This window comes from Drepanopeziza brunnea, assembly GCF_022702325.1.
Source record: "Drepanopeziza brunnea f. sp. 'multigermtubi' strain 214-2 chromosome Unknown ctg2, whole genome shotgun sequence".
Lineage (NCBI taxonomy): Eukaryota > Fungi > Ascomycota > Leotiomycetes > Helotiales > Drepanopezizaceae > Drepanopeziza > Drepanopeziza brunnea.
Genome location: NW_027094065.1, coordinates 2,915,596 through 3,456,552, shown reverse-complemented (window position 1 = coordinate 3,456,552; position 540,957 = coordinate 2,915,596). Strand labels below are relative to the sequence as shown.

At 50.3% G+C, this 540,957-nt stretch overlaps 162 protein-coding genes across 169 annotated transcripts in view; 79 read left to right on the top strand and 83 right to left on the bottom strand.

The window, feature by feature from the left end:
* L3040_002075 (uncharacterized protein) overlaps positions 1-1,772 on the top strand; it is a gene marked incomplete at both ends in the record, with an annotated part of 2,674 nt that extends 902 nt beyond the window's left edge. Inside the window, 2 exons of the mRNA XM_007290718.1 lie at positions 1-576; positions 637-1,772. The exon at positions 1-576 is cut by the window's left edge and continues 132 nt beyond it. Of these exons, the coding sequence (XP_007290780.1) occupies positions 1-576; positions 637-1,772 (1,712 nt within the window). The remainder of the gene's footprint in view (positions 577-636) is intronic.
* A 7,644-nt stretch (positions 1,773-9,416) lies between these two features.
* Positions 9,417-10,851, top strand: L3040_002074 (uncharacterized protein; the record flags this gene model as incomplete). Its single annotated transcript, XM_007290717.2, has 3 exons — positions 9,417-9,714; positions 9,769-10,634; positions 10,693-10,851. 3 exons carry the CDS (start codon positions 9,417-9,419, stop codon positions 10,849-10,851), a joined length of 1,323 nt encoding a protein of 440 aa, XP_007290779.2.
* A 1,266-nt stretch (positions 10,852-12,117) lies between these two features.
* Positions 12,118-13,629, top strand: L3040_002073 (uncharacterized protein; the record flags this gene model as incomplete). 2 transcript variants are annotated; one of them, XM_007290716.1, is made up of 1 exon in its annotated part: positions 12,118-13,629. In XM_007290716.1, the coding sequence occupies one exon, from the start codon at positions 12,118-12,120 to the stop codon at positions 13,627-13,629; it is 1,512 nt and encodes a 503-aa protein (XP_007290778.1). The 2 variants fall into 2 exon arrangements, with proteins under 2 accessions (XP_007290778.1, XP_066012998.1); XM_066157001.1 differs by having other exon boundaries at positions 12,667-13,629.
* A 401-nt stretch (positions 13,630-14,030) lies between these two features.
* Positions 14,031-15,521, top strand: L3040_002072 (uncharacterized protein; the record flags this gene model as incomplete). The annotated part of the gene is made up of 2 exons (XM_007290715.2): positions 14,031-14,695; positions 14,744-15,521. 2 exons carry the CDS (start codon positions 14,031-14,033, stop codon positions 15,519-15,521), a joined length of 1,443 nt encoding a protein of 480 aa, XP_007290777.2.
* Positions 15,522-17,270: 1,749 nt separating this feature from the next.
* On the bottom strand, positions 17,271-18,833 carry L3040_002071 (uncharacterized protein; the record flags this gene model as incomplete). The annotated part of the gene is made up of 5 exons (XM_066156999.1): positions 17,271-17,531; positions 17,626-18,335; positions 18,389-18,472; positions 18,523-18,654; positions 18,707-18,833. The coding sequence occupies 5 exons, from the start codon at positions 18,831-18,833 to the stop codon at positions 17,271-17,273; spliced, it is 1,314 nt and encodes a 437-aa protein (XP_066012997.1).
* A 1,088-nt stretch (positions 18,834-19,921) lies between these two features.
* On the bottom strand, positions 19,922-21,379 carry L3040_002070 (uncharacterized protein; the record flags this gene model as incomplete). The annotated part of the gene is made up of 4 exons (XM_007290713.1): positions 19,922-20,036; positions 20,092-20,935; positions 20,985-21,203; positions 21,310-21,379. 4 exons carry the CDS (start codon positions 21,377-21,379, stop codon positions 19,922-19,924), a joined length of 1,248 nt encoding a protein of 415 aa, XP_007290775.1.
* Positions 21,380-23,568: 2,189 nt separating this feature from the next.
* Positions 23,569-25,317, bottom strand: L3040_002069 (uncharacterized protein; the record flags this gene model as incomplete). The annotated part of the gene is made up of 3 exons (XM_007290712.1): positions 23,569-24,042; positions 24,170-24,247; positions 24,352-25,317. The coding sequence occupies 3 exons, from the start codon at positions 25,315-25,317 to the stop codon at positions 23,569-23,571; spliced, it is 1,518 nt and encodes a 505-aa protein (XP_007290774.1).
* Positions 25,318-27,273: 1,956 nt separating this feature from the next.
* L3040_002068 (uncharacterized protein) lies at positions 27,274-30,855 on the bottom strand (the record flags this gene model as incomplete). The annotated part of the gene is made up of 2 exons (XM_007290710.1): positions 27,274-27,464; positions 27,516-30,855. The coding sequence occupies 2 exons, from the start codon at positions 30,853-30,855 to the stop codon at positions 27,274-27,276; spliced, it is 3,531 nt and encodes a 1,176-aa protein (XP_007290772.1).
* A 418-nt stretch (positions 30,856-31,273) lies between these two features.
* Positions 31,274-33,039, bottom strand: L3040_002067 (uncharacterized protein; the record flags this gene model as incomplete). The annotated part of the gene is made up of 4 exons (XM_066156998.1): positions 31,274-31,336; positions 31,384-31,772; positions 31,827-32,427; positions 32,482-33,039. 4 exons carry the CDS (start codon positions 33,037-33,039, stop codon positions 31,274-31,276), a joined length of 1,611 nt encoding a protein of 536 aa, XP_066012996.1.
* Positions 33,040-36,382: 3,343 nt separating this feature from the next.
* Positions 36,383-38,501, bottom strand: L3040_002066 (uncharacterized protein; the record flags this gene model as incomplete). The annotated part of the gene is made up of 3 exons (XM_066156997.1): positions 36,383-36,507; positions 36,577-36,719; positions 36,799-38,501. 3 exons carry the CDS (start codon positions 38,499-38,501, stop codon positions 36,383-36,385), a joined length of 1,971 nt encoding a protein of 656 aa, XP_066012995.1.
* Positions 38,502-39,549: 1,048 nt separating this feature from the next.
* Positions 39,550-40,518, top strand: L3040_002065 (uncharacterized protein; the record flags this gene model as incomplete). The annotated part of the gene is made up of 6 exons (XM_066156996.1): positions 39,550-39,601; positions 39,733-39,858; positions 39,945-40,082; positions 40,167-40,234; positions 40,362-40,432; positions 40,497-40,518. 6 exons carry the CDS (start codon positions 39,550-39,552, stop codon positions 40,516-40,518), a joined length of 477 nt encoding a protein of 158 aa, XP_066012994.1.
* A 306-nt stretch (positions 40,519-40,824) lies between these two features.
* Positions 40,825-42,617, bottom strand: L3040_002064 (uncharacterized protein; the record flags this gene model as incomplete). The annotated part of the gene is made up of 4 exons (XM_007290706.1): positions 40,825-41,142; positions 41,237-42,010; positions 42,058-42,135; positions 42,189-42,617. The coding sequence occupies 4 exons, from the start codon at positions 42,615-42,617 to the stop codon at positions 40,825-40,827; spliced, it is 1,599 nt and encodes a 532-aa protein (XP_007290768.1).
* Positions 42,618-43,052: 435 nt separating this feature from the next.
* L3040_002063 (uncharacterized protein) lies at positions 43,053-45,404 on the top strand (the record flags this gene model as incomplete). The annotated part of the gene is made up of 3 exons (XM_007290705.1): positions 43,053-43,282; positions 43,347-45,027; positions 45,081-45,404. The coding sequence occupies 3 exons, from the start codon at positions 43,053-43,055 to the stop codon at positions 45,402-45,404; spliced, it is 2,235 nt and encodes a 744-aa protein (XP_007290767.1).
* A 288-nt stretch (positions 45,405-45,692) lies between these two features.
* On the bottom strand, positions 45,693-48,330 carry L3040_002062 (uncharacterized protein; the record flags this gene model as incomplete). Its single annotated transcript, XM_066156995.1, has 10 exons — positions 45,693-46,629; positions 46,802-46,908; positions 46,962-47,021; positions 47,074-47,235; positions 47,311-47,331; positions 47,445-47,570; positions 47,635-47,739; positions 47,879-47,964; positions 48,067-48,079; positions 48,256-48,330. The coding sequence occupies 10 exons, from the start codon at positions 48,328-48,330 to the stop codon at positions 45,693-45,695; spliced, it is 1,692 nt and encodes a 563-aa protein (XP_066012993.1).
* A 2,738-nt stretch (positions 48,331-51,068) lies between these two features.
* On the top strand, positions 51,069-52,977 carry L3040_002061 (uncharacterized protein; the record flags this gene model as incomplete). Its single annotated transcript, XM_007290703.2, has 3 exons — positions 51,069-51,096; positions 51,186-51,488; positions 51,545-52,977. 3 exons carry the CDS (start codon positions 51,069-51,071, stop codon positions 52,975-52,977), a joined length of 1,764 nt encoding a protein of 587 aa, XP_007290765.2.
* Positions 52,978-54,007: 1,030 nt separating this feature from the next.
* On the top strand, positions 54,008-55,108 carry L3040_002060 (uncharacterized protein; the record flags this gene model as incomplete). Its single annotated transcript, XM_007290702.1, has 3 exons — positions 54,008-54,086; positions 54,155-54,740; positions 54,859-55,108. The coding sequence occupies 3 exons, from the start codon at positions 54,008-54,010 to the stop codon at positions 55,106-55,108; spliced, it is 915 nt and encodes a 304-aa protein (XP_007290764.1).
* A 1,987-nt stretch (positions 55,109-57,095) lies between these two features.
* Positions 57,096-59,244, bottom strand: L3040_002059 (uncharacterized protein; the record flags this gene model as incomplete). The annotated part of the gene is made up of 4 exons (XM_007290701.1): positions 57,096-58,707; positions 58,762-58,846; positions 58,899-59,046; positions 59,134-59,244. The coding sequence occupies 4 exons, from the start codon at positions 59,242-59,244 to the stop codon at positions 57,096-57,098; spliced, it is 1,956 nt and encodes a 651-aa protein (XP_007290763.1).
* A 1,998-nt stretch (positions 59,245-61,242) lies between these two features.
* L3040_002058 (uncharacterized protein) lies at positions 61,243-63,624 on the top strand (the record flags this gene model as incomplete). 2 transcript variants are annotated; one of them, XM_007290700.1, is made up of 1 exon in its annotated part: positions 61,243-63,624. In XM_007290700.1, the coding sequence occupies one exon, from the start codon at positions 61,243-61,245 to the stop codon at positions 63,622-63,624; it is 2,382 nt and encodes a 793-aa protein (XP_007290762.1). The 2 variants fall into 2 exon arrangements, with proteins under 2 accessions (XP_007290762.1, XP_066012992.1); XM_066156993.1 differs by having other exon boundaries at positions 62,467-63,624.
* Positions 63,625-65,298: 1,674 nt separating this feature from the next.
* On the top strand, positions 65,299-66,456 carry L3040_002057 (uncharacterized protein; the record flags this gene model as incomplete). The annotated part of the gene is made up of 2 exons (XM_007290699.1): positions 65,299-65,590; positions 65,690-66,456. 2 exons carry the CDS (start codon positions 65,299-65,301, stop codon positions 66,454-66,456), a joined length of 1,059 nt encoding a protein of 352 aa, XP_007290761.1.
* Positions 66,457-68,738: 2,282 nt separating this feature from the next.
* L3040_002056 (uncharacterized protein) lies at positions 68,739-69,189 on the bottom strand (the record flags this gene model as incomplete). The annotated part of the gene is made up of 3 exons (XM_066156992.1): positions 68,739-69,040; positions 69,099-69,114; positions 69,181-69,189. 3 exons carry the CDS (start codon positions 69,187-69,189, stop codon positions 68,739-68,741), a joined length of 327 nt encoding a protein of 108 aa, XP_066012991.1.
* A 4,241-nt stretch (positions 69,190-73,430) lies between these two features.
* On the bottom strand, positions 73,431-75,157 carry L3040_002055 (uncharacterized protein; the record flags this gene model as incomplete). Its single annotated transcript, XM_007290697.1, has 4 exons — positions 73,431-73,725; positions 73,774-74,396; positions 74,475-74,789; positions 74,864-75,157. The coding sequence occupies 4 exons, from the start codon at positions 75,155-75,157 to the stop codon at positions 73,431-73,433; spliced, it is 1,527 nt and encodes a 508-aa protein (XP_007290759.1).
* A 3,933-nt stretch (positions 75,158-79,090) lies between these two features.
* On the bottom strand, positions 79,091-79,882 carry L3040_002054 (uncharacterized protein; the record flags this gene model as incomplete). Its single annotated transcript, XM_007290695.1, has 1 exon — positions 79,091-79,882. The coding sequence occupies one exon, from the start codon at positions 79,880-79,882 to the stop codon at positions 79,091-79,093; it is 792 nt and encodes a 263-aa protein (XP_007290757.1).
* A 754-nt stretch (positions 79,883-80,636) lies between these two features.
* On the top strand, positions 80,637-81,761 carry L3040_002053 (uncharacterized protein; the record flags this gene model as incomplete). Its single annotated transcript, XM_007290694.1, has 3 exons — positions 80,637-80,709; positions 81,080-81,254; positions 81,509-81,761. The coding sequence occupies 3 exons, from the start codon at positions 80,637-80,639 to the stop codon at positions 81,759-81,761; spliced, it is 501 nt and encodes a 166-aa protein (XP_007290756.1).
* Positions 81,762-82,109: 348 nt separating this feature from the next.
* Positions 82,110-83,705, bottom strand: L3040_002052 (uncharacterized protein; the record flags this gene model as incomplete). The annotated part of the gene is made up of 1 exon (XM_007290693.1): positions 82,110-83,705. One exon carries the CDS (start codon positions 83,703-83,705, stop codon positions 82,110-82,112), a length of 1,596 nt encoding a protein of 531 aa, XP_007290755.1.
* Positions 83,706-85,658: 1,953 nt separating this feature from the next.
* On the top strand, positions 85,659-87,017 carry L3040_002051 (uncharacterized protein; the record flags this gene model as incomplete). The annotated part of the gene is made up of 1 exon (XM_007290692.1): positions 85,659-87,017. One exon carries the CDS (start codon positions 85,659-85,661, stop codon positions 87,015-87,017), a length of 1,359 nt encoding a protein of 452 aa, XP_007290754.1.
* A 453-nt stretch (positions 87,018-87,470) lies between these two features.
* On the top strand, positions 87,471-88,517 carry L3040_002050 (uncharacterized protein; the record flags this gene model as incomplete). The annotated part of the gene is made up of 2 exons (XM_007290691.1): positions 87,471-87,590; positions 87,657-88,517. The coding sequence occupies 2 exons, from the start codon at positions 87,471-87,473 to the stop codon at positions 88,515-88,517; spliced, it is 981 nt and encodes a 326-aa protein (XP_007290753.1).
* Positions 88,518-89,962: 1,445 nt separating this feature from the next.
* L3040_002049 (uncharacterized protein) lies at positions 89,963-91,357 on the top strand (the record flags this gene model as incomplete). Its single annotated transcript, XM_066156991.1, has 3 exons — positions 89,963-89,996; positions 90,050-90,347; positions 90,454-91,357. 3 exons carry the CDS (start codon positions 89,963-89,965, stop codon positions 91,355-91,357), a joined length of 1,236 nt encoding a protein of 411 aa, XP_066012990.1.
* Positions 91,358-92,168: 811 nt separating this feature from the next.
* On the top strand, positions 92,169-93,509 carry L3040_002048 (uncharacterized protein; the record flags this gene model as incomplete). Its single annotated transcript, XM_007290690.2, has 3 exons — positions 92,169-92,408; positions 92,477-92,711; positions 92,767-93,509. 3 exons carry the CDS (start codon positions 92,169-92,171, stop codon positions 93,507-93,509), a joined length of 1,218 nt encoding a protein of 405 aa, XP_007290752.2.
* A 1,278-nt stretch (positions 93,510-94,787) lies between these two features.
* On the bottom strand, positions 94,788-96,562 carry L3040_002047 (uncharacterized protein; the record flags this gene model as incomplete). The annotated part of the gene is made up of 3 exons (XM_066156990.1): positions 94,788-95,801; positions 95,854-96,181; positions 96,234-96,562. 3 exons carry the CDS (start codon positions 96,560-96,562, stop codon positions 94,788-94,790), a joined length of 1,671 nt encoding a protein of 556 aa, XP_066012989.1.
* A 784-nt stretch (positions 96,563-97,346) lies between these two features.
* Positions 97,347-100,096, top strand: L3040_002046 (uncharacterized protein; the record flags this gene model as incomplete). Its single annotated transcript, XM_007290688.1, has 3 exons — positions 97,347-98,222; positions 98,273-99,176; positions 99,228-100,096. 3 exons carry the CDS (start codon positions 97,347-97,349, stop codon positions 100,094-100,096), a joined length of 2,649 nt encoding a protein of 882 aa, XP_007290750.1.
* A 304-nt stretch (positions 100,097-100,400) lies between these two features.
* L3040_002045 (uncharacterized protein) lies at positions 100,401-101,388 on the bottom strand (the record flags this gene model as incomplete). The annotated part of the gene is made up of 3 exons (XM_007290687.2): positions 100,401-100,534; positions 100,590-101,277; positions 101,332-101,388. 3 exons carry the CDS (start codon positions 101,386-101,388, stop codon positions 100,401-100,403), a joined length of 879 nt encoding a protein of 292 aa, XP_007290749.2.
* A 936-nt stretch (positions 101,389-102,324) lies between these two features.
* Positions 102,325-104,073, bottom strand: L3040_002044 (uncharacterized protein; the record flags this gene model as incomplete). Its single annotated transcript, XM_007290686.1, has 1 exon — positions 102,325-104,073. One exon carries the CDS (start codon positions 104,071-104,073, stop codon positions 102,325-102,327), a length of 1,749 nt encoding a protein of 582 aa, XP_007290748.1.
* Positions 104,074-106,079: 2,006 nt separating this feature from the next.
* On the bottom strand, positions 106,080-106,780 carry L3040_002043 (uncharacterized protein; the record flags this gene model as incomplete). Its single annotated transcript, XM_066156989.1, has 4 exons — positions 106,080-106,182; positions 106,259-106,376; positions 106,487-106,617; positions 106,674-106,780. 4 exons carry the CDS (start codon positions 106,778-106,780, stop codon positions 106,080-106,082), a joined length of 459 nt encoding a protein of 152 aa, XP_066012988.1.
* An 855-nt stretch (positions 106,781-107,635) lies between these two features.
* On the top strand, positions 107,636-108,389 carry L3040_002042 (uncharacterized protein; the record flags this gene model as incomplete). The annotated part of the gene is made up of 2 exons (XM_066156988.1): positions 107,636-107,911; positions 108,009-108,389. 2 exons carry the CDS (start codon positions 107,636-107,638, stop codon positions 108,387-108,389), a joined length of 657 nt encoding a protein of 218 aa, XP_066012987.1.
* Positions 108,390-109,650: 1,261 nt separating this feature from the next.
* Positions 109,651-110,397, top strand: L3040_002041 (uncharacterized protein; the record flags this gene model as incomplete). Its single annotated transcript, XM_007290684.1, has 2 exons — positions 109,651-109,697; positions 109,749-110,397. 2 exons carry the CDS (start codon positions 109,651-109,653, stop codon positions 110,395-110,397), a joined length of 696 nt encoding a protein of 231 aa, XP_007290746.1.
* Positions 110,398-113,828: 3,431 nt separating this feature from the next.
* On the bottom strand, positions 113,829-116,120 carry L3040_002040 (uncharacterized protein; the record flags this gene model as incomplete). The annotated part of the gene is made up of 1 exon (XM_066156986.1): positions 113,829-116,120. The coding sequence occupies one exon, from the start codon at positions 116,118-116,120 to the stop codon at positions 113,829-113,831; it is 2,292 nt and encodes a 763-aa protein (XP_066012986.1).
* Positions 116,121-130,955: 14,835 nt separating this feature from the next.
* On the bottom strand, positions 130,956-132,990 carry L3040_002039 (uncharacterized protein; the record flags this gene model as incomplete). The annotated part of the gene is made up of 4 exons (XM_007289398.2): positions 130,956-131,591; positions 131,640-132,106; positions 132,154-132,408; positions 132,987-132,990. 4 exons carry the CDS (start codon positions 132,988-132,990, stop codon positions 130,956-130,958), a joined length of 1,362 nt encoding a protein of 453 aa, XP_007289460.2.
* A 31-nt stretch (positions 132,991-133,021) lies between these two features.
* Positions 133,022-133,783, bottom strand: L3040_002038 (uncharacterized protein; the record flags this gene model as incomplete). The annotated part of the gene is made up of 4 exons (XM_066156985.1): positions 133,022-133,051; positions 133,214-133,249; positions 133,486-133,658; positions 133,765-133,783. 4 exons carry the CDS (start codon positions 133,781-133,783, stop codon positions 133,022-133,024), a joined length of 258 nt encoding a protein of 85 aa, XP_066012985.1.
* Positions 133,784-136,448: 2,665 nt separating this feature from the next.
* L3040_002037 (uncharacterized protein) lies at positions 136,449-137,468 on the bottom strand (the record flags this gene model as incomplete). Its single annotated transcript, XM_007289399.1, has 2 exons — positions 136,449-137,277; positions 137,332-137,468. 2 exons carry the CDS (start codon positions 137,466-137,468, stop codon positions 136,449-136,451), a joined length of 966 nt encoding a protein of 321 aa, XP_007289461.1.
* Positions 137,469-141,023: 3,555 nt separating this feature from the next.
* On the bottom strand, positions 141,024-142,181 carry L3040_002036 (uncharacterized protein; the record flags this gene model as incomplete). The annotated part of the gene is made up of 4 exons (XM_007289400.2): positions 141,024-141,559; positions 141,628-141,851; positions 142,031-142,046; positions 142,112-142,181. The coding sequence occupies 4 exons, from the start codon at positions 142,179-142,181 to the stop codon at positions 141,024-141,026; spliced, it is 846 nt and encodes a 281-aa protein (XP_007289462.1).
* Positions 142,182-143,107: 926 nt separating this feature from the next.
* On the bottom strand, positions 143,108-144,684 carry L3040_002035 (uncharacterized protein; the record flags this gene model as incomplete). Its single annotated transcript, XM_007289401.1, has 2 exons — positions 143,108-144,236; positions 144,299-144,684. 2 exons carry the CDS (start codon positions 144,682-144,684, stop codon positions 143,108-143,110), a joined length of 1,515 nt encoding a protein of 504 aa, XP_007289463.1.
* Positions 144,685-145,103: 419 nt separating this feature from the next.
* L3040_002034 (uncharacterized protein) lies at positions 145,104-146,382 on the bottom strand (the record flags this gene model as incomplete). The annotated part of the gene is made up of 2 exons (XM_066156984.1): positions 145,104-146,252; positions 146,311-146,382. The coding sequence occupies 2 exons, from the start codon at positions 146,380-146,382 to the stop codon at positions 145,104-145,106; spliced, it is 1,221 nt and encodes a 406-aa protein (XP_066012984.1).
* A 1,179-nt stretch (positions 146,383-147,561) lies between these two features.
* L3040_002033 (uncharacterized protein) lies at positions 147,562-149,158 on the top strand (the record flags this gene model as incomplete). The annotated part of the gene is made up of 2 exons (XM_007289403.2): positions 147,562-149,067; positions 149,126-149,158. The coding sequence occupies 2 exons, from the start codon at positions 147,562-147,564 to the stop codon at positions 149,156-149,158; spliced, it is 1,539 nt and encodes a 512-aa protein (XP_007289465.2).
* Positions 149,159-150,495: 1,337 nt separating this feature from the next.
* L3040_002032 (uncharacterized protein) lies at positions 150,496-150,873 on the top strand (the record flags this gene model as incomplete). The annotated part of the gene is made up of 1 exon (XM_007289404.2): positions 150,496-150,873. One exon carries the CDS (start codon positions 150,496-150,498, stop codon positions 150,871-150,873), a length of 378 nt encoding a protein of 125 aa, XP_007289466.2.
* Positions 150,874-151,416: 543 nt separating this feature from the next.
* Positions 151,417-152,463, bottom strand: L3040_002031 (uncharacterized protein; the record flags this gene model as incomplete). The annotated part of the gene is made up of 1 exon (XM_007289405.2): positions 151,417-152,463. One exon carries the CDS (start codon positions 152,461-152,463, stop codon positions 151,417-151,419), a length of 1,047 nt encoding a protein of 348 aa, XP_007289467.2.
* A 3,250-nt stretch (positions 152,464-155,713) lies between these two features.
* L3040_002030 (uncharacterized protein) lies at positions 155,714-157,432 on the top strand (the record flags this gene model as incomplete). The annotated part of the gene is made up of 3 exons (XM_007289406.1): positions 155,714-155,813; positions 155,877-156,113; positions 156,168-157,432. 3 exons carry the CDS (start codon positions 155,714-155,716, stop codon positions 157,430-157,432), a joined length of 1,602 nt encoding a protein of 533 aa, XP_007289468.1.
* Positions 157,433-159,040: 1,608 nt separating this feature from the next.
* On the bottom strand, positions 159,041-159,793 carry L3040_002029 (uncharacterized protein; the record flags this gene model as incomplete). The annotated part of the gene is made up of 4 exons (XM_066156983.1): positions 159,041-159,047; positions 159,104-159,188; positions 159,600-159,673; positions 159,753-159,793. 4 exons carry the CDS (start codon positions 159,791-159,793, stop codon positions 159,041-159,043), a joined length of 207 nt encoding a protein of 68 aa, XP_066012983.1.
* Positions 159,794-162,348: 2,555 nt separating this feature from the next.
* Positions 162,349-165,997, bottom strand: L3040_002028 (uncharacterized protein; the record flags this gene model as incomplete). Its single annotated transcript, XM_007289408.2, has 3 exons — positions 162,349-165,752; positions 165,808-165,856; positions 165,965-165,997. 3 exons carry the CDS (start codon positions 165,995-165,997, stop codon positions 162,349-162,351), a joined length of 3,486 nt encoding a protein of 1,161 aa, XP_007289470.2.
* A 1,181-nt stretch (positions 165,998-167,178) lies between these two features.
* Positions 167,179-172,246, top strand: L3040_002027 (uncharacterized protein; the record flags this gene model as incomplete). Its single annotated transcript, XM_007289409.1, has 4 exons — positions 167,179-167,463; positions 167,522-169,641; positions 169,691-171,177; positions 171,228-172,246. The coding sequence occupies 4 exons, from the start codon at positions 167,179-167,181 to the stop codon at positions 172,244-172,246; spliced, it is 4,911 nt and encodes a 1,636-aa protein (XP_007289471.1).
* Positions 172,247-173,461: 1,215 nt separating this feature from the next.
* On the bottom strand, positions 173,462-174,932 carry L3040_002026 (uncharacterized protein; the record flags this gene model as incomplete). The annotated part of the gene is made up of 4 exons (XM_066156982.1): positions 173,462-173,964; positions 174,106-174,366; positions 174,478-174,620; positions 174,673-174,932. The coding sequence occupies 4 exons, from the start codon at positions 174,930-174,932 to the stop codon at positions 173,462-173,464; spliced, it is 1,167 nt and encodes a 388-aa protein (XP_066012982.1).
* Positions 174,933-176,434: 1,502 nt separating this feature from the next.
* On the top strand, positions 176,435-177,903 carry L3040_002025 (uncharacterized protein; the record flags this gene model as incomplete). The annotated part of the gene is made up of 2 exons (XM_007289411.1): positions 176,435-176,696; positions 176,762-177,903. 2 exons carry the CDS (start codon positions 176,435-176,437, stop codon positions 177,901-177,903), a joined length of 1,404 nt encoding a protein of 467 aa, XP_007289473.1.
* Positions 177,904-178,257: 354 nt separating this feature from the next.
* L3040_002024 (uncharacterized protein) lies at positions 178,258-179,378 on the bottom strand (the record flags this gene model as incomplete). Its single annotated transcript, XM_066156981.1, has 3 exons — positions 178,258-178,349; positions 178,412-178,742; positions 178,869-179,378. 3 exons carry the CDS (start codon positions 179,376-179,378, stop codon positions 178,258-178,260), a joined length of 933 nt encoding a protein of 310 aa, XP_066012981.1.
* Positions 179,379-180,186: 808 nt separating this feature from the next.
* On the bottom strand, positions 180,187-181,479 carry L3040_002023 (uncharacterized protein; the record flags this gene model as incomplete). The annotated part of the gene is made up of 5 exons (XM_007289413.1): positions 180,187-180,346; positions 180,437-180,811; positions 180,869-181,004; positions 181,064-181,248; positions 181,319-181,479. 5 exons carry the CDS (start codon positions 181,477-181,479, stop codon positions 180,187-180,189), a joined length of 1,017 nt encoding a protein of 338 aa, XP_007289475.1.
* A 1,781-nt stretch (positions 181,480-183,260) lies between these two features.
* Positions 183,261-184,247, top strand: L3040_002022 (uncharacterized protein; the record flags this gene model as incomplete). Its single annotated transcript, XM_007289414.1, has 1 exon — positions 183,261-184,247. The coding sequence occupies one exon, from the start codon at positions 183,261-183,263 to the stop codon at positions 184,245-184,247; it is 987 nt and encodes a 328-aa protein (XP_007289476.1).
* A 1,520-nt stretch (positions 184,248-185,767) lies between these two features.
* L3040_002021 (uncharacterized protein) lies at positions 185,768-186,118 on the bottom strand (the record flags this gene model as incomplete). Its single annotated transcript, XM_066156980.1, has 3 exons — positions 185,768-185,892; positions 185,954-186,027; positions 186,084-186,118. 3 exons carry the CDS (start codon positions 186,116-186,118, stop codon positions 185,768-185,770), a joined length of 234 nt encoding a protein of 77 aa, XP_066012980.1.
* Positions 186,119-196,171: 10,053 nt separating this feature from the next.
* Positions 196,172-197,272, bottom strand: L3040_002020 (uncharacterized protein; the record flags this gene model as incomplete). Its single annotated transcript, XM_007289416.2, has 2 exons — positions 196,172-197,113; positions 197,201-197,272. The coding sequence occupies 2 exons, from the start codon at positions 197,270-197,272 to the stop codon at positions 196,172-196,174; spliced, it is 1,014 nt and encodes a 337-aa protein (XP_007289478.2).
* A 3,092-nt stretch (positions 197,273-200,364) lies between these two features.
* Positions 200,365-202,510, bottom strand: L3040_002019 (uncharacterized protein; the record flags this gene model as incomplete). Its single annotated transcript, XM_066156979.1, has 3 exons — positions 200,365-200,609; positions 200,702-200,821; positions 200,872-202,510. The coding sequence occupies 3 exons, from the start codon at positions 202,508-202,510 to the stop codon at positions 200,365-200,367; spliced, it is 2,004 nt and encodes a 667-aa protein (XP_066012979.1).
* A 4,230-nt stretch (positions 202,511-206,740) lies between these two features.
* Positions 206,741-207,598, bottom strand: L3040_002018 (uncharacterized protein; the record flags this gene model as incomplete). The annotated part of the gene is made up of 3 exons (XM_007289418.2): positions 206,741-206,819; positions 206,879-206,983; positions 207,036-207,598. The coding sequence occupies 3 exons, from the start codon at positions 207,596-207,598 to the stop codon at positions 206,741-206,743; spliced, it is 747 nt and encodes a 248-aa protein (XP_007289480.1).
* A 476-nt stretch (positions 207,599-208,074) lies between these two features.
* Positions 208,075-210,983, bottom strand: L3040_002017 (uncharacterized protein; the record flags this gene model as incomplete). Its single annotated transcript, XM_007289419.2, has 2 exons — positions 208,075-210,812; positions 210,863-210,983. 2 exons carry the CDS (start codon positions 210,981-210,983, stop codon positions 208,075-208,077), a joined length of 2,859 nt encoding a protein of 952 aa, XP_007289481.2.
* Positions 210,984-211,162: 179 nt separating this feature from the next.
* Positions 211,163-212,104, top strand: L3040_002016 (uncharacterized protein; the record flags this gene model as incomplete). The annotated part of the gene is made up of 2 exons (XM_007289420.2): positions 211,163-211,370; positions 211,419-212,104. The coding sequence occupies 2 exons, from the start codon at positions 211,163-211,165 to the stop codon at positions 212,102-212,104; spliced, it is 894 nt and encodes a 297-aa protein (XP_007289482.1).
* A 515-nt stretch (positions 212,105-212,619) lies between these two features.
* L3040_002015 (uncharacterized protein) lies at positions 212,620-214,706 on the top strand (the record flags this gene model as incomplete). The annotated part of the gene is made up of 4 exons (XM_007289421.2): positions 212,620-212,700; positions 212,752-212,806; positions 212,859-214,521; positions 214,580-214,706. 4 exons carry the CDS (start codon positions 212,620-212,622, stop codon positions 214,704-214,706), a joined length of 1,926 nt encoding a protein of 641 aa, XP_007289483.2.
* A 688-nt stretch (positions 214,707-215,394) lies between these two features.
* On the bottom strand, positions 215,395-216,928 carry L3040_002014 (mitochondrial 37S ribosomal protein uS4m; the record flags this gene model as incomplete). The annotated part of the gene is made up of 3 exons (XM_007289422.2): positions 215,395-216,321; positions 216,380-216,820; positions 216,893-216,928. 3 exons carry the CDS (start codon positions 216,926-216,928, stop codon positions 215,395-215,397), a joined length of 1,404 nt encoding a protein of 467 aa, XP_007289484.1.
* A 598-nt stretch (positions 216,929-217,526) lies between these two features.
* On the top strand, positions 217,527-219,283 carry L3040_002013 (uncharacterized protein; the record flags this gene model as incomplete). Its single annotated transcript, XM_007289423.1, has 4 exons — positions 217,527-218,036; positions 218,090-218,589; positions 218,740-219,057; positions 219,112-219,283. The coding sequence occupies 4 exons, from the start codon at positions 217,527-217,529 to the stop codon at positions 219,281-219,283; spliced, it is 1,500 nt and encodes a 499-aa protein (XP_007289485.1).
* Positions 219,284-219,843: 560 nt separating this feature from the next.
* Positions 219,844-221,052, bottom strand: L3040_002012 (mitochondrial 54S ribosomal protein mL44; the record flags this gene model as incomplete). Its single annotated transcript, XM_007289424.2, has 1 exon — positions 219,844-221,052. The coding sequence occupies one exon, from the start codon at positions 221,050-221,052 to the stop codon at positions 219,844-219,846; it is 1,209 nt and encodes a 402-aa protein (XP_007289486.2).
* Positions 221,053-221,320: 268 nt separating this feature from the next.
* L3040_002011 (uncharacterized protein) lies at positions 221,321-221,753 on the top strand (the record flags this gene model as incomplete). The annotated part of the gene is made up of 4 exons (XM_007289425.1): positions 221,321-221,323; positions 221,376-221,395; positions 221,461-221,643; positions 221,699-221,753. The coding sequence occupies 4 exons, from the start codon at positions 221,321-221,323 to the stop codon at positions 221,751-221,753; spliced, it is 261 nt and encodes an 86-aa protein (XP_007289487.1).
* An 885-nt stretch (positions 221,754-222,638) lies between these two features.
* On the bottom strand, positions 222,639-224,551 carry L3040_002010 (uncharacterized protein; the record flags this gene model as incomplete). The annotated part of the gene is made up of 5 exons (XM_007289426.1): positions 222,639-223,082; positions 223,136-223,694; positions 223,742-224,055; positions 224,104-224,353; positions 224,508-224,551. The coding sequence occupies 5 exons, from the start codon at positions 224,549-224,551 to the stop codon at positions 222,639-222,641; spliced, it is 1,611 nt and encodes a 536-aa protein (XP_007289488.1).
* A 423-nt stretch (positions 224,552-224,974) lies between these two features.
* L3040_002009 (uncharacterized protein) lies at positions 224,975-227,168 on the top strand (the record flags this gene model as incomplete). The annotated part of the gene is made up of 6 exons (XM_066156978.1): positions 224,975-225,044; positions 225,510-225,729; positions 225,823-226,034; positions 226,179-226,280; positions 226,386-226,491; positions 226,592-227,168. 6 exons carry the CDS (start codon positions 224,975-224,977, stop codon positions 227,166-227,168), a joined length of 1,287 nt encoding a protein of 428 aa, XP_066012978.1.
* Positions 227,169-227,456: 288 nt separating this feature from the next.
* L3040_002008 (uncharacterized protein) lies at positions 227,457-230,258 on the bottom strand (the record flags this gene model as incomplete). Its single annotated transcript, XM_007289428.1, has 3 exons — positions 227,457-227,490; positions 227,545-230,137; positions 230,186-230,258. The coding sequence occupies 3 exons, from the start codon at positions 230,256-230,258 to the stop codon at positions 227,457-227,459; spliced, it is 2,700 nt and encodes an 899-aa protein (XP_007289490.1).
* A 1,504-nt stretch (positions 230,259-231,762) lies between these two features.
* On the top strand, positions 231,763-234,118 carry L3040_002007 (uncharacterized protein; the record flags this gene model as incomplete). The annotated part of the gene is made up of 2 exons (XM_007289429.1): positions 231,763-231,873; positions 231,929-234,118. The coding sequence occupies 2 exons, from the start codon at positions 231,763-231,765 to the stop codon at positions 234,116-234,118; spliced, it is 2,301 nt and encodes a 766-aa protein (XP_007289491.1).
* Positions 234,119-234,490: 372 nt separating this feature from the next.
* Positions 234,491-237,273, bottom strand: L3040_002006 (uncharacterized protein; the record flags this gene model as incomplete). The annotated part of the gene is made up of 4 exons (XM_007289430.1): positions 234,491-236,555; positions 236,607-236,716; positions 236,767-237,060; positions 237,115-237,273. The coding sequence occupies 4 exons, from the start codon at positions 237,271-237,273 to the stop codon at positions 234,491-234,493; spliced, it is 2,628 nt and encodes an 875-aa protein (XP_007289492.1).
* Positions 237,274-239,897: 2,624 nt separating this feature from the next.
* Positions 239,898-240,533, bottom strand: L3040_002005 (uncharacterized protein; the record flags this gene model as incomplete). Its single annotated transcript, XM_007289431.2, has 1 exon — positions 239,898-240,533. The coding sequence occupies one exon, from the start codon at positions 240,531-240,533 to the stop codon at positions 239,898-239,900; it is 636 nt and encodes a 211-aa protein (XP_007289493.2).
* Positions 240,534-240,653: 120 nt separating this feature from the next.
* Positions 240,654-241,088, bottom strand: L3040_002004 (uncharacterized protein; the record flags this gene model as incomplete). The annotated part of the gene is made up of 1 exon (XM_066156977.1): positions 240,654-241,088. One exon carries the CDS (start codon positions 241,086-241,088, stop codon positions 240,654-240,656), a length of 435 nt encoding a protein of 144 aa, XP_066012977.1.
* Positions 241,089-243,478: 2,390 nt separating this feature from the next.
* On the top strand, positions 243,479-243,930 carry L3040_002003 (uncharacterized protein; the record flags this gene model as incomplete). The annotated part of the gene is made up of 2 exons (XM_007289432.1): positions 243,479-243,490; positions 243,649-243,930. 2 exons carry the CDS (start codon positions 243,479-243,481, stop codon positions 243,928-243,930), a joined length of 294 nt encoding a protein of 97 aa, XP_007289494.1.
* A 710-nt stretch (positions 243,931-244,640) lies between these two features.
* On the bottom strand, positions 244,641-246,021 carry L3040_002002 (uncharacterized protein; the record flags this gene model as incomplete). Its single annotated transcript, XM_007289433.2, has 4 exons — positions 244,641-244,676; positions 244,732-245,676; positions 245,794-245,893; positions 245,954-246,021. The coding sequence occupies 4 exons, from the start codon at positions 246,019-246,021 to the stop codon at positions 244,641-244,643; spliced, it is 1,149 nt and encodes a 382-aa protein (XP_007289495.2).
* Positions 246,022-246,605: 584 nt separating this feature from the next.
* Positions 246,606-249,562, top strand: L3040_002001 (uncharacterized protein; the record flags this gene model as incomplete). Of its 2 annotated transcripts, none has more annotated exons than XM_066156976.1 (6): positions 246,606-246,644; positions 246,743-246,832; positions 246,885-246,970; positions 247,020-247,669; positions 247,765-248,799; positions 248,856-249,562. In XM_066156976.1, the coding sequence occupies 6 exons, from the start codon at positions 246,606-246,608 to the stop codon at positions 249,560-249,562; spliced, it is 2,607 nt and encodes an 868-aa protein (XP_066012976.1). The 2 variants fall into 2 exon arrangements, with proteins under 2 accessions (XP_066012976.1, XP_007289496.1); XM_007289434.1 differs by having other exon boundaries at positions 246,740-246,832.
* Positions 249,563-250,604: 1,042 nt separating this feature from the next.
* L3040_002000 (uncharacterized protein) lies at positions 250,605-253,437 on the bottom strand (the record flags this gene model as incomplete). 2 transcript variants are annotated; one of them, XM_007289435.2, is made up of 3 exons in its annotated part: positions 250,605-252,305; positions 252,354-252,754; positions 252,813-253,437. In XM_007289435.2, 3 exons carry the CDS (start codon positions 253,435-253,437, stop codon positions 250,605-250,607), a joined length of 2,727 nt encoding a protein of 908 aa, XP_007289497.2. The 2 variants fall into 2 exon arrangements, with proteins under 2 accessions (XP_007289497.2, XP_066012975.1); XM_066156975.1 differs by having other exon boundaries at positions 252,354-252,733.
* Positions 253,438-254,012: 575 nt separating this feature from the next.
* On the bottom strand, positions 254,013-255,683 carry L3040_001999 (uncharacterized protein; the record flags this gene model as incomplete). Of its 2 annotated transcripts, XM_066156974.1 has the most annotated exons (2): positions 254,402-254,452; positions 254,514-255,683. In XM_066156974.1, the coding sequence occupies 2 exons, from the start codon at positions 255,681-255,683 to the stop codon at positions 254,402-254,404; spliced, it is 1,221 nt and encodes a 406-aa protein (XP_066012974.1). The 2 variants fall into 2 exon arrangements, with proteins under 2 accessions (XP_066012973.1, XP_066012974.1); XM_066156973.1 differs by having other exon boundaries at positions 254,013-255,683.
* A 1,193-nt stretch (positions 255,684-256,876) lies between these two features.
* On the bottom strand, positions 256,877-258,910 carry L3040_001998 (uncharacterized protein; the record flags this gene model as incomplete). The annotated part of the gene is made up of 6 exons (XM_066156972.1): positions 256,877-257,094; positions 257,143-257,345; positions 257,678-257,684; positions 257,738-258,225; positions 258,274-258,506; positions 258,554-258,910. The coding sequence occupies 6 exons, from the start codon at positions 258,908-258,910 to the stop codon at positions 256,877-256,879; spliced, it is 1,506 nt and encodes a 501-aa protein (XP_066012972.1).
* Positions 258,911-261,849: 2,939 nt separating this feature from the next.
* L3040_001997 (uncharacterized protein) lies at positions 261,850-263,050 on the top strand (the record flags this gene model as incomplete). Its single annotated transcript, XM_066156971.1, has 3 exons — positions 261,850-262,105; positions 262,164-262,493; positions 262,827-263,050. 3 exons carry the CDS (start codon positions 261,850-261,852, stop codon positions 263,048-263,050), a joined length of 810 nt encoding a protein of 269 aa, XP_066012971.1.
* A 296-nt stretch (positions 263,051-263,346) lies between these two features.
* On the top strand, positions 263,347-266,377 carry L3040_001996 (uncharacterized protein; the record flags this gene model as incomplete). The annotated part of the gene is made up of 8 exons (XM_007289438.1): positions 263,347-263,514; positions 263,562-263,805; positions 263,857-263,910; positions 263,963-264,002; positions 264,053-264,375; positions 264,480-264,597; positions 264,659-265,638; positions 265,716-266,377. The coding sequence occupies 8 exons, from the start codon at positions 263,347-263,349 to the stop codon at positions 266,375-266,377; spliced, it is 2,589 nt and encodes an 862-aa protein (XP_007289500.1).
* Positions 266,378-268,074: 1,697 nt separating this feature from the next.
* Positions 268,075-269,034, top strand: L3040_001995 (uncharacterized protein; the record flags this gene model as incomplete). The annotated part of the gene is made up of 1 exon (XM_007289439.1): positions 268,075-269,034. The coding sequence occupies one exon, from the start codon at positions 268,075-268,077 to the stop codon at positions 269,032-269,034; it is 960 nt and encodes a 319-aa protein (XP_007289501.1).
* Positions 269,035-269,168: 134 nt separating this feature from the next.
* On the bottom strand, positions 269,169-270,179 carry L3040_001994 (uncharacterized protein; the record flags this gene model as incomplete). The annotated part of the gene is made up of 3 exons (XM_007289440.1): positions 269,169-269,784; positions 269,852-269,976; positions 270,045-270,179. 3 exons carry the CDS (start codon positions 270,177-270,179, stop codon positions 269,169-269,171), a joined length of 876 nt encoding a protein of 291 aa, XP_007289502.1.
* A 248-nt stretch (positions 270,180-270,427) lies between these two features.
* On the top strand, positions 270,428-271,138 carry L3040_001993 (uncharacterized protein; the record flags this gene model as incomplete). The annotated part of the gene is made up of 1 exon (XM_007289441.1): positions 270,428-271,138. The coding sequence occupies one exon, from the start codon at positions 270,428-270,430 to the stop codon at positions 271,136-271,138; it is 711 nt and encodes a 236-aa protein (XP_007289503.1).
* Positions 271,139-271,293: 155 nt separating this feature from the next.
* On the bottom strand, positions 271,294-272,016 carry L3040_001992 (uncharacterized protein; the record flags this gene model as incomplete). Its single annotated transcript, XM_007289442.1, has 1 exon — positions 271,294-272,016. The coding sequence occupies one exon, from the start codon at positions 272,014-272,016 to the stop codon at positions 271,294-271,296; it is 723 nt and encodes a 240-aa protein (XP_007289504.1).
* A 1,558-nt stretch (positions 272,017-273,574) lies between these two features.
* L3040_001991 (uncharacterized protein) lies at positions 273,575-274,951 on the top strand (the record flags this gene model as incomplete). Its single annotated transcript, XM_007289443.1, has 2 exons — positions 273,575-273,648; positions 273,703-274,951. The coding sequence occupies 2 exons, from the start codon at positions 273,575-273,577 to the stop codon at positions 274,949-274,951; spliced, it is 1,323 nt and encodes a 440-aa protein (XP_007289505.1).
* A 473-nt stretch (positions 274,952-275,424) lies between these two features.
* Positions 275,425-277,881, top strand: L3040_001990 (uncharacterized protein; the record flags this gene model as incomplete). The annotated part of the gene is made up of 6 exons (XM_007289444.1): positions 275,425-276,049; positions 276,169-276,442; positions 276,560-276,693; positions 276,793-277,157; positions 277,260-277,297; positions 277,347-277,881. The coding sequence occupies 6 exons, from the start codon at positions 275,425-275,427 to the stop codon at positions 277,879-277,881; spliced, it is 1,971 nt and encodes a 656-aa protein (XP_007289506.1).
* Positions 277,882-278,241: 360 nt separating this feature from the next.
* L3040_001989 (uncharacterized protein) lies at positions 278,242-278,979 on the bottom strand (the record flags this gene model as incomplete). The annotated part of the gene is made up of 3 exons (XM_007289445.1): positions 278,242-278,343; positions 278,569-278,866; positions 278,945-278,979. 3 exons carry the CDS (start codon positions 278,977-278,979, stop codon positions 278,242-278,244), a joined length of 435 nt encoding a protein of 144 aa, XP_007289507.1.
* A 7,751-nt stretch (positions 278,980-286,730) lies between these two features.
* On the bottom strand, positions 286,731-288,987 carry L3040_001988 (uncharacterized protein; the record flags this gene model as incomplete). Its single annotated transcript, XM_007289447.2, has 7 exons — positions 286,731-287,119; positions 287,269-287,278; positions 287,332-287,555; positions 287,624-288,322; positions 288,381-288,647; positions 288,713-288,869; positions 288,961-288,987. 7 exons carry the CDS (start codon positions 288,985-288,987, stop codon positions 286,731-286,733), a joined length of 1,773 nt encoding a protein of 590 aa, XP_007289509.2.
* Positions 288,988-289,630: 643 nt separating this feature from the next.
* On the top strand, positions 289,631-291,055 carry L3040_001987 (uncharacterized protein; the record flags this gene model as incomplete). Of its 2 annotated transcripts, none has more annotated exons than XM_066156970.1 (4): positions 289,631-289,672; positions 289,995-290,084; positions 290,180-290,986; positions 291,050-291,055. In XM_066156970.1, 4 exons carry the CDS (start codon positions 289,631-289,633, stop codon positions 291,053-291,055), a joined length of 945 nt encoding a protein of 314 aa, XP_066012970.1. The 2 variants fall into 2 exon arrangements, with proteins under 2 accessions (XP_066012970.1, XP_066012969.1); XM_066156969.1 differs by lacking the exon at positions 289,631-289,672 and adding an exon at positions 289,715-289,735.
* Positions 291,056-291,851: 796 nt separating this feature from the next.
* Positions 291,852-292,558, bottom strand: L3040_001986 (uncharacterized protein; the record flags this gene model as incomplete). The annotated part of the gene is made up of 2 exons (XM_007289449.1): positions 291,852-292,286; positions 292,364-292,558. 2 exons carry the CDS (start codon positions 292,556-292,558, stop codon positions 291,852-291,854), a joined length of 630 nt encoding a protein of 209 aa, XP_007289511.1.
* A 984-nt stretch (positions 292,559-293,542) lies between these two features.
* Positions 293,543-295,509, top strand: L3040_001985 (uncharacterized protein; the record flags this gene model as incomplete). The annotated part of the gene is made up of 4 exons (XM_007289450.2): positions 293,543-293,599; positions 293,675-294,220; positions 294,328-294,680; positions 294,783-295,509. 4 exons carry the CDS (start codon positions 293,543-293,545, stop codon positions 295,507-295,509), a joined length of 1,683 nt encoding a protein of 560 aa, XP_007289512.2.
* A 1,564-nt stretch (positions 295,510-297,073) lies between these two features.
* On the bottom strand, positions 297,074-299,077 carry L3040_001984 (uncharacterized protein; the record flags this gene model as incomplete). The annotated part of the gene is made up of 3 exons (XM_007289451.1): positions 297,074-297,481; positions 297,583-298,527; positions 298,610-299,077. 3 exons carry the CDS (start codon positions 299,075-299,077, stop codon positions 297,074-297,076), a joined length of 1,821 nt encoding a protein of 606 aa, XP_007289513.1.
* Positions 299,078-305,422: 6,345 nt separating this feature from the next.
* L3040_001983 (uncharacterized protein) lies at positions 305,423-305,903 on the top strand (the record flags this gene model as incomplete). The annotated part of the gene is made up of 4 exons (XM_066156968.1): positions 305,423-305,535; positions 305,622-305,655; positions 305,733-305,795; positions 305,859-305,903. 4 exons carry the CDS (start codon positions 305,423-305,425, stop codon positions 305,901-305,903), a joined length of 255 nt encoding a protein of 84 aa, XP_066012968.1.
* A 2,101-nt stretch (positions 305,904-308,004) lies between these two features.
* L3040_001982 (uncharacterized protein) lies at positions 308,005-310,279 on the bottom strand (the record flags this gene model as incomplete). The annotated part of the gene is made up of 9 exons (XM_066156967.1): positions 308,005-308,106; positions 308,168-308,426; positions 308,499-308,684; positions 308,748-308,863; positions 308,919-309,187; positions 309,235-309,651; positions 309,790-309,855; positions 309,906-310,133; positions 310,183-310,279. The coding sequence occupies 9 exons, from the start codon at positions 310,277-310,279 to the stop codon at positions 308,005-308,007; spliced, it is 1,740 nt and encodes a 579-aa protein (XP_066012967.1).
* A 1,233-nt stretch (positions 310,280-311,512) lies between these two features.
* L3040_001981 (uncharacterized protein) lies at positions 311,513-312,275 on the bottom strand (the record flags this gene model as incomplete). Its single annotated transcript, XM_066156966.1, has 6 exons — positions 311,513-311,519; positions 311,574-311,620; positions 311,684-311,777; positions 312,003-312,078; positions 312,140-312,170; positions 312,234-312,275. 6 exons carry the CDS (start codon positions 312,273-312,275, stop codon positions 311,513-311,515), a joined length of 297 nt encoding a protein of 98 aa, XP_066012966.1.
* Positions 312,276-313,823: 1,548 nt separating this feature from the next.
* On the bottom strand, positions 313,824-314,934 carry L3040_001980 (uncharacterized protein; the record flags this gene model as incomplete). The annotated part of the gene is made up of 2 exons (XM_007289455.2): positions 313,824-314,491; positions 314,565-314,934. 2 exons carry the CDS (start codon positions 314,932-314,934, stop codon positions 313,824-313,826), a joined length of 1,038 nt encoding a protein of 345 aa, XP_007289517.2.
* Positions 314,935-316,220: 1,286 nt separating this feature from the next.
* On the top strand, positions 316,221-331,438 carry L3040_001979 (uncharacterized protein; the record flags this gene model as incomplete). 2 transcript variants are annotated; one of them, XM_066156965.1, is made up of 2 exons in its annotated part: positions 316,221-331,156; positions 331,414-331,438. In XM_066156965.1, the coding sequence occupies 2 exons, from the start codon at positions 316,221-316,223 to the stop codon at positions 331,436-331,438; spliced, it is 14,961 nt and encodes a 4,986-aa protein (XP_066012965.1). The 2 variants fall into 2 exon arrangements, with proteins under 2 accessions (XP_066012965.1, XP_066012964.1); XM_066156964.1 differs by lacking the exon at positions 331,414-331,438 and having other exon boundaries at positions 326,019-331,325.
* Positions 331,439-332,484: 1,046 nt separating this feature from the next.
* Positions 332,485-333,153, top strand: L3040_001978 (uncharacterized protein; the record flags this gene model as incomplete). The annotated part of the gene is made up of 1 exon (XM_066156963.1): positions 332,485-333,153. One exon carries the CDS (start codon positions 332,485-332,487, stop codon positions 333,151-333,153), a length of 669 nt encoding a protein of 222 aa, XP_066012963.1.
* An 840-nt stretch (positions 333,154-333,993) lies between these two features.
* On the bottom strand, positions 333,994-335,994 carry L3040_001977 (uncharacterized protein; the record flags this gene model as incomplete). The annotated part of the gene is made up of 5 exons (XM_007289457.2): positions 333,994-335,031; positions 335,129-335,345; positions 335,396-335,596; positions 335,644-335,777; positions 335,872-335,994. The coding sequence occupies 5 exons, from the start codon at positions 335,992-335,994 to the stop codon at positions 333,994-333,996; spliced, it is 1,713 nt and encodes a 570-aa protein (XP_007289519.2).
* A 1,657-nt stretch (positions 335,995-337,651) lies between these two features.
* On the top strand, positions 337,652-339,355 carry L3040_001976 (uncharacterized protein; the record flags this gene model as incomplete). Its single annotated transcript, XM_007289458.2, has 5 exons — positions 337,652-337,765; positions 337,819-337,954; positions 338,017-338,269; positions 338,420-338,839; positions 338,908-339,355. 5 exons carry the CDS (start codon positions 337,652-337,654, stop codon positions 339,353-339,355), a joined length of 1,371 nt encoding a protein of 456 aa, XP_007289520.2.
* A 352-nt stretch (positions 339,356-339,707) lies between these two features.
* Positions 339,708-339,995, top strand: L3040_001975 (uncharacterized protein; the record flags this gene model as incomplete). The annotated part of the gene is made up of 1 exon (XM_066156962.1): positions 339,708-339,995. The coding sequence occupies one exon, from the start codon at positions 339,708-339,710 to the stop codon at positions 339,993-339,995; it is 288 nt and encodes a 95-aa protein (XP_066012962.1).
* A 1,202-nt stretch (positions 339,996-341,197) lies between these two features.
* Positions 341,198-344,153, bottom strand: L3040_001974 (uncharacterized protein; the record flags this gene model as incomplete). Its single annotated transcript, XM_007289459.2, has 3 exons — positions 341,198-341,447; positions 341,537-343,965; positions 344,040-344,153. 3 exons carry the CDS (start codon positions 344,151-344,153, stop codon positions 341,198-341,200), a joined length of 2,793 nt encoding a protein of 930 aa, XP_007289521.2.
* An 828-nt stretch (positions 344,154-344,981) lies between these two features.
* On the bottom strand, positions 344,982-345,647 carry L3040_001973 (uncharacterized protein; the record flags this gene model as incomplete). Its single annotated transcript, XM_066156961.1, has 4 exons — positions 344,982-345,105; positions 345,156-345,380; positions 345,479-345,543; positions 345,606-345,647. 4 exons carry the CDS (start codon positions 345,645-345,647, stop codon positions 344,982-344,984), a joined length of 456 nt encoding a protein of 151 aa, XP_066012961.1.
* A 532-nt stretch (positions 345,648-346,179) lies between these two features.
* On the top strand, positions 346,180-347,605 carry L3040_001972 (uncharacterized protein; the record flags this gene model as incomplete). The annotated part of the gene is made up of 3 exons (XM_007289461.2): positions 346,180-346,344; positions 346,402-347,346; positions 347,408-347,605. The coding sequence occupies 3 exons, from the start codon at positions 346,180-346,182 to the stop codon at positions 347,603-347,605; spliced, it is 1,308 nt and encodes a 435-aa protein (XP_007289523.1).
* Positions 347,606-348,371: 766 nt separating this feature from the next.
* Positions 348,372-348,842, bottom strand: L3040_001971 (uncharacterized protein; the record flags this gene model as incomplete). The annotated part of the gene is made up of 1 exon (XM_007289462.2): positions 348,372-348,842. The coding sequence occupies one exon, from the start codon at positions 348,840-348,842 to the stop codon at positions 348,372-348,374; it is 471 nt and encodes a 156-aa protein (XP_007289524.1).
* Positions 348,843-351,063: 2,221 nt separating this feature from the next.
* On the top strand, positions 351,064-351,752 carry L3040_001970 (uncharacterized protein; the record flags this gene model as incomplete). Its single annotated transcript, XM_066156960.1, has 2 exons — positions 351,064-351,338; positions 351,599-351,752. The coding sequence occupies 2 exons, from the start codon at positions 351,064-351,066 to the stop codon at positions 351,750-351,752; spliced, it is 429 nt and encodes a 142-aa protein (XP_066012960.1).
* A 1,245-nt stretch (positions 351,753-352,997) lies between these two features.
* Positions 352,998-353,666, top strand: L3040_001969 (uncharacterized protein; the record flags this gene model as incomplete). Its single annotated transcript, XM_007289464.1, has 1 exon — positions 352,998-353,666. The coding sequence occupies one exon, from the start codon at positions 352,998-353,000 to the stop codon at positions 353,664-353,666; it is 669 nt and encodes a 222-aa protein (XP_007289526.1).
* A 3,503-nt stretch (positions 353,667-357,169) lies between these two features.
* L3040_001968 (uncharacterized protein) lies at positions 357,170-358,031 on the bottom strand (the record flags this gene model as incomplete). The annotated part of the gene is made up of 3 exons (XM_007289465.2): positions 357,170-357,510; positions 357,604-357,846; positions 358,019-358,031. The coding sequence occupies 3 exons, from the start codon at positions 358,029-358,031 to the stop codon at positions 357,170-357,172; spliced, it is 597 nt and encodes a 198-aa protein (XP_007289527.2).
* A 514-nt stretch (positions 358,032-358,545) lies between these two features.
* On the bottom strand, positions 358,546-360,642 carry L3040_001967 (uncharacterized protein; the record flags this gene model as incomplete). Its single annotated transcript, XM_066156959.1, has 6 exons — positions 358,546-358,864; positions 359,045-359,802; positions 359,872-360,189; positions 360,238-360,272; positions 360,347-360,463; positions 360,516-360,642. 6 exons carry the CDS (start codon positions 360,640-360,642, stop codon positions 358,546-358,548), a joined length of 1,674 nt encoding a protein of 557 aa, XP_066012959.1.
* Positions 360,643-364,148: 3,506 nt separating this feature from the next.
* L3040_001966 (uncharacterized protein) lies at positions 364,149-366,789 on the top strand (the record flags this gene model as incomplete). The annotated part of the gene is made up of 4 exons (XM_007289467.2): positions 364,149-364,927; positions 365,143-365,596; positions 365,650-366,620; positions 366,720-366,789. 4 exons carry the CDS (start codon positions 364,149-364,151, stop codon positions 366,787-366,789), a joined length of 2,274 nt encoding a protein of 757 aa, XP_007289529.2.
* Positions 366,790-366,904: 115 nt separating this feature from the next.
* Positions 366,905-368,725, bottom strand: L3040_001965 (uncharacterized protein; the record flags this gene model as incomplete). The annotated part of the gene is made up of 6 exons (XM_066156958.1): positions 366,905-367,079; positions 367,133-367,244; positions 367,303-367,345; positions 367,406-367,498; positions 367,553-368,476; positions 368,531-368,725. 6 exons carry the CDS (start codon positions 368,723-368,725, stop codon positions 366,905-366,907), a joined length of 1,542 nt encoding a protein of 513 aa, XP_066012958.1.
* Positions 368,726-370,754: 2,029 nt separating this feature from the next.
* On the top strand, positions 370,755-371,114 carry L3040_001964 (uncharacterized protein; the record flags this gene model as incomplete). The annotated part of the gene is made up of 2 exons (XM_066156957.1): positions 370,755-370,958; positions 371,013-371,114. The coding sequence occupies 2 exons, from the start codon at positions 370,755-370,757 to the stop codon at positions 371,112-371,114; spliced, it is 306 nt and encodes a 101-aa protein (XP_066012957.1).
* A 650-nt stretch (positions 371,115-371,764) lies between these two features.
* L3040_001963 (uncharacterized protein) lies at positions 371,765-372,923 on the bottom strand (the record flags this gene model as incomplete). The annotated part of the gene is made up of 4 exons (XM_007289469.1): positions 371,765-371,898; positions 371,963-372,125; positions 372,200-372,793; positions 372,846-372,923. The coding sequence occupies 4 exons, from the start codon at positions 372,921-372,923 to the stop codon at positions 371,765-371,767; spliced, it is 969 nt and encodes a 322-aa protein (XP_007289531.1).
* A 1,230-nt stretch (positions 372,924-374,153) lies between these two features.
* Positions 374,154-377,626, top strand: L3040_001962 (uncharacterized protein; the record flags this gene model as incomplete). Its single annotated transcript, XM_007289470.1, has 2 exons — positions 374,154-374,309; positions 374,360-377,626. The coding sequence occupies 2 exons, from the start codon at positions 374,154-374,156 to the stop codon at positions 377,624-377,626; spliced, it is 3,423 nt and encodes a 1,140-aa protein (XP_007289532.1).
* Positions 377,627-380,469: 2,843 nt separating this feature from the next.
* On the bottom strand, positions 380,470-381,703 carry L3040_001961 (uncharacterized protein; the record flags this gene model as incomplete). Its single annotated transcript, XM_007289471.2, has 2 exons — positions 380,470-381,445; positions 381,516-381,703. The coding sequence occupies 2 exons, from the start codon at positions 381,701-381,703 to the stop codon at positions 380,470-380,472; spliced, it is 1,164 nt and encodes a 387-aa protein (XP_007289533.2).
* A 971-nt stretch (positions 381,704-382,674) lies between these two features.
* Positions 382,675-383,059, bottom strand: L3040_001960 (uncharacterized protein; the record flags this gene model as incomplete). The annotated part of the gene is made up of 2 exons (XM_066156956.1): positions 382,675-382,856; positions 382,993-383,059. 2 exons carry the CDS (start codon positions 383,057-383,059, stop codon positions 382,675-382,677), a joined length of 249 nt encoding a protein of 82 aa, XP_066012956.1.
* Positions 383,060-384,031: 972 nt separating this feature from the next.
* On the top strand, positions 384,032-385,708 carry L3040_001959 (uncharacterized protein; the record flags this gene model as incomplete). Its single annotated transcript, XM_007289473.1, has 2 exons — positions 384,032-384,360; positions 384,514-385,708. The coding sequence occupies 2 exons, from the start codon at positions 384,032-384,034 to the stop codon at positions 385,706-385,708; spliced, it is 1,524 nt and encodes a 507-aa protein (XP_007289535.1).
* A 1,459-nt stretch (positions 385,709-387,167) lies between these two features.
* On the top strand, positions 387,168-389,805 carry L3040_001958 (uncharacterized protein; the record flags this gene model as incomplete). The annotated part of the gene is made up of 2 exons (XM_007289474.2): positions 387,168-389,122; positions 389,175-389,805. 2 exons carry the CDS (start codon positions 387,168-387,170, stop codon positions 389,803-389,805), a joined length of 2,586 nt encoding a protein of 861 aa, XP_007289536.2.
* A 1,679-nt stretch (positions 389,806-391,484) lies between these two features.
* Positions 391,485-394,835, bottom strand: L3040_001957 (uncharacterized protein; the record flags this gene model as incomplete). Its single annotated transcript, XM_007289475.1, has 4 exons — positions 391,485-391,943; positions 391,996-394,051; positions 394,107-394,447; positions 394,527-394,835. 4 exons carry the CDS (start codon positions 394,833-394,835, stop codon positions 391,485-391,487), a joined length of 3,165 nt encoding a protein of 1,054 aa, XP_007289537.1.
* Positions 394,836-396,264: 1,429 nt separating this feature from the next.
* On the top strand, positions 396,265-397,401 carry L3040_001956 (uncharacterized protein; the record flags this gene model as incomplete). The annotated part of the gene is made up of 2 exons (XM_007289476.1): positions 396,265-396,405; positions 396,457-397,401. 2 exons carry the CDS (start codon positions 396,265-396,267, stop codon positions 397,399-397,401), a joined length of 1,086 nt encoding a protein of 361 aa, XP_007289538.1.
* Positions 397,402-398,395: 994 nt separating this feature from the next.
* On the top strand, positions 398,396-399,308 carry L3040_001955 (uncharacterized protein; the record flags this gene model as incomplete). The annotated part of the gene is made up of 2 exons (XM_007289477.1): positions 398,396-398,534; positions 398,599-399,308. 2 exons carry the CDS (start codon positions 398,396-398,398, stop codon positions 399,306-399,308), a joined length of 849 nt encoding a protein of 282 aa, XP_007289539.1.
* Positions 399,309-403,121: 3,813 nt separating this feature from the next.
* L3040_001954 (uncharacterized protein) lies at positions 403,122-404,885 on the top strand (the record flags this gene model as incomplete). Its single annotated transcript, XM_007289478.2, has 1 exon — positions 403,122-404,885. One exon carries the CDS (start codon positions 403,122-403,124, stop codon positions 404,883-404,885), a length of 1,764 nt encoding a protein of 587 aa, XP_007289540.2.
* Positions 404,886-406,459: 1,574 nt separating this feature from the next.
* On the top strand, positions 406,460-407,971 carry L3040_001953 (uncharacterized protein; the record flags this gene model as incomplete). The annotated part of the gene is made up of 10 exons (XM_066156955.1): positions 406,460-406,504; positions 406,564-406,768; positions 406,817-406,858; positions 406,917-406,955; positions 407,015-407,089; positions 407,149-407,256; positions 407,316-407,390; positions 407,450-407,554; positions 407,614-407,688; positions 407,748-407,971. 10 exons carry the CDS (start codon positions 406,460-406,462, stop codon positions 407,969-407,971), a joined length of 993 nt encoding a protein of 330 aa, XP_066012955.1.
* Positions 407,972-408,923: 952 nt separating this feature from the next.
* On the top strand, positions 408,924-412,069 carry L3040_001952 (uncharacterized protein; the record flags this gene model as incomplete). Its single annotated transcript, XM_066156954.1, has 2 exons — positions 408,924-411,768; positions 411,834-412,069. 2 exons carry the CDS (start codon positions 408,924-408,926, stop codon positions 412,067-412,069), a joined length of 3,081 nt encoding a protein of 1,026 aa, XP_066012954.1.
* Positions 412,070-412,507: 438 nt separating this feature from the next.
* Positions 412,508-413,416, top strand: L3040_001951 (uncharacterized protein; the record flags this gene model as incomplete). Its single annotated transcript, XM_066156952.1, has 1 exon — positions 412,508-413,416. The coding sequence occupies one exon, from the start codon at positions 412,508-412,510 to the stop codon at positions 413,414-413,416; it is 909 nt and encodes a 302-aa protein (XP_066012953.1).
* A 1,589-nt stretch (positions 413,417-415,005) lies between these two features.
* L3040_001950 (uncharacterized protein) lies at positions 415,006-417,791 on the bottom strand (the record flags this gene model as incomplete). The annotated part of the gene is made up of 8 exons (XM_007289480.2): positions 415,006-415,135; positions 415,212-415,735; positions 415,803-416,125; positions 416,183-416,422; positions 416,476-416,619; positions 416,678-417,182; positions 417,260-417,414; positions 417,494-417,791. The coding sequence occupies 8 exons, from the start codon at positions 417,789-417,791 to the stop codon at positions 415,006-415,008; spliced, it is 2,319 nt and encodes a 772-aa protein (XP_007289542.2).
* Positions 417,792-428,494: 10,703 nt separating this feature from the next.
* On the top strand, positions 428,495-429,393 carry L3040_001949 (uncharacterized protein; the record flags this gene model as incomplete). Its single annotated transcript, XM_007289484.2, has 3 exons — positions 428,495-428,608; positions 428,677-428,788; positions 428,969-429,393. The coding sequence occupies 3 exons, from the start codon at positions 428,495-428,497 to the stop codon at positions 429,391-429,393; spliced, it is 651 nt and encodes a 216-aa protein (XP_007289546.2).
* Positions 429,394-431,604: 2,211 nt separating this feature from the next.
* On the bottom strand, positions 431,605-431,959 carry L3040_001948 (uncharacterized protein; the record flags this gene model as incomplete). Its single annotated transcript, XM_066156951.1, has 2 exons — positions 431,605-431,692; positions 431,787-431,959. 2 exons carry the CDS (start codon positions 431,957-431,959, stop codon positions 431,605-431,607), a joined length of 261 nt encoding a protein of 86 aa, XP_066012952.1.
* A 2,279-nt stretch (positions 431,960-434,238) lies between these two features.
* On the bottom strand, positions 434,239-435,819 carry L3040_001947 (uncharacterized protein; the record flags this gene model as incomplete). Its single annotated transcript, XM_066156950.1, has 1 exon — positions 434,239-435,819. The coding sequence occupies one exon, from the start codon at positions 435,817-435,819 to the stop codon at positions 434,239-434,241; it is 1,581 nt and encodes a 526-aa protein (XP_066012951.1).
* Positions 435,820-436,512: 693 nt separating this feature from the next.
* Positions 436,513-437,513, top strand: L3040_001946 (uncharacterized protein; the record flags this gene model as incomplete). Its single annotated transcript, XM_007289486.2, has 2 exons — positions 436,513-436,858; positions 436,909-437,513. The coding sequence occupies 2 exons, from the start codon at positions 436,513-436,515 to the stop codon at positions 437,511-437,513; spliced, it is 951 nt and encodes a 316-aa protein (XP_007289548.2).
* Positions 437,514-438,256: 743 nt separating this feature from the next.
* Positions 438,257-440,633, top strand: L3040_001945 (uncharacterized protein; the record flags this gene model as incomplete). Its single annotated transcript, XM_066156949.1, has 3 exons — positions 438,257-438,657; positions 438,712-440,105; positions 440,185-440,633. 3 exons carry the CDS (start codon positions 438,257-438,259, stop codon positions 440,631-440,633), a joined length of 2,244 nt encoding a protein of 747 aa, XP_066012950.1.
* Positions 440,634-441,887: 1,254 nt separating this feature from the next.
* L3040_001944 (uncharacterized protein) lies at positions 441,888-442,231 on the top strand (the record flags this gene model as incomplete). The annotated part of the gene is made up of 2 exons (XM_066156948.1): positions 441,888-442,076; positions 442,133-442,231. 2 exons carry the CDS (start codon positions 441,888-441,890, stop codon positions 442,229-442,231), a joined length of 288 nt encoding a protein of 95 aa, XP_066012949.1.
* Positions 442,232-443,577: 1,346 nt separating this feature from the next.
* Positions 443,578-444,922, bottom strand: L3040_001943 (uncharacterized protein; the record flags this gene model as incomplete). The annotated part of the gene is made up of 4 exons (XM_007289489.2): positions 443,578-444,237; positions 444,307-444,535; positions 444,601-444,664; positions 444,805-444,922. The coding sequence occupies 4 exons, from the start codon at positions 444,920-444,922 to the stop codon at positions 443,578-443,580; spliced, it is 1,071 nt and encodes a 356-aa protein (XP_007289551.2).
* Positions 444,923-445,223: 301 nt separating this feature from the next.
* On the top strand, positions 445,224-447,017 carry L3040_001942 (uncharacterized protein; the record flags this gene model as incomplete). Its single annotated transcript, XM_007289490.2, has 2 exons — positions 445,224-445,928; positions 446,226-447,017. The coding sequence occupies 2 exons, from the start codon at positions 445,224-445,226 to the stop codon at positions 447,015-447,017; spliced, it is 1,497 nt and encodes a 498-aa protein (XP_007289552.2).
* A 2,209-nt stretch (positions 447,018-449,226) lies between these two features.
* Positions 449,227-451,105, top strand: L3040_001941 (uncharacterized protein; the record flags this gene model as incomplete). The annotated part of the gene is made up of 3 exons (XM_007289491.2): positions 449,227-449,312; positions 449,419-449,986; positions 450,059-451,105. The coding sequence occupies 3 exons, from the start codon at positions 449,227-449,229 to the stop codon at positions 451,103-451,105; spliced, it is 1,701 nt and encodes a 566-aa protein (XP_007289553.2).
* Positions 451,106-454,520: 3,415 nt separating this feature from the next.
* Positions 454,521-456,486, bottom strand: L3040_001940 (uncharacterized protein; the record flags this gene model as incomplete). Its single annotated transcript, XM_007289492.2, has 2 exons — positions 454,521-454,747; positions 454,803-456,486. The coding sequence occupies 2 exons, from the start codon at positions 456,484-456,486 to the stop codon at positions 454,521-454,523; spliced, it is 1,911 nt and encodes a 636-aa protein (XP_007289554.2).
* Positions 456,487-459,532: 3,046 nt separating this feature from the next.
* L3040_001939 (uncharacterized protein) lies at positions 459,533-460,250 on the bottom strand (the record flags this gene model as incomplete). Its single annotated transcript, XM_007289493.2, has 3 exons — positions 459,533-459,933; positions 459,989-460,085; positions 460,140-460,250. The coding sequence occupies 3 exons, from the start codon at positions 460,248-460,250 to the stop codon at positions 459,533-459,535; spliced, it is 609 nt and encodes a 202-aa protein (XP_007289555.2).
* Positions 460,251-461,000: 750 nt separating this feature from the next.
* L3040_001938 (uncharacterized protein) lies at positions 461,001-462,844 on the bottom strand (the record flags this gene model as incomplete). Its single annotated transcript, XM_066156947.1, has 12 exons — positions 461,001-461,064; positions 461,155-461,574; positions 461,637-461,777; positions 461,827-461,864; positions 461,914-461,940; positions 461,996-462,018; positions 462,087-462,224; positions 462,293-462,313; positions 462,383-462,450; positions 462,507-462,541; positions 462,622-462,667; positions 462,768-462,844. 12 exons carry the CDS (start codon positions 462,842-462,844, stop codon positions 461,001-461,003), a joined length of 1,098 nt encoding a protein of 365 aa, XP_066012948.1.
* A 1,248-nt stretch (positions 462,845-464,092) lies between these two features.
* On the top strand, positions 464,093-464,560 carry L3040_001937 (uncharacterized protein; the record flags this gene model as incomplete). The annotated part of the gene is made up of 5 exons (XM_066156946.1): positions 464,093-464,120; positions 464,178-464,219; positions 464,292-464,321; positions 464,371-464,415; positions 464,472-464,560. 5 exons carry the CDS (start codon positions 464,093-464,095, stop codon positions 464,558-464,560), a joined length of 234 nt encoding a protein of 77 aa, XP_066012947.1.
* Positions 464,561-464,660: 100 nt separating this feature from the next.
* Positions 464,661-465,721, top strand: L3040_001936 (uncharacterized protein; the record flags this gene model as incomplete). The annotated part of the gene is made up of 4 exons (XM_066156945.1): positions 464,661-464,665; positions 464,812-465,223; positions 465,373-465,426; positions 465,557-465,721. The coding sequence occupies 4 exons, from the start codon at positions 464,661-464,663 to the stop codon at positions 465,719-465,721; spliced, it is 636 nt and encodes a 211-aa protein (XP_066012946.1).
* Positions 465,722-466,349: 628 nt separating this feature from the next.
* Positions 466,350-468,716, bottom strand: L3040_001935 (uncharacterized protein; the record flags this gene model as incomplete). The annotated part of the gene is made up of 2 exons (XM_007289496.1): positions 466,350-466,706; positions 466,764-468,716. 2 exons carry the CDS (start codon positions 468,714-468,716, stop codon positions 466,350-466,352), a joined length of 2,310 nt encoding a protein of 769 aa, XP_007289558.1.
* A 615-nt stretch (positions 468,717-469,331) lies between these two features.
* Positions 469,332-469,652, top strand: L3040_001934 (uncharacterized protein; the record flags this gene model as incomplete). Its single annotated transcript, XM_007289497.2, has 1 exon — positions 469,332-469,652. One exon carries the CDS (start codon positions 469,332-469,334, stop codon positions 469,650-469,652), a length of 321 nt encoding a protein of 106 aa, XP_007289559.2.
* A 3,321-nt stretch (positions 469,653-472,973) lies between these two features.
* Positions 472,974-474,099, top strand: L3040_001933 (uncharacterized protein; the record flags this gene model as incomplete). The annotated part of the gene is made up of 2 exons (XM_007289498.2): positions 472,974-473,307; positions 473,354-474,099. 2 exons carry the CDS (start codon positions 472,974-472,976, stop codon positions 474,097-474,099), a joined length of 1,080 nt encoding a protein of 359 aa, XP_007289560.2.
* Positions 474,100-474,633: 534 nt separating this feature from the next.
* On the top strand, positions 474,634-476,928 carry L3040_001932 (uncharacterized protein; the record flags this gene model as incomplete). The annotated part of the gene is made up of 1 exon (XM_007289499.1): positions 474,634-476,928. The coding sequence occupies one exon, from the start codon at positions 474,634-474,636 to the stop codon at positions 476,926-476,928; it is 2,295 nt and encodes a 764-aa protein (XP_007289561.1).
* A 3,373-nt stretch (positions 476,929-480,301) lies between these two features.
* On the top strand, positions 480,302-480,957 carry L3040_001931 (uncharacterized protein; the record flags this gene model as incomplete). Its single annotated transcript, XM_007289500.2, has 3 exons — positions 480,302-480,325; positions 480,385-480,481; positions 480,545-480,957. The coding sequence occupies 3 exons, from the start codon at positions 480,302-480,304 to the stop codon at positions 480,955-480,957; spliced, it is 534 nt and encodes a 177-aa protein (XP_007289562.2).
* A 1,068-nt stretch (positions 480,958-482,025) lies between these two features.
* L3040_001930 (uncharacterized protein) lies at positions 482,026-485,541 on the top strand (the record flags this gene model as incomplete). The annotated part of the gene is made up of 2 exons (XM_066156944.1): positions 482,026-482,689; positions 482,789-485,541. The coding sequence occupies 2 exons, from the start codon at positions 482,026-482,028 to the stop codon at positions 485,539-485,541; spliced, it is 3,417 nt and encodes a 1,138-aa protein (XP_066012945.1).
* A 1,448-nt stretch (positions 485,542-486,989) lies between these two features.
* L3040_001929 (uncharacterized protein) lies at positions 486,990-488,365 on the bottom strand (the record flags this gene model as incomplete). Its single annotated transcript, XM_007289502.1, has 5 exons — positions 486,990-487,201; positions 487,297-487,405; positions 487,489-487,623; positions 487,713-487,929; positions 488,049-488,365. The coding sequence occupies 5 exons, from the start codon at positions 488,363-488,365 to the stop codon at positions 486,990-486,992; spliced, it is 990 nt and encodes a 329-aa protein (XP_007289564.1).
* A 765-nt stretch (positions 488,366-489,130) lies between these two features.
* Positions 489,131-491,985, bottom strand: L3040_001928 (uncharacterized protein; the record flags this gene model as incomplete). Its single annotated transcript, XM_007289503.1, has 2 exons — positions 489,131-489,562; positions 489,628-491,985. The coding sequence occupies 2 exons, from the start codon at positions 491,983-491,985 to the stop codon at positions 489,131-489,133; spliced, it is 2,790 nt and encodes a 929-aa protein (XP_007289565.1).
* Positions 491,986-492,356: 371 nt separating this feature from the next.
* Positions 492,357-493,348, top strand: L3040_001927 (uncharacterized protein; the record flags this gene model as incomplete). The annotated part of the gene is made up of 4 exons (XM_007289504.1): positions 492,357-492,381; positions 492,465-492,477; positions 492,573-493,098; positions 493,175-493,348. 4 exons carry the CDS (start codon positions 492,357-492,359, stop codon positions 493,346-493,348), a joined length of 738 nt encoding a protein of 245 aa, XP_007289566.1.
* Positions 493,349-493,820: 472 nt separating this feature from the next.
* L3040_001926 (uncharacterized protein) lies at positions 493,821-497,304 on the bottom strand (the record flags this gene model as incomplete). The annotated part of the gene is made up of 7 exons (XM_007289505.1): positions 493,821-494,892; positions 494,941-495,003; positions 495,052-495,688; positions 495,742-496,392; positions 496,454-496,972; positions 497,047-497,091; positions 497,160-497,304. 7 exons carry the CDS (start codon positions 497,302-497,304, stop codon positions 493,821-493,823), a joined length of 3,132 nt encoding a protein of 1,043 aa, XP_007289567.1.
* Positions 497,305-500,737: 3,433 nt separating this feature from the next.
* On the bottom strand, positions 500,738-503,087 carry L3040_001925 (uncharacterized protein; the record flags this gene model as incomplete). Its single annotated transcript, XM_007289507.1, has 7 exons — positions 500,738-501,017; positions 501,069-501,532; positions 501,584-502,618; positions 502,665-502,752; positions 502,802-502,855; positions 502,914-502,931; positions 502,990-503,087. The coding sequence occupies 7 exons, from the start codon at positions 503,085-503,087 to the stop codon at positions 500,738-500,740; spliced, it is 2,037 nt and encodes a 678-aa protein (XP_007289569.1).
* Positions 503,088-503,573: 486 nt separating this feature from the next.
* Positions 503,574-513,455, top strand: L3040_001924 (uncharacterized protein; the record flags this gene model as incomplete). The annotated part of the gene is made up of 4 exons (XM_007289508.1): positions 503,574-503,632; positions 503,682-503,717; positions 503,768-513,274; positions 513,329-513,455. 4 exons carry the CDS (start codon positions 503,574-503,576, stop codon positions 513,453-513,455), a joined length of 9,729 nt encoding a protein of 3,242 aa, XP_007289570.1.
* Positions 513,456-514,792: 1,337 nt separating this feature from the next.
* L3040_001923 (uncharacterized protein) lies at positions 514,793-517,595 on the top strand (the record flags this gene model as incomplete). Its single annotated transcript, XM_007289509.1, has 4 exons — positions 514,793-514,800; positions 514,965-515,697; positions 515,748-517,523; positions 517,578-517,595. 4 exons carry the CDS (start codon positions 514,793-514,795, stop codon positions 517,593-517,595), a joined length of 2,535 nt encoding a protein of 844 aa, XP_007289571.1.
* Positions 517,596-518,164: 569 nt separating this feature from the next.
* L3040_001922 (uncharacterized protein) lies at positions 518,165-518,750 on the bottom strand (the record flags this gene model as incomplete). Its single annotated transcript, XM_007289510.2, has 2 exons — positions 518,165-518,609; positions 518,734-518,750. 2 exons carry the CDS (start codon positions 518,748-518,750, stop codon positions 518,165-518,167), a joined length of 462 nt encoding a protein of 153 aa, XP_007289572.2.
* A 1,093-nt stretch (positions 518,751-519,843) lies between these two features.
* Positions 519,844-520,425, top strand: L3040_001921 (uncharacterized protein; the record flags this gene model as incomplete). The annotated part of the gene is made up of 1 exon (XM_007289511.1): positions 519,844-520,425. The coding sequence occupies one exon, from the start codon at positions 519,844-519,846 to the stop codon at positions 520,423-520,425; it is 582 nt and encodes a 193-aa protein (XP_007289573.1).
* Positions 520,426-522,134: 1,709 nt separating this feature from the next.
* Positions 522,135-523,974, bottom strand: L3040_001920 (uncharacterized protein; the record flags this gene model as incomplete). The annotated part of the gene is made up of 10 exons (XM_066156942.1): positions 522,135-522,188; positions 522,242-522,311; positions 522,377-522,629; positions 522,686-522,838; positions 522,955-522,983; positions 523,041-523,126; positions 523,278-523,439; positions 523,494-523,595; positions 523,889-523,913; positions 523,967-523,974. The coding sequence occupies 10 exons, from the start codon at positions 523,972-523,974 to the stop codon at positions 522,135-522,137; spliced, it is 942 nt and encodes a 313-aa protein (XP_066012944.1).
* A 3,189-nt stretch (positions 523,975-527,163) lies between these two features.
* On the bottom strand, positions 527,164-529,338 carry L3040_001919 (uncharacterized protein; the record flags this gene model as incomplete). Its single annotated transcript, XM_007289513.1, has 3 exons — positions 527,164-527,205; positions 527,358-529,050; positions 529,121-529,338. 3 exons carry the CDS (start codon positions 529,336-529,338, stop codon positions 527,164-527,166), a joined length of 1,953 nt encoding a protein of 650 aa, XP_007289575.1.
* A 428-nt stretch (positions 529,339-529,766) lies between these two features.
* L3040_001918 (uncharacterized protein) lies at positions 529,767-530,471 on the top strand (the record flags this gene model as incomplete). Its single annotated transcript, XM_007289514.1, has 1 exon — positions 529,767-530,471. The coding sequence occupies one exon, from the start codon at positions 529,767-529,769 to the stop codon at positions 530,469-530,471; it is 705 nt and encodes a 234-aa protein (XP_007289576.1).
* A 189-nt stretch (positions 530,472-530,660) lies between these two features.
* On the bottom strand, positions 530,661-531,717 carry L3040_001917 (uncharacterized protein; the record flags this gene model as incomplete). Its single annotated transcript, XM_007289515.1, has 4 exons — positions 530,661-530,705; positions 530,758-530,844; positions 530,893-531,297; positions 531,412-531,717. 4 exons carry the CDS (start codon positions 531,715-531,717, stop codon positions 530,661-530,663), a joined length of 843 nt encoding a protein of 280 aa, XP_007289577.1.
* A 769-nt stretch (positions 531,718-532,486) lies between these two features.
* Positions 532,487-534,416, top strand: L3040_001916 (uncharacterized protein; the record flags this gene model as incomplete). Its single annotated transcript, XM_066156941.1, has 4 exons — positions 532,487-532,543; positions 532,872-533,008; positions 533,076-533,692; positions 533,743-534,416. 4 exons carry the CDS (start codon positions 532,487-532,489, stop codon positions 534,414-534,416), a joined length of 1,485 nt encoding a protein of 494 aa, XP_066012943.1.
* Positions 534,417-534,883: 467 nt separating this feature from the next.
* On the bottom strand, positions 534,884-536,533 carry L3040_001915 (uncharacterized protein; the record flags this gene model as incomplete). Its single annotated transcript, XM_007289517.1, has 1 exon — positions 534,884-536,533. One exon carries the CDS (start codon positions 536,531-536,533, stop codon positions 534,884-534,886), a length of 1,650 nt encoding a protein of 549 aa, XP_007289579.1.
* A 2,311-nt stretch (positions 536,534-538,844) lies between these two features.
* On the top strand, positions 538,845-539,714 carry L3040_001914 (uncharacterized protein; the record flags this gene model as incomplete). The annotated part of the gene is made up of 1 exon (XM_007289519.2): positions 538,845-539,714. One exon carries the CDS (start codon positions 538,845-538,847, stop codon positions 539,712-539,714), a length of 870 nt encoding a protein of 289 aa, XP_007289581.2.
* Between the last annotated feature and the right edge of the window lie 1,243 nt (positions 539,715-540,957).

The window sequence follows — 540,957 nt, the reverse complement described above, 5'->3', positions numbered from 1 at the left end:
GTCACGCAGATCGAGACAATCGACACTCTTTATTTACACCTAAATCGACTATCCGAAGGCCTCCTCGGCCTCCACCCAGCGCGAGCCCGCCCAAGATTTCTGAACGCCGTCCTTCAAAGTCTAAAAACTTCTTCCTGCGAGCTATCGGGGGGCGCATGTCGGATGATTCCAAGTCAGTCCGCCGTAAGGAGTCCGAAGTTTCAAAAGTCGCCTTGGTCCGTCGACTTTCGCGAAGCAGGAAGCCTAGCTGTGCCGAGTCTTGTACAGATAGCATCATTTCCACAGACAGTGGTTACTCTTTCGAGCCTGGAAGCTTGGATACCACCGATATCAGCGTTAATTCTCGACTTTCTTCTTATATGAGGGGTTCGCCGTCTTACAGCTCATCCGACAGGGCTGCTGGTCCAGACGTCTTTGTTCTTTGCCCTCAAATCATTATTACCCCTGAAATCTCGAGTCTTGATACGGGAAACTGTTTCCTGTGGGTAGCCATCGAGATCACCGGTACACTTCAGAAGGCGGATGGATGCGAGAACCGGGATAGTGGCGGCCGACTGAGCAATGTTCACATTTCAGGTGTGCTTTTTTTTTTCTTTTATCTCTGGCTGTTGCAAATCAAACTGACGTCCCTCCCAGATTTATGGCCCTATGGCCGCTTACATTCCATGCGTATTGACCTTCATCCCGGTCGCGGCTGTCTCGTCTCGGAAATCATTGGCGATCTCCACAAGACGAAAATAGTCAGGGCTGGAGAAACTCAACTTATCCTCGCCAAGATACGATTTAGCAAGTTCGTCCCACCTACTCATATCAGAGAGTCGTCGTCTGATGGCCTGATTGCCCAGTTGGAGAATGACTTGGGCGATACGCTCACTCCATACCTAACAGTTCGGCTCACGTACAAGCACTCTGCGTTTCCCAACATCAAGGGCCATGCTACCACAGCAGAGGGAATGAGCATGCACATCACCAGGCTGCAGACGGAAGCAACTGCTGTCATCAAGAGGCACAATCCACTGTCTGCTTGGTCACCTCGAAATTCACAGACCTGTCAGACGATCAACTCTCCACTTGAAGCCAATCCTCTGATCAATCTGGCCGAAACTTACCTCCCATCCGAAAGCGCCAGAGATGTCATTCGCAAATTAGCAAGCGAACGAACTCCGATCCCTTTAGAAAAAAGGTTTGAAAATGCGGCAGGCTCGAGTGAGGAAACCGTCAAGCCCTTCCTCAACACGAGTATTGCAGCTCGGATCGGAATACCAGAGCTTCCATCTCCGCTGGTCCAGACTGCTTCAGCAAAGGGCACCATGGCACCTCCTCCACTCACCGGCCCATTCGCCCGTCTCGACTCTATCCGCTCCACCTATACTGATGAGCGCCATTCGGAGGACGTGGACCCCGCGCGCAAAGTCTGGAGTGAAATGCGTCGTGCATCCCGCGGGGGCGGCCGGTCTCGTCACCCGCGAGGTAGCATCAGTGCGGATCACTATTTTAGCGTGGATGAAGGATGTAGCCCAAGTCAGCTCAGCTCGTTTGTAGATTCGCCGTCGAATCATCCGAATAGGAAAGGGGACAGTCTCAACGAGATCAAAGAGGAGCGGAGTCGGATTATGGACTTGGCGCTGAAGAACAAGCGGAGCGTAGGACAAGAGAGCCTGAAGAGTTTTGTGCCGAGTGTTGTTGGGAAGGGTAAGGGGGCTGGTGGTCCGCTTAGCTCGCTGGGCCTGAGTGTTGGGCGGACGTGGGGGTGGAATGGGAACTGGTGGTGAAATGGCGACGTGTGAGGAGTTGGCCTTCAAGGCTTAGGGTAGAGAGAGGATTGGTGTTCTCGGCATTTTTAGGGAGCCTCTGGTGTTCTTTGTTGTCTTTTTTCTACGGGTGTTTTTGGTTGATAGATGATGGGTCGGGGTCGGGGGCAGTGTGTTTTGTTTTTGTGTCGACTTCTTGTGCGTAGACAAGCTGCAAGCCAGCAAGTGAGTAAGTAAGTAAGTAAGCAATGCTATGGGGTCTCTCCTTTGTTTTCTTTTTGGCTGGTTTGGCTGGTCTGTCTGGTCTGTCTGTACAGTACTAGGTACGGTAACTGCTAATGCATCAACCATAAGATTAAGCGAGCCTCATTCAAAAGAAACCCCCCCTCCTTTCTTACACACTTGACGAGTATATGACTCGTCATTATTCAATTGGAATACTTATTAGGGTTTTAAACTCGGGAGAGACTTGGCATTCTTGCCAAATATGTATATATATAAATATATAAATGAGGGGAAATTCGAAGAATACCACGCTCTATGTATATAGTACACGGTACGCCTGCCACCCTTTCTTTATTCTGCTTTTGATTTGATCACCGACAGACAGCTTCTTCATCCCATCCTTCTTCATCCCATCCTTCTTCTTCTTCTTCTTCTCCTATGGACTGACTACCTGCACAATTTCTCGGGCCAGTGACGACAGGGAGATTCTGAGCCTGTCTTGATTCGTAGTACCTGGTGTCTTCTTACATACCTGTTGCGGAAATGACAGGGGGGAGCAGGGAGGGAGAGGGAGAGATTTTTTTCCCTCTATCGGCGATGTGATCGGATGGATGGATGGATTGATGGATGGATTTGCGAACGAGCGTCCTCCTTTGTTTTTTTTTTACAAAAAAAATTTACTTGGAGAAAAAAAGGTGGGGGGGGGGGGGGAGAGAAAAAAAACACCCCCTTTGAAAACGATGCCGGATGTGAATTAGCTTGTCGGATGAGATGTGTGTCTGACGGGCATACCGATTGAAAAGACTAGGAGGATCTGCGATAGAGAGGGAATGGGGTGGAAGGTGGGAGAGGTGGGAAGGGAAGGGGAGGGAAAGGGTTCTTCAGACGATTTGATGGACGATACGGTGTTGCGCTTTCGATACAAAAAAAAGGAGAAGAAGAAAAAGAAGAAAAAAAAAAGAAGTAAAAAATAGAAAGAAAGAAAAAAAAAAGCTATCTGCAAATACAACGGCTCATACACAAGAGATGCGGACGCGGGCCTTTATAGCCTGCTTTGCGATAGATGAGAAACGATGATGTTTCGTAGCTACTTGTGCGGATTGAGAGGGCTTGTAAAGCTATACGTACGTGTTCGATAGGGGGTGAGAGACTGATTCGGTGTGAATTGTTAGTGAAATGCTTTTGGGGGGTGGGTTATGGTTTATGGTTTGTGGTTTATGATTTATAATTTATAAGAATTTTGTGATATCGCGGGACTAGAAAATTAGGGCTAGTATTTGAAAGAGAGTTTTTAGATCATAATGAAAGATAATCCTCTCGTTAATGAAAACCAACGTAGCAAAGCAGATACTGCCGTAGCCAGCTTAAAAGCATGCTGTATTATAATCGCAAAAGTACGAGTACCGAGGCCGGACCGGAGTCAGTCGTAGATGCACACGATAGTACACGAAAGGAAAGAACGCCTTAAAAGCCAAAAGGGACCAAGTCGAAAACTCCAATATAAAACGCAACTTATTTTTATCTTACAATACTATTAGAATGAGTTCCCTCGGGGAGGTACCACGCTTCCCAAATGGACCCAGCCCGCGTGTATGGTATTGACCCCTACAATCCACGTAGGGCGGAGCAGAACCCGTCCTCCCTACGGAAACAGTAAGAGTAAGCATCCAGGTAGCACTCAGCGAGTGCAATGCTTAGAGTAGAACTGCGCAGTGGCCAGGAAGGCCAGATGAAAGTCAGCCGGTTTGCTGAGAAGTGCTTTGAGGAAAGCTGTATGCCTCGGGAACGGTGCTCGCGGTGGAGTTCGTGGTCGTTATCCTTGGGCCAGGAGAATTTTTCGGGGTTATAAGTTTGGAGGGATTATTTGTCGTTGGTAGTTCTGCGCTGGCGGCGTTTGAGAGGCTTGTTCGTTGTTCTGATTTTGCTTTCGCCTGATGGAATACTTATCACTCTAGAGTAGTTAAGCCCAGTCTTTTTATAAGGCTGTGGGCTTGTGATGAGAGGCGTGATGGAACGACTGACTGCTCTACCATCCCCCCCCATGAATAAATGTCGAACCCAGTTTAGCTCCATAAATCGTAGAGCGGTGATTCTGAATGGCTCAAAGCCCTGTCAACTCTACTGCACAGACTAAATACTGGCTCAAAGATAATTTTCAAGGCTGAACGAATCCTTATACTACTACGTAGTAAGTTAATCGGTTCAAGACCTGGTGAGATGCCTGCAAAATTATACTTTCCACATGTATCCATTGGAAGGGGGGAGTATGCGTGCAAGAAAGACTTATTGCGTCAAGTAGTCATGGCTGTGCTGGGCTATGCTTTGCTGTGCTGTGCTGCGCTTTGCTGTGCTGTGCTTTTGGTAAGAGCTTCCTGCGTACTCTCCCCCACGAATATATGCTAAAGTATAATTTTGCAAGGGATCTTACCAGGGCTTAAACCAATCAACTTATAAGAATCCAGCCTTGAAAGGCATCTTTCAAGTTAGTATTTGGTCTATGCAATTGAGCTGATAAGGCTTTGAGCCATTCAGAAATCACCGCCTTACGATTTATAAAGCTAAACTGGGTCCGACATTTAAACATGGGGAGGAGGGAGGGGGAGGAGTATTTAGGTTTAGGTTCGGGTTTAGATTTAGGGTTATATTTGGGTTTAGATTTTGGTTTTAGATTCGGGTTTGACTTTAGTTGTGGTAAGATTAAGATTAAGAATATGGTTATAGTTATGATTATAGTTAAGAACTCATTTTTACAGTTAAGATGAAGGCAAAAAAAAACTCTGAATTTTGGAGAGGAGGGATGGGAGCAGAATGTTGGAGAAGAGAGATAAAGGAGATATATGGGATATAGAGGGGGGGATGGATGAGGGAAAAGGAGAATGGAAATGGGGGGATGGAAGGGAGAGGGATTAAGTGACTAAGCGATTGGGCGAGGGAGGAAGAGAGGAAGAAGGAGAGTAGGGTGGAAAGTATTGTTGCCTGCTTTGCTAGCAGTAAGTAGAAGCTGATTTGTTTGGGAGGATGCTGACGGAGAAGGTGCTTGGTTTGGAGTTATGGTTGTATGTATAGTCGTTGTATAAGGAAAGAGAGAAGGAGAGAGAGAGGCAACACAGAAGATATCGCTATGTCAATTACGGCCCAGAGGAAGGAGGGATGAACAGACGGACGGGCGATGCTTACGAGTTATTTTTAAGGGCAACGCTGTGTCGCTTTATTCTCACGAGTTTCTACGGGACTTTATTTCTGCTTTAAAATGTATTTTTTTAATGCAAAAGTTTCCTCTCTTTCCTCTTTCCCCCTTTCTTTTAATACGACCGAGTGTTCTCACTACTGCTTATTTGCAAATATATTCTAGTGTATCTTATTCTCTCGACTAAATTTAATTTACCATTGCCTCGTCGGCCGCGAAAGTAAAGCTAGCAAGCGTTATGCATAATATGCGCATAAGTTAGCTTAAAGATTAAGTGAAGTATATTTGATTAAACTTCAATATAAAACTATAAAGAGAAGTAAGGAAAGTCGTAGCTGCCATTGAAATATTACTTGAGTAAATGCTGTCCGCAACACTGCAATGCCGTAATGCTCTCAGAACATGAGTCTTTTCGTGATATAGAAGAAGGCTGAAAGCTTAAAGGCTGGGACGGATTACTTGGTATTTGTTACTTAAAGGTGAATAAATATAAATGAATAGATAGTATGGTATAGTAGGATATAGTATGGTCATAAGATTAAGAAAAATATAAGCCAAGCTAAGCTAAGCCAAGTGAATGATAGCTTATTAATAATAATAATCATTATTTTGAAACCTTTAAGCAATAAAATTTAGCAGTAAGCTATGCATACTGCTGAAAATTCCATTAGATAAGCTAAAGAAAAGGCTGCGGTGAGAAATAGTGGGAGTTGATCTCGATATTTTGGGGCCCTTTCCTACAGTGGGCGAGAAAAAAAAGTCTGGCGGAAAAAATGTGTCTGTTTTTTTCCATGCCAAAATCAGCTTAAAGATCACGAAAAATCGCGTGATGATCATTTTATTGTTCAAAAACTTAAAAACTAGTTAAGATATAGAAACAAAAGTTGGATAATTAATCGGTGTAATTCTGAGCTATCAACGCATCCCCTCTCCAAGATTAAATACCTATTGTCGCGATTTTTATTGCTCGAAACACCGATATTTTAAAAGGTTTTTGACCGATTTGATCGTCAGAAATTTCTAATACGTCAAATTCTACTTAACTTTTATCTTGAATAAAAATAATACACATATATATAACCTAGCGCGTTGTAGATCGATTTTATAAAGTGGCAATATTGTTATATATCAAAATATCAGGTTTTTTTTTTAATCAATCATCTTTTCATAAAACGAGTGATTTCATGAAAAAGTACGAAAACAGACACATTTCTTTCGTCGGACACAATTTTTTTCCCCACTTTGTAGGGAAGGGCTCTAAAAAGGTGAGGTCAACTAATACTATTAATAGAAAGTGAAAAAAGGAAACGAGCGAGTCCGTTTTGTTTTGTCTTGAAACGAACAGCCTGGCCGCAGCGGCGGCACTATAGAAACCCGTCGGATCTTGGCAGCGTTGAGTTGATCGACTTACGGCAGCATCCTTATTGAGTCTTTCAGTATTGAATTTTTTTATGGGGGAGGAGTAAGGGTAAAGGTAAATACGTCTTGCGTGTTTAGTCGTTGCAAGTGGTGTGAGGCGTATGTGGAGGGAGGCAAAACCGAAGATTAGAAGATGGCTGCCACCCGGAAAGGTGATCACCACGATCGAGTGCTACCACCATCATCTATCTGCGAACCTATCTTAATCTCTCGACGATATGTAATCTATCAATGCCACATCGGCCGCGAGAGGAAAGCCGACTAGCAGTCAGGCAGCAGGCAGGCAGGCAGGCATTAGCTTGGGGGTAGGTGAGCTATATTTGATTAAACTTTGATATGATGTGATAAGGGTAAGGAAGGAAAGTTGAAGCTGCTGCCGAATTATTGACTAGGTGAGTGAGTGCTCCTAGGACAGGAGTCTTGTGGCATAGAGGAGGGGGAGAAGCTTGAAAGCTGGGACAGATTACTTGGTATTCGTTACTTGGGGGTGGGGGAGAAAGAGAGGGGGAGAAAGGGGAGAGGAATGGAGGTAGAAATAGGTGGAGGAGCGATATGAATGAATGAATGGATGGTATGGTATAATATGGTATGAGATCAAGAAGAAGATGAGCTGAGATGAGCTGAGCTAAGTGAATGATGGCTTGATAATGATGATGATTGCTATCTTGAAAACTTTAAGGAATCCGTCCTGTCCTGTCCTGAAACTTGGCCGTGTCGGAATCACAAAAGCACGGATCTCGGCAGCATTGCGTCAGTCGACTGGCGTGGGCGGGTAAGTACGTACGCATACTATACATACATAGGTACATAACCAACAATTTTCCAATAGATCTGACACTCAGTATTGATTAATTTTTTGTTTTCATTCCGCTAAACCCTGGATGTGGAGCTCTTTTGCTGTAGGCCGTTTCGATCGAATAAGATTTCCCGGTAACGCATAGTTCCCGATTACGCATAGTTCCCGATAACGCATAGTTCAAAGTCATCAATCATTTCCCAGGAGTCGACTTCGTTGTGTACTTGAAGCTGTAAGCGAGGAGCAACATCCTTGAGCTCCCCTTTCCAACTGCGGCATGATAAATTACCCGAGTGGGTCCACGCCGCAAATATAAGCATTTTTAGGGCGAGCTCCGGATTTTAGACAGAGACCGGCCCTGCCCCTGAAAGAGGTACGGGATGATTTTGAGTCAATTAACGTACGTAGTACGTACTACGTACGTACTTAGTAAAAAGTCCCCGCCTCCTCCCCTGACTCATACTCCCTCCCAAAAATACATGTCGAAAGTATAATTTTGCAAGGGATCTTACCAGATCTTAAACCAATCAACTTACTACTACTTATAAGGACTGATTTAGCCTTGAAAAGTATATTTGAGCCAGTATTTAGTCTGTGCAATGGAGTTGACAGGGCTTTAAGCCATTCAGAAATCACCGCTCTACGATATATGGAGCTAAACTGGGTCCGACATTTATTCATGGGGAAGGATAGTACAATCAGCCTCAGAAAAATAGCCCGTGATGATTCTCAATCTACGACGACCCTCCGATGACATAATCTTCGAGGCCGATGGAATCCAGACCTTTTTTTTTTTTTTTTTTTTTTTTTTTCGATCGGGAAAGTAAATCAAGAGCTATTCTTGGGAGAGAACAGACTTCTTGATGATCGTCATGTAATCTGAACCTCAATCTTGGAGCGGACGCGCGCGACTCTGTGGCGGTTATCACCCCCGGCACTGCAGGCAGGAACGGAGGAACAACCGTTGAGGGTTTATCCCTTGTCGGTCGGACAAGGATATATGTGGCGATTTCTTACCTTGAGCTTGAGGCTTGATCAAGCACCACTATACTAGTAGTAAGCCTCCGGTTTCCTGAAACTATAATTTGATAAGCCGACTGATTGGCTAGATACTCGGTACAAAGCATCGATCCCAACTACGTGGTCTAGTATACTCGACACGATCTTGAGCCCCATACCACTGACCGGGGACGGTAATTAACTGCTCACGGCGACAAGCAGAAATCAACTTTTAATTCTTATATTCATGTCTTTGGTGAACTGGGCGGCGGGTATGGTTTCGAACGACGTCAATGCTTGGAGATGCTTGAATGACGCCGCGGGCAGAGCCAACAAAATCCACTCTATCTCGGCTCTAGCCCGAGAATACGGAGAGTGAGATAGATCCACGAGTAGAGATAGATCAGGAGAAGAAAGCATGTTTTAACGTGTTGTCAAAGGAGAATTTTTTGGGTTTCGATAAAGTAGAAGATCTTCATCCACCACACCCGGATCGAGTTGAACCCTATGGCCTAGATTCTTTTCGGGGGCGACAGTACTATGGGACGAAAGATCCGAAGAGACCGCACACGATTCACGATCGGTTTGATGTGTCAAGAATTAGATGAACTCTGACTTGGCGCCAAGAGTATTTTTTGCCGGACTCTGAAACAAGAGGTGCAAGCCTTTGCCAAAGTGCTGCGCTCTCTTGCTGTATCTTGCTGTATCTTGTTAATAAGAAATTGATTTAAAGAAAACGGATCGGGTGGGGGAGCGGGACGTCGACGTATTCCCGGCATGACGACTCTCTACTCTACTCGAGTACATCTATCTCTTTGAGACCTCCACGTCATGCCATGTCCGATACAAATACACCCTTCGGTCCTCCTCTAAACTATTCTCTCCATCTCATCATTCAAATACTTTATTCCGCTCATTGCGACAGATATCTTTTCAAAATATTCGACTTTGCTGAGCAGACGTCTTTTTTTTCACATCAACATTGCCCTCGAAAAACCTTCACGTTCTATCACTTTCAGATCACTCTTCAACCGACAACATGAAGTTCTACGCCGTCCAAGTCGCTGCTATGGCATTTGGCCTCGGCGTTTCTGCTTCTCCATCGCTCGCCTGCCGCAATTACAACCAGAACCCAGCTCCGGAAGTGCAACCGACTCAAGCCCCTGCCTACCCAATGGGACCTGCCGTCCCAACTGGATACCAGCCCAACGTCAAGATTGAGGCGACCGAGAAGCCCGAGAAGGCCATGGAGGAAAAGAAGCCAAAGAAGACCAAGACCAAGACCAAGACCAAGAAGGTGAAGACGACCAAGACGAAGAAGCCCAAGGCGGCTAAGGGTGAGTTTCTTTTGCTTGTGATTTGAAGATCATGGACGCTAATATGTCGAACAGCCACCAAAGTATCTGCCAGCGGAGGTGAAGAAGCTCCCCAGGAGACTCCAAAGGAGGGTGGGAATCCAAAAGCTCCCAAGGAGGGTGGAGCACCAGAAGGTTCTTACCCCACGACTCCCAAGGAGACTCAAAAGGAGGGTGGGAAACCAAAAGCTCCCAAGGAGACTCCCAAGGAGGGTGGAGCACCAGAAGGTCCTTACCCCACGGCTCCCAAGGAGACTCAAAAGGAGGGTGGGAAACCAAAAGCTCCCAAGGAGACTCCCAAGGAGGGTGGAGCACCAGAAGGTCCTTACCCCACGGCTTCGCCTACCACTGGGGGCGGTTACGGCGGGTCCAAAGGATCCGGTGGTGGTGTCCCAGATCATGTTGGAAGTACTGTCCTCGACGCTGTTCAGACCATTGCTGCCGGGGCTAGCTTCGACGGTCAGATGGGCATGTACGACCGTGGTGTCTCCTGCACCGGACAAGTCGAAGGTGCAGGAAGCGATGCCGTTTTCAACATTGAAGCCGGTGGATCTCTCTCGAACGTTATCATCGGACCCAACCAAATCGAAGGCATTCATTGCCAGGGTGGTTGCACTATTACCAACGTCTGGTGGACTGCCGTTTGCGAGGATGCTTTCTCCATCAAGGTCCAACAGGCTAGCGAGACGACAAAGATCATTGGCGGTGGTGCTTTCGGCGCTACTGACAAGGTTGTTCAACACAACGGCGCCGGGACTGTCGATATCTCTGGCTTCACTGTTGGCTCTTTCGGAAAACTCTACCGTTCTTGCGGTAACTGCAAGACCTCGTTCGAGCGCCACGTCATCATGACCGACATCACTGCATCCGACGGAGAAATGCTCGCTGGTATCAACTCTAACGTAAGCTCCTGAACTTCCTCTCTGCGTCGATCATAGTAGCTAATATTCATTTAAACAGTTCGGAGACACCGCAAAGATCACCAACTCCAAGACATCCGGCGTCCAAGATATCTGCGTCACTTTCCAGGGTGTTTCTAAGGGCAGCGAGCCGACCATTATCGGTTCTGGATCCGATGGAACCAACTGTGTCTACGGCGCCGATGTCGAAGCTGCTTAAGCTTTCCTGTGATTGGGTCGTACACTATACGCCAGGCAGGCACCTTTTCTACTTCTCACTGGACTTGAGAATTGAATTCCCTGCATGGCCTGCTTTCTTTTTTGCGAACTGGTTTCAATTTTTGTACATAAGATTTTTCTTTGCTTCTCTGGTCTCTTACTCGCAGCTCGAGCTTCATTTCCCTTGTCGAGCTGTCTCACGGCGAACACGTTCCAAAAAAAATTCATTAAATATAAAATTTCAGGTTTCAAAATCTGACATATTCAAATTATTTCTGCCTTGAATATTCTATCAGTAGCTAGCTTACCTATGTAGGGTGGCTGATCAGCATCTCGCTTAGTTCCCGTGACGGGGCGGATCAAGACATTTACTTAACAAGCGCGAAGACTCGAACTGGAGTCTTGATCCCTCGAGTTCCTCCTTCCACTCAATTCCTGATTCGATAATTTTTTCACCTGCTGCCTAAACGGGTCAGGTATGAAATCACAAGCTTCTGGTCTCGAAAGCTATATGGGTGGTCTGCGTCCATGCGTATCCATACACATCTCAACATCCTCGCCTATTTCAGGGGCCAGCGCAGAAGCGACCGACAAAAACAACTCCGAAAACGCCAAACGTAAAGAGTCATGGCGCTCCTTTCCGACACCGCATACATACCTAGTCTGTTTCCCTTCTCCAGCATATCCATCATCGCAAGCGGCCAATGATTTTTTTTTTTTTTTGGAGCTCCATCATTCAGCATAGCGGTGGGAAATGATGCATAATGCTGCTGCTGCATCGGTTGGTTAGGCATGAATTCAAAAGGACCAAAGGCATTTAATCTGATGCGGAGGTTGCCGCATTAGTATTGTATCGGCGCCTTATTTTCGGCAAAAGACTCGGTTATTGATTGGGTTGGGTTTCGTCCGATCTTGAATAAAATGACGACGGAGTTAGCTATATCCGAAATCGAAATGGAAAGAGCGCGCAGACCTCGTAGCGACCTCGTCCCGTGTTTCTCCTAAATAAGATAAGCGATGACCTATAAAAAACACAGTAGCCGTTATGACTACAGGTGGTAGTGGCGCAGGCTCGGCAAATCGTGACCGGGAGAGTTTGAGTAGGTAGTCAGACATGCAGTCCCGGTCCACTTCTCATCCGAAGTCTAGTCTGAACAAGCTCCCCTTCACGTGACTGGAGCCCCAAACTCAAACCCCACGCTGAAAATAATATGCGAAAAGCCAACCTAATGCCAGCCTCGTCCAACGTCCCGCAAATATTATCACGATGCCGCTCTTCGCACTCCCTCTCACGTCGTCTTCTTTGACGCGGTTCTCGAAGCCCAAGACCGCTCGAGTAAATTTCACGTCTCTTCCTGTGCGGAAACGCAAACGTTCGCACTCGTCCCCGCATTCGAGCGACGACGACGAGAATTTTTCCACGGACGGACAGAGTAGCGTCACAACCTCCACCAACCCGTTCAGTCTTACGCCGGCAGAGATCGTGCAGTATAGGCTGGCTGGCTTGGAGCTGAATGAGCAGCTGCCTGATGTGAAAGCGTTTCCGCATCGTGGCTTACCGAGGACAGCGGGGTCGCACGACACTTCTGCGAGGGGAAAGGCAAGCCGAAGGAGGAGCCGGCTTAATGATGATGAGGAAGAGGAGGAGGAGGAAGATATATGGCCAGAATTGAAAGAGGAAGAGGAAGATAAGGATGCAGTCGAGAGGCCGAGTCGTGGACCTTGGTTGAGGAACCAGCATCTTAGTGTTCTGACGACGATCCTACATCGGTGCCTGCAGGAGGGCGACATTAAGAGGGCAAGTAGGGCTTGGGCGATGCTACTGAGGGTACAGATATCTGGGAAGGAGATTGACGTGCGGTCGAATGGCTACTGGGAGATTGGAGCTGCGTTGCTGATGCGGTCTCTGGATAAGAAAAAGAAATACTCATACGATGATGCAGAGAGCGATGCTGAGGATTTTGCAGAGCAAGTCAAAGACGAGGGCAGAGAGAGCAGATGGGGTACTAAGGAAGGCCTGGAGCAAGCTAGTGAGTATTACCATCGAATGATACTCGAGTTTCCTCATAGGAAGTTTTTCCGTGGTCATGCCACTGCAGTCGATTTCTGGCCTGCGATGGTGGGCTGTGAGTTATACGGGATCCAGTACGAATATGAAGATGGCCTACGAAGGGTCGAAAAGCAAAAAGCAATAGATGACGAAGAGGATGGAAGCGGGGACGAGAGTCAAGAGAGCGGGGACGAAAGTCAAAGTCTAGAAAGCGAGGACGGGGGAGAAGACCCCGAAGATGATTCATTCACGATAAACCAGCGGAGAAAAGAGAGAACGCCGCGCAAAAGAGCGGAAAAGAGGTGGGCAGAGAGAGAGGACGTCCGCAAGGCTGCGTTGGCGGCGTCCAAAGCCATCGCAGCAAAACTCGACCATCTTGTGGATGATCAGTTGTATTTAACGAGCCACAACATCCTCAGGCTTAGAGGTATGCTAGCTCTTTATATTGGGGATCTCAGCGTACCAGCGATGCCCCTCCCATACGATGACGAGGACCAGAACGGGAATTCGCTTCGCAGGAGCGGAAGACGCGGAGGTTTGGTTGAGTCTTCAGAGCGACGACTTCAATTCCGTGAGCGGATCGCCGAGCATGACCGTGGAAAGAAGAAGCAAGCCGATGAGCACGATAGGGCTGCCAAATTATTTGATAAGATATCCGGGAATAGTGGAGAGGACGAAGATGTTCAGCATCTCGCTTTGGAGACGGTCCGGAAAGAACGACAAAGATGAGGAAGAGGTCCCTATTGACGGCGGAGTGTAATGAATTCGGAGATCATGCCTTGCTTATACACTATGAATAGGAATCAGGTAATCCGGACGGTTGTGCTTCTTGATCCATATTCTTTATATCTACTCCTCCTTTAGCCTGTTGAAATCAATACCATACAGCGTGGTGGACTAATCATCTCTCGCTAAGTCTCTTCAAGGCCTCTTCCTCGAATGACAAATTGATATAACACAGAAAGAGCAGACCTGCATCTCAACTGCAAATTCCAATAAGACTCCCCCAATTTCGAGCCTTCCTCAAGCAAGTATGGCAAGAGCCATCCTTCGAGCCCTTTATATAATCTGTCAAACGCCCACATCTTCGTGTCTCTCCAAACTCTTCCACCAAACACACAGCCACAACGATGACCGATACCGCCACGATAAAACCAAATGACGCCGAGATGAAGAAATCACGCGCAATGTCTGGCCGGAGATCAGACGGGCCTGCGGGCTCGTCGAGCCGTCGCTTGCCTCACCACTACAATGCCAATCCTCAAGGCAATCCTCACAATCACCCGAATCTCCATCGGATATACACCGGTATCCAGCCAGCAGGAGAGAGTGGCAGATCTGGCATCAATGCCCAGATGTTCTTCAAGATCTGTTGGCGCTCCACCAGCAGAGCATCTCGAATCTGCAACATCTTCTGGCCCGTCGTTCCAGCAGCCATTGCAGTCGGCCACCTGCGGCCCGACCTTGGCCTCGTTGTCTTCATCCTCAATTACATCGCCATGATCCCTTGTGCTAACTTGATTGGCTTCGCTGGTCAGGAGCTAGCTAGAAAGCTACACAAGGTCTTTGGCGTCTTGCTCGAGACAACCCTGGGGTCGGTCGTTGAAATCGTCCTGTTCATGGTCCTGCTCAAGACCGACCAATTCGCCGTTATCCAGGCTGCCATCCTTGGATCAGTCTTAGCTACTCAGCTCCTTTGTCTTGGTATGTGTTTCGTGGTTGGTGGGCTTCGCCACAACGAGTTGAACTTCAGCGAGGTTGTTGGTGAAGTGGGAAGCGACTTGCTGTTGACTGCGTGTGTCCAACCTTCCTGAAAAATGGTCACCATGCTGATGATTTTCAGCGGGTTTGGTCTAATTGTCCCTGCTGCATTTCACACTGCCGTTTCTAATGATGGCCGCACTTCACCGGAGGAAGTTTCAGACAAAGTCCTCCACATATCACGGATCTCGTCCATTCTCCTGATCATCGCCTATGTCGTCTACACCTACTTTCAAATCCGTACCCATGAGAGTATTTACGATGCGATTTTCGAGGAAGACGAGCACATGCCTGACCATCATGAAGACGGCACAAAGAAAAAGCTGACCTTCACTGAGTGCATCCTTGCTCTTACCGTTGCCATCACACTGGTGTCGCTTATCGCCATAGCCTTGGTTGAAAAGATCGAGTTCATTGTTCATACCCGAGGCATATCGGACAGCTTCATAGGTCTTATCCTCGTCCCACTGGTTGAAAAGTTTTCAGAGCATCTCGGTGCCATCGACGAAGCTTGGGACAATCAAATGAATATGGCACTTGCACATGTTCTCGGCGCAACCATCCAGACTTCTCTCTTCAATGGCCCCCTCGTTGTTCTCGTCGGATGGGCATTGGACAAGCGCATGGATTTGAATTTCGACCTGTTCAACATCATTGTTCTGATTCTGGGTATCCTGGTGGTTGGTAACTTCCTAAGAGACCAGAAGTCCAACTACCTCGAAGGATCTCTTTGCGTTATAGTTTATGTTAACATCGCTATTGCCGCGTATTTTTACCCCAATCCTCTTCCTCAAGGTCACAGTGGATACCTAGGAGGTGCGGCTTTCGATTCGAATTCTCAAACGGTTCTTGGTATGTGATTACTAGAAAATTTATGTGAGGAACAGCTCGAGGGGCCATTTTGATAGCAGCATCAGGTATTGCTTTTGTCAGGAGATGATTTACTTTTTGGGGGCAGGTATGTCTTGGAATTCCCTTGTGAATTTTGGCGGAACTAGAAAAAGTTTCAGTTGTAGTCGCATTTATAGCGATGGGACTAACAGAAATAAATTAATGTGTATAGCAACTTGTAAGACTACATCCATTGATGTCTCGGTAGACTATAGCAGAATGGAAACTTGTTTACCGTTCCTATGGAAAGAACCTTTTCTAATATACAGATGCAAGGCAAATTGCCCGGAAAGCCGAAAACAAATCGAAGACAAAGATGAGGAGAGATAGCACAATATCTCCCCGTATAAATGAAACTGCCTTACTACCAGAGCGTAGAACAGGCAGCAAAGCCCCTTGTCCATCCAGTCGATGATGGTAAGTACCTGCCCACGCGCTCTTGCTGTGTCTGGTGTATCAAGTCTGCGTGATCCCCTCTCGGTCCCTCTCAGGCAGTATGTGTTTTTCTCTAAAAAAAAAGAAGGAAATTTTTAGAAATGGAAAAGACTGAGAGATGAATTGAAATGAGATGAAATGAAATACATTTGAAGGAGGAGAAGAAGAAGAAAGAAAGAAAGAAAAAGAGAAAGAAAGAAAATAAATAACTGGTATAATTCGACAGCTTGAGAGATTGAGAGCACGGGGACGTTAGGACGTTTGGGGGATACGGGACGGGAAAGCTAGCTAGCGGCCTCTGATTTCTCGAGGTTGGACTTGCGGGGGGTTGGGTATGTGGATGAGACGGAAGGTGGGGGGGGGCGCCACGCATCTGGCAGATGTTGTGGAAAAAGAAAACGAAAAACGAAAAATAGAACGATTTTGTTTTTCTGCTCCAGTGAGTCGGCGTGGACCTAGGTAAGAAGACAATGCGGTGCACTGCTGTGAGGCTTTATCTCCCCCCTTCCCTTCCGAAGGCGAAGGCAGGAGATTTTTCTGTGGGTTTGGATTCGGGAGTGCTCTGGCTAGCTAGCTAGCTGGGTTGGCGTTTGGCCGAGGGGGCTGGGCAAGGAAGTAAGTAAGTAAGTAAGTAGGTAAATAAGTAGGTGAGAGAGGGAGGGGATTGTGATACTGCCTGACGGATAGGATACAGCTGAGTGCAGGCAATAGATATTTAGGAGGGGAGAACTTCGTGACTAGCTGGGCTTTCCGTCTTAGGACAGACGGGTTTGCAGCAGGCAGCTGCATGAGATCTTGGGCGAAGGGCTAAGCGAAATGCCAAAACACTTGTATAGGGAACATTTGAATTTTGTTAACGTCTATCTGCACTATGGTATTGGATACGGGAATTGATTGCAAAGGCATCATAGAATATAAATGCATGTTCCTCCGTAATAGATTTACCTTATGCTAATCTAGGAAAACTTATCGCGCTTAGGCGATGTTTTTCCGTCATCTTCGGCGCAACTGACTTACATTCCCTGGTCTTTGTGCTTCCTAATCAATCCGACTGCTTGATGAGTATGATGGTTCTCAAACTATATACGACTCCGAAATACTCTTAAATGATCCCCCCCCCAAAAAAACTCCAAATATTTCTACAATGATTCAGCAAGACAAAACGGGGCCCATGGTATCCAAGCAACGCCCAAGACCTAATACCCAAGACCCAAACGGGACACCCTACTTGAGATGGCCGCAACCATATCCCTCAAGTGCTTTGAAGTCCGCCGCTACCCCTCTCATGCGTAGTATTGGTCATCGACGTACTTGACCTGGAACAGATGCTTTTCGTTCATTTCTCCGACCTTGATCCAGAAGCAGCGGATGGCCATGCGCGAGCCACCCTTGATCGAGTCAAACTCAAGCTGAACGGTCTTCTCCCCGCCGCTGGGCTCTATATATTCAAGGGCGTCGACAAGCGTGAACTTCATCTTGGTATGCAAGTAATCGATAATCATCTGACCATCCATCGTAGCTGGGCCGGTAATCTCGAAGCGACGCTATTTGACATGTGTCAGAAATTGTATTTGTGCTATGGTGCTTCCAAAGAGGATTTTGCGAGCAAGATGGGATAGGGGGATCGGGTGTACATACGGTCTGGAAGAACTTGCTTGGCTGAACGGGGCGTGCTTTATCTCTGCTCTCGCTTACGGCAAGTCTCAGACCACGGATCCAGACCCCGGACGTTCTACATCTCAGTAGAAAGTTCTTGGCAGCCTGGGGCTCCTTGAAGGTTAGAGAGACGGCAGCGGTCCAGCATGAGCGGGAACCATCGTCGAAAGGAGCCTTCCACACGCTGTTGCAGATGGGGCCCTCAGAGACGGCCGAAAATACTTCCTTCTTTGATGTTTTCGGGTGTATGTTAGAGATGAAGACGCTGCAGTTGTAGGCCTCTGGGCAGAGCGCGTTCTCCAGGTGGCTTTGGTCGATATCACCCCGGTAGTGTGTGAGATCTGGGTCGATTCCAGCATCTAGGGCACGCCTTCTCATATCTTGACTTATCGGTCGTGGTTGGTCCATAAGGGCAAAAGAAGGTGCGAATGCCTCATGTTGGTAGAGCTTCGTTTTGTCTGATGGTTCAGTAGTCGTGTTGATCGAAGAGTATGAGGTATTACGAGTTGGGCGTGTGATTCGGTCATCGGAGAAGGTAGAGGATATGATTCGGCTGGATGCCGAAGATGATTCTCCATCGCCCTCATGGAGCCATCTGAGAGGAACATCGCCGTTGAACATGAAGTAGGGTGTTCCATCAATGATGTAATCGGGCTGGAGGTTCGGAAAGTGCACACTCATTCCCTTCCATGCTGTTTTAGACCGTTAGCAATTGAACGAGCTGAGTCTATGGACCCTTCCTTACCACCAGTATTCTTCAGAAAGTCGACGTATTTTCCAAGTCGGCATCTCTCATCCTCGTCACAAATGCGATGATGCTCTTCGATGACTTGAGAATGTTAATACGAGGGCGCGCTGATAGCACCCTGAAGCACTCACCTCCGTTTCTCATACCCAGTGGTACATATCGTATCTTGAACTCGAGGGTACTCTTCTCCTTAGGCCAGAATGCTGGATCATACATTCCCAGGAGAGCGGAGGGGTTGCGGATCAAGACTTCGATGTTTCGCGCTTCATAATGGTCAGTATCAGTAGTAGGTACTGGTATTCTCAAACAGCTTACTATCATAGAGATCGATACTCTCAATACTAGCAACGGGATCAAAGCGTGAGGCGGGTTGAGTCGATGGCATAGTAGCGAGCGCAAGGCCTGAGGGTATCAGCTGCTGAGATCTGGAGCTGCGCGACATGGGTGCAAGTTGTTCTGGTACTCGAGTATGAAGGTCGTACTGTACCGAGCTTCGCGATCTCTGCGATGCACGATGTATCGATTTCGTTACTTCGAGAAAAGTCCTTCCTCGAACAAGGCGCGTCGCGTTAATATGTGGAAGCCTCTGGCTCGCTTAATCTTGGCACTAGTGCCTGGGTCGACCGCTAAAGTCACCAAGTCAATAGGTTGACATAGCCTATTTACCACCTTGCTACCCCGCCGCAACTCTTCCGCCTTCATTCTCATTCAATTCGATATGCCGCAGATACTTTGGTGGTATATTATACTCCACTGACAGAGCCGCTTTGCAATAGGAAAATGTATCATTCAAACGCCGCGACAACAAGCCCCCAGTCGAGAGCATTGGAAAAGGCGCGAAGATTCCTGGTGGAACTCTCCAAGGCAACACTTAAAATCCAAACTCAATTCAAGAATACCTGTTGCTGGATTGATAGGTCGCTGGCAAAGTAACTCGGAGATCATGCAGCACAGCGCAGCTTACGGAATCTTTTCCAATATACCGGTTTGTTTATATATTTCTTCCGGCGCCTATCTCAGTGTCCAGCCAGCTTTCAATACTATTCAACAAAGTTGCAAAACAATAGTAACGTTAGATCCAATAGTCCTGCTTTTAGGCTCTATATGTTACGAAATGGTTACTATTTACCACATTTGACACGGTAAAAGATAACTAAGCTTCCAGTACACAGCACATTATTGATTGTGGCCCTCTATATAGTCTGTCTACAGCTCTATCACGCCCTATCATTACTTGAACTACGGGCGGAATCCTGGCAACTGGGCACGATGCTGATCGGAACCTATTGGTCCTCTGGGTTTGGGACATTATTGGAAGCTAGAGGCCTCGATCCCGTGCAAGCACAACGCATGGAAGAGCGCAAAAAGGCTGGAGATCATGTTTGAAAATTCATGCATGAAAAAAGATGATCTGGTTACGCTGATGCTAATACAGAGACTTTCTCAATATTCCGCTTGAACAATAAAGACATGAATGATTCATCATGACTTCGAGCCCGCCAGCAAAGTACCGATACAGTTACGAACTCGTCAATCTCCACAAGGATCTGGCGCGAATTTGACGGTAATCTGACCTAAATCTCCGTGATCAACAATATGACCAGCGTAGAGGCGGTATGCTTCTCTCGATCCTCCAATAATTTCCCTACACAACAGTCAGCGATTTCTTTCGTTATGTAGCTTCGGTTTTCGGCACATACAAGAAGTGAAACTGGACCTTCTTTCTATCTCCAATAACCTTTTGCTGCGGATACAAGAATTTGAATTCGTATTCAGAGAACAAACGCCTGATCTTGTTGCCATCTACCATATGAGCAGGGCCTTCAATCTCCAGAACCCGGGTCTGGTGCAAGAGCTCCGTTGGCCAGGGGTATGTCTTCATTTCTGCTGGCCTAACCTCGGCCTGTTTCCCACCAATCACAATACCCATATTGCCGCGTTTGAGAAATTCGACTGCACTCTGACGCTTCTTGAAAATTACGTAGGCGACGTGAGAAGTTCGCTCTGGAGGGTGGGCTAGCTTCAGCCCGAGGAACACAAGTCCTCCTTCGTGAATGGAGTCGATAATGTCACTTGTGAACACTTTTTCAGGCAAGTTGGATATTTTCACTTGGCAGTTGAGATTCTCAGGACAGCCTCTGACGAGTCTGATCTTAGAGGCCCTCACCTCATCATAGAATTCGGGACCTAGCCCAATTCCTGCTTCTTCTTGCATGCGCGCGACCTGTGGAGAGCTGGAATTTGGGCTTAATTGTAACCCCTCCTCAGGTTGCGGCAGGACAGTTTGGCTAAGCACCGAGCTACTTAAAGTGCTGGATGAAGGACATGACCCAAAAGGATTTAATAAAGTTGAACACTCTGAGTTGACCAGTGATGTTGCAGGAGAGTGGAAATCAAATATTTGAAAGGCAGGTGGCGCAGTATCTCTTTTTGTTCTCCATTGCAAGGGTCGATCGTAGCCCGTCCTAGGTGGACTTGAACAGCCCATTGGGTACGTATCGTCGACTTTGAGATTCGGGAAACAGATGGCAAATCCAGACCACACTGTATAGAAATTCAGCGAAATAAACTCTGGTAAAGCACGAGCACTCACACCCATTTTGCCAAAGTTGGTCAATGGCAATTGCCAACCTACGCCTTTCTTCTTTCCCGTCGAATCGTGCCTCTTCACTTTCCATAAAGATAAACTTGTCATGTCTGGACAAGCTAGTTGCGTCCACTTTGTCTCGATATTCGGACAGTTCGTTGAGGCGCCTCTGATACCCGTTTATCTCCCAGGGGGGCCAAGGTTGACGGACAAAACTTTCTAGGACTGCTTGACGAGTAAGAAAACGTACCCAGCAAGTATTTTTGTATACATCACGAAGTCACTCATGGTCAGAAAATAGGGAGTGGAGCTCTTGTAGAACAATGCTTACTAGCCGCTTCGCTGGAGTTGATCTTGTACACTTCACCAGGTCTCTTGCCTTCTGCCTTGAGGATCAACATGGCTTCGATTGTTTCCGGCTACGGCATTCGTAAGAAACTCGCAGCACAGTACTCTGAGGAGGAGACAGATCCGACGATTTGCAGAATCGAAGCAGCGGGAATGCAGGTCGGAAGTGCCCCGAGGTGATTCAGGTTCGGGCAGGGAGCGGGCAGGCGACTATCTGTTTATAATGAATACAAGCTCGCACAAGTATAATATGGACATGCGCTTATTGAAGAAAATAAAGATTGGAGAACGATTGAAATTTCGAGTCTCTTGCAGTGGCTCACTGACTGAGAAGGTTACGGTTGCATGCAGATGATTGACTGGGAAAGGCTTGCTTGCGTAAAGGAAGTGGCGAGTCTTCCACTCGCGGCTTCCACCCTAAACCCTGTCTAAACGATGTAAATCTGATCACCTGGTAATAGCTATCGTTGTATCGAAGAAAATCCTTGGGCCGAGCAGATAGCATGCGTTCAGTGAAAGTCAACCACTGCCCGGCTACCAGCTGTCGATCTGAGCGTTGGGTGGCAGAGTTTAATGCAGTGCACATCGAGCACCTACTTCTTGATGATTTATAATTTGATATTCCACTCGGTCCGCCAAAATAGATCTGCCGCTGGTCGAAGTAGAGCATTTGAGCGTTTTCAGGGCTGAAGAGAAGCTCGCGTTTAAACCTTGGCCTGGGGAGATTCTCAGCCATTCTTTCGTCGACAGCAACATTTCGAGGAGTAGTGATGTGTATGATAAGATTGAGAATTACAGTCGCACACATAAGCGGAATCTCCACCATCTTTCAACTCGTTCAGTTTAAGCTTTGCAGTCCAATGTCAGTTTATGGACACGGCAAATTGGGGGTCCCTATATCGCATAAGTGATTTCATGGATAGGATTAGCGATGATTCGGTTCACAGTCAACGCATTCGAGTTGCGACTCGGCTAAAATGTACCGATGAAGGCAGCTCGAAACTTATAGTACCGGCGAGATCGGTCCGTGGGAGCGCAAGATTAATATACCAAAAATCGAAATCTCGTATTTGCAGGAATGCCTCACCATTCATTGGATTGCTATCTCAACTGCCCCTTTCTGGTGTGGAGCAAATCAAGTGATCGATCCGACTTGAGATTATCCCAATGAGATTTCCAGTGCCAGTCATTAGTAAATGTTGGGAAAGAAATATAAAATGCTGGGTTATTCTCCTTTATAATGGTAGCTGCTACAGGGCTCCAGGGCATACCAGCTGATTCTCTGTTCAGACTAGGCCGGATGCCAAGGTTGCAGGCGAGATGATATTCAACGACACTCCTCAAAATCGAAGTTTGTCAAGTCAATCAGCTTGACTGTGTGCTATATTTCTTCAGAGTTTGTTTCTTAGAGTCACGGATGCATGAAATACGAGGCATTTTTTCTCTTAATTCAAACCTTTTTGAGTCCTTCGCTCAGCAAGTAAGTGCTTCGGACTTTGTTTTTGTTAGAATATTGGAATGCCGCCTATATTCCATTGTATGGACTAGCCTCTCGGCTGTTCCCTTAGGTACACCTGTACTATAGCTCTCAGTAGTCTCACACCTAATCTACTACACCTTCTGCACTCCTGATTCTATGAGTTTTTCCTTTGAATCAAGTGGAACTTGTATTGTAAGCGGGACACCAGGCTGCTATGATGGATTATTGAAAGCTTTTATGACGGCTCTTTTTCTGCTACGGCCTGAAAATAGAATTATACTGATAGAATCTAGAAGAGAAGTAAAAAAGTATAGAGTCTAAGGTCTCGAGAGGTAGGAGATATAAAGACTGGAACAAGGAGCTGAGTACCTAATTAGCGCTATTCCAGATTCTAATACATATTCCCGAATTACAACTATCCATCGACGAGCTAAGTCTTGAGTCTTTGGGGTGACTTCTTGGATCTTTACTCCAGTACTTTTGTGCATATCAAGTTACCACGGGCTAAGACCCTCCTGACTCCATAGCCGAAGGTTGTCTAGAAGGTGACCTGTCCAAATCCCAATTATGTAACATGATCAATCAATTCTCTTTCATTTCGATACAGCTTGCTGCTGAAAATCGAAGGGGCTTTACAAACCCCAAAAATTATTTGGGTTCAGAAATCTCCGTCATATCATCCAATATCCCAAATTCAAGAACAACATCCCTGGTCCTGAGCCAGTATCTCAAGGAAAAAAGGTGGATACAGCCCCAAACGTCTCAGAACAGACGCAATGCATGCTGCTCCAAAGCCCGCGCTGCCCGACTTCCACATGGATCAAGACCATATGATGGTTGAACGAATCCGACGAACTCTTCTTGTGCTCGAATGGCTCCCATACAAGCTTGAGACTGACCGGACATCCGAACAAAATTGAACTGCAAGATCTTTCTGTGGGGATTCTGGCAAGGCAGCTCGAAAACGCGGTCCCATTGGAAAACACAAATCTTGCGGAAGTACTCGTACCAAAATGCCATTGTCGTCATCTCTCCAGGGCCGACGATGTCGAGTACCAGAACACGGGACTGGCCAGAATTGTTGCGAAGGGATCCGTCTCGGTTGTACTTCAAGAAGAGTCTAAATTCAAGTATATAAATGCCTTGCTCGGCCTTGCTCTTGAAGGCAGCGGCCGCCTCTGGAGTCATAAATGCCAATTTTGCAGCGGCAGTGCTATGCTGGGAATCCGGAGGCACCTTTAGGAGACGGGGCAGTCAGTAAGTGTCCATCTAAGAACGTGTCGAGAAGGGGAGAAGAGACATCTTCAGGTTTGTTGGGAAAAGTAGGAAGAATCAGGGAGAGATCAATGGCCCTATTGCCTACCATATGCAGGCATTGAACAGCTCCGGTGTCAATTTGGTCAAAGAGCTCGGAAACGTGGATCGTTGAAGGAATGTTCCACTTGCACGAAGGTTAGCCTCAGCATCCAGGATATTAATAATCCTGAAGATACCTCGGGCCAAGCCCCCAGATACCAGGAAGGAAAGATAGAAGTAACAACTTACAAGCCACAGGGTACAGTTATATGCATCTGCTAGGAGAGCAACCTGTTTTTGGCTGACACAAGAGGTTATGTTACCTCGGTATCTGAGTGAAATATCAGAACTCCCTGCAAAAGGATTCACACCATTCTGCCCAGCAACCATGTTTGTCGGCTTGAAATTACGAGGGCTGGGTGGCCGGACAGCCATCGAGCCTGCAGGATGTAATGAGATGCCGCCTTCTTGTAGAGCGAATGATGGAGTTGCGTCTGAACGAAGAAACGGGCCTGCACTCGGTTCAATTATGGACTGTTGTTGGCTCCATGAATCTGGTGAAGTGAAGCCTTGGAATGGCGCACAATCATGACTTGTCATTGGTGGAGATGTCCAGTCGGTCAAAATTCCATCTGCGACAACTCTTTGGTACCCATCGAGAAATAGTGGGGGGCTTCTTGAAGGTAAGTTCCGCGCCTCTCCTGGGAAATTGAATCCACGATAGCCCGATGGAAGAGCACTTGTGCCATCTCGGAGGCTGGCGATGAGACTCCTAGAAGCTGCACTCGACGTGCTGCTACCGGATGCATGAATGGTCGGTTTGACCTTCAGCGGTGACCCAATAGGACCGAAGTCTGGGAAAGGTTGATAGGGAAGACCTGTATGGCTGATAAGTGGATCGTGGTATCCTGTATGAGCAAATTCATCAATCAAACGAAGTGGAGCTTGCGGGTACACCTGGGTGTTGGTGGCCAAGGTATAGGGAGCCCGATGCGAATCCCGCGAGTTTTGATATAATTCGTCTTCCTGACGGAGCTCCTTGCCTTGTATTTGGGTTCGAAGCCGTAAATCATCGGATTCGCTCTGCTGGACGTCACTGGCCAAGCCATCGAGGGGACTTGGGGCATATCGGTGCTTGTAATCTTGAAATGCGATCCAGAACAGGGCATCGGCTGCCTCCTCATCTGAGGCTGCATTTGTCTTCGAGACATTCATCGTGTTTTGTCGTGGTTTTGATGTCGATAGTGCAGTCGTTCGGTCCAAAGTACCAAATTTGAGGATGGGCCGACAGTAGCTGATAGTTATGTAAAAGATGCAACCCGTATAAATAGGCTATCCGAGACTTCTAGCCTTGGATCAGAAACGGATCGAGGTGAGGTCAAACGATCAGGCATTGACACTGATGATACGAGGCTCTACCAGCTTTGCCCCTTTGTTTTCTTGGATTCCAAGGGCCGAGAAAGACGGAAAAATCGAGAAAACGCTTCAGGTGAGGAGATGGGTCTCGGCCATTCGAAAAGGTTGGCAGAAAATACGGAAGGAATCTCATCAAGGACATTTTAGGGGGACCTACCAAGGTCTACACCCGCTCTAGCGGCACCGAGACAAATCCAAAGCGCGCTTTCGATGAATGTTAGTCTGCTTCGACTCTCCAGGGCAGCTCTTGCTCTGACCTAGAAGTTCCGAGTATGAAATGTTGGAGAGATAGTATGATGTCCGAGTTGGGTGAAACTGACCAGTTGCTAGTCGGATTTCTTTCATATTCGAGATGCATCTAAAAAAAATCTGGGGCCAGAACCCGCAGATTAGAGACCGACCAGGTTTAAACAAACTGTCTTTCAATCGTCACGGCCGCTGCTGTTTTATTTTTAATCACGTTTAAAGTTTTGTCAGCATGAAATGCACGTGTATATATCTTTCCAATGATAACTTCCCCCAGACTAGTTTCTGCGCAGAATTTTTATCTTACATAAGCTGATCTCAGTACCTATTTCGGATATACTTGCCCAAGTATCTGGTCCTCAACTCTAATCTATATGATCTTGTGCTTTGGTGGCTCTTGAAGCATTCTACTCGGTAGGAATGGCTGCACAGACCTGTCGGTCTATGACGGGAAGGTACGAGACGTAGCAAAGCCAAAATATCCACCCGAAGACAACTGGTTCCAAAGCCATGTGCTGAAAGGTGATTGGGCCGATGGAAGAGCTCGATGCCGACGAGATCGCGGCGATATTCCACCAGGACATCAAGTTCGAGCTGGTGAACAGACATGAGGCGGTTCATGTGAAGGGAGTCAAGACGATCGCGCTCCACTTCCAGAGCATCCTCGGGCAGTCTCGCGCTGCTATGGTCTTTCATAATACCTGGGTACTTTGGCAATACAACTCCGAACTTCGAGGCACATTTCTTTCTAGGTGGATATGTGGACAGCGAGACACAAACTGGAGTCTGTCCAGATGTGATTGTATTGTAAGAGTAGAAGACAACAAAAATACTGGATAAATAGCGTAATGATTGCCATGCCGTATTTTCAGAGTGATGGTTCTGGATGTCCTTAAAACTTTGAGCAGAAGCAAGTTTTGTGCTCATGGGTTAGGTGAAAAAACAACCTGCTGGCTCTTATCCAACTTGACAGCAAGATATAGCATGGGAAAAAGAAGGACGAAGGGACGTTAGCCATACACCTCGCTTAATTTAACAAGGGCCGATTCTTGGATGGGCGACTCTGGTTAGTTCTGCGCAGGGCCAGTTGCTGGGCTCTCTAGTTTTCCGCATCCTCTACCACCTTGATTTCTTTACCTCAAAAAATATTTCTCCAGCTCGATCTATATGTCTTAATCTTGTTCTTATTGGCTCCTGCTTCGCCATGGTGCTATCGATCGACTCTCGCGCCCCGATTTTAGGTGAACGGAAACGGTGGTTTCGTTTTGTGAAGCCCGATGAATATTCATGGAGTCGAGGTGGAACCCAATAGGTCTCTTTTGAGTGCTCCATACTGACTCATTTTTCTCAAGCCGTGGTCTTACCTTTGAGGGCGGCCTCGCGCGGGTCTTGATGAGCCGATGATTCTCAAATCAGTACGCACAAGCGAGGTGCGACGTCACGCTATCACCGGGTGCTTCTTAAAGATGCATTTTCATGTATCGTAGCTCATTAGGTATCTCGACATGATCAATCCTCAGGCTCAGCTTTGATGGCCACCTCCGTCTCCACACCATCTTCATCGAGCCTCCCAACTACAACATGAGCCCTCTTATTACGACCCGCGCCAGGCTCAGTAATTTCAACAGTCCTGCCTTTTGGAAGAACAGGCTTCGCAAGCACGACAGTCTCGATGCCAGCCGGGCCCAACTCCTCGGGTCCTGCTCAGCTATTAGTACAGTCGCAGAACATACCATGATGGCGAGTCTTACCCATGGGAAGTGCATCGATATCAATCTCCATATTGAGCAAACTCTTCAAAATGACCTCGCTGCCCGCCTTACTCATGACCTCGTTTGCATGCTTGCACTGCTCACTCGTTACACACTCCTGACACCCCTCGTAGCAATGACACGCCTCAACCCTCCTCACTGCTTGCTTCAGCAGTAAGTCAATGAACTCGAAGGCTTTGGTACTGATTCCTGATCCGCCTGCTCCACCTTTCGCGTCATAAAAGGTCAGGCGGGCGGGTCGTTTGCGAGATGTTTCCTTCTGTGCAAATTCTTTCTGTGGAACTTTGCATTCGGTGCGCACGTCGCCGGGCATGCTGACCACGAAGTTGGGCATGAGACTGAGGATTGCATGTTCGGCGGCGTGGATGGCTCCTGCCACGTTGAGACGGCGCCCGACTAGTATTTCGAGAGCTTGCTTTGGGACATCTAGCCACATGCCCTTGCTGAATATGACGACGGGTGGATTGTCTACTTGTACCGCATCGAGAATTCGCCGGCGTTTGTCAATCTTGAAGAAGCCAAAGACTGTCTGTTGGATCTTGATTTGTCCGTAGAAAGCGCGTGAGAGGGACTTGGGTATCCGGCGAATGGCTTCAGTCTCGATTGGATCGATGTCTGTGAAGTCACGTTGCTGAGTGGTCCAGTCTACCTTGACGAGCTCCACCTTGGCAATTTTTCGCTCTGGATTAAATTCCTTTACCAGATATGTGTTTCCCTGATGCAAGAATATGCCGCCATCGTATAGAGTAAAGAACGCTCGAGACGCTTCAAGCTCTTCAAGCACAACATTCTGGCCGTGAGTGATGTTTATGATCGCGAAATGGTCTTCTTCTGTGTCTCGGATCGAGACGTACTTGGATGGTAAAGGGCGAAATCGATCATGGCAGTGGTAGAAACCAAGCTCATCTTTGATCATTCGTTCTTCTGCCAGTTCTGGGAGCATCTTCCCGAAGTATGCAGAATCTTCATTTGGACGAATCGGCATTTCGTAGGCAGCGCACTGGACATGGCCTTCCAGTACTAAAAGATTCTGCAAGTCAACCTGCAGTTCACAATTTGGCTTTGTAAAGATCTCGTCCGGGTTTTGCATATAGAACTGGTCCGTAGGGAAACAGTCTCCGATCAAGACAGATAAAGAGTCCTTGTTTCGACGCCCAGCTCTACCACTCTGTTGTCGGAGGTTTGAGATCGAGTATGGAAACCCTACTGTAATGACTGCATCGAGTGATCCGATGTCGACTCCCAGCTCTAGGGCAGTAGTAGCGACGATCCCCATCAATTTCCCCTCAAACATCTCGCTCTCAATCCGACGTCTATCTTGAGGCGTGTAGCCGCCTCGATATCCCATTACTCGAGCCATACATTCCGATCGTTCGAGATTGGCAAGCTCTTGCTTCACAGCCCCCACCAAAACCTCGCAGCCCTTTCGTATCCTACAGAATGCGATAACCCGCACACCACGTAATATCAGCTGGCAGAACAGTCTTGCCGCCTCAGCCATGGTATCTCCTCGACCACTTGCCGGATCTCCAGGATCTTTAAATGGTGTATTCCAGCACAGGAACTCTTTGCGTCCAGATGGCGACCCATCGAAATCCGTCAATTTCACATCTTCGATTCCGAAGATGGTCTTGAAGTGCTCCATGGGGTTCGCAACTGTAGCAGAACACGAAATGAACTTGATATGACGGTTTCCTACCGCCGCACAAATCCTCCTCAGTCGGCGCATGATCAATGCAACGTGCGAGCCGAAGAGTCCGTTATAGACATGAATCTCGTCGACTACAACATACTTGAGGTTCTGTAGGAAAGTCCGCCATTTCTCCTCTTGCGGGAGGATGGTAATGTGAAGCATATCGGGATTGGTGATGATAATTCTACCCTCCTCTCGAATTAGATTTCGATCACTCATAGGAGTGTCGCCGTCAAATGTCTCCACGATGGTTTGTTCGAGACCGGTCATGAACCTCATCATCTCCTTAAGACTTCTCCGTTGGTCTTGGGCCAATGCTTTGGTGGGGAATATGTACATGGCTCTGGTATTATGATCTTTTTCGAGTTCATGTAGGACCGGAAGCTGGTAGATCAACGACTTTCCAGAGCTCGTTGAAGTGGAAACGACGACATGGTGACCATCATGTAGATTGTTGATAGCCTCAGCTTGGTGAGCATATAGCTGTGTGATGTTCTTGGTATTGTACAAGGCATTCACAAGATCTTGACTGAGCTGGAAATTGAGGTCACCATAGATAGCTTCTTGCGGATCAAAGACTCGATGACCGTCTGGAACAATCTGCTGGGTATACCACTCGCTTTCCCTGATTTCGCTAACAATCTCCGAAATCATCTTTCTCTCTGTTGGGATAGTTTTGGGCAGAAGACTGGCGTCAGGCTTCGGTGACGTAATCCGTGAGTAGGAAGGCTCTGGAATGTACAGTTTGGCCTCCGAACATAATGTATCCTCGGGGTCTATGTTCTCAGCCTCACAGCGGTTCAGGAAGGCATTGATAGCACTTGTAAACTTGCGGTTTCGCTTCTCAATCAAAGTCATCATCTGCTTCTGACTGAACACTGGCATCTTCAGGTCCTCGTCCCGTAGCTTTCTCGTAGCCTTAGTAGCTTCCCCCGTCTTCTTATCCTTGACCTGACGCTTCAGATCGCCATCCAGAAACTCGAAGAAAAGAACTTCTTTGCCATCTCCTGTTACATTTCCACCATATCCCAGTCCTTCGGCGCCAGTGATGCCTCCCACAGAGGCATCTGGAGCCGGGCCAGCTGCGTGCCATGTTTTAGCTCTGCCTCCCTTGAATGTGTCGTCTCTCTCGGAGCCCCTCACATCGACCTGCAGCATCGCCTCATCCACATAGGAGAAGTTCATCCCACCAGGACGCAGAGCCACGATCCGCGCAACATCCTCAATGCTCAGCTCCCGCTTTGTATGTCCCTCCACAGCCGATTTAATATTGTCGAAAGTTGTAGCAAGGTGTTTGCGCGTAGAGCAGAACGTGAAGACGAGGTTCAGCGCGCGATGAGTCTTTTCGAGCGACTGGAAGGAGGCAGGCCATGGGACAGCACTGTTAACAGGGGTTGATAGCGTAGAGGCGTTCCGCGATAGTTTAGGGGGCGGTTTTGGCTTGGGAAGTCGTTGTGGCTTCGTGCCACCATCGTGGGCTTTTGTAGCAACCGTTGATGTGGTCGAGACGGCTTCAGAGCCAGCTTCGGACGGAGCTGGAGATTCCTCTTCTGATTCCTCGACTTGTTTTCGCTTGCGTTTTCTAATTATCTGGTTAGATACAGTGGCAGCCTGTAGTTTTGCCATGGCGAAGGTTTACTTGAGTCAGGACGTCGCTCATGTTTTTGAACGAGACGCGACGGGATTTGGCCACACGAGAGCACGTGCATCTCACATGGAATGTTAAAATAGGGAGAGAGCACATCAGAGGTCATGCGTTTAGTGTAATTTTACCCATAGTATTCTATAGATAGCTGAGAGCGTGCTGAATGCACAACAATCCACGTTCCATCAAATCCGTCACCCGCATCACCCTTCCCAACCGCGCTTATGCTGCCTTTGATATGCCAAACTCCTACAAAGTTCAAAAGTAATAGAAAGTCATCCCCCCCACGCCCAAAGAAAGCCTTCACAAGTTGGTGTATCTCTAGAACGAAAGAAAACAAAATTGTGGGTATGTTTTGAGGTATTTGATCAGCGGCGGCCTTCCCCCGAGCGTAAGTATTCATAATGCATGTTGGACAGATGCCAACTCGGTTCTGAATATTCTGGCATTTGCTTCAGACATCTAGAATTGGTTAGCCAATGTTCACTGCAAGAAGAGGGAATGCTTGCTCTCAAAAGCATATTGATGGGCGTCGGCTCCTTGTCACCCTCGAATGCAGTAAATATGATCTGGGCGGCGCTGGTCGATGGCTTGTCCTTGAACTCCATAGCTCGGACAATGACGGTGTTGAGAACAACTCGGTGGGTGTTCTCTTGACGCATGATGAGACGAGCAACTCGAGGGCCCGTTGCTCCTTCGTCATCATCCTCCAGGCCAGATGCATCGAATGAGCCGGGTATCGGTACACCGTTGTCATCGAAGCTGACACAAGACTTTGGCACATTGATCTTGAGCGTACCGACTCCACGTTCCTTCCAGCCAACCTCCTTTGACTCTATTGCGAAGAGCTTCGCTCGCACTTGGAGCAATGTAGCCTCACCAGCTTCTCCATCATCAACTGGTAGATATGTTACTTTCTCGTTCCACACGTTGCGCCTCTTCAAAGTCTTACCTTTACTGGGCTTTCCCTTCTTCTTCTCTTCGTGGACAGCAGGTGCACTCTCTTCGTCATCTGTAACAGCGCCTCCATCACTATCATCCACATCGGCTCCATCGTCTTCATCACTGTCTGGTGCTCCAAAGGCTCTGGCTGGCTTACTCGACAATGATTCGTCGTCTTTCCCAGGGGGTGCAGCGAAACTCGACAGCTTGGCCCCCGATCCACCTCCAAATCCATTGCCTGAGTTAGCGCCGAAAACACTGCCACTTGCAAGGCCCGCAAATCCAGAGCTTACTCCGCCGCCAAAGCCAAACCCCGAAGCTGGTTTGTCTCCAGAAGCAAGTCCAAATCCGCTTGTAGTTGAGGCTGAGCTCGCAAGCTTTGTCCCGGATAATGCGCCGAAGCCAGATGTTGCAGGTTGTGTGCCACTACTGAATATGCTGGGTTTTGCGGCACCGATGCTTCCAAAGGGGGAGCTTGAGGAGGCTGCAAGAGACGCGAAGCCAGAACTAGCAAACGCAGAGGCAGATGTTTTGGGGGCAGGGATTTCTTTCGTTGGGGACTTCGCGGTCTCCTCGTCGGTCACTTTAAGGTCAGCTGAAACTTTCTCGGGCTGTAAAACAGGATTAGCCTATGATTTCTTGATGATAACAGAGCTATGGCCTACAGCAGCTTCTGTCGATTTCTCCGCAGACTTTGATAGCTCCTCCGATGTATCCCGAGGCCTCTTCTTCTCTGGCCCTGACCTTGTCATTCGGTTTCCATTTGCGACGCTGCCATCAGCCGAAGATCCTGGCTCGTCAACATCGTCCCCCGAATCCTGCGCATCCTCGTCCGCGTCTCGTCCTCTCTTCTTCTTCGGGGAAGATAAACGTTCCCTCAGGTCCTCGTCTTGAGAGTCTGCGTGCTCGGCCTCGGCCTCTAGCTCCGGCGTGCTCACCTTTGCGTTCTCCTGCATGACCTTGTCTTCAGCTGCAGGCACGTCTGCAGGATCATGGACTCGAGGAGCCGCCGCCTTGTCAGAAATGGTGGTGTGCTTCAACTCCTCACTGGCGGCCATTGTTGCTGGGTCCTCCTTGTGTGAAGATGTTTGCTCGTGCCGCTTATCTCCAGCCATGACGATTGTCCGCGCTGGCAAGTCGGGATTGGGTTCGGGTTGGCAATTTAGAATGGTGTTTTGTTCAAAGATCGTGGGAACAATTACAGGTTCTTCTGGCGCGGACATAGCGGTGTAGCTCCGATCAACATCAAAAAGGATTTGTTGGTGGTGTTGATCAGTATTGCTTGGAGAGGAGTTGCGTTGAGTGCGTTGTCCTGCCCCTCTTCTTCTAGCTCAAAGAACGCGATTGTGCAAATGTCTCGAGGCTTTGCGCTAAGCTAAGGCTTACCTAGTCGACAGGGGTATGGGTTGGGCTATCAGTTAGTAAGGCCAGCCGACGACGACGACAACAATAACTTGAACTTCCTTCACCTTTACACCCATATTATTCCCTTGGAGCGTCGGAGTAAGCTCTACCATACTTTATCAATCATATTCCTTACCTTTCTTCATTCTTGCATGATGTTGTTATCTTCTCCATTTTCCTCACCTTCAACTTTGCAAGCCTCTTGGATTGGAGTATTTGCTACCAGTTTACAAGAGACAAATTCCCCAGCTGAGATTACCCGTGGGATGGAATGGAAATAGTACCCTCACACGGGAGACAGAGGATCTGAGTGGCCTGAATGGAAAATTGGAACAAACGCGAGCCGTTTCGGCGTGATCATGGCATCGCCACCAAATTCACAGCCCTTTTGTTCTATATTTACTTCGTACATGGCTTTTAGTTCCGGACATAAACACGACTTTTGCCCTGCTGCCAACTTGTTCCTCTGCCTCGCTGTGCGACTATGTGCACCTAGCAATGTTATGCCAAATTCTCTTTTTCTCGCTTATCTTTTGATATAGCTCGGATCCAAATAGCCACCTTTTCTTGAAGCGAGACGTCGAACTCTAACTTGGGCCTCGGAAGACATCTCATCTCACCCGGGTTGTTAACATGGGAAAGGGGCCCCTGCGATCCGATGTTCTTGGTCGCCACTGCTCGATTGCCGAGTTCAGAGAAAGTGCTACTAATGCATGCTTCTGTGCCAGTCGGGTGTGGCGGTGAAGTCAATTATGTTGGCTATTCGGCTGAGCCTGACCCCGTACATACCTTGAACGCCATTCCTCGCGTCGTGCTTAGGACGCAAATACATAGTCAACATCGTCTATCTACAATGTCATCGTCTCAATGCTCCTACAAACCAACGGATCCTTTACTATCCAAAACTTCCGACTCCTTCAAAAGATCTCAACAACAACCACCACGCTTTTCGAGCATCGGCTGCCTTTCGCATACTACACACCCATCAGCTAAATTACTAATAACCGCTTTCAATACCCCCTTCCTGCTTATCCGTCCCTTCCCCAATCCTGCCTTTTTCATTCACAGCATTCCCGGCGCTTCCCAAACACCTTTACATCCTCCAGGACCTGTCGTCCCGGGTGAAACCAGTTGTTCAGGATAATTCAAAGAACCGAAATTTCTACATGGACCTGGGCTTTCCCGCAGCTCTTCTGGGAAAACGAACTTGAGTATCCTTACCTGGTGACTCTTTTCAGGATGGGAAGCCGCGCTGACGAGGTGAGCTAAGGGTAGAGTACATAACCTTACTATCATTTCAAAAAAGTTACACTTTGGTCATCCCGGCTTCTACGTAAAAACTATTTCGCAAGTTCCCTGGCACTCAAATTGGATTTTCTCGGACTGCGGCATAGAAGTTTGAACTCCAGTCCCGCCACGCCACCCCTCATCGCTCGGCCATCACCAAACCTTATTAAGGCTTATTTACGAAGCTTCCTTTAACGTTCCTCGAGCTCCAGGCCCTCTCCTGCATCCATCGACTCACAAGCATCGATTGGAAATCTCTCCCAGGGGAATCCAGTACCGGCCCGCTACAGCCAAGTGAATACGCAATACCATCTTGGAAGAGCCCTTTTCACACTTCCTCTTGCGGTAGGTCATGTATTCCCGGTCCTCTGTCTACGACGTGGATTAGAGATATATTCTGGTTGTAGCTCGATGATCTTGCCTCTGATATTGCAATATCGAAAAGCCGTAAAAGTACAAGGCGCTGAACTAGTATAACTCACCGGAGCTCGTGCGAGATAACTTGCCAAGTGAGGTAGAAATAATGCAGCAACCTCCCCCCCCTCATTGTCAAAGCTCCGCGATAGAGCTACGTATTACTGCTGTTGTAAGTACCACCAAATCATTTTTGATATCCGGCGCCCGCATCCCGATGAACAGTAGGTCGTTATTTCAGAATCAGCGCTACTAGCTTGAGGAAATCGGTGAATACATCTCCCACGAGAAATCCCCCGGAAGTCATAAATTTGTTGGGGAAAGAAATCCGTAAAAGTGCTGCAGGACGTTCTAATACTCTCCCTGTACTGGAGCCTCCTCTCCCTAGCAACACACAGGATAAACTTGGATATCCGCTCATAAACACCCGCGCGCTCCCTCATGAGATGGAGTATGTATAATACTCAGTATTGTAGTGCAGCAACCAGTAAGCATCATCGCATCAGGAACCGAACGAAGACATCGACATAGCTACGGTAGTCCTCGCGTCCATATATACGCGTCGACGACGTAGTACACAGCTCCTTTCTCAACCCACGGCGTCCTCAAAGCTCTCTCTTAACCTTGACAAGATAGGTCGTTGATTTTGCGGAGTTTGGAACGGGCCGCCTCCTGTTCTGATTCGGTTTGACAAAAGGTAGATATTTAATCTCGCTGATGATCTGATTCCAACAACAGATATGTAAGGCCCGAGAGCCTATGATGGATAGGTAGCTTACTTCGTCACATCTATTATAAGAAGTAATCAGAGCAGTTTTCCTCCTTTATCCTTCTTCTCTTCTTCTTGCGAGAGGTAGAAAGAGGCTTGCCGTAAACCCATTTTCACCTCTCAATTTCCAATCTTTCTTTCCTTTTATTTTTGGGGAAGGGGGTGTGACAATCCAGCCCATAACCCTCTCTCGCCTAAAAAATTTCAGATGGTCTATATAATTCACAATTCCGCGACTCGTAGCAAGTATCCCAGGCAGCGTGGATGGCATAGACGTTGTCATCTTCAGGTCAAGCTTGGGTGTACTCGGAGGGGAACTTCTAACGTGTAACGATTTGGGGCCGAGTGGTTTAGAATCACCAAACCACACAACGACAAGAACGCATACATATTACGAATATCATACGGATCAAAATGAAAACCTGCTACGAAGGCTTTTCTTCTCCCACCGCGAGGTGGGAGTTTGTTTTGCCTTTTTTATTTTTCCCATTCCAGCGCGCAAGCTCTCCCTTCTTTTTTCTCATCCTGGGAATTGATTCGGGGGTTCCAGCCTCCAAAATACCTTACAGCGATCAAACTGCTTACACGTCTGTCTCTATGATTGTTGCTTACGATCGATAATACTGTAACATTTGAAGCGGTGATCTTGGCCGCTTACAACAAGGGCCAGTCTCGAGTGATGATTCATTGCGTCAATTTCTAACAATAGTGTACATGCTTTCCCGGAACGCCGCGATGAACGCCTTGGTATCATACGTTTTCTTCCTCGCAATCAAGCCGGTCGGCTCCTGCTTCGGTCTCTGCGTACGGCTCTGCCCTGTACTGCCGAATTGCGCCTATCATACATAGTCAAACAACACGACCTATGAGTCTATGGTCCTCTTACTAGATTGCAAATGCCCCAGCCCATGAGTCTTCGCATCCCGAAGCTGATCCTCTGGTACCCCATCAGGTAGAGACGATGTAGCAGTAGTTGCTGCTTTCCCAGCTGAAGGATCTGTAGGCGGCGGAGCAGTTACCGCTTCACAGCTGTGGGTGTTAGTCTTTTATACGGTGGGAATAAGAGGCCGCTACGGATATAGTGTAGATAAATAAAGCCAAATCTTACGCGCTGAGCCCCTGGCTCGCTGTCTGATTCGTGGTTTGATTCGACGTTGTCTTCGATGCTGTGTCAAGGCCCCGGTTGACCTGAGAAACAGTCGGCTCTGAGCCATTTGCTTGTGCCTGTGGAAGGCTCTTCACATCAATATCGTCTGCACCGATATTCTCCTCTCCTTCTTGACTACTACGCTTGACACCCTCTTCGGAATCATTGTCGTCATTAGGAGTACCGCTCTTCATGCTACTGGCTTTGCTAACTTCCACGCTCCTTGGACTTTCGGTTCTCAACCCGAGATCCTTCCCCAAGTCGGGCGAAGTATCATTTCCCCCTTTCCAGTTGGCAGGCGCCACCTGAGGAACAGGAGAACCAAGGCCGGGCTCGGTAACGACATCTTCTTTTTTGCCCTCGCTGGGTGACGGATCATACGCCTTCCATACCACAGTCATCTTATCAAAAGCCCTAGCGCCTTTCCGGCTTGAGCCTTTAATACCATCCATCTTGTCCCACTCGATTTCGAAGACGCCGTTTTCGTCTGGCTTGCCGCCTTGCTCGGGGCCGTTGCCTTCGAAATAGCAATTGAACCATACATGCGCTACGGCTGTGACCATTGTCCAGCCCATGGACGCCTTGTTCCGACGCTCAAAGGCGATGTTAACGTCGCTCGAGGGGAGGACGACTCGTGTTGAGGGCTTGAAGATTACGGCTGAGCCACCAGACTCGGTCCCTGTGATTTCGGCTGTTGTAGGGCCAGACTCGGTCCCGATGATTTCGGTTGTTGTAGAGCCTGAGCTGGAGGTTCCTGCTGCCTGGGGAGTCGTAGGGATTTTGCTTATTGATGTGTGGGCCGAGTTCGTCTCGGCTACTTTTCCCTCATTTTGGAGCCCGGCCATATCTGAAATCTTGTCCCTGATGCCTCCTCCACCAGGGGTGTTGCCTTCGACTATGACCCTCTCCTTTTTCGTGAAGACGTGAAATAGCTTAATGGTCTTTCCTTCGTCAACAAAGCCTTCCACTTGTACCTTGACTCCATCCCGCAGTCCCCAAACGTGTACCTCCATAATCTCGATTTGTCTCTCGACATAGATCTTCTTGGAGTTCGTCCACCGGTCCACGTAAGCCACCCATCTCAACTGACTGGGAATACTGACGCCCTGGCCGAATCCAGGTCTCATTCTCCGTTCCGTGAATCGTGCCAGAGCTTCATCTGGTTTCCACCCACACTCCGAGATCAAATAGCTGCACGCCATCGTTCCACTCCGTCCTTTCCCTGCTTTGCAATGCACAACAACCACTCTCTTCTTTTTCTCTCCCTTCTTCGCGTCCTTCACCTCTGCTCTGTCTTCTGCCTGGGCCTCATCCCCATCAGTCTCGTGCAACCAATTTCTCATGCCCGCCATAATCATCGGTACCAGCCTGAACGGCGGAGGGTGGTGATCTGGCCATGGATAATGCCACACTCGTCCGTAGACTTCTGAATCCGGGTAACCCGTTCCCTCAGCCCTAAACTCCCAGATCGCCCAATCTTCCCCATGCTTATAGTCCAGAAACTTGACGAGCTGGTCGAGAGGATTGCGATAAGCGCGCTGGGGGTAGGTACCGCTAGGGCCTGATGTCGCGATGATCTGGTCAGTAACGTAGCACAGGTCGAGTCCTGCCTCTGGATGGCGAGAGCGAGGGCCGGCGACCAGTTGACGGAGGAGAGAAGCCATTGTAAAGTCGCGTATGGCTGTACTATTGTTGTTTGTACCGGAGATAAGAAGCGTTGCTGAAGTACATTGTTGTACTACTGTATGGTTGTTGTTGTTGTTGTTTGGTTTTACGCCCGGCCTGGTGCGGGCGGTAAGTAACTGTAAGTAGGTAGAAGCTGCCAGACGTCATTGGTGATCCCTGAATCCTTGCTTTTGGCAGGGTGCGCACCGCCGCATCCAGTCCAGCCCGTGATTGATAGCCCTTTCAGAGGTGCTCTTTTAGCTCTGTGGCATACTCAAAGTCAAGACTAACTGTGTCGACGTCGCATTATACCACTTTTATAGGAGATGCTCAAAGCTGATGAATATAATTCCCCCTTCTATCAAAGCCTGCACGCTTCAATATTTCGTACTACCTTCTTCTAGCTCGTTTCCAAGTCAAGACTGGGATACTCGCCTTTGAAAGCCAGTACTTCATCGGCATAGAACTCGATTTCCTTCTAGTTATACTCGGGATACTACTGCTGAAGGTCGGGTTAGAATAAGATGAGACATATCTTGCACATATATACCACGGGACGGAGAAGGCACTTGTTATTTTTTTCAATGTTGACATTCTCGATTCTAATTGCCTGTAAGCGAGGCCCCCCTTTCCAAGTCTAAATGTACTGGTCTCATTTCACCCTATTTACTGATTTAGTTGTGGCAGTACGGAGGGCTTCGGACCAAAGCTACTGTCCCATCTGTGTATACAGAATGCGGTGCAGGTCATTTGTTATCTCGCCACCCAGTCGTCAGTGCATGCCTGTACTCTTACCGGTCCTGCAGGCATGGCCTCAAGTAACCTTACTCAAATATCTTGCGGAGAGTCAGCCATATTTGGGCATGAATGGTACGGCAGAGAAGTATTGATGGTAATGTCTAACCCAGAAGGCTTTTCTGCGTGTGTATCAGCCACCTTGGTTACAGTCCAGGAAACCAGTGTTCTTTAGTGACCATTAATGGAAAGATCAAGTCTTTGGTAGTCAAAGAAATAATATTTACAGACGCGCAAAAGCAGAAGGACGCCATGAACTTACACAGCAATCTGTGGTGGAATGAGGAGCTACTGAGGTTCATTCGTACGGTTCAACAGTAATTCATCGCAGGATAGCTCCTGATCTGCATTATTGGGTACATGATAATCTCAACAATAGAAGTTCCCTGCCCTGGCAATGCCCACGTTGAAGATTAGCTAGCTACCAGTAGCTAGCTAGCTTTGCTTGCCCCGCTCTGAACCCCGCCATCCCACCTCGTGCCATCTCCAAGACATCAACACCATCTCAACTCCTTCTCAACCCTCTCGCCACACTACATCTCCAAAACTCACCTATATCAAGTAAGCTGTACCCACCTCTTCCTCTATCCAAATTACCCATCTCCAAACATCCCAGAGAAACTGACAACCAAACGCACCCCTTCCAGAATTCCCTCTCAACTCAACTCAACTAAAATCCCCCATCAACAAAACAACCATCATCATGTCCGCCTTCGAGACCGCCGTCGCCGACTCCAAGAAGTTGACATCCAAGCCCTCCAACGACGATCTCCTACAACTCTACGGTTCGTGCCACCATGCCCTGACGTCCCTCCTTTTACATTAGATGTGATAGGATGGAATAGACGCTGACGGTACTTGTTGTTTAGGCTTGTACAAAGTCGCCAGCGGGGAGGACATCACCAAGTCGGAACAGCCGGGAACATTTGATCTCAAGGTAAGCCCCACCATACGTACACATAGCATCTACAGCCCCCTTCTCGTGGCACAGAGATATCTATCTCTACGTGGTATTCTTGATCACAGAACATGGATGGTGCTGATGAGATCCGCTCCGTGAACAGGGCAAGGCCAAGAAGCGTGCGTGGCAGAAGATTGTCGATGAGGGCATCACTAGCGACCAGGCGAAGGAGAAGTACGTTGAGCTCGTCGAGTCGCTAAAGGAGAAGTACGGTTACGATGCTAACAAGGCGCCTGAGGCTGTGGGCGCTTAGAGGGTAAATGGGCATGCGTTGATAATGTACATGATCGATGCTTTATGCTGAACTGATCGTGGGTGTTGCATCAAAGGAGGGCGGATGATACCTATATTACCTATGCTGGTAACCTACAGATCATACAAAGTTTGTTTATGGATGGCTGTATTTGCTTGCGCTGGTGTTTATCATCATGATATGAGGTGAATTCATTATGCAGCGTGTCTGTGCTAATGCATATTATAAGATTCCGCGTCCCTTTGGCCAAAAAATCTTCTACGGGCCACCCAGAAAAAGAGAACACTGCTTTTTGATTGTCACGGTACCTCACTTAAGCCTGCCACACTTGGCCCTTCCAATCCGGCTCTTCGTACGAGGAGGTAGCACACCAAGGCAGATCATCCTTCCCGTATGGAACAAGAGGAAGATCGTAAGGCATCCTAGCACCCACCAACTCAGTTCCTGGTTTTGCAGCACTCGCATCCGGATTATCAGTCTTGAAGGTTGGAACCATAGTAGCATTATCTCCGAAGAGTCCTGGCCACACTAACACACCAATCTCGTAGGAGCATATCCGGACATCACCTGCTGCATTGGTACCTTCGCCCCACGCCTGCTTGGACAAGTTTGCTGAGGTGACTAGCATCCACTACCGGAATATTAGTAATGACCTGTCGCTGCACTTACAACAGCGAAAGGTTGTAGACTGGTCCGTGAAGAAGCAGATTTTAGAGGCTACTCACATCGATGGTAGACCGGGTAGCATCGGGGAACCGAATGAACGTTTTGATATGAGGAGCAGCTCGTTTCCTACCAGCATCAGATACCGGTGCAGAACTCGGACCCTTCTCATCACTATCCCCAGCCCAGTGACATAACATTGGCTTGAGCAGCTGGAGCTGTCTAGCCTGAGCGTGTGACTGAATCTTGGTATGTATAGCACTGCCTGAGTTGTATCCGTTCAGGCTTCTCCGTATCTCGTCCGCTGTCGGAAATACGATCTTGAACTTCGACTTCGAGCTGCCGTGGCTCTTGGACGTGCTCATAGCTGCGAATAGGGTCTTGTCTATCCACTTCTCGCTGAGGGTAGCAATCGAGGATATTTGAATGACAATCTCTCCCTCTTTACTTCTCACTGGCACGGCCTCCAGAGCTTTCTTCAGCCCAGCCCAGCCCCATAGCGTCTTCGAGTCACTTTTTATGCTCTGTTTTCCAGGCACGCTGGCAACTAGAGCGCCTCGAATAGCCGAGAAGTTGTGTTTCATAAGCTTCCCGACGAGTGGCTTACAGATCACACGCTTGGTGTCATAGGCTCTCAAGTAGTTTAGAAAGTCAAATTTGAACCTAGAGCCGCTACCAATAGGCTCTGTGTCCTCAAGTAACTCCTTCTCGCGTATTTGAGGCAATAGCGGTGAGATCCATGCAGCTTGGGTCATGTTATCCCAATCGAAAGCTTGCATGTTGGCAGTGTGGATGACAATTTGAGCGGTGTCATATTTTCGTAGCAGCACAAGCATCTGATATTCTCAGTACGCAGTCTCAACGAATAGCTTTAGTACGCTACCTTTGAGTGATGCGTCCCAAACATCTCCGGCATGTATGCTGTATGAAGTGTGATATTAGGGTACTTCTTAGCCTGGGCCTAAGAACAATATCAACAGGAGAGCTAGAACGGGGAGATACGGTTTGACATACCTGCAAGTTGAGTCGTGACGCATCCTCGCTTTTCCAGAATCCATGAACCACATGAACCTTAGTACGATCTCGAACATCATCATGAAACGCTTCCATCAGAAATTCGAGATCGTGGAGATAGTTGAATTCCCAGCATTCAGTGATAGTCGGGTCGCCAAGGATATTCTTGAGAGAGACTGCATCTTTATTAACAGCTTCAGGGAGGTCCTTGATACAGGTAAGTTGGAAAGGCGATTTCAAGACTTTGGCAACTTGAACTTCTGGTTCTCGGTCTCGTCGAAGAGGAGGAGGAGAGATCGACCTGGTGATACTGTAGGGTAAGTTCTTCTTGTTATTCTGATCAGTGTCATCCTCGCTCTGAGTTTCTTCATCGTCGCTGCTCAATTTACGCCTCTTGCGCGACCGGTCTTCATCAAACGAGCCATGCATTGTCTGCGTAGCCTATGACCTTCAGGCTATTCAAGTTCTGGGAAATATCAAGCTCCTGGTTTCCAATACCAGGAATCTTGGTGTTGATCGGATATTTGTTGTTGCAGGGCCGGAACTAGATCTTGCTGACAGAGCAGAATGCGAAACGACGCTAGTTGCCGAAGCTTACTCCGTATTCGGATACTAGGCGATAAAGGATTAGATCTTCCATAAGACAATCCATTCGTTATACCATCAGGCCGACGATCACTCGACGACGACGACGACGACGACGACGACGACGACGACGACAATACATTCCTTAGACTTCGACGCCATTATCCCTCTTTTTTTCGAAGCGCTTGCTGCGATTGCTGCCGTCAGACTGCCCGCCGGCAGTTCCGCTGCTCCACCTGCCCCGACTCAGACTCCGGAGAACACGACAATTCGCCCAACATGCGTGTCCTTCCAATTCTCTACAATCTTTTCGCATCTTCAGTAATCGCGCGTTCCTCAAGTCCCCCGGCGAAAGGAGATAAGGAAGCAAAAGAAGCTGCGGAGTGGGTTGAGCCAACGGCAGATCCGACAATATTCAACGGCGTAGAGGTACCGCCTTTGCTGGATATAGAAGGAGAGAAGTTCAATGAAACTGTTGCGGACGGCTGGTGGTTTGTGAAACATCACTCGTAGGTCCCCCTTGCGAATGCAAGATTCATTGCTCTCAGTAGTCAATTGTTGATTGTGATTTAGGCCGTACTGTCCTCACTGTCTCCATGTCAAGCCGACGTGGCAGACCTTGTATGAATATTACTTCACTTCAAAACCTGTGTCGGCTGGATCCTCTGCAGATACCTCTTCGTCCTCTCTCAACTCATTTACTGCCTACTACAACTACCATTTTGCAAATCTCGACTGTATTGCATTTGGAACAGCTTGCACGGATCACAAGGTCAAATCATTTCCAACATTCGTCCTCTTCCACGATGGAGTGGAAGTCACGCGGTGTGAGGGAACCAGGGATATCCAGGGTCTGAGCCAATATGTCGAGGACGCTCTGGAAAAAATCCGCCCAGGGTCTCGGCCAGTGGAAGGCCCCGACTTGCCAGCGACAGGAGATAAGAGTTCCAAGGATCACCAGGCCCCGGGGACCGGTAATGCGTCTGCTGCGACGAAACCTGCCCCTGCTGCCACGGAGGCAGCTGGTCCTACAGAAGTTTCTGTCCCTGAGAGTCGTGCAAAGCAGACGATATTGCCCGCATCTGAGAGCCATGTGGTTAAGGAGGCGGCCGAGACCCCCAGCTCGGTCGTCACGACGCCAAATCCGGTCGAACAGCCGCCCAAGAAGCCTTTGGCGCCAGCGAAGCCGACTTCTACCCCAAATACGCTCGGGAAATCTATTTCCTTCACAGCCGAAAGTTTCCAGAAACAAGTGACCATGACTCAAGATCCCTGGTTCATAAAATTCTACGCCCCATGGTGCCACCACTGCCAAGGGATGGCCCCATCTTGGGTACAACTCGCCAAAGAGATGCAGGGCAAATTAAATGTGGGAGAGGTCAACTGTGATATCGAGTCAAGACTCTGCAAGGACGTCCGGGTCCGTGGGTATCCTACGATCCTGTTTTTCCGAGGTGGAGAGCGTGTGGAATATGAAGGTCTCCGTGGCTTGGGCGATTTCGTTTCTTACGCCTCCAAAGCTATCGATGTCGGAGATGGAGTGAAGGATATTGATGCTTTGGAGTTCAAAGAACTAGAGGAGAAAGAAGAGGTCATTTTCCTCTATTTCTATGACCATGCCACTACATCCGAGGATTTCGCTGCTTTGGAGAGGCTCACAATGAGTTTGATCGGCCACGCAAAATTGGTGAAGACCAACAGTGCGACGTTGGCCGAGCGCTACAAGATAACAACTTGGCCGAGGCTCCTTGTCTCCCGAGACGGACGACCAACGTACTACACAGCTCTTTCCCCGAAAGACATGCGAGACTTTAGACAAGTCCTCAATTGGATGCAGTCTGTCTGGCTACCAATTGTTCCAGAGCTCACAGCTTCCAACTCCCAAGAGATCATGGATGGTAGGCTGGTAGTGTTAGGTATACTCTCTCGTGAGCGTTCTGATGAGTTTATAATGGCCAAGAAGGAAATCAAAAGCGCGGCGTTGGAATGGATGGACAAGCAGACCATTGCGTTCCAACGTGAGCGTCAAGAACTACGTGACGCCAAGCAATTAAGAATCGAGGAAGCCGAGGACCGCGACGACCAAAGAGCATTGAGAGCGGCAAAGAGCATCCGTATCAATATGGACGAGTCCGACCAGAAGGAGGTCGGCTTTGCCTGGGTGGACGGCGTTTTCTGGGAAAGGTGGATTCGAACCACCTATGGTATCGAAGTCGCCAAAGATGGCGAGAAAGTCATTATAAACGACGAAGACGTAGGTGCCTCCAAGTCCCTCTCCCTGTCTTGCTCAACTAACACGTTTCACAGCAACGAAGATACTGGGACACCACTTCCACCGGCAACTCTATCATGGCATCCCGCACGTCCATCCTCGAGACGTTACCCAAGGTCGTCTCCTCGCCCCCCAAGATCAAACCCAAGTCGACGATCTCCAAGTTCGAAAAGTTTTTCTTCGACATCCGAGGTGCCCTTTCAAGGCATCCCTTCCTATCCGTCTGCCTCTTCGTCGGCATCTTGGGCGGAGTGTGGTGGATGAAGGGCCGGACGCGGAGGAGCCGCGGGGGCTTCCTCCGACTAGATGAGAAGGAAGGGTTGTTGGGAGGACCTGCCGCGGTCGGGAAGGTGGACTGATTACGAGCGAACGCACGTGTGCACAGGGAATTGCTGATTTGTAGTATAGCGGGCGAGCTTTTGCGTCTCTTTTATTTTTTAAAATTGCTCCCATCGGGTGCGCGATGCGTCAGGCAACGTATCTGAATCCAGTGTTATCTATCTACTCCATCTACTGCGTCGTCGTGCCCCGGGTTTGTTTACCTCCGCATTCACATTTCCAGACCTACGGCAAGCAGGCACCGACGACATTCGCCGTGAACAACCATCGTCATTTTGATTCCGTGCTTTTGCTTCCACGGGGTCTGTCTAGGACTCCTTCCACCGCTGCGACACGGCCATCACGCCATGACTCCCAACCACGACGCACCACTCCCCACACGGACTCCACGCAACCTGCCGCCCGGCAAATGGCACGCCCCGGACGATATCCTCGCGGTGCCGCTGCAGCCCCCTCGCCGGCTCCCGCATGTCGTACTCCCGCGCCCACAGCTTCCGGCTCCGCACCCAGTCGAAACTGCCCTTGCCACTCGCGTGCCCGGTCCCGGTCCCGGTCCCCGTAGTACTGGACGGCTCGTCGCGGTCGCCCGTGAGGTCCGACGCGGTCTGGTAGCTGCTCGCCGACTCCGAGGGCGAGATGTTGCGCGCGACGCGGGTCATGAGGGCGCCGCGACGGCCGCGTCGTTGGGAGGGCCGGAGGAAGGGGTGAGCATGAGGGGATGCCGGGGTGGGCATCTGGTGGATCTGGGCTCGGGAGAGGGGGGCGGAGTTGAGGTTGGGGTGGGAGACGGTGCCGTCTTTGGAGGTGGGCAGGTAGGGCTCGTCGTCGAAGTAGCGCTCCAGCCTCGCCAGGTCCCAGTACATGATCTTGCTCTTCGTATTGCAGAAGGCCAGGATCGGGTGCGATTTGTCGAGCGGGGGGGAGCGGGCCGGGGAGGATGCGGATGCGGCTGGGGGCGAGGGAGGGGGGGGGAGGCCTGGGAAGAGCGAGAAGCGGGTGAAGAGGATGCAGGAGTCCGGAAGGGAGAAGTGCAGGTGCCGCGTGTAGAGGCTGAAGGCGTTGTTGGTACTGGAGGCCGGGAGCGGCGTGACGAAGGCGGAGCGGGTGTCGCGGTGCGGTTGGTGCAGGGTTGGGGCGGTGGTCGGTGGAGGGGGGGAGGAGGGGGGGAATTTGTTGATGGACCAGAGGACGAGGGTATTTTCGTTGGAGGCTTTGGAGAGGACGAGGTCGCCCCACCAGGCTACGCTTGGAGATGTTAGCTTCTGAGGTCTAGTGGGGAGCTGTGGAAGCGGCGAGGTGGTTGGGAGGAGACGAGACGAGAGGAGAGGAGAGGAGAGGAGAGGAGAGGAGAGGAGAGGAGAGGAGAGGAGAGGAGAGGAGAGGAGAGGAGAGGAGAGATAAGGAGAGATGAGCGTACCAGTCGACACAGTCTGCGTGAACTTCGGCCGTTGAGAAGTGCGGGTAGAAGATCCGAGTGGGGATATTAGTCCCGGTGTTCGCATCCGGAAATTCCGGAAGTGTCCACTGTTCGTGCTTAGAGATAGGTATCAACGAGGTTCGAGATCGGCTATTCTTACGAGCATTATAATGTGATCCGCTGCCCCGGATAGCAGGTACCGACCTGAATCATGGAAAGACTACACCTTATCAGTCATCAAATGAGATGTCCATCACGAGGTGTCCACGAACCAGAGTCAAAATATTATCCTTGTGGCCGTCGCCTTCGAGTATGGCCGCACAAGGTTGACTCGCGTGCGCAGGATCCAGACTCCATACCCGCACCGTACAGTCTTCTGAACATGAGGCTAGAATGTAGGGATTGATGGGCGAAATCACCAGGTCGTTGATTTCCTTGGCTTGCTCAGTAATGTCACCGACGAACAAGACCTACCTACTCAGTTGGAGTTAGGAGAAGAAGTGGCTTACCCCTCCGTGACCCGCCAGGGTCTAGATTCTGCTTAGCAAAAAAAAAAAAAAAAAAAAAAAAAAAAAAAAAAAAAAAAAAAAAAGAAAAGAAACCCCCTCGACCCGTGGAACTCAGGGGATGTACGTTTACCTACTCTGAGTAGCTCTCCCGTCAACACATCGAAAATCTTGATGATGCCGGTATGGCCTGCGACACACAGTAGCGGAGCGCCCGTTTCGAGGTTCTTGGTCCAGGTGCATGCATAGTTGTTTGCATCGACCTACGTGTTCAAGTCAACACGGTCGATCAAATGCCGATGAGGGCAGTGTTGGACGGGAACTCACGTCGTCGTCCAGGATCATGCGCAGGACCTCCATCTGCGAATTTTCTTTTTCTTTTTCTTTTTCCTTTTCCTTTTCTTCCCCCGTCGGGGTTCGGCATATCAGAATCTGGCCAGAGTCAGGGCACGCCATGTCAGTACGTAAAGTACCGGTAAGTAATTGACTCCTCCCGTCGATGCCAACGCTTGCCTGCTGCAATGCACTGCGCTGCACCCACGGCAGGAGGGTAGATCCGGGAAGGGCTCACCCGGGTGCCGCCCACAACGGCGAAGACAGGGTCCAGGCCGGCTTCCGTGAAGGGGTAGAACTTGACGGACCAGAAGTCCTGACTTGCTGCAGACACACGGGGATTGGGCGTCAGCAAAAGATATCTCTCGTGGAGCGGGAAGGCCGATTGACTGATTGACTGATTGACTGATGGACGGACGGACTGACCTCTTTCCATTGCCTGTATGATGGATTATTCCATTTGTCCATTAGGAAGCGATCCGTCGGGTGACACAGCGACCGAGTCTGCTCTACGGGGAGGGAGGGAGAGAGAGAGAGAGAGAGAGAGAGAGAGAGAGAGAGAGAGAGAGAGAGAGAGAGAGAGAGAGAGAGAGAGATGGCCGAGGAGATGCTTACGGGGAACTGATGCGCTTCTCTGAGATGGGGAGTCTCCCACTCGCGCTTGTAGGCCTCCTTTGAGGTTGCGGTCATGATGGGTATTGTATTTTTCTCTTCCTCTTCTTCTGGTTCTGGTTCTGGTTCTGGTTCTGTGGCTTCTAGAGAGGGTGATGGATATTCGGAAGAAGGTGTGATTGATCTTCCCAGATGCCGAATGGGACACGGCAGAACGTCGTGCCGCAGGTCCCGTACGGTAGGGTCCGTACCGTCCGTGGTGAGCGGGTGGTGGCTTGACTGGGAGTCCACACAGGTGGTGAGAACAAGAAGTTTTAGTTCCCACCGCCACAGCCGGAGCGGGAGCGGGAGCGAGACCCAGACCCAAGAAGGGACGGGCCGCGGCAATGATACGGTCGGTAAATAAATAAATCAATAGGGACGGATTAGACGTGGTTGTACTACGTAGTAGACGTAGTAGCACCAGTGTACTGCACAACCAAGTACAACCGCATGTCACAGAGGCGAAACACGTCCCGGTTACCTGGAATTACACTGCATACGGAGCGCATCTCGGAGCTGAAGGGATAAAAGCGTGGTATGGGATGGGGACTTGGGGATATGGGTTGGGCTGGGCGGGACTGGGGCGGGACTGGGCTGCTGGGCTGGGCTGGGCTGGGCTGGGCTGGGCTGGGGACCAGGAAGCCGGGAGACAGCTGCGGTGGAGGGGTGCACGGCGTTGGTGGAGGTGGAGGTGGAGGTGACGGTACGGGAGTGTCGGTGGCGTCTCGCTGGGGGATCTCGCTCGCGAGGAAGTTCGAGAAGCCGTGGACGAGGATAGAAATCATGTGAACGTGATGGAAGCAAACCGAAGCCCGGAAAAGGAAGAGGAGGCAAGTAGGTAAATGAAGCTTTTCGGATGGACCATGGCGAGAATACTTACTACCTTACATACTATACAATACCGCATGCGAAAGGGTGGGGACCGATGCGACGTAGCAATGCAACGTAATCTCGTTTCTTTTCTTTTTCTTTTTCGTTTCTTTTTCTTTTTCTTTTTCTTTTCTTTGGTGGTTGGGGTCTTGTTCACGGGTATTACTTTTCTTCCTTCTGACGTGATTTCATCTCCTGCCGTCGTTTCCGGTTTGTCTTTCTTGTAACCTGTTCGGTCGGCAGTCGGCAGTCGGCAGTCGGCAGTCGGCAGTCGGTCGGCGGGCCCGAGGTTTGCAGTCACCTGACATCACATCACACCACACCACACCACACCACACCGCACCGCACCGCAGCACACCGCGCAGCACACCGCACACCACACCGCACCAGCACCGAGCGCGAGGAGAGGGGAGTATCAACACCCACCTGCATATTGATTTTTCGCTAGACTTTCATCCATTATCTTGCTCATTCGCTATCCTGCAGCGCGTGATCTGCCTTGTCCCGATGCGGATCCCAGCCAGGCTCACCACCTACGGTACAACACGGAGTGGTAGGTAGGTAGGTAGTTGTACCTAGGTCCTCTAGCTGCCGTACCGTCCCGGGCCCTACCTGTGCCGGCCATCTCCTACCGTACTCCCTCCCTCCCATCATGCCGCTGCCCGCAAAGGTCCTCGGCGCCAAAAAATAACCCTCTATCCCCACACCTCGACCTCTCCACCTCGACCTCCACCTCGACCTCGACCTCGACCTCGACCTCGACCTCGACCTCGACCTCGACCTCGACCTCGACCTCAACCTCCCACCGCCCATCTCCCACGCACTGCACTGCACTGCACTGCAAGCATGCAAGCAGGCAAACCACAGATCCTGCCCTCCCCTGACCTCCCTGGTCCCTGATCCTCCCTGATCCTCCACCCCGGCCGCCCAACTGATTTGGCATCTCAATACTTAGTAGTACCTACTACGGACGTACGACTAGTACCTACTGACAGGTCCCCCAGTCCAGTCCACCCAAGCCCACCACCCCTGGACCCCCCGCGGGCAGACCACTGACAGCCCAAAAGCGACTGCACTGAGCGGATACGGACACCGACACGGACAGTAAGGAAGGTCTCCCCCCTCTCCCCCCCTAGCTGTGAACTCGCAAGCAGCTCCGAGACAAGTAAACAAGCCACACTGCCCATCGAACTGCGCAGAGGCGTCGCGAAATTAAGCCTGCCTTGCCTGCCTCCTCCTCCCTTGGAACCTGGGCCCGCAGAGCCGAGCGCAAACATAAGAAGGGAGGGACTACCTGCCTGCCTCGGTACCTACCGTAAGGTCCCGTACCTAGGTCCCTCCGTACTCTGTCGTCTGTAGGTAGGTACCCTACTACTACTACGTAGCACTACCAGGACTTCCTTACAAGGTGCGTCCGCCCAGCAGCAGCGCAGGGATTTCATTCTCCGATAGGTACAGTATCCTCAAGCATCAGCCCTGTACCCCGGCTGCCAATCGTTGATCCCCTCCCGACTTGGAATAAGCGTGTTACCCGACGATTCTGCACCACGGTCCACTGCCACTACCACTACCACTACCACCACCACCACCACCATCACGGCGACGGCGACGACCACCACCACCACCACCACCACCACCACCACCACCACCACGTCGACTGTGAGATTACCGGTACACCAATATAGTGAGTGGTACCTCCGTCACCCTCCATCCAGACGGACGGGTCCTCCCAACGCCCGGATATCACGCTATACAGCCATACAAGCTATAAAGCGGCGCCACTGGAAGCCGCATCGATTTCGACGAGACGCGTGAATGCCCGGGAACCATCGCTCACGGAACCGTCCCTCTCCCAGTGGAGGGCGCAGGATCTTTTTAGAGATACCCAAGGCAGCGCTCTCACCATGGAGACCACATTCATGACCATCCACAGTCAGTACGACCGATCTACTATACTCCCTCTACCCGCTTTCCCCGTGACACGATGAGGCGGCGCCTGCTGACACGATCCCATCCCGGAGACCTGTCGCCCGAGGCGATTATCATGTTCGCCTCCGAGTCGATCGTTGACATCTTGGGCTTCGCCCCCGAAGAGGTGATTGGCAGATCGTGGTTCGACTACTTCCACCCCGATGACCTCTTCACCGCCCGACATTTTCACCATGAGAAGATCAAGATGGACCGCGCCTCCGTCCTCCACTATCCGCGCATCGGGAACCGAGATGGGTACTGGGTCTCGTGTGAATGCGTCTTCACCGTCGTCTACGACGTCCTGGTCTCGTGTACGAGTATCTACCGGGGACCCGACGACGCCAGGAACACGCGTAAGAGCCCTCTCCATCCTCGCTTCGTGACCCGGCGCAAGGCTGAGATGAGACAGGTCGAGCCGAAATTGCGCCCCAGATCGAACGGATTTTCGCCTCGTCTCCCCGAGATCCCCGGTATCACATGCTGGAACACCTGTCGTCCAAGTTCCGGGCTCCGCCCCAGCCGTCTTTCTTCGAACCCCGCGCAGCGCTGATCTTGAACCGTTTCACGCGGACCCTCACGGTCATGTACGCGACCAATGCGGTGAGCAGCATCCTCGGGGTGACGCCGGAGCAGTTCAAGGACAAGAGCTTCTACGAGTGCATGCAAGAGAACTGTCTCCCGGCCGCCATTCGCGCCTTGGAGAGTGCGAAGGCCAACGATTCCATCGCCTATCTCCGCTTCTGGCGCCGCGATCCGCGTCGGGCGGAAGATTTGGACGACGACATGCGGGACGCGAGCCAGAGTAGCGATTCGGAGGATGGGGGCGTGGTTCTGAATGGCTATCACGCCGACGGCGACCCGAAGCATCCCCCGCCCGACGGGGAGGCGTCGACCGCGGTGGCGCCTGGCCCCCCCGGCAAGGGGGAGCGGACCGACCCGGAGGAGACGGCGGCGGCCCGTCGGGTCTTGGTCCCGAGCCCCGAGTCGCGCTCCTCCACCTCCTCGTCGCTGGTGCTGCTGCCGCAGCCGGAACGCGTGCGGCGGAGAGCACCACGTGCCCCGAGGGTGCCCTCTCCGGCCCCGGAGCCGTACCAGGTCGAAGCGGTGGTGTCGTGCACCTCGGACGGCTTGGTGGTGGTCCTACGCCGGGCGCGACCCCTCGCACGATCCATGCAGCAGCCGGCGCAGGCTCCACGGTACGAGAATGGCTTGTTCGCCGCCCCGTGGGGAGCCAACCCGATCCGGCCTCACCTCTATCAACCCGACCCCCGATATCCCTTCCAGCACGGGCTGCACGCGCCTCTGCTGCCCGCGGGCGGCCCCCCGGTCGACGAATTCATGAACTCGATTCGGGAGGTGGCTGTGTTCGCGTGGTCCTTGACGGGGATCAACGGGAATATGGCCGCCTACGGGCATGGCATCCCCCGCGGGGAGGCCCAGCCGCCCGGCGGTCTTCCCATCTGGGACCCGTACCACGCACAGCCCAGTGCCGGCTTCCTGCCCCCGGAGAACCAAGCAGCCCAGAGATGGGCGCGAGCCGCCGAAGCGAGGGCCAACGAGCGTGGGAACGCCCACCACGGTCCGGCCCCGCACCACCGGCCGGAGGAATCTTCTCGTCGTCGTGGTCCCCCGGTGGATGCGACGAGGCAGGCCCAGCTGGCAGCCCCGAGTCATGCGCCCTCCTCCGCTTATCCCTACGATCCTGAGCCCGGCCCCCAACCACGTTGGTTGCCCGCTGCGGACCCTCTCCCCGCGGCCGAGGCGCACCCCCCCCCGACCCGGCCGAGAAGTCCGCGCGGCCAAAATGTTGGCCATGTCGAGCACCAGAACCATTGGTACTAGTCAGGTCCCCCCCCCCCCCCGCCGGACGGAGGCGAGGCTCGCGGGGCTCGATCCACCTGTCTTTGTTTTTGGCGCTGCATGGTTGCTCTACGGAAGGGTGGATCGAAACTCATCTCGTGGTGGTGACACGTATAGTGTTCTGTACGATTGACGAGTATACGGCACCTGATGCTTCACGAGACGGCTACCGGGCCTCATTGGTCAAAAGGTGATGCCGGCTTACCGTCCTGCCTAGTAGGAGTTAATCTATACCGAGGTCCTTGATGAGATCCTCATCGCTCGGCATACGCTATTCGATATCATTTGCGGGGGACTCAAGCATCCCAGCATATTTGCACGAATCCTGATGGAACTCGAGAGTCGAGTTGAATGATTAAACCGGAGTAAATTCTGATGTTATGCACGTGACGGATTTCTGGAAACGCCAGCTTGGCGAAATATGGACTTTACACGCGACGCGACTATGGCGCCTTCAGTCATCAGCCAGAATATTTAGCAGAGTCAAAATGATAACACCTTTTTTTTTTTTTTTTTTTTTTTTTTTTTTTTTTTCCTGTAGAGGGCTCGCGTCGCTGAAGTAACCCGTAGCTATCCGCATTCCCATCCGCGCGAAGATAAACGTGACCTCTGTCATTTAGACGAGAATTAATACGGGCGTGAAAGACAGCATGTCATGAGCGTCCTTGCAGTTTAATCAGCAATTCTAGCTTTCTCCGTATATACTGGAAGAGAAAATTTATTTTGCTCTTGGGTGGCTGTGGTTTCATTTCTGAGGTGGTGCTTGATGAGGTTCTGGCATTCCCGCACTTAGCTTGGGCCTAGGTACCGGTATCAGTTGAGGACAGCTCGGAGCTATCGTCAGGGAACAGTACTGCGCGCACTATCCCACTTCACCGGTACCAGTCAGCCATTGCAGCCACACCGCGCCCTGTCGTATTCGGTCGCATCGAAGACTCAGTGACCTCTGCACCACTTCCTCGGATTCTCAAAGTTGCGGCGGCTCTGCAGGCCATCCAGCCGTCCCGATACCATGGCATCTTCTTCGAATCCGTACGAGCACTACCACCCGCCCCAAGTCGAGGACGATGACCTGATAGATCCCGACGACGGTATGCTCCCCCTCGCTCCCAGCGCGGAACTCCAGACGGTACAGAAGTCCGGCTAACCTCCCCCTCAGCCGACCTCGACGACCTCGACGACCCCCTTCAGCCCTCCAAGACACACTCCTCGCAAGCCCCCCTGGTATCCGGCAACATTACCAGCAGCGCCTCCTCCGCCCCCCTCAGCGAATCCTACCTCACATCCCGCATCCCCGGCGAGGACCGGCGCGCCCCCACCAACACCATCGACGAGTCCGTCTGGGACACGCTCCGCCGCGACCTGCTGGCCGTCTGGTCCAAGATGCGGGAGGTGCTGTACCCCAAGTACCTCTTTGGGGGCTCCATGCTCGAAGGCACCTCCTCCCTCCGCAGCGCCTACGAGAACATCCGCGGTGCGGGCATCAGCGGCGCCCGGAACGAGATTGTGGGACTGGCTGGCCGCGCGCTGGATGCCGAGACGTTGCTTGCGCAGGGGAACATGAGCGAGGGGTTACGGGACTGGGACCTGTGGGGGCCGTTGGTCTTCTGTCTGCTGTTGAGTCTGTTCTTGAGCTTCCGGGCGGACTCGGAGCAGAAGAGTCTGGTGTTCAGCGGGGTGTTTGCCATGGTGTGGATTGGGGAAGCGGTGGTGACGATGCAGATTAAGCTGCTGGGCGGGAACATGTGGGTTTTTTTTTTTTTTTTTTTTTTTTTTTTTTTAACACCTTCTCCCACCCTCGCGCCTGGGTTTTGGTTCAGAGGGATGGGATTGGTAACACGGATGGCTAATATTGGATTACAGCTCCTTCGCCCAGAGCATCTGCATCATCGGCTACACGCTCTTCCCACTCGTCATCGCAGCTCTCCTCTCCGTCTTCAACCTCCCTACCGTAGCACGCATACCCATCTACATCGTCCTCGTCGCCTGGTCGCTAGCAGCCGGTGTCAGTATCCTGGGTGGGAGCGGCGTGGTCAAGAACCGGGTGGGCATAGCCGTGTATCCGCTCTTTGTATTCTACGTGGGACTCGGATGCCTCTGCTTCATCAGTTAAGGAAGCGCGGGGGCAGGGGGTGATGAGAAGTAGGGAAAATCCAGTCACCGACCCTTTTCTTTTCGAAGAAAAGCACCCGTCTTTTTTTGGTTTCTTCATCCTTCATCTTGGGACGGCCTAGCAAAGCCAGGCAAGGTGTTTCGGTGCGTTTGTTTCCAATATGTATGTGTGTGTATGTGTACTTTTAGGCAGAAAATCAAGCGGTTCCGGTTCTTGGAAGCGAAGCGAGGGAAACGAGGATATATATCTATATATCGTTTATTACTTATGATTGTTATTTATTATTTATCACGGCCGTTCTCACCTACTTACTCACTCACTCCCTTCCTCCCTCCTTCTTTCTACCTATTTACTTATTACGCATGCATGCATTAAGGGTAAGCGAGCAAGCCAGGTGTGATGTGATGTAGATTCTGTGTTCGTGTCCGGGACCTCCATCTCAAGCCGGTTGGAAGATTAAGATTTGATTGAGTCCCTTTTGGTTGGTGTCGTTTTTCGTTTTTCGATTCTCGATTTTCGATTCTCGATTCTCGTTTCTCGGTTTCTCGTTTCTCGGTTTATGGGTAGGAGTGTGTGTGTGTGTGTGTGCGTGTGTGTGAGTGTTCGTAGGAGTAGGAGTGAGAGTGGGAGTGAGAGTGGGAGTACCGGTCGGAGTAAGAGTGTGTAAATAAAGTCAAGTAAAGGTATGATTTGATTGATTGATTGATAGATAGATAGATAGAGAGATTGATAGATAGCCGTAGCTGTCACTAACTCTAGCCGTAGCTGTAACCATAACTATCACAATAGCTGCAGGTGTAACTAGAGCCGTAGCTGTGACTATAACGAGAGCTACAACTCCATCGGGAGATAAGTGAAAAGATGTATCCCTTCTCAAAATACCCCTCTCTCGTAATGACTCGCTCGCTGTCATCAAGATTTTTAGATTTGTAAATTTTTTAAATTTTTTTAAGAGCTTTGATGGCGGAAGGGAAAAGGCGAAAAGGCGAAAAGGCGAAAAGGCGAAAAGGCGAAAAGGCGAAAAGGCGAAAAGGCGAAAAGCTGTGAAGGTAGAGATGGAGACGGAGGTAAGGACGGGGCTAGAGACGGAGACGGAGACGGGAGGAGAGGTGATAATAGGCGTAAGGGGGGTTTTTTTTTTCTTCTTTTTTTTTCTCCCTGCTCTGAAATTTCGTTAGTTAGCTAGTTGGTTGGTTGGTTGGTTAGTTGGTTAGCCTAGTTAAGCCTAGTTAGTTAGCCTAGTTAGCCTAGCTAGTTAGCTAGCTGCGGGATTTGGATTTGGATTTGGATTTGGATTTGCTAAATCGTGCTAACTAGTTCTTTCTTTTCCTTTCTTTTCTTTTTTCTTTCTTCTCTCTTCTTTTTTCTTTTTTTAGAAGAAGAAATAAAGAAAGAAAGAAAGAAAGAATAAAATGTTTGTTTTCATATATAAATATATAAATATATATATATGTGTGTACCTATATGTACCTATATGTATGTATCTGTATATAGGCTAACGGCTAACTGGTAGGATACTTACCTACCTACCTTACTTACCTACCTACATACCTTACCTACCTACCTACCTACCTTACCTACCTAGCTACCTACCTAAGTAGGTTAACTTAGGTTAAGTATAAACAGAAGTAGATTTCATATTTAATCCATTTACCTGTCTACTTGTCCACTTGTTTTACCCCAGGAAAACACGAAAAAGAATTCACTGACGGCAGTTCCCAAGTCGAAGTGAGATGTTCGAACAGCGAAGGGAGTAAAAAGTCCACCTTCAATGGTAAACCGTAATAATACATCTCCTATCACACATCTGGTGCTCCCACAAGAGAGACCAGCTCACAAACCCCTCAAGTCCCACCCATCCACCCTAACGCCAAAAACGACCCTTGGTATCATGTCACGCGTCAAGCTCTATACACCGCTGCAAATTTACACCCCCGGCTTTTCAATGGAACAAGCTCCCACAGCCCCGTCACCAACGTACCACTCCTCACGACAGACTCAGGAACGTAGCCGCAATCCCCCCCTTATCATGCCTCACGTACTTCCCCTTCCCCTTGTCAACCTCATGATACCGATCCCAGAACCTGCAGTACAGAGGCTCAATCATCTGCTGCGCCTGCCGGCCCAGCATCTCCCTAACCTCGCGCTCCATGTTCATCGCCTTGTGCTTCAAAACCAGATCGTCGAAGCTTTGATTGAAGAGCGAAAACTTCTGCTTGATGACGTCTCTGTCCTTGCTGCTCAGGCCTTTGACGATAGCAGCTGAGTCGACGGTGTTGGCGGAGCCGGAGTGGGGCCGCTGCCCGCGGTTGGTGTACGTGACGTCCAAGAGGTGTGCTGATGGTTCGCGCCAGGCAGTCGCGTAGTAAGAGGCCCCTGTCTTGCGCCACTTCTCGATTTCGCCCATGCGAGACTGGAGGAGGGGCTGGAGTTCGGAGGTGCGGATCATACGATCAACGATTGTGGCGTTGTTGGCGATGAAGACGCCGAGAGGGGCTTTGCCTTTGAGCAGAGGTTTGGCTTTGGCTTCCAGAGAGCTGAGGAGCGTATCGATAGTGTCGATGCAATAGTTGGCGAATATTTCCTTGCCGTCGGCGCCGACGTCGAAGGAATTCAAGGAGGGGATTTGGTCGATGGAGGCGTTAGATGTTGCGGTCGATCTCCAGCCCTGGTCGCCGATGGAGACCATGATACTGGAAATTGGACGGAGAAAATCGATCATCGTCTGTAGGCGGGTCATCGTTTCTTGGGTGATGGGTACAGCGGCCGAGTCATGGGGTACTCCTGGCATTGCATTTATGCGGCGACGTGTATCCTCAAGTAACTCGGCGAGCGATGACTTTCCAGTCTCGCGAATAGGCTTCAATGCTGCAGCAAAAGATGGCTTCAGCTCCCCTGTCCTGCCGTCCAGGTCCGAGGATAGATTGGACATGATCTCGATGATCTCGTACGCGAGAAAACAGTCTGTAGGTAAGTTCGCCCTGATATGCGAGTTGAGTTCCCTGAGGGTCCTGGCGAGCTCAGATATGGCTCCCTGGCAAGTCAGATTGAAGACCTTTCCCCATTCGTCTCTGGAGAACAGGCCACAGATATTCTCGTATTCTGCCAAGAAAGAACCCGCCATACCTGTCGCATAGGTGCCCATGCCATTTGTTCCTTGCCGGTACACGGCATCTGGAGTCTTCTTCTTTGCGGTATTGAGAGATGCAGCAGCCAGATTTTGCAGAGTGGCTACAAGATAAGGGCCCCTGACATTTGCATATACTTGTAGCATGGGCGAATCTCGAGAAGACCCAGATTGTCTCGCAACGGAAGCGATGTGCTGATTGATCAGCCCCAGGGAAGTGGAATTGTCCTGCGAGAGCGTGGGAAAGGGCTTCTCCTTCGTGATGAAGTGGAGGGGTTCGATGGGCTTGGAGTCTTCCTGGAGAAGTCTCTGGAAGTGCTGCTCCAACTGCTCGTTTCCAAACTTCAGCAGTTTGGAGAGGTCTGCCACCGCTTGCTGGTTCGATCGGAGGTTTGTTTGCTTCAAGTCGGATAGTGCTTTGCTCAAGCGTTTGACAGAGCTCAAGAACAAGGCCAGGCCGACCTTCTCAGGCCTGGCGGAAAATTAGCCTTTGGTCTCCCAGATAGCAGTCAATTCATTCACTAACCCTTTCCTGATCACATCCTCCTCGTTGCTCTTGATGTCCGAGGGCTGGCGGATCTTCTCAATTGCTGAAATAATTCCATCGATATCTGCGAACGATCAGCACCATCCAACCCTTGGGCTCGCTATGACCGGACATACTTGTCCCCAGCACCTGCAGCTTCTGCGTGTTCCCGTAAATCGGGCCAATGGCCTCTTGCACACTCTTGCCGCTCAGCTCCAGCCTCGCCAACGAAGCAGCGAGTTTGGCGTTTAGGATGCGAGTCTTCTCGAGGCGGCTGTTGAGGACCTGGTATGGCAGTCAGTCAGCCAACCGTGCAGTAAGTAGCCTCATCCATCATCCTGCGCAAAGCAGTTTGCCCGAGAAAAGTCTCACCTCAACCTCAGCCCTCGCTTCCTCGTCGGCAGCCTGTCTTGTGCCCAGACCTACTGCCATGATCGAGTCCTGATACTTCGTAGACCAGATGGCGCGGCTGCCTCTGGCCATGGTGGGTTTCCACTGGGAAGTAAGTGAAGGAAAGCGGTGAGCGAATACTGCCGTGTGGGGATGTATGCTTCAGTTAAGGTACCTCCTAGCCGTTGTATTGTTGCATGAAGATCATCTCGGGATGATGTATAAGGCTAGGTAGGGAGGGACTTGTCGGCGTTTCGCACATTGTTCGGACGTTGTTGTTGTTGTTGTTGTTGTTGTTGTAGATACAAACGACGTTATTCACCTGCTCAGTTGCTCTTTCCCTTTCATTTCTGTGGCAGCCATATATATGGGTAGGCATTTCAATTTTGCGTAGCGTTTTTATTATTCGAATTCAAATCATGAGTCTGATTTTCGCTAAGACTGGCTACTCCGTAGAAAATAAAAGCAGCTGTAGTTTATTATGCGTTAACCATTAATCTGAGTATACACGAGTCAGGCTGAAGTGATTATGCTGAGCAGGTTACCTTGATACACACGCCTGTATCATGTGACCAACCGAGTCATCTTTCTTAGTAAGTAAATGGAGACTGACGTCGACGATAATCTTTCCACTCAGCTTACCTCAGTCTAGGTATAGGGCCAGTGTCATCGCCCTCTGTCTCTTGATGATCGCATGCTAATAGTAGTAGCCTTGACATCAGATTCGATTGTCCTAAACTCCGAAATGATCATTGACGCGGTTATGCGATACCCACAGGTATTAGTATCCAAGATCTGTTAGGGGCGGGCATTACTGCCGTGGTTGCGCGTCTTGACGCCGTCGTGAAGTTTAGAGGTTCTCACCAACCTTATCAGCTGCAAACGCTGGAGAGGGAGAAGCAGGTCTAGGAACGCCTGGGACACGATCACGAGGGCATTCTTCGATGTTATGGTAGCTTAGGAGACGCTCTGGTCTTACAATATGCATGCCATGGCTCCATACGACAGTTCAAAGAGAGTCGAGGCAAACATACTGCCGCGAGTGAGATCTTTGCTCTTGGAGCTACCTTCTACGAGATTATGGCAGGGAAGAAACCCTACGAAGGCTGGACCGATGAGGAAATCCTTATTGCAACAGGTCTAGGCGATAGTGGCCCATTGCTTGTTATAAATAGCGTTTAACTAACTAATCTTGATTCGTGGTTACACACCTTGTGGAAGCTTGGGTGGACTATGCGGGCAGGCGCCTGGTCTCGAGAAGCTCCCGATTCTGGAGAATCTCAACTGGTCATGGTAGGTGATACTGATGGGACCGGGAGAGTGCAAGCAGGTTGCAGGCCGTGTCTGGATGGGATGTATTAGCTCGGTAATATACGTTTTGCCTAGATATGACAGAACAGAGAGAGGGGCCAAGAGAGTTAGTTGCGTTGACTCTAAGGTAAGGATGGTTGGAAGGAATATATACTCCCCGATGTCTGAAGCGATTAGATTGTATGATGCGGCGCTAATGTCCCTTAGGTAACAACCACTTCTCTTCTTCTCTTCTTCGTCGTCCGTACTTGCCTTTCACCCGCACTGACTCTTATGCTTCATTCCATCTTTACGGAGTCATCTAATCTTCGTCGTTCCTCGTCCTGCTGTATCCAGACTTTGACAGGTCCAGTCTAGCCCGTCTCAGTCTAGCTCAGCCAAGCCCAGCCCCGCCCAGCCCTGGTCACTGGTCAGCCACAGTGGCGTCACCCGAAACTGGTTTTCCAAATCCCCTTGACTGCCAACATTTCCTTCTCTGCTCCTGGAGTCCCCAATTATTCGTCACACCTTCGTACTCCGGACCCCCATGTAGATTTCGTGCTTGCTTACTCGTGTCATGAAAAACTCAGTGACTTCCCCCTCCCCCAATTCCTCATGTCGCATTCAATGCTTCGCGGCGCATCGCCAACGTGGCCGGGAGGCTTCGTTCGCATTCTTCACCTTACCCACCCACAGTGCAACAGCACCATAAGAAGAGCCCGGCCATGGCACAAAGAAACCTTTTATAATCATCCAAATCATCCACGCTCGCTTTTCTCAAATTCAAAGAAGCGCTCGACCATGGCGACGCTGTCAAGGACTAGCCTGATCGGAATGACCGCTGTGGTTGTCGCCGGGAGCTTGACATATATCCTGTACCAAACAGACCAGCTGCAGCCTCTGCCTCCGACCCGATCACGCAGCGAGCTCCGCACCGAACGAGAGAAGCGGCAGGCGGTGCAAGCAAAAAAAGAGGACATCGCCAGAGAAAATGTCGACACCCTGGACGCTCTACCTTTCCAGGTGGATGGGAAGCCAGTGTCCCTAGACGATTCGGCTTGGGGGAGCTTCACGACGAAATTCGCCGTCTTCTCTACGGCAGCCAATTCCAAATGGGGCTCGGTGACGGAATCAATTCTGGATTTTGTGATGCCGGAGTGGGCGATGGTGCTGCCGGAAAATTTTAGTAAGCTGCAGAAGGAGATGTCGATGGCGCCTGGCTCCTTGGCAGATGAGATATGGCAGGAAGCACACGACCCTTATATCAATCCAGAGATTGAGTACTCGGCATCTGTGCGTGTCTCATCGGAGCTGTGTGAGGAAGAGGAGGAGTTTTTGAGGAAAAGGAGGCAGGTTACCAGGGTGGCTCTAGCGAAGTATTTGGGACTGCCAGAGGATGAAGTACACCCGGATGATGTACCCATTATTGCCATGGTCGGGTCTGGGGGAGGACTGAGAGCTTTGGTGGCTGGGACGGGGTCAATGTTGGCTGCAGGTGAGTCCGGCTTGTTTGACTGTGTCACTTACACGGCTGGTGTCAGTGGCTCTTGCTGGCTACAAGCGCTGTTCAATTCTTCACTGGGTGGTCAAAGCATGGAGAAGATGGTTGATCATCTAAAGGCGAGGCTTGGAGTCCACATTGCCTACCCTCCAGTCGCTCTCGCGGCCCTCAACTCTGCCCCTACGAATAAATTCCTCCTGGGGGGCTTCGTCGAGAAGCTCAAGGGAGACCCCAGTTCGGACTTTGGATTAGTAGATGTTTATGGGCTTTTGCTGGCAGCAAGACTGCTAGTCCCAAGGGGAGAAATTGGCGTTGATGACCGGGACTTGAAAATCTCACACCAGCGTGATTATATCAAGCACGGCGAACATCCAATGCCTATATACACAGCAGTCCGGCACGAGATACCTATCAGCGAAGAAGCTTCAGAGGAAGAGAAGCTTGCGGATACGCCGTCCGAAGAGACGAAGATCAGAGCCAAAACGGAGGCCTGGTTTCAATGGTTTGAGATCTCGCCATTCGAGATGTTTTGTGAAGAATTCGGAGCTGGTATCCCGACCTGGAGCATAGGCCGAAAGTTTGAGAACGGGAACGATTTGCCTCATGATGAGGATGGCAATAGGGTACCAGAACTCAGATTGCCGTTACTTCTCGGCGTGTTCGGGAGTGCATTTTGTGCTACGCTTTCGCACTACTATAAGGAGGTCCGGCCACTGCTGAGGGGTCTGGTGGGGTTTGGTGGCATCGATGGAATGATCGAAGGACGAAACAATGACTTGAGCAAAGTCCACCCAATCCTACCAGCTTCGATACCAAATTTTGTTTACAGGATGGAAGACAAGCTCCCCGAAACGGTACCTGAGAGCGTCTTTCAAAGCTCCCATCTACAATTAATGGATGCCGGTATGTCAAACAATCTGCCAATCTATCCCCTGCTACGCCCAGGACGGAATGTAGATATCCTCATCGCATTCGATGCCTCAGCAGATATCAAGACCGAAAACTGGCTATCGGTCGCTGACGGTTACGCCTGCCAACGTAACATCGTAGGATGGCCTATCGGAGCCGGCTGGCCCAAGCAAACCGATACAGCGGAGAAAGCCGCCGGCCAACTCGAAGAAGCACAGGCCGCCACTGTAGCCGAAGCCAATTCCAAAGTTGAAGACGCAAAAGCAGAGCAAGCCGACCACCTGAAGGACCTTGAAAAAAACGGTGGCCAAGCCTCAAACACCACAGACTCCAACGATGCTGGCGATTTGGGCCACTGCACGATCTGGGTCGGTCGGACGGAAGAGCGCTCTTCTGAGCCCGAAGACGTGAAATCCAAAGCCGTGAGAGAGGACTGGGAGTTGATGCAACCCGACGCTGGCATTGCAATTGTTTATTTCCCATTCATCAGCAATGAGAAGGTGCCCGGCGTGGATCCGGTGACGAGCGACTTTATGAGCACGTGGAACTTTGTGTATACCCCGGAGAATATCGACAGCGTGGTCGCGCTGGCCAAGGCGAATTTCGAGGAGGGGAAGGAGAGGACGAGGAGGTGCGTCCGAGCCGTTTACGAGAGGAAGAAGAAGCAGCGGGAGGAGCTTGAGGCCAGGGAGCACGAGGCGCGGTGGAGGAGGAAGGTGAGATTGGGGATTGTGGGGAAGAAGGGGGAAGGGGATCATTTTCACCTGACTTGACAGGAGGGGCCAGTCCGGTATTGATTTGGATATCGATGTTCTCCTCTGATTGGGTGAGTCGGATATTGGAGACACGCGAGGCTTTAAGGGCAGTCATTGGAGACGCACTGACTGAGCGTCGAACTTGGTCAAGACGCGAGATTTGAGAAAGGAGAGCCGTGCCGTCTCGTCACGCGACCCGGCTCGGAAGGACGGAAAGCCATGGAGGGCGTTTAATACGTAGCTAGCTGAGAGTCCAATTGCTCGGTAGCTGCCACGCAGCCCACGCACCAGCGCTGCTGTAACCGATCGCGGGTACGGCAACACCCGAGGAGGAAACTGGCGCCGAACCCCACTTATAGGAATAGAAAATAAAATATGATGGAAGTAGATTGGCCGAGATTGGATCTTCTATCGCCGATGTCTGTACTTCTGGTTGTGTGAAAATCCGGGGGATCCGCAGAGATTGTTTGGCAGTTGGGTAGATGATCTACTTTGTATTCTAATATTTTGGGATGGCGCGCTACTCGCCCGCTGGCTCGGGTCGGGTCGGCTTGGTTCGTTCGGTCTGGTGTGGGTGGATTGGATGGAAAAGGGGGGCTTTGACGAGTACCTGCGACATGTGTGAGGAATGATTGTTGACGGGCTATTCGGGGCTGAGTCCCGGGGGGTTGTCTCACTGTTTTATTCACATTTATTTACTTGACTTACCATGTGGAACAGGATAATTCGATATGGCTGTGCTGTTGGTCGAGGTACATGGGCAGGGCAGGGCAGGGCAGGGCTCTCCTCGCTTCACGAAAGGTTAAGTAGGTAACTGACCCAAGTACCCGAACGTTTGGCAATCGAGAATTCGGGATGCTTTACCCAGGAAATATAGTAGTACTACGTAGGTACTACTACGGATATTAAATCATCTCGGATGTTTATTAGATGATTCCTAGATTAAAACCAGGCATGCAGAGGCGGCGGCTGCGGCTGCGGCTACTGTAATACTATGTATGCATGGTTCTTGTTGCTCGGATACGCTTTGTGTGCTTTGTGTTGCATAGGGACTGTAGTAGAGTACTAGGTACCGTACTACTACCTATATCGCGGCATCTGGTGAGGGAGGCTATTCGCACCGACTCCTCCGTACCGTACCGCCCGTACCATAGCGTATCGTGTACGGAGGAAAGAAAAGGGGGCACCGCCGCCCCATTGCCCCATTGCCCCTCCGCCCCTCTGCCCCTCTGCCCCATCTGCCCCACCGCCCCACCTCGCTTTCTGCTCGGGCCAGCTTCTGCATTCTGCATTCTGCATTCAGCGTTTGGCGATGCTTTTGCCCCATCAACTCTGTTTCGAACTCGGATGCTTCGACTTCTGCATCCATTTCTTGAATATATAGCTCGATGTTTCCTCCCTCACCACCCTGCTGCATCGGCGGAATGCGTGATCTCCGCCTCTTCTCAATACACACACACACACTCTCACACACACACATTCGTTTGGTCTGACGGTGGTGCTACCATCACGCTCGTTCAACTGATATCTGACGGAATCCGTGCCTCCCCCTTGTCGGTCAGCACAAGAAAAAGGATAAAGGGTGAAGCACAAAGGATACAGGATAGAGGATATTGGCCAGCACAATCCGCTCTATCTTCTCGACCTCCTATTTCTTCGACAACTTACTCGCTCTTTTGCGCCTTTGCAACCATGCTTTTTCCTACCAAGTCGCACCTCAAGAGAGAGTCCAAGGCCGTTGACAAGCCCATGACGCCGCCAATCGCATTCCGGCCGCCCATGTTCTTCTCGTCGTCCTTCTCCGGCGACGAAGATGAAGACGACGAGGACGACGGAGACGATGAAGCCTACTTTTCCAAAACCTACGTCCCGCTGTCGAGTCTCCCCACACCACCGCCCTCCTGCCACTCCCTTGCCAGCTCCCGCCAGCAGTCTCCCGACCTCCATTTCGCCGCTGGAGAAATGCTCGATCCTAGGCTGCTCGGTAAGCCCACGCCCCTCCGCCCCCTTTAAAGCCCTGCGCTATACAACTTCGTATCCCTTTTCAAGAGACACTCAGGCTAATCAAATATACGATACCCAGGCCCAGCATGCCACCTCACGAATCTGATCCCGCCTTCAACCTCCCTAATCACCCCCTCCGTCCTACTCGTCCATGCCATCCTCACCCGGGCCGCCTTACCCCTTGAGACTCTCGCTTTGGCCGTCTGCATCCTGGATTCCCTCACTTCTCGCTTCGCCCTCTCCTGGCGCAAATCCCTCCCTCTCACCGTCCACCACCTGCCCCCCGCCTTTGGGACCACCAACTCCCTCGTCCCCATCGCCGAGCAGCACACCGACGCCGTGCAGCCCGAGCTCATCGTCCTCTGCGCCCTGATCCTCGCCGTGAAGTTTCTTGACGACAGGCAGCAACGCACGAAGGAGTACGCGAGCCTGTGGGGGAGCAACGCCTGGACCTGCGATCAGGTAAATTACACCCAGAGGGTTATACTGGAGAATCTCGGGTATAGGCTCCTGCCGCTGTGGGAGCAAGGTATCATTGCCGAGGCGGTGGGGGATATGGAACGCGCGGGGCGGCAGTATAGGGAGTCTGACGGTCACTTCGACACGGAGACGAAGGGCAGGAAAGCTGTCCCGGGACTCGGAGCGCAGCTCACGCCTGCTAAGGCTGCGAAGGCGGAAAATACCCGGGACCCGAGGGAAGAAGAGGGAGGAAGGTGTTATTTCCGCGGCCATGGCCAAGATGGCGTCGGGGACGCCTGGGTGCAGCCAATGCCGGATAGGACGGCTGTGAGCACAGAGCCGTTCCCGGTCTATGTCGAGCCGAACGTGACGTTTCCGATTTCATGATGATGGTTTAATGATCTTGGGTGTTTTTGAGTGGGGGGAGCTTGTATATGGGTTTTTGTTGCTGCTGCATTAGCGAGGCGTTTTATACCAGACTACTTATATCCGTACGTACATAGCCAAAGGGCGCATACTTCTGAAACCAACAGTGACTTTTATATCCAGTCCCTTTATCTACAGGCAAGATGTCACGAAGTGACACATTCTTCAGACAGCTTGGGTCTTAACCTACGGTTCATGAACCGTCCCGTCTATCCTCGGCTCAGTCTTCTTCTCCCCGTCGCTTTCGCTACTTCTTTCGCGGAGCTCACTCTGATCGTCTCTCTCTCGGACGCTGATCGTGAGCTGGGAGCGCGCTCGTTGAAGTGTATCTAAAGTGGAAAGCTGTATTCTATATTCTAGCTACTCTCTTGCGCGCGCGCGGGCGCGCGGACCTCTGCTCTTTTACTTGGGTAGGTAGGTAGGTAGGTAGGTAGGTATGTATGTAGGTATGTAGGTAGGTATGTAGGTAGGTATGTATGTATACATAGGTACGTAGATACAGTACTAGGTACCGAATGGACTTTGCTAATTGCATGAGAAGCCCCCCCGCCTCTTTTATATATATATATATATATCTCTCTCTCTTTTTTATGCTGTTTGCTTTTTAGAGGGGGATGTTTTGGATGGGTTTGGTTTGGTTTTGGTTTTGGGGGTGGGAGGGGGGATGGGTTTTGATGGGTCTGGGGCGAGGTGATGAGAGGTTTTTTCTGGTTTTTTTTTTTTTTTTTTTTTTTTTTTTTTTTGGCGTTTCGCGGTTGGGGGGGGGGGGGGGGGGGGTTGACTTTCGGTGGGTAAGGTAGGTAGGTAGGTAATCGTAGGTAAGGTACCTTGGTGTGTCTTGAATGGGTAAGTGGGTTAAGGGGGGGAGTGTGTTGTTGCTTTCTGGTCTGGGAGGAGATCTGGAGAAAATCTGAAACCATGGTTATTTTTCATCTGGCGGGAAATTGTAGTAGATATAGTAGTATAAGGGGGGAAGGGCGTGGGGGTTTCGAAAGGTGATTGGGTTTGGTTCGGTGGGGGTAGGTGCGTCGAGGAAGAAATATTACGATATTTCTTTTCATGAGTGATCGGATCGGATCGGATCGGATTGGAATGGGGGTGTGTGCGTGTGTTACTGGTGTAAGGTTCTAGGTGGGAGAGGGAGATTGGGGATCAGGAGATAGTCGTGTTGGATTGTAGTGTCTATATAGCCTTTTCTTTATGTTTCGCGGCTTTGGACTGTGGATGGAGCCGTGTATGTATGCACTACGTATGTAGCTGTCCAGGTCGGAGCTTAGGCTCGGAGGGGGGCGTGGGAAATGTAGTATCGTAAGTATATCTTCCTCTTCCCATACGTAGCCCTGCATACTCACTCGATTTGGATGTGGAAACAGACGGATGAGACTTGTTACCAGAGGCTGGAAACGTGAATATCGACATCCAGGAACTCAATTTCAATTGCAATTTCAATTTTAATCCCTTCCGTCGACTGCCGCTAAGCTAAGTAACCAAAACAAATAACAAGGACCACATCAAGCGAGAATGCCCAGCGACTACAAATCAGCGAGCACAGAAAAGATGGATAGATAAGACTCCTGGCAGATCGCCAGCCCTATGGATAGTAGTGTCGGAAAGTTATCGCAGGTATTACAGATATTCGTGATCAGCGCTAAGGGGTGCAAAAAATTCACTTCCCAGATTGGAGATGCCCGTGTTGTCGATGATGCCAAGCCCCCCTCCCCTCGCTCCCTAAAGCAGAACCTCCAGCGCCGAATTGAAAGCATGAAAGCATGAAGGCAGTCCGGATATGATATGTGTGTGTATGAAGTACAAGTGGTGGTGGTTACAGGAGCCCGGGTTGCAAGAGGCGGACGGAGAGCCAGGAGTCGGGACAGGTGGGGGGACTGAGACTTAACACCGTAAGCGAGAGCGAGGGGTCGATGTGGTGGTGTTGCTGCGTGTGGAGTACGGAAGAGGTGTCGATGGTCGGGTCGCTCTTAGGGGTTGGTGTTGGGGGTGGATAGATTTCCAAATCCATGGTCGACGGTCGTAAAGACGGTTCGTTGCTTCTGGGATCGGGTCGGATAGGTAGTACAAGCGAGACGGGTAACGGCGGCGAGGGAGCTTTTGATCGTGAGTAGGATGGGTTTGGAAGGCTTTCCGTGGTACCGCGTGTGGGTGGGTACACAGATTTTGTGCGAGATGAGACGAAGATGGTCGATGGTGGCTGGTCGGGTCGACCACTCATTCATTCATTCATTCATTCAGAGGCAGTTGGTGTTCTCGCACCAGCCGCACAGCTCGTGGTTTCCATAGTGCTCCTCTTTGCAGCAGTAGCCGCAGCAGTGGCTGACGAGCGGCTTGGGGACTGTGATTGCCATGGAGGGGGTGGGTGTGTTGTTCGTTGGCGCTTGGAGACACATGGTGATTGATGCTTGGGAGGTGGTTGAGGGCGTGCGGCGGAGTTTTGGGACGCTTGTGGATAGTACAAGGTTGAAGTTGAGCGAAGAGAGGATGTTTTGCTGGCTGATGGGAGAAATCTCGTTCTTTGGAGGTGTGGAGATGTCTTTTGAGTAAGCGTTGAGTCTACTTGGCGGGAGTTCCGGCCGAATATATATACATACATAGGTATACACGTATCTATTTGATGAGGTGACATTCCGAACCCTCAGCCTCGAGCTGTCATCAAATGATTGTCTTGGATACCTCGTGCATGTATCCCCTCTCAAGTGGGATGTCTCAAACCCAGGCTTAGACAACAAACCTCGGAGGCTTCATACCCAATATGTGATCGCCGCCAGGGCAGAGATTAGTGAAAGATAGTTTCTGTTTCCAAGTTTTTTCCCTGAGTAATTATGTGGAGAAGAAGGTCCGATAAAGCATCGTCTTTGAAGGCACCGGGCATTCTTTCTGATCATGTCTCGGGAAGGAAAGACATAGCCTTCCTCACGATAATTAGCAAGACGAACCACCCCCCCCACGCCGAGTAGAATTGCTGAAGAATACGGACGTTGGCTGAGGTAAGAGAAAATTCGACATGTCACTTTATACGCTGCATGACATGTATGTACTTGGAAATGACCATGATAGCAAGGCTGGCCATGGACCTGGGAGATGGGCATTCGGAACAGGGTAGGAGGGGAATAGGTAGAACAGAGCATCAGGATTCAGGATTGTTCAACGACAAATGTCATTTCCGTCGTCGCCGCCGTCGTTTTCAAATGTCTGAGTTGGCCACATGCGTAAGGTGGTGATTGTTTACTTTCCCATCTATCATCGCTGATATGCATCGATTCAGTTTCCCCTCTTTTGACACTGCATCGAACATTCGAATGACCATAGGGTCAGAGATTGCCTGCTGTGCTGTGCGACGCTGGCTGGGCAAAGTTGTCAATTGATATTATATTGGCTGTGCGAGCGTGTCCTGCAGTGCCATGGCTGAGTGAGAGCTGGTGACTTATGCACTTGTGCCTTGGAACTGGGCGATCCAGCCTCACATCGAGAGAACTTACTTTGGTTCCACTACTCTGTACTCCGTATGTTTGCCGCTGCTCCTGACCAGATGTCGTGGGCTGATTCCGAATAAGATATTGCGCCCGCATATGCATTCTGCATCTACAGCGGTAGTTTACAGTCAGGCGATGAGGATGAGTAAGCAGGGAGAAGAGCCGATGCTACTATATCCTTCACTTCGAGTTCCGTAGTTGTTGGGGCTGCTGTGGATCGAGAGATACAGATGATACAAGCAAACAATCATTTGTGCTTTTCGGCGGATGCTGCGGGTGTCTCACCACAGCCGCGACGGGAGCAAAAGGCGAGACGAGGCTAGTGGATAATGATCTACCAATGCCCAAAACACTTGAAATTATAGCCATCGGTCTATTCTTCGGACAACTTGAATTCTGTGATCCTGTTATTCTCAATTCTTGCCATTACACCCGAGTAGTCTCTTGTGCTGAACAGTACCACCTACCCACTAACGCCCAGGATACACCGCTTAGGTAGTGTATTACGGAGTGCGTATAACTTCCTACTCCGTACATACCGGTCTGCAGCCTGCTACGGCGCGAGAAGAAGCAATGTCACCCTGCTTGACCTCGGCCGATCCTGCAGTGTTCCGCCGATCTCCCGCCTGATTTAGAGAAAGATGGTCTCGTCCGTGAAGTTGAAGCGCCCACGTGGATACAGCGAAATGAATACCTTACGGAGTCCAGACCCTGACCCTTGGACCCGGTAGCATGGACGACTGGTGTCCGTCTTGGGTTGCAAGTGCGACTACCAAGGTCGGTCCACTTCTGCTCTCGGGATTTACCGACCCAAATTTCCTCTTTTGTTGGACCTGCCTGTCTCCAACTTCTATCAAACTCCGAGCCGAGCCCGGCTTTTTTCGAACATTCATGTAGATGTACATGCTATGCAGAGCCGGGCGCTGTCTGGAGGTGTCCGGGAGGATTCGCTTTATATCGGCTGCTGCTGTAAATATTTCTCTATCATCCAGCGACCAGCCCATAAATTGTGACAGCAGACAGAATAGCGATTAGGGTACTCCGTATATCGTAATGCGAATGCGGCAGCCTGGCAGGCGAAAAGGAGGGTTCCAGGGGCTGCATTAGAGCATAGCGCGCGGATTCAAAGGCACTAGAATTAACCCTCCCGTGCGACGGAGAGTAGCCGATAGTTTGACCTACTGGCGCATGGTTAGCAGAGGAGCAGGAAAATGTTGGCATTTCAGCGAATTGTTTCGCCCACGGAGGAAGGGACCGAGAAGATCAGTATCAACATGCAGCCTCCCGCGACCTCCGCTCCGGCCTCATGAGTCACGCCTACCAGTTTGACCCTACTCCGTAATTCTTACCTCGGCTCCTCAGAGTCTCTTCTCTTTGTTAAATGATCGGGCCCTGTTCTCGAAAAAAGAAAAAAGAAATCATCAGAATCGACTCGCAGCTTTTTACTAACCTTAATTTAGCATATACAAGACCAAAATATGGGTCATATCTAGCCGACATCAAAACGTCTTGCATGCAGATCACAGCGGAAGAGCCGCTCTTGTGACCCCGACGTTCGGACGGGCATGCCAAGTCCTCTCTCTAGGCATGACGAAGGTGGAGATATGTTTTCCACGGTGAATTCTATTCGGATTTGGATCTATACAGAGGTGAGTAGAATTTCGACGGAAGGATTATATCCACGCGGAAGGTGAAGATCCTCTTTTTATTTCTCTTTTTTTCCCCCTTTACGCTTTGCGCCGAGCCAATACACCGGCTCCTTCAAACGGACACATTGTGACGCTAGGTAGGCGCCAGTGCGTTCTTAGCTGAGGTGGAAGCAGAATTTTGCATCTGCAGTAAAGTAAAATACGGAAATCTCGGATCTAAAGAATATATATATCAGCAGAGATTGATCGAGCCGGGGTTTTATCAGCGATAAAGGTAAAACAATACTATCGCACCTACCTAGCCCAAATATGCACACTCACCATATCCTTCTTATTCTCCCAGCATGGGGACCCATCTCCTAACTGCTCATCCTCAATACTTCAAGAAGATAATTTTGTTCTCACTACTAATCAGCATTGAAAAATCAAGACCCACCTGCCTATCAATCTACCTCTCAGTACAAACAGCGAAGTTGTAACCCAAGTGTTTGTAGCGCCCGCAGAACAGCCCCTAGTACCCGTAATCTAGCCAAATCTCGCATAGCTGAGCGGTAGTGCTTAACCGAGCGTAAGGGGTTAACCGAGTGTTAACGTCCTAACCGAGTATTCACAGCCTAACCGAGTACTGACGACCTAACCGAGTGTTAACGACCTAACCGAGTGGTGACGAATTAACCGAGTGTTGACGAATTAACCGAGTGTTAACGAACTTAGCCGACCGCAAGTAAACAATTGATGAGCCATAGTTAACAATCGGCAAGGTTGTTCCTGAAGAAGCACTATCAACCCACCCATCTCTCCATCAATCCGTCAGCTGTCCAGACGTCTGATTCTTTTATCCATATATGATATACACCCTCCAATCTCCCCCCCCGCCCCATATTTCCGCTCTTTCCCCAATGAATCTCTTGAATTCATATCAGCAGGTATCCCCCGTATAGCAGACCTATGCGCGCGCGCACCTGTGTGGGTGTATGTGTATGTGTATGTGTGTATGTATGCCCCTCGCTCGCCGTTCAACTTCCTGGGAAAGCAAGCAGGTCTAAAATCTGCAATCCCTCAGCCCCTTCCCACGCGGCGAATAGGACCTATATATGTATAGACCAGATCCCGAATCCCTTATCGCGGTCCCTCCCTCAGCCTTAGATATGATTTCCTCGAACTGTGAACGCGGTAGGTGGGTCGGTAGGTGGGTAGGTAGGAAGGCGAGATTCTCCTGTGCTTCGTAAGTAAGGTCCTTGGGATGGGATATTGTGCAGTATACAGCAAACCAAATCTTGATTCGCAAGCTCAGCTCAGCTCAGAGGCGCTCAGCGGATTGCGGATGGGAATGGAGGATAAGGGATAGATCTATGCGCGACTGATGTGAGCAGAGCCAAGAATCAGAATTGACGACAGAGAGGGAGGAGAGTGGTGTGTGTGCCGCGCTAGGTCTTGGATGGCAGTATGTACCTATATGTCGATAGTCGTGGGGTTGATTTAAGAGTCAGGGAGAAAATGGTGAAAAGTGCTTATTTACTTGCACTTACGAGTTTGTCTTTCACGGTGTTGGAAATGATATGAACGGGTAGTTGGTCACTAACATAATGGGAATAATGTTTCAGGCAGAAGAAGCAGAGTTGAAGAAAGTCATGATCATTTAGCATTCATTCAATGGGATATCCCCTCGCAAAAGCATCATTATCATCATAAAAGCCTACTTGCTTCCGTCCTCCACCGAGCGAAGCAAACTAAATGAATCCGAAACAAGTACCGTGCGATGCCTGTCTCAAATTGCACACGGATTTGCACGCGAGTGTACTCAGACGTTAGTCTCCTTGGGATTTCCAGTAGGTAGGACATCGGTGAGAGTCTCGCCAGTGCCGAATAATTTGTCCTCGTCCACGGTGCGGTCTCTGATCTTGAGAAAGATGACGGGGATAGCGAGGATTAGTGATACGGTGAGGAGGATCCAGTTGGAGAGGAACTCGTCCATTAGGGGAATCTTCCTAGCGTCGAGGGACCACATGACGGCTGCGCCGGCGGATTGGATGCCCTTGTAGAAGCCGACGTAGTTGGCATTTCTGCGGCCGGAGTTGGAGAGAGCACCCATGAACCTGTGAAGTGTCAGTAGGCCAGTCCACAGCTGGGGGAAGGACTCTTACCAGTAGACAGCTGCTTGCCAGAGGGCGTCGTAAAGGCCATAGAAGAAGTAGAGGAACATGGGAGCAGGGTAATCAGTGTCTGTCCAGTCGGTTGGCTGAAAGTGGGGGTCTGCAACACTCGCACGAGTATAGCCCTTCTGATACGCATAACCACCGCCCCAGATGACCATAGTCATGACAAAGAGGAAGGCCAAGGCAAGCTTAGCTCTGACTGAGCGACGGATACCTTGATAGTCGAGAGCGTAACCAAGACCCATAGCGCCGAAGATCTGGGCCATGAAGTAGAGGCAGCTATTGAGAGCTTTTGTGCGGGTATCAAAATGGATACCGTTCATACCATTTTGCTGGTAGGTGTAAAACCAGTTGGAGGACCAGAACATGGGGAAGAGAAGGATTACCGATGGTTCGTAACAGAAGGTCTCCCATAGCCCCACGAACTCGGACTGCCAGGTTGGATTCTGCATGAGAACGACTTTGGTGCCGTCTTCACGCACTACATCCCATGCGTTCGAGATAAACAAGGCTAGAAGGCTACCAAAACCCATGAGCACGATGAAGGCGATGTAGGTTCCAGCATTGACAGTTGTGTTGGACCGAACATTGATGTTTTGGGCCAACGGAATCTAGAGAAGTCTCAGGTGATGAACTTATATAAGGGGAAGGTGAAAGAGTTTGGATCTATGGAGGACGATTTTACTTACCAGACTTCCAATGACTGCGCCCATGTTGAAGATAGCCCAGAAATATGCGAAGTATCTACCCTTGGCACTCTCGTGGGGATAGGAGGTCATGATAGTTCCTTGCGCAGTCCACAAGAGACCGGCACAGATACCGAGAAAAGCACCGCAGGAGATGTTGAAGGCATCGACGTCGTGAAGAGTTGATACCAGAAGACTGACGGAGTAAAGGCAGTAACCCGAGCCTCCAACAGCCAGCGTCCACTTGACACCCATTACGTTGACGAATGTGCCACCGAAGAAACCGAAGATAGCGAACGTGCTATAGAGAGCTGTGTTCTAGTTGATTGAGATAGCCATCAGTCTTCCACTCACTCACCACCAAGCTGAGGAGATTGTGACTTTATGCTTACCATCTTATCCGCCAGAACTGAATCGTCTCTACCACCTCCTCCAAGCCCGCTCAGGGCGTTAAACATTCCAGGGCATAAAAAGCACACCAGGGCCACTAGGAGAAGCTGGACCTTGGGCGAGGCATACCAGATGGGACCAAACCTACCCATGTTGACTTGACGGTACTTCTTCTTGGCGGGAAGGTTGAGGGAAATCACAGGTTGCTCGAACTCCGAAGTGATATTCTGCATCTCGTAGGAGCCAGGGCTGAAGGCGGGTGCGCTTGACACATCGGGCTCGTGCTCGGCAGCCATGATGGAGTGCGTATTGTGGAGTGTGTGGAACGTAGTGTGTGTATTCAGACTGAGATTGTCGATGAGATATCGAAGAGGAGAAGAGAAAGTGGAAGTCGAAGTGTGGGTGGGGATGAAGCAGAAGTTCAGGTCGGAGTTGAGGTAGAACTTGAGGTTGAGGTCGAGGTCGGAGTCGGAATTTCAAAGTCGAATTTGAACACAAAATCGCGCTATTCCGATCTCGCTTGAATATCGGGCGCGACCGAGTATTCGGTCTGACGTGATTTGTATGGGTAGTATCACCTGATTGACCGACTGACGAAGCCAATATGTCGATGGCATCTAACAGCACAACAAACAACAACACAACTTTCGCGATCACACGAGATGAGACGAGGTGGAGGTGAAATCAAAGTGAGGTGAGGTTTGGGACGACGTGAATATTATATCCCACTCTCCGATGAGACGACCACCTGCGAGCGATAAGGGTGGTCCACCTTGAGGCCCTGTTAGCCCTATTCCTACTAGGACTGTCCTCCGCACATCAACAAGCTCTGGCGACGGCGTTGAGTGGTGAGAAGTCAGTGGCTGGCTGCATAAGCCTTTTTCAAGCTTGGACTCTCAAGTCTTATGTCTCAAGTCGCACCGATAGCCTGAAGATCTTGCCATGTAGATGTGCAACGTAGGATCAGGGAGTACGAGTTGATAGGAACGGATACAGACTGGACTTGGGGGGATATCGAGATATTGGGACATATGGATAGTGGGACAGTGGGGAAGAGCCATTGGAAATGGAATAGCAGCAGCAGGAGCAGGAGCAGGAGTGACATTGATAGAGAAGTAAGCAGATACTACCCATCCTCCCCTTACAGGTACCTAGACTCAAGCTTTACACATCATGATCCTAGTTCATTCCCAGAGGTAAACATACGTATCTACAGCTTCACCTACATATATGGTCAACTATTTCGATCACGACAACACCACTTCGGTCCTTACATGCATCCGTTGCACGCCACATCCCTCCAAATTCGTGTAGGAAATAGGAAGCGTGCAATACAGTATGAAAGCTCGAAGCACATTAAACGACCAGAAGAACGAAGGGGCGCCAGGGTAAAACACATAATATATATATAGATACATAGATAGATATAGATCCAACCCATGGCTCTTGGCGGCGGCCATATTTGATTACTAAGTATGGATCAGCTGTTAACTACCTTACCTATAGCATCCTCAAATATTTCTATCCAATATCCAACAAATTCAAATCCTCCAACTTATTCAACATGTTCAACATATCCAACATATCCCACATACCGGTATCCATTCTTTACTACGGTATTCCTTGCCCTCGCTCTCGATCTCGCTTCCACTACCTCCCTTTCAACGACAGCGCTCAGTTAGTCACACGTGATACGCGGCTTCGGTACGCCACGCCACGCCGGGGCCCCTCAAAGAACTCCGAAGCCCTGAATATTGCTTGTGTTTCCTGGTACACTTGTGCTGCTGCTGCTGCTTATATGAAGAGCCTGTCTGCACTGTAGGTAGTATGTAGGTACTCCTCCGGCCTCGTGTCGAGTTTCTCGTGAGTGGTGGAACTATCAATTCTGTCTTGCCGTTCTTCTTGATAGCCAACTAAATATCTTACGGTACGGGCTGATCAAAGAGAAAAAGCTTGTAGTACGGTGTGGCTGACTTCTTCCATTTACCTTAATTTGGATACGGCTTTCGTTCACTTGATGATGGCAATATAGTGCAGGCACCTAGTCGACCAACTACTTCCGTGTGGAACGTCGCGATACTATCGGGCAAGTCAAGTCGCAGGAACACCGACAGTGTCCTCGGCTGGATATCTCATGCGGCTCTTTCAGACCTCACTGCCTTGTATTTTCGAAACATATCCCGCCGAGTCACGGCAGGGTATTGCATTGGTGACCGAGTTACACCACAGATATGTGCAAGCCATCTTTTCGAGAAACCATGGTTATGGGCAGTTCGTCTATCTTGTCTCCTTTCCCACTTCTCCGACTCATGGCTGGGCGATATTCTGAAGTGGAGAGTTTGCATGTTGTCGATGCTGCCGGCCTCCCATCTAATCTATCACCGTTGCATCTATCATATGCCGCGTTGTGTTGGACGAGACCGCTGGCCTTTTCTGTTTTCGGGCACATACGCATATCCTTGGCTTGACGACTGGCAATCCTAGTTTCAGCTGTCAGGTACGGGCTATCGCTCAAAAGCCCGTATCCGCTGCCATTGAATGTTGGATCATGTTTATTGACAACTCACGTTTCCCCTATGCACTCGAATCCTCCGACAGAACCCAGTTCACAGCTTCGCTGTAAAACGCCGAGATATCGGAACTTCTTGAATAGTGCATCTCCATTGTCCATATCTGTAAACCCAAAACATCAGAATCCAATAACTAACTACTTTGTAGAGTGCGGGTCTTCGTCCCCGTCTGATAGATGATAGGGTAGGGTAGGTCGCATTTCACAGCCGCGGGCTTGTGCAGGAGCAGATTTCAATCTCAAGATATCTCGGAGCTCTGCGACAGGCAGGCAAGCAGTTGCCTCTAGCACAGCATCCGAGCAAATGCATGCTCACGCCATCTCAACGCCGCCCCCGCATTTCTCGAGAATCTAACGTATCTAACAGGATAGGATAGTATAGAATAGCTTCAGCAAACAATCATCTTGCCGTCCGACTTGAGAAACGTCTACTATCACACCAGCTTTACCATCTCACTAGCGGTAACGGGGGCTAGACACGAAGAGACGGCTCAGCACATGGCCTTTACCCGCGTAACGACCCTTTACGAGTCTATAGAGAGATATGTTTAGGGCTGGCTATGCATGGCTGATGCTCTACGAGCGAGCTTTGCTCGCACAATGCTCAATGCAGCAATGCTCCCGCTGTTTCGCAATCGACGTCTACATTGGATTAACAACATCACATATGTCGCACAAAACATGCATCTTTCGGACCGCTCCTCTTCATTTCTTTATGCCTACTCTCCTCGAGCTTGCTGGATTTACATCCCTTAAATACTTACCTCACTTGAATGAATGCAGATGATATTGTTGCGTCTCACCTCTCGGATATTTGCATTCAGGTCTCAGGTTCCCCAGACATGCTGCACCCTCGCCAACGCAACGAGCCTCAGGGACAGCGCAATACCCCTATCTACTGACTCTGGAAACGGGAACCGGGACCCCGCAGTAATCAGATTCTCCCCGTTGCCGAGACATCCGCTCGGCGGCAGAGAGTGAAGGAAACTGGTGCCCGAGATGTGCTGATATACGGCACGGCAGAAGAAATTTTTGACTGCCGTCATCCCGGGAAACCGCGTCTGCTGTAATCATAGAACTACGAAGATACTACTGTGGTTGTGAGTTTGCAGCGGGTGAGGATTGCTTGAGGCAGGCGTGGTGAGTGAGGACTCGATTAACACGCGATTTTGGCCAAACTCGCATCGCGTGTTTCCATTTGTCCTCATTGCTGCTTCTGAATTTTCTCATAGTTGCTTATCTGGGCCGAGCCATTGTTCTCTTAGCATATTCCGAACTGTTCTCTCTGTGGTGGTCACCTGGTTCTCGCAAATCTGGCTATTCATCGTTCTCTGATTTCGGGATCGTGACTCTCGGTCATTAAGCAGATCTCACAGGCATCACTCTACTCTCTCAGCGTGCATTTTTGCACTCCCTTCCTTGCCTACTCGTGGAAGCTGCATTTGAAGACCTGATAGATAACCGAGTATTAGCGATTCACTTACTAGGATGTAGCCAGCAGAGATTTTGTCCTGGTATATTCTGATATCTTTGTTGATATTCTTCTGAGTCTGGAGCCCGTCCTGAAACTCGATATGCATCTCAACGATACATATACAAATCACCTTCTCATACCACAATGCTCCTCCTGGCTTTGGCTCCATCTAAATCCTAATCTTCACTACTGATCAGAGCCCCCCAAAAAACCAGATCCCACCTCTCCAATAATCTCTCCTAACGCCTGAGCATCATGGGCAAACCGACCCAAAAACAATCCATCAACCTCCTCCTTCATCTTCCCAAAAGTCCCCGGCCCAGCACTCCCCCCATACAGAAACCTCACCTTCCTCTCCCCACACAATGCCCTCAACCCCTTCGCAACATCAACCACATACTCCGGGTCGGCCGGCACCTCCATCCCAATGGCCCACACAGGCTCATACGCAAAGATCACCTCGCCTCGCGTAACAGCCAGCACACTCTCAACCTGAGCCCTGCACTCCCCCAGCGCACCCTCCAAACTCCCCCTCTGGCGCTCACCCACGCAGACCAACGGCATCAAGCCATTCCGTTCCGCGGCCTGCGCCTTCCTCGCCACCATCGCGTCCCCCTCGCCAAACAGCCGCCGGCGCTCTGCGTGCCCCAGCTCCACGACCGAGCACCCGAGCTCGTGCAGTGAAGCCGGGGAGACCTCGCCCGTGTAGGCGCCACGGTCTTCCCAGAAGCAGTCCTGGGCGCCGATTCGGATGGTGGGCGCGTAGAGCTGGATCGTGGTGCTAGCGGAGGAGAGGGAGAGAAAGTCTGGGATGATGATGAGGTCGATGTGCCGGGAGAGGGCGAGGGGGGCGAGAGCGGTGCAGGACTGTATGTAGTTTGTTGTTTGGAGAAGGGAGAAGTACATTTTAAGGGAGACGGCGACGGTGAGTTGGGGGTGGATGTGGGAAGGGGAGTGGATATCGGGATTGGAAGCCATGGTTGTGTTTTCTGGGCTGGGACGCTGGTCGATTGCTGAGCAGAGGAGTATACTGAAGGTTATGGAAGTCTCTCTTTCCCTCCTCTCAGTCTCTCTGTTTATAAGTTTACTTGGTAGGAATCGTAAATAAGCCAACAAACAGACAAAAAGCCCGGTCTCAAGAAAAGCGATCCGACTGATATTTCACAATTCGCTAATAGAGCCAAGTCAGACAGCCGAGAAAACATACAGTACACACGAGAGGAAGAGAGAAAGGGAAACCAGTACAGTACAGCACGAGAAGTAGATGAAACTCGGCGACAACTCCGAGTCTTACAAGCTTCCCCTCCCCTCTCCCCCCGCCAGCGGATTACCCCATTTGGCCATTCCGGCTCCGGCCCATGATCCATCCCTCCATCCCACTCCCATGGATCCATCAGTTTCGCTTTAAGCCACCAACGTCCCGACGGGGTAGCTGGGTGGCGTGGGTTGTACTACATGAATGCAAGCTGTTCTCCCTCGCCGTTCCAATCAAAAGAGAAAGGAAATAAAAGAACGCAGGACTGAAATGGAGACCAATATCCTCCATCCTCCATCTCTATCTTCGTCTCTCTCTCTCTCCCTCTCACTCCTCTGTCCGACTAAAGCCTTATACCTATCAATCTACCTACCATCCGTCTACTTTGCAAGCCCCCAAGGCTGGTATTTACTTACCTCCTTACCTACCCCCTTCCTTCAACCCTTGAAGTACCACCACAACTCGGTCAGTGGAAAAATGGCAGCGGGAGAGACATCATCAACAGCAGAGGCGAAACCGCCTCTTCGAATTGTAGTCGGCGGTGACGATGGTAAAAGGATTTATTCTATCTGTGTACACATCTCGAGCACTACCTTATCTATCTCTTTTCCCTTCCCTTCACTTCACTTCACTTCCCTTTCCACCCTTCCTAACCTTCCCTGCCCTTCGCCACCTATCCCAGATCTCCCTCCTTCTCTCTAATCCCATTTATCCACTCCTCGATTTACATTCCCATTTCCGTTCCCCAATCTTCCAATTCCTCTTGAAGGAAAAGACCCAATCAATCAATCAACCAAGAGAGAGATACACATACACACAAACACACACATCCATGCCATAAATATAAAGAAACCTCCCCACCACCACCAATAATAACAACAACTAACCAAAAGGGGCCCCTCTCCCAAAAAAAACCACAGCCGGCTTCGACTACAAGGCCCTCCTCGCGGCAGACCTCGCCGCTTCCCCGCTCGTCGCCTCCGTGCAGGACGTCGGCCCCCTCTCGGCCACCGACAAGACGGCCTACCCGCACTTCGCCGTCGAGGCCGCCCGGCTGGTGCAGGCCGGCAAGGCGGACCGCGCCCTGTTGATCTGGTAAGAGAAAGACATAGGCCTACCCTAGCCACGTCTTGTAACCCGTCTTATTTCCCCCTTTTCCGTCTTCTTTTTCATTTTTTCTTTCACCGACGCCAATGCCAATGCCAATGCCAATGCCGCCGCCATTGCCGACGCCGATATCCATCTCATCAAATCACCACTCTGCTTATCCCCCCCTCTCCTCTCTCCGCTCTCCTCCTCCCTCCCTCCCTCCTCCCCCAAGAACGAGGCTGACGAATCCCCACCACCAGCGGCACCGGCCTGGGCGTCGCCATCTCCGCCAACAAGGTGCGCGGTATCCGCGCCGTGACGGCCCATGACAGCTTCAGCGTCGAGCGCGCCGTGCTGAGCAACGACGCGCAGGTGCTGTGCCTGGGCCAGCGCGTCATCGGGCTCGAGCTCGCGCGGCGCCTGGTGAGGGAGTGGTTGGCCTATCGTTTTGACGAGGCGAGCGCGAGCGCGGGGAAGGTGAGGGCGATTGGAGAGTATGAGGGGTTGGGTTAGGGAGGAGGGAGGAGGGTGGGGGGCGAAGGGGGGGAGAGGGTGAGAACTTATGAGAGCGAGAGTTGGATGTTGTGGATGGGCACATGATATCAGGGTGGAATGAATGGTGGATGGTCAATTTATTCCTCGCCGCGAGGCTGTGAAATGCTGTCTAAGGAGGTACTCACAAATGCCATTGTTGATACAACTGGCTTGGCCTGTCCTTCGCTTCAACCCCCTAAAACTCGCTTAACACCAGCAAGACCCTCCCCCCCCCCCCCCCCCACAAAAAACAAAGCAATCCAATCTTTGCGCTCAGCTCTTCTGAATAGAGCTGCAAACCATCCAGCGCACTCCTTCCATGTGCCACTAAAGCCCGTTAAACTTCTTCGTATCCCTCTTCGTGTCTTCCATCTCCCCCCTCATTACCTCGTTAAACTGCTCCCACCCATCCAGATACAGATGATGCCCCGCTTTCTGGATAATCACCACTTTCGCGCTCCCATTCTCATACTTCTTCTCTTCGGCCGTAGCGCTCTTCAACGCTTTCGATTTCTCTTCTTTGAGTTTTTGCTCGGCCGCGTAACCGCCAGCAACGTCCATCCAATCGTTCTCGCCGTACATGAGAACGACTGGGATACCCGTCTCCTTGGTCAGAGCTCGCGCTGCAGCTTGTACAGACGAAGCGGCTGTGCCGTCTACTTGCTCTGTTTGAGATGGAGGCGGTAGGGGCTGTCTTCCGACGCCATGGATTCTTCTTATCAACGGGCTGCGGGCGAAGGCGCCAGGGGCGAGGATATAAGCGAGGGCGTACTCTCCACTGCCTCTCTGACGGAAAAGCGAATATGCGTAATCGTGCAGCGCCTCCGACTCATCCGGTGGCAGGTGAGAGAATCGTCTCGAGGTCCAGCCAGAGACGACTCGTGGACCGAGGGGTCCTGTCCAGCGCACAATACTGAAGGGGGAGATATTGGCGTCCCAGAGGTAAGAAAGCCATTTCGGGATTGGTCTGCGAGGAGGCGCGTCTGAATTCTTGGTGTTTGCTTTGGACTTGGCGTTGAGGAAGTTGTTGTTATCGCCGTTGTTCTTGAGCCTACCGTCTGTATTTACAATGTCATCTTCTTGGTCTTGCGTGAACTCATTGGCCAACGCTGACTCTTCTGGTTCCGGCATATCGGCTTGTATGGCATATGGGTCCTCCGGAATACCGACTGGTGAAGCTAAGACCAGCTTGTTGAGATGTCCTGGGTATTTCAGTGCATATGCCACAGCCATGTAGCCTCCCATACTGTGTCCTAGGAGGGTGAATCTATCGATTTTCTTCAGTATTCGCCACTCTTCCAAAGCATCGATGAACCAGTTTTCGGCCTCTGCGATCTGTCCCGCCTGGTCTTTGGCATGAACTTTGAAGGGAGGTCTGCTACTCCGTCCCATTCCCAGCATGTCCAGACCGTATAGTTTCCACCCTTTGACCCGGCTCAGCCCCTCGAAGTTCTTATAGAAGAATCCAAGGCCAGCGCCGTATCCATGTAGCATGACCAGATTCTCCTCTACTTCTTCTCCGATTCGTTCTACGGTGAATTCATTCAAGGCTCTGTCCTTGCCGCTTAATGGTACCAGATTTGAGTTCCATGCTCGAGGCCCGAACGGATCGTTTATGGAGTTGGTTCTGACTGGTGTGGCCTCGTTCGCAGGGTCCATCACCAGGGAGTTACTCGACCGTTGCGCAGACACTGGTGCAGAGCCGGTCTGGGTATGTGTCGGCGGCTTCTGGAGGTATGGCACAAACGCCATAACGTTGTGTTCTGCAACCGCTGGGGAGATACTCGCCCACCACTGGCTGAGGGCAGCCTTGTAGCCCAGGGGAAAGTATCCAGCCTTTGGAGGGTCATTTTTGGTCTGTTTCGCGCGTTGGGAAGCTAACATAGGCTGCTGCGAACGGCCTGCCGGAGAGTCTGAGGACATAATCGTGGAAGCCGAGTTGCTTCTGTGCGTGTAGAGGTGTCGCAAGGTAGCTCGGCCTGCGAATATGTCGCTTGAGATGATTCGCAGGAGCGACGGCCGGCTGGATGGTTGGTACAAGGTGAATATCGGGGAGAATAGAGACAATGTGTGTGTATGATCCGTTCACTTGGGGAGGGATCCTGAGATATAATACTTAGGCGAGACGAGGGCGAAGGCGGTGCGACGCGAGAAGAAAACAAAAGCCGAGTAATGACGATGGTGTTGTGGCAAACATCAGTACTTACTTAATTAAGTAAGCAACTCGACCAGTCTCTTTGGGTAACGCGGCGAGATGTGAAATGAGAACTGATAACGAATGATATCCCAGACTAAAGGAAGATGGACAAATCCCACGAGGCGCATTCGTTCATCGACATTCGCACTCGTCTGTAATCGTCGGCTCGCTTAGGTGGGCCTCCTTTCATCCTTTCAGTCTTAGTCGGCATAAGCGATTGCGGATCGGAAGCGAATGCGGATTTTTCTTTTATTGCTAGTTATTATATACAAAATACAACTTAAAACATTACTTTTTAATTCACAATAATATAATTTAATTGTATTTCATTAATTATAAGCCGAAAACGTGTTTATATACCGATAGTTTGATATTTTAAATCGATGAAAAGCTTGCTATTGAGCAGCAAGCTAAAAAATTTCTAAATCTAGTGTAAAATAATAATGAATCACCGATAAAATTTAAAACAAAAATGCTAAATATCATAAAGAAATCGATTTACGCAAAGCTAAGCGCGAGCGTAAAAAGATTATACGAAAACGCTGCAAGCTTAATTATTAAAAACGACGATTCAATACTTATTTTAATTTTCGATTCGGAAGAGATTTGTTAGATGCAACAACCTTTTAAACGTCAAATTCTGCGGCCTCGTAAAAAAGGTATTCCTCGACCAACTTTTTCTTAACCTAAACTTTTTCTCGATGATAATAATCTAATAATTACAACCGATACTACCGGAGACCTTTCTTTAAAGCAAAATATTATTCCTTTTCTTAACATTAATATCGATAGCGATAGCTTCAATTCTAATAATAATAGAGATTCAAACGATTCGTTGCGTAAGGTAAAAGACGAATCAAATTCTAATGAAAATAATGATCGATAGTCAAATGTTTTATCGGATGATACGATTTTAAATGTTTCGGAAGACGGTATAATAAACGATTAATTATTTATGTAAATATTTCTTAATTGTAGTAATAAATGCTATAGTATTAAAGAATTTCTAACATATTCGAAAAAATCCGCATTCGCTTCCGATCCGCAATCGCTTATGCCGACTAAGACTGAAAGGATGAAAGGAGGCCCACCTAAGCGAGCCGACGATTATCCCCGAGCCGGCGGCGGTGGAATCGAAAGTCCATGGCATCACGTGGTCTGGTCGTCGAGGGGCTCAAGAAAATCTTAAATCCGAGCAGCTGCAATCAGCATGGGTGAGCTTTAGCCAATGCCCGCTCATAGAGGTAGGAAGGTAGGTACCTAAGGTTACCTCGAGCTACTTACCATTCAATTTAAGCCATTTGAAACATCAGAAAATGTCCTTCGCTTCGGGGTAGAAGAGTAGAAGAAACTCGACAGAAGGCGGTTCGAAGTGATTCAGGGAAGCTGACAGCTACCGGTACTGTACGGAGTACGGTAGGATCAGTACTCTATCTACAAACAGCAGCTCGCGTCTTTCCCCCGAAACAAAACGAAAACAGCAACATCGTCAGCGCCTCGACTCGACATACCCATTAAGTCCGACACGCTCACCAGACTACCCAAGTTAGAATGATAAACTGAAGCTCCTTTCCATCCCTCCTTTATTGTCCACTCAACGAATTCTCCATCAATAGGCTTCCAAGTCCTTTCAGCCATGAGAGCGCAATAGCGACAACAATCAGATTACGCCCGTCGCCATGTCCAATCTAGATCAGCTTGTCAAGGGAGCACCTCCGCCGGAGAAGATATACAATATCCCAGGACCGACTGGAGTGCAAATCCCCGATCCGATGAATCCTCCCTCCCTGGCTGACCCTCTAGCCAACCTTCCCTCCTCGCCCCCGCAGATATACCTAAACCTCCTCATCCTCGAAGCTTCGTTGCGCGCGCAATGGCTTCAGCTACGAACGAGGCGGCGCCAGCATACGTTCTTCTTGATGTTACTCGGGCTGTGGGTCCTGTATTTTGGGTATGCGCTGTTCCTGGCGCCGCGAGAGGACGGGAGCGGCGTGGGAGGCTCTGTATACTGGGTGGTGGAGGTGACGGAAAAAGTCTGTCTGATGGGTGGCGTGGTGACGGGCATCCTCGTTTGGGGTACCGGACAATGGGAGAGGGGTTTCCGTTGGCCACGGCGTTGGGTGTACAACACGAACAGAGGGCTTAGAGGCTTCAACTGCAAGCTGGTGGTCATCAAGCAGCCTATGTGGCGGGATGTACTCTCCACACTGTCGTTCCTCTTCTCCTACGGTCTCATCTCCAGCACCAGCGGGAGCTCGTATCGATTTGTGGACCGGTCACTTTTGCGGGAGTCGGAGAAGGCTCGGGGGAAGGGTAGCCATCACGCTCTATCTAATATTAACGAGAGCGAAGAATCAGTCGGCTACGAAGAGGATTTAGCACCCGGGGGAGACTATGTCAAATTGCTCTTGCTCCCCAAACCTTTCTCTGCCAACTTCAGGGAAAACTGGGACACCTACCGGACCGAGTATTGGGAGAAAGAGAATGAGCGACGAGCGGTTTTACAGAAAAAGATAAAGGCGCGGGAAAGGAAGCTCGCCAAAGAGCAAGGTGGGTGGTTATGGTGGACGGGCTATAGAGGCTGGAAGCGTGGGAAATCTCATGACATCGAGAAGACCTCCAACCCTGTCAGCAAGCTGGGAAGCCTTCGCGACAAAGATGCAAAGCGTATCCGCAGTAGTAGCATCAGGTCGGGATCTCACTCCAGAAATTCGTCTCGAAGCACTACCCCGACTGAGCTGGAAGATGGGCAGATAGGACATGTTCGGAGAGGGAGCAGCGCTTCGAGTGGTCCTGGCAGGAGGAAAAAGACCGTCCCAGGAGGCAGAGCTCAGATCCTCGGCCCTGGCGGCTCTCGCTCTGTAACGCCAGAGGTGCCTTCGCCTCTTATGAGGGAAAGCAGCGTTACGAGTCTCTCTTCTCTTGATAGTGACCATGCACCGACACCTGCTGGCGATGGTGACTCGATCAGATCCACGAAGGCACCTCCGAGGACTGGGAGCACGATGAAGAAATCGAGTGTAGGAAGCCTTAGATAGGTACCTAGCTAATTGGACCTTTAAAAATTCTACGCTACGTCTACGTCTTTCTCCTTTAGTAATCATTACTGAAGTAACCAGTTTTAAAAAGAAACCAAGACTTTTAAGGACTACTTAAATAGAGTATTTATGTACGGAGCTCTCTCTACCTGGCCCGGATCCGGCCGACGTGCCCGGTGAACCCCTGTCCACGCGCTACGCGCTTAAGTACGATAAGCACCTGCAGCCTTACGATGACGCGCCTTGTGAATGATCTTTGTTCGGAGTCAACACTTCCTCTAAGAACCGGTAACCAACCCACAACCTACAACTGCTCACAACTGCTGCCCCTCGACAATTCTCCCGTGGCAAACACCGTATACCATCAAGCCGTCAGCCATTATCTCGACAAGACTCGACTCGACTCGACTCTGGCTCTTTGATCTTCGAGACAATCCCGAAACCCATACAAAAATGTCGACAGGCGACCCCCGACAATTTTACACCCTGACGACCGCCCAAGGACCTGAACCAAAAATAGGGGGTATTTCCTATATGGCCGGAGCTCAGGCGGCGACTGATTACTGCTACCGGGTGTGTGCATCTCTATTACTTTTTAGAACGATGAAAATAAATACATCGACTGACTCTTCTGTCCAGGCCCCGTCTCCACCCCATATCAGTGTACCACAACCGCAGGACGACTCGTTTTGTATCCAGCTGGCCCCTTCTTTCCAAACCGCCGGTCGCGACGCTGATGAGAACGCTATCCTACATACAATCATATCCAGCTACGCCCTCCAAGATCTTCACATCCCGATGCGCGAATGGGATTACCTGATGCGCAGAAAGTCACAATCGATCCTTAGTTTCCTACAGCTCGGCCCCTCAAGCGCCACCCGCGACCTTGAGAACTTGCGGAAGGATGGCGTCACTATGCTGCTCGTCATCCGCAACACTTCCAGCGCCCAGGCCCGCCTGCTAAGCGGTGACAAGTCCGCGCGCGCCCTCGGCATTGAATCCTGCGCCGTAGACGTAGCTAGCAACAGCGAGCTGATCGCCGCGTTCCCCCGCGCCACCAAGATCATTAACGACCACCTCATTGCGCGATACCGCATGCTAGCCGCCGACACGTACGGCGCAGTGCCGATGCCGTGCGGCAAAGTCCTCGTCTTCTGCGAGTCGGGCAATGAGCGCTCGGCGGCCTTTGTGGTGGCGTACATCATGGCTATGCTCGGCTTGGACATGGTAAAGGCGATGCAATACGTCCAGGCGCTGCGCTTCTGCACGGCGTTCGACGATGGGCTGAAGAACTTGCTGCTGAGCTATCATGACATCCTGGTGGCGCAGAGATCAATTTGGGAAGATGGGGCGTTGTCTTTGCAGCAGGATCAGCAGGTGACATCGCGTTCGAAGAGGAGTCGTGATGAGGTTGAGGATAAGGATGAGAATCTTGAAATGGGCCAGGTAGACGACAGAGCGCGGTTTGAGGGACGAAAACCGTTTGCTCCGTTCCAGTAGACTCTCAAGATACGAGGCTAGCTGCATAGAGAGATTGAAGGTGGTCATATCCAGGAGTGAGGCGTTTGCATCATGTGGGAGTGTGGGAGGATCGATATCACAGGTGCTGCGATGGATTTTGCATTTGCTCGGCGAGAGCGGCGTTCACGAATACCCAGGGGAGGATTTGGTCATTCTAGGGGTAACTCGAGCGGAGTTACTATTAGTGAAACAAAACAGGCTTAATACAGATCTGGCCTCTAGGTGACTTCCTATTCTTGAAGATAACGTGAAGTGAAATGAGCCTTTCCACGACTTCCAATCCCAAGTAAGCTGGCAGGCTGGCAATCTTGCGTGGTGTGGGCAAGGAGGATTGAAGTTGATTTGAGCCCAGGTCGGATTCTTTTGTTTATTGTTGACTATCTCAAGTTTTTGTCTGGCCGGACAAGTTTAGAAGTAAAGCAAAGCAATGCAATAAAATGTAAAGGAGGGTTGGATCTACCAGGTGGAATGCTTGGATGGAGTCGCTCGGTGGTATTCATTCGTTAGATAGTACTTATATTGATGATCCATACACTCATATAAGCTCGCTCAACTGGCGATGTGATGGAGATTTTCGTCAACTACAGTGTACTTGTTTAATTTGGCGGGAACTTGCTGCTCAACACTTCATGTAGGCTCTTAGTGATCTTCACACACACACATATAAACGATAATTCTATTGGGTCAACGTACGTTCATCTATATAGAGGAAGGGGCTGTTATTTTGTGGGCCCGGTCCAGTCAGTCTATTTATCTTGGCAGTGATTTCGAGGAATTGAAGCTAATTATAATCGAGTTAAGGATATTTTAAGGAGGGGAGCGTGGAGAAGAGGAATTCGTTTTCGCCTTTTGTTTACTTTGATGTTTTGGTGGGCGGGAGCGGAAGCAGAGCTGCAGAAGCACTTTCCAGAATCGAGATCTGCTGATTTTTTTTTATTCTCCAGAATAGGCGCATGCGAAAGGATGTGACGCTTCTGCGTGTTTTAATAAGACTGACTCCTTCTCACAACTGCTAAAATTTGAGCCTTTATCTGTCTTTGTGTCTATGTAGCTTATTGCAAAGCAGGCGCGCGGTTTGTACCCCTTCGCTCCTTCCAAACTCGGAGAACGTCCATAAGCTTGCTATATCTGCCGGGAATCTCAACAAAGGAGAGAGAGGTACCAACATATTCACCTTCACTGCAACTTGAATTATTACTATACCGTCTTGGTACGTCATATTCATCACTCGCCTCGCTAGGTATTCACTTCTATCGGCTCTAGCATCGCGTGTAATTTCGCCGACTAAGATTCATTTCCATTGACGGCACAACAACGCGTGAGCGAGCAACCAAGCAAGCAAGCCAGCACAACGACACAACGATACAACGATACAACGATACAACGATACAACGATACAACGATAAAACATCACGACAAAAACAATGATGGATGTAGAAGAGGAGCCAGTCGGTCAGCGTAAGCCAACTCCACCACCCTCTTTATCTCACCCTACTCACCCTCAAGCAAAGAGCTCGAGCATTGGGAGCTCGAAATCAAAGTCAGCGCAGACTTCTTCGACGCCAAACCCGACTTCGAACTCGAACCTGGACAGACGAGAAGTGGCGCGGGTGCGACGTACACGCTCCAGACACTCACTCGTGGATTACCCCCTGGCGAGAACGCAGGGTTTCAGGTTGGAGATCGAGCTTTCCTCTGGAATACCTGGAGCTCCTTGTTGGGTACGGGGACCAAGTTTGCATTGCTGAAGGCCATGATGTTGCCGGGGTTGACGGCTTTGGATAGCATTACGCTACTGGGACTGCAGGAGTGAGTTGCATCTTCACCTTTAGCTGCCTTTATAATATCGCCTTTCTCATTGTTTGGACTTCAAGGATCGTTGGTAATCGTATCAATGCTGACCCAAAGCTTCCAGGCACGAATTTGAGGAGCTCAAAGAAGTGTACGCGAGCGAGAGTATTCAGTACAACAGGTTCAACATCGATACGCATGACGTCAAGTATGCAAAACGTGTTTTGTTTAGTCGGTGCGTGGAAGGGCCATATCTGAGGGAGGTCTTTAGGCGACTGGATAAATACGCTGGAATTGAGGGGACGGCCATGATGATTCTCCATGGCAACTTTGAAAGTTTAGGGGAAGACAATGAGGTGGAGGGCGAAGAAGTCGCGGTTTCGGTGCAAGTTGATGGAGGAGAGATGGTTACGAACGGAGGGGGCGGTATGGAAGCGGCACGATCAATCGAAGAGAGAGCGTCGGTGTCGAACGGAGGAGGCGCTATGGAAATGGCAGGACAAATCGAAGAGAGAGCGTCGGTGACGAACGAAGGAGGCGCTATGGAAATGGCAGGACAAATCGAAGAGAGAGCGTCGGTGACGAACGAAGGAGGCGCTATGGAAATGGCAGGACAAATCGAAGAGAGAGCGTCGGTGACGAACGGAGGAGGCGCTATGGAAATGGCAGGACAAATCGAAGAGAGAGCGTCGGTGACGAACGGAGGAGGCGCTATGGAAATGGCAGGACAAATCGAAGAGAGAGCGTCGGTGACGAACGGAGGAGGCGCTATGGAAATGGCAGGACAAATCGAAGAGAGAGCGGCGGTGACGAGCGGAGGCGGTGGCATGGAAGCAGTACGGCCAGCCGAGGAGGAAGTGTCGGACAGCTACAAGGTTCCAGGAGTTACCGACAACAGAGGAGGGGAGTCGACGGGTAGTGCGCAGAAGGACAATACTTCGGGCGTTACCAACAAGAAAGCAAGTGATTTGCATATAGACTTACTTCCACTCCTATGGTATAAGCAAGACTTGTTGGACCCTGGCTGACTTGCAATAGCTGTGCATGCGAACCAACCCGAAGACCGGACAGCCGTGTAATGCTATAGTAAGTACGCCCAGCAATAGCCTACTCACCCCCTCTTGATTTCTCCGAGAAATAAACCCCTGGAAACATCAGAGCTACGAAAAAACGCATCCTTCCCAATTTCACAAACTGACAATCATACAGCAGAGCCAGCGGCATGAAAACAGCGTCCATAAAGGAGGACTGGCATACGAATGTCACATCTGTGATGGAAGGTCGTTTTCTCGGAAAGATCACCTTGCCCGGCATCTCAATAGACATAAAAACGGGCAAAAGCTTAAGGGAGGCGAATGAGCAAGGGCGCAGAGAAGGCGTGAATGCAAAGTACTTGTGGATCTGTAAAATCTGTAAAATATGAGAAAGTCAATGGATCCAACCCCCGAAGAGCTTCGTTTTAGTTCTTTGTTAGAGTGCCCCATATCAAATCTGATGTGGCATTTCGTAAAGAGTCGCATGTTGCAAGCTGGAAAGTTGGTTGTTTACAAACCCCTGACTTTCTATGCGCCACGGCTCGTTTAGCTCAGATTAGTCATCTTCTTCACAGCCGATATCAGTGTTAACTCCCGGGCTTTGGACTTTAAGCTTATACTAACAGCTAATTTATCCCCGTACCCACCCCACGTATTCGTACTCTCGATACAAATAAACGACCTGTCCCCGAAAGGCTACATACAGCTTTGTATAGGCAATAAGTCTCGGATTCCAGCTTCAAAACCCTACAGTTCTCCATCTACCGACAAGGTCCCTCGACCACCCATAGCTCGACTACCAAACATGTCGAACAAGCGGATAGAGCAGAGCGAAATCGAGAAATACTGGGAAATCTTCGCATCCCTCTCGAATGGCGGCACACAACTCACCGGCTCCCAAGCGGCGCCGGTGCTGAAGAACAGTCAGTTGCGCGACGACCAGCTCGAGCGCATTTGGGATCTGGCGGACGTCGATAATGACGGCAATCTGGACTTCGAGGAGTTCTGCGTAGCGATGCGGTTGATATTTGATCTGGTTAACGGGGTTTGTCTACCGCCGGCCATTGCGACAGGAGGAGGTTTGAGAATTTGGCTAATGCTGAGCCGTCGTAGGAGTATGCGGATGTTCCGCCACAGCTTCCGGACTGGCTGGTTCCTGAATCGAAAGCGCATCTCGTACAGGCGAATCGGGCGCTCACGGGTAGACAAGTCCAGTTCGAGAAGATTGAGGATGATGATGATAGCCCCGGGCTGAAGGATGGCTTCGATTGGTACATGAGCCCCAACGACAAGTCCAAGTACCAGGAGATATATTCTGCGAACCGGGATGGGCGGGGAGATATTACTTGTGAGTTGCTACCAATCATGAAGATAACCTTTCATATTAATTGCGTGCTTTACAGTTGAATCCCTCGACACCCTATATTCCTCTCTCGACGTCCCAGACACCGATATTCGCTCGGCATGGAACCTCGTAAACCCCTCCGCAGCTCCCGCCATTAGCAAAGACGCCACCCTAGCTTTTCTACACATTTTAAACAACCGGCACGAAGGCTTCCGCATCCCGCGGACTGTGCCTCCCTCCCTACGCGCCAGCTTCGAGCGCAACCAGATTGACTACCAAATCGACAACCAGCGCACGTCGTCACCAGCACAGCGATGGGGCACGACGGGCGGAGAGGAGACGAGCACAGGACGGAGAGCAAAGTTCGGAGACACATATCTGAGTCGAATGGGCATGGGTGGAAAGTCAAGCTACAAGCCCGCCGGCACGGACTTCTCCGCCACAAAGACCACAGAGGATTGGGAGGAAGTGCGCTTGAAGAAGCAACTCAGCGAACTAGAAGCCAAAATCGAGAAAGTCGAAGCCGGAGCCGCTGCCCGGTCTTCTGGCGGACGGAGGGATACGAAGCCGGCGTTGGTGAAGAGGGAGCTAGAGCAGCTGCTAGATTATAAGCGCAAGGAGCTGCGGGATTTGGAGTCTGGGGAAGGCAAGAGTAAGGTTGGGGCGAGCTTGAAGGGGGTGTCAGAAGAGATTGAGACGGTCAAGGAGCAGGTTGATGGGCTGGAAAGTCATTTGAGGTCGAGACAGCAGGTTCTGGCAGAGCTGGAGCAGGAGATCGAGGCGGAAAAGGCGGGGAGGTAGAGATGTAGACCGTGTCAGATAGATACCTGTAATATATGTGTGTCTTGTTTACGTTAGCCGAGTGGTATTCGTGGCAAGAGTATGAAAATGTTGCTCTCGATTCTTTGTTTGGTTTGTATGGTTGTTTTTGCGATGTTGATTCAATTTCGTCGTACTGCCTTAGAAGTTTTCTTTTTCCTCTCCTTTCTTTGCATTCGGTGGAATTCCATACACTCGTCAGCCTCGTCCACATATCAATCCCCAAAAGGAGATGGATATTGGCTTCGAACGAGATGCATGAGGTGGATATTACCATCTTTCTCCATCAATGGATCGACGTGGATGGGGCTAGAGACTCGTGCCCTTGTGTCATCAAGAGCCAGCAATATATAGTTGTATCTCTAACTCCAACAACAAAGTGTCGTATCTCCGTCCCCCATCAATCTAGCGAGGCCAATATGCCCGCCCGTCTTCCCACACTGTTCGGCCTCGATTCTGCCCTTCTCCGCCAACGATCTCATGACGCTCACGCAAAGAGCCAACCTTGTACGCTGTTCTGGGCTGTGCCAGTGGCGATGGAGAGACACTTGCCTGAGTACTTGGGTACTTCTTCACCTAGAAAGAAGGAAGGTTGAAGAAAAGAGTAGCCGTGATGCGAAATCAGATGGAATGCGTGAACGGAGGAAGAGATGATTAGGCTAACTAATCGGAGTTTGATTTCTCAGCTATTAATCTATGCTGAAAGCAGAGCCGCTGAAATCCCCGCTGCTACGGTACTATTTGTTTTCGAAAATATTTTGTTTTCATCCCAAAACGTATATCTCCCCCCCCCTCCCCCCCCCCCGATTCTTTCTCCTCCTCATCCGCCCTTCTTACTGCACCCCTTGGCTTCAGCCACCCCAGTGGTGGGTTCCTGTTCGAAAATACGTTTCAGATCTCGTTCCACATAGCAGTCCTACCATGAGAGAACTATCGAGAAGGAAAGTAATTCCAAGGGTAGTGAGCAGGCAGGAGAGAATGAAATATCATCTTGAAAGCCTGTCAACGCTGCCTTACTGTCGGCATGGGAAAGAATAAAGAAGAGAAATTTGCCAAAAATGCCAAGAATGAAAGGCACGTATTGCGGACATTGATGCTGGCAGGGTGTATTCTCCAGAGGTTTCTCCCCTTGAACCAGTAGAGGATCGACCGTACCTTGAGCCATCCACCAACGGTGTGATACATTCGTTGATATATGCCTTCTCATAAGATTGGTTTCCCAGGGTATAATCGTTCCATTGTCGCCTTTTTATTTTTCGCTCAGCTGTTCTCGCCTGCAGGTCTCGCGCCAGCCAGGTTCACCACCCCTCCCAGGTTCAAGTCTTTTGCCCTCTGGACCCATCCCGGGCATTCTTCAGTCCTGTTTTCTGATTCCGCTCTAGCCTTCAGAACTTCCCACACCGGTGGAAACCCAGCTGGTAGAGGTCCGCCTTTCTGTTTAGATCCTATAATAGCAAATTTCCCTTGCGTATGGCTGATGAAGCCGCGCAGCAAGCCTTGCTGAACCAGACTTGCAAGAATAGATTCAACATTGATCAGGTCCGGGACTTTGTTACCGAAGATCATGCCTCGCCCGGCATGTAGAAGTTTGGGTCCTTCCGGGGGCGGAACAAAATCGGGTGTTTTCATGAACTGAGAGTTTACATGTTTTCGCCCTGATTGCATGAAGGCCAGGGAATCAGCGGGTCTCCGCCAACCTTCCAATAGCTTCTGACAGAACTGCGTTGCAGCGACCATATCTGCCAAGCTCAAAGTCGGAGCTTTCTTCGAATCTGGATCCCACGGAAAAGTGTATGTGAGTAAGAAGACGCGCCGAGCGAGTGTACGCCAGACCAGGACCTCACATCGATGGAGAAGCTGCAGATAGACGCCATGGCGAAAGAACCATTTCTCATTCCCAGCTTCAGGCCCCAGCGCATGTTTGAACGCAACCATATTGCCTTTCCGAATTGCATTTGCTATCGGCATAAATTTCGCTACGATGTCCGCCTCGGGACGATTTGCGAACGCTTGAGAGGGGAACCGGCCAAGGATCATGTTGGCGGACAGTAGATGGATGAGTATTGCTCGACGCTGCCGAATACATTGAGCATGGCATTGATTGTAGGCGGATTGAAGACAGCTCTGTGCGAAGTAGAAGTGTCCGGTAGCGAAATGATAACGCCCCAAATAGTAGAGGTATGTAACTCGTTGAGCTGCGGGGTAAAGTCCTAGGGGAGGCGACTGATTTGCAGTATTCGTAAACAGTTGTTTAGCAAGTGCCGTCTTCTTGCTCTGTGCACACATTAATCTGCCTGTGACCATGGACCTAGCTGAACCTCCATACCTTAAAAAGCAACTTCAGAACCATGTTTGCGAACGAGTATATTCCAATCTTCTTTCCTTCGGGCTTCCCGTCTCTCCCTATGCCATTTTTGCTCGGTGTTCTCTCGTTCAGGCAGAGTGTGAAGGCTCTTTGTATTGTCTCAGCCGTGCTCTCAACCAGCGTTTTCTTTTCTCCCGCCTCGACGTCCTTGACTTGGGCCATTTTCTGTGTCAAATGTGGCATTCCGTCAAGCATGACCGCAAGCTGTGCCAAAGCTTTGCATAGTTGCATTGCTGTAGGAAGCATAATGATTCCATAAGTCGCGTTTGACATTGCCGTATTGCAGGAACTATTGCTGGCTTGTCAGACAGCCCACTTGTACTGCCAAGGAGTATACTAACATGATGAGAGCAGACAATTGCAGATGTGTCGCCAGCAGATCCTCGAATTTAACGTCTCTCCAGAACTCCAGGTAGCTTTGCATAAAAGCTAGGAAACCAGGCCATGCCCCTCCGTCCTCCGACAAATCGTCGTCGTTGAAGGGCAGGGCATTCTCGATATACTGTTCGAGCTTCTTGCTGTCTATCCATGATGCCTTCAATTCCTGGCTGAGTTGGGTATATTCTTGAGGGAGAGGAGGCTCGACTTGGAACCAAAGCCGTAGCTGGACGCCATCTTTGGCTTTGAGAAATTGGAAGATCGAGGAGAGAAAGTGGTCGACGACGGTCATCGTGGCGGGCGCACTGGCTGCATGTGGTTTTTATTGATTGCAATCAATGAAACCTTTCGTCTCAAGGCGATTGCGCTATCGCAATATCATCCGAGATATTGTGTAGTCGAGGGTAACAATGTCGACATGACGAGTTTGATTGACTCGATGGTTGAAAGAAGGACGAGGCGTTGATTCGGCATCTACGAAGTAATAGTTATTTGGGCGCAAGGCTGAGTTGAGCTCGGACGTCAAAAAACTAGCGCAGGTACAGCTTCTCGCTTGCAGGGATCGGTGCTTGCTCGGCATGAATCATCGAGTCGCGTCGCTTCGCGAGAATTTCCCTTTACGCGATGAATGTCACCACGCGTTATACCCCCGAGATCATCTTTTCCATAATTTGCACCTCTCCCTCCAACTCAAGATCATCATCTGGATTCCTTTTGGACTGCTCAACTTCTCTTCCCTACAACATAGAGAAAAATCTATAGAGTCTAAGATATCTATCTACACTACTCTGTTGGATCATTTGCCACCAGAATTAGTGAGCGCGGCCTGGACAATTCCCGAGAGTGTAAGTCCATAATATAATGAGCCAAATACTTCTCTGAAACTTACCCTGGAAATTTCACTCGGAAATTTAACTGACAATTGCTTCAGTAGCATCTGTATCATTGTCTCTCTGCCAAACTCTCTTCTGCGTTGGCTTCTGATCTCTGCAGAAGAGAGCTTTCACCTCCATCTGCGAAGAGCACCTTCTTTGAAAACATTAAATTTCCGACAACCCTGTCTTTCATTGGATACTATGGGTCGGCAAGTGAAGGCCACCAGCAGATCTTCAAGTCCAGCATCCCGCTCTTCGAGCACTCCACCCTCTTCGCCGCCTTCGGAGATGTCTCCCATTGTCGACGTCGATTCGGAGCTCGATCAAGACTTCCTAAACGACGAAGAGAAGGCCATCCGTGAGGAGAATGAGAAGGCAAGATTGGCGAACGAGCAACAAGAACAAAGGCAGACCAAACGTGGGCGAAAGAAGGCCCCGATTAAGGATCGCGACGCCAAAGCGCAAGAGCTTGCAGAGCTGTTGAACAAATGCGAACAATTTACTGGTATTTTGAAGGGTAACTCAAAATCACTTGGTCAAGTTGGGAGAGACTTTGAGGGGAATGTGCTGGGTGGTAACAATATCGAGATGTCAGAGCAGCCTGGAAACATCGTTGGTGGGCAATTGAGACCATATCAATTGGAGGGACTTACCTGGATGTACGACATTGCCTTTCAATCAATGTCAGGAATCCTGGCAGATGAGATGGGTTTGGGAAAGACTATCCAGACTATTTCCCTCGTTGCCAAATTACGAGAAAGTGGATACAAAGGACCATTCTTGATCGTGGCACCCATGAGCACTCTTTCAAATTGGGACGAGGAATTCGAAAAGTGGCTTCCAAGCGTGCCAGTTGTAAAGTATCATGGTGCTCCCACACATCGTCAAGACATATTTCGAACAAAGATACAAAAGAATTATTCGGAGGAGGTACTCAGCTTCGATGTTGATGGAAAGACTATCAAGCGAAGGGAAGGCCGTGTGACCGACGACTTTCCTGTGGTACTGACAACCCCTGAAATCATCATGAGGGACGCGAAAGACCTCATCAAGATACGCTGGGGTATTATTTTCATAGTAAGTTTTGAAACCTCTTGTCAACGCTTAATTGCTAATGTCCTTGACAGGATGAGGGGCATCGCTTGAAAAACTCCGAGTCAAAGCTATTTCGTATACTGCAACCTTTCCATTCATACAGCCGATTCTTGATCACCGGAACACCTCTGCAAAATGACCTCAAAGAGCTATGGTCACTCCTCCATTTTCTTCTCCCTACCGTTTTCACTGAATGGGAATTGTTCGAAGCCTACTTCGACTTTAGCGATCTTCGGGACGAGAAGACAACCGAAGGCTTTTTAGAAGAGAAAAGGACCCACGAAATGATATCCAAGATACAGCAGATCTTACAGCCATTATTGCTGCGTCGCATCAAAGCAGATGTTGAGCATCTGCTACCCAAGAAGAGAGAATACATTCTCTATGCACCGATGACCCAGGAGCAGACGGAGCTCTGCGACGTGCTCACCGACGAGACGAGGGATACCAGGGATTACCTAGAGCAGAAGGTGGTGGAGAGGTTGAATGAGAATGCCGCTTCCGAGGCTCACAAAACGAAACTTACGCAGGTCAACAAGGCAGAAGAATCGGACGATGACGATGTTCCGTTAGCAAAACTGTCTCTTCGCAAGAAAGGTCGTGGCCGACCACTAAATTCTACCGCCGCCAAAAACCCATTCGAACTGATGATGAAGGGCGGTCTAGCATCGAAGAAGCGTAAAGCTACTAATCATGTGTCTTCCCCTGCCCCGAAGTCTTCCAAGTCAAGCCGCACCTCCACACCAGCATCTACCCGGGGGCGAAAAGGAAGAAAGCCAAAGTCGTATTCAGAGGCTGCTTCCGAAGAAGAGGATGCTCTCAGTGACGATGAGTTTGAAGAGAAATTGGCGACAGAAATGCTTGAGAAAGATGATGCGGTAGAAGATGACATCAACCCTGAAGAGAAGGAGAAAATTAGGATCAAAGAAGCGGCCAGTAAGTTGGATGTTTGCCATTGCCATCCATCAAGCCGCTAATGTCGTACAGAGAATGAAATGTCTGTCAAGAAACTCGGTAACCCCTTAATGCAGTTACGATTAGCCTGCAACTCGCCTCACAACTTCTACAACCCTTGGCCCGAGGACCGTCAAGTAGACGAAACGCTCGTCACTGCGTCTGGCAAAATGCTGCTGCTAGATCGACTGCTTAAATTCTTGTTCAAGCGAGGCCACAAAGTCCTCATCTTCTCCCAATTCAAAACCCAGCTCGATCTCATCCAAGACTACGCCCAGGAACTGCGAGAATGGATTGTGTGTCGCATCGATGGCTCGGTGTCCCAAGAGGAGCGCCAACGGCAGATTAGAGAGTTCAACGAAAATCCCGACTTCAAGCTCTTCCTACTCTCTACCCGTGCCGGAGGTCAAGGAATCAACCTCGCATCCGCAGACTCGGTCATTCTCTTCGACAGCGACTGGAACCCGCAGCAGGATCTCCAAGCCCAAGATCGCGCCCATCGAATCGGACAGAAGAACCCCGTTATCATCTACCGGCTCGCGACCAAGAATACCGTCGAAGAAGCTCTGCTGCTGAACGCCGATGCCAAGCGACGACTGGAGAAGCTGGTCATCAAGAAAGCCGATTACAAGTCGAAAGGGCAGAAGCTGCGTGATGAAGTGATGACGAAGGAGGCCTTGAAGGTGCTGCTGAAGAAAGATGGAGAGGTCTTCACGTATAAGAGCGGTGACCAGATCCTATCCGATGAGGATCTGAATGTGCTCTGCGACAGGAGCGAGGAGGCGTACACGAAGGCGTCGCAGGGTCTGGGTGATGCTGATGCGTTCAAGATTGTGGAGACGAAGGTTGGAGGGCTGATGGCTGTTACTGGGCTGGCGCCGAAGAAAGAGGAGTCGAGGTGACGGTACCTACGTGTATGACTGGTTGTATGAAAATGGGTTCTCGGATGAATGTATCTTATCTGAATAGCACGGCGCGACGATGGGAAGCTTGAAATGATGACAGAAATGATTAGCATAAATTTTATTGATTAATATTGACCCTGAATTTGGTACCATGTCTCTGATTCATGAATTAACTTTTGTTGTATCGAGCCGTTTTTCTAATGTACAACGGGTCTCATGAAATCCACTGCATTTTATTTCAGGCACCCTCCGCTAAGCCACTTTAGGCCAATGAGATTCCACGCCGCGGCTACCGTATGATTTAAGCTCCCGCGTGCAGGATGTAGCCACCATCTACAGCTACCGTCTGGCCGTTCAAGTATTGGTTGGTAGCCACGAACAACACTGCTCCAGCCATATCCTCATCCTTTCCAGGTCTGTGGGCTGGAACTTTCTCTGTGGGTAGAATCAGCCAAATTTGTCGAGCTGAATGGAGGAGATGTTTACTTACCATACTTCTCCTTCTCGATGTGACTCTTCTGATCCGAACCACTCTCACCCGCTGTCATCTCACTAGGGAAGACGCCCGGAGCAATGCTGTTCACTCTAATCTTCAATCCGTTCTCCGCAATCTCTGATGCAAGCATCTTGGTCAGGTGGATGGCAGCGGCCTTGGATGAGTTGTATCCAAAATGGTGCTGGGAGGATTGGACAATGCCAGAAATGGAGGAGATGTTGATGACGGTGCTGGAGTATCCATGACGGGACTCGGTCGACTTTTGGAGGAGGGGGAGGAATGCGACGGTCATGAAGAAGAGTTGAGGAACATTAGTGCGGTACGTATTGACCCAGTCCTCGAAGGTTGAGCCCTCGGCATCAAACAGGTTCTTCTTCATCTCCTCGGCAGTCTTAGCCTCCGTCTGCTGTGTATTTCCTGCGATGCCAGCATTGTTGATCAAGATATCCAGACCCTTCTCTCGAGACTCAATCTCCTTGACCAACTTGGCAATCTCACTCTTTGATGTGACGTCCGCTGTGAGGGGAATGATCTCTCCGGCGATGTTCTGTCCGTGGTTCTTGACGACGCTCTCGAGCTTCTCTTTGGTTCGGCCGACGATGTAGACTTTTGCGCCGTTAACCGCCAATGCTTGAGTGGCCATCAGTCCAATTCCACTGCCGCCTCCGGTGATCAGAGCAACCTATCATCGTCAACATAAGTTCTTGGCATGGACCGTTCGAGACCAAGTGCATACCTTGCCCTTGACATTGAAGACCTCGCTCAGAAGGAAGTTGTTGTTTGATTGCGACATCTTGCTTGCGGTTGTAGAGAATTGACGTTGGATCTGTATGAGGCGTGGTGATGAGGAAGAAGAAGAAGACGAAGTCAGAGGCATCTGGCGGGGTTGATATTGAAGAAGTTTTAGCGGGGCAAGCAAACGAGGAGGAGCGTGTGACGTCAGGCCCTTCAAAAGAAGAAGTGAGTTCACTTTGAGGTTGTACGCCATTGTTCCAAGGACACAAAGCTCTCCTTCCGTATGAGCAGGCTGATGATTAAGCAACGGGATTCAGTTTATTAATGGAGACTTTGTTCATAGGTAGACAGATCATGAAGCAGCTAGTTGATTGACGCCGAGGGACTGTTGAGATTGGCAGCATATAGGGAAGAATCTATTCAATAGTAGATATCATCCATATCTTGTTTATCCAGGTCGTCAACCTTCCTCCCCTCCCCCGAGCGGCTGGCTACCCGAGAAGAAGGCAACATTGATGACGATCGATGGGCTGGGACCATCGATCGCACTGACATCACGATTCTCGCTTATTCTTGGCTGCCTGGATACTCCGGTCCCACATCGGAGGAGGGCGAATTACCACAAGGGAAAGAGCGACCGCAAATCAAATTCTGCTGCTGCAAAGACCGAAAAGTCCTTCCTCATGGCTGGCTCCGGTTATTGTCGTCGTCTAATTCCTACATGGTCTCGTGACGTGACAAGTGAATACCTGGGTCCCCAGAAACCTCCCAAATCCACCAGCAGCCAGCCTCCATATCCACATCCACCGATATCAACGTGCCCCCTCACCAATCCGAGTACATACAAACTAGAGAAGACGTAACGCTACAACAATTTTCCGCCTAGATATCCGAAATCTCAAAAACCTCCATAATCTGGTAAGTCAACTGTGCTCTTTCCGAGTTGACAACGCAAATATTAGAAAGCCTCAGGCCCGTCCACACACACAATACTTCACACTAATGGCGCCGTGTAGAGACCCGTTTTTTCTTTCTGCTCATCGCCTCCCAACTGCGAACTCGCGAGCTTGCTACGCTTCCTCAACAGATGCCCATACTTGAACATCACGAATGGGATCAACGTCAGCAACGTCCCGGCCATAGCGAGGATCAAGCCCGCGTACTGGCTGCCCACGCTCTTGAAGAACTGGGACGCAAACAGAGGCGCCAAGCCTCCCAGCGTGTTTCGCATCAAGCCCTGCCCGGCGATGGCGGACGACGAGTTCTCGCCGTAGCAGTCAGACGTGAAACTGTACGTCGACTCGAAGATGAAGAAGATCCCCGTGGCGATGGGCGCCAGCGCGATGGTGGGCGCTATCCACGGGAGGTATCCGTACTGCGTAAAGGAGTAGATGAAGAGCCCGATGGGGAGGAAGCCAGCGCCGTACATGGCCCCGTACAGCCGGGACTCGGGGAGGATCTTGCGGTCCCGAGCTTGCAAGAGGGCTTTGTACTTGCGGATCTGGAGGAAGTTGAGGGCGAAGCCGATGGTGACACCGATGCAGAGGGAGATGTAGGGGAGACCGGAGACTCCCTCGGACCATCCGCGCTTGTCTTGGAATGTGATGGGGATGACCGACAGGAAGAGGAAGGTCACGAACCAGGCGAACGCGATCCATAACCCGAATGCGAAGACGACTGGCTCGGTGGCAAGCATGTGGACGGCTTTCACGGAGGAGTTGTGAAGCATCTCTTTGAGGTTCTTGGCTTCGAGGTCCATGAGGGCGCGGTAGCGCTCATCACCGGTGGCGGCGCGAAGAGCTTTGGCTCTCTTGTGGAGGGTTACCCCACCGCGCGTCTCGCGAAGGGAGATGAAGATGATGGCGAGTAGAGGGAGGTTGGCCATGCCTTGGATTCCTTCCATCCACCGCCATCCGATCGTTTCGACGACGAAGCCAGCATAAATAGGCGCGGCGACAGTCCCTAGAATAGCGACATAGGCGAAGCATGCCATCGGCGTCGCGCGGTAGTCGGGTCGATAGATGTCACTGAAGGTTCCGCCCACGAGGATCGTTCCCACACAGCCGAAGAGACCTTGAAGGACTCGCATGACGAGAATCGTAGCAATGTTCTTACCCAGTGCGAGACCAATGAACACTGCGCAGAAGAGGGCGTAAGCTCCTATGTACACGATTCTCCGACCAACAAGCTCGCAGAACGGTGCCAGGAACAGGGGCGCAAGAGCACAAGCGAAGTTGAAACAGAACAGTCCGAGTTGTCCCAGCTCTTCTGACGTATCCAAGTCTTCAACCATGGAGCCGATTCCGCTCGAGTATGCCGTTGTTGCGAGGCCGATAAACAGTGTCATGAGACAGAGCAGCAGGGTAATCCAAGCTTTCCTCGCAGCCGACCAATTGAATGGATCCTCCTTGTCGTCGTCGGTAAACTTGAGGGCAATAAATTCCTGACCATCTTTGGTCATAATTTCCGTCTTCGTGAGTGGCATATCGATGTCGACTTCCTTCAGTGGTCCGTCCTCGGTACTACCAAACTCATTTTCGCGAAGGTCATTTAAGAAAGATCCTCCACATATCCGACCACGCTTTCTCTCTTTGCTCGGATTTCCTTTCCTCTCGGTCTGTATATCTTCCGGAAGCTGTGTCGACGATGAATTCTTGGTCGACGTGGGATACGAGGCATCCTCCCGCCCCTCCGCCTGCGGGATCATTTTCTCGCCCTGCTGGAAGTTTGCTGTCGCTGACATATTGTTGATTGTTAGGAAAAAAGGACTTTTCTATGCTGAGAAAAAGATGGAGAAGGAAGGGCCTCCATTTTAGTCTGGACGATGCGGATAGAGGCCCAACATTCTGTGGATCCTCAATCAACATATGCGCTCCCCATGCCAGAGACGGTGAACCGAGATTCTTTTTTCTCACGACGCGACGTCATACAGTTGTAGTTGTTGGAAATATCCGGGGCGCCGAAATCGGACCGTGAGATGTTCAGAGAAGTTCTCGGTCAAATATTCTTGATAGCAGCGCAGTAACCCCATAGTTTTGATGCCACTTGGGGATGATCCGGACCCGACCCGACCCTGACAGCTCCGGTGACTCGGCCGGAAACACCACGACATATATATGTATCAACGAACACGTCTTTGCAGACTGCGATGGTTCTATAAGTAATAATAAAAGTACAAGTAATAGTCCAAAAGCTCAAAATTTGAAAGTTGTAACACGTCATGACGATTGCAGAGAAGAAGCAGAACATAATGGGGAGACTTCCCATATACCGACCCGACACCCGCTAGGGCCAATACCAAGACTTACTGATTCACTCGGTCCACTACTTTACGTCGTGGTACATGAGAATCCACATTTCAACTCTCCACTCCCGCCGCTATGAGGCGAAGGGGGAGAAAAGAAGAAAAGAAGAAAAGAAGAAAAAAGAAAAAGATGAAGAAAAATTGGAAATTAAAAGAAGAAAGGAAAAAGGAAACTTCCTAAAGCCGGAGATACAGTTGGATTTCCCAAGGAAGACAGCATCATGACTGACTTCACATCTCAATATCGATCAGAATCTGTAGCCTTCATCCGCAAAACTCGTACGTCGGCCCGTTGTTCAGGTTCCCGAAGCTTGCCGACTCGGTAACCTGTGGGCTAGAGACTACCCGACTAGACCACAGAGTTTCCCGTTCTCTTGCGGGTAACTAAAGCGTCATGAACGACGTTTTATCTCGTCGGAATATCGGCCATCTAAACAGCAACATCAGTAGCGGGTCCATTAGTCCAGCCTCTGCCTGTGGAAGGTACTTATTCATATATATAACGGGAAATTTATTGTGAGCCAGCGCTCCAGTAACTGCATCTGTAAGGACCTCGAGAAAGTCGATATATGCTTGGGCAGATGTTTTCTGATTCAAAGCCAGCTTCTATCGCTAGGCTTACCGCTAGAGCCTTGCGAACAGTTCTAACTTTCGTTGAAACCCTCAGTCATCCTTTCTCTCATGCCGCTCAATGCGCGCCCCTCCCAACATTTGTGAAATACATGCCTCCCCAAAATTCTTCTAAAGGCGCAAAGAGATCACGCAATTTGGCCGGATCTTTCCTTTAAGATTGGTTGACGCCTCGAGAAGCTGAAAGCTGAACCTCTTGTCGGAAAGTGGAGGTGTTGATAAAGAGCGGGAAGAGAATCTCGCTAGTACGAGAGTGATCTTGGCGCATCTGAACAAGCCGCAGGTCGGTGAATTTAGCTCTATTGGCAACCTCGCTAAATAAGTTTTTGTTCAAGTCAATGCTCGGTTACTGGGTCTTCACCCTCAAGGGGTTCCTTGCTCATAGCTACATGTAGTTTTGAAAATTCAGAGCAAAGCCAGTGGTTGTTTATTACGTAACAGGTTGAACAGAACAGCAAAATGATTTCGCATCATTGAAGAATGGAGATGGTTTTGCTGTGGAAGGGAAAAGCTTTGTACAGGTAATGACTTTACAATCATCGCTTCTAAGGTACGTATCAATTTCCTTCTAAGCTCTTGCCTGTTATCCAAGCTTGATATTACATCCATGGATATGCAATTTCTGTTAATTTAAACCCCCAAAAGACATCATTTAATACCTGTAAATGTCCTCCACAGACTTTGAGTCTCTCACCTCCTTCGTATCAACAGAAACCCCTTTCAATGTCCTCAATCCATACCTCTGACTACCCCTCCTCTCTTTCTCCGGCTTCTCTTCTGCAAGCCTCCTTTCAAGCCTATTCATTGCCCTATTATTAAACCACTTCTTCCAGACCTTCCTCCCAAATGCTCCTCCACGCGATGTATGCGTCCAGAAATTTGGCTTCGAGATCCGCTCTTTGGGTTTGCCATGAAGACCTACCCCTCTCGTTGACATTAGAACAATCAGCCAATAACCAATCAACAGTACGATCGGGCGAAGAGATAAGCTCACATGTTCCCTGGTGTCCTCTCTTCCTCTTCGTGAACTTCCCACACTCGCCACAGTAACCCAGGCCCCTTGGCATCCACCCTTTCAACCTCAAATGCAACCTCATTCGACGAGTAAAGCACTCGCAATGATTGCTTGCCCATCTAGTGCGGCATGTATTCTTCATCTCCGGAATCCTGCGACCTATCGATTCATTGCGTCTGCAAATTGTTTCGTAAGACAGCTTATGACAATCTCGGCGATGTTGCCATCGGGAAGTCCAGTCTGAGTCTGTGTGCGAGCAGCAGAGGGGTCCATGGCCCATATCTGTGGTCTCTAGGTCTATAGGCTTGCTCAAGGTAGAGAGATTGTAGAGGGATTTGCTAGAGGCTGCTTAGCTTTGGTAGCAATTCAGCATGGGAAGGCGGAGGGAAGGTACCAGGTCAAACTCAAACACACTCGATCATTCGGCGGACATTGCTCCATTACCAGTCCTTGGACTTCAGCTGGGAACAAAGTGAAGAGTGGAAATGACATCTTGGCCATCGCTGGTATTCTTAATGATTGCTATGCAGAAGTGCCGACTGTTCCGCGGTCTTTGGTCTAACTGAGAACTTCGAAAACACAGGCGCCAGAACGCGCTCTATATACATTTCTACCGCGACGAAAATAGAAAACGGCTGACACGTACCTGCAACGAAATCACTAGGCAGCGATGTCAGAAAGGGGGTTAATTCCAGGCAAGGAGGGTCACATGCAGAGTCGCTTCAGGCAACCACCTGGCTTGGCGCCCAGGGACTTTCACCACCTCGCGTAGCCGAATCAACCCCTGAACGACCTCAGCGGGTTTGCTTTCATCTGAGATGATTGTGTCTAAAATAATCCAGAATTAAATTGTTTTCGTTAGTTGGAAGAAACTGATTAAGCGTTTTTTTTTCTTCTGGGTTTGGATCTCGTCGCGATGCGTTTGTCATTCTGCATGATGCTGACAGTTGTCATAAAGGTGCTGCGACCTTCTTTAGTAGTTCAAGTTATGGGCAAGAGAACCCTAGATATAAGAATTTTGATAAGATAAATAAAAGTTCACAATACTCTATGAATGCTTTTGATTCACACTTGTAGTTGCTGTAGAGAGTACCCATACTAACGTGAATTTGGACCAACCAAAGTAAGCGCGCCTGCCATTATCGACTTTGTTGATATCACGACAATGGCAAGGACCGCGCCAATCAACGCGGTGAGAATTTTAACCGAGCGCACACAGCCTTGTCGTAATCCCGGCCAGGTCTCTATCATAGCAAAGCTACCACCAACCTCCGAGCATACTCCACATCTCTCACAACCATCTACACCACACCATGACACCACCGTCCATCCACCTCTCCAAACTCATCAGAAACAATGGAGAATCTCACTGAGAACGAGAAGATCGCCGAGTCTATCATGTACTTTGACATGGACGATTGGGCTGCGGCTGGAAGGTCGGCCGTTGTTAAGAAGAAGGAGACCGAAGCTCGCAAGGAGCTGGCCGGGGTCCTTGCCGCCGCGTTTACGACGCAGGCTGGCTACCTCCGTCTCATAGCACACTGTTTGAGAAAGTGTCCGGACATCGACTCTGACACACACGCCTTTAAGGTCTTTCGAGACGTGAAGCTGGCCGACATCCTCGAGAAGGACGTGAGTCTTCTTTCCGGAAACAGCTCTCTCTCCCCTCATCCCCCCCACCCCCCTCTCTCTCTCGCTCGCTCGCTCACGCTGATGGACCTTCTTCTAGCCTGCTGCCATCCATCAGCTCAAGGAGCATGCGATCGCCGGCCGGTTTGGGGAGGGGGGACTGCCCTGGGCTGAGGAGATCGCCAAAGACCTCAAGAAGGTCATTGAGGACATCAACCGTGACGTCGAAAAGGATGAGGAACTGGCTGCCGCCACGTTCTCAATGTGGTTTCTGTATAAGATCAAGTACAAGCAACTTTGCGAGCTTTACCCCGAATACGAGAAGATTCCACGAGTCGAGAAGGTGGAGGGGGAGGAAGATGAGGATGGGGAGGAAGATGAGGATGGGGAGGAAGATGAGGATGGGGAGGAAGATGAGGATGGGGAGGAAGATGAATGGGACGAGAACGAGAGAAATAGGAGGAGGAAGGGGGGAGTATGACGAGAAGGAATAGCGGGGGGGTGGGGGGGGGGGGGGGGGGGTGCAGCAGAGGAGAGGGGAGCCAGTGGATTGATGAGGGCGAGGAGGGCGTCAGAAAGGTCAAGACGACACGGGTCCGAAGCCAAAAAGGTCGCTTCATGAAGAAGTCGTAGATCGAATCTTGTGGGAGACGAAGTCCGAGAATAAATCTGAAAGGAAATAAAATTTTGAGCCCGCCATAGTCTTCTCCACGCGGTGGCCTTGAGGTCAACTCGTTGTTCGGATCCGGCTTTGAAGCTTTTGAACTTTTCGAATTTAATAGAACTTTATTTGGCTTTACTAGGAGATCTGAAAGTGATCAAGGTATGATGGCTATCATTTCTCTTATTGTTCTCCACTTGATTGATATATTGATCCTGGGTAGTTGTTTGAAGTGGATAGCTGAGTCCGAAGGGGTCCCCTAATAAGCACGCCGGGGAAGCTGGGATTTGGAAATGTCTATCTTAGCAGGCTACGAATAAGCATACTAAATATTCAAGGTTGCGGAAATATCCTGCGACTATCGTCAATATGGTTAAGATAACGCTGGCTCTTATGCGAACGAGGAGAAGCGCAAGGAGGTTTACGACTTGGTGGCAGATTTTGGAGACTCGACACTGCTAGTGGAAGTTGCTTGAGGTGGAGACTATGGCCCCAGTGTCCAGACTTAAGGCAGTGGATTACAAGCACGGCTGGCTAAGCTTTGCTGTGTAGTGTGGCTTCAGAATCTCGATTGTTTACAAAAATAAGAAGCCGTGACTGTATATACGGGAGGCGCCTCTTCCCTTCGTAGCTTTGTTGTAGTATTTGTTGTACTTATTAATATCGGGCAGGTAGCACGGAAAGCCTACCTACCGCCTTGGGACCTTCCATAGGCTACATAGAGCATAAAAATCTCTGGTTAAAAAAGAAAACCCAAAGAAGCAAGGCAGAAGCTGCCGGGGCTAGCTTAAGCCGCGGAACAGTTGGGTTACTACAACTGTTATCCCTATTCCTCATAAATCAGAGTAATTCACTTTGGCCATGCCGGGTTTCTTTGTTGTTGAATCCCTCTGAAACGTCTTGCAAGCGCCAGGCACAATCCCGCCCGCTCGTCTTTTCTACGCCACCCTTCTGAATTCATCCTACAACATCAACCTCTGACGCGCTTCAAGTTCTGTGGTGTTCCGATCCTCCAGTTAGCGCGCACGGCTTTCAGGTCGAACCATCAGATTCCCGCCGCCTCAGAGTCAGTTCAGTATCGATGCCTTCAGAAATGGCGACTCCAAGCATCCAAGCGCCTTTCGGCCAGTCAGTCTTTCTACTTTTTCCTTTCGGAACCAAGACCTAACCGTATGATAGGATCCTCGGCACAGATATTGCAACTATCACTGTTGGCTCCGGTCCTACAGCGAGGACCTTCAAAGTCCACACCGATCTCATCTGCAGCAAAGTCCCTTTCTTCAAAGCCATGTTCAAGGGTAATTTCAAAGAAGCAGCCACGCAGACAGCGACACTCCCAGAAGACGACCCGCTAGCCTTTGAATTATTTCTCGGCTGGGTTTACCGGGATACGGTCAATAAATTATCGCACATGACACCCTATCTAAAGCTTTTTGGATTCGCAGAGAAGTACACCGTGGTTACTCTGATGGACAACACAATGGATGCCCTCGTCGCTGCCTTTAAAGAAAAGAATTACTTGTTCCACCAAGTTTACATGGAAGAGATCTACCAGATCACGCATGAGAGCTCTAAGATGCGAGTGTTTGCATCCAGATGCTTCGCATTTGCCTTGATGACCTGTCCGGATACGGGAATCTGGTCGACAACAACCTTAATGTCAATGACATCAACCCACCGAGATGAGATCTTGGTTGACAGTCTAAGGCTTATCCGGGCCCTGAAGCCAGAAAATAAAATCAGCTTGTTCCCTGATCCTAGATCGGCTCCTTTGTGCGACTATCATCAGCACGGCAAGGACGAAGTGTGCCCTTACATCAAGGTCTAAATATACCAGGGCAGGGGACTACATCCAGCCGGCTCTGCAGAATAAATGCTGATATGTGAGACCTCACTGGTACTATTTCCTTCGCGCCTCCGGGTCACGGCTTGGAGAGCGAACAGTTGGTTTTTTGTTCGGGTAGATATGGCAGCCTTGAGATTGGTAGATAAAAGCGGCAGCGTTCTCTCTGGGCTGGCTCAGCTCTTCTTGATGATAATGGAAGCAATTACATATTGGGAACCACGTCTTTCCGGACTCGAGTGGTACTTAGTTTCTACGCGTTTAGTGACTCCCAATTTCGATTTACGATTGACAATATTTTGGAACGCTCAGTTAGCAACAACACTTACAAGTCCGTCAGAAGCCCTTCCCGGGTCTTCAAACTGAGAAACCTAACTACGTGCGTTTCTTCTGTGCCTAGATAGTGTTTCTTCGCGACAACAGAACTAACGTTGTACTCCAGGGGCTTTTGAATAGCCTGGAGGTCTCCTAAATCTTGTCCTTTGGGACTTGAGAAGTATATGAAGTTTACCTCTGGTGCAATATCCTCAGCGACCGATAGTCCGAAGCCCGAGCCCGAGCCTTGAAGTTACCCAGAGATGACCCCCAGACACACTCGAGTTATCTCTCTGCTGGAATTACCATGCCTTCGGTATTAATATAAATGTTTTTTTTTTTTTTTTTTTTTTTTAAGAACACAGCAGACGACCCCCAAGAAATTCCAAGAGTACTATCTATCGTCTTCCCTTACGTGATCTCATCTCCTAGCTCGAGGTTGAACGTCGGTTATACTCCGGAAAACATAATCCAATGAAGGATAGGCGATAATAAACAATGTTCCAGCATCCCAAATGAGCCGTCTTGTATGGTGTCGCGGGAGGATTTACACCTTGACACGGTCAACGTCCATGCAAAAGAGAACAATGTCAAATTCAGAAGTCATGGGGCCCATCCCGGCAGCGAAGCGAAGAGTTGAGGAATTGGCGGCGATTTCTATGGCTTTGTGCACATTGCATAGAGAAGCGGATCGTGAATAGCTAATCCAGCGGGGTGGCGATGCATACCCGAGCGAGATGAGGAGAGATCCCGGTGATGGGCGTGGATCATTATGTATGAGTGCTACGAAATTCTGGTTGTCTCATAGCAGTCATTAGGCCAGATTCTGTCAATCATAGTGCCGTGTCGTCTTTCCTATGAGTGTCCCTTTGTGACTCAGTCCTTCTCTGCTAAATTTCGACTAGGCTACTCTGAATAGTTGCAAAGTCGGGATCTCCAATTCATCTGTTCCACCGAGCATTCCTATACGGTTTTAATCTCGTAAAGATGTTGGTAGGCGCGCTCCGAGCGTTCGTCGACTGTGCAGCAAGTGAGGTCTTGGCGATAGTCGTTCCTTCCCAACTTGGTAAACGTGCTCGAGCCAACGTTGTTTTCTTCGAAAGTGTTCTATCAGATTCCAACATCAGCGGTAGAACATACTTAATACTTTATCAGCAACGCGAGATTTCTCTCGCAGTAGTCGACAGTTCGAGACCGTGATTGATAGTGCTGTAACTATCTTCTTCCCCACTTGTCCATGACCGACTACTAGCATCTATGCCTACTCATATTGAGCGGTATCGTTACCTCCCCCAAACTTGTAAATTTTTAGATGATTGTCATTCTGCAGATATACAACAGCCGCCGCTTGTGGCTGGGAATAGCGTGGACTGTATCCCCATCTCTGGAACCAAATGCAGCGTTCCCGGCGGCTGTCAATATCTTGGCAATATCTGCTTCTGGCAGACGAGTTACGAAATAGAGTTGCTCGTTTTCCTCCTCAACCTTGATATCCTCAATTATTGGCTGCCGGCTGTAAGCTCGAGAAGCTAGCCTTGTACAACTTGACAACGAACGAGCTACTGAGCCAGAAAACAAAACTCTGCACAGCCCCAGAACTCGAGCTCAAAAGGAAACAAAACTGGGCATGGTTTGAAAATGGTGCAATGCCGCTCAACAAGCCTCAAATCTAGGAGGAGGCCGCTCAGTTGGTTGACGTGCGCCCGCACCTCGAACAGCACTTTGAGCAGAGCCCTGTCTTCGTCTCTCTACTCGGCCTAGGCAACCACATGCAAGCGGACCCGCTGCTGAAGCTTCGCTACGATGATCGAAGGTTGGATGGAGCGAGGGTAGATGTGAGTCCAGCAATCTACCTTGTCGGAGACGTGAACGGCGTGAAGATGAAGCGAAGTATATCGAAAGCTGTTGTCTGGGTCAAGGATAATTTATGAGTGTGCTCTGCAGCCTTATGATAGTCACTCGATAGAAATATTTTTATCAAGAATGGATAGACACATCGGTCGTGAAGAGGCCCAGTAAATCGAGAGTGTACTTAACAGCATTCTCGATCCGCTAGTAATGGTGCACAATCTGTCAGTGAACCAGATCTCACCAATAACATAGATATTCCCATAGACATTGCAAGCTTTAGATATAACTTAACAGAAACAACATGGAGACTGAAAACAGATATACGACAAAACAAACAATCAAGCAAGCAAGCAATGCTTCGCATACATACCTGACCTAGCAGCGCTGCATCCCGTCCCATACGCAATCAACTCTCGCACCTCCCCAGAAAGAATCGACTGACGACGCGTCGAGAATGCCCAAAGTCATACTGTACAGCACAGGATATCGTCGCCGACTTCATTCCCCTCTCCCTTACATCAAGCCTCCCCTCAAAACCTCTAAATTCTCCACACAGAAGAGACTACGGCCTCAGACCCAGAACCCAAGACAATCAATCAATCCAGTCTGTGCCGAGCTCGGTCGAATAAGAATATATAAAATAGCAAATAGCCTTACCAAATCCTACACAACAGATTGCGATTGCCATCTTAATTATTCAATACGAAATTTTCAACTTGCTCACAACGACTTGATTTTCATTGCATTCGATTCTTAGGATACGGTTTCTGTTGGATCGCCGGTAGCGATCTCTCGTAATATATTCGTAAAAGTCGTGACGTCGTCAAAGTACTTGCAATTGCAAAAGCACTCGGTGGTAAAATACTTAATTGTTGCTTGTTGTTCTGGTTCTAAGAGAGCTGACTCCTTCTATATAATAAGAAGGAGTCACGTATACTAGCTAAATACTAGGTTTACAAGCAGGTTGGGGGGGTCCCCGGACCTGTGACAGGCTAAGCGAAGCATGCCTAGTGGCCCGTGAACCCTGGTTCACGAGTGAGCTCCCTCCAACTACTATTTACTAGCTAAGGTCGATATAAATGAACCGACACCGGCAAAACTTTCTTTGGCAAACAGTGCTTTGCCAACTATTATATCGACCGAAAAGAAGGAAGGTAGTAAATAAATAAAAAAAACAACAAAAATTCAAACGCAAGGAACAAAGAAAATCCTTCTTGAAACAAGCCCCCCTTTTCCCTTTGAAAAACCCGTCACTTTGCGAAGTGCTCGCAGTGCTCCCCTCCGTATTGGCAGCCTTGAATAAAGCACTCGTACTCGTCCTCAAGGTCGTCGGAATCAGCCTTGCCTGAAGTGCGTTGAGAGGAGGTTTGAGAGGAGTGCTGAAAAGAGTGCTGAGAAGAGTGCTGAGAAGAGTGCTGATCGTGTGGCTCGCTAGAGCTCGCGTAAGCTCTACTCGCCTTGGCGGGAGGTCGGGAGGTCTCAGTTGCAAACGCAATAGCTCTGCGAATGTCGGCAACTGCGGCGGTGGAAGTAACCGCAGGGTTCATTCGTGCAATAGTAGTCTCTGGAACGTTTTTACAAGCTGAATACAGCTTGTCGGCGAGACTCCTATCGTCCCTCAGACCTGGTCGTAGAGCCTTTTGCACTGCTCTCAGCTCTTTTTCGAGCTTTTCAAAGCATTCAGCTAACGAATTGGCTGGATTCTCCTTCCGAATCAATTCCAGTGAGATTTCCTCCCAACGGTCGTAATTAGCTTGCCGCCGTTGGTCAGTTTCAAAATGGTCCCTCACTGTAATAGCGTTTGCCTTAAAAGTAGGTAGCTGAGCTTTGATCACGTAGTTGTAATAAAACCCAATTGCTTCCCCTGCTAGCATAATAGGGAAAGCAGCCAAGTAATCGTCAGTTGTCAACCCGTATCGGCACGCGTGATCGGCAAAAATCCTGAGCCGAGTATTGAAATCGTTTTTCGGCCCTGAATACTTAAGCTCCTTTGGAAAACTCCTTGCAAATAGAGCTAATTCCTTCGCTTTTGGGTGTGGAGCTGAACTCCCTAGCTCTGGGAAATCATCGTCGCTATCGTCGGGTGCTCCTGGGGTGCCGTAAGTATGCCTGGCCAGCACTCGAGTCGAAAAAGGGGTGCCAAAAAAGGTTCGGTTTGGCCTAGGTTCGCCGGGGGGTTCGTATCCTCGTCTAGGGTCTTGTCCAGGGTCCCTTGGCGGCTCATTTCCGAATCCAGGGTCCCTTGGAGGTCCGTTTTCGAATCCCCTTGGTGGTCCAGGGGGGCCGTCCGTACCTCCTCCGTACCCGTAGCCTCGATCTCCCTGCCAATCTCCCCCGTTTCCTCCTCGTCGGTCATCGTCAGGGTCGCCAGGGCCATTCGGGTCACCGGCTGGGGCTCTAGCTTGGTGATATCCGTACCCTTGGGCTTGTCCTTGGCGATTCTCATACCCCAGGTGTCCCTCTTGTCGATACGTAGCCTCTTGAGAGATCTGGGGAGCTTGCCGGTCTGTCCGAAGGTATTGCGTTCCTTCCTCGGGTTGCTGTAAACTAGGAAAAAGATCTCTACGATGTCCCTGGTGAAAGTAAAATCTGCCCGGAACCTCGTCTTGCTGCTTTTCAGCGCATTCTTTAGGTGACAAAATCGCTGGCTGAAGTAATAAAGGGACGGGAGAAGGAAGTGAATCGCGAGAACTTCGCCTTGATAACGATTGCCTTGCTGCCTTGAGCTCCTCCTTGTGCCTTGTAGCCTCCTCGATTCTCTCCTTACGCTGTTGCGCGTCCCTCGTAATCGTCAAATTGCGTAGATCATCGAGGTCACGAGCAATAGCGTTATTTCGGCGCTGGAGTTCCTCGTTCCGTAGTATTTGCCTTTGAAGTTCCTCGTTTTCCTCTTCTCGGAGTGATTGGCGAAGCGAATTCGAAGTTGTAGGTGGAGGTGAATTCGAAAGTAAAGGTTCGTCGATGATTTTGGTGAGACGAATAAGGCCTGATTGATCAGGAAACCTCTCGACTTGCTTGCCTTGAATTTTAGCAACTTCCTCAGTTTGTCGATTTAAGCGGGCGATTGTAATATCGTTCCACCTAGAATCAAATCCTTCGATTGATTGCTCTCGCTGCTCTTCCCAGGTCCATTGGTGCTCCTTCTCCATTTGTATAATTGAGGCTAGTCCATTGGCGTAGCCTTTTTGCCTTGGAAGGCACCAAACTCCCTTAGACATTAAGTGATCCCTTAGTCTAATAAGCAAGGTAAACTTGCTTCCTCGGTGGCCGTGAGCTTGTTTGGTGGCCAACGAAAACTCGTCCGCGCTCCATCTAGCAAAAGCGTGTCGGAATAAAGACCAAAGCTCGTGGTCTCTTAAACCCTCACTCTTTATGTCCAGGAAGTCCTCGATAATTAATCTAGCCTTTGTATGACTTTCTGGCTTCGAATACGGTAGTGAATCGAGGTCAAAACCGAGGTCCGACGCGTAATTATCGAGGTCCGGCGCGTCTCCGTCTGGTCTTTCGAAGGTATTCCGAGTGCCTGGGTCGTTCGGTAGCATTGAGGGAGGTTCCGCGGGTCTCGAAAAAGGGTCCGTAGCTCTTGCTGACGTTCCAGAGCTTCTTGTCTGCCTCGAGGGTCGATTGATTGCATATTGCCGGGCGTCGAGGCGTAGTATTGTATGCTGTGTGTAGCTGGCGTGGCTCTACAGCGTTGATGATATTGTTGTATTGCTGTGTGTAGCTAGCGTGGCTCTACAGCGTTGATAGGTTGTATATAAGTGACTTGGTTCGGAATCACTCTTCCGTAGTAAATGAGGTATTCGAGGTGTAAGAAAGCGACTTGGTACGGAATCGCTCTTCCGTGGAAAGGTGTAAAGGTATCGAAGTGTAAGAAAGCGACTTGGTACGGAATCGCTCTTCCGTGGAAAGGTGTAAAAAGGTAAGGCGGTAATATAAGTAAGTGATTTTCACTGCGGTTGCAGGCTTCTTATAGCGCAAACTCACCACTTCTACACTCTTCGAGTAAGTAGAAGTAAAGTCCCAACTCTTCGATCGATCCTAGCTTCTCTGTGATTGAGTAATGCTCTGGCGATTAAACAATCACTGATCAGTGTTGGATCGCCGGTAGCGATCTCTCGTAATATATTCGTAAAAGTCGTGACGTCGTCAAAGTACTTGCAATTGCAAAAGCACTCGGTGGTAAAATACTTAATTGTTGCTTGTTGTTCTGGTTCTAAGAGAGCTGACTCCTTCTATATAATAAGAAGGAGTCACGTATACTAGCTAAATACTAGGTTTACAAGCAGGTTGGGGGGGTCCCCGGACCTGTGACAGGCTAAGCGAAGCATGCCTAGTGGCCCGTGAACCCTGGTTCACGAGTGAGCTCCCTCCAACTACTATTTACTAGCTAAGGTCGATATAAATGAACCGACAGTTTCTTTAGGAATCCGCTGGAACCAGATCAATAGCTCGTTGCGCTCGCCGCACAGCTCGAGAAATGGTTCCCGTCACTCTATCTCGGTCCTTCGCGGACAACAACAATACTAACAACGCCGATTATACACGGCCTTAAGACGCTGCATCGCCGTCCAACCTTACTTAGCACTTTAAAAAGAGAAGAGGGAACGCTATTATCAATTTGCAGCTTTTTCCTTTCGTATTAAGACGAAGAGCACCGACTATTAACACGGCGACGAAGGCTATCGAGAGCTACTTCGACGACATCGACCGCGCGGCTGCTATTAAACGACGAGTCTAGTAGCAATACGCCTCCGCTTCGGACTAGATTGTAGACGACCAACCGGACCTCGAATCTCGACACTATGCGCAAGAGTTCTTTAAGAGTCTCTTTACGTTTATGCGTACTTATTTACACGCAATTACCGGAGTAGCCACTCTCTTTTCTCTTTCGACCTCTCTTCACAGCAGCGAGCAAACGGCTCTTTCTAAGTCTGTTTTATAAGCAGATTCCGCGAGGCTTTCGAAGACCTTGAAAAACTCAAGGGCTGCCGCTTAATCGGCAATCGCTAAGCTGTCCCGATCTTCTTCCGTTATAAGAATAAGACTTGTAAAGACCCGCAAACTTACGAGCTCTTAAGCCACTCGCAAGTCTTTTAGCGAACAACTTAAGACACGCTAAGATAAGCGAGTCTTGATTCAAGTACTTTCCGCCGCACTCTTAGCTCGTCCCGACAGCTACGCCGCCCGCAAGGCTATTGCCGACAAACTGGACGGCGTCGATATAACTACTATCCTTTGTCTTAAGGCTACTCGTACTAGTTGAGCACTTACCCCGATCAACCTTAAAGCGAAAGACCTTTTTATTATAAATAAAGCTAAAAAGGTGTATTAAGAAGTTCTTAAGGCTACGGGAACGACTATCCCGGTCAAATGGTATACGTACGCTGTCTAAAAGGTCTTTGCCGAAATCAAAGGCCTTTTCGGCGAGATTTTTAAGACGGCGGAGCATATCGACGAAGAGATCTTAGCCTAGGCCGAGAGAGCCTCGGTAAGCGTCCGTATCTCTTAGCACGGAGCCGACCCGGCGACCGGCTTGACTTGCTAGATAGTCTCTTTCTTAAAAAAGGTCCGCAGCTTTAAGTTGTTCGGCTGCAGCAGCTACTCTCGGCTAGTCGATAAGAAGCAACTTATTAAGAGGCACGACCTTGGCTGCCTCGACTAGTGTAATCCGGCCAAGTGCACTCGGCACGCACGCTGCTTCTATTGCGGCGAGCGAAGAGATTAGCACGACGGGCCCGACGGCAAAGACTGCACGGCACCCTTTCGCTATGCAAACTGCTACGGCCCGTACGAGGCCAGTCACAAGAATTGCCTTGCGGCTCTTAAGCGAGTCAACGGCAAAGTGATCACTTTTATTAAGAAGGAGCTAAGCGCCGTCCGACGATTAAGAGCTTAGGCTTACGTTATTGCTACTGCTCTTGTGACGGAAAAGAACGAACCGACTTCGGCTTCTTAACTAGAGACTCTTGCTACCGGTGTTAACGCGGCTCCTTCCCGGAAAAGACGCGCTTTTGCGGTGCAAGAGCACGAGCGAGCGACCTCTTTTTAAGCCGTCTCTTCACAATCTTCTTCTCAGTCTTCTACGCAAGCTACGAGACTTTTGCGTAATACAGCTACGCGCAAGAACTTCAACGAAAAGACTCTGATAGATAGCGCTTTCTTTGCCGTATGTGACGACCTTAAGCGATTACCTGAAGGAACTCACGGGAGCGCGGGGTTCACATAGGAGCTCAAGAGAATCTCAAAGTAATGACTTAGAATCAACAACTACCGAGTGTAAAAGTCGAAGGTAGCTGAGGTCTATATACACGAAGGTAAAAGCGCCAAAGACTCGTGAACCATAGTTCATAAGTCAAAAGCGAGGAATAAGAGAATACGAAGAATACGAAAGGAAAAAAGAAGGAAGTAGCTTGGCGCATGTAAGGTGCGTCTAAGAGACTTGGCGTGTCGTCATACTACCTTCCCGTCCGAAAAAAGCTCGTCCTCGAGCGTCCATCCATTGCTTTATCACTACTCAAGTGATCGTAGTCATCAACACCGTTCGAATAAGCCTTGATCTAGTCGAGGAGCTTCGCGGGAGGGTCAAAGAGCTCTTTGTGTTTTAAGTGGAAGTCACGTACTTTGAAAGGAGCGTATATGAAGTCGGAGGCGGGGTACCAGGTAAAATCAATGTCGCGGCCGAGCCAAGAAGCGCGGTACTCGAGGTGCTTCTTGGTTTGGCGCACGGCTAAGATGTTCTTTACTTCGTACTCAAGTTCGCTAGTGATATTAATCGGGTCAAGTTCAAGAATGATTTGCTTAAGGGTAGGGTCATTAAGAGCTTTTCGTAGCCGTCCGAGGTAGAAGACTAAGTGAACCTTCATTGACTCGAAGAGCTTGAGTTTGAAGCTGCTGTAGACGTTGTCGGTAACCTCGAACGGTCCGTTCGTAAGGTTATCGAGCTTCTTTGATGGTCGAAAGGTAAAGAACGAGCGCATATCTAACTAAACCTTATCATTAACGTCGAAGTCAACCGAGCGCTTTGATTTATTAGCTTGTTTAGCTATGCGGTCTTGGGCGCGCTAAAAGTGTTCTTTAGCGAGGTTCTAAGCTCCGAGGTAGCGGTTGGCGTAAGCGCGAGCTTCGTCTTGATTGAGCTTGCGAGAAAGGGTTTGGTCGTCAGGTCGTTCCAAGCTCCAATTCCAAGTGGTCCGAAGGGCGTAGCCGTGAATTACCTCAAAGGAGGAGAGGCCGCCGAAAGAGTCGTAAGAGAGCGTCAATTGGGCGAAGTCCATTATAAAGAGGAACTCGCTCCAATCGTCTTAATAGTAGCTCACGAAAGGACGGAGGCGCTTTTGCAAGTACTAGTTGTAGATTTCGGTCTGACCGTCAGTCTTAAAGTGTGCGGCGGTGCTAAAGGTCAGTTTAGTGCCGAGGATTTTATTGAATTCTTTCCAGAACTCAGACCAGTATTGAGGTCTTCTGTTAGAAGTCAGCGTCAGAGGAGCTCTAAAATACTTATAGATGTGATAGATATAAAGCTTAGCGAGGCCTTTAGCGTCGATGGACTTGTAACAAAGGATCGAGATTGCTTGCTTAGAGAAGCGGTCGATTACTATAAAGACGTTGTCGTAGCCGTGTTTGTCTTTATTAAAGCTATAAAAATCCATAATAACGTGCTCTTAAAAGCGCGAAAGGATCGGGAAAGGTTGGAGCAAGCTAGGTTTCTTATCGCGAGGCACTAAAGCTCGTCTGCAAGCGTGGCAGTTGCGGCAGTACTAGTTGACGAATCTGGCCATACCGTGCCAGTAGTACTGTGCTGCAAAGAGCTTGTAGGTTTTGCGGGAGCTAAGGTGTGCCGTAAATACTTGGTCGTAGACTTCTCGGACGAGTAACGAGCGCAAGTTTTAAACGTCGAGAACTAATAAGCGGCCGTCATAGAGCAGCAGGTCGCCTTCTATAGTAAGTTTAGCCCGTGAACCGTGGTTCACGGGTAAGGACTCAGCTTTAGAAGCTTGAATTCAAAGTGCTGTGAAACTAAGGGCGGTCCGATTAGCTTTTAAGACTTGGTCAATAACTCGGAATATCGATAAGAGCTCCGCGATCTCTTCGATAATGACGGCGGTCTCCGAGGGCGTAGGTTAGCGTAGCTCTTCGGTCAAGAGTCGTAGGTCAACGTTGTCGGCGCGGAGCAGCGTTTGCAAGCGTTAGGTGCGCTTGAGGCTGTTTTAAGAAAAGAGCTCTTCGGTGCGACGTATCAGCGCGTTAGCCAAAAGGTTGTCTTTACCTGGTCTGTACGTGATGATGAAGTTGTAGTCGAAGAAGAGCTCTGCTTAGCGTGCTTGACGGGCGTTGAAGGTCTTGGAGGTCATGAAGTACTTTAAAGCCTTGTGGTCGGTGATTACCTGAACCTGGTAAAAGGAGCCGGCGAGTTCGGCGCGGAAGTTACTAAAAGAGCGTATAATAGCCAGCATCTCTTTGTCGTGGACGACGTAGTTGAGCTTAGCGGAAGCCATGGTTTTAAAATAGTAAGCGACTGGTAGCTAGTCGGAACCATGCTTTTGAGAGAGGACTGAAGCGACTACGCCGTCGGAAGCGTTAGTCTCTAGCATACAAAGGAGGTTTTAGTTATAATGCTGTAAGATTGGCGCAGTAATTAAAGCGAGCTTTAAGAGGTCGAAGCTTCTTTAACATTAAGAATTGAATGAAAAAGGAACGTTAGCTTTAGTCAAGTGCACTAAAGGCTTCGCGATTACGCCGTAGTCTCGAATGAATCGGCGATAGAAGTTGCAAAATCCAAAGAAGCTTTGAACGCCTTTGACGGTCGTAAAGGGCGCCTAATGCTTTACTATCGACGTCTTGTCCGGATCTACCTCTAGGCCTTCGGTAAAAATGATAAAGCTTAAGTATTTTACTTTAGTTGTATTGAATTCGCATTTTTTAATATCAGCTTAGAAGTCAGCGTCGTCGAGTCGTTAGAGGACTTAGCGAACGTGGTAAGCGTGCTCTAAAGGGTCGGAGGAGTAGATCAAGATATCGTTTAAATATGCCGTGCAAAAGATGTCTAAGAAGTCGAAGAAGAGGTCATTCATATAGCGTTAGTAAGTAGCGGGTCTATTGATCAGTCCGAATAAAAGAACCTTGCACTTATAAGCACCGTAGCGTATCTTGAATGTTATGAGCTCTTTTGAAGCTGGGTCCATCCGTATTCTATGAAAGGCTTGCCGAATATCGAGTTTCGTAAAGATTTTAGCTCTTAAGAGACGTGCGAAGGTCTTATCGATTAAAAAGAAAAAGTATCGATCTTTACGAGTGAGGTTGTTCAGCGCGCGGAAATCAATACAAAAGCGGAAAGAACCGTCTTGCTTCTTAGCAAACAAGACTAGAGCTGCAAATAGCGCTATTAAAGGTTCGATAAAACCTTTGTTGAGATTGTCGATAAGGTAGGCTTTAATAAGCTCTAGCTTAAGGATCGACATCTTGTACAATAGTGAGTACCGAAGCGCCTTTTCCCCCCTTTCGAAAAGCTCGATTTTATAGTCGTAAGGCCTGTGTAGTGCTAGCACGTTGCTAGCGGCCTTAAAAAACACGTATGCGTAATCAGAGTATTCGGGAGAGATAAGAGGGTCGTTAATAAGCTCTGACAGTTCCGCTGCAAGGTCAATAGCAAAGATAGAGCCGTTAATGAAGCGTGTCAGCGATGCTTAATAGTCAGCTTAAGTAAAAGCAATCGTCTAACGCTCGGAGATCAAGCAATCGAGCTCGTAGAAGGACGTAGAGAACAGTTCTACGTCTTTTTAGCGAGCGATCATATAAAAGGCGTGTCCGGAAACGCCGTTGATTTTAAGGTTTCTATTAATTTTATGCTTAGATGTTTAGCGGGAGCGTTTGACGAGTAAAAGAAGTTCTACGGAGGCGATGTCGGTTAACATAAGCTCACGGTTCATCTAGGACATTGATTTAGCGTAGTCCTTAGAAAAAGTGTTTTTCGTAAAGCGAAGGAGTGACGGCTCTACGAAAAAGTGAATAGAAGAAAAGGGTTCAACGATCTTAAAAGAGGAAGCGGAAGGAGGACGATTCCGAAGAGAAGGAAGTGATTCAGCGATTATTATTGCTGCTTGATCCGCCCGTGAACTATAGTTCACGAGTGAATTAGCGTCGTAAGCTCTCCAAAGGCGGTCTAAGGCTCGATCACGCCTATTAGCGTCGTGTTAGTGACGAGCGTTTACCTTACGCTAGTTAAAGTGTGTAATCTCAATAGGTTTAGCGTAAGTGACGGTCGGAAGGTTAGAACGAAGCCAATAGAGCTTGCGGCGAACGCAATCAAAGAGAATTTAGTGCTTAGCCAGCTATGCTCGTCCGAAGATCACGCTATGATTCCTAAAGTTAATAATAAGAAAAAGAGTAAAAGATTGGACGCGCTTATCAACCGTAAGGTTAAGAAGTGCAAAATATAAGATAGTGGCTCCACGAGCTCTATTGTATGACTTGACAAAGAATAAGGCCGAGAGGAGTTGAATCAAAAGTTTAAGAAAAAAAGAAAGCGATTTGAGTAGCGCTGAGTCAATCAGCGCGTACCCATTAGCTCCTGAATCGAGCAAAGCAGATACCTTGTACGAAAGGCCATTCTTAGTAAGGGTGACGGGTATAGTCATGGCTTTGCTACCAAAAAGCTTCGTAAAGTCGAAGTATCGCATATCTCGAAGCTGGCTTAAGAAAGAGGCTTTGCTTAAGCCTCGACGTTTCCCCTATTGTCGGGAGCGTCGGGGTCAGCAAGAAGGAGCTCTTGGTGATCCTCAAGAGCGTCGGAGTAAGGCCCATCGTCCGAGTCATCCGAATAAAGGCCGTATTCGGGTCCAGCGCCGTATTCTATCTCGTTGACTAAGTGGTAGCGAGAGAGCTTCGGCGTATTCAGGTCCTTGCGAGACGATCCAAGGGTTTTGATTGCTGACTTAAGGGCGTTTCCGAAAGAAGAGAATTTGTTAGATCGATTAAATCGATCTGCACTAGCGCTAAAGCTGTTGAAGGTTTAACGCTAAAGGATAAAGAAAGAGACGAAGGCTGAGCTACCTTAGCGGTTCTCGTAATAAGTGATTTGCTTGACCGCTGCTCCTTGAGCCGAGCGGGATTCGGTACGAGCTCCATTATAAGAGCTCTTCGCGAATTAGGTATTATACCTGGCCTATAGAGCATCGTAGAGCCTTGCAGACGCGTATTGGCCAGCAGCCAATTGTTAGACGGCGGTCTGAAAGTCCTTGAAGGTTGTAGTCTTAGCAAATTCCAAATAGAGCTGGTCGCGCAGCGTTTTAGTAATCTTAGAACGCAAGGCCTTACGTAATCGGTCCTCGTCCTTGATTTCGGCGGTAGCGGCAAGCTCCGAGAAAACAAGGTAGAAGTCCTAAAATTGCTAGTTAAGCCTTATATAGAGTTTTTCGAACTTAATTGACGCTTTAGCCTTCTTAGCGAGGTCGTTCAAGAACTCGAAAGCGATCTGGACGAGTTCCGAGGCAGTTACGAGGTTGCTACGATCTATAACCAAAAAGGCCAAGAACAAGTGAGCTGTTCTTTCGGTTTGATCAAGGACGTAGTTCTTGCGTTAGCGTTCTGTAAAAAAGTATTCTTCGAAAGCTTCTAAGTTGTCGAGGACGCGGGCTTGCTAATGACGTGCTCGGTAGCTTACGCCGTCTAAGAGCTTCTGTTCAAGGTTAAAGATCCGCTCGATACGAGCGCGACCTTAGGAAGCTAAGGAGGAGGCTCTAAAGGTATTGAACCTAGCTAGAGTGCGGGGGTTGGTTGGCTTATAAAGAGAAAGTGGTTCATCGTCGTCGGCGAAAAAGCGGCGAAGGTTGGCGGTTCTATAAGTAAAGGGAGTGGCCTGGAGGACCGAGGGCCTGTATAGCTCCTTGCCTTTAGAATTATCTTCGAAGGAAACTTAAAGAGGCTCTGACGGGCGTTCCGTAGTTGGCAAGACCGCCTAAAGCTGGTCCAGTTCCTTTCGAGCTCGACGGGCCTTTTTTTCAGCCCTTTCGGCGAAGGTTTTTTGTTCGCTAGCGCTTTTATCGAGCTCCTCGTTGCGGGTTTTCATGTTTGCGAAGAGCTTTCTGAGCTCAGCGGCCTCTCGTTAAGACTAGAAGAAAGCTTGGTGTTGGGCCAAAGCTTCTTCGAGGTTAGTAAAGGCCGAGGGATCATCTTCATCGTCTTGCTCACTAATAGCTTCTTCTTGAGTAGAAAAAACTGCTGGTTGGGCCGTGGAAGAGGAGGAAGGAGCTGCTGGAGCAGCTTTAAAAGGTATGCGGGGGATTTTGCTCGCGAGGCGAAGGTTGCTATGTTGTGTAAGTGCTATCCTTCAAGTTGTACTTAGAATAAGCCTTCTCGTGACCGTTAGAGTCGTTTGAATGTTTTTTGACGTCCAACTATTAAGGAATTCTAAAGAAAAAGAATATTATTAAAGCCGTTCCCGACGGAGTAAAGTAGTTGTTGATAATGTGACGACTTTAAGCGATTACTTAAAAGAACTTACGGGAGCGCGGGGTTCATATAAGAGCTCAAGAGAATCTTAAAGTAATGACTTAAAATCAACAACTACCGAGTGTAGAGGTCGAAGGTAGCTGAGGTCTATATACACGAAAGTAAAAGCGCTAAGGACTCGTGAACCATGGTTCATAGGTCAAAAGCGAGGAATAAAAGAATACGAAGAATACGAAAGGAAAAAAGAGGGAAGTAGCTTGGCGCATGTAAGGTGCGTCCAGGAGACCTGGCGTGTCGTCACACCGTAGACGAAAAAGGGGACACGCTAATAGCGACATCGGATTATCACGTGGACAATACTACTAGCTTATCCTCTTCGTTTGTAAAAGGCTCGAGCATTGCTGCTGGCTAAGATGCTTAAAACAACTTTATATGTTAAGCACGCCGATACGGCACCGCGGCACCCGCCGCAATCGATAGCCTTTTAAAGAAATCCAAGTTTATTAAGCGAACGTAAGCAAAAGGCAGCTACACTATATTGCTTTACTCTACTTTTGCTATTCGGCAAACATTAACGTTATCTATGTTTAAGAGCCGTACACGCACTCGAGTATTAAAACTTAAAACCACTCGTTTTATAAATGTTATGCTTCGATAGAATCGTAAGATAGTCAAGACGATGCTTAGTACTTCGTTAAGCGATCACGAGTGATGACTTACGTGCGCAAGAGCGTAGGTCTTCGCACTTAGCAGCGCTGTTTTATTCGCAACAAAGATCTTTTGTAAGTCGATGTGAACGGCTTCGCTACTTTGAACGTTTATCGGCAACCTTTGATAGACTCGATTATAGATTATATCACTTACCTTGTCTCTTTTTTTAAGTGCTTGATTAAAAGGGACTTCAATATATAGCACGACATATTCGAACTAAAGGTTAAGCTTAAAGGCCGAAGAAGAGACCTTGCGGCTTGGTCTAATGCTAATAAGATAGATTACATTAGACTCTCGAGCGACCTTACTTATAAAGCTGGTTACGTTTTAGACTTGACCTTTTTAAATATCCCGTTTGCTTAAACGACAATTCGCTTCGATCTTTATTCGAGCTTAAACTACGAGACTTAAGTCACGACTATCTTTAGCTAAGGAGTCGTTCTTTTAAAGCGCTTTTAATACCGAGTACTAGACTAAAACTTCGAGAAATTCGCTTCGCTTATAGCGCTAAGCGTAGACCAACTTTCCGACTCGTAGACGATACACTTTATTAAAGAACTCGATTAGCTTGCGATCAGCTTAGCTATTGCTTTTAACTTTGCTTTAAAAGTTGCGGAATAGCCCGCTCGAGAAAGGCTGACGGCTGCATTATAATAGACGGCAGACTGCTAGACAGCGTATAAGAAACACTTAGCAGCGCGCTCCGTAGTATACGACGGAGAACCGACTTAAAAAACGCGAAACTAGCTCGTTATAATCAAGAAAGCTAAAAAGGCTTATTAGACTTACGTGATCGACGGAGTGAAATCGGACTAAGACTTGTATAAAGTTATAAGCTAGCACAAGCTCACTCCGAACTTAAAATCGCTTCTTTTAGTAGTCAACGACGAGGCTATCGAAGATACTAAAGAGAAAGCGGACGCGCTGCGAGAAGGCATCTTTAAACGGTTTAGCGCCGCCGACGACCTCGATTACGATCCACTCGCTAATTGAGAAAGCATTAGCCGGCTCTTTTAAGATATTACGGTATTATTAAAAGAAGTGGAGTCTTACGTAATCAAAGTGACAAGCACTTTACTCGAGACGGACAAGATCACCGTACGATTGCTTAAAGCATGCTAGCAATACGTTTATCTCTTCTTTTATAGCTTTTTTAATAAGTGCTTAGCTCTTTATTATTTCTCGGATGCGTAAAAGCTTACCGAAATCTCGATGATCTTTAAGGTAAAGAAAAGAGACAAGACTTTTATCCGCTTTTAACGACCGATTGCTTTGCTTTCGTGCATCTTTAAAGGACTAGAGCGCATCGTTGCGAAGAGAATTGCGTAGACTGCCTTTACTAACGACGTCTTTAGCTTATAACACGCGAGAGCTTTCTTACAGCGCTTTGCATTAGACCTCGCTTCGTGCTTAATACACGATATCGAGTCCGCACTTGTAATTAAATATTAAGTTATTATAGTTATTATAGACGTTTAAAGAGCCTTCGATGCGGTCTTGATCCGTCGCTTCTTTAAACGCATAACGGAGCAAGGCTAGCCGTACTCACTGCTTAAGCTGATGGAATCCTTTCTTTTAAACCGTAAAGTCAAGGTCCGATTAAAGAAAGAAATCACGGATACATACGACGTAAAGTGCGGCATTCCGTAAGGATCCTCGTTATCATCGGTGCTTTATATGCTCTACTTAGCTGAGCTATTCAATTAAGACCGGATATTGCGCTTCGGGTACGCTGACGATATCTGCTTGTATCGCGTTAGTCGCACTTTCGACCGGAACATCGTTATGCTTCGAGACGATGTTAATTCTATTATTAAGTGAAGTAACATTTATAAGATCGCTTTCGCTTTAAAGAAGATCGAGATAATGCACTTCTCTCGTAAGAAAGGTACGTATGCTTTCTTTCTCGTAGTCGATACTATGACCATTTCGTGCATTATTACGGGTCCGAAGGACGAAGACATACTTGCGATACGATAGCTTAAGGTTTGGTTTAATCGCAAGCTGAAGTTTCGCCGACACGTCCGGGAACGAGCGGCTAAGGCTAAGAAAGTCGCTTAGCATATCCGCAATCTCGCTAAGACAGTCCACGGTCTTTCTGCGGCCTTATTGCGCAAGGCAGTTACTACTTGCGTGCTGCTTTCGATGCTTTACGGCACGGAAGCGTAGTACGCAAAGCGCTATCGCTTAATTTGCAAGTCCGAAAGACTAAAAGTTGTTAGCGCTCGAGTCGGAAGGATGGTTGACCTTATTGATAAGACGATAACCTTCGCGGCGCGCGAAGTACTCTCGGTCTAGAGAACGATACTAACGGCAACGCTCTTTCGAGATGCCGGGCTCTTTTTTAGCGCTACGGCCTTAAAAGAAGCTAAGGCTAGGTTTGCAATAAGACTAAAGACGGTAAACGACAAGCACTTACTAGTCAGCCGGATACCTTTGCGGATCCGATAACGCGGTCGCGGCGCAAAGACTATTAAGATCTTCGAGACTAAGATCTAAAGACTAAGAACTCTTTTCTTAAACGTTCTCCGCTTTCGCTTCGTCCTTCCGCACTTTATATCGAAGAGCAGACGGAACCCGGCGGACGGCAAAACGAAGAAGGAAGCTGCTGCCGCATTCGAAGCATAATAGCAATAGCTTCCGCTAAAAGACATTACGATCTTTTTAGACGGGTTAGAATAGTACGATTAAAGCAATCGATTAGTAAGCTACAGGTACGTAATCTATCGAAGACGATAAGAGATAAGCTACGGGTACGGCTTTATTAACGATTGCTCTTACGTTTTTAACGCAAAAGCGATAAGGGCATAAAAAAGCCTCGAACGAGTGGTGCACGCTTATCCGACGGCGAGACGGATCTAGCTTTGCATCGATAGCACATCAGTCATCTAGTGTCTTCGCGGAAATGCTTCTTTATCATCGCAATAAGCGTTCTTGAACGTCTAAAAGGTGATAGAGACTCGAGACGTGCGAATACGATGGTCTTTAAAGCACATAGGCATTAAAAGGAACGAACGGGCGGACAAGCTTGCAGACTTAAAGGCAAGGGAACCGGACTAAGATATTAGTTTAGCATCGCAACTTACGATTAGCGGCATCCGCACACTCTTCCGCGATATACGAGATAGAGCACGAGAAGCTTAGTAGAGCGCAAGCTCTTTTAAGCTCTTACGCTCGTATCGGAAATAAGGCTTTCTATACTTAGTCAAGCCTCTTCCGGAGCTAGAACTCTTACGACATGTCTTACATAAACTACTTGCGATCCGAACTACGCACGGAGACTTTACTTGGTACTATATTAGGTTCTAGCACTACGACGCTAACTTAAGGTGTGCTTGCGGCAAACGCAAGTCCTTTTTGCATATAGCCTTTTGCCGATTCACGCAACGACGCTTCTTCTCTTGGCCTTACAAGACCCGACCGCGGACCCTTTCGAGCACGATCTCGGAAGCTTACGATTTCCTTAAGGGTCTTTTTAACAATCCGGCCGATTTTCAAGCCTTCTTGACTACTACGGAGTTCTACTTTAAGCACTACACCCGATAAAAGTGCTATTCTAGCCAACTGATATTGCTTCGGTAAGGAGAACGAGGTACGCTCCGCTTTACTCAAGCTGTAAAGGCTCGTTAGATCAACCGCGTCACGGGACTAGGACTTTAAGATAGCGTAGTGCGCTCTCGGGGGAATTCTCTTTAGCACTGGTGTATTATATTAAGTTTTCTTTTAAAGTTTAGGCTTTCGTATTCACCTTTTCTTTCGTACTCGGCTGACCTCGGTCCGGCCTTGATTTTTGTCGCTCCGCGACGTGAATAGCTCGCTTTTGGCTAGCTATAGCAGTTTGTATATGCTTGACTCTCTTTTTTATGGTTTTCCCTTGATGAAAGGTTTCTTTTTATATGATCCATCTTATCTGTAAGAGAAGGGCGCATACGATAGTAGCCTTCGCTACAACACTTTGAATTGCTTTCTTGGGCCTTCTTGTATGTAACTCCTTAGCTTAGCACGTCGCCGTACCCTATGGGAGGTCCCAGGGCGGCAGGCTTCGCCTGCTACCCGCCCGACGTAAATAAATACAACAACAACAACAACAACAACAAATCCTACACAAAAAAATTCCGCAACAAGAAACAACGCACACGCTCACTCATCCACTCACGATACAGGAGCGAGAGAAACAATCTATCTATCTGTCAATCTGGCTCCAGTCATTGCAAATAGCAACTTCACAAACGCCTCCGTTGACTACCGAATACAACGCGGCCTTGGACAGACAGCAGCCAACTGGCTAAGAATAAGACGAGGAGAGCGAGTAATGCCGAGAGGAGCACGCAGCAGTTATAATAGAGACAAAGTTACCCTTTAAACAAAAGATAAGGAGGAGGAAGAAAAAACCGCAATGCTGTGTGGAGATAATAGGCGTGCTGCAATGGCACGTGACGCTCTCTTCCATCTTGCTTGGATCCACCTGGGTGTCGAGTACCGAAGCTGGGGTAGTAACATGGCAGTAGCAGACATGTTGAGAGGAGAGTCGAAAGCTGGCAGGTGCTGTGCGCGTGAAGAAAAACTTCAGGTACAGCGGCTGAAGGTACGGAGTGTCGGGACGAATCATGAAGTACATGGGGCGCCCATTCGAGGCTTGACTGGCGTAGCTGCAGGGACAAGGAAAGCTGTCACCATCACATTCGAGCGAATGATGCGCCAGTGAGAAAAATCCCTTTTTCATTCATAAACCAGCAGCGCAAAAAGGAAACAAGCCAAAGGAGAGCAAATCTCAAGCCATCATAATAAATACACAGATTGATCTGGAAGAACGGGGCCGCGAGACGGGACTGAATCTTGTCGCAAAGAAGAAAGAGAAAACAACTTCAGAGCCAATCTTGCCATCATTTCTTCTCACCCCCGCCAGGTGCAGCTTTTGCCTTTTCCGTGCTTCCGCTTGCAATAATCAACCTGCCAGGGAAAGCAAGCCCCTCGTGCGCTCCAAACCTGGCTTTGCCAATTGCAACATAGGACAAAATTAGGCCTCGCAGAAGCCCCGGAATAATGCCCGTTCCCCATTGCTCCTCGCTTCCCATGCCTCGTCGTTTATCGCGCAAGTAATTAGGATGAATGATTAAAGGGACAACAAGAAGTGAAAGTAGGGTAGCGTCTATTTGCCATGTCGATATCATCGTAATAGAGGTACGTCCATCACAGACGCGAGCTTGGCGGCAGGCCTAGCGGAGAGAGAATCCCTTCCTCTTGCCCTTCTCTTCTATGGGTCGCCCACTCTCGATTCTTGCCTTCTTCTCCTCAAGTTCCAGTCTTTGACGCTCGAGTTGCTCCTTCATCTCGCGATGACGGGCGTACAGCTCTTCCTCGCTCTGCGTCAGTTTGCTCTCCTTTTCGGCGACCTTCTGCTGGAACACCATCTTCATCTCGGCTTCCATCTTAGCGAGCTTCTGCTCGTGGAGCGTGCGCTCCTCCTCTTGCTTGACAGCCGGGTTGACCTCCTTGAAGACGCTCGGGTCTTGTGCGACACCCATGGAGGTGAGCTTCTCGGATCTGTAGTTCTCGTACAGAGCGTTGTTAGTGTGCTCTTTCAGCTCCTCCATGTGGGTTCGGATGAGCATTTGGCGAAGCTTGACAAAATCGCAGTGCTCCTCGTTGTCGACTTCGATAATTCCCCATGGGTATTTGCGCCCCCGGACCTTGCGCCCATCATCGCTGGTAATCTCGGAGTTGGCACCGACGACTGCGAAGGGGACCTTGGACATAATCTCGTTGTTCTCGGCAATCGTCTCCTCGTCATCGAGCTCGTACCGGGGACCCTCGAAGATTTGAATGTCGTGGTGCTTGATGTCTGCGAGGATCTGCAAGAGTCAGTACAATTGTCACAAAGATGACCAGATAGAGCTTACTCTGGACTTGAATGCCATGATCTCCTCATCAGTCATAGTATCTGCCTTTGCAATTACTGGGATCAAGTTGACCTTGGTATGCAGTCTGCGCATAACCTCGATGTCCAATGGCTTCAACGCATGGCCGGTTGGCTGGATGAAGTACACGCATGCGTGGACTCTGTTATCAACGATGTTCATGCGGTTGACCTTGTTCTCAGCATCTAAGTATGCATCGAAGCGTTGCTCGATGTTATCCACAATCGGGCGCCAGGACTCATCGTTGTTAACGAAATCACCAAAACCCGGGGTATCAACAACAGTCAAACGTAAGCGAACGCCATTCTCCTCGATATCAGCACTGATTGACTGGATGGAGACGGTCTTTGGGATTATGTCGAGACTAGGTCCTTTGCGCTCGCGCGGTGGGTATAGGGAGGTGTTGAACAGGGTGTTCACCAGGGTAGACTTTCCGAGCCCGGATTCACCTGGGGCTGTAAGTTGGAGACCAGGGAGAATGGAAGTTATAACGTACCAACAACCATAACATTGAAGTTGAATCCCTTTCGGACACTCTTGCGGTGCCATTGGTTGGGCAAATTTGCAAATCCAACGTATCCGGTTAACTTTCGTCGCACAATATTGCGCATATCGCTGGCTTGTTGAGCAGCTATCTTGGGATCGCTGGAGCTGACGGTTTGTGGTATCTCGAGTGGCGAAGAAGGCTTGCTATGGAGATTAGGCGCTGGAGAGGCTCTTGTCGGTGCCACTGGGGCAGCGCCGTTAGCAGCTGTGTAGTAGCACAAAATGTCAGCCCAACTCTCTGTCCTATGTTTCCGTTCTGTCTGACTGAGCTTTTCAGCAACCCAGTCCTCCATGGATTCGTCGGGCAGCAATGACACTGGATCCAGGGTTGGTGTATCGATATCGAGCATGCTGCGATAGTAAGGTACGATTGGAGTCAATCGTGGCTGTGGTTTCTGTAGACCACTCTGGTAGGCTCGAGGGTCGGCCATGTACGCCATGTTCTCATATCTCGTGGTGGACATTACGCTGGTCTTCGCGGAACTCTCGGATTGAGGAATGCGTGACTGGTGGAAGAGACTGGTGAGAGCGGACGCCATGATGCTGATATATCTAACCAACGCTTTCCATCCCTTTCTCAATCCGCTTGCGAAAGATATACAGATGGCCGGTGTCGTAATTGAGAGCATGCAAGCCTCCTTTGAGTGAGATTGCACGCTGAATCCAAGCTCGATGCCGATCCAGGGGCCAGGTATTGAAGTCCGTCGAGGTGTTTTCGTAGATGTTCCAACTCGATGCTGACTGGCGAAGACCCGCTCCTCGGAAAAGAAATGAAATACATACCCATTGTGATACACAAGTAGAAGGATCGACTGTATTTATCGTCGGGGAAAGTGCGAGGTGGGATTCTGGACGAAAAAGGTTCATAGTTAGCTCTCTGAGACTTGAGCGCGTGGCAGGAATCAGAGATGGATAAAGATGACAAGCTCTGGATTCACAGTTTTTGCAGACATCTCTCATCTTGATAAAGGAAAAGTAGCGCGCGATGCACGAATACGATCTGAACGTACCAAATGAAATCGACCTCTTCTATCGGTCCTTCCAGACTAGTGGTCGTTCGAGTAGGGATGAGGGTATCTTAAGAGAAGTCGATCTGCTAACGGCGCAATCGCAGTCAGTCGAAGTATTGATGAGGAAGACGTGACGAGATGTTTGAGAATTGGAAAGTAAAAGGGGTTTGGGGCCGTGTTGACAGGGCGAGGCAAAGCAAAGCAAGGATGCCGAAGCTGTCATTTCAAATTGCCCAGGTGTTGTTTGAGCGCGGGCAAGGAATAGAACGTACCACGGGTGTAATAATCGAGGTCGCGATTGTAATCGGGAGGGACTGACGAGAAGAGTATTCACAGTCGTACAATGTATCCTCGTCGGCGACGGATGGGAGGTGAGATGAAGAAGTGAGATGAGGTTGCACAAGGCAGGTCGCGGTCGGCACGAAAATTGGAATCCGCTGAACTCCTACAGGGAAAAAGGGGTTAATCGAGCTAGTGACGGTTGTAGCTTAGTGTTCTCACGTGATAGATATGCGTTGACTGTACTCCAGTGCTCCACTCCCCCAAAGTACTTAGTCTGGGCTTGGCCATGGATATGTGGGGCGACCGTCCCACCTCTGCTTTGCATCGACATCTCGGTACGGACTTTCACATCCTGGCTATCTGTATCGCATCAACGACGACGACGACAACGACGACGACGGGAGAAATCAAAATTCAAGAATCCAGAGTCAACAGCCCAGATGACAGATAGTATCCTAAGAGATCTAATGCTATTGATACATGAGTGCTGCTTCTGCTCCGTCGCTTTTGCCAACGATGATCCGACTTGATCAACGGCGCAGCACACAATGTAGCATAGTACAGCACGGTCTTGTGAGATTGCAGCGAAAGAGAGGCTCTCCTCGTCTGAGACCAGGCATCACAGGATTCTCTTTGTCAGTAATGCTCACTTAGCCTTTCGGACCTCAAAAAGAAAGATCTTGTCAAGGCAGCCAGCCAGCCGTCAGATCCAAACCACATATCTCGCTAGCGAGTAAGAGACACCTGGGACTCTACCGACCTTTAATACAGGAATGTCCAAAGCCCGACAACCACCAGCAGAGAATGCCACAGACACTCATTCTGAATTTCTTTAACATTACTTCCACACCTGCCTTTGGCGCCGCAGAACTAGCTATCAAACGAAGTCTGCTTACCCATGGCGGCTAAGAGATTCTATCCGAGTCATCATAGGGAGGCTGACCGTCGAGCCGTGTGATATTGAAATTCAGTATTCGGATACCCGTGGCTTCTTTTCCCGTGTATCGACCCACGCGCCTTGCGAGTCTGCCAGCTCTCTCGTGCTGCTATCATCGGTCTTTGACTTCCCTTTTTTTTTTTTTTTTTTTTTTTTTTTTTTTTTTTTTTTTTTTTTAAATATTATATTGTAGCTTTCCACATGAAATGCGTACCGTCGTCAACTTCGCCGTGGACACGCTTAATTCCTATTGCGATTTTCAGCCTCGGCTTGTCAACTTCTTCGCCTCCCCTCAGTCTATAGAGGCATCCAAGCTGCGTTATCTCGCAGCTGACGAAATGCTTGACGAGTACATGTAAGAGGTCAAAACCTGAACATACGACGTTATTGCAAGTCATATGATCATGAAGGTCATCAAGATGCTGCCCGCCTTGGAGGAGTTGCGCATCACATATGCCTTGAGTTTCATACCCTACTCGGAGCTTGGGGATCCTGTGGCTGGTGGAAATGGCCCAGTGCAAAAACATATGAAGATTGTCGGACATCATCTACGAAGACTACTTTGCCCGTCATCTCCAAAACGAGTCAGATTATCGCATGATCAATCCTGATCGGCACTGTTAAGCTTGCGTCTTTGGCGCACACATGGCTTGATATCTGGGGAATCAAGGTCGATGCTGCTTCCGGATGGCATCCAATCTAATTCTCGAATGCGGATCACACACGTTACATTTCTTCATGAGGAGTGAGAATACTTGGTGTTTGAACATATATGCTATTGCAAATGGGGACGGCGCATGGTTTGCTCTCCATATAAGACCGGTACAGGTCAGAGATGTCCTACGACCCATAGATAACGAGCGACCCAGAAGACTATTTTACCTTTTCAACTCCACAATCAAAATATACCCCACAAAACATCCATCTTCCAGCCTTCAACAATCGTACATCTATCTGACCTTGAGATCTCGAGAACCCCCACCCTCCAAATCATACAAACATACATACATACTATGCATACCAACAGCCCCCCCCCCTCCCTCACAACTCTCGCACCCCCCTCGCTCGCAAACAACACTGTCCTCCCACCTCCACCTCAGAGCCCCCCCCAAGTAAAGTCCAAACGAACCTTCCACCCTCAGACAGCCGAGAGCCTCAAACCCACCCAAGAAAGAAAACCAATCTGTCTCTCTCCACGCTCTGCTCAAATTTCCAACCCAGCGCAAGACCCCAGGCGCAGACATCACCAATCGCCAAGCCCGGAAGAGGTAATCGCATTGCTTACCTCCCGGTACCCAGCAGCCTGACGCGGCGACCGGTTCCTTCCCGCGTCGCACAAGGCCCTAGGACGATCGGAAGTTCGGACGCCTCCTCCTCCTCCTCCTCTGGAGGTCTTCCGGAGGGAGGGCCTGGGAGTGGGGGTTCCACGGCTGGTCTTCTCTTCGTGTGCGCGCTCGATCGATCGATCGATCGAGCGCGAGCCGGCTGTCCCGCGGGTGCCCTTTCCCTGTTCGGAGAGCGTTGTCTGGGAATCACTGCGACGGCTGAGCTCCGCGGGCGGAGTGGTCCTTGGATGAGAGAGAAATTTGGGGGTTTGGATGGATGAGGTACCCGACGTCGAGGGAATGCGTCACAGTCTTGTGAGTTTATAACTGATGTTGTCAAGGCTCTGTGAGAAAATCCTTGAGATGCAGTGTGCCATGGGGCTTGCTACGTGGGGAATAGCAAACAGAATGCATCTTCGGTTTGCTATCTCAGATGCATGTGTGGCAACTATTCATGCTACTATTTCATCACTCCCCGCAAATAATACCATGTCTCTTTCTCACGGTTTCAATCGCAACCTAGCTCAGTGATCAGAAAGAATATTCCCACCCCTTTGAAAGAAATAGCTAACCCCCTCCAAGCAAACAAATTCTCGCACAAGGCTGTAAGGTATTAGCAACGACCTTATATTGTACCCTCGGAGATTGTGATCATCTCACTGACCTCTCGCTACAAGCGAAAAATATTGCCTCATGCAACTCTCTGCTTCTTGATGGAGCTTGCGCTACCTTCAGTATTGACACGCTTGGGCCGCTTCTTCTCCGTCTTGATGGTGTCCCTATCTGGTACCTCGCTCAGCAAGTACCTGTGCTGGTTAGAGATGTGCCACGGAGCGAATCTCGCAGCAGGATTCTTCAGAGCGTCGACCTGAGCTCGAGCGACGACATTTGCCAGGCATCCTCCTCGATAGACATATTTCAACCAAGAGTAACCACCGTGGGCAGCCTCCCAGACCAGCTTGTCCAACATATACGAAAGAAGCTTGTGCGGTTCGAACGCTGCATTTTCCATGCACCGGAAACCAACCTCACGAAGTGAAGAGATCGCATCAAGATCCTCATCCGCAAGAATAGCGAAGATTTCATGTTTCACTTCGTAGTCTTGTGCAAGGTCAATCTCACCCAGGGTATCTCGCTCCATCATATAACTCATGGCAATGTTCTGGTACTTGGGACTTCCTAGAGCTGCGCCCATGCACCAGTCGCGGATGTAGCCAGCTCCAGTTTCCTCGCCCATGTAATTGTTTCTTAGGTGATTATCGCGACGGACCTTACCAGAGTATAAGAACTTTGTGGCCCTATCGATGTCGCCCCAGAGATCGAACCCGTAACCAGGCTCCAGACCAAGCTCAGGTTCCACGATGTCACTCCAGTCGATGACAGGCCAGGATCTATAGGCAGGTACCAGCTCCTGGACCCGACGGAAGACAGAGCAGGTCAAAGCTTTCGGGACGAAAACTCGTGAGTGAATATTGTCGTCGTCTTCATTGTTGATCTCCAGCATACCCGATGCCCAAAGCCTGAGAAAGTGTGAGATGACAGAAACCCAAGCTATGACACAATGTATCACCCACCCTCTGGCATACTTCACTTCTTCTTTTGTCTTGTACGGAAAGTTTGCCAGATCTTCCTCGAGACTTGGCTCGCTCGGCGTCCGCTCAACCTCCTTGCCATTGGAATAAGTACGGAACCCAATCTCGTTACCTGCCATGACTGCGGGGCTCTGCTTGGACTGCGAGTTGATCTGGAGGTGAGGTGTGAGGTGAAGTGATGCAGAAGAAGCAGACACGTCTCTGCGTCCAAATGTCCTAATGAGGCTCTAGAGTGCCTCGGGACTTGAAGTATGGACGACTTTATGGTGTTGGTTATAGGAATAAAGTGGGAGAGAGGAATTTCGCAGGTGCACGAAGTTTGCGAGTGCGAGCAAGGTGGTCACTGGCCCAGTGGTCACCAACAGAAACGGAAGGCACACTTCAGCTCATCCTACCGCGCGTGACACCTGCACCCATGCGTCCCTGGATAGCAATGCAAGAATACTCGTATAATCTCACTTCTCTCTTCATATATATATATATATATATATTTTATCTAGGTTGCGCATATCTTGATAAAGAAGAGAGAGGTTGACTCGGTCACATTGGCTCACTAGTACACGTGACTAGGCTTCTTGCGTCTTGAATGTCCCTCGGTTTGAAGTCTGTGATATCATCGTGTATGCAGCCATGTCGTGGTTTTTGCTGGGATATGCCCTGAGTCCCCCGGACCGACTCTGTCTGAAGCTCGACGATTGATGATTTTCAATTGGCTTCTCTCAGAAAGACTGCGTATAACCAAAAGACTGGGTCAGGAGAAAATATAAATCTCAATCGCAGTACAGCATACGTAACGACTAACCTTAGATCAGTATAATCGTTTTGACAGAACTTGGGAGAGGAACATATCCACTTGAAAGCAGAGGAATCACGGAAGGAGTGGTGATGATGTTGGAGAATGTATGATAAGTGGCGAGTGCTTCTACGCACTGCAGAAATGATCTCGGTATGAAGCAGATTGGGGTGAGCTATGCAGATGAAATTGAGGGCTCGAAATTTCTAGTGTCCATCAGCGTAGCCCGAGTGCCCTCAAACTCAGTCCCCTAAATATAACTTCCGCAACTCTGCAGAGCCGTGACAACTCTCAAGTTGGACCGGCTTTTCTGAGCTTCTTGTCTTCCCCAGCCAACTCCACCACCGCCTTGCGCTTCACAGCACAGGTGTTGCTGCTTCGATCATAGTATTCTTGATGAAATACTTTTCACGGTTCAGCTCATTCCAAGGGGCTCCAACAATATCTTTCGTTGCCCTGAGCAGGATTCTTTGGTAGAGCTGAATGGCCAGTTCACCGCCGTCTGATAGAATGCTCCGGATGTCTGCATCATTCTGCATCATCAAATTCGACCCAGGCGCCACAGTCGAACAAGCATAGGTCATTCAACTTATCATCCCCAGCCATGTTTCCCTTCCACCTATTGAGGTCCTTCGAACGGCCAGGAGAACAGTTTGCTTGTTGCCGTAGTATGTTGATCAAACCCGAAGTAGTCTGATTAGCTCCCGCATCCTGCTCAAAGTCTGGCGAGCTTTCTGAAAGGCGGTCCATAAGGGCCTTCATTACAGCGTTTTGTAGCCGTGGTGCACCTAGAAGATGGCCAAATAACCAAAGGTGCACGTAAGATACGTGAAATTGCCGAGGAAGAGAAGAAGTAAAGAGCCATTCGGCGTAAATCCCAAGTTTCCTTGAGCCTTCGTAGCAACCTTAAGTTCTTTACTGGGTCGTGCATATCTCCGATCAGAGTATCAAAGGTGAACTCGCGAGTATTAGTTCTCAGACAAGCATCTCGGAAGATGTTTGAGGTTGAACAGGCAAGTACTTCAGGGGAATCGGATGATGGTGGTATCATAACCAAAGGTCGGAAACCTTATCGGGATCATGCCAGAGGTGAGAAGTCTGTCATCCCAATGGTAGGCTCTTGTGTGCGCAGATAATAGGGAAAATCAAATACCTTTCCATAAATTGATAGCCATCATCTGCCTCCCCGAGTTCTGCAGCCATGTTAGAAGACGACGATTTCAAGCTCCTCAAATCTCGTAGGATTTCTGGTCACCCGAAGTTGTTTGTGTGGGAGGAAGCAAAATGTGTGAGGGGACAATGAAATGCCAAGGCTGGGGCTCGCCCACGCAGCTTTGGAAGGCGCTACCCAGACTAGCTGGGGGTGTATGTAGTCAGAGTCTCGCTCATCTTCAAGTCCCAGCACATCTCAGACTTTGTAAATCAGAACCTCTTCTTTTCCTCGAAGACAATCCAGACCTTCATCGAGACCTCGTTCCGATGCCGTGATGAGAGCGGATTCTGTTTTCGATTGCAGACTGTATTGGATTCCTCTGCCTAAACCCCGACCAAACCACAGTCCGTCAGAGTCAAGTTGAAGTATCGTCTTTCCGGGATCAGATATCTTTAGTATTAATCTCTGCCCAAGGCGACTCAGTGAGTGTACCGTATCCCATCTACGTCAATCGGTAGCCCAAGGCAGCTAGAGCACGCAAGCTAGCTAGCTATCTTTCAGTTCTCAACGCTCGGCTACTTTTTGGATGGCCCCCTTCCCTCCCAGAGTTCCGACCTATGCTCTAAGATTGGCTACCTCTCAGATCAAAATCCAACAACACCAACCACACAAATTTACGTTAAATTCCCACAAATGCCATTCTTTCTCAGGGCAGATTTATAAAGATATTCTACAAGTGAAATAAATAATCATGCAGAAAATCATGAGAGAGAGGACCAGAGACACCACACACACACTGAGATATATACACGCCAACCACTCAGCCTAGGAGCCAAGGAAGGTCCTAGAGTCCAAGCATTGCGTTTTGGATACCCGCCCGACGTTAATAAATACAACAACAACAAATCTCTCTCCCTCTCTCCTCTTGGGCCCGAAGACTTCCATGCCGTAGAGAAAAGTCAAGTTCTACCGGCCAGGAGCAAACGAAGAGCCCTGCTTGGATAGAGAGAATAGGGGGAGAGAGTAAGGAGAGGGGAATCCCATAGATGGGTGCGATGAAAGTTGCGAAGGCGGGAAAGCACCAAATCTTTCGAATCGATAGGGCGGGACGAGGAACGCAGGTGCTATACAACTTTTCATACCCAGCTGCCTTGAAAGCTATATATGAGTATATATGTTTACGCGCACAGCTCTTGGGATATGAATCGCGGGACACGTCCGTTGTACCGTTGTACGGCGGTAGTGATTAACCAATCGCTTCCTTTCATTGATGTATGCAGGCACCTGACCACGTAACTCATCGCATCGCATTGCATCGGAAAAAGAAAACATACAAGACGCAGCAACAGAAAATCGTTGGTGCCAAGTGTAAAAAAAGGAAAGCTGCTACAGGCAGCCAACTACGAATACATCCACGTCCCCGATTCGCTTCTACACGGCCCATTCTCATCCACCCACATCCCACCAGAAATGTGCATTACTCGAAGAGTAGAGGAGAGAGAAAAGGAACCAGGGCTGATGCCATCCATACCATATCCCCATCCCCACTTCCAAATCTCGAAAGAGCACGCTTTTCCCAGTCATCAATCAATCCATATCCATTCCCTCACCCACTCTGTACTGTACGATAGAGGCAACTGAGTTGACAGTGGCATGTGCTTCGCCATATATGCAGACCCAGAATATTGCCAATCCAGAGTTCCAGCTGATCGTTGGTGGAAAAAGCGTTTAAGAAGCCTTCTTGGCAGCAGGCGCTGCGCCAATGTACTTGCTAACATCAGTAGCGTCATGAAAGGTTCTCGCGCCACCCTTGACCGTGTCCCACACCTGTCTTGCCGCGGGAGGAGTTGACTGCGCACCGACCAGGCTATCAATCCTGGCCTCCAGCTGCTTGAACTGGGCCTGGACAAACGAGCTTTGAGCGAAGCGTGCGCGGAGGAAAGCAGTGTATATGGCGATTAAGATCCACGAGCCCTTGGCGAAGGTGATGGCGGAGAGGAGTAAGCGGCCCCAGAGAAGGATCTCAAGAACGGCGACTAAACCCATGGAGGCGTCATAGTACTCCTTCACGAACTTTCCGATGGTATCGGCGGTGGCGTTGGGCTTTGCGGGAGTCTTGTCGCCAGCAGCGGAGGGTGCGGAGGGCTGAATGGTGGGGATCAGGTTGGTGCGGGTGTAGGTTGCGAAGTGGAAGATGGAGTAGATGCCGAATGGGAGCATGGCAAGCGGGTATTGGGGGGAGAAGAGCCAGACGAGGGCCATTGCTGTTGACACGTTAGGGATTTGAGGTATTCACAGAATATCTTCAAATGAGTGATAAATGAAGGCTTACCCAAGTATTGGACGTTCTCGTCAGCAGCAAGGGAAAGAGCGCTGCCTTGGGGCTTGGAACCAGCTCTGGAGCGAGCACGGAATGCCTTGTAGACCACGATACCATATGTCACAGCAGCCGAGACGAAGGCGGTGCGGTAGGAGAATCGGCCCCATCGTGAGTAGTAGTTGAAGCTAATGTAAGAGAATCCGTATCTCACGATGCAGAACAGCAGACTGACGTGTCTGTTTATAAACGTGTTAGCTGCTATGCGCGCTCCCTTGTTCCCAGATATATATATATGTATGTCTGCTTCCCGCTGGGCTCGGAGCTTGGACACCAACGTATACCTCAGCTCCGAGTCCAGCTCGAGGCAGAGAGACACAGAGCTCGAAAGCTTTTGACAACTAAGAAAGCAACGTACCCGACGAACCACCCAACTGGAGAGAAGAGTGTCAGCGTAAGCAATCCAGTCGGCAGCAGTCCGAGACAGTTGGTGGCTTACACTGGAGGGTCTGCGCAAGTTGGAGCAGTCTCTGCTGCAGCGGCAGCGAGGCAGAAGGTGGAGGAGCCATTGTTGATGTTAGTGCAGACGAACAGATGCGGAGTAATTCGGAGTTTGAGTCGCGGTCGGGGAGGATGTCGGGAGAGGTGGCGATCTGGAGGAAGAAGGGAGGAGGGAGGAGGGAGAGGGAGGTTGTGGTGATGTGATGTGATGTGGTGGAAGTGGTGTGGTTTGGTTTGGTGCGCAGAGAACAGAAGTTGGTTCGGGGTTGGTCGGGTTGGTAGGGTTGGTAAGGTAGGTAGGTAGGTAGGTAGGCTAGCTAGCAGATCCTTGCTTAACCTGCGCAGGGTTAAGTAACGTCAGGGCACGTCAGGGCACGTCAAGTCACGTTACTATTTATATTACTATTTATACTACATACCGGTAGATATTACTCACTATACGCACAGAAGATATTTTATGCAATTGATCAGTCGTTACCTTACAATCTGCTCTTCAATCACGCAACTAAAGTAACTAACTACCTACCTATCCCTAAAATAATTAGATATCATCCTGTTCTCTATTAGTATCTATATCATCCCTTCCCAAGCTTCTCGCCCATTCTATCCGACATGGAAAAGCCACATCATCCACATCGTCATCGCCCTGTGGCTTTTCTTTCAGCTCGACAAGAGCCCGCACGAACAAGCTTGGATCGAAAAGGCCGGAAGGCCTAAAAGGATGATCGTCGGGATCCAGGGTCGGATCCATCAGTGCACATGCTCCTTAGCCTCAGGGATCTTCTCATTCGCACATCAATCAGCTCGTCCATACAGCTGAGAGGTAGGTACCGGTATATCAATGGTGTCGTTTTACCCTTGAAGAATAAAGGAAGGTTGTACACAGAACAACGGCCCAATGACGCCCGTTCAGAGCCGAGAGTCGAGTCCCGAAGAACGTTACATGGATTATTATCTAGCACTGTGGTATCTTCCGTCTTGGCCCATCTAACTCCTAATACTTCCTTACCCTCTTATGATGATTGTACCCTCCCCCTCCACGATCGAACCCCCCTCGTCCCCTATCATAACCGCCCCCGCCCCTCCCAAACCCATGCCTAGGACCATCATGTCGCGGCCTCTCCCTCTCGTCCACTTTGGCCTTGATCGGCTCTTCAATCTCAACCTCATACTCCTCGTACTCTGTCTTGAAGTACTCCGCCGTAACATCCTTCTCCCGCTTCGCCTGATCCGAGTCCAACATGAACCTGACTGTGCCTTCCTGTCCCCTCGCTCCAGTGCCCCTTCTCGCAGACCCAGAAGACCGCGGACTCAGTGTCACGGGCGACGCAACATCCATCCCATTGACACGCGTGTCCGCGGGGCTAGCGGGCGTAGCTGGGGTCTTTGGAGTCTTAACATTGGGTTTTACGCCGTTGATGCGGCGGATCTCTTGGTGCTCGGTGTACCGCTTCAGGGACGACTCTTCCATCTCCTTGTTGATGGTAATCCGCAGCCGGAAGAACTTATCAACATTGTGATCTGCGCCAACAATGTTGAATTTGGGGAAATGCGTGTACAGATCCAGCAGATCCAGAATCGTCTCGATAATCTCCGTCCGTGTAGTCCCCCATTTGCGGTATTTGGGTGATCGTTCGCCCCGAATGGCAGATTGCTGCTTCTCTAGTAATAAGGTAGAAAGTTCAATGCAAGCAAAAGCCATAGTCGAGCAGGACTGCTTCAAGGGCGCAAATGTCCGGTACAAGTCTAGCATCATATTGTAAGCCACCCTCGAGACATCTTTCTCAATGCCCGCCTCTTTCCCCAGCTTGATGATATGTTTATGCGGATACCTAACCCGGAAGTCGAAGCCTGACGACTCGAGCATGAGTCGTTCGAGGCCAATTACAATCCTCGACGAAGCCTCGAAAGTGCTGTCGTCTGGGCTGAGATACTCTGCAGGACTTTTCGTAAGATTATGCGCTGCGCATAATATTTCCCTCGATTTCTTAAGCGTATCCTCAATTTTGCAGGCCGTGAGCAGCGCCGCCGCCGCAGCGTCGTGAAACTGATACTCGTTATCTTTATGCTGCATCCTGAAGCGATGATAATAATGCGACGCCGTGCAGAAAGTTCTGATGGGTCTGTTGGCAGTCAGCGTCTTCCTCTCGTGAAGCCGCATATTCAATATGATGAGGGGACATACAGCTGCAACGCAGTCCTAACATCGTTGATCCACTGCACGCCCTGTAACCTGAATGTATCCTCTCTCGTCGGATTCGTCCCCAGCGCCATCATCATCCCATTCAGCTGCTGCTGAAACATAAATACTTGCGCAACATGGATATAGCTCGGGTGCGGTCCTATCCTCGATTCGGGAACCACAGCAGGCGCCATTTTTCTTCTCCTCTTCTCGATCCTGATGACCACCCGTGGACCAGAGTACGGGCCGTACTGCCAGAGCTGGTATTGCTGGAAGTCGAGATCTGGGAAATTTTCGTCACCGCGGCTGCCGAGGGTCGACGGCGTCTGATAGTAACGGGAGTATAGTGATGAGAGTTTCGAGCCTAGCTCCGGAGTGATGGTATCCATCTTGGCTGTTTGTAATTGGTTAAGTTTTGTGACGAATCCACTCAAGTTGTCCGTCCACTTTACGAAGCTTATGGGAGGTAAAGGTAGGCTAGGTTGATTCTCACCGCCCGGTTCTGCCAGCAGTAACTAAAAGCATGACTTCTTTTTTGATGATGAGGAAATCCAGCAGAGAAAGGCACCCTGGATACTTGCAATAAATATGATTCGAACTGAAGATGATTTCATCTCTTATAGCTTTCAATCCTGCAGGAAAGTTGATGTGCGAATGCCATTCACATTTAATCCGCCCTAATCGGATATTCATTTTCTACAAATCGCCATTATCTGACAACCACATAACACCAATAACCCCCCCCTCCCAGTCCGAACACACTCCCAGGACGCCATAGCAATGCATACCCAAACCTTACAGAGTGAGATTAAGCAGTGACAGGCTTGCCCTTCTTCGCTCTCTTTGAAGACCTAGGAACTTCGTCTGCAACCACATCCTTAGCCGCATCCGCCTTCTGCTTCTTCAGCTTCTCCTTTCTAGCAGCGATCTCCTTGTCCAGATTATCATCGTTGCTTTCGATCAACTTTTGCTTCTTGACTTTCTTGGCATCCTTCACTTGGTCGCTGTTCTCCATCTCGACGCCCTCAAGAACCTTGGATTTGCGCTTCTTTCCAATGTTCGCCTGCGCAATCTTCTGCGCATCTTCCTCGGTCAGAACATCCTTCTCGTCCACCCATAACTCATCCGCCAACCAGATCGGTAGAGCTGCAGTCTCAGGACCTTTGATATGCAATGATCTCACACCTCTCCACTTCTTTGGAACATACTTCTCAATCAGCGCCAAGCTCACCGCTCCTACGTTTGCAGCCAGCTTCTCTGCATCCCAGTGCGCATACCCAACTCTAACAGCGGTATTTGTTGAAGGCGTCAAATTAACGACAGCGGAAGCAATCGCTTTCGTAATCTCATTGGCAACAGCCTTGGCATTTGCTGCCCCCCGTCCACCAGTCTTCTCCTTCGCCTCCTCCTTAGCCTTCGCAATGCGCTTCCCGTTGGTCTTTGGAGCCGGCTCCATGATGGAGACTGGAATAGGCCGCTTCGACTGGCTCTTGTAAAAAGTTTTGCCCAACAATTTTGGCAATTGAGTAATGACGCGGTCATCAGCTAGGAAGATGTCATGCTCGGCGAAGAGCTTGCGCTGGGATTCGTACTGATTCCATTTTTTCTTCAGCTTCTGCACGCCGACGACGCGGGTGATGCGCGTGGCCAGCTCAGAGGGGAATGCATCCGAGGCGATCAGGTCCTTGTAGGTGCGTTGCGGGTCGGCGGTTATGAGGCAGATGGTTTTTGTGGATGAGGTGTTGAGGGCGTGGGGTAGGGCGATCTTGATGGGCTTGAACTTCTTCTGGTCGATGATGTGCTTCTTGGTGGTGAGCTGGAGCCAGATGGGAGTGGATTCTGTGGCCTCGTCCTCCTCTTCGTCGTCTTGGAGCAGACTCTGCTTGCCGGAGGCCATCGCTGCTGCCTTTTCGGAGGTCTTGATGTGATTCAGGAGCGCATTGGAAGCTTTCAGTACCTGCGCAAGTGTTAGGATCGCTGCGCTTTTCATTTCCAATATTTTTTCGGGCGCTTGCCTGTGCTACATCGAGCTGATAAGGAGATCCGCTTTCCACCTTGGTGGTGAGCGCTGTAGCTGTGCCAGCCATTGTGTGTGATCTGGATCGGGAGATTTCTTTCTGTTGGGGAAGATGGAAGATGAAGGGTAGACAGGCGATGGAGCAGAAGTGAAGCTGTATCTATCCCACTGAAATTTTATTTTTTTTAAACATCGGCACTTAGAGGGCCCGACGCTGAGACTAAGCTCCTTTGAGCGACATGCTGCACCCCGCTTGCACGAGGCTGAACTGATTGATTGATTCCTTTGATCATGAGAAATTTGAAAGGGAAGAGTGCATATGTCTTGTTAACCAAGAGCTGCAAATTTTAGTTTCTTTTTTGGACACAGAAGTACATAAATTTAATACGTATTGATTAACCCTTTATGTCGTGATACTAGTATCAGCCCTGAGATAGACGATTGATTGGTATTGTTCCTACGCTTGATTACACCGCCTATCACCAGCTTCAGCCTTCTCCTCAAAAAATTCTTGAGCAATTAATAAGAGGGTGCATACTGCAAGAGGCCCGGCTTAGAAAAATTCTGATCTGTGCTGTGCTGTGCTGTGCCTGCTGTGGGCCGCTTGTGTGAAAAAATCGAGTCCGAGCCGGCCACAGGATCAATGCCAATGTGCGAGACCCGATTTGTCTCATCGGCGCGTACTGCAAAAAGCGTGTACTCCGTCCGTACGCGCGATGGGGGCTGGGACTTGAGTAGAAGATGCGGTGCGCGGAGTGCGATTGTAAAATCAAATTACAATATTTTGAAGCGATTCGAGTTCTGAAAGATAGATACGGCTTTGAAGATTGTCTATGAAATTCAGCGAATTTGTTCTCGCGAAATTCGTGGTGCTGCAGCGGTTCCTGTGTGAGATGCATATCACGGTTCATGAATAACTATAAGCGGTTTCTCGCCTCGTCGCGGCAGTCGGCTCGTGATGACGCTAGTCTTTCCTCGCGTTTCTCCACCACTTCATCTTCCCCAGACCGGCCACTCTTTCGACCGCGAGCAATCATCTCCTCCTCCTCATCTCTTCCTCTCATGCAACAATTCTCGTCTTGGTGATTTCGGTCATCGTCCCCGATCATAAACTCCTTACACCCCCAATTCCCTCAAAATCAGAGTCCCTTCTCAGAACGCGTCGCGTGCTTGATATCACGTCGAGAAGTCTTCTCCTCGCAGCCATTTCTGGTCAATGTCTGCTCTGAAGGATTCCTCCTCAAGCAAGATGAATACTCACCCAAGTCTCCCAGCGAAAGCAAAAGCTGGTACCAAGCGTCCAGCTCCGTCTTTGCTGCCGGCCTTCGAACCGGTCGCGATGTTCTCGAGTTCGTCGCCGGGATTCCCTCGACCATCCAAGAGACAGGCTCGATCTCCATCCTCAGAAGGCGAACACGTTTACGCCAAATACCCTACGCCAATCCCAACTTCCACAACTGGTATCCTCTCCTCTTCACCTCCCCAAGTCCAGGCCGCACCTGGCTTGCAACGCACCCAGTCTGTGGTCTCTGAACGTGCTCCTCTGAGAGCTGTTACTTCAATTATGCTGCCCGAGAATGGAGAATACCTGCGCTTGGGTAGATCGAGCAACTCGTCAGACTATCAATTGTCCGCCAATCGATTGATCTCCCGAGTCCACGTCAAGGCTCGATTCGTCGCTGCAACCGTTCCCCTGGAGCCCAACAAGGTGGAGATAAAGTGCACGGGATGGAACGGTCTAAAGATACACTGCCGGGGTCAGACTTATGAGCTGTCGAAGGGTGATACGTTCTGCTCCGAGGCCGAGTTCACAGATATGATGCTGGATGTGCAGGATAGTCGTGTATTGCTTGCCTGGCCAGGAAGTGATCGCACCATTACCCTGGGAGCTCAGGCAGATTCGTCATCGGATGATGATTCTGCTCGCACTCGCACTCGTGCTCCTGCTGTCAGTGCTCGTGGCCAGCTGATTGACTCCAGCCCTTTGCGTGGTCGTCGTCAGCGTGTCCAATCTCCAGTTTCCCCGACTCCCGCAGGCCCGGCCCGTCCCTCGGCAACTCGCCTAGCAGATCTCTTTTCTTCGGATCCAGTAGAGCCTGTGGTTAAAGTGTTCGAAGATGCACCGTCTCCAGAAGAGCAAGCAGAAATTGTGGGAGGAGAGTCTTTCGTGTCAACCCAGGCTGCTACCTCCTTCGCTGTCGAGAGTCAATTGAGTGATGAACTCAATGACCCTGAAAATGACCCTGACGAGGAGAACGACCCAGCCATCCACTCCTTCGGTCCCCACGGTGCAGACATCTCCGCACGTATGGCATCATTCACCGCCGCTGGCTCTCCAGAACAAGCTCGCGGTCGTGGTGTATCTTCCTCTTCCCCCAACGCTCGCTCCAGCTCCGAATCCACCAACGAAGCCGAAGCTCTCCCAGTCGTCAACCACGTCGTCAACCAACTTGCCTTCTCCCGCCTCTCATCCACGCCACTTTCAGTCATCTTGAACAACCTCCCAGCTGATTTGAAAGGTGCCAGCTCCCCGCACTCCGAGAATAGCGGCCTTAGCAAGAGTGACCTGCGCAAGATGCTGAGCGCGACTGCTTGCATCGGCGAGATCCAGCGTGAGGGAAAGGATGCCGCTGGCAAACCACTGGAGAGTGAGTACTACTACATCCCCGACGAGGACAGTGATGAGCAGAGACGGGCCGCTGTAGTTGATGGGTTGAGAAAGCCTAGTCTGCGAAACTGCCGAAAGCAGCACAAGGTATGTCTATCCCCTACACAAGCACCGCAGGAATTGCTTTTACTGACATCATCTCTAGCAATACTACTGGAAGAAACCCAAGACACCTTAGATCACTCGTGATCCTCCGTCCGCGTCGATCCGAAGATCTTGTACCCGGCCGCGACACGACCCAACTCTATACCTCTTCTGTTGTTCATAGTCATGTCCCTTTCATACCCATTGCATAGCGCGGCGTATGATGTTGAAGTTCTCTTTTCCTTTCTCCTTTTTTTTCCTACTTGATTTGTGCGTCAGACTCAGATGGATATCAACCAATGCACTGTTGAGCTTCCTGGACACATCCGAATTTTCAATTTGGATGTTGTTACTACTCGTGGACAGACGAACGGATGGGGGTGGTTTTGCTAGGGGTGTTGCTAGGAGTGTTGCTTGCTTGGAGGGAAAGGGGTGAAGAATGGCGTGGCTACTGTGGCTGCCGTTTGTATCTAGAGATGATGCAAAAAAATACCAAGCGTTGAATTAAATGCTTCAAGCGCAGCGTGATCTGCATTTTGCGCGGTCATGACGATCGAGAGGAAGCAAGCAGATGGCCTCGCGTGAGCGACCAACACCAACACCAACTAACTGTTCACCATGCCACACCGACCAGCTTCCCCGCACTTGCGCCCTGACTCCAAGGCCTCCGCCACCCATCAATTTTTTCTATGCCGCACACGCATTTCTTTCATGTACCAGAGTTGACATGCAAATAGACCGATCATTTTACGTACTAATTAATCGACGGGGAGGCGTGTGTTGCCTGGATGAAGCTTGCAATCCCTCCGGCGCCCCTTCCCCCGCAACGAAACCAAGATCGTACTTCAACTTTAAATCCAAACAAAAAGCTCGCTTAAATAGGTCACGTGACATGCGACACAGGGGCTGCGGATCCCTTTTCTTTTTCTCTTTCTTCGTTTTTCTCCCCACCTGATTGATCGCTTGGCTGTGCTTGGGTTTGGTTGGGTTGGCTGCAAGGGTTAGATTACCGCTGCTTGCTTTTTTTGCTGGGCGGCTCAGATAAATAGATAGATAAAGAACAGATGGATAGAGGCGGATCTCCTGATGTTCATGCTTAGTCTTGGGGGCGTACGTGGGTGAAGTCAAGCGTGCGACCGGCTGGGCTTGATGAATGTGGTGGTATAGGGGGATTGGATCGTTCCAGCCTGCGACCACGGGTTTGGTTGGGTGGTGACTGCCGGATGCGGACATGGGTACCGTGACGTGATGGAATGGTGGGCTGACCTTCACCGGGCTGCTTTTTACCTCCGTACTTGCCCATTCCAGTCGCCCGAATATCGCGAACGAGGTTCATCTATTAATCGAGAGCAGATTCATCCATCCATCCATCCATCCATCATACCTACAGCCATCATACCTACAACCAACAACAACAATAACAACAGCAAAATGGCTGCTAACCCGAGCCCAAATATCACCGCACAGCAACCCGCCATCACCCCACCACCATCGACATCCACATCCACCTCCGAACACTCAGCCTCAACCACCAACACAATCTCCACAACCTCCCCTCTCCCCTCAAACTCAGACTCAACCTCGAATCTCCCCAAGACAGAGGCAAAGACAGCAGCAGCGCCGCCGCCCGAGGACGGCCGCCGCAACTCCCAGGGCCAGGCCCTGCCCAGCCCGATGGAGACGTGGAAGCCGAGCTTCGCGCGCGTGCAGAGCTGGAACCGGGAGGAGTTCAAGCGCAGCGCGTACGTCGAGCTGGGCGAGATAGAGGAGGGCCGAATCGAGAAGGAGGGGGACGGGATGGGGGGATAGCCAGTGGCTTTACCGAGGGGGCGCGCGGGGAGTAGGAAGGTTTGAGCTTGGAGCGCAGCGGAGGAGGGAGATGGGAGGTGGGAGATGGGAGATGGAATCGGGGGGTTGTGGGTGGGTTGAAGGGGTGGGATGGATGATGGGGACTTTGGAGGGGGTAGTGCGAGACGAAAAATTGTTTTGCGGTGACGGGTGCGTTATGACTGATGCATTATGACTGGGCTTTGGCCTCAGGATTAGGACCTGGACGGGGAGGCGGGAGTTATTAGGCGCGGTATTTGCGGCGGTGCATGCAGACATGCAGCTGAAACGTGGTTTCCTATACAGCAATGAACGGTAACGATTGTCCATGTGTCTCGTTTTCCGAGGTTTGAGAGCAGTCACATTACAACTTGCCCAGTTCTGCTGGTGCATCCGACCTGGACCACTGTCAAAACCATCGGCGGGAGCTTCCGCCCAAGCTCGATTCAAATCCATCGTCACCCCAAGCCCAAGCGCCCTGCCCTAATACAGTACAGCATCATCAAAATACTTTTCTCTTCATAATTACAGTTCCAGCTGCCAAGAGCTCTCCTCATCCTCATCCTCACCACCCACCTCCTCGGCATCGAACTGCCTCCCAAGCGGCCCATAGTTTGCCTCGAAAGTCTTTCTCAACACCTTCGAACTAAGCTGCATGTGTCCTCCTTTCGTGACCTCGAATTTCAGCGCCCCCTTCTGATCCAAAGCCTTCAGCCCAATCCAATCCTCCTTGTACATCTCCCTCTCCCGAAGTGGCGTCACCTCCGTCCCATTAACCTCAGCGAACCAGCCGCTCTCCTTCGGAATAACCGTCTCGTCCTCCTCGAACAGCACCATCGTGAACCGCTCCAGCCCGCTCAGGTTCTCCTTATACGTCTGATTCTTCACCGCCCGCTCGTTATTGACATCCGCCAAGAAGTTGCTGAACTCGAGGTACTCCTCCATCCGGCGCGGATCGCGGAAGTACTGCGCGGGGACCAGCCGGCCCTGCACCAGCGGCGACCAGGTATTCGAGCGCAGCAGGCCCTCCGCGCCGCGACACAGCCAGTCCCCGGGGGCGCAGGCCTGGAACTCGGCGATGCCGTTGTGCTGGCTGCCGAAGGTGACCAGGCTGCGCACGGGGGGCACGTTGCAGCGCTCGACGTAGCCGCGCAGGAACTGGCCGCCCTGCGAGAAGCCGAGCGCGTCGACGGCCGGCGCCACGGACAGGACCGGGTGCGCCGCCAGGGTGGCGCAGACCGCGGACAGCTGTTGCGTTAGGTTGCCGAAGAAGGTCGCGCTGCGGTCGGCGCTGGCGTCGTCGCCGAGCCGGATTATGTAGGTGGTTGTTCCTGGGTGGACGGCTTCGGCGAGGGCGGCGACGTCGGCGAGGCCGGAGGCTGCGTAGTTGTCGCCCAGGCCGTGCCAGATTATTAGAGGGAGGGGGGTGTCGTCGTTGGGTGTGGATGTGGGTATAGATGTGGAGGGGTGGTTTGATGGCGAGGCGGGGACGAGGAGGTTTTGCGCGGGGAGGACGGACGCGTGGAGGAGGGGAGTGGCGCACAGGAATAAGAGTGTGGTAAACCTAGCCATGATAGTAGGCAGTGTCGGTGGGGAAGTTTGGAAGCCGCTGGTGGTAAATGTGAAGCTGACTGTTGTTTATGTCCGTCCGTAGTGTCGTTGATCCAAGAGGTGGACAAAGCTCCAGCTCGGAGCTACTTCGTGATAAGCTTCTCTCTCGCGTCTGGGCATCGTACTTGGCGCCAGATTATATCCGAGCCGCAAGGAAGCCGGACGTGAGAATTGATGCGTATACGGTATTTTGACTGTATTAAAATTTTCGCATTTTGGTTCGAGATGCTCCTCCTAGCACGGCTCTAGTCAATATTAGCCTAACGGCTTCATGTCGCTTCGCCTTCATCCGATGCCATGCCTCGATCAGCATATCCAACCGACGAATCGGGAGAGGTGCGGATAGGTACTTCAGTGATGATCTGCATCATTTCCCCGTCTTTTTCGCTGCAGCCAAAGGGTGCTCGATCATCTATCTGCCTCAAACCTTAATTAAGCTATACTCGTAGAATCAAACTCAGAAACCATATTTATACTCCGTACGATCAAGCGATATATCGCCGCCCTTTTTGGCGTTGGGAGCCAGACTCCGTCCCCGGAAGATACTCAAGAAGATGAAAAATAACTTTGAGAAGAATGTTATTTTTCACCCTTTTGAGTATCTTCCCTTACCCGCCTCGCGACCTCGTCATATCGCGTGAATGAGCGCGCCTCATCCATCATCATCTCTGTTTTTTGTATCTTATCAAAAGAATAAGAAAAAAAAGAGTATAAAAAGTATAAACATATAATTATAAAAAAAATGAAAAACTCAGCTGGAAGCTTGCAACAACGGGATGTTACAAGGTTCCAGCCTACAAACCCAACTTAATGGGTTATTTCGTATTGTCGTATTGTTATATAATAGGATATACACTATTATAATTTATCGAACCGGTGAATGGGGCGGTTGCTCAAGCAGTCAAGCCGCTGAGCTACCACCCCGGGGTCACCGGTTGATGAAAGCCCCTGCGAGGTTTGGTTATATAGAGTTGGTAATTTTTTTTTTTCCCGCCTTCTCTTTTAAAGGGCTTGGCAGAACAGGGCTGATGGATTGTTTTCTTTTTGAGCACGTTATAAGTTACTGAACTATCTTTATCTTCGACTAGCTAGTTAGCTAACCTGTATACGCAGCGTGGCGCAATGAGCTGCTGTTCGTGGGCGATAAGGCGGCGAGTCTATCTGCATGTTGCATCTATATGAGGGCGGTGGCCTCGGAGAACGATGTGTAAAACACCATCCACATACTGGCAACGTGGCTATGCTGGAAAATTTTCTAGTATCAAGCAGGTGGTGGACATATCGCACGGTTACATCGTGCACCTTTTGCAGAAAAGTTCGACAGCTCATTATCTCGCAGTGGGAAGTTGACAGCCGATTTCTTCGGGGGGGAGATCAAGAGCTATTAGAAATTTAGAAGACCGAAGTCGAAGTGCATGGTGTCGGGGGTGCAAATGCAACACAAAAATCCCGTGATTGAATGTCGCAATCAGTCGACAGTGAGTGAGTGGAAGCTAACGTTGATTTTTTCCAAGTATCGTTCATTTTAACCCTTCCCTTATTTCAGAGCCTTTCTCGGACTTTACCCCGACGTTTTAGCAAGATTGATTGATTAGTACTGATCGAAAATCGATGTTTACCTGTTACCGAGTGTTTCTCGTCATTCCTCGGCTCTCTTCGCCAGCCTAGGTAGGGGCCATTCCGTTATCAGACGGTCACCCTGACAAAAGCAAAGACCTTACTTACTTACCATGTATGCAGTAAAGCGAAGCCGCGTCATTCAGAAGGCTCTGGAAGAACTTATTACTGGAGCCAGCTGTTACCGGTCCACGGGTCAAATTACCGTTACCCGAATGCAAGTGAGGCTGCTCAAGTCGCCCTGCACTGTCAAAAAAAAAAAAAAAAAAAAAAAAAAAAAACCCCTCCATCCGCGGATATATTTTTTGTTATATCGGCGACCGAGAACCGGGGCTCATCATTTCCATCCGCACCGTTGCCGCGGGCTAGCAACGGTTGGTTCCGTAACGAAAGATCGTCATAGGGATTTTCGAATCAGAGTCCCTTGTTGACATCCCTGGTTTGGAAAATTTTGCGGGGGGCGTTTAGGGAGAATCTCTTCGGATGCAAGGGATACGTACCTCTACGGAGTCTTGACCTCGAGCTCGACCTCGAATATCTTCATCTTTCTTGATATCCAACCTCGACAGCAAACTTCTAGACCATGAAAACCTTGATCTCGCCCCCAGAAAAAAGCTTGAGTTGTTGTTCAAGAATGTTTGATATATTGCCTCCACAGCATCGTCAAACAAAGCTTACATACCCGCGATCCCCCAATCTGACTTTGCACGGGCTGAGGTCGCTGATGCGATGACAGGCAATATCGTCGCCGCGTTTCAAACAAATTGTTCCACCGGCCATTTCAGATGACTTGCCCCATAAACAATCTTGTTGCAGACGTCTACCCGTCCCGGCTCAGGGGTCGAGCCCGCTTAGCAACGCACGTTTCGAAACAATAACCGACAGCCAACAGCCAACGACCACCACTCGCCAACAGCAGGACCCGCCCGTCAAGCCTTTGCAGACAAGAAGATGCAAAATGCTTGCTTGCAGGTCACGATATATGTTAATATATTTGATTGTATATCTTGATATCTTGATCAGAGCACGTCCCTTGTGAGCGGACATCAATTCTGCATCGAGACGTCAGATCATCGAGAGCAGGCATCAGCACCCGCTTTTCTGCACATTCGCTCAAAAGTAATCAACAGTTCACGGCGGTAGGCGCCGAAGAACGCTCAACGCCAGACACTTCCACGCAATCCATGCGCCCGTTCCTCCAATCCGATAGCTGAGGAAAATGGAAATGATTCAAATGAAGGCTCCAGACTTCCCGTCTCCGGTATGCAGAATCCTAGAATCACCTCTCCGCTTGCAAGGAATCAAGTGGGGAAACGAATAGGTCCTGTGCCTCTCTCTCTTTTCTTATCTTCTCATCTCATCTCAGATACCTATATATACAGAGCTGCCTTTTCCTTTACATACTCTCTCTCTCATCACATTCACGTGGAACTTTCACATTCTTTACAGTCGCTCACGACTTTCTTTCTTCTCTTTCGCCTACTCGATATCATCTTCATAGATTGAAGCCGGCTGATATCTTGTTCAACCACACCACACCTGCAAACGATCATAACGCAGAGCGAAGATTGACCTTCCAGACCAAAACCTCACCATGTCCTTCTCCAAGATTTCTGCCCTCGCCGGGTTGGTTGCTTTTGTATCCAAGGCTAGCGCTCACGGAACCGTCAGTGGAATTGTGGCGGATGGAGTTTGTGAGTTGGCCTTCACCACGCCCAAGTCCAATTGGATCTTTACTGATGGGAATGGGATTTTAGACTATGTCGGCTACTCAGCCAATTACCAATACATGCCAACTCAGCCAGTTGTCGTTGGGTGGTCCACCCCTGAAGATACTGACAACGGGTTCGTTGCTCCATCTGCGTACGCAGATCCGGACATCATCTGCCACCGGGGCGCCACCAATGCTCAAACATCAGCAACCGTGAAGGCTGGCGGAACCATTGATTTGCAGTGGACTACCTGGCCCGAGTCGCACCACGGCCCAGTCATTGGTATATATACATACTTATTTCTGTTGACCAGAATGATATACTGACAGTGTACAGACTACCTTGCGGACTGTGGTGGAGACTGCACCACTGTTGACAAGACTGCCCTCAAATTCTTCAAGATCGACGAAGTCGGACTCGTTGACGATACCGTTATCCCCGGTAAATGGGCGGCTGATCAGTTGATCGCGAACAACAATACTTGGAGCGTCACCATTCCATCCACCATTGCCCCAGGAAATTATGTCCTCCGTCACGAGATCATCGCCCTCCACTCTGCCGGGACCGTTGGTGGAGCTCAGAACTACCCTCAATGCTTCAACTTGGAGGTCACCGGGGCCGGAACTGATGCACCAACTGGTACTCTCGGTACCGCGCTCTACACCGAGACGGATCCTGGAATTGAAGTCAACATCTATGCCGCTCTCGAGTACACCATACCAGGCCCAGCTTTGTACGGTGGAGCCGGTGACGCGTCGCCGGTGAGCCCAGTTGCCTCGTCTGCCGTTGCAAGTAGCCGTCCTCAAGCTACATCTGAGGCCGCCGACATTCCAACCTCAGTCTCTTCTCCAACTGCCGCGCCAGCTCTAAACAGCTCTGTTGCAGCCATCCCTGCCAGCCCCGAGAAGACCAAGTCCGCATGCAAGTTAAAGTCCAAAAGCAAGTCAAAGTCCGCCTCTAAGGCAATCGCCCCAGATGCCTCAGCAGTGGACCAAGCCAGCCCAGCCACATTCGCGGCGACATCTACCCCAACCTCTTCTGCCGCTAAGACCACCCGAATCGAGGCCAACCCAGGACGTTCCAACTCGGGATCGGGCTCTAGATCATCAAGAGACACCGACTCAGAGATCGTCGCCGCCGCCGCCGACGACTCGCCCTCCCAATCAAGCTCCAGCATATCAGCAGTCACCGAGCCATCCGGAACGACCCTCGGCAACCTCCATTCCTGGCTCTCGTCCTTCTACTCGAAGAACGCGGGCACCGCCCACACCGAAGCCACCATCGCCCGCCGCCACGCCCGCGACGTCGTCGCCGCACGCGCATTCGACAAGTCCTACCCCCATGGTGCTGCTCGACCCTCCGGTGGCGCCCAGCACCAGAACCAGAACCAGCACCAGCGCCCCCGCCCATCGGCCGGCTTCGGCGGTGGCTTCGGTGGCGGCTTCGGTGGCGGCTTCGGTGGTGGCTTCGGCGGCGGCTTCGTCAAGCCGACCGGCGCCTTCCCCCCCAGGCCCACCGGTGGTGCCCACTTCGGCGGCAAGCCCAGAAAGAGCCTCTCCTTCCCAGCTGCTCGACCTCCCTTCCCCACTGGCGGATATTAAAGCCCGCCCGGCTTTTCTCCTCTCACTCTCTCTCTCTTTCTGCCTCCCTCGGGTAGTCTCAAGTTGACCTTGACTCTTGAGCCTGGATGAAAATTTGGCGGTGTTGGAAACACCATTCTTTACTTTACTCACTTCTCTACCTTCTTAACTTACTGCATACGCATTTGCCATGCATGATAGCATGTCATGGTTTTATTTGATCTGATTTGGTTCTGAAATCAGGACGAGGTCAGACAGTGGTGGGATTATCTTCTTGGCCTCTGGTCGGTCCTGGTGTGGTTATTTTTAATTTCTTGTAGATAAAGATAAGATACAATTCTACTCTGCTTGCAGAGGGCCCCCTTCGATCGCTTGCGGGATTTAAAATTCTTTGTCTTTTGATACCTATATCTATATCTATATATATATATATATACGAGATCAAGGTTCCCTCAGAGTACAAAATCTGTCTTATCGAAACTTGAGACTTGAATGAATGAGTTGACAGAGAGAATAAAAGACTGAGAAATATGGATAACTCTCGTATAGGATATAAACATCCCGCTCCCCCTCCCCTTCTTTTGTTTGTTTGGTTCTTAGCCACCTAGTACTCTGCTTCTACTTGCTACATAATCAAGATTTGAAAATATAGGCTTGGCTGGCTGGCTACTGAGATCGCAAGTCATGGTTTGTTCTATGGCAGATGCCGATCCTGAAAATAGCCTTTGATGGCAGCTAAAGGTATTAACACGGAGGAAGGGAGATCGCGTTGGTTTTTATACGGCATGACTATGGGTGGGGATATCACTAGGGACGGGAACGCGGCTGTGGATTGTTTGCGATGAAGCATTTACTATACTAATACATGTGAATTGACATCCTCCGTCCACCCATTCATCCATCCACCCATTCATCCATCCACCCATTCATCCATCCACCCATTCATCCATCCACCCGTCCATCCACTCAGTGGCCCCAAATCGACAATGAGAAATGGGCAGGATATCCAACGACAAGGATCCACCGTCCTCACCAGCGGCGCATCCACCACTTTCCAGGTCGCGGCTCTTAAAATTTGTAAGCAGATCCCAGGACGCATATTCAAGTAGCATTTGTCGAAGAGTATAAGTCCACCGTCCGTCCAGCAATGCGACCTCTTCGTTTTATCGTTCAGCAAGTCCGGCTAGCAAGTCCCGCAAGCAATGCGATAACAAGGTGAGCCACCTTAGCAGGATCCCTCCCGTTTACCGCACGACAGAAATGATTATGCGACAGGATGTTCTCCATGTTGCTCATTCTAGGCGGGCGCTTAACCGCGTACTCGCGGATTGCTCTCTGCTTACGCCGGTAAAGAGCGCAAGCAGAGAGCAAAAGGCGATAGCGCCCTTATCGTTGGGGACGCCACCCCGACCGCATAGTAAGTGTAATCGGGCTCTGGAGTCTTTTCTTGCAGTCCTCAGGTCGTGGGCTTCACTCTCCCCCAGGCGTCTCGCCACTTCCATGGTGTTGTCGATGGTAGGGCCCACAATCAGCTGTGGGTTACTAGCTGATTGTGTAAGGCACGTGGTTGCCAGAGTTGCCCATGGAGAGCGAGCCTTAGGGTAGGGAAATTTCACCGCTCGCTATCTTCTATTTTCTTGCAGAAAAGAATCAGCTTGATTCTCTCTGCTTGCCTTCGTCTGGATCACGTACCTTGTTCGTGATCTCCTACCACTCAAGTCCTGTCTTCGGCGAGGGTGATCAGTTCTCGGCTTTAACCGTGTAGGTTTTGCCAGAACTATGGCTTGTTGACCAGTGAGGAATTAGATACACAGAAAAAGCTCAGAGCAACCAATCCTTCTCACTCTCCATCGAGCACTTTACCTCTCCGTCCCACTCCACCGCTCCGTGCCGTTCCACCTCTCCGCGCTAGCCCACCTCTCCGCCCCAGCCTACTTCATCACCAGTCAAAAACCTTTGGGCATATAAACACCGCCAAAGCTGATGCTAATAAAGAAGTAAACTGGGACAAAGAAGTGGGCAAGCACGAAGCGGTGGAACGGCACGGAGCTGTGCAATGGGACGGAGAGGTAAAGTGCTCGATGAAAAGAAAGATCGTTTGCTATAAGCTTTGTCTGTGTGGCCAACTCCTCATTGGTCAACAAAGATATGTGCTCTCAGAGGTGCCGCTGGACAGTTGGCGATGCACATCTGCGAAGCGGACGTCCAAGTCTGTGCTTGATAGTAATCGCCCACGAAGATCGAGGATTTGGCTGTACAATGCTTATCCATAGAAACTGTCAGCTTATGTTTTATTTGTGCGGTGAGTATATATGCTGAAGATCATAAATCAAGAACCTACCGTGTATATGCAATCCAAGTGCCCGAAGTGTTTGGAATCATAGAGCCGCTAAGTGAGAGAGACAGAGCTTTGGCAGCAGCGCCGGGTAAACGTGATACCAATAAATTAGTGACCCGCACTGCCGCAAGTCAGACTAGTGCTGAAGGCCCGTGGTGATGGAAGCTCCAAGCGAGAGCTCTCAACCCAGTATTAAAGCGACATGAGATACGACTCATTGTATGTGTACTGTATTTATTGTGATCGTATATTAGTTGTCGTCAGAGTGTAAGAGATGAATCTGTCGCTGTCTGAAGTGCGAAATGTCTTGATGTGATGGGAGGATGAGGAGGTTGGTGTCTTGTGTCGTCATGTGGGGTGGGGATCTGTTGTTTTTGCTGTCAGTCAGAGCTCACGAAGGAAGCATTCAAATCCCAATGTGCGGGTAAAATCAAAAATGTGAAGAAGCAATAGGTATGAGAAGCTTTCCGATATCCCTCCTTTGAAGAAGAAAGTGAGGGGCAAGCTAGGGAGGGGTGGCAAGGTAAAAAGAAAGAGAGCCAAGCAGCTCTCAATACTGGCCTTCTGAGGCAGAAGAGGGTAGATCGTAGTAGAAGCTACCTACTATTCTTCTTATAAGGCAAATGCGGGTAGATGAAGGGAGACAACGGGTGAGAATGGAGTTGTGAAGTGCGCACTTTGCCTTCTTTGCCCCACCCCCCCTCTCTCTAAACTTCTCCTGTTCATGCGAAGCAGAAGACAGCTGAGAGAGACGGGATGAGGGATAGATATAGAGCAAAGTAGGATCTTCTTGAACTTCCTCTACAGAAGCAGAGGCAGGCAGAGGAGGTTGGGGAGATGCAAGCTGGCAGGCTGTCCTCTTGCACTCTCCTCTGGCTCTCCTGCCTCACCAAGGAAGCAGAGGAGGTAAAGGAGAGAAACAAGAGTTCAGAGACCACCCATATCATTCTTCTCGCTGTTCTGGAGCAGATAGAGGCAAAGAAGATGAGGGCGAGCGACGAGGGGATGTCAGAGGGGATATAGAGGGGGCGGCGGAGAGGGTCAGAGATGCAGCAGGGGGGCCACCAAGACGTAATGAAGGGAATATAAGCTTACCTCGAGGAGCAGTATATCTAGATCGATGATCTCCAACAGCTAGAGCTCATGATCTCGCAGAACGCACTCGTAATTGTGAAGTTGGTGCTCGCAGAGGAGGTGCAAGCGCGCAAGCGAAGGCGCCAAACACTTGCGAGTTGTCGGGGAATGGTGGCAGGTGTGGAGATGTGGAGATGTGATGTGAGCGGAGATGTGATGTGAGCAGAGATGATTGAGGTTTTCGGAAGCAGCTTTCTATAAATTCAAAACAGTTGTGGATAAGAAGAGTCGTAGCTTTGTCTCCGAAGCGAAGGCACGCTAATCGATTTCGGGCCTAAGTCAAGACTAAGCGCCGATTGCCGCTAGACGGCAGACTCGGTGATACTGATTGGTCTAATTTGCCTGGAATTGAAGAGATATTTCAATTTAAGGTGAATCGGTCTCATCTGTTCATACTGAATTCACATAGGTGATGTATATATCCTTGCGGAGGAGCAGCTGAGACACCCAGCCGGAAGGAAGCAAGACTCGACGATTTCAAATAAACAAACGTGTTATTCTTCTGTCATCCGAACACACTGGGTATTCCACGATTATTGAGTGCCTCCAATGTCGCCGGTTGGCAAGAAGAAGCTGCTGATATCTCCTTGCTCCCAGCTCTCCATTCACGATTCTTAAGCTCCTCCGATCCCTCCGACTCAGACGATATACATCCTCAACGAGAAAGGCACATGAACCGCGACTATCATGTTAAACAAGGTCAATAAAGAGGAGGGGAGCATAGACGGGATTGATTCAAGGCAAGCGTGGCAATGGTTCTGTTCTGTACCCTCGCACAGTGCAGTTACAGTTGTAATCAACGCCTGAAGCATCTATATAATAGCAGTTCAGACTCTGCAACATATCAAGCACACACGAAGGTTAATACTTCAGAGGAAAGATTATATTTGACTCTGTTTGCCCAGCCGGAATGTGCAAGCAAGTTAAAAGCCAATCTCACATGAACAAAGCTGGCCTCGGGGGACTGCCAGAGCAGCACAACTAAACAACGCACTTCAACAGCTCGGAGGGGGCAGATTTGTCTCTCGCGGTTGATATGCTGGTAGTTTGAGAGAATTTTCTGTTGTGGCTATCTGTATCTACAATAAATCGAGTGATAAAGTGGATAGTTATGCCCCCCCTCCCCAATAAAAAAAAAAAAAAAAAAAAAAAAAAAAAGGGAGAAAGAAAAGGACAAAGATGCAACGCAACGCAAAAATTTGAAAGCAAAGAAAACATAACGCCATGCTGCACCACTCAAAGTACGAGGATCCAAATTTCAGCCAGTAACCCAGTAACTTCATCACAGCTCGCGAAGAGCAAGGGACAATCAATCTGATATCAACGCCACCAGCCTACTAACCGAAGCCGACCTTACTCCAAGCACACCTGTGACATCTCGCTGCCTGCAAGTACAAACAATCTGATCCAGCATCTCCCAACGCCTAAAAGACAATGACACCAGCTAACTACTCTCATCCAGTCATCAAACCCCTCCCGGCCCCTTCCCACCAGCAGCCCCCGCCCGAAAGAACTCACTCATAACACCCAGAGCATAACTGAACCCTGCCACACCAATCGCACCAACAAATACCTTCCTCGCCCTACCTTTCCCTCCCTTCTTCTTCTTTCCCCTCTCCCCCTTATTACTGACATCCTTCCAATTGCGCCTACCACTGAAAACAGGCTCCTCACGCCTCACGTCAATGTTGGATTTAAATGGAATCTCGTCCTCCGAGCCGCGAGGGAGATCATGGTTCACGAACCCGGTCGGGGAAGCGAAATCACCAGTTGCGGCCATTGGGGGGGCTTGCATGCCGTCGATCGGGTTCGTGACACGCATACGCTCTGCCGCTGCTAGCTCAGCGGCCGCGTCTCCCTCGCTCTTGATAATTTTAGACGACGCTACAGCAGCGGGGCCAGAGCGCACTTTTCGAAAAACGAGCACGTCGCCGCTCCCAGCGACGATCTCGTAGCCTTGGGATTGTAGCGCAGAAAAGTGTGGGAAGAACTTCGAGGGGTTGGAGAGCCGGAGGAGCACTTCGGCCGGTGTTAGGGGATCTGAGGAATCTGGGACGATGGAGGTCGTCTCGGCAGTGCTAACCGATTGCATGGTTGGGTCGTAGGCGAGGATTTTGTAGAGTGTTGGTTCGGGGGTTTTGGCCAAGGAGTCTGAAGATTGCCCGCCGCTTGCTGAGGTGTTGGTATATTTTGTTTCGAAAGGTGCGGGCTGAAAGACTGGGACTTCACGATGCGCAGGGTTACCTTCGCCATGAGCATCTTCGTAAATGCTCTGGACCGCGCGGATCGGACTAGAATCCTTCTCTCCCGCTGATTTCGGCATGAAATCTGCGGTTCTTCGCCTGGACATATCTGTATGTCGCGAAGCGTTCTTGTCGATTTTCTGCTGGGACTCTGGAGGGGAAAATAGTCTCACCGTCGGCGCGATGTCTCCCTCGCCCTGCATCAAATCTTCTTCTACCTTCCGTTCGACATTTTGAGAAAGGGCGCGATCAAGCGAAGTTTCCATTCTGGGATTTCCGGGATTTGCTGAATAAGGCTCATTCGGCGCAGTCCCAATGATAAATGGCTCTGTGTTACTGTCTTTTCCTGCTTTGGACTTAGACATCAATGTCTCCGAGCCTGGATTCGCTGCCCAGCTTGCCTCGAACTCCTCGGGGAAATCACGCACAAAATTACCCGTCATCTTCCTCGGGCTCCTCGTGGGCTCCTCGGGCCAGCCAGCTTCGACTTCGGCAATTTTTGCATCAATGCGTCCCCTGGCATGAGCAGCATGGTTCAGAAGCTCACTGTGCTCGATCCTGAGGTCCTCTACGAGCTTCCGAGAGTTCTCGAGGCCTGGCACCTTTTCGAAAGGGGGTGCAGTCGTATGGCAGAAGGTCTCGAAGTCATGCTGAAGCTCCCTTCGCCTAGCCGTTTTCTGCGCTTCATTCTCCTTCAAATGGCCTTTGGTGATCCCAGACGCTGCACGGACATCGCTTGATCTCAGCAGATCGAGGTCTTCCGCAGCGTCGTCGACGACAGGCTTGAACTTCCTGTCGTTAAAGGACTTGGGAGAAAACGAAAATGTGTTGATAGGTCTATTCTTGCCATTGAAAGGTAAGTGGTAGTTGTTGATCTTCTCATCGTACGCTTCAAGTCCCTCCTGGACAGGGAGATTTTCCTGTTGGCTATTTGAGACTTCTGCGCTTTTCTCGGCGTGAGATCTGCCATGCTCGGGGGGTTTTAGCACCCTATCGAGGTTGCTTTGGGCTCCAGCTGCGCTCAACAGTTCCATACTGTCTACTGGTTCTTTTTGACTGGCTATCTTGTACTCTCGGCACGCTTTCAAAACCGGGTCAAGTCGCCCGCCATTTCCATCATGAGTTATTTTTGTTTCTTCTGAAGTTATTTCGTACTCCTCAAGTGCTTTCATGACAGGGTTCTGTTTCTCCAGGTCTGTCTCGCCGCTTGTAGAACTCATCGTGGAGCGGGGGAATTTGACCTCGTAGTCCTTGATTGCTCTGACCAAATCATCTCCATATCTTCGTTTCAGTGATTGCCTATACCATTCGGAGACGTCGTACTCCTTGGTCGCGTGTTCAAAATGACCCAGTGGTTCAGACGCCATATCAGACTTTTTGACAGACCCTGCTGGTTCAGTTGGTGTCGATTCACAGTCGTTCATCGCTTGCATAACAGGGTCCTCCGTCAGGGTCTTTACTTCAGATCTCTTACTGTAGCTACATGAACTGTGGTCAGCTTCGGCATCGTGCTCTGCTGGTTCATGGGCACTCTTAGCGATCTTGTCTTCCGATTCGGTGCATGCTTTCCCACCCGATATCTTGTTGTCGTAATGTTTCAGTCCATTCTGCACCGAGTCAGAGTAATCCAGTTCCAAGCCAGCACAGTCATAGAATTTCCCGAATTCGTAGTCGGCTTTCTCATCATAAACATTCAAGCCGTCTTGGTCAGGACCTGTTTTCTGGAGAGGCTCTTCCAATTCCAATAACTTTCTTGAGCTGTCTCGATGCGAGTTAAAATCATTCGCGGATTCTGGTGAGGTTTTATCTGCCGATGCAGTCGGCGGTTCAAATTCGTGGAATTGGGATTGATATTCTTTGGAAACTTTCACGCTATTGTCGTCTGAACTTGGTGCCATCTTTTTGGTCACGGAGGACTCTTTAGGAGTTCTTCGGTTAGTAATCGGGTCAATCTCATATTCGGGCTCGATGGAGGTGTCCATATACTGGTGAAACCGTTTCCGGAATCCCTCTTGTCCATATGTTATGGAATTCGCTGAATCGTTTGATGAGTCGGTTCTGGACGTCGCGTCTGGCTCCGGCTTGGTGAAATTGGCACCTTTACTGCCGAACATGGGTGATTTATCACGGATGTATTCATAGACAATACGACGGTTCCTTGCAGGTGCATTCCCGCCAGACTGGGGTTCCTGACTGTGTCGATGGAAATCGTCGACACTTTTCAAGTCATCCACATTGAGCCATCGTCCACCACCTCCGGAATCCTGACCCCGCCATGCGCTGCACCTGAAGCCCTTCAGCCCAGCATGCTTGGAGTCTATTGGAAAGTGCCGATCCCAAGACAGCTTCCTATTCAATGCTACAATATACTTGTGTTTCTCTATTCGTCGATATCGACGCTGGGTTTCTTTCTGGAAGGTAGGATCGAGGTAGGATGACCACATGCTCAATCGGAAGTCCCGAACATGTTGATGCGGTCTAGGTCTTCGAGGCAAGCTTCCACTTGGTCTGAGGAGGGTTGTTGACGAAGCTAAAGGGTTTCGCAGTACAACAGAGATCCCTGGGGCCGAGGATATGTTCAAAGAAGACATAGTGATGGTCATCTTCTCCAGTGCATGCTTATCAGCTAGAGACTATTAGACGAGTGACCTTTGTGCCAGATAGATACGAGTCATAGATACCTTCATCCGAATGCTGGCCTGCAGCTGTAAGGTGCTTGCGGGAATTCGACTGTGAGCTGTTTCGAAGCTATCAGATGGAATAATATGGTCGTGGCTAGGAGCTACGGTAGCTCACTGTCGGAGGGTTTGATGAGCTTTACAGCTTTACTCAGCAAACAGTGCGTATTTGTAGTCTTGGGTGAGACTTCATCACAGGCAGACTGATGTAGCTCAGCTGGATTCGATGGGTTTGCTGTCTCGTGGGTTGTGCAGGTGAGATTGGGTTGCTTCGTGTCTCAAGTCCTCACAGTACGGCTTGTCGTAGGGCTCAATAGAAGTCCTTTGATCGAACCAGTAAGTCGAAATTCGATATGGCTCACTGAACAATCAGGGAAGGATATTACATGGGTGAAGTTGTGAGAGGATGTTGGGACGGCGCTCGTTGCAGATGAAGCTCTCTGTTCTGTTTTGATCGTCTGCCAGCCGAGCCTGCTGCCCTCTACCGATGAGATCGGGGAACCAGTCAAAATAGTGCGGGAAACTCTCCGTCATAAGCCGAAAGGCGCATTCAAGGTATTTGTTACTGACTGGTAATTGTATTCTCGGACACCAGTCGTGTTTGTGTTCCCGCACCCACGATGCGATGCTCTCGGGAGCTGGATTATAGATATATATATACGTGGTATGTATTGAATGAACAAGGGCGCCAATCCAGAATTTGCCAGGGATAAGTGCTTTGCGGTAATGAAGCTATTCGCAGACAGGATGATTGAGAGATCAAGGAATTCTATGGAGATTTTGGACGGAGTGGTTTGGAGTTGGTTTGAGTATTGTATTGGAGGAACGCGGAGAGCCCGTCACGTGTGCGGGGTACAATTAATGAATAAATGCCCTGAATTTCCCGGCCGGAAGGATGTCGAAGAGTAGGCTTGGCAACATAAATTGGCAATGCTTGGCAAGGTGATATCATCGTCTGGCGGGACGGGGCGGAGCGGGGCGGGGTAGGGCAGGGCAGGGCACTCCGAGTGCAAGGCGAGTGAGTGCAATAATATTTTCATCTCTACTCAACTCGACTCGACTTAAACCCAACCCAACCCAACCCAACTTCGATGAAGATCGACTCGGCCACCTTCTTACTCCTCCAATTGTCCACTTCGCCCAATATGCTACTCGCTTAGAATCCTTGCAGATACCATATCACGACCCAATTCCATTCCCTTTCAGTCTTCATCAACTCAGTTTCCTCAACCTGTCCCGTAACAACGCCCCTTCCGTTCGAGCAGATAGACACTCCATACTACAGGTAGAAAACTTCTGGAGCTCCTGGCCTCACTCGCGCTAACCTGGATACCTCCCAACGCGAGAGCAAGGCAGTTGAGGATCCACACAACTATGAGCAAACGACAATTCAAGTCGCAGGCCTCAAGCAGCCGGGCGGCATCGGGGGTGGGATTCGGAGGCTTCGGCTCGACCTCGTCAAGGAGTACTCTGTCCTATTTGACTGAGCCCCCGAATCTGTCTGGAATCAGCGACGCGAACGTGGTTGTGGCGTTCAAGAACTTGTCCAAGAAGGATGGTACAACTAAGTCGAAAGCGCTAGAGGATCTGCGGGCATACGTGCAAGCCCATCCTTTCGAGAAAGACGGAGGCGTAGAGGATGCCGTATTGGAAGCATGGGTGTGTGTTCTCGCTTTGAATTGGGCAGGGTGGAATTAGTGTTGCTGAACGTATATAGGTCAAATTCTATCCTCGCATCTCTATCGACAACTCTCGTCGTGTCCGCGAACTCTCTCATAACCTGCAGTATGAACTCCTGAAATCAGCTAGAAAGCGGATGGAAAAATACATCCCCAAAATTGTTGGCAGTTGGTTGGGGGGAACATATGATAGAGACAGAGCTGTGGCAAGGGCTGCAAGCGATGGAACGAGGTCATTCCTCGACACTCAAGCCAAAATGACCGTCTTCTACAAACGATGCGAAGTTCCGGTCCTCGAATACGCCCAGGAGGCTCTCGAGGAGACACCGCAAACTCTAAGCGACGAGAGGACCATGAGTGCAGATGATGTCCAAGCCAAGTACTTTCGAGTAGTTGGATCCAGTCTCTCTCTGATCGCCAACTTGCTAGCAACATTGGACAAGGACGAAATTTCCAAGCACCAGGACAAGTACGAGGTCATTTTGTCTGGCAACAAGACCTTGTGGTCTTTCGTGAATTGCGATGATGCATTTGTTCGGAGAGCAACCTCCCAGCTGTTGGCAATTTGCTTGGCAAATTTACCTGTGGCTATCGAAGCCGACTTGAAACTGATCAGCCACATATTCATCGCCGAAGCGCTGAAGTCCTCTCAGACCATGTCTGCGTTCCAGCTCTTGAATGTGCTGGGCGTACTGACCTCGAAATATCCCGAGGTATGGACTTCATCTTACAAAGCTAGAAAGGATCCCCTTTCTAAACTCCGTTCTTTTGTCGAAAAAGGTTCGCAAGGAGGACCTCCGGATTACTGGACCAATTTGGGTGCTGTTGTTCTCAATCTCCCTGAGGGGGTCCTTCCTCCTCAGCCTGATGCCCTGTTAGATTTTCTGACGGCGTTCCGCAATGGCGTTTCCAATAGAGAGGAGCCCAGAACAAATGCTTCAATAGCATGGGCTACTTATTTCGAAATTGCGGAGCGCTTCATTTCTTTGCTATCGCCAGAAAGTGTGCAGGGAAAGTTCTTACCAGAAGGCATTTTCCCGTTCTTCGAGCAATATCTTCATCCGAATCCAGCAAATAATAGCTGGGCCATTGGCAGTAACATTTCCACCCTGGCCAAAGGCTTGGGAATTTGCTTGTCATACAAGGGCGACGGTAAGATTGCGCTCGGTGCTGAGTGGGCCAGGCTCGAAGATGACTTTGTCTCCAAAATTCTCACTTCGTTACCCGAACAGTCAAAAGATTACCATGCTTCTCAGACTGCTGTAATTTCAATCAGCCATCGTTGGTTCAAATTATTAGCAGAGGTTCTTCGATCGAAGCAACAGGACTCTATCGACCTCGTTCTGCCCTCTTCGCAACGTATCGTCAAAAAATGTCTGGAATCAATTGTCAGCAGGAACGGCAAGCCATACTCCGCAGCGGCCACCGTGGAAGCGGCATTGCGACTCACTCCAGCCGTTGTAGAAAGCTCGCCTGAGACCCTGGTGGCCCTAAGATCATTCCTTGAAGATGATCTACCCAAGTTAGTTCTGTCTCCTTCAGAACCATATCTCATTTCGATCTTGAATCTTTTTGGTTCGTTGTCAGACGAAGAAGAAAAATACAGAAGCATTTGGGACAAGACCATCGATGGTCTTCTAGCACTGCCTAATGATGCGAGCCAGTCCCAAGCGATTGCCAAAATGTTAGCGAATGATGCAGTGTCCAAGGTGGCTCAAAATAACCATGCCCTCCAGGAATTTATGGTCAGTGGTAGCTTCAACGCTATGCAGGGGAATGCTGAAGGTCGCACTCTGTTTGAAGCTGCAATGACCTTCAACTCCTTTTCATCTCCTGCATCTGTTCGTGTTCTAAACAAAATACTCGCATCTCTCGATGTAGACAACCCTGACCTGGATGGCGCTTTGAAGTCACTTGAATTTGTATCGAGGAATCAACCCGGTCTTTTGAGCCGCTTAGGCGATATACACGTTACTCTGATCACGAAGTTGCTGGGCTTGACTGAGCTGACAGACTCTCCGATCGCCTCTCGTGCTAACACTTTGAGGACTGCGATTGAGAAATCAATCAGCTCTGCAGATTCGAAGAGCCCTCAGCAAAGCTCAATCGTGTATGTTATACGAGAAAATCTCGAAACTGCCAGTCCTCAATCATTATCGTAAGCTATATGACCTTCTACCGGGATACCAAGACTGACTGTTGTACAGAGTCGAGACACTTGTTCAGCAAGCCAGAAATCTCATAGCACAGTCCCCGCAATCAACTTTGGGGGCAATTTTTCCAGATACAGATATATGGCTAGCAGCCATGGGCCCGCTTCTCCGCCAGCAACCAAATCCAGCGCTCGGTGTGATGCGGCCATTCGCTGGAGCCGTATTTCTGTTGCATCAGTCTTCAGCGGACACTGTTTCGCGGCCACCTAGAGATTTCAACGGATACTCTGCGCCGCTGAGGATGGCAATGTATACATCTAGCTTGCTGCTCCACGAGGATCTCTCGGATGTCTTACCTGAAGACTTGCAAGTCAAGCTATTCTACCTCCTGGCCATAACCTACGAGCTTGTCAACGATCAAATCGATTTGCTTGAAGATAATAAATTGTTCCAATCACATCAAGAGACCGACACCATGAATGAGGTCATGCAGTTTCTACGGGACGTTCGTGAGATTCTCAGCGATGCAGCCGAGAATGCCGTGTCATGGCGCGACTCGGTTTCTGGAAAGCAATCGCCTGAAGACATGTCTAGCGTGGTTCATTCTTTGGTACGGAACCTCATCGAGTCGTCGAGTACCGATGCCCCGACATCTTACTACGCATCGAAGGCATTGAGTAGTCTGGTGCAAGCGCTTGTGTCTACCCACGGTTGGCAGAATGAAGGTGGCGAGGGATGGCTTTCGAAGCTAGACATTTTCAAGACCGCGACAACTAATATACTGGGTGCGACGGCAATCTTGATCGGACTTGGAGATAGTCTCCGCTCTAGCAAGCTCATCAACAATCTCTGCAACCGACTCATCAGTGATGTAGCAGGGGCTAAGGCAGAGTCTGAAAAGACTCTAGGCTTGATGGTACTCATGAACTCCGTCTTGGCAGTCTACGATGACGAGGATCTACCAGTCGCCAACAATCGGCTGGTATTTGCGATCAAACAGATACTCTCTTGGACGGACGATTTGGCTGTAACGGACACTCGACTTGCCTCTGAAGTTTGTCGCGCACTGCAAAAGCTTTTGCCTGCCATCAAAGACGTCTACGGCTCGTATTGGGAAACTACCTTCGAATTCTGTGTATCCATCTGGGATTCAAGCAGCGATGGTTGCCTATCAGATGAGCGACTCCCAATGATAGGCATGTCTTTGAAGCTGTTTTCTATCCTGAAAAATATTATCGATGATGCAAATGACGATCTGAAGGAAGCCCATGATGCGTGTCTCGAACAAATTTGCGATGGCTTGGTGTCGCTTCTGAAGCTCGAGCGATCGAAGGAAACTCAACCTCTCAAATTCGTGGATAGCTTGCTATCACGACAGGTGGTGAGGATTCCATCGGACCGTATAAAGGATTTGTCAGAATTTTACCCTCTGCTGGCATCCGACTTTGAAATGATTCAATCTGCCGCGTTTGATTTCCTTCATAAAGCTCTACCTAAGGTTCAACAGGAGCTCTCCGTCAATGTTCTTTTGGATGGAACAAGTAAGTCCACCGCATCACTGAATCAAGTAATCTCATACTAAAAGTATCAGGCGCTGCGCTACCTCTTGAACTTCTCTCACTCCTCCTCAATACTCCCTCGACTGCTGACATCCCCGATGCAACCTCCTTTCCTCCGTCCATCCGCGGCTACCTCCTATCGTGGCTGATCGTCTACGAATCTTACAAAACCGCCTCGCTCAAAGTTCGCAATGACTACTCCGAACTCCTCAAATCAGAAGATTATATTTCTCCCCTCTTAAACTTCATGTTCACCGTCCTCGGCCATTCATCCGCCACCCCACTCAACCTCGAACGCGCCCGCATAGACCCCTCCATGATCCGCTCTTATTCTATGTGGAAAGCAATGGACTCCGAGTCCCCCTCGCGTAGCATGAACTGGCTCCTCGTCAACATCTACTATCTCTCTCTTTGCTTCACTCCCGGCTTAGTACGGACATGGTGGTTCAGCTGCGACTCGCGTCAAACCTCTCTTGCAGTCGATTCTTGGACACAGCGATTCTTCGCCCCCTTAGTAATAGAAGACTCTCTCAACGAAGTGGAGAAATGGTCTCACGACCAAGGAATCCAGGCAGACGACGGAAAGGAACTCATAATCAAAGTTTCCAAACGCTCACAGGAGATATTCGCCGGCTATGAGGTCGATGACCTCACGATGCGAATCGTGATCCGCTTCCCGAGCAACTACCCCCTAGTCGGCGTCTCCGTCGACGGCATCACCCGTGTCGTCGCGTCCCAAACTAAATGGAACTCCTGGCTTCGCAACACCCAGGGTGTCATCACTTTCTCCAACGGGTCTGTCATCGACGGCCTGATCGCATTCCAGAAGAACGTCACGGGCGCTTTAAAGGGCCATACCGAGTGTGCGATTTGCTACAGCATTATTGGGCCGGACCGCAAGACGCCGGAAAAGCGGTGCGGGACGTGCGGAAACCTGTTCCATAGTGGTTGTTTGTTCAAGTGGTTTTCGAGTAGTAACCAGAGCACCTGTCCGCTTTGTAGGAATCCGTTTAATTATGGATTGCAGAGTTCGCGGAGGAGGGCGGATTAGGATGGCAGGGGCATGGGGAAAGGGAGAAATGTAAGCGCGGACGAGCCTAGGAGTTGATCAAATTGGTAATACAAAAATCAACTAAATAACGCTCTTATTTTGGCTGGCTCGGCATCAACTTCTTCCATGCCTTGTCTTATAATATTTCTAACTGGGTGTAGGCGTTGGTCTGTGGTTTTTTGGTACCGATGTCACTCTGGAGCCTGTTTCTTTTATCTATGCCGTGCGACCATTGGAGTTTAAGAAGGCAAAGACAGGGAAGGGGTCTGTTTTATTTTTGCAAGCCGAATGAAATCCCCAAGAACAGCGTCGCGCTTCCATGTTAGGCCATTCTGTCAAGAAAGTCGAGAAACTTTCATCTGATCTCGTACTTTGGAAATGAATGTACCGGGCGCTTCTCTGGTTCAAGCCGGAAATTCTAGGCTAAGGTACTCGCTCGTTCCAATGAAAGCGTCTAGCTCCGATTCATGCTTGCCTAATAAAACAGGCTCCTGTATGTACACTTCACGGAAACTTCAAAAAACGCCTGACTGCGACCTGGCAGTCGTTGAACATAATCTTCTATCTATCAAGGTACCTTTTCACGAAGCTCGAAAGAAGGGTCATGGCCTCGGTTTTTCCTCAGGGAAATAAATCATCAGGTGTAGGTACGAAGCCAACCTGCTCTAGGGCTCTCGCTTAGCAGAGCAGTGTCAACAGAGAGAGATATACATAGTGGGTTATTGTTATGATGACGACCGTTTTTTACCATTTCTCTGATCCTTCTTAGAAGGGTGGGAAGAAAGAAGAGGAAAAGAAGAGGAGAACATGAGAATTGGGGAGGGGAGGGGGGTGGGGGGACGAGGAGGAGGAGCAAAGAAAAGAGGAAAACAGAAAGGAGGGAATCTCTTCATTACTAATGGACTGGCCTCGCTTAGTTGTCCAGTTGCCTGAAAAGATTCCGCAGCAGGGAATTAAAAAAAAAGCCCATAAAGTATGACCGAAAAAAGCATCCCATAATATTTTCTCAAAGCGAAAACACCGAAGTGATTATATACGTGGTATCATTGAAGGAAATCCTATGTAATGCTGCGGCTGCTGGTGTTGAGGGAGCAAATCCTCTGCCTCTGCTTAGGCCAATGGACAGGCAATGCGAAATCTCTATCCTGCACGTCTGCACCATCCAAAAATCTATACCTGAACATATGTATACTCATAATCCAGCTCTTGAGCCCATTAAAACCCCCCCTGATGCGAAGGTGACGACAAATGAGAGCGAATGGCTGATCCTCCGCACCAACAACCCGTATCCTCTATCTTCTCCACTTGAACCACGGCGTCAACACCGTGCTCAAGCAATAAATTTCGTGTTCGCTCTCGTACGTCGTCTAGATCCGAGCCTCGGGTAGCAATAACGTGCATCACGCCTAGCACCTGTTCGCTTTCGCTGTCTGGGTTCTTGTCACCCATCCAGAATCGTGGAACGTTGTAAGTTGCCACACCTCTCAGATCGCTCACACCTGCGAGCGTATCTCGAAGCCCGTACTCGATTTCGTCGGGTACTGTCAGAAGCAGCTTCTTGGCACAGCTCTTGATAAGTGGGACCGACGACAAGAAGATCAGGATGGCGATGACGCAGGATGCAAGAGGATCGAATCCGTTCCATCCGAAGAAGTAAATCAGAGCAGTGGATAACATGACGGCGGCGCTTCCCATCGTATCTGCGAGAACATGGAGGACTCCATCAAAGTTAGCACCGTGTGAGGCAGAGATAAGTATGATAGGATTGAACTTGAGAATTCCCTGCTCTTTGATCGTGGCTTCCTTCGAAGCCGAAAATCTCAGAGCACCATTTGATAGGGGTTGGGATTTATACGTACATATACCATGCATGTTCTCATTGTCATGTGAATGTGAGTGCGAGTGTCCGGCGTGGGCCGACATGGTTGCAGCCGAACTAACAAGTAAAGGGGAACGATCGTGTTCATGGTCACAATCATGGTGAGAATGTTCCTCAGACGAATGATGGTGGTGGTGATCATCCGAACGTATCTTCTCGTGGCTGTGCGAGCGGTGGTCGTGTCCCGAGTGGCTATGCCCGGAGTGATGGCTGTGCGCGTGGTCTCCGTGGTGGTGATGCCCTGCGGAACACAATGGAGTCAGTACTTGAACGTTTGGAATAGGTTCGGGAGTGGGATAGGGGAAAGATGAGATATTCGATAGAAGAAAATGCGGGCTCCGCCATCACTTACCATGGTGTCCAAAACACTGCATACCGACCAGATTGACAGCAAGCCCCATTGCACTAACGAAAAATAGCTCTGCTAATCGTTTCGTCTCTCTCCCGTCGGAAAGTCTCTCTAGCGCCTCGATCAGGATTTCAATACTAATAAGCCTGCCGAGGATTAGCTTTTGTACATTTCAGTTTGAGAGAAGTAGTGACTCACATTAAGAATACTCCATTTCCAAACCCAGACAAACTCTCAATCTTTGCAAACCCATATGGGAAGCGCTCACTAGGTGGCCACTTGCTGGCAACAGAAGCGAACAATCCAACGCCCAGGGCCAAACAATCAAAGAACATATGTATACTATCGCTCAGAAGGCCGAGAGAGTCTGTCAAGTATCCGTAGACGGCTTGAACTAACATAAAGCTGAAGTTAAGGCATATAAAATAGAGTATCCGGCGGGAGTCTTGGTCTGCCATTATTGTGTGGAGAATTGGCCACCGCAGGGTGAGTGGGAGAACGAGGCTTGTGAATTTCGACCGTGGTTGCTCAAATGAGGGACGAGGGTGAATATGGCTGGAATCATGATGGCTGTGGTCGTGGTGACTGTGGTCGTGATGACTGTGGTCGTGGTGACTGTGGTCGTGATGGTGCGGTAAAACTTTGACAGCGTTAAGGGGAGGCTCGAAGGATCCCGAGGAGAGTGGAGGCGACGTTTCGTGGGTATGTGGGTACATGTATGGGTGAGTGGCCTCTTTGGTATATGCGTGTTTCTCGAACTCGCCGCTGTTTGGCGGAGTCGGCAGATAGTTCCGTGGTATATAAGGCGACCGCGAACGTTCCCGCGAGGGTCGACAATTCTCGCCTCGACTCCGAGAGGATCGGTGGTGATCAAGTTCGAGATGGGGCTGCGATTGTGAATGCGAGTGTAGACTGCTGCCGTTCAACTTCTCTGGAGGCGGAGCTCTCGCGGGGTGCTGTCGACCAGGAGAGTGAAGGGAGTTCGAATGGATATGGCTGTGCATTGCCGATACGGGCAGAGCATAAGACGAGGCCATGATACGTTCTCGAGATGGGATCAAGACGTCGAGGCGAGCTGTGACGCCCGTGGAAGGTCCTCCGCTCCCTGCATATGTTGCCTTTTGCCTCGAGCCTCGAGCCTTAAGCTGTTTGTCTATTTCGTCCGATGGGGGTTGAGTGGACAGCGCGGGGGTCGCGCTTTTGGCAGAAGAGAGCGACGAGGTGAAGGACCAAATATGGCCAGAGCTTTGTATGTTGTTGTGGTGGTCGTTGTTTTTGAGGGGTGGTGGTATCGACGTGGTCGTCGTCGTCGTTGTTATTGTTTTTTCGTCGTCGAGTGGACCAGCAAGTGGAGATGTAGGAGTGGGTATGGGTCTGGGTATGGGTATGGGTGAGAGCGAAAGAGAAAGAAATGGGAGATGAGAGATGGGAGATTGCAAGGAAGGAAGAGAATTGCTTGCCCGGAAGCGCAAGCGCAAGCGCAAGCAAGGTCATTGCCTCGCTCGGTCTCTCGTCTCTCGGTCGCGCTCGCTCTGTTGATTACCTACCGTACTCCGTCCGTATTCCCCTGAGCGGTGCTTGGCCTTCTCGAAATGGCAAGTGGAACCGCCACGCGCCTCGTCGTCCCGGCTACAATTATCAATATGATGTATCTTTGCGCTTAGAGTTTGGATGGCAATTCCTTGCTAAGAGGGCCCCGTCTCCGAGCGGAGCGGAGGCCCGCCAGTCTACAGTCAACAGTCTATAGATTCTATAGATGTAAACACTAGAAAATGCTTTTGCGACCTTCTGCTCCCTCAACGACAACATCGTCCTCGTCGTCCTCGTCGCCCTCGTCGCCCTCGTCGCGTCGCGTCGCGTATGCTGGCATGGTCTATCTACCCTTACCCTACCCTCCCGACCTCCCTGTCTCACTCCCTCACATTCTGCGAACACATCTAGAAGCTCCCGTGGCGTCAACATGCTGGAAGCTCTCCTGACCGCAGCAGTGATTGCGTCGACAGCCTTCACGGTAATTCTCCTTATGCTACCCAGCCGCTACCTCAAACACTCGCCGCCGAAAGAAACAACCTCCACCTCCACCTCCACAGGCTCTGCGAACGAGCCCAAGATCTCCGTCCAAGTGCTGGTTCTCGGGGACATTGGGCGCAGTCCGCGGATGCAATACCATGCCATGAGCATAGCAAAACACGGTGGCAGGGTCGATGTGATCGGATATCAAGGTTTGTGCATAGTGACGGTGACGGGACTGCCTTCTTCTACCTTCGTTCGCTGATGAGATCCATAGAATCGACTCTGCATCCTGGCCTGGTCGACAACCCCCTCATTACCATTGTCCCCTTGCCTTCACCCCCGCCTCTCCTAAGAGCGGGAAAACTGCCTTTCATCATTGCAGGCCCCCTGAAAGTTCTGTTCCAGATATGGAGTCTGTTTAACACTCTTGGGTATCGTACGAGGGCCTCACGGTGGCTACTCGTCCAAAACCCCCCTTCGATCCCCACATTGTTCGTAGCAATCACAATCTGTTTCCTCCGGAACACGCATCTGATAGTTGACTGGCATAATTACGGATGGACGATTCTGGCTGGGACTCGCGGGGACAGGCACCCATTTGTTGCGGTTGCCAAGTATTACGAGGCTATTTTGGGGAGCTGGGCTCCTACAGCTTCATTTACTGTAACCGACGCCATGCAGAAGCAACTTCGAAACGCGCCCTACAATATCCGGTCGCCTATTTTTACACTCCACGATCGCCCTGCTGCAATCTTTCAACCCATGTCTGATCCAAAGTTGCGACGAGCCTTTCTACAGCGTATACCTGAAACGAGTACTGTCGCAGACGACATTATGGCAGGCAAGACTAAGCTATTGGTGAGTAGTACATCCTGGACACCAGACGAAGATTTCAACCTCTTACTAGAGGCCTTGTGCTCTTACTCTGCGTCTCCGAAAACTCTGCCACCCATACTCGCTATTATAACCGGGAAGGGACCACAGAAACAAATGTACCTTGATCGAATCGCCACCCTTACCAAAGATTTAAAACTGAACCGCATCATGATACGCACGGCATGGCTAAGTGCAAAAGACTACGCAACATTGCTGGGCTGCGCTGATCTTGGTGTATGCCTACATATGAGCAGCAGTGGAGTCGACCTACCCATGAAGGTGGTCGACATGTTCGGTGCTGGCCTGCCCGTCGTAGGATACGGGGACTACGAAAGCTGGTCAGAACTAGTAAAAGAGGGCTTCAACGGGAGGTCTTTTGTCAGAAGTGGTGAACTCGCAGAAGTCCTGGAAGAGCTCTTCAGCGAGGAAGATGGCAGCCAGCTTGCTCGACTGCGGCAGGGAGCTGTGATTGAAGGGAGCAGACGGTGGGACGACGAGTGGGACAGTGTAGCCGGACGGCTGCTAGGTCTTTGCGAATGAAGATATCGACTGTCCCCTCTGCGCTCTCAAAGTAAAATAAGCGATGCACGACCTCACAGGCGAGCCGTCCGCATCAGCTTCCGGATTGCTTACCTAGCTTGATGCTGGCGGATTCGGCTTGTATTCTAGCTGTACGTGGCAGTACGGGCAGTGAGGATCGTGGCCAGCCTGCAAACTCTGGCGGAAACTCCAATTGAGCATCGTCCTATCCACGTGGCTCTATTTCCCAATCACAGGGTTCAGTGATCTGAGTACAATTCTCCCATGAAACTTATCTGTATCGTCAGGAGGTTTTCATCATCCGGTTATGCTACTCATTTTCCCCCACCCGATCCATCAATTCAATTCGCTTCTTCAGCTAGGAAGGCACTGGCTATAGAAGTCGCTGTAATACTTGCAAGTGCTCCCAACGACGCATCCAAACGGGCCAGTCCAACTTTGGCCGCCTGTGGGACTTGTCAGCTGATTGATTCACTTCTCCTTGCAAAACCCGAGCATGGGGACATACCACATTGTCCATAGAGCGGACTCCCGGCCCCAGTACTTGTAGGCTGAGCGCTCGACGAGGTTTTAGTTGCCAACGTGCTCGCTGTCACCGGCTTGCTATTCGAAGATATCGTTGCTGCACTCGTTACTGTGCTCGTTGCTCCTCCTCCTCCTCCTCCTCCTCGAACTTTCACGATGGCGCTGCTGAGTGGCGCGAACCAATCGTGCGCCAATATCACGTTACCCGACTCATTGGGATGCACGCCATCCCCCGTATTCAGCGTGGTATTGAACCCCGTCCAGCAATCCACCACATTCACCGGGCTCGTCGCCGTCGAGATAGCAGCCGCCCACTTCCCCGATGTCAGCTAGTCACACATCTTGCATTGCGAGTCGTGGTGCAGCTCAGTCTTTCGTCTTACACATTCCACATTCAAAATCTTGACACGCGAAATGATAAGAAAGAGATATCCACACACCGCTGGAATCGCCGCATTCAAACTCACAACTCCCTGCGCACAACTCGCACACCCCGCCGGCGCCATTGGCGTGATTTGGGCAACTAGAACCACCATCTTCGGATTCTGAACGCGCATCTGACCCACGAGCGTTGAGTACGCGGCCAGGATCGTGGCCGTGGGTAGGGAAGACCACACGTCGTTGGTTCCTAGCTGCATCATGACAATGTCGGGAAGGGAGATTGCGAGCCAACCTGGGAGTTGAGAGGCGGACGCAATGCCGGTTGCGAGGTAGCCGCCGTGACCATCGTTCTCGCCATCGTAGTTGAAGCCGCAGCCTTGCGGGGCGAGGGTCCCGACGAAATCTGTGTTGGTGACGCCTGCTGTCTGGAGGTTTTGCCAAAGCAAGGCGCGCCAGCAGCCTGGGGAGCCGGTGATGCTGTCGCCGAGGGCGTTGATGCGGACAATGGAGGAGAGAATTGGATGTGTGAAGCCTAAAAGGACGGCGATGAGCAGGGATGAGAACAACATCTTTGAGAACAGGATATAGACGAGAGGAACCGATAAGAGAGACTCGGAGACGAGGCACTACTAAGGCTATATGCCAGCCCAAAGCCCAGCTATATGGAAGAGGGTGAGAGGGGTGCTGATTGAGAAAGAAGAATGACGCTCTGCTAAATACACCTGGCGCTGGTCTGTATCGCGACTTCCAACTCGTTGGTCCTTTCTTTCGTCCCATGACCCAGAGGATCCAGATGTTCTTCCACCAAGCCATCTCCTTGCCACATGTAGAGCGAACTTCCCCTTTCGTGCGGAACCCTCTCCTCCGCACATATCAGCCTGTGCCCGAAAAGCCACACATCATCTTTTTTGGGACCTGATTCCGTATAGTATGGTTTACACAACAGATTGATCAAATGAGAAAACTAGGTGCAAATGCGCTTTCTACTCGGTCTGGAACGAAGCTCCATCTCATTGCCGCCAATCGATCCTCCTAGCGGTGCATGGACTTCGGAATCCCGTCAGTGAATGAGAGGCCCTATGGCAAGGCTTGAAGGAAGAATTTGCCGTGGATCCGAGACATAAGCTCTGCTAATGTCGGATGCAGGGGCCAGATCTCTGGGGTACCTGGGCTCTTCATATCACCAAGAAACTGCTAGCACGAATCTCAAAAGCCATCCAAAATAAACAGCTTTTTATTTTGGCTACGTAGCTATGCTCCTCAACAGCTCTCATCCGCCTGTCCTTGCCCGTCCACCTTTACCTGCCATGCAGGTCATTCTCTTCCTGTTCGCCAGATACAAGGGCACCCTGCTGTTCTCGAAGTCATGTTGAGGCCTCAGAAAGTCAACTTGGCGCCAGCATTCGCCATCACGGAAGCAACTACGTTCGCGGATCCCAACAATGTGTACGAGTACGGCATGCTGGTCGCTGACAGCGTTCCGACCGGTGCGGTGTTAGCCGCTCCGCCCAGATCTGTGTCGAAGACATTCGCGTATCTGGATCTACGCATCAGTCTCTCCATTCTTCCTGTCCGGAACTTGCTAGGGAAGGGGGCGCGGGGAAATTTCTCAGCAACTACTACGTACCCAGTTGCATCACTATACAAGGCTGCGATGGGCTGCGTAACGTTCGAGAATACATTGCTCTGCACGAGGATCTGCGCTCCGTCACGGGTATCGATTCCCGTACTCATGCTCTTGAAGTAGGAGTTGAAAGTATGGCCCACCCCGTAGCGCAAGCTGGGGGTCCGGCTACCGATGTTCAGCCAGTAGTTGTTGGCGTGCGTGACGTGGAGGTGGCCGGTGTCCTCTGCGGCGTTATTGTCGCTGTGGCCTATGAGTGACGCTTTCCAATGGTCATGGATGTACAGGTTGGAGAACGTGACCCACTCCGAGCCGTGGCTCATGTCGATTAGACCGTCGTAATAGTCCTTGTCGTGATCGAGATCGGAGTAGAACTCGCTGCGCAGACGGCCAGTAAGCATTGCGGGAAACCAGGAGCAAGAGGGGGGTGCGTACCAGTGGTCTACCCATACGTTACGGGATGCTTGAACGGTGATGCCGTCGCCATTGGCCGCGAGCACGTTCTGGCTAATGATGTTCCGGACAATAACATTGCTCTGCTTCCACACGAAGAGGCCGATGCCGACGAATTCTCCAGATCTAGGTGAGCCGAAACACTTTTCAGTTGGAAGGGAAGGGGGAAAGACTTACTAGCGCCCGGGAGACCGATGATAGTCTTGTTGGTTCCGATCCGGACCTGCTGGGCGCCTGAGATGGTTCCCGAGACGACGATGATTCGGGGCGTAATGTCGTTGTTCTTGGCGTTGTTCGCAGCTGCTGAGAACTGTGCGAGCGTGGAGACTGTCGTTACAGTTCCCCCTTTGCCACCTGTCGTCCTGGAAGCGCCTAGTCAATTACGGCGGCCAAACCAGTCCTGCGGCGGCAGTTGGATGTATATATTCTTACCCTCCATTTGTCTGCGCATACCCAATATTCGCCACATCTGTGATCGTAGCCCTCTTGGCTATGACCCTTCGCTCGACGACCTCCTGCTCAGTAGGCGTCGGGATGGCAAATACCAGTTGGGAGAACACGGCAACACCAGCGCTCAGGACAGAGAACTTCATGGTGGATGGATAGAGTACGGTAAGAAGTAAGGAGGAAGAAGGTCAAGCTTTTGCCGAGATGCCACAGCCCAGACTACGGAATCTAAGCTTTTATACCTGCCCATCCAATGCACCCATCAAGTCCAGAGTCAGACGCACCCTCTACTTACTGCCAGGATGTGTGGAATTTTCCCTATCTAACTTTTCTTTCTCCTTTCTACAGTACAGCTCAGCTCCTCTGTCTGCTGCTGCAAGATCCGCAGAATCAGACAAAAACAGAAAATCCAAGATGGGAATTGAAGTTCAATGAGAAGTTCCCACGAATCATAGTTCTCGCTTCTTGGCGCCGGGATAGGATTTATTTCGATTTTTCCTGCTCCTGGAAGAATTGATTCCGTCCAGGGGCTCGGCTCAGCTCTGGTTGGGGCTGGTTGGGGCTGGTTGGCGGTAGGGCGGCCTTCTGTGGTGGATACCCCGCGTCTGTCTGGGGTCAAGGGTTCTTCTTGAGCGGTGGAACGAGGATCTTGTGCGATACATGCGAGATTTTGGTTTCAACTTACTGATTGTGTGTGGTGGTCTGTTTAATGCGTTGATCGAAGCTTGTTTTCTACTTTGTGGAAGGGGGCGAGACGCTTGCTTAAGCTAGATTAACTTCAGTGTCGGGGTGGTTGTAGTCCTGAGATCGAATGTATCTAGCGTTGGATTGAAAATGGTTTTCGTGTATTAGATTCAAGGTATGTGGGTAAGCTGTAGGTACGAGTTTTTTAGGCGCGGCTCGAATACGCTGCTCTTTCAACAGGAGAAGTTGTGTTTGTTGGTAGCTTAGCCCGGCTTTTGGTGGCTATACAGACAGAACGAACCTGTTAAGCATTATCAAGACACTCCAATTGACATATCTCCGCTGACGATACCCTAGGCCTAGGTAAATATACTTATGGTCCTAAAATTTTAGGACCCAGTCTTGGATGCTTCGTGGGATACTGGCAAGTGACGTCTGGTGAACTTCTCGCCAGATCGGGGTTTTTGGACCCACCCTCGCTTAGCCCCTGGACGACAGACAACAATAAGAACGAACTCGAGGTCTTCAGAAAGCAATGTCTTCAGGCACCACTTCTGCTCACGATTGAGCGTAGAAACTCGGGAAAGATGTCGCGGTGGGTATCTTGTTATCATTGTGGTGCCAAAAAGGCTGAAATTCTGCATCCGTTTCAACATGCCGACAAGGCTGGCTTGCACGATTATGCTACAGCAACCACTTACCCGATCAGTCGCCGAGAAATATATGAGTTCCAAATTATTGGGTCCTTTTATTCTCCAAAGTTACGCGATTGTGGATGTGTCTATAGTCCGGACTGCCAGATGATGGTCCTCGAGTTTCGAACTCACCTCGTGCACGCCCTTGATCCCGTACATTGGTATTGTGCTGCATTGATATTGAGATAAACTCCATGGAGAGTGGAGATCCTATTGTTATCAATTCTTCATCTATAAGCTTATGAACCGAAGATCTTGCAACAATAGGAAGAGAACCATTGTTGATGCAAGTGAACTCTCGACAATCAGAGCTAAACGAGAAATTCCTTCCTATTGTCCCTCGACGCGGTGATATACCCGCAGCTCTTGCACCTCCCGAGCTTCCTTCCTCTCCTCTCCTCGCCTGTCTAAACATCCATCTGCCTCCGAGTTTTACCGCTGTGTTCTCTCCAACGCCGCACTTCACATCTCCTCTCGCAGCCAGCAATCGTTCTCTGCATCTTCACCTGCCTATTTACTATTTACACTTCGCTACTCAAGACTGCACGATGGTTACTACTCGCGCCCAGTACAGGGCCCAGGTCATTGCGACGAATACCATGACACGAGCCCAGACCCGGAGCATGGCCAGCACGGGTCATCCGATTGCCAGAGCAGCAAGGAGAGTCAGACGACGAGCAGCAGCACTGCCGCCACCACCACCACCAATAAAAGCTTCAGCCGACCAGATATTCTGGCGCAGTCGAACGCTGTCCGCTATGCGCTCAGCAGCCATTGCGAGCCAAGCGTCCGTCTCAGCAGCTCTGGCCCTCTCTCCAACCTACGTCCCAGGGTCTGCATCAGCAGCTCTAGGCGTGCCAGTCCAGCTCCAAGCCGGACAGCAGCAGCAGCAGCAGCTCATCGCAATCCAACCAGCAGCCATCAACCCTCCTGCCGCACCAGTTCCAGGACCAGCATACCGCTCTCCATACACCAAGCTCCCTTCCCCAACTTCCGCACCCTCCGCACCTCAACCAACCCAACCACAAGCTACTGCTCCGACTCCGACTTCGACTCCGACTACCGCCATCCCCCCCCTCTTCCCATTCGGCATCGGCCACCCCCTCCTCGCACCAACCCACGTCCAACCAACCACCCCCCTCCTCCCCCTCGCCAGCTACCGCCGCGCCGCCGAGCTCAACCACATCATCAAGCCGTACCCGACGCGCACAGCCGTCGGCGACTTCCGCAGTGATCTCGTGCGCGCCATAGCCCGTCAAGATGCCAAGCGCGTCGCGCACCTCTGTGCTCGCGTCCGCACCCGGAGGTCGGACCTGAATCTGAATTTGCAGCGAGGGATGCTGCTGGTCAGGCACCGCCTGAAGCTGAGATGTGAGGGGCGGGGATGGGATCATAGGGTGAGGGAGAAGAGGAGGTGTTTGAAGGGGGTGGAGAGGGCGGAGAGGCTTGAGAGGGGAGAGAAGGGGTGGGAGTTGGCGAGGGTTTGGGAGGGGAGTTGGTTGAGGGCTGTGGAGTCTGTTGCAGAGGTGGAGTGAGTGAGTGGGTGAGGATAGGCAGTGGGATGGGTGAGGGGATGGGTGCACGGTGTTGTGGATTGCTGGACCGAAAGCTGGACAGCAATCTGATTTCTGGTGGTTAGACATAGATGCTGTGAAAGATAGACAATGTATGTCAGGTCGCTTCTAAAGAGGTTGTTTTTGCGCTTTTTGCTATTTGTCTTTTGTGAGGTTTTAGATTTGTTAACGCTGTTTAGGGCTTGTAGCTGCGTGATTGTTATAGGCTAGACCTCTTTGAGCATGTTTAGTGAAGTTAATGCGTTGCTTTCTGATAATAAAGTCGATTCTTTGGCAGACTTTCATAACAGTAGAACGAAATAACGGATCCGGGCCATGGCCACCGTCCCGTTTGAAAACGAAAATCCAATTTTGAAATATATCAACCGTCAACACCTCTTTTTGGACACGCACCACCAAGATCTTTTACACTTTAAAAGGAAAAAGAAAAAAAAAAAGGGAAAAAAAAAGGGTGAAAGTCCCCGGCTTCTAGATAAACAACTAATAAATTAAGGGGTAAACAAGCGAGGATTGGGCCGCAGATCCGATTGCATATATACTCCATCACCATACCACCATTCTTTATACGATATAGATATATATATATATATATATATATCTTCCTCTCACCCTAATTCCGTACAGCACCGTCCACCAAAACCAATTGGATCGGCCCAGTACAAAATACAATACTGACATCACAACGCCCCTTTCTACAAATACTAGGGGTCTGTCCGTGACCGGTGTAGCAAACCCGGGAAAGCCCGGAGTCGAGAAAGTCGAGAAAAGGATATCGGGATTTGAGCTTTTCATCGGGTATATTTTCTTTTTTAGTTACACTATCTATCCATCACTTGTCCGTAGGGAAAGCGAGTACCGTATTCAAATCGTCGTCGACGCTCTCGATGACACTTTTGTTCTTCTTTTTTCCGAATTGGCATTGTGGGGTATTAGAGGATGTTTGATATTGGGTTCGATTCAAGAGAAGGTTATTGCGTACCCCTTGCGAAAGGTCCTAGGGTGAAGATGAGTCTGCTACGCTGTAGCCCGCTAGACGTTGATAAATACAACAATAACAGTAACAGTAACAGTAACAACAAGAGCAACCGGTGTGGCAATTACTAGAGAACGTCGGGGGCGCCGCATATAATTACTCATATAATCATTTGATTACTGCAGTAGGTCGTTACACTCATATTTGCATTCTCTCCTCTCCTCTCCTCTCCTCTCCTCCGTCCGCTACTCATCTTCTTTTTGTATCCTTTAATATCGCCGTCTGGCGCGGCACCGTGAAGACCCTTCACACTTTACGTTCCGCACTGGAACGAAGAAACGGCGTCATTGAAGTCAGAATAATTGCCGCCCACGGCGGTGAGAAGATCGCTAACACGACCTCGATGGGCAAAAGATGGCTCGGCGATTCCATTGCAATCTTCGGTCCTATTTTCAATCAGCTTATCTTAGATTCAGCTAAAGTGAGATTCAGCTAGAGTAAGATGCAATCAAAAATTCAAGAGTGATGGAATATGAGAGTTTAGAGACTTGAAAAATTCGCATCCGTAGGTGTAAGTGTCGAAACTGGTCATGCTGTTGTCTATTTCAATGCCGCCCAGGCCCCCGAGAGGATCTTTTTTATTTATCAGCTTCCGACTCTTCAAGAAAGGGTAACATAGAGGAGGAATTCTTACTGCAAATATCTTGGATGTAAAGGATGTCTGCGCAGATTTGAAAGTCGGGGTCGCGGCAGAGTGTTACCTTTCCGCTGCGTCCATGGTCGTTTCGTTTCCTGTTGTCAGCCGCGATTGCATACCTAGGTACGTAGCTGTGGCGAGAAGAGCGTGGATGAATCGCATGTTGATAGAGAAAGGATTCTTGTTTTGAGGAATAAGTGGATAGGTGACGATGGAGAAAATGGTGCCTGACCGACCATATGAACTGATGAACAAAGTTTCTACTATTCTAGAGATAAACGGAGTTGTCTAAGTACGTTTTTAAAAACCTATAAATATTAGATGTGCAAGTATAAACTTTAATGTATTACTATTCTTCGTCGCAGATAGATAACTACTTAGATAGATTTCTTCTCTCATTCCTTCCTCGTAATATCAATGCTTATTGTACAGTACCTGCGGTATCTTCGGAGTTCTTGGTTTGAAACCTTATCCTTGTCCTTCCTTAAGCTGGCTATTCTCTCGGAACAAAGTCAACAAATAACAACCCTCGGTTATTACTGTAATAGGTTCGTCTGAAGTATGCAAGGTCCCCGGTGTTACGTCCAAGTACGAGGTCTCTGTATCATTTAGTAGTAATTCTCCTTCTTGATTGACGGCCACATATATCCCTTCTTGGAATTCTTGGTCTCTAGAGAGAGAGAGAGAAACTGTTTTAACAAATACCTCACCTTCCAAGACGAAGCAGATGATGTCATTTCATATGGGTGATGCGCAGATTGTTTCTGGAAAGCTAGGCGTGTTTTGAAACAGAGATTTGCTGGGTATCTTCTCTTCTTCTTCTATATCATATTGAGTTAATTATTATATATTGTGTTGAGCTAATTATAGATCATGGCTACCGTAAACTGTTAAAAGTGTCGTCACCTGATGTACAGCCGCTACACTGATTAGATGCATCTGTTTGAGCTTAGGCCATGGAGAAGCATCAAAAACTTGATTGAGCGTTGAGTAATAAATCGCTGAGTAATAAATCGCTTAGTAACAATCGCTAAGTAATAATACGGAGTAGAAAAAATACAGTTCCAACTGTATACACCTCTCCAGCAACTTTTCGGCCTGCTAACGATCCGCAATCATACTCCGTAGTTAAGGAATCCTTCTCTTCTCGCATATTATACGGCCTGTAATCTTTAAGAACTTGACTAATAACTAATTAATAGTAGGGAGGGAAATGCTCGAGAAACAACTGCTGGCTGGATGCTCGAAGGATAAGCTGGCTGCATTGCACTCCAGAGGGCTACTACTATGAAGAGTCTTACACCGCAAAAGTCCGTAGAACTTTTCCCGTAGCTTGCGGAGGGCCGTAAGTTTTAAGTCGCGGCCGGGCTGAAGCTTAAAATTATACTTATTATACTCTCCTCCCCTCCCCCCCCTTAAATACAGCAAGGGTAATAGTGGAGTATATAAGTAAGGGTTTAAAGCAAATCGGAATAAATAATGTACTACAATTGATTAAGATTATATGTAGAATGGAGTTGGCTCTCCTTAAGCATCGATTGCAGCTTAATAACGCCTCTACCTATTACGATTCGTATTAAGATTCTGTGACAGCCTGCCTTGTTACCTGCAGTCAGCTGATCACCCATTCAGGCCTAGCGCCTCTGGCCGTGTATATAGACATCCTGAGCTCCTTCGAGTTTCCTGTTTCCTCTCCTTACTTTGTATCTAAGGTCATAAATTCATCAGTTCGTCACAGATTCTATATAGTAGTAGCTATCAGGAATAGCGTCTTAAGCCTCCGATATGATTTCTGCTTCCCCCCCATGAATAAATGTCGAAAGTACCACGGTACAGGCCTAAGTATTACCCCTCGAGGGTGCCTTAAAAGTTTAGTTTCCACTTTAAACCCCCTGTTTTCCCTACCCTCGAGGGGTAATACTTACGCCTGCGACGTAGTATAATTTCGCAAGGGATCTTACCAGGGCTTATACCAATCAACTTACTACGTACGTAGTATAAGAATTCAGCTTTGAAAAGTATCTTTGAGCTAGTATCTAGTCTATATAGTGGAGTTGACAGGGTTTGGAGCCATTAAGAAACCACCGCTCTATGATTTATGGGCCTAAACTGGGTCCGACATTGATTCATGGGGGGGGAGAGTAGTATTCAAGGGGGGGAGAGTATCGTACAGGCTGGAAAATACATATACTACGTCGCAGGCGTAAGTATTACCCCTCGAGGGTAGGGAAAACAGGGGTTTTAAAGTGGAAACTAGACTTTTGAGGCACCCTCGAGGGGTAATACTTAGGCCTGTACCGTGGTACTACGTACTACGTACCTTTACATCTTCTCCACATTCTTTAAACTCTATTTATTAGATACTACTAAAAGTGATGTAGCGTTGAGATTAGTAGCCTCGGAAAGCAGCCTTACACCGCGACCGTTGCGAAGCGAGGTCCCCTGGCCCCGGAGCTTGCGGAGGTCCGCCAAAGAAAAGACCTCGTTGATTTAAGGGATCTTGAATTATTGCTGATGAATTGTCGATCTCGGTTCTAGTGAAATAGATTAATGAAATGATAGACTTAGTAACTTGAATGGATGAAAGGCTGAAAGAAGAGAGAGAGAGAGAGGAAAGGAAGAAAGGAAAGGAGAATAATAGACGGGAGAAAAGGATTGAAGATTTAATTCACGAGCTGTTTATAAGTAGATTGTATTAGAATTTCAAAGGCTGTATGTGCTTTAACGGAATGCCTTTCGACTTTTTAGTACTAGTAGTAGTAATTGCGGAGTAGCATAAGGAGCTTTCAAGGCAAACCTTACTATCGAGGAACGAGGAAAAGGCAACTACTCTTTGATACAAAAGTCTTTCTAAGTCGATACATGACCACTCAATTTCCTCGGATCGAGGAATGATAGGCCTCGTCTCAATACGTAAGTCTTTAATATAGTTAAGAGCGGGTCATCATCAGCCCGTCTCCCTTCGCAACGGTCGTGAATGCAAGGCGGCCTTCCAAGGCCTTTAAAATCAACGCTACATCACTTTTCATTGTACTACCGGTACGTACGTAGTACGTAGTACTGTTATATAAGCAATAAGCTTTTAAACTGTGTACAAAAGATGTAAATAATTATAAACTTCAGCCCGGCCGCAAGCTACGTAGTAGTAGTATGGGGTAAGTTTCCCCCGGACTTCGCGGTATAGTACTCGTAGTAGTAGTAGCCCCCCTTCAGTGCGATGCAGCCAGCTGTCTCTCGAGTATTTAAATCACAATAGGTAGCCCTTTGCAGTACGACGCAAGCATTTGTTTTGTTACTTGGCATTTACCTCTCTATTATTAGTCGAGAAAATTTTATGCGAACGTATACTTCAATTCGCAGATGCTTTATAGCATTCTGAGCGAGCATCCTCGATCTCGATCCCAACAGCCTTGAGAAAGAGTTCAGTACCTTCAGCACTAAGGATATACTACTACTACGTACTTACGCAAGGAGATGAGATTCGGCAAAGGGATTACTGAGGGGGTGGAAATCGCTACTACCCCCATGAATAGAAGTAAATGTCGGACCAGTTTAGCTCCATAAATCGTAGAGCGGTGATTTCTCAACGGCTTGAAGCCCTGTCAACTCCATTGCACAGACTGCATACTGGCTCAAAGATACTTTTCAAGGCTGAATGAATCCTTATGTTACGTAAGTTGATCGGTTTAAGATCTGATAAGATCCCTTGCAAAATTATACCTTCGACATGTATTCATGGGGCGGAGAGTAAAGAGCGAGCCTAGGGCTAAGGTTAGCGAAAGGGACATGCCCTTGCAAGTGACTCAAGCGACCTTGATAGCTTAGACGATGACCTACAAAAGGGAAATAGATTTGGAAGTGGGGGATATGGGCACGGAGGAGGAGGAAGCGGACATACTACTACCGGTAGTAGGTAGACCGCAAGAGCATTCGGAAATAAGTCTTCTAAGGACCCTGGAGGAAGAAGTAGACCCCCAAGGGAACCTGGACCAAGCCGACATCCTAACGGAACCCCCTTCCCGATTCGACCTTTGGCAAAGCACACTCCAATACAGTAGCTTAGAGGACTCCTGGAGCACCTGATGGCGATGACGAGGAGTACCTACCCAGACCTAGGAGCATCAGATCCACACCCACGAGCGAAGGAATCGGCTTTGTCTGCCAGCTTTTCCAAGGATTTAAACCGGTGTAAGCTGACAGCAAGAGATTATTTAGCAGCGTTTCTTATAGCTGTATTAGCCTTAGAGCTATACGCTATATCCTTAGGTAGTAGTGTTTGTGGGAATGCTGAACTGGAGAATAGAGGGATCGGAGTTAAGGATTCGGGATCCGGGATCGGTGGGAGTTCCGAGAGTGAACGCTCTCGTAATCGGAGGCGCTGGCGCGTGTTGTTTCCTTCAGCCATGGGATTGAAGTTGGGTTTACGCAAGGAAAGAGAAACTGCCTCTTAGTGTTTTGCGTGGTGGACGCCGTAAAGGAGCAAAATAAATTGGCTGCCTAAACGTTTGAGGCGCGTGGGAAGGGCGCGTTCCGTTGCCGTAGTCGTTCTTGAGGACGGTCTGCCTTCTTTTGCTGTACCTAGCTTATCTGTGGCTTAAACTCCTGTGAAGATAAACCACTGATCAGTTTTGGTATCACATAAGGGGTTGTATGCACACTGTGTTGAGGCTCGATACGAATAGGTGGTATTCGTTGTGTATGTTAAGTCTGAGGAGAGGAAGCTCTTCTAGGGGAGAAGGGGAGTGGTAGTAGTGGTGATGCCAGGCCTGCATGGGCCTCTACCCCCGATCCCCCCGATCCCGAGTTCTTAACTCCGATCTCTCCATTCCCCAGTCCAGCATTCCTACAGTATTGACATGGCCATTGCTAAGTACCTATTGTACGTAGTACGAAGTATGTCCACTACCGGTACTACTTACGTAGTACAGTACTACCTACTACCTTCGCCCAAATCACGAAACAGCTTGGAATCCTAAACTTTCTTGTTGTAATGTGCACTGACTCGCATTTCTCGTATAAATGCATAGCCAAGCTGGAAACTACCAAGGAGAAACGCCTTTAATCTACTACGTACGTAGTACGTAGTACCGGAATATCATGGTCATTCGCGAGTCATACAAAAGCCGTGAGCTCTCTGAGGTTCAGGTGGATGGATGGGTAGAAAAGCCTCTGTAATATAAAAGAGGAGATGGACTTTCCTTTGGTTCTCCCCTTTCCAATCTACAACTTGCTTTTTGATCGATATGGTATTTGGCAATAGCTATTGCTAAAGAGAGAGTTGCCGGTGTCGGTACATCAATATCGACCCGACCTAGTTGGGGAGGAAAAGCCAGCTCGCTTATACTGTAGAGAGAGTATGCCTCGGTTGCGGATGAGCATGCTTCGCTTAGCGAGGCATACCCTTACTGTAGGGACCTCCAACTTCCTTGCAAATGTAGTACTAGTGTTACCACTGTATAGGCGTAATTGTTACACCCTTGAGGGTGCCTCAAAAGTTTAGATTTCCACTCCAAACCCCCTGGTTACCCTACCCTCAAAGGTGCAACAATTACGCCTGCGACGTAGTAAGTCATTCTAATCGTACAAAAGGAATCGACTCTTTTGAGCCTTGGAGAGAAGACAGATTACAGATACCATTTTTATCGCCAGTTTTGCAACTGCAAGAAGCCAGGTGCGTTGTACGATAGGAATGAACGATCGTTACCGGCGATCCAGCAGAAATGTTCACCACTATACTTCGGTAAAATATATAAGCTAGTTGTATGCTGAGTTTCTTTGACGGAGTACGATGAACTTAAGGAAGTACTACGTCGCAGGCGTAATGGTTATACCCTGGAGGATCGGGTATTCAAGGGTTTAAACTGGAAATTCAAACTTTTGAGGCACCCTCAAGGGTGGAACAATTACGCCTATACCGTGGTTTAAGAAAAGCTATGCATATGCGGTATAAAGCTACAGGCCCCTTTTCAAGAAGAGCCTTCGCTTAAAAGTAGATAAATAGAGAAAAAGATCCCCTTACAACTCTCACATACACCAACCATCTCACTCCACTTCTATCCTTTTTGACAACCTACCTAACAAGCTATATCTTTATCTCAAGCCTCGCTTTTCATCACATTCAACGCTTTTCAAAATGCAATTCTTGAAAATCGCCTTCCTCGCTATGATCAGCGTCGTTTCTGTCGCCGCGCGCCCAGCCCCTCAAGAGTGTTCAGGAGAACAAAGCGGCATATGCAATGTTGTAGTAAGTCTATCCTAGATAACGATTGAATACGCCGAAATCACGCTAATAAATATCAATAGTGCAGTCAAATGGGCATCAACACTGGTGGTACCTGCGACTCCAACGGCCAATGCAGATGCTCGGCCTAGATCCTATCCGTGCGCACAACAAGAAAATCCGGACGGGATAGCGGTACCAGACGTTTCATGTGCACTCTTGGATGGAATGTCAGGCTCCGGAACTCTGACGGGAAAGGGACTATTGGACTTCTGATGGGTACCTTATGGAGTGTTAGATGCGTTTGTTATACCGTCGTGCCTGGTCACGACAACAATAAATTCACTTCTGCACCACTATCATCCCCGGCCTCGAATCTCGAGAAATCCGATCGCTTTTTATCTGTGACCGTTGTAAACTCGCTAAACTTTGTTCGGACTTGCGGCCGCTACAACGACCCGGGGGCATCCGTTCGAGTCTGGGCTGTAGAGGAACACCAAAAACTTGACTGGGAGCTTACGAATAGTTACGGAAATACTTCCTAGGCGCTTACGCGTTATTTGTTTTAAGTCACTCCCCCCATCCCCTGCCTGTCCCACAGCTAAGCACGATGATAACCACGTGGAATTTCGCTGAAGCGATCGGTTTTAAGAATTAATCGCACGAAAGCGTCGACGTTCGTAAGGTGGTAGCCATACCGAGGAAATATCTTGGCACAGACCCCGGCTTAATAAGCAATCTTCTCAAACTAATTCGTATTTCACATTGATCGAGATATATAAACGATTATTGTTTCCAAACAAATTCGTCTTTAAATCAATTGAAAAATATAAACGATCAATTGATCGTTTTAAATTCTTACAATGAGTGCTTAAAGAAACACGTTTTAGACAGTTGGAAGGGGGCGGCCATAGGACGGTCTATTAGCTAAGCTATTCTTGAATAAAGCTTAGTCAAAGCGAGCTGGCGAAGCTTTATATTACCGGAGAGCTCCTTCCCTTACAAAAGGGAATGCAGCCTTATAAAAAAATGCAAATCATCTTTTTGAGCGAATGGAATTGATTAATCAATCAAAGAGTGCGCGTGGTGACGAGAAGCAAAATCTCAAAATGGCAGACAACGTGAGTGAAGTACCGGTATTGACAATTAAAGACTAAAGATACACTATTATTTCGAACTTTAAATCATTCAAACAAACACGCCTCTTTAAATTCTATGAACTCTTAATTGCGCGTATATACCGGTACCTCGGTAGGTGCACTCCCGAGCTCGCTTTGATGTTACGTAAGCTGCTTGGCATTTACGTCAACTTACTTGATATTGAATTTAGGCGGTCTAATAACCGTTTCTTATACTACGTATAAGGGGGTCAGCGGACTATTAAAATGACCCCCTGCCTGCCTTTAAGGTAATATAGATAGTATAGACAAATAGGTCAGTAAAATGGAGAGAGGGCAGAAGTAGGCAGAGGGAGGAATTGTCGCTTATGTACCGTATTATCATGCGTGACAGGAATACTCGACAGGAATACCTTACTCAGATGCTGGGCATCCGTCAAACCCTCGGGAGGCCCTCGCTACACCCATGTTTCAAGATGAGGATCCGATATATCAGAGATTAGGATAATGTGCATCATAATCTCGCATCGTATCTCGGGCTTCGAAAGAGTCCGCCCTGGGAGTTCCGTAGACTTATGTATACTGATCCGCGGGTGCTCCTTAAAGCTCCAGAGATCAGTTCACTATCATTTCTATACTCATATCATTTCTATCTTTGCCTGTGTTCAAGCTACCACCTTCTGACACACACTCACTCACACACACACATATATATATACATATATATGCAAAGCGAATCCGGGGACTTGACAGGAAGAAACAACGACCTAGGTAGCTAGGAAATAATCAAAAGATCCCCACCAACCTCCCCCTAAAAAGGCCCCGTACGATTATTATATATCACATCCATTCACTCACACTACACCCCAATTAATTTCTCTGCATATTGATATCATGCCCATACCCTTTTCTCGCGAAGTCATTCCAAGAGTCCTTCTTGATTTGACCGCCGCCAACTTCCTTCGTTCCCTCCTTAGCATTTTATATTAATCCGGAGAGAGAGAGAGAGAGAGAGAGAGAAGTAAATAAATAAAGAGAGGGAAAAATGGTATGGATGAATACCTCTCTTTCCAAGACGGAGCAGCAGGTCGGTCTCGCTGGATATGGGCGATGCGCAAATTGTGTCTGAATGCAAAGACCAAGAAGATAAGCGTATCTGTTCTAAGATGCGAGACTGAGATTTGCTGCATTTTGTTTCAAGGGCTGTTTTATCACTGCTTGTGGATTGTTGAGCTCGGTTTTGGAAGGGTAGATTCGTGAGATAATCAACTTGATAATGTGAAGGAATGAAAGGCTGGAAGGAGAGAGGAGAAAGGAGAGAGGAGGAAAGGGAGGAAGGAACGAAAGGAAAGGAGAGGAAAGGAAAGGAAAAGAAAAGAGCTTTTGCTAGGTAAATCGACAACGCCAAGACCTGCGCACGACACACGGGAAAGATAAAGAGGCCAGCAGAGCAGGCCTGACAATTCAAGTACCTAGCGCCCCTAGTAGTCAGTGAACCGATAGCAAATCCCACTTCAATATCCTGCAGCCCAACATTCTCCGTATCGCGAACATCATTACGCTCCTCCCTCACCGTCGCCCTCGCCTCGCCGTCGCTCACACGCGCCACTCTGCAGCCATTCCCATTCCTAGACTCACCTTCCTCGCCCGCCTACCTACAGTACCACGCAACTGCTGTTGGCCATCATCCAAGCGAGAACTCCCAATCAACCATAGACATCCACGTATTATACCTTAACTACGCAATATTTACAAATCCAAATTCAATAAAAAAAAAAATTATTTTACTCCTTAGACTCCTCGCCTCGCCACCTTGTCCAGAGCACTCCGCATCCTCCCTTCCCTGAATCCGGTCTGTCTTTTCCAAACGCGCAGGGAATCTCCTCGAGGATATGGCTAAGCGGTTCGTTTGCAAAGGAGAGTGAGTATACTTATGCCAAGCCGAGTCTATTCGTGCTAGGACGGAGAAAAGCTCGGATTCAAGATTCGCGAATCTGCGAAAGAGGAAGAAGAGGGAGGCTGGAATAGCTTGGGAAGAGATATCATCATCCAAAGGCGGAAAGGGCGAGAGGATAGGTGAAGCTAAGGAGGTTCTTGCGGAAATGAGGATACCGTGTTTCAGGAGGCGATATGTGGTGATATACCGGTATGGACTTGGAAATAGGAGTGATCCGCGAAGGAGGGCTGTTGTGATAGTACGTCTTTTTTTTTAAAAAAAAATATATATATATATATATTTGAAGAGCCTGTTTATGGTCGTGAATATAGGGTACAAGATGGTGACTTTGATTTGGTACGATTTGTTGTACCAGCCTTTGCTGGTTTTCGTGCGGGTATATCTGCATAAGTCTTGGCGTTGTCGACATAGCAAAGCTCAAGGAAAATAGCAGGCGAGAGGAAAGGATTGGAGATCAGATTCACGAGCTGTTTGAAGATCTGATTAGATGGGTAAAGGCTGTGTATGCTTTGACCGAATGCCTCTCTGCTTTTCGGTAACTGTCTCGAATGACACGAGGATTGAGAAAGGGGCAAATGCTTGGCATAAAGACTTTTCAAATCGAGACATCACCACACAGTTTCTCGGGCCGAGGGGTGATGGGCCTCGTCTCAACACGTAGGTCTTTCATACATTCAAGAAGAGAGTCATCATCAGCCCATCTCGCAGGCCGCGAAAGTGATAGATTGGATATGATGATCCTGCAAGTAAAATCGATGGACAGCAATCATCGTCCAAGTTCAGTTCCAGCCTCACCCCGGCCATCATCGCTAAATCGCCCGTCATTCTCTACCCACGATCGAGAAAGCCGCGCTCTTTCTGCTACACCCAACGGGTCCTCCACGTCGATTCTCAGCGAAAAACTCCCCTCGCGTTTTCCCTCAAGGCAACGCCACCACGCCACCGGACTCCATCCACCCCCGCCTCAACTCCAGCATCGCCTCTCCCAACCGCGTATTCTCGTCCTGCAGCCGGTCCCTCTGGCGTTCGAGCTCTTTGATGTGTTTTCGGGCCAGCGAGAGCACCTCGGCCTTGCTGACTTTCTTCTCCCCGCCCCGGCCCGCCACGGCCTCCCGCGGCAGCACCAGGAGCAAGCCCTCGAAATGCCCGTTCAGCCGGTTGCGGTACTGCTTCTCGACCTGGTTGTGGTTGAGTCGGGTCTGTCGGGGAGGTGAATTGCATGACGATGATGTAGATGGGATGAGGACGCGAGGAGTAGTAGATGACGCGATCGCACTTGACGTTGATCGCAGTCGTTTTTCGGGACTGCGCTTTGGCGGTGTTGTGGTGGTGGTGGGCGTCGTCTCGTCGTAGGATTTAGTGTGTTTGCTCGCTCGAGACGGACGAGCCGAGATCTTGTGGTGCGAAGGGTTGGACCTGCCCCAGTTCGGTTGCCTAATTGTTTGAGGAGCTGAGTAGGACTTCTGCTGCACGGGAGAACCGAGCTGGGGGGATCCGGTGCTGGGAAAGATTTCGATACATCTACGATCAATGGGTAGGCATTCGACTACTGCTGGTGCTACATAGCCTGGCTGTACTTTCTGACGATCACCAGGTTCCGGCGATGGTAGGGCCCGAAACTGGCTATCTGAGGGGAAGAACCCGTCGTCTGTTGAGTCCGGTGTCAGAATGGAGCCGAATGACTGTTCCAATGGATCCCAAGTGGCATCTCGAAATGTTCCGGATAGGACTGGAGACTCCAAGTAAGGGGACTCTGGCGAGGGGAGAGGCGAGAAAGACCAAGACTTTGGATTCAGGTCCGTAATCTTGTTACAAGGTCGCGAGAACGAGAAGTAGTCTTCTTGATTCAGATCCAAGAACTCCTGTCAGGCTGTCAGCATATTTGGTACAGAGAAATAGGCTGGAATCTGGTAGAGGTCTTGTTGTTACACAAGGCGGCGGAGTCATACACTAACTTTGGCTACGGGTAGTCCCATGTAGCAGTCTTCGAAAGGCCCAATATTGTTTCTAAAAGTCGTCATGGTGGTTTCGGAATAGAAGTACGAGCAGGATATCCTTTCTTTCTGTGTGTGTGTATATGTGTGTGTTGTTTTGACGGAGTGGAAATCCTTGGCATGAGATGACTAACCATCTCTTTATATTATCTTATTTCCTTCGATCGGTACCTAGACAGCAGCGGGGAAGACGGTCTATATCAGCAAGGAACCGTGAGTTGCTTGTGAGTAGGAGCTGCCAGAGCTTGGATGATAAGATCTCCACTGGACGGCCTTCGGGATTCACGACAGCACGACCCCTCTTGAGGCTTGTTCAACAGCACCAAGATTGCAGTACCTGGCTGCTTGCGGAGCGACAGAGCCTTATCCACAGCCCAATGGACTATCCGCAGTTACATCCATGAAGCGTCAACGTGGAATCCTGATGATCGATAGGTGCCCGCCAGAGTCCTCTGCTTGCCGTGCCACCTTGAATGCTCGGGGTCCAAAGATATGCAGCATCTATTTGTGGCATGGATGATCCGGTCTCTTCTCTCTGTCCAGCTTTCAGGTTAATGTTACACTGAGAGTCTTATTGGTCGAGGCTGATGACAGGAAGAATTCTCAGCAGCTGTGCCCGCCCAGCTTCGAACGATATCAGGCCACATTGCCATGTAAGCTGATAAGTAGGAGCAGCTCCGCTCAGCTCCAGGCGGATGGACAATGAATGCCACACTGGGAACCAGAGATTCTGAGGCGGAGATACTCGATGGAAAAGTCGAGCTCAGCATCACAGTGGTGACGAGGGTCGTGTTTTGGATATGTGTTTGGGATATGAGCGAGGTCGGCTAGGCAGGGCTAACTGCAGCTCGGCTAGGGCCGCCGCTAGGCCCCCCCCTATTATCTCGACCACTACCTACTTGTGTCGGGTGTCGGCCCACAGAGCGAGTAACATTGGTCCCGGTCTCTTGTACCATTTCCAACACATCAAAGCTCATACCGTCGCCTTTAGATCGAAAGATCGTCCATTCCCATCTTGGTTGACACGACCCTATGGTAGGTCACGCGCCAGTACGAGCAAGCTCCTGCAACAATATACATGCGCACCTCGGCTTAAAAGGCAGATCCAAACGCGGCATTGGTTACTGGACAAGTATTGACGGAATATGCGGGCTTACTGTGTGAGTACCAGGAGCGGCAGACAGCATTGGCAAGCTCTGGCTGGACTTCTCAACTGTTCGAACAGTGCGGGGAATCAAGAAGACGATGGCGCAATTGCCGCAATGTTTACCTGGATGATACTGCTGCGACTGTGTACAGATTACTCTGTTCAGTCGACGTCACAATAGTAAAGACGCGGCCACTGGTCGATATTCTTCTCCTCGTAAGGCTGCTCGCTTCTTAGCTCGGTTGGAGGCAGTACACAAGACTCCGCACCCAACGCTGGCAAGTCAAAGCTCGTGAGCATGAGATTGAAAAACAACTTCTTGTCTAAAAAACCATCTGTAAGAAAGGCAATAACCAACAAGCCTCTTTCCCGCCCAGTATCTCAACAAGTCTCACATATCGTGTGACCTAAGCGAAAGAAGACATCAACTTGAAAGTCCGCTCTCGAGATGTCATCACCACCTCATAATACAAGCTTCGAGTACCCACCGAGGATCCGGGAAAAGCCGCGCCGTAGGCCGTTCGGACCTTCCCGAGGAGAAAGGTCTACGTCTCTCGCTCGTCACAACATTTGCTATAGCAAATCAGCAGCAGCGACTATGCTGCGCGCATATGCAGCCACAGCCGGGCTGCTTTCATCCAGTCATAACCCCAGACGGGAATCCCGCAAACAACGCAGCTTGTACGACGACGACGACGACAACGACGACGGTCAGAGATAGGAGCCTACAATTTCTTTCTCTCCTGCTGCAGGGTATCCTGGACATGCATGCTATGGATATACGTAGCGGAATCTGACGCAGGAGCCTACACTCGAGACATGGAGACAACGGCGCCGTAGATGAAGTCCGTTCATCGACAGATTTCTGCCCATTTTACATATATACAAAGTTAAGAATGTTTTTTTTTAAAAAAAAAGGGTACAGAATACCACGGCGGTGATGGATTTTTGCATGAAAACAAACAAAGCACCGCGGCCACTAAGCGAGCCTGCAAACACCGCATGTTCACGTTCCATCATGTATGTAGGTATAGACTGGCAAAACAGGTTCACGATGCGATCCCCCCCCTCCTACATCCACGAGTCTGTTACATCTCTCCATCCCTAAACCCTCGAGCCTAGAGTTTCTCCGGAGAGGGTCCCTGGATAATTCCCACCAGCCACGGAGCCACTCATCGCGAGGCCGTCCTGCCCGTCCTGCCCGTCCTCGCCGTCCTCGTTGTCCGCCTCGCCAAAACCGGGTATTCGAGCCGCTAGTCCGACTCCCTCTCACAAGGAAAACTGCTCCCCGAGGTTGCACGGCTCGCGCTCCGGTTGTAAGGCTGAGTGGGTGGGTGGGTGGATGGGTGGGGTATCTATCTATCTATCTATCTATCTATCTATCTGTTCGTCACACTGTCGTACGGCCAGCTGGACCCTGAAAAAGGTCACTGTGAGATGAGAAGACCCGTACGGGGTCCCTCCCGTTTGAAAGGAGTACCGGCTGGAGTTTGTGTATGTGTGTGTGTGTGTGGCTTGCAGATATACGGAGTATGTGGGAGACGGTCGGATTCCGGAGCTTTGGGTCGTGTGCAACGGGGGTAGCGAGTGGGGGGGGGGGGAGTGTGGTACTTGATGATGGGGAGGTTTGATTAGGACTGGGGAGATAGCAGGCTGGGATCACGCATTGGATTTGCTCGAGGCTGGCTGACACGGAGAAAGAGAAGAGGAAATTAAGGATTGATTTGGCTTGCACCCCAGCTCTCCAGCTCTCCAGAGAGATATAGAAGGCAACGCGAAATATCCCCGTACCCACCACCCGTGTGTGTAACCGTGTGACTCCATCCATTCTACCATTCATTCCAGGGTATCGTCCGGCGCGGATTAAAAGTTAAAAAAAAAAGGGAGGCCCGCAGCTTTCTTTACTTGTTTTTCCCTTTGCCTTCCCGAGATCTCTCTCTCTCTCTCTCTCTCTCTCTCTCTCTCTCTCTCCTCAACAGCCCCTATCCATCCGCAAGTCGTCAAAGACGATCGTCAGCGCCGCCATGATACAGTAGTCCACGTCCGGGGCCACTTCCAAGACGTAGGTGTGCTTCTTCAGCTTGGACTCGAGCGAGATGCGGCCGACTTGGAAGCCGCGCCAGGTCGCCCGCAAACTCTCCATGTCATCGCCGCCCTTGGCTATCCATTGCCCTGCACTGAGATCACTGCCGTGATTTATTGTGAAATTGGGACTTGCTGTACGTAAAATCAGTAAGGGCTCCTTCTGTCTCTGGTGACAGTGGAGTGGTGTGCGGAGCGAGAGAGAACGGGGGGGGTGGAGGTCTTACAATAAATCGAGCCGCTCTTGATAGTGAATAACATTATGCCGTCGGGCGTTTGAGCAACCATGGTATTACCACTCTTCTTTCGGAACTGGCATATCTGACCATCATCGGCATCCCGAAATTCTGATACCTGTCAATCGACAACTTCCGGTCGTGGAAGTAGACGAACTCACCAGTCTGCCGGCTTGTCGACTTGGACTGTCCGAAACACTTGAGCAACGTCGCGCCATTTTCACCCTCAACGATCCACTCGACTTTCGAAAAAGCCTTTACCCGCCTTGTCATCTTGATGTGCATCCCAAGTGGTCCAGAGAAGAAGCCTTGGGTGAGCCGCAATCCTTGGCTGGGGGTAGATTCTAGCACCGAATTGACTGGCTGTGCGACATCCAATTTCTTCTTCAGGGGGGACAGGATTTTGAATTTGGACTGTCTGCGAATTTGAGAGGTCCGTCGGGCCTGCTTCTCAAGCTGAGCAACGACATTCGGAGTTTGGATTTCCGACTTTCTTGGTACCGGGGAGGGGACTTCCGGATGGGCGACCACGGCTGCAACGGGGGCCCGTTTGACCGGCTCTGGAGCCCTTTCTGCTTCCGACTCCTCCTGGACCTGGAAGCAAACATGCCTGCTCTCTGGCCGAGGATTGAATCCAGAAATCAAGTTCGGCTCTTTCTTGAGCGGGGGAGAAGTGACCCCCTGCTCGATCTCCCACTGCCTCTTGATCCTCAACAAGGCCCTTTCCATTTCTGCCTCGCTCTGTTCTTGACTCGGAAGCTGGCCGTGGATCGATTGTCGGCTAGCTCTCTTCCGACTGATGGACTCGAGTCGACGATGGATCATCGCTGGGGGAGGCGGTAACGCTTTCGAAAACCTGTCTGCCGTCGGAGACGTCTGCGATCTGGCCCGGCGGACATACTCCGTATTCGGCCTGGTAACAGGAGTTGAATACCGGCTGGAAGTCTCCTTCGGCGCATCCTTTGCTCTCATCAGACTCCCGACATGGGCAGCTTGTCTCTCCTCCGGAGTGCACGATTCTAATTCCGAGAGAACTGCAGGCGGCACAGACTGGGATGCTTGTGCGTGGGCGTGCATAGAAGAGACTCCAAGCTGAGGCGTAAACACAGAATCGCAACTAGACGGTGAGTCTGGTGGTGATGGCATAAGCTCCGGGAAGGTAATCAGCTCTGTTATGGTAGCATGAGTGGTTGGGACATCCATCTTAGCGAGTTCCCTCGCAGTCATTTCCATCGGTGTCAGTGGTTTTAGGTGCGGTAATATCGGACTGTCTCTGCGACACGGGACCTCGGACCGTGAAGGGCATCTGACAGCTCTTACACTCTTCCGGTTTGAACGATTAAGATTAAGATTGGCCGGTACAGAGGAAAGAGTCCGTTTCGACAACTCAAGCCCGAGCGCGTCTTGCTGTACCCTCAGCGGACTAACATGGACAGCCATAGTCAACGGTGGAGTCTCAGGGCGACCGGAAACAGTGGAGTTCGAGTACTCGCTGGACGATGATCCCAATGGAGATGGGATCGAGTCCGGCCATGATCCATCAAGTTCGTCCAAGTCCGGAAACTCCAGATCAGCCGGGGAGGCCTCGAAGTCTTCGAGCGAGGCTGCCCATTTTTTGATCGAAGAAAATTCCGACTCGACGGGAGTTGGATGTAATGTTGGGGATTTAGGCGGTTGCTCGTTGAAATACTGATAGATCATTTCCATTAACAGAGCGCCGTCCGGTGGTTCAACGGGCTCTTCGTAATGACTTGGGGGACCAAGTTCTCGGAGATCAAACAGCGGTGATGATGCGTCCATGATATATGGTTATCCTTCGGAACGAGGAACGATAGACCAGATACGGGAATGTTCAAGATGGACATGAAGTTTCAAGATAATAAACAGAATGTTTATGAGTGATCCTGGAACAACAGATGGTCTAGAACAGGGACGAGGTCAGCAGCTGGAACAAACTAAGAGAGGGCAGGCTATGAAGTAAGTCAGGACCCTCATCTTCTCAACGCCACCCTCACGAGACTTTTGTACCGACAGCAACACACAACACCCTGCAACACTTCGACAAAAAACTTTTCTATATTGAGGGGTCTGATGGGAGGTGGAGCTGAACTAGTGCCCGAGACAACCGGGAGTGGATCCTCAGATGATTACAACTACTTACAAGGTTGTACTTAACTGTATCAGCAACGTTGTCGCGGGATTGGCTAGGAGCAGTAGGCTATAGCTCAATAGAGGAGACAAGCTTCTTCAACGGAAGCTAGTTGCATCATTCAAAAGGTCATGCTGTGTCATAGCTTTCTCCCAGCCTTTCAAGTTTCCGACCAGCTCGCGGCAAGAGCCCAAGGTCACAAGCAACCCATTTGAGATCATTCGGTTTTTGGAAGGATGAGAGAAGGGCAACGGGACAGTGGATCTGATTGATGTTTTGGTTTGATAGGAAAGCCTTCCCAGTTGTGTATAAAATGAGTAGAGTAGTCGCTGTGTGAGGTTTAATTTAGCATCTGGTAAGTTTAACTGCTCGCTCGCTTAAGAGTGCCAGCTAGACGAGCCCTCGTTCCGCCCGTACGGAGTAAACATGAGATTTTTGACTTTTTTACTGAAACCATTCGGGACTTGGCATAACAACTAGATCCCCACGAGAACATCTCCATTTTCTGTACTTAGAAGCCTCAAGAGTCAACGGTGAGAGGAGACTACTCCGTGGTCTTGGCCAGCAGAACGATGCCTTCCAGTGCCGTTCTTGTTCCCTTCATCCAGTCCTTACCAAATCCTGCTGGTCTCGTTCGCTCCATCCATCCCCCGAGAAGTCCGGGCCCTCTTCTCTATCGTCCAGGAAAAGGAAAAAAAAATCCGAGTACGGAAGGGAGTCTTGATTGAGTGGGAGGCCTACAGAGCTGTTCATGTTACACAGCCAAGGATTTTTTCTACGGAAATAAAAGACTGTAGTCGAAGTAGTAGTAGCAGTACAAGACTTGGTCCAAACCCAAGCTGTCTCTCCCCGACGACTATTTCGAAGCTGCAAGAATGCCCGGTGGAGATGCAGACGCTCAGATACCTCCTCCTGCAAGTACTCCGGTATATACCTCATAGAGCACACCGTCTCTGGCTCGGCAAAGAAAGTGGCTGGGAGGCGCAGAGGACCACCACGGCATGAAGATTTCGCAGGTGGGGGGGGTTTTTTTTTTATCTTCCCGGCGCGCCACATGGACAGCATGATTAGACTCCACCTTCTCCAGTCTATAATTAGAAAGAGGGTACATCTGGGAAATCCCTACTTGGCGTCGAGACAAGCCGCCGGCCACGTAGTACCTCGATGGCGAAATGTGCCCAGAGCTTCCAGGGCACGTTCCGTCGTTCCGTACCCTCAGTAGTCGGCCAAAGATTTCCCATGCCTCCTGCCTCGAACTTGGTGGATCACGATGTGGCGTGCCGCAACACCTTAAAACGGAAACGCCGCTTTTTAGAGTGGAATGTTATACAGCTCGAACAATTGTGTTGCGAGAAAACCTAGCAGCCCCATTTGCCTTAACTGTCGTCGGCTTAACTGAGCCAATGCAAAGTACCGGTAAGCCAATGAGTGCACATAAACGAGCAAAGCTGATAAGTTATCAGCTATCGTATTTCGACGGGATATGCTAGAAAAGCTAGCGACTGCTTGTTCTTGTTCTGCTTACTACATACAGTAGAAAAGGCTATTATAGCAAGAAAGAAAGGAAGAAAGAGGCAGGTGTCTTGGGTACCGCCGATGACGAGAATAGCTGATCAGTACCGGTAACTCTGCACTTAATCCGCTGCTTTCTGACATCTAGTAATACGTCCTCTCGCGATCTTGCAACAAACCGACTTTGCGAATAGCGTTATGTCCTCCCGTACGGCCCGGCTCTTCCATCTTACCTGACTCGGGGTTTCCAGAAGTCTCTCTGAGCCACGGAAGAAGAAGGTTGAGTTTGACAGGGGAAAGGCAACCAACAAGAGAGCTGAGATCTTACATAATAAATGGAGAGATTACCGCCAGGATGACTCCACTCCTCTTCCCGTGGTTCATTCAGACTTCTAGAAAGAGCCGAGTACGCGCACAAGCGACGCATCGGCTGGCATACCGTAGAGCGGCATTCAAGGTAAGGTTGTGGAGGCATGCGCAATCATGATCCACTGAATGTCGAGGCATACGTAAGGGAAGTAGGAAATCTTTGGCCTCCACGCTCCGTACTTCCGTAATCCCCACCTCCAAGGCAAGGCAAGCAAGCAAGCAAGCTGAGCAATCAATCAGTCACGGGAAAAAAAAAAAAAAAAAAAAAAAAAAAAAAATACCACGGCTACATATATGTACTTCACCTGCACGTCTTCCCTGCCGCAAAACCTTCGCTTTTCACCGCCCCCTCCAGTTAGTTCTATTTCTATCAGTACTCCGTAAGAATACTTGCCGAATAGGCCATCCGGAATTCTCTCATCGGTAGGCAAGCTCTCCCCCCTCAATCAACGCCGCGTGCTGCGTACCATGTCTGTCTTCCTCGTCTCTGTCGTCGCAGCCCCTGATCTGCGGAAGCGATTTATGCGATCGCTGGATGAATAAATAGACTGTAGGTACGGTAGTCAAGACGTCTTGAATCTTCATGTACTACTATCACGCGACAGGCGTAATTATTACCCCTTGAGGGTGCCTCAAAAGTTCAGTTACCACTACAAACCCCCTGGTTACTCTACCCTCAGGGGGTAATACTTACGCCTGGGACGTAGTAAATTGCCTACTCGCACGGATCAAAGGTTGTGATATGGATGCGACAGGAACATCCGTCCCATCCAAGTTTCCTGCACTCCAGAGATTTTCGACCCGGCTTCGAAACGGACATCCCCCAGGTACTGATCTATATTTGTCGACCGGCCAAGAGACCCAGAACGAAGTCGGTTCCAGCGGTGCGGAGTATGATCGCCATCAGCCGAAGCAGAGAGTAATCAACCTCTCTGACGCAGATAGAGTAGACAAGTCGTATAAATAGATATCGGGCATGGGCGGAAACTGCGCTTCGTTCAGGCTTCACTTAGACGACCGCAGGCAGAGTAATGCCCGGATGCTGCGTAATGAATTCGCTCGTGACAAAAAAAAAAAAAAAGGGAATAAACGAACGGCGAGGGTAGATCCGATCAGATTCGTACTGGGATGAATGCAAACATGACGATGTATCCATAGCCATAGGTACTACCACTTGCCTTACATGACTTCCCACTGTCTCAGAGCAGGATTCGTTCATTGCGCCATCCTCCATGGGAAGACGGTCTAAGCAGGCGAGGGGGCCGCTCACCAGCACCAGCACCAGCAACACCGCCGCCACCTCTCCAAGCGAGCAAGGAGCGACCTCTCGAAAATAAACAGGCTGCGTTCAATCAAGGCACGTCTCAGGGGGACAGGCCGGTCTGCTCAGTTCTTCGTCGCGAAGGAAGGACCTTCCTTTAGGCATTCATGTCTGTGAGCCCCAGCCAGGCGGAGTATCAAGCGCTCTGTTTCAATACGCGAAGGGGCGGCAGCGTGAGCATCGCCGCCCATGGCCGAGTGAGAATCCGTAGCGGGTGCGTGTGCTGGCGGCACAATGGCAGGATAGGTCGTGCAGTGTTAAAAGGCTTCCAGTCAAGTAAAAGTAGTTTCGGAGATGTTAGGCGAGAGTACCTAGCGAATGTGCTTTCGAGTTCAGGGTCCAAACCACAATCTCTTCGTTGATCAAATGAAGAAAGACCGAACGAGCATCGAGAATTGGAGATGGCCTCCTTCCTGGATTCATGCCGGCTTCCATAGAAAGTGAGACCAGGTGTTAGTTGCATCTCACCAGCTTGTATATATGGATTTTGAGGTTTCGAGGCATAATGGAGCCTCGAGACCTCGGCCCTGCAGAAAGTCAGATGTGTAGCCTCGTAAATCAATAAAGGCCAAAGCCAGACACAAGTTGAAGCTGTGGTCCAAAGATACTCGCATTCTATTCACAAGTCTGCAATATTGTACATCCGTGCTGCTTCTCGGGGTCGAGCCTGATTTTGTGTCTACGAATCAGGAGAAGCGCCTTCTCTCTTAAAGTATGTCCACTGTCCCTCGACCGGCTTCTCCTCAAGATCTTCCCAACTGCAAGCTGTTAGCCAAATTCTCATGCTTCAAGGTGATGGCCCGGACTCGGGACATACACTTTCGACTTAGCCAAGACATCCACCAACTTCAGCTCTCCCTCCGCAACCTGGATAACCTCCTCAATCAACCCAGCTCCGATCCTGTTCTCAATCTCCGCGATCCTGCAACCTGTTAGCAACCCACCTCCCTCGCACCAGGTGTCCCAGGACTCACTGATCAGCAGTCAGAGCCGGCTCGGGCTCCCAATGCACAGTCTTGGTATCGCTCCCCGGCCTCTCCATCCCCCAACTTTGCTGCACCTTCCTCTCAGCCCTCGTCCGGCTCCCCTCCAACTGGGGCCCCTCATCCTTCTCCGCATCCCATTCCACAATCCTCTCATCACGCTCCTCCTCCAGCTTACTCGTCACGAAGGTACTGCCACCGATAACCTCCTTTACATGCCTGCCTTCATCGTGCGCCACCTTTCCCCCGGGCGTATTGAACACCTCAGGGTGTGCGGCAATCGTCTGCTTTGCCTTGTCCGCCCACGCTCTGTAGCCCTCAGGCTCGACAGAGGAAACGATTGCGAGGCGGTGTTTGGTCACAGCCTCGGTCGATTGGCGGTACAGCGAGGATTCCGGGAAGGCCTGGAGCTTGTCGAGGGTGCTGGTGTAGAGGTAGATGAGCGTTGAGCGCGGTGCAGGATGCGTGAAGAGGCCTGCGAGGCCTGTCGGGGCGCCAGCTTCAAGGTAGCGGGAGGGCTTAACAGCCGCGAGCTGTCGGAATGTCCTGCGCATAGTGGTCGAGGTCAATGGGCGCGGATGAATGTTGCGAATGATGGAGGATGTGGTGACGCAGTGGAGAGCTTCGAATTGAATGTCTTGGCGAGCTAGTACTTGACCACTCAGACTTGAGGTAGAGGTAATAGAGATGTCTAGTCGCAAATTCAATAACCATAATATTCATTGATTTTGATTTTGATTTAACCACAATGCCATCTAGGTATTGAAGTCGATTGGAAAACTCTTATTTTTCATTACTGCTTTGGAGTTCAAATTATTACTACTAGATACAAATGTAGCCACGTGATTCTATAAGACCTCCCTTGCGAAGGACGCTACCATAATTTCATTTCTGTTTGAATAATACCAGACTTGCGCGGAAGTTGGTCAGATTCATAGATTGATGTCCCGGTATCTTTCCCCTGTCTAGTCCAGCATACTTGAATCTTCCCATAAGAGAAGAGTCTACTCCGTACAACAAAACCTACTGTCTACACACCCACAGCCTTCCCATGATAATTTGACATCTCCAGCTTCAACAAGAGCCGCACAATCGTGTTCTCCTCGGCCAGCTCCCCTCCATCAAACAACCCCTCCCCTTCCGCCCCTCTCATATCACCCATCTTTCTCTCTCCATACCCCTTCTTCTCACTCAAGCCCCTACAGACGTTGATGAACACCACCACTTTCTTCCTAAACCGCGCATACATCTCTTCCAAGTCGTGGTTCGCTCCCTCTTTCCTTACACCCAAAGCACGCTCACGAGAATGCTTTGAGAACTGCAAAATAAGCGTAAATATTTCTTCCAACAGTTTCATCACTGGCTGCTGACGTTTTCGCAGCAGAAGCGCAAACATGATCCTATCGAGCACTTTTTCATGATAGTCTCTCAGCTTATCTAAGCCCTCGTTTTGCCCAAGCGTGATGTAGTCACCGTCACCTTTGATGCGCTCTTCGATTTCGTCAAGCTTGCGTTCGAAGATTCGCCATGTTGCGTTGATGCCGGTGTCGAAGAAATAGCTGCTTACGCTGGTGATGAAGTGATGGGCTTCAATTCGGAATCTCTGGGCGAGATTCTCGGTTCCTTGCCAGTCCGTGGTACGAGTGGTGGTGTCACGGTAAAGTGTGGATACTACAAAGAGCATTCGGATGATGCGGAGGAGGACCTTGAAAAGCTGGTCGTATTTAAAGAGAATTATGGGTGTCATTATGGCCCCGAGCGGTTGCGGTGGTTTGTAGGACAAGCGAAGGAAGTCCAAAGCCTCGACTGAATCCGCGTTCATGCATTTCTCAATGTCCTCGGGTGACATATCACGGACTGCGAAGCTCAAGTCGCCTGGAATGATGCTCTGACCGAGATATGTCCCAGCACGGGATTTGTTGAGCGGCTGGCTAGAAACATAGCTGTCGGTGAGCACTCCCATCAGGGCTAAGCGAAGTTCGGAGCTTGCAGGAGGCCACGAGTCTCTACCACCAAGCCGAAGGCCCATGACACCCCCTGAACGTGCAACTCCTCGGTGCCTCTCAGCACTTTCCAATTCAGGGTCGAAGAGGGCATGAGATAGCCTACTTAAGAAGACACCATTTCCAAGTAGATGAAAATCCCGCTGAATGGATAAATGCTCTCGAAGTTTGTGGGAGTTGAAGAACATTCGCATACAAGTCCCGTTGATAATCCGTGCTTGGGCTGCAATGATGGGATTGAATGACAGGACTGGAGCAAGTGATATTGGTGGAGCAAAAACAGATTCAGAGGCTGCCGGCATATCTCCTTTAGAAGCAAGATATGTATTTAGTCCTGAGGACAGACTATCAGCTTGGATTTCGCCACTGATAGGACGGTCGAAAGCATCTATTGAAGCCAGCATATGAGCCTGCATATCCTCTTCTGGTCTACCAAAGAAGTCATGTCTGAAGTCGGACTCAATAGCGAGAGATATCTGCGGAGGAGCGTCTGCAGAAAACCGTTTGAGGGCGTCAATGAGGTCTCGTTCATATTGTAACGCTTTACTTTCGACTTGGACGATATCTTTCCAAGCGAACTTCCATTTCAGCAGAGGAGGGTTCGCGGAGTCAACAACATCTGGTCTTGCCAGAGGGTGGTCGGCATGGTGAGATCTCAGAAAACGGAGGCTCTTCCCGATTTCAAACATAGCGCGAGCATCATCAGGAGCCATAAAGACAGGGACTTTGTCATAGTCCAAAACATAATCCTGCTCTCGGATCTCAAGACCTTGGTCATCGACCCATTCCTTGTTGTCGATTTTTACAAAACTCTTTCCCGGCCCGTCCTTGGTCATAGGTAAACCTGCTTCTCTCTGCAGCCCCAGCCATTCGCCAGCAAATTCGAGCCAGGGCTGAGACACCCGAGACAAGATTTCCAAGAGAATCTCCCTCAAGGAGTCTGTCCTATGTTCAAGAAGCTGTATTTCTTCGAAGACTGTCGACAGCATCGACTCATCGCTTCTATGGACCGAGGTGTTTACGACAATGCGTCGAAAACATGTCAAAATGGAGTGAACCGGCTGAAAAAGAGCTTTTAACTGCAGTATACTTTTGTGCTCAGCGGCAGAAGCACTTATGCGTGACTGGATCGTTGTCAAAAGAGTGGAAACAGCGTCCGCCAGGGCAATCCGCCCGGGCGAATTATTTCGAGAATAAGACTTCTCAACAAAATTCCGAAGGTACCTCGTAATATTCCCACAATCTATAAATATCAAGAGAAAGCCATCCAAGGAATCGCCCGTATAGCCAGATATCCGCATGAGGTTCAGAGTTGGTATAAAGGACTGCTTTCCATCATCCCAAGTGTAGAAAACAGAGCTTCTCCCCAGACCAAGAGCCAGGAGAGAGGAAGCGTATATTCTCGAGTCTACCACAACATGGTCTGTATTCTTGATCCGTAGGAAATCTTCTTTTGCAGCAATAACAGTATCCAGTATCGAAGGTCCAGCTTCTGTTAGGTAAGGCGTTTGGTGCTCATCAGCTTTCTGCTTCTCAAACCCTTCCCAGTCCTGATAGTTCGCGGTTTTGACTGGTATCTCGTCTGGAATAACCCATACATCATCTTCGTCTTTTTCTGCCCAGTCTAAAGGAGCCTCTTTCGAGGACGTTGCCATGGGGCTCACAGCCACTGCGATGGCAGGCCCCAGAGGTAGATCCGGGATGCTGAAGAAGACATCTCCTTCATGTAATTGTTCTCCAATTTCTGGTAGATTCTCGTCAATGTCTGGAAGATAGTTAGCTGTGAACCCCCCCTTTTCGTGATGGTTCACGAACCAACGAGTTTGAGTTCCGAAAATAACAGACTGTCATCTGGTGCGTAACTTATGAGCCTAGAGGGACACCAGAGATCTGGAATAGCAAATACATCCCCTTGCTCGCCGTGATCGTTGTCCATATTGACATTGGCATCGCATGTCGCGTCTGGACTTCTGCTTGACGCGCTGTTACATTTACTGATGACGTGGGACCAAGGCTTTGCTAGCGTGATATCGTTCTGAAAGTCATCTGCGAGGCTACGATAAAGCCTTGGTTGAATAACATCACAACCAGTGTCCAGAATCAACACTCGCTATAATGCCTCCTCGAGGGAAGAAAACTAAAGGCAGCGCGCGCGCGCCTTCGACACCAGCCGGTGATGACGATATAGTTGCCACTGCTCTTCCGCAGACAGAAAAATCAGCTTCAAATACACCTAAGCCTGCCTACAACATTCTAAATGACCCTTGGACGGATGAGCAGGAGACGTCGCTATTCAAGGGAATTATCAAATGGAAGCCGGCAGGTAGGCACTTTCGGCATCCCCCACGATGATTGCGTTGACCAAGCGCAGGCATACACAAGCATTTTCGCATGATCGCATTATCAGAACATCTGCGAAACCACGGCTACGATCCTGCAGTTGAGCAACATACACGCATCCCAGGAATATGGCAGAAACTACGCACAATCTACAACCTGGATGTCATCGACGACCGCGAGAACTCCTTCGAGTATGATGACCCAGACAAATTCCTCGACTTCAAGCTCCCGGAGAAGGAATATGGGGAAGCTATGTTTATGAAAGGTCGAAGAAGCGCAGCTCAAGAAAAGGCCAGCGAGGCCCCATCTTCTCCTCCGCAGCTAGGACGATCATCATCTCCACCTGTATTGACGAAGCGCAAGAGGGCAGAAACTGTGACTGTGAAGAACAGAGCGGGCACCGGGGATACGGATGGCACCAGGACGTCTCCCGCGCTGTCTCCTCCGCCAAAGGCTATTCGAGTAGTAAAGAATACGAATAAGCCTATAGGGAGGCTGAAGGGTGCTTCTGCCGCTAGCTCGAGACGGCAGAGCAAAGAAACGACGGCCACGGCGGAGACTGCAGACGAGGACGAGGGAGGTGAGGAGACCGAGGGAGCCGTGGAAGACGAGGGGGAGGATGCCGAGGAAGAGGATGGGACGGCTTCTCCAAAGCCTTTGAAGGCTGCAAAAGCCAAGCCAGATCCTCCTACACGTAAAAGTCGAAGGAAAAAGTAGAATGTGAGGGGTACGAAGCATGTATGTATGAACAAGAATGGGTTACGGGCGTATCGATTAGGGCATACCATGGAGTTCAGAGGCAGGGAAACGAACCCTGAGATTCACTTTCCCGATAGTTGTGGATCAGATTCCACAGGAAATCACATCTCTATGGTACCAAATATTGAGCCTTGAGTCCATCGGCTTGTTGGCAATAGAGCATTATACGGTTACTTGAATTGTCATCTGAAAAATAAACAGACCAAGTCATGCGTTTGAGCTCGCTGGTTCCACAATGCCTCGGACTGACCCAAGCAATTGAACCTCGGCTTCGGACAGCGCTACGCTGCGCTGCCAGGATTCCAGACCGGCCAACGAACCTCCCCCACCAACCAAACAACCCCAGGAGCCCCTGTTTATAAACTCCGTGCAGCTGTCCCATTATCACGAGGCTTGCGAGCTTTCCTGGCATCTCCTCTGGATTCTCACTGCTCTTCTCTCCTCTTTGCTTTTCTTCAAAAACGACGTTGGGAATGTTGAAGGCGGTTACCAAGGGTCGGACGTCCCCTTTGCTCAGAAGCAGCTTCATCGCGACACGACCATCACTTTCACGAGTCCGCAAACCTCCTCGACGTGAAGGGGCTTTCTAGCTAACTGTTCTGCAGACTTTGGGAATGGCACCCGCAAATGCGCGGAGCAACAGCTCTGCCCTCCCACAAGGTATGCTCGTGCTTAGCTCCGCACACCGAATACTGGCTGAACTTACGCATAGGGTATAAGGAGGATCACTCGAAAGGACCTATGTTGCGGTTCGAAGAGTCCCTACCCAAGCTTCCCGTACCGACTCTCGAGGAAACAGCAGTTCGATACTTGAAGTCTGTCCATCCGCTACTCTCCAACTCTGAGCTTGCAACGACTACGAAAGCTGTCCAGGAATTCATAAAGCCCGGTGGGGCTGGTAACAAGCTTCAGGAGAAGTTAATTGCCAGACGGGAAGACCCTAAGACCAAGAATTGGATCTACGAATGGTGGAACGATGCGGCATACCTGTCATACCGAGATCCAGTCGTGCCTTATGTTAGCTATTTCTACTCATACAGAGACGATAGGCGGCGGAGAGATCCTGCCAAGCGAGCTGCTGCGATCACCACTGCGGCCCTGGAATTCAAGAAGCAAGTCGACAATGGTACACTGGAGCCTGATTACATGAAAAAGCTCCCAATTTCCATGGAAAGCTTACAATGGATGTTCAACTGTAGTCGAGTGCCTGCCAAACCAGCCGATCACCCAGCCAAGTACTCTGCAGACGAGCACAAGTACATTGTGGTAGTCCGCAAAAACCAGTTCTTCAAAGTCTACCATGAGGTTGACGGCAAGCAACTGAATACATCTGAATTGGAGCAGCAATTCAAGTGTGTTTACCAGAAGGCGGAGAAGGTGCCAGCTGTTGGTGCTTTGACCTCTGAGAACCGTGATGTCTGGACCGATGCTCGCGAAATTCTCCTCAACGCCCACCCCTCGAACGCCGCATCCCTAAAGACTATCGAGGCCTCTTCATTCATGTTCTGCTTAGATGATGCTAGCCCGGTCACCCTCGAGGAGCGAGCACACCAATTCTGGCACGGAGATGGCTGCAACAGGTGGTACGATAAGCCTCTCCAGTTCATCGTCAATGACAATGGCACAGCCGGGTTCATGGGCGAGCATTCCATGATGGACGGAACCCCAACTCAACGTATCAACGACTACGTAAACGAAGTAATCTTCAACAACAAGCTTGACTTCTCTGACCCTTCAATCCGCTCCAACCTTCCCGAGCCCTCGGTTGTCAAATTCCACGTCAATAAAGAAGTCCAGTCCGAAATCGAGCGAGCAACCAAGGACTTTACCGAAGTTATCGGGGCGCACGAGCTGCGCGTACAAGCATACCAAGGTTACGGCAAGGCAATGATCAAGAAGTTTAAGTGCTCCCCAGACGCTTACGTGCAAATGGTCATCCAACTCGCTTACTTCAAGATGTACGGTAAGAACAGGCCGACATACGAGTCCGCCGCCGTCCGCCGCTTCCAGCAAGGCCGAACTGAAACCTGCCGTTCGGTGTCTGACGAGTCGGTTGCGTTCTGCAAAGCCATCACTGACCACTCGGTCGACAACGAGACTGCGATCGCTGCGTTCCGTGCTGCAATCAAGGCACATGTGGAATACATCACTGCTGCATCTGATGGCAAGGGCGTCGACAGGCATCTATTCGGCCTTAAGAAACTCGTTGGGCCCAATGAGGAGCTTCCGGCTATCTTCAAGGACCCGGCCTATAGCTACTCGAGCAAGTGGTTCATCTCGAGCAGTCAGCTGAGCTCGGAGTACTTTAATGGGTATGGATGGAGTCAGGTTGTTGATGATGGGTGGGGAATTGCTTATATGATTAATGAGAACAGGTAGGCCCACGTGTGAATTTGGTTTATTCTGAGATTATAGCTAATAAAGGGCTCCTAGCATCCAATTCAACGTCGTATCCAAGGGTCTCGGTAGCGAAAGAATGAGCTTCTACCTAAACGAGGCTTGTGGCGATCTCAGAGATCTCTTGATGCCTACGATCGAGGCGCCGAAGGCCAAGCTGTAAACAGTCTTTGGATTCTTCGAATACAGTATAGGTAACGGTCACACGCGGGGGAGGAAGGGCTGGCTGGTGTAAGTCGGTTTTTGTACAAAGAAAATATCCCCATGACTGGGCCGAGGCCGTTGATGCCGTAGTCCCATCTCTTAGAATTCTATACCGCTGCACCTCGATACAATAGATGAATAGAAAAACGCATTACACTTTCTCGAATCCCATATCTACACACTGCATCGTAAATGGAGAGGATGGATGGCGTAGTCACGGCTCATTAACAAACGACTTACCAAGGAAGGCAGGGGGTACCATTACACTATTTCCGCCTTGCACAGTTAGGATGTAGAGTTAGTTAGTTCTGTTGGCAGGTTGCACATTGTGTACCTGGAAACAGAGCGAGCTGTTATGATACATGCCTGACTAGCAAACAAAAAAAAGAGGACCAGGAAGAAGTACTTCGCTTTCATCTGTCTCTTCATTATCAACTTTCAGTATATGAAGCTGACATGAAGTTGACAGACATGCTCGCTTTTTTCGCAATACCGCTGATTATGAGCGAAACTGTGGCCAAGAAAACCATTCTAATCTCTCGTGCCATGCTTTGCAGAGAGGATGCCATATTGTGCCTCTACTAGATATAATACATCATACAGTACAGTGATCATCATCTACCCACAACTCATAATCCTACACGCCTCTACCTTCTCCTCAGGTACCACGTAAACGCCAACTGCATCGTCTCAGCGTTAAACGGGCTCGGCACCTCCGTGAGACCCGGCCTCGCCACCGGATCCCGCAAATACACCGCTGAGCAGATCTTGTGGTTGACCTCCAGATACCTTGGCACGAACGCAAACGCGCTCATGTACGGCCGCGGGCGCCACGGTGTCGCATACGGCTTCGTCGGGTCATGCAACTGCTCTTCGATGCGCGCTATCCGTTCGGCGGCGTCCAGCCGCCGCTGCTTCGAGATTCGCTCGTCGTAGGTTGGTTTCGCGGGTCTGTCTGGATCTTCTGGCTCGTCTGGTTTGGGTGGTGGGGGGTTGTTCTTCTTCCTTTCTCGGGCGCGCTCCCGCTTGCGCTCCCGTCTGGCTTGTTCGGCGGAGTGCGTGCGGGCTTCTTTCCATTCGGCAGCGATCTCTCGGCGCTGCTGCTCGAGCTTGTCGATAGACAGCCCGAAGACGTTGGCCCGGTACACCTTAACTTTCTTGACGAGGGCTCGCAGCACCTGCTTCTGCTTGCCGCTTATGGGTTTTCGGCGATTTTTCTGGAGTCTGTCGGCTTGCTTCAGCAGTTCGGTTGTGTCAGCTAGTCGTTGGTGGCGAAGTACCAAATTATCCTCCTGATTCGACCGGTTAGGTTTGGGCTTGGAAATGGAAACATCTCCTGCAGCTTCTGCTTCGGCTATTTTGGCTGCTCTTTCGGCACGGCTTGCGGCCTTTCGTTCTAGTTGCTGTGCTCTAAATTTCTCCATCGTGATGTTGACCCGGGCTGAGGACTTTCGGAGTATCCTTCCCTCCCTTCTTTGAGTTATATCCTTCGGTGCTCCTGTGGCGAACATTACTGAGTCAGGCTCGACTTGGAACAGGTCTCCTGGGTTTAGAAGGTATCCGGGATATGGCATCTACAAATATCAGCATCCAGTCCAGACTAGAATAGCCCAAGCAAATAGTCCGACACACCTTCTTGCCATTCACCTTGACCTTGCCGTGCACAACAAATTGTCTCGCTTGCCTCGCGCTACTAGCAAACAATGCTCTCCAAACCGCCATATCCAGTCGCCTCTCGATGGGCGCATAGGTCATGTGCATGTACGGTATCAAGTTCTTTCCAAGCTGCAGATTCTTCGGGTCCAAGGGTTCTTCCTTGCCAGAGCCTCGCCCAGCAGCCAGTTCCGAACCATCATTTTCTGCCAGATATCTGGGGTCCATGGGGACGACCGAGTTGAGATGGGGCGAGAACATCCGCTGCCATTGCTTCTCCCGGATCTGCTCACCGTGGTATGCGCGGGTCATGGACTTTCCAAGCCATTTCTGCTGGTAGAAGGTGTTGTAGGATGTGTTCATGGGCCTCCAGCGGCTCAGGTTGTAGAGGTTGAACTTGGACCATGATGCGCGTATTTTCTGCGGAGGAGCTCAGCTTTTGGATAGCAGTGATTGGCGCCCGGTGGGTGGGGTTGATAAGCTTGTACATACCACCTTCTTGAGGCCGTGAAATCTTTTTCGTGCCATATTAGAAATATCCTGGTGGTTGGGGATGAGGGCAGCGTGGATACCTACTTGTATTCTGCTGCTTCTTTCACACTTCACACCAAAATCATCGTCGAGAAACCCAGACCTTTCCTATGTCAGCTTAGCGTATGCGGCCGCACTAAGCGAACGAGCTTTGCTCCGGCTCCCCGCTTCGACGCTGATTTTGGAAATCTTTCAGACCCAGGTGTTCTGCTCAAAAATTTACAATCACAACCACGACCAAAACCACAATCATAATCTTGGATTTGCGCCAGCACATTATCCACGGAAGTATCTATCGGCGCATGGAATCGAGCGTAGGTTTTTTTACTTGCGACATCATTCCCTTCTCCGTTGTTCTTTGCGACTTCAGCAGCTATTTATTCCACCCCGCCATTTCAGTCCCAGACTGCATCGAGTCACTTTTCAAGTCACATTTCTAATTCACCGCCAACAATAGGAGCAGCTCGGAAATTAACAGGCGCCTACACAATCTCTCCATTCTCTGAGCGACAGGAATTCTACAACTCATCTCCTCATCTCCATTCCACCCCATACTTTTCTTCGATCTACGGGAAAAAATCTACCCGCAATCAAAATGTCGGGACCCACCGAGCCAGAGGCAGGTGCCCCCTCCGTCTCGAACGATCATGCTGTCAAGCAGGAAGAGATCAACGGCACTGCAGCCGTTGCAGAGCTCGAGGCAGAGGCTGCAGAGGAGACCAATGGCTCGACTGAAGTGAGGGAAGAGGCCAAATCTGAGTTCAAGGCAGAAGCTACGGAGGAGACCAATGGCTCGACGGAAGTTGAAAAAGAGGCCACGTCTGAGGTCAAGGTAGAGGATGCCAATGGCTCGACTGAGGTGAAGGAAGAGGCCGAGTCTGGGGTCAAGGACGAACCCATTGAGGAGAATGGGGACGCTGTCAAGGCAGAGATCAAGGAAGAGGACCGAAAGGACGTCAAGGCGAGAGTCAAGGAGCGCAAGCAGCGTACTTACGATGACGGCGTCTTGAAAACCTCGGCGCAAAGCATTCCCGGCAAGAACAACAGTAAATACAATCCTGAACTCTTGCCCGTTTCCGAGGACCACAAGATCATCCGCGCTCAGGTACGCATTCGATGTCGCACCGTTTTACTCCATATTGCTAATACTTATGAAAGGTCGAGTTCTACTTTTGTGACTCTAACCTCCCCACTGACAAATATCTCTGGGGCTTGACTGATGGAGCTTCCAACCGGCCCGTTCCTATCGCTACTATCTGCTCGTTCGGCCGCATGAAACGCTTCCAGCCCCAATCTAATGTCGTTGCTGCTCTCCGAGGAAGTTCTTTCCTCGAGGTCTCTGGCCCCGAAGGAGGTGAGCAAGTCAATCGCAAAGTTGCATACGACCCTACCACTCCAGCAAGCAAGAGCATCCCTCGTTCCATCTACGCCAAGGGCTTTGGCGATGAGGAACCCAGCTCCCAGTTTGACATCGAGGCATTCTTCGCTCCCTATGGGCCAACCAGATCAGTTCGTCTTCGCCGTACCGATGACAAGCTCTTCAAGGGCTCAGTTTTCGTCGAGTTTGAGGATGAGGAGACTGCCGAAAAGTTCATGAAGCTGGACCCCAAGCCTCTGTGGAAGGGTACCCACATTCTCAAGATCCAAACCAAGCAAGAGTAAGCCACAATCTCACCAGATGTTTTCAGGACATCAGCAAAGCGGCATCGGAGACCTCGTCAGTCTTGATCGTTCAGTCCCTGTTCTCGAGCACTACTTCACGAGGACCACACCATCTCCTTTCTGACACACTCGCTGACTATCCCTAGCTACATGGAGCAGAAGGAGCAGGAGATCAAGGATGGCAAGATTCAACCTCAACTGCAACGATATCATAACGGCAGAGGTCGCGGTAGAGGTCGTGGACGAGGTGGTGATCGTGGCGGCCGAGGCGATCGGGGCAACCGAGGTAATCGGGGCAACCGAAGCAACCGAGGTGATCGGGACCCAGATGACTGGAAAAAGCGCCGTGAGGACGATCGTGCTTCTGGCTTCAAGGACAACCACCGAGGGCGAGGAGGTCGTGGTGGCCGTGGCGGACGCCGAGATGACCGTGGATCAGGCCAAAACCGGGGGTCTGAGAACAAGTAAGTCTTTGATTTGTTCTCACTTGCCCTGTATTTATATTGACTTTCAAACAGGGTGCCCAAGTCAGAAGAGAACGGCGGCGACAAGAAGCCAGAGGTCAAGCCAGAGGTAAAGTCCGAGGAGGTATCGACGAATGGAAAGCGTCCCCGTGAGAATGACGACGGTGCAGAGGAGCAGCCAGCTAAGAAGGTTGATACCAAGCCCAGCGTTGCTGCTGAAGCATGACAGCCGATTTAGCTTTTTGGTGTGGATCAGCTCGATGGACCTGGGACCTTCTGACGACCAGCGGTTCCTCATTACATGCATGCATTGGCAAATGGCGTTCCGGAAAATAACTTTTATGTGCTCTCTGACTCACGGGAGAACATTGCTCGTTATCAATACGAGTTGTAATATGTACTGGGGGCGGGTTGGGGTTTTCGGCGGGCCGGCAAAGCTTTCGATAGCAGGCACAACAAATGACAATATAGGACCAAGATAAAAACGAGATTATCGCTTTTCATGTACCGTACCTGGTTGCGTCTGCTCGCTTTGCATGATTGCGTTTTCAGATGTCGATAGGTAGGTAGTATACGACTGAATCTATGCGAGCTCGTATATTCTACACCTATATGCACGTGTACTCCGACCATGAACATGTAGTCGCTCCTTATGATGCATTTGACGCAAGGAGAGTTCCAATAATACACAAGGAGCTGGCGTTTTGAAGCAGCCGTTCCATCTCATCATACAAGCCCGCAAGCTATGCCTAGATCCATCATTCCATCTTTCTCCAAACCGATTGACTAGTGGATAATCTCTCCCAAGTCAATGTGCACCGGCTCCCAACCCTTCTTGGCCTTGGGATCCTCCGTGTCGCTCGGCAAACGCGCGTTGTTGCCTGGGCTGTATAAATACCACGCCTTCAGAGCATTCACACTTGCCCTGATCCTCGCCTCTGGGAGATTCGGACCAGCGCCCTCCCCAAGCTGGTCGTTCCCGCTGAAGATGCCCACCACAAACACAGGCGTCCTACTCCGTCGCCCCGTCTCGCTTAGTATCCGAGCCACGGGATATTCGAAGCCCTCCCTCGCACATAACCGCGAAAGCTCCCTCACCGGCTCTTTGAACTGAAACAGAGACGCAACCTCCAAGTGCCGGCTCAGCATGTGGTTCTTGACGAACGTCTTGGCCGCTTCTCGTCCTGCGTGCAGGTGTATGCTGCCCACGAGCGCCTTTACAAAATTCGAGTACGCCGTCTCGGCCGGCAACGGCGACGCCACGTTCTCCTTCTTGTGGATCGTATCTCCAAACTCGTCGTCGTAGACCAACCTACTACTCATCCCCCGCCGATTGGGCCAGTCCTTGTCCGGCCGCAGACTTCCCCCCTGTGCCTTGTTCACGGGGGCCCCAGACTGCATCCTCTCGAACTGCAAGAACCCTGGGTCGACCTCTGAGCCCGGCGCCGCTGCAGCCTCCACTCCCCATTCCCTTCCTATCATCTGGAGCGTTTTAGGACCTTGGTATGCGTATGCTGCCGCAAAGAGCACCGACATAGGCAGGCGCGGGTATTTGCATAGGAGATACTCGGCGACGTGGAGGGATATGATGGAGCCCCCAAGCTGACTCAACGTCTCATTATTGAAGTCCGGATTCTGGTCCGCCGACGGGTCGACCAGCGTACGAGCCATGGTCTGCAGCGGTAGTTTCTTGGGTAGCGAGAGGCGGGCGTGCAGAGCAGCCAGCTTTGCAGAGTTCAACGCCGCCTCGGGAAGTGGTGAGGGATAGGGGCTCGACGGGTGTCTCGCGCTCGGCTCCTCGAGCTCCCACTCTTCGGTGTTCCCATCTGCATCTTCGTAGGCAAGGCTTGTAGGGGAGCTAGACGAAGACTGTGACCGCGCCTGCTGGGTGCTAGCTACGTAGCGTGTTTTTGAGGGCGGAGACCGTAGACAGCATGTTCGTGTGCGCGGCGAGAGCCATTGTCCACCCAACCGGTCCACTCTGATTCTCTTCATCTGTCCTTTGCCTCCTCTGCCAGTCCCTGAGGGTCCAAAGGGGGGAATTTTCGTGGGTGAGATGCGGATGCGGCCGTTGTAGCGTGCTGTTGTCTATCCTGAAGTGCCTAGTCCCCCTGCCCAAAATTTCTCGCAGAGCTCGAACGGGTCATTGAATTTTGGTACAGGCCACGTGAGTTGGCTTGGCGAGACAAGTTAATCCGTGCGCTTCAACGTCCCTGAACATCGACGCCCGACTCCAACCCGCAACGATACGCAATTGATCACGATGGTATGTTCGCAAGCTCTGGGACTCGCATGAGATTTGTACTGACAGTTTTTAGGGCGGCGGCGGCAAGATTCCGTGAGTCAATCGCGAGCGCGGAAGCGCTCCTCGATGTTATACCTCCGATTCTAATACAGCATCAGATACCCCAAGCACGTCTGGTCACCGGCTGGTGGCTGGTACTCGCAACCCTCGAACTGGAAAGCAAACACGGCAGTATTTGGCGTAGTAATCGTTGGCCTGACGGCAATGATGTGGAAGCTCAGCGCGGAGAGAGAGTACCGGACGAGGTTCCCAGAGGAAGGACGGTTCTTCCCCAGTCGCTAGTACGTTACTCTGGGACTGTTTGACTTGAGATTCGTGGTGCTAATGGGTTGGCAGCTGGAGCAAACAAATCAAGCAGCATGAGAAGGATGTGAAGGAGGGCAAGGCATAGATGGAGTGGAGCGAATGGATGGATGGGCGCTTGTACATATTATGTATGGAGTCATGGATTGACTGGGCTACACTGCAACTGTCGAATCTTTCAATCGCTGGTCTATGACTGTGATCTGGCTGAAGGCCTCTCTGACCAAGGAGGAGTGGCCCTCTCTAGGGTCCGCCATCTTGATTGGATGCCCGATGAGCGACCAGCTATGGAAAGGCGTTAGTCTCATGTGCGGCATTCGGAAGTCGTATGATCATAGGCAAGTGCCTCCGATTTGTTAAGAAAACAATCAGTATTCCATATGTTTTCCTTCTCAGTGCGGCTCTACTACTTGCATGGCAGGATTTCGTGCTACTTCTCTGCCTAACATCCCCCTCCCCCCTCCCCCTCTCATAGCCCATCTCATAGACCTTACCATCATCTATCATGAACAAATCCAGATTCCATCACAAGCGCCTCGCTTACTAACATGCAATGCCAATGGGGTAGGTACCCACCCACGTTCTTCCATTCGATAATCGGAGGGGGAGGGGGGGTTTAAAAAAAAAGATACCTACCTAGGATACAACAAGTACCCAATAAGATAAGCGAGTCACAAAACATTTGTTACCTATCGACTTCGAAGAGACAGACAGACGGATATCATAGTGGGATTGGGTAGTAAAGCGATAGGCAATTAAAAAGTACTGCTGACAAGAGACCACACAGTGACCGCCAGGGACAAGGAGGATGTAAGGTCTGGATAGGTAGGTAGCCCTCTTACAAGTACTCCACAATGCATGCCAGTGGTCTCGTTGGAAAGCAAAAAAAATCGAGGGAAGCTTCCACAGCACACAAAGTCATCGAAAAGTACATGCACCACATATTGTACAACTTTTGCTCATCGAACGCTGCTCAACCAGCGTGCTCCACAATCTCACTCACAACCTTGCCGTCCTCCGTAATATATGTTCTCAGTTGCTCTGGCAGAGGCACCTCTTTAAAATCACCGTCCTCCTCCGCACTGCTGATCAACAAATTGATGCCCGAACACTTGCTAGCGAATACCTCGGTTTGTATGCTCTCTTTGCTCAGGTAGATTTGGGCACCATCTACGGAATCCATGAGGACAGTTGGAAGGACACCGAGGACCTGCATGGCGAAGTTTGCGGACTTGATCACATCGACTGATGAGACGAGGGAATCGATAACCAGTGAGAGTCGAGGAGAGTTGTCGATGGAGATGGCGTTGGCTTTTCCTTTAACGATGATTGTGGTCTTGTTACAGCGACTGATCAAGATCGAATGTGAAATAGACGCCTCAATCTCAACTGGTGCCGGTTCATTGTCGTAGTTTTCCTGCGGGTCAATCAGTATATGTTGCCCCAACAAATCATAAGGAAGGAACTCACAATGATCCACTTGTTGCCATCCAGCTTCTTGACCGGGGGTTTCTTGGTTCTCATGCTTTCTGGCTTAGGCTTCTTGCCCGGCGCAGGACTCTTACCACGATTCGACGAGACACTCGAAGCACTATCACTCCGCTGGGGAACTGTGGCGCCGGCTCGTAGAGATGGGTTCTTGTGTGTCATCTGATCTGGGTTGACCTTGCGAAGACCCTTCGTAACATCGGCTCCCTTGTTCAAATCGTTGAATACGGCATCAAGGCCTGCACCGGCACCGGGAGTAGCTCCAGCACCCGAAGGCGGCGGTGGCGGGGGTGGTGGACCATCAAATTTTATAGGAGGAGGAGGAGGTCCAGGAGGGGGTGGAGGGGGTGCACCTGCGCCTGCAGCTGGGTGAGGATGGTGGGGTGCCGGTTGGCTCTGTTCAACATCCTTAATTGCATCTTCCGCAGAAACACCTTTGACATTCCATTGGACACCTGTGGGGAAGGTCTGTTTGACGTATTCGGTCAAATCCTTGAAGACTTGGTAATAGGACTGTATCCACTCGACTTGCTTTGGGTCCCTATCACAGGTCAATCGTTGTCCCTCATTTGGTCTCAACTGCCTTACTTGTCCTTGAATTCCTTCAAGACTCGGTTTCCCCAGTATTGCGCCGACCCTAACGATTCTTCAACGTGCTTGTGCGGTTTTGGCTCGACTGTAACCCACGCAAGGACACCAATACTCTCGGAAACGGCGCTGAGCTGGTTGAAGACCGCCGAGCCACGGTTGGCATCTCGGATGTCGCTGACGGCCGTAATTGATTCCTGCAGAGGCTTCAAGAGGGTCATGAACACGGGCTTGGTCATATCAGGCTTCTTTGCTTTCGTTGTAATCAGAATGAACTTCCGTTGTCCAGCAAATGCCCGCAGTACGCTCGACGCCTGAATTCAGTCAGCATGTGGCCCTGGATCGTGGACCTTTCTCCCTACCTGCTCCGCAACCGGCCCCCCTATCTCGTCACTCAGATTCACGAAAGCCTTCACTGGCCCGTTAATAAAAGCATCAAAGTCTTCGACGGATTCGGGGAGAGCTTCGACGACGGGTTTTGGCTCTGCTGCTTTTGCAACGGGTGGCACGGGGAGGGGACCGGTCGGCGCGGGCGTGGGGGCTCCATTGACGGCGGATAGATCAATGGAGGAAGCTGCCATATCCTCAAGCCTGGAAGTGGCGGCTTCTAGCCTGCGCAGAAGAGCTGTTAGATCCATTCGATAGATAGTAGATATGGTGTTGTCGCCCATGATGTCTATTCAGTGATAAGGTGGAAACAGTATGCTGAAGTTTGCAGAAGAGGAAGCAAAGGAAGAAGAAAGAAGGAAGGAACGTGTCAGGGTACCGTTTGATCAGAGTAGTCAGATTATGCATGTTGTTGGCCGCCATGGTGGAAAGGGAGGTGGACGGATGCAGGGACCAGCGATGCCTTTGATGCTACCGTACAGGACCGTACAGTACCGTACTTTTGTGTTGGGTGGCGGGAGATGTTGATGTTAATCTTGAGGAGGTATGGTGTATCGTGTTTGTGTATGTGGACATGTAGGTATCGTGGTTGGAATCCGGGATGTCCCGACTTGCGACTTGCGACTTGCGACTTGCGACTTTGTTATGTTCGGACTTCAGAGCTACCAGAATAATGCCATGGGAGCTCGGATCGGCTAATGAATATTTCTCTTGGCGTGCAGACCGAGGCTGAAGTTGCTCCTTACCCTTCAACTTCAGCCTTGGCCCAAGGCCAGCAATATATATCGTCGACAATAAAACAACAAAAACTTCAACTTTTTTCTACTTACTTCTGCATATCCGGTCATGGGGGAAGACGAGGAGATATCTCCGTCCCAGGAGATTGACTTCTGTACTCTGGGCATGTTCATCATAGGTAAGCTAAAGGTGCTTCTCTGTGCAAGTGTATTCTCTTTTTGTTGTTTACTGTCTCGCTTTACCGATGAGAGTACTGCTGCCATTATGGCTTGACTGTTTTGTGTACAAATGAAGCCAGCTCTAGTGCCTGGTATTGATCATACTTATTCCTTTATTTTTTCGCTCTTTTTTTTTCTTTTTTTCTTTTTGGCCTCTCCAGTTTTGTCTTCGTTTCACTTTCTACAGCCCATTTCCCAATTCTTTCCCTTTACTAGAAATCATGTGGAGAGCAAGAAGTGGGGGCCAACATTCACCATGGCTACTAAAACCATCAAGATATCGATTCAGCTGGAGCACTCGGCTTGAATTTCGAATGTCTTATACGAATTCCACTCCGGACTTTGATATCTGGCATTACTTGCAAATAGGGTTTCTGTCGTCATGCAGCCACCCGCTTCAGGTCTGACTGACATCCGAGCTCCAGATGAGATACACTATCTTCCCCAAAAACCTCCTATGTTCAACGTGCTAGGCGGAGCAGGATCATACTCGGCTCTAGGTGCAAGACTCTTCTCGCCTCCTCCCTTTGCGCGAAAAGTTGCCTGGATAGTCGATAAGGGATCCGATTTCCCACCATCTCTCGCTAGTCAGATCAAGTCATGGCAGACATCCTGTCTCGTTCGTGAAGATAATACCAGATTAACGCAAGTATTATTTACTACTTCCTATTGACTACTTCATTTCGATGATGTCCATGGAGAGACATTCACCTATTCCCAGACTAACTTCTTCCGCAGGACTCGTGGCTGGAACGGCTACGACGAAGCCCAAAACCGCGCTTTCAAATACACAACCTCCAAACTCCGCTTAACAACTGATCAACTAACACCCGCTCTCCTCTTCTCCAAGTCATTTCATCTGATCTGCTCTCCTACCCGTTGCATCGAGCTTGTAAGGACCATCCTGCGAGCGCGAAAATCTATAAACCCCAATGTCGAGAAACCAATATGTATGTATCAGCGCACTTCACATCCCAAGAGCCGTAAGCCTAAAAAAAGGTATACGATGAACGTTCAGCGGCTCTATAAATCTCCAATCTCCAATCCACGCTCGTCAAAACAAGAAATAAGAGACACTACTAACACCCACACAGTCATCTGGGAGCCCGTCCCCGACCTCTGCCTCCCAACCGAACTTCTAAACTGCACGAACGCCCTCCCCTACATCGACATCTGCAGTCCCAACGCCAACGAACGTACGTATTAGCCAGTCTCGATTTAAACCCCATTCCAGAACGTCTCACTTTCTACCCGAAGCTTTCATAAACAGGCAACAACTGACTCCCTCGCGTATCCTCCAGTCGCAGGCTTCATGAGCGATACGCCCCTCGACCCCCTCACCGGCGACATCTCAAAGCCCTGGGTCGAGCGCGCCTGCGAACAACTCCTCGGCAGCATGCCCCTCCAGTAGCTCCTCCCTCTCCCTCTCCCTCTCTCTCCTAAACCCCCATCTCCCCAAACCCCTACCAACCAAAAAAACAACCCACTCACCCACCTCCACTCACAGATCCTACGCCCTAATAATCCGCTGCGGCGCCACCGGCTGCTACATCGCCCAAAACGGCGGCACCCGCAAAAAACCAGCAGCAGCACCATCGCAGCAGCACCGGCCGCGGAACCACGCCCGTGGCGGCCTCACGCCCGAGACGGACATGGCCGCCCTCTTCGTCGGCCTGCTCGACGCCAACAACGAGCTGATCCGCCCGCCGGAAAAAGACGACGGCAACGAGGACGCGGACGAGTCGCTGGTCGATTCGGGCGTCGAGAAGTGGCTGCCGGCCTACTTTACCGAGGGAGAGGGTGGTGGAGGAAGTGGAAGGAGTGGAGGGAGTAAAAGGGTGGTAGATCCGACGGGCGGCGGGAACGGCTTTCTGGGCGGTCTCGCCGTCGGGCTGGCGAGGGGAAAGGGTTTGGTGGAGGCGAGCGCTTGGGGGAATGTCGCGGCAAGCTTTATGATTGAGCAGGTGGGGGTACCGGTTCTGGGGGTGGATGCGGACGGGCGAGAGACGTGGAATGGGTGTTCGGTTGAGAAGAGGCTCGAGGAGTACATGAAGAGTTGTGAATCTGGTGAGAAATCGATGTAGTTGATTCTGGAGTTTGCTTGGGAGAGCCCGAAAAATTGAGCGCATCAATTGGACGGTAAATTAGACATGGTTGATACGCAAATAATGACAAATGTGCTTCTCATTTCTCATGTCGTTCGGGCATTTATATCTCATTACAACGTAAGACGTAATAACGCCAGTCAAACCTTCCTTATCTCAGGCGTCACCGTAACGCCTGCACACCCAAACCTCAACCATTCAAGTCCAATCTATACAATCAGACGTTCGGATTCCATGCACAATCCGACCAAACTGTCCCATCTACATCTAGATCTTGTACACGATATCTCCGTCGGGGTACCTATATTTTGTCAGTTATGTCTCCTCGTCATTTTCGGAAATGAAAAACACTCACATGATGTTGTTCACAGCATCCATCGCCTTCAACGCAGCCATCGCCTCAGCGTCACTGAAGGCACCCCCAGCATCTCCTCCAATACTTCTATTGACCGCAGCAATGACGTTGGCAACCAAGGCAGTGTCATCTTGAAACAGTGGCGTGTTCAAAAGTTGACCAAGCGTATTTCTGAAAACCAACAACCTTTCGGGAGTTACTGTCCCTGCAATGCGAAGTGCAGCTGTGCCATCTGCAAGTTCGGTATCCTCTTCTTGTGACTGGGACTGGGTTTGAATTTGGGACGCAGGCAGCGAGGAAGCGAAAGAGGTCTGCGAGTCAGCCGCTCCGTTGGTCCCGTTAGTTCCATTCGGGCGGGATCGTGTAGAGCGTTGGGTGGTTGTACGCGCAGGAGATGCAGAGTAAAGATCGTCCTCTTCATCTTCAGAGATTGCATCGCCACCATTGTCGCCGTTTGTTCGAGAGCTAGAGCCATTTTGACCGCCCCTTCTCCCGTTGGCGAGACTACGAGTTCGTGCCGTTCCCGGAGTTCTAGTTCTAGACGTTCCTGCCCGGGTCGTTGGTGGTGGCGAGTCGGAATCGTCAGAACTTTCCTCGTCTGAAGACAGACCTTCAAGAGGTCTGGTCTTACGGCGCTTGGTTCTACTCTCATCCTCAACAACTTCCTTGAACAGAGCAAACCGCAGGATAGCTTCAGCGGCGATAGCATCTCGCTCCTCCACACGGCTGGATAGGCGAGACTTGGCATGAGCCGTGGAGAGACGAATGATGGTCTCAAGCGTACGGACAGTCATGGGACTAGTCTTTCTCTGGTTTCCTTGCATGTCATCATTTCTGAGGGACACATAGATCTCGCTAATTCTCTCAGCAGCTTCTTGGGTCAAGACGGGCTTTATTCTGGACTTGGCGTATTGGATGTATTTTTTCACAAAAGGAATACTCAAAACCTCGACCTTCTTGTTTGCGCCTTTACCAGTGGTGATTGTTACACCAGCGTGAAGCATTTGGTTGTACTTCTCAAAAACATCGGTTGGACGGTTTGCATCAGCTTCTTGCTCCACACCAACGCCCAAGGTTTGCTGAGACTGTTCGCGAACTGGTGCACCTTCTTCTGTACCCGGTTGTCGGTATCGATGCATTCTCAGCACGTGCTCGGAGATTTGACGATCGCGTGCATCATCGATATCATCTGTGACAACGAAGAGTAAATCGAAACGGGAAAGAAGGGAGTCGGGAAGAGCAATATTTTTATGAGGATCCTTGTGCGTGTCATATTGTCCAAAGATGGGATTTGCGGCTGCGATAACACTGCAACGGGCGTTCAAAGATGTGTGGATGCCGGCCTTAGCGATCGTGACCGTTTGCTGCTCCATGACTTCGTGGATAGCCACTCGATCAATATCGGACATCTTGTCGAACTCATCGATACAGACTACACCACGATCGGCGAGAACCATAGCTCCGGCCTCGAGTCTACGCTCTCCTGTTTCCTTGTCCGAAGTGACAGCAGCAGTAAGACCAACACCGGAGGATCCTCGACCGGTGGTTGCAATAGCCAGTGGCGCGGTATTCAGGACGAATCGCAGCAATTGGGATTTGGCGGTAGATGGATCACCAACCATCAGAATGTTGATGTCTCCTCTCAAATGGGTTCCGTTCTCCAAGTTCTTCTCTTGTCCACCGAGTAACATCAAAAGAATGGCCTTTTTGATGTGCTCATGGCCGTAGATACTAGGCGCAAGGGATTGCGAGAGAAGGTCAAACACGTTCTTCTTTTTCGAAATTTTGTTAATGTTGCGAATGTCGGTATCGGTGATTGTTGCTGCCGCAATTCCCCCTCCGGACTTGGAAGACAACATAACCACATTGTTCGCCAGAATTATGGTCTTGAAAAGAGCTGTGTTGTGACCCGCATTTCGGTTTCCCATTGATCGATAGATGCCAACAAGCTGCACTCTGTCTCCAGGCTTGCACTTGTCTACTAAGTCGTCGTCCAGAATAACATCCACTCCCCGAGGTAGCTGTCCTGCTGGTGCACGTTCAGGCATTTCCTGTATCGAGATGGTCTGATGATCTCTGTATGTACAGTATCCGTATTCAGTAATGAGAGGATTGCCCTCGTCGTCCTCTTGTGGGTAAACGCTTGAAGTGGTGGCTCCAGAAGTCATGGTCTGGTCCTTGTATTCTCTGAAGTGAAAGATATTCTTCTTCTCATTATAGTGAACACTCTTGATGACCTTGGGCCTGACGAGCGAACATCTGGTGACAATGCCCTCAAGCGAAACCATGTGGTTCAGATAGGAGGATGACAGCGTTCGTGGATTGCAGGCATATTGTCCAAAGCTGCCCGAGAAAGCACAGTAGTACATGGTATCGTCGGAAACTTGTTTCGAGTTAGTGTTGGGAAGTGTTTGGATGACCTCCTTCAACGCTCTGTCGAACGCTTGCGCATAATCGAATGGCTGCTGAAGCAGCCCATCTGCGAGCTCGGCATTTCGGGCGCGAACCTCATCGATGCTGACTACAAGTCTTCGTTGGTATTTCTGCAGCATCAGTATGATGTCGGATCTGTAGCTTCGTGTTGTAGGATCACCTGCGGGCGGTTAGCCATGCCTGGTCGAGGCTGAAAAGAAGAGCCTACTCGGGTCCAGGAACTCAGCCGCAGCGCGCACTCGGTCGGCAACAGCCTCATCTTTCAATTGCGAAGCATCCATAGCTGAAGTGGTGATCAATAGTGGGTGAGGAGATGGAGGTGTTGTTGTTGATGTTCGACAAGAGCAGTGTCAGAGGGAGTCGAAGATTTGAAATGGGGGCGCGAAATTGGGTCGCGTCGCGCTTTTATCGAACGCGTCTTCTCGCGTAAAGAGGCTGCATTAGTGGCTTGGCCGTATATTCTTGCCGTCTCAGACTCTACGGGTTTCGCAAGTCACCAAGCATTCAGTTTTTGGCCTACGAATATGTCAAGGAAAGCTTCGAGCTGATTTCCTTGATATTTGTATTTGTTGTCTGTATCTCACCATCCACGTTTTATATTCTTTTGTGTACAGTTATATACTTTGTTGTTATTACCAGCTTGTTATTTCTCATTTCAAGATTGATGCTCACTCGTTGTTTCTTGACTGTCGTCTTTCCTACAGTCCGAAGCGCTGGCGAGGAGTAAGTGCTTTCACTCCAAAGATCCACTGGAAGGCATGCCGGTGATACCTAGCTCAATAGGCATCACGAGACTTTGAAGGTCCGTATGATCCGTCTTGGAGTGTCTTCCGTTTCAAGCATCAACGTGAGAATGATGAGTACTCTTTGGAGAGATATGGCACGAGTCGCACGACGCCTCTACTTGTGAACATCCTCTCGGATTTGATTACGAGGCTGCCGAACTAGCTTCGCGTGATGGTGCTTAAGAGATCTGGGGTCTATCTATATAGCGAGTCCAAGGCTTGTTATCACTCTTCCATATCACTAACTATCCACCTCTCTATTTCGGACCTCGGTGCTTATTGCTCGAGGCTCAGGACCTTCACATAGAAAACATGGACTGGTACTCTCTTTACACGAAGCTGAAGTTCCTTTTGGATGGATTATAGGCTGGGCTTGGGATCCATGGGCTGAGATAAGCACGGATGGATGTATCGGCGAATTAATGTTCTTTCTACTAGGAACTGATACGAAGCTGCTCTTTGCACCCTTTTATCTTGGTTTCTATTGTGCATCAAATGAAGAGCGCAATTGGACGCCATCATATAGTACCCAGGAGGAGAGTCAAATGACCATAAAGTTGGAAAGTCAACCGAATTAAAATCTCGCTGCAACGTCCCAGCTGCTTATTGACAACCGAAGCAGTATAAAAAAACTACTCGTGATAGCAAGACCATTGTTGCAGTGTCACAGATCAAGCCCAGAGAGCCCGGAGAAACTTCGACATCCTCATTTTCAGCTCAATAATTGATATGCGGAATGGTTGGAACACCATATTTTAAATGCCGAAATCCTTTCCAGCTCGCCTTAATGTTATCTACTGCATTTTATTGAGCTCTGGACCTCGGTGTCGAAAAAAGTAGTTCACCGTGCCAACGCGCGAACCGGGACAAAGAGCAGTTTTCATTTCCCACGTGACCCTCAAACTTCGCGACCTCTTACTAAGGAACCTCTTGTTCTGTTTGCGACGGCCTAAACCAAATATCCACAACCAAGAGGCGCAAAGCGCCTCCGACCCCGAAAATGAAGGCGCACACGCCGGGTGGGATTGATGGGCCTGCGAGACGACGCAGCTCCATCACAGCAAACCATAGAACCAGCATGGGGAGCGGTATTCCCCTCGGGGTATCGAGAGTACGTTATTCTAGCTGGAAACTCTTGGGTATGCACTAACCAGTCTGGCTCATAGATTGCCCAGGCACGCGCAAAGACGACACAGCCTGCCTATGACTTTCTCACTGGTGCAGAGTCTACCTCGAGACCACCTTCAAGAGGAACGGCTTTTAGACAATCCCTACGTGCGCCTTCGGGGGAGGTCCCTAGAAATGATGAGCCGGATCCGGAGGCCGAGAAGAGGAAGCGGGAGATGGAGGAGCTGAGGGCCGAGGTCAAGACGCTGAAGTACACGATTGACAACCATCGACAGGAGGAGGAGGTGAACAAGTTACGGCATGACAGCGAACTTAGAGATGTGAGGAGGAAGGGGGAGGAGGATTTCAAGAAAATGCAGGCGGCGGATGCAGAGAAAAGTAGGGCTACACGGCAATATGAGTCTTTGCTGAAGGAGATGACTGAGATCCGGGATAATGCAAGCAACGAAAAGGCAGCTCTTGAGAGACGGGTCCGGGAAGTGGAAGAAAGCAAACGCGTTTTGGAGGAGGAAGTCGAGGACTCTAAGTTCGGGCAGGAGGAGACTATGAGGAGTATGGAGAGGAAGATGGCTGAGCTGGAGACCCGGAACGAAACTCTGCAACGGGCAGTCGAGGAGCTGCAACAGGATTCAGATCGGAGAGAGACTTTGTTGCAAGAAACACAGCAGCAGCTGGCTGATAAAGAAACGGCATATGGGTCTTTAGAGGCCGATGTTCTTCGATTGAAAGCACAAACTGGCGATGTAGAGACTCTAAGTGTCATTAAAAGAGAGCTCGGCGAGCAGGTTGCACACATCCGAAAGCTGGAGGTCACCAATCGCGAACAAGCTGCAGATTTGAAGCATTTCAAGAGACTGCACAAAAGTGTAGAGGTTGTCGAGGAGGAAAAGCGGTCACTACAGAGACGTCTCGATGCTATGGAGGGTCTGGAGAATGACCTTAATGAGGCAAGAATCCAGAGACAAAGATTAGAGGACGAACGCTTAGCCTGGACAGCGTATCTTCAAAGTCAAGATAGCGTCGATGGTCAACTCGAATTCGACTCTCCGGAAGCTTTGGCTAGGGCGCTCGTTGAAGAGCGAATCAATACGGCTACGCTAATCGAGAGACTGGGTGCGCTGGAACCAGAGCTTTCAGCAAAGCATAGTAACATCCAAGCACTCGAGTTTGAGAAGACTCAATTAATGGAGCAGCTCGAGAAGCTGAAGTCAGCTGGAGCGTCTGCAGGAACCGGCCCTAGTGCAAACAGCAAGGTTCAACTTCGTCTTGAGAGACAACGCGCTCTAGCAATTAAGGAAGCAGAGTACCTGCGAGCCCAGCTGAAAACATACGACACAGAAGACACAACCTTCCAACCCGAGAGCGTCGACGCTGCCAAAGTTCAACGAATTCAAGACCTCGAAGACATGGTCGAGAAATACCGACAAGAAGTCGAGTCCCTCAACGCCGAAATCTCCACCAAGGAGATACCACCACCACCCCTCGCCTCCCCAACAGGCACCAAACGCCGCCGCGACTCCACCGAAGAAAGCGAGCAACTCGGCCAACTGTGCCGCAAGAACCGCAGACTTCAAGACGACCTCTCCGCGCGCCAAACAACCATCAAGCTCCTGCAGAAAGAGCTCTCTGTCGCTCAAGAACGCCTGCAGGTCCTAACCTCGCAAAGCAAGACCCGTGTGCTCTCCCTCCGCTCAAACCCCACATCCGACTTCGAAGCCGTCAAACTCGCCACCCTCAAGACGCTCCGGGACGAGAACGCCGACCTGCTCTCCCAGCTCCGCACCTCGCAACCCGCCCTCTCATCCGTCCCGGCCTCCGCCCTCTCAGCAGCTGAGGACCGCGTCCTCGCCGCGCAGGCCGCCCTCGCGTCGGAGAAGAAGCGGGTCGACCGCCTCATGAAGGTCTGGGGCGCCAAGTCGGCCGAGTTCCGCGAGCTGGTCATCTCGCTGCTCGGCTGGGACGTCAAGTTCATGAAGGACGGCAAGACCCGTGTCACGAGCTTCTTCTACCCGAGCCAGGGCGAGGACGAGAACAGCATCGTGTTCGATGGCGAGAAGGGCACCATGAAGATCAGCGGGGGCCCGGAGAGCGCCTTCGCCCTCAAGATTGGAGAGAGCATCAAGTTCTGGGTCAAGGAGAGGGGCAGCATCCCTTGTTTCTTGGCCGCCTTAACCTTAGAGTTTTATGAGGAGAAGGCGAGGGAGGATACCTTGAGGATTGATATCTAGCTGGCGAGGGGAGCTGGCTGTAGTAGTAGGCTGTACATATCTGCTCTAGGTCTGTCTACAGGGATGTAAAGCGTACTTTTGTTGGGCGGCATTAGGCGTTGGTGGAAGGGAGGCTATCTACTACCCTACTGGACCGGTGTTCTGCATAGTTATCAGATCACGTCGCTTCCAGACATGACATTACACATTTGCATTGCAATGAACGAACATTAATAACTCAATTCTGACACCCGTGAACGAGGAGGAGGCAATACAGTGCTTTGTACCATCCCATTACGCCTGGTTTCATATACTTCGTATCCATGTCCCAAAGCAGCATAAGCGATCGTGAAGGAATGCACATAGGCGATCATGAAGTCTCCACTGCTGCTACTATTCCAAGCACTCAACGCCTTCCAAAGCTCGCATGGCTCTGGTCCCCTCGCTTTCGAATAGACCGACCATCCTCTCACACTCACTTCTCAGCTTTTCTTCTGCCGTGGCAGCATTGTGCTGGATCCACTCCTCCACGGTCATCTTCTTCTCGGGGCTCGTCAGCTCCCCATCCTTGATCTTCTGCACGGCGCCGCCGAAGATGTCAGTCACTGGCTTCTCCGCGCTGGGTGACTTCATAAAGATGGTCTCAAGGTCGACGGAGGTCCATGGCTGCTTGCTTTGGAGGCCTGCAATAATATTGCGTTTGGAGGGCGACATCATGGGAGTTGTTTCGGATAGAGGCATGCGTGGTCTTGCATTGTTCGGAGTAGTGGTCCTTGGGGCAAGGGCAGAAGGCTTCGAGGAGGGAGGGTGGTTCTCGGCATCTGAGGATTGGGGTGATTGCGACGGTGTCATCTCATTGGGTGGTGGTGTGGGAGACCGCATCGGAGATGAAGCTTTAGTTGGGGTGGGCTCGCGATAAACAGGTTCTTCAAGGATAGAGTCCTCGATTTCCGCCTCAGCCTCCGGTTCTTCGATTGATATTTTGCGAGGCCGGCCTTTTCCCTTTGCTGGTTTCGCCTTCAAAATCTTGGTAGCGGGCTCATCTTCAGCTGGCTCTAGCTCATCAACCTGTAATTCTGGGGCCGGAGAGTAGTAGGTCTCCTCAACCACGCTGACCTTCTTCATGTGAGTTATCCGCTTGTTTCTTGTCGAAGGGATGGACTCTTCGGGCTCTTGCACTTTACGGACGATCTCCTCGATGTTTCTGCTTAGCCCTTTTCTACCACCTATACCACCTCTGCCCTTTCTTATCGTGCTACCACGTTTGGTCGGGCCTCCTCGAACAACAGTAGATTGACTAGCCACACTAGCATCGGTGTCATTTTCAGATCCGTCTACATGGTCGTCTATCGAATCCTCCGGCATAGAGACATTGGACGTGACAGATCCCCTCGTGACTCTCCCAGAAGCTTTCTTCGGTGCTTGAAGAGCAGTGGGTTGCTGTTTCTTCTGTTCGACGACTGGGGAGGAACGCTGCATCGAAATACTATCTTCGAGCTCGGCTGAAATCTGCTGGGATGCTTCCTCGGCTTCCTCCTGGGCTCGACGTTCTGCTTCAGCCGCATCATCAGCCGCTTTTCTGTCTGCAGCTCGTTGTTTGGCAGAAACCTTTCGAGGCTGTTTCCCTTTGGCGCCCTTCGCCTTGGGAAGAGGTCTGGGGCTGACTTCCATTGCTTCAAGTTCAGCGTCGATAGTAGCCTCGTCAATATCTATTGGGGCTGCATCGAACATCGAGTGCGCTCTAGTGGTGGCTCTGCTGGCCCTTGGTTTCTTTACAGGAGCCATCGCCACAAGATCTCCCTCATCCTCTGTTACTTGTCGCTCAAGATCAGCTTCGAGAGCCCGGTCGATTTCTTCATCGTCTGGAATAGACATTGGTGCTCTCGTCGGTGCAACAGATGCAGTTGAACCCTTGCGAGAAGGTCTCCCCTTTCGCCCCTTGGGTTTATTTTGAGGCTCTTCATCAACACTGATCATCGAATCTTCGAGGACAGTGCTCCCTCTTGTTCTTGTAACGCGTCTCTTCGCTGGCGGTGGTACCGTATCGATGCCCGGGGCTTCGTCTAATTGTCGTTCCTCACTCTTTCGCTTTCTCCCTCGAGTTGGTTTGGGCGCTTCGTCCATTTCGACGCTATCATCCTCGGGCTCGGGCTCAACTTCGACAGGTTCGCCCTTCTTAGTCCTCGTCTTCCTTCCCTTTGCAGCTGGAACTTTCTTGGCCTGTCCCATCCTTTTCATAGTTGCATTCGTAGCTGTCGTTAAGATGCTGTCCTCCTCCTCTGCCGGGAGGTCTTCTGGTGCCTCGGAAGCAACTGTGAATGCCGATTGAGTAGATAATCTTGAGGCTTTAGATGCTCTTTCTTTCTTCGACTTGGCTCGTTTTGGAGCTGGACTTTTTACGCGTTTATTGACCAGAGAGAAGAAAGGGCAATCCGATGATCGCTTTAAATGCTCATCCCTACCGCTGTTTAGCAATGTCACTGGAGGCAAGAACGACCTGAATACTCACATTGGCTTGTCTGAGTTTTCCCATCCATCTAGAGCAAGAGCACAATACACGCAAGTTGCCATATCGTCGTATTCTGGTGTGGGAGTATACTTCCACCCCGCGTCCACCATCTGGTTGTGACATTAGCTTTGTAAAAAATCTACGAAATCTCCCAACACACCTGCTGGACCTTGCACTTCCAGCCCTTCTTGCTCTCGTGCGGCCATTTATCTGCAAACGTAGCTTGCCGCGCCTCAATCATCCTGGAGCTTGAAGGGTGTTCTAGGCCAAAATCCGCGACCTGCTTCTCAACAGCAGCAAGAATCGCCCACCCACAGTCCGACGAATGCTTTAAGTGTTCCGCCAATGGATCATCGCCCTCCTCCCATCCATCTAGGGCTTTATGGCAGAGGAAGCAAACGACATTATCGGGGTTGGAAGGTAGCGGGTGGAAGAAGAAACCGGCTTTGGCAAGCTAGAGGCGCGTTAGAAAGCTTTACAGATATCACCTCGTGTGATTGGCACAAACCTCGGCGCCCGAGAGAAATCTGTGAGGCCATTTCACGGACTTTCCGCCTTTTGTACTCGCGTTCGAAGCTCTTCGTTTTGACAGCGGCTGCGGGGTGAGGAACGATGCGAGCCGTGCCTCGTATGTGAAGTGTTCGTCTGCGATATCTCCAATCGCCATTTTCGCGTTGGATTCGTGTTATGGTTGGTGTATCTAGGTATACGGAAATGGATCTCAGTACCAGGTGCGCGGATGGTTTGTTGTGGGGCGCAAGTTGGACCGCGTCGACTTTTGCAGGTCGGGTGTGCGGGTTTTGGTGGCGGATCGGGGTTGGAGGATTGGAATATCTTTTTTCTGAGGTCTGGTCAGTAGCAATTGTCGCGTTATACGCGTCGATATGCCAGATATCCTCGGGCACAGTTGTTGGTGTTGGTTTTAGATTGAGATCTGTTGGTGAGATGCGCAGAGACAAGATTCGCGAGTTTGGGATTTTGGTAGAGATTCTGCCATGTAAACACGCTAATTGACCGCCAATTGCCTGGGCTTAGCGCCCCAATCCTGTGTCTCTGTCCAGATACACACAGATAACCATCTGTCTATCTTCCAATGCATTTTCCGTTGATGCCAATTCAAATGGGGTCTCTACTTTATTCTCTCAAAATTCTAACGCTGTACTATGTTCGTTCTACTGTGTCCTGTTCTGTTACTTTGTTGCTCACTAAGCCTGTAATGGGAAAGGAAATGATCAGGCCTTCCTATCTATCTAGGTATCTTTCTCTGTCTCAGATCCATCAATCACATCGGGATTGTCCTCCTTCGCTTCGCCTACTTCACGTTCTGACCACCACGATAATGAGAACTTCGAAAAGGGCGGAAACACGATGGGAGAAATCCTATGCTTGGTTCTATCTGGACGAGCTCGAATGCTCTTCTATCTATCCAAAAGAGTGTAGGGCTCACGCGAGTAAATCGCGTCCACAAGTCCAAGGTCGAACGTTGGTGCTACTTTGCTATAATGTATAAGTCGATCCATCAATACGAGCAGACAGCTGCTGAGAGGCGCTCTAAGGCCACATGAGACGCTGTTAGCAATTCCGCGATCGATGCAACTTGAACAGAATTGGTCGGCGGCAGCTGTAGTTCTAACGGTACACTGCAGAATGAAGGTACTAACATACATCAAATGATGTGGTTGAGGAGTTTGAGATGATTTTATTCATCTGGTGGTCGCGTACAAACCCGGTATCACTACTGTACGATGCGCCGATCGGTCGCATACGAGGCCGGTATTGCTCCTATCATTTCCACAAGAACATCTGGTGCTCTCTGATCAATAATGTTAATATGGCTGCTGAACCCAGGCAATCTTTGAACCACCGGCCTTGATTTATTGAGATCATTCGATTGGTAATCCGGCCTCTTACAATCGAATCTCGCGAGAATATCTGCGGAGACTTCTCGGAAACTACTGAAGTACTCGTCGAGGCATATCGAATTTGATTTACTACCTGTTCTATTTACGCAAGAAGCGCTCGGAACATGTCAAGCCCCATCGGCCTCGCCCAGCGATCGCTCATCCCAGCTGTCCAGTACGAATTCACAACTACACAAGCGTGTCAAAAGTGGTTCCGAGACTTCCCTTTTTCTAGGCCAGAATGCCTTCAGCTCTCTCAGTCTTTCTTGTAAGACGTCGAAGGATTACACTTATACTTCTGCCACAAAACACCAACAACAGAAAGCACCTTCCCATCAATCGAATCCTGGGTCAAGAGTTCAGTTGCGTCAGACTAGATGCTCGTCAGCCGAAACTGCGAATTGATGTTCAAAGGTAGAGAAGCGCTGCATGGCGACCAGACCGAATAAAAAAAATGATTAATTAATTTTATTCATGCAGATTTTTAGCAAAAATCAACTGAAAGCTCAATTCATGGGTATGATGTTATGAGGTTCCAGTCTACAAACCTAATTGAATAGGTTTTTCGTTCTGATCATTTTGATATCAACTGTTGGGAGCCTCGCAAAGTGGCAAGCGGCTTATAGCCACTGAGCCAACGCGCGGTCCCCACCAGTCGATGAAATTGAAGCTCAGACTTGAGTTATATAACTTAGATATATTTTTTTTCCCTCTGTGTGGGAAGAAAGAAGCGAGAAAGTGAGAAGCGGCCGCAAATGTGAAGCGAAGGACTTGAGTAAAACATTGGCAGAATTGTTCATTAGCGGAAATATTAGTAGCTGTAGGACAATAACGTCAACAGATAAGACGTAGATCTTGTATTTTATACTATACGTCATTCTTAGGGTTTGCTGATCATTCTCTATGTATATATCTCTCTGTTCCAGAACTGATGGCGTTGGAGGGCAGCGGCGGAAGCTGGTTTCCCGTTTCTGTGGCGACGCTGATATCGAGAGGGGGACTTTATGGCGTTATTTGAATGTGATTTTACCGACGCAGTGTTTCCTCTCTTGCCGTCCTCTAAATTCTATCAACGTATTTCTCAAAGGAGATATGGCTGGCACGAGTGGGTGTCGGTCCGGCTCGCTTAGGGGGAAATCAGGGGGCCCGCTTAGCCGAGTGTCCATCTTGGCAAAGTACGTAAGTAAACAATCGCCTCAGCTTCGCCGTGCCTATACAGACGCCATCGCAACTGCAGTAGGGTCGAATTGCGAGAGAGAGAGAAGTAAGTAAAAAACTGGGGAATTCGAGAAGAGGTAATCATTGAACCAATTCCCTGCCCGTAAAGGCTATCGTATTGGTCTACGGATACTAGACCATTTCATGGTCCCGCCAAAGATTTAATGCTCTCTTAATTCTTCTCCCTACCCTTCCAATACTCTTCAATCGATCCTCTTCGGATATTATTAGTCTTGAGCCATGTAAATTTACATGGCGAGCCCCAGTAAACCTGGTACCCCCTCGCGCCCTTCTGTGTACTGCCTGCAGGTCGGTGATCCAGGATAGATCTCACCGGCCAAACATTCGATCGACCTCGCTTGACAGCCAAGACTTCCTGAGTTTCAGTCTCGTCTTCGAAGCCCTCCGAGCTACCGCAGTTGAAGAGTTGCGAGTGTGTCGGCTTCTGGCTTCCACCTTCACACAAACTGACGGCTGTCGCGTCTTGGCTGAACCTTCCGCTCCGTCTCGGTCTCGCATCGCCGCCTTCTGCTTCACCAAATTCTCCGATCGAATCGCCCATGCCGACTCTTCCTTCCTCCTCATCCTTTTCAGAACCCTCAACACTCAGCTGTCCCTCGGCCCTCACCGCGTCTAGCGTCCCCCTTACCTCACAAATCCTCTTTTTCTTGATGTCCCAGTATCCACCGCTTTCCACAGGATACACAGCATCCCCCTTAACGCTCTTCCAAGCCAGATACTCCCCAACATCACTCTCCCCTTCTCCGTCCTCCAGATAGTCACTTACCCTGACCACTACACTCAACATCCTCCCGTCAGCAGCCCACACCCTCTACGACTCCCCCAGTCCCTCCCCAACCCAGATAAAGCTTTCCTCAGCCGTCAAATTCAGCTCCTCCCTCTCCGGCTCTTGCATAAAGCTCATGATCTAGTCCTCGACCGCTCGCAGATCGGCAAAGAGCGAGATGAAGGGACTAGCGTCTAGGCTTTCGTGGCCGCAGCCTGAGAATTGCTGTAGCAGGTGGTTGCGGACCTCGTCTTGAAGGGCCGAGACGGTTCTCGGAAAGGGGATGCTGGCTTCTGCTGCTGCGAAGCCGACGAGGTCTGGTGAGGTAGGGGATTTGGAAGTCTGAAACTCGACGCGGTAGAGGCGGTGTGGGATGTCGATGGGGCGGATGAGCATCGAGCGGGCTGGAGTCGAGGAGGGTGAAGGAGGTGGCGAGCGAATTTGTGGAAACTGTAATTGCGGCTTGTTCGTGGCTTGCAAGGGTGCTGGGTCAGAGAGGTCGGAGTCCATGACCATTTCGGCGAGGTTGATATTTGTAGTGGATGTTTCTGCGTGGTATTTGGACTTGCTCATCATGGAGTTTAGACTTGCAGTGGCCACGCCCGTTTTATATCGACATATCCCTGTGATTGAAAATCCCAGTTGCCGAGAAGAGTTTCCGATGCGTACATGAAGTTTCTGCGATACTGTTGCCAGGCCAAGCTTTCATCGGATGTCGATCTAATTCTGTGTCGCTTCAAAGCCTACGAGTTTCATATGGCTTTCCTCGATGGATTTTCCAGGATTGAAAGGAAGCTTTGATGTTCAGGTGTCACTTGAAGTTACACACAAACGATCAATGGAGCTCTATTCCCTTTTGGGCCAGACAGATGCTTTGAAAAATGCTAAATAGTCTTTAACGAACGTAAGATAAGCTCAACAGAAACAAATTTTGTACAACTTGGTGACAGATCAGTCTACGGCTCGGGCATTAAGCTAGCTGCAGCTCTGGACCAAGCGTAGTTCATGTAATAGAAGACTAAAAGTTCTTTACTGCCAAAATTCTGCTAAGTGGTTGTCCAGGATGAGTTCTTACTATTCTGGTGCCTGTTTTGTTTACTTTCTCCCTCGCGAAATCGGAGACCTATGAAGTAAGTATCTTTGGAGACGAAACTGGAGACACTTCGATTGTGTGAATGAAACTGAAATCTAGTAACTTATAATGCAGGTAGATGATGAGGTCTGTACCAGTCATTTCTGCTACAATCTTAGCCTCTCTGCCCAGATAACATACACTTTACTACTTTTAACTGCCCAGACCTAAAATTCAACATCAGATTCCGGCACTAGAACTGTTACTCCCCTTTAAATTATGTAGATGCCGAATGGTATCTCCCATATATGCTAAGATTATCGAGCGGAATACATCCTGGAAGAGAAGCTTAAGGACCTAAGAATTTGGTCGAGAGCCCTGCCACAGAAGCAAGAGCAGTGTTTATCATGCTAAGAAGGTGAGTATCCGTCACAGTCTGTTGTACCTTCCATGGTCAATTATAAATAGATCAGCCTCGAGGAGGCGGGTCTGAGAAAGGCTCTCGACGATTTCAGGGGATACTACATGCATGCGTCCAGACCTCACCCATTGGCTCGTCGATAACTACCACTAGGCTAAGTAGTTGAGGATAGAAGTGATACTGGGGCTATCAATACTGTCGAGCGAGTTGACCTCGTTGGGCTTTCAATATTGTTTGCTAGGCTTTTCGATTTGTTTCCTGCGCTCGGCCGCGTCGCAGGAGTAGTTGACACCCACCCACACCATACAGCAAGACCAGCAGTTTAGAATCACCAACTGAGAAGAACCCATCTCCAAAATTGTACAAAAAAATCACGCTGAGACAAGTAACTTCTGATTTGGATACCGCTATCCCAGAGCTAGCTCCGCATGGGAAGTGCCACCCTTGGAGATGCTACCAGGCACGGCACTCCGCTGGCAGGTGCTACAAGCGTGGCTGAATGGACCAGGTATTGACTGACATGTACTTTAGCGTCTCATCTCATATGCCGCTCAAATGGTGGTACAAGCTTTCGCTACGCATGCCTCTTCCCATGAATGCAGGTACCCGACGTGCCTGCGTGTTGATCAACGACACAGCTTTCTGTACCCTGTCTGAAACTGTGTAGCCCACATGTCATTTCCCTCGAGGATTGCCGGGACCGTCACTTTTAATGTTACAAAAGTAGAGGAGGATTACCTGCACGGTTTGTATCTGATCCAGACCTCGGGTTCCCGGATTCATATCCTTCGATAGCACATCATTGGTGGAGCTCGTCAGGGAAAGTTCTCTCAAATGGATCTTATGTGTTGGCTTTAGTTTTGGATATGGATATATTGTGCGTAGAAGAGTAGGTCGGCTGTCTTTGTTCAAATTCCCATAAAATACATTTGCTCAGCTGGAGTGAACTTCTCTCCTGTGGAGGTACGACATATCCCACCACCCCCCGCAGTGTAACACCGTTACAAGTGTCGTATTGGTCGCACTGCATGAAGAGTGGTACCTGAATTTTGCATGATCCTTCATCTCACACGTCGTATTTGGCCTAATTGACACAGAATCAACAGCTCTCCTTTCTGCTTCCTATCTCGCTTGTTCGAAAGAAGGTGTCCTAAGCGAAAACGCTCCAGTCACTTAACTCGCCTCTGATACTTCGATGCAGGAAGGAAATCTCTAGCGAGGCTCCGTACTTTCTCTCTTCATATATGAGACCGTGCTCCCACATTAACTTTGATTACCACTTTCAAGCATATACACACACGTCTCAGACACCGGTCTCAACAACATCAAGTCAACAAGAGCCTGTCGAAGCATCACCTCGGTACACCTGCCATTGAGATATCACCCTCTGCTACTACAGCTCTAACTTCCAAAACAGATACATCATTCAAAAGACACACGCTTTACAAACGTCCCTCTCAAGAAACCGCAAGGATGAAAGTCCAAGTAGGTCCAGCCTTCAAAACACCCACCCACCCATCCATCTTTCCCCCTCTCCCCTCTCACCTCCTATCCTCTCAGATCGAATCCCACTTCCAAACCCATCGCACCCATACATACCACAAAGTAAGCCAGCCCACAGCTAAGAACCGCCCGCCCCCCAGCTCCTCATCACGCTCCTACTCACCCTCCTCACGACCCTCACCGCCGCGCTCCCTGCTCTCCGAGACTACACCGTCGAGATCACCTACCCCCCGGACGTCGGCGACGCCAATCCAGCCGACGCGGACCGCCCGTACTACGTCAACTGCCGCTCCGGCGACTCGGCCGACGACTGCGTCGCGCACCACGGCGCGCGCTGCTCGGCCCGCGGCGAGTTCTTTGCCAGCTCCTCGGCGGACGATGGGCGCGGATGCACGAGCAGACAGTGCTCTTGCCGCTCTTGAGATTTTCCTGTCTAGCTCTCATGCTCCTCTCTTCCCGTCCTCTCCCTTTCCTCATTCACTTCTCTCCCAGGGTCAGCGATGGCGTTTTTCGGCTGGTAGTTTGGGGAGCGCCGATGCATGTGGTCACGGGCGGAGGCTCCGGATACGATTCACGGCGTTAACGACTGATTTGATTTCACTGGTGTGGCTTGACTTGCGAATTTGTTTCGGCTTATTCCACCGCTGTCCTGGGAGTTAGGATTACGGTGCGGTGTAAAGATGTTGCGATGTTGCAATATACGAGTGCGACGGGCTGGGTATGCCTTGTATTTGGCCCCTCCGAGATATATGATATAAGACATACTGAGTCGCCGACTTGAGATTTTCCCAGTCTAGGAATCTGGCGGTACTATGGCCCCTTCCCCCGGAATCTCGTTACCTAAATTCGAGATTTTCTCCTTCTCGGTTTCTGGGAGGAAATGCATGCAGCATGGTATATATCATACGAAGTCCCTGCTATGTGATTTTCGTGTAAATTCTGCGCGATACTTTCCTCTAGTGGCCCTCTTTTGCTTCATTCCCGTCTTTTATTATGGAGAATCTCAATACTCGCTTGTGGCATCTAGTCGCGAAAAGCAAATTTTGCACACCAGAGAGCTCACATCAAATGAATGGCTGAGACTTTCGGACCTCGATGAAGTTACTGGAGTAGCTTGCGGGTATGTATCTATCTATCTGGTGTTGCTAAGATAAGGATGTGCTAATGACTGGGACGCTCCTAGTTAGCAGAGTCACATATAAGTCAAAAGGGCGAGAACCCACCTCCGCAGCAGTAGCTCTCCTCCCACTCTCAAAGCACACCAGCCTCCCGACTAGATCCCTCGCATGCTCATCTACACCCGGAAGCAGCTCCTCCCATGACTTGCCCGGAAACGCCTGATACCACTTAAACGGCGGCGTGGAGAACGCCCTCGCCTCTGGCCAGATCTCTTCCGTCGGCGTGCCTACGGTCTTGAAAATACTCAGAATCAGACCCAGCTGATTCCCATCCTCAGACGTCTCTCGCGACTCGAACAGCGGCGTCGGCGGCTTCCGCAGACACTCCACGAGCATGGTGCCCGCGGCCCACATGTCGAGACTCGTGCCGTAAGCTCGGTTCCCGAAGAGGGTTTCGGGGGCGCGGTAGCAGGTTGTGCCTACTTCGAGGACCTTGTGGTGGGCGGGCTCATCGCCGGCTGAGAGGGTGGGATGCCATGCCGTGCCAAAGTCGGAGAGATACGCTGGTCCAGTTTTGGATGCGAGGAGGAGATTAGAAGGTTTGATGTCGCGATGGATAATGCCGCTTTCATGTAAATAAGCTAGCGCCGACAATAGATCTCTAAAGCATGCTTTCGTAATCTCTTCTGGTACTGCGCCTCTACCAATCACTTTGGCGAGGGTCAGAGGGACGAAGGGGAAGACGAGAACTAAGCGGCCTTCTTGGTCTTTGAATGTTTCGGTGAGCTTGATGATGGAGCGGTGGGAGAGCTCAGTGAGGATCTTCGCTTCTCGGAGGGGATTGTGTGGCTCTATATTACGGGTTTCGGTGATGACTTTTAGGGCGAGGAGCTTGCTTTGGTAGACTTCTGATATCAGGCCTGCGGCAATGTGATGGCAGGATGAGTAGTTGCCGATGGGGAGGCCAGGGGTGGTGGGTTCGTGCTCTGGGAAGGAGAGATCCGGAGGAGGCTCATCGATGATGGCACTGCATGCTTCATCGTATGCTTCCTGGGCCTTCTTGTTAGCATTATGGAAAGTATAGGAGTAAGCTGCCTCTTGAATGGCACATGGATGGAGTTGATGTTAGTCACGTGATATAACAATCAACCAGCAGAGAGGCCATACCCTCGACTCAGATGTGTTGTAGGCCTCTGTCTCCACGGCAAAGGCTGACTTGTGTGCCGTTCCAGTCGAGCTTAAGCCCTTCGCCTCGATGCTCCTTCTCCTAGATACAGAGTTAGCATGAATCAGCGACGACACAAACGCCATGAGAGGGAGCACCTACAGCTTCTCTATGTTTTCGTAGCGATTTGCAGCGCCCAATTCCGATCTCCAATTCGACGTTGAAGCCATGCTCGGATTTTGGCGCCCATTCCTTGCACGAAGCCAGCCGAGGTTGACTTACAGATAGATAGTAGAAGATGTGTTGTGCTGGCCGGCCTTGTTTACTCGGTTGGCGAGGGGGCGCCTCAAACCGAGGTACATGTAGAAAGCCCCAATCGAGCAGAGCTGAGTTTGCTCATTACCGCATTGGGACCTCTCTGTGAAACCGATATAGATCAGTGCATGTGGCTATCGAATGCAAACAAGGATTGGTTGAATTGATGCGTGAAGAGGATTCAAGCACAAGTATTTAAGGAATGGAATGCGTGCCCGAACTCTCGCGGGATCTCTCGTGGGGCCAGGGGATGTTTGCTTGGCTCGGAGGATCCGCTTTATAGCCGCGCCTTCTCGAATCATTCCATCGTCGAACACCAGCCAGACCAAGAGAGATAAACAGCAACCTCCCTGCCGACAACCCTCACTCCCTCTTGGCATATTCTCACAAACACCCACAGCTGTCGCATACATATCCTTTGTATTAATCAGACTATTGCTTAGCATGCGCTGTCGCCGTACCCGTACCCGACTCTGAGTGTCTGCAAAAAACCGTCACAATGGAAGCTTTGTCGCGAACAGAATATCCTGCGATACTGGTAAGCAGCAGCAGCAGCAGCAGCAGCAGCAGCGGCGCGAACAGAAGCCCCGCCAGCTCGCATCATCTGCAGAGTCCTCGCTGATTGACCTCAAGGAGCGCCTGACCCCGAAAGCCGTGTCCGCAGAAGTCAATGAGCGTGTGAAGAGGATTGGCAAGCTCAACTCGGAGGTTGCGGATTGGCTTGCCGTAGGTTGAACAGACGAAAAGGCCTTGGACAAGAGCGCTCACACATTGGTAGGAACGCCGGAAGGTCGAGGAAGCATATGTTGCAGGTCTGCGGAAGCTTGCGAGGAGGCCACTGCCAGAAGTAGGGCAAGATCTCGGGTATAACTTTCGAGTTGGAGCTTTGGACTGCAGCTGACGTTATTCCAAGGGTCTTCGATACACCGTGGAAGAAGATTGCCTCTTCGACTGACGAAATCGCCAGATCACACGCCATGCTTGCGGACCGGATAAATAATGAAGTCGAATTACAACTACGTAACTTCCCGACGAAAAATCGCGAGATGGCAGAGTTTCCCACGATACAAGGCAATTTAGGAGCCATGGCCAAAGAGCTAGAAGATGCGCAAAGCAAATCCGAAAAATTGATGCAGAGGGGAGGCAAGGCCAGTGCTTATAAAGTTGAAGCTGCTGCTGCAAGGCTGCAGACAGCATCCACGCAATGGAACAACCAAGCACCTTTCATACTCGAAACGCTGCAATCTGTGGACGAGGGCCGGCTCAATCATCTGCGGGATGCCCTTACCCAGTATGAAACACAAGAGATGGATAACCTCAACAGGTGTCAAAGCATCGTGGAGAGCGCCCTGGGGGTCATGGTAGAGGTTGATACGTCGATCGAGATTCAAAGTTGGGCACAAACTGTTGTTTCTGGCAAGCCTGTTGTGGAGAGAAGGCCTGCGGGAAGACAAGGATTCGTGACAGGAAATGCTATGACTGGAAATACCAATATGCCTCCATCGATTCCTGCTGCAACAAACACCGATAATCGAAGCGAGCATTCTGGAAAGCAAGAGCATGGTAAGACGAAGCCACGACCCTTCGATTTCAGAATTTTGACAATCTCCAATCTTGGAAAATGCTGGCATTGACAAATAATGCTGACTTAATCCTAGAAAACACCGAATCGAGCCTGGAGTCAAAGTTCAAGAGGGGGTTTGGTACCATCATGGGCCGAAGACGACAAAGTATCAGCGGTTATGGACGTACCCCCTCACCCAACATAGGATTTCCGCCATTCGGTAATCGCAGTTTGGCAAGCAGAGAGGGCCGTCCAAGTCCATCCCCTCGAGGTTCGGCCAACAATTTGCGAGACTTGACGGCACCTGACAACCGACTTTCTTCACTTGCAGAAGCTTCTTCTCCGCCTCGTAGCCCCAGATCCCAGGCGAACGGCCACAAAAACACTGTAAATCCCCAATCGCAATATTTAGCAGACAGCTTTGATGGCACCTCATCTCATGCGCCCAATGGCTCTAATTCCTCAAATGTGCCGGATCTATCAAATGTTCAGCCGCCCCCTGGCCCTCCTCCATCCGACTCAGTCGCTGTTCCCGAGAAAGACTCAGAGGGGTTTTCCGTACCTGTCACTATGAATGACCCAATATCCCAAGCACAGCAGGAGGCGGCCGCAGACGTTGAGCAACAGCAATACAATGTTGACATTCGTCCAGAGCCTATACCGGAACAAGACGCAGACGCTCAAGCTGCCTTGGCCAACGTTGCTAATACACTCAAATCTGCGAACATGCCGAGCCGCTCCACCGGTACCATTAGGGGTCGAAGAGACGTTCGAAACACCGTGTTTGTGCCTTCGACATCGAAATCTCTCGAGGTGTCAAGCCCGAACAGCTACTACCCTCCTTCTCCCAACCTTGCACCTGTTGGCCGAGCTGCTGCTCTTGCGGCTCTGTCAACTAGTCATCACGCAAGCGCTCCAAGTGTTTCCGATACCATCTCAATCCGGTCTGGTCATTCGCTAACAACCAAGCCTATTACCAAGCACGATGAGCACAATGAGCCTGGCTTGCATGCTTCGATAATTGAAACCATAAGCGTGACCCTTGAGAGTCTTAAAGTCAAATCGGTGAAGATTGTCGGAGAGATTGCGTTGATTCACAACAAAATCTCCGATGATACCTCAGTTCCAGGTCAGTCCAGGCTATTATTTCGAGCTGGGATTCTTATAGTACTAACAGCTCGGAAGCGAAAGAGACTATCCGTATAGATAACTTCCCGAACATGGAAGCCATTGCAGAAGACAAAACATTTGTTCATCGTCTCGATGAGCAGAAGCCGGATGAGTTCATGATCGACCTTGCTCATGTCTCGGCAAAGCCATCCATCGCATTCACATACCGAGTCCATGTCGACGAGCAAAACATGGAAGCACAAGCGCCCATTCAATTTAGGCCTGGATGGAAGACTGATGGAAACAAACTCTTGATGGTTTTCCATTACGGTCTTAACCCTGCCTTCAGCTCTCAACCTGTCGCTTTTAAGAATGTTGTTTTGATTGCATATTACACAGGTGCGCGGGCTACCGGTTGCCAAAGCAGGCCCAATGGAATCCATTCAGCAGCAAATTCGCTCATCTATTGGCGTCTTGGCGATGTCACTCTGGACAGTACCACGCAAAAGGTTATCTGCAAATTATCCGGGGTCGAAGGAGCCATGCCAGAACCAGGACACCTCGAGATTCGGTGGGACATGATTAGTCCTGTAGACTTGCCGTTTAGCAGCGGTATCAGCATCTCCAAACTCGACCTAGGTGAAGGAAAGGAGAAGGTGGAGAACGACGACCCCTTTGCAGATGAGAGTATTGCAGGCGCCTCGCCCGTGACCCCGGAAAGCAGCTGGACCGTCGTTCCTGCGATGAAGAAGTTGGCGAGTGGTAAATACGAGGCGAGATAGGTGGGTGGGATCATGGATATGGGACTGCATGCATAGGGTAGGAAAAAAAGGCATGGAGGAAGGTGCATTTCTTGGTTTCGATGAAGCGAGCGAGACATACATGAACGATTATTTGTAATTTGATATCTGTACTCTTGAGTACCTACAATTAATGCTATTGCCAACCAAACCAAGGCCTGCTAATTATTAATCAACAACCTCTGAGCAAGCACATTTCCCGCTGCCGCTGGTCGCTGGCTGTTGTCGGATCATCTTGGTTATTGTTCTTGCAGGAATTAGGTAGGTACTCCTCTCGCAGCGCATTATCTGCGAGGAGAAGGCGAAATTTGCGACGATGTGCAGTAGCAAAACGTGCCCCCCTCCCTCGAATTGGGTAAGTAATGGTTGGTTGGTTGGGCACGGAGGCGCCAATTGAATGGGCATGACTTGACGCCCGATTTGGTCGTTGCTTTGGTTCGCTTTTTTTTTTTGGTGGAAATTTGCAGTTTAGATAGAAGCAGAATGAAAACAGAGTGGAGAGAGGATGGAGAGAGGATGGAGAGAGAATGGAGAGAGAATAAAACGGGCAGGTAGACATATAGGTAGACATGTACTTGGGGGAAAAAAACAAAGAATAGAATGACGAAAACACATTCTGCGTCCCTTTTCGGATTTACGTAAACCGTAATGTAATATAATAATATATAGCCCCCCCAAAAAAAGGATAGATAGCTACCAACAAGTCGCGACGAGGGAGAAAGCAAAGAGAAGAGAAAAGGAGAAAAAGGTGTCATGCGGTGGGTAGATAGGGTTACTGTCATGCTGGAAACAGAAACTGCACTATGCATTGCAGGAGGAGGTCTGCTTTTGTTTGCACAACAGCAAAAAGGTAAGATAGGTACTCCAAACGCCAGGTATCCAGGTATCCATCCATCCATAGACGCCCGAGACACTTGCTTCATCGCAGCGCAGCGCTCGAAGAACACGTATCCATCCATCGACCCTATCCAATCACGGATGATAGAATATAGGATATACATGTATACACACATCCTCATAAGGTTCAAACAGCAATACCCCGCCTCGCCTCACTAACACCCACATCCACACCCACACCCCCGACAGCCTTCAGCTCTATACATCCCTCGATCGAAGCCTTCAACCCGGCCACTCGTGCGTTGATCGTGCGGACGAAACCCCCGAGGTAGTCCTTCACCTCTTGAATGTCGTGGAAGATCAGAGGCACGCCCTGGGTGATGCGGTCGATATCCTCCTCGAGCTCCTGGATCTTCTTCTTCAGAGACCTCGTCTTCTTCTCGGCCTTCTGGCTCTCGGCCTCGCACGATTGCTGCAACGCGGCGAACTTCCCCATCATCTTCTCCTCGAAGGTGCGCTCGCGCTCCAGGGCAGCCTTGACAGCAGACTGCCGGCACCGCTCTGCGTGCTGTAGGTTCTCCTCGACCTGATCGGTGATGGTTTTTTTGAACTCGGTGATACTGTCTCGTTGGCGCTGGAGCTCTTCGGTGTGCAGCTGTGACTGGGCTTCGAGGTCGTGGCACTCGTCTTCCCTCCTCGCGTTGGCTTGTTGAAGCTCTTGCATCCTGGATTCAGTTTGAGCTCGGTACTCAGCAGATTCCGCCGCTTTGCGCTCTAGCCCTTCGACCTTGGATATCATCTCTGAGTAGGACACCTGGGATTCTTGAGCGCGCGCTTCCAGCTGCGCGAACTGGGATTCTAGTTGCAGTCTCTGCGCCTCCGACCCTGAGATCATAGACTCGATCTGGGCGCGAAGCTCTTTGAATACTCGGTGTGACTCCTCGAGCTCTCTGATATTGGACTCAGTCCCGGCCCGTTCTTCTTTGACTAATGTCAACATCTGACCAGATTCATTCATTCTCAGCTCAAGCTGGGAATGAAGTTGCTTGGGTCTTTGGTCCACTCCTTGAAAATTCGTCGTTTCGGCATTCAACTGCGCTCGATATGCATCGAACTCTGTGCCGAGGTTTGTGACTTGTGCCTTCAGATCATCAATATAATCGAGATTGCGATGATCTGATCTGGCCATCCTCTCCGACATTTTCCCCAATTTGCTTTCGCACTCTTCATCCAGTTTCGCGACCCGCGAACCAATCTCAAGAAGCTGGTCATCATTCTTGGATTGGGACTGGTCGAGGTGATCCATGACCTCCTTTAACTTATCACAGATTCGATCTTCCGATGCTTCTACCTTCATCTTGATCTCATACGATGTCTCCCTAACCGTCTCGTTCGATGCCTTGACCTCTGCTTCAAGCTTCTGAAGCTGCTCTATACTCTCCGTGATCCGCTGGTCCGAGGTCACTTGCCGTGCCTCGAGCAGACTCATCCGCACCGAGTAAGTATGGGTCTCATTTTCCATTGCTGCAAAATACTGAGCCCGCAAGCTGGCTAGGGTGCTCTGCGGCACTCTATTCGCAAAAACCGCAATGTCCTGCGGTTGGAACGCAGATTCCATGCCGAGATCTTTGCCGAGATATTTGGGCTTGGTCGGATACAGATTACCATTAGACATACTCTCCTTGCATTTCTGTCTGGCCTCTTTCTTCTCGACTTGCTGCTGGTGAGGCTTGCTCCTGAGGTGATTCTCGAACCCTTTGGAAATTGCGTTGAAGGTTCTGTTACAATCCAGGCATCTTATCTTGTTGTCGTCTGCTATGAAGGAGCTGCGGGGGTGTTTCTCGCGGAGGTTGATCACGATATCGTGAACGAAGGGAAGCGATGTATCCTGTGAGGCGTTAGTAGGCAAGAAGCTCGACACTCAATAACACCGAACCTTCATCTCCTCTTTGAACACGATCGGTCTTCCATCCTGGTAGCTCTGCTCCAGCGATCCTGATCCCACTCTCGGATATGAGGGAAGTCTACGGGGCGTGGGTTTATGCGGCGAGTTGAGCTTGCTAGGTGCAGACTTCCTTCTCGAATCTGACAGCGGAGTTCCGGGAGTATCAGAACGTATCCTCTTGGTTGACCGCTTCGGTGTAGAGTTGACATATCTCTGTGGGCTTATGCGATCAGAACTACTACTCGAATCACTCGCAACAATCTCTCTCGGTCTGCTTCTCTTACGGCTCGGGGTCTGAGCCACAGCTTGGTCGACCGATTGGGGCAGAGGAGCGGCGCCCCGGGTCATGGTCTTGTAGGCTTCTAAGTGGCCTGGCCGGGGAGAAGTGTCAGCTAGGGTTGATGTGAGTAAAGCACCCCAAGGAAGATCAAGACCTTCCGGCAAACTTACGAGCTCGCTCAATTGATTCCATTTGGGAGCTACGAGGTTGAAAATCCGTGTCATCCGACCAATCCTTTCTCCTAATTGGTCTCTCTCCTTTCTCTTCTTCTTCTCCTCCCTCTTCCTCCTCCCCCTCCTCCCACCTGCTGAACTCAGCCGTCGTATCGTAGTACTCGTCTGTCCCGTAATCTCCTGAATCCCCATCCCCATTCCCATCCACCGGATCACTCTCTACCAGATCACCCAACTGCACAAACGGTCCCTGCACATCCGCACACCCCTCCCCTCCTCCTCCCCCTCCTCCACCAGCAACACCCTCCTCACTCCCACCATCCGCCAGCCCATCCTCCTCCTCCTCGTAGTCGTCCGCCAGCCGGAACCTCCGGATCCCATCCACAATACGCAGCCTCAGCACGCCCTCCATATTCAAGCGGCGTATGCTGCTCACAATGCGCTGCCTGTCTTCTCCCGCATACTCCTCCACTTGGGATTCGTGGCTTGCGGCGCAGAACTCGTGCAGGCACAGCTGAATCAGGACCGAGCCGGGCACGCCGGCGTCGTCGTCGCCGGCCAGGTGCGCGCCGCGGAGGTGTTGCACGACGAAGGAGGCGATCGCCTCGTGGGATGGCGGCATGGGGCGGTGCGGTCTGAGACAAGTCGTCGTTGGAATCGGGAGCTGGGCGGGGTTTGGGAGGATCATGTGCTGACGCGAGCGCGAGGGTATAAACAAATGGCTGGTGCGCGAGATGATGGCGGATCACGTGAGAGTAGAATAGAGGGGTGGAGGTGGGAGAGAGGTAAAACACCGGAATTCCTTGGAACAGAATACCTGAATGAGGGAGTGAAGATACGGACACGGATGAAAATAAAAAGACTCTGAAATCAGGGAATGAATGCTACCCGGGCTAAGGAACACTTATTGTATGACTTTACAAGACCGATCAGGCGAAGCCAGACTCAACACATTTAAAAATTCCAGGTCTCTTATTTATGTAAATACAAAAGTTTGAACCACTTGGACGGATTATGGTAGTACATGATATGTTGTCTCTCGCCCGCCGTTCTATTCATGCACATCTAATGTCAAAAGCCGGAGCTATCCTACGCAAGCCCTCCAGCGCAGTCATCAGTCATCAAAAACCTACAGATGCAACGCTCCACACTAAACCAGACCGACCCAATATGCCTATGTACACCGGTCGACGAACCTCAGAACTTCCTCGGTCTCTTCGCGTGAGGCGCCGGCGGCGTCTCAGTCGAATCCCGACTGCTTCTCTTTCCCGGGCTTGCCCTCAGGTGCTTCAACGCCGCAAGCTCTGAGCTCAAACTCTTATCCCTGCATTCGAGGGCCTTGATTCGGTCCATCATAGAATCCTCTCGTTTCTGGTTATCCGTGATCAGTTGCTTGATTCGGCTCTCGATATCCAGCTTGAAGGCCACATCACTCTCAAGCTGTCGGTTGGCCTCGGCTTGCAATTCTTCGATGAGCACCTTCTGGGTCTTGGTGACTTCGTCGAAATATTTGTACCAGGTGACAATATGCTTGTATTTTCCGCGAATGCTCTCGATATGTTTTGTGTGATCTCCGAGTTGGCCGTTCATATGTTCCACAGAATTGATCGTGGTGGTAATACATCCCTGCATCTTGTCTATGCGCTTCAGCTGGCTCAAGCATGCGGTCTCGACGGATTCAATCCTTTTTCTCAAAACATTCTGGTTCTGGTCGAGTTTCTCGTTGGCTGACAGAACTTGGGTCTTGGATGCTTCCAGATCTCCCAGTCTCGAGTCGATGGCTGGGATGGATCCAGTCGCGGCCTTCAAATCTTGTTCTCCCTGCTCTACCTGATCGAGTCTGATACGCAGACTCTTCTGGTCTCCTCGTAGATTTTTGAAAGTCGACTTGGTCTCAACACGAGCGACCTCCAACTCGCTGATCCTCGACTCCATTGCGGTATCGTACAGGGAAGCGTTGTCGCACCAGGATTCCACGCGCTCAAGTCGGTCGTTTAGCGTACCGTGATTCTGCACCAGAGTATCGTGGGTTGCGAGAATTTCGTCTTGGGCCGTCTTCAGGCTTTCGAAATGTGCCTCGACAGCGCCATCCTCGTGGGAGTCTCGGACAGTTTCGTTGTGCCTTTCGAGAGCTTCAACGGCGAGGTCCAGCTGGTTGTACCTCTGGCCAAGGTTGTTAAGGGCCTCGAGATAAATGTTGCTGTCATCATCCAGCTTCGTGACCTTCTGGTCCAGCTTCGCAAGACCTTCCTCCGTCTTGACATCGAGCTCCGTAACAGCCGTCTTGATGGCCGGAAGTTCCGCTTCCAGCTCGACCACACTCTCGAAAATCAGCTTTCGCATCTCATCTGCCGCCTGCACCTGCTCTTCAAGACCCAAGATTGCAGCCGCCACGGCGCTGATGACTTGCGACCCTTTTTCCATTCTCCTCTCCAAGTCTTCCAGCCTTGCCCGATGCGCCTCATGCACAAGACTCGCCGCGCTGTTCGTGTACTCCCCATTCCCACCGCTCCTCCTCTCCCTCTCCTCATCGATCTGGAGCCCGAGTGCCTTGAGTTTGGCTGCGCACTCCGCTTCAAGACTTACAAGCCTCGTGACCTGCACCTTCAAGTCAGATGCCTTCTTGGCTAGCTGCTCCAGCTGCGCATCGTGGTAGTCGAGCCTCAGGCCCCTCGTACTGTCGCTGGTCTCCAGCGCATCGAGCCGATGCGTGGTTTCAAAGCGCAGGTCGTCGAGATTGTCGGAAAGCGATTTGACGGGTTGCGGGGCCGAGGGTGGGGCTTCGGTTTTGGACGGGCCATTCGGGTGGTTGGCGGAAGGTCTCGACGTCGACGAGGATTCCGGAGAGAGTTCAGGCATGGTTTGCATGGTAGAGGTGGTTGAGTTGGTTGAGATGGTAGAGATGTTAGAGGTGGTAGAACTGGCCGGCCGTTCTGGGCGGCGCGTGGGGTTGTGGAGCGGCCGCTAGCGCTAAGACGGGTGTTCACGTGACCTATAAAATTCTGCCAAATAGGAAGCTTTTAGTGACAAGGCAGTGTGACAGAGCCAGACATTTCTTGGGGGTTTGCAGAGGGATGATGAGGTGGAAAGGTGAAAAGAACCTGGGAAGCGAACCTCAAATAAGTACATATACCACATATATGCTCATAGACTAATCAATCAACATACATAATTGCACGTGAGCTTCATCAAGGAAACGGTCCACAATGGACCGAGGTATCTATCTACCCAGTATGTCTGCGGCCTTGCCTTGCCTCGCTCCGCTGCCGCCCTGGCATCCAGCCTCTTCTCTCCCCCTCTTCATATATCCAACAACAACCTCTTCACTCATCACCTCCTTCCCAATTCCACGCACAGAGAAAGTAAGAAATAGTACAAGATGGCATATGTGTGTGCTGAAAGTATCCAGTCCAACCAAGCAAGTATTCCACCATCGAGTGAGAAAGTATCCGCCTATTGATTTCTTTTTTTTTAAAAAAAGTATAGGGGAAGGGGTATCCACCAACAGCAATAACAATAACGACAACCAACACAGCCGCGCCAGGACGCAAAATGAGACGCAAAAACGCAGAAGGGGGTATAAGAGCGATCAGCGCACTAGGAACGAGCACCAGATCGTAAAGCACGCGCGACGCGCGTTATATACATCCACGTTGTCTCCCGAAGACCTCGCGGCACGGAGGAACGTGGATAGCGCGATATGTACATGCAATAGAAGAAGATTAAGCAGTACAGATGGCGAAACGGCTGGTCCCGAATATGGGTACGAGCAGTGGATATGGAGGGAGGTGTAGATGCTGCAAATATGTGTGTGAACATGGTTGACCGGCTGGGAGGGCAGAGAGGCAAACTGTTAGCTTGCCGAGTCCGGGAGAGACCGACCGATTGACCGGAGCGAGACAAGGCGTATTAGGTATTTGTCGACGCATTAGAAGGTATGCGGAGACAAGGCCATTTCACACAGTACGATGGCGTGCAAGAGAGGGCGAGTCAAAGAGGGATGGACGGTGTTGCGCAGCCACGGTTGTATCGCACTCGTGAGCTTCGAAGCAGAGCGGAGCTTACAGCAGCAGGTAGCTGGCGGCGGCGCACATGACGACGAGGCTTGACATGCTTCCAGAAGCGACTAGTCCTTTCGGAGCGCCAGACTGGTTGGTTGCCTGAGCGATTGGGGAATCGGCTGGAGTAGTATCGCTACCACCGTAGGCGCCGTTGACGGTCGTGGTGGTATCCTTACTCTCGAAGAGAACATGTGCTGATTGACGGGCCGCTGGGTAGGCTGAAGTTTTGTTGGTAGACGATTTCGACGCGGAAGAGGACGACTTACTAGCCTTGCTTTTCCGAGAAGCGGAAGACAATTTTGGCCCGGACGAAGAAGACACGAGGGGCGAGCTTTTCCTAGAGGTCTTCGAAAAAGCCTCCGAGGCTCCCGACAGCGCAGAAGAGGGAGAGGCCGAGAAGGACGATGTGGGCTCTGCGCTGCTGAGAAGTAAGGAGGAGCTTTTGCGCTCCGAGCTGGAGGGCGACGTGCTAGTGCTGGTCAATAAGATTGAACTTGATGTTGGACTGGGCGTCGGGGTCGGAGTTGGAGTAGGAGTAGGTGTGGGTGTGGGTTTAGGTGGTGGTATGGGCGTTGGAGTCTGTTATCAAGTTAGTTATAAGTCTATTGATAAGTTGATTGAATGAGCAGTCCTCAGCTAAATATAAGGTGTATCAAAGCAAAATTGAACTTGCTAGTGTGGGGGTTGGACTTGCACTGGGTGTTTTAGCCTCTGGACTCGGACCTGCCTCTTCGGCCTCTGGGGGACTTGGGCTCTTTGCCTTGGGCTCTGGATTTGGAACTTTTTCTTTGGGCTCTGGACTTGGACTCTTTTCCTTGGGCTCTGGACTTGGACTCTTTTCCTTGGGCTCTGGACTTGGACTTTTTTCTTCGGGCTCCGGAGCTTTGCTTGGTGCATCAGGCTTATAGACTGCTTGCCCAGCGACGTCGGAAGCGAGATCTGATGCATCTGGAGAGCCAGAACTAGAGCTAGAATCAGTCTTGAAGACGACAATCTCGGCAGACTCTCCCTTCGGAACGGTAACGACGCAGAAGCTGGCCCCTCCTGCTCCAACACCCTGATCGGAGCTTTTGACACCCCCGACTCCATCGCTTGACGGATCAATGGAGCATGGAAGCCCAGTGCAGCCAGACCCGGCACATACGATCTTCAGTCCAAACTTGGGCTTGGTGGCAGTGAGGGCAGAGTTTTCGATGAACTTCGGATTCCACCCAATCTTAACGAAGGTGATTCCGCTGGAAACTTGGTTGGCCCCTGCCACGTAAGGGGACCAATTCCCGACTGGCGTTGTTTCTTCACCCCAGACACAGGCTTTATCAGTGGATACTCCCGGAGGGTTGACATAATAGCTACTGATGTTAGCATTGCTTCCAAATGCATGTTAAGGACACTCGTACTGCGCGGCCGTGCTAGCCCAATAAGTCGCGTCTGGAACTGCCAAACCAGCCAAGTCGTGAATCGCCGTAGGGATCACCATTGACTCGTCTCCAGGCAGGACCGTCTGGCAGAATGCGACAGTGCTCCCACACTTGTTCTTGACCGCGACTGACCCAGCCCCATCAACACAGTATGGGCTGTCTGGGATTGGTTTGCTGACTTTGCCATTCGAATCGCAGTAAAGACCGCCGTCCTATTAACATCAGCGATTTGGCACATCCCACGAAGATAGCCACGTACCAAAGATGCAGGGTACGTATAAGATTTCGCCTCTGGGTTCCATTGCGCCATCACCTGCCCAGGAGGGCAAGCATATGGACAATAGCTCCCAGCCGAGCAAGGCATATCAGGTGCCTGTGCCCAACCTCCGTTTTTCGACCCAGGTGTCACCGCTACGAGGCCGGCATCCGTAGGAAATTCGCATGTAGCTCGCTTCTGCAACACTTTGTCGAATGCCTTCGACAAGTGCCTCCTGTGGCTGTGTCTTCTCTTCAAAATATCCAGAGGCGACAGTTGATGGCCAAGTTTCGCCTCACATGGCCATGATAGAAGTAGTACAGTCGCGCTGACTGCGGCTTGGACCTCGAGAAGCCTCATCGTGTACCGTGGATGGAAGCCGTATGGCTCGAGTCGCGGGTCGCAGGTCGGGGTCGCAGGTCGGGGTCGTGGTCTATTTCCGTCCAGGTGAAGGTTTTGAAGTCGATTAAAGACGAGTATCAATGGAAATTGGCAGCGCCGTTACCAGACATATCCAGATCAGAAGGAGTGAATTGGTCGTGAGTATGCTGGAACTGCAGGACGAAACGAAGAAGAGAAATCGAAATCAAAGGAGTGTGGTGAGCATAAGCATGCAACAGTAGCGACAGTCAAGAGGTAAAGGAAGAACAGTACAGACAGAGTATGTAGGGAAGAGACCCGCGAACTGCGCACGATCCAAGGGCGAGAGGAGATTGCAATAATCTTGGGACCGAGCTCATCCTTGTCTGTGGTCTAGGGCTCTCGGCAAGCGTTGTGGGGAGATTTTGCATAAGCGGCGGCCGTAGCGTCTTCATCAGCAAATCACGCTTCTCGATCGCACTCAGGGGACTTGAACTCTGTACCCAGACATGCCGTACAGTCAGTAATAGTGGGACTTGAAGTCGCAACGGTAGGGGCCCTTTCTTAAAATAGGCGAAACAATTGTATCCCGCACCGATTTTTTTATAGTAATAGATTGCGAGGAAACCATAAACCTGCAAGATAATATTTTCAACGAAATATTAACTCACGTACTTTAATAAGAGTAGGCAAAAAACGTAGGCATGCTATTTCAACTTCCGATCCTAATTTCGGACACCAAGAGCTCTTTCAAGCCTTTCAGCTTGAGCGAATATAGCGAGCCTTCGAATAGCTTTTCGAAAACCCTTTCGAAATAATTATTATTGCGAGCCGCATCTATATCATCAAGAAGGGCGATACTTTGAAGCGCGAATAGCGTCGGCGTTAAGATAAATAGCTTAAGTTGGAAAAGAAGGAAACCCAGCGAAAGATAAGGAGAACAGCAATATCATTACGTAATAATATAACATAAGGCGGTTTTGATCCACGCCGCGGATCCAGCAATCGAAAGAAAGAAGAGGGTTATTAAGCGCATGCTTTATCAATGTACCATGGATGGTACGGGCGTAATTGTTACATCCTTGAGGGTGCCTCAAAAGTTTAGTTTCCACTTTAAAGCCCCTGGTTACCCTACCCTCAAGGGTGTAACAATTACGCCTGTACCGTGCGTGGTATCTGCTACTTAAAAGCTGCAACAGAATAAGCAAAAGCCTTTCTAGCGTTAGTTGTAAAATTGATTGAAAGAAACGGCAGAACTTTACGCGATACGGACTAAGCTAATCGCGTTTAAACGCGTTGACACGCATATCGAGAAATCTTTCTTTTGTTAGTTTTATATCGAGCTCGTTTTTTATTAGGAACCAATAGCTGAACAGCTGAATAGCTTTACCACGAGGCTAAACGGGCCAAAAAGGCACAATAATTGAGAACGCTTCTTCGTCAGCTATTCTACTATGTGTAGAACACTTCAGCTCACCTGACTAAGCCTTCTACTCCTGACATTTTTGCTATCCAGTTCTGCGGAATTAGGCTTAAAGATAAGCATAGAATCGCGAATATAAATAAGAAAGGCGCGCGGATTTGTATGCCGGCCAAAGAAGAAGTGATCGTACTGATTAAGATCAGAGAAATGTATACGGGAATCTAAAAAAAATAGGCTATTGGATCGCCGGTAGCGAACGTTCATTCCTAGCGTGCAGCGCACGTAGCTTCTTGCCATTGCAAAACTGTCGGTAAAAATGGTATCTGATTTCTGTCTGCTCCCTAAGGTTCGGAGGAATAGACTCTTTCTACACGATCAAAAGGAATCACGAGAACTGTTACGGTCCTCGCGAGGGGTTGTAGTTGGGTTAGTTGGGGCTGGATTAGTCAACCGAGGTCACATGACATCCCGTGAGGCCACATTCCCCCTTATAAAGGAAGGAGCTCTCCGGAATTACCAAGCTCGCAAGCTCGCTTTGATAAACACAAACATTTCAACTCTCCCGCTATTGTACAAGCCACGCGGAACACGATTACTTCGCGGGACATAATTGTTTCGCTCACTTTAAGGAAGGGCCCTAAAAGTTGCGACGTCAAGTCCCACTATTAAGTACATTAGCCGAGATCTAATAAGTAAATAGCCCTTGTCTCAATCGAGTGAGGAGATGCGGCGGCGTCGCGGCGACAACGAGGCGGCGCCATTAAGGGAAGCAAGTCATTCATTCATTCATTTGCCATGGTTTCAGAAATGCGCGACCCTCTTCGAGTGGCGCTAGCCAGTATTGATGATACCTGTTTCTGATCAACTCACTTCGTACATCTACCACGGTACAGGCCTAAGTATTACCCCTCGAGGGTGCCTTAAAAGTTTAGTTTCCACTTTAAACCCCCTGTTTTCCCTACCCTCGAGGGGTAATACTTACGCCTGCGACGTAGTACATCCCGAAAAATGCCATGAAGAATCAGCCCGCAAAAGTCTCTCCGTGCCATCCTTAGGGTCCTGCCCTTTACAACTAGTTGTACTTGCTGTTCTACATTCAAGAAGATAGTAATGTTTTAAATATTGTCTCCATCAAATATCCAAGGTCAGACTATGACAGTATCGACCGCTGCCAAGAGGAAAATAAGCAACAGGACCCCTTGTTCGGAATCTTGACTTCGTTTTGAAGAAATAACTGGAATTCCGAAAGAGGTTAAAGAAGTCTGATATTGATTGTTCCTCCAAATTGTTTAGAAACACTTCGCAGAATATGAGAGACACATTTGAGACGGCAAGCAGGAGATGAAAGGTAAGATTTCGACTCTGGGGGTGACTTATAGCGTTAACGCGAAAACCCGAATCGTAATCCTGAGATATCGCACGTGACGCCGACTCTTTACATGGTAGCCTTGTCCAAATCTGAGTCAGCTCCGTTCAGCTCAAGCTCAACTCAACCCCCACTACCACCTCGAACTCAATGTCGGCCTCACAGATCCCAAACCTATTACATTCCCGAGGAGGACCTCGCATCAGAGGAAGTCGAGGGAGGGGCCTCTCCCGTCGTGGAGGCAGAGAAACCGGTGTACAGCGCAAAGACCTGGCTATTCAATCAACAGACACCGATGCAGCTGTATCGCGACTTAGCGCTGTTTCCCTTGGATATCTCGAGGACCCTATCGCGACTTACTTTGTGAGCGGTGATGGTACAAGGCGAATGCCCATCATCAATAGAGGTGCGCAGACCCAAGTCGTTATACAATGCATGCGCATGCTAAGCAAACCCGCCTTCAGGGACCTATACTCGTACAGCAGCTCTCGATATCCTCATAAATGCTTTCCTCGCTCATCCAGACCCAGAGTCGATACCGCAGACCAAGCAGATAATATCTCTGGGTGCAGGTACGGATACACGGTATTTCCGGTTGCGGTCCAAGAATAAACATCACAGTCTCGTCTACCACGAGTTTGATTTCCCCTCCGTATCTACGAACAAGAGGCGAATCGTGTCAAATAACAGATTACTTGTGAACAATGAGGACGAGGTATTATTTCCAGAATTCAAAATTGGCACACTCGGGTCGCCAGAGCCAGATACAGAGTGGGGGGTTACACGTACTCAAGGTGCCACACCCGAAATCACATACTGTTTTCACCCCATGGATTTGCGGCATCTTCCACAAGTTAAAGAAGCGCAGGAAATTCGTGGCTTACAACGAGATATACCAACCTTAATAATCTCTGAGTGCTGTTTATGTTATTTCGAGGTGGAAACTGCGAGAGATGTGGTAAAGTGGTTTGCGGACAGGATATCGTCGCTTGGTCTGGTCTTATATGAGCCAATCAGCGCCAATGATTCCTTTGGAAGAGTTATGGCATCGAACTTAGCTTCCAGGGGTATCACAATGCCGACCTTGGAACACTACCAGACTCTTGCTGATCAGAAATCTCGGCTAGTCAATCTGGGCTTCAAAGAGGGAGCCGAAGAGGGCGGCCAGGAGGCGGAAACAATTGAGAATATTTGGCAAAATTGGGTGCCGAGCACAGAAAAGCAGAGAGTGGACGCACTCGAGGGATTGGATGAAGTTGAAGAGTGGCAGATGCTGGCAAGGCATTACTGCGTTGCATGGGGCTGGAGAGGAAGTGTAGGATGGGATGGCTGGGCCGGACTGAGGGATTGATGTCTTTGCTTTGGACATCATCCAACCTCTTGTCGAGCTCCCTCGTCCAAATTGGTACCCACGCCCGGCTTTACAAAATAAATACAGCCCCCTATTTTAGCGAGATCATGAGAACCCTTGGTTCCACTGTCTCAAAACACCAACAATCGCCTGGTAATGGAATGTACGCTTAGCACAGTCACAACGCATTCCTCCCAGCACCCTCGTTTTCACAATGACTTTCACCCTAATAAATTTCCGATCATCGCAATGTTTTCACGGGGCACTTTCGGGGTTCGATTCCAACTTTGCTTATCATGGCGTTGATATCTTCGATAGTTTGCAGGTCATACCTTACCTACTCCCTCTTCACAATCTCAATCTGGCTCTTGATACCTGGCGCACTTGCGATAGTGAGCTCTACGTACCAGCTAGACACGGACTACTCTGGCCCAAAATTTTTTGAGGGCTTCGACTTCTGGACTGTAAGTCGAGCCCAGCCACTGAAAGATTTTGCTAATTCTGCTTCGAGGAACCCGATCCAACAAACGGCTTCGTGTCGTACCAATCGTACGCATCTTCTCTGAGGAAAGGCCTAGTTAAGAATAATTACGATGGTTCTCATTACATGGGTGTGGATCATACCACAACTCTCTCGACCGCTAGCGTTGGTAGAGAGAGTGTGAGGATCAGTAGCAAGAAGCTGTTTACGCATGGCTTGTTCATCGCAGATATTCAACATATGCCGGGTAGTATCTGTGGTAGCTGGCCAGCCTGTACGTTCTCTTGCCCAGGGCTATGATTGCCTTTGCTAATGGTTGATGCAGTCTGGATGTTTGGACCGCAATGGCCAAACTCGGGCGAGATTGATATTATCGAGGGTAAAGTGCAATGCTTGATCCGGTTCCTGATGTCTTATCTGACAATCTGCAGGAGTCAACAGCCAAATGAAAAACATCATGACCTTACACACGTATGTTTATATCTGAATCTGAATGAGGCAACTAATACTAACAGCAGCAGTGGTGATACTTGCACAATCTCAGGTGCTCTGTCCCTCGGGACTCTTCAAACAGGCGACTGCAATCAAAAAAACGGTTTCGGATGCGGTATCTCGTCCAGCAGCTCATCTTCTTATGGAGACGGGTTCAACAATGTAGGAGGTGGTGTCTACGCTACACAGTGGACTTCGGACTATATCCGTATCTGGTTCTTTCCTCGCAATACCATACCCGCCGATGTCCTGTCCGGGAACCCAGACCCTAGCTCTTGGGGCTACCCAGATGCCGACTTTCAGGGTAACTGTGATATTGATGCGAATTTCCGAAATCACCAGATTGTGTTCGGTACGTTCCCCAGTTCCCAGTGGCTTGGGGTATGATCCCGAGACAGGGCCCTTTGATTTCCAAAAAGTTTTCAGGGAGCACTTGCTGACTTTCCTATGCTTCAGATACCACCTTCTGCGGAGATTGGGCTGGCGGCGTATTCAGCAGTGATAACTCGTGTAAGTACAAAGCGAACAGCTGTGTGGATTATGTGGCGGGAAATCCAGGGGACTTCAAGGATTCGTACGTTACATCCTCTCCAGGGCTCAAAATTTGAAGTCGTCCAGCTAATGGAATGCGACAGGTACTGGAACATCAACTCGGTGAAAGTCTATGTTCTTGCACCAGCACAAGCACCAGCGCCTCCCTCATCTTCGACCAAGCCAATCACCACCTCCAAGCTTACATTAAGTCAGAATGCAATCATTGAGCCCACCACCACGGAGACCTCTTCGATGCCGCTTTGGACCATAGAGCCCACGTCAGAGAGTGTGTCTTCGACTCGCAAGCGCCTGCCGACGTCCGATCAAACCACCGCAGCCTTTCCATCCCAGCCAACATCTTACACGAATACAACGATCATATCCGCGCCGCCGGCTTTCAAGGACTGGAAATATAAAGGGTGTTTCTCCTCTGTGAAATCTGGCTTTCCTACTTTCACTCTCGCTTCAGAGGACCGGTATATGACTACATCTATTTGCGCGGGAATTTGCGGCACCAAGTCGTACTTTGGGATATTTTCGACAAACTGTTACTGCGGTACCCAACTCACCGACACGGTTAGAGTTGCTGATAGCGCCTGTTCAACCCCATGCCCCGGGGATTCTAGAGAGAGATGCGGAGGTCTGTTGAGCCTCGAAGATAAGAGAAGCATTGACCATGCGTCGTCTGGGGAGGTATTGGGGAAGAGAATCAACGATAATTATCTTCTGGTTGTTTACGAAAAGGATGCACTGCCTCTTGATATTCTTTCATCGTCCGAGTCTCCGGCACCCAAGCCTACTGCAGACCCGTCAGAAGCCTATTTCGAACCTACTTCGGGAGGACTGCTGGTACCGAGCATCACACGTTCAGCGATTGGATCTCTCATTGGGTTACCGATGGGTGAGAGTGCTGACCCGTCGGATCTGGCTACGAGTCGTGGTACCCAGGTGTACCCCGTGCACACAATCACGCCTCTGGCAACACCTACGACTAGCTTCACTTCCGTGGGTAGTCTGACAGGTGCTGGTATGGGAGATGGGAAAGGAAATGGTGCTACTACATACACCACAGTCCTGACCAGTACGTATCCTGCATTCGCTCTATCATTTACCAAGTAATTTGCGAATGGAATGTTAACGCTAACAAAACACTGATAGCCACCTACACCGATGTCTGCGACTGCGCCGAATCAACGTTCAAAGAATTCACTGTCACCAGCACAATGACGCTCACCCATTGCGGATGTACCTCGAAGCCAAGCCAAGCCTCCATACCGGCACAGATCCCAATGACGACCATGACTCGATTGTGTTACGACTGCGGCATGAGCGGGACCGTGATCGTCACGGTTCCATGCACAGAAGTGAAGACTCCTCTACCCAAACCAACGCACCCGGGTCTTCCTACCATCAGCAGCCCAGTGGTCGCCCCAACCCCGCGCACCGAATCCACGGCTCACATCCCCAAACCAACTCCCCCGGCAAAGCACACGGTTCTTTCTATCGTCAGAAGTAAAGTCGTCGTCACGGTTCCGTGCACGGAACCCACGGCTCTCCTCCCCAAGAAAGCCCAACCGGTAAAGCAGAATGGTCCTCTCGAGGTCAAGCCTAGAGCACTTGTCGGGGAAAACACCACTGCGGCTGCGGTCTCGAGTGTCACCACCTCGCCGCTTCCCGTGTACCCGAGCGAGTCGGCCCCGATTTGGCAGGCGGCGAGCAATGGGACGTTGCTAAGTAGCGTGGGTGTGGGTGGGAAGAGTGCGAGGTGGGGGCTTGCTCTCTTTATGGGATTGGGGGCTCTGATTTTGATGTTTGGATGATGTCTACGATGTTTACGACTGTTATGGCTTTTTTTTTTTTTTTTTTTTTTTTGTCTTATTGATTTGATTTGATTTGATTTTTTTTTTAATGATGAATGGGGGAATGAGATAGCGCTAGCATTTAGATGATAATGACATTAGGCAGGATATGTTTGGTTTATAGACAGGATTAACGTAGCGAATTGGATTTTTTTTTTTTTCTGATTTTTTTTTAGCGAGCTCGCGAACCCTCCTCCAAGAGAGTCGGGGTTATCTCCCGTAGATAGGTAGACAGGCAGTTTGATTCCTAGATATAAAATGTTGAAATAGGAGGTGACTAGGTAATACAAAGTAATACATGTCTGAGAGTTCTTTATTTCTCTAATGGGTAACAGTAGTGGGACTTGACGTCGCAAACTTCAGGGGCCCTTCTTTAACAGTAGGCGAGGAAAAAAAAGATGGCTTTGTGGGAAAGAAAGATGGCTTCTGTCGAACACACCCACATCGGCTTGGAAATTCGCTGCGTTTCGCGAAATTTCAGCTTGTTGTTTCGATAGCTTAACGACATCTTTTTTTCTCGCCTACTTTAGGAAGGACCCCTAAAGTTGCGTTTCAAGTCCCACTACCTATTGGAATGCTCTGAGACCATCGTTACCACCATTTGACTCTTTTTTTTATATGATGAACGAGAGCTCGTGATTCACGAATTAAAACGTCAAGATTAACCCAATCCTACTCAGGAGTGAAGCAGGAAGCTCGGGAGAGCACAAGGGATGTACACGGAGACTCCGTACGCGGCCACCAGCGCTAGGTCTGCATGGGTGAGCAGCTGACGGGAGGCAACATGGCAGGCGAACTGGACAGGCTGTCACTGTTCACAAGGCAGTAAACCTACGGGGTCAGCTAATTCCATTAGCGTAGCAACCTCTCCGGAGAATAGACTGTAGCACGTTGAAGCCCCGTGACCTTGAAAAGCCGGCCAAACTCCCGACTTTGAAGTGTATCGATTACTCTTTGCGCTATCTGTAAGGATGAAAATGAGAATGAAAATTCAAGGCCGTTGAAATTTCGAACCGTTTTTACCGGGACAGCTGTTGTGCTCTGATCTTAGAGCGAACGTTGGCTCTTGACCCTTGATCTGACTCATAGGAGGAGGATTGCATAGATGGGATTTAGAGAGGAAAGCTACCTACTGATCCGAATAAAGTTTCTTGATAAGTAGCGGGAACTTATCCCCGAGTGAAGGTGGACCGTGGGTGTCGATCGAGTCCGATGACGTGCGTCAACTCTGTTCCTTGCCCCGCCATCCGACGAATACTCCGTAAGTATATTTCGAGGAGCTGATCCCCAACCACAACCTGGAATCATCACTGCAGGCGCAAAGCTCTCTCTCCCTCCCTTAAAGTCTTACCCGTTGAGTCCTCGCCATGTCGACTGTTGTGGGGAGGCTCCCAGCTCGATATCCGGTTGAAGAATTCCACGCAGAGGCAGGCGGTAGTGTGTCCCCCCCCCCCGGGTCGAGGCGAGGAAAGCATTCCAAGCAGTACTAAAGAAGCAATACCTCGTGCGACCGCCGACCTGCCACCCGGATCCACAACAGCTGCATTCAGCTTTTCTTCTTCCGACCTCCTTCAGACGCCCCTATCCTCCTGGCTCAAGTCCTGCGTACGCCTCTTCCGATCCCTTCAAACCAGACCCAACCCCCCCCCCCCCTCAACATGCCAACCTTCCTCGTCCACGGCTTCCGCTGGAATCGCACCAGCATACGTATACACATCATATTGAACAATCTGGACGACGCAGCGCCCGAATGGATCATTGCGCCCGCGAGCTCGGTCACCCTGCTCAACTCCTTCTACACCCTGTTCGACTTCTTGCCGCCCTCGAATCCACCCCCCGCTTCCAGCCCGCTCGCGCCTGTGGCCGATCAAGTGGTTACCGAGGAAGAAGCGACGCGCGGGACGGAGAAACTGACGAAGGCGAACAAGAGTAATCGGAGTATAAGCAGCCTGCGCGATTTGGTGCTGAGGCCCAAGAGTAATGGCGTTGTGAGTCTGGGTGGTGGGAGAGGTAAGGAGAAAGACAAGGAAGATGGCCCCAATGGCAATGGTACCGGAAGCAGAGAGACGAAACCACCTGCGGGTGCGACGGTGGCACCGACCACCAAGACGACAGAGAAGAGGCCTACATTCAACGACTGGAGCGTAGTGAAGCTGCTGGAGCAGTACGATCCCGAGATTGAAACCTGTAGCCAGCCGCACGCGTACGTCGCGGATTACATGGTGGAGGTTTCGCTGGGGGTTTCTGTTGCGGAGGAAATGGCCAGGTATGAGGCTAAGATTGCGGAGGAGGAGAGCCTCCTGAGTGCGCCGGCGACGCCTCTGTCACCTGAGAAAACTGGCTTTCCGACGGTCGATGAGAATGGAGAGTTGGCGAGTCCGCCGCTAAGTGCGAGGGATGTGCGGAGGAAGAGTAGGCGGCTGAACTGGTTTGAGAAGTTGAGGGACGGGTTGCAGAAAGAGGCGGCTATTGGCTGGCATGTCGTTGTGTGTGGAGATGAGGAGAGAACTCCGCCTAGCATTAATGAAGACGAGGATAAGGAGAGTGTTGAGGAAGAGGGATATCAGAAGCCACCTCGAAGCGCTGGTTTGAGAGGCTTCTTCGGCATGAAGAATTAGGTTACAAAAAGGAACAGGGGCTTATGGATTGGTATGGCGTCTTGGGTGCTAGTACTAGGGGGAAGGATGAACCAAGTAGTAATATCCAGTAGATGAATATATGAATGAGTGAATTACGTCGTTACTCAATTCTCTCACTGTTTGCCCTCGTAGTCCCTCTTCCAAATCCTATCCCAGCACTCCTTGTCCACCGCGAACTCTCTGACATAGTCGCTCTCCAACTCATGCGTCCTCCGGCCCAGCAGGACCATACTGTGCAACGGCCCGCCCAGAATCTCATCAGAATCGCATAGCTGCTTCAAAGTCCCACTGACGAACTTTTCCGTCTTGCCGCCGACTCTTGCTGCTCCAACAGCCAAGCTCTCTTCGTCGTAGACCCCTCCCTCCCCCGCCTCCTTCTTCAGCTCCTCAATCTCCAGCATTTGCTGTGCACACTGCGCGACAGTCATGTATCTCGGCGGCTCATAGACTTTCCTCCCCCTCGCCATATTCTCCAGACTTTGCTCCTTGACTTTAATATCCAGCAGTACCAGAGTATGCAATCCGATATTACGATTCTCACGGACGCGGTCATAGAACGACGCAGGCTTCCAAGAGTCGGTAAAAAAGACCATAGAGATCGTCTGTCCGAAATTATAGAGTTGCAGCCCGGTTGCGCCAATAGCGGACATGATCGAAGCATTGGGGATGGTGGAGATGGGGATCTCGAGGTCGCGGGCGCGGAGAACGAGGTCGGTGTGCGTTGTTGCTCTTTCCACCTATGTTAGTGTACATCCATTTACTTCATCTATGTAGAGAGTAGAGGGACAGTATATACCCGAAAGGATCTCCCACCACCAAGAACGCAACATCTACATTCTGCGCATCGTTCAGTATCTCGTCGCTGGCGCTCTCCACCATCTCACGGTCTGCGATGATGACGTCCCGTCCATAGTATTTCTCCTACTGCCCATCAGCGTCAGCCAAAGCACAGCTCTTCCGAGAGACGACGGTGGGTGGGGTTTGTTTACGAGTATTGTTTTGTCGACGAGGAGGATGCTAGTGTAAGCTTCGAGGTAGACGCGGCTGCATTTCTTGACGGTCTCGAGGCCTTTCACTGTGATGTCTGTCTCGTCGGAGAGACCGAGGCCGATTAGGTAGAGCATTTTGAGAGTGCTGTTCAGAGAAGGTTGTTGTTTTGGAGGGGTTGAAAATTAAGCTGACCCCGCCATGCGGATTAAGTAAGTACTTGAAGCTAAGAAGTTCCGATTGAGGAATCTGCCGAGCTTAATTGATAGAGTGTAATGTCTTCAACCACAACGTCGACAACCGCCCACCCCAAGAAAAACAAGTGCCATCCTCCTCTGAGCTGATTATCCGAACCGATCGAACCACCCAAATCAGAACCGCAGCCATGTCGTCGTCCAAGAAAGGCGCCTACGAAACCGCCGCCTCAGACACCGACTTCAGGAAGAAATACGACCGCGCCGAGTACGCGCAGAAAGCCGCCGACCGCGAAGCCAAGGAGAAGGAAGAGTCCAAAGCGCGCTATGAAGCCAAGCTCGCCGGCAAGAAATACTATGCGCCGCTGACCGGCGACGAGACCCTCACGCAGGCCCGCGCCTCGCGCCTCGACGTCTCTGCCAATGTGGGCAAAATCACGCTCATGCCTGCGGGCGCGGCGACGGGAAAGCGAGGCCGGGGAGCGGGCTTCTATTGCGCGGATTGCGATCTGACGTTCAAGGATAACTTGCAGTGGGTGGAGCATGAGAATAGTATGCAGCATTTGCGGGCGATTGGGCAGACGGGTGAGGTCAAGAGGGCGAGCACGGAGGAGGTGAGGGAGAGGATTGAGAGGATATGGGAGAGGATGGAGGAGGAGAGACGGGGGGATATCAAGACGCTTGGGGAGAGGCTGGAAATTCGGAAGGAGGAGGAGGATAAGAGGCGTGAGGAGAGGAGGGAGAAGAGGAAGGAGACTGTGGAGAGGAAGAAGGCGGAAAGAGATAGTGCGGTGGAGATCAAGAAGGAGTATGGGGAAGATGTGAGGGTCGAGGGTGAACACGATGAGGATGATATGATGGCTAGTATGGGGATCACTGGGTTCGGGACGTCGAAGAAGTGAGCGAAGAACTGAGGGATGTACATTGCGGTATTAGCGATGGCGTTGGGGATATAGACCGTGGGGCACAACCTGCCAGGTCATACAGGTAATATAATATATTGCTATGGCACAACTGACTTGGCTCAGCGAGACGGTACAGATCCATCCGAATCCGACTATGCATCCTGGGCCTCACCGAAACTTTCCTCGAACTCGTGCAGCTGCCTAGATCCCCAGAATATCATCTCGGGTGGTTGAGAAGCTTGTAGCCCGCAGCCTACTTGTCTGGCATTCATTTTCTCGGTCCAGAACCTCTGCACCGCCCTCGTCAGAAACCGCTCCATGTGGTCCCCGGGACCACTATCTCTTCTCTTAAACAGAGTCAGCCTCTTCAGACGCAGAAATGGTGCAAGCGACAAGCTCATGAGCGCATATCCTCTATGCCTAAACCCAAGCATAACCAAGTTCTGCACTGTCGCGAGCGACTCCATGACCTCCGGACCTGGTTTAGGATGGATGCCCCACTCGGGATGGCAGCGTATTGCCAGGACGTCTCTGGAGAAGTTGAAATATCTCGGATGGTCGTTAACGGCGTCAAATCTGACGCGATGGAAATGTGTAAGTGCCAGCTCTCTGGCCAGGACATTAGTATGCAAGGCCACTTGGACTTTCCCAGAGCACTTCGCGACGAATTGCTCCCTGCCATCCGTATACCTAAAGATCGACCCACCGATGCCTAGCGGGACGTGGATGGACAGGTTGTTGGTTGTAGCCCAGAACCCACCAGTCTGGGTTATGACCACTGTTTGAGGGTTCTGTGAGATGAAGCACTCCCAGATTGCGAGCTGCAACTCTTTGGGGAGGAGAGGGAATAGTGTGAAGGTTGCTAGGGACGACATGTTTGCTGCTTCGTGGGGGAGGTGCGGCTGTAGGTATGGGAACAGGCATCGAAGTCTGGGGAGGAAGAACGATAGTGTTGTTCTCTGCCTACGATGTACTTCTTATACCCTTTGTTTTGGCAGGTGACAATAGTCCTGTCTGCTAGTGACTCGGCTTGTCTTGACTCGAAACGAGTTTTCGATTTCGTTTCTTCTCGGCTATTATTTAGAGACTCAAGGAATATCTTAAGACACGCGATAGACAATGTCTTTGTTCAACGCGGTGCTATTCTTTGTTCCGATCTTGTTGAAACTGTTTTTTATTGTTCAACGGATAGCGGTAGAGTGATTATGTCCACGTTAGCACAATTTCGCCATTAGGTCGAGTCCTATCAGGCACAGAGTTTTCCTAGATTAGGGCTCAAACCATAGTAGGATTTGGCTAAAAAAAGCCCCAAAATCTCTAACTACAACCTCCATCATTACATCTCTCACAGTCTGCTCATCTCTTTCTCACTAATAGATTGCACTCCGCTAGTGCGCTGGCTGCATTTATGCGTCCCAGGCCCTAGCCTACAGATTGCAACACGTCCAAGGCGGCCAGCATCCAGCTCTGGTACTGTTCCAAAACCAGCTCTTTCATTCTGGCCCAACTGCAGTGTTGGATTTACCCCAGACTCCAACCAAGTCTTGTACGTAATGGCCATGAAAAGCTTTATCTAGGGCCACGAGCTCCCACGCAGACATGACCTCACACTAATCATTCCCGCTCTCTTCCATCTTCTGCGTCACAGTTTGACCGTCTACGAGATGGATGTGTTCACGCTATCACGCTGGTAAGGCGTTAAATACCGTTGTTTGACCTTCTGGATCCAGTATAAGAACGAAATCCGGCAACGGTTTTAAGCGAGGCCAATTTAAAATAAGCCAGTAATCTGATATTGATATCTTGCACCGGGGAAGATATCTCTCTCCCATCTGAGCCGGACTGTGGAAGCATGTTTCTCAAGTTTGTTAGGATTCTCTTGTATCCATAGCGTCGGAGATCCTGATCCTGCCGCTGCCCTTGTCGAGCTCTTCGTCCGTGTACGGTACTCAAAGACGCCGAAAGTGGCTTCCGTTCCCAATTCATCAGTAGCAGGAAATGCACCCATCATCCTCTCTAATTCGGCGCTAGTTTACAGACTCCCTCTTTTTTTTTCTTTCTCTCTCTCTCTCTCCCATCCTTCCAGCTCCAGTGTCCGGTAAAGCATTGATGTAATCGACTGAAGATATTGGCATCAGCCCGCTGCTACACAGCGCTTTGCCAGAAGGGAACGAGAAGGTCTGCAGCTTCATCTACAGTCACTACAATACGGAGTGAAGTTTGTAAATGTCGAGATGTGAAGTCCTGTCCGAGTCCCAGTCCCAGTCCCGGCCCGGCCCCCTGGTTCCTGGCATGCCAAGATACAGCCCCACCGATAGCAAATTCCAACGCTTCATCAAAACAAAAACCCAAAATAACCCCACCATCAGTATATTTATTTCTTCCAAGCTCAACTCCTCCATTTCCCATCGACACACCAAAACGGCAGATAAAATGCCCGCCTTTGACTTGAAAACCTGCGCCCGTCCCAATATTCTTGCCTTGGAGCCGTACCGGTGTGCGCGAGAGTAGGAAGCCTCTGCAAGAATTACCTCCATAAAATGTTGACTCACCCCACATAGCGACTACAAAGACAACGGAACGAACGTCCTCCTCGATGCCAACGAAAATGCATTTGGTCCCTCGCTTTTCTTGCAGGAGTCCAAAAGAACAGAGGAGATTGAGACCGGCGACGCAGATGTCGACCTCTTCGGCCTGCACCGCTATCCAGACCCCCACCAACACCCTCTGAAGCAGCTCTTCTGCAATCTACGAAACACCCACATCCATACCAAGAAGAACATCACGCCCGAGAATCTGTTTGTGGGAGTTGGGAGCGACGAAGCCATCGATGCCCTTCTCCGCTGCTTCTGTGTGCCCGGCAAGGACAAGATTATTGTTTGCCCACCCACATACGGAATGTACTCTGTGTCAGCACAAGTTAACGATGTTGGACTTGTCAAGATCCCGTTACTTCCTGCGCCAGAGTTTGCCCTCGATGTAACTGCAATCACATCTACACTATCATCTCCCGATGCCTCGAATATCAAACTGATCTACGTTTGCTCGCCCGGCAACCCTACCGGATCTCTGATTAAGAAGGAGGATGTACAAAAGCTGCTTGAGCACCCTACTTGGAACGGAGTCGTTGTTTTAGATGAGGCATACATCGATTTTGCTCCGGAGGGATCGTCACTTGCGGAATGGGTATCGGAGTGGCCGAATTTGGTGGTGATGCAAACACTTTCGAAAGCTTTCGGGCTTGCTGGTATTCGCCTGGGTGTTGCGTTCACATCTCCGCCGATAGCTTCTCTATTGAATAATATGAAGGCGCCTTATAATATTCCCAATCCAACGAGCGAGATTGCTATATCGGCACTGACGGACGCTGGACTTGGGACGGATGGGGAACCTAGACGGGGCAAAGGTGGGTTGCGTTTAATGGGATGGCGAAGGACAAAGATCATCGAGCAAAGAGAGCGACTGCTTCAAGAGCTGCCGAAGATCAAAGGTGTAGGAAGATTCAGAGGCGGCACAGCGAGTAACTTCTTACTGGTAGAAATGCTGGATGCTCAAGGCAACCCAGACAACGTGACGGCATTACAAGTTTACGAGCAGCTAGCAGAGGATAGAGGCGTGGTGGTTAGATTTAGAGGCAAAGAGCATGGCTGTCTGGGATGCCTGAGAATGACAGTCGGGACAGAGCCAGAAGTCACAAGGTTATTGAAAGAGCTAGGATCGGTACTTGCGCAGATTCACAGAGATAAGCAACGGTCGAACGGGACTCTGGAGGAGAAGAGAGAAATAGAGGCCAATGCCGTGGTGTCGTAGATCTGGATATTCAGGGTGGAACAATAAACCAATAAAAGATAGGCTCTCTCCTAGCCTAGGGGTTGGAAGCCAGAGACACCTACTTTCTGTAAGTGATAGCCACGGATTTTGAATTCTTTTGGCAAAATGGCAATCTCTCAACCAAGCATGTTGCGCCACATGGATGCAGCAAGCCTACAGGCAGACTCCGTTTGCCCTCTCTTCCCGGTTTCACATGTGGACCCCGATTGCCTTTTGTCCGTCTATGTAGACCCCAGATTTCCCAGGTCGATCTGCTGAGGTGACAGTCTTTTGGTACTTTCACACCTTCCACACCTTCCACACCGGTGCTGTTGCTTCATGGCTCCTTCCCAATAAGTCGAACCCCGAAGTGGGGGGTAATCGTTCTCGCTTAAATCCTTGGCAGTCCTATAAGGTTTTTCGCCCCATGAATCCATCTCCTCTCCCTTTTCACCTCTCCTTCTCCTCTAACCATGCCGCGAGCTTCTAGACCGACCGTGGGGAGCAAGGACATGATCATAGACCCGTACGCTATCACGGACCGGGAGCTGTTCTACATATCCCAGAGGAGTCTCTCGAAGAGTTTGTCAGCACAGGTCTCCTCACGTGCCACGTTCGCGATCTACCTGCGCTGGCTTGAGGTGCACCGGCAGGAACCGTCCCGCCGCTCCGAGCACTGGTCGAACACGGTGATGCACTGGGTGCAGAGCTTGCGGAGCCGTGGGTATCAGGAGGAGGAGATTATCGGCCGGGTTGAGGAGTGGAAGCGTGAGGAGGGCCCCTGGATGTCGAGATCGCACCGCCATCCGCCGACGGAACGTGATATCCGGAAGGCGTTTGATGAAGACACGAGGCAGCAGCGAGAAGGTGGAAATTTAGAGGAGAGAATGGACCGGGAGAGACTGGTGGTGACACACGGTGAAAGGAAGGCATCGGCGAGGATGATGTCGGGTGGGCATGATATTTACCGCCCTTCGGATTCGTTATTCCAGAAACCCGAGGAAGCTTGGGAGAGGAAGGAGAGAAAACGGATTGAACAGTACAAGTTGGATCTTCCACCGCCGGTGAGCTACATTTGCAACAGGTGTGGCAAGAAAGGTAAGTGCTCAAGTCAGGAGCGAGCGGCCTGGATTGTCTTCACGTCGAGTCCCGCTCATGGAATCAATGTCCTCTGATATTCTGGGACGACGGGAGAGAGAAAGCTGATTTGGATTCAGGTCACCACCTACAGATGTGCCCAACGAACATGGATGCGTCATTCGACAGGCCACCTGCCGTAGACTACCGTTGCGACGTCTGCCACGAAAGAGGGGTCCACTTTAAATCGCTTTGCCCGAAGAACACCGATCCCTACTCCATTATACAGAAGCGTAAAGCAAGAGGTATTGCCACACCCACCAAGAACGACAGGAAGAAGGAGAGTTCTATTCGTAGTAGAATGAGCGATTTTTCCGTGGAGTCGTCTAGCACCTCGTCTACCAGCTACAGCTTGTAGGTAACGGAACCAGCAGCCCGGGGAATTCCGTCCCAATTTGTTCCAAGATTCCTGCAAACATTGACTTGGTCATTTTCTTTGGATGAGCAGTTGCTGACCGTTGTATCTTACAGCCCACCATCTGTCAAGAAGCTCGAACTCATTGAGTCACTACAGGACCTAGAGAAGAAGAAGCAAAACTTGTTCCAAGAGCAGTCAGAAGAGATCGTGGGCATGATTCGGGAAGGCACTGGGAAGCGAGTCCGGGGTATGAACAGTCCATTTTCCCCCTTTTGCTTATCCGTAAATGTCTCAGGGCTCCCGGAAAAAAAAAATCATGGGCTGTCGCTGATTTCCAGTGCCATAGAACAAGACTACTCCAGGCCCAGTGGCAGCCCACAACGAAGGAAGGTTCGCAAGACGGATAGAGAAGTAACGCCATCCGACAACGAGCAGGATGAAGGTGGCAGGAGCGACGTAGAGATGATAGAATACATCGACGAAAACGCTCATGCAGACAGAATCTTTGCACTCCGCCCTATTGAAATATCGTCAGCTTCAAGGGTTTCAGATCAAAGAGAGAACTTCGACGAGGAAATAGAGGAATTCACGATCGAAAAACCGACCAAGGAATATCCGCCGTTCGTTCGGATGCTGATGCGGACGCGACCAGAAATGAGTGAGATTGTCAATCATATCAATAAGCGTAGGAGGGCTCGAGATATGTGGGAGGTAGGTGCCCGGATTTCCTATTTTTTCAGTCTCAAGACTTCAGGGCACATGTCATCTCTCTTTTCTTGGGTAGGAAGATGCTGACTCTCTCGTGCCCAACAGCAGGTCGACCGCGAGCAACAGCAACAAGTAAAGTTCAGGTAAGCACTTTTGTTTCGCCTTGATGCCTGGATGCTTATGCATGGCCAGGCCAAGACCAACGGGACTATTTTCGTACGAAGATGACCAGGAGTCTTTGTTAACTGAAGATTCGGTGGTACTTAGCAGCCGAGGGGGCTTACCGGAAATCAAGATGCAATACGACGGAACTTGCGATGAGCCAGATTCTAGAGCCATTGGGTTCTCGGAAACTGTCACGTCAGACCTCCGCACCACCCACTTTAGTAAATCATCGACACTCACGACTAAATTTCGAAAGAGCCCGACCAAAGTCCCCAAAGCTACAATCGAGATCGGAGACGGCCCTTTCAGGACGGCGGTCGAATCCAAGATGGTGCCCATGGCTACAAGGCGAATGGCTAAGAAAATCGAGGACCTGAAGAAATTCGGAAGTACTTTCAAGCTTGCAACACCAGTCCCAAATGACCTCGTACAGATCTTGTCGAACAACCCGGCCAAGCAAGAAGAGATTCGGAAGAGGTCTGGAGCCCAGCAAGCACCAGTTGTGGGGTCGGTCGAGGCATGGCTGGCGAGTTGCAATGCAGACGGGAATTCCGGATCTTGAGTACCGTTCCTCCGCATACTCGTGGATGGTTGGGCATGGCAGATCTCTAGAGATTCGGGGTGCGAGCATATGATAAGCATGGTATTAGAGGTGCAAGGCTTTAGCAGAGTGCATTAGATTTGCTTTTTCAATCAATCAGATGTCATAGCAACTACGGCACAGCTCTGACCAAGCCATAGCCTGGTGAAACTGGCATTGAGAAATACCGTCACGTTGCATTATTCCATGAGCAATCTTGACCCAGGGAGAGAGTGATGGTTGACTTGCTTTGCTCCTTGAACGCCAATTCGCCGCCCGTATGCTGACCTCGCATGTCCCGTCCTGCCCTCTGTTCCGTATATACTATCTCCCACCCCTCTTTCACTCCAGCTTATCGAGATGTTCCAGCCGGGTGAGGACCACCTGTTTACTCGTCTCCTCGACTTCGCCTGCGAGGAACACCTCGTCGAGGATGGCGTAGACCTGCCGCAGCGCGTTAGCCATCTTTCCACGACACCAGCGCTTCCTCCCCTCTCCTCTCTGCCTTTTCCCTCTTCTCCCTTCCCAGGTTCCTTCTCACACCCCTTCCCAAGTACCACACCAATCTCCCCTTCTTTCACCTCTCCTCCCCTTCCCCCTTCCCCCCCCCCCCCCCCCCCCCCCCCCCCCCCCCCCTCTCTCCCCTCCCACACACACACCCAAACGCACCTTATAAAAATTAAACACCAAATCCAGCTCACACACATTCCCAAAGAAGCTATCCAGCACCTCGACGAAGAAGTGCACGGCCTCGAGGTAGGCCAGCTCGTTATCGTTGGCGTCGACGCAGACGCAGAAGAAGAGGCCCGCGTAGCGCCGGTACACGATCTTGTGCGTCCGGAACTCGACGAAGTTGGACTGGTACTTCTGGTCCCGCGGCGCGACCAGCCGGTGCACCTCGCCCTTGAGCTTGATCTTCTCCTCGTCGTTGTACGGCGCGTACCATTTTGCTAGGCGGGTTTTGCCTCTGTGGAAGGGGGGAGCGGGGTTAGGTGGATGTTTGTGGGTGGGGGTGGGGGAGGGGGGGAGGAGGGGGAGGACGCACTGTCTGTTTTGGATTAGGATGAAGGAGAGGACCATTTTCGAGGGGGGGAGCTCATGGGCGGCAGGCTTGCTTGGGGCTTGGGGGGGTGATAGTGTAGGTAGTAGGTAATTGAGGTTGTACGGTAGGGTGGGGCCATATTTCCTCGTTCTCGTTTTCGTTTTCGTGTTCGTTCTCGGCCCTCACTTTTTTTTTTTTTTTTTTTTTTTTTTTTTTTTTCGCTCCGTTGGAAATTTTAGAATGTTTAGGGGGTAGATAGTAATTTGTGATACGATGATGAGGATGAGAAGAAGAGTAAGAATGGAATCATATGTTGTTGATGATATATACGGGGTGGTTGTCGCTTGGCGTGGATGTTCCACGGCGATGGGAGTGTACCTTTCACCTTTAGATAAAGAATAGGAGATCAATGTATATCCGCAGGACAGGGACAGATTACGCGATATATATACCTATTTGATATCCGTAACATGGCTCACACGGGTCTTTCCGTTAGATTGGTTTCTGGCAGCGTTATATTCTATGTATTTTTTTTTTGTTTAAAAAGAGAAGAAGGGAGATACAGTATGCGGTTCGGTATACTCAAAGGTGCAGAGGGGGGGCGGAAGGGTTTAGCCAGCGAATTTATACTGCACATTCCGCCCGGCGACGCATGTGATGAACAAGAAGCAGAGTAACGCCGCAGAGAAATCAAGAGGGTGAGGATATGCCGCCGCGGCTTATCCAAATGCACCCACGAAACGCTTGACGGATTGTTGAGCGCGCAACATCGTCCCGGAATGGGTAGTGGGCTGGGTAGAGTAGGTTGATTAGCAGACGACGGGGATGGTTGCAGGTGAGAGGACTGGGATGAGAGATTCTGGTATATGGATGGATGGATGGATGTAGTATGTCTGGTAGCCAGCCTACCTAGCTAGCTGAGCTACGCAGGCTGTGGTTTGGGTTTGGGTAGATAAAGGAAGTAGGTAGATGAACTGTGTTTATGATCCGGGGCGGGCTAGATGAAGGAAACGAGCTGCGTCTAGAATCCAGGTTTTGCAGGCTAAGTAAATGAGCTATACTAAAATTCGGGGTTTGGTACGCTAGGTTACCAGATACCGTACAATACTACGATCCATGGTCGATGTATCAGGCTAGTGACCTTGCGGCCCGTGCCGAACCGCGCCGTGGGGTCTCTCGGTTAATTTTCAACGACATCCGGCTTGCTGATACTGGGTATTAGCTGCGTAAACTCCTGCTTTTACAAGGACGATAGCAGTAGATGGCCAATTGGGTATGAGATTCGATTGGAAATAGGTAATGGATATGCTCAACCTATTGTCAAGCTGCGGATGTTGCCAGTGGCTTGGGGCAGTATACTGTACTGTACGGAGTGCTACTAATTAATTTCGACGTCTGAGCTGGATTTGAGGACATGACAGCAGTAACCGATTTGCTTGCTTTGGGAGACGATGTATTAGATATGTACGAACGGGTAAGTTAAATTATGTCTCTGGCTATGCAGGTTCTGACTTCTTCTATGGGTGGTCTGCTCAACTCAACATGTGCTGCGCTACTTCTACCGAAATATATATAGATGTGTATTAACCAGTCCACCTCCAACTGTACTGTCCAGGTATACTGAATATTTTATCTGGCCCCGACTATTCTATTGGAATAATTGTCAACACGCCTTACACTTTACAGCATAGCCTCTCATAGAAGATGGTCATAATGAACTATCATAGATGGGAAGTAGACATAGTAGTCGAACAGGGATTCGATCGTAGCATAACAGCAGTAATACGAATCAAACGATCAGAAATTATGTTTCCTTGTGTCGATTTTTTACTAGAGCGTCCTCCAAGAGGTGGAGCAGCGAGGTGATTGAAACACGTCTAGGCGGACAAGCGAGGAGCATTGCGCTACAAATCACAATGTGCCGGGTGTAGACAAAATTGGATTTGACCCATAGTGCATACATCTAATCTCTAAAATTATTGGACTTAATTAATACCAGGATTGGACGGAATCATGTGCTGTGAGTTCAACACTCGTGAAGTGATGTCAGGGGTAACCTAAAAAGGAAAAAGAAAGAAAAAAAAAAACTCCAGAGAAAAACCCCTCCTTGACATCTGGAAGCCCCTAAACGTGAGACTACGGCCCATTGAAAAATTAGTCCTAGCGCATGGCAAGTCCCGGACTTACCAGACTATGTTTCGAGGCTAATAATCTCACTGTTGATGTACACATCACTGGGCAGCGTCCCATGAAAGTGCTATTAGTATGATGATGCAATCAACCGGCTACTTTATCACGATGATTGCGTGACCAGGCCACAAGGCAGCCATCACTAGACTGTGGGTCGATTCAGTGAATAGATCAATGAGGGCGAGGGATGCTGCCTGAGATCGGGTGGGGTGCGGGTCGCGCCTGCCTGAAGTACTAGCGTGGCAATCCAAACTAGCTTAGCTTGGAAACTTGTGGAAGGCTAGAGTCAAAGTGGGGCCCCTCTCATGGATATATTCTCATGACGCTCTTCCTGTCTCTTCTTCCAACCTCAACCTCCAACCTCCAACCTCCAACCTCATAACAATCTCATCCCAACCTCGACTCGAGCAATGTGGAACATCAAAACAGTTGTTCACATAGCAAGAGAAGCATCACAAGTCAAGGTAAGTTTGTGTACTGTTCAATTGTCTTCCCTCTTTGCCCTTCCATCTTCCATCTTCCCTCTCCCATCCTCCCATCCTCCCATCCTCCCATCCTCCCATCCTCCCATCCTCCCATCCTCCCATCCTCCCATCTTCCCATCCTCCCATCTTCCCCTTCCACTGCGCGTACTGTCGGCCTCAAAGCGAATCGCGTCGAGGTCAGCGGTGCGAGCTCTGACGCGTCGCACTCTCTCTTCCTCCTACTCCCCCTCTTCAATCGATCATGATGACAGTATCCCGCTTCTTTAAAGAACCTGATACGCATCAATTAGTTCGCGTTCGCGAACGCGTTCCAAGATGGTCATCCTCTCTTTCCCGCGTCCTGCCTCAACCTCCCCACCCACAACTTCCAATTATCCTGCAACCAACCATCGGGGCACCTTGGCCTCTTCTCCTCTACACAATCTCTGACTCGTAGCAGACTTCCAGACTCCAAATGCACAGCCTGTCGCGCACTCTTGAAGATGATTTAGAATCAAACAAAACAAACAATACGCGATCCTCTGATACATTCACAACATCAGTCTGGCACATCCACCTCCCAAATAAAAACCACCAGACGTGCTCTCGCTCGCGCTCGAGCTCTCCCTCGAGAGCTCGACCGCGTCTTACGGCCAGCTGCTTGGTAAGTTTTCTTCTCGCTCGATCACCTTTGGTCCTGATTTCTAATCAAAAATCAGGCATACAGGCATTTGCTCCCCAAGCCTCTCACATCTCTTCGTCTTTCTTCAGCAACAAGCCCCACTTGAACTTAATCAAAACGACGAACAACTCACGTGTTTCAAGACGGGGCCGAAGCAAGCGTCGAGCGACTTTCATCCACATCACGAGATCTCCAAGCTTTGTGGCCTTGGGACAGCCGGCCCTACATCTACTACAGTGTAAGTTCCTCACACTAGTTGTCCCATAACATACTTACAATACACACAGGTTAAGCCTTTCATACAATTCACACCTTCTGCAGATTGCTCCTTTCCACCAGCATACTTCATCTTCATGAAGAAAAATTCCATACTCGACATCCTCACCCACACTGCATCACTGCCTGACACTAGTCTTCTATCTCTATAAACAATGCTGCCTTCTGCGACCATCTTCCTCCAATCGGACTTCACATCTACTACATCCGGTCCTCACAACAACAGTTTCTCCTCTATGATAATACCACCGTCTGCGACCGTCGTTCTCCAATTGGTCCTCACCTCGACTACATCGCTTTCTCAGAACAACACTCTGCCTCCTCCATAACAATAACTTCGTCTGCGACCGTCATTCTTCAATTGCCTATACTTCAAATGTAAGTCAACATCTATCCTGTTTGTATCTTCTTGGCCATCTACTTACCTGAGTCTAGGCTCGAGACATCTTCTCCACTTCGCATACTTCCTCCATCGCCGCGTCAATTGCTTCACTTCAAACGAAAATATCTTTCTCGAGGAATTTGGCAGAGTTCACGGATGGAAACCTACAAGTACTCGCAACTCACAACCACTGCCAAGAGTTTCTGAAGCTAACACATCAAAAAGATCCTTCAAGGTCCCATCCAAGTCCACGCAGCATCCGAGCAGCATGCAAAGCTGAGTCGGACTCGGAAACATCAAAAATCACAAGATGCCATCATTACCAAGCACATGCCACTCTGAACTCCCTAAGGTCATTCGACCCTTGACAATTCCCTGGCAGAGGACTGATCACCCTCTGTTCGTGGCTGTTGAGGTGAGATATACCAAGGGGAGGAAAGAGACCCAAGGATTGAGACTTTCATATCCAACATCTCTACTACTCGAGGTCAATCTTACCACAGCTACTGCACAACCACCATTACCCAACGCTACACACAATGCAATTGAAACCATCTTCACAACAAACAATTGATACTTCCCAAGGCTTCCGACCAAAAAACTCTGCACTGCCGGCAAATTCAAGTCCGTTGCAGGTCGTCGACTGCCATCTTGATCCTCTCGACGCGAGACAACTTGCAACAAAACATTGGCAAGCAGTCCTCCTCCGCGAATATCCAAGGTCACTGGTGCCCGGCACGGCAACGCTCTATGCAACAAAAAGACTTGCACTCCAACAAAACAAACAACATCAAAGTTGCACGTCATGGCATCGGTAACCACAGGAGGAGGACTTGTATTTTCAAACATGAAATCAGCGGAGGAGACTATGTGGTAAGTGATATCCTCTATCCCTTTTGTTCTTTTTCCGTCTTTCCTCTCTGCTTATCCTTCAGGGCTTTGCTAACTTGCTTGCTTTAGGATTCTTGATTGCTTTAGATTTAGAATGTTCACGTTGCTGGCACCGGGCAAGGTAAGTCGGGTCACCATTCCATTTGCTGACGGCTGGAGTTCTTTACTCTCCGCGAGACAGGGAGTCGGCTGAAGCTGCGGGTCGTGGCTGCGGTTGGGCACCTGGAATGCTTGAAGACCATAAGTCTAGCCTTGTGGATCGATCCGAGCAATATGGCATACAGGTACAATGTACCGAGTGTTAACTGATCAACGTACGGGGAATGTGGTATACCTGTGACCCGAAGCTCAAGAGTAAGCTGTTCCCTTCCTTTCCACATAGATAAGGGCAGGGCTAACATTAAGTATACCAGAGGTCCTCTTAAGGGCGCGGCACGAAGAGTTCGGGGTTCAGGATTCGTTAGCATTTTCGGGTGCTTTCGAGTGTTGTTCCCTAAGGTACTCTTCTAGACTGCAAGAGCGAAGCAAGGGGTACTCGTCCTTCTTGTCTGATCTCATTTGTCCATCCGCAATGGAGTAAACAGAGCCCCCGGGCTCTGTGAAAATCCAATGCACACTCTACCACATCGACCAGTTATCAGACGCCGCCATCGGATCGTGAAGCCTGGCGAAAACTTGGCACGTGTTCCGTCTGCGCACAGGGGGTTTACTTTAAAAAGGTGAAGTGTGTTCCAGGACAGTCTAAAAGGGCGTATCACTCATACAAGCCCAAGCCGCGCAAGTTATTCTGCCGGTGAACGGTAGTGGTACGTAAGACTAGCCTGAGTTCGCGCCTAACTGAAAAAAAACTTTGAAGGAGGTGTTCCAGGACAGTAGCTCTTTTCCTAAAGGGCGTATCACTCATCCAAGCCGTGCAGGTAAAGCTGACGGTGGGTGGTGGAGGATACGTAAGACTACCCTGAGTTCGCTTACCCGGAGAAGACTTCGAGCGGGAGCGTGTTTCCAGTACAGTAGCTCTTTGCCAAACGTATCCCTCATCTAAGCCGTGCAGGTGATTCTGCCGGTGGGAATACTTAAGACTACACTGAGTTCGCGCCTAAACTCGGAGAAGGTTTTGAGAGAAAGTGTGTTCCAGGACAGTAGCTCTTTGCCGAAAGGACGTATCACTCATCCAAGCCGTGCAGGTGATGCTGACGGCTGACGGTGGAGGGTGCGTAAGACTACCCTGAGTTCGCGCCGAATCTTGGAGAAGACTTCCTGGGGCGTGGTGGCATCCTCGTGTCCTTTATCACCAAGGTCGTCGCCAACAGTGGAGGTCGGCGTCTCCGCATCATTGCTACTTCATGCCTTTGTCAGACTCCCCCCCTGGTCAGACTTCCACGGTATGTCGGTTTGCAATGATCCAGCCTGGCAGCCTAGCTGGGGAGTAAAAAGGGCCGGAGGCGCTCCCAAAGAGTCGTCGATGATGGTTCTTAGCATTGGTAGATCCTGGAGATCACTGAGTTGGTCGGCTGGAGCGGGACGCCACTCCAGTGCTGAGGCTCAGTGTCTTTAGGGGAGGGGCCCTTATCCTGGTTAGTATCCTCCTTCCCGACGCATTTGTTCTGCTGATCCTTCTGAACTTGTCTGGTGTCTAGCAGGTGGTGCCGGCGATGTCCATGTGTGTGGTTCTTGGTTGCTCGAAGGAGAGTTTTTGTATTTATTGCCTGTCTATGATAGATAGAAGACTGTTCAGTTGCAGAATGTTGACTTCAAATGCTCATTGAGCTTGAAAGTGTTTGGACGGGTGGATCGCTCATTCTGTTGAGATTTTTAAAGCATTCATGCTTAATGCACACACACATGGACATCAAAAACAATCCTCTCTTCTCCATAATGTGGCATCCAATCAATTCACTGTATTTTCTCCTTCCCAAACTCTCTGATACTTAGAGAAAATGATAAAAAGCAAGTAACCTATCAGAGCTTATCAGCTTGAGTATTTCGAACCTCGGATACTGCAGACCCATTCGCCTCGTCATTCCTTTTTTTCCTATTTTGTTTCTAAACTTTACATTTCAGCAGTACAGCTAATATATTACCCTCTAACCCATGCTTCGAATTCAATCCATCCATCATCCCTAAAGGACGATAAAGGGGGGGGGGAAAGGTGCCGCCCCCAACCATAAATACCACGCTAAGCTATCTACCTACCTACCTATTGCAGTAAGTATGTAAGTACGCACTCCAGCGCTTCTTTTCCTAACTATCTCTACATCCCCTTTACGCCGGAAACATTTTACATTGTTTTCAGAATTGAATTGAATTGAATTGGATTGATTTGGACTGAATTGAATTGAATTGAACTGGATTGAACTGGATTGAACTGGATTGAACTGGATTGAACTGGATTGAACTGGATTGAACTGGATTGAACTGGATTGAACTGGATTGAACTGGATTGAATTGGATTGATTTGAACTGAATTGAAACTTTGCTGCTGCTGCTGCTGCTGCTACTACTACTACTGCTTGCTGCCTCCTTCTGGATTATCAACATTATCAATATTATTATTATTGTTGTTATACTTCTTTTTGGATGGAAAAATGGATGAATGAATGAATGGTTGAGTGAGTTGGTGAGTTGGTGAGTGAGTGGCTGACCGAGTGGGTGAGTTGAGGTAAAGTGGAGTGACGAAGCTTTTGATTAGGCTTGGGCTTGATCTCTAGAGAAGAGGGACGGTCGACCTACTACGGTAGTAGGTAGTAGTTCTATTATTGGCTGCAACATGATCATCAGTGTCACAGGCAGCCAGCATTCCAAATATGCTGCTTGTTTGCTTGCTTGCTTGCTTGCGTGTCTCGATTTATCTCATTCCCTTTTCATTCCCTTTGCATCCATAATACGCTAGCTACCAGCTACCAACTACTCATGATCGCGCATCAAGCCCTCCGCTTCCTCCTCAAGCACAGGAGTGCCAGCAGCCCGGCTCTCCAAGCACTCATCCGCATCGATACCCCGCCTAGCCTTCTTCCTCCTCCTCCTCAGAACGGCGGCGTCGGCGCGTCCCCGCTCGGCGTCGACGGCCATCATCAGAGGGAGCGGCAGCAGGATGAGGATGGCGAGGAAGGCGAAGGCGGGTCTGATGGAGCCGGTTGCGTCGACGATGAGGCCGACGAGGGCGGGGCCGAGGGCGGAGCTGCCTTTGTCGGTTATGGCGTACAGGGCGTAGAAGGCGGCTTCGTTTCCCGGGGGGATTAGTTGGCCGAAGAGGGAGCGGCAGTAGGATGAGAGGCCGCCCATTACGAAGCCGTCTAGGAGATATGGGAGGTTAGCAGATATCCGAACAGGAGGGCGTTGGGGAAAGGTGTTAGTTAGGTGTTGGCTTGGGAATCATCTCGTCTTTATCTCATTTGGTGGGATGGAAGAGGGAAAAGAAAGGGGTGATTAGTTCACAACTTACGGATGAAACCCTAGAGAGAGCGTGGTTAGAAGAGATGTTGTGGCTTGGGGGGAGGTGACATACCAGCGGGTAGATCTCCCAGGCTTGTTGCAGCCCGCCCACGCCCCAGGATTTCACGAGCGGAACGTAGCCCAGCAGACCGTAGAGCGGGATCAGTTCCATGGCCAAGATACACGCAACGATCGTGCGATTTGTTTTGAGTTCAAGTCGGCGCGAGATCAGTGGCCAGAGGGTGGCGCCGGCAATGCCAGAAGCCGTGGCGGTGATTGACAGCAGCGCGATGGCGACTGTCCCATTTTCAACTCGGTGCGAGCAAAGAGGATGGCCGTCCCCGAGACCGTGGCGATTGAATCACTGAGCAGGAACCAGGCAATTAGGAAGATCACCATTTGCCGTAGCTTGACCGCGATTTTGACAGTCTTCCACACAGATCCCCAGGCGAACAACGTGTATGCGAAGCAAGACCTCAGGACGTTTCCGTCGGAGATTTTCTTCAGCGGAGGTCCCGGTCGATCACGAAGCCACATTGAAGATGGGATGGTGAACAAGAGCCACCACGTGCCAACCAGAAGCAGGACAAGGCGGAGAGGCAGGGTTGAAGATACGGAGGAGAGCTTCGACATGCCAAAGAGGAGCAGGATGCTGAGGATCTGCACGAATACAGCTGCCGCATAGCCTATTCCGACTCCCGTTGATGAAATCTGTGTCGAGAGTTTCAGCGCAACCGAGTCCTTCTCATCGTTCGCAGCCTGTCGAGTCAGATCGAGAGATCTATCAATAGAGAACCTGTCTCCCGAGTCCAGCGAATGCACCCTCGGTGGTATAGAGGATCTATCCTTCTCAGCAAGATCATCGCTTGCGACTTGAGGGTGGTTCGCTACAAGAAGTGGGAGAAAGGAGTTGAGGATCACGAAGGACGATCCGAGGCATGTCACTCCAATGACCACCAACAACGGGGCCAGTAGAAAAGCTTGAGGGACCACGGCAATGAAAAGCATGGACGAGATGGATCCACAGAAGCCGAAAGCTGTCAGGAACTTCTTTCGGTAAAGCCCTGAAGGTAGTCAGATACAGGCCACGGCGATCAAAACGGCGAGTATTCGAAGACTCACCATGGTCTGCGACGGCACTGAAAGACACCAGAGCCAAGGCTTGGACGAAAACGGCTATGGAGAAAGTGTAGAGGGCGAACGACGAAGTGGTCATGTTTCCCAGGGCTGGGATAACACATTGAGTGGTATCAGAGGCCGCGGCTCTTGCTGCCACAACCCTTGCCGCCACCCTCGTCGAAGTTTTGGCCACACACGGGGTGGTCTGATCTGACCACAAGACTCCATTCTCGCGTGCCAGCTGCTCCAGAGTCACTGGAAGAAAAGATCCTGCCGATTGTTCAGATTTGAAAGCAGGTAGCGATAGAAGAAAAAGAAGTTGTCGGTGAGCTTACCAACACCGCAAACAGCGAATACCTCGGCGGCAAGACTATACACATAAAAGCCCTTCAACTCGCGTGATGTTGTTGGCGACGTATCTTCGTCCTCGTATCGCGGTTTTCGAAGTTTTACGTACTTCCCGTCCTCCATTCTCAAGTTCGCAAGGCCAATCTATGTTGATACCAAGCGTTAGGCGAGACTGGGTCTGAGATACGGCAGGAACGAGATGGACGAGATGACGGAAAGAGATTCAAGATCTTACGCTTGGTACGGAAATCGAATTCACCATTTTCCGTACGAACGAAAAACCGCTCAAGAGAGAGAAAATGTAGGATTCCCAGAGATTTCTACATTAGTTGGACGAGCTTCGGAAAGCCGGCGGGGACTGCAGATGATGACATCATACGCGCATACGGATGCGGTCTTGAGAAAGTGGAGATGCAAGTACGGAATTCATCGATGGAGCGGATAGAAATAACGTAGGATAAACGAATATGGAAACAATTTGCATTTGTTCTGGAGAGGCAATGCAAGGGAGCATTGCTTGCATTATGGTTTGGTACATGATGCGAGAGAAAGTAAATAAATGAAAGTGGCCTTAGAGGAGTATGACTAAGCAGGCTTGGCAAGAAAGGTGCAAGTCGGTCAGTCAGCCTTTCTCAGCCTTTTTCAGCCTTGCCTCGCTTGGTGAGTAGTTAGGCCCAGCCTCACCAACGACAGTCCTCATATTATTACGATACTGAGATACAGTCACCCACCCCACTCATACTCTCCGATCTACTCTGGACGATCAATAAATATCTGTCGATCTGCGAGGATTATACCCCATCCAACTTTGCACACGATCCAGAATAGCACAGCGTCGCAGCGACGAATCTACTGCTACACCATCACAACTTCGAGGAGGACGTGGCCAGTGATACGCAGACAAAATGGCAGACAAGACGGCCAAATACCGCACGGAGATCCAGCAGGTAAGAGGATGCAAAATATAAGAAGCTGATAGTCGATACAAAATGCCAACTCCCTCCTCGCGGGTATGCGCCTTTTTCGTGAAAAGTCCTTTCTCGGCCCCTCTATCTGTGTCACAAGCAACCTTTGCCGCTCATTTTCAGCTTTGGGTTTCTTCTAGCGATACTATGAGCAATTACAAGGGTCTTGCTTCACCACCAACGAGAGAGCAGCAAACATGTAACTTCGTAGACGTAAGATGTATAGCGAGGTGGCATACGGGAATAAATCTTCAGCGAGTGTTCTAGGGGGTGGATAATCATGAGCTAACGTGCTTCTCTCTAGATGATGTATGTGTCTGGAGAGACAGCTGAAGCGTCTGCGGAAACCACCGGTATGATCGAAGAAATAGTGCGACAACAAGTCATCGAAATGGTATGGTATTTCGCCGCATCAGCCTATCGTCACAACTCGGTTGGGGAATGGGCCCTTGTCTATAAGATCTATCAATACGTTGCTGACCAGATTAGCTCCGACAATGCACTGAACAAGCGTCGCGGCGAGGTAGCCGATCCATTTCTACAGATGATCTGATATTTCTGATCCGACATGACCAAGCCAAGGTGTCACGTCTTCGCACTTTTTTATCCTGGAAAGATGTCAGAAAGAATGTCAAAGACTCCGATGATAAGGGGGGAGAAGCTGATATTGGTGCTGGCGACGACCCAGCCGGTGCGGCAGGTGGGGGGCCAGTGGTTGATACAGCCAAGAAGAACAAGAAGGCCAAAGTTGGTCTGCCCTGGGAAGTCCCCTCGTTCTACAACCAAGAGGTACCCGAGCGGGAAGACGAGGAAGATGAGGACGAAGGAGAAATGAACTATGCTACTCTGCAGCGTCTCAAGAAGGCAGACGAGCGTACAAAGGCCATGACCAAGGAGGAATACGTCACATGGTCCGAATACCGCCAAGCCTCGTTTACTTTCCGCAAGGCGAAGCGATTCAGAGAATGGGCCGGCTTCGGTGTCGTGACGGACTCGAAGCCTAACGATGATATTGTCGACATCCTCGGTTTCTTGACCTTCGAGATCGTGCAGACGCTGACCGAAGAGGCACTGAAGATCAAGGAGCAGGAGGATCTTGTAAAGGACAAGACAGGTGGCGAGCAGACCGGCAAGAAGCGCAAGATCCAGGGACTCTTCGATCCGCCTTCCGAGGGGCGTCTGCCCGTCGAGCCCAGACATGTGCAGGAGGCATTCCGGCGGCTGCAGCAGAGACCGACCAAGCAGCGAGCGATGTGTAACTTCTCGAGAGGCCTCAATCGCACCCCATTGAAGCTTGTCAGTCTCCTTCCAGCATCCATCCATCCATCCCTTGAACTTCCCCCGCTAACATCGCTGCAGTTCTGAATGCCTCTTGACAAATTTTTCTCTTTTCTCTTTTTTTCTTAGCGGGCGTTTGAGGGAGACAGGCGGGCGTCACGGCCACTAGCTGCCTAGCTAGCGCAAGAAGGAAGTCTGGCGTTTCGTGAAAAACATACCCAGAAACACACACATACAAATCAGGTTTATCATCATACATTCTCTCTCCTTCTTCCCTCCTCCTCTCATATATGCCTCTTTTTTACCCTTCAAAATCGTGCTCGCGCAATCCTATTCTTCCAATACCCCCTCTCCCTTCCCTCTCTTACATACCTAGGCAAGCTGCATCATCCATCTATCCTCTCCTACTCTGCTCTGGGAAGTACTTACGCGAAATTACGGCTCGTTTTTCCGAGTGAGCGAGAGGTGAGGGTTTTTTTTTTTTTGGAACGTCGCGCTCAATGTCTTTTATTAGGGTTGTGGGACGTTGACAAAGATGGAGAGAGAGAGAGGGAGAGAGGACCATTTGCAGCTTCGCGGGTCTTCCGTCGCATGTTGCAAGTAATTTCGAAGGTGTTTGGAGAGTTGAATATTGATACAAGATACAAGAAGCGGTTTGGTGCGGACCACGACTCTGGGTGTGTTATTAGGACTAAACGAGCGATGCTAAATTTCATAATAGTATCACTCCGCGCCATGCACGGCTACGAATGACCGAAATCGAGGTAGAAGCGTGCAAAAAATCATGGCTTTTCATTTATTCATGAATCATGTAAGCTATTAATCGCAAGCTAGCTTTTCTCTCCCTCCCTCCCTCCCTCTCTCGTCTCTCGCCATAAACTTCTTAGGCACCGACCATAGCATTCGAGCTTCTCCAAGTCGACAGTTCCTGCTCGGTCAACTCCCGCAACTTATTAACACTCGCCGTCTTGCCCGTAACAACACCCTGAGCCAACTCCATGCCCCTGCTGATCGCATTCTTCTTAGTCAGCGCATACGTCGCCGTCATCGCCGACACCTTGATCACGCCAATGCGAGGATCCTCAGGTCCACCATCGTGCTTTCCGTCGCCGAGATCGCCCACCCAAGCCTTGAGACTGGAAGAGTAGTACTTCTTGACGACATCCCGGTCGACGATGATGGCGGCTCTGCCGGAAATGGAGGCCCACTCGCCGGAGGAGTTGAGGAAGGCGATGTTGATGTGCGAGTCCGATTCGATGTCATCGGTCTTGCCTGACTCGGTGTTGGTGTGGAAGATGAGGTCGATGCCGCCGGCTTCCTGGAGAGATTGTTAGTTTTTGGTATTTCGTGGCAGGTTTTTGGGTGGTGGGGAACTGGACCACGGTTGGGACGTACCTGAGCAGCCAGGGCCATGCATCTCGAGACCAGGGCGCCAGAGGAGCCGTCCCGGGTGGTCATCATGCCGAACTTGGAGGCCTTGATGAATTCGACAAGATCCTCGACTTTCTCCTTGATGGAGGTCTCGTCCTTGTTGGCAGCCTTGTACGGGTCTGCTGGCTTGGAGCCGGTGTCTGCGTTGGAGAAGGCCATCTTGGGCGTTGTGGTAGTGAGGGATCGTGTTTGAAGGTTGCTTGGTCTGGAGAGAGGTGCTGTCAGCGGGAGGACTCCTCTGATTGTTGTTGTTGTTGTTGTTGATCTATAGAAAGTAGATTGACGGAGAGGTCGAGTTGAGATGAACAGTTTCATGGTGGAAGGAGGAATTGGGGACTTACGGTTAAGCTGATGCCGAGATGGAATTGGGAATTGGGATATGGAAGGAAAGCACGATCGACCCGGTTTAGCTCCTCAGCTACTTATATCGTCATTGACTCTCAAATTGATCGTGCCTGCTCCCTTGTTGGGTGGGGTCATACGCCTGACGTCACCCCTTTGTTTTGATTCCAAGCTGGTTGCCGGTCACGTGAATGGCGCTGTTGCTAGGAACCTATGCTCGTGACATGTTTCAAACGTCTTTTTTTTTCTCAATCTTGATAGTTGATGATAGTGTGCCTTCTATTACCGATCAAAGAGAGCCAGATAAATGTTAGGCCTGAACTGAATTCAGAGATCTGCTACGAGTTGGGCGGGTCACGGGACTTCGCTTTTTAGCGTGATTCCCATGTCATACCTCGTACAATGGATCGCGTACTCTGTTGATGGGTGAATCGGCAGTGCACTCATTCGTTGGTGTACCAGATCGATATCTATCTGATACTCAACTCCCCTCTAACTTTTCCTTTTCCCTTTTCCCTTTTCTCTTTTCTCTTTTCTCTTCCCCCGTCATTCCCGTCCTTTCTTTTCTCTTCTCTTCTGTGGCGCCCCGCAATTTCACAAACGAGCGGGAGAGCTCGAGCTCGAGCTCAAGCGTTGACCTCACCGACACCAACCAACCCAAACCACCCAATCCAAAAACATACAACAACACCACAGCCACGTCTCGAGTACCGCAAACGCCGCTCACCCTCGCCAGACGACAACGGCGACGGTGATCTCCAGGCGTACCTCGCCATCCCAGCCAGCAACAGGAACCGCAACATGGCCCATACTCATGGACCACTCCACTTCCCCGGCAATGGACCGCCTTTCAATCATGTGAGTGAGCACTTGCTTACTGCTCATCGCGCTGGTCGATGGTAACCAAAAAATCTATTAACTGACTCTTCAAAGGTCTGCATGATGGACGGACCCGATCCCGAAATCAGACTCTCTGCTCTCCAGTACGAGAACGTGGTTGATGAGAACAAGCGCTACCAAAGTGAGATCCAGCGATTGACCGCCCTCTTGCGTGAGCACAACATCCAATACAGAGTCGCGCCGCCCGGCACCATCAATCACGTGTCCAAGAATCTCACCATCAATTCTCATGGCCAGGAGAAAAGTGCGACCGCCGATAGCTACTCCGCTGATGGGGAAGCTAGGCCATATCTCCCGATGGAGATCCTCTTCAGAATTCTTGGCTTTGCGCTGAAGAGCAAGCACCCCGTTATTGATCCTTTCTACAAGTTCCGGAAAGAGAATGCCACATCAGCCGAGTACTCCGGGCGTGGTGATCTCAATATCAACTGCCTCGCTGTCTGCCATGCCTTTCGTGCCGAGGGTATGCGTCTTTTGATCGGAAGCAATGATTTCGTCTTTACTCAAGCTGCTGCACTGGAAAATTTCGCAAAAGTTCCGACGCAGCTCCGTGCTACTATTAAGCATGTCACATTGCGGGTAAGTTCCATTCACTCACTTGCTAAGTTTTTCATCACCCCCTCTACTTACAAGGCTCGAGCACTGTCGCAAGTTGGCGCACAGATTACTGACGGGACGAATCTTAGGTTGTTGGACGGTACTACGCTGATCGTGTTCGGAAGGTTGATTTGACTGGAATCAGCAATTACCACAAGAATGTCCGTGTGTTCTCAGTACCTATTCATGCGCGTCCTCGTGGTATGGTCAACGACAACGGTATCCAGGCATACTGTTGGTACCAAGTTGCAGACTTCCTCAAGGCTTTGCAGCTTCCATATGCCACTGAGCCAACGTTCACCGCCACCAATAATCGTCCCAAGCTCTTGCCCGGACTCAGCACGATGAGAATTGACTTGGTCAATTTTTGCGATCACCTGCCCCTTGGCATTACCTCGTTCGCTCCGATTATCCGCTGGCATCTGGGCCCTTTCTTGGACGAGTATGTTTTCTCCCAATCCTGTCACAAGATTCCCGCGCACACCTTGGTCTGCTTACGGAACGGACTGGTGTATTTCTAATGGTAGCTGACTTTCGCCTCTAGGCTCGTACTTACTGGCTGTCCACACGACGATATTTCGCGCGATGAAAAGGTAATCCTTCGAAACGCCCTCAGAGACGAAGGACTCTTCTCCACCGCTTGCCCGGCATTCATATCCGGCAAGAATTTCCTCAAGAAGCTGTCCGTCTACGAGTACCGACATCAAGTCGTTGGTGCGCGCAAAGCCAAGAACCTTTCGAAGAAGTCCAATAAACACGCCGTCCCTCAAATTCACCCTGAGGGGGGTAGTCCTCCCGTCTCATCGTATCCTAGAGGCACTACGATCTGGAAGTGGGCCAAGACGGAGGACCAAAAGCCGAAGGAGTGGATTGAATTCGAGAGAGGCTCAGGACGCCCAATCAGTGAAGTTGAGTTGGATGACAGCGATGAAGATGACGATTCCTATATTGCGCCTCTTCACGGCATGCTCCCAAACCTCTTGGCTCATGCAATTCCGGCCATCATCCAGGGAGCGATGCCTCCAGACATGAGCATGTTGGCGGATAGCGACGAGTCGGACGACGAGATGCCTGAGTTACTCGACCTTAACCATGATACAGATGAAGAGATGGTAGGCAGTGGTACCGTGGCGACTCCTGCTGCATACATGGACACCGATGATGAGATGCCTTCTCTTCTCGAAACCGACTCTGCATACGAGGACACCGATGATGAGATGCCTTCTCTTCTCGAAATCGGCAATAGCACGGGAATTGATGATGTGGAATGATTGGTGCCGGATTGTAGGTACTCTTCCATGCAGGTCGATGCGCTGCTTTGCGGCTGCGGAAACTCCTGTATGGGTATAATGGGTGGTAATTTTCTGGCGCTTTTCCCCGATGGATGTACTATATTTTGCCTTGCGAGATGACCGATGTTGCTTGGCGTAGCGGTCTCACTCTCTCATTGCAGATGATACCACGATTAGCTAGACAAGCGTTTAGACCCCTGCCAAACTTGCAGATAGAGGAGTCTGGCGTTGGTGTGAAGATAGGTTCTTCAATATTAATTCTTGCTTTTCTGAGCGTTGCATGCGGACGACGACTTGTTCTTGATGTCCGGGTATTTATTTTCCCCTCTGCGAGACTATCACTATTCCCCTGCATGTGCTAAAGCCAGCCCCCTCAGCCTCTCCCCTCCCTCCCCTTCCCTTCGATATTCGGCCACGGTACCATGTACATATATCTACTTTGAGGAGAGGTACTACGATAAGGGTAGTTATAGTACAGTACAGTACAGCACAGCACAGTACAGCACAGTGCATATTCCTATTGCATCACGGAAAGGATGCATTTCTCTAGCCAGCTGCTATCCATGGTATACTGTGATGTAAGCCCTTTTTTGCCTTTTTGGGGTGAACTTGATAACCTTGCTGATAGACGTTGATGTTGTTAATGATTTCTCTGGATGATTTGAGAAAGATATGGGGGGGTATTTATGTATTTATTTATCTCTTTTTTTCTTTTTTTTCTGGTTTTTTGGTTTTTTGGTTTTTTGGTTTTTTGGTTTTTTTGGCCGAGGGTTGTAGATGCGCCTGCCGCTGTGACGGTTAAGGAGGAGGGAGGCCTGGACGGAACTGTCAAGGTCTACCTACTGTATAAGGAGGCGGAGGCGATGTGGAGCTTCGGGATGATCTCTGAATCGGGGGGAGGGGGAGGGGCTTAATAAAATCATATACTTGTATTGACGGGGGTTTTTGGGGTGTTGATTTCGCGTGTGCTCTCGCTTAGGATAGTTATACGTTTGTTTCTTGATTGATTTATTTATTCATTTCTTTCTTTTTTTTTTTTTTTTTTTTTACTTTCCTTCACGAGAGCCTCACTGTGCAGCATACAGGCCACAGATTATAATCGTCATCATTGTCATCGAGATTGGAATTACCTATTGAGAGTTGGTGGTTCTAAAAGCGTCTTGACTTCGTCATCGTAAAAAAAAAAAGACATGGCGCCTGCTGCGAGCTAGCTAGCTTCAGTCCGGCCCGGGGTATCATACGCATGCCTCGGAATACCACCAGTACCTAACTTTGCAAAAAAAAAAGAAAAAAAAAAATCGTACAGTTGTTTTTCCACCCCCCATCATGAAGGAGAAATGGAGACCCCCTCCCCCCTCCCGAACTCCGAACCGTTACATGTATCCCAATCCCAACCTGTTGGTTTTTCCGGTCTTTTTACATTACTTTTTCTTTTCTAATTTTTTGTTTTTTTGGTCTTTTCGTCTCCGGTCGTTCGCAATATTTTCGTCGGATGCGCACGCGAGACGCATGGCACACGCACACACACGCACACGCACATGCCCTAAAACTTGGGCGCGATGAGCAGAACGACCCACTTGACCTTGGCGTCCTCGTCCTTCAGCGGCGTCCAGTGGGTGACGTAGCGCTCCTCGACCCTCTTCAAGCCCATCTCGCCGCTGCTGCCGAACCAGCCCTTGGACCGGGTCTCGGCGAAGCCCGTCAGGAGGTTCATCTCGACGCTGACGGCCCGGCCGTCCTTGAGCGCGGTGCGGACCGTCTGCTTCAGGTTCTTGTGGGCGGAGGACGAGGCCGAGGAGGAGAAGTCGCCGAGCACCTTGAAGATGTCGCGCTGGTGGATGTGCGCGATGCTGCCGTTGGGGAGGTTGAGGCAGAGCATGTCGATGACGCCGGGGGAGTAGTACTGCACGTTGAGCGAGCTGGTGGCGGCGTTCCAGGCCATGACTAGGTACTGTTCGAGTGAGTGTCAGTCGGAAAGCGCTGATGGGTCGGATAGATTGACGGATTTGATAGACGGGTAGAGGGAGAAGGAAGGGAGGGAGGGAGGCAGACCTTGGAATACGCCGTGTAGAAGGCCTCGACCTGGGTCTTGAAACTCAGCTTGCCCAGCCGGTCGGTCAGCTCCCCTTCGATGCCCGCCTCGTCCCTCACGCGGAGGCTGCTCGCCACCGGGAGACGGGCGGCGGTGTATTTCCTCCAGCTCTTGAAGAAGGAGCTCTTGGGCTTCGGGGCGTGGTGGCCGGTCCCCCGCGTCTTGCTGCTGACGCTGGGGGCCCGGTCTCGCGACGTGTTGGCCGCTGCGTCGGCCGCATCCAGGTCCTCGTCGTTCGTACTCAGCACCTTCAAGACGTCGTTGCAGGAGTGGATCGTCGTGCTGCAGTTGATCTGGCCGCCGAGGAAGAAACACACCTCCCCGCTCTCGTCGAGTAGCGGCGCCACGTACAGGAGGTTCCAGAACGGGTCCCCGTTCTTGCGGTAGTTGAGCAGCAGCTCGACCGTCTCCTCGCATGCGTCGATCGAGGCCCGCAGGCGGCGCACGGCGACGCGGTCGGTCCGGTCGCCCTGGAGGAAGCGACAGTTCCGAGGGACGATGTCGCGGCGCGAGTACCCCGTCACGGCCACGAAGCCGTCCGAGGCGAACCGGATCGGGTTGTCGGCAGTCTTGGGATCCGTGAGACAGAAGCAGTCTCCCAGTCCGGCGAACCGGTCTCGCTGCGTGGCCAAGGCCTGGATGGCTTGCGCCGTGACTTGGTGTTTGACGAATCTGGGGTACACATCCGATGCCAGGAGCTTCTCGACGTGTTTCTGCGCCCCTGTGAAGACGGATTCCAGAGCTGGGATGGTAGATTGGGTGGCTTGTCTGATTTCGCCGGAGAGCTCTTTGATATGGTGATGTGAGATGTTGATCGGGCGAGGCGCGTCTGGTGATGTGTAGGTGGTGTGGATTTGACCAAGCGTTTGTGTGATTTCGTCAAGGAGACGGTAGTACCTGTCGACCTGATGTACGTGAGCGGCTGACTGAGTAAACGCGGGAGTCGGAGTCGGCTCCGTCGTCTCGCCTATTCGGACCCTCACTTACCTTCTGCAGGAACTCCATGCTCTCCCCAGCAGCCCGGCTCTGACAATATTTCAAGAACCGATGCGCCGTTGTCGGGTTACGCAGCACGATGTTGAAGACGTCTGAGCTGAAGAAGTCCGCCATGTTGGAAGGTACGACGCTGCTCGGCATGAGCTCGCCCATGCTGCCTCCAGATTCGCTCTCGCGGCCGTTCCTCGACTGAAGAGTGTGCCCGCCTCGGCTGCTCCCTGGACGAACTTCCGGTGCAAAGTTCTGGTGGAACGAAGCTTCGTGAGGGATCACCTCTGGAGATGCCGATGGCAGGGGAGAAAGCGAGGCCGCCCTTCTCAGGCTCGTCTCGGAGGGAATGTCGCGCGGGTGTGTAGAGAGGGAGTTGATGAAGAGCGGGCTCACAGGGTCCAGTCGGTCTTTCTGGGCGGCGACCTGGTCAATGGACTCGGGGGTCGAAGGTGCTAGGGGATAAGGCATCTTGACAGCAACGTGGTTTCGCGAAGGAAGGATGAGAGTCCGATGAGCGACGGACGGAGCAGAGAAAGAAGTCCTACATATAGGATAGGCGTCGGTACCCGGGTACCCGCGCTCAGGGACTTTTGACTACAACTGCACTTTGACGGTGTAAGAGAGTTCGGGGACTCCAACCTCCCCCGCGATCTGCAGCAGCGTTCTTCTGCAGATGAAGTAGAGCAGGGTTGGAGAGTAAAGAAACTCAACAACGCTCGAATCGCAACTTCATCAGCTGATGGAAATCCGCTTACGGAGGTTTGGTGATGGGTCCAGGTCGTCGTTACGATGATCACGATTGGCTGAACCGCCTGCGCGTCCTGGAGTCCACGGAAGACACCGTCTGGTGGATCGTTACGGACATGTTCTTGGAACTACTACTATGGACGGACTACTGTGGAGTATGGCAGGCCGAGTTGGATACAGTAGGTGATACTGTATTGACCGAGTTTGTACTACGTCCCAGGCGTAAGTATTAGCCCCTGAGGGTAGGGTAACCAGGGGGTTTATGGTGGAAACTAAACTTTTGCGGCACCCTCAAGGGGTAACAATTACGCCTGTACCGTGGGTAGATTGTGACGACGCAGCCAACTCTCTATCTGAGTTTAATTGCCAAAAGTATATCTAAATGCTGATCTGTGATAAGGCCCTTGGCGACTAGATCTGGGCTTCAAAGGCTAATCGAGTCAATCGACAGAGGAAAAGAAAGTCAAAGGAGCGGGTATGGGCGTCTACAACAGGCAGCCCAAACTCTTGGTCAACCATTCGAGATCAGAACAATAATGTAAGATGCAAGTCGGTGGAGTCCCTAGTCGTGTCCCTACCCACCACGCCTTGATCTTTTCAGATTCGCGAGACAGATTGCAAGCGTTGAGTGGCTGGACAAGCCTAAATTTGATTCTGGTACGTGCTACTCCCCCCCCTGGATACCTGTCGAAAGTATAATTTGGCAAGGGGATCTTACCAGGTCTTAAACCGATCAACTTACCGCGGTACAGTAGGTACTAGTATAAGGATTCATTCAGCCTTGAAAAGCATCTGTGAGCCAGTATTTAGTCTGTGCAATGGAGGTGACAGGGCTTTAAGCCATTCAGAAATCGCCGCTCGACGATTTATGGAGCTCAACTGGGTCCGACACTTATTCATGGGGTGGGGGATGGTACTACGTATCTCTGGGATTGATTACAACGTACGATGCAGGAACAGAGATGCTGGCCGCACGAGGGCTTGGATGCATGATCGTGGTGTCACTACTCAAATGAGAGAAATGAGAGAAATGAGAGAAATGAGAGAGAGAGAGAGAGGCCTCGTCGTCACCGAGCCTTGGTGCCTTCATAGGTCCAAAGCAGCTGCTGCAAATACCTAACTCATGCCCATGTCCCAAGACCCGGACGGAGGGTTAGGAAAGAGCTTGGCCGGTCGGTCGGATCGGATGGTGAAGACAAAGAGGCGATCGAAAGCTTTTTGGACCCCTGGATTCCACATCCTGGAACCCTGTGGATGGATAGGTAGGTAGGTATCCCTTGGGCGCTCCGTCCCCGTAGTCGTCACACACGGTACCAGAGGACTTGCTTATACGGGAGACGAGGCTTTGTTTACGGAGTCCTAAACCGTGCGCACACGAATGCGCTACACCGTCTTTCAAAACATCCACCGAATTTTGCAAATTGTAGTAGGTGTCCTTCCGCGTGTTTATTCTTGCCGTCCGTAGCTACTTCGTGTTCGTCATTTCCGTATCGAAGTAGTAATCGAAGGATTTTGAACAAGTAAAGCGCTTTTACTGTACCATAGATATGAGCGCGTTCGCGTCGGTCGATACTGGAAGAGCATATCAAAGTTGCGGAACAGACATTTCATCAATGCAGTAACCTGACAGTGCGACCGCCTGCGACTCTGTCCGCTATCGTTATCGGGAGGTCTGGTGGGTGGAGTATGGTTTTGCAAGTCATGGGTAGGATTTCCAAAGCGTAGGAGGCCGATAGTTTTCCTCTGCCTCGAACATACTACGTACGTAGCACAGTACTGTAGTGGAGCACGTTTTTTGCATACCTCAAACTCTTCATACTTAAATTTGAATGCCGCTCTACGCTGCGAATTTTTATTTTTTCTTCTTTTTCCATTGCGTGCCGCATAACCTTTGCAATTATTGACACCGGACTGTAGCTGTAAGTTCACCTTTACTTCAGTCTAAAAAGAAGCCAATTTCGCGCTCAAAGTCTAACAAGCTTTCGGCGCTGGATAACTGTCGATGATCATACTACTAGTAGTAAGTGAACAATTAAGGTAATAAGATTAGTATTGCGCAGCGTACTACGTAGCTTTACGTGCTCTGCATTCAATATAGTTAATTGCTTTCTCCCTCTTGCGTGGCTCACTTCCGTTCACATCTCGCCATCAGTCGAATCTGAACCCGACTCGCTGTCTTTATATTTCTACGGTCATTCGCCATTTACGACGTACTACCCCGCCCTCGCTGTGTTTAAATGTCGGACCCAGTTTGGCTCCATAAATCGTACAGCGGTGTTTTCTACAGTAAATAGCCTAAAACCCTAGTAGTCAGTGCGCTGCCTGTTTACTGCGGGCGCTCGGTAACCGCAGGTAAGCAGGCCACACTTTAAGACGGGCAGCGCACTACCTACCGGTATTACTTATCAACTCTCCGTGCTGCACAAACTACTATAAATACTTACGGAGCAGATTCTCTTCACGGCTGGATTTGTGACGTCACAAGAATACTGCTTCGAGCCCGGGTAAGAGCCCTTGCAAAAATATAGTAGTAGTAGTAGTAGTAGTACCTTCGATATGTATGCTTAGGGGGGATAGCAGTACTGAGTAGCAACCTGACCTGATGAAGAAATAGCTTCAGTTCAGCTTCTACGCTCGGCCCGGCTTTTTCAATCCAAGGGCCGAGGCCGCCTACTTCAGGGCCAGCGCACGGAAGAAGTCAGCGCTAGCACACGTAGAGCGGCATTCAGTTTAAGGTGTTAAGGGCATGCCGAAAGTATCCCATGCCTCGTACTACTGCAGTACCTACTGTACGTACGAGGCATGGGATACTTTCGGCCCGTGTGAGAAGCGCGCGACTGACTGAGAGTAGCCGATACGGCGCACGGTTACCCCGAATCAAGTACACCAAGGAGCGGCTGCGAACTGCCAGTACGTAGTAGTACAGGAGAAAGCTTCCCCATCTTTCTCTTTCTAAGTACTGTAACGGAGTATCCTCTGCCAAGCAAGGTCTGGAGTCGATGCAATCCGAGCGCCCAGCTTTCACATCTACTACCGGTACTTCCCAGAGAAGAGGTCGAGATACAAGTACGTGTCGGTCCATTCCGCTCTTCGTGACACATCGCGAGAGTGGACGGCGCAGATACGTAAGTAGTACTCGGGCGCGTGAGCCGTAAAGGCGTAAAGGGGCTGGCTACGAGATGCCTTTGGTCCGTAGACCCCGTCAATCTCTCGGAAGGAGCAGAGCTTCTTCTGGCAGATCAGAATAGCGCTCAGGCCGCTTGCCCTACTTATCTTACTCTGTATGCAGTCCCCTCGACAGGCTGAAGAGGATGATAGGTACTGTAGCACCCTCTCCTCCGAGGCCTCTCCGCCGAGGCAGTCGTCCGTCTGAATGCGGCTGTACTCTCCAGCCCCCCTCTTCGCGCCCAGGTGATACAGTAAGTAGGAACGAGTGCTTGCCATCGGCGAGTATCAAAGAGAGTTTGGGAGCCGATGTTGCCACTTGGATCAACTTACGTGATAATTGAGTTACGGAACAGTTAGGTTTTCCGGCCCATCACGGAAACTAGCTTCATCGAGCAATGCTTTTACCAAGTACTGTACTATAGTACGATCTCCCGCTCCGTATCGCTGAACGTGGTAATGGTATCAAAGTACTGCTCGATTAAGGTAGTTTCCGTAGTGGGCCGAATGCTTCACCGGTCCGAACCCTTCCAATCAATTAGCTAACAGCATGGGCTCTGGAAAAGGAGGCTTTCGGAACCCAGTGATGGGTTAATCTGGAACGGCTTCGATACGGTATCGTGGTACAACGTTCCACTACAACGCACGTCGTGTTGGTACCCTACTCGAATCGATCAAACGCGGGGGCGTTTACGGAGCAAAGGCCAAAGCACAGATTACAGAGCTTTGAACTATATCCAAACCAAACCCACTGGGATATCGCGATAGTGCATCATTATGCATAAGCAGCTCCGCAGGACCTGCTCGGCGGGTACTGACTGCACCCTTGGCGGTGGCGTTGACTCTCTCAACTTAAGATAACTCGGTGAGTTGAGCCTGGCACCGAAACTTCCCTAGGTACCGTACCGGTATTACTGTACTTGCTGTAGTGGTTGTCGTTAAAGTTGTGTGTAGATTACACCTTGTTCAAAGCACATCTGGGCAAAAGGCCTCAACGCGTCCAATACGTAGTATCTAGGACCCGACATCAAACTCTTGAGCATGCTCTTTACTGTATTGCTCCAAACTTCACCGACTTCACGGGGTGTGCTAGCGCTCCCCATCCATCCGTAGTACTGGGTCCTGCGCGCAGATCCATGGGCTGGAAGACGCAGGATGTTATTGTGAGCTGCGTCGGGCATCACCAAAATACTACCTCAGATACTGTACAGCAGCAGTTAAGACAGGCAAGCAGCTCTTGCATCGTTCAAATGTCCTGGTCAATTGATTGGAAGCTCAGGCCTCTCCTGCCTACAGGGACGAAGACTTTGCTTCTTTCTCCTGATCTCCTTACCTTGTTTCAAATGCAAGCTGCAGATCTATTACACAGCTCGGTACAACGGAATCTGATACATTTTTTGCTTTTTGCAGACATATCCTAGGTTGGTCCCTCGGTATTCCTTTTTTGTTTCGAATTCCTCGCTTAGCAGTGTACCTTTCGAGCATACGTGACGGAGTCCTGGCGCAATGGCTCAATCTACTCGCGACGGTTCCAGCGGAACGGCACGGCCTTTACAGTCGTCTACGGTATCGTCGCCAGCTTCGACATCTCAGACCCATATTGGCCGGGAATGTCATGGCAGCTGAACAGACGTCTTGCCCTTTCGTATTTTCGACTCGCTGTCCCGTTGCCGGTCGAGCGATTGCCGGATTCTCCTCCTCCCAAGCCTCCTCTCCTGCGGTGTTTACTCGTAATGAGCGATCCCCCCGATGTTGGGTTCGGTAAGCGGTGGTCGAAACGAACCCGCTTTACGAATACATCGTGATGCTTTGAAAACAATGGTCTATACTGGGCTGAGCTGAAGTTCGGAGCGTCATTAAACAAATCCGTTTGCAACGAACGGGTGACCGGGAACACGGCCATGAGATCACTATCTCTCGTTCTCACGCATCCTCCAACTCAGATGTAAAGGATGGTCGATCCTTTCTCCATTCCGACTCCTCTACTAGTATGATATTATTGTTCACAACAATTTGTAAACAGTTTCTTGATTTCGTCTCCAGATCTCGGCCTTCGGGTGAGATTTCTTGATCATCGCTAATCATATACCATGTATGTACATACGGTAGAAACTGACGCTCAAACCATTGGCCCGCTTACTTCAAAACGACAACATGCAAAGATTACCGTCTGAAAAAAGAGCAGTCCGGAATCCTCTAAGCGAGACCTCTCACCAGGCAGTCAATCTCATCCACAGCGTTCTCTTCGCAACCAATCGCAACCATAAAGCATCGCGGAGTGTATCTCCGTCCAGCGATTTCCAGGCCTCCATCGCCACACTCCCATGCACGATCCCATCCTCACTTGAAATATTCCGCTGTCAAGCAGCGCCTCGCCGCATTTGCCGCCCGCGCATCACATCCCGAGCCCGTTCCAATCCACGCGCTCCCCGGAATCGAAAAATCTCGCGATTCCATCGCAAACTCACATTTCAACAGAGTCTCTGCGCCCGACGCACATAGGATGGCGGCATCTCGATCCCCAGCGACGGGCGACCCGTAGACCCAGGCAGCACACACCACGCGTTTCCGGACGAGAGACAGGCCGGCTGACGACCGCGCAGCTCGATCCTGTCTCTATTCGCGGTGATGATCGCAGGATCTAGATCCTTAAATACGAAGGGGTCTCCGGCGTGTGGTTTTTCTCCTTCGCGCAAGTCCTCCGCTGCTACAATTCGCCTTCCGGCATCCGAGTCTACTGCGCAACATGCATCCGGTCTGGGCCTTCTACTACACCACGATCTATCGTCACGCCACTCTCAAAGCCTTCCAATCCCGGAGACGCGTCGATTGATCGATCGATCGATCGCTCTCGTTGGATTGAACCGCGCCGGTGTCTCTCTGAGCTCGGCACCCCCGAGAATGGACGTCCAGCTGATCCTGGGCCACCTGGGAATCGCGTGTTACTGGGCGCCGCTGTGCGAAGCCGGCTTCGAGAGCTGGGAGGTGCTGCAAGACATCACCGAGGCAGATATGTAAGACGGGCACTTTTTTTTTCCCCCTCCCCTCCGGCCTCCGGGCTACCTGTAGCCTCGCCTCTCCTCTGCTGACCAGTCCACAGGGGCTCGATCGGGATGAAGCTCGGCCACAGAAGAGTCCGTCGTCCCAAAACTCCTCGCATGCGATCGCGAAGAAGATCTTTTGGGGGCGAGTGAGACTGACCCGTCTTCAGAAACTGCAGAGGGAGATCGCCACGTCGCGAGGAGTCCCGCCAAACGCGACTCTGGAATCATCCGTGTCTTGCTGCTGCTGCTGCTGCTGCTGCTGCTGCTGCTGCCGCCGTCTTGCTACCCGGCAGAGTGCGTGCGACAGCGCCATAAGGGCAACCAACGGCGCTCATTGATGGGTTCTCTGTCTGCGTGCTTTACGCTCTGCCGCCCCAGGTCTCTTTCCGCGCGTGCTGGTTCCAACCATCACTCGCCTCGCTCCTTTCTCCTAACTCATCGATCGGGTATCCAGGTGACAGGTCCAGAGGGACAAATGATAGTGCAGCGCAGCGGTCACCATGCGATGGATACAGTACGTCCAGGCCTTCCCCGGACCCCAGCGACGAGTCGCTCGAAGGGAAACCCCGCGATCGGGGCGAGGCGTGCGAACACGGACGGGTCTCCCCTGGGGTATATTTCATCAGCGGTAGTTTCTGCTCGGCCTCTGCTGACCGGTCTCTGATCGGCCGCCGAATAGAAGAGCTACCAACCCCCCCCTTTCTTGACCGACCCTATTGTGAAGCTACCCGTCCGTGTGCTTGCATTGTGCACGGATTGGATCTTTCTCCTATAACCAGTCTTCTATCCCGTCTGCGTGCACTAACTAACGCTGGCGTGGTCGAGTCAGGGGTTGTTGGTGGGCATCTCTCGGATGTAGCCGCCTGGTATCCTCTTGCTCGCTTAATGTTGTTTGTTTACGGCGCACTCGCTCCGCTCTGCTGCGTTGCATCTCACCTCCCCACAACGTTTTTTTAAAAGGAAATTCAAAAAGTCGTGATTCTCGACTATGGATTAAAGCTGTTCTATGTATTCCACACACACACATATATATATATATATATATATATATACACGTAGCCAATAACCAACCCCCCCAATCACATGGACATCCATCCATCCATCCATCCTCTCCATCCATCCATCCATCTGCAAGCCTCCCCCTCCCCCCCTCCCAAGGAAAATAAAAATAAAATAAAATTAAGAGAGGACGCAAATCGACACACACAAACCAACCCCCCATACATACCCCCCCCCCCCCCCAAGACAATTCTCTCTTGCACGACGTGTGATCCCTTCCCTGTCTGTACTGTAGCTAGCACTTTCTCCCCCACAGCTTGCTTGCTTGCTTACACTTACATACAGGGAGGGAGGCAGGAAGATCCCCACACCGCGCGTGGTTCGCTCGTTGCGCAAATCAATAGGATGACGACAGCTGGAAGAAGGAACAGCTGGAAGAAACAGCAAGAAGAAGAAAGAGCGCCTGGACAAAGATTCAGCGCCGGTAACCTGGTGCTTGATTTTAGCAGTATGGGGGGGGGGGGGGGGGGGGGGCTTGGATTACAGGGCACTCACTGTGCAGCTTGCAGTACGTGAGACTCTCTCTCCTTTTTTTTTTTGGTGTTTTTTTGGACGTATGGAGAGAGGATATGTGAGATTTATCAATGTCGATATGCGTGCGAGTCCTGTGGGCGCTGAGGGCGGATAGAGAGGTTAGCTGATCTCGGAGTTGAGTTGAGGAGGAGGTTGCTGCAGATCTAAGAGGTCTAATGCGTACCTGGTCTAGTCTAGTCTCTAGATGAGTTTTTTTCTTTCTGGGTGCATGGGTAGACGAAGAAAGAGCAGCAATATTTGTTTGTTTAATTAGACTCGGTTCGCATTACCCCCCCCCCCCCCCCCCCCCCCCCCCCCCTTTTCTATCCCCTCCTATCCTGTCTAAATACAGCCTAGACATACCGGTAGAAGATCGTCTGTAAAGCTACCAGTCCGGCAAGCAGGAATTGGCCCTGCGCGTCCAGCAAACAGCCTACGGAGCACGGCAGCGGTCGGCAGCTGGAACAGAAGCATAGTTAACAAGAGACTGCGCGAGAAGAAGGCGAGAGACGACAGCGTATCACTTGCACGATGTTTGGTGACCATGTAATTTCTTCGAGAGACCGGACGGCTCTCGTACCGAAGCGAGCGAGCTGCGAAGGCTTCTCCGTACGGACTCGATACCGCCGTTTCCGTAATGGCGGGCCTGACTAGTACTTGACTACAGTCCCAGCAGCCAAGCAGCCGGAGCGGAACGAAAGCTTGACTTGAAGTCCGTTGAGGACATGGAAGCCGGAAGCGCAAGAGCCCGAATATATCCGTGTCACCCTGGACATCCTATCCTCCATACGGAGTATTCTAGCTAGATTTACCATGTAGATACTCCGTACCGAGACCTCGATACTCTTGGCGGAATACACAATCTACCTACTTCGAGCTGGCCATTGCCTTCGCCCTCGCCTGGAAAATGCCGACCTGCTTCGTCAAACGCCACGGGTAATCGAATTGATCCATGACGATCTCACACACCTATCACCTGTCAATATTCCACTCTCCTTACATGATGTAGCGGTTCTGGACACTCGCTTACCTGAATGCAATTGGCCTGGGCGAACTCCTCGTCGGTGAGAACCTTCTCGAGCTCTTCCACGGTCGTGCATTTGTAGCTCTTGCTCGCAATTCCATTCTCCTTTCTCGCGCCGAGGAATTCGAGCATCTTCTGGTGATCCCATAGCATACTCACCTCGTTGTAGGCCTGCTTCGGTCCGTTGATAGCTCGCTCGATGGAGTAGCCATTGTTGTTGATAACAAAGATGATAGGCTTGAAGCCGTAGCGGATGTAAGAGCCACTGAAGTAAGTGATGTCAGCGTCAAGATCCCAAGCAGCGCTGCCAAGGAATGTCAGTGGAAGGCCAACTCGCATTTCTTGAACTGTCATCTGCATACTTCCTTCTCCAACGATCAGCACAATTCGACCAGGTAGCTTCATCTCCTTCGCTGCGACTAGAGCTCCGAGACATGCGCCAACGGTGTATCCGATGGACGACCAGAAGATCTGCGTGACGTATCGAACGTTGGCGGGGAATGTGGCATCTGGCATGCCGAATCTTGAAATTCTCAAGTCAGCGTTTTTCTTTCATCGGTACCGATGATCAGAGCGCTTCGCTTACTGAGCAGTCCCTGATTCTGCAAGTACAATATCATTTGCTTTCAAGAATTTTCCAAGTCGCTGCCAAGTATAAGTTTGCTCGATTGCTCCGGAGGTTGACTGGTTTAAGATGGGCACCTAGTTGTCATCATTAGCTGCTTGAATCATGATTACCGCTGACGGTATTATTTACCTCGAGTCTGTCCCCCCTTGGTCGTCGTGGAAGGTTGTACGATTTTGCGTCTATCTTGAGCTCTTCAACGATTCTTCTCAAAACTGGCAGGAAATGAACACCTTCGTATTTCTTGTCTTTTACCTGACAGAATGCATGTCCCAATAGCACAACATTCTCCTCCTTAATTTCTCTGGTGAAGGCTCCCGTATTCGAGTCTGAAAGCAGCGGACCGAGGTTTAACACCAGATCCGAGCTGTGGACTGCGTCGGCGACACCAGGGAATGAAACTTTGGTCGTCAGCATCACTATCAAATTTCCAATGGAAGTATCTCACCTGTTCCATTATAGATTCCCCCATAGCTAGGATGAGTCTCGTCAATTATTCCTTTTGAAAGAGGAGTTGAAAAGCTCTGGAATTGAGTCAGGTCAACCAACTCTCTTGCCAAGTCTCGTCCCCCATGTCGGATCGTAAGGACATCGGCTAGAATGACAGGATTTGAAGCAGATTTGATCAGTTCCAAGACCGATTTAACAATCGAATCCTCGGCAGTCTTGCTATTCGTGATTGTGGTATCGAGCGGAGTTTCAAGACGCTTGGCATCAAGCTGAACGGAGACAATATCGGTAGGAATGTAGATGAAGACCGGAAGTCTGCTTTTCACACCTTCAATAATGACTCGATCAATCTCTCCCGCCATCGTAGCATCATCTGTGAGGAAAGTATGTGTCTTCCGAATCGGCTCGCTCATCCCTTATGGTATGAATTTTAGGTAAGCGTGCATTATTATGTATGTTTCAAGAGCAAGTACAGATATTCTGGGTGATAAGCTGTGGAAGATTACTCAGAAAGCCCATAGCAGGTAAAAATTATTGAGAAAATTGTACTTACCAATGTAGATGGTATGGTCCATGCCTGGCTCCATCGTATGATGAACCATGGCTCTCATTTTTTGGACTTCCCGAGCAAGTCAGCATGTTAAGAGCTCCAAATTTATGGATACTCACACGGCCGAGATGTCATTCCCACAAGATGAATCATTCCTGCATGCTCGGCATAGGCTCCAGCAACCCCATTCATGGCTGACAGTTCCCCCACACCATACGTCGTCAACAGAGCTCCCGGAACTCCTCTGATACGTGTATAGCCATCAGCGGCATAAGCTCCATTCAGTTCGTTGCATGTACCAAGCCACTTGAGCTCGGGCACATCGTAGATCTGGTCCAAAAGAGTCACTAAATAGCGTCAGAACGGGCTAGTCTCAGCAAGGGGCTATAGACCTACAGTTGAAGTCTCCTGGTACTCCAAATACATGCTCAATGCCCAAAGATGCGAGTCTCTTCCAGAGATAAACTCCCATAGGAACGGTCGGGGACGCCATGATCAATTGGTGATGCTAACGATACGTTGGGGAGTTCGAACTGCGGGGTGGAAATGGTGGGGTAACTGTGAACTTCCAAAGGATAATTGATACAAGGACAGTGAAACTTTGACTTTACGTGGAAATGGTGGAACTGTGAACTTTCAAAAGATATTGATACGTACAAGGACAGTGGAACTTTGACTTTACTGCCACTACCGGTATAGCTTACAATTCAAAGAATTAGAGGTTTTCGTAGGCCAGGGAAGATGTTGAAGAAATGAAGACATATAGGAAGAGGAATTGAAAGCCGAGGTGGATGTGTTCCAGACTTCCAGTGATGTTTAGCTTGATCTTTAGTCAAGTGGTTGGATATAGGTCATCTTCATGACTCAAGACTACCCACATAATTAGATGAATGGAGCACGTGATGGAACTGTATTTATATTTGCTTCCAGAGAAGGCAAAGCTTAAATATTTGCCATCTGTTTGCTATGTTCTGTGTATTTCTTGACACATGACATGAGACTGGACAAGTCTCTCCCCTTTGCTAGATATGATACAGAGAAGAATCATCGGAATATTGGAATCCAGGCTTTGCGGACATCGGAGTGAACAGAAGAGTTTTCATTGGTATTGAAAGAGGTCGGAAACAATCGGAGAAAGTATGCAATTGTATTCGCAATCCTAGAAGGGGTAGGGGTCGACAGAGTACGTTAGGACACTGATACAGATCAGAAGAGGTCAAGCGTAACAAGATCAAGGAGGTGCCTGAGTAATAGACAGGCATGTTATCAAATCCAAGGGACGTCGAGGAAGAGAGATGCTGATGACGGTCGGAATCAAAGAGAAAAGTATCGGAGCCTTTGCAGATGGGCGTCTTTGTAGACGAAAGAAGTACGATTATCAGGTCTAGAAATATATATTTGCAGACGGTGTGAATGTAGGTATAGAGGACCTTGATCGACATAATCTTTAATGGTCTTTGAAGAATTACTACTAACTAGTGCGAAAGGAGGGGCTGTAAAGCTTGCATTAAATAGATGAATGGCTCCTCTTGAGTACATATAGCTACATCGAGTGGCCCTGAAACCTTCCTTGAATAGGTCCGACAACGTTATCCAACGTCGTTGAATAGCGTCGGCCATGTTCCACGACATAAGAAGTGAAATTGTTATTGAAAGTAGAGTTTCAAGCGAACAGCGGATAAGCTCTCATGTACAATGGACGAGCAATTGTTGAATCTTTTTGCCCTTATTCTCTGAATTCCGTGTCAGCGATCTATACGAGGATAATTCGCAGGAGGGGTACTTACTTTTGGCGGGCAGAAAGGTCGGTATCCTTCATCTCAGTATCTTCGCCCTTTAAATTTCAAGTTAGCGACCTATGTAAGAGATTAATCTAAGTCGCAGGAGGGGTACTTACTTTTCTCAGGCCCCGAAATCTTACAAGGACTAATTGCTTTGTTGACTTTACTGATCTGTAGCCAAGCCTTTTCTCTGTTCTTGCCAGCTGCTTGCTGGAGCCAAAATAGCCATTCACCTCAAGTAGCTAGCTCTGAGAGAGAACCAGTAGAAAATCAAGGCCAAGCTTTGCCCTCAGCTACGGACCTTGAACTTAGACCTGTAATGAGTCATTCCTTCTTTTTTGGCTTTTTATCTAAATGCTGTATTAGCGATCCACTTGGTGCATGACTCCAGTGCACAAAAGAAGAGCTTACCAGCTGTACCATCTGCCGTGTCACCCTTTCATAGCCTTTTTGCGAACATTGGCCGTGTTGTCTGCCTCGTCACCCTTCTTCGCTTTCTTATGGGACTCATCTGAAAGCCACGTTAGCAATCCATATAACAGATGACTCGGATGTGCAAGTTGAGTGCGTACCTTTCTCAATCAATAATATCGTCCGAGATCGCTTTAGATTCCGTGTCAGCGATCTGTACAAGAACTGACTTCGATTTACAAGAGGTTTACTTACTTTTGGTAAGGCCAACGAGATCGATGTCAGACTCGCTATCATCGTCCTCTGAATTCCGTATCAGCGACTTATATAAGAATTGACTTCAATTCGCAAAAGGGTTACTTGCCTTGGGTAAGCCCAAGAAGATTGTTCATCTTAGTGTTTTTGCTCTCTAAGTTCCGTATCAGCGATCGATGCAAGAGATGAATCCAAATCGCAAAAGGGGTACTTACTAATACGCCGAGAAACCCTTCTGCTTGCGTTCTTTGAATTCCGCATCAGTGATCTATACAAGAATTAACTTCGATTCGCAAGAGGTTTACTTACTCTTGCTAGGGCCAACGAGATCGATGTCAGACTCGCTATCATCGTCCTCTAAATTCTGTGTCAGCGATCTATACAAGAATTGACTTCAATTCGCAGGAGGGATACTTACCAAAAGTGAGGGCGTGGGAACTCGACGACAGACGGTAAAGCTTTTGGGGTCGTTATCCAATTGCTCAATGCGCATTCCGAGCCGCGCTCATCGAAGTAGGCAGTGAGGCCAGTATATATATGTACGGGAGAAGAACCGGTATGGAGTATGAGTTGAAGGACGACATGTACCGATCGTGGTTTATCCTGCGGTTGTGAGGAGGCTTCCATAGTATCCTTCGTGTCCTTCGATAAAGCTGGGAGGGCGTTAGCGTTGGGGCTGATCAGTTTGACATCGACATCTTCGTCCCGTAAGATTGATCTTCACGATGGGAGCAATCCATCGCGGAAAGAGGAATCATCAGGAGGGACGAGAGCTGGTTTAGCATATCTTAAGACCTCGAGGAGTGTACCTTTGAGTCGGCGGTGGTTTGCCTATAGGTTTTTTTTTTTTTTTTTTTGAAGATCGAAGTCTGTCGAAAACTGGTGACGATAAAAATTCAAACTGACAGCGTCGGTGGGAATATATAAAGCGAGAAATAAATATCTCGCGTATATTTTGTAGACAATAACATCTTTCAAGCTAACCCCTTTGCGTTCGGTCGAGCTAACCTTTTTAGTTCTAGTGCTAGAGTGGGGAGCAAGGGTCTTGGGAACTCTGGAGCTTCTTTGTTCGAAAGCTACAGTAGAACCATAGCATACCGGTATGTGCTCCAAGACTTGAGAAACTCTCTTAAGGAAACTTTGGGAATCAAGCAGCTCTTCTTTAGGATCTTCCCCCGCGGAGGTTCTTGATATATTCATGCTCGAGTTGACCACCGCTTTTCCTAGTTTAAGTCACTTATTAAATCATTGGCCATCTTAGGAGTTCAAAGAGCCTTAAATCATTAGGCACTGTCCTCATAGCTTTGGAGATCGAATGATAAGTAAGGGGGGAGATAGAGAAGGAGACGGATAAGAAGAATTTGAAATCGTTAATCTATGTGTTTATAAGTTTATCTGTGCTGTAGTTATCTGTGTTGTAGTTTCCCAAGAATCCATCCCATCTCTAGAGGCAGTTGTCGTACGGCGAAAGAATACAATATAAACATCTTGCCTTCTCCCGATTTCATCGTCTCTCCAAATCTGCCTCCCTATGGAAATCTAAAAATGATTACATCTATGGATCGAGCTCAGCTACCTTCGTAGATCCGCTCAACCAAAAGTCTTGTTCATAAACTGATGCGCCAGCTCAACCCCCAGGAACGTCGCCGCATTCGCCGGCACTGCTCTCGCAAGCGCCGGCCCAAAGCCAGGGAAGAAAGCCTTAAATCCACCGTTCTTATACAGTCCAGAAATGACGCCCCCGAGAGTCGGTTTCCCCTCCATAGTCTGCAACCTACTCTTCACCGTATCCACAGGGAACACGGGGATCCACATCGCCACTCCCGCCGCAGCACCCGCACACGTAACCGCCCAAAGACTTAGACTGCCCTGCTTACCCGTGACGGGATCTAACGGCGTCATTTTCCGCTTGATAATCTCGTACGTAGCAAAGTAAGCAGCTGAGCCAGGGCCGTCACGGGCGAGTGTCGCGAAGGAGCCGCGGAAGACGGAGCGCACCCCGCCTTCTTTGTAGAGCTGGCGCACAACGTCGACGCCGCCAGAGTATTTGGGCTTCTCGCCTGGGGCGAGTGTTTTCTGGCCTTGAATCTGGAGGAGCACTTTTACGCGCTCGAAAGGAGCGGTGATGAGGGTCATGGGGATGGCGGAGAAGAAGCCGGCGGCGGCTACTTGGCCGACAGAGAATTGGTTATCGGTCACTGTGCTGAACTTTCGAACGAGCGACTTGCCGACGTCGTATCCCCAGAAGGATACCGCGACTATTTGTATCCATAGTTTTAGCTTGTATTAGAGATATATTGAGGGAACCGAGAAGGGGAAGGGAGAACAAACACATGGGCGTAACTCCCACCAGCGGCGCACTCACACCCGCATACAGTCCCCTTCTCAAGCCATCTCTAGCTACACTCTTGCGCACGACATCCAATGCGCTGCTGTATACACCCCGTTCTGCAGTCTGCAGCCGTACCTTCACCAAATCGAAGGGGTGTCCCACGATAACCGCACATACACCACCGAAACCGCCAGCTGCCAGACTTCGCAGACCCGCGAGGGATTTCGTCTCGGCTTCTTTTGCGATCTCTTTGAGCTCTTGCGTGGATTCGGGGACGTGGGGTAGCTTTTCTGCGATAGTTGAGGGTAGCTTCGTATCGATGGTGTTGTTGACTTGGGCGCCGGTGGAGGACGAGGTAGAGGGCGCCATGATGGAGAGGAAATAGGAGAGAGTGAACAGTTACGTATTTGAGGAACGTTTGTTCAGGTGTTGAGTTTTTGTTGTTGTTGTTGTGGTACGGATAGCTTTGGATCAAGTCGGTCGGAGCTTCTCCGGACGTCCTGAGCCGAGGCTGTACGGATAGTAGTGGGCTTGCCACCACGTGATGCAGATGTAGATGCAGCTACGGAGGTACAGTCCGTACAGGCGACTTACTGTAGTATTGCCAGTCTCAGACCAGCATACGGAACTTGTTCTTCTCGGCCGATGTATGAAGATTGACGCTCCCGTGGGAGCGCATTGTTCGAATGTCTGATGCGCATGGCTGAACCTAGTCGTGATGTTCGAAGTCATGGATGTCCCTTTGGATGCAAATGCGATGATGATACTCCTGTCACAGTATTTTCCGTGTTCGTGCTCGCAACGCGTCTTGAGAAAGAGTTCCTCTCCGTATGTTTGAAATTGTTGCTGTTTTGATATTGTTGCTGGTTCCAATTTTAGCTGGATACGTTCGTCCGAGTTCGGTATCGAGGGTTTGTTGATTTTCGGCTATTATCCCTTTCTTGATCCGGTCCATCCATCGTTCCTCGGCGCTGCTCCTCTCAAGTCTTTGTGCTATCATTGCTCATTGCACCCAAGGTTAACGTCATTACTCTACCGCGAACTTCATTCTATATATAATTAGTATCCTGGAAATTGACTGCTTGGGCTTTGAGAAGACCACCAATCCTCGCTTCCATGGTCGGCCCACTTTCTTACAATTTCCTTCTCTGCTGCCCTCTTGACTTCCCGCAGCCATCCCAGCTTCAATGTCACGATAACTCGAACACGAAAAGCAAAGAGGTCTCATTTCGGATCTGATATCAAATAATATCACGCTCTACCACTGTCGCAAGGAACATCGATTTTCCGTCCAACTTAATCCAGGGTCAACCGGGGGCAGTCGAAACACGTCTCTCCACTCACATGCCCTTCCCTGTGCATCCTGGTGTGTCCGCGACAACACATTTTGATGTCAAGACGTCACGCATGAACCAGCAATAGACCAACACTACAACCAATGCCCGTGGCTATACCATCACTCGTATATACCCAGCAGGCAGGATGGTAGTGGGTCGGGCATGAATGCGTAAGGTGCCTCAGTAGATAGGGCTTCTGGTACATGCAATACGCCGTCATTCCTTTCTGTTTATTCTTCTCTCAACATCAATAAAGGTATTGTTGCCCTTTTCTTCTTCCTGCTTTCTGTACAGTCTACTGCTGTGTGTTGTCGCAGAATGGCGCCCCATTCACGCCCCCCTTTAACCCACAGAATCCGAGCCTCCTTTGAGGGCCGCAGGAAGTCCTTCGACGGCATTCGCTTCGACGGCATTCGCAGAGTCTCCAGGTCCAGCCGGCCCCCATCCGCCCACGAGAACGATACCGCAGTCCTGTCTCCCAACTCCATCGACTCGCCCTCACACAACAACGCACTGCATCTCTCGCACGATCCAAATTCCATCCGCGATGCAGTCGATGCAGCGATCAATGGGGAAGCGTTCCAGAATGCTATTGCAGCGAATTTGGCGAAGTTGATCAAGCCGAGTATCAAGAGTGCGTTGGATACGATACAGCCGGTCGTGGAGGCGGTGTATAGCCATGAAGTCCTTCTGCGAAAGACGAATCAGAGTGTGGAGGATGTTCTGTCGAGGATGGATACTGCAGCTGAAGAGGAGAAAGCAAAGGGGGAGAGTTTTGTCGATTCATCGTACAGTCCGCCTGGGGAAGCTGCAGGAGAAGGTAAGTCTGCTGATGCAGTTGCGATTTTGAGGGAGCCAGATATGAACATGTGGAGGGAATTGTTGGAGGAACACAGTGCAAAGACTGGCGAGAAGCTGACCGGCCTGGAAACGATCATGGAGGGTAATACGGAGAAGGTCGGGGAATTGGTGACTGGGGTACAAAATATGAATTCCTCACTACCCACAGCAGAGAATTTCGACTCTCTAAGAACAACATCTGAAAATACGCATACCACAATATCAGCCATCCAAGCACAATTGGATCAAGTGAAGGCTGATATTGCGTCCATGCTCGAATCCATCGGCCCGGACCTTGGGAAGAACGTCCAAACTATAAGCGAGAAACCTGCTCCAGACGACTCGATACTCGCATCACACACAACAAAACTCGACCTAATCTCTACTGAAATTACAGGCCTCAAATCCCACATCGAGTCCAACACAACCGAGAAGATTGACACTATTTCCACTGAACTGCTTTCTCTCAAGTCCCTGGTGGAAACCAACAGCACCTCTTCCTCAGAAAGCCTGACAAACATCCTGACAGCAGTAACCGAGCACACGACCCTCATTTCAGAACTCAAGGATGCACCCGCACATCCAGATATATTATCTGCACTCCAGCAATCTAATGACTCACATACCGCTCACTCCACAGTCCTCACTGAGATCAAAGAGCGATCTCTTGTCCCTGCAACTCCCGCAGATCCAGATGCAGTAAGCCCTGCTGTCTCGGTACCTGATCATGGGCCTGCTCTGCAGGAGATCAAATCAGATCTCGAGGCGCTGAAGGAGAATATACTTGCCGGGATTTCGTCCAACAACGACAACATCACAGCTGTCGGAGGCAAGGTTGATGCTTTTATTGAGGGGCCGAATTCAGAGATTTTGGCAGCGGTGAAGTCGAGTAATGAGAGCCATGAGAAGCACACGACTGTCCTGGAAGAGATCAAGGAACTTCACGGGACGCATGCCACTGTGCTTGAGGCAGTCAAGAGTGCGAGCGAAGGGGCTGCCCCGGCTGCTGCTACTGCGGACCTCGGGACGCAAATTTCGGCACTGACTGGCAAGCTCGACGAACATTCCGCGGCGTTTGAGGAGTTGAAGGGGCTGCATGGGTCGCACTCAACTGCCCTAGAAAATATCAAGTCTGCGAGTGCTGAGGCCTCGCCAGTTGTCGATACTGGACATCTCGGGGAGAAGATAACAAGCATCGTCGGCAAACTCGATGAGCATTCCACTGCTTTGGAGGAGATCAAGGGATTGCATGGAACTCAAGCTGCGGCCATCGAGGGCCTGAAACCTGTTCCCTCGGAAGCACCACCTGACGGTGACGCTGGGGCTATTGGGGAGAAGATCTCAGGTATCGTCAGCAAACTCGATGAGCATTCCACTGCTTTGGAAGAGATCAAGGGATTGCATGGAACTCAAGCTGCGGCCATCGAGGGCCTCAAATCTGTTCCCTCGGAAGCACCACCTGACGGTGGCGCTGGGGCTATTGTGGAGAAGATCTCAGGTATCGTCAGCAAACTCGACGAACATTCGGCAGCTTTCGAGGAATTGAAGGGCCTGCATGGGGCTCATTCTGAAGCGCTGGTGGGCATCAAATCTACTGAGCCGGCCGGTGAGACCGGAGATCTTGGCGAGAAGATCTCAGCACTAGCCAGCAAGCTCGAGGAACATTCGGCAGCTTTCGAGGAACTGAAGGAACTACACGGAGCGCATACAGCAGCCCTTGAAGGTATTAAATCTATCACCTCAGACACTGCTCCTACTGACAATGGCGATCTTGCAGTCCAAAACACCGCTCTTACTGCCAAGCTGGGCGAGCACTCCGCTGCCTTCGAGGAATTGAAGGGCCTCCATGGTACGCATTCGGCAGCTCTAGAGAAAATCAACGCCACGGACCCAGAGGCGGCTCCCACGCCAGCTGATACGGGGGATATTGGTGCCCAAATTGCTCCTCTTGTTTCGAAGCTCGATGAGCACTCTGCCATCCTCGAAGAAATTAAGGGCTCTCATACAGCGGCTTTCGATGAATTGAAGGGCTTACACACAGCGCATTCAGCTGCTCTAGATGGCATCAAGTCCATTGACCCAGCGACGGCCCCTGCTGACGGCAGCGATGTTGGAGCCCAGATTACTGCAATCTCGGCTAAACTTGACGAGCACTCTGCCATCCTAGTAGAAATCAAGGGATCCCATACAGCGGCTTTCGAAGAATTAAAGGGCTTGCATGGTTCTCAAGCCACAGCTTTGGAAAGCACCCGATCTATTGACCCAGAGACTGTTCCTGCCCAGGACGGCGATATTGGAGCTCAGATCTCAGCACTTGCGGCCAAGCTTGAACAGCATTCTATTGCTTTCGATGAAGTGAAGAGCTTTCACGGCTCACACACAGCTGCATTTGACGAGTTGAAGGGTCTCCACAGCTCGCACTCCGAGGCGCTTGCAAGTATCAAGATTCCTGAAACTGTCCCTGCTGATAGCTCGGATATTGGAGCTCAGATCACAGCTCTTACTGCTAAGCTTGACGAACACTCAGCTACTTTCGAGGAATTGAAGGGCTTGCATGGGGCACACTCGGCAGCGCTCGATGGAATCAAAGATCTGCAAAGCTCGTATTCCACTGCTTTGGAAAGCATCAAGTCAAGCAGCTCGGACGCTCCTGCTGATAGCTCGGATATTGGAGCCCAGATCACCGCTCTCACTGCCAAGCTCGAAGAGCACTCCGCTGCTCTCGAAGAAATCAAAGGTTTGGGCGGGTCAAATACAGCAGCTTTCGACGAGCTGAAAGCCCTGCACGCTTCTCACACCACTACATTCGACGATCTGAAGAGTCTCCACGGCTTACACGCCATTGCATTCGACGATCTGAAGAGTCTCCACGGCTTACACGCCGCAGCTTTAGACGAGATTCCCAAGTCAGCCATCACGCCTGCTCCTCATGAGGGAGGCAATGTGGATATCGGAGCTCAAGTAGCCGCTATGGTCGCCAAGCAAGAGGAGCATTCGACTATTTTGGACGAGATCAAGGGGTTCAGTGCTCATTTGGATGAGATCAAAACTTTCGGTGGCTCTCATACAGCTGCGTTCGACGAGTTGAAGGGGTTGCATGCTTACTATATCAAAGCGCTGGAAACTATCAAGACGGACAATCCAGATACTACTCAAGGTGCCGGACCAAGTGACCTGGGACCTCAAATCACGGATATTATCGCCAAACTTGACGCTCATGGTGTATCTTTGGATGAGCTCAAAGCATTCGGAGTCTCGCATACAAGCGCTCTCGAGAGCCACGGTACAAACATTGAAAGTGTCAAATCTTTGGGTATTACTGCGCCGACCGGAGACAGCAGTGCAGCTTTGGAGACCCAGATAGCCGCCATCAATGCTGCCCTCGAAGGTCACGGAACGGCGCTCAACGAAATCAAATTGCAGTCCAGTGTCCTGGAGGAGATCAAGAGTATTGTCGGGACTCATGCAACAGCCCTTGAAGGCCATGGCGCTGCGATGGAGAATATCAAGTCCTTGAGCGTCGCCCCGCCTGCTGAGGGCAACAATGCGGGATTATCTGAGATCGTCACAAAGTTGGATGCCCACAGTGTGATTCTGGACGAGCTCAAAGCTCAATCGGCTGTTCTCGACGAAATCAAAACCAGCACTGTTATTCTGGACGAGCTCAAAGCTCAGTCGACTGTTCTGGAAGAACTCAAGACCAACACTGGTACTCATTTGAGTGCGCTTGAAGGACACGGCGTTACGTTAGAGAGCATCAAATCCCTGAGCGTTACTCCTCCTGCCGACGGAAGCAGTCCTGTCGAACTCGAGAGTAAGATTTCTGCTATCATCGGCATGCTTGAAACCCATAGCTCCGTGCTGGACGAGATCAAGAGCACCGGTGGAGCGCACTCGTCGATTTTGGACGAAATCAAAAGTACAGGCGGATCTCAATCATCTGCCTTGGAAGAGCTCAAGACATCACAGAATTCGCACGCAGCTGCGCTCGAAACTCACGGCACCACTCTCGAGAGCGTAAAGTCGCTGAGCGTTACTTCTGCCGAAAAAGATATTGGTGGTTTCTTGGAACCGAAGATCAATGATGTCGCCGTAAAATTGGATGCCTACGTCGCTATGCTGTTGAACGAAATCAAAGCAACAGAGGGCTCTCACACTTCTATTCTGGACGAGCTGAAGACATCGCACGCTTCCTACGCAGCTGCTCTCGAGATTCACGGCACCAACCTCGAGAGCGTAAAGTCGCTGAGCGTTAACTCTGCCGAAAGAGATGTTGGTGGTCTCTTGGAACCGAAGATCAATGATATCGCCGCAAAATTGGACGCTTACGCTATGCTATTAGGAGAAATCAAAGCAACAGAGGGCTCTCACTCTACTGTTTTGGACGAGCTCAAGACATCACACGTTTCCCACACAGCTTCTCTCGAAAATCACGGCACCGCATTAGAAAACATCCGAGCAATCAGCAATGCCCCGGCGGACACAGGAGCTAGCTTGGAACCTCAAGTCACTGAAATAATCGCAAAATTGGAGGCTCATGGTGCAATACTGGATGAGCTCAAGAACACAGGCGGCTCTCACACGTCGATCCTCGACGAGATCAAGATCGCCCACGGTAACCACGCTACAACTCTCGACGAAATCAAATCTCGCGGCTTACCTCCCTCCCCCGATGATTCTACAGCCGTTCCCCCAGCTAGCGCTGATACGGAGGCTCCATTGAAAACCATCATCGAAACCCTAGTCCAGCATACCTCCCTTCTAAGCGAGATCAAAGAAGACATCAGCGCCGAGATCCTAACCACAATTCACGATATGGGCGAAGCGCAATCTAAGCACACCACTCTCCTCACCGAGATAAAAGAAGAGAATGTCAGCAGTGAAATCTTGACGCTGTTGCACGAAGATGGCGACGTGCACGCTAGCAGCGCTGCCGTGTTGAACAGGATCCAGGTCTTGGTCGAAGGGCTGGACGAGAAGCACGGTGGTGTTGCGACGAAACTTGAAGAGCATTTAGGTCTATTGAATGCCATCAAGGACTCGCACGTTGGTGTCGCGGCGAAACTTGACGAGCATCACGGTCTGTTGAATACCATCAAGGACTCGCACGACACCCATGCTACGAGTCTGGCGGAACTCAAGAGCCGATCGCTTGAGCCGCCTACTACTCGCGATGACGGTCTTGAAGCACATTTCACCGGTATTGTGGCGAAACTTGAAGATCACAGTGTGAAACTTGCTACGATCCAGGACTCGCATTCTTCGCACACGGCGAGTTTGGATGAAATAAAGTCGCGATCTCTCGAGGTTCCAGCTGTCGAGGCCCCAATTGTTGACATGAGTGGGCTTGAAGCGCAAATAGCGGGCGTTGTCACGAAGCTGGATGATCACCATGTCCTTCTCTCCTCTATCAACGATTCGCACGTCACGCACACAACGAGTCTGGAAGAGATCAAATCGCGGTCCCTCGAGCTTGCATCTGCTGAGGCCCCGACTGTTGATATGAGTGGGCTGGAAGCGCAGATTGCGGGTGTAGCGACGAAATTGGATGACCACCATGTTCTTCTCTCGTCCATCAACGATTCGCACGTCTCGCGCGCAACAGCCCTGGAGGAGATCAAGTCGAAGTCTCTGGAAACACCTGTCGCCGAGGCCCCAGTCGTTGATTTGAGTGAGTTGGAAGCGCAGATTGCGGGTGTGGTCACGAAGTTGGACGGCCACCATATCGTTTTGACGAGTATCAAGGATACGACAACTGCGATTCACGAGTCACACGCATCACATGGCGCCGCTCTGGATGAGATCAAATCCAGGTCTACTGAACCTGGTCTTCCTACTGATGGACCTGATTTTGGAACCTTGGATGAGAAGATCAATGGTGTCGTGACGAAACTTGATGGCCACACCGTTGTCCTGAATACAATCCAAGACGTGGCAACTGCTTTGAAAGAGTCAAATACAGCTCATACTGCTGTTCTGAGCGAGATCAAGGACGCTGCGTTGGCTTCGAACGAATACCACTCATCATATACGACCTCGTTAGGAGAGCTGAAAGGCACCGTTGCCTCGTCAATTGAATCCCATGCCGCTCATTCCGTTATGCTGGGCGAAATCAAAGACGCAGCCCATACCGCGGCATTATCTGAAATCAAAAACGTGACTTCCAGCCTTGCCGAGATTCACAGAAATCATGCTGCCACATTGTCTGAAATCAAGGATGCGACAACTGCTTCGAACGAAGCACACGCTTCTCACACCAATGATTTCGCGCAGCTGAAATCCATCCAACCACCCACTGCTGCTCCAATTACAGATGGTCCCGATTTTAAAGCCCTGGAAACACACCTCACAGTTATCACCAGTACCTTGGAATCTCAAAAAAGTATACTCTCCTCCATCTCCGAACACAGCAGCACCGCCCACCCGGATATCATCTCAGCGATTGCAGAGTTCCATGCTTTGCTCGAGGCCCATGGACCATTGCTAGAATCTATCAAGGAAACAAGCACAAACACCGATATCCTGAGTAAGATCGACGAACTGAAAGTCCTGCTCGAGGAATCAAAGACCGAGCATGGTGCAGCAGTCAAGGACTTGCAAATCGAGACGAAAGACTCCCATTCTACTCTAACAGCCGCTATCGGTGCTCTTGCTTTGGGCGGCGCGGTAGGAGCTGGAGCCACTGCGTTGCTATCCGACAACGACAAAGACGATGAGAACCAAGTCCTCGAGGAAGTAAGGTCATTGAAAGCCCTTGTCGAATCCAGCGCCACCAACTCAGAAAACGCAAAGGAAACTATTGAGAGTATCAGAAGCCAGATCGACATCAATCATACGACTATCACCACCGGTATCAGCACACTCGCTGACACGCTGAAAGCGGAAATTGAGGCTACGGGCACCAATCTCTCAGGAACTATCACTGCGCTCGACAAGCCGATTGACTTTTCGCCACTGACAGAGCATCTCGACCAGCATTCTCAAGATCTGAAGGCCATTTCTACACAGCTTGACAATTTGGATGGCACTCTAAAGGAGAACAGCGGACATGTTGTTGGGTTGAGCGAGGGTATGCATTTCAACGAGAAGGGTATTGAGCAGCTCAAGGAACACAGAGGCATTCTTCCTGAGGTTGTGTCTGGTGACGCCGAGTTTGAAACCAAGTCGGCGGTCCAATCAAGAAAGGTATCCTGCAGTGCCGTCGAGCCACCAGTAGAAGAAAAGAACGAGGATGGAGATAGGGAGATGCCGGCCGGCCAAGATCAAAATGACCAATCGCTTGTTCTCGAATCCGAGGACGCCATCCCAGCACCGGAGACTGTCGAAGAGAGTTCGCCTACCGAAGAAGAAAGTGGCCCCGTTCTCGAAGACGAAGTTGTCGAGAAATCGCTCGAAACCGAGCCGGTAGTTGGAGCTGAGATTCCAGACGAGCAACAAGATGCCGTTGTCAGTTCCGAGGCTGGCGAATCACAAGATACTATCATGGGCGATTCGGATATCTCGAAAAACTTGGAAGAGCCCGTTGTTGGCCCAGAAACATTGCCTGAAGCCCCAAGTGGCGACATGATCGACGAAAATGTTGATGAGCCCGAAGCCATTGGTGTCGACGAGCAGGACGTACCTAACGACTTGGACGGTCCAAAAGTTCCATGTGACGAGCCAGTGATTGAGCAGCTAAGCGAGGGTCAAGCTGAAGATAGTATCAAGGTACCGCAAGATTTGGTCTCACGTGACGCCAGCCCAACAGTCGATTCGGACGCAATGCCACAGGAACTGGACATTCCAACTGAAGAGCCAGCCGCCCTCGAGCAGCCATCAGGCGAGGGAGAAGTGACCGAGGAGCTCGTTCCAGCTAACGATCCTCCTGTTCTCGAGGAACCAACAGACCCACCGGAAATTCAAGCGGACGAAACAGGTAGCCAGGTCCCTGACGCAGAAGTGCTTCCAAAAGAGTCAAATGCTCCTTCCGAAGAGCCCAATGTTTCCGATCAAGAGCCAAGCGAGGAGATTGACAGCTCTTCGAACCCAGCAGACATGGACGAAACGCCACCTCTAGAAGAACCATGTGAAGCACCACAGATCGTGGAAGAGCCTACTATTGATCCCGTTGTTGAATCCGATGCTTCTTCGCCCGAGGAAGGCCACGAGGCTCCATACGAGCACCCTGTTGTCAGTGACCCTGATTCAAGTGAGAACTACGCTGAAGAGTTGAATCCCGTGGACGATTCGCCAGCTACCAAGGAATTCGGCGAGATACCAAAAGATCCGGACGAGCCAGTCATTGAACCAGTTGCCGAGACGGAAGCTTTGCCTCAGGAATTCGTCGACGATCAATCCGAAACCTCTGCTCAATCAGAACTAGGTGAGGATGACACGGAACGCTTGAGCACTATCGAGGAAGATACCGAGGCAGACATGGAAGAGCTATCTGTCGATCCCACTGGTGAAACTGGAGCTCCACCGCTACATGACTTGGAAGAAAACTCAGTTGATCCAGAGTTGGAGACGGTACAAGGAGACAGCGGGGAAGACTTGCCTGTTGATGATGTGCAAGCTAGTGAATTGCCAAGGGAAAAATCAAATGACTTGGATGCACAAGTCGTCGAACTCGAAGTTCAGCCTAACATAGGAAACTCCTCATCTACAGGGACTGATTTCAGTCCTGAGGATCCAGTCGAAGCACCCCAGAGCTTGAACGAGGCTATCGCTGTCCCTTCCAACGAAACCGAAGTTCTTTCAGGAAACTTGGTAGACTCTCCTAGTTCCCAGGATGGAAATGCGCAGAATGAGAAAGAGCCATTGCAAGTCGACAACCCTCCAGCATATGCGGACCCCCTCGATACCCATGTTGAACGCGAGACCCTTGCCGCAAGTCCAGAAACAAGTCAGGAGACGATCGATGAGCCCTCACCTCTCGAGGTTATACAAGGTCTTGGGGACCCGACCGAGACTCCAGTCGATGATGATTCTATCTCGATAGACCAACAGGATGTCGAGATCGCAGCCCCGGGTGAGGTGACTGGACCACATATCACCACGCCACAGCCAGCCTTTGGAGATTTAAAAATCCCCAATGACCTGGACAGACAAGTTGTCGAAGACTCACCCGTATGTGACCCTGAGATAAACCACGAGGAACCGGAGTTATCTTCTGTGCAGAGGACGAGCGGAAGTCTGGTACAAGACCATGATGAGGCGCAACTTATGCCTTCGCCTGCATCCTCGTCTGAATCGCGAAGCCCCTTGGACGAAACATCACGCCCACCTGCAAGCACAATGGATGACATCTTGACTGTCGAAAGGGAGATCGAGACCGACAACCATGACGAGATGCCCATATTAGACCAGGAATTTGTCCAAGAAACATCACACGAAGAACTATTGGAACGGGGAACCGACGAGCTTTCTTACGAGGGAGAAAATCCTAGCCGATCATTTGATGGGTTTCATAACCTGGAAAATGAGCGAGATACCCCGATCCCGCCTGTTCATGGCAACGTAGATGTTTCAGGCCCGCCAGAGTACCTGGGTGATGAATCGCTCCTACCCGGGGATTTGAATGGGGGGCGCTCAGCCATCTCTATCCAGAAAGCCGACTCAGGTGAGATTGTTGCGGATGAAGATGAACAAGTACCGACCGACGACTTTGGGGGAGGACATGACTTGGAAGAAAGTGAGCTAGTCGAGGACGAAGAATTGTCCGTGGTCTTGATTCCAGTACAGGATGATGAGCATGATGCCGCAGTCTCAAAGGGTACTGATCTGGACCATGAATCGCCTCAACTCTCCATCGAGCATGCGGATTCGAAAGGGCAAAATCAGCTAGACCTTGATGCCACGGTCAGTGAGATATCACACGGCCGTATTGTCGGCGAAGAGGCGTCTTACAAGCCGCTCGACGAAGAGCAATATCTATCCGACTCAGAAATGCCACCTGAAAAAGCAATCAGGCCCCGTGGATTGCCTCTCGCAGGTCTTGACGCTGAGCCTTTCGCCTCTCCCTTCACTCAATCGCCTATCAACACCAGCTCGCGTGATGCCCATCTCAATTCGGAAACTTCCGACGACTTCATACCTACGCCAGCTCCCTCTCGAGACGTCAACCTAGACGATGAGCCTCAGGCCGCACCAAATTTTGATCCTCCATCGTTATTCCCACCAACTCACCAGATTTTCACCAATCAAAACCTTGATTCGGGCCACGCAACACCGCTGGATGAAGCACAATCCAACCCATTCGACGACTCCGACAACCTCGCCTCCCCATCTGACGCATTGTCCCCTCAATCAGTGCTCTCGCCCGAAGTCGAGATTGATGCCCCCAACTTTGAACAATATGCACCTATACAACATCAGCAGCCTCCCTACCATGACGGCTTCCGAACTCACGAATCCGAGAATTCCGCACCGCCTCCCTCCTTCCCCTCCTTCCCGGGCATGACGCCGCTACAACAGCATGCCCGGCACTCGGAGGATGTTCTGTCTCCGACTTCCGAGTATGGATCTCCTGGATTCCAGGCCCCGAGAGTGAGAACGCCGGTACAGGCCCAGCACTTCCAACCTCCTGTGTTCGAGGATTCTAGGGCCGAGACGCCCACGCAAGGCCGTCAATTGGAAGTGTCATCGAGGGACTTCACCCCCGAATTCGAACGTCGAGCTGTGGGACCGTCTGAGCCGACTGGAGGGGCTCGCCCGATGTACGATTCTGATGATGATCAGCCCCCGATTTCTAGGAGAGAGCTTCCGGCTTTCCCCCAAGTCCAACAGCGCGCATCTGTGTTCTCGGACTTTGAACAGCAGGAACCTGCGCAACAGATATACGATTCTGATGATGATCAACCCCCGGTTTCTAGGAGAGAGCTTCCGGCATTCCCCCAAGTCCAACAGCGCGCATCTGTGTTCTCGGACTTTGAACAGCAGGAACCTGCGCAACAGATATACGATTCTGATGATGATCAACCCCCGACTTCCAAGAGAGAGCTTCCGGCTTTCCCCCAAGTCCAACAGCGCGCATCTGTGTTCTCGGACTTTGAACAGCGGGGACCAGCGCAGCAGATGTATGGCTCTGAGGACGGTCAAGATCCGGGTTCAGAAATAAGGCGTCCAACTTTCCAGCAAAATAAACAGAGCGAGTCTGCGTTCTCGAATTTTGAACTGCGGGGACCAGCGCAGCAGATTTATGGCTCTGAGGACGGCCAAGATCCGGGTTCAGAAATAAGGCGTCCAAATTTCCAGCAAAATAAACAGAGCGAGTCTGCGTTCTCGAATTTTGAACAGCGGGGACCAGCGCAGCAGATTTATGGCTCTGAGGACGGCCAAGATCAGGGTTCAGAAATAAGGCGTCCAAATTTCCAGCAAAATCAACAGAGAGAGTCTGTGTTCCCGGACTTTGACCAACGGGGACCAGTGCAGCAGATGTATGAGTCCCATAACGATCAGACACCAGATTTCAGAAGAGAACTATCAACTTCCTCGCAAGCTCGGCAGAACGCGCCTGTTCAATACGATAACGACTCTGATTATGCTCAATCGCCGGAGCTTGAGCGCCGCGCACCTGTTTTCCCAAGCTTTGGACAGCAGTTGCTAGCGCAGCAGATGGATGAGCCTCAAGACGATCAGTCTCTGAACTTCAGAAGAGAGCTATCAACTTCCTCGCAAGCTCGGCAGAACGCGCCTGTTCCATACGATAACGACTCTGATTATGCTCAATCGCCGGAGCTTGAGCGCCGTGCACCTGATTTCCCGAGCTTTGGACAGCAGTTGCCAGCGCAGCAGATGGATGAGCCTCGAGACGATGAGTCATTGAATTTCAGAAGAGAGCTATCAACTTCCTCGCAAGCTCGGCAAAATGCGCTTATTCAATCCGATAACGACTCTGATTATGCTCAATCGCCGGAGCTTGAGCGCCGCGCACCTGTTTTCCCAAGCTTTGGACAGCAATTGCCAGCGCAGCAGATGGATGATCCTCAAGACGATCAGTCTCTGAACTTCAGAAGAGAGCTATCAACTTCCTCGCAAGCTCGGCAAAATGCGCCTATTCAATCCGATAACGACTCTGAATATGCTCGATCGCCGGAGCTTGAGCGCCGCGCACTTGTTTTCCCGAGCTTTGGACAGCCAGTACCTGAGCAGATGGATAAGCCTCGAGGCGATGAGTCACTGAAATTCAGAAGAGAGTTGTCAACTTCTTCGCAAGCTCGGCAAAACGCGCCTATTCAATCCGACAACGACTCTGAATATGCCCAATCGCCCCGATCTGAGCGCCACGCACCTGTTTTCCCGAGCTTTGGACAGCCGGCGCCTGAGCAGATATATGATTCAGATGACGATGACACTCCGGGCTTCAGACGAGAGCCCCCACAATCCTCACAGGCTCAACAGGGTGCACTTGCACCAGAGACATACGACTCTGATCGCGCCCAATCGCCGGAACTCCAGCGCAGGATTCCTCTGCTTCCGAACTTTGGACAACCCGTACCAGGTCAACATCAGCAAACGTATGATGCGGACGAAGATCGTCATGGAAGCCTTGAAAGAGAGCTCCCAGCTTTTCCCGGTCTAGACCGGCAACAAACGCCAGCGGGGCAACAAAATTACGATTCAGCCGATGTTCCATCAACCGACATCGAACGACGTGCTCCTATCTTTCCCAACTTCAGGCATCCAGTGCCTGACCAGCAGATTCATGATGCCCGCTCCCAAGATTTCAGGAGAGAGCTTCCGTCGTTCCCTGGCCTAGGCCAAGGACAGCAACCATCGGCCGAGGAACGAACCTATGGCTCAAGCGAAGCTCAATCGCCCGAGTTCGAACGGCATGCTCCCGTCTTCCCTAATTTTGGCCAGTCAGCCACGGCACAACCGATATATGATTCAGATGATAACCGCTCTCCAGAATTCAGGAGAGAGCTTCCAGCATTCCCTGGCCTAAGCCTAAGACAGCAACCATCGGCCGAGGAACGAACCTATGGCTCAAGCGAAGCTCAATCGCCCGAGTCCGAACGGCGTGCTCCCGTCTTCCCTAATTTTGGCCAGCCAGCCACGACGCAACAGATGTATGATTCAGATGATAACCGCTCTCCAGACTTGAGGAGAGAGCTTCCGGCTTTCCCTGGCCTAGGACAGCAACCACCGGCTGAAGGACGAACCCATAGTTCAGGCGAAGCTCAATCGCCCGAGCTCGAACGGCGTGCCCCCGTCTTTCCAGACCTTGGCCAGCCCGCCACGGCGCAACGGATCTACGATGAATCGGATGACGAAGACTCTGCCCGCTTTCAGCAGAATTCTCAAGGATTTCCAGAACTTTCATCCAGACAACCACTGCAGCCTGCGTACGACTCGGATGGTCGTTTGCCTGAACCCAGAGTAGATATTGCATCTTTTCCAGACGTCAGACAACAACCGCCTACTCAACAATACGACTCAGACGATGGCCCCTCCTCAGAGGACGAATGGGACCAGTCTCCAGGCTTCCAACGCCCGATACAGACAGGGGCTACACAGCCAGCTGGCTATGATGATTTGAGATCTCACGAACTTGGAGCCTATCGTCCGGATTCAACACAACAAGACCTGCGACCAACCTCGCCTGATCTAAGACGGCCTGCCGATGATTCCTATGGCGGTTTCGGTTCAGAGCAGAGATACGACGCACCTGCATTCCCCAATATAGGCAGAAGATCCAGATCGCCATTACGAACGCTAGAGGCCGACGAGGTCAGATCTCGGGACTCCGAGACGAATGCAGCGGCACGTGACCTCCCCACTATGCCCCTACGCCTACCTCGTCGACCCTTTGAAGAAGACTTGGACGACCAGAACAACGAGAATGACTTTAGACCTCGCGACCTGGACGCATATGCCCGCGCCCCGGCTTTCCCAGATCTTGGACGTCAGGCTTCTACCAGCTCGCCGCCGCTTGATGATCCTGCAGCCTATTCACCCGAGTATGAACGTGATGCAGCCTATTCGCGCGAGTACGAGCGTGAAGAAGCGTTCCCTGATTCCAGAGCACACCACTTCGACGAAGATGAATTCAGACCCCGCGGCTTGGATTTCCACCAACCACCTCCTCCCCCAAGACCACTATTCCAGGCCCAACAGTTCGATACTTCTTCCTCTTCACACAGCGGACTACCCGCCCATCTGCAATTGAACGTCCCAGCAACAACACCTCTGTTCACCGATCGCCGCCAACGATCTTCCGAGCACCCATTTGAAGACGAAGAGGCTACATCGCCCAGCTCTGAATTCGCGGTTCCGATCACACCAGGACTAGCGCGTAATGCCGCTCCCCAATCCCAATTTCGTGACTTCCCTGCTGGACCCTCTTTCTCAGATCTCAGAACCGGGCCACCCGCAGGCTTTGGCTCCAGAGAGGATACAGCCTTCGCGGATTTCGGAGGAACAGGGGCCAGGTCGGCGGTAGAGAGTCGCACGGAGAATCATCAAGCTACCACCTCGGCGTTGCAGAGTCCTACTTCCTCTGTGTTTTCGGAGGGAGGAGAAGATATTTGGAAGAGTGAGGGAGCGAGAGAAGGGAGAGAAGGAGAGAGTACCTTTGGAAATTCAGGGCGAAGATACTGAGTAGATCCCCTTGCGGGGTGCGGGGAAGGCAGCAATTTGCCACATTCGGTCGGTCATCCCCATGTGTCTTCTGAAAACCAGAAAAAAGAACGACGGTCTTCTCCGTTACCTAGAGATGAAAGGGGTGGAGGATGCTAGGCGACGGGCAACGGAACAGGTGTTCGATGAATGTCCGATGGGAATACTGGAAGGCAGAGAGAGATGTGGTTGTTAACATTATTGTGTGTTTCTTTCTTGCTTTTGGATCTCTAACATATATACTTGCGTGATGGATTTGCCTGGCTCGGAGTTGGACATGGAATATGGGAGGCGGCATTGCTGGAGTTTGCTGTACGCTATTTTATCCATGCTGCTTGCTACCTCTTGTTTATTATTATGCGAAATTGATAATCTCATAAACTCCCTCTTCTCCAGCAGATGTTCTGTTATCTGGCCCGTTTTCTTACTTTATTACTGCGCTTCTCTTCATTTTCGTAGTCAAGGAGTTTCACGACAGTAAAAGCTATGGAAAATTAAAATTAAAATTCGGTTTGAAGCTGAAGAGTATTAGGCTGTCAAGCGGTCTTATTCATATGTGGTCAAATTTCTAATATATGGACCTCGTCACCGGGGCCTTAGCTTGAGTCAAGGATTCAAAGATTCAGTTGCTCGCTGGCGAGCATTACCTGCTTGCAGATGCAACATTCATAAACATGCTATTTCAAAATGATAACCATATACTCAAGGGCTGTGACTAACACACGTATGGTTCCAAGCACCGTTCTCTCTCTCTCTCTTTTTCTCTCGCAGCCTCCATCAAAAACGTATAAATCCTCCGAGACGACTTTGCTTTGCTATTTTCCATTCTAATCTCCATCAACCACTTCCAAAGCTCACACCAGCAATACTTCCTTTTAAACCCCGAAAAATTCTCCGAGGTCCCCCTCCAAAAAGCCCTCCCAAGAAAAGCCGCAATCCCTACATCCCCAAGGTAACACAACACCAGCAACCTCGCAAACAACCCAGATCTCCCCACCCATCCACCCACATCCCTCCATCCCTCCATCCCTCCATCCATCCATCTATCCACCAACCACCAATCACCCACCAACACCACAATAAATACCCACAACCCACAACCCACAGCACCCCCCCCCCCCCCCCCCCCCACACCCACGCCATGCCCAACTCAGCCCAGCTCCCGGACGACGACCGGTACTGCCCGCACTGCCGAGAAGACAAGCGGCCCTCGCAATCGCACTGCTTCTCGCACGGGCCCAAAGCCGGCGCGGTGCTCACCGTGCTGAAGAAGGAGTACCTCAGGCGGGTGAGCGGACCGGCTAGGCAGTGGGTGGCGGCGATCGAGGAGACGCGCGCGCAGGGCCGGCTGGCGACGCCGAGTCTGCCGCCGACGCCGAGGGGGAGTCCGCCGCTGTCGCCGCAGCTTACTCCGCAAGGGTCGTGGGTGGGGAGGGAAGAGGGGGAGGGGGAGAAGGAGGAGGAGGGGAAGGAGGGGAAGGAGAAGGAGAGGGAGGCAGGTAAGGAGGTGAAGGGTAAGGGCAAGGAGAGGGAGGAGGGGAAGGAGGGGGAGGAGGTGAAGGAGGTGAAGGAGGGGAAGGAGGGGAAGGAGGGGAAGGAGGGGAAGGAGGGAAAGGAGGGGAAGGAGGGGAAGGAGGGGAAGGAGGGGAAGGAGGGAAAGGAGGGCAAGGAGAGGGAGGAGGGAAAGGAGGGGAAGGAGGGGAAGGAGAGGGAGAGGGAGGCAGGTAAGGAAGTGAAGGGTAAAAGCAAGGAGAGAGAGGAAGGAAATGAGGAAGGAAAGGGTAAAGAGGTGAAGGAAGGGGAGGAATGAAAGGAAGGGAAGAAAGCGACAGGTAAGGATCCCACGTGGGAGTAGAAGGGAATAACTTACAAATTCGTCCACGACCCCAGGGCGGATATTGATAGGCTCGAGGAAGTGTCACGCTAATTGATATACAGGCGGGAAGAATTGAATTGTAGCTGCTACTGCGGGGGAAAGGTGGCTGGAGAGCGAGCAGTGGTGCGATATAAAAAGGGCAGTCCGGAGGGCTTCAACATGGATTCGGTTTTTCGGTTTTTATATTAAATTTGGATTGTCGATGCTGGATATTTAGATGAATCTACACATGTCTGGTTTTAGTTTTTCTGCCATCGCTTCTTCGGAGGCCGGGCTCGTCTGGTCTAGACTGATTTTGTATTTGTATCTGTAAAATGTATAGATTTTGCGACGTGAATCCTTGCCTGGGGTTTGAGGCCCGGGCAACCAAAAATGAGGCGTTTATTTGTTTTGTGGAAGGATTCGATCGGTGGATAGATATGCTGCTGGTGTTCTATCGTGATCTGGACTGCTTGACGGAATAAAGGTTGAGTAAATATCTTGAAAGCTTGTTTACTTAGCCCCCTCAATTTAAGCGAGACACTGAGACAGATACTTCTCGCTTACGAGCACGATCTTTCCAGATGCTCTCATCAGCTATTCGCTTCTATTCTACCAGGGTCTCAAGAGAGATATAATGCACGGCTTCTTCATGGAAATGGAGGAAAGAATGATTACGTGGGCGTCAAGAATGGTCATTTCTTTCTACTTTAATGACTTGCCTGTTGCATCACTCACTCATATTGTCTTGGATGATTTATTTATATTCTCCAACAGATGTCAGAACCCGCTCAACTACGCTTTACACATCCGTCCGTCACTCGCAATAGCCCACGTCTCGCTCCCAACGCCAGCCGTTGCATAGAATAAGGAATCAGGGTCCCACGCCTCCTTGACAGCCAACAATTTAGCGTAGTTGGCACCGAAGAAAGCGTTCTGGTAGTCCGGCTGGCGGTAGTTGGCTTCGTTCATGTACGCCCCGCTGCCGGGAGTGACCGCCTCGATCTGTGGGACCCAGTCGTTCGTCATCGCGTCCTGGTCCCTCAGCATCTGTTCCCAAGCGCTTGCCGACGTGTTCCAGGGGGTTGTGAGGTAGGTGTGGATTAGCGCGTCGCGCCACGCTGGCAGAACGGCATTCGAGATGTTGCCAGACTTCACCGGTGCCGAGACGTCGGTCGCAACGCCGCCGAGGAGAAGGCCATGCTCGGTGAGGTTGCGGTACACGGCTTGTAGTGCGGGATTGTTTTTCTGGACAACTGACCGGGGGATGAGGCGAGAGCCGAATTGGTATTCGGCAACGCCGATGTTGCCATATGGGAGCGGCCCCATGTAGGTCTCGTAATGCTCCGCGTACGTGGCCGAAGAGGTATAGGAGACCGCGAATGGGACGCTGAGGCTGTCGAGAACGGCAATCCACGGCGCGAGAATGGCCTTGACGTCGTCTCCGGTCTTGTTGTATGCCGTAACGGGTTGGAGGGCGAAGAAAGCGGCGCCGAAGAAGTAGATGATCATTGTCCCGTTGTCGATCATAGCGGGCAAGAGAGTGTGGAACTCTTCGATTGCCTGGTAGAATTTGTCAGCTGTCGTGTACGCGGCCCCAATTTGAAGATATGCTCCTCCAACTGGAGCATCTGGGTAGGTCTTGATCGTCATCGAGACTACGACGCCGTAGTTTCCTCCGCCACCACCCGACAGAGCCCAGTATAGATCGCTGTTGTTCGTCCGAGAAGCCGTAACCAAGTCACCGGCGGCTGTGACGACTTCAAAAGACAATGTCTGGTCTGCGGCAAGCCCAAAATTTGTGCTCAGGGCAGAATGACCTCCACCTTGGGTCTTCATGTAGAATTAGCGCTCTATTTCTCAAATTTTGGGGAACCCAGAGAGCCAAAATTCTGAAGACAATTAAGAGAGTGTGGAAATTTGCACATACATAACCACCTGCAAGACCAACAGTTGGACATTCACCTCCTACAACAACGAGCCCTTGGGCGGCGGCGGCGGCGGTGATCTCGTATCCCTGGATACCAGCTCCAATCTTGACGGCTGAGCCGGAATAGTATTGATCAGAGAAATGCATGAACTCAATGTCCTTGAGATAGTGAGTCCAGACAGATAGAGCTCCAGCACCCGTTGAGCGTCCTAAGAAGCTAGCGAGACTTCAGTCACATGTATCCTAGAGGTACTTGGTTCTACTTACTCATGGCCCGTGTTGCGAATCACAAATCGCACATTGTTGGAAACTGCAAACTTGACACCGGCTACAATATCGCTCACGCTCGTCACATTGATAGCGTACTGTACATAGTTTCCTAGAAGACACGATTGCGATTCGGCAGTGAAGGGATCACAGCTCTGGTTGGCGAAGTAAGGCTGCATAACAGATGATGGATGATCCAAACTATTAAAGTCATTGGTTGTGCAAGGATATGTGTTGATAACACTTACTGGAGCTCCACAAGCTGCCAAGATGCCTTGATAGCCTCACATTCGGCTGCATCGTAGGCAGAGCCGTGACATGGTGTGCCTATTGGTACGGTCGAGATCAGCTTTCCATCGACCGTACTGTTGAGCTCCGACCACTGTATAATCGGGGTCAGCAAGTGTAACTTCGGGGAAAGGATACTCGTCGGACATTGGAATCTGCCAAAATAGCTGCTCCCCAAATATACTTACAGAAGCAGTTGATGGCCAGCTAATGTCCCCCGGGAATACGCGGCAGTTGGTACCCGCGGCTTGAACATTGTAGGTGCATGCAGCAATGGCAGCGGGTACGGCGAAAGTAGCAGAGAATTTCATCTTACTAAAGGCAATTTACTGGCTGTAAAGTTCAATCGGAGAAGTCCTTGAGGAAATTTAAAAGAGAAGATGCCACAAATGAAGCATCTTATTATAATCTGAAAGTCACGAAAAAGAGGACTGTAGTGCCGGGAGGGCCGTCAGCTTACCCTTGCCTCTGACTGTACTCCAACCAGGGGTACGATTATCTGTACTCATCAGATCGCTATCGATTCCGCGCATAGGGAACAGCTGAGGTCTATCCATTTAATCGGGCGTCAAGCTCAAAAGACGATGTACAGATTTGACGAAACTTACCCATTGCATGCGGCGTGGCTGTGTGCAAGCACAAATTTTCAAATCCTTCGTAGCCCTTATAGCTTCTGGTGCATGCTGCCCACAGACAGCAGTGGAAACGGGTGGCCTTCTTCGTAGTATACCTGCAGCCCCCTTTCGCACTTTCGAAGCAACCCATGAAACCCTCCTTTAGCTTATTGGCTGTAGAGATGATGGGGTATTGGGTGACACTCCTTCATCGGCCGTCGCCAAGTTCGAGTTTACGCCACTCCGAATCAACATATGTGCCAGCCAGTATGCAGTGCAAGCCCGAGGAACAACTTCGGAACGTTCCATACTCTCCGCTTCGTCTGGAGATCTCGAAGACGATCGCGAGGAAAGTGGATGTTAGACTTTTAAAATAAAGTTTCGGTTACAAGCTTGTCAACATAATCTTCACTTGGGAAAGATGAGCTCCATTCATGGAGTTAGAGTATAAAAGTCATGCTTAGACTCTCAAGATGAAGCATTGTTCCATACAAATATTCCTCTAGAAGGTCTCGAAAGGGGCAAATGAAACGGAGAAGAAGCTTCCGCCTCTTGCATTAATCGTTAAGCCCGAGGCATGGTTGGCTGGCCCGCTTAAACTGCTAATCATCTCCGATTCCACCTGAATGACCTGCCTAGTAAAGAAGTGGACTGATAGCCATCTCACTGGGACTTGGCTCCCAATGATTCCCCAAGAATGTCGTTACTCCGCTAAGGAAGCTTGTGCAGAAGACACCCCAAGTGACAAGCCCCCCCCAAACCTTGATATTATAAGCGACCAACTTAGCAGGCTTCATTGCAAGACGCTGTAAAAACCAAAAATGCACTTTGAAAATCCTGTTCATTTATATATAGGCTGTTTTATCCTTGAAATTTTCTGAAAGAGAATCGACGCATTGCTAGTCTTGACGCATGAGCTCTGGGTTTGTAAACTCTGGGGAATGGTTCGTAGGCCGGCTGAAACCCAACACTTTGCAGCTCAGCGATAACAATCCTGCATGATAGGTGTAATAACAGGGAAAGAGTTGCCGAAAAATCAGATTCGATCTCGCGAGATGCATGAGAGGGTTGCACCATCAACCGAGTGAGCCTTAGAAACCATCAAGGAGGCTCTAGACTGGTAGCCCACCCGAACTTCTCTCCAGTTATCGGCCGGAGACGAAACATAACCCCTGGTGTATATCTTATTGATGCGACACGGGCTACGGCTGGGCAGACGAGGTCGCATTCTGACGGCACGACGGCCCCCTCTTATCTGCGAGCCGCAGAAAGGTTCATTCTAGATATTTGACTCGTCTTAACCGAAGAAATCCCTCTCGTTCTCAGACATGGTTCGCTTTGTTCCATTCGAGTCATGTACGAAAGAAAGAGACGACTGTTGACTTTTGGCTCTGTGATCCTGTTCCTCGCTTTGCTTCGCCCGACGTTGGCCCAACAAGGAACATTATCTTCGCTGCCCACGTGTGCTGTTGGTTTCTCCTGCAACCATCCATGAAGGCACAGCAGCTAACATCGTGTCAGCTGGTATGCTTGAAGAATGAGATCGAGACGTCGTCATGCGCGGCTACCAACGCGACCTGTGTCTGTCTTGACCATGTACTGCAAACTAACGTAGCAATATGCGTGGCCAGTAACTGCAACGTTGAGGATTCCCTAGGTAAAAGCCAACATATTGCTAAATCCAGTGTTCAGAGCTAGAGGTATTCTAACTCTCACCAGTTGCCCAAAATGTCACAAAGACAGCATGCTTAGAGCCGGTCCGAGATATCAGCGCCAACTATTACGCGCTATCCATTTCATTCGGAGTGATATCAGCTACGGCGGTCCTCTTTAGATTGATTGCGAAATCCTTCACCTCTTCCGCGTTCGGGCTGGACGATCTCTTCATTTTCATTACGCTCCTTGCAGGTGTTCCTAGCGAGGTGCTCACCGTATATGGCGTACTTTCCAACGGCTTGGGCAGAGATATTTGGTAAGTACGACTTTCAGAATACTCGTTGGCGATTCTGAGCCATCCCAGCAGCATGCTCTATCTAGCCCATTCCCGCCCCCCCAAGAACATACCTACCTGCTCTTGTACATACGATAGAAGACAAGCTTACTGGAAAATTGGTATCACAAGGACCCTCACGCCTAAGCAGATCACGGACTTTCTCCGGGCGTTCTACTTCATGGAGATCTTGTACTTCTTCCATGTCTGCCTGCTGAAAGCCACGCTGCTCTTCTTCTACTTGCGCATCTTCCCGGGGCCGGGGATCAAGAAGCTGATGCGGGGCACGATCATCTTCAACTTCTTTAATGGACTCGTCTTCGTCCTCCTGGCCATCTTCCCATGCAAGCCTATCAGCTATTACTGGACCCGATGGGATGGCGAGCACGAAGGGAAGTGCATGAACCTCAATGTCCTCGGGTGGTCGAACGCGGCAGTCAGTATCCTGCTGGACTTCTGGATGCTCGCACTTCCACTCTCGCAGCTCTCCAGCCTCAAAATGCACTGGAAGAAGAAGCTGGGCGTCGCCATGATGTTTGTTGTTGGCACCTTGTTAGTCTCCCCAAATATTCTACCCACCATTGTCGTGTCTCGACTCTGCAAAGCTAACTGGTCTTAAGCGTTACGGTGGTGAGCATCATCCGGCTGCAATCCCTTGTTTCGTTCTCGAATTCGCAGAATCCAACCTGGGATAACCTTCCCGTCTCGCTGTGGTCCACGGTAGAAGTGAGCATTGGCTTGATATGCGCCTGCATGCCCACTCTCCGACTCGTCCTCGTCCGCCTGTTCCCGAGGTCGTTGAGTACGACCCAGCTATCACGGACGAGAAACAACTACTACGGGACGCAGGGCCATACAGCGACGGCGGGCACGATCTCTGTGGTGCGGCCGAAGGGGAAGTCAGAGGTGGATATCCCCCGCGACGGCATTCGGTGCGAGCAGAGTTTTTCCGTGCATCATGATGACCGATGGGATCATGATGAGTTGGAGCTGATCGAGTTGAGTGAATTTGATAGTCAGAAGAATGGCAAGACGCCGGTGAGGGTAGTAGCCAGGAGTGCCTTTTAAGCGGATGTGTGTATCATTTCTTATCACAGAGTCAGTACAACATCTGAATCACGCTCCTCACCAGGAGTCTGTGGAAAGGTATAAATACTCCTTCCTCCCAGCAGTGAAGTTACCTTTCATATTTCCTTAACGACCAACACCACACACTCGAGCACCTCCGTTCCAAACCTGACAACCAAGCGAAGCAACCCGATTATCCTATTCCGAATTCATCATCAACATCAACCCACATCCAAAAACAAAACATAAAATACCCTAGCCTCCGCATTCCCTAGACCCCAGAGCCTTCAATACCGAAATCAAGACCACCTAGATCCCACTCACCAACAGAGACCACCGCCCTCAGTTCACCATGTCCAGTCTCACCTTCAAGAACTATTGCAGCCACTGCGGTCAATCCAGCTCCCCTTCCCCCATTTGCAAATACGACGGGGCCCAGTGTTTCCCCTCCAAGGCGCAATACCAGAAGTCGATTGGGATAGTCAGGAAGGGACCCCTTGACGAAGATCCCGTCCAGAAGCACATCCAGCCGAAGAAAGCAGAGGAGGAGAAAAGCGCAGAGGAAAGGGATGAGACGAAAGGGGGTGGGGAGCGGCGATTTGACGGAGTGTCAATCGCAGATTTGACTCGACACACTTGAGTTTGCGGTACCGAGTGAATGGTTCGACCTGTTTTTTTTTTTTTACGCAGGGGCTTTTGTCGGGGGCAGGTGTCCGGTGTCATCAGATACCCGATCACGGGACTCGCCTTAGGATAGATTCTCGATCAATGAAAGACCCGTCGTTACTTTACTTTGACTCGAATCTAGACTTGTGGGTGTGGACTAGATCGTGATCGAAGAGATGTGGATTTGATCATGATCAAAGAAGAGTAAGGGATTCCCGGACCCGATATTATGAAGAGCAACGATCTGGGATCAAGCTTGACGCTATGCATCCATCTATGCAAGCTTTGTATGTTTCCCGTAAGCGAGCCCCTGAGTCCAGGCTGTGTTTAGTTCGGCTAAGGCACTAACTAGCCTGGAGTTGACAGCACTGTACCGAGTGCCAGGCCCGAGACACACCACGTGCATGGGGGGGATCTTTGAAATATTAAAAAGTAGGTACGATACGTTGCCCCATTCAGCATTTAGCAGCCATGAAATAAGGTAGACCTTGCATGCAGTTCTTCACCGGGCCAAGCAGACCGGCAGACTATCGTGACTTCCAACCTTGATTTTATTTACTTCACTGTCATCCTTCTCTCTCTATGAAAATATAGTATCATAATTGCGTTTTATCCGTTGTAGGAATTGGAGATAAAGTAATCGAATACGCAAGTGCTGAGAGGGAGGCAGGGCGTGGGTCGGTGTTTATGCTACGACGCCGATTTTGGAAGGGAGGGGTGGAGGATGGAGGGTTGAAGGCGGAGTCTGAGGAATGGGAGTTGGATTTAAAGCGAGTAAAGAGAAGAACTCTTGGGGCTGCTGTGCTCCTTCGTCGTCTATCTAAACCACTACATAGCTCATCACACTCATAATCAAAGAAAACCAATTTAATCAACTTTCTGCTTCATTAAAGGAAAAGATTATTCAAGCGCTGCCCCGCTACCCATTGCTGCTGCTGCTGCTGTCGCTGCTGTCCAACCAATCCAGAAGCAAAAGAAAAAGAAAAGGGAGAGAGAGAGAAGAACAAAAAAAACCCCCCAAACCAAAAGAGGCCGGTGAAACAAAAAAAACGTGGGTATACATGTCTCATCTATTCTATCTCCTCTCTCATCTTTCATCTCCCCTCTCTCCGCTTTATCTCTCCTCTATCTCTCCTCTCTCCTCCCCACGCTTCCTCTCTCGTAATTTCCCATAATCTATTTCTGCCCCGAGAAGAACCAACTCGTCCTCTTCCCCGCCGCGTTCCCACTGGCCTCACTCTGCAGTCCCGAGATTGTCGGGTTGCCGGCCACTACACCGGCATTCTCGGCGCCGCCCCTGAGGGGCTTAGCGATGCGCGAGCCGCCGAAACTGAAGCCTCCGTTCGAGGGGGACGCGAGGCCGCGGGTTGAGCCCGATTTGGCGGCTTCGAGGCGCTCTTTTACGGCTGTAAGCTGGGCTTCGAAGCTAGGGGGCCGTTAGCACGCTATATGTTTGAGAACGGTGGGAGAATCAAGGGAGTAGTGACTCTGTCTGTATATAGAAAAGGAACATACCGATGATTAGCCGCCGTCAGCTTCTCCTGCGAGTCCTGCAATAGGCTTTCTAAGCTCTGAATCCGCTCATTCCTCGCAATCAACTTTCTCTCTGCAATCGCGACCTCCTTCTTCAGACTGCCGTTTTGCTCTACCAGCTGGCGTTGCACGTGCGTCAATTGCTCCAGATTCCTTTCCAAGAACGCCATCTTCTTCTGCTGAGCGCGGTTGTTAGATGAGCGTAGCACGTTGTTATATTGTTCTCTCGTCTCGTCAAGTGAGATTTCCAGCTCGACGACACGCTCGCAACGATTCTGGAGATCGCGCATCAGACTCTTTTTCATGACATCGAACTCAGCGATCTGCTGCTGCACGGTCTTGCCGTTGGCCATAGCCCCAGCGCCGTTGGGCGCACCACCTGCTTTAACCTTGCGTTGCAGGTCCTCATTCACGGTCTTGTATTTTTGAATCTCAGCTGACTTCTGGGCGAGGTCTGCTTTCAAGTCCTCAACGAGAGAAGTTTGCACATCCTGCTTTGTGGAATAGGCTTGCGCAAGTTTTTGCTTGACATCCTCGACATCTGCTTCGCTAAGGTTGCGCTCGAGGAGACCCTCGTAATCACGCTCCACAGCTTCGAGACGCTGCTCCAGCTCCTCCCTTCGCTTAGCATTGTTGTCGTCTGATGCTGTGCCGTAAAGTGACAACTCGGCCTGTCGAACGATGCCCTGAGTTTCGATCAAAGCTGCCTTTATCGATGCCAATTCATCTGGGGCGATAGCTTCGCCAGCCACGGACTGCCCATGAAGCGATTCAACTTGCTCAATGACCTTCTTGATACTTTGCTCATTATCGCTAAAGACATCACCACCAAGGTCAAAGCCAGCCATCATCTTTGCCATCTTCTCTGCCTTCTTCTTCTCTTTCTCGTCCAAAACAGCACTAGTTTCCTGTGCGGACATCTTGACATCCAGAAGTTGTTGCTTTACCTCATCAAGTTCGGCTGTAAGCTCTGCGTTAGCTTCTTTGAGGCCATCCATCGTGATTTGAGCCTCCTTGCTCTCGAAAGATAACCGCTCCATCTGCATCTTAAACTCGTTGACCTCACTAGTCAGCTTCTCGTTCTCTCGGTTTCCTTTGCTATCTCGCTCCTTGAGATAAGCGAGTTCCTCCTTCGTATCCCGCAACGTCTTCTCCACGGCTGCAATCTGAGATTCCTTCTCGGCAATCTGGTCCTGAAGCTCATTCTCCCGTCTCAAGAATTCCTCCCGTTCATCCTTGTCTAGAGGTAAGCTAGGCGTGGCGGAACGTTCTGAAATAGCAGGCGTCTCTGCTCGGGATTCTGCCGCAAGTCGTGAAGGTGTCGACGGCCTCGGAGGTTGTTGCTTTGTCTTTGCAATCCCTACTCCTTCCAGAGGAGGTGCCCACTTCTCCTTTGGTACCGCCTCTCCCGCTCGCCATTGTTGCACTTCCTGGTCCAAGGTATGCACATACGACTCGAATGTTGTCACCTGGAACTGTGCCTTCTTTAGCAAAGCCTTCAGTTCCGCCGGACTTATCTCTGCATTGATCTTGGCCTTGTTCTTGATCGCCTTGGCTCGCATACCAAACTTCAGCGTGCTGAGCGTTTCCGCATCGTTGTAACTGCTGGGCGAGCAGTTGATGATCAGAGTTGTCCTACTGTTTCCTCCCAAACTCTCTTGCAGGATACGGGTGAGTTTCGAGTCTCGGTAGGGGATATGAGACGATTTGCCGTCCGTCAGGTTGTTGATGACCATACCCAGAGCACTCAAACTCTTGTTGATCTTCTTCGCTTCCTCCAGGGTCTGTCCGCTAGCACCAGTCTTGCCAACCTTCTCGGAACCCGCCAAATCGACCAGGAAAAGCTGTCCGCTCTTGGCCGAGCCAGTCTCTACATTCTTCTGCGTGATCGTGATAACAAAGATGGAATGTGACCGCGAGGATTCAGCATTCATGTTTGTGGCCGCGACTGATCTCGAGTTCCCTCCCCTCCGCATGACCTCGTAGACTTCCTGGACGTTGGAGACGTATATCTCTAGCAGCCCCTTCACGTACACTCCCCTGGCCTTCTCCTCGTGCACCGGCAGATTATCATTGTGCGGCGCCAGCAGATCCCTAATGCGCTCCATATAGATTTCCATATAGCTGACCCGGACCGTGTATTCAATGGTCCCGGGACTCGACAAGATACTCTGAAAGATCTGCTCCACGATTCTGGGAATGACTCCGCGGCCTTCAGGATCGTCCATATCCGTACCCATCATGGTGTACGACTTTCCCGCACCCGTCTGGCCGTAAGCGAACACGGTGCCATTGTAGCCGTTGAGGATGTCGTCGACGGTGGGCTTGATGGAGAAATCGAAGACGTCCTTCTGGCGCGAGTTCATGTCAAACACGCGGTCGAAGGTAAACGACCCGGAGGCCTCCTTGCTCTGCTCGCCGGTCAGCATTCATTCGCCCCGCTCAACCGATCCACGCCGTCTCCCGGCCCCAGCGGATTACCTACGTCCAGCCGACATGTATCCTCGGTCTCGAATTCGACAATGGGCTGTCCCTGGGCCTCCAGCTCGACGCGGTTCTGCGGCCGAAAGCGCGCCACCACCTTGATGCTGTTCGACATGATCGCGGCGATGCGTGGGCTATCCGGGAACGCTCATAAGTGCAGAAGTTGATGCTGAAGCTCGCAGGTAGGTGGGGTGGGGCTGGGCTGGGCTAGGCTTGACTAGACAGGTTGGACGTGACTCGAGTTGACTCGAATTGGCCCTGTGATTGTGTGATGTTGTCGTTGACGATGGACTGGGAAGGAGGGGCACTTTTTGATACTGTAAGAGGGGCGAGTGACGAGAGGTTGTTGATATACTTGCTGGCGTTCGCGTAAATAGCTGCTGCAGGACGAGATTCCGCGTATCAGGCCGGCCAGGGCGAGCAGGCAACCAAGGTACCAATTTACCCAGCACAATGCGATGCGACCACGCTAGGGCCGCGAGGAAGATGCTGGCGGAACTTTGATGATGGGTGGATATGGGGATATTGCAAAGTCAAGGAGGGACCCTTTGTTAGGATTTTCTGGATTGCTTGAGTAGGTGGGATGTGTTGTGCTGCCCGGCATTCCAGCACTAGGTAGGTTATTAATAGGTACCCAGGTATGTATTGTACACATCTCGATCAAGGCGACCAAGGCTCGAACCTCCCACGCGAGGACAATAGGGGCACATTTGCGTGGAATGATTGTATGGAATGTAGGGACGCTAAGAACCGCTTTACGATGCATGAAAGCCTATCGATTTACCTCGAGTTACTCCTCCCAGATAACAAATCCCGGCCTGGAAATTCATAGCTCATCAAACAAACGTACCCCGAAAACGCCAGGACACCGCCATCATCAGAACCTCATAATGCATCTACGTGCAATTTGCAGCGCAACGATTTCCTTTCCTGGTTTCCCTCCTCAGTCCTCCCAGCTCTTTTCCACAGTTTCCTTGACGCGTTTCGTGTATTCCCGGCGGTTGTCCTTGTACAGGTTGGATGCCTCCACGTTAGCGGGAGAACTAGTATTTGGATCGTTCAAAAGACTGGGAGAGCATTAGCAAGGCTCTACAGTAGGGTCCCATCTTCCCCATGCCTTTGGATGCTTGTTAAGACCGCCGCTACATCATACGTCGGACTCCATCTGTTTTGCAGGATGTCCAAGCACAGCTCCCCGGTGGCGTATACGTTTGGGTGGAACATCTGACTGAGGAACTTGACGGCGGGAGGCTTGTTAGGGTATTGCTCCTCGAACTGCATGACAAGTCTAAAGGTTCCATCTTCGAAGGGGGTATCTGCTGGGCCAATGATGACTGCATTCCTGTTGTCGCTAGGATCAGTGTTTGCTTCTGTCTTGCTTCCGAGTTCTCCCTCAAAGCCGTTCTTAAGCCCAAATCCTCGTACGATCTCGACACTTACCATTGCATAACGTTATCTGCCACTGGGGATGCAGAGACTCCTGCTGGGGGATCCGTTTGCATACGCTGGGAGGGATTAGTTTAGAAGCTGGTTGTGTGCCCTTCATTGAAACTAAAGCGCCACTGACCTTGAAGTCTCGCATCAGCCTACGACGAGCTGCAGTGGACATTGTGGCGGATTCAAACGGGGTGGTAGATGGGTCGATGGGTCTTCTTTGCGTGTATTGAAAGTCGTGGCCTTGTCGTTGTCTGATTCCGTTCGTTAGGTGGGGTGTTGAAGGGGGTGTTGCCGGACGGGGATCTGTCCATGTACCCTTCCCGTCGATCGTCGCAGGTACCCGTGAAAAGTTCAACGGGTGAAGAGTATGAAGGGGAATCGCCTCCGATTATCGAAGGATTGGATCTTCGTTTTCGCAGACAGGTGGGGGTCTTCTTTCGATTGGTGTTGACGTTGACGGAAGACAAATGAAAAGTAAGGGGATCACCGGGGTCAGGTCACATGGTGATTAGACTAGATTAGTGCTGAAAGTGGAGCCCAGCCCCACGCGGGAGGCCTCCGCTTCCCGTCGGCTCGGCTCCCCCCACTAGCGATCGACCATCGACCCTCCCTCGGCCCCCTCTCCACGACTTAATCCTCCCCCAGCTGGAGGTCTTCTCAATAATTCGTGTTTATTCTTCTCAACCTTTCACATTTCGTTCATCATGTCTCTCCGAACAACGAAAACAGCTGTGGCCTCTCTCCGTACTCCCTCTGCTACCACGTCGAGAATAGCTCAGGTACAACGCCATTTCAGCGCAACTGCCTCGGCCCAAAAAGAGATACAGGAAGCTTACATCTTGAGTGCTGCCCGGACACCTACAGCTAAGGTACTGTTCATATATCCTTCATGGCAAACTTCGTATCAAAATTGAATAGATGAATAGTTCAATGGCTCCTATACATCAGTCTCGGCCCCCCACCTTGGTGCCGTGGCCATCAAGTCTGCGCTCGAAAAGTCCAAAGTCCCCGTCTCCAAGATCTCAGACGTCTATATGGGCAATGTGCTCCAAGCCTCCGTAGGCCAGTCCCCCGCCCGTCAAGCTGCCATCTTTGCCGGGCTACCCAACACGATTGAAGCAATCACCATCAATAAAGTATGCGCCTCGGGCCTCAAGGCCGTCGTCTTCGCAGCCCAGAACATCCAGCTCGGATTGGCGGAAGCTCAGATCGCAGGAGGCATGGAGAATATGACCCGTGTACCGCTCTACACCCCCCGAGCCAGTGGACTGCCGTCATTTGGCAATGTGACGATGGAAGATGGACTGCTGAAGGACGGGCTGTGGGATGTGTACAACCAGTTTCACATGGGTGTCTGTGCCGAGACGAGTGCAAAGAAATATAACATTACACGAGAGTTACAGGACGAGTACACGAAGCAGAGCTACTCCCGTGCGCAGGACGCCTGGAAGAACGGAGCATTCGCCGAAGAGATCGCCCCAGTTACCGTCAAGGGCCGCAAAGGCGACACAATCATCGACACGGACGAGGGCTACCTCGATATCAAGATCGACAAATTATCAACCCTCAAACCGGCCTTTGTACGGGATGGCACTGGAACCGTCACGGCAGCCAACTCATCGACGCTGAACGATGGGGCCAGTGCTCTGGTTCTCGGCAACGCAGCAGTCGCAAAGGAGTTCGGGGCCGGCTCCCGAGTTCTGGCTCGCATCTGTGGTTCGGCGGACGCGGCAATCGACCCAGTAGACTTCCCGGTTGCGCCTGCCAAGGCAGTGCCACTCGCTCTGGCGAGAGCGGGGATCAAGAAGGAGGACGTGGCTGTCTGGGAGTTCAATGAGGCGTTTGCTGCGGTCATCAAGGCGAATGAGAAGGTCTGTCTCCTTCTCAATGGAATCCCATTCCAGATTCCGACTAGAGACTGACAGACCCTAGATCCTCGGCCTCGAAAACGCGAGAGTCAATCCACTGGGAGGAGCCATCTCCCTCGGGCACGCCTTGGGTAGCTCGGGATCCCGAATCCTGACTACACTATTGCATCAGCTGAAAGTCGGCGAGTACGGCGTCGCAGCTATCTGTAACGGCGGCGGGGCCGCCACGGCGATGGTGGTGCAGCGGATCGAGAGTGTCTAAGTTGTAAGTGGGAGTGGAGTGTACGAGGAGCAAAATAATCCCGAGTAATGAATACCGACTTGGTATTCTTTGTAATCTCATATATGAAGCGAGACAGGGATCTGTTACAGTAGAACAATCATTAATCGTGTTGTGTATAACTTTTTTTTTTTTTCCTTTTCTTTTTTTTTTTTGCTTTCTCGAGAAATCCACATTACAATTCTGTATCCTTTGAAGACCACGCTAAGCGAAGAAGAATCTGCCACCGTCCCAACCCGTCCCAACCCGTCCCAAGCCAACCTTAGCCAATCCAGCCCACCCGGTCGGTAGCGCTACGGAGTGTTACTGCTGGTCTAGCTAGGAAGGTAAGCAGGTTGGGTTGGGTCGGGTTTTGTTTGTTACCAGCGAAGCGAGAGGAGAAAGAAGAAAGTGCAGCCAGCCAAGCGAGGCGAACGCTCGGTTCTGCTCGTCGTCGTCTTCTTGTTGGTGTTGTTGTTCTCAGCCTGACGGGTTGACTTTTCTCTCTCGTTCTCGCTCTCCATTTGAACTCCTACTCACTCACTCACTCGCTTCATCTTCTGATCTGGGTGTATACACAGATATTGTACCGCCTGTTCTCGCGCTCTCTCTCTCTCTCTCTCTCTCTCGCGTCCCATCTCTCTTATTCTCCTCATATCCCCCTGCTCTTTCACTTCTTCCAAACCTCCGAACTCCCCCACTCCCTCCCCCCTCTCTCTCCCCCATCTCCCTCCTCCACATCCCTCCCGCTCCCGCCCCCGCCCCCGCCCTAAAACAAAAAGTCCAAACAACAACAACACGCCAACGCAGCCAAACAGCCCCCCAACACCCCCTCCGCCGCACCACTCTGCCGCCCCCGCTGATCCAGATACTGTCCCTGCGGCGCGTATCTCGGTCCCGGGCCGTACGGATATGGTTGCTGCGGGTACTGCTGCTGAGGGGGGTATCCCATGCCGGGCTGCTGACCGTATGGCTGTTGGGGGTGCGGGTACTGCTGGTAGGGGTTGGGATACTGGATCTCGTTCTGTTGGTTCTTGTTGGATGGGAATTGGGGTTGCGGCTGGGGCTGGCTGTAGGGCGGTTGCTGGGGGGAGGCGTTGTAGTAGTCTGATGTGCCGGTGTGCTGGTTGGTGGGGATGAGGTGGGCGGGGGGCGGGACGGGGGTTGTTGATGTGGAGGAGGGGATGTAGGCTGGAGGGGGGCCGTTGGGGAACTGTTGGGGGTCGACCTTTTGGGACATGGTTGCTGCTGCTGGTGGTGGTGGTGGTGGTGGTTCTTGGGGGTTTGCTTCGTTCGGTGGGTTGGTCTGGGTGTGGCGAGGATTTGAAGTGCGGGTGTCGATTAATCTCGATTGATCGTGTGCCTTTTGTCTAGTTTTTTCTTTTCCCTATCCCTTCTGAGGGTTCTCCTGAGAGCTGGCTATTCGCGAGTCGGGATGTCGGGAGTTGGGAATCGTGTTATACAAGCGTAAGTAGGTCGGTCGGTCGGTTAGGTGTAGGCGTGTGTAGGTTGGTCAGGAAGGACGGTGGGATCCGATGACAATAAAGGATCTTTCTGTATGTATGTGTGTATGTAGAGAGAAGGAAAACGATGACGAAAGACTCGAGGTGGCTGATGACTGTCCCTCTCGCCGCCGCCGCCGATAGACTTTTTCCGCTCCTCGCTAAATCAGCTTCTAGAGCTCTTGGGGGTTTGGGAAACCTGCTTGTCCCGAAGATCCGGATTCCTTGGTCTTGGGGCCTTGGGGGGGGCCCGAGCGAGAGGGAGCGCAGTAAGTAAGTAAGTAAGTACGTAGGTAAGTAAGTAATCTTCTTTCTTCTTCTCTTTTCAAATCAATTGCCAGCTTTTAGATTTTCTTTTAGAAATATGGGAATGGGAAGTTGTCGTTGTATCGTGTTGAGTTACGTCGAATGGAAGGGATGGATGGATGGATGGCTGTGTATTCTAATGATTTTCGCGATGGAGGCTTCTGGCACATGCGATGTCGCAGCTGTCGCAAAAAGGGCGTGGCGGAGCAAAGTTGCGTGAAGTGCAGTGTGGGGTGCATACACGCGCGCATGCATGCATTCCTCAAGTTACAGTACGTAGTAGGTACTGTATACCTAGTTAATGAGTAAGCGGACGAAGGGTAAGTAAGGTAGGTAGGTAGAACGGGATCGGTGACTACCGGTATTACTGCTGTGTTCAAAACTATTTGCTCTCCTTTACAGTATTAGGTAGGTTGGCTGTTTGGATTTGCGGGGCTGGGATTCAGTGCAATCCGTTTCGGCTTGTGTGTATATGATCGATATAGTGTAAATGTACGTGTACGTTGTAATGAAATAGAGAGCCAGGCTTTGGAATGGGATGCTTTTTGCCACGCTAGCTCGGATGGTTGTATACCTAAGGTAAGGTATGCATGTATATAGTATACAGTATTAAGTATTGTGTTGGCGTGGGTACTTGGCGGATGCACACGTGCTTTGCTCGTACTCCGCATACGGATGTACTTCGTACGTAAAGCGGGTATTCTTCCGGGCTTGGAAAGGAGGTCATTTGATCTCGATATTCGCGCAGCTGATTTTTTTCTTTTCTTGTTCTGCGTACGACTTTGCTCCCTCTTTCTTGCGCTTGACGATACTCGGAATCAGGCTTTGCGATTACGGTTTTGTGTTGTTCGTTCCGCTTCGTCTCCATTTCCCTTCTTCTCTTCTCTCTTCTGTTGCTATGTTTCTACATGGAGATTCCTGACGATCGCACGAATATAGCGTCGGAATTGAACTTAGACTTCCTTACTTTATATATATACATACTTATATACATACATATATACATACATATATACATACAGAAGTACAGCCTGAGGTGTTGTAACCCTTGCTACAGTACTCCACAGCTACTGCTCTAGCCTAATTGAGCAATAACCTGTCCTTAAGCACGGAACCTTATACGTAGTACGTAGAATCTCGAAAAGCCTTACGGGGTAAGACTTTACTTTGTATTAAGGTCAGGTTATTGCTCAATTAGGCTAGAGTAGTAGCTGTGGAGTAGCAAGGCTTACAACACTTCATCGCTGTACCTCTATATTATATATATAATATCAACCATAATGCAAACCACGGGCATATCTGCTTAGCGTCCGCATTCTCTGAACCCACATTCGCCCTGATCAAAGCAAGTCATCGCCAAAGAAAAAGAAGTCATCCAAACAGATCCGCAGCGCGACGTTCAACTTTCACTCACGACTTTCGATTAGCACTGATCAATGCCTACTGAATACCCAGCATTTATTCCACAGCACCGGTCGGTTTCCCTGCCGTACACTACCTTCTTGCAGCCCCAGCTCCTCCATACTACGCTACGTTCCGAGTACGTCTCCTTCTACAGCAAGCAAGCATGGCCCGAAGGATATGCAGTGCATCGTACGGAGAGCACCTGTACTAGCGCGAGTCTCCGTACTCAACCCTGCCCGATCAGCCTGTATGGAAGCGATATCTGTGTCCGCATGTGGCTTCGAGTACCGTGATCTGAGCTACGAGGGGAGGGAAGAGGCTCTTCACGATGCGGGGGTGGAGCGTCGTGGGGTTGAGGCGTTTGGGGATGTGTATCGCTCGGCTTGGTTGAAGCTTTGGTCGCAGATTGTGTTCTTCCTGCGGAGTAGTCTGGAGTTTGAGTTTGCATGTGGAGATCTTGATCGGTTGGAACTTGGAGTTAAAGCTTCCGAATCCGTTGCTGGAGGTCGTGCGTCTAGTGGTTAGTACCGCTAAAGGGGAACTTGGGTTATATCTCGTTCCGAGGTCGTTGTTCTCAGAGATGACCGACCCCTAGACATCCCCCGGAGTAGAGACCATGGCTTATGATGGCATGGGTATGTTCAAGGCCTTCAATCTCGCTCGCAGTTTCTGCTCAGCAAGCCTCACTTATTACATTCTTTTTCAGTCTTTGAATCCGTCAGCTACGATAAGGACAGCCAACATGGTGGTCGCAATCACCTCGCTCCTCTTTTACATCACCCAGCGCCTCGGCTCTGATCATGCTCAGTGCTGAAAGTATTCTCGAAGACCCTGTCCAGAAAGGCATCGCACAGACACACGCCCAAGTGACCATCACCGCCGTCCAAGCCTCCCCAGCTTTCATCGATTGGCCGATCCCCGACCCGAAAGCTAAGTAGCTTCGCGTAAGAAGACGCATGTTTTGCTGCTGCGGACCCCACTGGCAACGTCTAGCGGGGATCTGAGGACCGGATCGGATGGGCTTGCTGCATGTTTGTTTTTCTTTCTTTCTTTCTTTCTTTCTTTCTTTCTTTCTTTCTTTCTTTCTTTCTTTCTTTCTTTCTTTCTTTCTTTCTTTCTCTCCCCTTGGCCTATCGCTAGATATTTTTGCTGAGTTGACTGGACTCGAATCGACCTTGACGCAGAGCAGAGCGCTTTTACCGAAAAGGTGTCAGCTGAAACCAAGGATCCCTAGGTGGACCGCGCGGGAGAGGGAGAATGATGGGGAATAGAGACTGCGGTTTCTGTTTTCTCTTCAGCGACATTTTTTTTTTTCTTTTCTTCTTTTGAGGAAATATGAGGATTAGGGAAGGAGAGAAGGAGAAAGAGAGCAATAGCTTGCTGTACTATACTGTGCTGTGCTGTGCTGTGCTGTGCTGATTGAAATAATAGGGGACGGAGGGAAGTGTTCGGGAATGAAGAATGTGAATTATGTACAGAAATAAATTCGATGATCAGAATGCGCAGATAAAAGGAAAGGCGAAAATGGCGGGATGGGGGATGAGGTGCTTGATATATTCCCGTAAGAAAAGAAAGGAGTTTCCCTACCTAGCTAGCTGAACCATAACTTAAGATGTTATAAGACGACGACGGGGATGTTCAGATTTCGGCTCGGGAGATCCCCCATGCGGGTCGGGTCGTCGGAATTAAGCATCAACAAGGCCACAGCCAAGCTTAGGTAAGAGGATCTTAATAAGCGAGTCTCGAGCTTCTCGAGTCCGAGGCGACTTCCAGAGAGAACGGAGTACGGTATCATTCCACCTGGCACCTGCAGGCGCATCGCATCTACCAGCGTCGCGTCAACTATCCAAAGCCTCCTACTGCTCTCCCATTTTCGTCACTCGCTCGGCGGTCTTTGTTATTTTACTATGCGATATGATACTATACTGACTGTACTGTACTTCAATTGGAGGAACATATATCGATATTCCCAACATTGTTATTGATTTATAGCACGGACTTGTTGATAAACAAGACCAGAGCGGCGCCTTAATCGGGCATTCGTTACCACCAGCATTACCACCCTGTTCTCGAGTCCCATTCATCTCACCACTCCATCACTACTACTACTACTACTTCTATATCTGCAAAGACCCCCAGCCCAGCGTCCTCGCTCCTCGAGCGCCCCTCGAATCGCGCCTACAATGGCACCCCTCCCTAGCCTCACTTCTCCCACCTCTTCCCACTTCCTCCTCTTCCCTCAGGCCTTCCGCCGCCAATCCACCGACAGCATAATCCCGACCACCTACGGCAGCATCAACAGCGGTCCGGCCCCGGGGACCGTCGCCGGCATCGTCCTCGGCTCCGTAGGTGGCTTCCTCCTCCTCCTCTGGCTGATCTACACCTGCGTGCGATTCGGATCCGCGTCCTCGCGCTCCGCGTACACGGAGTCCGTCGTCGTCCCCGCCGCGCGCCCGCGCCGCCGGAGAGCCCACCACCGCGGCGGGGGCACTGTCCGGCGCGAGACGGTCGAGATTCGTCGCGAGCGCAGCCCCGTGCGGATCCCCCTGCGGGAGCCCGAGATTGTGAGGCTGCCGTCGACGCCGATGCCGAGGCAGCCGGAGAGGGTCGAGAGGGTCGTCGTGGAAGAGAGTAGGGAGACGAGGAGGGAGAGGGAGAGGAGTCGTGGCGGGAGCGACGAGATTGTTGTTATCGAGGACCATAGCCCGCCGCGGAAGAAGAAGAGCTCGCGGACAGCGGCGACGGTGAGGAGTAGTGCGGAGAGTGTGAGGAGGGAGAGCGGCTACAGGACTGTGGATCCGACGACGTATGGGGGTGCTGTGGGCGGGAGGAAGGCGGGTAGGAGGAGGTGATTGGGAGTGGTAATCGGTCAGGTTCGGGGAAATACTGTAGCGAGGGATTTTGTACATGGTTGTGTGAATTAGAAAGGGGTTTCGGAGGGTAGGAGGTATATACGGGACGGACGATTTCTAAATTGGGAATGCGGATCATAGGACACGGGATCAGGGAACTGGGGGGCATGGACACGCAAGCACGTACAGAACAGCACACGCTGGAAGCAAATGGGCGATTCGAAGCCACGGATTGAGCACAGAGAAGGATTCATTCTCACCATCGCCTGAGATCCGCTCGCTCGTTTCTCCGCCGGGGTACGGTACAGTACCCCAGAACCAAATAGTGGCACACACAAACTTTCTCTTTCGCACCCCCCCCCCCCCCCCCAACCGTACATACATCACACAGAGGACACCTGACAGCGCACACCTTCCTCCCTCCACAACCCTTTCGAGAAGGCGAATCTGAAATAGCTCATGACTGTTAAACGATTCTATTAATTATGCTTTTCTTTTTTTTTTCTTTCTTTCTTTTTTTTTTTTTTTTTTTTTTTTTTTTTTTTTTTTTTTCGCGGTCTCGATTCTCGTCTCAGTATAGAGCTAGTCGATCAGAGCGGCCATCTCGAAGAGGGTTGGCTGCTTAGCTTCTCTGCCCGCTCGGCTTTTATTTGGGAGGAGTCTTGGGGGAAAGAGAGGGGAAGGGAAAAGGGGAGGAGGGAAAAGGGAAAAAGGGAAAAGAGGGGGAGGGAGAGGGGAATTCGGCTCTATCTCTTTTTTTTCTTTCTAGATTTAGGGGGCTGTAGAAATGAGCTGAGCTGAGCTGAGCTGAGCTGATTTGAGGTTGGGGTTGGGGTTGACGGTGGTGGTGGTGATTGAATAGGTACTGAGCCGGAGGTTGAAGGTGGAATTGGTACCGGTAGAGTCGATACTGGGTTGTGGTGTTGGAATTTGGCTTATTTTATTTATTTATTTGTTTGTTTTTGGGGGGGGGGGAGGGGAGGAGTGTTGCTCTTTTAGGTCTGGTGCGAGAGAGGTGTGTGAAGGGGGGTTGTTTGGGCATTATTGGCAGTTGCAGTTAGTTAGTTAGTTAGCAGGTAGTTATCGGTAGTACTTACTGTCAGGAAGCTCGGGTTGAGGAGAGGGGATGTATGTTTTTCGAATTGATCAGAGAGGGAGGGGGAGAGGGCGTATTGAAAATGATATATACACACATGTACAGCTGCTGATAGATAGATAGATAGATGGCTCTCCATCCACCGAGCGAGGAGGAGCAGGAAGAAAAAAAGTGTTGGTGCGTAGACGAGAGACGGTGAGGGCTGAGTAAAATTGTTTGTTTGTTTGGATAAATGAATGAATGAATGAATACCTACCGAGGTACTTACCTACCTACCGTATATGGTGGCAAACTGGATGTGCCCTCTTGGCTAACCGAGTACCCCTTTTCATAGCCGAGCACTCCTTTTCATAGCCGAGCACTTTTTGCTGACTGAGCCACCTACTGTACTGGTAACTGAATGGATACCGCTTACCGAACCGAACCGAACCGACACGACGACCTACGGTACCTAGGTATCCTGTTAACGAAATGCAAGGTACCTATGCATCAACACAGTAGTAGAGAGGTGCGTCGCGCCGCCACCGTGCAACAACAAGCTCAGCTAGCGGCCATCACACGACTCAATCAACGCACACACACCACAGAAAACCCCCAAGTGTTAATAAACACAGTATCAAGCAAGAGCGAAATATTACTACTCATGACCTAACTAACTTGCAGCCCCACACACCGTACGAACAGGACGAAACCTAGGTATTCAGAAAGCAACCCGAGCGCATCGCAGCAGTCCAGCACAAGAACAATCCCGGATGCATTTTTCCCTGTGAGTGGAAAGACCCCCCCTCCCCCTCCCCCCAACTCTCTACAGTACTGTACTGTATAGCTTCCTCGTCGTCATCGTCACGCCTGTCAATCAATCAGTCAGTCACCCACCTAGGTACCTACCGTATCCCCTCTCTGCCCACTCTCGTACAAGTACCGGTAAGTCCCGGGGCGGCTTCTGAGAGACTAGTCTAGTCTAGTGCTGTAGCGGTAGGTATTCTTGCCGGCTAGCCGATTGGCGGCATTACGTTTCCAGAGCTGAAGCTCAAGCTCAAGCCTACGTAGAAAGAGCGCGCCGCCGACTCCACACCCCTTCCCCTCTTCTCCGCTCCTCTCCCCTCCTCAGCGCCACCCCACCTTCTCCGCTACCTAGTAAGTCCGCTCCCAACTCACTCGACAGCCACTCACTCCCCTCCCCGCGTCTCGATCGCGGCGGACCCGCAAGAACAACCAGCTAACTAATCAACCAACCAGCCAACCAACCAACCAACGCTAGCAACAATACAATACGACTTCTGTACCCATCCCCTCCATCCCATCCCGTCCCATCCCGTCTCTCTCTCTCTCGCTCCGAGTACCTAAACGGGAAAGACCAGACTCAAACACCACCACCACCACCACAACCCCCAGCCGCTTGCTCAAAAAGTACAAGTCCGGTCCGCTCCCGCAGCCGCCAGCCCTCTGACTCGGTGCTAGGGGGTGCTGGTTATTACAGAGCGGGGAATCTGACTGACGGCGTTGTACCGGTACCGTATACCGTATACCGTGTACCGTATACCTAGGTACCTACAGTACGACGTGAGGAGAGGAGGCTAGGCTAGGGTGGGCAGGGAGAGGGTGTGATAGGTAGGTAGGTAGGTAGAGAGGAAGGAGGGAAGGAGAGAAGGAGGTGTCTTGCTTTGCTTTGCCTTGCTTTGCCTTGCTTAGCCTTGCTTTCCCAAGCTTACCCCTAAGTGTTCTCCAGTCCCGTAGCTAGCTAGCTAGCTAGCTGGGCTACCGTACTGTACCTCTCGAATGAGTATCCGGTACCTACTACCGGTACCTACTACCGGTACTTACTATCCCCCTCACGGTCAGTCAGATCCACCCGCTGGAGAAGCAGGCCGGCCGCCCTTTCTTTACAGTACCTACAGTACAGTACAGTAGCACGTAGCGAAAAGTCGAGTGGTTGCTTTTCCGCTTGCTTTCCGCCGGGCATCAATTCTCTTCCCGCGGATCTTGCGCCTTCCATTGAGGGGGACAGACTCAGAAGTAGAAGCCCCTGCGCGCGCGTGGTGGTGGGGGGTTTGAAAGTGGGAACAGGACCTATTGCAAGTGGCAATGGTCCATCTACAAAGGATTATTCGGGGTGAAAATGGAGAGAACTCTTCCGTTGCCATTCTCAACTTTGACTCGCTTGCTGTGTCCTTGATAATATGATAGATACACTTTGCCGACCTCGATGCTGTTGCTTTCGTGGCTCAGGGCCTTGTTTGTTCATCGCGAACGCTTGGCTTGGCTTAGATCCCGAAAAGGAATGGAACTAGCTGACAAAGGTGCACGATGAATCAAAATCCCAAACAGATGAACCACCGGCGTCGTGATATATCCTTTAGTGTACACACGCACACCGCAGCAAGCATGGCAACCCGAAATAAGAGCCTCAGATACCCTTCTTCGCACCGTTCACTTGCGTCGTCATCGCGCGTCTCTGCTCGATCCAAGTCACAGGCGCCAACAAGAACGCTCCGACAATACACAGGAACGCCGCAAACAGCTGCCCCAGCCCGATGAGCGTGGCGCCGCCGGGCCAGACGAACTTGACCCACTCGTTCGTCTGGTACAGGTCCTCCTGCGACGCGATGTAGTATCTGCCGTCGTCCTCGGAGTGGAACAGCTTCAGCTTGGAGGTGAGGCGCACGTCGGCTTTGTAGAAGGGGACGAAGAAGAGGGAGAAGATCTGGTGGATGTCGACGAAGAGGGTCGATGATTCCTGGTTGAACTCTGCGCGCACACGTCAATTCTGTGAAGACGTGCTTGGCCTGCGGACCCCAGCGGGTCCGCGAGGGAGCTAGCTGGTGGAGCGGGCTTGCTTACCATCGCATTCGACGTGGGCGACGATGCGCGGGGAGAGGATCTTGTACCAGCGGTAGATCATCCAGATGACCCATCGGGAGTTGACCTCGCCGAGGAGAGGCACGTTGAGATGCGAGAAGCTGGGGACCCGGCAGAGGGGATGGGTGAAGGATGCGTCCGGGAGGAAATAGGCGTGGAGGGCCTTTTTCTGGTCCGCCGGCGAGCCTTCGGTCAGGAGATGAATGACGTGGGATATTTGCCGTTCTGGGTCATGAAGTATAAACAATGTCAGTTATATAATCCCGTGAATGGCATGGATTATGTACTAGAATTGGGTATTGCAATTCTGACAAACACCTACATTCCACGGAATTGGATTGCAATACTCTTTGTCCTCGTACAACGGAGGTCATTTGAAGAACGGCGATGGACTTACTCGGGTGCTCCATTTCAGTACTTTGCGATGTCAAATATCCAAAGTGGTTGTAAAGGCCGTCAAGTCGTTGTCGATATGATGTTCGAGGATTGGAATTTGAAGTCCAGAATGCGCCCTCGATGCTTGGACACTTGCTTAACCCAAGCTTATATCATGAATGACGTCGGTCCAAACAGCTTACTTACTACTTGTGTCCCCACTTGAGGGCCAGCCAGCCAGCCATCATAAGCCAAGATTTTGAAAACCAAAACCCGGATCTATCACCCGCTTTACATTCAGAACTTCATAACTTAAAAACTTCCAATGCAAGGAGTGATGAGAAATGTCAATTCGTAGAGTAAGAAAAAGGAAGAAAAAAAAGTGAAAACACCCCCTCCCCCCACCCCCGGAAGAAACAGCCATTAAAATAACCAGTCATAAGCACAGCTTCATTAATAGTTAAATATTAGCTATTTGTTTATCTACCAGCCCATACATATCATCTGATATCACCCCCCAACCCCCCCATCTACTCCTCCTTCTGGAAGCTACACCTTCACCCCCGGGGTAACGGCCACCTGGGTCGCGTCACCTTTCTCCCCTCCCCTCTCCCTCTCGTACAAGTCCGCCGCGGCCTGCTGCTCGTCGGCATCCCCCTCGCCGAAGCGGCCGATGCGGTACCAGGGCAGGCGGAACAGGCGATCCATGCTCTCCAGGCTGCGGCCGGCCGTCTCGGGGATGAAGAACCAGGCCCAGACGCCGCCGATGAGCGTGATGACGGTGAAGGTCCAGAAGGTGCCCGCGGGCCCGAGGCCGCCCTCGTCGCGCTCTAGCAGCATGTTGGGGACGGCGCGCGAGTTGCCGTACCTGGGGGGCGGAGAAGTCAGGATTGCATGGCCCTCTACGGGAAGGGGAGGGGAGGGGAGGGATGGGATGGGGACGGGGACGGGTCAAAGAGTTTTGAACCTGGGAGCCAGGAGTTCAGATCCCTTGGGACGTGCTGGTCTCTTGGTGGCTAGGGACGGAACGAAAGGGGGATCGACTTACTGGTTGACGAAGTGGAAGCACATGACCAGCGAGGAGGAGACGGCGCGGATACGCAGCGGGTAGATCTCGGCGTTCAGCAGGTACTGCATGCTGTTCCAGCCCATGGCCCAGCCGATGCCCGACAGGTAGATCATGACGATGGCAGCCGTGCTGGCGCGCTTCTGCCCCGTGGTGAACTCAAAGTCCTCGGATCGCCCGATGCCCGGCACGGCCGTGAGGAAGGCGGCGATGAAGCACATGGAGAGGGCCTGGAGGGTGATGCCGATGCCGAGCGAGCGCTTCCGGCCGATCACGTCGACCAGGAACAGGGCGCAGACGATGGCCGCGACGAACTTGACCACGCCGAAGATGGCGGTCGCGAACAGCTTCTCGTTCTGGCCTTCGGTCCCGAGGAGGGCGAAGAACTCGGGCGCGTAGATCGTGATGCTCTGGGCGCCGGACCATTGCGCGAGCAGCTGTGAGAAGAGGCCCAGGTAGATTCGGTAGACGTTGTTGGGCATCAGGAACATCTCTTTGAGGTAGCCGACCCAGCCTTGGCCCATGGTCGCTTCTTCTTCTTCCCGGAGCTGTTGCTCGATGTCGAAGATCTCTCTCTTGACGTGCTCGTGGCTCACGTTGAGGCCACGGACTCGCGCCAGGTTGACGGTTGCGCGGTCGACCTGGCCAATCTTGACGAGGTAGCGAGGAGACTCGTAGTTGAAGAAGGAGAGGATGGCGATGAGTCCGGCAAACATGAGGTGGATGGTAGTTGGTACCACCTTGGCGGTCGTCAACATATATACCTCTCTAGACGTATTTGGAGCCTGGAAGCCAGCCAGCCGACTTACCCATTGATTCCGAGATCCATCTCGCATATGAATCTCAGATCCCCATGAAGCGAAATATGCCAACATGATACCGATGTAGACACTCCCCGAGAATGCACAGGTGCAGAGACCCCGAACCGACTTGGGTGCGATTTCAGAAAGGTAGACCGGTGCTACAACTGTCGTTTGTCCGATGCCGAGTCCAGCAATGAATCTCCCGGCGTAGACTTGTCCAAGTCGGCCGCCGTTGGTCAGAAAGATCACCACCCCGAGAGTCCAGAGGCAGCAGAGTTGTCGCGTCGCCCAGAGGCGTCCGATACGGTCGCAGAGAATGAATGCCTTGTTAAGATCAGCCTTCATCCAGAACGTGGGCCAGAAATCCCTCACCAGCGCTGCACCGCCAACACTGCCGATTTGCACCACTAGACACCGTAGTCAGTATGCCCGATTGGAAAAGAAAAGGAAATAAACAAGATTTCTGTCTTTGTATATTTACTAGCAGAGATGTTGCCTTTGACGTTGGCAAGCTTAACGTCATCCATCTTGTCGAGACCCAAGAGCGCTCTGAAGTTTTCTTTGGCCAGAGTCCCAGAAATAAGACCTTCGTCAATGCCTAGGAAGACTTTAGCTACGTTTGGCGGCAGACTTGTGCCTTCCATAGATACCTCGAGCTGCTCCCATGATACCGAAAGAGACGACAGCGAACCATAGCCTCCAGTTCAGGACTTCCTGTGGATCATCTCCGCGGTTGAGCTTGAAGACGTTCTGGGGTTTTCCACCACCGCCCGCCATTTTCGCTGCGGTAGAGGGGGAGACCGTCTGTAAGCCGTCTGTAAGAGTAGGATCGGGAACGGCCAAAGGGCAGAGATTTTTGTCCGAGCACTTGCGAGCTCATCGGTCTTCATTGGGACCCTGAGATGGGGGACATGATCTTTGTTTATAATCCTCAGCATCCCTGAGCTCCCCTCCCAGGATCCGTGGCGGAGGCAACCCTGTGATATAACGCCCGAAGCCTTAAACAGCTTGCTATAGCGGGGGTCAGGACTCGAAGTCTGCCCGTGCATATCGGTCCGACGTCGACGTCCACATTCCAAGAGCTGCAGTTCCTGCGCCCAGGATCTTGGTATTGCTTGCCTGGGTCGACTCCACTGCAATTTGACTTGGTGGGTTTTTCATACGTACTAGTAGTACATTTTTTGCTAATTTTAAGCATGACTTGGGTTGAAAAGCTGTTTACGCCTTTGAATGTATCTCTCAATCCTCTCTGCTCACGTTGACCCGTCTTCCATACTGCTTGATACATATCCTCCTGATATCGGTATGGGCTTGTGGCGGTGGTAGTCTCCCAACAGGTCACCACGGCATTGGCGACGTGAACTGATGCCAAAAATGGATTCGGTTCCTAGGTTTCCGTTCCTTCCTATTACTTACTCAAGTTCCACGTTTCATGTCTTTACATCGTCGGCTAGGCCACGCCACCTCACGCGCAGCGACCCCGGATCGTCGCTTATCAGGAAGATGTCAGTGTCAGTGTCAGCTGGTGTCTGATTTCTGACACCTCGTCTGAGATTGTCAGTTAAGTTACCCGTCATGATCACAACCCGTTGAGCCAAAAACATCGACCCAATCGCATTCTCCGCTCGGGATTCTCCCTTATCTAGTAGTACCTAGGTACTATACACCGTACTTACACTCTCCCTCTCTGCATGCGTGGTGGACGAGAGCTTATACTACGTATCTCACGGCCAAAGATGTGCCGAGCCCGTCTGATCAATCAATCATGTGCCCAGAAAGCATGGCCTGATCCCCTCTAAAAGCTTGACGATTGGGCTTGACGTACGAGAGTACTTCATACAGACTGCACAGTAATACGGCACAGTGAATCATCCGACAACCCCCATCAAGACCGCGGGGTGCATGCTTTTCTCCGCGTGGCTTGCGGAGTACCTCCTAGGTACGTAGTAGTAGTAGTTGTACGTAGTATGTCTATAGCCGAATCAAAGGGTTCATGAGCCTTTTAAGTCGAGAGGGGGCGAGAAAGAGTACGGTACTGGAGGAGTAAGCCAAGAGGCTAACAATCCCGGTAGGGAAACAAGGAGTCTGTCGAAGCCCAAGATTTCTATCCACTTACTGTATAAGCGCCGAAACCCATGGAGGGGAACCCTCACTCTCTCACCGGCTCTCTCTCAGCTCGCGAATATTCTCCCGCCTACTCGAAGCCCGGTCCCCCCCAGATTACTTTCTCACTTACTTTTCCAAATCTCTCAAGGCCCAGGCAATCGGTGTCAAAGCCAAGTGGGGGGGGTGGGCAAGTGTCCCATGGCGGGGTTCTTAAGGTTTGTTGGATTGGCTTATTGACGGGCTAGCGTGGGATTATCATCTCTTCTACTACGTAAGTTTCAAAAAGAAGAAGAAGAACTACTACGTAGTACGCAGTAGTACGTCGTAGGTAGTAGGTAATCGATGATGAACATTCCGTTCAACTTTTGTCTCTTGCGTCATCGTCGCGAGTATACTAACTACATGTACCGGTATCGGAGGATAAATTACCTTCGACTTGGTCATTAAGCTACTGGGTCCACACCAGTTTGCAAGACTCGGTACTACGTATTTTCATCAACACATTACAGTACCGTATACTCCAAGTTCAACAGGTACCCCCCCCCCCCCCCCCCTCCCCTTCCCATACCTCTGAATCCGTCGCTCCTTGGAGTTCCACCGACCTGACCTCCCTGCCAGATGCCGTTTATACTTCCATCTCCACACTCTCCGTAAGAGTTCCATCTCCACCCTGTTATCTCCATCGCCCTACAGAGTCATGGCAGCTCTAAGTACTGCACAGACAAATCGATCGGTCACTTTACTTCACCTTGCACGAGCAAACTTTGCGTCTCCGCAACTCTGGTTAAAGTACGTACGTAGAGCAAAAGCCGAGGCGAGAGCTCTTAGCGGTGTAGAATTGCCCCTTTGCGCTTTCCACCACCACGCCAGGGAGGGAGATAGGAGGAAAGCTTCTTGTACCCGTAACGACGTCGTTGTGGTGCGCGCCGTCATCCTGATGGTCTTCGCCAGGATCGGTCGGCTCCGCCGCTCCACTCCGGACAGAGAGCAGAGGGCAGCCGATACCGTAGCTTGCCTTATTGGGCGCACGGTTAGGGATTTACGGAAAAGTCAAAGTCGAGTGAGTGAGTGGCGCGGTAATTTCCCTTCCTCTCTCCCGTCCTCTATCTCTCTCTCCCCTCCTCTCTCTCTCTCTCTCTCTCTCTCTCTCTCTATACGGAGTAGTTTATCGACTCGAATGAAAGGAAGTGGATTGATAACCTTGACCATCCTCTATCACGTATCGCACATCTCGACAGCACATTACCTCACTTTACCTTAACCTTAACCTCGCTAATCTACGAACGTCACGAACGTCTGTGCGTTAGTTTTCGTGTTATCCCCTCCCTGCCTTTGTTACGTAGGTATGTGCCGCCATACCCCGAAAAAAAAAAAAAAAAAAAAAAAAAAAAAAAAAAAAAAAAACCCCCCCCCCCCAGGGAAAAGAAGAGAGAGAGAGAGAGAGAGAGAGAGAGAGCACATATAGGTATTTCCATCTTCCTGAGATCCGGCGATGGAAAAATTATCGAGAGGCGCTCGCTCTCCCACGGCAGCCTCGCAACCTGGCATTTCTCCTGCGTGCGAGAAAGGGGCCCGCTAGGCCACGAACCAAGCATCCAACTTGCATACATACAAACAACAACCATGGGAGCTGCTTTTTTCGCCGGCAGAAGAATTTTCGGCGGAAGCTCTGCGACGGATCAGTTCAGATAAAGTAAAGCACGGGATAGAATGCTTTCCAGGGCGAGAGAAAGAACTGGCTCCCGGCAAGGGGAATAAGGACATAGATGATAGATCGTCGCTTAAGCAAAAACAAGATACATGCTCGTCACGTGTGTGGGTGTGTCCCTTTTCGCTGGCTTTGCTTCTGGGCTCGCTTAGGTTATCTGGACATCGGACTCCCTTGCGTCGTAGAATCGAATATTTGCGGCAGGCAGTCAAAAAAAATGTCAGGTCTCATCCCCCTCCCCAATAAAACGATCGAGCCACATCTCGGAAAACGGTGTTGTCTTCGTCGTCGTCTTTGTTATCGTCTCTGTCGTCGCGGGAAAAAAACAGCACCTATCCATCTTCTTTTCCTTTCCTTCCCATCTAGGTTTCGTTACATAGACAGAAGAATCGTTCTCGCTCATCCCAGATTCGCTCGGCCCAGCCGTGACAGAAGGCTTCCGCCGCAGGACAGTAGGGTTATCAGCATCATGTCTCCCCTCCGCCGGATATCGGCGAACACCGCTGCCCTCATCTTCATGTTTCTCTTTCTCGGGTACTGGTTCCGGGCGAGCAACCGGTTTCCGCAAATCGACGCAGCGTCGCTGGCGCTGCATTGGAACAGCAGCCAGACGGTGCATAGGCTTCAATCCTTCGCGGCCGATCTCGCGCCCGAGTGCGACGTGGTCGTCGAATCCATCATCACGACGCGGACCGAGACCCAGTACATCACCGCCACGGCGACAGCCACCGAGACGGCGACGTGTCCGCGCGTCGTGGTCGAAGCCGCCACGCGCCTCCCCGTCGTCGAGGTCCCGCCCATTCACATCCCCTCCTCCAAGGGCGGCACCGTCGCGGCCAAGGAGCCGACGGCCGAGCAGGAGACGGTGGCGCGGCTGCGCGGCCGGGGCATCGTCATCATCTTCAAGACGGGCGCGCAGGAGGTCTCCCACCTGTCCATCCAGGTCGGCACCACGCTGCGCTACCTCGACCCGGCTGACATCCTCTTCTTCTCCGACCTGCAGGGCTCCATCGGCCCCTTCCTCATCCACGACGCCCTGCGCAACGTCGACCAGACGCTCAAGGAGTCGGACGCCGACTTCCAGATCTACCGCGACATCCGCCGCTACCAGCGCACCGGCCAGGATATCGAGGAGCTGAAGGAGGAGAGGAGTAAAGGCGACGGGAGGGCCGGCTGGCGGCTGGATAAGTACAAGTTCTTGCACATGGTCGAGGAGACCTTTGAAATGCGACCCAATGCGAAATGGTAGTATGTGTCCTCTAAGCTTTTTTTTTTCTTCCTTTTTTTTTCTTTTTTGTTTTGTGTGTGTGTGTTCTTTCCCTGTCGAGATTTACCTCGGAGGCTTCCCGGTCGTGCCCCTGGGCGTGAAACTCCATTGCAGCTTCGTGGACCATGTGCAAAAAGTCACCTCTCTCCATTTTATTTTTCGGAATGGCAATGCTGAGTCATGAGTTATTCTCTAGCGTATTCATCGAGACCGATTCGTATGTCGTGTGGAGTAACCTCGCCGAATGGCTGGGGAGGTTGGATTCTACGAAACCGATGTATTTGGGTGCCCCTGTATACATCGAAGGAACGGCGTTTGGACATGGCGGAAGTGGCTACGTCTTATCTAACGCGGCAATGAACAAGCTGCTGGGGTCGGACCAACCGCAGGAGCTAGCCGCAAAGTGGGACAAGAAGATGAAGGATGTTTGCTGTGGGGACTTGGCGCTTGCGGTAGCCTTGAAGGAGAAGGGAATCAATGTTTCTGGGGCTCACCCGTTGACGAATGGGGATAAGCCCGCTACCATGTCTTTTGGACCCAATCAGCTCTGGTGTGCACCAGTCGTGACGATGCATCATGTTTTGCCGCATGAGATTAGTGCGATCTGGAGGTACGAGAGGAAGAGGGAGATCTTGGATATCAATTCGAATGTGAGAGGCCGCAGACTTGTGTGATGGAGTAGGAAGATCTGACGCTTTTATAGGGTACGACCTTCGCGGATCTCTACTTTCATTTTGTAGAACCGCTTTTCGTCGAGACGAGAGATAATTGGGACAATATGTCTCAAGGGAAAACCTTCTCGGAAAAGCAGACGGAGGAAATTGAGGCAAAGATCTTGGAGCTGCAGAGGAAGTTCGACGAGGAGGATAGAAAAATTGATGAAGCGAGGAAGAATGAGGAGGATAAGAAGCTTTGGGAGGAAAAGAAGCTCGAGGAAGCGAAGAAGTTAGATGAGGCGCGGAGGAAGATGGAGGAGTCCAAGAATGAATTGCTTGATGGAGAGATTGCGGCTAGCACTGCTGCGTCAAAGGAGACAGAGAAAAAGCAAAAGGCTTTGGAAGAAGATGCGGCTGAGAGAGAAAGAGAGGGTGGAGACACTGATCCAAGCAAAGACAGCAAGGATGTCAAGCAGCCCGCCGAAGACGGCGAAACCCTAGGCTCGGAGAAGGGGGGCAAAGATGATAGGACTTCGGATGTGGATGTGATAGACGATAAGAAGGACGATAAGAAGGACGATAAGAAGGAAGGCGAGAAAGACGAAAAGAAAGACGAAAGTAAAGATGGCGAGAAAGACGAATACAAAGACGATAAGGAAGACGAAAAGAAAGAAGAAACAGAACCAGACACAAAAGAAGAAGAGAAGAAACCCGACCTCAAGCTTGAGACCAGGGAAGTATCCCAAAAGCCAGCACCTGCGCCCGCACCCGGCAAGGTATCGCATGCCAAGCGCAGAGAAATAACCGACGATCGCCCCGACGTCGAGAAAGAAGCACACCTGTCCTTCGAGAACTGCGAAAAGGCGTGCGAGGCCTACGACCGATGCTTCCAGTACGTGTACTACGAGAAAGTGTGTACACTGGGAGAGTCGTTCCGGCTTGGGAAGTACGTGAAGCCGGATCGCGAGGATAGGATTGTGTCGCAGTCGGGCTGGAAGTTGTCGAGGATACGGAAGTGGTAAGTGACGGGGGAAAGAATGTCCTGTCCTGTCCTGTCCTCCTGCTATCCTTCTCCCTGTTTGGATTGGCGATTGCTGACTACCCCGTGTGCTTCTAGGACGATGGAGAATCCTTGTGCAGAGCCGGAATGGCCTAGTTGGGTCGGACCAGGACGTTTGAGCGATTAGATAATGGGATTTTGAGGTGTACAGCCATCGTGTGATATGTAACTTATTCAACCTTGGTATAGAATACGCGCGCTAAAGCTTAGTGCAATGTTTTTCCTTACCTGTCCTCCTCTAATCATCCCCAAAATATATTCAACCGCTTCCATCCAGTGGTTGGCAGCATGGGCTCTTCCGGGCTGTCATTCATCTCATCGAGTGCTTGGCGGATAGGAATAGACTCCAAGCTCAGGATCTTAGTCCCCTTGAAGAATTTCCAGCCGAAATAAGCAAAAATTACAATTGGAATATCGCTAGATTGTGTTATAACGGTGATCGCGGAACGTAAAGGGTGTCGGCAACTTACAGATACGAGGATATAAACGTCGCTGTATTCCATCGACCCTTGACGAAGACCGTAAAGCCACCTGTGAGCAGGAAAAGAATGCTCGAGACAAGAGCAACCCATGAGGTATATGCTGAAAAATGTCAGCAGACGTAAGATTCTACCTTAGTATGGGTGGTTGGAAGGCTTACGTGTCCACCAATGCGACCAAGGGAGCTCTTCTCGAGCGATGCCCTGCACCTTTAGAGCTTGGTGAAGTCGAATGTGGTTGACCAGAATAACGCTCCAACTTACCAAGGTACCTGCAGCTGTAAGGTTGAGGAACCAATAGAAGACGGTCAAAGCCCCGTTGGAAAGACTCATAAAAGCTAGTGTAGAGATGGTTGTCTGCAACAAAACACATACCCACGGAATCCCCCAAGATGTAGTTCGCAGGAATACCTGAGGCGCGTGCTTCTTGAGTGCCAGTCCGTAAAGGATTCGGGTTCCTGTAAGCAGAGATTGATTCGACGCCGACCAAGCAGACGTGAGAACAACGGCATTGATGATCGATGGAACGACTTGGATTCCAGCCCGGGTAGCAGCCGTGACAAATGGACTAGTCGATGCATTTCCAGCATCGTTGTTAAGCGTATCGTCATTGCTTGGTACCAGCATGCCGACAATCAATACCGAGAGAAGATAGAATATCGCAACCCTGGCGAACACTTTCTTACAGGCCTTAGGAATATTCTGTCGGGGACTCTTCGTTTCGGCTGCTGCGACAGATACACTTTCCACACCGGCGAAGGAATAGACGGCGTTGGTCATGACTTTCCAGAATCCAAGGAATTGGCCCCAATGGCCCTTCGCGATATAGGCCACGAAGGGTCCAGGATTTTTCCAATATCTAAACCCGAGCCTTTCTTGACCAGGTACTCCGCCGAGATCGATCACGAGGCCCATTATGATAATCCCGATCACAAGGAGAATCTTGAGAAGTGCGAAACAGAATTCGACTTCGCCGTAGACGCCAACGAAGACAATGCCGACGATGAACGTCACGATGATGAAGAGAGTGATCCAGAGCGCCGGGTACTTGTCCGTCCAAAACTGAATGAGGACGAGGGCTGCAGATATCTCAGATGGGACGCTGAGGTAGGTTCCGTAAACAACATTCCATCCAACAGCGAAACCAAGAGCTGGGTCTACGATCAACTCGGCATGTCTAACAAACGACCCAGTGACCGGGAACAGAGCTGATGTTTCTCCGAGGGCGAATTGGACTGCACAGACGACGAGGCCCACGAAAGCGTATCCGATCAATGCCCCTAGTGGACCTCCTGTCTGGAGAGCGCCTCCAAGACTGAGAAAAAGTCCAGTACCCTACTTAGGTGAGATATGTTCTTATTATTACGTGGTCCGACGAGGAGAACTTACAATTGCGCCTGCCAGAGCGATCATCTGGATATGGCGTTGACCCAAAGCTCTTTGGAGATTGTTCTCTTCCTGAGAGTCCACGATCTGAACGGATGTTTCCCTGTCTTGGGAATTGTTACCGATTTTCCTGTCGGCGTCCATCTCCGCTCTTACTGCCGCAACAGCAGCAGTTGGTCGTTGGAACATGCCAAACATTGTGTTCGTCGATACTGGCAATATTTGACGTTTAGACCGATATCTTAATCTCCCTATATCTATCAAATGATTGATATTCCCATGCTGGATGGCGGGTCCGATGAGCAGCTCTTGTTCTCGACAGTTGCGATGCCTGACCAAGAGTTTTATCGGAAAGAAGCTTTGATTTTTGGGCTTTGATTCTTGGGGTAATGGATACTTAGATGTGCACTAAGCCAGCGGCCTAATTGCTTGAATCTACGGGTTCTCCGAAGTGACGCCTTCGTACGTCACACCTAAAATAGGTAGAGTGGGCCACCACGCGGACGACGGATACCGTACCATTGATCTAGATTCCTTTGAAGGTGGAAGCTTACCAGGGGCGATTTCGGAGATCGAGGGCTGCCCACCAGCCTTTTCCATACTTCTCTTACTTTTTTTCTTTTCCAGACTCCAATTTATTTAGGCCATTCGGCTTTTTCGCAGTCAACGCACTGATCAGTTAAGAAACAAAGATTATCCGTTTTATACGGTATGTGACTAGGCATGGTGAGCGGATCCATAACCGGGCCCGAACCTCGCTTTCAAAGATAAGATATACGATAAACCAATGATAGAGGAACAGGACTATTAAGCTTCAGATACACAAGGAACGAGGGAGAAAGAGGAGATCAGCAATCCCTCTTCAGGAGGAAAAGATTCTAACTGGATCTCGGCCGACTAGACATAAGATACTCGTGACTTTCAAGTTCCTTTGGTATAATCTCTATCGGGCCCACTTCTATATCTTGCTAGAAACGACTAAAAAGATACATCGTCGCCGCGCTTACAGAGGTACTAAATGATCACTCAGAAGAATTGCAAACTCAGAATTGCGGACATAGCGGAAACAAATTGACCTGTTGATTTTTTGAATAATGACAAAAGATATGCTGATTTGGTCTAGGGACGAAGCGACTTCGACTTCGACCAGCCAGCCCTCAATACAACCCAAGAGCGAGAACGCTGGCAAAAACAGTAGAAACACGCAAAGAGAATCCCAAGGCCTATCAAAATGCATTACGATTTACGCATTTCAGAGCAAGACACAGTTGAGCGAGAGACATGTACGGAAGAGAATTTCGCCCTCGGCACGACGCAAAGTCAGGTGGCGACACGCGCTAGTTAAGATGCGTATTTTTAACACGTGCTCTCATGTAAGGAAGTGGAATAAATGCAATGATATCAGGAATCTCTTGATATATTTAGATCCTTACGCGTCACCCTAAGAGCCTAGAGCAATCAATAGTCCATAAGGTATATCTATCAATGCGAGCGGACTCCCCTACGCGACGCGACCACGTGTTGCCATAAGCGAAGGAAGGTAAGCGAAAGATGAATAAGTAATCGGATACCGAATGCTCCCAGGACCACATCTCAAGGAACTTCTTGCGGTGATTTATTATGGAATAGAACATTGATCCCATGTTAAACAGTTTGTATGCGATCGGCGGGCAAGTGGTTCAATGTGAGCCTTACTTGATCTCCACGTGACAAATGGGTCAGTTGGCAACCCCGCTAGCTTGTGTACCGTATACAACCACAAACAGGATTTCCTGTTCTTCAAACATCACAGCATCCGCAAATTCTCAGCATGGCGACTCGCAATGATCTCCAGAGGAGTGCCTCCAGCAAGTCGTCGAAGGTGTTGATCTGCCAAGCCTCCTGGCACTATCTCCACATCCCGCGTCTTCCACCGAGTTGCAACCTCCCAGCTATACTAGTCGGTTTACTTCTGGGTCCCTGGATACCGCGGCTACACCTTTCCACTGACCAAAGTCGGAGAGTTGCCTCATCCGGGATGCCATCAGAAACTTACTCGAATATTCAACGCATGGGACTTCTACAGGACGGTCGAGCAAAATCCTCAACTCCGATCTCTGGTCAGAACAGTCAGCCTGAATGGAAATGCTGGTCCTTGTACGCCGCCGTGGTCCGGCAGGCTGTGTATTTGCGCTCTGGCGTTGCTATTTAGTCGTCAAAACGTTTGAGCCAGCTTCTGTGCTGGACGATGGGGTGGCGAGAAGCCGTATCGCACATTCAGATTGAAGTGGGAATCGATTTTGAGTGGTTCTTGGGAAAGGAAGAAGAAGATGGGAAGCCGATGAAGGGGGTCGAGCTATCGTATCAAGCAAATTTTGTCTTGGATGCTATCAACGACCACCCGAATATGCGATCCCATTTTCCTAGCTTCAAAAGGCTGGCTATATGGCAGGTTCGTCTTTATCCATCCAGCGTCAACCAAAGTATGGTCTAATGTAAAGAGCAGCATCAGCTCCATGCAGAGCTATCACCCGTCAGAGATCCAGAATTTCACAACATTCCATTACCAGAGTCTCTGACGCCCCAAGACCTCAACTTCAGCTTTTGACCTCAACTTCAGCTTTTCGAGAAGCCCAGAGCCACCGCTATTTGGTCGAAGAGAAAGTATGTCCTGGCTGCACCAGACCAAGGGAGGTGGTTCTTGGATTCTGTGCGGCCAATAAGTGATGGAGTGGAAATGTATGCTGATCTGGCTGTTCAAAGACCTGATTAAGACCTTGACTGAAGATGGAAACCACAAAGGGATATGTTTTCCGCTTCTTTCTTCAAGTACCGCTTGCTATCGGTATCAGCAACGTTCACATGCTGAAAACCGAATTGTTTTATGATGCGGCGTGAGTTTTCATCATCCAGGATTTTGAAATGTGGACCGTCATCAAGTGTCCTTGCAGCCGCAGTGTTCCCCCTTCGATTTAGATAGTAGGATGCCAGCTTCGAGGCTCGACTGAGATATTTGAAACGAGTTGTCGTGGATCTCCCTCGAAGCTGGTGTCCGTTTGCAGCATCGAAGAATTGAGAATAAATGGGGTGCTAGCAACACCATATATGAAAGACAACTTCACTTCGCAATAGAACGGATGCAGTGTAACAGGCCGGTAATTATAGACAGGAAGAAGAAGAAGGAGAGGAAGAAGGAGAGGAAGAAGGAGAGGAAGAAGAAGGAGAAGAAGGAGAAGAAGAAAATGGTACACTACAATATTACAGATAGGGCTTAATTTGCTCCTCGGTCCATTCCCAAAAATTCTCTGCAATGCCCGAGCCACCATCTTTCTTAGACTTGCCACTCTTCTCTAGATCTGCTCTAAGTGGCCCAAAGCGTCCGAACGGGATGACTGCATATAATTAGCCGCCGGGGTCTGGGTACATCAGAGAGATAAGTAGGTAAGTAGGACCTACTCCAGCCGCCATTATGATCCATATTGACGTCCGGCGAGACGCCGGCAAAGAGCTCCGTGTAGGCTCCATTGATAGGTGCATACAGGAACTTCTGCAGGATAGCATTCTGCCAGCCCGGGAGGTTCCGCTGCAGGTCACTGCTCAAGTTCCCGGGGTTGAGAGCCTGCCACTAAAATCAGCACACAGCTCCGCCCAAGCCACATACATCAGCAGCAGCGCCAATCAATGAATATATACCACGCTGATGATCCCGTCGCTGCCATATCTCGTGGCGAACTCCTGCGCGTGCAGCAGGTTGCCTGCTTTGCTGACGCTGTACTTGTGCCACGCTCCCTTATCGACTTTATAATCCAGATTCCCCATGTCCACACCCCCCTTTGGCGAGATCTCGGCGGCTGAACTCGACACCCAGACCACCCTCGTCGTCTCTGGTGGATTCAATCGTGCGCTCGCTTTCAACAAAGGTAGAAGGAGTTTGGTGAAGAGGAATGGTCCGACGCAGTTCGTCCCCAGCTGCTTCTCGTATCCCTGGACCGTCTTGCTGCCTTGCGGGGGCACCATCACGCCGGCATTGTTCCACAGAACATCCAGCCTCTTCTCCTTTGCTAGAAACGCATCCGCCGATGCTTTAATCGTGGAGAGATCGTCGAGGTCGAGATGGAGGTATATTAGAGAGCCTTTGGAGTTCGGGTAGAGGGCTTTGATGGACTCGATAGCTTGGGAGGCTCTGTCTTGGGAGCGCGCGGCGATGTAGACTTTGGCATTGTGGGAGTAGAGGATCTGGGCGAGTTCTTTGCCGACGCCGGTGGAGGAGCCGGTGACGATGAAGACCTGGTGTTGTCAACGGGTATTCGATTGAGAGAGGAGGAGGAGGAGTACCTACTTTGTTGGATTGGTCGGGAAGACTCCTTTCGGTAAACTTCGCCGCGGGCGGGAATATCTGGCTGAATTTGTTGCCCATGTTGGTCGTTGACTACTACACTGACTAGGTGCTGTTCTGTGCTCAAGAGAGAGGGAGATGCTCTCACTCCGTACCCACCGGGCATCGATTGTTCCAGCCTTTCCTATCTTGGTCAAGGACTCATAGCACTCCGAGTCAGGCCCACCAGGAGATTATTCAGACTTCTCTTGGATTAAAATCACCGCGTGGGACGACCTCCGCTCAGCGTCGCCGAGGCCAAATTATGATCAAGCGTGTCGGTGTTTCAATCGAGCATGGCGGTTTTGTTGCACACCGCATCCAAGTAAGCATAAGCATCTTAAGCTTTTGACAGCTTCCATAAGGGGCAAGATTAGCCGTGGTGGCGGTCGATTGACGACTATAATTACAATTACAACTACAACTGTTATTTGTGAAAGCCATACCGTAAGAATGGAGAGACTTGACCAAATGTAAACAAACCTGAATTACGAAGATTTCCGGATCAGAGCCATTAGTTGAAAATTAACCAGGCCGTTATCTAATATCAAAAGATCTCTTTTTATATATAGTCTTGATACTTTCATCATCACGCGGCGGTCCACGATACTGAAGCTCACACTCCAGCCCCTCTTCAAGAAAAAGAAGAAAGATTGAAAAAAGAAAAAAAAAAAGGCAAAACTCAACTGGAAACCCGAGACTTGCGTCCCGAGGTTCCAGAATACAAACCTAATTTGATAGGTTTTCCGAGAGGGCGCAATATGTTCAGTCGGGCTCTGGCGGATTAACACCAGCTTCCCCTTGGCCTCGGGGCCAGCCACTGATATGGAGGCTGGCCCCAGCTCTCTTTCCCCTAACCAAGGGGAAGCGGGTATCAATCGGCGGACTGTCTTACAGATGTCGATCGTTGAGCATATGTTGATGGACTCAAGGACTTGGCCATTGAGCCATTGCGACAGTCCGCCGATTGATATCCATGCATATATAGAAATTAAATACATGAATTAGAGATGCATTATTTTCCAGCCAGTAGGCGAGAAGCTCCCCCGCTCTCGCTCAAGTGCCGTTGTACTAAAGAAAAATCAGAAAAATCATCATGTCAGATCGTAGTACCGGTAGGCAGGCAGTAGTGCATGTTTGGGTGGCCCGGATCTTCGTTTTGCCGATGCCGATGCCGGCCAATGTTGATGCCATCATGCCAGCCCGGGATCTTCATAATACCTCGCCGACGCCTGGACTTCTTCTATTCAACATCTGCTTACCACGACTGTTATGGACGCCCCGGAAATCGAGCAGGATGTCCAGCTGGAGCGTTCGGCCCCGACTCTCCTTGCAGACTTGGGACAATCGCTAGAACCATTCCTCAGGAAGTATGGGCATATCAGGCGCAATGTTCGTCTTGCGGATACGGACAGGCTGGTGAACCTCGTATGCGCTGCACGAAGTCGCTGGCCTATCTTCTGCTAATAATATGCCAGCTCGAGCCTTTCCAAGAGCTCCCCCAACTTCTCGATCCCCATCTGAAGGCATTTGTACCACTCCTGGCCAGAGCGTTCATCGAATACCTGCAGACTCCTCCCAAGAATCCATCCCACACGCATCTTCTGATACCCCTTTCCAAGGCTATATGCAAGCTGCTATACACTTTCTGCAAGATTCGAGGAGAGAAAGTGATCGTGCAATTCCTGAGTACAGAGACAAGGCATCTCGAACTGCTCCTCTCTGCGCTCGAGGAGGGGAGCCAGGATGAAGCTCCTGGCAGTTGGTGTTGGGAAGAACGGTACATAGCGTTGCTCTGGCTGTCCCAATTACTTCTTGCCCCATTCGACCTTGCAAGCATCTCCTCACGAGGGACCGAGGACATCGTGAAACTGAATATACCTGGGCTTATATGTCCGCCAAATGTTCCAGCGGTAACGACACGGGTTATTTTCCTTGCTGTCAACTATCTTTCATCATCTGGCAAAGAGAGAGACGCTGCCAAAACTCTGCTAGTACGCGTAGCCATGCGACCGGATATGCAACAAGTGGGCGTTCTCCGGGCCTTAGTTGAATGGGCTCTCTCTTGCCTCAATCCCGCATCAACTCTCCAAACCTCGCCTTACTATTATATCGGTGTTCTATCGTTCGTTGCTGGTTTGCTTGTATCCTCGGCTGGAACTCCTGATATGGTTTCGTATGTCCCAGCCATTTTTGACATCACCAGAGATCAAGATGACATGCCTACTGCAATTTTAGACGCTATCAAAAAGTCCGCAGTATCCCGCAAGATCATCATCAAGATCTTTCGGGCAATCGCCGTGCTTGAACTTTCTAATCCGCAGCTGACAGACCTGGATCGGGTTCAGACCCTCATAGGCGACCTGTTGGACTCTCTCGAGGACTCGGCTACCCCTGTCAGGCTTGCTGCCAGCAAAGCGCTCAGCATCATCACCCTAAGGCTGGATTCTGATATGGCATCTCAGGTGGTAGATGTCGTTCTTGACACATTCCATGGTACGTACAGAACCAAGAGAGGGCTCCCGGACCTGTCTGATGTCAAACCGTTCCAATGGCATGGTCTTGTTTTGACATTTTCGCATTTGCTGTATCGCCGCTCCATTCCGTCGGCGAGACTGCCTCCTGTCTTAAATGCTCTCCGCTTGGCTTTATCATTTGAAAAGCGTTCCACTACTTCGGCCACTTCCACGGGTACGAATGTTCGGGATGCAGCGAACTTCGGCATCTGGGCAGTGGCGAGGAGATATTCCACAGCCGAGCTGCAAGCCATTAATCTGGACTCCCTAGATGGGTCGGTGAAAAGCCTGTCCGCGTTGCAAACTTTGGCCACCGACCTTATCATCTCAGGGTCACTTGACCCTGCAGGTAATGTCCGCCGAGGTTCTTCAGCCGCTCTACAAGAGCTGATTGGACGCAATCCGGATACAATTCTCCAAGGAATCACGGTCGTGCAAGTCGTCGACTACCATGCCATCGCGCTTCGCTCGAGAGCTGTTGAGGAGGTTGCAATCCAGGCAGCGGCTCTCTCGGAGGGCTACTACGACGGGCTTCTAGACGGACTTTTGAGTTGGCGCGGCCTGAAAGATACGGACGCTGCTGCTAGGCGAATTGCTGCCTCAGCGGTAGGGAAAATGGTTTGGGCCAAGCGGTTGAGAAGTCGGAATCCATGGGAGGGGTACCGGAAAACGCTGAGTCTCATTGCTGGGCGAATGGTGACTCTCGGTGTTCGTGACAGTGATGAGCGGCATGGTTTGGTTCTCTGCCTCGCGTCCATCATGAAACTTTTCACGGAAGATATGAATCTTTCTGCGAGCCATGGGGCAGATGAGACGATTCCCATGATCTTAGAAATCACCGCGGGAATTCTCAAATACGTCAATGAAGGCTGGGCGGCAGTGAGAAATCAAGAACTGATCGCGGAGGCAACCTGCCAACTCTTCTTGGCCACCAAAGGCTTGCTTGAAGCTGAGAATCAGGCCATCCCACATCTCATCGCCGGTCAGATGTCCGCCGTCGAGAAATTTATGACTCTCGATGGCCCAATAGTCAACATTGTCTCAGACGCAGTCGCGGAGCTGATGACACTGGTCAGCAAGGACGAAATGGATGCGCTAATCAAGCAGTATATCTACAAGTCTAAGACCTTCTCTAAAGGCCGACATGCCTCCAAGAATGGCGCATACCTACACGCCATCTTCAAGGTCTTTCCCGTTACACCAAGACACCAACAAGCCATCCTCAGCACGATCCAAGAAATCTGGACCCAAGATCCAGATATAGACACTCGTGTTACGATCCTCAGATGTCTAGCACCTAGCCCTATCATCCGTACCAAATTAGACTCTGTTTTCCGCCTCATCGAAGAGGGCCTGGACGATTTCACGACCAATGCCCAAGGCGACGTCGGCTCCAAAGTTCGCATCGAAGCCGCCAAAGTTGTGCGTTCTGTTTGGGCTTCTACAACAGCCCCTGACCATGAATCAGAGATTAGAACCAGACTTTGCGGTCGGGTACTACGGACAGCAGCGGAGAAATTAGACAGAGTCCGAAGAGAAGGCCAACGCTGCTTACTGCTCAATGATAACGAGCTTTCCACAGTGCAAACGCTCGACCCTTCATCCACCCCCTACTTCCGCATCTTACTCGATATCCAATGCCTCCCGTGGTATAGCTCATCTCCACACGCCTCAACTTGGTCCGAAACCTTCCTCTCGGGCTACGTAATATCTGCTGACGCCGGCGCCGAAAAACTCGTGCAGGCGTCTCGCTCCGCGCTCCTCGATTTCTGCGAAGCCTCCCCCTCAAACTGTGATTTGACGGGGCAGACTCTCCTCGCAATCATCAAAAGCAACGTACAGTCTTCGAACGACCGGATCCTCGTCTCTGCGCTCGAAGTCATGAGATTCCTGTTCGATATGGGGGTCATGCAACAGTCCTCGGTCGACTGGAAGGATTTCTTTCTCTGGGTCCAGAAAGCGCATTACCAGAGCACTAACATCCGCAAGATTGAGGTGTGCGTTCGGCTTTACGGGGGCCTGGTAGAGATGGGAGCCGCCGCAGGGGTGGGCGCGAAAGCAGCGGCGAAGATGGTGGGCATGTTGGTGCATCGGTATCCGAGTGTGAGGAGCGTCGTTGCGGACGAGCTCTGGGTTCGGAGAGGCCTGCTGGGATTGAAGGGCGTGGATTGGGGGCGGGCGCAGAAGGGGGATCTAGAGGGTGTGAGGATGGAGTTGGCTGCTATGTAGGCTATGTAGATGGATGGTGCAGATGCTGAATTGAATGAGCATGGTTTGTGTGTGTATTTCTGTGGTTCCTGTTTTTTTGGGGGGGGGTTTTTTGTTTCTCTTTCAAGGCCTCTCTGGCTTACTACCTACCTACCTACCTATACCTACCTACCTACCTACCTCTACCTACCTACCTACCTCCCCACCTAACCCCCCAACGACAACCACAACTGCCACGGATCAAGAGCTCGCCCTGTTATGACACGATCTGATACCTGAATGTATGTACGTACGTACGTACACCGCTCTGCTGCGCACCTAGTCCAACCGGCCGACGAGAATCCTTGCTTGTACTTTTGTACTCTACTTTTTTCCTTTTCTTCTCTGAGTAACTAACTAACCGTTCTTGGGATTAATCTTGGGGGGGGGGGGGGGGGGGGGTTGTTTAAAAAATAAGTTTATTGTAAATTACATATATATAGGATTTTTTTTTGGAGAAGTGTTGTAAGTCAGTATTGTAAGTCAGTGTTGTGAGTGAGTATCATAAGTGTATCGTGTTAGCATGCCATACCCTCCCGCCCCGCTCCGCTTCCCTCCCCTTACTTACTGTAGGTATCTGTATTAATTGGTCTCTCAGGGTAAAGCAAGCAAGCAAGCAAGCGAGGAAGGGAGGAAGGGAGGTTAAGTAAATGAATAACGGTTCGGGTTTTTATTTGACTTTGGGTACCTAGTTATGTGTGCTAAAATATATATGTATATATTTAAGTGCCCCAATTTTTTTTTTCTTTTTTTTCCCTCTTTTTTTTTTTTTTTATATATAGGGGGGAAGAGGGGAGGAGGGGAGGGGGGTGTCTTGACTGCCTTTCTTTTATAGAAAAAAAAATATGAGGGTTTAAATTTATACACTTTTCGGGTTTCGATTTGGATATATATATATAGATAGGTGTATATACATATATGTTTAATTCTTTGGTGGGTGGGTTGGGAAGTGGGAGGGAGGGGGAAGACAAGGAAGGAGATTGATTGGATTTTCGGTTAGAAAATTTTTTTATTACGTGTTTTTTTATTACGTGTTTTTTTTATTACGTGTTTTTTTATTACGTGTTTTTATTATTATGTATATATATATCTCTCTTTCTTTATCACTCTTTTTAGAAACGAATCTCAGGATTGCAAGATTGCCGTCTAAATATATATACATTTTTTTTTCCATTTCTTTTACATATTTTTTTTATGTAAGATTTTGGTTATACATATCTCTCTCTCTCTCTCTCTCTCTCTCTTTAGAAATGGATCTCAGGATTGCAAGATTGCCGTCTAAATAAATAAATAAATATATATATATATATATATATTTCCGTTTCTTTTACATATTTTTTTATGTAAGATTTTGGTTATACGTACATCTCTCTCTCTCTCTTTTTTTAGAAATGGATCTCAGGATTGCAAGATTGCCGTCTAAATATATATATATATTTTTCCGTTCGTTTCTTTGACATATTTTTTTTATGTAAGATTTTGGTTATACATCTCTCTCTCTCTCTCTCTCTCTGTCTCTCTCTGTCTCTCTCTTTCTAGAAATGGATCTCAGGATTGCAAGCTTGCCGTCTAAATATACCTACCCCCCCAAAATACCCGTCCTCTTTTTTCTCCCTTTTCCCTTTTTTTTTTTGTTTTTTCAAATCGACCATGGGACAGGGGAAAGGGGAAAGGGGAACTACGTAAGAGGGTTGGTAGGAAAGGAAAGGAAAGGAAAATATGTGTGTGTGTGTGTGTATGTGTGTGTGTGTGGTGATGAGGAAGGGGAAAGGGGAAGGGGAAAGGGGAAAGGGATGTGTTTATTTATATCTATCTACCTTATATCTGTCTATATCTATCTATATCTATCTATCTATCTATATCTATATATCTACATCAACATCCCCAAAAAGCAAAAGTAAGCATCTCGCTCGCTAAACCAGCAAAAGCAAAAGCAGAAAATAAAAGCAAAAAAAGCAGAAAATAAAATAAAGTATGCAGAGAAGGACTCTCTCTCTTTCTCTCTTTCCTTCTTTCTTTCTTTCTTACCGAGAACTAGATAATTAGATAATTAAATAATTAGACAATTAGATACTGAAATGAAAATCAGTACTGAAAAGAAGAGACACGTTGAGATTGGCTTCCTTCCCCTCCCTCTCTCCCTCTCTCCCTCCCTCCCTCTCTCATTCTGCATTTGAACCTCAGCATCTAACTACCGTATCACTCACCCACCTATCTATCTACCTATCTGTATTACCACATCTAGTACACACCACACCACCACAACACACACCCCACACAACACCACATCACCACACACACACCCCACCCCACCGAAACCAACCCCTTGCTTCATATCTACAGATACCTAGCTAGAAATCTACAGATCGCTAGAAAGATGCGACATTCATCGAAGAAAAGCCCCCTTCTTCTTTTTTTTTTAAAAGCGCTCTTACGATCCGTGATGGAAGATGTGATGTGGAGGCGAATAAAGTAGTGGCGGGTTGACCTCCTTTTTTTTCCACTTTACGATTTTGCTTCCTTCGTCTTCTTTTTCTGATAAAACGAGAAACGAGAGACGAGAGACGAGAGACGAGAGATGAGAAAAGCTCGCAATCAATACAATATCAAGGAGGGTCTATTTTTTTCTTTAAACAAAAAACTATATACTATATACTATATACCATATACCATATACTATATACTATATACTATATACTATATATCTCGTTCCTCATCTAGTCTCCCGTATCTGCGCTTAATCAGATACTCCTGACTCTGGCGATTGGTGACTCGTGACTGGCCATACATTTCCCGCGTGTGAAATTCCCCGTCTCCCTGGGACCCTAACCTCGAACCTCGGCGAGGACCGCATTCGCGATATTTCTCGCGCCCGGGAGCAGGTCCTCCGGGACGTCACCCGTCATCTTCAGATACTTCCCCACGTCGAACACATCCTTGACCCCCTGCCAGACGTGGACCTCTCCCGGTTCGACCTCCATCTCCACCACGACACCCGCGCTCTCCAGACTCTGCTTCAGAGCCACAATCTCATCCAGGAACACCTCGTCACCGCCCACCGACACCCACACCCGGCTCGGCAGGATCCCCTTCCACGAAACACCACCACCCGGCAGGTCCGGGGCCGAGAAATCGACGACCGGACCCCCCGCGGCGCCGTCGCCGCTCACGTCCCGATCCGGAAAGAGCTGCCTCCCGCACACCCGGAGGCTCGCCCGGCTGAGGAAATCCCGGTACCGATTCCTCACGTAGGAGCCGCGGGTGCACGCCAGGTCCACCCACGGACTACACAGGAACAGGCCTCGACCCGGTGGCGCCAGGCCCTCCGCGCCCATCTGCACGAGCATGCTCAGCGCCAGGTGACCCCCGGCCGACTCGCCCAGGACCGCGACCCTCGCGGCGGGGATCTCCTGCTGCTGGAGCAGGTACCGGTAGCCGGCCACGGCCTGGTGGAGCTGCGTCGGCCACACCTGCTCCGGGGCGTACGAGTACTGCAGCGCGAAGCAGGACAGGGTGATACCGCGCTGGGCGGCCAGCTCGGCGATGCGCAGGACGGCAGGGAGGAGGCTCGCGGGCGAGCCCGTCGTGTAGGCCCCGCCGTGGAGGTAGTAGAGCACGATGTCACTCTCCCGAGCCTCGATCGCGTGCCCGGGGGCGCCGCGACACAGCCAGTAGCCGGCGACGCGGCTGTGGGTGACGGGCTGGTAGATGCTGCTGGCGTGTGCCCGGAAGCGAGGGGACTCGAGCGTAGGCTTGGGCGTGTAGAGTATGCGGGAGACGGAGAAGGGGATGGGGATGGCGCTGCACTGGTGTTATCCTCGTCGGTTCTTGACCGGTAGGTGTGAAGGAGGGTGGTGGAGCATCATCATACCGTGCGATGGTGAGGAGATAGTCTTTCAGGAAGGGGATCTCGTTCTGTCCAATGTTCTTGGTGCGGCGAAACGTGACTTGGACGAGAGACCAGGTCAGGGAGACCGGCAGGAGAGCGAGCTGGAGGTAGTCGAGGAGCGGGATCTTCAGACCCGAATTCGGGGCTGGGGATGGGTGGAAATCTGTCATCTCGTGGTCTTCCTGTCCTTTCGCACGTAGCTGCCAGGCATGAGGAAGACTCAGGGTTGGTTGGTTTTATAGACAAGGTGTCCCGAGAACGAGATTGAAGCTGAAACGAAACGGGCTCGGGTTGTTTCGACGCGTGGTATACGGTGCGTTATCTGCGATTCGGTACGCACGATGAGATGGATCGAGCGGAGCGGAGCTGAGCGGAGCTGAGCTGAGCTGATCGAATCTTTGGCGTGGAGGGCTCAGTCCGTACAGTGAGTGTACCGGTAGTGCAGCGCATGGACATCGACAACCATTTTCCCCGAGGGAGTCTTCGTCTACAATAAAAGTATTATCATTTTTTCTCGAGGAGGGTTCCTGGACTTGCTGTACCACAGGAATCTTTGGCCTTTGCAGCTGGTCGGCAGGTGGTCTCTCGTCTCCATGTCGTCTTCGTCTTGCCTGCGTTCCGTTATCCGGGGAAGAGAGAGGTCCGAGGCCCAGATGTCCAGGAAGCAACAAGCTCCCGGTACCGGTACCTACAACTAAGCTATAACTAAATACTGCGTACTACATCCTACCGGTACATCCTACGTACTACGTACATGAACCGCTGCGGCGGCTGAGGCGGCTGAGGCGGCTGAGGCGGCTGAGGCGGCTAAGACGGACGTCAAATGGTCGGCCGGCTCTTGCATGATGTCGAATATGATTGTCGGCGTAGCCGACGGACTGGATTTCTGATCTGATCTGATCTGATCTGATCTGATCTGATCTGCACCGCGATCGAGTGGTGCGGTGGGTGGTCAAGTGGAGCGATCCGCATTCCCGCCTCCAAGGACTGCAGATTTTTTGCTCATCTCGCAGATCCCGTGTCGCCCGAGTCACGTGTGGCAGTCCCAGTCCCAGCCCCAGCCCCAGCCGCAGCTCCAGCCTCAGCCCCAGCACCAGCCGCAGCTCCAGCCCCAACTCCCAGCCACAAGGGCCGGCCCAATCTAACCCGAATCCTCATGATCCACATCCACTCGCATCCACTCCCATCCACTCCCCATCCACTCACATCCACTCACACCCACATTTTCGGTGACGCCGATGGTGAGATGATGAGTGTGCACCACCACCACCATTTTGGTGTCCGCCGCTATGTCGGATCCAGTATCGGCGGTCTGTCCAAAGTCTATGTCGCGTCAAGAGAAAAATAAAAACAAAAAACAAAAAACAAAAAACAAAAAAAATAAAAAATAAAAGGAAAATAGGAAAGAAGAAAAAAAGACCGGCATCAGAGATGGTCAACCACCAATACCGGTACCGACCTATGCAGGCGCCTGGGTTGGGTTGCGGGTGGCTGACGTTGTTGACGCTGTTGGCCATGTTGACCATGTTGACCGTGGTGGCCAGCCCCCTCCCAAGGCTGAAGGAGCGCGGTGCTCATTACAGTACCTACTGAACAGATGCTCTGATCGGCATCCTCCTCTGCACAGTCGGCTCTCCAACTCCACTCCACTCCACTCCACTGCACTGATGCTGCGACGGATACTTGGATGCTGATACTGAGCTTCCACTCCCGTATTACCACCAGCTTCTTCGAGAAGTCCGTCACTTCTATATTCAGCGACACCAAAGTCTTGTCCCTTCTGCCCCGGGTCCGATCACGGGTCCTTCTGCTGTAACCGGTACTCGCTTCTCCAATATCCTACTGGAGCTATTTTCCGCCGACACACCATCACACCACGCAGAGATTTTCTCTTGCTATCTCTCCCTCCCATTCTCCCTCTCCCCTCTCCCCTCTGCCCTCTCCCCCCTCCCCCCCCTTTCCACCCACCCATCCCATCCCATCCTCCATCCTCTATATACCTGCATACTTGCATACCCGCATACCGGTACAACTCTATATCGACAGAACCATACACCTCTCCAATACAGCCCATACAGCCCATACAGCCATACAGCCCTACTGTCCCAACGCTGGATTACCGATTACGTACCGGCAACCACCGTGCGGGGACGCCCATCACCAGCCGCGGCACGACATTTCGAGTCCCGCGAATGCTGATGCACCACCGGCCCATGCGCCGCACAATTCGCAACCGACGCCCGCTCGCATCCAGACGGGATGCGCAGTTATTGACAGAGACTCCTGACCACGACCACAACCTCCCATCGCACGGCCAGGCATAGCAAGCTCCCCTTCGACGAACATCCCCCCCGCTCGTCCCTCGCGGACGGGCGTGGCCCACCCCATTCAACTCTCCGCGAGCGCACAGAACAGCACAGCACAGCACAGTACCGCACCGCACCGCAGAGCAGAGCAGAGCAGAGCGGGCAAGCCCGAGAAGGAGAAGGGCGAAAATCATGTCGATCTACGGCCCCCCGCCGCCGGCGCGCGCCTTCCGCGACAACAAGGCGACGTTGCTCGTGTGCTGGTGGTGCACCATCTTCGCAGCGGTCATCATCCTGTTCCGGGTCTGCGGGCGATACGTACGCACGGAGAAGCTGTTCAAGGAGGACTGGCTAGCGTTCGCGTGCATGATCCCGCTGTTCGCGAGGATGGCCGTGGTCCATGTGATCCTGCTGTATGGCACCAACAACGTCGTGGTGGATGGCCTGTCCGCGGCCCAGATATCGGATCGGGCGCTGGGAAGTAAGTTGGTCTTGGTGAGCCGGGTGTTGTATGCTGCCACGTAAGAATATCCTCCTTCTTTTTTGTGTGAATGTATCTGCTTCGGCGACAAGGAATGGAACCGAGCTTCGCTTCCGTTGTTGCCACGGGGCCAATTATGAGACAGTGGGTTTCACATGGATGGCTGGCTGATGAAACCTCCCCCCCACCACAGGATCTGGATGCTCAAGCTCACCATCACGGAGTTCTTCAAGCGCCTCACCATCAACATCTGGACCTCCAGCCACGAGCGCATGCTCAAAGCCATCCGCTACTTCCTCATCGCGACCTTCGTCGCGACCATCATCGCCGACCTCGCCGAATGCCGTCCGCACTTCTCACATTACTGGCAGGTCTCGCCGGATCCGGGCCCGAGATGCCGACAGGGATTCGCCCAGCTGCTCACCATGGGCATCTGCGACATCCTCACCGATCTGCTGTTGGTGGTGTTCCCGATCCCGATCATCGTCGCCTCGAAAATGAGTACGAAGAGGAAGATTCAGCTGGTCTTGCTGTTCGCCGGCTCTTTGGTGCCGGCTGGGACTGTGTGCTACAGGCTGCCACACGTTCTGGCGCGGGACGGCAGTCAGCAGTATCGCTCTCTGCTGGCCTCGGTGGAGATCCTATTCTCCACGGCCGTAGCGAACGCCTTGATATTAGGCTCTTTCGTCCGAGATCGAGGAGTGAAGAAGCAGCGGTGGAAGTTTGGCAGCATGACCGATAGTATTGAGCGCACGACTTCTCGCCGAGCACCGTTCAGCCGGCATTGGGGCAGCGACGAGGATCTAGTGCGAGATCTCGGGATCAGCGTAGATCCCAAGCTGCGAGAGACGCCGCCGACCGCTCGCCCAGCGCCGATGGCCGTTGCGGGGAACGTGCCGGTGAAAGCGCACAGACTGGTGGGACAGGACTGGCAGTTCCCCGGCGAGAGAAGCGACACGAGCGACGAGATGGAGATGACCAAAGCGCACGAGGCGCACTCTCCGACCGACATGTCGTCTTTCTCCTCGCCGCGGAAAGTCTCGTTCTTTGACGTTGGTGGGCTCCTCGATAAGGATAATCTCAGGAGGGGGAGCTCGACACGGACAACAGATACGGATGGCGAGAGCTCCATGCTCGGGCCGCTGTCAGTGTCGTGGAGTCATGAGCACGGGCTCAGTCCCACGCCGCCGCCGCGGAGGGGCAACACGGCACTGCTCCAGGACATTGGGGGCCTCCTTGGGCCGAGACGCGAGAGGGAGAGGCCCTCTGGGCGGGGCTATGAATTGCAGACTATTCTACAGGAGCCGAGCCCGAGTCTGCGGCCGGCTAACATGTCAAGGAGTCTCGCCAGCCATGAGCTACAGGATGTGGGGGGGCTGCTGAGGTGATTCCAGCCTGGGAAGAAGGACGGCTTTGCAGCTCGAGGGATGGAAAGAAGGAAGGAAGGAAGGAAGGAAGGAAAGCGAAGAGGACGACTATCCATGACGAGTTGCGTGTAATTCTTTTGTGCTTTTGGTAGGGACCTAAGGAACTACGGGAAACGATTTAGGCATGTGCCGGGGCGGGAGGCGTTTTGGGGGTATTACGTATAGCCAGCGATCCCCATACGTGCTGTGATGAGGGACGGGTAACTCTATGAGCGGGAATTCACCGTTGATTTATTTTGGGCGGCGGGGGCGAGGGGGGCAAAGGATAGGGGGCTTTGCGATTTTACGTTGCGTCTTTGTCCTGTTATATACCACCGCACAGCAATGGGCGCTGTATCTTTTCTCTTCTTTTTCTCTTATTCTTTTCTTCTTCTTCTTTCTTCTTCTATTTTCTTCTATTTTCTTCTTTTTTTCCCCCCTTTTTTCTTCTTCTTGTTAGATAGAATGAGGTTATGATAGTTAGGGAGGGGGTTTAAACCTAGCGATGGGACTGATAATGTGACAAGACTTCTGGCTTCCTATCCTGAAATCTTTCCTTCCGGCTTGACTGCCGCACGTTTTGAGTTTGAGAGGATTACACCACTAGACCTGCCGCAGCCTCGCTAAAGCCCGTTTAATATCGGTCCCCACTCGGACTTTACTGTGTGTGTTTCGTTGCTGATGGAAGGCGAAGTGGGAACGATGCCTCTTGTTTTTGTTCTGCAGGTGTTGTGGTGAGATATTATTTATTTGGATATTCGTTCTTGAGGTGAAGTCAAGACTTGAAATCCCGAGGTTGGGGTTAGGATGGAGGGGTTTTGGTTGGTAGGTGGGGAGGGAGTGAGGTGCGATATGGCATGCGATATGAGGTGGTATAGGTAGGAGGGTAATGTGAGTTGGGATGATATAAGGGATTGGGATTTGTCGTCTGTGATGCGGCTGCGTGTACTTCGTATAAAAAAAAAATTGATAAGTTGATCAATTGATGAAATTGGCGTCTCGTAATTCGCAATTAGCGGGAGTTGAGAGAGGATTTCCCCAGACGGATGCCAAGTCAAAGCTTGGCGAGCCTAAATGTTCCTGCAGAGGCGGGCGGAGCAGCATGCCAGCCCCACAGCCTTAACCCACGGCCACTGCTGCCCTGGCACTCCAACATTTTTACGTGGCATCCAATTCAGCTGCTCCTCGGTCATTGGATTATGTGATGAACTGTTCTATTCCCGCGATCTTGGACCATCGCCAATGCCCACTATAAACATTGATCGGACATCTCGTTATTGTTATTGAGAGCCCGGCCCTCGTGGATTGCCTGACCGAGTGAGTTACGCGGCTTGGATCTCCAGCAAACGATCCCTACCAACCGTCGTTATTCCCACTCCTCGATTCGAGAACCTGCGAACAAGTTGCAAGCAACATCAAAATCATACCGACAGATAATAATATGGCCGAAACAGCAGAACCGCAGTTCACCTCCCTCCAAGCCCGCATCGCAGCCCTCAACCAGCAAAGCAATGGCAAACCCATAGGCCCATCCGCCGCTCCTGTCACTAAACGACCGCCCGCTCCCTCTCCCCCCACCGACCGACCTCCTCTACCAAGCAGACACTCGGTCAACAACCCACCTCTCGCAAGCGTGGGCTCCTCCGTCTCCCAAAGACCCAGCAATCAGCCCCTCGGAGCAAGAGGCCAAGCCCTCCTCCCACCCCCACCCGTCGACCGCGACCAGATAACTGCTCAATCAACAGCGGATTCTCCTCCTCTCCCAGCCCGCAATGCACCGCCTCCTCTGCCTATCCGCAAAGCATCGCAGCCGAGCCCAGCGCTGCCTCCTCGCAAGGTATCTACGCAGGTAGTGCCCACGACGCAGATGGTGCGGAGGGGCTCCAATGAGTCAACTATGTCCCACAGCTCGGTGGTGTCAGGCATGAGTCTCAGGTCGGGTGCTGCCGCCGTCAGGTCTGGCGAGGGGAGGAAACTCCCGCCTATGCTGGGCGAAGCCAAACTCCCTCCTCTGCCACCTACGAAGCGGGAACGGGAGGAAACAGACAGGGTTGCGAAGAGAGAAATTTCAGAACGGAGATTGACGGACAAAGAGGCCGAGGCGACGAGGAGACAGACAGATGTGTCGAGGTTTGAGAAGGTGCCCCTGGTGAAAGTCAGATCTGCGCCTGTGGTGCCTATCAGGCCACAGAATGCCACGGCAAGGTCGGCGCCTAGTCTTCCTGTGAGAGAGATACTGCCCAAGGCGGAAGATGCAGCGCCTAGGCTGCCGCCGAGATCGAGTGGACCACCGAAAATACCTGAGAGGCCTACGAATGGAAGTGGGGATTGTGCTGTCGGCGAGACGCCGCAACCGCAGCCTGTGAGACGATTACCCCCTCCTAGCGCGGCTACGAAGTCCATTTTACAGATGGGTTTTAGAAATAAGCAGAAGGAAACTCCGAATATCGAGACTCCGGCACCAAGATTGCCGGTTTCGAGACCAGGGCCTGCGGTGGTGGAACTTAACAAGGATAACTTCCATAGCGCCATTGAGGGCAAGTATGCCCTGGTAGATTTCTATGGACCGCGGTGCTCGGATTGCGTCAGGCTGGAGCCGACCTATACCAAAGTCGGAGAGGACTGGGCGTTTGCGTCTGATAAATTGATTATCGCCAAGATCAATGGGGCCGAGAGTGGTGTTTTGATGCACAAGTATGGCGGGAATAGGTATCCTGCCATTGTCTTCTTCGACGGAAGCGGTGGTCCCCCAGAGAAGTTCTCTTGGCCCGATTACCCGCAGCCGTGGAAAGTTGAATCGTTTACGCAATTCTTGGAAGAGCGGACGGGGATGAAGGTCGAAGACGGGCTGAGAATGAAGCCGAATGGTGGTGTACCGCCACCCATCAACATGAGCTCGAAGCCATCCGCGAGGGAGGTCAAGGCTGTTTGGGCGCGACCTACCTCCCCTGTAAAATCGGGCTGTCTGAAATGCAGAGACTTCTCGGGGCCGGACACAGTCGCGGCGCAGTATCCAAGAGAATCACTTCCTCGGAGCCATGATCTCACTGGATATCTGGCAGATGTGCTCTGTACTCCCTTCTCATCTGCTACAGATAAGGCGAGAGCGATATTTACGTGGCTGCACCATAACATCGCTTATGATGTCGGCGCATTCTTTGGCAACCGCGTTAAGCATGTTGAGCCCAAAGATACCATCACGACTGGCGTGGCTGTCTGTGGAGGCTACGCTGGTCTGTTTACAGCCATTGCGCTGAAAGCCGGTATGGAAGCCATCGTGGTCACAGGACATGGTAAAGGCTTCGGCCACACAGCTCTTAAACCCGGCGAGCGGCCACCACCCCCCGACCCATCTGGACATGCATGGAACGCCGCTCGTATCGACGGTGGAGAGTGGTACGTCCCCTCCCCTCGCCGAAACCAGACACCTCGCTAACGATCTCAATAGGAAACTCCTCGACCCATGCTGGGGCGCGGGAAACGTCAGCGGCAGCAACTACAACAAATGTTTCACCCCTTCTCAATTCACCATGTCTAATGCCGACTTCGGCCTCAAGCACTTCCCCGCCGACGCCTCTCACTTCTTCCTCACCGGGGGCCGCATCCCCACCTGGGACGAGTACATGATCGGTCCGGTCGGCGCGGAACCGCTCCAGATTTTTGGTGACGCCGAAACCAAGAACTTTCTCGACGTGAACTCCTTCTCGCCCCCGCAGAAGCACATCAGGGTATCCGGGGCGGCAGGGGAGGAGACGGTGCGTTTCCAGTTCAGCAAAATGTGCGAGCACTGGGACGACGAGAGGAACGGGATGGGCAAGCCGTACCTGATGGTCCTGAAGGTGGAGGGCTTGGATGGGAGGAAGACGGAGTTCGTGCCGTTTGAGCGGACGGAGTTCTGGTGGTATCTTGATATCGAGGCGAGGGAGTTGGGGGCGCCCGGGCAGACGGTTAGCGTGTTCTCGGTTAATTCTGTGGAGGGGAGGGACGCGAGGGGGTTGAGTCGGGAGGAGTATCTGCGGAAGAAGGGGAGGGTGGCTATGGGTCCATTTGGCGGCATTGCGGCTTGGGACTTGGTTTAGGGTTGTGGACCTGGGTTGCGTGGGGGGTATAGGAAAGGTTTGGGTCAGGGGCTCTAGATAGGGCGACGGACTGGTTACTAGACGGGACAGGACCGGACAGGAAGTGGTTGTGCATGGGCATCTTGTTTGATAGATGGCTCGGCACCCGTCCCGGCAGAACAGAACAGAAAATGGCAGGAAGCAGCCATTCAAACAGATGTTGCGAAATGTGTCGTTCTTGAAATTGTGTTTTTATTTCTTGTAATGACAACTTCTCTCTCCCTCTCTTCCTCTCTCCCTCCCTTCCTCCCTCCCTTCCTCCCTCCCTTCCTCCCTCCCCCTCTTTCTCCTCTCTTCCTCTCTTCCCCCCCTCTCCTCCTCCCTTCCTCTCTTCCCCCCTTCTTCCCCCCTCCTCCCCTCCCCCTTCCCCCCTTCCCCAACTCCCTCATAAGTCAAACCAAAAGGAGACACGTACATACAGCATTGCGAATCGTATATATATATATATATATATATATACATAATTTTTTCATCTACAAACAATCAGTAACTAACTAACTAAGTAGGTAGTATTCGTATTCATATTCGTTTACCGTCCACGGGTCGCTTCAAGCGAGTGAGTCAGTCCTGTGACCTCCCCAAGGGTAGGTAGGTACGGTACGGTACGGTATACATTACATTACAGACGTGCCGCCAGTCCTTACATACATACATACATACCTTACATACATACCTTACATACATAAGAGCCCCAGACGCGTATAGCGCCAGAGCAGATCTCGAGCGAATGGTACAAGAGTACAAGTACAAGAGTACAAGTTCCAGCAGCGGTTGTTTCCTCCTGTGGAGAGTTGATACGGTGGGTAAGGTAGGTAGGTTAGGTAAGGAATATATCAAGCAAGCGGACAAGCGAGCGTGTTTTTGAAAAAGGGACCGAATGTCAGTGTGGTGTCGGTTGCTGATGCAAGCTAGCACGGAGCTGAGTTGGTTCGTGACAGGGCAGAGCTGCCAGGCTTGGCTAAGGAGGTAAGTAAGTAAGTAAAGGGGAGAAGAAGAAAAATTTAAAAATAAAAAAATAAATAAAAATAAAAATTCCGCTTCCGCATCCCGCTTCCCGCTTCCGGTTCGCAATCGCTTAAGCCGAAAAAAAAAAAAAAAAGGCTGAAAAAAGAGTTGTAAGGAGGAGGAGGAGGAGGCCTAACGTACGTATGTATGTAGGCGAGCCGGCGATTGGTAGTTGGGAGGAGGTGAGAGGTGGAGGTGGTTGCTGTATGTACCTAGCGGTGGCTCTTCGGTTAGGCTGTTTGTCTGTCTTGTCTGTCTGTCTGTCTGTTCTTTTCATGGCATACCTACCGGTATATTTGTTCACTTGGTATGGAATTGGAATTGGAATTTGGGGTTTGGTGATAAAAGGAATAGCAGTCGACTTACTACCTAGGCTCAATGCCAACTGAGAGCCACGAACCAAGGATTAAGAAAAATAAAAATCAATTATTTCCTTCGTTCATCCCGTCGAGTACGCCTAATGCTAAGAAGCAAATTGGTATCCGATAAGTCATTTCCAGTCCGTTCAATTCATTAAATCCTCTAAAAACCCTTGCCCTTGTCCTACCTCACCTGCCTGTAATCGAGATTTCTCGGCATCCTGCCACCCTAGCCATGACCCAGCCTTCAAACTCAGCACCACCTCCAAGCCAATATCACAACTTTCCCGTGATAACAGCTCGCTCAAATATGCGGACTCCAGTGACTTGAGAGAAGCGGACACTATCGACAGTCTCGACGCGAAGTCCAGTCTGCACAATGCCCTCATCATCATCATCGCTATCCTGGAAGTCGTATTTGCTCTCATCGCCCCAGGATCCAGCATTGCTGCCCATAATCAACTCCGCAAGAGCCTTGGCGCTCGTCCAGTCCAGATCTATGGCCTTGCCCTTGTCGGATTTGGGCTTTGGCATAGGCTTTCGGCGGACGAGACGTTCGACGGATTTCTCGAGGGCGAGGTACTCGAGCTTCATATCAGGGTTCTGCGAGATGATGTCGACAGTGAACTTGCGGAATTCGCGCATTACCCATGTACAGTTGTCTTCGTTGTGAAAGGTGATTGTGTGCAGGACGCGAAGGGAGGAGAGGCCCGACATATATTGTAGGAGAGTGTGCTAAGTCGCGTCAATAAGGATTTCGCCTGTGGAAGGTAGAAGACGAGCTTACCATAGCCGGAGTTCCGAAGCTGCAGCCCAACTCCTCAAGCTTCTTCGCGCGCCGACACAATACCATGATCGTCTTGATGTTCAATTGCCAATCATGGTTGGGGTTGTCGTTCCTGATAACCAAGACCCGGAGATTGCTCGCATGCTTCCTCAAGACCATCTTTCGGATATCCTCGACTGTTACTACTGACTTCGCAGCGGTGCTCTCTCCACGCTCTTTCGTAGCGCGTTCCAGGAGAATCAGTTCTGACAGTTTATCGAGCCCTGACAAACATAACAGGAGCGGGATTGTAACATTGTCTGTGTGAATCTTTTGAATTGGCAGTGGCATAATCAGGTTCTCCTTGGCGACTAAGTTCCAGAAAGGGGCCTGAGGACCAACATTAAGGAGTGTGATACTCTGCAAGACATTGAGGTCGATGCACCGCGAAATAATTGATGCTTTAATCGGTATCAAATAGATCGACAGCGATTCCAGGGTGAGACCACGAGTATTACGAATATACGCACTCATTTGTGTTTCCTGAGTTTCCAACGCATCGTGCAATGTCTTCTGTTTTTTTTTCATCTCGGGATCTCGCATATTAGTCAACAGCTCGACATTGCTTCGCGTGATCCTTTCGATTTTGGTCAAAGCTTGAGTAAAAAAGGTAACGTCCATATCTTTCATGTCGGAAATGATTTCGTCGCGAAGCTTGTTTAGTTTTTTCGCCAGGCTTTCGTTTTGTTGCATGACTGATGTGGCCAGAGGATCGACACTGAACGCTAGGCTTAGTTCTCGGATTGATTGTTCGATTCCCGCCAACTCGTTTTGGAATCTTTCCATTGTCTCAACCAGGGAGCCTGCTATCTCAGTTTCGGCCTCGTCGCCTGCAAGGGCTACTGGTAGATCGTCCTCGGCTACAGTGTCGGTAGATACATCAAAGTCAATAAGCAAATCTTGGTCATCCGGTTCCTCGACGTTGATGTCCTCTGGGTTTGAGCATCCAGACTCGTCTTTTACAGATCTCTTCGTGTCAGGCGCATCGAAGAGACCTGCCTCTTCTGGGAGAACAGCACTACTCATCACAGCGACTGCACCGTCCTCGCCGCTAGCCGTAAGAGAAGCCGGGGTTGAATTTGTCGTGATCTCGACGCTTGAGGCCGGATCCTTGCCTTTGTCCTTTCCCTTGCCTTTCTCGTTACTTGCAAGGTATTGGCGAGCTGCTTCTTCGATCATCTCCAAGGTCTTCGCTCCCTCGGTGGAGAGGTCACTTCCTGGCTGGACATGGCTCATAAGTTTTGATGCGATGAGGGTAAGATTTTGAATAAATCGTCTTCTGGGATCCTCTTCCGGCATTGGTTTCTCAACCTTTAGCTTTGGAACGACTGGTTTTGGCTTCGGGGCGACACTTTCAACTCCAAGAATTCGACCAAGTGCCGATTCCTGCATCTTCTTTTCTTCCAAGGCTTTGATCAGCCGGGATGGCCCGTTCGGATCGGATGCGCCCAGAGCGGGGTTTATTGAGGCAGTCCCAGGAGGTGGATTTACTTGACCAAACTCGTCCTCTTGATCTGAGTCGTCATCAGAATGAGGATCTGGTTGTGGCTTCCGCGATTTAGCCACCAAAGCTTCCGAGAATGACAAGGTCAAGCTACGCAGGGTCGCAGAGCTGTTGCCAACACAAGCCCGCAGCTCATCTAAGTATTCCAGCGTATCCATGTCAAGTACCGTCAAAGTCTTGAGATTCTTAAATCCAGACATTGTTGGCGGGGGAGGTTGGGATTTGATGGGGTTTTTCACGGGTGGTTTCTGGCATATTTTTGCTATCTTGTTGCCAAACTGAAAGGAATTGGTGCTTCCTGCGGGGACTGGAAGTATGACCGGTAAAGGAGCTACGGAGGAGCCTGAAGCCTGTTGCATGCCATGTGTCGGAGGGAGCAGAGATGTAGGTAGAGGGCCGAGAGGTAGCCAAAGGGAGGGTCCTGGTTGCATTCGAAGGTGTAAGTGTTGAAGAGCTTGGATTTGGTGCAGTGCTTTGTAAACTGGTCTGCTGAGCTCGATCCGGATATCCCATCTGTCCCAGTCAGTACGGCAACATTATCTCTGTCGCAAGGACCGTGAGTACGAACTGAAATACTTCCAAATTCTTAGCCTTGCGCAAAGTCAAGAGCAGCAGGGTGTTCATGAATTTCCCGCAGCTAACATCAAACGAAAAAGATCTGAATGCTCTTTCTGTCTTCTCTCCTCCACCCTCGTTTAATACCCTAAACTCTTTCAAGTATTGTGCATGGTCATACTCGGAGGTGGCAAATGTATCCAGGCCCGCAGCAAGGCTGTCGAATGGGTAGTCGTGCAGAATGCCATCTTCCTCCGTGAATGTGATCTGAAACCTTCGATAGATTTGCTCTGCGGCCAAGTCTCTGAAGTGCTTGGAGACCAGAGATAGGGCAGTAAGGTCTGGGGAGGTTGCCTAAGTAGTCGATAGTGAGCCCAGCCAGCCAGCATTGAAGATCCTTGAAGTAGCACACGGAACGGGAGCAAGTACTTACATGCTGGAATATCTCTCTCTGTATCTCCCCAGACAGACTCAAGAAGGTCGTTGGTTCCTTTGTTTGCTCTGCTGAGGTTGTTTCTGGAGCCACTGGAGCTGTCGAAGCTGTCGAAGCTGTTTGTGAAGCCATGACACAGCTGGCCATAACAGAACTAGAGCTGGAGCTGTTTGGAGTCGAACTCTGGGCGTTTATGGGTTCCAGACCTAAGACATATAGTGATCGACGCCATACATCCTCCCGGTCCAATTGCTTGATGAATGTTGGTGTCTTTTTTCTTCTGCGGTGTGGAGGAGGCAGTCCTGGCATTATTGTGTAGGTGGTAACGAGGGGCGATAGAGGATATGTATCGACGGCTGAGTAGGTAGGCAGGCAGGCTGAGGTGGCTATCAGGCCGAGGCTAGGCCCGAGCCGGAGCCGGATGGAGCCGGATAAAGCCCGAAGCCGTGGGGGAAGTTAGTTAGGATACCGAAACTCGGATTGATTGTGAAATTTAGTATTGTCCGAAAAAAACAACACGTGCCGTTAGTTATTCCATATCTGGATCGAAGAAGTCCCACGTAGCAGCTCTGAATTTTTCAACCAGTGGAGAATTTGTAGGTAAGCAGAGCCGAGAGGTCTGGCCGCGTGGGGAGTCTCGAATGCAACGTGTTCTACGTACAAGGATTTTTCCGTCGATTGCAGTTGAATATTTTATCATTTCCAATGTTACGGTAGTAGCAGGTCACGAGGCATTGGACACGTGTAGTAGGTTACACGTTACCTCGTGACCATTAGTTCCCGTCTTGGCACGCCTGCCTATAAGACCTATTCTCCTGTAAACAGTTCTCTTCCTCTTCCTTGCCACTCGTCCTTCAAAGCTCTTTAAATCAAAGATTCAGAGACCCAGAAATCCAAGAGTGGTTTCTACATACGTGTAAACTCGTTGCATTATCCATGCAAGCTAGCTAGCTAGTCGGAGGTATAGCTGATAGCCAGGCTCGCTGATAACTTTTGCCGTGCTTAAAAGAGAAATAATCCAGCCCGCCTCAGCTAAGCGCCGAATAGGAAAAGGGAAAAAAAACTACCTACTTTATAATACTTAATTCCGTGTGCACTACCATCAATCGGTGGATTGGGGCGGTGGCTCAGCGGCTTGCTTGCAAGAGCTGCCACCCCATTCACCGGTCGATAATATAATAGTGTATATCCTATTATATTTCGGTACAAACCCTTAACTTGGATTTGTAAGCTGGAACCTCATAACATCCCGTTGTTATGGGCTTCCGGCGGTGGCAGTGGCAAAAATCGATATCCCTATAATGTTGTGTATATCCCATTATAGCTCCAAATAACCCATTAAGTTGAGTTTGTAAGCTGGAACCTTGTAACATCCCGTTGTTATGAGCTTCCAGCTGAGTTTTTGCGGTTTTTCTTTTCTGTTCTATTTATGATTTTTCGCATTCTTTCAGTACCGTAGGTAGATATAAAAATTTGTATAGAACGGAACGCGAATAATGATTCTCAAAAGTATAATATCACTTTCGGATCATTAGATATCGATTTGACTTGACTAACCCGGATCGGCGTGATTAGCGCCGGCTGCGCCCCTCGTTGCCTAAGACGTCAGTCACCCTTCAAAGGAAGACCATCATCCCCTCAACTTTCCTTTCAAAACATCTTTCCCCCTCAACTACCAGAGACGCAAATCAAAGTTATCGAATAACTAAAACAAAACCAAGTCATTCTCATTATTGAAATGAACGTCGCCAGCTCCATCGTCCGCCGTGGCCTTGAAGCCCATGCCACCCATGGCGAAGATGTCCAGAAGAACCTTCCCGTCTGGGGAGTTCTGATGTTAGCTGCTACAGCAGTTGTCTATATCGTCGCGATGTTCACGGTATATATTATGTTTATCACCAGCTGCATATCCTTTTGCTAATTTCCGCAGATCGAATACACCTTTGGTCGCCTCATCCCCACATTCCTGATGATCGAGTCCCCGGCCGACGACGTCTCTTTCAACTCTCTTGCGACTGAGGACCCCGACTCCATCATCAAAGACCCAGAGCCAGTTTCTTCCAAGCCCCAGTTCATCACTTCGAGCTTCCGCCGCACAATCAGACATCTGGGAGGGTTCAACGAACGATTCCGTGGCGTTTGGATCTTCATCGTTAACAACTTTCTCGTTCAGTGGATCGCCGGCATGCTAGCTGCCGTACCCATCATCAGATTTGTCCCTAGAGGTTTCTTGATAGTTGGCGCCACTGTTGCTCTCGCTCAACTTTCTCTCGGATGGACACACATCGTTATTTCTCCGGCCAGCCCCAAGACATGGTTCCGCCGTGTCCCGCCGAAGAGCATGTGGAAAAAGGTTGCTATTCCAACTGCTGTCTTTGCTCTCGCTGAGCAGATGGCCGTCTGGATCCCACTCTACCTTGCAGTGCTCGCTGGTATTGTCGATAGTACTCCTGATAACGTGGACAAGATGACCCCGCATCAACAGACTGTCATGGGCCTCAAGGCCATCGGCATCGCAGTCCTCGGCCTGGTCCTAGGATTCTTGGTCGTCATCCCGGCTAACGTCGCTCTGACGCGCGTTCAGGCATCTCTATTGGACGATGCTGAAGAGACTATCGTTCCCTTCGACCGCAGCTTCGGCGGAAAAGTCGTCCCCGAGATTGTCGGTGGCAGCGGAGTCATTGGCATGCTTGAGGCGTGGAAGTCTTTTGACTGGGATTCTCGCATCAGACTCATCAAGGCCTATTGCAAGGTGTTTGCCATGCAAATGGCGGTCACCCTTATGTTTACTGTCTTGTTGGTCAGCCAGCTTTTCATCATCGTTGGTAAGGACTGGTCAAAGTTCGTTCCTCAGGATGGTAACAAGGGCAACTAAGTGGTCGAAGACCCTTCTTGAGAGCTTGTCAAATTGCAGCAATGGATAGGAAAGCGTAGCGCTGGGAAGATGTGAAATGCTTCAATCGTTACTTGCGAAAGGGAGTTGGTATGGCGTCTGATGGATAACGAGATAAGCAATGCTCTTGTTGCACAATGCAACTTGTGTTTGAAGTTTGAACATTTCGGTTATTTTTATATTATGAGATCAGGATACCTAAGTGTTCAACTTCATCTAGCCATGACATTCTCAAATCTTTTTTCTTTTCTTTTCTTGTATCTTTTTCTTCTTCTTCGAAACAACTACAACTAGTTTGAACTCCTTGGTACGAGAACTGCCCTCTGTCCTCCCTCTCCGTGATCGGCGCTTCGTGCTGATTAGATTAGATTCTGCTCCGCCGCTACTCAATCACTTTGTTGGACGTGGATTACTCAGTCAATAATGCAGGAGGAGCCTGGCCCCGAGCTCCCTGTCATGGTCCCTGCTCATGCCGCCCCCATGTGCATAAGACCTATTTCTCACCTTTGGCTCTCCACCATCTGCGATTCGCGTCGACTCTTTGCTCGTCGTCAGTCGACTTTCTTTTTGGCGGTTCGCGATGGCGTTGCTGCTATTTTGGCAGTCTTCCGTATCGTATGTAGGCGTTTGTCAAGGTTTGGATCCGGGCTGAGGCTTGGAAATGTGGCTGATGGTGATGGGCGTTCCTCGCTACTCTTCCACGGCTCATCGTCGCCGGAATGCAGTGGGACAATATCCCCTTTTGAGGATCTTGGCAGGTGCCAGGGTCCTGTTGGAGCGGATTGCTTGATTTCCTGCTTGGGATTGGGTCCTTGAGGTAGAAAGCTCCCTCCTGGACGCTGCGTCTTCCTGATCCCCGTTCAACTTCTCCACGGCACGACAGACGAGCCCAGGTCTATTCACCCATCTACATTTACACCCTCTTTTCACATCTGAGTCTCGCTATTGATCTTGATGCCCCTATCTTTTCTGCAAAATGGCGTACTCGGCGAAGTACTCCAAGAAGCCCATCACGGACATCTTCACCAGCGACACGGATATCAACAAGAGGAATGGTCGGCGGACGGTTCCCATGAAAGTACTCATTCTTGGACTCGGACGCACAGGAACAACGTGTAAGGCCTCCCCCACGCTCCCCATGGCCTCCTTCCGACCCCAATGGCTTCTAACACTCCTTAGCAATGCGCGCCGCAATGAAGGAGCTCGGCTATATCGATACCTACCACATGATGAACTGCTCGATTGAGAACCCCCCCGATGCCCTGTTGTGGATGGACGCCCTCGTGGCCAAGTACGACGGAGTCGGGGCCCCCTTCACCCGGGCAGACTGGGACCGGCTCCTGGGGAACTGCCAGGCCGTCTGCGACTGGCCGGCGGTGGCCTTCGCGAAGGAACTCATCGAGGCATACCCGGAAGCCAAAGTCGTGCTCACGAACCGCGACGTCGACAGCTGGCACGCCAGCACGATGCGCACCGTCTACTGGCGCGTCACCGACCCCGAGCTCCGGTACCTGTCGCACGTCGACTGGGCTTCCGGCATGTACTACCCCATGCTGCGCAAGTTCTTCGACACCTTCTTCCGCGGCGACTTTCCGAAGCAGGGTAAGCAGGTCTTCCTCGAGCACTACCAGGAGGTCCGGGGCCTGGTCGCCCCGGACCGGCTGCTCGAGTTCGAGGTGCAGGACGGCTGGGGGCCGCTGTGCGCGTTCTTGGGCCACCCGGTCCCGAAGGAGCGCGCGTTTCCCCAGGTGAACGACAACCACGATTTCGTCGCCCGGTCGCGGCGGCGGAACCGCATGCAGATGCTGAACGTGGGCGCCAAGGCTCTGCAGATGGCGGTGCTGTGCGCGCTGGCCTTCTGGTGTCTCTCCCTGTTACGGCGCCTCTGACCGATCGATCGCTCTGCTTGCTGGCCTGGCTGGGAAGTCCTGCATGTACCACACGGCGTGGCGTCTCGTTCTACACGTGTGCATGTATCTACGTTCCTGTACCACCTATCTCTCTCTCTCCCCTGGGCGACTTCACAGCATATGCATGACGGCTCGTCTGAACGCATCTGTCGGAAAGCCACAATATGGCCGCCCTCGGACCCCACCCCGAGCTGCCCCGTCTGTCTATCCATCTATCTCTCCGTCTGTCTGTCTAATCAACCCTGTATCACAACATCGCAACATAGACCTCTCAACCAACCTACCTACCTACCTACACACACATAAATAATAATCCCATCCACACCCCCCCGTGCAGAAAGCCCCCCCCCTCTCTCTTCCCTCCTCCCAACCACCCACCCACCGAAAGTACAAGTAATACCCGACACGGACTCGTCTCCCACCAACCAGTCCGCAGTATCTCCTGCCCGGCCCTCACGCCACGGGGTCATCCCATCCCATCCTGGAATCGCACATATATGTGACTGCGACAGAGGCTTTCTTTCTGATTCCTTCTTTTCTTACGCCTCTCCTGCTCTGCTCTTCTCCCTTACGACGAATGTGCTTGCTAAAAGCCAGTGCGCTCGCTGCTCGCGGACTGTGAAGCTGTGAAGCTGTGAAGCTGTGAAGCTGTGAAGCTGTGCAGTTCTTGTTAAGTAGGTACTTGTACTTACTTGTACTTGTACTTAATTGTACTTACTTGTACTTACTTGTACTTACTTGTACTTGTACTTACTTGTACTTACTTGTACTTACTTGTACTTACTTGTACTTACTTTTATATATAATAGATAGATAAATAGATGAATAGATAGATAGGTAAATGAATGAATAAATAGATAAATAAATAGCTAAATAGCCTTTTGCTAGTGCAGTTGGTATGGCGTATGCTGAAGCTTGAATGCTTGGTGGTACCTTAGTGGTATCTTCTGCCGGGGCAAGGGGGAGGGGGAGGGGGAGGGGGAGGGGGGGATGAAATTAGACGTGGGTTTTTTAAACCTTTTTTTTGGGGGGGGGGGATTTTGATTGTAGGGAGGTGGGTGGGTAGGTACGTAGGTGGGTAGGTAGGTGCTGTGTGTGGTATAGGACGGGATGGGACGGGACGGGACGGGACTGTAAGTAGTAGGTAGTAGTAGTAGGTACCTACCTAGTACCTAGTACAATAGGGGTAAGGGGGGAAGGTACGTAGTAGGGATCTGAGATTTGTTTAGGATCTTTCTTGGCTTTGGATGGGGGGGGGGGTTGGGGGGGTTGCTGCTGGGTTTATCTATATGTATATGTACCGGTATGTATGGTTGTAAGTGTAAGTAAGGTATATAGTGTGTATATAGTTGTGCTGTGTAGCGAAAGTAGAAGAAAGAGGGCAGGGGAGAAGGGGAAAAAAGAAAAAAAAAAAAAAATCTCGGTCAACGCGCTCTGGATTGCTGGGTGTGCTGGTACCGGTGTAGGAAGTACCGTAGGTCCTGAGTAAGTACTACTACGTACTACTAGGTAGTTGTGACGCGTCGCTGAGCGGCCCCGAGCCGAGGGAAGGTGGGTGGGTGCGGGTGGGGGTGAGGATGGGGGTGAGGATGGGGATAAAGAGGATGACGATGACGATGACGACCACCGGGGATGGATATGGATGACTGCTTGCTTGCTTGTCTTTGGGATCGGGGCGGGTGCGCTTCGTTCGCCTTTGCGTACTTATGTGTTGTGTGGTTGAAGATATATATATATAGGTATATATATACATACGTTTGTGGATGTGGACTTCCATCTCGTTGCACAGATGCATACCTACTCGTGACTGTAGTACGGTACCGGTACGGTATCTCTCTGCGACCACGAACCAAGAGAACACGACCCAGAGCTTCCGAAGAGCCTCCGTACAGGGCTCTTCTTTTGACTTTCGTCCCGACCTCGGCACACTTCCCCCCCGAAAGTCAAACCCGCAGTGCGAGATTTGCTTATCTCGGATGCGAGATGGAGTACCTAGGCAGGTACCGTACGTACGTACTACTACGTAGTAGATGCTTATTAGGTACGGTAGTCAACTCGTATCGAGGGTCCTGTCCTGTGGCTTCCTCTTCGGCCGGGAGAGGCAAGGGAAGGGGTAATCCCAACCTTCGACTGGACGGGACTGGACGGGACGTGAAAAACATCCGAGCATCCCCGTATGTGCATGCCCGGTACTACCTACTACCTACCTTACTACTACAGTACAGTACTACTATATCCCCGAGTGCCCGCTTAGTAAGTGACGGATGCAAAGCTTGAGGGAAGCGGAGAAGGAAAGGGACGGACTACCGGTATTCGTACTCGGTGCGATGTGTGAGATCGGATGAGATGGGGCAGGACCTACCTTACCTAGGTATGTGTCTGTGTTTAACGGGGGACTGGCGAGAGAGAGAGAGAGAGAGAGAGAGAGAGAGAGCCTATGTTCTTGGCTTATTACTCACTAGTGGATCGGCGGAGGACTGACGGTCTGGACAAAGGTAACCAAAAGAAACAAGCCGACCGTTCCCAAAAGGCACACTGCTCGTTTCCCTTATCTTCTCTTTTCTTTTGTTTTGTTTTATTTTCTTTTGTTTTATTTTCTTTTCTTGTCTTGTCTTTTTCTTATCTTTTCTTGACTCCGGCGTACCGGTAGCCTCCTCCAAGAGCCGCCGCCGCTCTGCGCCCAGCACAGCTGCGCCCGCTGCGTTGTTGAAGGACGCCCAGCAGCAAGTACCCACGATCTCGGGCACCTCCAACGACTCCACATGTAGGTATCGCTATTTGCGAAGATCCGACATGGTGCGGACCGAGAAATGCCGCCGAGGAAAAGCTGCGCGGGACAGGCTGGCGAGGATCTGCACGGCGCAGAGAGAGCCTGGCGAGATGCTGCGGAGCGTGGCGCGCGTGGTGACGAGCTCTCGTCGTGTTTCTCTCCGTCGAGACTTACCGAGGATGCGGAGAGCTGTGTGGCCTACGGATTGCGAGGTGGGGATATCGTGGGTGTGGTTTTGGTGTAGTTAGGTAGGTGGTCAGCTGACGAGCGAGCGTTGAGCTGGTACGCGAAACCTTCTGCGTTGCCGTGGGACATGGTTGTTGTTGTTGTTGTTGTTGTTGTTGTTGTTGTTGTTGTCGGCGTGGTATATCAACGTCGGGCTGGTGGTGGCAGCCTGCCGCCCTACAGCGGACCTCCCATGGGGTACGGCGACGTGCTAAGCTAAGGAGTCACATACCGAAAAGGCCCTAGAGAGCATTGCAAAGGGATATGTATAGCAAAGCTGCTGTCGTCTGCGCTCTTCCCTTGCATTTGCGCCCTTCCCTGACAGATAGATGGATCACCATTGCACCAAGAAAAGAAAATCAAAGAAGCGAGGCAGAGACGGCCGTGGCTAACTTAAAAGCGTCGCGTTGTCAGAGTCGGAGAAGACAAGTCATGGAATGTACGATCGTTGGATCTATACTGCATATTCTGCTGGTCTCTGAAGAATCAATTAACGAGGAATAGGGGCTCGCTACATAGTAGGCACCGCCACGCATTTCGGCATGCATGAATCACGGGATCCCTTGCAAATGAAAAGGAGAGATAACGGCCTCCAAGCTTTCTGCGCCGATCGGAATATAGACAAGGTGGGCATCATTATCGCTCATTCAAGTGGTGAGGATTGGGATGCTGAGTCGCCAAGTCTCTTCTCTCTTCTACCTCTCCTGTCTCGCCTGTTGTTGCCCATTTGGCCCAACATTTCTTCCTTATCGCTATCTCTACTGTCTCGCTCCTTTTCCTCGCTCCTTTTTCTCGCCATGGAGAAAGGCTCCATTTTTCACACGGTCAACACCGAGTCTCGAGTGAGATTTCCCGTCGCGAATCCCCACGCGTCCCCTCGATTCCCGAGAGAGCCCTTCGAAAACTGCAATGTCGTAGCACCGAAGTCAGAGCCGGGGCCGGTAACATGGCTCTCGCTGCCGCGGAAAGACCAACTTGCAATCCTCTTCCTCTGCCGGATGGTCGACTTCTTGCAAATCGCGTCTCTGCAAGCATACGTCTTCTATCAGCTGAAGAGCTTCGACGCTTCGTTGTCTGATGCGGCGGTTTCGACGCAGGCAGGCTTGCTGCAAGGCTGCTTCACCGGTGCGCAGGTGTTGACAGCGGTGCTCTGGGGAAAGGCGGCAGATGCGAGGTGGTGCGGACGGAAGAGGGTGTTGCTGATAGGACTCGGAGGAACAGCAGTCTCGTGCATCGGATACGGGTTCGCGACCACATTCTTCTGGGCCGCATTTTGGAGAGTTGTCGGAGGCGGGATCAATGGGACCGTCGGAATCATCCGGACAATGATTGCGGAGATCACCAAGGAGAAGAAATACCAGTCGCGGGCTTTTCTGATCCTGCCCATGAGCTTCAACGTCGCAGCAATCCTGGGACCGATGATGGGAGGACTGCTCGTGGATCCTGCCACGAATCTACCCGAGATGTTTGGACCTGGGGCATTTCTCGGGTTCAGCTGGGTTCAGAAGTATCCGTATGCACTGCCGAGTGTTTTGAACGCCCTTTTCCTCTCCATAACGACATGCATCGTCTTCTTCGGCCTAGAAGAAACTCTCAAGGCGCGCAGAGGGAGATTCGATCTCGGTCTACACCTCAAATTCCGCCTCTCGTCCTTCCTCCGCTCCAAGTCCAGCATCTCGGGCTACTCCCGACTCCAAACATGGGATGGCCCCGAGCCAGAAATGCAGATGTTCGAAGCCGCTAAACCCCGACTCAAGAAAATATTCACGCAAACGCTCCCCTTCCGGCGTATCTGGACGCGCAACGTCATCTTCACTCTGGTCGCAGGCGCGTTCTACGACTTCCACCTGGGGGCTTTCGCCAACCTCTGGACGCTCTTCCTCAGCAGCCCGCGCTGCCTCGCCACGGAGCCACCCGGCCATCGCCTCCCCTTCGCCTTCACAGGCGGCCTCGGGATGCCAGCCTCGACCGTCGGCCTCGCCACGTCCATCCTCGGCCTCCTAGGCATGGTCCTCCAGATCTTCCTGTACCCGCCCGTCCACGCCCGCCTCGGGACCCTGCGCTCCTTCCGCGCCTTCCTGCTGCTGTTCCCCCTCGCCTACTTCTGCGCGCCGTACCTGTCGATCCTGCCGTCGTCGACGGCCGCTCCCGCCGCGGCCGCGGGCGCGCTCATCTGGATCGGCATCACCCTCGTGCTGCTGCTGCAGGTCACGGCCCGGACCTTCACGCTGCCGGCGAGCATCATCCTCTTGAACAACTGCAGCCCGCACCCGAGCGTGCTCGGCACGCTCCACGGTGTCGGGCAGAGCGTCAGCGCTGCCTTCCGGACGCTGGGGCCGGTGGTCGGCGGGTGGTGGTACGGTGCTGGTCTGGAGGCCGGCGTGATCGGCGCCAGCTGGTGGGGGGTTGCGGGTATGAGTGGCCTGGGGTGCGTGGCTGCCTTCTGGCTGTACGAGGGGAGCGGACATGAGATCCTCTTAGACGGGGAGGAAGCGGAGGCTCTGTTGGGGCGGAGGGAGATACCAGTGGTGAAGGTGGAGAGGCCAACGGAGGAGGAGTAGCCTGACCGGAGGCGATCCTGTATCTATCTATCTACACTACACCACACCACACCACACCACACCACATCACACTACCTGACAAACTCCCCCTTGTTAACAGCGAACCCAGATAAGCATACCTGTAATCTAATCCAATCCAACGCCCGCTCCACATCACATCTGAACCGGCGGATCTACCGTACCTACCCACCTACCTACCTCTCGATACTAGGCAGCGAACCCGCCCCATGTCTCGGCTAAACATCCTCTCCAGAAGCGTTCCGCGAGCGTCTCGGTACCCCCTTTTTTTTTTTTTTTTTTTTTTTTTTTTTCCGAAGCGAGGCATATGATTCACTCGACTACTGACTACTGACTACCGACTACTGACTACTGACTACTACCGGGTGATTTCCAGGGGTTTGATTTTCTGAAGAGATAGATAGATAGATAGATATACAATGATGGGTGGATGGATGGATGGAGGGCTGGATGGATGGTATTAATGTGAATGTGAATGTGGATGTGAATGTGGATGTGGATGTGGATGTGGATGTGAATATCACGTACGTAGCGTCGTCGTCGTCGTCGTCGTCGTCGTCGTCGTCGTCGTCGTCGTCGTCGTCGTCCTCGGTTAAGCAGAGGAGGTTGGATAGTTAGTTAGTTACCTACCTTAGTTAGCTGTAGGAGGAGGAGGTGTGGAAGAGAGGTAGTCTATGCGTGCGTGTGTGCGTGCGTGCATTGAACTGCGAAAGACGGTGTGGCGAGATGCTGCTGCTGCTGCTGCTATGAAAGAAATGAGGTAGGGTGTGGGTGTGGGTTGGGGTGTGAAAGAGGAAAGGGGGGAGAGGAAGGGGGATGTTGAAAGGGTGGATCGGTTGAAGAATGCTAGGAGTTGGATGGATGGTCTGATTTGATCTGATCTGATAACTGCGAGGTAGTTCGAGGGCGCTTGGAGGCATATCTGGGGAGTGGGTAGAGGAAAGATTTAGGAAGCACTGTTTGTTTGGTTGTTTGTTTATTTGTTTGTTTGTTTGTGTCTCGAGTGATGCTCGAGGGGAAGGAAGCTGCGCCCTGGAATGGGAATGGACTCGGTGGAGGAGCCGGTGCAGGTTAAGGTTCACTCACTTTCTGTGGTATATTCATCTGCGTGCTCTTCAATTTAGAGATCGAGGAAGGCTGGTAACCTACCTATCAGACCGAGGGAGCTAGCAACTTTCGCGTACTTGTTGTGGGCGGCGCACAGGTACAAGAGGTTCTCCTCCTCCCACCACCACTCATCTCTTCCTCGCCCTCAACACCAACTTCGCAAATCAATACCAACATCTCGCAACTCCCACTCGCATTCATCAGTAAGTCTCCTTCCTCGCGTGCAGATGCAGACGCCTGTATGCGTAGATGCTTTGCACCTTGGTAGAATGTGTGTGTGTATCGACCTCGGAGCAGCTTCAGCGGTCTTGCCTTGGTCGAAGCACAGATCATCCAACAGAGCTCAGCAAAGCAGGGCATCGCACTCGCCAGCCCGTCTCGCCATCGCAGACCAGGTCTAACGCACATCGCAGACTCACAATCGATCGCTACTGCAAACCGCAGCAAACATGCCTAAAGCCGTCCAAAAGGGCCACTGGACCGAGGCTGAGAACGTAAGTGCCTTCCTCTCCCGTCCCCCGCGCACAGCATCAGGAGCTAACGTGCTCTCAAGTGCTCGTTGTTCTATCAGATCGTTCAACAACTCATCGGAGCCAATCCCACCAAGGAGGACATCAAGTTCGACGAGATCGCCATCCAAGGCCGTACCACTCGCTCACTGTGGGAGCGATGGGTTCGAATCCAAAAAAATGCCCTTGGTACCTCAGGCGCTCCTCGCTTGGGTGGAACCAACCTTCCGGGTGGTGTAAACAAGGCTGGTGAGTCGTGCCAGCTCCTATAAATCTGACGTTGGCTGACACCAGAAGCCGGAAGCAAGGAGACCCGATCAACCAAGCTCAAGGCCCATAGTGAGATCCCTTCTCTACTCTGCTTTCAAAGCGGCTCTTGCTGACTGACGCGCTTCAGATAAGGCTACCACTCCTGCTCCCAAGCGCAAGGCCGATAGTGAGGCCCCTTCTCTTCTCTGCTTTCAAGGCGAGTCTTGCTGACTGATACGCTTTCAGACAAGGCTACCACTCTCGCCCCCAAGCTTCCAGATAAGAAGGCCACCACTCTTGCTCCCAAGCGCAAGGCCGATAGTGAGGCCCCTTCTCTTCTCTGCTTTCAAGGCGACTCTTGCTGACTGAGACGCTTGCAGAAAAGGCTACCACTCTCGCTCCCAAGCTTCCAGATAAGAAGGCCACCACTTTCGCTCCCAAGCGTCCAGATAAGGCCACCACTCTCGCTCCCAAGCGCAAGGCCGATAGTGAGATCCCTTCTCTTCTCTGCTTTCAAAGCGAGTCTTGCTGACTGATACGCTTTCAGACAAGGCTACCACTCTCGCCCCCAAGCTTCCAGATAAGAAGGCCACCACTCTTGCTCCAAAGCGCAAGGCCGATAGTGAGGCCCCTTCTCTTCTCTGCTTTCAAGGCGAGTCTTGCTGACTGATACGCTTTCAGACAAGGCTACCACTCTCGCTCCCAAGCATCCAGATAAGGCTACCACTTTCGCTCCCAAGCGTCCAGATAAGGCCACCACTCTCGCTCCCAAGCGCAAGGCCGATAGTGAGGCCCCTTCTCTTCTCTGCTTTCAAAGCGAGTCTTGCTGACTGAGACGCTTGCAGACAAGGCTACCACTCTCGCTCCCAAGCATCCACACAAGGCTACCACCACTCTCGCTCCCAAGCGCAAGGCCGATAGTGAGGTCCCTTCTTTAATCTGCTTTCAAATGGAATCTTGCTGACTGAGACGCTTGCAGACAAGGCTACCACTCCCGCTCCCAAGCGCCAGAAGTCTGCCCCGGAGAAGAGTGTCACGGCTGTGGCTGGACTCCATGATCCCAATGAGATCGAGCTTCTGAGTGACGAGGATCTCGATGAGGATACCTTCGTGCCTGTCGAACGTCCCAGTTACTCTGACTATGGTGGTTATGGTGGTTATGGTCCTTATAGTGCTTATGTTTTCCGTGAATTCGAGATGTAATCAACGGTAAGTTATAAATCTCTCGGCCTTCAGGCAAGAAGACATGGCTGATGTTCTTTTAGTTTCGGGGGCACATAGTTGCAGGCAGGTGGATAGTTCTGGCATTACCTGAGAATTTGGGGCTTTGTCCATTCTACTCCTGTGTAACGATGGTTCTTGATCTGGAGATAGGGTGTTGATTGTTTTTGCGCATACGGGATGGGATGGAATAGTTATGATCGGGAAGCTCGAGGTTGCGGTTGTTTTTCGCGGCTCGAGCTCGAGCTCGAAGCTAGTGGCTAGCGGCTCGTCTAGTCTACAGTCCCAATCCTTGCATCTGTCAAAAACAAAACAGGTCGTGCTCGGGGCCGTGCGTGCGTGCTTGCACTCCCACTCCCATTGTCTCGCATCCTTCTCTTCCCCTTCTTCCCACCCATTGATACGCCGTTGTTAGATACAGTGGTCCTGGTATCTGCATCTCCCATCTATATATTTCCTGTTATCGTCCGACCTGCCCGAGTCGCAGAGTCGCAGGTCCACAACAAACTCACCCGCCCTTTGGCGCCATACCTACCCCCCTCCCCCCTCGGCCTCGCCATCAGTTCAAGTCCTATCTTGGTCAGCCTCGTTTCCTGCCTCTCCTTCCGCCTTCCTCTCCCTCCCTTCGCCTTGACCTCTGCATCTGCTCTCCGCCGTCAGAGGATAGCTCAAAACCTCTCTCTCATCCTCCAACAAGTCGATCCTTCCATATCGGCTCTGCTGGATGCTGAGAGTCCTGCGTCTGCGAACGAGCCACCACTCGCTGACGTGCATCTCCGACTCTCGAATCGCCTTCAAAGCGACCGCTCAGGGCCCTACCGGTATCTACCAGAAGAATCCCCGCCATTATTCCTCCAACAGCTTGCTTCGATTCAGGAAGCTCCCTTCCATCCTCGAAACCAGCCGTTCTCTCCGCCCTTTCAGTAGCGCCACAATGAATGGCGCCAATGGCTCTGCGCGCGCAAAGCGGAAGCAGCATCCAGGATCTGCGGCCGACAGACCACCAAAGCATCGCGCGATCAACGGCAAGGAATCAGCTGGGGAGAATACACCAGAGGTAGGATCCGTCTACGAGGACGAAGATATAGAGATGGAGGAGATGAGAATATTGCCTGGCTCGACAGCAGATACCGCAGAGTGGCAAGCCTGTGTGGAGAAGGTTGTTCGAAATGTTGTCTCTATTCGCTTCTGCCAGACCTGCTCCTTCGATACGGATCCGGCTCTTACGAGTGAAGCTACGGGATTCGTTGTGGATGCGGAAAGGGGATACATCATGACGAATAGGCACGTTGTTGGATCCGGACCGTTCACAGGTTACTGCATCTTTGATAACCATGAGGAGGTCGATGCCTTCCCCGTCTACCGCGACCCCGTTCATGATTTTGGCATTCTGCGATTCGACCCCAAAGCTATCAAGTATATGCCTGTGGCTGCCCTAACGTTGAGACCAGATCTGGCGAAAGTTGGAGCCGAGATCAGAGTTGTTGGTAACGATGCTGGAGAAAAGCTCAGTATTCTCTCGGGAGTTATCAGTCGGCTAGACAGAAATGCCCCGGAGTATGGAGATGGTTACTGCGATTTCAATACAAACTACATACAAGCCGCGGCTGCCGCGAGTGGAGGAAGTTCTGGCAGTCCGGTGGTCAACATCGATGGATACGCTGTGGCTCTTCAGGCGGGTGGCAGAAGTGACGGCGCTGCGACCGACTACTTCCTACCGCTCGACCGACCCTTACGAGCTCTGCGATGCATTCAGGAGGGAAAGCCAATCACCCGTGGAACGATACAATGCCAGTGGATGATCAAACCCTTCGATGAGTGCCGCCGACTTGGCCTTACCCCAGAGTGGGAGAGTGCTGTACGGAAAGGATTTCCCAAGGAGACTGGAATGCTGGTTGCTGAGATTGTTTTACCGGAAGGCCCCTCGGACCACAAGATCGAGGAGGGAGATGTGCTCATCAAGGTCAACGGCGAACTCTTGACCCAATTCGTCAGACTGGACGATATCCTCGACTCAAGCGTTGATGGGAATGTCAAGCTTCTCCTACAGCGTGGTGGAGAAGATGTCGAAGTTACAGTCACAGTCGGAGATCTCCACGCCATCACCCCTGATCGTTTTGTTTCCGTTGCCGGAGGCAGTTTCCATGATCTCTCGTACCAACAAGCTCGACTGTATGCTGTTGCCTGTAGGGGTGTATTTGTTTGTGAAGCCACCGGCTCTTTCAGATTTGACAGCACAGACAACGGTTGGATTATTCAGACGGTAGACCACAAAAAGACTCCGGATCTGAAGACGTTCGTCGAGGTCATGAAAGATATTCCTGACCGAACGAGGGTCGTTGTCACTTACAAGCACCTCCGAGATCTCCACACACTCAATACCAGCATCATCCAAATCGATCGACACTGGTCGAGTAAGATGAGGATGGCCGTCCGAAACGACAAGACTGGACTGTGGGATTTCTCTGACCTAGCCGACGCCATTCCCCAGATAGCTCCGGTGCCACGTTCGGCAAGCTTCATAACGCTGGAGAACACTCAGAACCCGGCTGCTGCCAACATTGTCCGTAGTTTTGTCCGAGTCCTGTGCCATATGCCTGTGAAGCTGGATGGATTTCCAAGAAACCGGAAGTGGGGTATGGGCGTTGTGATTGATGCAGAGAAGGGCCTGGTTGTCATTTCTAGAGCCATTGTACCCTACGATCTCTGTGATATCACCATTACCATCGCTGATTCTATCATCGTCGAAGGCAAGGTAGTTTTCATGCATCCTCTTCAGAACTACGCCATCATCAAATATGATCCTTCTCTCGTCGACGCTCCTGTCCAGAGCGCCAAGTTGAGCACTGTCCCTGTGACTCAAGGAGCATCGACCTACTTTGTGGGCTTCAACCAGAATATGCGTATTGTCACTGCCCAGACAACAATCACCGATATCACCGCCGTTGCCATCCCGGCGAACTCCGGGGCACCCCGATACAGAGCCGTGAATGTTGATGCGATTACTGTCGACACAAGCCTCAGCGGTCAGTGCGGAAGTGGTGTTCTCGTTGGTGACGACGGAACTGTTCAGGCTCTCTGGCTTACGTACCTTGGCGAGCGCTCTCATGCCACCCAGAAGGATACCGACTACCATCTCGGTCTAGCAACTCCCTCTCTACTTCCAGTGATCAAGCAGATTCAACGAGGCGAGACTCCGAAGTTACGGATGCTCAGTGTCGAGTTCAATGCCGTCCAGATGAGTCAGGCCCGCATTATGGGTGTGTCCGAGGAGTGGATTAAGAAGGTTGCGGAGGATAACTCCTCCCGCCATCAACTCTTCATGATTCGGAAACGCACGTATGAAAAGGGGGAGCATTCAAACAAGGACAAGGTCATCACTGAGCTGCTCGAGGGAGATGTGATCCTGTCGCTCAACGGCAAGATCATCACCCGTGTCTCTGAGCTGGACATTATGTACGATCACCTCTACCTAGACGCAGTTATCGTTCGCGATTGTGTCGAGATGAAAGTGACGCTACCCACTGTCTCTGCTGATGATCTGGAGACCGACCGAGCTATCAGTTTCTGTGGTGCTATCCTGCATAAGCCGCATCATGCCGTCCGCCAACAGATCAGCAAGTTGCACAGTGAGGTTTATGTGTCCGCTCGGACGAGAGGAAGCCCAGCATATCAGTACGGACTTGCGCCCACAAATTTCATCACGCACGTGAATGGAAAGGCGACGCCTGATCTGGAGTCTTTCTTGAAGGCTGTAGTTAATATTCCTGACAATACCTGTTTGTCCCCTCTCTCTTTCGGTTGACTCGCCTTTCTATGGATCACGTACTGACCTCCGTAACAGACTTTCGCCTCAAGGCCATGACCTTCGACCAAGTGCCATGGGTCATCACGATGAAGAAGAATGACCACTATTTCCCGACAATGGAGTGGATCAAGGATGCTTCCGAGCCGAACGGGTGGAAGAGAGTCACGTATGAGCAAGGAAGGGTTGTGGCAGGCGAGGGCAAGGAGGGGATCAATGTTGTGGCGGGTGATACTTTCGACGATGGAGATGCGGGAGATATTGTCGGAATCTGAGTGCGATATATGGACATTAGGGACGAATTACTGAATACCCCAATGTAGAGTAGCTGCGGAAATCATGGGCCGGAGCAATCAGGTGTGGAATTTGAAACCGCAGCCCTTGGTCTCAAAGGAGATCACTCGCACCCATTCAACACATCCGTTTGCTGTGTACTAGACTTCATGCAGCTTCCCGTCGAGTATCTGGCTCGCGTCAAGTGATACGAGACACAGGTACTTCGCGCTCGAATCTTCCTCTCCTTCTCAATCATCGCGTCTCTGTGATTGCTGATATACAATAGTTGTCCGGTCTTAATCATCCTTGCGCTTCTATTCACAGCTCAAGTGATTCAGCAGTGCTCCCCTGATGTTGTACTTGATCAGTGGCCACTTACTCTCCATGCCACGGCGATCAAATCTACGTATACAGACCACTCTTTCGCACAGAAAACAATGCACTCCAGAATTTTCAATCTAACAGGGCTAGGTCTTGCCATCTCTGCAGCCCTAGCCACCGTCTGCGACGAAGGATACTCGATCTGCTCTCCTCCTGACGCCATCTCCGCCACCACACCTCGAATCGGCAGCCCCGACTTCCAGAGTCTCTTAACCGACATCGTCAAGTCCTCTCTCCCATCCAGCTCGGCGACCCGCTCGCTACAAGCGAAGCGAGGACCCGCCTCTCTCTGCTGCAACGCCCTGCTCTCCTGTCTCACCCTCGCCGAGCTCGCGATCCCGTTCTGCTACGACCGCCTCACGACCAACTACTTCCTGCCCGATGGAAGTTTCGGCACCGTGGTCGGGGGCGCGTACACGAGCGCGGAGGGGGACACGGCGAACCTCGAGACGGGGGCGTACGTCCTCGCCAACGGGTCCCGGGGGAACCTCTACCCTGCCGCGTCGTCCGCGCGACCCGATACCCAGACCCTGCCGCCCACGCCGAGCCAGCTCACCGACGTCGGCGTCGGGCTGGCCGTCCCGCCGAGCGAGCTGGGCAGCGGCGTCACGCTGACGTATACGACGACGGTGCCGGGGCGGACGCAGCCGGGCACGACGATCCCTGCGTCGACGGTGCGGGCGACGACGCAGGTCACGATCCTGCTTCCCGCTCGTCGCGGGAGCCACCTGGTTGTGGTGACGGAGCTGAGTCTGGTTACCGTCGAGAGTACCGTTGCCGGGATGACTTTTGCCGGGAGGACGGTCGCCGGGACGGTGGCGACTGTTACGACGACGGGGGAGGGGGTTGCCAGTTCGAAGCCTACGGCTACGGGGAAGAATGGGGCGGAGAGGATGCGGGAGGGGGGTGGATGCTGGATGGTGATGGTGGTGGTGATGGTGTTGTCGATGGTGTATTCTGTTTAGTGATATGGCTACTGGGTTCATACCCGTTTCCTTTGCGGAGTAGTACCCGGCGTAGAAGATTAACCAACCCTCTTTATTTAGCGCTCGACTGCTCTTATGTTTAGAAATCTCTCCAAATCAGTCCCATCTGCATCTCATAATCTTCAAGCCGTTGAAACAAAAAAAGAATCTTCAACCTGATAACTTCGTCACCGTAGTAAGGTAGTATCCAAATAGACATTTACGAAGTCTATAATCACGAAGCGCAACAATCAATAGCCCTCCTCTCAAGCCCAAGCAAACAGACGATTCAATAATAGAATCGTCTTCAATCACCATCTCCCCGCTCTTCATCCCGTAATGTATCTACTTAACAAAACGGGAAATCTCCTAGCAAATTATCTAAACCTTCTTTTCACCATCCAGACTTTTCCTTCCTTCCCAAGCCAGAGAGAGAGAGAGAGAGTTTTGCTTTCCCATCTCGTCGCCGCCCAGATAGTTTCGAGACCTACATATCAAGTAGAGATCTGACACAGTCTCCCATCCAATCCCATCCCATCCCATCCCATCCATTCCATCCCCCCCCCCATCTCAACACTCCGTCCGACCTTCCCAGGCATCGACAGACACCCACGAAGTCACCCATCAGATACCATACACTGTCAAGTCATTTCATTTCATTTCATTTCATTTCATCTCGTTTCATCTCCTACTCCGACGTCGCACCCGTGCCACCATCCATCCATCTATCCGTCCTACCCCCCACTCTCTCTCTCTCCCCTCTCACACCAACCCGATCCACTACCGGTACCTATCTGAGCCAGGCCAGAAAACAAACTCTTTTTTCTTCTTTTTCTTTCTCTTTAAACCACCAGTCAGCCAGTTTCCGGTATCGATACTAACATCGGCTCCCGGGCTCGTGTGGTTCCATATTGATATTGAGTTCTCGGTGGCCTGAAAAGACGGCGAACATCCTTTTCGAGCGTTCGTCCTTGGTTGGCTAGCTCGTAGGTAGGAAAAGTCTGAAAAAAAAGGTTCCTGGGAGGATAGGATGGTAATAAGCTGGTGGATCATCATCGTCATCACCATCATCGTCGTCTCGTCGACCTTCATGACCGGAGTAGAAGTGCGTGCGTGCACTCGGCCCTTCCTTCCCCCCGCCCGTGCCCGAACCGGCGTACCGGGCCTTTCTTCATCAAGGTAGATAGTGATAGGTAGAGATCCACCCGCACATCACGAGCTCAGAAATCCACAGAGATAAACTACCGTACCGATATGGCTTCAACACAAACACAGACTCACTAATTACAACAAGTCGGTCGGCTCACGAAGAGCGTCACGCCTTCGTTCGCAAACGGGAAAAAGCTTTGCTGGTCGTTAAGATAATGATAATGAAGTTTGATAAGTATGTACAAATAGAGGCATTAATATCGACCAGGCGACATACCCTATCCTACCTATTGACTGCCTGCCGACTGCTGATCGTGCCCCACCAGAGGGACCAAAAAAAAACCCCCAGAAAAAGAAAACGTAACTATATACACGGCCCAGGGAGGGAAAAGAGTAAAGACATGTACGCGTGCGTGTTCGCTGCTTATGCTTGCTTATGCTTATGCCTTCTTGACGTCGAAGCGGTCGAGGTCCATGACCTTGGCCCAAGTCCGGGCAAAGTCGGACACGAATTGCGCCTCGGATCCAGCCTCGGTGTAGACCTCGGCGATGGCTCTCAGTTCGGCGTGCCTAGAGAGGGGGAAAGTCAGCCATCGGGTTTGGCGGCCCAGAGAAAGGTAGATACAGAGGACAGAGGGAAACTTACGATCCGAAAATCAAGTCCGCGCGGGAGGCGGTCCACTTCTCTTGGCCCGAGGCACGATCGGAGCCGGTGAAGAGCTCCCCGGAGGCGTCGGCCGACCAGGCCGTGTTCATGTCCAGCAGGTTCTTGAAGAAGTTGGCGTTGAGCTTACCGGGGGTGGTGGTCAAGATGCCGACGGAGGAGCCGTCAAAGTTGGCGTTGAGGGCGCGCATGCCTCCAACCAACACGGTCAGCTCAGGGGCCGTAAGCTTCAGTTGTTGGGCCTTGTCGACCAGGAGCTCCTCGGTGCGAGAGATGGCCCACCCAGTGGTGTTGCGGAAGTTGCGGAAGCCGTCAGCTTGCGGTCTGAGGAATTCGAAACTGTGCAGGTCGGTATTCTCTTGGGTGGCATCGACACGGCCTGGGGTGAATGGGACGCTGATCGTTTGGCCGGCGAGAGCTGCAGCATGCTCGACTGCGGCGTTGCCTCCAAGAACAATTAGGTCGGCCAGTGAAACACTCTTGAAGCTGGCCTTGATAGCTTTCAACTGTGGCAGATGGTCAGTACACATAGCTTCCACGTAACGAAGACGAGAGGATGCTGGTTCTACGTACGGCATCAAGGACGGTCTTGAGCTGCTTCGGGTTGTTGACTGGCCACGAAACCTGGGGCTCCAGTGCGATGCGAGCTCCGTTAGCACCTCCACGCTTGTCGCCGTCTCGGTAGGTCGAGGCCGAGGCCCATGCAACAGACACCAACGAGGAGATGCTCAAGCCAGGGGTAGTGAGAATCCTGTTCTTGAGCTGCGTCTGTTGCGCAGCAGAGAGCTGGAAAGCGCCTGTGGAGGGCAGGGGGTCCTGCCACAAGAATGACTCTGCTGGGACTTCCGGACCAAGGTATCGGACACGCGGTCCCATATCACGGTGGGTAAGCTTGACTGTGGCGCAACTAGGTCAGCTCGACTTGACAAGTTTGAAGGAGGGTGAGAGCTTACACCATGCATGAGCAAAGGCGTGCGTGAGCGCCGGAAGGTCTTCGGACCAGGCCTTGGTGATTTCTCCATAGATCGGATCGTCCTTGATAGCAAGATCACTGACCAACATCGAAGGGCGGCGTTTACCGGTTCCAAAAGGTTCTGGGTACGTCAGGGGACCATTAACAGCCTCGAATTGTTTGGCTCCGGTAGGACTCGTGGTCGCGGTCCAATTGTTCTTGTACAGACTGATCAAGTAGTCTAATTCGGCTCGGTTAGTGAAGTCGGCGGCTTTGAGGAACATGGAGACATACTGTTGGACCAGTTGGTCGGGGTTTCAGACCAGATGACCTCCAGACCGCTGGTAACAGCATCCTCGCCAACACCGGATCCGAAGCTGCTGGTCCATCCGAAGTCTTGTTGTTCCATGGGAGCGCCGGCAGGTGGCGGACCCGAGTCTGGGAAAGGTAATCATAAGCAGGGTGGGCGAAGACGCGTCAGAGTTGCTTTACTTACTGCCTTCTCCAGCTCCGTGGCACTTTCCGAATGCGTGACCCCCAGCGATGAGAGCTACTGTTTCCGAGTCGTTCATGCCCATGCGTTCAAAAGTCGTGCGGATATCAAGAGCCGATTGCATGGTGTCGCCATTCCCATCCGGACCCTGGGGGTTGACGTAGATAAGACCGTGGTGGCTCGCAGCGAGAGGCTTTTGGAGCTGAGATGCGCGTGCTTCATAATCGGTCGATCCGTTGTACCGGATGTCGTTTCCCTGCGGCACCAAGGTTGTCTCGGATCCCCAGTACACGCTCTCGTCCGACTGCCAGACGTCTGGTCTGCCAGCACCGAAGCCGATAGTCGGGAATCCCATGTCCTCGAGGGCGACATTCCCGGTGAGGAGGATCAGGTCGGCCCAGGAGATCTTGCGGCCGTACTTTTGCTTAATGGGCAGTAGCAGACGACGGGCCTTGTCGAGGTTGCTGTTGTCGGGCCAGCTGTTGAGCGGTGCGAAACGCTGTTGGCCCTGTGGTGAAGAGGAAAGACGGCGTGAGTGAGGGAGCACTAGGAGGAGAAGGGGGAGGAGTCGCAAGAATGACTTACCATTCCACCACCTCCGCGGCCATCTATCGAGCGATAGGTTCCCGCGGAATGCCAGGCCATACGGATGAAGAACCCACCATAGTGGCCAAAGTCGGCGGGCCACCACGGCTGGGAGTCGGTCATCAAGGCCTTGAGATCTGCCTTGAGCGCATCATCTGTACGGTGATGGGTTAGCTATCGTTGGCCATGAGCGTGTGTCTCTCTCTCTCTCTCCCTCTCTCTCCCTAAACTCACAGTCCAGCGTGGCAAAGGCGGCGGCATAGTCAAAGTCGCCGCCGAGGGGGTTCTGTTCGGCGGAAAATTGACGGAGGACGTTAAGCTTCAGGGCGCAGGGCCACAGATCGGCGCTGCGGGTGCCTCCCCCGGCCGCATCACTGAGAGCCGAGCACTTCCCGAAAGAGCTGGACAGTGTCTGGAGGGAGGATTCGGACGACTCGGCTTGCCGACCGAAAAGATCACGCTTGTTGGCGGCGGCGTATGGACAGCCTTCGGCCGAGACCAAGGGTAGGAGGAGGAGTAAGGCTGACTTCATAGTGAATGGCATATGCGATGAAAGGATGGATATAAGTATCGAATGAGTGACTGGGTGGGATTATATGGATGAGGTGAGCAGTGCTAAGATGAATGTCTGCTAAATGAGTGCGCAAGGAGGGATTCCGGGGTGAGACACGACAATGAATGTGAGATCGTCGGCGTCAGCGTCGGATGCGATGGGGCAAAGGGGAAACGGAGATCAATGATGATCTCAGGCAGTATTTATAGTGATTGTAGCCAGCCGGCCTTGTGCGCCAAGCTGACAATCGTACATATCAGACCCAGGGGAAGGGGGGAGGTGGGGAGGATTGAAAGCCCACCGACAGAGGTAGAAGGTTGTAGTAGGTAGCGGTATGAAAGGGAAAAAAAATTAAATGGCAAACTCGGACGACCCATCATTTCTGCCCAAAACCCGGCACATACGTAGTACGTAGTATTCTGATAATGTTGAAGGAATGCCGGCAAAGGCAAAAAGGCAAAAAGCCTAAAAGCCAAAAAACTCAAAGGCAGACAGCAAACAGCAAGCAAACAATCCGACGATCCGGCATCACGGAGCTACTACAAGGTAGTAGGTCCGCTCGCACTCGCACTCGCATGGTGCCCACGTCCACGTCCACGCCCACGCCCACGCCCATGCCCATGCCTCAACCTCAAGCCCATCAAAGCCGCGGACTATTCTCTTGATCGAGTCTTGCCATGCCCCATTGCCCCATACAAGCAATATACAAGTACGTGGTTCTACGTTCCTACCGTACCTGCTTACCAAGAGCGGTCCCAAGCCTAGGGGCCCATCTCGGAGTTGCCAAAGGCTCCGGCGAGCAAAGACTTTTCCCAGTGACTTTTTGCACCCACCGGATTTGATAATACGTGTCGCGCAATTGGACCAGAGCCGAATCCTGCCAAGCGTAAGGAAAAAGTCAGCCGGGGAGCAGGAGACGTCCTCCTTCCTAGAAATGCGAAATGCGTGGCCGGTGCCTGCATGTATGATTCTTGATTGTTGTTATTGCCTCTCCGGTAACCGATTCGGGAGGTGGTCGTCATCAGATTATTGATCGCTGCTAGTGGCCCGGCTTTAATTAAGATGACAGGAGAATGCGGCATCAAAAAGTCTAAAAATATTCTTTTGAGTTTCGTCGCCTGCTCTCTTCACGCTTGATCATCTCCTGATAAGGATGCGGTAGTAAGTAAACAACAGCAAAGCCAAAAAGTACGGGGACACGCGACGAGGAAGAAGTGCAACACGACAATCACGCAGTCCATCGCTTCATTGAGAGCGGGAGATGCAAACCTCCCACTCACTCACTCCCGTACTGAAAAGGCTGGCTAGACAGCGGGGATGGAAAAATCAGAAGGTGAGGAGCAGGTCTTTCTCTCATTCTCTCTTCGTATGGGGATCAATAAAACCTTTCCTCCCTTCCTTCCTCTCTCTCCCTCCCTTGGCAGAAACATACATGCAACGTACTACCTACGTACAATCTAGTTGTGCGAACTTTTACTTACGGCACTTCACAATACGTATAGATGTTACATCCTTTCGGGCCTGGAGCTTCATCGTCGGCTCGAATAGGTGGACCTCCTACCAGGTATCATCCTTTTAAGACTGAAAGAATGATAGGAGGCCATCTGAAAAGGATGATAGGAGGCCCACCTTAAGCGGGCCGGCGATTAAAGCGAGAGGGAAAAGAAGAGAACAAGACGCATATAAGAGTTCGGGGGGCGCGACAGCGTTGACCTCCGTGTGCCACGTTTTCTGCGCCGCATATACCCACGGTACAGGCCTAAGTATTACCCCTCGAGGGTGCCTCAAAAGTTTAGTTTCCACTTTAAACCCCCTGTTTTCCCTACCCTCGAGGGGTAATACTTAGGCCTGTACCGTGGTACTTATGCCTGCGACGTAGTACTCCGGACTCCGCTTCAATAAGGGCAGGGAGAGTATAAAAAATCTTCCGATTCGCTGAATATGAAATTAATACAAGGAAACCCTTTATTTTATCCCCCCGCAGAGCGAATACACAAAAAATAAGGGGTAGAGTTGCACAAAACTCTTCCGGCAAGATAGAGCAATACCTGTTGCTTTAGAGAGTTTTCAAATGGTTTGTCTGTCCTGTCTTTCCTTTCCGTGTTTCGTCTTCCCCCCCCTTTTTTTTAAAAAAAAAATAAAAAAACCCCTTTGCTGATACCTCTTCTCGCGCTATACTCACGTTCAAATCTCGCAGTCGGTTGATTCTGAACATTTGCGATCTACAGAGCTACTATCCCCCCCCATGAAGAAAGGGCAGCATCCCAAGGGTGCCACGAGCCAAAACACAGCGGAAGTCTAATTATGTCCGTGCCACCCTGGGATGGCTGCCCTTTACTGTAATCATGGGATGGAACAGTTATAGTACTAAGTACGCAGTACTACGTACTACTACGTACCACGGTACAGGCGTAGTTGTTACACCCTTGGTGGTGCCTCAAAAGTTTAGTTTCCACTTTGAGCCCCCTGGTTACCCTATCCTCAAGGGTGTAACAATTACGCTTGGGACGTAGTACTACGGTACGTACGTAGTACCTAGCAAACCAACCTTGCGAATAGCCTCAGTTCGGCCTCTACGATCGGCCCGGGTTTTTATACTTTACGGAGGGGCGGGCCTTGTGCTTCGTACGTACTAGTACTTAGTACTTCAGGGGCTAGTCAGGGCACGGATTAGGTCTGCGCTGGCATACCGGTAGTACCTACTCTACATAGAGCGGCAATTCAGTTTAGCGTATTGAGGCGTGCGAAAAAGGACTCCACTAATGCCGAGGCAGAGGAAACTGTCGGCCTTTTTACTTCAATCGCGATGCCCGGGCCATCCTTCCCCATACGCCGCCCCCCGCCTCCACTTATTAGGCTTGTCCGTTTGAAGTTTCCGGTCTGCCTGAAGCACTTGAGGCAAGTAAAGTACGGAGTAAGAGGCCTCTGCTATCAAAACAAGCGTGAAACAGCGCGCTTTTCTGATAACCGAGGACTACCGCGCTAGCATGCTTGTCAAAGCATTCAGGTCTTCAGGATAGTTAATTTCCACTATAAAACCTAGACAACTACAACTATATCTACAATATAAAACTCTACGGTGTTTAGTCAACCCCCTAAATCGATACGAAATCAGCGTTAAGACTGAAATAGGAAGGCTGTACATCAACGCCTAAACTCTTTCCTTCAACCATTCCGTGCTCAGCCTGCCGTACCATCGGCATTTGTTCAATTGGAAGCAACTGCGGATCGATGAGTAGAGGCACGGTATCGCAAGTGTAAGCGGGTGAGTAATAGGACGGAGGGCATTTGCAAAAAGCTCCCGTCGGCCGCACCCACCATCAAATGATCAAAGTAGCAACTTTACTACGACTAGGAGGCGAAGTCTTTCCCCTCGCGGCCCCTCGCAAAGCTCCGGGGCCAGGGGAACCCTCGCTTGGCAACGGTTCCGGTATGGCTGCCTTCCGAGGAGGCCTTGAACATCAACGCCGCATCGATCTTCGACTGTATAAGATATGCACGTTCAAATTATGTAAAGCGAAATGTGGACCGCTTCAGTCCGGCCGCGAGCTAAAACTTACGGCCCTCCTCAAGCTCTGGGGTAAGTTTCCGTACTTCGCGGTACGTATAGAGTATTCGCAAGATCTTACATTACAGTATGTTACTAGTACATTACTTTCTTGTAAGAAAGACGCTTCGAGATTAGGTAAACAGCATGTGAAATAGTACGATCCTGATCCTTGGCAGGCCTCCGTAAGCTCCGAGGCCAAGGGACCTCGCTTCGCTTTCGGTCGTGGTGCAGAGCTGCCTTTCGCATTAACGCTACATCGATTTTCTATAAGAAAGATGCTATAGAAGGATGTAGAGAAAATGCACATCACATCACATTTACATTGCATTTCAATTACTTTCTTACAAGAATGAAGTTTCGAGATTATGTAAACAAGATATAAAATAGTACGATTCTGATCCTTAGCGGCCCTCCGCAACTTCCGGGATCAGGGGACCTCGCTTCGCTTCGGTCGTGGTGCAGAGGCTGCTTTCCGAGGCCTTCAACATTTACGCTACATCAGTTCTCTACAAGAAATAGTAGTAGTAGTACAACTTCGCTTTGAAAGCATGTACTAAAGAGAATTGTAGCGCTTTAGCCCGGCCGCAAGCTGAAAACTTACGGCCCTCCGCAAGCTCTGGGGTAAGTTTTCCGGACTTCGCGGTGTAGATATTCGTAGCTATATAATCTATAGTGACAGCCTTCTGTGAGCGCGATGCATTTTGTCTATAGCAACAGCCCCCTCTTAGAGCGATGCAGCAAGCTGTTTTTCGAGCATCTCTCTTGCTGTCATCAATCAGCTGCTAATCAAGTATTCGAGAGGAAAAAGAGTTTTTATGATCGTAGGTTTTCACCGCAAGAGGTAGATCTCGATGGCGAGAGAGCAAATCTACAAACTAGCTTATTGAACTCGCAAGATTCCCTTTTTTTTCTTCTTACTAGTAAGCGATTAGTCAAGTTTTTGGTGTTCTTCGATGGCCCAAGCTCAAATGGTTGGTTGCACTTACGGAGGTGGCCGGGGGTAAATTGTGGCAGACCGCCGTCGGCAGAATCATCGGCAGAAAAATCAGGAGTGGCTCTCCCATCATTAAATCTACTACTATAACACACTTATTATTTAGTGAACTTCCCTTTTGCAGCAACTACCTACTGCTTCAATGCGCTCAGGCATTGATCTAACCAATTCGATCAGAATATCTGGCGTATTCCTTATGCAAATTTTGGACGCGACTGATGCTATGGGAACCCCTGTCGCTGAAGGCGGTCTGCCACAATCTACCCCCGGCGCCTCCGTTATCAACATAGCGGGCCGTAGGTCAGGTGACCGAATTTTTCACCAGCTTACAGGATCCACATTCAGCTCAACATTAGATTAAGATAAGGTTTAGCTCAAAATTATATTAAAGTCTTCAGCCCGGCGGCCGCGGACGAAAACTTCCGGCTCTCCACAAGCAAACTCCGGGGTAGGTTTTTCGGACTTCCGCGGTGTAATAGGTATTCGTACAGTACGCAGTTACTACGTCGCAGGCGTAAGTATTACCCCTCGAGGGTAGGATAACCAGGGGCTTTAAAGTGGAAACTAGACTTTTGAGGCACCCTCGAGGGGTAATACTTAGGCCTGTACCGTGGTATGTAGTGTATAAACAGTAGCTTTCTTTCAGCACGGTACAGCCAGAGCTCATCGTCGGCTCACTTAGGTGGGCCTCCCTACAGCCCTCTCGGTCGACGATTATCCTTCAAGCATTCAATCCATATCAACAGCCTCCTTTGGCGCAATGAAGCCAGCTGTCCCTTGAGCATTTGAATCCGTGATTCCTGGTAGCTCTTTGAAGTGCGATGATGCCGGATAGCTATTCTAACAAGCAAAGGCCAAGAAGTACGGATGTGAACTCGCGACGATGAAAACAATTACAAGACGATAAAACGCACAATTCATTCATTTATTGAGAGCAAGGGATTCAATTAGTCAATCAGTTACTCACTCCTTTACTGTAGGCGCTGAATAATCGTCGGTGGCCTTGAACAAGGTGTTACTATAGAAAAGACCGGTCTGGCTGCGCCAGGTCGGGACCACCGAGGCGGGACAGATACCTATATTCGTTCTTTTAGATCGATAGGAAATCAACCATCCATCGTATCGTGATTGATTTTATATTAAAAGATACACCGTATCAATTTCAACAATAGCTAATCAAGACAGTCCTAATCATATGTAGTTGTGCTAGTCTTGCGCTGGATTGAAGTAGTAAAAATCGTCCCTTTCGACGATACAGGTCCGTGCACCACGCCTAGCGAAGAGGAAGCGATGATGGTTTACAGCAACAGCTTGATTTAGAATAGTAGCGATTCTGAGCTATACAAGTCCAAGGAGCGAAGGGGAGATGAGGAGCAAGGAAGATTCAAAGAGCGGGGAAGAGTTGAGGAGCGAGAGAGAGGGTTACGATTACGAATATATTTAAAATAAAGGAATATCGAGGTAAGCGATTTTTAAATGACGGATATAGAATTGAGCTATTTTTTTAAAAATATATTGCTAAGAGATAAGTATGATAACGGGTATCGTGGAATACAGATTTTTGATAAGCAAAAGACCGTTTATATCAAAAGAAAAAGCTAAGTATCAGGAGTAGAAGGCTTAGTCAGGTAAGCTGATGAAAGTAACGTTCAATATATAGTAGAATGGTTGGCCTTGTAGCCTTCTCTGTTATTTTGCATTTTTGGCCCGTTTAGCCCAGTGTAAAGCTATTCAGCTATTGATTCCTCACAAAAACGCCTTGACCGCGCCGCAGCAGTTCAGGTCGCTACGGAAGCAGAAGACGCTATCACATTCGCTTAGTTATTGTAAGGCTCACAATAATAGGGAATCACTATTCGAGTGGCCTGTATGTGACACGTGACCTAGCCAAGCCCGCAGAACCTCCAACTACCTCCGAGTGGGTTCCGCTCCTGACAGTTATCAATTGCGGTCTAATAAATGAAAGTAAAGCGCTCAGCTAACTTAGGGCGGCGATTTATAAATCAAAACGTAGAAAATGAGGTCTAGATCGATACTCGCAATTGGAAAACCGATCGACCTTCGAAGAAGCTCGTAAAGAAATAGTATGAACTAATCGAGGTATTCGCCAAAGTCAATAAAAAAGAGAAGGTTGAATTACGTGAATATTGGAAAATATACTTCGTTTTTCACTCTCACTCTTTTCGTAAATACTGCGTGTACTGACAACCTCTTTCTAGATCAGATCCGTGAGTTTTCAGCATTTATTCAGCTCCTTCTTGAACAAAACGAATAGGAGATCGAGGAAATCCTTGCTTTTAAGGTCTTTCGAAACGGCCTTTACTATCAAATCACATAGATTGGCGCCGGTGAAGACTTCTACTAGTATCTTTGCTTAAACACAATAACTGCTTCACCCTTTTTACGGCGTTTCCATGTAGTTCACCCTTACGCAAAGGCCCTTCAAGAGCTCTCTCTACCTTTTTGATTGCAAGCTTATAACGAAGGTAGAGATAATTATAGCGAGCTCACAGAAGATAGACTTATAATAGCAATTGCTAAGACGCAGTTTTTCGGAGGGGGAAGATAGTATTACGCTTTTAGCAAGTCCTAGCATAGTTCTAGAGATCAGTTATACAGTAAGATCAGTTATAAGATTAGTTTTAAGATTATCTATAAGATTAGTTCGCCGAGGTTACATGACATCCCGCCTTAAAGGATGCAAATACTCTCGGCCTTGTATTGTAGTTCTTCCTTCCTCTTCTTTCTTTCACACTACGTAGCGTATGATTGATAGATACTATAATAATATTCTTACTAGCAGTAACAGCATATATACATCCTTTTTTCGTTCGTATTAATAGTTATCATTTCATAAGTGTTGTACGTTACTATCCTGGGTCGGTGGTAGCCACTTGCAGGGCAAGTCGGAATAATTTTCTTAATTTAAATTTAAGGTAACCGGTGATTAAGCTATATCATCCGCACGATTTTTTATAGCCGGCACGGAAATTTCCAATTACGGGTGCTAATATTAGCAAGATAACTATGAGATCAGATATGTATGTCTCTGCCTACATCTACTTTTGATCCAATTCATCATCTTCTTCTTTTGCAATCTTGTTCTCCTGCGTCAGCTCGCAGCTATTGTAAACCTGCCTCTTCCCTTTGGCGGATCGCACAGACCACAACTGGTGCATGGGCCGAACGATAAAAGAACACTACGCTGGAAAGACTTCTAAATCTTCAAACCTACTTCGGATAATCGCTTACCCCACCAACAACGATTGTTTATAAACATGATGCTGTTATCGCAATCCGTTTGTTTGATCTTGCTGGCCTTGAGCTTCCTCGTTAGTAGAGCTCGAAGCGAAATTATGGGCTATCGAACAGTTTCCAAAGTAAGATTCACTTGATTTATATCCCTATAAAGACTAAGCTTATACAAAATACGCGAATTATAGGAAGAAGCCAATATTATTAATCAGCGTCAAAAGCCTTATAGAGACGATAGCTTCGATAAAATGGCTTTATATTTCAATTACTTAGGAGTTGGCTACAGTCTAGGTAAGTTGATTCATATTTACGGAGGTATAGCGGTTATTTATTGCCCTTTGTTTCGATTCAGTACGGAAACAAGCTTAATCGGGGAACCTTCATGGACTTCGCTGGCACCGCTTCGTACCGCTGTACGCGAATGATAGCTAGTTTCCGTCGTGGATCAGAACAAGGGGTATATATAACCGTTAGTTATACCTTCGTATAGATTATCACTTATTACGCGGGGCTAATGCTTCAAATAGTAAACGTACCTGCTGGCTGGCCGAGTAATGATGACGAATGGCATTGTGTTATCGAAGCGGATAGTAATAAGCTTAATGCTGTAAGCAAGATATGGATTCCAGAATATTTCGATGACCCTACTTGGCTTGGTAAGACTGAACGAGTAGAACTATGGGACGCAAAAGAAGAAGTTATCAAAGAATATATTGAGATAAAAACAGGACTGGACGCGGAAAAAACATTGCGATTTTCACCTGCTATTTCACAGGTTAAGCATATGGATGCCAACATGCTGCAAATGGTCATTCCAACTAAAGCTATAAAAAATGACGAGTTAGGTTTTTGGGCTCATTGCTTTGAAGAAAAGCAAGAGCTGCTGAACTATTCGAAAGAAACTATTCCTTGGGATGAGTGGGAAATTCAAGGATTTCCTTCAAATTAAAGGGAGTGGCTCGTCAATCGTATATTAGAACGCATCTTAATTCAAATTCCGTTACTTGTCCGTTACTACTTTTCCGTCAATCGAATACCGAAACGTACTGGCCATTACTCGAATAACGAACTAGTATTGGACCGTGGTAAAAGAGTTCGTCCAGGTGGCTATACAGAGCTGGCCATTGAAAGAAGATCATCTGACGTAATAACGCATGATTTCCTTCTTGATTTATCAATCCCAGTATTTTTGCCTAAAGAATTACCTGCGACATTGGTCGGCGCTAAATAGATATCAATAAAATTTGAAATTAGAGCTTGGAAACAACATTCCGGGGACGCGGGGCTCTTTTTACGGAATGTACAGTAATGGGTACACTCCGTAATGGCCATTCAGTTATTTCGATGCGGGAGCTGATCTTAGTGTTTCCAGCACTGAAAGGGTACCGGAAATTCGGAATGCCATCATCGGAGTAATAGAAGACTAATGGACTTTAATAGAAACCTGATGTGCCATGGTAGTGGCCGTTGTTAATGATTAATGAGCTTTGCTAAGTCGAGGACGCCAAGACTTCTGGATATTTATATGCACGAAAACTGACAAGGGCCATCGCGGGGCTAGATTAGCTATCAGTATAGTTTAGTATGACGGGGCTTATCTCGAGTAATAGAATTGTATTAAAGTCACGATGTTGTATATCAAATTTACGATATTGAATTAGCTATTCGGATGAATCTTTGGAAACAAAAAAATCTTATTACACTAGGATTCCTTACTCGATTTCTTTTATTTCTAAGTTTTTACATCCATTTCCGTAGGTATCTCTTTGGCTTCTTCTCTCGCCCTATCCGCTTTTGAATTACATATTTCCTTTTTCTTTTTCGCGAATTCAAGCTTTTCTATTAGCATGAATACATTAAGCTCATGCTTTTTTGCAAACCGCAGTATTATAATCTCGAATGGATCTTGCGCGTCTTTAAAAGAAATATCTAATGAAGATGGGATTCGGACTGCTCTCGAAAAGGTAGCGAGGAAACTATATTGGGCGGCGGTAAGGTAAGTCTAAGAATAACTTTAAATTGGCGTATATATGCGATGGTGAGGTTAAGGGGCGACGGTAAGGTTAAAAGGTGACGGTGAAGTTGAAGGACAATGATGCTCACAACAAAATATTCGGCTGTAATCGAGATTTGATTTGCTATAAATTTATTAGGAGCGCTAATCGCCGGGCCTGCCATGCCTCTCATCTTTCATATCTCTAATGCATAAGTCTTGGTGTCCTCGACTTAGCAAAACTCTTGTTATTCGGGTAATGGCCGAGTTGTCGAACGGGCCGTTAGGACTCATCTACTACTATCTGCTGCGAATTTTCTTACTCGTGCGGCCAGCATACCTGTCCTTATGCGTTGATCATCTTAGTTTAAAAGAAGAGATTGCAAGAGTATTATAAATAATTAAATTCGACTTTATAATTTACTGGGTTTTTTCAGAAGTCTAAACCAACGGGAGCTTCTGAGTCATCTTGGCGGTAATTTCTCCATTTATTACAAGATCTCAGCTCTCTTATTAATTGCGTTCCCTAATTAAACTGGCCCTCTCTTTCCATGGTTCAGACTTCTAAAAAACCGAGCTGAATTATCTTTCGATATAACGGAATATTAGCCACACGATTATTTATAGCCCGGCCAAGAAAATTTCGAAATACGGTTGCTAACATTAATAGAATGAATAATGATGTCGATTATAAATAATTTTCTTCCCGCATCCAACCTTCGATTCTGATTATCTTCTTCTTCCATTGCAAACAAGCTGGTTCCCCTTCGTCCAGCTCGCAACTATTGAAGGATTGATAAACCTTTTAAGACTACTTCGGATAATCATCCATTTCGCCTCCCCTTGCCCAACTTGCCTTATACTAGGAACAACGATTATCTACAAACACAATGCTGTTATCGCGTTCTATCTGCTCGGGCTTGCTGGCCTTGAGCTTTCACTTCAGCACAGCTCAAGGCCAAGACGACAAGAGAATAATCATCGGCTATCGGACTGTTTCCGAAGTAAGTTTTCAACTTGATTTATACTGCCGTAAAGCCATAAGCCTTATACTAATGACGCGAAATTATAGGAGGAAGCCTATGATATCAATGCCAAAAATAAGCCTATGAGAGATGAAGGATTCGATTTCGCGAACCGAGTTAAAGAAAGCGACCAACAAATAGGACCTGGCTATTATCTTGGTAAGTCGATTTATATTTTCATACTTTGGTACGGAGAAGCATAATCATTACCTCCTGATGGTTGGCTCAGAGGGTTCAAAATTTCTCTACTTTGAACCCCCTAGTTTCCTAAACCCTGAGGTTGTGGAGATCATCACTACTACCACTACTACTACTACGCGGAGCTAATAATCTAAATAGTAAACCACCCTGCTGGCTGGCCAGCTGAGAAGGGGGATTGGCATTGTGTTATCAAAGCGAATAAAGATGAATTTGATGATGCGCTCAAAGTATGGATCCCGGAATATTTTGAGACCATTGATTGGCTAGGAAAGGTGAAACGAGTAGATTTGTGGACCGGAGACATGGAAAATATTGCAGACTATATGTTATTAGTAGGGTTACCCGCGAGGTTGGAATTGCGCTTCTCACGTATCAAGGGTGCTGAGACTGCGATGTTGCAAATGGTTATTCCAAGTAAAGTGGTAAACAAGAATCACTTGGATTTATGGGGTCAATGCTGGTCAACAGCGGCTGAGCTGAAACAGCATGCGAACCAAATCGTTAATTGGGAGCAATGGGCTATTGCTGGAGATCCCACGGTGGCCGAGCGCTTCCATCTGTAATCAAAAGGGAGTGGATCGTTGATTGTACATGAGAAATTATCTTATCAGAACTTATCTTGTTAAACCTTCATATTCTCTGCTGCGATTCTACTTATTCGTGCAGCCAGCATACCTACTACGTATTTGATCCTATGCGTTGCGTTAATATTTTTAGACTATGGAAAGGGGTTGCCACGCTCGGTACACTCCGTATAGTTAGTTACGCTTAAATTTACTCCGTACTAAATTTGACTATATGTTTGGATGATTTTCGACGGCCGATTATTTCCCATGCTTGGAACAAAGTGGATTTGTTTTTTGTATGCCTCACCCTATCAAAACCCTACCAAACCCACTCGCCGCTGTATATAAGATTTTTCAATAATGCTGCGTGTATTAGGAAAAACTTGCAGCGGTGAAGAGATTCATAATAGCAATTTAAATGAAAGAAGAAGAAACAAGTAGATGTAAGACGTTAATTGCGCGAGTAGCTTATCATCGAAGCACGCATGCTTCCTTTCAATATACCGATACCGTAGCCTTTTCGGCTCTAAAATCAACCGTAATTGCAACGAGCGTGCTAGGTACTTGCACGTATCGTGAAAAGGCATATGCGTATCTTATAAAAGTCCTTTCGTCATTTAGACACGAAGTTTCATCGCTCGTAAATAGATTAATCAAGCACCGCGTCTTTAAAAGCCTTGAAAATATAAAATACGTCGCCTTGCTTGATCGACATAGGTTTCTTGTAAGAGACCTTGAGAGATAGATCTGTATCTACGTTAAAATCGAGTACCTATATTGATCTGTTTGAATTCCTAATGTGAGCGATATAGAGCGGCGGGTAGATTTAGGTGAGTGGCCCCCCATTTAAGTAGGGTGAGGCATGCAAAAACAAATCCACTTTGTTCGAGGCATGGGAAATAATCGGCCTACTCTTCTGCTCAAAATACCTCCCTTGGGCAGACTGGGAACCCTCTTTTTTTCTCTCGCCCTTCCCGCCGAAAAGCATCAGCAGATTAACCGATCTATTAATACCTCAAATTTATTGAGAGAGAAAAGGATACGAAGAGCGGATCGAAGAAACCGACAACGTTGGCGCTTACCTGCCATCCGATGCCCGGTGCCCAACTGCGCGCCCAGCGTGCCAAATAATCCTACTCAAGTGTACTTGGGAAAGTTATTGATCCCATGACTCCGTGAGTTCCGTGAGTTCCGTGAGAGAAGGAGAGGAAGAAAGCGCATGCTAAACGCCAACTTTCTCTTCCCTACCGTTTTTCCCCCCCTCTCTTCTCTCGACAATTATTGACCACACCACCACTTGTTGGAAGATGCAGGTTTGGATCCTAAGTGCTCTGCTCTGCTCTGCCCTTCCCGCTTAGATCTGCTCCCTCTATCTGCTTCTAGAAGATAAATAAGCGGCAGGCATCGGCCTCGACATATCGACACGAGGCTTATCCCTCTTGATTCCAAACTTAATGCAAGCTTGGCTATTGTACCCGCTACAACCACGGGAAGATCTTATCGGGATGCATGCGAGTACCGGTAGTTACGACGGCAGTAATCTCGGACCAGGGGCCGTTATTTTCCGGGGAAGAGATAATCTCGAGATATTGCGATTCCGCTATGATTCGCTACTAACTTTAGTGGTTGCATAGTTTGGCGGCTGTGAGGAGGAGAGAGTCCATATATGGAAGGAGGCGTAGATGGTAGAGAGCAGGGAGAGCAGAGAAGACCGAGAAGGGCGGCGAGCATAGGTGGTCTGTTTGCTCATGTTGCCGCGAATGAAGCTAACGGGGGCGCACGCGTGAGAACTGTTAATTTCGGTGGGACTACTATTCGGAGATTGAAAGACGAGTCTTTTAGCCAGGCCGCGAAGGCTGGAAAGGTTGGACTTGTACTCGACAGGTTAGTATTGAAGTTCAGAATGATATTCACCATCGCACGGCCTGTTGAAAAACGTTGTGTAAGTCAAGGGCTGTAGCTGGTGCTCACTTATATTTGAAAGAAGAAAAATGGAACATCCCACGGGTTCGCTTCGAGTATCATTCATTTTATTCAGCGATGTCCGATTCTGCAATAGGAATTGCGCTTCACCAGACAGGTTCTGGCTGCCGATTTAAGTGACTTTCGAACCCCGTGGATCGCGATAGGTGAGCTTCTTCTGAGTTTTTTATCTTCATCAGCTGCGTCACCTTCCTCGACTTCCATGAGAGGAAAAGATTCCACTTTCTACGTTCGGATGCCCAGGCGGGGATCAGGCTTTGTGTTCCAGACAGAAGGCAGCTGGCGGGCGGCAATCATGCCTGCAATCACGATACTGTTAGGCACAGTGTCAATTATCATCCCACAAATATAGAAGAGGACGTCGGAGTTATGGGCAGTAGAAGACTTGTGGCTTCCTGATCACTTACGCTCGTCGAATCCCTACAATCTCTCCGATTTCTCCCAAGCGTCTATCGCCCACTCTCGAATCGGCTCTGTCGTCAGGTCCATCGAGCCTACTAGGAAGAGAGGCCTGAGGACAAGGTAGGATCGCGAGCCATCCAGGAGCCCCGAGGAAGATTGATTGATAAATGAAGGGCATGGTGTGGTACGCTGGCTAGAATATCCAACTGCATCTCAAGCATTATGGCGACGGACGATTGTAGTTGGGTTGCGCTCTCCTCTTCCGTAAACACAGGATTAATCGCTGTCGATGCAACCAAAAGTCGATCCCTCAGCAGTTCATGGAGTAAGATTCTACACATCCTAAAGCCGTTCCAGATATGGGCCATCCAATATTCGCCTTCAACATGATATTTACCGTTCCAGATAAGGTCCGACTTTTTGTTTGTATATAATGTGTAATATCGCCACTCCAGAGGGAAGTCCCTGATTGCGTCGATGAGCCTCTGGTCTGTTTCCAGGGCAGCTTGAACAACCTTTCTGAGCTCCAAGATGCTGCAGTCCATGAGTCAGAGCCGAAAATGGTAAATTCAATAATGATGGATGAAAGTCGCCATGCGGGGCTATCTGTAGCCATGAACATCTTTGTCTCCTCTCAGAGATCGATTATATGCTGTGGTATAGGGATGGTTCGCTGTATACAGCTAAGCATGAGATTCGACGTCAACTGGAGGAACATCCATTGACCAGCCGAGTTTTTGAACTGCTCTTGACCTCTCAACCTTACCAAAGCCGCAGCACCGTTGATGTGTTCTGCCGAGGTATCCAATGATCGACGACTATTTCCTGTTATCATTTCATATATGCTTACTGCCATAGCAGAGAACAGTACGCTGTCCTTCTTGACAGAGCTGGGTGACCTCAATGCTGCATTCGTAAGCTGCAAAACTTTGTTAGAGGCTTTCTGGGCCTGGGTCCAACAGGACACGGGCAATCGGTAATTGCCTGTTCAAACAGGTTCTTGGAGCAAGATACGAAGAGGAGAAAATGTTATCCTCCGTTACCTACCATAAGCCCCTGTAGGTGAGAACCGTTGGAGAAACTGGCCAGTCCAACGGCATTGACAGTCGCCCGGAGATGATTATCGATTTTAGCCTGTGAGCGGAGATTCTCCCTGGGAGGAATAGGGGGTTATCAAAGATATCGTTTTCGTGTCTCATGGAAGAAGGTGTTTATTAAGCACTCGGAATAGGATTGGCTACTTCCCCACCAACTCACACCAGATTGAAGGCTCGGGACCACGTTGGCGGTACGGCGTCGAAAAATTCAATAGATCGTTCCTCTGTAGTGGGAAACATTGTGGAGGCAGGTAGCATTGTCATGATGCCCAAGTTGGTACTCTGGCCCCCCGCGACCTGTTTAATTCCCGATCATTCTCAAAGAACGTGTCCGAAAGCACTTCTCCGGGTGCCTTTCATGGTGGAATAGGGTTCGGCATCCTGGATTTTGACATGAGCTTTTCTTGATGGTTTGCTTTCACCTTCACTGCATCGCTTTGATCCCGAAACATTAGATCAAATTCATCCCTGTGGCCTGGATATGCCCGTTTGGCTCTGATGCACTGACTGCATATTGGAACAGCACGATCGCGCTACGCTTTATGAATATCACCTCTAAACACCGAGACTGATGGAATCCAACAAACCTGAGGCTTTCGTTTCCTACACTCGAAACAAACTGTTGAACGTTTTCCACAGTAGACCGACCACCTTGAGAGAGATTTGTTAATAAGCGAAGTAGAGTAGTTCTCATGAGTATGATAAATGGGACTTTCTTCGTATCAATTTGCCATTGAGATTGGCGACTGCTATCTCATATAATAAACAGTCAGCGTGAGCCAGCCGAGGCGGTGCAATGAGTGCAAAGGTGGCTGCGGCACAGCTCTCAGACGCGTACGCCGTAAGCAGCTTCACGGTTTTATGCCGAGTCAGGTTCTGGGTTCGTGCAGGACAGATCCAGATATCCAATATTCTGCTCGTAATAAGATATCGGGACTGAGGTCTGGCTCCTGGGCCGAGGAAGGAGGCTTGTTTGGAAGTAGAGGATCGAGAGAGCTTGTCTCTCCCGCTCGAGAGATTGGCCCGACGAGGCTTGCAGGACTACCGGGTAAAAGACCAAGCGAAAGGGCCGAGTGCCCGCCTAATCATTAGACCGCATATATCTTCCAAACCTTTGTTGATACCGGAAAAAAGGGACCAGTGAAGTAGCGATTATCCGAGTTCCTCGTATGTGAGACAGGCTGTCTCATCTAATCTCACGATTTGTACTACCAGCTATCCTGGCAAGCAATTCTCAAGGGAATGATCGAGTACAGAATTCTGTGAAGAATGCGATTCGAGCGAAGAGCGATAACGATTCTCATAGGCACCTCACCCAGAGAGGCTCTCTGGTTAGAGTAATAGTCTGGGTGCGCCTCGGTCAGTTCCACCAGAAACTTACGCTGAAGCTCACGCTGAGACTCCGTACGTAATGCCACCATCCAACCGGAATGTAGAGACATTCACCCTCTTTAAGGATGCAGTCTACAAACCGAGCTTCTCCGAAGAGTGGAAATCGTTCATGGGCAGCTGCCATTTCTTCTTCAGTCCCATCCCATCCGACTAAAACACCAATGTCAACCTCACTAGTGTTCTCCATGTCAACCCCGCCATCTTCTATACCTCTCGCGTACAGCTTTGCACTCTCTCGTGGGGCATATAGTCTAACATACTTACTTCCCACAATCTGCGAGAGAATATTGTGATACGGGTCTGTGTGAAGAGGACTGATGGTTCCGGCTGGCCCGAACCAGGCATTCAACAACGGCTCATCTAGCTCTGGCATTCTTGCATGTTTTTCTGCAAGGGGGGACGAGTGGTGAGGCGGTGGTGGTGATATGTAGCAGTAATCAGGAATCGCAATGTCTTCCCGCAGTGATGGAATCTGGTTGAACAGGTTGTGCTGAGCAAGATAGCCGGTGGCACAAGCAGGTGTTTTTGTATCGAGAAAAATGTAGTATTCCATAAAGTCTTTAAACGGGATGATCTTTTGGCCCCAGCCTTCATCAACGTAACTCCGACCCAATTCAATTGGTACTAGACGCCTACCGCCAATAGTTTTGGAGAGAAGATAGCTGGGGCGGCTCCAGGAGCGGTCTCCACGGGCCGGCCAGTGATCCAATGCCCCAGTGATGATGAGAGGTTCAGGCCCAAGAGATGAATCTCTTGGTTGTGACATGTGCGTCTCAAAAACATGAAAATTGGGAAGATGTTCTCTAGGGATCGAGTCTGACGCCGGTGGAATGAATGAGGACGAGACAGGGAATCGATCCATACCTCCTTTGTCGCGAATATCCGTCTTCCGCCGCTTTGCAGGAGATCTGCCCTCATCTGAACTAAATGAAGTGTGGATGTCATGAAGAATACCCAAGACATTGACAATATCAGCTTGGGTATCATCCGACTCTGATGGACCTGCCATGATAAGTGCCATATCGATGACCCTCACCATTTCATCCATCTGCTGGCTATCAAATGCCAGAGGAGCTGATAGTGCAGACTGTCCCCAGAGGTTCTTCATTGACAAGGCGGAAAATTTCAAGAGACTTGCTGCTCTGAACAGATGTCGCCAAAAGGCCGGCACGTGGCTGAAAGGGAATGCGTAGAATTTTTCGGTGGCTAAAGCAATCGTATCATCCAGTCTTTGAAGAAGTAGACCAAAGTCACCTTCGTGTTTGTGACCGTGATCTTTGATTGCCTTGTTAAGTCGGAGGACAAGCTCGAGGACAGGTTCGCCCAAATCTCGGAGTGCTGTATCCCGTGACTCAGCTGAGAGTATCTCTTCTGGTCTGCTAGACAACGATCTGATGAGTCTCTCGTCGTTGCAGAATCCATCCAGACAGATATTTACGATGGCTTGTTCTGAGGAAGGAGAAGTTGTACTTGTACCAGACCGAAATGGTGTATAAGTTGGGTGTCCCAGTCGAGGGGTTCTGGTGGCGCTGTTGCGTATCTCTGGCATGTTCTGTATTCGTGTCTGATTTTGCTGGTGGCTGGCCCTTGGTCTGAGTGCTGATAGATGTCGATGTTTCAAAACACAGCACGTGGCAGTCGTCACGTTATTATTGTCTCGTTATCATCGTCACGTGGGTTTCATTACACGAGGTGGATTTTCACATGCAAAAGTCTACTTACTACCCAGTACAACTTTGCACCCCCAACGAGTCAACGACAATAGAAAGAATAGAGCCCACGCACAACCAACAATCAACCAAACGTGCATCCCGTGACCCCCCCATCATCTCCCTCGGTCGAGTCCCAGTCCGAGTCGTCCGAGTCTTTCTGTAACACATCCCATTTTAACCTTCCCTCCTACATGCCTTTGCGCCTCTCAGACCAGACCAGAGCAGACCAGAGCAGACCAGAGCAGTTCGTCCGTTCCGATCTCAATATGATTTCTTCGTCTACTGCTCCCTGAGCCTCCTTCCAATCCTAATTCATTTCGACGCTTCTTAGACATCTATCTACATACGGACTTCGTGTCTTGCTTCAATCTTGCAGCATCTTTATACACTTTATACAACCCAAGGTTACCCAAACAGACACACAGACAAGGGCGACGGAACAGTTGCGCCCACGAGACTCGCATCTTTCTCTCAACAACCATCCCCTATCTAATATCCTACCTCGAATACCTCGAACCAAGGGCTCCTCTATGATCTACTCGATGCTCCCCTCCGTGGTTCAGTCCCGGCTACCTCGCTTACCATCCATCCGCCGCTCTGTCAGCACGCACGGCTTCAGGCAGGTACGCCAGTGGATAGAGTCGCTGCCGTCATCCAAGTACTCGACTTCGTCAGCTTCGTCGGGGATTAGAACGCCGGATGTGGGATATACCTCTGCTCTAGTGTTGAACGAAGGGAGGGGAACGGGTGTGGAAGAGCAACTGATCGGGTATTTTGAGCGGGCGTCGAGTGATGAGGAGGCTACTCCAAAGACACAAATGACCCTGGAAATGACCGAGAGCAATGATGGCATAGTATGGAAGTTCGCAAACCAAGGTACAAATTTTTGCCAAAGCATCTGTAATAACCTGTTGACAATGAAACAGGGCTTAGCCTCCTCAGTCTCGCGGTCAACGAATCCTCCACCATATCGCAAGGCCCCTCTCTGGGAAACGCAAGTTTCGCACGCCAGCTATACCTCCACGGCCTTACCTACCTGATCCGTGGTTTGCCCTCTGATCTCACTACAGAAGAGCAGCTCAGTATCCGCAGCTCCCTCCCCCAGGGCATAGTCGAACCCCTCCATGTGGAAATCAACAGCCACTCCTACACAGCAGGACCAGTCCCTGATACCCAACCATCAGTACTTCACCGAACGCTGGCATCCAGCATCGTCCAGCTGTTTATTTTCTTGCAGTTCATCCTCCCCCATCTCAAATACCTGCTGCGCGCCGCATATCAATATGACCGCGAACACAAGATATCAGAGAAAGTGCTGAGGCAAGGGATTGATACGGTTGATGGCCTGGGAAAGACGGGACTAAGCCTGGTGGAGGCGATCTATGGGATGGGTGATGGGCGGTTTGGGCAGGTTATTACGGAGACAATCGCGTGGATTGTGGAGGGCATCACGGGGGGTATTCATGAAGGTTTGGGCGAGGGAATGGCGATTATGGGCGCGCCAAGAAAGACGTCGGGGCAGGAGACGTGATGAAAACATAAGGGTTGGCGTGAACGATCATGATGAGATGAAAGATGAGCTTAGAGAGGCATGTTGATCCACGATACCCTGATGGCGATGAGAGATTGTACTTATAACTAAATCTGGATAGAAACATGGAGTGACAGTTTGATATTTCAAGCGATTCGGACTGCATGGAAGTGTCGGTTCTGATGCCCCTACTTCCACAGCACACAGCACACAGGGGAATTAGTTTCCCTCAGCGCAGGTGATAAAACAAGGGCAGACTCGGTACATGACAGACGCACTTGCAAAGTTGAACGGTTAATCAAAGAGTGGCAGATAACATCGATGAACGTGTAGTGCTGCAATGGATCCGTCGGGCTCTGACTCGAACCTGTACGTGACAGGTGAATACTTGGAAATTTAGTATCAAGTAGACCGTTGTATTTATGTCAGCCCCGAGAGAACTTGCGAATAATGAAAAGCAAGTTGAAGATGCGTACAAATATTTCCAAAGTACCTAGGTAAATACGGAGACGCTCAGAGAAAGGTTGCCCTCACTTCAAAGGGGTTCAGCTGCATGGGTGGCACGGACCATCGACCCACTTCAAAAATATTTAGCTCTTCGAACTTTGCGAAGAAATCTGAGATTCCTATAATCTAGCGACATCGACATCGACAACGATAACGACAACAACCTCTTCGCTCCTTGTTGTCCTTATCCGATCCTTCAATACTACCAAATTTAATAATTTGTTCCTGTATTTACGATGTTCAACGTTTGCAGACGATGCCCGGCCTCGATATCGAGAGTCTTTCGCGTCGCAGCATCAGCGACCCGCACACCTTCATCAAAACCCTTGACGCTGTCATCATGCCTCCAGCCAGCGGCGAGAAGACCCACGGCGGCGAGATGGATTTCCGTGTCATCACAATTGAGGAACCACGCCGCTGCGGAGAGAGAGATGGCCGATGGCGAGAATCATGTGGCGTCAGGAGCATCATCCGGCCCGCCTCCACCGCAGAAGGATGTGACCACGTTCCAGGAGTTGATTGACAACGATATGGTGCACCGTAATGTCGTTGAGGCGATTACCAAGGGGATGGGCCATCAAACTATGACGGAGGTGCAGGCAATGACCATCAACCAGGGACTCTCAGGCTCAGACATGTAAGTATCAAATTGTGTGTATAAACCAAGGAAATCTCTAGCTGACAGTCATAGTGTTGCACAAGCTAGAACTGGAACTGGAAAGACCCTCGGCTTCCTCGTCCCTACCATCCAGAACATCCTGCGACAGAGTCCAGAGCTGGCCACTCGAAAGCAATATTCCAAAGCGCGTGCTTCCGATATCAGGGCAATCATCATCTCTCCTACCCGTGAACTGGCAGAGCAAATTGCAGTCGAGGCAGGGAAACTTTGTGGTAACACAGATTTGAGGGTCCAGGTCGCAGTGGGTGGCAACAGCAAGCGCTCCATGTTGCAAAAGACCTTGAGAGAGGGATGTCATTTGCTTGTGGGAACCCCTGGTCGATTGCAAGATTTGTTGGAGGATAACTACAGTGGAGTTAAAGCCCCGAATTTGACCACTTTTGTTCTCGACGAAGCCGACAGATTGTTGGACGATGGATTTTCCAAGGATATCCGGGCGATTCAGGACTTGCTTCCCGATCGAAAGGTTGTTGACCGGCAGACATTGCTCTTTTCAGCAACGATGCCCAGAGAGGTCATGCACCTTGTCCGATCAACCTTGAAGCCCGGATTCCATTTTGTTCAGGCAGTCAAGGAGGGAGATCTTGCGACGCACGAGAAGGTTCCCCAGCACATTGTCATTACTCCTGGTATCGAGAACCACATGCCAGCACTACTGGAGCTAGCGAAGCGGGAGATCGAGAAGGCTGCACGAGCTCACACCGCGGGAGAGGAAGTCAGACCATTTAAGGCCATTGTCTACTTCCAATCTACGGCAAATGTCATCTTGGCCAGTGATATCTTCCAAAACTTAAAGAGTACCAATGGTCCCGGTCAGGGTATGTTCGGAAAACACCCCCTGTACCCAGCCCAGATTTCCGAGATGCACGGCCAGCTCAGTCAACAGGCACGTACCTACGTCTCGGAGCGCTTCCGCAGAGCAAAGTCTGCAATCCTGTTCTCCACCGATGTCACAGCCCGAGGAATGGATTTCCCCAACGTCACACATGTCGTACAGATCGGTCTGCCACCTAATCGCGAACAATACATTCACAGAATCGGCCGAACAGGGAGAGGAGACAAGACCGGAGACGGATTGCTCTTTCTCAACGAAGCATCAGTGCAGGTTGCCCGAAGAATGTTGCGTGGTCTCCCAATTATTCCCGACAAGTCTCTGCAATCCGCCGAGATTGACATGACCAAGGACGCCCAGGTGCCACAATCGGTCGCCGAGACGCTCAGCCAGGTTGGTGATGCCATTAAGATGGTCAGCCGGAGAACAAAGGAGGATGCCTACATGGGAGCTCTTGGATCACTCGGAGGAGTGAACCCTATCGAGGGAGCCATGGCTCTGAACCGCTGGACTCGATACGGATGGGGCTTTGAGGAGCCCCCACGAGTTGCACCAGGTCTTGCCTCGAAGCTAGGTATCTCTAGAATTGAAGGAATGAACGTTGGACACAGACAGACAGATGATTTTGGTGATAATGATCGCGGATTTGGTAGACAAGGAGGAGGATACGGAGGTCGTGGTGGCGGGGGGGGACGAAGCTTTGGGGGTAGGAGCGATGGTGGTGACAGATACGGAGGCGGCTCTTCAAACCGCGGAAGTGGTGGAAGATCGCCTGGTGGATTTGGCGACCGCAAAGGACGAGCTCATGGATTCGGCGACCGGGGAGGACGGGGTGGTGGATTTGGTGGGCGTTCAGGAGGGGGTGGTTACGGTGGTGGTCGCGGTCGCGACCAAGGCCCGCGAGCCTCTTTCTAAGGGCAATGAGGGACGTGCGACGAGACTGGTGTATAGATTAGACGGCCGGCCTGCGGTGGGTGAGGATGGCGGTCCTTTTTGTGCTATACCCACCCTGTTCATGGTGTCGATATCGACTGTAAGATGCAGTGTAAAACAGCGCAACGGGCAGGCTGACACGGGAATCTCAGCCAGCATGTATGAATAGTCCTGGGCGTTCTGTTCGGGTTGGGTGGACTTCATTGCAGAGCGTTTGGGATCTGGGGCTGGCTATAGTAGAACGGGGCTGGATTTGCAAGCGAGTATCGGCAGAAGCTCTCTCGTAACTCCTTTTATTTCAGCGCAGTAATTCCACTCTACTTCCATTCAGGGCTTGTTCCTGTCCGTTGTGCTCGCTCATCAACCCGTTGGCTAATTGAGTAACACGGAAATGGCACGCGTTTCGTTGAAAAAGGGGGCATCCGTCGACCAGGACTCGGAGCGAGCAGGCGAATGAATTGCGAAGAGGTATTTTGACCGGAGCGCACGCACGAGCTGAATGCAAAGAGCAAGCAAGCAGGCAAGCATGCAATCATCCCCTGCTTCCCTCGATACTCATGCGCATCAATTGCCTGCCTCACTCGCTCACTCACTCACCAATCTTGGGGGTTGGAAAAAATGGCACCAAGCATTCAGGCTCAATATAAATACCACCGACAAGTGAAGTAAGTCCAACCCGTCCTCTTCCCCTCCCCTAGACTCATCCATCTATTTACTTACTATCCTCGCGCTCGGAGGTAACACCGACAGGAGAAATCACCCACCCAGGAATAATAATACATACCTACATATAAATATGCGTGCGGCTCGGCAAGACGATTCTTCCATTCCGGGCTTGGTGTTTACATTATGGTATATTGGTATGCTTTACCCATGTTTTACCCGGCTATACACATTCTGGGAATTGTGGGCTCTTTCATTGATTTTATTTCATTTTCTTTCCTTTTCTGCTCTTGTTTGTCTCTTCCGGTACACTGTCTGCGCCTCGTGGAGAGTCGGGGAGGCGGTCTCGGTTCTCTGTTTATTTTATCCAATTCGACTGCCATGCTGCTGGTCGTGTCTTGCGGTGTATCTTTTATTTATCTGTTTACCCGGTCCGGAGGTCGCAGACTCGAATTTGATCAGTCATCATCGCATATCGAATCAGGCAAGACTGACAGGTAAGGTGTGCAGGTCCGTACTTTTCTATCCACTGAGCAGCTCGGCCTGGCCGGGTGAATAGCTAGCTGTCTAGCTCTCCCTGCTCTTCGGGGCTTCTGCATCGCGGGCTCTCACTCATCCTTGACAACTCGCAACTTTAAGTACACAAGCTTCTCCAGCTTCTTGTTTTGTTCCTCTCGTTGTCTTTGCCTGCTGTCTATTCCTCGCGCGCTTTTCTATGCCTTCCTCCTCCAGAAGTTTAAAAAAGTCGGGGATATTCGAGATGCGTTTCCTCGCCCTCCTCACTGTAGCACTTCGGGCGTCGGCGATGCTGGACGTCCTAGCTCGTGAAGCAGGTCTTTTGTATTTCGGTACTGCGACTGACAATGGGGAGCTGAACAATACGAAATATGTCAAGATCTTGAGGAATCAGAAGGAGTGGGGGCAGTTGACGTCGAGTAACGGGATGAAGGTATATATCCTTCTCCCCCCCTCCACTTCCCCTTCTTCTCTTGTTGAAATCGACAGAGGAAGGATGAGACAACCCCATGCATTGAGAAGATGACGGACTGCTTCCGGGAAACAGTGGTTTGCAACCGAACCCGAGCAGGGCGTCTTCAACTTTAGCATGGGCTCTGTCGTCGCGGACTTGGCTGGAAAGGATGGACGCTTCCTCAGATGCCACACGCTTGTCTGGCACAGCCAGCTTGCACCGTGGGTGGCAGCAACGAACTGGACGAAGGAAACGCTTAAGGCTGCGATGGTGAACCACGTTATCTATTTATCTTTTGATTTATATCAATCCAAACTCAACCCAATCCCATCCGATCAAATCTAATCCAACTCAATCCCATCCAATCCTACTTCCTTCGTAAATCACTGTGCAGGACAGCGCCTATTTCACACATAGCTAGCTAGCAAGCAAGCAAGAGCGGCAAATAAGTAAATACGTAAAGAAGCCAGTCCAGTCCAGTCCAGTCAATAAGTAAGGAACGGATGAATTAGCGAGAGCGAAAGGGGAAATGGGATTGGATTGGATTATATCACATCACATCACATCACACTCTATTATATCACATTATATTATATCACATTGTGTTATATCAAATTACATCACATTCATTAAATTGATGTAAGGAAGTAAAATTAAACAGGAAGAAAGGGGGAGGGAGGGCAAAGCAGAGCAAAGCCAAGCAGAGCAGAGCAGAGCAGGGAAGGGAAGGGAAGGGAAGGGATGGGAAGGGAAGAAAGTCAACCCGGTTAACCAATCGACCAAAACATACTAACTGTATCAAGCAGGAAGGGAACGAATGGAAGGGCAGAGATGAGAAGGAAGCAGCCTGAATGTCAATTCCAATACCTAGTTGCTTTTCTTGGGACTTTGGATACGGGTCGACCGGATGGTGAAAGAGGAGGGGTGGGGGGGGGGGGCTGGGTTTCTTGGTGTCCGGTAAGCTCCATTTTTCAAGAAGAAGAAAAGGGACAAGAAAAAAAAGAGGGCGAGAGAAGAGGGGGGGAACAAAACTGCCCTTTACGTACAACAACTATGGGTCTAATTAATTGAAGGTTTACCTACGACCCCAATCTTAAAAAGACCAATAACTACCCAGATCCAGATATGGTTCTGTGCTGCTGAAGAAACGCAAGGTTTTGATCAGCAAAGATCAAGCTTTTCTATTACCTGCCCTTCAGGCTGAAAAGCATAACCGCAGGATGATTGATGTACACGCCGCTCCTTCCCAAATGTCAAATGACAGAAAAAAAGAGGCAGACCGCCGTGCTCCCTCCCAATGCTGAAAAGAAAAAACCCCGAACTATGAGAGCCCTCTTATGCAGATGATGTAGCCTGTGCCCCTGTCCCAACGCCATTACCGAGCTCTGCCAACCAACGCCAGTAAGTCATCAGTCATGAACGTCGTAAAAAAACCGTCGAGGTCGGAAAAACAAGATGAGGTGTAGCCAGCCAGCCTAGCCTAGCCATGGCAAAACTGAGGCGAGCTGGCATCCCAAACGGCGACACGCTCATCCCAGCCGGTGGTAGCGACCCAGCCCGGCACTCCATGGATGCACCAATCGACCCCCGTGACAAACTCGGTGTGGAGATCCATCTTGCCGATTTCACGAGCCGGGCCGACGCTATTCATGGGATTCGCGCCCGTGGCGCTACCGTCGGTCCAGACGCGCGCACTCATGTCGTACGAGCCCGAGAGGAGGACGTCGGAGAAGTGAGGGGACCATGCCAGCTTGCGGATCGCATACTCGTGGCCGCCCAGCACAGCGATCGGACCTGCTTTGGGATTGCGGAGATCGATGACGCGGATGATCTGGTCGACGCCCGCAGTCGCGACGACGTTCTGGCGATACTTGTTCCAGTCGTGGGTGAGGACTTCGTTTGGAAGAGCGTTCGGGATACGTGCGGGACCTTGACCATATCGGGGCGCGTAGCCGTGGACGGGGATCAGCTGACACAGGTGGTTAGACGCAGAGGTTGGTGTACGGATATCGAAAACTCGGAGGTGCGAGTCGGAGGAGACGGCCGAGATAATGGAGGGGGAGTGAGGAGAGAAGGCTACGCTGTAAGTACAGCTGTGGGTAGGAAGAGTAAGTTGCGAGAAAGTTCGGGTTGGGGACCACTGGGATATCTCAAATCAGTATTTGGTCTCTCTATCCGACGGCGGGTTAGAGAGAGAGGCTTTGCTTACGAGCTTGATCGTTCCGTCCCACGAAGATGAGACAAAGTTATCCTTGGAGACCAGGTTGAAAGCGACGGAGTAGACTTCACGGGAGTGCTCCTTGTAGTTCATGATGGCGTCGCCGGAGGGCTCGTTGATATCGAACACCTTAATAGTTCCATCTCCACAAGCGGCGATAACGTGTGCCTCGTTCTGCTCAGACCAGGTGATCGCATACAGGGCATCGGCGGTGGTGAACCTATTAATCAGTCATTAATCGTCCCTTTTCCCCCGTTCTTCCTTTTGCCTCAGGAAAAGACTCACGACTGCTGACAAACCATACCATTGTCGGTCAGGTTGAGAATGTAGCCACGGCCGTTGCCAACAACTGAGTCAAGTAAAAGTCAGCGATGGCTCTCTCTCTCTCTCTTCAGACAACACGACCGGGAGCGTTTGGTTTGGCATGGTCTATGGACCAGACACCAGAACGACTCTGGCTCTCAGAGCAATGACCAAGAGGGGACTTACGGCCATAGTTTGAAGAGGCGGCGACGGCCAACTTGTTGTCGTAGAAGGGGGAGAATTTGGTGTCATAGCCTTTGAATCCAGCAGTCTGGAAAGCCAGGACAATGCCGCGTTCCTGCATCTTGTCGGGGCTGAGATCGATGGTCGGGAGGTTGTTGTTGTTGTGGTCAGGTCGCAATTGGAAAGCCCGTGATTTTTTCGGAATATAGCGAGCGAGATATTCATTCAATGATTTCAGCCTCGGCTTACGGAGCTTTAGGGGTGCGCGTCGGTATTGGGCCAGCCGTGTATTAGCCGTGGGTCCAAGCGCTGGAACACACGATCAAGCCGACCTCGTACCGAGCCTTCGCAAGCGAGCAGACGACGACGACGTCAACAACGTAAGCTTGAAACTTGAAGCTTGAAGCAGCCGGCGATGCTCGATGATCCTCGTGAACTCGACGTTCAAAGCTGTAGATAATCTGGCCGAGGCTGGAAGGAGAAGGGGAATGGAAGCCTTTGTCTCGCGGAAGAAGAGAAAGCTCTCGTCGGGAGCTGCTCTCCAGCCCTCCCCGAGTCCGAGTCCAAGTTTAAGTCAAATTCCCCGGGAAGAGCGCAGCCTCGCAATCGAGGAAGAAGAATCTACAGACTTCAAATTAGCATTGCTCTCTTCTCTACACCCGAATACCGACCAAAATGACCTGCTGGATATTCTCCTCGCCCATGAAGGATCTGTATTAGAAGCCTCTTCTTCCCTGGCAGCTCCTCATAGATCGCCATCGCGGAAATCAGGCCCATCCGCCGGGGCAACAGGATACCAAAGCTCCCTGTCTAGCTTCATCACCCAGGATGATTCGGGCAAACCCGCAAAGCTGCTTGTCAAGAGAGGCAAAACCCTGCATCTCTACGACCCGGCAGACGTGGAGGCGCACACCCCCTGCTCAATCATCCACAACTTCTTGCCGCCGGCAGAGGCAAATGCGTTGTTGGAAGAGCTACTGCTGGAGGCGCCGACATTTGAGAGAGAGACGTTCAAGCTGTTTGACAACGTGGTGTCGAGTCCGCATACGAACTGCTTCTATGTCGAGTCGCATGAGGAGATGCAGAGGCAGAAGACAGAGTATATTTACAACGGGGCGAAGCTGACAGTGAGTTCTTTCTTTGGTGTTGCTTTCACTTCGGGGATGGAATTAATATAGGCCGACTTGTGCATGGATGTTCATTCTTTGTTCGGTTGGGCAGTTGTTTACCCCCTCAATGACCTAGAGAGAAACCGGCACAACTATTATCCAGCTACCGTCCGGGCTTACTTATATATCACAGGAACTTGCTGGATATCTTTCCTTGGCCAATTCACTCTTCACTGCCTGATCTCCACGGTTCTCTATAGTCTACAGAGCTTTCTGCAAACTTTCAGTTCTACGCTAACAGTAACGCTTCAAAAGGACGTCCGGCAACTTACACCCTATATGCTCTCAGCGTCCCCAAAGGTTACGGCGGCAGTGAACGCCTCTATCAACACACGCATCCAAGGCTATCCCAACAAGCAGAAACTCGTCCATCAATGTCCACACCCTTGGCGTCCCAACGCTGCAGTAGTAAACTGCTACAGTGGTCCTACAGAAAGCGTAGGCTACCACGCCGACCAATTGACCTATCTGGGGCCACGCGCCACTATCGGCTCTCTCTCCTTGGGCGTGGCGAGGGAGTTCCGAGTCCGGAGGATTGTACCACAAGACGACTCCTCCTCCTCAACAAGCAAAAGCAAGAAGAACACAGAAGCAGCCGATCTCCAAGGCCAGATCTCAATCCACCTCCCGCACAACTCCCTCCTGGTAATGCACGCCGAAATGCAAGAGGAGTGGAAGCACTCCATCGCTCCCTGCACAACGGTCATCCCGCACCCTATATCAGGGAATAAGAGGATCAACATCACGTATCGTGACTACAAGGAGTACATGCATCCGCGCTTTACGCCACGGTGCAAGTGCGGTGTGCCAGCGGTGCTGCGGGTCGTGCAGCGGAAGAAGGCGAACTGGGGACGCTACTTTTGGATGTGCTACGTGGGGAATGTGCCGGAGAAGGGAAAAGAGGGATGTACGTTTTTTGAATGGGCTGTGTTTGATGACGATGGGAGGCCGGTTTGGAAGCAACATATGGTATTAGATGAGAAGGTTGGCGATGGCGCTGGAGAGCTGAAGGTCGTTGGTGGTGGGAGGAAAGATGCCGGAGAGTGATTACAGGAAATGTCATTTTTTCGTCTTGATTCGTACCTAATCTGCTGTTTTTTCTCCTAGCGGTATCGCTCTGGATAGTTTAGCTACCGTGTGATGATACATGACGCTGATACTAAACTCTGTAGGAAAACTGATGGAATTTACGGAATGCAGGTACTTGGTAATCTGCTATTCAAGAAGCTCACGAGCAGACGGGGAGCAGGGCGCCCGCTCCCTTAGAAAGTCGGCTGGCTACTGACGTTTCACAATTCAAGAAACCATCTAACTATAAGCAAGGACTCTGTCAACAAGAAGATCCATCCACAGACTTTTGCTGGGTTCTTTCTTAAATGGTGAACCTTGACCAAACAGGCTAATGCTTTTCAACGTTCCATCGGGGAATCCAGCGTAAGGAGAGCCGAGAAATCTTCAAAGTACTACTGCACGAAAGCATGTTGGGTCTTTCTCTCAAAAGATCTTCTCCTTCTTCTTGAAGGTAATGCTACCACCAGACAGACTGAACTCCCGCGGCGCTCTTTTCTAGGTTTTGCATTTACAGACATACATAGCGTCCGATTCCGAAGGTCTCGGATCAAATCGCTAGTTCTTAGACCTTGACGCCACACCCAATCGCGTGGCAAAGGATAGGCAGGTATAGAATATTCATTGTTTTGAGAAGAGATCTATCTGTGTAACTCTCTGGATTACATCGCTTCCATGTGGCCCCTCAGCTTCGACGTCCGGAAAGGGTATTCTGACTGCGTGGAGAGTGTGCACCTGTGGTATGTGCACCAGAATACCGTTCGTACTCTTTCTTCTTCTTCTTCTTTCTTCTACTACTAGATATTCGATTTCACGAGGCGACCGGGCCGAGATACATATTTTCGCACGAAACATCTAGCTTCATTCTGTGTAAAAAGGGCTTCACCGTGCGAGCCAGTACTCGGCAAAACAACAACAACAACAACAACAACAACAACAACAACAAATAAACCCTTTTCACTCCAAAAACAATGTGCAAAAATCGGTCCAGAAACTTGCAAAAATGTCAACTGGAAGCTCAAATCAACGGCATGATATTGTAAGATTCCAGTCTACAAACCTAACCCTAACTGAATGATAGGTTTTTCCGACAAAAACTATTAAGTGGGGAATAGCTCGACAACAGCTAAGCCCCCCCTCTCCCACACGCCAGTTGATAGAAGCTATTCACAAAGTCTGCTCATCTGAAGCAGCTGCTTAGAGAAATGAACTAAAAAATAATAAAACAATAAAACAATAAAGAAAAAACATTGAAAATAAAAATAAAAATCTCCCCGAGCGGGGGGCGAGAAACCTAGAGTCGGAAGTAGGGAATTTGAGAGAGGGTTGGAAAGGGTTTTCGTTTCGCTAGTACATATTACATACAGAGTAAACAAACGCTGCCCAGCTGTCACAGAGCTGGTTTTTTTTTTTTTTTTTTTTTTTTTTTCAAAATAAAAAATAAATCTACTTCGATTGCATTCTCCCTCTCTCTTGGTCTATTCGTCATCAGTAAAAGACAGAAAAAGATCGTGATTCGTAATTAGAGATCGCGAGGTCCCACGGCAGAGGGGTAGTTTTCAACGAGTTTCGAGCATTAATTTATATCAAGGCACTCACTCAATTCATACTGAAATAAGGGGGCATGAGATGAATTTATAGGCCTGAAGATCGATTCAGATGCGAGGGTGTTTTGGGGGGGTGTTTGTGCACTGATAACATTTCTAGCATTTCCTTTTCCTTTTCCTTTTACTTATTGTCGGTTTCGTGAGCTTAGTGATTAATGTCCTTTGACCGGCTTGGTGTATTTTGTCTGTCCTCCATCCAGGATATACAGCGAAGAAAGCTGAAAGAAAGAAACTATTTTTGCATGGTTTTAATGAATGTAAAAGAATCGTTTGTAAGTCTCGCAATGTCTCCCGCGCTGCAAGACCATCCTGACGAATGGCTCTCTAATCAAGACCCCAAACAACTTGAGAGTCAGAACCTAGGAAAAAGTTCGCTCGAAAAGCCTTGAGCCTTGTGGAAAAGTCTAGAACCCTATCAGTTTACTGTAAGACCATCAACAGAAGATGAACATGGTATCGATCTTTCTGTGTATACATATAGTTTCGTCAAATCCAGTTGTCCGTTTCCTCTATTCATACAATACATACATAGTCTTACCACTCTTACCATATTCGAATTAGCCCTTATCCATATCTTAACTATGGCGACCAAAGGTATCCGGACCCGAAAGAACGCAACATCAGTTGCTGTCATTGGCGCTGGTGTATCGGGGCTATGCGCAGCCAAGTAAGTGTATACCATCTTTCCAACACGACCTAAAGACCTACCCACTCATTGTCAATCGTACATACATACTTGGATCAATCTGACCCACAAATAAAAACCAATGCAGATACCTCCTTGCAGAGAGAAGCAAGTCGCATCCGGACGAGGAGTACTTCCAGGTCACCATCTTCGAGAGGGCACCCGCGCCGGGAGGCATCTGGTACCAGACGGCGGCCGACGATGAGTTCGCCACGCCCATGTACCCAGCCTGCAGCACGAACGTCCCGCGGACCATGATGCAGTACGAAGGCGTCGAGTATCCCAAGGACACGGCGCTCTTTCCAGAGAATACCGTCGTGCAGGAGTATCTCCAAAGCTACGCACGGGAACTCCACGACAGAGGAATCATCCGGTACGGCGAGGAAGTGACCCTGGTCAGGCATCGCCAGAAGGACTACAACAAGAAGTGGCAAGTGGAATGTAGGAAGGTCTTCGGTCGCAGAGCCAAGCACCGCAAAACCACGGACAAATCCGAATACATGCCGACGGAAACGACCTGGTGGGACGCTGTGGTTGTGGCTTTGGGGACGTTCGCCCAGCCTGATATCCCGCCGCTGTACAAGATCCCTACAAACCATTTCATGAGAGTCATGCACTCGAAATTCTACCGCGGTATTGAAGAGTTCCGAAACAAGGTCTGCCAAAAAAAACCCTCTCCCCCTCCGAGAAGCCCTTGGCCCCTTCACCGCTGCTAATGAAGAATATAGCGAGTCCTCATAGTTGGACGCGGTCCATCTTACTGGGACACTGCTCGGGAGATCTCGAGAGTGTCTCACGGCGAGGTGCTCGTATCCACGAGAACCGACGATCGACTTGTCCTGAGCTCAACAAACCAGCGGCAGGTCTCCGAAGTCGCCTCGGTGAGCAAGGATCGCAAGCTGGTCACCTTCAAGTCTGCCGAGTATCCCTCTGCCGAAATCGACATCATACTGCTCTGTACAGGCTACACCTACGACTTCAGCCTGATACCCTGCATCCGCCTCTCGGAAGACAAGAAACGCGTTGTGAATCTATACGAGCACATGATCTTCCTGGAAGAGGACGAGGTCCTACCACACTTCCCATCGGCAGCAGCAGCAGCATCCCAGCAGCTGCGTCCATCAACGAAGGCCTCGGCCTCGTTCAGAGGAGCTAATACCCTAGCCCTCGTCGGCCTGCTCAAGATGGACGCCACCTTCCTCGTCGCCGAAGCCCAGAGCGCGCTCATCGCCCGCCATCTCTCAGGTCGCTGGACCCTCTCGGTCCCAGCCATGAAGAAGGCCAGGGCGCAGGCCCACCGGGAACGGAAGCCCGACCCCGGAGACTCGCGCGGCTACCACAACCTGAGCTACCCGCGCGACGCAGACTACGTCGATCAGCTGTTCGGCGAGTGTCTCCGGGCGGAATCCCCCGCGGACGCGGGCACGGGACTGGCGCCTCCCTTCCACTCGGCCTACCTGCACTGGGTCCGCGGCCAGATCGGTGCGATTCGGACCGCCTTCAACGAGACAGCCAGGGATAATAGAGATGGTAGATACTCGACGCCCGAGTCGCTCGGATTCAGCTATCAACCGGATCCAGACCGGGAACGCAAGTCCTCCATCATGGAGAGACTCAGGACTCTCATCGAGGAGAAGAGCGTGTTGTGGAAGGCCGGCAAAGGCCTTCGGGAATGGCAGAAGAGGTGGGATTCGGCTTCCAGGGAGTGGCAGGAATGGGTGGCTGCTAGAGAACTCGCATCGCTGGATGCGCGCCTCAATTCCATCGCGCTATAGCGTGGAATGACCACAGTGAGCGATAGACGGTGATAGACTAGCAGTATCCGTAGTCAGCGATGAATTGATAATTCAACTGTGCTTTATAATGAAATGCATGTATGGAGAAGATGTATAGTTTTTAAGTTGCTAGGACTCGGTACTTTCACTCGAAAATTTCCCAAGAGTCCCTGCATGTCCCCAGGTACTAGTAGACTATCAAATTACAAACTCACGGGCAGTAGGAGATCAAAGGTACGGCCCTCGTGTTTGAGAGACTCAAAATTAAGAGTGTCCGGCCGGGCAATGGTCGCTAGGTTTTAACCGAGCGCTTAATCGTCGGCTCGCTTAGGTGGGCCTCCTTTCAGCCTTTCAGACTATTAGGGTGTGTTTGGCTCGCAGATGCAAGCCAAGTTGCACTACCAAAATATTCTTGCATCTCCAAGTTGCACGTCAAGATGCAAGAATTGCCTCAATCTGTTTGGCTCGTGCACGTAAATCTCGCAAAGTTTGCATCTGACCTTGCAATTGCAGTTGCACTATACAAATCGGACTTTGAGCAAAAAGCTCTAAGTCCCAAGTTGCAAGCTTTCCCCCCCCCCCCCCCCCCCCCCCCCCCCTTTTTATTCTATATTCTTTTTCCTTCTAATAATTCTCAACCACGCAACCTTTTCATCATGCCGTCTCCGAAAACCATTCTGAAAAAGCAATAGTATGCTATATGCACTTTTTCTTTTGCTTGTTTTCGATAGTAAAAGCTGAAGGAGTCGTAGAAGCCGATATAATCGTCGGTTTCTTTAAATTTTAATTCGAAAGAATTGACCGACTTGCTATAGCAAGTCGGCACCACCAAAGCGGGACACCCAGCAAGGCGGGACAGTAAAATTTGTTCTTTTTTAATAAATAGAAAATCAATCAACTATTATATAATAATTGTTTTTGTATCAAAAGATGCACCGTATTGAGCTTAATACTAATCAATTAATCAAATTTTAATTCTAAGTTGTTATTCTTTTATTGTGTTGAGTTAAAGTAATAAAAATAGTACTTTTGATCTTTTTTTTTTCGATTTTACTATTGAGTATATATCAGAATTGCCGCGTATATATTAGAATAAGCGAGGAACACGAAAATCGGACTTTTATTTAAACCTATCAAAAGAATACGTGCATCACTACCAACTTTTATTTAATAGTTAATACCTTTAGTAATATAATATATTAAATCATTCATTTTCGATCTATATGATGTTTTTTTAAATTAAGGTTGTAGTTATTAAGATATTTGCAATAAACAAGTAAATTTGAATTATTTAAGACAGTTTTTAACCGTTTTTTCATTACATTTCAATGTATTAGATTACTACAAATGAATGAATTTTTTTAATTTTAATTCAAGTTTTTAAAGAAAAATTTTCTAAGCATATAAAGATTTTATTTTTTATTTTTATAATAATAGTTGTTGTTTAATAAGTAGTATACTGTTACTGTCCCGCTTTGCTGGATGTCCCGCCTTGCTAGGTGTCCCGCCTTAGTGGTGCCGACCTGGCTGCGCCAGGTCGGGATTTTTTACAAATTAAATTCAAGGTAACCGACGATTAGTAAGGGTATCATTAGCAGCGCGCGCTATTTTTTTTCGTGCAACAACCTTAAAGGAGAATGCAGGAGCATTTAGACGGTCAGCTGATCGTCCGATAACCATCTCTTTTAAGGACGATTTTAATAAGTTGGCATGGCTGGTGGATCACCTTAAGCTTATACTTAAGATTGAATAGAATCTGAAAACAAACGATTTAAATTATTTAAATCGTAGCTAAAATAAAACTATTTTATTCAATTAAATGGTTTTTTTTAAATACTCGTCTTTTCGTATAAAAACCGTCTTAAGACCGTCTTCGAGCGTTTAAGACCGTCCCATGGCCGTCCTATGGCCGTTCTATGGCCGTCCTTGAGCTTAAAACCGTCCCTGAGAACGTGAATTAGTAAGCAAATAATCTTTTTATTGCTTGCTAATCTACTTATTGCTATATCATCTACCTACTACGCCCTTCACCCCCCTTCTACCTTCAGCCACACCTACTCCTTCCAAGGGCTGAGAAAGTGGCCGGCGCACGCGAGTAAACTTTTGCTAAATCGATCGATTTCGATGATAAAAAAATTAAAGCGTTGATATACAAGCCGTGGTAGCGATACCGAGAAATATCTTAGCGTCGAACTTCTTAAATTATTATTAAAACAATTTCATTTAAAAGATAATTTTTATCTATAACTATATCTTTTTTAAAATGGTCATCGAATTATTTCAATTTTTTAAAACGAGCTTATTAATAAGCCTGTTTTAAAAATATAAACGAGGACGGCTGTGGGACGGCCACAAAACGGTCTCTTTCAATAGGACGGTCTTTTCTATAAACTATTCTTGAAAAGAGCTTAGTACTGAATTTAAGCGGTCCAATAGCCGTCTCTTATAAAAGAAGATCAGAGGACCGTTCAAATGACCCCCTACTACCCTTTATGGAAGTTCTTTAATAGTTTTTTTGACGGCCTTAGACTTAAAAAAGAGACTTGCAAGAAGGGCCTCCGTAATAGCAAATCTCGAATTTAAAAGGATCGATATAATAGCGTTATTGATGTCGAGTTTATTGCATTAATAAATAATCGGTGGTTGTAATAACGAATTAATTTTTTTCTCTAAGTCCTAAATTGCAGTTTGCTATTCAATTTGCTAGTTGCGAGCCAAACAGGCCTTGGTTCGTGCAACTTCTACTGTCAAGTTGAGTTGATCCTGTTTAAGATCAACTCAACTGCTCAGTTGCACGGACCTGCAACTGTGAGCCAAACACACCCTTAGTCATTCTGTCAACAAACAAAGATACGTCTCCTTATAAATCCAACTCCTCCCAGGTATGACCTAGCAGCGAGCGTTATAGCATATACTCACTCAGAAATCCATGTTCTCCGCCTCTTCTCTGGTCACAAAAGTTCCTGCAGGGATTCGTCTTTTCTTTTTATCTACCCGCCTACCAAGCCGTTGAAGGCATCTATGCAGCTATGTACCCTTTAAGCTCTGATGAAGATGCCGTTTCCCGTAACATGAGTGACATCTGATGAAGATGTCCCGCGCCAACCAATGCAGATCTGTTTCATGCAGAAATCCTATGCAGCCGTTACTTTTATGTTTTTCACACCCCAGCCTGATCGTTGAGATCGCCAGCCTAAAAAACGCCAAACTTGTTGAAGTTTGCCCCTCCACGCCCCAGAACACCACGCTCGATACTTGACAGTATACCCAAATACGATGTCGGGCATGAAGAAAAGAAAGCCAGAAACCCAGAAAATCAGAAAGAGAAGAAAAGAGGGTCGTCTAGGGTGTATGTTGAATCGTAAGTCGTTGAGGTATCGTTCGTGAGAGATATGTTTTGAAAGAAATGTATGCCTTATTTTGCAACAGAGCCGTTTGTGAGAGTAACATTCTCCGTCTCAGTTGGGGCGCTGGTGAGAGGGATGTTTTCCTTTTCAGTCGGAGCGCTGCCATTGATGCCGTTTGTTTCTGTGACAAGTCCTTTTGTTTCGGGCAAAGGTTCGAAGGGAATATCGATATCTTTTACTTCCATGCCGTCGAAGAGCGGGAAGAGGCCATGAGTTTGGTGGAAGTCGTTGTGCACTACAGCACGTCAGTAACTAATTTATCAACAAAACGAGGACGAGGACAGAAATACCAATATTGACCAGATACCACGAATCCATCAGACTGTCGATAAGCTGACGGCTAGGACTCAATGCAGAATAACAATGCGCCCAGTCCTTCCCCAAGCGGAAGGCCTCGTCCTTCCAAGCTAGGAAACTGATCGCCTCGACGATAGTTGGCTGTACGATTTCCTTGCCGGGAAAGACGCCCCATGTCACAGCATTGGGTCCATCACTAGGAGCATTGGTCTTCAGCTCCCCAAGGCGATTCACGGCGTAGTAGGTCAGGTCAGGATCGAGCTCGATTCGGGAGATGAGCTGAGGCATCAAGGTAGGCGAGACCAGAAGCTCAAGGTAGGCTTTCTGGTACACGTATCCATTGCTAGGACCCCATCCGTAAACTGGGTCTGATGACTTCACACCATCGACTGCTGGCTGAGAGTTGATCGTAAGCATGCCTCGCTTATTGAGATTGATGAGATCAGACTTGATGGAATCGGCTTCGTTCGTGATGGGGGCTTCACTCCACGGCAGACTCTCTACGCCGTTCTCGAGGTACTTGACGAATATATCGGCAATATCCTTGATGGACTTCGGCTCGCCCCAAAGCTTGCGGTTCTGCTCGTTGGTGCCCTTCAGTCCAATGCCATAAGCGTCCAGTTCTCCGAAAGCAGGGGAGCGAGAGTCACCCCATCGGCCGTTGGGGAACTCGTCCCAGTCCTGAGTTCGGGTAACATAGGATTTGTTGCGGTTCTTCCAGAAAATGGGACGAACGTCTTCATCGCGACGTCCCAGACTGAGGGATTGTCTCCATGGCAAGGCGTGCTTGAATGGGCGTTGCTCAGATGGCGTGAGTTTCAGCTCGTCTAACAGCATGCGAGTAGCCTGGGCCAAGTTCATAGTGTAGAAATGCAGGTGATGGATTCCCGCTGCAAGAAGCTTGCGGCACATCTCAGCTACCAACCCGGTACCGATATTTCGTACAGCGGAATCATCATTCTTGACCACCTCCAACGCCGCGCTCCACTCGGGAGGGATCCTACACCCCATATGATTGCATCGCCTCAGAAAGCTGGCGTACGTGTTGATCGGCATGATACCTGGCACGATTGGAACCGTAATGCCCTTCGCCCGCACCTTACCCAGCCACTCGATGAAATTCTCCGCATCGTAGAACATCTGCGTCACAATGAACGTTGCCCCCGCATCAACCTTCTGCTTCAGATGCTCCAGCAAGAGCTCGGGATCGTCCTGGTCATCACAGCCCTCAGGGTACCCCGCCACCCCAATATCAAAGTGATTGCCGTACGTGTCGCGAATATGCTTTACCAGATCCTTTGCATACTGGAAACCCCCCTCCGTGGCAACCCACTTCTCCTTCTCTCTCGGCGGATCGCCTCGCAACGCCAGTATATTCGTGCAGCCGGCTTTATACGCGTCTCTGAGCGCCGCGTCGACCATCTCCTGCCCCATGTCGGTGCACGTCAAGTGCATGCAGGTCTCGAGCCCGTACTGCGATTGAGCTACGCTGACCATCTCGCAGGTTAGCTGGGCGAGGCGGCCACCAGCGCCCCAGGTAATGTCGATGAAGGAGGGCCCGAGGCCATGCATGCGATCCATTCGGTCGTAAAGGTTTTGGACTCCTTGGGCGGTCTTGGGCGGGAAAAATTCGAAGGAGAAGGTAGTTTGGCCTGACCGCTCGGCCTCAGATAGCATGTCTTTGATATGCATTGTGACAGATTAGGGGCTCTTTGGCAGCTTGGGAGACAGGAATTTGATCTGGTAGGGAGCTTCGTTAGCAATTTGAAGAGTAGAGGAAGAGGAAGGTATCTGTGGGGGCATTGGGGTTGGTGTATATGTAGGCCGAGATTTCGATAATGGCACAAAGGATTTATTTGTTCTTGAGCGGAAGATTGGTAGCACACAGGACACACCTTGTTCGTTTGCTTCGCACAAAGTGAAATCTGGAAGATGTATGCAGCGGGGTATCTTTTTTCTTTCTCTGTATCTTTTCTACGGCAGCATGGGCTTAGCCGAAGTAGCGTTTGCGAGCCCAACGATCTGCTGCTTGTCGCTGCATGTACGACGAGGAAGAGAGGAGGAGGAGAGGGAAGTGTCTGGTGTGGTGGATTGGTGAATTGGTGGATTGGAAGGTTGGTGGCGGTGGGATGTGGTGAGGAAGATTTATAGTTCGGATTCGGGTTCGGGGTTCGGATTCGGGAGAGACGCAGAGGAACAGAGAAGCAACAACAGCAGAGCAGGCTTTCGGTCGGTCGTGGAGTTGAGTGATCAAGGAAGGGAGTGGTGGGGAGAAGCTTTTAGATTTACTTATAATACATTTCACTATACTGATAAATTCTTATCTACGATTCGATTATCGCATAGCTTTTTGTTAGCTACCTATTGTGCAAAAGCAGACCTGCAATGCATATTGCAGTTTCCAGTATTATAACCTTATTTACCGCACGACACTACCTGCAGTATTATTCAATGTGTAGCAATAGCCCTCTTACGCGCGTTGTAGCAAGTTATCCTTCGAGCATTCAATCTATAGCAATAGCCTTTTAAAGTACAATGCAGCCAGCTGTCCTTTAGCATTTGATTCATCGTAGCAGCATGCTAATGTGCGATGCAGTTAGCTGTTCCTCGAGCATTTAATTTGTAGCAGTAACCTACCTCAGCCTCCTTAAGCGCGATGCAGCTAGTTGTTTTTCGAGCATTCAATCCATCGTAATAACCCATCTCAGCCTCCTTCAGCCCGGTGCAGCTGGCTATATTTCGAGCAATTAATTAATAGCTATAGCTCCTCTCAGCCCGATGCAGCCAGCTGTCCCTCGAGCATTCTTACTATTAACTAGCTAATACTCAAGTATTCGAGAAGGGAACGTACAGAATTCGGAAAGAGAAGAATTTATAATCGTAGTTTTCAATTGAAAAAGGTGGCTGCAAAAAGTAGTCTTACGCAAATCTAGCTTGCAAATCTGCCTTATAAGTTACCTTATCCTATTACTAAGCGCTTAATTAAGTTTTTAGTGTTCCTCGAGAGCCCAAGCTCAAATACATGCACCCAATCAACGTTTTCCTCTTAGGTCAGGTGACAGTATTTCTAACGTTTTTGGGTTTACGGTCTTAGCCACGGATCCACATTTAGCTAAACATAGTTTTATATTAGATATTAAATATCAGTTATTAGATATTACATTAATTGTTGTTGTTGTTGTATTTATTAACGTCGGGCGGGTATCTAAAACGCAATGCTTGGACCTTAAGGACCTCCCATAGGGTACGGCGACGTGCTAAGTAGAGGAATTATATACAAAGTACTATCTAATCGAGAGTAAAAACCACGTTAGGGAAAACCTCTCGTCAAATAGCTAGACACTTGTAAACCCCTTAAAAGCAATTCATAGTGATGTGCGTCGAGTTTTCTCTCGACAACTGTCGAATACGTGTAGCCCTACGGGCGGCCTCGATCCGTATAGTACAAACATCGTTCTCTTTCGTCGTAGAGCTAAGAAGGCTCGCGTTCGTAGCCCTTAAATAGAGCCGGTGTGTTTGTAGAACGCTCTTTCGAAAGCGCAGTACCGTGTTTTCGATCAATCGAACTAAGCCCTTCCCATCTTATCTCTTATACACGTTCCCCCTCTATCGCAAATCCTCTTAGTCTTTTCAGTCGGTATGCCCGTCAAGTATAGATCGTAGTCGGCGTGGTATTCGAGAAGAAGGAGGAGGGAGGTTCGGAATCGCCGGTAAAGGAAAATCTCTTCGAGGAGACGTCGCATGTCGATGATTCAATTTCGGCTCTCCAGACTCTTTATCTCTCTTTCTACCGCAAGAGAAAGAAAGAAAAAGAGCTAAAGGTTCGTAAGGGGCACCTCGTACAAGTAAAGAATCGTAGCCCCCCTGATATTACATTAATAAAGGGACGTAGGGGGTGTTTTCAATGGCCCTCTGACCCTCTTCTATAAGAGATAGTTATTGGACCCTCTAAAGTCAATACTAGACCCTATTCAGGAGTAATTTACCAAATAGACCGTCCCGGATCTATTGAAAGAGACCGTTTCCTGGCCGTCCCATGGCCGTCCCCGTCCCGATTTCAAAACGGTTTAGTATGTAAACGATGTAATGACCGTTCATATTTCTCGATCAATTCAAATAGGAATGCATTTGAAACTATTGCTTATTAAGCCGAGATATATGCCAAGATATTTCCTCAGTCTCGCTGCCACGGCTTATATATCAACGCTTTAATAAATTCAAAAATCGGAATCGATCGATTCAGCAAAAGTTCACCTGCTTCATGCTACTTGTTCACACGCACGGGAGTGAGGGGTGGGAGGCGGGGGGCGGGGGGTTGGGTCGTAGATTCATGTTAGTTGTCGGGGACAGTTTTCAGTTCGGGGACGGCCATGAGACGGTCCCAAAATGCTCGGAGACGGTCCGAAGATGGTCTTTTCGTAAAAAGACCGACTTTTTTTATACGACGATTCAAACGATTAAATCGGTTCCATTTTAGCAATAGTTTACAATTTCTTTAACGACCTAAGTACAAGTTTGATTCCAATTCAGCTATGAACCTAGAGTGATCTACCAGCCATGCCAACCTTTTGAGACCGTCCTTAAGAAAGATGGTCATTGGATAATTAGCTGACCGTTTAAATGACCTCCTACCTGCCTTTAAGATAATATTAAAGGCATTCGGGAGAGGAAGAATCTGTGATTGCGCTGTATACAGAACGAAAGTGCTACCACTACTTAAAAATCATTCGTGCGGTTCTCCAGGATCTCCTTTAATAGTCCAACTTGATTTCTGGCTCCATTTAACGACCTCTGTCCAAGATTCCAGCAGCTTATCTGGTGTGCTATAGCATTTGCCCCATAACTTCAAATAATTGAGTTGTATCACCGTCGATGGGATAAGCATTATCGGCTGCCGGCTGCGACCCTTAAGCCAGGCGAAGCGCAGCGCTGTGTTGGGAAATTCCACCAAATCCTCTCCGTAGATGTGAGACCTGATGGTCATTTCATTGCTGTTCCATAACTCCGTTTGACCATCAGAATACGGGACATAGACTTTGCCGATTCTTTTCATCTTATCTTTTTTCGCTTTGATAACACAATACGAATATCCTTCTACATGCCGGAAGACTCTAGGATCGTTGACTATTTAGATTATTAGCCCCGCGTGATAGATAACGATCTAAATGGATTAGCTCACGCAATATCAAGCCATTTCCTAATTGAGAATTTTCACTTCCTAAGATTCCCCCTATGGAGTGTAGCTCGTTCAACTCATTGATTTCATCAGCTTCGGACTATAATTCGCGTAGTTAATATAAATTATGCTATATGAATCAAGTGAAACTTACACGGGGAATCATTGCATAGCCGATGACTTCTCTAGTAAACCATGCTTGAGCTCCATTAAAGAGAAAGCTCAAGGCTAGCAAGATCGCGAGGGTAGACTTCGATCGTAGCATCGTATTTGTATGTGATACGAGTTGACGAAAAAGAATTAAGCTTATAAAGGAAGAGGATGATGATTCGACACTGGAGCAGGTGCACGAAGAAATATATATCTCTTTCTCAAACCCGTATTCGAATTCTTACGTCGGCTATAAATAATCGTGCGGCTAATAATAAGCAGCGCAGTAATTATTGACAAGTCGAATTTCCGCCTAGCTACTTATTTATAGTATTGCAATTTTCCTACGCGGCTAGATGATCGTCGGTATCCATCTCACTTTGGCCTTCAAGCTTTTATTTCCACATCATAATTAGTAACAGACTCGTCACAAATAAGTACATATTGAAATCAGAATGGCAGATCATCCTGCCTTTTAATCATCCCAAGAAACAAATACGAGAAATCTATAGCTGTACACAGTAATTCGGGATTCGTTTACACCTGTACTTAAAATAAAGTTATAGCGCAGTCACTTCTTAATTGCTATAAAAGTTGCTCATACTCATTACATTAAATAAGGTGTAACGCGGTTGCTACTATACGTAGTATATGCTTTTCGGTAGGAACTAAGCTTATCTGTGATTAACGATGAAGTTAATCATTTATCAGTATTGGGCCTTGGCTTGCCGGTAATAATAGAAGACAAATATATTTGCTGAATCCTCCCCCTAAAGAACCAAGCCTCCAGCCAAAACAACACTCCCCTCCCGACACCTAACCGAACGCCTTCCATCCAATGCCAGCTAGTTACCTAGACACTTTCTCAAGATAAATCCTGCTCGCAGCTAGTCGTCGCACCTCCTGGTTTCCTCCCATAGATCACCATACTATTATAATATAAGCAAAAGTCAGCCAATCCAAAGCCCCATGGTTGGCCACTGCCCATGATCCTACACTCCATCCGAGAACCGACTCACAACTCGTAGTAGGCATGAAACCGCGTATTCTGCATATCCGCCCGCGCCTTCGCTAGGAACATCTCAATCTCGCTCTCACTCCACCCGTACGCCTTGCTGAACATCCGCAGACTCATCGCGCTGATGCCCCGCAGCAGGTTGTGCAGCTCAAAGGCCCCGATGAGCTTCATGCGCTTGTCCTTCGCCCAGGGGCTCGCGGGCACCTTGTAGTGCCGCTCGATGACTTCCGTGAAGCCTGCCGCGGCCATATATTCAGCGTAGCGCGTGCAAGCGTCTAGCGGGGCGCCTATTCGGGTTGAAGCTTCGAGGGCGTGGTCTGAGAACTGCCAAAGCCCTGAGTCCGCGGGCGTGGAGCCGTCGTCGCATTTCAGGCGCGGATAGATACTTTGGAGTTCAAGATAGCCGCTGGGTTTGATGTGGCTGGAATCGGTGAGTACTTTCTTTGTTTAGTCATATGAGGAAGGGAAAGGAAAGGGGCTTACTCGAAACATTGGGTGACGAGTTTTGGCCAGTCGCGGATGGATAGCAGGAGATCGCGAGCGTGAATGAAATCGTAGCTGTTCTTTTCGAGAGTCCAGGGCATTTCAATATCATCAATTTCGAAGATGCAGTTGGGCGGAACCCTGGGTATGAGATTAGTTGCCTATTGTGCGTGGAGCGGGCTACACTTGCCATTGCGGCTGGGTGGGAGCAATATCAAGTCCTAGTACCTGCAGTACGTTTAATCATGATGCTTGATTAGTCTTTGCATCCAGTTACCTCTGCGGACGGATATGCCTCTGCCATCTGAGGCTTTGGTTAGTACCATCTAATCTGCCAGCATACATTCAGGTGGTCGTACATCTATAGCCCATATACCCGTTCCTGGTGGTCTCAGAGTCAGTCAAAACTTCAGGTTTCGCAGGAAAGGAGGAGTCTCAAAACTACCACACCTGTTCCTAAATCTAGTATTTTCTGCGGCGATGCAGTTATTGGCGCAATAAAAAGACTCTTCTCTAGCAGAATCGTGTACTTCGCATGGGACATATCGATTCTATCCAGCTCATCCTCGTCGATAGGAAGGCCATACTCTAACCCACCATCAGCATCAGCATCAGGGCCCTGAATCTCACTCCTAATCCGAATTTATTCGACAGACCTTCGTTCCCATAAGAGGCATCTAGAGACACAAAAGATCAACCTCACATTCCACTTTGAAACAGGCGCGTAGTGTGCACTTGCAACTCACAAGTCCTCCCGTACTCCTTCACCCCCCTCGAAATCTCCGACGACAGCGTCTCCGTCAGACTCCCAACTCTGCTTGTCCATCGATCAGCATAGATACACTCAGGAACATGGGTCGAATATCATACGAGGAGCCTGCGTAGGCCGAGTCTTCATCGAAGCCCTGGACTCAAGTCAGAGAGTCAACATCGCATCGCGCATTAGATACAATGTGCCGAAATTTCAAAATATCAAGGAACGCACATTATTCTCAGCCTCAATCGCCTCCTCGTTATTCATCGTCCAGGCACTATTAAATTATCACACTCGTGTATCCTATGCTATGCTGCGATGTGTCGCAGATTGTTGGGCCTGGCCGCATTTGTAGGGACTCAGGACCGGAGACTGACCCAGCAGTGGGGTCGTCCGAGGTGAACGGTTGAAAGCAATCAAAAGCAACAAAGAGAAGCGGCACTTGGATGACCATAGAGATTCCGAACCAGACAAACGGTACTTGTACGAGACGGGAAAATTAAGAATAGAAAAGAACAGAAGAAGAGATCGAGTAGGGGAGAATCGGTCGGAGCTTCATAACAGCTTAAACCTCGTGGCCACGACCTGTCCGGCCTGCCCCTTATCCCCGAGCAAATGTTGATACTCAAAGCGTGCCCGGATCACCGACCTAATTAAGATCCGGGTACTTAGCAGAGTCTCCTCCGCAGCGCTTAGCCGTTGCTGGCAAGACGTGCTGGACGGCGGACGGCACCAGTGACATTCGCGGCTGTAGATCTCGGTGAATAATATATAACGCTGCGGCTGCACAAAAAATCCAATTCGATCGAGCTGCGATGCATGTCACCCGCTGATAGAGACCGGATTGGACTGACACGAAGCTGCGATGTGACGCCCGAGCCGTGCCGTGCTGCGTGCGAAGGAAAGGGATAACTGCAGCTTCTGGGAATATATACACATTTCTGGGAATATATATAATCCCGGTCCACGATGCGGTGTGGAGCTTAAACGGAGATGGTATTTACCAGTCTGCAGTCTGGGAGCGGGCGAGAGTCAGAGAGTCAGAGAGTCAGTACGTTGCTGCGATTCATTCAAAAGAAGTCGAGGTTGAGGTCGAGGTCGAAGTGAGATCCGGATTAGCGAGCGAGATGATCAGTTGCAAGGACCAGGTAAACAATGGACATGTGAACACCAGATAACCGACGATTGATCAGACCTCACTCTTTATGATCTACAGCAACATGCGCCAATCGCGCTGTGATTTGTCAGGAACATGACTTGGAATATGATAGTTTATCTTCTTCGGCGGCTCAGGCCTAGCAAGACGAAGCCAGCGCCCTTCAGGCAAGTCGTTCCGAAAGCTCGCTAGTAATCATCGGGGGGGGGGGGGGGGGGGGGGGCGAAACAGACCCCCTTGAGAATGAATCTATCCAAACACAGATCCAAACCTTTGGATCCCCACATCCATGACTACAGCCAAGCGAATTGTGTTGTTTACTTAGCGAATATAATTTTCAATCTTCAACGCGAATCTGACCCCAATCATCACATATCAAGCACCGAATTCAACTCATATTCCGCAAACAAACAAATACAGCTCCGAGTCATGGTGTCCGCCGACGCTATCATAGCCCAAGCCAAGTCCATCCTCGCGAGCGCGAAGAAATAAAAAGGCGACCGGTCCGAAAGATATGAGTTGATGAAGCAGGTCGACCTCCTCTATATGGACTTGGAAGATTCGATGGATGCTAGTAAGACTCCTCTTCTCCTCCACCTCCTTACTCACCTACCTTGCTAACAGCTATGAGTGCTTAGACAGTGCTCAGTTGTATGGCTAATGATTTCCCGAGGTACTTTCATGTTGTTGATAGGTGTATGGTTTGCATGTCGTGCAGTTCAAAGCTCATGCGAGCATGATACAGATGAACATGGCTACCTCCCTCAATACGATGGTCAGACTAGGCGCCTTTGAAGAGATGCCCGAGGAAGGAAGTATTTCAGTAACTGAGCTCGGTGCTATGATCAACTTGGAGCCTGGAGTGATAGGCTAGCATCAACCCTCTCCCCCCTCGTGTCGGGATCTCGACTGATGTCTTGAAAAGTACGCCTCATGAGAATGCTCACAAGCACCGGCATCATAGTCATAACAGGAGAAGATACTTATGCACATACGCCCAAATCGAAAGCGTAACTTGATGGTGCGGCGATGGATTTCTTCAATATGTGGTCAGTTCTTCTGCGAATGCGAGTCAAGGGGCTTGCTAATAAAGATGTAGTATTAACATTTTTTGATGCTGTAAGTATCTCATTCTCCTCACGGCTCAGCTTGAGAGGCCCAGATCCCGTTTCGGACAACAGGGACATGGCCTACGTGGATGTTCTTGAGCCTGAAAAACAGCTCCTCTTTTCTCGACAGAAAACACATAACTAATAAACTAACAGAACACCTTCACAAGATCTCACCTGGCTTGAGTACTTGAAAACCCACACCCCAGAAGAGCTGATCGACCTCCGCAAAACCGCCTACACTTACGCTTACGGCCAAGAAGGCCAGACCTTCTACGAAATCCTGCATGCCGACGCCGCCCGCTTCACCGTGTTCAACAAGGCCATGATGCAGCAAGAAGCTTCTCTACCCACGCTCGGCATGTTCCCCTTCTCCTCGCTCCAGCCCGCCGTCGACGCCGAGCCCGACCGCTTGGCGGCGGGCGCGGACCGAAGAGAGACCGGGGACAGCTTTGGCACGGGGAGCAGGCTGGTGCTCCAGGATCGGTCGTTCGCGTTGGACTCGGTACCCCAGGAGCTGCTGAAGGGGATCGAGAAGTGCCCGTATGATTTCTGTACGGAGCAGCCTGTGAAGAGTAGGTGTGCGTCGCCCGTCCGTTCTCGCCAACATCAACGTTTGTTTCAACGCCTATCAACCGCGACGGATGAGATTTGAGAAGAAAATAAAAATGAGAATATAACATCTTCTTCCTCCGCCGCATAACCCACAATTACCAGAACGGCGGCTGCACCACCATCCTCACGAACATCGCCGCAGCCATGGGTCCCACCGTTCGTCCCCTTCTCTCCTCCCACTCCCCTATTCCCTCGTTCCCCTTCTCTTCCTTCATCGCCTACCTCCAACCCCTTCCTCCATACACCACCACCACCACTAACAACAAGACCCCCTCCCTCCCCAAAGTCCCGCCTCCTCATCACCGAAGCCGCAATCCCCGCCCGCGCCACCCCCGGCGAAGACCTGGCCCCTTACTGCATGGACATGCTCATGATCTCCATCGGCGGCAAAGAGCGCGCAGCGAGAGGGAATTTGCCGCCCTGCTCGCCGGCGCGGGCCTGCATCTCGTGAAGATCTGGTACTGTAGTACGGGCACGCAGGCCGTGATTAAAGCGCGGTTGAAGGAGAGAGGAGGGGGAGGGGGAGGGTTAGCGCAGCAGAGCGCTGGACGCTCGCTGTACTTTTGAAAGGAGAGAAGATGAAGAAAAAAAAAGGGGGAAAAAAAGGAAAAAGGGAGAGTAAAGACATGTCATCAGGATCAGGATACTCTTTCCTACCTTCCTTGCCAACTCCCTACCTACTTACCTACCTTCACACTCACTCGAAAAGTCTGCGAAGCGATGAATCAAGAGGCCTCAGAAAAATACCCATATACAGATAAGAGAGAGAGAGAGAGAGAGAGAGAGAAGGGGCCGATTCCGAGGCTTGAAGATTGATTGAAAGGGGGTGGGAATGCAGGAAGGGTGTTCACCATCTCGCTCGCAGTGAGTGGGTGAGTGTATCATGGAAAACTGATAGAGGCGCTACTTTCTCTGTGCGTAGTAGAAGGAAATAGTCTGAATTTCAATTTCACTCCGTTCTTCGTGACCCTGTTTACTTACAAATACAAAAATTATGTACGAATCTCGTTCGTTTTGTATGTTTCCCACGCCATGACCCCCCCCCCCCCAAAACCAAGCCCCGTGCAGACATCTCCCGCTCACTGGACTCCCCAGTCATTGTCATCAGCAACATCATAATCCAGATTCTCCTGCTGATCGTGATTGCCCTCCGCATTTCCCCGTCCGTGGCCAACCACCGGGCTACTTGCAGCCATCGCGTCACCGTCCTCCATCTGCGTATCCTCTTCGGCCTTAATGACGAATGGCTTTGGGGCCTCGCGAACGATCGGTGGAAGCGGGGTCTTGACCCACGCCAACTCGACTTTGCCGGCTGAAGGGAGCTCGCCGCCGTCGCGGGAAATGCTGGCGATGAACTTCTCGGCGGTCTTGCGGTCCTTGAAGGTTATCTGGGCACGGGTGGATGTGCTATCAATATTGGTGAATTCGCCAATAGTCTGAACCGTGTTAGAAGATCGGTTTGTGTGTTATATGGGATAGTAAGGGGAGCTTACGAATAAATACTCTCTCAAAATTCCATCCTTGGCACTGTCTGAGAAATCGACTCCAGTCACGCTGACGGTCTTGGGCCGATTGTCAAGGTTGAAGGAACGGCCATCTGCGGAAAATGGAGCGCCTCCACGACCTCTGTATCCCCCGCGGCCGCGCGGTACGAAATCGCCTCGTCCTCTATATCCTCCGCGACCTCGGCCTCGTCCACGCCCACGACCGCCCCAGGTATCAGTAAGCGACGTATCGAGACCAAGGGATTTGGCTTCGGCCTCCAATGCAGCTAATTGTGCCTTCAAGACCTCTGTCTCGGATTTGGTTTTGGCCTCGGGCGCAGGGGTACCATTAGCAGAACCATTGGCTGGAGAGCCAGATTTTACGCTCTTGGCAGCTAACCGCTCCATGAGCTTTCTCTTCTCCTCAGCTTGGTTCTTCATCAGCTCCTCTTGTCGCCTTTCAAGCTCCTTCTTGGCCACCTCCATTTCTTGCTTCTTTTTCTTCTTCTCCTCGTGCGCCTTCTGGACCTCTTGTTGCTTGCGAGCAAACTCTTCGATGTCTATTTGAGGCTCCGATGTTGCTCTGTTAGGTACTGGAGCATTTGGATGTGAGCCTTCCTTCTTGAAACCACCAGTGCCAGTTTTGACGGAATGGGGCTTGGGTAACGAATCGTCGCCGTTATACCAGTAGACTTTGACAAATCTGTTGTCAAAGATAACTGCGGGAGATGTGTATGCATTATTGGCAGCGTTCCAATCGTCATATTTGACAATTGCCAAGCGCTTGTATGGACGCATTGAAACCTCCTCGATGTTGCCAAACGTAGAGAAGAATCCGCGGACCTCGTCTTCAGAAAACCTTTCCTCGGGGATGTTCTCCACCACAATCGTAGTATTACTCTTGTCGTAGTTCGGTCGATCAGATGATAGTTCCGATCTACCATTCTTTCTGCCTGGAGCGCCGAGCTGTGTCCTATCACCCCTCACGAAGCCACCGCGGCCCCGTCCTCTGTCGCCACCGCGGAATTGGTTGAAAGAGTTCATAGGACCAAGGCCAGGACTCGCACTCTCTACACCTGTCATGAGACCAGAATTTGTAGGATCGTATTCGTCCACTCCGCTCGCCGGTGGAACCCATATTTTATGCTCGCCATGGTCGAAGTGACATTGATTGCCCCTGGCGCAGAACCCCTTGAGATCGAAGTCCCTACATCGCTGATTGTTTTGCCGTGATGATCCAGGGGAGGTAGGTTGCGGAAAGGATGGCATGCCGGGTATAGGGAACCCCATTGCCTGCATAGCCAAAATAGCTGCCATGGGGTTGTTTGGGTCCAGGGGCGGCATTCCTAACGGAGGACTGGGCATAGCAGGAAATCCTTGCGGTGGCATGCCTTGTAAGTTCATCGGTGGTGGTCGTCCTCCAGCGTAACCTCCTCTGCCACCATTTTGGTTGAATCCACCATCGAAGCCGCCTCTGCCCATGGCAGGTCCTCCGCGTCTTGGTTGCTTGAAAGTCCTGCCGTTCGGATCACCCATGATAAATCCTCGATCCTGCGCGTCCCCTCCGTCCCCTCGGTCGTTGTGGGGGCGTTTCCGCGAGCCATTCTGAGGTCCAAACGAAGCAACCATACCCAAGTTTCCATATCCATGCGCGGAGGGGGCAGAGGGTCCGTTTGGAGGCGCAAAAGGTATGGATGATCTGCGGAGAGGAGGAGCGCCCGGGAGATATAATTTGTATTGAATCGCTTCAAAGATATCCCTGACAAATATGGCAGAGTCTTCTTTCAGGAAATCTGGAATCTCAGCCTCACAGAGCGTTCTGACTGTTTCCGTGTCGCCATCGTGTCGCAGAAGCGCAAGCACATAATCTGCCAGAACATCTGCATCCGCGTCAGAGGTATTTTCCAGGCGCTTAACAATAAATGTCTTCAGGTGCCCGGCATCTTCTTCTGGGAACAGCATATTGATCGTGTCGTCGCAGACTGATGTCTTGTCGCTATTCCTGTAGTACGTTTTTCTGTTGCGGCTGCGGGTTTGATAGATTAGGCCCGTGCGCTTAAGCTGTCTCCAATAAGTAATCGCTTGACAACAGCGCGCTAGCGACAGGGGTTGAATAGTAAACAAATGAGTAAATATTCATAATGATATAAAAAACACTACATAGGACCTCCATATATGATACTTCACGCCACTATAGTCATTTGAATAGATGTAGAAGATACTTGGTATCAGTCTTATGAGCTTGAGCTTTGAAAAAGCCACGGAGGTCTTAATCTTGGCTCTTTTCACCATCGCTATTCACTCCCAGAACCCTAATCTATCGTTTTCCTCTGTTTCAATATAGGTGAATGCGAGGTGTATTTTAGAGCTGAAAGGAACGAAGTTTTGGATGAATGGCATCAGTCAAGCTAGCAAATTCACAAGCTCAACCTTGCACAATGACAGCTTGTGGTCCTCATATAAGGACTCCCCTCGGGGACAGTCTACTCAACGATCTCTCGGCCCTCCATGCCACGAAACACTGCACCAAAGCACTCGAAACCTTGTCATCTTCCTCTTATTTTACGCAGAGTCAACATGTCTTTCCCCAACTTCATCACCTGCTTCGCAGTCGCTCTCCTCCTCGTCGTTGCAACTGCTACTGCTACCGCCATCGCGTCTCCGGACTCCCTCCCTTACCTTGTCTCCGAGCTTCTCATCACTGGTACCATTGATGAAATTCCATTCGATCTCACAGGCACAATCCAACAGGTCGAGGTCCAGTACGTTAAGCCGGCCATTGCCATTCCCTGCTTTTCTGAATGTCTCGTGAGCATTTTGTTCCCGAGATACCCAGAAGAAAAATTTACTGACTTCATGATCTTCCAAACTGGCTTCTCAATACCCTCAATACCATAATGCTCGGGCTCATGGACCCCCGACGGCGGTTCTTACTAAACAGTTGTCACCCTCGGTAGACAACAAAGTCAGCCATTAACTCGAATTCCTGCCTGTCCGTTAAGCTTACGTGAGGGCAGTTTGGACTTACGTGCATTCCTATTGCTAATTGGGACTGGAAGAAGGCCGTTGCCACCGCAATTAAAGACGGCGTCAACAGCCTGAACAATATTGACGCTGCAGGCTGCCGCGTTAACGCGCTTACTTGTGCTCGGGTCAGCGTAAGGACAATCGGGCAGCAGCCCTATTCCCTCCTTCTAGTATATCGTGAGTGTCCTAATTCTGAAGCTTGCGCAAAAAAACTTAAAATGAATGGTTGCTAACCGCCAAATCATCTAGTGCTCTTACGACAGCGCTATCCACTTGTGCAACGACAACGTCAGTGTAAGCTTCAACGATATTTTGTATCCATTCCAGACACTCTCAGCCTGAGTATTGTACAGTGTCCCATTAATAGAGATTTTCGGGTGATTGCAAATTTCGCAGATGATCTTAAGAACCAATGCAATGAATTCAATGCCGGCAAGAAACAGTACGTAGGACTCCTCCGGCTATCGAGCTACCTTTTTGGGGGTTCTTATGGTACCCTGTGAGAAGAAACGGACTAAGCTCACATCTGTAGTTGGGTTACCGGAGGCCAGCAAATCAGTACGAGTGGCTGAAATGTGATCGTTTGTAACGAGAAATGTTAAAAGTCATGCCAGGCTAGCATGAAATTCAGGAGATGACTCCATGAATTTCTACAGGGCAGATAATTTTTGTGGTGTGGGGCTCTGAGGTTTTGCTTTCTCTGGGTGAACAATCTCTGTAGTAGTCTGTCCTGCTGGTGCGCTGGTACCTTGGACATTTGCTAGCTATAATCAGCCAAAAAGTCGAAAAGTCACGAATATACATCTCAGCGGCAGAGTCAGTCTCAGACGTCGTTAGGTCTGATTACTCTTGTTTACCTTCCACAATGCCACCCAAATTTCTGTGCAATATATCCTAGAGAAGAAATCCAACAAGTTTGGCGCTGATAGCCCGGTAAGGAATGAGCGCCTGAAATGAAACAAGCTGCACGCAATAGTGATGATGCTCTATCGAATCTAAATTCCAGTCCAAATCGCGAGGTGCAGCCTTTAATCAGATTAGCGGGATTTCTCATCGGATGTTCAAATTAAACGGGAGCTTATATTTCCATGCTAATGCGGTTGAAGTCATCGCCTTCTGACCTTTTGAGCTGTGATATAACCTCGCTTAGCTTTCCGTACGTCGAAAAAATAAACAACCCCCCTCCCCCCTACCCCCCCGCGCGCGTAAGCTCAGATTCCAAAATTAGAATGAATCAGAACACCAAAAAGGTTCAGATACTTGTGAAGTGTCCTACGTCCTTGTCGTGTCGAATTCCGCCGTCAATCAATATCGTGTGTGGTTTGGTGAGTCTAAACCACTCGGCCCCTAATCGTTACAGGTTGTTGATCCCCCAACCAGATTGTCCTGACAAGTGAGCCATAAGAACTCATTGCGCCACTGGGTGCATGACCGCGTGTTACTCTGCGTTATGAACATGTCAATAATTTCCTGTGGTCAGTTTGAGAGAGGGCTCTGTTCCTGCATTCAACGGCGCCCCAAAAGGTAGAACTTTTGGATTTTTGGGCAAGTTTTTGGCTGGGGAGAAGCTACTGGAATGTTTTGGCCCGAATTCGCAATTGGAGTTCTCACTATCTCAAACACGAAATGCAGATTTGTACTTTTTGTGACCATGGAGAGCTGATTGCGCTCGACGGCTTTGCGCAATGCCCCTGTGCCCCCAAACCTTCTTCGGTTTGACGTCTGCTAAACGACTACCTATTAAAATTCAAGACGAAATACCGAGATTTCACAGAGACGAGCTTTTGCGAGCATGGCGCATATTATAGGCTGACATCGAGATAATCGTACTGCCGGAAAGTCGGAAATCCTCCTCTAATTAGAATCTCAATTACGCCTATGTGACATACAGACTTCGTGGCCGCACGAGTACACGGAGGGAAGATAAGTTGGAATAATATTATTCTCGGCGAGCTAGCTTGATCTGTCGTTCATCACCTGATCGAGCATCGCATTTTCTGACCTAGGTAAGTAACGACGTCTACCTATCTTGATAGGACATCCTTCCTTCGAAGCTCCAGCTTATTATCTCTTCAACGGAATGTCCAGACCCCGATTTTTCTCACCGAGGAGCTCGTGAGAAGGAAAATTCATCACGTTTCTCACCTCCAGGGTTGAACTGAGCCGACGACGCTCATGAACCACATCTCCAGCAGCAATCAACGCCAAATATCCCCATAGCTAGGCGAAGCTTCCAAGCTACTGCTCAAATTCAATAACACGGAATGCCATTGGCGGTTTCTGGTAATTAGTGCTGCTTGCTGCAACCACAGCTAAGCGCCCTCTGGCGAGCTCATCGCCAATCAACATGCATTGATGCCCTCCCGAGGGGTCTAATGGACAAGGCGTCAAAATACATGAACCTCATACCGAACGGCCGATTGGCACACCCAATTATTGCAGCTGGCCTAGGCGCCTATCTTCTCAAGTGACGAATGATAATGAGTGTCCATTTAGTTGTCTCCAGCTGCTCCCCAGCTTTGTTCTTTGGTTTCTTCCATGAAGGTTGTTTCTGGGGATTTTTCACTCCCCATTCCCTTTCTTTAACGCTCGCAGGTATGCATATCTGGAATATGCAGTCTGACGACGCCTATATGATTTTTGCGTGTTGTATGCCGCGGAGGGAGAAATCCGTGTCTGGTTCTGGCTCAACAGACCCCGTCTACCACCAACCTCGTCTGATTTCCCTTCCCATCCCAGAGCCTCAGGAAGGACCTTCAACGAGAGGGAGGGAATGGGCTGCCAGAACGAACTTTTCTATGAAGAGGAAGCCTCGTGCTTTCAATGGACCGTCCCAACATGGTCCACCGATTATTAGCCACCCTTCGGACTTTCGTCTTCTTGAGAACCCCACGACGAGAAGAGCCCCTGGAGACGAGAGATATCGACCACTGGAATTGTAAGTATTGGGCGAGCTCTTCTCTCCTGTTGTGGCTGTCCGAGGATGTCTGATGACATGCCCCGTGCTCTTTTCGAAACATTTTTTTATGTCTAACTTCTCCATCGTGTAGGAGTATATATATGCCAGAAAACCAGCTCTCGCCGATTTTGCCGCTCTTTGGCAACAACAGCGGTGTGTCGATGCCTCCACGATATTCCAAAGAGCTTCCCTTACCACCAGCCGCGGTAACACTTTCGAGACGCGAGAGCTCAATGTCCTTTCGGATACCTCGGAAACCAGTGTCAGGGACGTCGTCGGATTGGACTGTAGATTTCAAACCCCGTCCTGGCTCTCTTAGCGCGGAGGAGCTCCTCGCTGCTTTGGAGAATGAGCTCCCAAAGGCCCCACCACCAGCACGTTTGCGAGCAAATACAGAGCCACCAGTCTATGAACGCCTTAAGTCTGCGCTGCATGAGAGATGTGAACTCGAACGACGGTTGAAAAATATCGAGGACACCATCGAAAATAAGAAGAGCGCATACTTTAACAGCCGATCCACAAGCCGCGCATCGAGCCGACCTGCGAGCATCTACTCCGAATTCCAAGGTATGATATATTTGAAACCAAAAGAATTGAACTTACTTTTTTGCAGAACCTATGCCAGCCCCAACTCTCTTGGAACCATTCGATCCATCACCCATGCCTGTATTATTTTCTCAGCCTGTTTCTTCTCAACCTGGGCAGCGCCCAAGAACTGTCCCTTCAAAGATCGTCCATATTCCTTCGCGCCTTGCTCCCTTCACCGAAGCCAGCGCTACATCTACCACGCCTTACCCATCTTTAATAGTGACCTCCCAGCCAGCCCCCCGGCCATCTTCATGTCCAACATCACGACCAAACGAACCCTTGCCACCACCTCTTCCTCTCATCCTCCAGCAACCTCAGTATCCTATTCGAACGAAAAAATCTTTCTCTCGTGTCTCCAACTGGCTATTCCCAGCATCAGATGGCCATAATCGTAACATCTCTCTCGACAGCATAACTAACGTCCCGAAACCGGTGACAAGCCGAGAAGGCTTCTACCAATGCATCAATCTTGGGCCCACCATGCACGCAAGAAGAAACTCGGATTCTACGGTCAGCACGCTTGAGAGCGATGTCGACGAGCCCTCCATCCCCACGACATGGAGTCCGGATTCGAGTCCTCGTTCGAATTACAAGCAGCGGAACGTCGCGATTCGTACGCTTTCAGTAGATTCTGATAGGAATGAAAAGAGTATCGAGATGACGAGGGTTCGGACTTTTGGCGAGGCAGAGATGGGCGCCGATGAGAGATGGAGGATGGGAGCTGTGTCAGGTCATACCCCAAGAATGAGCAGTGTTGGTCTTGCGTTCTGATCGATACTTTGTCCTAAGAGTCATGTTTGCTTTGGAGCTGGTAAGGAAGGGGATAAGGGGATAGGGCCATAGGGCCATAGGGCCATAGGGAGTTTCATACTGGCATTGGGAGAAGTCGGATATTATACCCGCTAAGACATGCGGAAGACATTGTATATGGTTGGAAATTCCTTGTTTGTTATACTCAATCATTGAGTGAAGATCCTTTGTAAGGGGCTGAAGCGAGAAACGCATTCCATCCACCACAATACACATTATGAAGCCACTACTTATATGTTCAAAAACTAGACATCATTTAGATATCCATTTTTGATACCAGCTCATTTATCGCGACGTTGTATCGTATCGGCTTGAAATCCGCCACACGTGATATGTGGATCTTTCCACCTGTCGGGTGGCAGGGGTCCACCATCCTTTCGTGACGCGATGCTGCAACCGTGTAATGCCAAAAGCCGGGCTACCTTAGTAGGTCACAGCCAGCCATTCAACCCACAATCTTTCAAACATCATGTCAACCCCAAGGTAACAAACAAAATGCCGAGACTCGATACAACGGGCTATGCCCGCATAGCTCAGGCCGAGGATTCAGACTCAGACAACGACGATCTGGCCAACAGCTATGCCTCTTTACAGGCGGCATCAGCTCCACGCTTTGCCTCCATTACACAACCCCGCACCCATGGTGGCATGTACACAGATGGCGCGACGTCTCCGTCAAACACTCGAAGGTCGCGACATCGAAGACGGGTGAGGAGTAACTCGGGGGTTGACATCAAGGCTATCAACGCAAGGCTGGAGAGATGGGCCGACGAGATCGCCTCGAAGTTCAAGATCAATAAGGTCAAGGGCAAAACAGAAGAAGAAGAGAAGCTAGAGATACACCACTCGGTATTCCAGGCTCCAGATGGCGTGCGGCCTGCAACAGCAGAGACACTGGCATCGGACATTGATCATGGGCGAATGTCGAAACTGGAGTTCGACGGTGTGGTTGAGAGCGTCAGGGTTGCTATCGAGCAGGGAATGCACCCGAAGATGATCACACAAGGCAGTTCGGGGAGTTACTTTGCAAGGAATAGTGATGGGAAGGTCGTTGGCGTCTTCAAGCCCAAGGACGAGGAGCCGTACGCGGCAGGCAACCCAAAATGGAACAAATGGATACACCGCAACCTGTTCCCTTGTTTCTTCGGACGGGCATGCCTTATCCCCAACCTCAGCTACGTCTCCGAAGCTGCTGCATATACACTGGACTGCCGCTTGCGGACGAATCTGGTTCCCTATACCGATATTGTACATCTGTCCTCGAAATCATTCCACTATGATTTCTGGGACAGGAGATCGTTTTACAGGAAAAGAAAGCCTTTTCCACCAAAGGTCGGCAGTTTTCAGGTATTCTTGAAAGGGTTCAAGGATGCGAATATCTTTCTACGAGAGAACCCCTGGCCGGACCATTCGAATGGGGGATACAGACCTACAGACGCCCGGCAAAAAAAGGCTAAGCCTTGGAGAGAAACGTGCAGACCAAACAGCTCTCGCTCAGAGGACGACGACGATGAAGGAGACAACAATGCTACATCTCCACTACCAGGCTCAGCTAGACGTTTCGTATGGACAGATACACTTCAACAGTCGTTCCGGGAAGAGCTCGAGAAGCTGGTAATTTTGGATTACATCATGCGGAATACGGACAGAGGATTAGATAATTGGATGATTAAGGTGGATTGGGAGAACGAGGACGTCTCGATTGTTTCAGAGCCCCCTCGAATGGACACCCGCGAAGAGGAGCGGTCCCCACGACTGGTACCTGCGACAGACAACATACCGCTAAAAACACATCCATATCGGGTTCAACAGCCTATGGAGGCAACGAGCAGGTCCGCAACCCTTTCCGGGATACGAGGCCCGATAATGTCGATTGGAGCCATCGACAACAGTCTGTCCTGGCCCTGGAAGCATCCTGATGCATGGCGAAGTTTTCCATTTGGATGGCTTTTCTTACCAGTTTCACTCATCGGCCAACCGTTCTCTCAAAAAACAAGAGATCATTTTTTACCACTGCTTACATCGAAGCAATGGTGGAGCGAGACTCAATTAGAACTGAGAAAGGTATTCGCCCAAGATGCTGATTTCCAGGAGACGATGTTTGCCCGCCAGATTGCCGTCATGAAAGGGCAGGCATGGAATGTTGTCGAGACTCTTAAGCTAGCAGATCATGGACCATTGGAATTGACCAGGAGAGCTCGTGTCTGTGTTTGGGATGACCTGGTCGATGTTCCAGTTGCAGTCCCCATGCGAGTACCCTCAGCAGAAATGCGCAGACGCCACGATCTTGGACTACACAAGGATCTTCACGAAGCTGACGAGATGGATATCAGTGCTGCCAACTCTGCAGCCCCACAACCTGATCTGCTTGGGCTGTCGAGCCCGCCAGCAGAATTACCCAATCCAAATCGGTTTGAACTCGCAAGTCCTACAGCTAGTCAAGAGGTCTCCGTTTCCGAAGAGCCCGCGTCTCCTGCAACCATCTCAGGCACCCAAATTGAAGGCCGGAAGAACGGGCAAGTCAAGTTCTCTGACCGACCTACCCTCAACACACAACCCCGTGGTCGGATGAGCTACGATGGCCCGCCTCGATCGCCTCCGACTGCTCGAGAAAGGCGGTTCTCATTCTCGCATCGGAACAGACGAGGTTCGACATTGTATGATGGTGACGATCACGAGGGTGATTTGGGGTATGCGGCGGCCGAGGGCATGGAAGGAAACCATCGCAAGGTTATTGTAGAAAGGCTCGAGATGGTGAAAAGCAAGAACCCAGTATTTACATGGTGCTAGAGCGATAATGTAGTATTTCTTTGTATGGAGGCTCATGGAGGCTGGGTGATGGGTGAAGGCTGTATCATAATGAGGATCTGGAAGAAAACGGCGTTGGCGTAGGCATACACATGAGATATAGCTACTGGGCATATGATGGATTTTTGAACTTCAATATGACTTTGACTGTGTGTACAGACGAAGATTTGTGTCCCACATTCTCACTGATTAGACGTTATTGGCAGCCTCGCGCGTCATCTTATCAAGTTTTCTCCATACTATACGGTAATGGTGGGACTTAACGTCTCAACTTTTGGGGCCCTTTCTTAAAGTAGGCGAACCAATTATGTCCCGCGTCGCTTATGAAATAACGAAGAACTTAAATATCTGTGTTCTGATTAAAATATTAATTGTATCGCGTGACTTTCGAATTAAATCAAAAGAAGTTATGAATTAAGGCCGCGGCGAATTCGACTTGTCCTTTTCAATCTTTGATTCAAGCTCTTTTCACCTTTTAAGCATTATTATTGCTAAAAGTGATGATAATAACACAATATGAATTCGCTTATAATCTTCGTCGTTATCGTTAATTTCAACATAAGCCAATAGATTTCATTTAATTCGGAAGCGTTTTTAATTTACAAACACCCAAAGGTCGATCGAAGATAAGGCATTTGCGACCTTCGCAAGCTCTTTTTCTTACACGTTTTTCAACGCAGCTTCTTTGTTTGCAACTGCGGTTCAATAATAAAATAAAATAATAATATCAGCTTGTGTTTTTTTTGCTATAAGCTGCTTTGCGCGGTCTCAAATCAAGTTGGTCGTTCAGATAGAATATAAACGAGAATCGCTTGACCTTACTAAAAGAAGGCATTACTTTAATTTTATCGTTTACATCGTCAAGTTGCTAATCGTCGATTTCCTTGAATTTAATTTGTAAAAACCCCGACCTGGCGAACCACCAAGGCGGGACAGTAGCGGTATGCCACTTTTTAAACAATAACTACTAATATAAACAAGAAAAAAAAAATCTTCATGTGCATAGAAAACTTTGCTTTACAAACGTGAATTACAAATATAAAGATGCATCGATTTGTGGTGAAAACATAGCTAAAAATTGTCCCAAATAATTCAATTTTACTAGTTTATTTCGAATATCTTAAGAACTATAACCTTACTTATAAGAACATTCTATAAACCAAGAATAAATATTCTATTTTATTGTATCACCAACGATGTAAATTATTAAATATAAGTTGGTTGTGATGCACGTATTCTTTTGATGGGTTTAAATAAAAGCCCGTGTTTCGTGTTCCTCGCTTATTCTAGTATTTACACAGCTGTTCGGTAATAGCGGCGCTACTACGTAAATTCTGGTCACGAGGAGATCACGAGGCCTTGCATAGGTGTACAAGCTACACGTTACCTCGTGACCTCTGCTCCCGTCTTGGCACGATGGCCTATAAGACCTTACCTCTTGTATCCAGTTCTCTTTCTCTTCTTCGTCTTTCTTTCTCAATACTGAGCGTACTCTTAGGTAGCAATACAATACTGCCTTCGACAGCCGTAGCAACTGCAATTCTGATATATAAGCATTAGTAAGGTCGAAAAGTATATATTAAAAGTACCATTATTACTACTTTAACCCAACACAATAAAGGAATAACAACTTATGATTAAAATTTGATTAATTATTTAATATTAAGCTCAGTACGGTGCATCTTGTTATGCAAAAATAGTTACGATACAATTGTTGGTTGATCTTTTATTCATTATAAAGGGCAAATTTTATTATCCCGCCTTGGTGGTGCCGTGTCATGCTTGACAATAATACCTTACAGGATTATCATGTCACGCCCGACAGGAATACTCTACTCGGATACTCAGTATCCGTTTAACTACCGGGAAGCCTTCGCTATAGGTACTTATAGTTAAAATAAAGATCCGATAAGTCAGAGATTCTGATAATGCGTACCATAATCTCGCATCGTATCCAGGACTTTAAGGAGTCTTATTTAGTAATAGCGTAGAATTATATATACTGATCCGAGGGTGCTCCTGAGAGCCCCAAGATCAGTTCACTACCAATACATACTTCTACACTCCTATTATTTTATCTTTGCCTGTCTTCAAAGCTACCTTTTGACATGCCGACTTGCTACAGCAAGTCGGTCAATTCTTTCGAATTAAATTTAAGGTAACACACGATTATACGCAATCTGAATATAATTGAAAAGATCGAAGCAAAGCCCCTAAAAAAATCCGTAAAAAAAATATTATTTCCCCTCCAAAAAAGCGGGTTCATTTCTGAATATTTCTTTAAATTGGAGCATATGCTATCCCGTCTCTTTTTAACCCTTTCTTTATACTCTCTAACTTTTATTAAATTCAATAGAAATTAAAAGGCTATATACTAGTATTTCGAAAAGCGTATTTAATATTGCGAGTTTTATATGTTTGCGCGCGAATCGTAAAAAGACCTCGCATAAACGATATAATAATGTATTCAGCTTTAAAGCTTCGAATAGCATCTATAATAGTATATTATTAATTGTATTTCTAAACACGAAAATAATCGACTTTAATTAAGATACGAGAGTAAATATTTGATTAAAATATATCGTTGTAAAAGTTTATAATTGCCTCTCAATTTAACATCGTAAAAAAATTTTGGTTCGGGACACAATTGTTTCACGGGATACAATTGTTTCGCCTACCTTAAGGAAGGCTCCAAAAGGTGAGACGTCAAGTCCCAATATTATTTTCAAGGACCCGATCGATTCACTCCGACCTATTCCGACTATTATTACAAGTACATCTGTGCTTATATCATAGTACAGCCCTACTTACTTAATAATTACCGCCTGAGGGTGGCTTAGAAGTCTAAATCTCCATTTTAAACCCCCTGGTTAACCCTCAGGCGCCGGGGAGGTACCAGTACGTTGGTCTTTTTCAATACCCATGCAATTAAAAGATAAGAAAGGAGATTTCAGTATTATAAATATAGTTAGCTAAGGGTACTACAATTTCGATTTTAGATCTCGGATGATCTCCGATATAAGAATAAAAAGACAAAATACATATACCGCACGATTATTTATTTATAGTCGACGTAGAAATCTCCAAAGAGATATATTATGAAAAAGAAAGCCTGCTTCGTTTTCAATCCATCCCCTTCTTTACCATCACCTTTCTTACTACTGCCGTCTTTAACATCACCTGCCTTACTATCAGTTTCCTTGTCATCTTTGTTCTTTACAAGCTTATTCCTTTTCGTCAGCTCGCATTAAAATATTTCGGTATTTCCAAAATGATGCTATCATCACATTCTAGTTGCTCGATCTTGCTAGCCTTGAGCTTTCTTTTCAGTAGAGCTCAAGGAGAGAGGGTAGTCATGGCTTATCGAACAGCTTCCCAAGTAAGTTCCACTTGATATATATAATAGAAGCTTATATTTATTAATTACGCAAATTATAGGCGGAAGCCGAGTATATCAGTGAGACCGGAATGCCTTTTATAGATTTGGAAGAATATGATTTCATGCCTGTTCAACTCGGCACGGGACTCTATACGTGTTAGTTGATTTTATATTTATACATTGTTACTTATTACACGGGAGCTAATGATATGCACATAGCAAATAAACCTGCTAGATGGCGGGCAACAGCAGAAGAATGGTATTGTGTTATCGAAGCGGATAGTAAAAAGCTTGAGGAGATAAACAAAATATGGATCCCACAAACAGTACCTGGTAGGGAGGAGTCACTATGGTACGACCAAGACGAAGCTCTCCTGGACTATATCGAATCAGTATTGTTAGCAGACCCGTGGAGGGCACTACGCTTTTCATATGTTTCAAAATACGAATCGGAGCTGGTCATGAATATTCCAATCGACGCAGTAAACAACAATAAAGTGTTGGATCTATCGGCTAAATGCTGGAAAACAGCAGATGAGCTAAGTGAATACAAGATCGTTAACTGGTTGGAGTGGGATATTACTGGAGCACCAGAACGAGTACCAGTACCAGTACCAGCACCAGAGAGTTAAAAGGAATGAAAGTTGAGAAGGGAAGAGCTTGAAGGAAGGAAGAAGGGAAAGAAGGAAGGAAAGAAGGAAGGAAAGAAGGAAGGAAAGAAGGAAGGAATTGTTGTTGTTATTATCATTGTTGTTGTTGTTGTTGTTGTTGTTATTGTTGTATTTATTAATGTTTAGCGGACTAAAAGCATAGCATGCGCTCCTCGTCTTGACTCTGGAGAACCCCCAAGGGATATGGAGACGTGCAAGCGGAGGGTTTATATACAGTCCATCAAATCGATATTTCAAATGCTAAACCCTTCGATAGCAATATTCTTCTTCAAATTGACTTACTATTTATTATCTCACGATACCTTAGAATGTAATTGAAAAGAGTGTCGAACCGAATATGTACCTACTCTCTTTTTGACGGGCGGGATGGATAGTACTATAGGTAGAAAAGAAGTGTACCCGATCAAAGTCAAAAGTTCAAAACCCCGATACCGTACCTATCCTTCTTGAATTAATTACATGGTAACTTCGTCAGCTTCGTGTGATACGAACACCTCGTCAGGAACCAACTGGAATATCTGAAATCGAACTTCAGCAGCTCCTCCCCTCTCCCATAGCTACTATTGCTCTGCCGTTAGTCCGAGCATCATCGTTGCCACCAAATACTCTACCTCGTAGTTATCGCCGAAACCTGTCCCCGCGACCCTTCACCTTTTAACAACGTCCGAGGCAAAATAATACCCAATACCGCATCTCGGCCTCGGATTGCAGAAACAAAAAACGCTGCTTCCGCGGGATTCGATTCACTCGTTCTCACCTCCCTGAGTTGCCACAACCTTCCTTTCCTTTATGGCTTCATCTTCATCACAGCGTAGCCTAGCTCCTCCCTGATGCGACTCCATCCCACCGGCAAGCTGGGAAACGACAACGACAACAATCCCACTATATCTACATGCAAGCGCCCGCTGCAAGAACGAGCAGTCACGGTGGATTGGGAAGATGGACTTCCACGGTACCTCGCCATCTAGTGGCGCGCGGCAGCAAGCGACGGAGCCTCACCTCGGACAGCAACCTCTCATGCATACCAACATGTCTCCACAGCGTAATAGTTCTACGGACGGCCATGACGCTCATCGAACGTCGAACAATCTACCCATGAATGCTAGAGGGCTACCTGCTTTGCCCATGCAGCAGCAATACGACCCGAGAGCCCTACTGGATCCTCGGGGCTTTAGCTCGGCGCAACCACGTCCCGTTACGAATAGCTTCACCAGCAAGCCCCAACACCCACAAGTTCAGGGCTTCTTGTTCGACAGCCCTTCAGGATCGCCGCAGTTATACCATGAACCATACCATGCGCCCCTGGTATCGAACGACCGCAGTCATCAGAACGGAGCCGGTAAAATAAATGGGAATGGGAACGGCAATGGGAGTAAAGCTGCCGACTACGCCAATAAGAGCCAGATGAATGGGGGAATGGGAATCATGCTGGATTCAGTACACAAAGTAATGGACCGGAGTATGATTCCCCAGAAGCGTAGAAAGGTGGTAGATGATAGGCCGGAGAGCCAAAGAAAGGCAGAGTTCGGTGGAGGGCAGAATAGTGGACCCCTGGGCGAGTATATGAGGGAGAAGAGGCAGGAGGGACGAAAAGAAGCCATGATGAAAGGAACCGGACCCGTCACTATCGATGATGAAGACGAGGTAGAGATTTTGAAGGACTCGGGGGACAAGGAAGTCTGTTATGGACGCGGTATGCATATCCCTCACAAACTTCTCAATTCAATCACGAGGAGATTTCGAGCCTCAGGCCATGGAAAATTCACGGAAATTTTAGCTAATATGAAATCAGTGGAAAACGCCGAAATAAACTGTCATAGGGTGCCCATGCCAAAAGCAGGCTCTGTCACAATGTCAAATGACTACTGGCCACAGGTCAAGATTGTGCTACGACGAAGAACCGGTGAGGCGGGCAACATCATACATGCCATTGATGCAAGCCGAACAATCATAGGCTGCTTGGACACTAATACCGCTCTCGGTTTAGCCCCTATCATGGACGCGAAATTTCAACTTCGGACAGACGCGAGAATTCTCACCAGACCTAAGAGAAATGGTGATGAGGCACCCGGTACTGAAACATCTCGCCGTTATCAGATTGATCTGAATCTCATGGGCCTGAAGAAGTACGCGTTGAACATTGGCAGACACCTGTCTCAAAAGAATATTTGGCTTCGAACGCCACTTATGCTCGAAGCTGGAGTTGAGCTTCACAATCCCCATGTTATTCAAAAGCCCCCGCAACCTCCACCTCGGCTATACAGCAGCTACGGATCGCGGCAGCAAGGCCCGGCTCGAACTACAGAGGAGATTCGCAATGACATTCTGGGTATGTTTGACTCCTTGGAGCGTTCCGAGAACTTGCCGGAGATGGAAGCAGATGCTAGGATTACAACGGAGCTTTTAAAACATCAGAAGCAGGGCCTCTACTTCATGACAAACAAGGAGAAGGCTCGGGTCTTTGGTGCTGATGAGAAAGGCAATAGTTCTCTCTGGCGACTTAACATCTCTGCAAGTGGCCAACGGACTTACTACAACGTTATCACGGGTCAGGAGGAGAGACAGAGTCCTCCGCAGGTTCTCGGAGGAATCCTGGCTGATATGATGGGTCTCGGAAAGACACTTCAGATCATCAGTCTGGTGACACAGACTCTCGATAATGAAGCTGTGGAGTGGACAAAGCAGTCGCCGTGCGTACCGAAAGACAATAGAGATCTTTGCGCCGTTAGGAAGGGCAAAAACAAGGTGCCGCTTCCGAAGCTCGAGCAGGTCCCCTTGGTTATGAACTGTAAGACAACACTTCTAGTCTCTCCCCTCAGTACTATTGCCAATTGGGAGGAGCAAATGAAGCAGCATGTAAAGCCGGGAAGCCTGAACTACTATATTTACCACGGTGGCAACCGAATCAAGGATGTAAAGAGGCTCGCAGAGTTCGACATTGTCATTACAACTTACGGATCTGTCGCCAGCGAGTTCGGTAATAGGAGCAAAGGGAAGCCAGGCGTGTATCCTCTGGAGGAAATGAATTGGTTCCGCATAGTTCTCGATGAGGCGCACATGATCCGTGAGCAGTCAACTCAACAGTCCAAGTCGATTTGCAGACTCTCGGCTAACCGGCGATGGGCTGTCACCGGGACGCCCGTACAGAATCGCCTGGAAGACCTCGGAGCTTTGATGTCCTTCCTTCGCATCAAGCCCTTTGACGAGAAAGGCGGCTTTTCTCAGTACATTATGTCTCCGTTCAAGCTGTGTGATCCCGAAATTCTGCCAAAGTTGCGCTTGCTTGTCGATAGCATTACTCTCAGACGTCTCAAGGACCGAATCGACTTGCCTAAACGCCACGACCAGCTCGTGAAGCTTGACTTCAATCCCGAGGAGCGTCACATCTACGAGATCTTTGCGAAGAATGCAAGCGATCGAGTCAAAGTGATTGTTGGGTCGAGGGAGAAATCATTGAGTGGAAAGTCATATGTCCACATTCTCCAGTCTATTCTCCGACTGCGGTTGATATGTGCTCATGGCAAAGATCTGCTGAATGAAGAGGATCTGAAGGTCATGAACGGTCTCTGCAAGGATTCGGCGATAGACCTCGATAGTGACGACGATGGCGACGATCAGCCAGCTCTGTCCTCTAGACAAGCATATGACATGTACAACTTGATGAAAGAAACAAATACCGACGTTTGTCTAACATGCCAACGCAAAATCGGCCCTAGCGATGCTGAATCCGAGGGGGAAAGCAAAGATGAAATTATTGGACACATGACGCCTTGCTACCACATTATCTGCAATACTTGCATCGCCGGCTACAAAGCTGAAGTTGAAGAGGCAGCTCGAGGCCAGCCACAAGTCCACTGCCCAATCTGCTCTTCATATATCAAGCTATTCTACTTCCCGCTTCGTCAAGGTGGGCTCGATGATCAAGAAGCTTACAAGCAGAAGACTAAGGAGGCGAAGCGTGGCAAGGAAGCAAACGGTTACGGTGGTCCGCACACCAAGACCAAGGCGTTGATCCATGATCTCCTGTTATCGCAACAAGAGTCCCAAGCGATGCCCGGCGAGCCTCCCATCAAGAGCGTCATCTTCTCTGGCTGGACAGCACATCTTGATCTGATCCAGATCGCTCTCCAAGAGAATGGCATCACATACACCCGCCTTGACGGCAAGATGTCGAGAACTGCCCGCGGAGCCGCAATGGATTCTTTCCGCGAAGATCCCGCAATTACCGTTATCCTCGTCTCTATCACGGCCGGCGGTCTCGGCCTCAACTTGACTACAGCAAACAAAGTCTACGTAATGGAGCCCCAGTATAACCCAGCGGCGGAAGCACAGGCCGTCGACCGAGTTCACCGCCTTGGCCAGAAACGAGAAGTTACGACGGTTCGGTACATCATGAAGGATAGCTTCGAGGAGAAGATGCTGGTTCTCCAGGACAAGAAGAAGAAACTTGCCCAGTTGAGTATGGACTCTGAAGGCCGAGGACGTATCGATAAGGTCGAGGCTGCGAAGAAGCGACTAGAGGACCTGCGCAGTTTGTTCAAGTAGATTTGAGGGTTTTTGCTTTTGCTTTTGCTTTTGCTTTTGGCCCCTTCCTTCTCTTTGTTCGCGTCGGTTTTTATAACGGAGGGCAAGTGCGCTGGCGTTTTGAGCGACATACATAAAGATAGAGGGTTGAGACTGCACACACACACATTATTGATTCCATGACGGATTGTGGCGTTCCGGATGGGAATATACCAGGTGTATCAAGCGGCATGGGACGGGATGGGACGGGATGGGATGTGAACGCACACTGGCATTCTACAGGAGTTCTCGTGAAGAGATAGATGGTTGAATCTGAGATAAATAAACTGGCTTTTTCTGTTCTGTCACGCCCATCTGTGTTTGCAAGTGAGAACGGTGAAGCCTTACCAGACTAGGATGTATATTCTCTCGTGCTAGGCATGTGTATAGAGAGGTATGCAGAGGATACTCACTCCCTGCGGTAGAGAGAGCGTACCTTCTCGTCGGTTTCGCCTCCTCCCGCTTCACATACGTACATACCTACGCCCCCCCCCCCCCCCCCCCCCCGCCAACACACACCCTCCAAACCCAGGCAAGAAGGTCTTTTTCTTTCCCGATTCTCGATTCTCGAACAGCCTACCCAGCCCACCTGTATCAATCAGCCCATCATCTACACAGATTCCCTCTTTCCCTCTCTCTCTCTCTCTCTCCTAGGATTTCAATCAATCACCCAGTCTCGAGGTTTGGATTGGATGGGATTGGATGGGATGGGAGCTACCTATTCTGGGTGTCCATGTCTGTCTGTCTGTCAGTCTATCTGTCTATCTCTCTATTGTGCGATTGGATGAATCCATAAAAAAACAAACTGAGCTGAGCTGAGCTGAGCTGATCTGATCTGACCTGATCTGGCTGCACTGCTTGCTTCTCTTTCTAGCTACGTACGTACCTTACCTGGGACGCATGACTGGGACGCATGACGTGAATCGATTTGAAGATTGATGATTGATGGCGATGAGTGATGGTGATTGAGATGATGAGAAGCTGTTGTAGGAATATCAAGCTTTGGAATTTTTTTTTTTTTTTTTTTTTTTTTTTTTTTTTTTTTTTAAATGGGTTCGGTATGGGGTGGTGGTGGTGGTGGTATGTATGTATGTATCTCTTTGAAAGGTGAAAGATGAATGATGATGTTGGTGGGCGGAAGGGAAAGGGGAAGGGAAAGGGGAAGGAAAATGGAAAAGGAAATGGCATGGCTGATAAGTTAGGTAGGTAGTTCTGGAAGGCTTCGCTCGCGCGCTCGCTTATTTAATCAAGCACTAGCGAGACCCCCCCCAAAAAAACCAGCGAAACAAAAGAGAGGAGAGATCCCAGAAGGAACGTCGACAAGTCAAGTCATGTATCATAAATAGACAGACTGCCTGCTGCCGCATGTCTGACATGCACATGCACATGCACACAGAGAGAGAAGCAAATCCCTCGGCATCTAACCCCATCTACCGGATATCCGCCACAAACTCCGCCAGAATGGCGTTGACCTCCGCCTTCCGCTGCAACATCACCCAGTGACCGGCCGCCAGCTTCCTCACCTCGAGCTGCGGAGCGGAGGCTTTCATCTGACCTGCCATATCGGCCGCGGCGCTGATGAAGTTGTCGGTCGTGACGAGGAGGACGGGCGGCTTGAGGATAGTGCTCGCCTCGGAGATTGCTGCACATAGAGATCGGGTCATCAGCCTCGGCCCGCGCGAAGGTGGGCGGCGAGCGAGTGGAGAGGAGAGACGGGGGGATGGGCGGCCTACTTACCGCCGTCGTCCTCGGCATTGAAGCCCCGGAGCTGTGCTCTGTACCAGTTGATGGCTGTGGCGTACCCGCCGTTCTCTCTGCCGAAAAGCCAACGGTCATGTTGGATGGCCTGTGTTTGGTTGGGCTCGTTAGTCGAGAGGGAAGCAACGAACGGGTTTCTGGAAACGAGAGAGAGAGATGGGACGGGCTCACTTCCGGCTCAAGCCATTCCTCCCGCTCGGCAACTCGGCCTTCGTTAAGCCATTGCCTCATGCCACCGGTAGCGCCCATGTGCTGCTTTGCGAGCTCGTTGTCGCTGGAGTGCATCAATGACTGTACGGAATCCACCTAGAGCCATGTTAGTCTGCTACTTCGCCCACAACCATTCCTCCTCGGGCAGGGGGCCGGCTGGGGGAGCGAGGAGAGAGCTTCCTCACGTGGGCATCCATGAGCGCCGCAGCATCCTCCTCGTCAAAGAACAGGAAGTACCCAAACAACGCATAGCCCATGGCTTTCTCCATGGACGCATTCACGGAACCCATCACTTGCGTGGTGAGGCCCTGCCCGGGCGCCGAGTATCCCACATCCAGGAACGCGATCTTGCGGAAGAGATCAGGGACGTAGTTGGCCATCCTGGACGCCAAGAAGGATCCCCTACACATACACAAACGTACATCAGTACCGGGGCAGGGACACGACATCAAACAGATGTGATGTGATTTCAGCCGCTTCGGATCCGGAGAAGGGTTGCGGGAGGGGAGAGAATTACGCACCAATCGTGCGCGACACAGATGACTTGAGTGATTCCCTCGCTCGCCAACAGCTCCACGAGATCTTCTGACATGCCCTTCGCACGATATGCGTTCATGTCAAGTGGTTTCGAGCTGCGTCCGTAGCCGAGGAGGTCAGGGACTATGATTCCATAGCCCCTCTGGGCGAGGTAGGGCACTTGATGGCGCCAATCGTACGAGGAGCCCGGGAAGCCATGGAGGAAGAGCAGGTAGGGTTTGGAAGAGTCTCGCGGTGTGAGGTGGATGTAGCTGTAAGTGTAGCCACGACTGGCGGCAAAGGTTGAGTATGGGTAATCCATTCTTGGCTGGAAGATGCTTTGCTTGCGTTGAAGACGGGGAGAGAGAGTTGCGATGGAAGAGATGGAAGAGTATGGGAATAAAAACATCGAGTGCTTGCTGATACATACCTATATATATGATTCCAGGCATCAGAAACAACCACAAGGCAAAAACCACCATCGTCTCTCTCTCCCTCCCTCGAGCGAATGAACGATTGAGCGGCTGAACATCTCGAGAAACGGACGAGTTGTCATTGGACCTCGACCCGACCCGACCCGGCTGCATCGACGTGAGTGTGCTTCGGGCTTCGGACTTTCGCACCCTTCATAAAAGCCGCTCGGACTTTCGCGCGGCGTAACGTACAATTACAATATGTCCCTTGCATGAGAAAACCTGACGAGCGTGACTAGATGATTTGGGATTGGAATCAGTCAAAGACAACAACAATAAAAACTCGAACAACAACAATAAGAAAAAAAAAAAAAAAAAGTACACGAAGTTTCGACATTGAACAAATCGCAGTAAGTGCATGCATGCTCTGCCCCATTTTTACAGACTACGTTCCCATATGCAGATCAGAGGCCATACCCGGTTGAAGATGCCTCCTCGAGATCAGAACGCCCAGTTCTATGTACCCCCTATCGTCCCAAAACAAAACCAATGCCATGCTGGATATCGTTGACGCCCATCCCGAAGTCCCCCCCCCCCCCCTCCAAAAAAAAAATTTGAAAATTTCAAAAAATCAAAAAATCACAATAACACGCTGCAAAACTTTCGTAGTCTCATCATCGCCCGGACTCTCCACCATCCTCATCTGCTCTCAGCCCGCTGTACTGCGTTCCCTGGTTGGCAGTACTCAGTCTCGCACACAGCCCCAGCAACACCACTGTCTCCGTCGCGGCGTAATGATTCAGTGCATCAAGCAGAATCTGCAGATGCCGGCTGAAGTTGTCTTCGTACTTTTTGATAATCTCGTACATCCTTTCAAGCTTCTCCTGCCGTTCCTTTTCGCTTGTGGGGGGCGTTGGCGGATTGGAAGATGTGGAGTCACTATGTCGCTGTGCCATTTCGCTTTGGAAGCGTGCCCAATGCTGTTTGTTCATCGATGAAGGCCTCTCTGCCGCTGACATGTCTGGGTCTGCTTTTTCTAGCTCGCGGGCAAGCCAGCCGGTGTATGTTGCAAAGAATGTGCATGTTTGCATAAGCTTCGAGTGGATCTAAGAAAAAAATAGGGTCAGTACCCGAAGCTCCGAAGCAGAACATAAGATTGTGTTGAGCTTACCCTCAGCAGCCTGCTGTTAGTAAGCATGCACTCTTTCAAACAGGTATCGAGGAAATCGACATGATCTTGCATAAGCTCGTCGACCGTTCGTACAGGCGTCGCACCACCCTTGCTGTCCTCTTTTGCGTTCAGTCGAGCCATCAGTGCCTGCCAGTTCGGCTCAATGACCTCCGCTGTACAGAAATACAAAAGCTGTTGAACAAACACGAGCATACGAGCACGCAGGGTAAAAACCCGCCGTTTCCACATCTCCACTGTCGAATTCGAGCTCTTGTGAGCCCAGCTGGCTGATCTGTTGTGCGTCTGCCAACATGAAACCAACTGCTGTTCAAGATGCCTCAGGGACAAAAGGTATCGAAACAATGCTTGATATCTCCATACGGTCTTCCTACTGATGACAAGCGATACCGGAAACGGGACCGAGTAGTCCAGCTGGAGCGACGTAAACCCAACGGCGGCTTTATCATTGTCGTTGGTCGGCTGAGCGGCGGTTGTTTGGAAAGACTCGCCTTGCTCCATCCCCGAAATGTTGACCACCCGCGTCAGTGAGTTCGTCAAGCTGACCTCGTTCATCTCGATCTTGATATCTTCTTTGAACGGATCCTGGGCAGCCACGCTGCCTGGCTGTCTGAGGACGAGATCAAGCAGGGACTGCAATTTGCCCGTGTTGACATTTTTGACCGGTTTCCGCAATTCGGAAGCCCCAAGCTCCAAGAAGTACGAAAAGAAATCGGACCGGTCCAGGAAGAAGTAATGTTTCAAGGATCGTAATCGTGCAGGTAGGGCATGTGTTGTCAGGAGAAGTTTCAGCAACGACTCGTTGGCATGAGCATAGGCGCTGTTGACATTTTCCAAAAATCGATTGTCGTCAAACGACCTCGGAACATCTATAACTGCTTTGCTCACATCGACACCACCGCACTCCCTCACCACATTCAGATACTTGCCCGCCAGCAGAACTTTGTCCTTGACTCCTTGAAGCTGTGGCGGAACATCCTGATCCCGCAAAGTGTACCGTCTCTCCCAGTACTCGTCAGTGTAGTCCTCCACCAGTTTCTCACGTGTCATACTCTTCTGCTCCCGAACCAAGAATTCCGCATGTGGGTCCTTGATACTTCCATGATGCAGCCACTCATTCAGCATCATCATATACGGACGACTAGCATCCCGTAACAGTGATGTGAGAAGCGACCTTGCAGCAGGATCCCCGGACATTGATTCCAGCCGCTTCGTGATGAGCCCTAACACGCTGCCTCCTTTGCAGATCTTTTTCCCCGGTATGTTCCCGGGCCCCAGGTCGCCCTTGTCCCGCAAGCTCTCCAATATGTTCTCGATGTCGTCAAGCCCATCGTCTTCGTCGTCATCTTCCAGCAGGGAGTTCCGTTTCAAGATTTCGTGGGCCAAAGAGTAAACCTGGGACATCATGTGGCTCGTCGGAAGTGTATGCAGGTTCAGGACATGCAGTGTGAAGGAAGGGTTAGTGAGAAATTGTGTCTCGAGTTGGGCGACCAGAATCAAGTAGTCCTGCAGCAACTTTCGGATGGCCGCACAGAGAGCATGATTTACAGCCCCGAACTCTTCCCGACTCTGCACTTCCACAAAGGCTTCCACAGCTCCGTAGTGGGTAGCCATCTTCAACATCGTGGTTGTTAGATCTTGTAGGCTCGGATCCAATCCTGGCAGAATCTTAAAGCCGGGTCCGGCGAGGCGATCCCTCTCCACAGATGGATTATAATTCTTCGAAAACCTGACGTATTGTCCCTCGTAGCCCATAAACACAAATAGCAAGTCCTCCAACACGGCCGCTTCTTGGACTTCCAGAGACAGCTCGTGCAGAGGCCGAGGCTGTAGTGCCAGAGGCGCTTGCGACGAGAGCGGCGGCACAGAGATCCTCGAGGCCAGAGGAGCAGTCGTATGCGGAACCAGACACGCTTCCGGTGCCCACGGTAGCGGAGGCGCTTCCACCTTGGTAGACTTCGACCTGGCATCGGCCCCCGCGTGCATCCTGCTATTCTCCGGCTTCGGCCTCTCCTGGGGCTGCATCGCACTGGGCCTCCTCTCCGGACTCCGCGTGCGGCGCGTAACAGTTTCCTTCGTCGTGACCAGCACCCTCTCCGTCCTCCGCTCCTCCACGCCCGGCTTCAGGCGATGGGCACCCGACGGCGTCCTCCGGTGGCTCCCAGCAGACGTAGAAGGCTGCGGCGAGTGCGGTTCCCCATGCTGTGCCCTGGGATCCGGCCTCTCGCCTCGATTGGATTGTTGGCTGGAGGAGACGCGGGGTTGGACACTCCCATTTTCGGTCGCGGTCCTGCGGTCGCTGCGCGAGGATACTCTGGCGTGCGAAGAGGAAGAAGACATGACTTCGCATTCATTCGCAAGTCGGAATCGGAATCGGAATAATTGGTCGGCGCGCGGAAGTCGAGAAGCCGGCTTTCGTTTGCGGCGGTGAGATTCGATGTTGACTCTGGGCTGGAAGACGCGCTTCTGATCATGGCTCGCGTTTGGGGCTAGTGCCTCGCTAGCGCAGAACGGTCAGAGAGCTGCGTAGATGGGAATGCCTGGAGAGCGATTACAACTGCGACCACCCCTCTGGAACTCCTCGTCTTCTCACCACCACCATCGAATCTCCAAGGGAAACATATCACGATAATCTGCCGAAGTTCTTGCAGCTTCACATCCAACCCATCTCCCACGAATTCCCACCCGTCGACCACTTCAGACCGTCAAAGATGTTTATCGCTCGTTCAGAATATGGTAAGTGCCCCCCTCCTCCCCCCCCCCGAGCTCCACCACGGACTTCTGGAGAGTTTGAAGGCTCAGAATCTAACAATTGACAGATCGGGGTATCAAGTACGTTCATTCCATGCCATGCCAGAAACCCCTCTCCCAGAAGAGAAAGCAAAGCTGCTGGCAAACCAACCCCCCGGTCTAACACACCCACGCAGCACCTTCTCCCCCGAAGGCCGCCTCTTCCAAGTCGAATACTCCCTCGAAGCAATCAAGCTCGGCAGCACCGCCATCGGCGTCGCGACGGGCGGCGGCGTCGTCCTGGGCGTCGAGAAGCGCGTCACGTCCACCCTCCTCGAGACGTCGTCGGTCGAGAAGATCGTCGAGATCGACCGCCACATCGGCTGCGCCATGTCCGGCCTGCAGGCCGACGCCCGCTCCATGGTCGAGCACGCGCGGGTCGAGAGCCAGAACCACGCCTTCCACTACAACGAGCCGCTGCGGGTCGAGAGCTGCACGCAGGCCATCTGCGACCTGGCGCTGCGGTTCGGCGAGGGCGCCGACGGCGAGGAGAGCATCATGAGCAGACCGTTCGGCGTGGCGCTGCTGATCGCGGGCTATGACGAGGATGGGCCGCAGCTGTACCATGCGGAGCCCAGTGGCACCTTCTACAGGTATGACGCGAAGGCTATCGGGTCGGGTTCGGAGGGTGCGCAGGCTGAGTTGCAGAACGAGTTCCACAAGGTACGGGAGAAGTGCCCACGTAGCCCAAAATTGTACCTTGTACCTGGAGCCTGAAACTGACGGTGGGAAACTACAGTCCCTCACCATCGAGGAGGCCGAGACGCTGGTCCTGAAGACGCTGAAGCAGGTCATGGAGGAGAAGCTCGATTCGAAGAACGTCCAGTTGGCCAGTGTGACCAAGGAGAGAGGGTTCCGGATCTACACAGATGCAGAGATGGCCGCCGTTGTAAGCAGATTACCTGTGAATTGAACCATGACAGGCTTCGGTTGTGACGCGGGGAGTCAGGCAGGCAGGCAGGCATGCTAGAGAGGAGCTACGGGGTTAATGATGGACAACAAAGTCGTCAAACATAAAGAAAGCAGAGAACATTTCACCCAATGTGCAGTTCAAGTTCCAGTTCAGGTGCAGCAAAGGTATTCAACTCCACTCCGATTCTTCTCAATCGTACATAGAAGTACAATTAAAGCTCCTGATATAAATATGTTCGGTCATGCCCACGCCCTGCCTTCGCAGCTCTACCATGCATGCATCCATCCGTCGCTAAACCGAGACTCGTTCACCCACCCAGCTGAAATGCAGAACAAAAAAAAAAAAAAAAAAAAAAAAAAATTTGCCGCCCAAATTGATATCCCGCAAACACGCAAACACAAATATATATATATGTATATATATATATATATATATATATAAGACCGCCCGCTTCGGGTCACTCATGGGTCCATCATCGCTGTTGACGTCCCACATCCAGGCCTTCAAAATCCTCCTCCAGGCCGAGGACGCCCAGCGCATATTGTACACGATCCGACTTCGCCATCACCAGCATCTTCTCCTCGTCCGTCTTCCCCTCCAGCGCCACATCGATGCGCCTGGCGCTGGCCCAGATATCAGGCACGACTCTCCGTTCCGTGGTGCGTGTATACGGGGGCCCCCTCCCCAGCTCCCCCATCTTGACCCAGGACGTCTCGCAGCCCGTGGCGACGGCGAGGGCCGTCTGCCAGCCGGTCAGGCGGGCGATGTCGCGGAGGCGACAGACGGTCCACTCGCGCTGGCTGGCGACTTGAAGCTGCACAGCCGACACGAACATGCAGGTCGACGACTCCATCAGCGCCGCCCCGACGCCGGGGTTGACTTCGGTGGTCATGCTCAGATCCGGCGCGATGCCCGCCGCGATCCTGCCCAGCTCGTTCGCGAACCGGCCCGTTTGCGGGGCGGAGATCCCGGCTGCCATGATCGCGGCCGGAGGCATGGACGGGTGCGCTCGGTAACAGGTGATGAGGCCCATGTAGAAGTTCATCCAGATGCCCGCGATGCCGTACGTTCGGTATTGCAGCGCGGGCCCAAAAGGGGTTGGGATCGGTGCTGTGAACTCGGGGCCCAAGGCTTGAAAATCATCCCCGAAGTGGCTTTGGATCAAGTCGAATGCGTCGCGGATCTCTTGCCATTCTTCGTTGGCGGCGTGGGTTTGCGTGTACAGGTCGGCGTCCTCGCTATGGGTCTCTTGGGGCGAGGCCTCCCACAAGGGCTCGAAGCCCATGGGGAGTCGGGGCTCTCTGACGTCCGGGACCATGCCGCTGAAGTTCGGCATCTGCGGGGGCGGGTGTTGCGGCGTGTGAGGCGTGTGAGGCGTGCTCTGCTCTGGTGGCCGTCTCGGTGGTGGTTGTGCCTGCATCGATGCTGGAGGCTGCCAACGTCCACCATTGACCTTCATCGCTAGGCGTTTCCTCTTCAAATCTTTGGATGCAAAGTCTGCAAGGCGGCCCAAGAGGAGGATCATATGATCGAACGTGCCATAGCTGGAAGTTGTTAGCCAGGTCGACGAAGTGTAGTTGCGCGCCTCTTACATGGCATTGAGGCGTCCCAATGGCGCTCTTGGTGGGCAATGACTCCAAAACGAGTACTCCAGACTACCCCTTATCAGCTTGTGGTCTGTTCGAAAGTTGAAAGATACCTACAAGAGCTTACCCCCTCCAAGAATACTTTGGTAGGTATCTTGCTTAGCGTACCACCAAAAGAGATCCCGCTGTGTCTCATATATCTCTACATCCCTTTCCGTGTAATACTTTTCCCGGCTTTGATGTGACTGACTGTCGCCTAGAACCTTTCCGTAATCATTATAACTAACTTTGGTCCCCATCAAGACCCCGACGACATTTTCGTCCACTTCATCTGCGGGGTTAGTATGGCTCTGTTCGTCAAAGTCAAACTCAAGCCCATGATTTTGCGCGTAGTTGAACCTCTCGATATCATGTTGTCGTTTTCGGTCTCGCTTTCGCTTAATGTGTCCGGTCAGCCCGGCGAAGTCGATCTCCTTGACCAGTTGCTTTGCTCCGAGTAGATGATCAGTCCATTTCTGGTGGTCGGCAGCCCAACACTCGTAGAACGAGAGTAGTAACGCTGCGGCGAGTGTGGCCGGATGTCCTCGACGAGTAGGTAGGCTAACGCTCTTGGCTATCCTGCGAAGACTCAGGGCGTAGTGTTTATACGAAGCTGTGACTGGTCCGCTTTGGAGTTTTGATATATGTAAAGTTGCTATGGCAAGCATGGCATGTAAAAGCCCAGAATTTTGGAGAGCAAGAGTCGGAAATGTATCTGCGTATGATCGTCAGCCAAGTGGTCTTGGGGTACAGAGATGGAAACTTTACAGGTCCATATATGCTGTTGGGACTTCAGTACTGGGGATCCTTGAAAGATCAACGAAGGGTTGGCAGGGTGCCTCTCGTACATAGACATGCTAGGACCGGTGACATTGACGAAGTGACAGAATATCCTTGCGGTCATTGGGTCTCGTAAAGGAGTCGACTGCGACGATGGCGTGTAGGTAGCCAACATGTCGGGACGGTCGATGAAAGATACGAAGGATCGGAGATTGAGCCCTTGCTTGTCTTGTCCAGCTTGCACTGCTACAACGATGCCAAGATCATTCTTTTTGAGGTGGATATCTTGGTCACCATGCGCAAAATGATCGTGTTCTGCCATATCCATATCTTCATCACCATCGGAGACATCAAATGGATCGTCGAGATCTTCCATATCGTTTGCTGTAGGAACGCGTTGTGGCTGGCTCAGGCTCCAGTCAGGTGTCTGAGGAGGACAAACCTGAGCATGATGCCCTCCTTTCCAGTCTCGTGGGTACGTAGGCTGTGGGTGTACGAGCTGATGTGTAAAACTTTCAACTTGGGGTGTCCTTGGGGAAGTAAGCGTAATATGGTCCGGAGCCGGGAACGGGTTCCCGAATGTAGTCAAAAAATCCGAATCCCATTTCGTCGGAAGGTGATGTGGCTGAGAAGATAATGCTGTTTCGCCAAGCAAAAGTTAGAAGTATAAAAAAATGAAACGGATTGAAGAGGGACGCACGAGTTGGGACACCAGACCAGTCTGACGAATATGTTCGAGAAGGAGTATAAGCATGGTTCTCCGCGCTCTCTACGCCCTCCTGCTGTACCAAAGCATTGAAGTCATAATGGGATTCCTGCTCTTCGAGCGAATCCAAGACGTGCGCATCACCAGTGCGGTCCAAGACCTTATCCTGAAGATGTATCTTGAGCCTAGGCTTCTCTCTGTTGTTGTATCTCGAATTGCTTGGCAATATGTCCTCAGCCGAGCCTCGCCGCTCGTTGCCTCGGCAAGCGGCGGCTTGCTCGGATGTCAGCGAGGCCGAGAAAGCCTTGCTAGGCTTCGGGGCAATCGGGAGTGGGACCTGTCCAGAGCCTGGTTGAGGATGTGATTCGCGCCGACTCGAAGATTGACCCTTGGGAAGATACGGAGGGGGAGGAGGAGGGCCCATGCTCGGATGGTAAGTGCTCATGGGGTCTTTGAATACAACTCTCATGTTGTATCCTTCACACTGGCGTTTTGACTTTGCACAGTTTGCGCCTACAACATGGGGCGTAAGTATCTCAGGCGCAAGATACCGAGGGCGCGGTGGAAGTCTTCCAGTGGGCACTTACACGTTGGCTTCTCCTCTCCACATTTGATGCGACGCTTTCGACATGCTATAGTTGCAAAGTCAATCATCAGCCAAAAACCTCAAGGGATCGCTCAACGGTCGGGTGTATCGTACTCAAACAACCGGTCTTGGTCCTCTTCCGCCCTTTGCCTTTTGATCCAGGTTTTCTAACTTCTCGATCTTGTTCCTCGTGTGGGCCAACACTGTGCTCCGGGCTATTGGGCGGGCTCGCTTCAAGAAACTCATCGCAATTCTCCATGGCTTAGCTAGCAAAACTCCCGAGACGGCTCAATGAAGATTTGACAAGAGCTTCATGTTGCGATACCACTCGACTACCAGAGCCAGCCTTCGAAAGCCGAGATATTGACCTCAGGTGGAAGGTACCCTTGGAACGGCGATCCGATTTCCATGCACACGATACTAAGGGTCGTGAGCGGGTAATGGGTGGAGTGATAAGTCACTTAGCTACAACGACATGGCGAGACCACGAGGTATATCGAGCTCGAGGGATCTCAGTCCCTGCACTAGCGTGACTAGATGGCGAGGTTCTATAAGTATGCACTAGTGTAGTAGCGTCTGGCGGATGTCAATGCCCAGGCCGAGCGTCGTGGTGAAGACTCAGAGGCAGAGTGACAACGAGGCGAACTGCGACTGTCCTTGGGGGGGCATAAGATATCGATGCAGGATGTAGGTGAGGCCGAGATGAACAAGCCGGCATTGCCCTATATCGAAATTCAATGGTGGACGCGACTACAAGGAAACCATTCCAATTGCGAGCGATCAGGGCCTGATAAGATAATCCAAGATCGTTATCTCTCGTGGTCTGAAGGTATCCGTCAGTCCGACGTCGTAAGGGGTCAAAGAATAAACACGCGTGTGTATGCCTGTGTTAGAGCGGCAGCAGCCGCGATTTCGCTCTGATCGCAGCGGGCCGCAAGTGCTGGCCTGGCTGTACGGACGGATTCCGGGGTCCGGTGGGATGGGTATCTCGAGTCGAACTAGAGCTTCTCCGAGCCTGCAACTGGGAATTCAATTAGACAGCACGCACAACAGCAGGGCTAGGAACGGAACCTAAGGCGACCGAAGTAATACGGAACGGAGACAGATAAAGAACGGCGGCCCCAGAGAGCTAAGAGCTAGCTCGTGACCGTGAGCGTGACCGTGAGCGTGACCGTGAGCGTGACCGTGAGCGTGACCCGCTCCGCTCCGCTTCTCAGCTGCTGCTAATCGGATATCTTGGATCTTTGACAACTTTGACAGACCGAGAAGAAGAACGTGATAGAGCGGACAGCGAACGTTGCTATAAAATCACTCGTCTCGTCTCGTACCGATAGTCGCGTGATGGACACGTTCCTCGGAGGGAGATGGGACTTCTGGCATCCCACAGCAAGCTTCGAGACGAGTCGCGACTCGAAAACAAACGAATTATTTTCAATTGGCAGGGCAGGAATGCAAGAGCAAGCAAGCAGAACGTACGTAGTACTTGAGTGGACCGACAACGGTCGGATCTCGGATCTCGGGTCTCTTGGGTCTCCTTGTCCGGACCGAACAATAATCAATTGCGATTGTCGATGTTGTCAGTGGGGTAGGTAAGGGGAGGGAGGTAGGTAGTAGTAGTTGTATGTCGTCTGAAGGAAGCGTGCTTGGACTCAAATCCTCCACTGCGCAGCGTTGGTTCCTAAGCGGTGCTGACAGGGAGTTTACCGATGCCGTGGTGTTGGTGTAGTACATACGGGAGCCAGTGCCCGTGCAGTAAGTACTATCTATCTATACTGCTCTGTCCAAGCCTGGCTGGCTGGCTTTGGGGTCGGGGTTGATGGGGGTGGGGGGGGGGAAGGGGGAGGAGGAGGAGGAAGAGGTGGAGGAGGAGGAGGAGGAAGAAGCTCCAGTCCACGATTGAAGAACCAAAAGCTCGAGCTTGTGGATGTGGATGTGGATGTGGATGTGGATGTGGAAGCGGATGCGGATACTGCAGAAACGATGCGATACGATACGGTATGATACGATAAGTAGGATATCAGTTGTATCATACCAAGATGCAGAGTGATGCTGCTAAAGAGCTAATCTTGTGTAGCTCTAGCAAGGATCAGGGTGCACGTCCCGTTGCAGTGCAGTGCAGTGCAGTGCAGTCCAGCCAGGGCAGTCCAGCCAGTCCAGCAAGTCCAGTCCAGTCCAGTCCAGTCCAGTCCAGTCCAGTCCCCTCCGCTCCCCTCCCCTCCCCAAGTCCAAAAGCCCAAGGGGCGGGAATCTGCAGGGAAACGGAGCGATGCTGCAGAGTCCATGCGAGTCAAGCGGCGTCCAGACGAGCCCGACAGCGACGGCGTCGACGAGCTTGCGACCGGTTAAGGCAATTCAGACGACGTCGACGGCCTGGCGTCACGCGTGCCCGACTGTACTGTACAGTACAGTAGCTAAGGGCCGTGCAGGAAGTACTAGTAGTAGTAAGTAAAGTAGTCAGTGCGCACGCACTACCGTAGGTCAAAGTCTAAGTCAAAAGTCAAAGTCAAAATCCAAAGTCAAAATCCAAAAGTCCAAAAGTCCAAAAAGTCACACGCGGCGGAGATCCTGCCCGGGTGTCGATGCCGATAGCCTACCGGGCTTGGCTCGGGATGCAAGCAGTACAGTACAGTACAGTACAGTACTACTGTAGGTACGATACTAATGTACGTACCTAGTACAACTACAGTACAACTACGAGCACTCCTACCAGAACTAGTCCTACTACAGCTGCACCTCCGCCGTCCGAAGAAGGACGACTTACTCCCCGATTAGACAGGGTAAGCGCGTCCGGCCGACCAGCCATCTACCCATGGTACAGGCCTAAGTATTACCCCTCGAGGGTAGGGAAAACAGGGGGTTTAAAGTGGAAACTACACTTTTAAGGCACCCTCGAGGGGTAATACTTAGGCCTGTACCGTGGTACATTGCGCGCCTCACTGCGGATTGATTTCTTCCAAGTTCAGCCCCTCCATCCATCTCCGCGTAGACCCACCCCCAAGCTCTTGGCATCTTCCCACTCCCCACTCCCCCACTTCCCGTTCCCCACTTCCCGCCACCCTCCCCTCTTCTCGTCTCCACTCATCGCACATCTCCAACCCCCAAAGTCAAAGTCGAGAAAAAAAACTGGGTCCCGACCGGAGTGCGCTCCTCGGCACGCCTTCTCTCGCATTAGTCAGTAAGTCCGCACTAGAAGAAAAACAAAAGAGGCCGCGGATGGATCCGCGGACGGCCCGCCGTCCCTCCAAACCTACACTCCCACCACGGTACCGCTACGGGTACGACGCCTGTGCTACGTACCTACTTACTGTACAGTACAGCACTCGACCGACCGAACCACCTACCGACAGCATGCATGGCCGATCCACATCCACCACATCTCTCCTCGGCCTGCGTCGTACGGTTTCTGTTAGCTTGGATCGAGTTAGTAGGTACGAGAAAAAGACTCTTTCAACCTCCCTGATGGCTCCGCAAAGTCGATTCCAACATTTCATAAACATCTGTAGAGGAACCCGGTGAAGGAAAAGTTAAAGTACAAATGTACCGGTACCTCGGCAGCGCTGATGGTGATTCCCCGCTAGTGCAACTCCAATACCCTGCGCGACCTTTGCCCGCTGAGGTACGCCTTCGCCATGCATCCGAGGTCGAACCTGCCTTGGACTCCAAATGTGCCGGATGTGTGACGACACACAACCTCAGGGGTTCTCCCGAGGCGGCTCTGCAGGCTCTCCGCCTCCCCAGACATTCTCAAATGCCTCCTCGCCATCCAGCCCGTACTTGGGCTTCAGCAAAACTGCAGGCTCATGTAATTCCTTCCAGTGCGTGGACTCTTCGGCTTCATCTTGGGGCGTCGGCTCGTCATCTCCCACCGCAAACTCGTCCTGCTGATCTGTCTTGGGACCCGCGACGGCGACATCTTGATTGGGCTCATATCCTTCACGGATATCCTCACCTGTATCCTCTCCATAAGTACGTCTGCGTAAAGCGTTAGATCAGGAGCACATGTTTAGAGTAGGGAAGGCTTACACAAAGCGCTTAGCTTCGGTCTGGTTCCAAGCTGAACCGCCCTCTTTTCGTGCCCGAACCCTGTCGATTTCCTCGGCTTTTTTATCTTCTACTACGAGATCTACAAGCTGGCTTCGATCCGATTTCGCAGAGCTGGAACCTGATGAGTGGTGCCGTAGCAGGCCCATCAGAGCGGGCGCTCGTCCTTCTTCTCCAGTTGGAGAATCCTGTGCTTCTTCTCCAGTTGGAGAGTTCTTGCCCTTCCCCTTAGAGCTACTGTCTGTCTTCTTGTTCTTACTAGAACTGTGTTTTCGTTTGGACTTCTTGGTGACCTCTTCAACTGTTTCTCGGACGTTGCTTGCACGGCGGATCTGATTGTCTCTGGTAGGCTGCAACAGATTGCGGTTGGCTGACGTGGTTATCAGGTCAGGTGACGAGTTGAGCCATCTCTCTCGGGATGCTTCATGAGCTGTGATGACAGGATACTGTGGCGGTCAGATTTTGTGTCAACTTTCATCAACCTAAGGCAAACTCACATTCCAGTCACCAAACTCCAAGGCTCTCGCCCTATCATACAAATCTTCTTCACCCGGATCTAATGCGAGCTCATCAAAGTTACCATCCCCAGCTCCCATATATTGTGCATCGTTCTGCTGAGGTTTTGAGGGTGATAGACTGCGTGTTCGGCTTGGTCCGCCACTGGCAAGCAGGGGAGTCCTAGCGTTAACATCGCCAGGTTTTGGTATCCAGTATTTGCCTTTTCCACCTCGCTCATATCGCATTCCCTCCATCATTCTCGCAACACGCGAGGATGAGCCTTCGTGGGCAAGGACATTATCTCCAGTGTCGAACAGTCGGTATTCATATTTGTTCCCGCTAAAAGTTTCCTTTGTGTCCTCGATGAGATCTCGTGCTCCAAACGCATCCCGGAGTGCAAACTTGACTGGCATCCTGGCCGCTGAGATTGTGACATCGGCATAGTCATGCCACGAGAAAGCGTACCAATGGGCTATAGCAAAAATAGGCATCTCGACACAGATGAGGGCGTCTTGTATAGCTGCAGCAAGATTGTCCGAGGTGTAGCCTTCAACATCGTCCGGAATTGCACCAAGCCATACCAGAATAGACAGAAAGAATCCTTGCCAGTATGACGCGAAGATGATCAACTTGACGCAGAGAAACTTGGGGACCGGACGGAATGGCTGTAAATCTTTCGACATGATGACCCAGAACATGCCTAGGGAGTACAGACTGACAGTGACACTAATGTTGTAGAGGATACCACTCCATAGATACCCAGATGTCAAGCCGAGATAGCCTTCTTTGTATGTCCCTGTGGCCTTCATAATGACGGTAGCCAGACCGAGGATTGGCTTCAACCAAGCATACTGCAGGATCCCACGCTTTATCGCCAGAAAAGTGTGAGGGTCGGAAATATCGGCTTTCGGAAGGCAGTGGGTGAGAGGCCAGAGATGGTGGACTGGCTCCCGGCCGTGCATCATGATAATGAGTGCTCTTTCTCCGCCAATAAAGTTGATCAACAACTGGAAGAAGGTATATATCGTGAAAGCCTGCCCACGTCAGAAAATCGAATGAAGTAGTCCAAATGGATCTCACCTCATAGATATCACGGATTGGATCTACAAACATGGCAGCTTTCAGCGAGACGATACTCGACCATGATGCTAGCGAGTATATGGGCACCCTGATCGGATTAGCATGTTGTTGTATAGAGGACTGGGCCGTCAGCCTACATGAGCAATATGCGGATAACATATCTTTGTAGAAGAGGCTTCCTGTAGTTCTTGCTGAAGTGATATTAGCTAGTGCGCAGTACAGCTCTCTGGTCGAGTGAAGGTAGCATACGATTGGGACCATATCGAGCTGTTGACCATGATATTAGCAGCCGCATATAGCAAATGTGTAGTTTACTGCCACTCACACGATGGAAAGCAGAGATGCCACCAACGACGAAACTCCGGCGACGATAATCGTAGCATGCGTCAACTTCTCACCCGTTCCCCCAGAGAGAACTCCCATTGCGGCGAGCTGCTGAGCTATGACGCGTTGCTAGGATTTCTGGTTCTGGAGAAGGAACGTAAAGATTTGCGTAGAAGCGAGGTTCTTCACGCGGTTGTTGAGGAGTCCCTGGTCATCTTCTTTCGGTTTCCAGCTCGACATGGAAAGTTGGATTCTGTGGACAGTGGCTGCTGGCAGTGCAATGTTGTGTTCGGATATTTACTTAGGTTCAACATACTGAGCCTTATCGGCAGAATCACCCGAAAGGGGATAGCGCGGGCCATCAATGGTCAAACCCTCTAAAGCAGTGAATAGCAGCACGCTCTATGAGCGAACTGACTCAGAGCCTCCGAAAACGAAGACGTTGCGCCGGCGACCTTCCCAAATCAGTCCTCTATTTTCGGACTTCGAAATCGCAAACAGGTCCAACAGGCGTACGGACTCGGTCATAGTATGGGGTTCCGAGGCAATATGAGGAGAGAGGTGCAGTCACATTAAGGATAGAAGATGTCAAGCACAAGGGCATTGACAAGCCTTCCATTAGTTGAAAGCCTAGGGTTCAACTGGTATACTTGTTCCTTTGCAAATTAAAAAACAGTGCTAATCTGTTCGAAGGATATTTCTTGTCGAGTTGATTGTTTGCGGTATCCTGTAAGTCCATACTACTTGGGTTGTGAATAGCAGTTATTTACAGGTCTCAGAACCCTCTTCTTCCTCTTCTATTTCAACCGAGTCTTTGCAACCGTTCTGTCCATCCTTCTTCGATTATGGACATGGCACGTACACCGAGTCTACATCGACATACAAGCGCTACAAATATCTCTCCTAGGTGGGAGGATATTCTTCAAAGGGGTCAAATACCATGGCAATAACGAGACGATCTTGATTCACAGTGGCTTCATCACATGGCGTTACTGGCTAAGGAATGTTAAAGAGTTGGATGTTGGCTCAGGTCAAAATGCTGCCAAAAGTGTCTCCTCAGACAACGATGAAGAACGTCCGGCAACCGTTGAGGGAGAGGAAAAGGGGGGCAAAAAAGGAACAGCGAAGCTCCCTTGTCGTCTCGATGTTACACTAAGTGGATTGGAGTGGTTCGTCTACAACAGAAGTGCTGCCTACGATTCAATTGTTGCTGGTCTCACTGAATCGATCCCAGATGAAAGCTTACCGATAAATGGTGAGCAAGATGGGAAGCCACGCAAAAGGGGTCGAGGAAAGGATCGTGAGAAAAAAGATCAGGAACAAAAAGACTCTCTACCGAACGTATCTCCAGATGCTGATAGCGAGGGCACGCCACTCACAGAAAAGAGTACTTTTTTGAGTGAAGAGATAAGAATGAGAAAGGCTTCAACAGCATCTCAACCCGAACAAAGTGTCTCGGATGACGGCAATAGCACAAGTTCAGAGGGTTCTTTTGTTCTTCGTTTTCTTCCTATCCATGTCACCTGTGAAAAGGCAGCAGTCGTTCTCGGAAACGAAAATACGAAGAGCATTTTGATCACGAAAGTTGAGAGAGCTATTGGTGAGATTGACGCAACGAAGTCGGCAACAACATTGGATCAATACCGCCAGTTGATCAACTTCAGATTCGTGCATCCAGTTATTCAAATGAAGCCCAATGAAGATTACAAGGAGGACCAAACGACCGCTGCGTCCCGTCTCAAGCGTGGCGAGACCGATCAACCGGATCACCACCACTTTCACAGGCGCCCCTTTTTTCATCGCCAGCGCAGGAAAATATGGCATCGATTGCAGGATCTAGTCCCTGCATTCCGTAGCTCCGTCGAATCCTTTTCTAGCAGCTCACATGATCCACCAGGTACACCTGCGCAAGGTGGTCCAGGATCGCACAGTTGGCAAGGGCTTTCGCGATATCTAGACGAAGGCGAGCAAGATGATAGGGCTAGGTGGTCTTCTATCGAATACGCAACAGTGTCGGCAATCGTTGATTGTCCCGAAGCCAACATGTGCTTCTATTGGGATGCTGTAGGAACTGTTAAGGATGGGCCTGGTGTGAAACAAGGGACGCGTGTCGGGAACATCAACGGAGACGTTCCACCGGAATGGGGAATCAACCTGACTTTGAAGGGTGGAATAATCAACTACGGACCCTGGGCTGATAGGCAACGTGCTGATATCCAGCAAGTGTTCTTCCCAAGCTTGTGCAAAGACTCCGTTCCAAGTAAAGACCTTGTCCCTGGGCAATTTAGGGTACCCACGGAGTTCAAATTATACATCGAATTTGTAGAAGCGGCCACACTCCGCATCCCAATCAAGGAGGAGTCAAAGAACTGGAAGTGGACGAAACAAGCAGATACGATGGGTGTGGTACTCAGCGACCAGAGGCGGTTAGGGAGAGGCAATCGAAAAAAGAAGACAGACAAAGGGAATCCGGGACCAGAAATTCGGCCCTTTGGCTGGATAGATATTCGGGTTGGGGCAAACGCTACAATCAGTTATGTCATGGACATGGTTCCTGGCCCTTCTGGGTTTTCGAATAGACTCAAATTGGGTCTCCCCAACATGGAGATTCAGACGAGCGTCAATCACGGTGTTCTGTGGCGCTCTATCGACAATGAGGTTTCTTGTGATCTGTCTAGCCCTTTGCAGTGGAATGGATATCGTACTTGGACATTCGATGTGCTCAGCAGTAGACTTGAGCTCTTTATCCTTCGAGAGCACATCTTTCTACTTACGGATCTTGTCGATGACTGGGCCAGCGGACCTCCACCGGAATACCTTACATTTGCTCCTTTCAAGTACGACGTCAAACTACAGCTCTCGGATTTTAGAATATACTTGAATGTTAACGACTCCAATATTATCAATAATCCGTCAGATTTTGACGACAACACATATATCATCATCTTTGGTGCCCAACTGGATGCAGATGTCGCCATTCCTCTTGACACTTACCGTCCTCACCGAAACGATATACCTTTCAAAGTCAGTGCAAGACACGGGGGCTTGAACCTCAATGTCCCCCCCTGGAATACTCAAGCGACCTTCTTGAACTCTATGGAAATAGCTACGCTAAAGGAGCTTGAGATCGATGGAAAGTACCAGTACTGTGCGACAACCTCAGCCAGCAATACTGACACTTTGCTAATTAACGTACATGGACTTGGTCTAACTGCTCAATTCTATGGCTTTGTGATTCGCTATTATCTCAAGATAGTAGACAACTACTTTGGCGATGACAATCACTTCAAGACCATTGAGGAGTACCAGGAACTTCTCCGTGCAACTGAACGGGGTGAAGGAGATGCGGCGAATCCGCAGCCGCCGCACAAGAAGTCGAATGATTTCGATGTCATATTGAGCCTGAGCGCAGATGAAACCAGCGTGATTCTTCCTTCCAATCTTTACTCATCGACGAATCATATCCGCATTGACATTGCTACTCTTGCTTCAGACCTTCGTTTTACCAATTATTACATGGACCTAGAAGTTGCCTTAAGTACTTTGGCATTCTCTCAAGGCAGTGATGATGATGGCAGAAGTACGCCGATAAGCGCAACCTCCAGCACTCAGTTGTTTATCGATGGCATCAATGTCTATGGGAATCGACTCTTCGGTTTGCCCCCAGCAGAACCAACCTACATTTGTAATTGGGATTTTGCTGTGGGCGCTGTATCCGGGGAGTGTACTTCGGAGTTTTTCACCCGATTAGCCAATGGAGGAAGAGCTTTTGGGTTCTCCTTTGACGATGGCGAAAATGCTCTGCCTCTCATATCTCAACCTGTTGTACACGATGTAACATTTCTCAGAGCCTCCGTCGAATCAGTATGGGTGTGGCTACATGTTGACGAGGCTGCATTCTTATTCGCCACAGAAACTATATCTGTGACCTTCAACGACTGGGCAGGCTCACACTACTCGAAGAAACTGAAGTTGCAGCTTCCTGGTTTGCAGATTGGATGTGTAGATGCGGAGTCGGCATCAAGACATAGGTCAAGGAGTCAGCATCCGGTTGAAACTCACGCCCTGCTCAAAACATCAATTTCGTTCTCAATGATACAGAGAAATCCCGGATTCGAGGAAGATCGCCTGCTTCAACAAGAGCACATCAAGCGACAAGATCAACGAACACGCCGAACAGAATTTCTCTTACACCCTCATTTACTCGACCATTCAATGATATTTCCAGTTGATCCGCCTGCCATGAGTGTGCCTCCAATGCCTTCGCCAATCATACAGGATGAGAAGCAATCCTTGACGTCCACCAAAGGATCGTCTCTACCCCATCGCAAGACCTTACTGGGCCGTCAGAGCTCTTTTATATCCATCTCTAGCTCTAGCCAGAAAAGCAGTCATAGCATAGTTCGTCCCCGAAGTGATTTGAGATCAGGCGAAGCGCAATCACCACGGTCGCGGAGTATGCAAACTAGTGCGGGTCCAAATCGTCGTATTCCCTTTCGAGACGTTTCGGTTTCGACCGGCAGGCAGCCCTCCTTCTACAGTGCAGTGGGAGAGAATCGAGGCTTACAGTCATCCACTATCACGTTCTCAAGCTCATTTATGGCACCACACTTCCCCTTGGAAGGGGTGCAACCGGATGCAAGGGACCTTCCAAAATATTCGAAAGACGCTCACGGAACATCTGACGAGCCCCAACTCGGATTGGATGATATACGTCAAGACAGAGTTGACGAAAAGACGGGACATGCGAGCTTTATGCTCGAGTTTCCTAGTGGCATACAAGGTGTATTCAATCCCAAGGCTGCCGATGCAATTGTTAGCCTCATTGCGGCAGTCCAAGCAGTTGAGCCTGCTGATCTGTTGGATCAATTGCAAATGGAGTCGACAAGCGACATTATGGATTTGCCCAAAAAGAATCTCCCGACCAGTGAAGTGATCGATTTTGTGGTGTATACTCCGGCAATCGATGTGCGATTCATAAATTCCACTACATCATCTAGAGCTGCACATGAAGACATGAGCGACCAGTACGACCTGTACATGTCCAAGCTTGCCGCAACGATGAGATCCGAGACCATGGTACCAGACGGAAATACTTCAGACGAATTTCGGAAATCTTCCATCATCCATGTCTCTCTCGCTGCAGCCGGAGTCTCAGCAAAAGAAAGATTTAACGGCCTAGAAGAACCCCAGGCTGCCGTCAACGGTCTTGTCGAAGACGTAGTGTTCTGGGCAGTCTCGAAAGACGAGACCTCGGTCAATGTGGCTTTCAAAGGATTCGAGCTTGCCACCGCTAGTAGCAAAATTGAGTATCTGGCTTCAATTCTGCATCGAACTAAAGTACTAGTCATCGACCTCGAGGAGTCGTTTGCATCTCAACTGAGACAACAACGAATCCGTGTCCAACGCTTCACATACCTTGTTGCTACTGCAGGGCAAGGAGCAGCAGACCCACTGTTCTTGACAAGACCATCCATTGTGTTGCGCTCAGCATCAAGTCACTTGCGGACAAGCGATTCATGGAAGATTGTTACTCGCTTACGTCACATGTTTGATACTTTAGATCAGTCGCACAAGCAGGAGATAGCTATGCGTTGTCTCAGTAATGCAGAAGTGCTCCCCGACGATGCTCAGCAGCAAGTCCAGGCCAGTTTTGATCAATGGCGTAGCTGGGATCTCAACAACATCAACGGCTGTCTTGCAATGGCAAAGGTATATGGTTCCCCGGCAGATAGCGTTACAGAATCTCAAGCGCACCCTCTCGCAGTTTCTCTTCGAACCGAGTACTTTCGTCTTGTGGTGGACCCTGGGCCGAAGCAGAATGAAATCACTCTCTCGAACATGAGCGCTGTTGTCCAAACGAAGTCTCTTATCTTCTTGTCGGATGTTGGCCCCGAGGAAGACCCACAAAGAGTACAGAAAACTATCGTTCAGCTGTTTTGCGCTGATGCATCTATCAACCTAAATTGGGAACTATGTGAGCTTGTGGAGAACATCATAAAACTCTACAATCAAAACGAGTCAAAGCCTAAAGCTTCACCTAGTAGCCACTCACCCATCAACAAAACAGTCGAGCCGAAGCAGAAGCAAGATTTACAGATACTAGTTGTTACTGATCGGGGATCAATCATCATCGACACCATAAACATCAGACTCTCGTCGATCAGCAAGGGCCTCAAGGCTTCCTTTGTCATGCTTGGTTCACCTAAAATGGAGGGTCGAAACATTGCAACTTTTATGCTTGCTGCGGAGGCTGTTACTTCCAAAATAAAGAGTCATTCTCAGGATTTGACATTATACCAGCTTCGATTTCCGACCATCTACTGTTCATTCGAATCTGAGATAGTCAACGAAGCAGCGGTCAATATTTTCAAAGTAGCTGGTAACTGTCAAGACCTCTCCTTCGCTGTTCGGCAGGAAATTCTGGCATTGATAGAAGTTCTGGATCTTGTTGTTGGTGACGAAGTCGCTCAACTCTACCAATTGAGTAAAAAATTGCCTTCAGCCAAGCCGTCGAAGGTAACGGCTCCTGCTACCATTGAGAACAAATCCTCAACGAAAGTCAATGTTGCACTGTTTCTCGACAAATATACCATCAGTCTACCGCTGCTTCAGTCTCTGACATACATCGTTTCTGGTGTCGTAGCGAGAGCTTCACTGGCTGCGCAAATGGACTCGGAGATTCTCTTCGACTTTGATGTAAAGGAACATTCGCACGACATTCAGACTATTTCTTCAAACAAGTTCAAAAGTATCTCGCTCTTACAGATGCCTCCGACGAACGGCCGAATTACTACCCAGTTGTCCGATGAAGAGACTACGATCTCAATCATAGCATCTGTCGAGCCCGTCGAGTTAGATGCTGCCGCAGTTCATAGTCTGCTGACTGCCCTCAACAGGCCAGAGATATCGAGCGTCATATCCGATGTGCAAGACGACATCAAGGTTGTGCAGTCTCATATCGAAGAAATATTTGGCCCAAAGGCGAAGCCATCGGCAAAACCACCTCAGGCAAAATCACCACAGGCAAAACCTAAGCCTCTCATATACGATGCCCATTTAACTTTGGCAGGCTTTGATGTATTCGCGAATGCACAAGGGGCTGACAAAGAATTCAAGGCAGTAAGGTTAGATCTGAATCTTGGTTGTATTCAACTAGTAGTTGCAAATCGCCTCGAGGAAATTGGGCCAGTTCTCGAATTCCCCGAACTGCGAATGAACATGCGCCATATCATGTTTGAGCTATACAGGTGGAATAAAGGTACCATGGAGCCTTGTGGCAATCTTGCCTTCGCCGCTTCCTTAACAGCTACATCGAAGCTGAATGATACTCGGGGTGAGATCAGATCGTTCCATGTGAAGAGCGAAGGACTGGAAATCAACTTGTTTGCTGATACTGCTTCGTCATTTCTGGATGTATTGGGCCATCTGCAGCACAAGATCAAGGACCTTGACTTTTCGCGAGAGAAGAATTACCTCCGAAAGCTACGCAAACCAAAGCCACGAACTACAGTTCATGACGAACAGGAAACACCGGATGAGAGCGCTCCTGGGTCGATGATAATTTTCGCTTCCATGTATTCCTTGGAGCTACTGAACATACAAGTCAGCTGGCTTGTAGGAACGTACGAATCCATACAGTCATCGACCTCTGAAAGAGAGGATCTTGTTCTCTCACTCAAACGTATCGGTCTCTCCACACGTAGGGAAAATTCTGCTAGATTGGCCATTGAGGACTTGCAGCTGCAGATGGTTCCTGTCTCACAAGATAAGCTTCAGAGATCTCTGAATTCAGCTTTGCTACCAGAAATCATCTTCAACGTCGGTTATGTTTCAACGGCAGACACTCGCCGCTTTGCTTTCCAAGCTGCCGGAAAGTCTTTGGACCTGCGCCTGACTTCACAGTTTATGTTACCTGCATCGGAATTAGCCAAATCAATTGGCTACGCTTCGGACAAAGTTAAGGCAGCCACAGCATCTTGGTCTACTCCCAGTACCGGGACTCCCACAAAAACGATCAGACGCCAGCCATTCCTCGGTAAGAAGCGCATGGAGTCACTTCTTGTTGATGCCGACTTTGCAGGAGCCGTGGTCTACCTTTCGGGTAACAAAGTCTCTGAGCCATCCAATTACAAGCTAAGAGTGGAAGGCGGTCGGACTACTCAGACCGGAAAATATGGACAGTTCACAAACCAGGATGCAAGCAACAGCACTGCCTTGCGGGCTCCTGGATTGGCTTGTAAGATTGAGTACAATGACAACGGTCTGGACGATCCTTCACTGAATGCGGAGGTCAAGGTGGAGGAGTCCTCCAATATCTTGTACCCTTCAGTAGTCCCGCTGATCATGGAAATATCGTCGACTGTCAAAGACGTTGTCAGTAGCGATGATGACGACAAGAAATCACTGCAGACGAAATCTTCGCCGCAGAAATTCATGAGCGTGGATGAAGACAACATTCTGACTGCTGATCCTAGCACAGTCCTGGGTCGGACAAGGCTGGATCTTGGTCTTCGCATTTGCCGACAGGAATTCAGTCTCAGCTGCCAGCCTATTGCTCGAGTCGCAGCTACGGCTCGCTTTGACGATATTTATCTCACTTTCAACACTGTACGATCAACTGAGCATGGCCACTTCTTCGCTGCTTCGGCTGCATTCACTAGACTACAGGCCTCAGTACAGCATGTCTACTCTCGCGAGTCTACTGGAAGCTTCGACGTGGACTCCGTTTTCCTATCCTTAATGAATAGCAAGCACGTCAGTGGTACTAGTGGAATATCTGCCATTTTGAAAATCAGCCCAATGAAAGTGCTAGTTAACGCAAAGCAATTGCAGGACTTTCTGCTCTTCCGGGAGATCTGGGTCCCGCCCGAGATTCGGCAGTCCTCGCCTGCACCTGCACCAGCGCCAGCAAATTTACAGTCGCAAACATTTCTTGTCCAAAGATACCAACAAGTCGCAGCTACCGGAGCATTCCCTTGGAACGCAACCGTCTCAATTGCCGAGCTGGATGTACAATTGGACCTGGGGCAAGCAATTGGCAAATCCGCCTTCATCATTTCAAATTTCTGGATTTCTTCAAAGAAGAATTCCGATTGGGAGCAGAACCTGTGCCTGGGCTTTGACAAAGTCGGGGTAGACAGTACAGGGAGGATGAGCGGATTCGTGTCTCTCCAAGATTTCGGAGTACGAACATCGATTCAGTGGCCGGCCCGCGAAATGGCTTTGAATCAGACTCCACTGGTCCAAGGATCCTTGTCATTCAGCCAGCTTCGTATCAAAGCGGCGTTTGATTATCAAGCCTTCTTGGTCGCTGATATCACTTCCTTCAAATTTATGATGTATAATGTCAGGAATAGCCGCCATGGGATGGGTGATCGTCTCATGGCAATCCTCGATGGAGAATCTGTGCAAGTCTTCTGCACTACCGCAACTGCTTCCCAGTGTCTTGCACTGTACCAGGCTTTTGAAAGGCTGGTCCAGGAGAAGAGGTCAAATTACGAGACTTCACTAGCGGAAATCGAGAAGTTTATGAAGCGTAAATCAGTAACACAACACTCTACATCCACGCCAAAGAGCCACCTTGATGCGTTACGGGAGGAAAAAGTCACTGGTTCCCGGATATCCCTTCATACCGATGTAATCGTGACCCTGAAGGCTGTGAACATGGGAGTCTTCCCAAACACCTTTCTAGAGCACCAAGTGTTCAAGCTCGAAGCCCTTGACGCACAAGCCCGGTTCGCCGTCACAATGGACAATGGCAAGATCCACAGCACTCTGGGCCTGACCCTGGGCCAACTCCGCATCGGCCTCGCAGGCGTGCGGCAGTCCGACTTCCCTAAATCCGTCGGCGAAATCTCCGTCGACGACGTCGTCAGCAGCGCCACCGAATCCCGCGGCGGCACCATCCTCAAGGTTCCTAAAGTCGAAGCCACAATGCAAACCTGGCAAGTGCCTAATTCTAACCACATCGACTACATCTTCAAATCCTTCTTCGAAGGCAAAGTAGAGGTTGGGTGGAATTATTCTAGGATCAGCTATATCCGCGGCATGTACGCGTCTCATACGAAAGCGCTTGCGCAGAGACTGGGGAAGCCGCTGCCGCCGTCGGCGGTCAAGATCACTGGGGTGCCGGACGAAGAGGATCCTCAGCAGAGAAAGGAGGGCGAGCAGCGGAAGATTACGGCGGAGGTTAATGTACCGCAGTCCAAGTATAACTACACTGCGCTTGAGCCGCCTATCATCGAGACGCCGCAGTTGAAGGATATGGGAGAGGCAACGCCGCCGTAAGTCACCCCAAACCTCTAGTCTTCGATAACTATTGCTAATTGGATTTTTAGGCTGGAATGGATCGGGCTTCATAGAGACAGGCTCCCCAATCTGACGCATCAGATTGTTATTGTGACATTATTGGAACTGGCGTCGGAGGTTGAGGATGCTTATGGGAAGATCCTGGGGTCTTCTTGAGCGGGGCTATCTCTTTTTTGTATTTGGCATAGCGGTGGAGTCTGGAAGGGGGTGGGGATTCAGGGAGCATGGGATCAGAATGGAATGCCTGGCTATTTGTAGTTTTTAGGAAGCATCGATCAAGATGAAGACATCGATGCTGCCATGGAACTGAATGACAGAGTGCCACAAACTCGCAGTAGTTCTCGATTGGTTTCTTGGGGTTAGTCAGGATATGCTGTTCTGGCCTCCTTGAGCAGTGGGCGTATGATTCCCTCGGTAGACCTCTTCTCGGCTACGGAGTAATGTTCAGGGCCTGAAAATCATCACATACATAAAATTAGAGCAATGGCCATAGCTGAGGTGAAGTGGAGTGAGGTGGTGCGGGATCGGATCGAGAGTGCCTGTGTTTTGGAGTAAGATTGAGGAGGCTTCCCATGTTGTCAAGTTCTCAAAAGGGACCATCCATGAGCCGGTCAGCCACGCGGCGGTGATCGATGCCGTCGCGTCCATTGACGAGAGATACTCGGATGTTTTGCACCTCGGAAGGCAGTAATGCAATCAATCTTCGACGAGGATATTTGCAAGTCCAATGTGACTTTTACATCGCTTGGTGGTCGACGGCATGATAATGATGGATAGGTGAAAGGCCAAATCTGCGCGCGCACTGAGTCTTCATTGTCAGCTGAGAACAGATCCAAGCTCTAGTAAAGTAAGAAGAACAAACAAGCAAATATTGTAATGTTGTGCTCGAAATATTCAAGTCTTGGTGTATGAAGCTAGAAAACACCGTCGGCGATAGGCTGCTCGGTAGATAGGGAAGTGGCGCTAGAAGGGCAGGATCTCTTGATACCAACACACCCAGGAATACCCAATGAGGAGATGCGCATCCGGTAGTCTATCTTGCAATCTGATTATACCGATGTCACCTGATATATAATATGGGATATCTTAGATGCCTTAGGTATACAAGCGGATAGGGTTTCTAGCCCTGAAGGTGTGAGTGAAGTAGCCGGCTAAGTGGGGCTAGCAATTGCCCCTCACTCTTACGGCTACTAATCGTTCACCACCCCACCGACCTACAACACAAGTTTCTTCATCCAACCAACTCCTCTCTTCTCCCTCTTCTATTACTCCACCCCTCTCCCCATCCCCCCCCCAAAAAAAGCCAACAACTTTCGTTGCGCTCTGTCTCCTGTCCTGGTCTCGTCCAAGACAATTCAAGACGTCAAATCAATCAAGCAAGCACTCGACCAGTGGTCTTCTACCCAATCTCGAGACCGGTATCTCGTTGCGCCCGGGCGTCAAGGAAAAAAAAAAATCCTCTGTAATCAGCTTTTCGAAGCACCACCGCCACCATGGTCAAGTAAGTTCCATAATCCCGATCTTGATGGCTCCTGCCAGGCACTATCCCTCTCCGAATCGCGTTACGCTGTTCTGCTGTTCACAAATGACCCCGACGAAGCAGAGCATCACTATTGCCCGGCAGTAATAGGATCTTGCAAAGGCTAATATCTGTGTGCCATGCAGCTTCACCGTCGAAGAGGTTCGCGCCTTGATGGACAAGGCTTCGAACGTTCGTAACATGTCTGTCATCGCTCACGTCGATCACGGAAAGTCTACCCTCACCGACTCCCTCCTCTCCAAGGCCGGTATCATCTCCGCGGCAAAGGCTGGTGATCAGCGAGCCACCGATACTCGTGCAGATGAACAGGAGCGTGGTATCACAATCAAGTCGACCGCTATATCCCTGTACGGAAACTTGGAGAACGACGACGATATCAAGGATATCGTTGGCCAGAAGACCGACGGCCGTGATTTCTTGATCAACTTGATCGATTCACCTGGTCACGTTGATTTTTCGTCTGAAGTCACCGCTGCTCTCCGTGTCACCGATGGTGCTCTCGTTGTCGTCGATACCATTGAAGGTGTGTGCGTGCAGACCGAGACTGTTCTGCGTCAGGCTCTTGGTGAGCGTATCAAACCCGTTGTTATCATCAACAAGGTCGATCGTGCTCTCCTCGAATTGCAAGTCTCCAAGGAGGACCTGTACCAGTCCTTCTCGAGAACCATTGAGTCCGTCAACGTTGTTATCTCCACCTACTTCGACAAGACCCTCGGTGATGTTCAGGTCTACCCATACAAGGGTACTGTTGCTTTTGGTTCCGGTCTCCACGGCTGGGCGTTCACTGTCCGTCAATTCGCTCAGCGTTACGCCAAGAAGTTTGGTGTTGACAGAAATAAGATGATGGAGCGTCTTTGGGTATGTCTATATACCTCCAGGAATACTTGCCTTTTTTAATAATCTTACAGGGCGACAACTACTTCAACCCCCACACCAAGAAGTGGACCACCAAGTCTACCCACGAGGGCAAGGACTTGGAGCGTGCCTTCAACCAGTTCATCCTGGACCCCATTTTCAGAATCTTCAACGCCGTCATGAACTTCAAGAAGGATGAGATCCCGACTCTCCTCGAGAAGCTCAGCATCAAGCTTAGCGCTGACGACCGTGACAAGGAGGGCAAGCAGCTCCTGAAGGTCATCATGAGAACTTTCCTCCCCGCCGCCGATGCGCTCATGGAGATGATGATTCTTCACTTGCCGTCCCCAGTCACAGCTCAGAAGTACCGTGCCGAGACCCTCTACGAAGGTCCTCCTGATGATGAGGCCTGCATCGCTATCCGCGACTGTGACCCCAAGGGGCCTCTCATGTTGTACGTCTCCAAAATGGTACCCACCTCCGATAAGGGACGTTTCTACGCCTTCGGCCGTGTCTTCGCCGGTACTGTTCGCTCCGGTCTCAAGGTCCGTATCCAGGGCCCCAACTACACCCCTGGAAAGAAGGAAGATCTTTTCATCAAGGCCGTTCAACGTACCGTTCTCATGATGGGTGGAAAGGTCGACCCTATCGATGATGTCCCAGCTGGTAACATTCTCGGTTTGGTTGGTATCGATCAGTTCTTGTTGAAGTCTGGAACCCTCACCACCAGTGAGACCGCCCACAACTTGAAGGTCATGAAGTTCTCCGTCTCCCCCGTCGTTCGTCGGTCTGTCGAGGTCAAGAACGCCCAGGATCTTCCCAAGCTCGTCGAAGGTCTCAAGCGTCTCTCGAAGTCCGACCCCTGTGTTCTTACCATGATCACTGAGTCCGGTGAGCACGTTGTCGCTGGTGCTGGTGAATTGCACTTGGAGATTTGCTTGAAGGATCTCGAGGAAGATCACGCCGGTGTTCCCCTGCGTATCTCTGACCCTGTCGTTGCCTACCGTGAGACTGTGACCGAGAAGTCCAGCATCACCGCTCTGTCCAAGTCCCCCAACAAGCACAACCGTCTGTACATGATTGCTGAGCCTCTGGATGAGGAGCTTGCTAAGGAGATTGAGGCCGGAAAGATCTCTCCCCGTGACGATCTCAAGGCTCGCGCCCGTATCTTGGCTGATGACTTCGGTTGGGATGTCACTGATGCCCGTAAGATTTGGTGTTTCGGTCCAGATACCAGCGGTGCCAACTTGTTGGTTGACCAGACCAAGGCCGTCCAATACTTGAACGAAATCAAGGATTCCGTCGTCTCTGGTTTCCAGTGGGCCTCGAGAGAAGGACCAGTTGCCGAAGAACCCATGAGAAGTATCCGTTTCAACATTATGGATGTCACCCTCCACGCCGATGCTATCCATCGTGGTGGTGGACAACTTATCCCAACCGCTCGTCGTGTCCTTTACGCCTCCGCTCTGCTTGCCACACCCGCTCTCCAAGAGCCCGTCTTCTTGGTCGAGATTCAGGTACCTGAGTCTGCTATGGGTGGTGTCTACGGTGTCTTGACCAGACGTAGAGGTCACGTCTTCAACGAGGAGCAACGTCCAGGAACTCCCCTCTTCACCATCAAGGCATACCTCCCAGTCATGGAGTCTTTCGGCTTCAACGCTGATCTCCGCTCGCACACCTCTGGCCAAGCCTTCCCCCAACTTGTCTTCGACCATTGGCAAATTCTTCCCGGTGGATCCCCTCTTGATGGAACCTCCAAGGTCGGTGGGATTGTCCAGGAGATGCGTAAGCGCAAGGGTCTCAAGGTCGAAGTTCCAGGTGTTGAGAACGTAAGTTTGCTCTCCTTCCGTGTTTCCTCAAAATGAAGCTAACCGTATCCTTAGTACTACGACAAGCTATAGATGGATACTATCTGACCGGGTAGATTGCCTCCTCACATCTCTCCTGCGTTGCATCTACTTTTAAGAAAGATTGTCAGCAGTTCCTCCGACGCATATCACGACTATCACGACAAAAGCACAGACTCGGCATTGATCGATGGGCTTGGGTGGTCGGCCTCAGGCCTAAAAGGTATGCTGGACCACAACGTGATATATCTCCATGCTTTTTGCGCTTTGACTTGATTCGTTTGGCATTTCGAATCTCCATGTATGTAGCATGAGAATCGAAGCAAACCTAGAACAAATTGCTTCGTTATTGGAATATCAGTGACTGTCAAATATGCTCTCCTCATGAGATAATGCCCTAGACATCTCGCACAAATGTTTGCCCGTCGTGGTCAGCTTCCTCTATCTGCTACCAGGCTATCATCTGTTATGAAACCACCGGAGCCCAGTGTCGCTATATCTACACACAACGTAGGACCATATTTCCTGTCTTGAATGGAAACTTTTCAACATCCCGCTATTATACACCATTTGATACAGATGATATACACCAGAATCCTAGGTACCCATCCCCAGGTTCCCGCCTACTTCATCAGCTCCTTCACAATCCTTGCCACATCCCCCTTCTCCACCGGCTTCTCCCCCAGCACCTCGGGCGCAAAAACCTTCTTCAGCACCTCGCCCATCTTCAGCTCCTTGCCCCCGGCCTCGGCCCTCAGCGCGTCCAGCACGGCCTGCACGGCAGCCCTTACCTCGTCCTCGCCCACGGCGGGCACGGCGTCGGTATACTCCTCCATGATGGCGGCCTGGCGGTCCTCCTTGTCGGCGAGGTCCGGGCGGGCGTTCTGGCGGAACTCGGCGCTGGCGGCGCGGGCGGCGGCGGCGGACTTCCGGAGGAGGGCGAGCACCTGGGCGTCGCTCGCGATGGGCCGCGCCGTCTTGGAGGCGTTGAGCGTCTGCGCGAGGAGGGCGCGGAGGACGGTCAGGCGCGGGGTGTCTTTGGCTTGCAGGGCGGTCTTCATGTCTTTGCTGTGGAGGGGGAAGAAGGAGGAGGAGGGTGAGGTTAGTTTGGAGTCTGGTTTTATGCTGGTTGGTTGGGGGAAGGGGGAGAGGGAGGAGGGGGGGATAGCTAAGTAGCTGGCTGTTATTTTACCGGATCTTGAGGAGCATGGGGGGAGTGGTGGTGGTGGTGCTGCTGCTGCTGCTGCTGCTGGTTCCTGTGCTGTAGTGACTTCTGCTGCTGCAGCGAGTGCAGAGGCGCGAGACGCGGAGGATGGGACGGGCACTCATGGTTTCTGTTGCAGTTGTGATGGAGATGTGGGATGGTTTTGGTGGATGTGTAGCCGTAGTGAGTGAGTCTGTATTGAGGTGGGATGATCCGCCGGAAGATTTCCAAGCTCGGCTCGCTCACGTTGCGTCTTTTGCCAAGCAAGCAAGCATAACCACATCCCTCACCTCTGAATATGCCATCCCAATTGCAAATGCAACGTCCGCTGCTTGGGATTGGCATTTATTCGTCAAACATATTACGAAGAGAGGAGATGGTGTAAAGACCACGACCACGACCACGACCACACCGAGAACGGACGATCCCTGAGTGAGTGGGGGGTTTTACTTTCTCATTCTGTTGGTAAGGAAGCTATTGAGAGACAAGAGAGATTTGCCACCGGCCTAGAGCAGAGCTGAAGACGAGGCGACTGGGCGTTTGCTCTTTGACTCCCGATCGCGATTTAGAAGGGATATTGGTCGAGCCTTGTCAAGTTCAAGGTCACAGCTGAGGCGGCAGTCCGTCCGTCAGTCAGTCATCATACCTTATAAGCTGAGCGGCACACATACTTTACAATCCTCGAGGCAGAGATATCTGCTCGTCTGTTTGCCATACCAGGATATTTCTTTTCCAATCGAAGACGCTGGCTATTACTTTCCCACCTCTTTATTTCATGAAGAGATTTTGGGAAGTTGCACAACGCCTGCTAACGACCAATAGACGAACGCCTGTTACACGAGCGTGGACGAGAGAGAAGGCGTGTGTCTGTATTCGCGGTGGTCTCAATTGTCAACTCTCACCCGGATTGACGGCTGGGCTCTTCGTTCAGATCTCAATTTCAGAGTCATAGAACCTCGAGGTATACACACACACAACCTCTCTAACCGAAAGCCATATACCAAACACCACCACACCACCCACTACTTTCTCACTGGCCCTCGGTGCCGTACCCATCTAACCTCATCTCATCTCATTCAGACCTCCACCATCACCACAATGACCTCAGTGACCTCATCCCCGTCCAAACAACCCGCGCAATCCTCTCCATACCTCCTCGACATCCCCGACGATGACTCCCAACGCGGTCGCAAACGTCGCCGCTCCTCGGCCGCTGATCCACCCATGCACCTGACATCCAACAGGAGCACGACTCTCCGTGGTCGCGCTCGCCACCGCCCACTTTCTGCCTCGTCTGAACTCAGCAATTCGTCGCCGAGGTCTAGACAAGATGATCAGGGGCCGAAAGAGGGGGAGGAGATGGCCAGGAAGAGCCCGGGAAAGAAGTATCAGAAGAAGGGTCTTGCGGTCGGCGCGGGGAATAGGATCGTGCAAGATCAGCCGTGGAGCTTTGGGAGGGCGATGGGCAGGAGTGATAAGGGCAGGAGGAGCCAGAGTTTAAGCCGAAGTCGCGAGAGAGAAGGGGAGGGTGTGAAGGGGAGTCCGAAGTTACGGAGAAGGCAGAGGACTCGGACGCGGAGTCGCAGTCACGGGCATAGGAGCGGAGGAGCATCTGGTGGTAGAGGGGTGGAGGAGAGTCGGGGCGAGGAGAGGAAGACTGCTTTTTCATTTCAGAAGTAGATGGTCGCGTCGGCGTCCGGAGATCGTTACGAGAGATGAGACTGTCATGAGAAACGGGAATGGCAATGGGCACTGGTGCGGCTGGATCCGGAGTTTGATTTGCCTGCTTTGGCGTTGGAGAATTGCTTTCGGTATGGGTCTGTCTCATGATGAAGTACGGAAATCGGTACGGGCTTCTACGGCTTTTTACGACATGGGCGTTTTATTCTTTTCCGGAAGATGTGTCTATTGACATTTCTCTTTCATCTTCCAGTATTCACACGCCGTGAGCTCAGATGAGTAGATATTGTTATGTCTTCAGCTTTCTAACTAACGTGACCTGCTTGTCTCTGGGTAAGGCCCGTAGATCTGGACCTGGACCTGGACCTGGACCCGAGTCGGATCACGTGATGAAAACCGGTACCGACCGACCAACCGGAGCGCTCCCAAGACTTTCCAGCAAGTCGGGATGGGGTAGCGCCGAACTCTCGAAAGGGATGGGAGAAGTACGGAGAACGTTGACTTTTACCGTTATATTAATTGTATATCTTTATATATATATATATGTATATACATAAACACATCAGACCTCAGCAATATCTTGTATCTTCTAGGTATTTTCCATGTTCTATCTCATATCTTCTATCTTATCAAAGGGCAACCACGGGGGGGGGAAGGGTCGATGTCGAACCAAGTGCTAATCGATTCTCCATCTCCCTCTCACTCTTCTTCCCCCTTCATTTCCCCCTCGCCCTCTGCCCGTCCCCCTCAACACCATCAATACCATCAACGCCATCAATACCATCAATACCATCATTATCATCATTCCCATCATCCCCCATCTCGATAATCCCATCGCCGTACTCGCCTTCCCCGTCGTCGAAGCTTGTTCCACCTCGACGGTGCACTGTGCCCTGCCCAGAACCGCCAACGCGATCGATCCACCCGAGTCTAGGCCCACGAAGCCCTTCTGCCCAGCTAGAACGGACGATGCTTGTTGCGAAAAGAGAACGAACCTCGACCTCTTCCTCGAAAGCTCACCGATGCTTCCCCAGATCAAACATGATCTTCTCTGCTGTCTCAATCACAGGCTTATGTGAAGAGCGCTTCGGGTTTGTCCAAACAACTCTTGAGGCCCTCTCGAGTTGGCTTTGACGTCGCCAACAAACGAGAACACTCGACGTCCTTGGCCCAGAAACACCACTTGCACCGCAGACTACGCTGAGCTATGCTCCAGTGCCACAAGTCCACTTTGGACGGGCACTGAGAAGCTGGTGGCCATGATGGAGACAAGCTGGCAATAGTGTCGATCACTTTTACTTCAACGAGATAGGACCGCGTCAAACCTGGGCATGCAATTCTTTACCATATCAGGTGCAATTGCTACACTGAAAAGCAACCGCTTGACCGCCTCAACAGGACGGCTATCTGTGATCTTGGCTTGTGGCCTCTGTTCGTGATGCTTGTTGGAACCAAATCCGAAGGTGCAACTGGGGAAATCGATGAATTGCGCCATCCAGACGAAACTATGGCCTGCCAAACCTTCTCCACGCGCTCACTGCGTCTCGTCATCGATTCATGGTGTCAATCTTGTCTTTGAAAAAAAAAAGGCAAAGTTAGGAAGGCCATCGTAGTCGTCTCCTTGTCAAATCTGGCCCGGGCCGAACATCGCAAGAGATTATCACAACACAATCATAACCATACCGCCATGAGTCATTATTGCCTGGAGATCATCTTCTGGTGTGAGACTTGCGACCGATGCAGACGTAGAGTGGGAAATATGCCTGGGAGAACACATCAACAATAGTACCACATCATCAGCGGGGAAGATCAATACCTTGAACGCCGGATCGTCTGCTTCCTGGCGTGCTTGCGCTATGAGCAACTGGACATCTTGAATAGGCATGCTATCGGGCTCTATGTCAGATCATACAAAGTATCGAGGGGGGGACTATAGTCTCTCAAATCTTACTTGAGCCTTTCCGTGAAGGGGTAGAGCGCCAGCGAGGAGAGCATCCTCTGGACATTCTCGCGATTGGCCGTTCCAATCTCATTGTCTCTCTGATCCATAGACCATCCACAAGTGGGAAGCCGTACCATTCGATGCTCAATTTCCACGAATCCAGCTTCTCTCATCATGTCTGGGAGCCTGAGTGCCACGCGGGGATCCTTCAGGCCTTCCATGCTTTCGAGATACCTAGCACTCCATTGTCTCAAGGCATGATCTTGAAGACAACGGTCAGCAGCAGTTTCAATTCTTAGCAGCTTCCAAAAGACTCACCGTCTGTCAGGGTGCCATTATCTGACTGGAAGTTGAGGTATATCTCGACCATCTGTGCCCAGCCACCTGGTCTAACTACTCGGATTATTTCCCGGAGATATTGAGTCCACATGTTGATGTGGATTCCTCCGGCAACCATACTAGAGTGTACCACTGTATAACGGGACAGTCAGTACTTGCCACATACGGATGCTTCGGTAAGAAATTTGACAGTCTCGAGGGACCAGAGTGGAAGAAAGTGGAACGAATGTGACCCCCAAATATCTTACTGTCGAAGTTATGAGCTGGGAACGTGAATCTAAATCACACACTCAGTTACGGATTCTTGTATAGGTTGCGACATGTTGGATCCCACCTCCGGTTCAAGTCATCGACTTGCAAATAGAGATTGTCTGGAACCTCGTCCGGTTGCATCATTGGGTTTATATCGATTCCCAGGACCTGCTTCCGCGAATATGGATTAGCATACGCAAAAGACAAGGAGTTGGTCTCCAAAGATCCATGCTCGCTTCGCGGTCGACATCAACAAACCAAACCTCGGTGCTTCGAATGCCTTCTCCTTCAAGCCGACAAACAACGATCTAGATCTCACCTCACACCTCGGGTGCTGTTCAGCGACCTCACATGCCCATGCTCCAGTTCCGTATCCACAGTCCAGTATACGCCGGGGTCGACCTAAGGGGGGAACTATGATTCGGCCATCGAAGACACGACTAAGGACGTTGTGGAAGATGTTCAGACGCTCAATTTCTTCCTTGTGTCTGGTCAGCTTATGCGATTTTACATTTGAAACTAAACTAGTACTTACATCGTCAATAGGGGCCAGATAGGCGCTGTTGTTGATGGCATAAGATTGATACTCTCGGTTGTAGTGTGTTTCTGTTTCGAGGAAGCTGTTGTCAACCGGGACCTGCTTTCAGTCAGCTCCACATACTTTATTTCATCAGTACCTTCAAGTTCAATTTCCTATCCTTGAGCAGCTCTCAATCAGTCATCTGCCTATCCTTGTTTCTGATAGTCACATTCGACTTCGAATGTCTTTTCCGTTTTGCGTCAGCGAGAAGGTCCTCTCGCCCACTTTTGGCCTTCTTTGAGCCAGACTGACAGGATAGCCGCTATCTCTGACTATGTCCCGGACTCACGAGCTTTCCAATGCTGTGCAGACTGTTCGAGGCTTTAAGGGGATGTCTGTTTCTCACTAACTGTTTCACGGTCATCTTCTGGAGCGCTGGAAGGCTCGTCAGCGTCGCTTGTTAGAGTTCGAAAGAGGGAAGATTCCACCTTGCCATCTTGAGCGTGGAGGAGGCTGTAAAGCTGTTGCGTTGCCTTGGGGCCGTTCTTTGTTTCGTGAAAGACGGGCACGTCTTGTTGACACTGATCGTTGGAAAGTGGAGCGATGAAGAGCGGGTATAAACACTGGTGGAAAAGTCGGGGGCCTGTTGCTACTGGGGTATCCTAAAACTCCTCTCTCTCGGCCATTGGTTCTTGGATTCCTCCATCGTGTAGCCCAAAGGCCAACGGGATGTGCCCGTCAACTTTCCAACCAGAGCTCATGGCCGGATCCAAAAGAGAGCAAAGGGATAGAGGTTCCTCACACCTCCACAGTGCTTAATTAGAATGGTTACCCGGAGCTCTCCCGTGGAAGTCAAAACAAAACAGGGAAATGATCGGGAATTCCCTATCCATTTCAAAACGTTGAGCTCGTCAACTATCGCAGAGCCCTTGTTTTCCTTAAAGGACAACTGGGAGATGACAACCAGCAATTTCCATGTCTTTCGCAACTCAAAGATTATGGATCCAAGACTTGGATCAATGGTTACTGGACGAATCATCCTCCTCCATATATTGATTCCTGGCGCTCAAGGTACATAGCGCTCGTGCCACACTCAGCCCGCGGGAGAACCTTCAGCGTTCAGCGTCAGTGCTACAGTAATGGGTTCCAATCATGCTCAACTAAGCGTTTAGTTTCTCCGCAAAGGTCAAAGGATTGAGGAGCCCTAATGGCAACGGGATCAAATTTGCATCGGCAATCAACTAGACCCAAAGGCAGTTTCAAACCCCATTACGAAGTATGGTCATGCGTCGGTCGAAGATGCGAGTCTTCGGAAACACAAAATCGCCCTGACGCTTCTCATTCCGAATATCTGGTTGCTGGGACCTGCTTGTGATTGCAGGCTTACTCCCTGTACACATTATGTGCCGGTACAACTACTTCATGTACCACGGCAGCAGATGGCAGATCAATCTATCGTCAAGAAGAGGCTTTCTCTGCAAGTCTACAATATTCTAATAGTGGGAGTTGACCTCACAAATTTAGGGCCCTCTCGCTTGGCTGAAGTCACCGCTCCTTCTGACATAGAAGAACACGAACATTATCTCCGGCTATCCGCATTATCACTTCCCAAAAAAAAATCTTAGCCATTCGAGACTCCTGGTACTGCGCTGGCCGCTTAGAGTTCAATCTGCGATGCAGAAGGAAGCTATTCCGTACACGTCCCTGAGTTCTGCGCAATTTGGGTCCGATCTTTCGACGGCTCGTCGCGTGCCGCGACGTGGCAAGTAGCACGAACTATAATAAATCTCGCCGCGCCCTCATTATGTCTTGAAGAGGCTACTTTCAAATATGCAATTTTAATTTCTTTTACTCAACAACCGGACCTAGTTCAATAGGTATGCTCAGACGCTTGGCCTCCCAACAGGTGGTGTAACCTTTATCGTCGAGGGAGAGAAATGGATTGGCTGGCAACAGTTGTGAGTGGAACGGTGAGCTCATTATCTGCCTCGCTGCCGCGGGTACGCAGGCGCCGAGGATAGACTCGCTGCTTGTATTCGGTAGCGTCCCCGATTCTCGGGCCGTTGTAAGAACACAAGGAGTGGCATCTGGCGGTGAACCATTTAGCTCAAGTCTCAAGTGGAGAAACTTCACATCGCAAGTCTTGGAGAAACTTTCACATCGCAAGTCTTATTATGTAAGGGAGCGGCATGGTCGGTTCCTAACGTTGTGGTACGCCATTACTCACCTCCTTACTGTACTATTGATTTGTCTAAGTGGTATGGGGGGGGGGGTGGTGACACGGTTACCTGCGGATGAGCCCGCGGATCAATGCGTGTTGAGTCCGGACATTCACCTCCGTCTCGAATTCTCGTCTCTTGCAACGGGTCCTCTCTGGGCTTGCCCTGGTTCCCAGCTTGCATTTTTACTCTGTACATCCTTTTCACCTCCCCAGCTGCATTGTTGCCCTTGGGAGCGGGGAATCGAGAATCCTCACGGGCCGGCCTATGTTTATGTGAAGACGGAGGCGGAGACGCAAGACAGGACGTTGGTAATCGGATATCGTCTAATATCATGTCTATCTACAGGTAGGCGAGGTGTTATGTAACTTGGTAGAGTTAGTTTGCTTGGGCCCATGTCGACAGGTAAGTAAGTACCTACCCAGTCGGCCCAGACAGAGGATTTAGACGTGAGTGAGTGTCACTAGACGTATCGATATCACCACCCACCCACCACCACCCACCACCATGACAGTGACAGTGACAGAATGCGATTGCAGAGAGAGAGAGAGAGGTAAGGAACGAGAACTGGATCTTCGAAATGTTTATTCTTTTTTGTGGGGGGGGGGGGGGGGGGGGGGGGGGGGGGATACATGATGGACGGGTGGGATGGATGGGTTGGACACTATTGATAAGGCGAATGAAATAAATGAAGGCAGCAGCTAGCTTATCAGCTATCCATCTATCTACCTTACCTATCTATCTACGCCCTCTTCACCTTTCCGCCAACTTTTGACCTTTCCGCCAACTTTTGACCGGGGTAAAAACATAGCACACATTTTACTATTCGCTAATTCAATATCAATATCAATATCATCACTTCGTACACAGTCTCTTATCACCTACCCACCCGTTCGTCGAGAGAGAGACTCGTTATCCTCCTTACCTGCCTTTCAAGATGTGTCTACCACAATTGTCATTGTGTTACCGGCTCGCACTCGCACGTGGGTGTCGACTGATTGATTGATTGATTGATTGATTACCTTTTTTCCCTTTCCACATGCAAGAGAAAGATAGTATTTCCGACCCCAAAACTCACTCACACTCACACATTGCTCTGGATGACCCATCTGAAAAGAAATTATGTCTCGTCGATGCTCTTTCCATTTTGCAATTTTCGGCCCTATTTTTGTCTTTCTTGTATGTACAGAGATACATTGCATAGGTACGTGGACAAGAGAGAAAGAGAGAGAGTGTGTGTGCGAGCATGTAAAAAAACCAGACCAGACCAGACCCCAGCGCCATACATACAAATGTCAGAGGAAAGTACCTTTAGGCCTTTTATCGGAAGGAAAACATGGGGAGAGCAAGGTTCGTAATCCACCCTTCACCTGGAAACGCCTGCCCAAACAAACCGGAAGTAATGCAAATCGTCGCGAGGAAAAGTAGCGTACGACAGAAGGGAGAGTGGACCAAGGCTAGCTGGCTCAGCGAGAGTTGGTTTTGCCCATACCGCGCTTGCCAGAGAACTGGAGGCGAATATTAGCGTGGAGACGGAGACAGGATTTCGCTTAGGAAGGATTTGAATGAAGAGGGGGAGGGGGGAAAAGGGATGGGTTATCAGCGACAAAGGCTTCACGAATATAGTATCTAGCAAGGAGGGAATGAGAAAATAACGTACCAAGTGCTTGGGCATGGCCGCTGCAACGTGCCTATCGGCTTCACCCTGTCTAGCCATCCTGTTCATGTGTCTCTGACTCAGCTTCTGTGCTCTCTCGGCCTTCGTTCTGGCAACCTCGTTCGTCACGCCGTCATCGCGTCTATTACTCTGACTCCTAGCTCTACTCTTTGCGCGCATCTTCGCCTCGTATTCGGGGGAGTCCACGTCCATGACATCCTCGGTACCGGTACGGCTGCGTACCATGCTCCGTCCACGGCTCTGGTTGCGCGCACGAACGCCGATGGCGTCGGTTTCGAGACCGAGCGAGTCGAGGTGGTCCTCCATGTCGGTGAGCTTCTTGCGGGTAAGCGTGCGCGGGATGATGGCGCGGTTCTTGAGCGACTTCTTCATCTTGGCCGCGTTGCGGATCTCCATTCTTTTCTCGCGGATCTGGTCGGCCTTCATCCGGATCTCGGCATCTTCGGCGTCCTCCAGTTCCTCGTCTGAGTCGTAGTAACCTTCCGCCTCAAGCTTCTCCTCCTCCTCTTCAAGAGCGGCGAGCTTGGCCTCGATGTCTGGGTCGATGAAGTCGGCAACGTTCTTGCCCTCAAAAATTTCGGGGATCTTGTCGTGCTTCCACTCGTCCTTTTCCAGGAGGTACTTGTCCTTGAGGTCGACATTGTACACACCCGCGCCACCGTTCTCTTCCTCGATGTCCCGTGCAAGCCTGATGCGATCGGGGTCGCTCTTGTCGTACTTCTTCTTATTCTTGACCGCTTCAGGAATGAAGGCTTCGCGGACAACGCCGTCCATGGGCTTCGCGACATGGATTCTGGTAAGGACATCTTGGAGACGGCCACCCACTCCGCTGCTATTTGTACCGGCCTTGAGTTTTTGGGCAACGCGGTCGGCTATCAAGCGCTCGCAAGCAGCGTTCTTTACTTCTTGCACACCTTCTGTGGTGGTACATGAGAGCTGCAACATCTCTACATCTCCAGGCTTCAGGAGGGCTTGGAGAGCGGCTTGAGTCTCCTCGTCAAGATCCTCGGGGCGGGTGACATCAATCTTGTTAATTACGATGAAGACAAGCTTGTTTGCGAACAAAGGTTTGATGCTCTGGAATAGTTGCATTTGCGCTTGCACGGTGTAGCCACACTGCTCGGACAAATCCATGAAATACAGAATAGCGGATCGGAGATGAGCGATTGCGGTGATGGACTGCATTTCAATAGTGTTCATCTCCTCTAATGGGTGGTCCAATATACCAGGGGTATCAATGGCTTGGAATCGCAAGTACTTGTAGTCGAAATGTCCCACGAACAAGCTCTTCGTCGTGAACGCATATGGCTGAACATCGACGTCGGCTCTGGTAACGCTCTTCAAGAAGCTAGACTTTCCGACGTTGGGATACCCACAGATGAGGAGAGTTCTGGTGTTGGGATCGATCGAGGGAAGACGACCGAGATGCTGGCGGACCTGGTCGAGGTAGAGCAGGGGATCCTTCAATCTTTTGCAGATGGTGGCCATTCGACCCAACGCCGCGCGCTTGAGTTGCTTGCACTGGAAGAGCGACTGCGCGTACTTAAGGAGGCGCACATAATCACGCGAGACGATTTCGATCAGATGCTTCGCAGTGGAGAGTTGACCGAGTGCAATTCGGAAATGGTCGGCATCGTAGAGGGTGTTGAGGAGATCCTTGTGGAACGGATGAATACTGGCGCACGATTAGTATATCTTTCTCCAACATGTCTCGAGATCCTGGTTGAAAATAGAGAAGTACTTACTCTTGTAGACGGGGGAATCCATCGAGAATAAGAGATAGCTTCTCGCAAAAGGTCTCTTGTGTGAACTTTACCTTCCTGGTGTAAAAATTGCGAATACGGCTTATTTGAAATCCAGCTCTGATTTGCGTCGGCAGACGTCGCTGTGTTCTACTCAAGACAATATCGAGGAATTCCTGAGATGTCGGGACGGGCTGTATGTCTTTCCATGTCGTCTTCATGGTGGGCAACGTTGTGGTAGTAAGGCCAGTGAGGTTGGTATGGAGAGGAATTTTATTTCTAGATCTCGAATTATCTTGTAGGGTTTTCGCTAAATTCTCTTGTGGCGCTGCGCTAGTGAACATCCGCTAGTGGCACATTTTCACTTATCGCCTTATCGACCCCTCAATGTGAGGGGAGGTCACGTGCTCGGCACGTAGTCATTTACTAAGCGTTCGGGCCACGCTTGTTACTATATATTTCAATTCCTAGACACCCAGATGCGATTTATTACCAAGTCTGTATTCCATCATCCCGATACTCCAAAGGTCTTAGGATCTCGTATAAGATCAGGACATCCAAGTTCCTTCACAATCAAGAGATCCCACACTTCACAATTTTACCTGCCACGCATTCTTCTCCCAACGATCCATACGACCGATTCCCAACTATGTCCTCCTCTTCCTCCGCCCTGCCCCAATATAAGCAAGATTTTATGAAAACAGCTATCGACGGCGAGATTCTGAAATTCGGAAGCTTTACTTTGAAATCCGGCCGCACTTCCCCCTACTTTTTCAACTGCGGTCTCTTTTATACCGCAGACCTCCTCCGCGCCATCTCCACGGCATTCGCGAAGACGATCCTCGCGTCGCCGTCTCTCGAATTTGATATCATATTCGGACCGGCATACAAAGGCATCCCGTTAGCAACTTCAACGTGCGACAAGCTAGCGGAGCTGGCGCCGGAGAGATACGGAAAGCTTTGCTACTCGTTCGATCGGAAAGAGCCCAAGGATCATGGCGAAGGGGGCAATATTGTGGGCGCGCCGCTGAAAGGCAAGAAGGTGCTAATCGTAGATGATGTCGTTACGGCTGGGACTGCGAAAAGAGAAGCGATTGCAAAGATTGAAAAAGAAGGCGGCATTGTAGCTGGGATTCTTGTCGCGCTGGATCGTATGGAGACGTTGCCAACGACGGAGGGGGAAGAGGGCAAAGGCGGCCCGAGTGCGATTGGAGAGATTAGAAGGGAGTACGGTGTTCCTGTTCTGGCGATCTTGACGCTGGAGGACATCATTGGGGGGCTGAGAGGAAGTGGCAGGGAAGAGGAGGTCAAGGGCATGGAGGCTTATAGGGCGAAGTATAAGGCGAGTGATTAGATAGGGGGAGGGATTCGGCGAGATGGTAGACTGTTATATGATACCCGTGTTCTAGTACTGTGTCTGTGGTCGTTCTTTGAGGCATGAGTGAAATGTAGGAAGCGAATATGCGATTGTCCCATTTGCCCACCCTAAAACTTTACAGGCAAAAATTCTGGGTATCATCAGAAAGCGTTCGAGAATTGCGCTTTAGCCATATGCAGTTCTGCGGTCCAGTGACCTCAACTGTAGGCTCTGTTGTCACATTAGCGAATGGGTTGCCAGTGCTGGCGGAGGACTAGCTCACCATATCAATCCAACCACCACCTCCAAATTGGGCTTCGCTCTGCCCAACAATGGTGAAGCCCAAATTCTCATACCATCTTGTCTTGTGCTATATGGGGATTAGTAGATGAGCACCACGAGAGCTAATGAGACTTACATCATGCGCAATCAAAGACAACTTATCAGCGATACCCGCACTGTTGATATGTTGTATGTACGACATCATCAGAGTCTTTCCAATAGACCGCCCCTGGAAGCCAGGTAGAACGGCAACAGAGTGCAGGACGATATTCCGTCCAGCCTCCTTGTGGCCAAGTCTTGAAGGTTTTGGCGATGGGTCCTCCCAGTCCTCGGGTACACTCATTGAAGCATCGGTAGCTACGGCATCTGTTGTCTTGGTTGAGACAACATGGCCGAGGAGGACTGTGACGGCCCCGTTTCCTCGACCGGTCTCAACGGGTTTTGCGGCCTGGAGAGTTTCGGCCTTGAAGTCATCATTGGGAATGACGGTGCAGAAGAGTCCGTAGCAGATCTCGCCGCACTGGGTAAGTCTGTACCTGAACTAGGTAGATGGTCAGTATCGGAAATTGCAAGATAGCGAGGTGATCCAATCGAGTAACATATCACGTGTTCGCGCAGAAATCAACCTTCCCTTCCCATCTCTCACTGAACTCACTTTTTCTCTCGAAGCCCGCTCCTCGGGGTTTGTGAATGCAGCGTTCTCGAGCGCAAGACACGATTCCAAGTCGGAGATGGTAAGAGGTCTGGTGTATGGATGAAGAGTGGTGGTGGTCGCCCTGCCTTGCCGCCGACTCTCGGGAATGATCACGAACCGGCGCGAGCGGTCCGTCGACGGGGATGACATTTCTTCTTCGTCTTTTTCTTCTTCTTCCTGCTCTGGGCTCTCAGTCCGCTCGGTGGCCACACTTTTCGGGCTGTCGATGGTCGAGACCGGCTTCTCGTCTTCCAAATCACGCGGCATTGTTGGGTTGACGTCTTTTGTGTTACGCGGGATTTCTTGGGATCTGGGGGAGTGTAGACGAGGACGAGGCGATCGCCCGGGACTTAAGAATGGGATGGAATGGAATAGAGAGAGATAAGATGGGATGGGGATGAGGATTCGGGGTGATGCGATCAAAGAGGATGAGATGAGGATTCGAGATGAATAGGAAAATCAGGTATTTTGGCTTTGGGCCATAGGTAACTGTGCTGGGTGTTTTGCTTTTGGGAACGAGATGGAGTCTTGACTTTTAAGCAAGAGAGCCAAGTCTGATATACTTTACTGAAGCACGGACTATTTACTTCGTAGGTATAGAGGTACTTCTATCATTAGATTAAAATCATATCATACGATACCACCTTGTATCATAAGATCATATCATTAAATTAGAAAAATTCAGAAGAAAATGTTTACTTGGAAAGAACTGGAAAAGATTAGAAAAAACTTGAGAATATTAGAAAAAGATAGAAAAAGATAGAAAAATTTGGAGAAAAAAATTGGGAAAGAATTAGAAAAGAACTTTTTTTAAAAAAAATTGTGAACATTGAAAGAATGGAAAGAAATTAGAAGAAATTAGGAAAATATATATATATATATATATAAACAAATAATAGTAAAAAATTATAAGAAATGCTTCAAGGACCTATCTTAACTACATACCTATCTCGGCCATCTCACCTACTGAGGATTGGAGTGTATGTGAAATGATGTACATATATATACCTATACCTAGCTTATACTACGGATCACTATGACACCGAAAGTTAAAGAGCTCTCATCAAGCGTCTGCAATCCCGTTACAAGTACAGTCAGTACGATACAGTACATACAGTACATACAGTATTATGCCAAAGAAAAATATAAGTCCAGTTCTTCCTTCCCAAGCCATATGCAGCAAGCCCCCTTCGCCAGGGCACTATATCCACCACAACATATCGTCGTTCCCGGATCGATGTCGCCATATTTTGGAGGGTGAGAGATGATTCTATATTCTGTTCCGAATGGCGGATGGTTACAGTAATGGCGAGTTCAGCGCTCGTTCCCATCCCATCCCTACACACAGTACTTGAGTGAAAAGCAAGGCTGGCGCTGGTCCAAATTCGCACGGTCAACTCGGCTGGCTGCCACCGATCTAGAACCACCCCGCCCGCTGTCATCCAAGCTTCAACTCCATCCAAAGCCCTCAACCTTCATTCCCCCTGTCAAACCAAATTCTACTCCGGACTCTTCAACCTGAACGGGTCCCCATCCCATCCATCAAGGTTAACAAGATGTGAGTGTGACCCCAATCAGCTATCTGAAGCTCTAGCCAGCCACTCACTAACCAAAGCATCTATTAGGCGCATCACCTTGACAATCACAGCTCCCACGCATGATGGTGACCTCCTCTCCCTCGAGATCCCTCCCGATACCACCGTCAGTACGTTGAAGGAGTCCGTCCAAGCCGAGTCGCAGATCCCCAAGACGTCCCAACACCTCTATCACAATGGCCAGCTTCTCGCAGATGATTCCAAGACTATGGAACAGCTCTCGATCGGAGACGGCGAGATGCTAGCGCTACATGTCCGAGATACGGTGGGAAGCACAGGTGTACCAGCAGGCCGCCGACCACCGCAGCCAGCACGCCAACAACAACACCAACAGAGAGGAGGACGTCCGGGCCAGCTAGATCCAGAGACGATGCGGCTTCAGCTTCTCGGAAACCCGGTCATGAGGCAAGAAGTTGAAAACCACAGACCTGAGCTGGGCGCAGCTATCGATGATCCCCAGCGATTCGCGCAGGTCTGGCAGCGCATGGCGGATGAGGATACAGCGGCGCAAAATCAGCGGAATCAGCATATTGCCGATCTAAACGCGGATCCGTTTGATATCGATGCTCAGATGAAGATTGCAGAGATGATTAGAGAGGAGCGAGTGCAGGAGAATCTACAGAACGCCATTGAGCATAATCCTGAGGGTAAGAAGTATCCACGCGATCTAAGGGTGTTTATACTGATAGGTTCATAGTGTTCGGTCGTGTTCACATGCTCTATATCGATGTCGAAGTGAACGGTCACAAAGTAAAGGCTTTCGTCGATTCCGGCGCCCAAGCTACCATCATGTCCCCTTCATGCGCTGAAATGTGTGGTATTATGAGACTGGTAGACAAGCGCTTCGCAGGTGTCGCACGGGGAGTTGGTACAGCAGCAATTCTAGGACGAGTCCACTCAGCACAGATCCGCATCGGCAGCTTGTTCTTACCTTGCAGTTTCACAGTCATGGAAGGCAAAGACGTTGATTTGCTGCTCGGACTGGATATGTTAAAGCGCCATCAAGCTTGCATAGACCTGTCCAGGGATAAATTGGTTATCCAGGGCGTCGAAGTCTCATTTCTGGGAGAGGCGGATATCCCGAAGAGCATGGAGGAGGAACGAGCTGATGAACCGAAGGTTGCTGGGCCGGGTGGAACCACGATTGGAGGACGGACAGGCGTCGTCTCCGGACCTGCGACTCCCCAACCTGGTCCTTCAGCTGCTCCCCCACCGTCCGCGCCAACGCCACAACTTGCCGCGCCCACGTTTCCGCAACAGTCGATCGACCAGCTGACCGCGCTGGGATTCTCGTCGGCCCAAGCACAGAACGCTCTGGCTGCTTGCAACGGTGACGTGGAATACGCTGCGGGACTTCTATTTCAAGGTTGAGTTCGGGACTTGACTGTGTATTATGAACTGAATGAGAGGCATATGGGTCTGGATAGCAATTTGCCAAGCAATAGTGGTGGCTATGGGATCTACGTGGTTTCGCACTGACAACCACCCGGCGTTGCCTTCCTTCCTCTTACGATCTTGAGATGCATGCAGGACACATGGCTTGTGATCACTTGCTTACTGACGGCATCTGGATCGATGTTTCTCAAGCGTGCTTGATGAGACTGCAGCAATAGATAGCATAGTAATAAACATCTCGATGGCCAAGATGTCTCTCGCTATGTAGCCATTTGCCATGCCAGAAATACCACGTACGACTCGTGATTGTGACCAGATTAGCATGGCAACGAATATCTCGATGACCAAGATGTCCGTACGTAGCTAGACATCAGTCATGCCAGGTTCACCATTTACGACTCGTGGCGTGACCAAAACAAAACACCGGCTAACTAGCCGAGCCCCTATCTCAACTTATAGACACATGGCTTCAGCACCCCCGCCTCGCTGCTAACGTGCACCTCATCCCCCTTCTCCTCCTTTTTAACGCCCATCGGCGCCTTCTTCTTCCACGTCTCCCCCGCTCGCGCACCCTTCGTCCCAAACTCCTCACTCCCCTTCGGAGCCGGCACGCCCTTGCCCTTGATGGGCGTCGCGCCCTTGACAAAGCACATCCTCACAAACATCTTGTTCCTCAGATCAACGCTCTCCTTCTCACCTCCCTGCCCTTCCCCCTTCAGCACAAAGCCCCTCTTCCGCAACACTTCCACAAAGGCACTGACGTCTGTCTCGCCCCCCCTATCTTCCTGGCCGTCGACCTCCACTGCAGCCACGGCGTCGTCGGCCGCTTCATCTGCTGCCTTCTTGGCTTTTTTGTCCAAGGGCCGTTTGCGGTTGCCGACGGAGTGCGAGACGACCGGTTTTCCCTTTCCGGCTGCAGACACGCGGCCGAAGCGCGATTTGATCTCTGCGATCCAGAGCTCGCCTTTCCAGCGGAGGATCCGGTACGCCTCCTCGATGAAGTCGACCCAGTTCGTCCCCATGAGCGCGAGGCAGAAGATGGCGATGTCGATGGTTCCATCCTTTAGAGGTAGATTGGCGATATCTGCTTTCGTGACGAGGGGAGAGGGGGCTTGGAGGTCGAAGCTGTGGATCTTGATTTTGAGATTCTTGAGGTGTGGTTGAAGTTTAGTAGACAGGGCTGCGTCGCCGCAGCCTAGGTCAGCAATAGTGCATATGTTTTCCGTTCTTGGGAGCGCCTGTTCTAATATAGGTGCTTGTTTGTTCAAGGGGTTTCCACGCATGGGTCCTTTGATAGTCCCGCGGGTGAGGAGCTGGGAGAGATACCCATCGACAGGGTTCTCGGGCCAGACTTCGACCTGCCGGCGGAAACCCTCGTGGTACTCTGTGAACATCTCTGGGTTCTCGGCGAACAGGGACAGGGAGTGCGCGGAGGGGGTCGTATAGAGCGTTTGGTTTAGATGGCGGAAGCGGGCTGAGATGAGCTTTTGGCGCATGCTGGCTTGGAGAGGGGTGAGAGTTGGTTTGGTAGGTTGGGGGGCGGGTATCGGCGCTGGTTCGGTTTCGGATGAGGGGGACATGGCGGAAAGGGTGCCTTCTGCGATGGCCTTGAGTCTGGCTTTCTTTTCGCGCTTCTTCTCTTTCATTGTTTTGCCCTTTTTCTTTCGCTCTTTAGCCACTGGCACCTGTCCTTCGATTCCTATTTCCATGGCTGCCTCTGGATTCTTGTCACCTCCCTCTTCATTCGTAGTCTTACTCTTCTCCCTTCTCGCCTCGGCATCCCCTTCCGTTTTCCGCCTCTTGTCCTTCTTCCCCTTCTTCGTCTTCCCGTCGCTCGTCTGTCCCTCAACGACCGTCCCCCACAGCTCCTCCATATTATCCACATCCACATGTACCGCCTTCGCCTTCATACTCTCATTGCTGCGCTTGCGCTTCTTGCTCCTGTTTGATTCAACCTCGCCATTAGCTTCGGGGGCCTTCGCCTCCTCTATCTTTTCGGGTTTTGACACTGGCTTATCCCGCCCCTTTTTGGGTTCTGAGATCTCTGCCTTAAGCAAGCTTGGAGAGACGGACCATCCTGGAACGGCGAACATTGTTGCGTCGTGATGCGGGTGGTTGGTGACCTTGTGGTGCATTTCTCGAGGTCTGCGAAATTTATTCTTGAGTGAGCGTTTTGCCCCACTTGGCGGCGGGATGACCCGTGTCGTGGCGCTATCCCTTTTTGAAACTCGGCTAAAATGTAGTCCGTAAGTAACGAAAGGTATGAATTAGCCTCCGATGATACGAATCTATAGTCTAGAAAAAGACATGGTAACTTACTGACTGGGTGTCGGAAATTATGTCTCTCGATCCTCAACAGGTATTGATGGAAGGATGTATATGTAAAGTACCCTATCAAATAGAGAGTGGTGAGGACGACCGGCCTCTCGCTTACGATCCGAATGAGGAAAGGCCGAGCTGCTAGCCGAAGTGGTCGTAAGTGACTATTCGCTACATATCGGAAGTCTTTTTGTCAACGATTGTTCGATTTCATCTCATAACAACCTCCGACCTTTTATCTTTGTTGCAACGACGAGCAACATCAACATCTGCCACAATGGTCTCCTCACAAGCCAGGAAGAGCGTGACTTTCGCCGTTCCAGATGAACCGATGGTCACTGTCCTTAACCAGAACGTCGCTTCCATCTTCCGTCTTCCATCTTCCATCTTCCCTCGAATCGAAAACCCCCCGACTTCCCAACTTCTGCTCGCAACACGGTTGATACCAACCTTGCCGTGCCCAACAGAGAGGATACCTGTGGCAGATTACCCAACGACCCCCGAAATATGAGATGGGAGGGGTGAGATGGAAGGGGCTGATTCCGTACCAGTCCGTCGAGTGAAACCCTCATAACCCGCGCCACCTTGCATTCCCCCTCCCGCAGTCCATGCTCGTCAAGTCGCTGCTGCATGTCGATTACTACTACTGGATCTTCTGCGCCAACCCGAAGAGATCTCTTGAGTGCCTGGGAATTTCTGCCATGAACGGGTACACGCTGAAGCACGAGCCTTAATACCATCCGGATGCTAGTATTGGTCCGCCGCCTTTCTGGGGGCCTCCTAAAATTACAACGGATGACCCTCACCATCGTCGCTCTGAGCCCAGCACGGCTTCTAACTTCTACCCAGACTACGGAGCCTACTCGGGCCACGGAGCCCTCGTCGTTTCCAGCAGCCCTCCCCATAAAACATAGAGCCCCATCGCCTGAGCAGGAGGAACGTGTGAGACCGGGATTACCAAGGAAGTTCGATCCATTTGAGAGACCTGAGCCGGACTCCTACGAGGTGGACACGGACTTCGACGAAAATTACTTAATAAGATATCTCGCAGGGTTGTCTCGGGGTATTTTCAAGATGTAGCCGGCCTTCTGAGGCTCGACCAAGAAAATCGATTACATAGAGTGGCACTGATATCTTGGAAAGCTGAAGTTTTGGATTCTGGGCTTTCCGACAGTAGTCGGTCGAGAGACCCAAGTTGCTGTGCTTCGAATGAGTACATAATGTTCTGGACCAATGGGCTAAAGTTTGGTGCTTAGGATCCTGCTTGGGTGTGCTGCTCTGGAGGTAGAAGCAGTCTTTGAAATTTTTCTGCTCACGAGTGCAATGGGTTCTCTTTTCGGTCCTCATCGTTGCGTGACGGCAAGCTTTGCAGGTGTTTTGATATGACCCCATTCACTTCTTCACAAGTCTTTAGGCAACCACTGGATTAAGATGGCGCCCTCTCTTACAATAGCGTGCCCTTTACATTTTCTTATTGACATCTTATTATTCCTCAAAGATGCTGTCTCCTCATTTTCGTAATAAAACAAAGAGCTCCTTGAGAAGCCTTTTTTCCCGTATTGATACGTAAATCCGATTGGCAAAATACAGGGTGAGAATTGCAGGACCAGCGTAACGGAGATGGCGTAGTAGGGTGTGCTTTCTCATGCAAGCCTACTCTCCACCCAGGGAACGCGTCAATGAGCTACTTGTAAACTCCCAAGGGCTTTCAGCATCCGACAAAGAAATACCGTGCAGGATAAGGCTTGATAGAGGATATTGCGATTCTATTCTATCTGACCTTTCCCATCTTCATATTAAGTACGCAGGAGTTCGTCTAGTCCGCCCAGATTTATATCCTGTCCTTGGCTGCGAGCATACTGCGATCACTTCGAAAGGCTGATATTATCTACAGCAGCTGCTGGTTGAGCAGTTATCAGCTAGCTCAAAACCTTAGAGCTGTCTTGGAGCCGCAAGACTGGCGAATTCGAGGTGGCAAGTAACAAGAAGACAGAAGGCCACAGGTAAGTGAGTTAGTAAAGAATTTACCCCTCTACCGATTCGTGCAGTTGACTTATGGCTTCAGAGGCTTTGACTACAGAAAAGATGGAGGGTGCTAGGAGCTCCGGAGACTTCTCCAACCTGGTTCCCAAACCGCGTGGAGCTGCAGAGGACGGACAGGATACACAATCAGAGAGCGAGTCCGTGGGGTCCTCCCACCTCGTCGAGGACAGTGTCGATCAGCAGTACCTACGCTACAACCAAGTAAAGCACGGAGAAAGAGCGACCCGACAAGCTATTTTGCAGGCACCCGACCTCCCCGAGACCGAAGTCGACATGATCTCCTACATCACCATGGACGAGGACACCGAGTTCTGGACGCAGCAGATTCACGTCCGGTGCTTGTACGGAGACGCGCTCATCGCTCAGGCGAGAGGGCGCTACATCGACCGGGATGCCATCCGAGCCAACTTCCTGGGCCTGACGTCGGACCTTGTAGATGATACGGCCTGCATGACGACCGAGCTCTTCGACGAGCGGGGACACTTCAAAGCCGCGGTCGCGCAGATGGGCAGCGGAGTCTGGGGTGACGAACTGAGCCAGGGCGCTCTGCTGACCATCGACATGATCTGGGTGGACGGGGATTGGCGCGGACAAGGCGTCGGAACCGCCGTGGCTGCCAGGTTCGTCGAGGCTGCTCACGGCTGGAAGGCAGACATCCGGTTTGTCATTGTTTGGCCGGCTGAGCTCAATATCAGTGAGTTCTATCACGGACCAGAGGTTGACAAGGCGGCTAGGGCGGCTGCGAGCCATGAGAATGTGAAGAGGGCTAGGAGGTTCTGGCGCAAGGTTGGGTATCGCAGGATTGGGCATACTTCTTACTTCGGGGATGCGGTTGATCCCGCGCATAGGATGCATGGGCTTGCTGCAGATGATGATTGGAATTATGCTGACCGGGTGCTGCCGTTGGCTTAATGGTTTCTTTGGAAGGGCTGGATGAGAATATGGGCCGGGGCATCGATCGGAGGTACTGAAAAAAAACTCACTCAGTCGAGACACCAAGTATTCCGCCTGACTGAGACATCGGGTATCGAATTGTATTCAATATCCCAATAGCATTGGAAAATGGACTACGCATAACGTAGACGTGTCTAGCTCAAGTGAAATGATCAACTTCCGGGTCGTGTATCTATCTTATTGCTTTCGGACAAGGCAAAAAGGATAGTATGAAACCTGTCTTTGAAGCTCTTACGGCATAACATTTTGGCTCTAGGTATCCTTAATGTGATAGCAAGCTGCAATACATTAAGGTCCACTTGACGTTGATTTCAAGACCATACTAACATTAAGCGAGGCGACGAAAAACACCTCATGTTCATTTGACGCGAAAGGTTCAGCAGATAACAAACAGTTCACAATCCTCTCAAGACCAACGCCGTACCCAACTCGAAGCAACGCGATCAAATATCCAGTCGAACTTCACGTCAAAAACCCTGTACCAAAAGGTATACCATGCTAGTCCCTTCACTCCTGCTGCCCCATCCCCCCCCTTCTTTATATCCAAGGCGTCGTGGCCTTCCACCGCCACCATAAAGGTATTACCTAGCTACTTTCCATTTCAACGCTGCAGCGACCTTTGCAACGACGGTAAAGACAGAATATCCTCGGTTCGAATCCTGCCTTTAAATCGTCGATCGCTTGAACCTCGAGCCCAGAGCTACCAAACAAGCAAGCACACTTAAAAGCAGTCTACCTGGGCAGCACGTCTAGTCTCTGAACGGGCTTGAGTATGTCGAGTGCTGAGCGTTAAGTATATCAAGCGTTAGTGTTTGTCTGCAACGTTTAGGGCTCTTCGGTTGCTAAGTGCTTCTTGGGAGCAAGATCTATCTTTCCATGTTTTTATTAGCAAGGTGTTCCAGGTGTGATTGCGTAGAAACCTGTAAGTGCATGACTAGGAGTGATTGGTTCTGTGCGGAAGCAGATATGATTGTGAATCATTGCCGTTCTTGTAGATGTTTTGGCTTGAGGATGCAGACCTTGTGGTGCAATCACGACGGTGACATTTGGGAATATGTTTGGTGATTGAATGCTTGATCTCACGGAAAGCTCCTGGTTGAAAGAAGGAGAAGTGAAAAATAGATATCACGCTTTCCATCACAAACTTGCTGGAAACCATCATGCAAGTGGGAAAGAAAGAGAGAGAAAAAGCCATAAAAAT